General features: G+C 41.6%; 5 protein-coding genes across 10 annotated transcripts; all 5 read right to left on the bottom strand.

The window, feature by feature from the left end:
• Positions 1-2,716: 2,716 nt before the first annotated feature.
• LOC145351852 (dnaJ homolog subfamily C member 18-like) lies at positions 2,717-30,813 on the bottom strand. Of its 2 annotated transcripts, none has more exons than XM_080201560.1 (8): positions 30,610-30,813; positions 22,834-23,011; positions 20,708-20,853; positions 15,788-15,973; positions 11,878-11,987; positions 7,879-7,988; positions 5,846-6,018; positions 2,717-4,123 (listed from the first exon to the last, which is right to left on the bottom strand). In XM_080201560.1, exons 1-8 carry the CDS (start codon positions 30,740-30,742, stop codon positions 3,999-4,001), a joined length of 1,161 nt encoding a protein of 386 aa, XP_080057686.1. In that variant the 5' UTR covers positions 30,743-30,813; the 3' UTR covers positions 2,717-3,998. The 2 variants fall into 2 exon arrangements, with proteins under 2 accessions (XP_080057686.1, XP_080057687.1); XM_080201561.1 differs by lacking the exon at positions 30,610-30,813 and adding an exon at positions 30,336-30,488.
• Positions 30,814-64,587: 33,774 nt separating this feature from the next.
• LOC145351501 (DNA damage-inducible transcript 4-like protein) lies at positions 64,588-67,434 on the bottom strand. The gene is made up of 2 exons (XM_080201101.1): positions 67,023-67,434; positions 64,588-65,892 (listed from the first exon to the last, which is right to left on the bottom strand). The coding sequence occupies exons 1-2, from the start codon at positions 67,243-67,245 to the stop codon at positions 65,405-65,407; spliced, it is 711 nt and encodes a 236-aa protein (XP_080057227.1). The 5' UTR covers positions 67,246-67,434; the 3' UTR covers positions 64,588-65,404.
• Positions 67,435-127,269: 59,835 nt separating this feature from the next.
• On the bottom strand, positions 127,270-165,927 carry ecscr (endothelial cell surface expressed chemotaxis and apoptosis regulator). Of its 2 annotated transcripts, XM_080201100.1 has the most exons (11): positions 165,828-165,927; positions 146,132-146,188; positions 142,730-142,846; positions 141,086-141,184; positions 135,600-135,698; positions 133,293-133,367; positions 131,253-131,354; positions 129,989-130,025; positions 129,813-129,880; positions 129,637-129,731; positions 127,270-127,551 (listed from the first exon to the last, which is right to left on the bottom strand). In XM_080201100.1, exons 1-11 carry the CDS (start codon positions 165,883-165,885, stop codon positions 127,543-127,545), a joined length of 816 nt encoding a protein of 271 aa, XP_080057226.1. In that variant the 5' UTR covers positions 165,886-165,927; the 3' UTR covers positions 127,270-127,542. The 2 variants fall into 2 exon arrangements, 1 of the variants encoding a protein (XP_080057226.1); XR_013888410.1 differs by lacking the exon at positions 129,813-129,880.
• A 16,543-nt stretch (positions 165,928-182,470) lies between these two features.
• sting1 (stimulator of interferon response cGAMP interactor 1) lies at positions 182,471-211,804 on the bottom strand. Its single transcript, XM_080201559.1, has 7 exons — positions 211,608-211,804; positions 203,455-203,675; positions 196,089-196,284; positions 194,992-195,100; positions 185,385-185,623; positions 184,910-185,096; positions 182,471-182,988 (listed from the first exon to the last, which is right to left on the bottom strand). Exons 2-7 carry the CDS (start codon positions 203,673-203,675, stop codon positions 182,804-182,806), a joined length of 1,137 nt encoding a protein of 378 aa, XP_080057685.1. The 5' UTR covers positions 211,608-211,804; the 3' UTR covers positions 182,471-182,803.
• A 21,255-nt stretch (positions 211,805-233,059) lies between these two features.
• ppp3ca (protein phosphatase 3, catalytic subunit, alpha isozyme) lies at positions 233,060-558,498 on the bottom strand. 4 transcript variants are annotated; one of them, XM_080201555.1, is made up of 16 exons: positions 558,219-558,498; positions 443,233-443,367; positions 426,865-426,945; positions 406,494-406,694; positions 329,798-329,922; positions 324,966-325,077; positions 323,682-323,827; positions 312,929-313,068; positions 286,623-286,700; positions 285,933-286,027; positions 273,964-274,089; positions 268,320-268,397; positions 266,915-266,999; positions 262,018-262,115; positions 236,033-236,080; positions 233,060-234,673 (listed from the first exon to the last, which is right to left on the bottom strand). In XM_080201555.1, the coding sequence occupies exons 1-16, from the start codon at positions 558,271-558,273 to the stop codon at positions 234,489-234,491; spliced, it is 1,788 nt and encodes a 595-aa protein (XP_080057681.1). In that variant the 5' UTR covers positions 558,274-558,498; the 3' UTR covers positions 233,060-234,488. The 4 variants fall into 4 exon arrangements, with proteins under 4 accessions (XP_080057681.1, XP_080057682.1, XP_080057683.1 ...); XM_080201556.1 differs by lacking the exon at positions 426,865-426,945 and having other exon boundaries at positions 558,219-558,497; XM_080201557.1 differs by lacking the exon at positions 443,233-443,367 and having other exon boundaries at positions 558,219-558,497.
• Positions 558,499-576,716: the final 18,218 nt, after the last annotated feature.

The raw sequence follows: 576,716 nt of genomic DNA, 5'->3' as shown, positions 1-576,716 counted from the left end.
AAAATTGAATAGAAAAAAGACTCAAGGTGAAGGACAAAGGAAAATGTCTAAAACTTCTACCTTCATGTAACCACTAGCATCTTCGTCAACCATTAAGTTCCTCTGTCTTGTGCCATCATCTTTGTTGCAATCTCTCCTGGTTCCCACCACTGATCTACCCTGCTTCAGCTGGTAATCCATTACATTCTCCCTTTAACACTGAAGACTCATACAAACTCAAAATATTAACTCTATTTTCTCCAGAGACCCAAGTTTTTCTAGCATTTTGCTTTTGTATCAGATTCCTTTTGAAAATTGGCATTCTTGCATTTGTCCTGATCAGTGCAAGATGAAAAGTTTCAGCAATATTTCTCTTTTCACCTGTGTTCAAGTTCTGCAATACCAAGTGACAGCTATCCAAATCAGTCCCATTCTCCTACTCTTCCCTTATAACCCTGTATTTCTTTCCTTGTCTAGTATAGATATCAAATTCCCTTTTGGAAAATCATCATTGAATCAGCATCCACCATTTTATCATCCCAGCAGTGCATTCTAGGTAGTCATAGCTCAATCATTTTTAAAAATTTTCATGGTCCCTCTTGCTTTTCTCCAATTATTTTAGATTTGTGTTCTCCGGTTCTTGAATCCCTACCAGTGGCAACAGTTTGTCCTCTATTTAGTCTATCAAAATCTTTAAAACTTTGAACATCTGTTAAATTTCCCCTAAGTTTTCTCTACTTTAGGTAGAACAATCTCAGCTTTTCTAGTCACTCATCCATAGGTATGATTCTAGTTAATCTTTTTTTTTTCCCACATCACTGTACATTCCAATAAATCACTTCTATGCCCTCTCCATGGTCTTAACATTGATTCCATTATACCCAGGTTTGGGCACAAATCTTGAACTAAAGCTCTAGGCAGCCAAAGGCACAGCCACAATGGTGAAGTGATTAAAATTAAAGATGTACAACAGTTTGATTAACTATGAAGTTAAACACAAGAAAAAGTGAAAAAAAAACAATATTTCAGTGGTGTTTACATTTTGGGGCAGGAAACAGATGAGATCATACAAACAAAGCAAAGGGATTGGGCCATTTGGCTCCATTTTGTCATTCAATGAAATCATTGCGGATTTGAAACCTAAATGATCATCATAACCAATAGTTATAGGGGAAAAGTTATCAAAAGTCTACTGAACTCATTTTAAATTAACAATTGGTCTAGAATAAATTGTTGTTTGTGGAATACAGTCTCAAATTTCTACCACCCTTCCTGTGTAGCTTTCCCTAATATTACTCCTGAAAAGGTCTGGCTTTATGGTTTAGCCTATGAGCCCAGTCCCAGACTCTGAAGACAGTAGAGAAAAAAAATAGTTTAACTTGATCCACCCAGGTCACCTTATTTACTTGAAAATTTTGATCAAAATAACCATCTAAATTCTAGGGACTACAATCCCTGCTTATGTAATATCTCATCACAATTTAAACCTTTGAACCCAGATATCATTTTCATAATTCAATGCTACACTCCCTGTAAGTTCACAATATTCTTCCTAAGATGTGGTGCTCAGAACGGCTCATAATACTCCAAGAATGCTCGAGCAAAGGCTTTACATAACTTCTATCCCCTTGTTTCCTAGTCCTAAAAGCCAGGATACTTTTAGCCTCTTGATTATTTTCTGTACCACTTCAAGACATTTAATTGTATATTTACATAGCCCACAATATCCCTTTGGACCTCCATCATTTTTAGATTTTGACAATTTAGAAAGTACTCTGATCTATCCTAGTGAAATCCAAAGTGGTTAACCTCACATTTGCCTGCACTGAAATCCATTTGCCACTGCTTTGCCCAGATATTAAGGATTTACTCCTCCCAGCTGAAGTGTAATACAAATGTTTAGTACTAGGAATTGATATCTCATGAGGCCAGCCACTTTAAAAGTTCAAAGGTCCAATGGATTTGTTCATGCCAAAGGTGGATGATAAAACTGTAGTAACAAAATAACTTCTTAGCTAGCTGAATTCACCAATTTCCAACTCCATTATTAAGTGGAGCTCCGATCAGCTTTTTGCACTTTTACCAAATCTGGGGGGCAGTCACAAAATGAAGATAATTGCCAGATTCAAGATCAACACTGGCAGAAGTTTCCACTTCCCAATTGTCGCTTACTCACTTAGTCAATTATAAAGATGAAAGAAAATTCATTCTAATGATGACAACAAATGGTCAGCATCAGTTGCCTAATGTAGCTATTCATGGCTGATATTGCAACCGTTGGGGACTTGAGTAGATTTTATACATCTAAACCCACCAATTAGATATCAGCTCTCCTTTTTTGAATTACAGAATTCTTACAGTGCAGAAGACCATTCACTGACAACAATCCCCCCCCAGGCCCTATCCCCATTACCCCACATATTTACCCTGCTCATGCCCCTGACATTAAAGGATCAATTTAGCATGGCTAATCAACTTAACCCAATCAGTTCTGGAGTGTGGAAGGAAACACTCCAGGTGTTCCTGGAGGAAATCCACACAGACACAGGGAGAGCATGCAAACTCCACACAGTCACCCAAGATCAGAATTGAATCTGAGTCCTGACACTGAGGCAGCAGTGCTAAACACTGTTATCCCAGCTTTTCTACAGCTTTGATAAATACACATTTTTGGTAACGATTTTTAAAGAAAAGCTCATCAGAAGTCAAATAGCTTTTACTGACAAAATTATCACCATTGAAAAATAATTTTAATTCAGCATCTACAAAGTCTCAAAATTGTGAAGTTTGATATTATACAATGCTTATAAATTGGTCATACTTGTTTACAGTCTTCTCAGAATGCACAATGATTCAACTAAGAAAATTATACTGGGTTTATTCCACTTAAATTTATATTTTACAGCATGCAATTTCACAATCATTTATTTAACTGATTTCAATAAATCTAACTCCAATTGTGTACATTAAATAATACCAACATATGCAATTCATTTACAAGTATCAGATCTGGGGCCATATTTAAAAAATATTGATGCAACTAATATAAAGTTAATTTGCATTCTGCATGGTCATTTGTGAATGGGGCTTCTGGATATTTAAAAGAAACTCTAATTATTGTTTTTGTTAATTTTAAAGAGAGTAAAGATCTTTGTTCTTTCTTTATCTTTATTCAAAATATCACAATTATTTTTACTTAGATATTCTGTTTTTAAGCATTTTACTCAGCAACAGAAAGGCAGAAAAAGTACTGACTTTGAACTTTCTGGAGTATAATGAATTAGAATCTCTGTTCAAAACTACCCATCCTTCAATTGGTACTTCAGCACTACTTCATACTGCAAACCTACTTTATGGCAAAAAACTTAAAACATCTGATTTAGGCAACACTTTTTAAGTTTCAGATATGGTAATTTCATCACATCTATGGTGATAATCCAAATGCTTAAATTGACAAAAGGCTGGAATAGAGTACATTATTAATGATACACTGCACTGTAATCGCAACTTCTTTTGATAGAAGCTACTTCAGTTAAGAGAGGCCATCCAAATTATTGTTTCAGAATTAACAGAATATATAAAAATGTCTATAAAAATGAAAATACCTTTGAGCCACCACCGACTAAATCTCCCTATAGTTGGCAAGTGATACGTGCTACAAACCCACACAACTTATGTTGAAAATGTTCAAGTTTAACACCAAGACTAGATCTGGAGTGACAAACAGAGTTAGAGGAATTAATTAAAATGATCTATTCTGGTTGTAAGGAAATGAATGTACCTCATGTTCAAGTCGAAAAGAAGAATAATCGCAAAATTAATGCTCGCTACGAAAAATAAATTTAGCCAATGATCCCATACAACACAGTCATGGCTTCTCCTTCAGAACCACCCTAAATGAATGGAAACATTTTTAAAAATGCATTCAGGTTTCAAGTATTTTTGTTTCTGATATTAAATCTAACAGTTTTAAAATATTCTTCACTGATTTTATTCCAGGTTTTGTGATACAATTGTTGTCATCCTCCCCTTTGAAGTTCAACAATTCTGGACAATTTTTCACAGTTCTCTGTCTTAAGAGATTCAGCTTTCTGCTTCAGGCGCTCATCCCTGTATAAAGTGGCCAAATTCTGCAGATCAGTTTCTGCAAAAAAAAGAAACATATGAGTAATATCTGTGGTGCAAAAGAATACAAGTACAGAATAAGTTGACTATAATGAAAGATTTCTCTGTAGGACTAGAATAAACCAGAGTACACTGCCTGGGTGGTAATGAGTACTAATTCTATGTTCTATGGTAATGAATTGGCATGGATTGATAGCTGTGAGCTCAGCCCAAGTACAAGAGAACAATTTGTTTTGCACTTCTTTTTATAGGAGCCATCTGAGTTTAGAGGAGGAGGAATAAGACCATCCAAACTATTGTTTCCCAACTAACAGAGTATAGAAAGTTAAGTACAGAGGTTAAGGAACACATTGTCCACTGATCTACACCAATAGTTATGTCAGGGATTGAAACAAAACTTTAAATTGTGCTACATTTAATCAGGCCTTCTACCCTAATATCACAGAAGGTTTACTGTTTATAAAAATCTTCATGGGATGCGAGTATTGCTGGCAAGGCCAGCAAGTGTTGCCCATGTTGTAATGGTGAGCCACCATCTTGAACTGCTGCAGCCCATCTGGTTTGGTAGACTCACAGTGCAATTAAGGGAGTTCCAAAACTTGAGCCCAGCTTCAGTGATTTGAGCAGTGAATTAGACCCAAGTCAGGATGTGAGAGACTTGGAGGAGAACTTGCAGGGGGTGACGTGCCAATGGTTCTGCTTCCATTGTCCTTCTAGTCCTGGAGTCTTGCATATTGGGTTTTCTCCGGGTGCTCCAGTTTCCTCCCACAGTCCAAAGATGTGTAGGTTAGGTTGATTGGCCATGATAAAATTGTCCCTCAGTGTACTAGAATTCTTAGGTTAGAGGGATTAGTGGGTAAAATATGTAGGGATATGGGAGTAGGGCCTGGGTGGGATTGTGGTCGGTGCAGACTCGATGGGCCGAAGGGCCTCCCTCTACACTGTAGGGATTCTATGATTCTATGATATTGAAGGTAAAGGAGCCTCAGCGAATTGCTGCAAACTGTAGATGGTACATACTAATGTCATTATATTAGTGGTTGAGGGAGTGAACACTTAAAGTGGTGAGTAGGGTACTGACTAAGAGGGCTAATTTGTCTTTAAGGGTGTTGAGTTTCTGGAATGATTTTGGAACTGCACTCAGGCAAGTTGGCATTATTCCCTCATATTTCTGATTTGTGCATTGCTTCAGGGAGTCAGGAGATGTTCTCTGCTGAACTCGGCCTCTGACCTCTTGTAGAAACAACTACGACTGGTGTGGTTATGTCTAGGCAATTGCAATCTTTGGGATCTTGTTGGTGGGGATTTCAGTAATAGGAATGTTGTTGAACCTCAAGAGGAGATGGTTTGACAGCCTTTTGTTGATGATCATTACATGGCACTTCTGTGGCACAAAGATCTGCCATGAAGTCAATGATACTTCAACAGTTTATGCTAGCAGAGCTACTTTCAACCGATAGATTGTGATCCTGTATTTTTACCAATGGTAACAGAGCTCCCTCACCTGGTTCAGCTTGGTATACACATATTGTTCTTTATCTGAAAGCATTCAGCATACAAAACCTATTACAGTTTAAAATGTAAAATTCTATCTCCAAATGCCTTCACTTGCAGTCAGCCAGCCAGAGGGATTACCTCTGTAGATCTGGCTGTCTCTGGATTTTAAAAAATGTCATAATACAAAAAATGCAATTAAGTTTTTCTTTCATTAGTAAATCAAGTCTTTTAAATGTATACTTACTTTGCTGTTTTTCTTTCCGGCAGCTACTCTGAAGGTGATCAATATAGTCCTTCTCAATATTATTTTCCATGTTTTGCAGTGCTATGCCTTGATAGTCCTTCTCAAATCCTTTGTCAACAAAATATTCTACTTTTAAGCGTTCAGTTTCTCTGGACAAAATATGGCCCAATGACCTGAATAATTAGAACAGGTGTTTTAAACAGTTGGCTGCTGCTTGGATTCTATAGAACAATGCACAAAGAGCTAATTTTGCTGTGCAAGTAAAACATCTATGGTACAATCCTTATTTATGATTAATCCAAGAATTAATAAGATGTACAACAATGTCACATTTCCTAGTTCTTATGGTTGGCAATTTTATGTTGTGCTTTTCAAGCAAGCCAACTGCTGGATCTGCTGTCTAAAAATGCATCTGCACTGGGATTTTTTTTGTACGTAATTGCACATTAGCATGTACTGTGTGGCATTTTTTATTAAGGCCAGCACTCTAACGATCAGCAAGATTTTTTCATTCTAAGTTTACCCGTACCCAGCTTTCAAAAGCGATTTCTCAGCGTGAGAAGTTTGCACATTGTCCCTGTGTCTGCACTGGTTTCCTCCAGGTGCTCCAGTTTCGTCCCACAGTCCAAAGATGTGCAAGTTAGATGGATTGGCTATGCTGAATTATCCCTTAATGTCCAAAGATGTATAAATTAGAGGGATTAACAAGGTAAATGTGTGGTGTTACGGGGATAGGGCCTGAATAAGATGCTCTGTTGCAGAGTCAGTTCAGACTCGATGGGCCGAATGACCTTCTTCTGCACTGTAGGGAATCTATGATATTTTCCAGATCCCGCATTGTAATTAATATGCAATTCTGCCCTCTTGTAGTTGTACAACTATAAAAATGAATTATTAATTCATACATATTAACAAGTTATGTTTTAATTTAGAGTGTTGTCACTTAACTAGAGAAATCCTATCTCCCTTCCACCACCAGCCTTCTCGTCTTCAGGCACATTAAAAAAGCATTTTACAAGCACATCCAGTCCTCCTGTCGACATTGTATCAACTGAGAAAATCATTGTTGGGAATAACTGAGTGACTGACGGACGGGTTCATCACAGCTAAAGCTCATCCTATTCCAGATGTTTGTACACATCTACTTTGAGGGTACGATTCCGGATAGCACTTAGAAAAAGGAAGCTTGAGTGATTAATTTGTCCCCTCTTGCCTCAAGAATTTGTGCCAATTGCAGCCAGGCTTCCTTTGTAACTTTGCGTAAATAAAGGAAATAAATTATATTTACATAGAGCCTTTTACATTCTCAGAAAATTCTGAAGTACTTCAAGAAAATGAATTTTTGCACAGTTCATCACAATTGCTTTGTAAGTGAACATAACTAATTTCAAACAATGTCCCACAAACAATATGATGTAAATAACAAATTAATTTTGCGTTATTAGTTAAGGAGTGAATATTGATGGAACATAGGAAGACGGTCCAGGTCTCCTTTGAAAAAGACTCCACCTGAGCAGACAGAAGGTTAGATATGATTAGATATGAAGGTTAGTTATGATTTCATGCAAAAGATAGCTATATGCGTAGTGAGGTGCTGGTAAAGGTGCATACTGCACCTTTTTATATTTATGGTTTTTCAATGAAGTAGAATGTATTCTAAGAGAAATGGAATAGTTTTATCCAAAAACACGTGAATCAATCTATTAATGTAAATTGCACTTAACTTTGAATCATTGACATATGGGTCGATAATGCAAGACCCAATGTTGGGCAAATCTGCTCACTAAACAAACAATTCAAATAAAGTTGTTAGCACTGAACTATTTACCAGTAGCATGGTTAAAAAGTCATTTCTTAGGCAATGTCTTTACAAGGATTCCATACATTTCTTACATCCAATTTCAATTTAAAAATCATGGCCATATAGTCCAATTCTTCCCAATTCAATTTCTTTCTACATTTGGGTGAGAATGTATCAAACTGATTGAAGAAAAAGGTTTAGTACATTAACATTTTAAAAACATTGAACTTACGGTTTGTAGTGAAGGCTGTAAGGAGGATTGGTCACTGACAACTGGGCTACAAGTGATACAAGTACTAATATAAAAACCGGCAACAGCTGCAAAAATATTGAATAGTTTCCCTGCAAGATGTGCAAAAAAAGAAAGTAGTTAGTTAAGGAATCTAATTGACATAAATCACAATGGCTGAAATCTTGTTTTCAGCATTTTCTTAATCCCAATGGCATAATATTGTTTCTCAGCAACTAACTCCTTTGCTTAGTCATTATGTACACTACATCTCAATTCCCTGTTCTCCATAAATCATGCTTTATCAGCAAAGATCCTTTTACTAATGCAGCTATGCTTTTAAAAAATACATAAATCACAGACTGGTTATTTAGAGTGGAGACCTTTCTGTAATCACCCTGTTTATTATGTGTTACAAAATAAAAGACCTCAACTCCCCAGTTCTTCTGCACATAAAAGGTCATATGATTTATGACAATAGATTTTTCATCAACACTGTCCTTAACTGGATGGTATTCAGATTCAAGTAAAGAGGTAAAATCATACGGCTATAAGAACATATAAGAAATAGGAGCAGGAGTAGGCCATCTAGCCCTTCGAGCCTGCCCCGCCATTCAATAAGATCATGGCCGATCTGTTGTGGCTCAGTTCCACATTCCCGCCCTCTCCCCATAACCCTTAATCCCCTCTCTTATCAAAAACCCATCAACCCGCGTCTTAAAAATATTTAGCGAGGTAGCCTCCACCACTTCAACGGGCAGAGAATTCCAGAGATTCACCACCCTTTGAGTGAAGAAGTTCCTCCTCAACTCCGTTCTAAACCGCCTCCCCTTTATCTTGAGGCTGTGCCCCCTCGTCCTACTATCCTTTCTGAGCGGGAAGAGCCTCTCCACCTCTATCCTATCCATCCCATTCATCATCTTATACGTCTCAATGAGATCTCCCCTCATTTAGCCTCTCCTCATAGCTCAACCCCCTCAACTCCGGCATCAGCCTAGTAAACCTCCTCTGCACTCCCTCCAAGGCCAAAATATCCTTGCGTAAGTACGGCGCCCAAAACTGCACACAGTACTCCAGCTGCGGCCTCACCAATGCCCTATACAGCCACAGCACGACCTCCCTACTTTTATATTCAATCCCCCTCGCTATGAAGGCCAGCATCCCATTTGCCCTCCTGACCACCTGCTGCACCTGCAAGCTGGGTTTTTGCGACTCATGCACAAGGACCCCGAGGTCCCTCTGCACCGTCGCCTGCTGCAGTTTTTCTCCACGTAAGTAATAATCCTTCCTACCATTACTCCTACCAAAGTGGACCACCTCGCACTTGCCAACATTAAATTCCATTTGCCAGTTCCTGGCCCATTCGCCCAGCCTATCTAGATCCTTCTGCAGACTCTCCACACCCTCCGCACAATTTGCCATTCCACCAATCTTGGTGTCATCAGCAAATTTCGACACCATACACTCGGTTCCCTCCTCCAGATCATCTATATAAATGGTAAATAGCTGAGGCCCCAGCACCGACCCCTGGGGCACTCCACTAGTCACCATCCGCCAATCCGAATAGCACCCGTTGACCCCCACTCTCTGCCTCCTATTTGACAACCAATCCTCTATCCACGCTAACACCCTACCCCCAACTCCACGTCCCCTGACCTTCTGCAATAACCTCTTGAGGTACCTTGTCAAACGCCTTCTAAAAATCCAGAAAGACCACATCCACCGGCTCTCCTCTATCCACTGCCCTAGACATATCCTCATAGAACTCCAGTAAATTTGTCAGACACGACTTCCCTTTAACGAAACCGTGCTGCGTCTGCTCTATCAAGCAATTCTCCTCAAGATGCCTCGCTATTTCCTCCTTGATGACGGATTCTAACATTTTACCTACAACAGACGTTAAACTAACCGGCCTATAATTCCCTGCCTTTTGCCTGCCGCCCTTCTTAAACAACGGCGTAACATTAGCCGTTTTCCAATCTTCCGGCACTTCCCCGGAATGCAGCGACATCTGGAAAATAACCACCAAGGCATCCACTATCACCTCTGCCATTTCTTTCAGAGCCCTCGGATGCATTCCATCCGGTCCTGGCAACTTGTCCACAATCAGCCCCTCCAGTCTGTTGAGCACCTCCTCTCTATTAACAGTAATGTCATTAAGACCCTCCAGTCCTACCACCTTTCCATCTCTAACACCCGGCAAATTATTCACGTCCTCTTCCGTGAAGACAGAAACAAAAAAGTTATTCAAGACCTCAGCCACATCCCCATCCCCTACCACTAAGTCCCCCTTCTCATCTTCTAAGGGACCAACGTTCACCCTAGCCAGCCTCTTCCTTTTTATATATTTATAAAAACTCTTGCTATCCTTTTTTATATTAAGCGCTAGCCCAGCTTCATAGTTTCTCCTACCCTTCTTTATCAACTTTTGTCAATCTTTGTTGACATTTAAACCTCTCCCAATCCTCTTCTCGCCCACTACTCTTAGCTACTCTAAACGCCTCCGCTTTTAATTTAACACTTCCCTTCACCTCCTTTGTTATCCATGGCTTATTACCTCTCCTCCTACTGTCCTTTTTAACCATCGGAATAAATTTCTGCTGAGCACCAAGAAAGATCTCCTTAAAGATCCTCCACTGCTCCTCAGCAGACCTACCTTCCATCGCGCTCCCCCAGTCCACATTCGCCAATTCTTCTCTCATCCTACCGTACTCCCCTTTGTTCAAACAAAGGACGCGTGTCCAGGAACCCATTTTCTCCTTCCATCTGCACCAGAAACTCCACCATACAATGATCACTCTCCCCAAGAGGATCCTTCACCACAAGGTCCCTAATTCTACCCGCCTCATTACATAACACCAGATCCAAGATAGCTCGCTCCCTCGTTGGCTCCAACACACACTGTTCAAGGAAACTATCCCGGCAGCATTCCAAGAACTCCTCATCGAGCCCACCGCGTCCAACATGGGTCGACCAATCAATATGCAGATTGAAATCCCCCATAACTACAGCCGTCCCATTCCTGCACGCCGCACTTATTTGCGCGTTAACAGCCCGCCCCACCTCCAGATCATTATTTGGGGGCCTATAGACGACATCCACCAGCGTCTTCCTCCCTTTGCTGTTCCTAATCTCTACCCACAACGATTCCACTTTCTGCTCCTTGGCTCCAATATCATCCCTTGCTACCACCCTGATGCTATCCTTAATCAGCAGAGCTACGCGCCCCCCCTCTTTCCTCCCGCCTATCCTTCCTAAACACTTGATACCCCTGGACATTCAGCTCCCAGTCCCTGTCACCTTGCAGCCACGTCTCTGTAATGGCCACCAGATCATATCCATTTGTGCTGATCTGCGCCACCAGCTCATCCACTTTATTCCGAATGCTTCGTGCATTCAGATAAAGTGCCTTCATCCCAGCCTTCACCTGGACCCTATCTGATGTAATGCCACCAACCATACCCACGCCCCCTACTCCCTTTATTATTGGGACATCCTCGGCCTCTACCCTTACCTGTACCGTTTCCTTCACTTTAGACCCCGTAATGTCACCTACCCTCGCACCCTCCCCCCCCCTAATTAGTTTAAGGCCCTGTCTACAGCCCTCTTTACTCGATTCGCCAGCACTCTGGTCCCAGCACGGTTCAGACCATTTTACCACAGATTTGAACACACAAAATACATCCAACTGGAGAGGTTTGACCATCAATTACTTTTTATTCTTCCACGGGATATGGGTGTAGCTGGCTAGGGCCAGCATTTATTTCTCATTCCCAATTGCCATAAAGAAAGTGGTGGTGAGACGGCTTCTTGGACCGCTGCAATCTATGAGGTTCAACTATACCCACCGTATTGTTAGAAAGGGAGTTCTGGGACTCTGACTTGAAGGAACCTCAATCTAGTTCCAAGTCAGTATAAGATGGTTTGGAGGCAAACTTGCAGGTGGTGGTGTTCCCATACATCTGCTATCTCACATCATACCTCAGAAATATTAATGTCTACCTGAGTTTGTTCCTCTTGTTCTTCTTCCTCCACCATGTCATTCATACGCCGGCGCCGACGGTAAACGTGGGTATATGTTGTTCTTCCATTTGTATAGGCATGAATATTACCTGGCCAAAAGATACCATCATCAGGAGTTTACTCCACGAGCACTTTTAAGGTGCAAAACAGATCATAAATTCCAACAATACAAATAATACTATCGTTCCTTACTTTCATGCAGAAATAGCACATTTAAGGACTGCTACATTTTCATATTAATGTAAATCATATTAGATACCTACAGAATGTGCAATCAGCAACATTTCTGCCTCAGATGTTTGCTTGTATTTATCAGTGCTGTTCAGTTATATAAGAGTCCAAAGATCTTAGATTTTTGCCCAATACTGCCTACTATCTATATGTCTATTATAAATCAATAATGTAGCAATAAGACTTCATGATCTCACGTTCTCGTATCATCCACCCAATCTTTTCAAAGCCAGGCTGAGAAATATGATGTGAAGCCTGAATCAAATCATACTGCTTTAATTCAGAGACAGCAAATTAATCTAGAGACACAACTATAAATAAATCATTTGTTTAACTGAATCCACTTTTCTCCTCAAAAATATGGAAAAAAAATAAGCTAACCACTTTATCCCTTCCATTGCAGCTGACTTGATTTTGGCACCACTCTTTTTCCCCAACACTACTTTGAACAACAAAGCTATTCATGTTTTTAACTTCCAGCTTCAGGTCTAACGCGACAGCTCATAATTTCGTATTTATGATTCTTTCTGTTCTCTTATGTTCCTAGTTAGCAAATGCCAAGTTGACTTCCTCCATTTTAGCCATTTGCCAATATGTTCATCGATAAAATAAGCTCTCTCTCCTTTCCCTTGGGACATTGGAAAAAGGTTTTCAAAAAAAATGTTCTCAGGGCTTTACCCTGCCTGATGAGTTTTGGAGGACGTAATTGATGCTCATTGAATAAGTTGGCATAGTGTGCTACTTTAACTTTGTGAAGGACAAAAATCAGAAATGAAGCAGGTGTCTCAGGCTATGGATCGTCAAGGTTTATAGGATTTATCTTCATGTCCAGACCAAGTAAATTTACAAGTATGGTTCAAGATCAGACAGCCTATTTCTATATTTAACTTGACATTCACAATTTGTACAGCATGTGTTAGATTTGTCAATAGTATATTTACATATAACTAACCATATTATTAAAAATATACGAAAGAACTGACACAAAGCAAATTTATAAGACCATAAATACAAATTGGATTAGGGCATAAGACCCTTGGAGCATGTTCAGTCACTTAATGAGATCATGGTTGGTTCTTGACATCAGCTCCACTCTCCAACTCAATCCCTTTTTCCTTAACTCCAAGAGTCCAAAAAGTCTGAATATTATACTCAGCAATTGAAACCCAGTCTCCTGGGTACAGAATCAAAAAGATTTACAATTCCCAGTGAAGAAATTTCTCATCTCAGTACAAATCAATACTTTACCCTGAGGCTGTGCCCCAATGAAAATCAATGCACAGAATTAAGAACATTGTCCATCCTATCTAATGTCATGCCAGAGCTAACAAAACTCATTTAAGACCACTAGATTTGCAAAACCACATTTACTTTTTAAAGTAATAACGTACTATGTTTATTTCAGTTTTTTGGATCACGGGATATGTCTCTTTGGTATGGATAGCGTCTGTGACCCATCCATAATTGCCCTCGAGGTGGTGGTGGTGGTAAACTGCCTCCTTGAAATGCAGTTAGTGTTTTCCAGGATTTTGACTGAGTGACAGCAAAGGACCACAGTATAGTTTCAACTCAGATGCGAGTATTTTGAAGGGAAACTTCAGATGGTGGTGTTCCCATGTATTTATTGCCCTTGATGTTCTAGGTTGTAGAAGTTATAAGTTTGGAAGGTAGTGCCTTGGCAAGTTGATGTAGTGTGCATCTTGCAAATGGTATATACTGCTGCCACTGAATGCTTTTGGAGCAGAATGTGAATAATTAAGGTGGTGAATGATGTGCCGGTGAAGTGGACTACTTTCACGATGAACATCTTTGTGTAGTTGGAATTGCATTCATCCTGCCAAGTTAAGAGTATTCCATCCCCTGCCTGACTTGCAGATGATGGACAAACTTTGGGGTGTCAGGTGGTGAGTTACTCTTTGCGGAATTTCCAGCATTGACCTGCTCTTACAGCTTACAGTATTTGTGTGTTGATGTAGTTAACATTCAGGTCTATGGTAACTGCTAAGATGTTGATGGTGGAAGACTTGGTGTCAACAATGCCATTGAATGCAAAGGAGATGATTAAATCTTCCCTTGTTCAAAATGTTCATTACTTAGGACTTGTGTGGATAAATGTTACTTGCCCTTTATCAACCCAAATCATAATGCTGTCCAGATCTTGCTGCATGTGAGCATATGCTACATTATCATACAAAGAGTTACAAATGGTGCTAAATACTCCCACCTCTGGCCTTCCCTCCAGAGGCCAGCAGAAGTAGCTATTGAGCATGTGCAGACCCCTGTAATTCCAACAGCAGAAGCTAGACACAGTGTTGTCAGAAGCTGCTGAAGCCAGCCTAAACCATTCTACCCCCACACAACCAGGTGTCATGGGGGCCTGCGGCCGATTGCACACCACCCCTCCCCACCACTGATCTGTTACAGTGTGCAGCAGGCACCCTCTCCCCAAATCTGGGCCGCCCCGGCTTGGCTCTGCCCTGTACCCATGTGCCCCATGCCCACACCACCTTCAGGCCCCACCCCAGCACTGCCTGCTGGGCAGTAGCAAGGTCTATGTGTAAAGATTTGCATTCTAATCAGTAATCTGTAAACTGTCTGTGCTTTATATGCTCTGTCTGAGGCCAGAACTCTCCATTCACCTGACGAAGGGGCTAACCCGAAAGCTAGTGAGTTTACGACCAAATAAATCGGTTGGACTTAAACCTGGTGTTGTCAGACTTTTTACAGTAGCAAGGTGCCCATGGGGCATCAAATCCTCACCCTCAGTCTTCCAGGGGCCTCAATGATTCTACCAGCGAGGGCAACACGACTGTTGCCTATTCATGCGGAGTAGGTGTTTTCCTTGCTGGAGAAAACCACTCCTGATGAAGCCATAAAGACAAGTGACCCCAGATGACTGAGCACTGGGCTCACTATATAGGTGTCAATGAACATTAGAATAAAATTGTTTATTCTGCCTTCCGCTGGAAATTCGGTACTGGTAAGATCACGACAGCCGAGAAATCAGGTGCGATCCTGGTATCTGGGCTCTCGTGCGATTTTACCAGCTTGCTCCGCCCATCAATGGCAGGGCAAATGAGTAAAATTCCACCCATTATCTTTTTTCCTGCAGCAAGTCTAGCTGGGGCCACATGATCCATTAAGTAGTTTTGCAGTTCTACTTTATTAATACTGCAGATCTATCAACCAAGTCTGGCCTACTAAATATAATCCATTCAGAAATTATTTATGACTATTAGCCACTTGAAAATCAGGACTGTTTCCATGCCTCTCCGCGCTTTTGCCCCATGAAAGATTGCCAGTGTTATTTTAATTAGCAATTTGCTCCTTCCAAACAGAAAGAAAAATCAATCAAAATCTGAATTGAGCACTGGGTTCACTGAACAGATGTTAATGAATATTAGAATAAAATTAAATAATTTATTCAGCCTCTCGACAGAAATTCAGTTCTGGTAAGATCATGCAGCAATACTGATTTCTGGGCTCTTGCACAATTTTACCAGCTCGCTCCACCCATCGACGTCATACGGCTGACATCTTTGGCTTTATGAAAGATTAGGACTAAAGAAATCTGGGATTGCAAGTGAACATTTATTATAACACACATTGTGATCATTATAGTTGAAAAACTTTTGTACAGAAGTATACTAACACAAACCTGTGGGGAATCTTCCACCAAAGAAGATGTTGAATAAATCTTCAGGTGTAATATCTGCTTCAAATTCTCTGTAATACTTTGAATAGTTGCCATAAGGGCTATGGACAGTTGGTGGTTGCTCTCCATATTGATCATACTGTTTTCTTTTCTCTGGATTACTCAGTATAGCATACGCAGTTCCGATTGCTAAAATAGACATCAGTAATTCTGGTTAGTAATATTGTCATTCATACTTTGCTGTCAGAATATTGTCACAATGCTTGTGAGCATAATCTAGAATTGTCAATTTAAACAGCAAAAAAAAGCATTAAGACAACATAATTTATTACTACGCAAATTAAAGGCATACGCTTCCAGTCAATTTCAGAACATAATTTCAATTTTCTGATGAGTTTCAATCAAGTAAGCAAGAAACTATTTTCGTTGGCAATAACCAAGGGGCACAGATTTAACATAATTGGAAGAAAATAACCAGAGAAAAAAATGTTAATACTCAGCGAGTTACAAGAATAACAAATGCCTTACTGAACAGGATAGGATGCAATAAGAAGGAATTCAATTTTTAAATTGCAATATTTTGAAGATCCAAGAAAAGGTTTTGCGGCTCTAAACTTTGGCATTAAATCTAGAAATGGCCTTACTAAAAACCAAAAGCTGTTCACTAAAAGTTTCAAGAAATCCAAACTTTTGGGAGAAGTGATTGATTCTGTTTGGGAAGAGAGAAGACGATATACACTCAGAATAGAAAAGATACCATCACAAAGGGCCTTGATTCGGAAAACAAGAAATAAATTTACTTGAATTAAAAGTGGCAATGCCATCCAATGCCAGATATGTCAGCTTTTTAGATTCAGAAGAAAATTGTATATTTCCGCACTTTTCCAAGGGATAGTGATAAAAAAAGGAAATAAATTTAAAAATTGGCATTGAATTCCACTTGCTACAAGTGAAGGTGATGCACTTTGATAAAATAAAAACAGTAATTATACTGGAATAGAATAGGCTTAGTGCTGTAGAAGAGCAGGTGAAATTGGAGGTAAACAACCTTAAAGGTCACACCCTTAATTACAAGGGGTGCAAAATAGAGACAATGGAGAGCTTACATAAAGCCTTGCTAAGACCTCAAGAGTAGTGTGTGCATTATTGAGTTCTTCCCTATTCTAAGAATACCAAAGCTTTAGAGCGAGTACAAAACAGATTTATTAGGAAGCTTGTAATAAAAGGTCATTATCCTGAAAAGGTAATGACCTTTTATTACAACATTTTTGTTTTGCTTTTATGTTGCCAGACCAGATGAATATTTCCAACATTTTCTGTTTTTTTTTCGTATTTCCAATATTCGCAGTATTTTGCTTTGTTTAACTAGCAGGCTGTCTGGTATAAGACAAATGTACACAAAGATTGACAAATTGGACATTTATTCATCAAGCCAAATAGATTAGGATAAGAAGCAGTCTGCTTCTTTCTACAGATATAAGATTTGAAAAAATATATCTGTACTGCATTAGTAGTACAGAAAAGGTTCACTTGACACATTTCTTCGATGAAGAGCTTATCTTATGAAAAGAGAACAAAGTGGCCCTAAATCTATCAGAGTTTAGAAGAATGAGAGGCGATCATATTAAAAAGTAGAAGATCCCTGAAGGAATTTGATAGGGTGGATACCAGGAGGATGTTTGTGGAGGAGACTAGAACTAGGGAACATGATTTAAGAATAAGAAGTCTTAGAGACTAAGATTAAGAGTTTTTTTTTCCTCAGAGGAAACTACTTCCCCAGAAAATGCTGGAGATTGTGTCATCGAACATATTCAAGGCTAACAAATTTTTGAGAGAGGAATTATGAAAATATAGTTGAGAATTCTGATTAATTCTAAATTCCCAACATGAGGATAATTAAGAACATAAGAACATAAGAAATAGGAGCAGGAGTAGGCCATCTAGCCCTTCGAGCCTGCCCCGCCATTCAATAAGATCATGGCTGATCTGTTGTGGCTCAGTTCCACTTTCCCGCCCTCTCCCCATAACCCTTAATCCCCTCTCTTATCAAGAACCCATCAACCCGCTTCTTAAAAATATTTAGCGAGGCAGCCTCCACCACTTCAACGGGCAGAGAATTCCAGAGATTCACCACCCTTTGAGTGAAGAAGTTCCTCCTCAACTCCGTTCTAAACCGCCTCCCCTTTATCTTGAGACTGTGCCCCCTAGTCCTACTGTCTTTTTTGAGCGGGAAGAGTCTCTCCACCTCTATCCTATCCATCCCATTCATCATCTTATACGTCTCAATGAGATCTCCCCTCATTCTTCTAAACTCTAACGAGTACAAGCCTAGTTTATTCAGCCTCTCCTCATAGCTCAATCCCCTCAACTCCGGTATCAGCCTAGTAAACCTCCTCTGCACTCCCTCCAGGGCCAAAATATCCTTGCGCAGGTGCGGCGCCCAAAACTGCACTGTTTTAATTTGTGGTTTGACAATAATACAAAATATTTAAGTAACACCTTAATAATGTCTCTAAGAAATGAATTTGTAACGTGCCAGTAAAAATGAAGGATATATTCATGAAAGATATCAGCACAAATCAGATACAAATTATGCAACAATGTAAATTACCCAAGCCAGGTGATAATATCAAAAGATAAAGGTGTTTTTGGTATTAGAGCTAGTTTAAACTGGTTAGAGAATTACTGAATCATAAGAAGCCAATTTTGGGAGAGAACCTCTGTAAAACAGACAGACAAATGACAGATCAATATTTGAAGGTGTCAAAATATGATTGATTGAAGGACATGCCATTGTTCAACTGACAAAACAGTGAATGAATGAAATTGATTTTAATTAAGTGCTGGGCTATACAATCTGATAATGTAAACTATAACCAATTCTGCTCTTTGATATGAAATCAGATCTTTTGGGAAAGCCTGCTAGCTCATTAGTTGTGTTGGTGGAACCATTGATCTCCCATTTTGGCCAAAATGAGGTTTGTCTTGTTCTAATAATATGCATGTCTGAATACTGTTAATTTGTAATGTTTCTGATTCTAACATTTCCATGTTTTAATACAGCTAGTTTAACTGAAGAATTTCATTGAACTGAATAAACTTTTTATTTGCCTTTGTGAAATGAAATGTTTAGTGAAAAGATTTAATCTTTACGTTAATCAGGCCATCTGAAAGAATTTCCCACAATAGGAGTCAAGAGTTATGGGAGATGTTAATAAGTCATACAAGTTTAAAAATCTCAGTCATACAATGAAAGCTGCGTGAAAGCCACAGGTTTTGATTAAAGGAGACCTAGATAAGAGTCAAGGAGCATTTAATTCACAATGTGCAGCTGCAGCTCATGTTCGCTCATTAGAACAAGGAACATCAGAAAGGAAGGCTGGTATACCACTGGCCAGAGATAATACTATAATTTCATGATGATATAACATGCACAAGTTTTAACAGGATATTACACTCTTATGTATGCATGATGTAATCTTAATAACTAAATGGAGAGAGATAACTTCTATTGGTACATACTAATTAATTGAATTTGAAATTATAATTGCTTGTGTATTTCTGAATTCTACATTCTGACTGATCTGAACGGCTTAGTCCAAGTCCTGCAGCGCTACAGTTGTCAATGAATCATCTTGAAATCGCACCGCGACTTTGTCTGGCTACTTGAGAAGAACGATAGTTTTAAATACAACAACAAAAACATTGTGACAGCCCTGTAACTGGAGACAGACAGGGAAGTGGAATTGAGACCACAACCAGATCAGCCATGACTTATTGAATGGCTGAGCATGCTCAAACAGTTGCATGGTCTACTCCTGCTCTTAAGTCCTATGCAATGAAGGATGAGATTTAGAACAGAGCAGGAGAAACCTCTTCAAACAAAATTTGAGGGGCTGTGGAAATCCCTTATATGGTTAACAGAGGCAGCAAAAGCTGTTAACATCCAAGAACAGATGAGATAACTGATAGAAGGAAAAGATGTAAAAGGGACTTGAGAACATGGAGATAAACGTGATCACAACTTTTTTTTCTGCGGAAGGGAATGGCCTAATTCTGTGCAGTAAATTCTATGTCTGCTCATCCACTTGAGGGTTTTCTAGAAATTGTGAAAGAGAAAAAGGTGGATATGTTGAGCATTCCGTTTTTTTACAAAGCTAAGCCGCCCATCTAATGTCTCAGTATGATTAGAAAAAAAACTAAGATAGTCAAAAAAAAAAATCAGTGAATTGAAGGAGCCAAGGCTGGTCCAGTTCTTACCTGCTGCCTGTAGAGTGCAGGCTAAACTGACTTTTTTAAAACTGCACCAGTTTCCAGGCAGTTCAGTTGTTCATGCCTGATTTACACTAATGCAACAATAAAGAGCAGCAAATCCCCCTCTAGGCCACCAAACACAAAGTTTCTTGAAAAAGAAGCAACTGCGGTTTAATTTATTTCAAAGAAATTCTAAGCATCAATCTCTTGCTTTGCAAGAACAGTGCCAAAAAGCATTAAGCCAGGTACATATTCAACTGCACCTTAAAAATGAAAGCTCAAAGTTGACTTCATTGATGAAAGTTTCTCTCAAGGAACTTAAAAAAAAAACAAAGAAACAGAACTGAAAGTAGTATCTAGGCACTCCTATGACACCGAGGGATCGTCAAGTTCTGATCAAAGTGTGTTGAAAAGAGATACAAATCGCTGGAATTTTAACTAGCGAACTCAGCGACCTATATTGCATGTGACGTAAACTATGTTTGGTGATTCAGATATTAAAAAAGCAATTTAAAATAAGTATTGTTAAGTTTCTAAAATTGCTAATGTTTTTCATTAAGATTCTGGAATTGTACCAGTCATTCAGATCCTCATCCATCATTTGGAAACTTTTCTTCATTGATACTTCTTCTTGATTTTAACCAAAATGTTAAAGTTACAGCTTTGTACCTTTAAATGCATCCGTTGCACCAGGGGCACAATTTTTATCAGGATGAAACTTTAATGCCAGCTTTCGATAGGACCTCTTTAAATCCTCTTCATCTGCATTTCTACCAACTCCCAAAATTTCATAATAATTCTTACATCTTTTAATCCTGCAAAGTATAACACAACATTGTCTGATAAAGTATGATCCGAAAGACTATGATCTAGAAGAGTTTCAGGGGTGGGGTCAAGAGAAAGCATTAGAAGGGCAGCAAAGATGATCTTCCTTGTACATGTAAAATCTATTTATTCGTCACAAGGAGGCTTACATTAACACTTCAGTGAAGTTACTGTGAAAATGTGTCTGTACTTTAAGATGCCTGATAGTAGTGCTAGGAAGCAGCACCTTTTGCATTCAATATCAACATTAAGCATTCCCACATCAGCTACAGCACAGCTAGACATGGATTAAACTAAGTCTCATGTAACTCCAAATTTAGGAGGTACATAAATTTTTGATCAGGCAATTAAGTTAAATTTAAGTTAGTACTTGGATGCAGAATAAACTTTAAAGCCTAACAGTACGTTATGTAAATTGTCAAGATGTAACAAGTAACCTTGTTAAAATTCACACATTGAATTTAACTCTGTTGGTGGAGTCATGGCCTTTCAAAGTGGAATAATTAAGTAAATTTCAGTCCCTGCATTCCACTAATAACATTAAAGCGAACTGCAAAGTCAATGGTAATTAATAGCAAAATTTGGATCCAAGAAAACATTTAAAATTAGTATTATTTCCAAAAGGTGAATTCAAATTAAAATACAATCTTACTTTGCAAATTCCACTTCTGTTGCATTTTCCTATAAGATTATGCCCCTAAAGAAACGCATTGTCTATAATGATACCATTATCTATTACTAATTTACAACATGTTTTATTTAAAAAGTCTTAACTTTATGTAGTGGTGACCTTCTCAAAATTAGGATGCCCTCTGTGCTCTGCAGTCAATGAAATGCTTTTCAGTGTGGTCACTGTTGTGGTGTAAGAAAAACAGCAGCCAATTGCACCTGGTAAGACTCCATAAAAAGCAATTTTGTTTGAGGGATAAGGGCTAGCTGGTTTCCCACAGGGATGGAAAGAGAATGAAAGACAAGAAAATGAAGTTAGAGGAAGACACATATCATGCTATAAGCTTGTAAATTGGCTCAGAACAGCATTGGCTAAGACTTGGAAAAACATTCAGGAATAGTTGAACCACAGTGTGATAAAACCAAAGGTGAAAGAAGAAATTTATCTTCAAAATGTAAAATAAATCAATCATGAATGGGAGTCAATAACAGAAGAGATTAAAATAAAAGTTATTTACTACCAAGGTTAGAGGTAACTAGGAGTGTTACAAGTTTCTTTCTCTCAAGGCTTAACTGTTTACAAGTCAAAGATTGCTTTTGTGATTTGGAGCTTCGTATCAATCCACAAAGGAGATACAACCTTGTAATACTCTTTAAAACAAACGTTTATTTTGAATTTATAAATGCGATAGTATATTCACTCCCTTTATTTCTGCTCTCCCAGCAACCTATTACCTGACATTCAATTTTGCCATTCTGAACTAATCTACCAACTCCTGCTTTCAATTTCTCTATCTGCCAGTCAACATTGTCCCACACCAACACAGGTGAGCTGGTGTGAGTACAAAGCAGAATTGGGGCCAACCATACTGGTCACCTTTATACAAAAAGCTACTGACACTTGAACATACTCAGTTACCTCATTACTATGAACTAAATCAGATTTAGAAGAACAACCAGGATGAGCCAAGCAGATTTTAATGCAATTGTATAATAAGAGACACCTGAACTCTAAGGAGATTTTTTTTTGCTTTTAAAACGTGCAGCTAACTCTTAATTTGATGTTTTTGCTCAAAATCTCAATAATTCCAATTTAAAAACTTAAACGAAGCACAGAGGCATTTTTGCACATTTTCAATTTAGACAGATAATTTAATATTCAGCAATTTTGAGTTGCAAATAGATTGCAATTCTCTTGCACAGCAGCTCCACGTTGCACATAACATTTACACAAACTTAGCAGTATTGAATAAAAATGCACAACTAAAAGTGTTTGTGCAATACATTTAGTGTATTCTCACCTTTGCACACCCTCCAGCTGTTCTTGAGTGTAACTCTTGGCCGTTTCATTGATTCCTGCAGGCGTATTTCCATTGACACACCTTTTCAATCTACTAGACTCACTAGCAACATCATCTGTATCCCACTCGCAGTTCCAGCCAGCTGACCTTCCATTTCTAACTATTAATTCAATTAGTGCTAAAATTCAAGAGAGAATAAACACCAGAAAAAAATTTCTAAACATTGCATGTGGAAATAAAATTGCAAAAATATTTAATTTCTCGATTCAAGTTAGCTCAATTTTAAAGTTATGTTTTTTTAAAACCAAAGAACTACTTTAGTTTTGGCTATAATTTTATCTACAAGTATTTATAATTCAAAATGTATTAAAATGAGAACAAAATTGTTGCATCTCAAAAATACTCATGGATCAATAACTGAACTGTTAATATAAACTGCTGAAATCTGGGATAACATAATTTACTGATGCTTTAAAATAATTAATGTTTATTTGCATACATCTAAATAATGCAGAATGCCCAATAATTTTTTTAAAATCATAAAATTCCACTGTACGAACTGGTTGCCTTTGAGGAATGAAGGAATGGGGATGCAGAGTATTTCTGATTTAGGGAGAAATTGGGAAGTATTGATGTCCAAAAGAACCTGCGCACCCTTGTCCATAAATCACTGAAAGCTAACAGCGAGCAATTAGGGAGGCCGATGATGCATTGCCTTTAGAGCAAGAGGATTTGAGTGCAGGAGTAAAGATGCCATTCTTTAATTTTACAGGACCTCGGTTACAATGCAACTGGAGTATTGTGCACAGTTTTGATCCTTTTTTATCTTAAGAAAGGATAAACTTATAGAGGGAGTGCAATGAAAGTTCACCAGATTAATTCTTGGGATGGTGGGACTGTCCATGAGGAGAGAAAGGGGACTGGCCCTGCAATCTTTAAGAATTCAGAAGACTGCAATGTAATCTCATTGAAATTTACAAAATTCTTAAGGAGCGATACAGGAGACATACAGAAAGGATGTTTCCTCGGGCTGTAGAACCTGGAGACAGTCTCAAAATAGGACAAGCCATTTACGATTGAGATGAGGAGGGATTCCTTAATTCAAGTTTAGCGAATCTTTGAAATTCCAACTGACAGGGAGGGAGGTCCCAAAGTGCAGGATAAATAAAGTTAAATAAACCAAACACAAAAGCCAAGAGCAACTCTAAAGCAAAAAGGGGTGAAATTGAAACACAGAATAAAATATAAGTGCTGGGCTGCTCCACTGCATTCAAAGGGGTCCCTTCTCCAGACAACTGGGAGCCAGCCGCCCGAAGTAGGGCCAAGTTTGAGGGGCTGTCTGGAGGTGGGCCTTCTCCAACCATCACATGGGTCTTCCTTTATTCGTTGCCTTCAGATTCTGGGCCTGTACCTGAATGTTACAAATCCCTCTTCTACGCACATTGGCAAACAAAGGAATCTGGACACAGCAAGCCACATTTCTTAAAATCACTGCTCAAAATATAAAATAAAATCTGAAAGCACAAGAGAGAATGGGTTGGACTATCTATCTGAGAGAAGGACAATGAAAGCTGATTCGCTAAAAGTGAGAGTTGCCCATTTTAGTGCCGAAATGACTTCATTGCTTGGGATGGCTTTCTCACTTGTGTCAGTATCACAGAGGTTAGCAATTCTATAATCCGATGACGAGCTCACAATTAAAATTTGTGAGGGAAAACAAGCATGTCAAACCACTGGCCTATAAAAGTGCAGGTCTGGCTATATAGACAAACTTGTTCTTGCTCTTGAACCATATCCAGGCCATAAAACTGGCAAGGTGACAAAAGGAAATTGCCATCATTTAAAACTAATCCTCACACAAGACTGTCACAATCTCCATCCTAATTCCAATTACATTGTACTTATTACATTGCAAAACTTAAAACTATGTAATAATAATCTTAACCCCCAATCCAAACATAAAACTGGTTCAATTCAAAGCCTGCATGCCAATTTACAATTTAATCTGCCAACTTTCTCAGTGAAATATCCCAAAACCATCACAAAGCAAGGAGAGAGAAGTGTTGCAAAAATTGTGCATAAACAAGAGGAAATGGATACAGTTAAAATAAGACCATCACATCCTCAGAATTATTTGTAAGATATTCAGAACACCATATTTAAAATGATTCCAAAACAATTACAGTCATAATCACAAACTTGAAACAAAATAATTGGAATTAAAGGAAGAGTTTCACAATCGTAATGGTACCTGCATGCTTTTATTGAAAAACATGACAATGCCAATGGTCAACGTGAATCAAAGGCGTAGAAAGTTAACAGAGCTGCTCATAAGCTAACTTCTTCCATAAAGTGAGTATTGTGTCCTATTGAGTAAGGAAAGTCACACAAAGATTGAGGGCCCTTAAATGCTGACAATGCAACATTTTTGAATGTGGATTTATATTGGCATGTTGAACTCACAAAAAAGCAGAAACTGGTTGAACTGCAACAGCTGAGCCTTGATATCCATAGTTCGAATGAATACTAAGCTAGTCTAACACTTCCAGAGGATGCAGGTCTCGAGCAGCTGTCAAGCACAGGAGACAAGGACAGTTCTGGAGTTGTGGACTTGCAGCGCCAGTGAAAACTGCAAGGAAGAAGCTAAACTTCTGACTGAAGAGGAATTTAGCAGTAAAGACAATTGGATTATGTCCAGTTTAAAATACAGGGAAGCTGGGGGAAAAGGGGATGATTTGTGACTTGGGACATTGCAGGGTCAAGAGGAAGGGGACAAAACCACGGCAAAGAACAAAGACGGATTTGATGCATTTTAATAGAAGTGTCCTGCTTTGGCTGTGGACAAAAATCTTGGCAATCTATATATGAAGCACAAACAATTCAGTGCTGCTTGCACTTTTATTTCCTACTCATTGGTATGCCCTGTTTGAGATCTGAGGGACTAATGGGTTCTCCAGTTTTAGTTGGAATTGGCAGTTCATTATCCTTCAAAAACTGCTGCAGCAGTCCTGTCCTTTTGGCAGTTCGCACCCAGATTAAACGAGAAGCTGAGTGAGACAGACATGCAAGACTCTACTTTGTGATGTTGTAAAACGTGGTAGAACTCTGGGGTGTACCGAAGGTTCGCTTCCTGGGAAATTCGTACAATATGGCTGTACCCACCACGACTACATTAGATACATGTTTGCACCTGGGAAGTTTGCTTCTCTCAAGTCGCAATATTTTACCATCTGGCATTCAGATAAGAGAGGCATTTAGATTTCAAGGCAATTATTGAAACATGCATGTTTTGCAACTAATCAATGGGTATTTTATTGACTTTGGCATTCTGGCTAGAGGGGCGGGGGGGTGTTGAAAATGAAGATGAACACAAGGGCCCTAAGAAATGTAAATCCGTCATTGCTAATGACATCAAGTGATATGGGGATAGTGTGGAAAAATAGCATTGAGGTAGATTATCAGCCATGATCTAATTGAATGGTGAAGCAGGCTAAAAAGGCCAAATATTTTATTCTTGCATTTTTTTCTTTTATCTCAATTAAGTTGCAACACATTTTATTTGCTAACTCAAAATCTTCATATTAAAAAGGTACAGTTTCCATTACATATAACAGATGCTACGTTCTATCAATGCAATTTGTCTGCTATACAAAAGTGAATGGCAAAACAATAATAGGTTGTAGCAATGAAGCAAACCTGTAGTGTTAAAAGTGCAAATTGCTGTAGCAGCATTAGGCAGTTTCAAACAGCTGTTAACACTTAACTTTGGGCGGCATTTGCAAAGTGGAGACTTCAGACAGTTTCAAACAATTGATTGCAGTTGCTTGAAGTCTCTGCTTAGATTGCCTTTCATTGTTGTAAGAGGACAAACAGCTGATTGAAGCTACTTGATAATCCTGCACCTGAAATCATTAGAACTTTGAAACTGGGTAAAACATAGAGCGAGAAATAGCCAGCACACTTAACACATTTTGAATGTTGCATCTCTAATTGACTCCTATGTCATGGCAAATGGTTGGAGTTATTTACTCAAGTGGTGCATGATCAGCAAAAATCATTAAATAGTGGGAAATGTATAATTTTTTAATGGTTGATTATATTCATGTTAACAAATAAAACAATATACTAGTGGCATACAGAGAACCAAAAAAACTTTAGTCAAGGTACCTTATACTCAACAGATGATGTATTGATGCATTCTAATTGTATTCTAGTGTTGTGTCAGGGAGTGGGGATCGTGGTTGTGTCTACATTTGGTCAGGATGGTTCTTGATCTCAGTCTCCCTGATAGGAAGAGGCACATCTCGTTTAGATCTTATTGCAATTACAGATACAAGTTTGGGAAATAAATATTCCAGGGTACACCACATTTCAAGAAGAAAGTCAGAATGATAAAGAAAGAGGGACAGTCCTGATGATAAAGAATGATACAAGGACATTAGTGAGAATCTTGAATCAGATGATTAGGAAATAGAATCAGTGGGTGGAGATGAGAAATAGCAAGAGTCAGAAAACAATTGTGGGAGCTGTTTCTAGGCATTGTAACAATACTTGTACCATTGGACTGAATATTAAACAAGAAATTAATGGAGCTTTTTACAAAAACAATGTAATTATTATTGATTACTTTAGTCTCCATACACCTCCATCCAGGCAAAGTGGTTTGAAAGATGGGCTTGTGAAATAGTTTTATGAGTTTCTTGGGGCAATAAAACCAGGGAGAATCAACCAGGGAACTATTACAGGTCCAATATTGTGCAACAAGATGGTGTTAATTGGCAACCTCATCTCAAAAAATCAATTGGGAAATAGTGATCATAAGACAATTGAATGCCATATTAAGTTCGGAAGAGATATATCCAATCCCAAGCAAAAATCTTAAATTTCAAAAAGAGAATTATGTAGGTAAAAGGGGAGAGCTGGCTAAGATTGATTAAATAAACTGGAAGGTGTGGCAGTAAACAAATGGTGGGAAACATTTAAAGAAATAATTTAAAGTATTTAAAAATACATTTAAATAAAAATCATGGAACGAACTGATTCTGTATCATATTAAATTCATTTTAAACACCTCACACTAATCTCTGTAGGTCTGACAAGCATATGTGGGGAGAGAACAACACCTCCCCCGCCCCCGCCACCGCCACTCCTGGCTCAACAGCTCGGATTTAGATACTTTCGCATAGGATCCCAGGAGCAGAAGAACTGCCCATCAGAATTTCAAACTTTCAACGGGGAATTCCCACAGAGGTCAGTGTGTCAGGACTTTGCAGGGTCCCAATGCACATCTTGGACTGCACATTTGGTCTCCCACCTCCTGGAAACTGGAAGATCTGGGACATGGTGTCCTGTACAACTCAGCGTAACAATATGAAAGGAGTGCTACCATGCCCCTAATATTAGCATGGTTGCATTAAGCTTAGATGACAGTTAAAGAGGCAAAGTTTCCACATCACAGCTTGATTAATCAAGGCCATGTGCTTATATCTATGCATTGTTTCCCTCACCTACACTGCATCCCCACCCCAATGCCATACCCACACAGCATCCAAGCCTCAATAGTTGTTCAAAAACTCAGCTATGTGACAAAATCTGTGACGGGGTGGGGTTTTACTTGTTCATCATCACCTCTACTTAATGTCATTTTTTATTCTTTCATTGGATATGAGTGTCACTGGCAAGATCAGCATGTTGTTCATCCCCAAGTGGCCTTGAGGTGTCAAACCACAGCAATCCATCTGGTGTCGATACATGCACAGCACTGAGGGAGTTCCGGGGTTCTGATCCAGAGACCGTAAAGGAACTATAGTATAGTTTAAGTCAGGATGTTAGATGGTTTTGAGGAAACTTGCAGGTGCTTTAAAGGGTGAAAAGCTGCAGCATGCTACGGTGCAGAGGGATCTGGGGGTCCTTGTGCATGATTCGCAAAAACCCAGTCTGCAGGTGATCAAGAAGGCAAATGGGATGCTGGCCTTTATAGCGAGGGGGATAGAATATAAAAGCAGGGAGGTCTTGCTGCAACTGTACAAGGCACTGGTGAGGCCACACTTGCGCAAGGACATCTTGGCCTTGGAGGGAGTGCAGAGGAGGTTCACTAGGCTGATACCAGAGATGAGGGGGTTGGACTATGAAGACAGGCTGAATAGACTGGGTCTGTACTTGTTGGAGTTTAGAAGGATGAGGGGAGATCTTATAGAGATGTATAAGATAATGAAGGGGATGGATAAGGTAGAGGTAGAGAGATTCTTCCCGCTCAGAAAGGACAGCAGGACTAGAGGGCACAGCCTCAAGATAAGAGGGGAAGCAGTTTAGAATGGAGCTGAGGAGGAACTTCTTCACTCAAAGGGTGGTGAATCTCCAGCATTCTCTACCCATTGAAGTGGTGGAAGCTACCTCGCTAAATATATTTAAGACACGGGTAGATAGGTTTTTGGTAGGCAAGGGAATTAAGGGTTATGGGGAGAAAGCGGGAAAGTGGAACTGAGCTACTTCAGATGAGCCATGATCTTATTGAATGGCGGGGCAGGCTTGAAGGGCTAGATGGCCTGCTCCTGCTCCTATTTCTTATGTTCTTAGGCTGGTGTTCCCATGCATCTACTAGCTTATCCTTTTAGATGTTAGATGTCACAGGTTTAGAAGGCATTGTTGATGGAGCTTTGGTGAGTTGTTGCAGGGCATCTTCTATACGGTACACACCGCTGTAACTGTGTCAGCAGTGGAGAGAATGAATGTTTAAGTTGGTGAATGGGGGTGAATCAGACTACTTTGTCCTTAATTACATCGAGATTCTTGGGTGTTGTTGGAGCCACACTCTTCCAGGTAAGTGGAGAGTATTTTATCATATTCCTGACTTGCATTTCACAATAGTGGGCAGGCTTTGGCAAGTCAAGAACTGAACTGCCACAGAATTCCCAGCCTCTGATCTGCTTTGGTAGCCACAGTATTTTCATGACTGGTCCAACGGTAACCACCAGGATGTTCATGACGGGATTCAGAGATGGTAATGACACTGTATTCCTTGGAGTTTAGAAGAGAGGAGACCTTGTTCAAACATGCAAGATCCTGAGGGAATTTGACATAGTAAATGGCAAGACGTTTTCACTAATGTGAGAGTTTTGAACAAGGGGACATAGCTACAAGATAAACAGTCAGCCATTTACAATTGCGGCACATCAAAATTTCTTCTTACAAAGAGTGGTGAATTTCTGGAATATCTGCCCCAAAGGGTGGAGGAGGCTGGATCATTGGAAGTATCCAAAGTACAGGTGGATAAATATTGGAAAGATCAAGCGTTAGAGGGATATAAGGAAATGACACATAAAAGGGATTGAGGTTGGCACAGATCATCCGTGATCATACTGAATGGTAGGGGACGCTTGAAGGGACTGGTGGCCTATCCGTGCTTCTATTTCTTGTGTTCTTGTCAATGTCAAGGGGAGATGGTTAGATTATCTCCTGTTGGGGATGGTCTTGCCTGGCACTTGCATGCAAATGATATTTACCATCATCTCCAAGCCTGAATGCTGTCCGAGTATCCTGCAAACGTGGGGAGGTTTCAGAAAAAAAGTATTTATCCATGAGGCTGTTTCTCCCAAATATCAGCCATCCCCATGTTTCTTACTGCTGTCATCCATTTAACACAGTAGATGCACATTTACAAATGCTGTACTAACAGGAGTCGCTCTCTTGCATGCAGTGAATTCTGTCTCTCAGCAGGGCCTGAGCTGAAGCCAGGACACCTCCCGTCCAGTCCAGCCCCGGGGAGGCTGTTATTACCTTTCGCTCGCTGTGTCGGGTAGCTCTGCTGCGCCCAGTATAGGTACTGCAGGGCCTCCTCCCGGTCACCACACTTTAAGCACCTCTGTGCGGCTTCGATGTAGCGCTCCGCCTCCTGCAGCCCTGCCTCCATAGCCTCAGGCTGCAACCCTGCCCGCTGTTTACTCGGTAACTGAGCAGAGCCCTTCACCGCCCCACCCCCACGACTACTACCCACCCCTCTCCGTCTCGCGGGGCCACGCGTCAGCCGCCCAATCAGCACGGAGGAATAGGCACATGCGCGTCACCACAACAACGACGACGGCCACCAGCAGTGGTGGCGGCCATCTTTGTTGGGGGTGGCTATCATTGTTGGCAGCGGGCATCTTTGTGGGGGGCGAACCTTTCATAGCGACGTGCCGGAGGGAAACACATGGCAACAGGCCGCGGGTCAGCAGCTGTCAGGAAGCGGGTGATAGACGGTCTTTGTGGTCGACAGGACGCATGATCCGTAAAAGTCAGGTGATTGTTGCTTTTACCACCAATACTTTTCACTGTATTTCAATACATGTTACAATAATAAATCAATTCAATTCAATGTAGAGCTGAAAGTTGGACGAGCAACTTGACTGGTGTGCTCAATGGAAATAGATTTAAGTGTTGCCAGTATGTATACATGAATCCTCCCCTCTTTGAACAAATCTCTCATGTCAGGCATAAATCTAGTGAATCTTCGCTGGCTTGCCTCCGATTCAAGTATATCCTTCTTTAAATATGAACATAAGAACATAAGAAATAGGAGCAGGAGTAGGCCATCTAGCCCTTCGAGCCTGCCCCGCCATTCAATAAGATCATGGCTGATCTGTCGTGGCTCAGTTCCACTTTCCCGCCCTCTCCCCATAACCCTTAATCCCCTCTCTTATCAAAAACCCATCAACCCGCTTCTTAAAAACATTTAGCGAGGCAGCCTCCACCACTTCAACGGGCAGAGAATTCCAGAGATTCACCACCCTTTGAGTGAAGAAGTTCCTCCTCAACTCCGTTCTAAACCGCCTCCTCTTTATCTTGAGGCTGTGCCCCCTAGTCCTACTGTCTTTTTTGAGCGGGAAGAGTCTCTCCACCTCTACCCTATCCATCCCATTCATCATCTTATACGTCTCAATGAGATCTCCCCTCATTCTTCTAAACTCTAACGAGTACAAGCCTAGTTTATTCAGCCTCTCCTCATAGCTCAATCCCCTCAACTCCGGTATCAGCCTAGTAAACCTCCTCTGCACTCCCTCCAGGGCCAAAATATCCTTGCGCAGGTGCGGCGCCCAAAACTGCACACAGTACTCCAGCTGCGGCCTCACCAATGCCCTATACAGCTGCAGCAAGACCTCCCTACTTTTATATTCAATCCCCCTCGCTATGAAGGCCAGCATCCCATTCGCCTTCCTGACCACCTGCTGCACCTGCAAGCTGGGTTTTTGCGATTCATGCACAAGGACCCCGAGGTCCCTCTGCACCGTCGCCTGCTGCAGTTTTTCGCCACGTAAGTAATAGTCCTTCCTACCATTCTTCCTACCAAAGTGGACCACCTCACACTTGCCAACATTAAATTCCATTTGCCATTTCCTGGCCCATTCGCCCAGCCTATCTAGATCCTTCTGCAGACTCTCCACACCCTCCACACAATTTGCCGTTCCCCCAATCTTGGTGTCATCAGCAAATTTCGACACCCTGCACTCGGTTCCCTCCTCCAGATCATCTATATAAATGGTAAATAGCTGAGGCCCCAGCACCGACCCCTGGGGCACCCCACTAGTCACCATCCGCCAATCCGAATAGCACCCATTGACCCCCACTCTCTGCCTCCTATTTGACAACCAATCCTCTATCCACGCTAACACCCTACCCCCAACTCCATGTCCCCTGACCTTCTGCAATAACCTCTTGTGAGGTACCTTGTCAAACGCCTTCTGAAAATCCAGAAAGACCACATCCACCGGCTCTCCTCTATCCACTGCCCTAGACACATCCTCATAGAACTCCAGTAAATTTGTCAGACACGACTTCCCTTTAATGAAACCGTGTTGCGTCCGCCCTATCAAGCAATTCCCTTCAAGATGCCTCGCAATTTCCTGCTTAATGATGGATTCTAACATTTTACCTACCACAGACGTTAAACTAACCGGCCTATAATTCCCCGCCTTTTGCCTGGCACCCTTCTTAAACAACGGCGTAACATTAGCCGTTTTCCAATCTTCCGGCACTTCCCCGGAATCCAGCGACGTCTGGAAAATAACCACCAAGGCATCCACTATCACCTCCGCCATTTCTTTCAGAACCCTCGGATGCATTCCATCCGGTCCTGGGGACTTGTCCACAATCAGCCCCTCCAGTCTGTCGAGCACCACCTCTCTAGTAACAGTAATGTCATTAAGACCCTCCATTCCTACCACCTTTCCATCGCTAACACCCGGCAAATTATTCACGTCCTCCTCCGTGAAGACAGAAACAAAAAAGTTATTCAAGACCTTCGCCATATCCCCATCCCCTACCACTAGGAGACCAGTATTCCACTCTTCTTGCAATAACATCCAACATCCATGTCATTTACCTTTTTAATTGCTTGCTGCACCTGCATGCTAACTTGCTCTTGTGCAAGTTTTCTGCAAGCCTCACTGAATATGAATAATTGCTAGTTTCAATCAACTTTAAAATATTTTCTAATCTTATAACGAGAGTGAATAACCACACATTTCCACACATTGTACACTATCTGCACCTTGCTGCCCACACAATTCACCTGCATATATCTCTCTATTGCCTCTTCTTTCAGCTTGCATTCCCACTTTATATAATCAGTAAACCTATAAGAACATAAGAAATAGGAGCAGGAGTAGGCCATCTAGCCCTTCGAGCCTGCCCCGCCATTCAATAAGATCATGGCTGATCTGTCGCTGCTCAGTTCCACTTTCCCGCCCTCTCCCCATAACCCTTAATCCCCTCTCTTATCAAAAACCCATCAACCCGCGTCTTAAAAATATTTAGCGAGGCAGCCTCCACCACTTCAACGGGCAGAGAATTCCAGAGATTCACCACCCTTTGAGTGAAGAAGTTCCTCCTCAACTCCGTTCTAAACCGCCCCCCTTTTATCTTTAGGCTGTGCCCCCTAGTCCTACTGTCTTTTTTGAGCGGGAAGAGTCTTTCCACCTTTATCCTATCCATCCCATTCATCATCTTATATGTCTCAATGAGATCTCCCCTCATTCTTCTAAACTCTAACGAGTACAAGCCCAGTTTATTCAGCCTTTCCTCATAGCTCAACCCCCTGAACTCCGGTATCAGCCTAGTAAACCTCCTCTGCACTCCCTCCAAGGCCAAAATATCTTTGCGCAGGTGCGGCGCCCAAAACTGCACACAGTACTCCAGCTGCGGCCTCACCAATGCCCTATACAGCTGCAGCAAGACCTCCCTACTTTTATATTCAATCCCCCTCGCTATGAAGGCCAGCATCCCATTCGCCTTCCTGACCACCTGCTGCACCTGCAAGCTGGGTTTTTGCGACTCATGCACAAGGACCCCGAGGTCCCTCTGCACCGTCGCCTGCTGCAGTTTTTCGCCCCGTAAGTAATAGTCCTTCCTACCAAAGTGGACCACCTCACACTTGCCAACATTAAATTCCATTTGCCATTTCTTGGCCCATTCGCCCAGCCTATCTAGATCCTTCTGCAGACTCTCCACACCCTCCGCACAATTTGCCGTTCCCCCAATCTTGGTGTCATCAGCAAATTTCGACACCCTACACTCGGTTCCCTCCTCCAGATCATCTATATAAATGGTAAAAAGCTGAGGCCCCAGCACCGACCCCTGGGGCACTCCACTAGTCACCATCCGCCAATCCGAATAGCACCCGTTGACCCCCACTCTCTGCCTCCTATTTGACAACCAATCCTCTATCCACGCTAACACCCTACCCCCAACTCCATGTCCCTCGACCTTCTGCAATAACCTCTTGTGAGGTACTTTGTCAAACGCCTTCTGAAAATCTAGAAAGACCACATCCACCGGCTCTCCTCTATGCACCGCCCTAGACACATCCTCATAGAACTCCAGTAAATTTGTAATACACGACTTCCCTTTAATGAAACCGTGCTGCGTCTGCTCTATCAAGCAATTATATACCTTACTTTCTGCCTCTTCATCTAAGTAAGTCTAAATACAGCCTGTAAGTAGCTGTAGCCCCAGAATTATTTGATCCTCGTGCCACTCAACTAGTCACAGCCTACCGACTTGAAAATGCGGCATTTATGTCTACTCTTTGCTTCCTGTCCATTAACCAATTCTCCTTCCATGCCAATATATTACTCCCAACTCCGTGAGCCCTAACTTGACATATTCACCTTTGGTGTGGTACCTTGTCATAGAATTATTATGACGCAGATGGAGGCCATATGAACATCATGACTTAGTTTCAGTCCCCTGCTTTTTCTCCATATTATTGCATGTTGTTTCTATTCAAATAATCATAATATGCCTTCTTGAATGCCTCGATTGTACCTGCCTCCAACACACTTCCAAACAGTACATTCCAGAGCTGAATCACTTGTTGTGTGAAAAAGTTTTTTCTCACAGCACATTTGTTTTTGCAGATCAGGTTAAATTTGTAGCTTCATTCTTGATCCTTTTTTCACTATTTGCTCTGTCCAGCTCCCTCACGATTTTGAGTATCTCTATGAAATCTTCTCTTAGCTTTCTTCTCTCCAAGGAGAACAATCCCAACCTCTTCAATCTATCCTCATATCTGAAGTTATTGATCCCTGGAACCACTTTTGTAAATCTGCATTCTCTCTACTCTCTCCAATGCATTCATATCCTTTCTAAAGTGTGGCACACAGAACTGTACATAATATTGCAGCTGAGGTCTGACTATGTCCTTGTATAACTTCAGCATAACCTCCTTGCTCTTGTACTCTATGCGTGAATTAATAATGCCCAGAATACTATATGTTTTACTAAATGCTGTCTCTACCTATTCTGCCACCTTCAATGATCTATGTGCATATACATCCAGATCCATCTGCTCCAGTATCCTTTAAGAATTTTACCCCTTTGTACTGTCTCTCCATATTCTTCTTGATGAAATGAATCACCTCATACTTCTCTGCATTGAACTTCATCTGCCACTTGTCAGTAGCTTTGGGTGCATCTCATTGAGTCCTAGTACAGTATCAATTTTAAGATATCCTTTCTAACATCGCCTCCTTCTCACTTGTAAATTCCTCAAGTGTACCAGTTGCTTCCTCCTCTCTCACTTTGGCCTGGATAGCATTCTTTTCCCCTTTTCCAAACCATCAATATGTCTATGTCCCTTGAAATTCAAGACTTTCCTCTTCACCATTGACAATTGGCGTGATTTTCCAGCTGCTTGCCCCAAGAGCGGAAATTTCTGTCTGAGGTCAACGGATCTTTAAATGGTCTGTCAAATTTTCTGTCCTGTCTGCTACAGTTCCCATGCTATGTAGGATGAGAAAATTCTGCCCAATGCGTCCAATCTTAGTGTCATCTGCACATTTTGAAATCATGTCCTGCACACCACTGTCTAGGTCATTAATATAGATCAGGAAGAGCAACACTAATCCCTGGAGAACTCCACTCCAAACCTTCCTCTGATCTGAAAAATAACTATTTATCACTACTTTCTGTTTCCTATTACTCAGTCAATTTCTTATCCAAGTTCCTCCTTTCCCTTTTATTCCACAAGCTAGAATTTTTCTCAGAAGTCTGATATGTGGCACTGTATCAAATGGCCTTTTGAAAATCCATATACACCGCATTGCCCTTATCAACCTTCTCTGTAACGCCTCCAAAAACTCCAGCAAGTGAGTTAAAACTGTTTTTTTCCTTAATGAATCAATGCTGGCTTTCTTTAATTACCCTTCACCCGTCTAAGTGACTATTGATTTCATCCCAAACTATATTTTCCGGAAGGTTCCTTACCACTGAAGTCAAACCAACTGCACTGTAGTTGCCAACATTATCCTTGCACTCCTTTTTGAACAGAGGTGGAAACATTCCTCTAGTCCTCTACCTTCAACAAAGACTCAAAGAGTTTTTTAAAATTCATTCATAGGATGCAGGCATTGCTGGCTGGGCCAGCATTTATTGCCTATCCCGAATTTCCTCTTGAACTCAGTGGCTCAGAGGGCAGTTAAGAGTCCGTCACCTTACTGTGGATCTGGAATCACATGTAGGCCAGACTAGGTAGGTATCTCAGATTTATTTCCTTAAAGGTGGGTTTGTACAACAATCAACAATAGTTTCAAGGTTTTTGACTTTTAATTCTAGATTTTTATTGAATTCAGATTTCACCATCTTCTGTGGTGGGCTTTGAACCCAGTGCCCCAGAGCATTCATTACCTGAGACTCTGGATTACTAGTCCTAGAGGCAGCCTCCCACTGCCTCTAAAATTTCCACTCTCAGCTCCCTCAGTAGCTTTGGATGCATTTCATCCAGTCCTAGTACAGTATCAATTTTAAGATAACCTTTCTAACATCGCCTCCTTCTCACTTGTAAATTCCTCGCGTGTACCAGTTGCTTCCTCCTCTCTCACTTTGGCCTGGATAGCATTCTTTTCCTCTGTAAAAGCAGATGCAAAGTACTCATTTAATGCTTCTTCTATTTCTACTGCCTCCATACTTAAGTGTCCTTTTTTATCCTGAATCGACTCTCTCTTACTACCCTTCTATTATTTAGAAGGCCTTGGAATTCTCTTTTATGTTAGCTGCTAGTTTCTTTTTATGCTCCCTTCTTGCTTTTCTGATTATTGTTTGACTTCCTCTGGTCCCTTTATTTTTTTCAGCCTGATACTCCATTTTATTTTCTATCTGACATCTGTCTTAAGTGTACTTCTTCCTTTTCATCTCTCTCTCTCTCTCTTCATCCAGGGTGTTCTAAATTTATTTGCCCTACCTTCCCCTTTCAAAGAAATATACCTTGACATTGCCTGCAGTACTGTAGGTGGAATATTCCAGCCCGCCCCTTAGCTGGTTTTCTGGTGTTGGAGGCGGCTTGCTACGGGCAGGATCTTCCGGTCCCACTAAAATCAAAGGCAATTTACATTCCTTGTCCTATCAGGGCACACATGCCAAGGGTTGACTTTGGCAGGGCTGGAAGATCCCGCTGGTGAGAAAAGCTGGCGAATTGCGCCGTGTCTGCCCTGACTACTGCAGCACTTCCATTCTTCCTCGTCCCTTTCTGTGCAGCCATGCCAGCCTTGGTGCCATGAACTTGACCCTTGCTACCCTCTGAGGAACCATCTTGCTCAGTAGTCACCAAAACACAAAAGGATTAGAGAGCAAGATAGCTTGGGGGATTCCTGCACTGTCTGTTTCTCTTAGATACTCTGGCAGTCACACATGCCCTTTCTGACCGTGTACCTCTTAGCTGTGGGGTGACCACCTCTCTGAACATGCGATCCCCATAATTGTCAGCCTTGTGCCACAACCCGGAGTTGCAGTTACTGCAGCTGATGACACTTCTTGCAGATGTAGTCATCAAGGACACTTCTTGCAGATGTAGTCATCGAGGGCACTTCATGAGAGTTAGCAGGATTGAAGGAGAGGCAGAAATGTTGAATAAATAATTATAAGTTGTTAAGGTAGTTAGGAAGGTAATTAAGACTCTTTCTATCTTGAATCCTGGATATCCAGGCAGGAAGCCTATTTTCCACATGTCAACATTTCACCAGGGTCACAAATTTGAGTGTAGAATGTGAAGCGTTTCTTCAGTGAAATTGACAGGCTGTGGAAAGCTTTTAAGTTACATTAAAGAGCTCCAGCTATGGCAATTGAAAGACTGCTGAGTACTTTCACTTCTTCACAAGTGATTGCCAACCTCTCTGAAGGCACTTCACCTGGCTGGAACTTCACTCATCTGCAGTGGACAAGGGAACAACTTCTGCAAAGGACAAGAGGAGAGGACGCACCGCCATGACACACCAAATGAACTCTCAACTCACCTAAACATGCAAATGTTAGATCCAGCCTACTTACTTCTACCTCAAAACCACCATAATATCTTATCACAAACCAAACACCTTTATCCTTTCATGTCTTAAAATTCGCAGACAACCTGTCTCTAGTAACCTTTCTCAATTGAATAATTTACATGGACACAAAGACACATAGCTTTTTTGCTGAATAACACAACATTTCCCTAAAATACTTTTTTTTAAATAATATCCATTCCCACAGCAGCACCAGCTAACTTCACCTCAACCACATGACCCTCCACAGAGCAGAAGGGATAGACACCAAGATCCAACTAGGAGCCAACAGTCCTGCATAAGGTCTACAAGCTAAGCTGTCTACACATGCCTGATGCTAGTGCCTCAGAAGGCTCTCTTGGCAAATTGCTGCGGTCTCCTGGAATAAGATATTCTTCCAAGTGAAGTAGGCTAGCACATATTGCCAATGGCCAACAAGAGGCTGGTCACTGATGGATCATTCCCAGCCCCCTTTCCACCCCATCTTCCCTTGCCCCTGTGAGTCTGCCTTTCACCAAGTTTTATACCCTCTTTTGCATGGAGATAAAGCAGAGATGTAAATAGCTGCCGTAGAAAGAAGGAAGGACCATTTGTGTGCAGCATGGGTACGAGTGAGCAATCGGTTGAGTGAGTGGGAGTATTGGTTGTTCAAATGGGAATGCAAGGTGCCTACAAAGAAGAAAATCAGTGGGGCTGCAAGGTGCATGGACCTGAGTTGTGCCTTGCAGACGAATGCTGGGCAGGTCAGAGTGTGGAGATTGGCATCTCCTAATTTGCCGTCCAAAACTCCAAGATCCTGTTGCTGCTGCATAGTTGGAGGCAGCACACTCTTTCTGCTGACTTCCTCAATCACTTCAATCCACGCCATTTTGGTTGGAGGGATTGTCTTCATCCTCCTGCCCTTGGGAAATATCATCCCACCACAGCACTTGAGACCTCAGAGCCAGACTTTCAGATAAGAGAAATATTCAGGGAACAGCCTTCCCAGACTTCCTCTTCATCCCTGTGGTTGCTGCGGCCTCAAAAATCCAAGGATTTGTGAATCCTATTGTGTCCCACTCATTTTCCCTGATTGGTCAGGAAGCCTGGAAAAGTGGAATAACAATAAGTTTGCTCTGGTAAAAAGCTAGGTCAGATTCCAGACTCAAAAATGTTCTTCCAGCAGGGACTAAGGGAAGTCTCTTGAAATGACTCTTATTTGTTCCTAGAAAGGCCTTGTGACATTAAATTCAAGAACAATGTTGACCTTTCTTGCTACTGGTGATAAATAGCTGATATGTTGCAGCTGATCTGCTGACTTCTTGTACCTACCCAGATACCATCTTCAGTGTCTGTCCATCATCTGGTCCTGTTTCATTACAATATATCCACCAATGGCCACTTTGTCCAAGTCCTCTGATATATAAAAGAATACTGTAGTTTATTTGTTTGTGTCACTTGTGTATTTTTCTGGCCTGTTAAATTCATTAACACCAGTTCTGGCCATGTACAAGGTTCTCAGTTTTTAGTTTGACCCTGCCACTGGAATACAGGATGGCTCCTTACAAATGTCCTTAAAAGGCATTCCTTTTACTTAATTATCACAGACATTTGTTAAAACAACATCCGGGAGCAAGAAATGTCAGAACTCATTAAACAAAACTTTTTTTTACAACATTATCTCACATTTTAGTTGTTTAAATCTCATAATAAATTAACAAAATGAAACGTGGCTCACGAGGTTCTGAAAATATGGCAAGTATTTCTGTAGTACTAAGTTTTACCTTTAGAAGGTGCTAAAGCATAGTTTTTATTGCAAAGCCACTCACAAAAATACCAAAGAGGAAACCGAATAGAACATTTCAGGACAAAGCCATGAAAGTAAAGGTGAAAAATGATGTAATGTTTCAACGTTTGCATGCACAGTACTATTAAAACATGATCAAATTATTTTAACAATATGAACTATGATCTAATGTATGGTGATCTGTTTCCCCCATCCTTACCACCAGTGTTGCATCTTTATGTTAGGATTAACCTGATTGCATTTGAAAAGATAGCAGTTTGACTTAGTGTGGGCACAATGGTTTTTCTTTTTATCATGCAGCATTGCTGAAGCCTGCGTTGAGGGAAATATGCAACAGTGCAAGAGTGCATAATGCTCCTATGTTATTTTTGTTTCTTCTGTATATTTTTTCCTACTCTGTATTCTGCTGTTGAAGTGAATATGAGCAAGTATGTAACTAATGAGCTGGGGTGACACCCCTCTGTGCCCTGTACTCTGCTGCCCACAGAATTTCTGCTTCCAGTGAGAACTGTCATAGACTAGAACAGAATCAATAGAATACAGTGCAGAAGAAGGCCATTGAGCTCATTGAGCCTGCACCGACAACAGTCCCACCCTGGCCCTATCCCTATAACCCCACATATTTATCCCACTAATCCCTCTAACCTATGCATCCCAGGACACTGAGGCAATTTAGCATGGCCAATCAACCTAACCTGCACAGTTTTGGACATCTAACTCCACATTCTCCAGCAACTGTTCCAGATATATGACACTAGGGGTCAGTAGGTGCATGGCCGCAGCCATTATTAGTCCACATCTTTCCATCTCACTCGAGTACAGTGGGTTAATGTCACAACCACATAACCATGGGAATGGATTTTGCGATCAATAACAAGTGCATGGTGTCATTCATTATACCCTAACTTGACAACAGATTTTCTATAGGCCCTTGCACTGGAGCTAGCTGTGATTAGAAGACCACTTTTGCACAGTGCTTCTCTAGAAACTCTGAGCTCTATGTACACAGGGCAAGCAATTGTGTATCTATTTAAACAATCAGATTGAAGATTGGCTACTTAATGGCAAGGCTGAACCAGCAGGTGTTAATTAAGAATATTTAGCTGGCGGTCCGCCGCGAGACGAGCTACCGCCTGTCCCAGCCCTACCTCTCGATGCTCCTCTGATGCTCTTGGCTGAGTGTCTTGGGGGCCCGAAGCGTTTACTTTGAAAAAATTAGAGTGTTCAAAGCAGGCCGGTTGTTTGAATAATGGAATAGGCCACGGTTCTATTTTGTTGGTTTCCGGAACTGGGCCAGGGTGCAGAGGAGGTTTACCAGGATGTTGCCTGGCATGGAGGGGCTGGGTTACGAGGAAAGGTTGGAGAAATTGGGACTGTTCTCCTTGGAAAGATGGAGATTGAGGGGGGACATGATAGAGGTATATAAGATACTGGAGGGAATAGACAGAGTCAATAGTGAGAGACTGCTCCCTAGATTGGTTACAAATACAAGAGGACATGATTTAAGGGTGAGGGGGGAGAGGTATAATTTGGATATGAGAGGAAGGTTCTTTACGCAGAGAGTTGTGGGGGTATGGAACGCACTACTGAGTAGGGTGGTGGAGGCGGGAACGTTGGACTCGTTTAAGGTTCAGTTAGATAGGCACATGAGTGAAACGAGGATGGAGGGTTATGGTAGGGGTTATTAAATAAGGGTTAGAACCTCGGGAGACACCGGAAAGGCAGGCTTGTGATTAACGTTTTTGTCTTTTATTCCGCAGGTGGAGGTCCACCTCGTTGTCAAACGAGGGGCATGCACACGGTGGGTCGTGCGTGGGCTACTCTTGGAGGTTCTGGGAGTGGCCTAGTACTTCGTGTCGGTGTGTGTGCTTGATCCTGGACCGGTAGACGGGCGCCGCAACAGCTCGGTGACTAGCACTGCTAGCTGTGCAGATACATGGATTTGGGCCTGTGTCTGTGGGAGTTTGTGCATTCTCCCTGTGGATGCGTGGGTTTCCTCCAGGCGCTCCGGTTTCCTCCCACACCCCAAAGATGTGCTCTTAGGCTGATTGGTTTTACCAAATTGACACTATTCTCCCCTGAATCTGGCTAAGTCAGGGGTTCTATTCGTAGACACGCAGGGTAGAATAGGTGTAGGGTGATGCGGCGGCGCGGGCTTGTTGGGCCGAAGGGCCTGTTTCCCATGCTGGGTTGTTCTTTGTTCTTTGTTTAATGTTTAATTCAATGCCCAATCATGTAAGCAAAGTGAAATAAAAAGAGGGGGAAAAATGATGGGGTTAAGAAAGAATAGTAAGATACAAAAAAAAACAAATTAATCCTTAATTATTTAATTTATTACCTTTGTTTAAGTCCTCAAATCTTAATAATAATAAAAATTTTAAGGAATTTTGAGTGATGGAGAAGTTTGTGGCAGTAATTAAGTCTTAATTATGCTATTAAAAATTGTTTTAGTTTGGAATGGGCAAGCCCAAAGTTTTTCTGGCATATTTAATGAATATATATTACATGAAAACAGCAACTTCATGCCATTCTGTTTATGTGAATGCCTAGTCTCTTGGCAAGGCACTGGTGTGGCAAAACCAATGGTACAGTCCAAGCAATTTGGGTAGCAACCTCCTGATTTTTTGCCTATGTTGTTACCAGACGTTACTGTTTGATTTACACTTCAATAAAGATGAGTGTTGATAGCTTTATTGTTAATTTTACCATAAAATCAGGATCAACAAATTGTCACATTCCCAGTTCAGAGAAGCGCTAAGTGTATAGGAAATGCTGTGTAAATTGAAATGCTATACTAATAATATAAATTTTAATACAGTATTATTGTCAACTCAAAGAGCAGACAGGACACATGGCAATGCAATCAGAAGTTATATTTTGTAATCAGTGGCAGAAGACCACCGTTACTGAAGTGTAAATCATTTAGCAACTTACAGTAACAAATGCAAAAATCAGGAAGTTGCTATCTAAATTGCTTTGCTCTTCCAGAATTTTTACCACACTGGTGCCTCACCAAGGACCTTGGCATTCACCTACATGGAATTGCATGAACATGCATTTTTACAACAACAATGATTTCTTTTGAAGTAAGTTTTCTATTAAAAAATGTCTTGTGCACAATACTTTATTTCAGTACTGCAATATATTACTGATAAAATTAAAAAGGAAGGTTTTCTGAAAACACTGCATTGAAACTGTGTACAGTTCTGGTCACCCTATTATTCTGTGAACAGTTCTGGTCACTCTATTACAAAAAGGATATTATTAAACTAGAAAGTGTGCAGAAAAGATTTACTAGGATGCTACCAGAACGTGATGGATTGAGTTATAAGGAGAGGCTGGATAGACTAGGACTTTTTTCTCTGAAGCGTAGAAGGCTGAGGGGTGATCTTATAGAGATCTATAAAATAATGAGGGGCACAGGTCGGCTAGATAGTCAATATCTTTTCCCAAAGGTAGGGGAGTCTAAAACTAGAGGACATAGGTTTAAGGTGAGAGGGATGAGATACAAAAGTGTCCAGAGGGGCAATTTTTTTCACACAGGGGATGGTGAGTATCTTGAACAAGCTGCCAGAGATAGTCATAGAGGCAGGTACAATTTTGTCTTTTAAAAAGCATTTAGACAGTTACATGGGTAAGATGGGTATAGAAGGATATGGGCCAAATGCGGGCAATTGGGATTAGCTTAGGGGTTTAAAAAAAAGTGACATGGACAAATTGGGCCGAAGGGCCTGGTTCCATGCTGTAAACCTCTGACTGTACAAACAGAATGTAGTACCGAGTGCCCAATATGTAAGCACACGAACGCACTGTTAGAGTACTAGATATTAGGTGTACGTGGGAGCTTTTTTAGTTTAAACCACATCCTCAGTAAGGCAGAGAATTCATGAAGCTGTCTAATGAAAATTCAAGTAGTGTAAACTTTACAAATTGAGATGTAATGGAAAGACATTATGATCCTAATTGCTTTATCACAAACTTTAAAAATTGGCCTAAAAACTGAGTCCAGGAAATAGTCAGTCGGTTTGGCAACATCCATTGAGAGAGAAACATTTAAAGTTCCATTAACTCTGTTTCTGTCTTCACAGATGCTGTCAGACCCTTCCTGATTTTATTTCAGATTTCCAACACCAACAGTATTTTGTTTTTGAAAATTGGACTTTAATGATCTCTTAAACAACCATAAAAGAAGTATTTGACAAGGCAACGTGACATTGTCATGTTTACACTGCATCTTTTAATTCAGTCCATTTACCTTGGCAAAGTGTATTTCCAATATTTACCAGGTCCAAATAAACAAAGTATGTTAACATGTCAGGTCGATGATCCTTCATCAGAACTGATGGACATGATTTTCCATGCCTCCCCTCCATGACGTGTTTCGCAATGGCAGAGGCATCTCACCATTGGCTAATGATGGCATCTTGTGATTCAGTTGCATCAATAGGATTTCCTGATATTTGCACCACCCCTGCCCCTGCCCCCGCCCCCTCACGGGGGAACCCATGGCAGGGGGATGGATTAACATCGGCAGGACTACAAGTTCCCGTCAGCAGAAATGGGAAAGTCTGGCCAATATTTCAATGAAGAGTCATTGATTTGAAATATTAACCCTATTTCTCTCTCTACAAATGCTGCCTGAGCTGCTGAGTATTTCTTGCATTTGCTGTTCTTATCTCAGATTTCCGATATCGGCAGTAGTTTGCTTTTGTTTTGCCATCAGGGGCTGGATTTTCTATGCCACCCCTGGGGCATGTTTGCAGTGGTAATCAGTGGCTGAACTTCCCTGCCCTTGTTGCTGTCTCAACTTTTGCCAACCTCACCAACTCACGATGGCTAATCTCTTCTGCTTTTCCCTCCTTGAAGGTAATTGCAATAATTGACCCACTTCCAATTTCTGAGACTATCGCAGTGATGTATTTTTAGCCCCCCCTTAACCCTTTGCTATCTCCTCTCCCTACCACTAGCAGCCCATCGAGATCTTTGGGCTGGATTTTACAGTCTCCACCAGGCATAAATTCAGCTGGGGACAGAAGGAGGGCATGAAAACATGATAGCTGTCCACCAACAAACTGCCCCCTATACAATAGGTTGGTGGGCCTTTTTTAATTAACTAATTAAGGATCATTTAACATAGAACACTACAGCACAAACAGGCCCTTCGGCCCACAAGTTGCACCGATCACATCTATACCTACGAAGCCATAGAACTATCTGTAACTCCCAATCCTATTAGATCCCATATACTCATCCAGAAGCCTTTTAAAAGACCCCAGCGAGTTCGCCTCTACCACCACCGACGGCAGCCGATTCCACTCACTCACCACCCTGAGTGAAAATCTTTCCCCTAACATCTCCTCTATACTTGCTTCCCAGCACCTTAAACCTGTGTCCTCTCGTAGCGACCATTTCAGCCCTGGGAAATAGCCTCCGAGAGTCCACCCTATCTATTCCTCTCAACATTTTATAAACCTCTATCAGGTTGCCTCTTAACCTTCATCTCTCCAGGGAGAAGAGACCTAGCTCCCTCAACCTACCTTCATAAGGCATGCCTCCCAATCCAGGCAACATCCTTGTAAATCTCCTCTGCACCGTTTCAATAGCTTCCACATCCTTCCTGTAGTGAGGCGACCAGAACTGTGCACAGTACTCCAAGTGGGGTCTGACAAGGGTCTTATAAAGTTGCAGCATTACCTCCTGACTCCTAAACTCAATCCCTCCATTAGTGAAGGCCAGTACACCATACGTCTTCTTGACCACATCCTCCACCTACGAGGCCGATTTAAGAGTCCTACGGACCCGGACCCCAAGATCCTTCTGCTCTTCAACCCAGCTAAAACTCCTACCCTTGATATTGTACCCCTGCATCCCGTTGGTCCTGCCAAAATGGACCACTACACATTTATAAGAACATAAGAACATAAGAAATAGGAGCAGGAGTAGGCCATCTAGCCCTTCGAGCCTGCCCCGCCATTCAATAAGATCATGGCTGATCTGTCGTGGCTCAGTTCCACTTTCCCGCCCTCTCCCCATAACCCTTAATCCCCTCTCTTATCAAGAACCCATCAACCCGCTTCTTAAAAATATTTAGCGAGGCAGCCTCCACCACTTCAACGGGCAGAGAATTCCAGAGATTCACCACCCTTTGAGTGAAGAAGTTCCTCCTCAACTCTGTTCTAAACCGCCTCCCCTTTATCTTGAGGCTGTGCCCCCTAGTCCTACTGTCTTTTTTGAGCGGGAAGAGTCTCTCCACCTCTATCCTATCCATCCCATTCATCATCTTATAGAGGTGGAGAGACTCTTATCCGCGTTGACATCCATCTGCCACTTCTCCGCCCAGTCTTGCATCCTATCTATGTCACGCTGCAACTTCTGACATCCCTCCAGACTACCCACAACACCACTAACCTTCGTATCGTCGGCGAACTTGCTAACCCATCCCTCCACTTCCTCATCCAGGTCATTTATGAAAATGACAAACAGCAAGGGTCCTAGAACAGATCCCTGGGGCACTTCACTGGTGACTGACCTCCGTGCAGAAAAAGACCCATCCACAACCACTCTCTGCCTTCTGCAGGCAAGCCAGTTCTGGATCCACAAGGCCAAAGCCCCTTGGATCCCATGCCCTCTCACCTTCTCAAGAAGTCTTGCATGGGGGACCTTATTAAACGCCTTGCTGAAGTCCATGTAAACCACGTCCACCGCTCATCCTTCATCAATGTGTTCAGTCACAATTTCAAAGAACTCAACAAGGCTCGTAAGGCACGACCTGCCCTTGACAAAGCCATGCTGACTATTCCTGATCATTCTAAACTTCTCTAAATGCTCATAAATCTTGTCCCTCAGAATCCTCTCCATCAACTTGCCGACCACTGAGGTCAGACTCACCGGTCGGTAATTTCCCAGGCTATCCCCCTGTTCCCTTTCTTGAAAATAGGAACCGCATCCACAATCCTCCAATCCTCCGGAACTTCTCCCGTCTCCATCAACGATGCAAAGATCATCAGCAGGGGCTCTGCAATCACTTCTCTCACCTCCCACAGTAACCTTGGGTACATCCCATCCGGTCCCGGTGACTTATCTATCTTGATGGAATTTAAAAGTTCCAACACATCCTCTTTCTTAATATCCACATACTCAATCTTTTCAATCTGCCGCAAACCTGTAGTACAACCTCCCAGATCACTTTCCACCGTGAATACCGAGGCAAAGTACTCATTAAGCACCTCTGCCATTTCTTCCGGTTCCACACAGACTTTTCCCCCTTCACCTTTTATAGGTCCTATCCCTTCTTTTCTCATCCTTTTACTCTTCACATATTTGTAGAACGCCTTGGGATTCTCCTTAATTTTACCCGCCAAGGCCTTCTCGTGTCCCCTTCTGGCTCTGCTAATTTCCATTTTAAGCTCCTTTCTACAAGCCTTACACTCCTCTAGATCCTTAACATCTCTTAGCTCACTGAACCTTTTATACGCCTTTCTTTTCTTCATGACCAGGTTCACCACAACCTTCGTGCACCACGGCTCCCGAGACCTACCAAAACCTCCTTGTCTCATCGGAATGTTGTTGTGCAGAGCTCCAGTCAAACATTCCTTGAAAATCTGCCACCTTCCTTCAGTACTTTTCCCCAAGAACACCTCCTTCCAGTTTACTCGTCCAATTGTCTGCCTTATGTCATCATATTTCCCCTTACTCCAGACACACACCTTCATAGCCTGCCTGATCCTATCTCTTTCCAATGCTATCATGAAGGAGATAGAATTATGATCTCCCTCCCCGAGATGCTCTCCCACCGAGAGATCCGTCACCTGTCCTGGTTCATTAGCCAGCACCAGGTCAAGTACAGCCTCTCCTCTTGTAGGCTTATCCACGTGCTGTGTCAGAAAACCCTCCTGAACACACCTAACAAACTCCTCCCCATCCAAACCCCTTACCCTAGGGATATTCCAGTCGATGTTTGGGAAATTAAAGTCCCCCATCACGACAACTGTTATTACTACATCTCTCTAGGATCTGTTTCCCTATCTGCACCTCAACTTGTTAACAAGCCAATTTGAACTTGTTAACAAGCCAACTGACCTGGATAACATGGTAATGCGCTTAAAGTTTGAATTTAAAATTTACATCTTGTAAAATTACATTTAGTACATCAGATGTACAAGTTTCACATATCATTTCAAATATTTTACAAGTTCGACGGTATCCAAATGCAGTCCACTTTTTATGCAGTATATTTACAAGCACTCATCAATGTAGATGACTTACTCCACTGTTTCCGTTTATTACTTGGACACAAACGTCCATCAAATACTAATTTTCAAGTGTCCATTTTTAAAGAAACAGATATGTTATTAATGCTGATAATGCAGACCATTTTTTAGGTACATGATTAAAAAGCAGGAAGAAAGGTGGGTATGTTATTTAGGGGGACTGCTAGGTGCTCTTCAGAGGCACCTTCTCCCCAGATTTTACCCTTTGTTTGTTCACACCTACTACAATCTGAAACTAGCCCACCCCCCCACCCCCCTCCCATTCAAACCCTCTTGCACCCCTCCCATCCAAAGAACCTACCATATCTGGTTTGGGTGTGCATCTTCTTTGGGCTGAGCACTGCCGATCTCAAGAACTGCTGGCACTACTGGAGCTGCCGGCCTAATCAGATCAATTGGCCAGTTGCCTCAAGGACAGAATCTCCACCCACTGACTAGCAAAAATCCCACCAGCACCTAGTTTAGAACATAGAACATTACAGCGCAGAACAGGCCCTTCGGCCCACGATGTTGCGCCGACCAGTTACAAAAACAATGACCCACTAGCCTATACCAATCCCTTTTCGTCCATAAACCTATCCAGAGATCTCTTAAACGCCCCCAAACTAGACGCATTTACAACTGCAGCAGGCAGGGCATTCCAATCCCTCACCACCCGCTGGGTAAAGAACCTACCCCTGACATCCGTCCTGTAGCTACCCCCCCTTAATTTAAAGCCATGCCCCCTCGTGCTAGCTTTCTCCATCCGAGGAAAAAGGCTATCACTATCCACCCTATCTAAACCTCTAATCATCTTTATATGTTTTAATAAGATCCCCTCTTAGCCGCCTTCTTTCCAACAAAAACAACCCTAAATCCCTCAGTCTCTCCTCATAGGACCTCCCCACCATACCAGGCAACATCCTAGTAAACCTCCTCTGCACCCTCTCCAACGCCTCCACATCCGTCTTGTAATGCGGGGACCAGAACTGCGCACAGTACTCCAAGTGCGGCCGCACTAGAGTAGTGTACAGTTGCAACATGACGCTGCGACTCCTAAATTCAATCCCCCTACCAATAAACGCCAAGACACCGTACGCCTTCTTAACAACCTTATCTACTTGATTCCCAACTTTCAGGGATCTATGTACACATACACCTAGATCCCTCTGTTCATCCACACTATTCAAAGTCCTCCCGTTAGCCCTATACTCGACACATCTGTTGCTCCTACCAAAGTGAATTACCTCACACTTCTCCGCATTAAATTCCATCCGCCACCTCTCGGCCCAGCTCTGCAACCTATCTAAGTCTCCCTGCAGACTATGACACCCTTCCTCACAATCTACCACACCTCCGACTTTGGTGTCATCAGCAAATTTACTAATCCACCCAACTATACCCTCATCCAGATCATTAATAAAAATTACAAACAACAGTGGCCCCAAAACAGATCCCTGAGGCACACCACTCGTAACTGAACTCCATGATGAATATTTACCATCAACCACCACCCTCTGTCTCCTATCTGATAGCCAATTCCTGATCCAACTTCCTAGATTACCCACAATCCCATACATCTGCATTTTCTGCAGAAGCCTACCATGGTGAACCTTATCGAACGCCTTACTAAAATCCATATATACCACGTCAACTGCCTTGCCCCCATCCACCTCTTTGGTCACCTTCTCAAAAAACTCAATAAGGTAGTTTAGCCTGCCCACAATGTGTTATGGCTGTGGGCCAGGTTTCTTTCATTTCAGGCATCCCACTTCCCTTCCTAGGGGTCGCAAGCAATCTATGCCGATATGGGGCTGTAAAATCCAGCCCGAAGATCTCGATGGGCTGCTGATGGTAGGGGGAGGAGATAAGAAAGGGTTAAGGGGAGGCTAAAAATAGACCCCTGTGGAAGTTGGGCGGCACGGTGGCACAGTGGTTAGCACTGCTGCCTCAGAGCTCCAGGGATCAGGGAACGATTCCCAGCTTCGGTCACTGTCTGTGTGGCGTTTGCACATTCTCCCCATGTCTGCGTGGGTTTCCTCCGGGTGCTCCAGTTTCCTCCCACAGTCCAAAGATGTGCAGGCTAGGTTGATTGACCGTGCTAAATTGCCCCTTAGTATCCCGGGATGTGTAGTTTAGAGGGATTTAGCCAGGTAAATGTGTGGGGTTGTGGGGATAGGGCTTGGAGTGGGATTGTTGTCAGTGCAGACTCAATGGACCGAAAGGCCTTCTTCTGCACTGTAGAAATCACAGAATTCCAATGATATCCTGTCCTTTGATTCTAATGATAGATTCCAAAACCACACCGCAATTGATGGTGAACTGATAGGGCTTACATGGTTTCTCCTTCCATTCTTAAATAATAGTGACACTTATGAATTTCCAATCTTGAAGTTCAATCACTGATCAGTTTATTGAACTAAATGTAAGTGAAGAAGAATGGAAATACTGAGCCAAGGTGTAATAAAAATTGTCTCATCATAATAACATCTCTGCTTCTAGTACCTTATTTTTTTACAAATCCTTAAATTGCTATTGGCTGTAATCACAAATTTGAATAAGGCAATTCTTGCATCATTGGTCAGAAAAGATGATGCTCTTTCACATTTAAAAGATAGTTTAGTATAGCACCAGATTTGAACCATTAGACTTGCGCTGCCATCTTCATATCTGCAGGTTCTATATTTTATTTTCATATAAGAAATAATTTGAGAAGTTTTCAACACATTGTTATTTCAAATGAGTGGACCTGGTTCATCACAACAGCTGAGTACCGTCAGTATTACAACATTAATAAAATAAAAACTTTATATGACAGTGCTAAAATAATTAGACCCTGATGATTATTCATGATAATTTTGTGGCATTGCAAATAAAATCCAACCTACCCATGTTGACTGATAAATGGTTTGATTCTTAATGATCCTCATTCTTTTCTAGCCATGTACAAAGCAGATCTCATTTTAAATCACAAAATAACATTTTTCTGAATTGAAATTTATATAATATATAATTGAACCTCTCAAGAATAAGACTTTTATTAAGTTAATAAGAAATCTATCATTTCATAAGTTATTGTTAATGTATGTTGTTCCTGTTGTAAATAGTTCCCTATTATGTTTTAATAAGCATTTTACTTTGGATAAAATGAACACAACTTGCATTTTTTAATGAGCTAATGCAAGGGTCCCCAAATAATTGGTTGGGACACCTATTGGGATTGTGAACTCCAAAGCAGTAACGGTGGGCATAGAGCTTGGACTGACTTTTGAGAGTTGTAAGACCTCTGTAATGTTTGCAGGTTTTTTTGTGTCAATGGTTGCAGCTTAATCATCGGTTCTCTATGGTCTGATTGCTGCTACAACGCCACCCTGAGTCAACGGTGCCTTCAACAACTTTAAACCTCACCTCCCCACGTTAGCAACTTATCCCCCCACCTCCCCAACACCCCTCAAATTTTAACTTTGGGGTCACATGAAGCCTGAAGTATTAAAAATGGGGTCACATTGGGAAAATGTTTTTTTGAAGCACTTATGCTGAGGCACTTGCAGTATTATCCAAGCTGACAATGAAATAGATCAAAGCAGTTTCAAGATATACTCCACCAGGAAATATTTTGCAAATTGCTTTAATGTTTCCTGAGAGGAAATGCAAGTAAAATACTTTGACGCAATAAGCAAGTCGCTTCAGTGTAGTTTTGTACCACTCAGATTCAGACATTTTCTTGTTGCTCAAACTCGGCTTAGGGGCAGACAGCTGTTCTTGAATCTTGTATTTCTGTGATCTTATTGATTGCAACACCACTTCTTTTAAGGGATACAGTGACCAATCAACCAATGGTTACAAGAACTTTTGCAAAATAGGCTTTTAAATCAAAACTCAGCTCCATTGAGCAACTGAATACATTCTGTAATGCACTTAGGACTACTGTCTTAGCTCTGCTAATTTTGATTTCACAATCTAGTTGTAATACGTATAATTTCTGTTCTAACAGGCTAGTTTCATATTGAAAGTTAGCTGTTAACATCTTAAGAGAAGATCATGAGAATGGTGACTTTTTTCCCCCCAGATTTATTAATGTCAAATGTTTCCTTGTTTCTCAAAGAATCCCCAATCAATCTGCTTCTTATTTCATTGCTCCTGAGTCCACTTATTATTTCTTCAGTAGTGTATGTGCTTCCTGACTTTCCTTTACCAGCCTCCATTGAAGCAGCAACTTCAGGGAATTGTGAAGATCTCTGCTAATCAATTGTAAATTTAAGCCAACAATTTTTGGATATTACTCCACATTGCTTAGCGTCAGTGTTATCAAGTTGGCAGCTGGGGATATAACTGAAGTCTTTTGAGATGCCCTCAATTTCCTTCTCATTTCCAGGTCGCAGGTATCTCTGTAACAAACAGACTTCTGTTATTTCTGGACTCATAGAAAGTTTGATTACCATGGTAGCATTTCCAGTGATTTTGTGATCAGAGAGCTTTGCAATCTACATGAAAGAATATTGTCTTCTTTCCCAACAAAGTCAGAAAAAAGAGGAGGAAACAAAGTAAATCAGAGAAATAAGATTGTCATTAACCCACAACTGAGGTTATGCATACAAATCTGTGGCATTGAACATCACTGATTATATAAAGTGAATGTGGTCAGCCAGGGATACAAGGTGAGTGAAATGAGATCTAGTCTGATGGATCTTGTTTCCACTATGATCTTGAAACCATAAATCAAGCTTGTATAACCAAAAGCAAGATAACTACAACATAAACAGATGATTGACTTACTAAAAATAATCAAATCCTGTGCTACTGTACAGCAAAACTACTTCAAACTGCTAGAAACATCATTGATTCTGTGGCTGTCATCAATCTCAGCACACATATTCAATTTGAACTTCACTGTAAGATTGTGGCATATAGCTGGTGAAGGAGTTTGCATCAAACTGCACAGGTGGAAAAAAGTGTGTACAGTGGAAGAATTTGCAGGAGACTAATCCTATCTTGGATGGGAGTCACTTCCTTCTTTCAGATGTTCCCATTTTACTTGCGGCCATCACAGTTCTGGTTCCTCATCCTTCTCCATCTCCCCCAGTCGATCACCCATTCCTCTTCCTTTCCCACTGCATTTAAATCTTTCATCACTGCATCTTCCCATTTGTAATGGCGTGGCAGGTCATCACACTCCCCACCGTCATGTGAGGTGGAACAATGGCAGTGTTTAGCACTGCTGCCTCACAGCACCAGGGACCCGGGTTCAATTCTGGACTTGAATGACTATGTGTGGAGTTTGCACTTCTCCCCAGATCTGCATGGGTTTCCTCTGGGTGCTCTGGTTTCCTCCCACAATCTGAAGTTGTGCAAGTTAGGTGATTGGCTGTGGTAAATTGCACCTCAGTGTTTAAAGATGGAGTTAGGGGGATTAGCAGAGTAAAAACGTGGGGTTGTGGGTATAGAGCCTGGGTATAATGCTCTGTTGGAGAGTTGGTGCAGTCTCGATGGGCTGAATGACTTCCCGCACTGTAGGTGTTCTATGATATCCAGCCACCATAGTTAGAAGATGCTTTATCCCTGTCTGAATTGCGGTCCAGGAAATGGCTTGGAGACCCCAAGGAGCACCAGCGTCTAGATTCAGCAATCCATCCCTAGAAGTATTGCTGGATGCAGTGAAGAACTGGAGAAATATCCTGTACATCAGGAATGAAAGGAGGAGTTCCACCTGACTCACCAAACCTGCATGGCAGGCAGTTCTAGAAGGATGCATGCCAGCAGTATACACTAGAGGACAACCCTGCAGTGCAGAATTGGCCATGCTAAATTGCCCCTTGGTATCCAAAAGATGTGTGGGTTAGTTGGATTAGCCATGATAAATGGGGTTATGGGGAAAGGACGGATGGACAGGGTAGAAGGGGGTGGGGGGTGGGTGCAGTGGCTGGGCCTCTCCAAAATGCTCTTTTGAAAAGTTGGTGCAGATCCCATCGGCCGAATGGCTTCCTTCTGCACCGTAGGGATTCTTCTTCAAGGACCATCTATGCCAAACTCGTAGCACTCAATCTACCAAGGTGGTTCAGCTGCAGAAACTTTTTCTCCATCCTCCACCCTGTCACCCAAGCACCAATAACAACAACACCACTAGTTTCTGAATGTTCATGCTGATTCCACATTGAACTCTTTAGTTATGTGAAGATCCACAAGATCCAGTTACTGCTTGTTCATGCCCAAACAATGAGTGCATCCCATCTAACTAATAAAATAGACTAGGATTGCTAATTTTTCATGGGACAGCAAGTGGAGTGCCACAATTTAACTGGGAAAGGAAGAAGGAAAGTTTGGAAGGCTCCTCATTGATATGCAGTAACCCCAGCTAAAAAGTGCACATAAGCTGAGGACAGAATTTGGCTAAAATTTTAATGCCCTTCACAGTTGAATATCTTGCCAAAATTCACTGTGTGCAGAATTGCTGCTTGGATCAAGTGATCTTAAGGATGATGACTCCTGTACGGTTACTCAAGGTAGAGCCATCAACTTCAATGGAAATGGAGATTCAGAATTGACAGTAGAAAGAAGCAAGAAAAAAATACAAAGGGTGAATATAAAAGTAGGGAGGTCTTGCTGCGGCTGTATAGGGCATTGGTGAGGCTGCGGCTGGAGTACTGTGTGCAGTTTTGGTCGCCGTACTTACGCAAGGATATTTTGGCCTTGGAGGGAGTGCAGAGGAGGTTTACTAGGCTGATACCGGAGTTGAGGGGGTTGAGCTATGAGGAGAGGCTGAATAAACTAGGCTTGTACTCGTTAGAGTTTAGAAGAATGAGGGGAGATCTCATTGAGACATATAAGATGACGAATGGGATGGATAGGATAGAGGTGGAGAGACTCTTCCCGCTCAGAAAGGACAGTAGGACTAGGGGGCACAGCCTCAAGATAAAGGGGGGCGGTTTAGAACGGAGTTGAGGAGGAACTTCTTCACTCAAAGGGTGGTGAATCTCTGGAATTCTCTGCCCGTTGAGGTGGTGGAGGCTGCCTCGCTAAATATTTTTAAGACGCGGGTTGATGGGTTTTTGATAAGCGAGGGGATTAAGGGTTATGGGGAGAGGGCGGGAATGTGGAACTGAGCCACGACAGATCAGCCATGATCTTATTGAATGGCGGGGCAGGCTCGAAGGGCTAAATGGCCTACTCCTGTTCCTATTTCTTATGTTCTTATGAATTAATTTGTTGTTGCTTTGTATATTTCTTATCCTTAAATTTGTGGGAAGCTAATTGAGGATGGACAAATAATACCAACGTGAGAGAGATTGTGAGTCAAAGCAAGTTAGAATTCTGCTTTTATTTGAAAAAGAAATTGCTGTATGAAGAATTCTGTTAATTGATCAGTACCTTTTATACAGAAGAATGGCTGCTCTAAACAGCTGCAGGACTCAAAATAGTCTTTGCTCTTCTATTATCAATATAATTTCACTGGTATATTGTATTTACTATCAACAATATAGTTGTACATTGTTTCTCAATAAACCAGCAGTAAGTGTTACAAACCATTAATTCCACAAATAAGCATCATCACAGGAAGGAGAGCATACAGGCAGTCAGTGTATGCATTAATGGCTGATGCCAATACCAGAATATTGTCCGAACTAAAATCAGAAAATGCTGCAAAAACTCAGCAGGTCTTGCAGCATCTGTACAGAGAAAAAAGGAGTGTTTTGAGTCCATATGGTCCCCTTACTTGAGGATGGATGCAGTGGAATTAGAGTCAGTTCAGAAGAGGTTCACTAAATTGATTCCAGAGATGAGGGGTTTGTCATATGAAGAGATTGAGCGGTTTAGGTCCATACTCTCTAGATTTTAAAAGAAATCTACGACTATAGCCATAAATCTCTGACCTCGCCTGCAGATGGCATTCACCAGTCCCACTGCAGTGAATGGAGATTTAGCTGAGCACCAAATTCTCCATTCTCACTGGCAGTGGTCAGGGGCGGTGGTTGTTGGCATAGAGACTGGAGAATTCTGGCCTATTTATAAATGAAGTATATGAGATGATTAAAGGTATTGACAAAGTAAACATAGAGCGGGTGCTTCCTCCTGTGGAGCAATCTAGAACAAGAGGTCATAGTTTTAGGTTTAAGGGGTAGCAGATTTAAAACAGAGACGAGGAGAAACTACTTCTTTCAAAGGGTCATGATCCTGAGGAATTCACTACCTCAGAGCATACAGGATGCTGGGACACTTAGTAAATTTAAGGGGGAGATAGATTTTTAATTATGGGTGGAAGAGTTATGGAGAACAGGCAATAAAGTAGAGCTGAGGCTGAAACAAAATCAGCCATGATCATATCGAATGGTGGAGAAGCTCAAGGGGCTGCATTGCTTACTCCTGCTCCTAGTTCTTGAGTTCTTATGACTCTTCAGAGCTAGATTATTGTCTGTTGGCAATGCATTGCCTTGCGCAAGTGTTACTTTTGGAATGATGTATGTTTTCATTGGAGTTGTTTTAATCATTGGGACCCTAGAACTTGCCGGACGACACTACAACATACATTACTTGGGTTTTTGCTTATCCTCTGGGCTTAGTCTATCTAATCTGAACTTGGGAATCATTGGGAAGTCATTAAAGATGATAGTTGTTTTGAGCACACTTATGCATAGACAAAGTTATTCATCCAGCGCAGAAGGTGTCAAAATCCTAAATCCCAAGAAAATGGACATTTTTAAGAAGAAGTAAATTGTCTTTATGGACCAGTTAGCTCCAAAGAGGAACAATGGTGCCAAATACGAGCATATTGTACAGTGGTTTAAGAATGCAGACAGTAGAATAAAGAGTAGGGACTGGGAAAAAAGATGAAATTTGGCTTCAGTAGGGGTTGGAATGAAGAAAGACAGAGACCCTCTTGCTCGGGCTTCAAAATCCCTGTAACATAGTACTCACAACAATATTGCTACATCATCATTGCAAAACAATACAATAACAGTGTTGAAGCTTGTCTTTTTGAGGCTTGACTTGTTCTTTTCCCATATCCTACTGATTGCTCACCAGGTCTATAGGGTACAAGGTAGCAGTCAAGATAGCTAACAAAGCAAAGTATCTAGACTATAACTGTTGGTGACCGAGGGGCTCTTGTAAACAAAACCAGAGACAATTACTATGGCCGTAAATCTCTGACCTTGTCTGCAGATGGGATTCACTGACCCCACTGCAGTGAATGGAGATTTAGCTGAACACCAAATTCTCCGTTCTCACTGGCAGTGGTCGTTCTTACTGGCAGTGTTCGGGGTGGGGTAGAGACTGGAAAATTCCAACCTATTTGTAAAATTATAATCAGATCTTGGTTTTGTATGATGATTAAAGCCCTCTCAATTTTTTGTCATAATTCATGCTATTATCAGTTTCACTCACCTGATAAAGGAGCAGTGCTCTGAAAGCTCGTGACTCTGAATAACCTGTTGGACTTTAATCTGGTGTTCTGAGACTTCTTACTGCATCAATTTCTTGCATAGATTATAGATTTGGAATGATTGCTGGACAGTCATAGTTCTTTCTATATAAGACACATAAAATGCATCCAGACTGCTTGCATATATAACACCTTTCACACTGTCAGGATATCCCGAAGTACTTCCAGTAAATTAAGTTTTTTCTTGAAGTGTTGTGACTGCTGTGATTTCGAAAACAAGTGGCCATTTTCAAATAAGCTCCAGATAAACAGCAATCACAAAGATAAATAACTAGGGCAATTCTACCTACTTGGTGATCATTACTTTTCAAAACACAGTGTATGCCTAACAAATTAGTAGGTTGGAAATTGTCACTGCTATGTAGTTATGGTACAACTCTAGGTTGAAAATCACCTACTTGCTCTTGACTTTTTCATTGTTTGCTAAGTAATAATTACTGGCCAAATATTTACTTTAGGAGTTTCACAGTTTTAGGTAGGTCTCTGAATGCTGTATCACAGACAGGAATAAGCATCTTTCAAATATTCTAGGTCAAGTTGCTAACATTTAAAATGGAAACTATACCTTTGCTATATATAAAACAAAAATTGGATAGCTATTCAGCTACAAGAAAAGACAAACATCATTTGAACAGGAATAAGTTAACATAAAGCTTCTTTGATCTTATATATATATTGTTATTAGGATATGGTACATGTATTTCTGCCAATGTACTTCAAGCTTCTGATTAATGGGCCATGTCGTTATCCAGTGGACTATTCAATGTGAGCAAGATTAATTGTTAGGTCTGGACATTGCTATTTGTATGTAGCAGAGAAAACATAGAATTTAGTTTTCAACTCTGTGCTCGCAGAAGCAGTTACTCAAACAGTCGGGGGATTAACCTGAACAAAATGTGGCTGTGAGACAAGCCATTGATACAACAACATGTTTGTTTCCACCTCTTGCCCTTTAAAATTAAGCAGATGAAAAAATACTTTGGGAGCACATGCACTACATTTCTCTGAAATAGCTCGCCAGCCCCTGATCAGCTGGTTGTGCGCTGGTGGCTTGTGGGATTGTTTACTACATATTTTTTCCAGTCTGTGAAAAGAGAAGCTGAATACAGATTAGGTGAAGATTTATCCTGCTTTCAGCTTTGTTCAGTATTGTAATGCCTGTCAGACCCATGAGATCGGATGTGTTTCCATTGGACCAATCAGCAGGACAGTTTCCAAACACTTATTCCTTAGAGGATTATTTTAGCCATGGTTTGTTCAATATGTGGGAAGATAAAAACACTTCAGCGGTGCTTTGTGGCTGCATCCCATGGCCTTTGCTGAAGAGGGCATCACTATCATAAAACAACCGCATGAATCATGTTAGAATTAAAAGCCTTATTTATTTTATGTTCAAATATAAATTGAATATATTTTTGCTTGTTGTTTATATTTGCAAAACAGTTTTATTTTAATTGTTCAGTTTATTTCTCCTAATAAATTATTTGAATGATTTTTGATTCACTATTTGTTTTTCATTATTTTCCTCTAACTGAAAGTATGACTTTGTAGTAATATAGGGGTGGCACAGTAGTTAGCACTGCTGCCTCACAACACCAGGGACCTAGGTTTGATTCCTGGCTTGGATCACTCCCTGCATATTCTCCCTGTGTCTGTGTGGGTTTCCTCCCACAGTCTGAAAGACGTGCTAGTTAGGTACATATGCTGCTGGAATATGGCAACTAGGAGAATTTCACAGTAACTTCATTGTAGTGTTAATGTAAGCCTTACTTGTGACCAATAAATAAACTTCTTAACTATCCAATCTAGTGTTGAATGTTGTTGACATTATTTTAGAACAACTAATACCTGAAAACAAATTCCAAAAACTGTCAACCCGTGTAATGAAGTTTTTCTTTTCCTCTTATTCTAAACCTCTCAAATTTAATTATGCATTACTAATAGAGCCCTCAACTACTGGAACCAGACTACTTCTCTGTACCCAATGTATATCATAATTTTAAATTTTTATCAAATTACCTTCTCTGTAATCTAAAGTGAAGGGGAAGTAAATATTGAAATCTTTTCAGCATTAAGGAAGGGACTGGTCTTTGTGATGTCAGCATTACAATGTAAATTAGAATTCTGTACAACTGGAATCCTGTGTAACAGAATTAAGTGAAAGAGCCTGCAGAAAAGTTGAATAAACCTGTTTCACTTACGAATTATGCTGTGAAAACATTAGAAAATGTACAAACATTAAGCAACAGAATGGGGTGATATATAAAGATGGGCTAAACACAAGCCAAATTGATGAGGGCTGCAAGGGTGATCAGATGGAAAAACAAAGTGGAGCAGCAAGTCCTTATGATAGGTCACTGTTCTTGAATATTATGGTCACAGTTCACTGTGTGGAAAGCCGGTAGCAGCCCTGCTGTAGTCATTTCTGGTAGTCTCAGTACAATTAAAAGCTAATCGGGTTCCTGGATGTTCAGATATTTAATACCAGCTCTGGGAGAGGTGGCCTCAGCCAGTACTAAGCCTCAGGATGAAGGACAGCCATGGAATTAAGGAATCCATGGTAGGTGGAGGGGGCTCACTGGGGCTAATCAGGCAAATTGGGAAGGGCAAGTCTATTTAAAGGGCAGGGGTGTCATTCCATGTGGCCAGTCTTTGGGTGTACACTGGTAGAATGCCAGCAATTGTGGGCTAAAGCTTTTAGGTTTTCTTTAATTGACCATTAAAGGGCTTCAATGGGCCTTGGAGTAGGAAGGCTGTCCTTTATCATTCTCATTCCAGACATAGATAAAGGGGGGGCGGTTTAGAACGGAGTTGAGGAGGAACTTCTTCACTCAAAGGGTGGTGAATCTCTGGAATTCTCTGTCCGTTGAAGTGGTGGAGGCTGCCTCGCTAAATATTTTTAAGATGCGGGTTGATGGGTTTTTGATAAGAGAGGGGATTAAGGGTTATGGAGAGAGGGCGGGAAAGTGGAACTGAGCCACGACAGATCAGCCATGATCTTACTGAATGGCGGGGCAGGATCGAAGGGCTAGATGGCCTACTCCTGCTCCTCTTTCTTATGTTCTTATAACTAGGGAGAATTGGGAAGACAATTGGCTGTTCAACCCATGCCCTATTTCAAAGCCTCCTCCAGTCCATTCCTGTGGAAAGCATTAAATTCTGCTGCCTACTAACTCTATTTCTTACTTCGAAGCTATTGCTGGGATCAATCCAGTTTGCACCATTAGAAAGGGGCCAGAAGAATCACAAACTGTTTGACACTGGGAGAGAAACCGATTTTTAGGCCTGCCTGCTATTCTGCAGGATCAGTGCAATCAGTTGTTTGGGAGACACTGTTTGAGGGTAAATCCACATCTGGCATGTGGCAGCCTTTTAAAGGACTGTACCTGTGGAAAAAGGGCAGGAAAGGCAGGATTCAGGAACGATGGATAACCAGGGAGTTTAAGTCTAGTCAAAAAGAAAAAGGTTGCAAACTTAAGGTCGAGGCAACAAAAAACAGATGAAGCACCTTAAGAATACTTGGAAAGGGTCCAGATGAGATTCACAAGATTGATCCCTGGAATGAAGTGTTTGTCATGAGGAACGGTTGACTCCTCTGGGCCTGTACTCGTTGGAGTTTAGAAAGATGAGGGGGAGATCTTATTGAAACTTACAGTATACTGCAAGGCCTGGATAGAGTGGACGTGGAGAGGATGTTTCCACTAGTTGGCAAAACTAGAGCCAGAGGGCACAATCTCAGGCTGAAGGGATGATCCTTTAAAACAGAGTTAAGGAGGAATTTCTTCAGCCAGAGTGGTGAATTTGTGGAACTCTGCCACACAAGACTATGGAGGCCAGGTAATCTGTGTGTCTTTTAGAGATAGATAGGTTCTTGATTAATAAGGGGATCAGGGTTATGGGGGAAAAGGCAGGAGAATGAGGATGATTGAATGGTGAAGCAGAATCGATGGGCCAAGTGGCCTAATTCTGCCCCTAAGTCCCAATACAGGGAAAGTAGAAAAGAACTCAAAAAGGGGGGGTCACAAAATGTCCTTGGCAGGCAGGATCGAGAAGAATCCCAAGGCATTTATACATACGTAAGGAACAAGAGGGCAGTGAGAAAGAGATGGTCCAATTAAGGACAAAGGAGGGAAATTATGCATAGAACCAAAGGAAGTGGGTGAGATCCTTAATGAGTACTTTGCATCGGTATTCACAAAGGAGGGACACATTGATCAATGGGGTATGTAAACCCTCCAGAGCACATTATCATTATAAGGAAGTGTCTAGGTGCATTAAGATAGGCAAATTCCCAGGGCCAGATGGCACCTATTCCAGATTACGGAGAGAGATGAGGGGAAATTGCTGGGGCCTCTAACAGAAATCTTTGTTTCCTCATTGGCCACAGGTAAGGTCCCAGAGGATATCCAATGTTATCCAAGAATGGTAGTAATGATAACCTGGGTAATTATAGGCCAGTGAGCTTGATGTCAGTGAAATTTTTAGAGAAGATTCTTAGTGAAAGGATCTGTACACATTTGAAACTGAAGGATCTTATTAGCAACAAACAGCTTAGTTTTGTATGAGGAAGGCTACATTTCACTAATTTGATTGATATTTTTGAGGAGATTACAAAAATGATTGATGACGCAAGGGCCTTGGAAGTTGTCTACATGGACTTTACTAAAACATTTGACAAGATCCCTCATAGCAGGTTTGTGCAAAAGGTTAAATCACACAGGGTCAAGGGTGAACTAGCTAGACAGATTCGGAATTGGCTTGGCCATAGAAAACAGTAGTACTGGAAAGGTGTTTTTCCAAAATGGAGGACTGTAACTAGTGGTGTTCCAGAGATCAGTGGTGGAACCTCTTGGAAGAAAACGTAGCTGGTCTGATTAGCTTGTGGATGATACCAAGATTGCTGGAGTTGTGGATAGTGATGAAGATTATCAAAGAATACAGCAGGATATAGGTGGTCTGGAAAATTGACAGAGAAATGGCACATGGAATTTAACCTGGACAAATGTGAGGTGATGCATTTTAGAAGAGCCATTTCAGGTGGGATCTATAAAAATAAATAGTAGAACCATCAGGAGAATAGACATATGAAGATCTGGGAATACACATCCACAAATCCTTAAAAGCAGCAGCACAGGTGGAAAAGGTGGTGAAGAAAGCATATGGCGTGCTTGCCTTCATCAGCCAGGGCATCAAGTATAAAAATTATTTAAAACATTGCTGGAGGCCACATTTGGAATACTGCGTCCAATTCTGGTCTCTATATGAAGGGAGTACAAAAAGGTTAATCAGGATGTTGCTTAGAATGGAGGGTGTTAGCTATGAGGGGAGATTAATTAAACTAGGATTGTTCTCCCTGGAAAGATGGAGGCTGGGGGCTACCTGAAAGAAGTTTATAAAATTATGAGGGGCATAGATAAGGTGAACAGTTGGAAGCTTTTTCCCCCAGAAATGACAATTACAAGGGGGAACAGGTTCAAGTTGGGAGGTGGGGGGGGTGGGAAGCTTCAGTAGAGATGTGCAGGCAAGGTATTTTATAGAGGATGATGGGGGCCTGGAAAGCACTGCCAAGTGAGGTGGTTGAGGCAGACGCATTATCCAGATAAATCTCAAGTGTTGCTAGACACATGAACAGGTTGGGGATAGAGGGATACAGGCAGTTGGTCTGTATAGGACAATGTGATCAGCGTAGGCTTGGTGAACTGAAGGGCTTGTTCCTGTGCTGCACTGTTCTTTATTCCTAGGAGGATAGCTTGGAGCATTTGTGGCTGTTTTCCTTGGAGGGAAAAAAAATGGCTGAGGAGAATCTTGAATATTTCAAGTCTAAGTTGTGAGAAATGGCACAGGTTCAAAATAATTGGCAAAAAAGTGATCGATGGAAAAACATTTTCACCTACAGGATGGTTGGAGGCTGGATGAAACTTCCCAACAGGAGGTAGGTTTGATTGAGATATTCAAAAGAGAATTGGATTGCTCTGAAAAGAATAAAAGTGTGCAAAGTTACAGGATGAGAAGGGGGAGTAAGGCCAAGTAGAATTCAGTTCAGACTTAAAGGCCTAAATAGCCTGCTGCATGTAAAAGATTCTGTGAATTAGCACCTGTTCTATTCATTTTGCAATGCTTCTATTTTGAATCTCAAATGGACATATAGTCTGGATGAGTGCAGGAGTTGTGTCATTAATCGGAGTGTTCCTTGTGGTAATATGTATAGTATGGAAGTCTCATAACACCAGGTTAAAGTCCAAACAGGTTTTTTGATATCAAATCTTTTGAAGCACTTCATTTTGGAACAGCACTCCAAAAGCTCACGATACCAAAAACCTGCTGGACTTTAACTTGGTGTTGTAAGACTTCTTACTGTGCTCAGCCTAGTCCAACACTGGTATCTCCATTTCATGGGTAACATGTATAAAAGGGCTTTTACATTCCATTTTCCCTTTGATAAAATTGCTTCACATTTGTCTTTCACTAAATAAACAAAATGAGATTGTTTATTTTATAAAATGTTTATTTGCAACATTGGCAATCTCTTACACTTTAACAAAAGCATAATCATAGCACTGCAGTAGATGAAGGTAGCAATTACATGTACTTTGCATCCACTACAGGAAGCTTGCACTTATATAAATGCAAGATACTATGTTAGAGCAAGACCAGCATGCCCATACAAAATACAAAAATGGTTCAATTGAACAGTGCAAAAATGTGTAAACATGTAACAATACTGAACATCAGTAAAATAAATATCACAAAACTTTTAAACTCCATTTTAACCTAGTAAACATTTGCAGCCAAACATGTTAATAATGTAGTGTATCTGATGCCTCAATTCATTACTGTCTTTGTCACCCTGATGAAAAGTCTACACGCATTTCATGCTCTTCATTTCCTTTCCTTGGTTCTTCCCTGACCCACCCACCCCCATGCACTTTGCACTTTTTGTACCATTACCACATGCTTTCAAGTTTCCTCATCCATACCCATAAATATCTACTTCTAGTAGTGGAACAGTGATATCTGTAAAGAAAGACAACGTGAAAAGTATGCAAGTGTGAAATTCCATTGTGTACTCTCTGCTTACTGAACTGCACACTTCAGCATCCAATTCATTAATAGGCATTGTGCATACACAATGTTCCAAATCCCTCAAAATAATTAGTGAAATTAACATTCATTGTAGGAAACTGTAGCAACTTGTGAATGAGAATATTTAGAGAAATACTTCCATTGCAGGCTTAGTAGCACCTATTAAGTCTTAATAGATCACTAGTCAGAAAACAGTCACCACAAAAATTGCCCTTAGTTTGGCACTTGATCAGCATTCTTCAACAATTGGTCCTACAGAAGAATACAACTTTCTTTTGACCAATCTAAAGCCTGGACTAAGTTTCAGTACCCTTCTTGATGCATGTGTGAAGCAAGCCCCTATGGAGAAGAAATCACTTAGACTGGGCCAGCTGTTGTTATCCTGTTTAAAAACAAGTGTCAGTTCAAAGGTAGGAATGACACTGCTGTCATACACGATTTTGCCCAACTTCTTACTTGTGCTCTCATGCTCAAGGTTAACATAGATCACTGCACCACGCAGTCCACAAGGTTCACTAGCAGCCATTCGAAGTACATCTCGGGCTATTCTCCTACTCATGTACTGGGGGATCAAGAGCTCCTGGCAATGCAGCTGGGATTTCTTTGAGGTAGACAGGCAGTGCTCTATCTGTTTAGCTAGATGTTGGCACGTCCTTTCTTCTAAGAATTCCTCCAGAAAAATAAAGTCATTGCCAGATTGATTCAAGAAATAGGTATCTGAAAAGAAAGAAGTGTGAACATTTTTTATATTTTTAGATAATGTGGATACAGGAACACATTAAAGTTACAGAGACCTTATCTAAATGTTTCTAAGTAATAGGAATTAGCTATTGATTGATGTTTTAGAATCATATCATTCTTTATTGGTTTTGGCTGTAGAATGTATGATACCAAGTTCAGTGCAAAGTAATTTTTTTTGAAATTGAACACATTTGATTGTTTAAGAACCAAATATCCCAATAGAGCCAAGTCAGATTAATTTATTGCTGTTGTAGTAAAGCAATTATTACTTCACACCATCCCCTTATAGAAGGGTGCAATCATTATACAATTACCAAGATGTCACATTCCAGATTACATTTTCTTCTTGCTAACCTAAAGACTGGGAGGAAAAAAAGTTTACATTACCGCACACAGACTTTCCCCATCAGCCAATAGCGACACTGCAGTACTTAACAGGATATTAATGAATATTCCCAAACCCAAATAGCCATACATTTAACTAATTTCGAATTTATGGGTTAGTTGTCTTCCGCTATGGGCCATCTACTTAACCACATCGTAGTCTCTCTTTATCCCTTGAGTTTCTGGCCAAAACTACTAAAATGGAAGTGATAATTGCCATCTCCTGAACTGAAATGGTTCACATTAATTTTGTAATTTAGTTTTACAGCATTTTAGAATAGTATACTCATTGCTTGTGAGAGAGAGAAGCGGTTGACGTTCATTATTGTGTAATTGCCATACAACCCTTATTCTGAATTCTCGATTCTAGAATAGCCATAATGTAACTGATTAGTTTGGATTGGAATTCAGACGGAAGGTAGTTTTATAGGGGAAAAAAAAGACACGTTACTTCACAATAAGTTTTGTTCTAACAAAATGCTTCTCTAAACGAAAACACGTAAGTGTGCTGTTGGAATGAAGAGCCCTATAATTTAAGATTGTAGCAGTTCATTCAGTAGGATATGCCAATTGCTAATATGGCCTGATTTCGAAAAAAAAACTTAGATATAATAACTGACACTTAAGGGTTCTTTACAAATTCTACCAAGGTTTTGATCGCTTAGTGTTGACTTGTTACAATACAGACCCAAAATAAGGACCAAGCCGCACTATCAGCTCACCTGCTCCGGGAACAAGGCTTTCATCGTCAATATTATAGTGCCTCTCGAAAGGGCTTTCGCCGTGGTTTATCTTCTTCGAACTTGTTACCGCTTCGCCTGCGAAGCTGTGGTGGAGGAGTTTCTTCATCAACTGGACCACACCATCCCCTTCATCGCCGGCAGGACTCGTCCTTTTACTGTAAGGACTTGTGCCCCCGAAAGTCTGAACGTACATCATCACCATCACTACTCAATGATGAGCGAGGCCCCCCCAATGTGTATGACCGACAGGTCTCTGCCTGTGTGTTTGTCCCTCCAACTCCCCCGGGTCTGTGACAGTACCGAGTGCGGAGCCAGGCCAGCTGCGGCCACCGCTTTGTACTCGAACATTGCATCAGCTGTTAGCAGGGCACATGATCTGATGTCAAAGGAGTGCAGGGCCGACCCCACCGCACTCATTGGCCGTCGCTCCAGAATTGATACAACGTGCAGCCAATGGGAGAATGGTTGCTATGTGCCTGGATGAGTCCTGGATACAGAGGAGGCGCTTCTGGAACTCCACCGCAGTATGAGGTGGTAGAGCCTAACGCCCCCTTTTTTCCTGTTTAAACCAATCAGCTAAGCCTGTATTCATTTTCAGTGCAATTTCGTGCTGGATCAGAGTCTCCTTTGTACATATGATTGAGATCGAAGTGCTTATTTCTGTTCTCTCCAATATGTTTTGTTTTGAAATTTGCATAATGTTGATTAATAAGGTCTGAAATATTAAAAGTAGTTTAAAATTAATTGTGCCGTTTCAATCCTTAATAACCGTAGTTAGTCTGTCCTGACTTTGCATTGGTCATTTTAAAGGGGCACGTCTGTTGGCAGGGTTGTGCCTGGCATACAAGGAGGCCTGGTGCATGTGACACGTGCAGCTGCCATAGGTTGGTGGCAGCGGTGGGTTGAAGGTATTGGTGGAGAACAAAAACAGCAGATGGCAAAGGGAGCCCAATAGTGTGGGCAGCGTGATGGCACAGTGATTAGCACTGCTGCCTCACAGTGCCAGGAACCCAGGTTCAATTCCCAGCTTGGATCACCAGTTGTGTGGAGTCTGCACATTCTCCTTATGTCTGTGTGGGTTTCCTCCAGGTACTCAGGTTTCATCCCATAGTCCAAAAGATCTGCCGGTTAGGTGCATTGGCCATGCTAAATCCTCCCCCAGTGTACCGAACAGGTGCCAGAGCATGGCAACTAGGGGATTTTTACAGTAACTTCATTGAAGTATTAATATAAGCCTACTTGTAACACTATTAATTAAACTTTAAACTTGTAACAATTTGCTGGAGAGATTGTTTCTGTGAATCACTGAATCATGGCATTGCGATAGTGCAGAAAGAGGCCATTTGGCCCAGTGAGTCTGCACTGATTCAGCATCTTACCAAGGACAATACCTTCCCTGACCCCATCTGATCCCTGCAACCCATAATCTACCCTACCTACACAGTTTGGGACACTAAGGGGCAATTTAGCATGGGCAATTTACCTAGCCTGCATATTGTTGGACTGTAGGGGATGACTGAGCACCCAGAGGAAACCCACACAGACTCGCAGAGAATGTGAAAACTCCACATAGTTACTCAAAGCTGGAATTGAACCTAGATCCTTGGTGCTGTGAGGCAGCAGTGCTAACCACTGGAAGGATGAGATTCTTGGGAGTGGCGAGGATGGCAAGAGCAGGATGGGCTGTCCTGGAATAGAGGGATAGTTTGAGTGGTGTAATTGAGGTGATGGGAATTGGAAAAGTGCGGCAAAATAGCGGGGACAATTATTTCATTCAGCTTATTATTCAGAAGTTATTCCTTGTGCTAGAAATGAATGTTCACTAGGTTTGGAAAATAATGTTTTAAAAAATCTATTAGTTAATTATTAAAAGAATACATCAGTGTTGATTCTGCAGATGAAAAAGATGGTGAAAGTCTATACCTTCCAGAGTTCCTACTCAGTTTAATTGAATTGACATGCCCTACATGAATTTAGACTCAAGGAAGCAGCCGTTGTATTGTTTCTACGGACCTTGAATCCTGAACAAGGACTTTGTCATGAAACAAGATTAGTAGTTAGGAAGCTGTTTTCTTTAAAGATGATTGATGCCTGTTATAATTTCAACAAATAACAGATTTCAGGAATTGAGCTCATTCCTGGTTCTCAGTTAGGCTTTGATATTCTATGATGACAAACAAGTGATGAGGCCAAATTCTTGACATTTGTATTCTTGACATTTGACATTTGATTTTCCAAATGGTGATACCTATGTAGCCTTTTCCAGAGAGAGGGAATTTGATTTTGTTAAAGATTTTAGCAAAACAGGAACTAGAAATTCTGATTTAAAGAAGTACTGTTATAATAAAGATACTAATCATGCTAGATTTCTGCCACTTGTCCACCCATTCCACCAACTTGTCAATGTCCTTTTTAAGTTCTAAACTACTATACTCACAGTGCACAATCCAAGTTTCACCACAAATTTTGAAATTATGCCCTACACAACAAAGTCTGGGTCATTAATATATACCAAGGAAAACAAGGGTCCTAACTCTAACCATTGGGGAATTCCACTACAAACCTTCCCACAGCTCGAAAAACATGTATCAACCATTAATTTTTTTTTGTTAATCCTCTGTTACTGCTTCAGAAAACTCCAGCAAGTTAGTTAAATGCAATTTTCCCTTGAATCCATGCTGACTTTCCTTAATTAACACCCATTTGTCAATGTGGCTATTAATTTTGTCCAAAATTATTCTAGAAGTTTCGCAACTACCAAAATTGAATTGACTGGCATGTGCTTGGCTTACACGTGGGTTTATTCTTATAACCTTTTTGAACAAGGATGCAATATTTGCAATTATTCAGTCTTCTGAAACCACTCCTGAGTCTAAGGAAGACTGGAAAATTATGGCCAGTGCCTCTGTAATTTCCAATCACACTTCCTTCAGTCTCCTTGGAAGTATGTCCTGATACTTTCTCAACTTTTAAGTGTAAACGGCCAATGTAATTCCCCTTCCTTATCAATTTTAAATTCTTCTAGTATATTTATCGCCTCATCCTTCACTATGGCCCAGGTAGCATCTTATTCTTTAGTAAAGACAGATGCAAAGTATTCATTTAATATCTCAGCTGCATTCCTTGTCTACATGCGTAAATCCCCTTTTTGATTCTTAATGGGCCAGTCACCTTTTACTATTTATATAACAATAGAAAACTTTGGGATTCCCTTTTATGTTATCTGCCAATCTATTTTCATATTCTGTCTTTACTTCTCTTTTTTGATTTTTCACTTCCCCTCTGAATCTTTTATGTTCAGCTTGACTCTCCACTATATTATCCACCCAACATCTGTCATAAGCATACCATTTTCCTTCTTCATCTCAATCTCTATCACTTTTGTCATCCAGGGAGCTCTGGATTTGTTTAACCAATCGTTCCCTTTTGAGGGAATATATCATGACTGTGGCTAAACCATCTCTTCTTTCAAGTTAGCCTATTGTTCAGCCATCATTTTTCCTGCCAAGCTTTGATTCCAATTTATTTGGCCCAGATCCATTCTTACCCTACTAAAGTTGGCTTTCCCTCAGTTAATAATTCTTACTCCATATTATTATTTGTTCTTTTTCCATAGCAAACCTGAACCTTACGATACAATGACCACTGTCCCCTAAGTGTTTTCCTACTGATATTTGATCCACTTGGACAAAGGCAGTCCCAAGAACCAGGCCCAGCAGTGCCTCCCTTATATTAAACTGGAAACATAGCCATAACTTCCACCTCGCAGTGGCAATCAGCATTGAAATGCCACACCATATCCACTTACCTAAGCCAACTTTCTTCTGTGTCTGACTTAGTCAGCATTTCAACTCAAGCAAAAGAGATCCATGGAGCACATCTGTCTCCAAAGTTCAACTTTGCAATCTAGCAGAATTGGATTGATGGAGGGCACAACCCCTTTCTTATGGTTGACATAGCTGCCATAGACAAGATAGGTTTAATAGTCAGATTGAAATGGAAAGTCCAGGGAGAAGATATGTGGCTCGGATTCAGGGGGGAGGAAAGGGGGTTGGGCATTGGTGGAGGTGGGAGGGATTGGACCGTGGTGGGGAGGATTGCAGGAGGGATGGGGTGGTTGAGTGTATAAGTAGGGTTGGACTTTGAGGGTGGTTGAATGGATGTCCAGTCGAGTTGTAGGGATGGCTCAGGTTGGAGGAGAGAGTCGACTGTGAGGTGTGGGGAGTCACAGTAGGATGGGTTCAGTCAGGTCCAAGGGGGACCAGGGGTGAGACTCAGGCCTGCAGGTTGGTGGGGAAAAGGGGTGTTGATAATGATGGGTAATTGGGGGAGAGGTCTGGTGCGGGAGGAGGGAATTCCATGGGGAGTGGGGAGATACTGTGGAGGAATGGTTAGGTGGGGTAGAGGAATCCCTCAGGGGATCGAGGGTGTACGGGGAGTCCCTCAGGGAGTTTGTGGATGTCCTGTGGGGGTGGGGAGAGAAGGGGGCAGTGGTCAGCCTACCATAATTACCCAGGTGTTAGAAGAAGTTTTAATTCTTCTAATTTTTTCTGAGTAACTATTGGTGTAACCCTGGTGAAACTATCTGAATTTGTGATTTAAATCACATTTACAGATGGTTCACAGTGCAGGACAATTGTCCAGAGGAAGTCTGCACTTCTGGGCTGCTGCCTTCTAAATGCTTAGCAGTGAAGTTCCAAGAGGGATTCCCTGGGAAGCTTGGAGGTTATGACCCATACTGTTGCAAAAACCTTCTGTAAAACTTCCAATACTTTTGCCCCTCTTTGCACTACTACGATCCCAGTCTATATTCGGATAATTACAGTCCCCCATTATAACTACCCTATAGTTCTTAAACTCCTCTGTAATTTCCTTACAAATTTGTTCTTCTACATCCTTTCCACTAATTGGTAGCCTGTAAACTACATCAAACATTATAATTGCATCTTTTTTGTTCTTCACTCTGGACAAATAGATGATAATCAAAAAAAATCTCTCTCCAGCATTTCAATGCTGTCCTTAATCAGTATCACCACCCCGCCCATTTTTCTTCCTTCCATATCTTTCCTGAACACCTTGTATCCATGAATATTTAATTCTCAGAGAGCCAGGTCTTTGTTATAGTCACAATATCATATTTCCTCTTATCAGTCTGTACCTCTAACTCACCAGTCTTATTTACCACACTCAGTGCATTCACATGCATGTGTGCTGTGATTTAGACTTCATTAATTTTTTTCCTTATTCTTGACATCACCTAATAACTTACCGCTATAGTGCCTTCCCAGTCTCTTCACAGTGATGCTGACCTGCTTCCCAGTCTGCTTCACAGTGAAGTTGGTCTGCTTCACAGTGAAGTTGACCTGCTTCACGCTCCGTCCTGGTCTGCTTCATAGTGATACTGACCTGTTTCCCATTCCTCCCAGTAATATCAACTGATTAATATACTGAACAAGAAAGTATAAAGAATACTAGGCATGTTTAAATTCCTTTTATTTGATTTCAAAGGGTTTTTATTTTGTTTTTGAAAGTGTGAATATTGGCAAAGTTGTGGTTAGAGTTAGGTTCCTAATTTCCCTAAGGTACTGATTGGCCATCTTGAACCATAGCTATCGTGGTGTTAACTGTGAATCACTGATGACGTTCTGCAGAGAATTTGAGGATTTTGACCCAGCATCAGTGAAGAGATGGGCCAAGACAGGAGATGTATATTTTGGAAGTAATGATGTTTTTTAGAAAGTTGCTGCTCCTTTCCTTCTTGTTTGTAGAGGTCTCAGACATATGGAGTGGTGTTAAAGTTAGTTCGGCAGGTTGCTTTATGTCTATGGTAAACAATGAAGATACAATATGTTGATGGTGAAAGGCTGCACATTGAGTTAAAGGCAAGGATATTGATTAATCAGACTACTTTTGTCTTGGAAAATGTTGAGATTAATGATTGTTATAACAAGATAAGTGCTGGAGATGGTAGAGGGGTCTGCAAGTGAATCACTCACTTGTCTTCTGGTTTCATTAGTGAACAGCCTATGAAGATGATTGATGATAGTGGGCCAAGGACACTCAGTACGTAGTCTCACAACACCAGGTTAAAGTCCAACAGGCTTACTTGGTAGCACAAGCTTTTGGAGCATTGCCCCATCATCACTCACCTAATGAAGGCTCTGAAAGCTCATGCTTTCAGAGCATTTCACCTGACTGAGGTGCCACCTGCTGAGTTATTCTAGCATTTTCTGTTTTTATACCTTCCTTTCTCTTTTCCACCCAGGATTTGATGGCCAAGAAAAGTGTGTTCATAACTCAGCAAGCAGTTGAATGTCAACCTGCAAAATCCCTCCAACATGTCAATGGCAGGCGGTAAGAACAACAGAGACTCCTGATCATCTGCACTTCATGCAAAGTGGTGCCCCTCAAGTGAGAAATCTGTGTCAACAGGCTGGCTACCTGTTCCAAACAAAACCTCACTACCATGCTCACATTTGAAAGTCTTCCTTGTGCAGAAGAGCAACAGCAACAACTCTTTCATTAATTATAATGTTTGAATTTGGCAGGTGGTTTCGTAGCCAGATGCCTTTCAGCCATATTAACCCTCCTTGTTTGTCCAGCTTGACACTAATGCATACTGACTTGCTTGTGCCAGTGGCTTGGTTTTTTTTCATGAATTGTAACTTGAACGTGGGACTTCCTGTCTCAGAGGCAGGAGAGCTATCCACTGAGCAATCCAGCTCCCCTTTTCAAAACAATTAGACAAAAATAACTTTTTAACACATATGAGCTCCTAATCTTTCATATTTTCAATATACCCGAATGAAAAGGATATAATTTAACCCGAACAATGTCTGAAAACCTTGGAGATATGTTGATTTTTTTCAATATAGCCTCCCCCCACCTCCATTTAATGCCATGTTAACTTATGTCATTTCATACATACAAGTATCCCACAATATTCTTCGGAAATTCGAGTAAGAAATGAACATTATTTTCTATATAATCGTGCAAACAATGGATTGTAAAACAACAAATGTAGTTTCATTGGGTTAATGCAGTGCACACTCTGTGTGGGTTTACAAACCAGCGATATTTTTAACGCCTATCTGTGGATGTGACAATTGGGTTGCTTCTGCAGTGGCTGCGGCATTTTAAATGTAACCTTGGGTGACTGCCAGCGCAATGAACAACATCACGTCATTGCAATCGAGTTGCCACATTTCATCATTTCCTTAACTCCATCCCATCATAGACCAGCAGTGGCAAGAAAAAACAGAAAAAAGCTGCAAATAACAAGTCATATGTACCGTCCAAGTACGCGGCACTGTTGGGGAAAATCGGCCACTCACTTCATCGTCGATTGTAATTTTATTTAAAAAAATGATTTTCAATAAGAATTGGACCGGCGGCGCTTTATTTGCGAATTCACTTGCCCGTCTACATTCTCCTGCAGTCTGTGGAAACTGCACCACGAAAGGAAACAAACTGTTGCAATCGTGGGGCTACTCAAGTGTTAGTGAACCATCACGGCGTTAAACTAAAGGTCGCGGCATTGAGCAGTCACTTTGCCCAACTTCTCATTTTTTTGCAATCGTGCAAAGCCCCGAATGTTCAAACAGAATGCTGAAGTGTGCAATCAGAAATCCAGGTCAATGCATAAACAGTGAAATGAGCTAACCAGACCATAGTTTGAGTATTGTGCAGAGTCACTGCTGCCCACTGGGAATACTGAAGCCCTGTGTATAATGGAAAGCCAAAATACTAATTCTCAGAGCCAGGGCACTGAGTTAGCTTGGGTCATTCGACGTGGAACCTTAAAGGGAAAGCCATATAAATGTGTAACATCATAAATGGTCCAGGAAAGGTAAAGGTTTCGATGAATTTATGCCATTGGACAAGAGGGCAAAAGTTCAAAAAGTAAATTTCACTGATGATATAATTTATTCCTAATAAAATGTGATTGATCCACGTCTGGGTACTTTAGTGACGGGTAAAGGTTGAAATTATTTAAAAATCAGCAATCTGTGATGAAATTTAGATTTTTTTCAGGGTAAAACGAGCTACAGTTTGTGAAATGGCCTTTCTCACTTTAAAATTAGAACTGGAGTCATAGAATAGAATCATAGAATCCCTACAGTGCAGAAGGAGATCATTTGGCCCCATTGAGCCTGCACCAACTCTCCTACAGAGCATCCCACCTAGGCCCCACACCCCACCATACCCCCTTAACCCCACACATTTCCTACGAATAATCCATCTAACCTACACAACTTGGGGCACTAAAGGGAAATTTAACATGGCCAATTGACATAACCTGCTCATCTTTGGACTGTGGGAGAAAACCAGAGCACCGGAGGAAACCTACACAGACACGGGAGAACATGCAAACTCAACACAGACAGTCCAAGCCGGAGTTGAACCCTGACGCTGTGGGGCAGCAATGAAATCACTGTGCCACCACTATGCCACCCAATAGCGAGGTTAAATAAGGAGCACTTTTTTATGCAAAGTTTTGTGGAAACCTGTAACATGCTCCCAAAAGGCTAATGATACTCAGTAATTTAAATTTTCAAGATTGAGATTGATTTTTTTTTGTTTGGTAAGATTATCAAGGGATATAGAGCCAAGGCATGAAAATAGATTTGTGTCAAGCTAAGAGGGAAGTTAAGGAGAAACATTTTCAACAAGAGAGTTGTTGGGAATCTGGAACTCACTGCCTGAAAGGGTGGTTGAGTCAGAAACTCTAGTAACATTTAAGAAGTAATTAGATATTCATTTGCAGTGCCATAACCTGCAGGCTTTGAACATTTAGGATCATGCTCTGGACAATTAGGATCCCTAATTGGGATTAGGATAGCCAGATCTTTGCTGATTGCTGTGGATGCGGTGGGTAGCATGACATCCTTTCATGCCGTAAACGTCTATGAATCTATCACCTCTAATATAGTTGAATGGCAGAATAGGCTAGAGGGTCTGCATTGATTACCTTTGATCCTATGCTTCCAAAGACCTCTGTCTTAGTTGTATATTATTTGTTTTTATTTGTATTCAGGTGATTGGCATTAACTTGGGATTCACTTGTGCCCTTATGAAAAAAAAGACCAAAACTCGTTGTTGAGTGAAGATGCATGTTTGCAATGTAAATTAATCCTTATAAAAATGTGCAAAGATTGGCTCCAGCTTTTGGCGGCACGGTAGCACAGTGGTTAGCACTGCTGCTTCACAGCTCCAGGGACCTGGGTTCGATTCCGGCTTGGGTCACTGTCTGTGTGGAGTTTGCACGTTCCCCTCGTGTCTGCATGGCTTTCCTCCAGGTGCTCCAGTTTCCTCCCACAAGCCAAATATGTGCGGGTTTGGTCGATTGGCCATGCTAAAATTGCCCTTAGACTCCTGAGATGCATAGGTTAGAGGGATTAATGGGTAAAAATGTAGGGATATGGGTGTAGGGCCTGGATGGGATTGTGGTTGGTGCAGACTCAATGGGCCGAATGGCCTCTTTCTGTGCTGTAGAGTTTCTATGATTTCTATGATTTTTATCCTTCACCACCCAACTTTCTTGAATAGAGCATTTGACTCATTTGGGCTTAGACCAATCAGGATCATGGACCTAATATTAAACCTGTTAGACACTGAACTATATTGACCTGCCTGTCAAATATCTGTCAGCAGATAGATAGGAATGTACAGCTACAATAAATTCAATTTGACTGAATCCAAAATGGTGACTCTGGCATGGCAATAACCTTGCTAATCTGCACAAAATTAATATATTTTAATAAATTGGGCAGCATGGTGGCACAATGGCTAACACTCAGGGACCCATGTTTGATTCTGACCTTGGGTGACTGTCTGTTGACTGTCTGTGTGGAGTCTGCATGTTCTCCCCATGTCTGCATGTGTTTCCTCTGGGTGCTCTGATTTCTTCCCAAAGCCCAAAGATGTGCAAGTTAGGTGGATTGGCCGTGCTAAGTTGCTCCTTAGTGTCCCACAATGTGTAGATTATGCGGATTAGCCATGGTAAATACAAAGTGTCACAGTGATAGGGTGGGGAGGGTGTGATAAGATACTGCTTCAGAAAGTCAATAGGCCAAATGGCCTCCTGCATTGTAGAGATTCTATGGTTCCAAAGTAAATAGGTGGTGAAATCAGTATTCCTTGGTGTGACTAAGATAATAGTTATGGGTTTTCAATAATTATTATCCTGTTTTTTTGGAGTGAGACCATTTATTTCCATCTCCGTTATGTAGTTCATCTCCACTTCTGTTCAACTCATTTTCTATTGAAACCCTCATCCATACTGTTGCCGCTGGACTCAACTATTTCACTGCTGTCTTAGATGGTCAACCACATTGCATCCTCTTAAATTTGAGTTCATTCATAACTCTGTTGCTGAATTGTAATTCCCATTTACCCATCACTACCATACTCAGTCCTACGTTGGCTCCCAGTCTAAAAACACCTCAGTTTTAAAATTGTCATTCTTGTTTTCAAATTCACCTGTGGACTTACCCTCCTTATTGCAGTTATCTACTCCAGCCTTACAACTGTTACAGTTTCATGTTTCTATATTTTTTTCAGTTCTGGACTCTTATGATTCTGAGTTTTAAATACTCCACTATTGATGGCTGTACCTTTGACAGCTTAGGCCCTCAGCTCTGAAATTTCTCCACCACTAAACGTTTCTATCTGCCATTCTTTTAAGATGTTGTTTGCTCTATAATCACCTTATGTGCCTTGGTTTTAATTTTTGTCTGATAACACTCTTGTGACATGCTTTTGGACATTTTTGCTATGTTAAATGCAATATATGAATGCTACTTATTGAGCATTGTTGGCCAATATATAAAAAAAATATATCAGGCAGATTTCAGTCATGTTAGATGTAGCATTCTCTGGGTATTCTGTATCTGATTATCTCCTAGTTGTGGGTTAAGGGAGAGGGGAGCAAAGGAATATCAGGGCCTTTTTTTTCTTACCTCTATGAAAGCCCTAAGTGCGTTTTTCAACTGCAACTGTGTTAGAAAATGCACTGTTATTGGCTTAGTAATGCCCACAGATTCAGTATTTGGCTTAGAATTTATTTCATTCCTCTTTTGAACGGGGGAAGAAGATATTATATGACTACTCCCATTTGAAGTGCTGCAAAGCCCAGCGTATCAGCAAAAGACAAAGCTGAAGATTTGCAACCGTCATCAGCCAGAAGTGTCAAGTAGTTGATCTTCCCGAGGTCCCAGTACTCCAAATACCAGCCGTCAGTCAATTCTCAGCACCCCATGTGAAATCAAGAAATTACTGACTGCACTGAATACAGCAAAGGCTATGGACCTGACAGCATCCTTACTGAAAACTTGTGCTCCAGAACTGGCTTAACCCTACCACTTTTGCTGTAAAACTGACATCTGTATGGCAGAATATAAAATTGCCCAAATATGTCTTGTTCTTAAAAAGCAGGTCAAATCTAATCCAGTCAACCACGAACTTATCAGTCCACTCAATTATCAGCAGAGCAGTGGCAAAAGTTGTTGATGTTGCCATCAAAAGGCACATACCAGTATCCTGCTCACTGATACAAATTTAATGTGTTACATCAAATCCACTGGGCACTATATAGATGTAAGAGGTTAATTCCAAGGATGAGGTGAGAATGACTGCCCTTGACATCAAGATAGCATTTGACCATTTGTGGGTCAAAGAGCTATAGTAAAACTGAAGTCAATAGCAATCAGGTGAAAAACTCTCCATTTTTTCATGTCCTACCTCAACACAAGACCTGGATGACATTCAGGCTTGGGTTGACAATAGGCAAGTAAAATGTATGCCACACATGTGCCAGGCAATTACTATCTCCAGCGAGTTGGAATCTAACCACTTCCCCTTGATATTCAACAATATTCACATGATTGAATCTCCAATGCTTCAACATCCTAGGGATTGGCAATAACCAGAAACTTAACTGAACCAGTCACACAAATAATGTATTTGTAAGAGTGGGTCAGCACTGGGCATTCTGTGGTGTATAACTCATCTCCTGATCTCCTAGGCTTGTTCAGCACCTACAAATCAGGAGTGGGATGAAATATTTCCCAGGTGCCTGAATAAGTGCAACTCCAAAAACTCTCAAATATCTTAACACCATTGAAAACAAAGCAGCCCACTTGATTGCCATTACAATACACAATCTTAAACATTCGCTCCATCCACCACCAGTGCACTGGCAATAGTGTGCCATCTAAAAGATCCACTACATCAACTCACCAATACATCCCAATAGTACCATCCAAACCTATGATCCGTATGCCTTGAAGGACAAGAGTAGCAGGCATGTGTAAATAACACCATCTGCAACTTTTTTTTCCAAGTCACGGACCATTCTGATGTGCAAATATATTGTCATTCTTTGAATATCACTTGGTCAAAATCCTGGAACTTCCTTTCTAACAACACTGTGGGTCTACCTGCACCACATGGACTGGAGTTATTCAAGAAGGTGAATCAAACCATTTTCTCTAGGACAATAGAGATGAACAACAAATGCTGACCTTGCCCAAAATGTCCACATCTCATGAACAAATAAAAAAAATTGCCCTAATTGGAACTCTGTCCCTCAAACAGCAGTGGATGCTGGTTAGATTGGGAGGTTTAAGTTTGAGATAGACAAATCGTTATTGAGCAGGGATATCAAGGGATATGGGCCTGGAGTATGTACATGGAGTTAGGCCACAGAGCAGCCATGATCTTATTGAATGGTGGAGAATGTTCAAAGGGCTGAATGGCCTATTCCTCTTCCTATGTTCCTAGAAAGGTTCCAGACGAGTCAGTGGAGATGTGTCTTAGGACTGAAACCAGAAATATCAGAGAAAGACAGCTCCATAAAGAAATATAACTATTAACCAAGTCAGAATTTTTTTTAATACTCAATTGACAAGTAACTTCCAATTTTTGTCAAGCCCATATATATTAAACTCCAAAGAGGAATGTTATGGATATTTTAATACTGAGATAGAGTAATTCTGAACTATGATACTCTTTGTCAAGCTAAAAACAGTTATAATGTAGTTCATAAGTCAAATTATTCCTTTTTTATGGTGATGAGGTTAATTATCACTTTAACCTTGACAATGTGTAAAAAAAATGAGTTGCATATAACATGCTTTTGTTGTTTTAAAGTTATACAACCAGAAATAGACGAATGCTGGTTTCATGTGAAGTTAGATAGGGGATTCAGGTCAGTTAATTGTTACAATTTTCTGATTGTAACTGCCTACAATATCAATTTTATTACATATATTTTCATTATCTTGAAACTTAGTTGTTTTTAGTTTATGATAGCTTTAATTGGGCAATTTGTCACTGGACAGAAGAACCCAGCACACAGTGGAAAAGTTGTACTTGGTGTTTGAAACAAGGACCAGACAAAGTGTTGGACAGGTTTGCTTACCGAGCAGCTTACAGCTGAAAGACTCCCAAGCAGTTTTACAGAAGATATATTGTGTGTTTATCTTTGAGCCACCATTATATTCTTTTGGCAAGTCATCCTGTTTCATTTGAGTGCCTCTTCTATGAATAAGTTGCAAACCTTCTCACATGCGTAACATGAGCTGCAAGCAATGATTTTGTTCATGTGAGCACCGTGTCACAAATGCAGTGATGTAGTACAAAAAAACGACAAGAAGATTAAAACCACATGGACCACCTGTTATCCAATCTATGCACCATATGCAATAAAGGAAAACCCAGTCCAATCAGTACTGCAAAGTCCTCCTTTTGGGGACTTAGGTCAAGATTAGCAGAGCTGTCACACAGCTTATCATGCAACAACTTGACTTCACTATCGGGCAATATCCCAAACTGTTCCATTAACATCTCTAGCTATGCCCTGTACCAAAGATGAAATAGATTCACTCGTGGCACAATGATATGAAATCAGGAGACAGTGGGCCTGGGAATCCTCAATTTTGATTTCTGACCACATGATGTCTCATCTGCTGATGAGTCAGTACTTCTCCATGTCGAACACTATTTGGAAGAAGCAGTGAAGATAACAAGGGGACATAATGTACTGTGGATAAAGTAGTTAAATGTCCTTCACCAAAAGTTACAAAGTACTACCATTGCACAGTGAGTACTGACTGAGCTGGCCAAGTCCTGAAGGATAAAGTTGCCAGACAGACTTGTGACAGGTGCTGCAAGAGCTAATGTGAGGGAAAACCTACTGGCTCTCATCTTCACCAAGTACAATATTTCCTTTATGTGTTGGGTTTGACTGTCTAATGATAAATTGCCCAATTAAAGCCATCTTAAACTAAAAACATTGTTATTTAATTGTCATCACTGTTCACAATTGGATGTGGCAGGAACAAAGAGATTTGATCTGATCTATCTTTTGAAGAAACCTTAACTTTGTTTCAAGCATGTTACTTCTACTATTTAACATGCATACAACATATGTTGTAGCTTCAACAGCTTGGCACCTCATTTTCAAATACACCCTAGAGCTGCTTCTAGCATATTCTTCTACGTTCATCACTGAATCAGTGTTGATTGCCTGGCTTGATGGAGGAGGCTCTATTGACACCTCTATCCTCAATGGCAGAGTCCAGCACATAAGTGTAAAAGATAAGTTTGAAGTGTTTGCAACCATTTTTGGCCAGAAGTGCTGAGTGAATTTTCCATCTGCCAGTTCCTGATGCCAGTCTTGAGCCAATTTGAATCACGTCACTTTGAATCACATAGGGTGGCATGATAGCACAGGGGTTAACACTGCTGCCTCACAGCGCCAGGGACCAGGATTCAGTTCCTTGAATCACTGTCTGTTTGGAATTTGCACATTCTCCCCGTGTATGTATATGTTTCCTCCAGGTGCTCCGGTTTACTCCCACAGTCCAAAGATGTGCGGCTTATAAGTTGGATAGTCCGTACTAAATTGACCCAAGTATCAGGGAATTAGCAGGGGAAATATGTGGGGTTACAAGTATGGGGTCTTGGTGGGATTATGGTTGGTGCAGACTCAATGGGCCAAATGGCCTCCTTCTGCACTGTAGGGATTATATGATTCTTCTATGATTCATGTTACTAGGTCAAAATCCTAGAGCTCTCTACCTAACAGTACTGCGGAAGTACTTTCAGCACATTGATTGCAGCAGTTCAAGAGGATGGACCACTGGATTATCACAACACTTACAAATGGACAGCAAACACTGGCCTTGGCAGTGTCAGCTGGATCCTATCAATGAATAAATAAAAGTATATTGAGATTGTCGTTACTTTATTTGAGGAAAATAGTTTTAAAGTCAACCTATTTTAAACATTTAAATTTTTCCTGTCAATATAATTTTGTATCTCTTTATTCCCCAAAAACAGTGAGAATTCAATGGGTCAAAAATTGCTGAAGTGGATTATGTCATGATGAACTCTATAAATTGGATCTGTTCCAAAACGATACCTTTGCCCTTACAGCCTGCAGCACCAAGTCACTAATTTTTGGCTGTCCTCTTGGATCCTGAGCCCACGTACCTCCAAGTCTGCTCCTCACAGTTCTCTAACTCAGAGCCTCTTTCTTTGCTCCTTTCTCTCAATTTACTTAACAGGATCTGCTTCTGATCTCTATCCCTTACCTAGCACTGTCTTCTAGGACCTGCTTCTGAAACCTATCTTTGTTCCTGCCTAGGATCTCTTCTTGTCCCCTCCCTATGTTCTGCCTGCCAGAACACTTTCAGCTCAATGGCACTCCAGATTTGGCCACCTCACCTGCCGTTTCGGGCCAATTCACTTTTGCACATTCATACAGGGCTGGTCCCAGCTTAAAGAACATGAAAATGGACAAATTGCATGTGAAGCCATTTCCCGCCTGGCACATGCACACAAGGCCCTAAGTTCTGCCTGCTGTTTTAAAAAGTGAGCATTATGAAGGCCATGGGGAATGATCAATAGATCTCCCTGTAGGCTCTGTGGAATACAAGCTGCCTTATTGAGCAAGTGGGAGCTTACCCAATATGAAGCAGCAAGCAGGGGTTTTTAAGCCTGTAACGTTATCCAGGATGGCACTGTATGACCCAAGGTGAAGACTACTTGAATGTAAGCCATGGCAGTGACCTTTACCTTTGGTATTGGTGACGGGAAACTAGCTTGTGCCTGAATTTCTACATTGGCAATGAGAAAAATTCCTTTTTCCCTCCATCTTTTCCTCTGGTCATCCTCTGAACATCCAGAATTACTCCAGTCAAAAAAAAGCCATCTTTCCTCTTTTCTGGGAACTTGAGCCCTATGACACCAGTCGGGAAGACTTAGTCCATTACACTGAACATGTTACTTCTTCCGTAGGGGACGGGACAGGTGGGGGGTGGGGGGGAGGAACTGTGTGAGGTTATTAGTAGATATTCTGGGGGTTTTCATGAAGGTCTGGGGAAAATGGAAGGAGCCAAGGCCAAGATCTACATTGACCCCCAACACTACACTTAGGTACTTAGAGCTAGGCCAGCCCTTTATTCCATGCTGCAGAAGATGAAAACTGAACTCAAAGGATGCCTTGAAAGCTTGGGTATAATAAGACTGGTGCAGTTTGCAGAACAGGCCATGCCTGTAGTTGCTGTTCTTAAGCTGACAAATTAGTTTGCCTTTGCAAGGATGATAACTGATGGTCATGTGTCTCCAAACTCAATAGGTACCCTATGCCTGGACTGAAGATCTGTATACCAAGCTATCAGGTGGCAAGACATTCTCCAAGTTGTACACGAGCAATGCCTGTTTCTGAAAGACGTGCTGGTTAGATTCATTGACCCAAACAGGCCACTGGACTGTGATGACTAGGGGAATTTCACAGTGACCTCATTGCAGTGTTAATGCGAGCCTTACTTGTGACTAATACATAAACTTTACTACTTCCAGCTTGCATTGGATGTGTCCTTCCAGAAATATGTGACAATCAACACATATAAGTGATCCTACCTGTTTGCCTTTCAGGGCCTCAACAGCATGTACCACCTTCCAAAGATTTATGGAGAACATCCTTCAAGGGCTACCCAAGGCAGCAGTATACGTAGATGATGCCTTGGTCATAGGGGCTTCAAAATAGGAACGCTTGGCCAATATAGAAGAAGTCCTGTAATGATTTCCTGGGGTGTGAGTTTGCTTGAAGAGGGACAAATGTATTTTCCAGGTGGCCATAGTAACCTAATTAGGCTACTGAGTAGATGGCAAGGGGTTATACCCAGTAGAGGATAAGGTAGAGGTAATCAAGAAGGCATCAATCTTAAGGAATACCACAGTGTTAAAGCCTCCTTGGGATTAGTCAATTATTACTGAAAATTTATCCCAAATTTTGCTTCCATGGTAACCCTTTACATGCCCTACTACAAAAATAACACTGCTGATCTTGGAAAGCTTCACAAGCAGAGGATTTTTCTAAGGTTAAATGTCAGTTACTGTCATCCAACTTCCTGGCCCATTTTGACCCAAAGAAAGGGTTTATTTTAACCTGTGACACTTCCCCATACAGGGTCAATAGAATGCTGTCACACTGCTGGAAAGATGAGATGAAAAAGCCCCATCACATATGCCTCCAGGATCATGCAGATGCAGAATAATGATATTCTCAAATTGAGAAGAAAGGGTTGACAGTTGTATTTGGTGTGAAGAAGTTCTGTCTATAGTTAGAGTTTTTATAGTCACCAACCATAAATCCTTACTGGGCCTCTTCAAAGAGGACAAAGCAATTCCCCTTCCCATCTCATCCGCTCAGATACAGCGTTGGGCTTTGTCATTGATGGCCGATGAATATATTCTGAAACACTGCCCTCGGAACCAAGATAGCTAATACAATCATTCTGAACCACCTCCCATTTGCCCATATACCTGGCTACATTAGCCGCAGCAGAAAAGGTTATGATGACCCTAAACTGCTTGGAGACCTCGCCAGTGTCAGCAAGGCAGATTAAGGCATGGACCCAAAGTGACCCAACCTTATCCAAAATTAGGCACATGACTTTACATGGGAGATTCCAAGGATGACCCTCCAAAGAAATGAAACTATCTCATCAAGAAATCCAAACTTAGTGTTAAGGACAGGATAGTTAATTAAAAGTAATTTTTCCATTCCGAGGACAACATCTAATATTAATGGAACTATATAATGGCCATCCGGGCGTATCCAAAATGAAGATGCTAGCCAGGAGTTGCATCTGGTGGCCCAGTCTTGATTCTGACTTGTAACCTGTGCCAGGAAAATTAAAAACTACACCGTAAGCACCCCTACACTCAGGAGACTGGCCTGACAGGCCATGAATGCATGTATACATAGACTTCGCAGGTCTCTTTGCGAGTTTTGTTTTTAATCTTGGTGGATGGCTACTCGAAATGATTGGAGGTGCACCACGTGATTACTTTGACTACTCAGGTTACAATCATGAAATTGCACCAAGGCTTCAGTATACATGGAATATCAGATGTCCTGTTTTCCAATAAGAGCACAGCCTTCACTAACGGTGATTTCCAGCTCTCCATTCAATGTGACATGCCCCAACACACCTTACCACCCATTAGCAAATGAATTGGCAGAACAAGCAGTTCAAACCTTCAAAAATGGTTTGAAGAAACAACCGGCTAAACTGGAGAATAAACTGGCACAACTTTTGTTTGATTACAGGACCACACCACACACAACAGGTATTGCTCCAGCAAAGCTGTTGATGGGATGATGGCTTCGTATCACATTGAGCCTATTATTCCCAAACTTGGTGGGGAAGGTGGAGTCCAATAGGAGAACCAAAAAAGGAACTTCACAAGGACAAAAAGACATTTTGCAATGAGTAATCTGATTCATGTAAGGAATTTTGGGGACAGTCCCAGATGGGTCCCCTGGGATCATTATGGAGAAAACAGGACCATTTCTTGTAAGGTCAAAGTTCAGGGTTATATGTCCAATTCAATCCAATCAAAGTCCAATTCAGAGTTTCAGCAAGTGAGACATTCCACATCCAAGCTGACAAGACAGGGCTCTCACTTCCTGCCTTGGGCTTGATCTACATGATCCAAGCTGATTGGAGTAGGCATTGGACCTCCGCTAAGGCTTGACCTCATTTGCATCTCAGCCAAAAGGCAGAGGTGCCACTTTAAAACATTGCTTCAAATGAAGCCACAAAGTAACCTTATGACTTCAACCAAGTACAGCATGTCAATACTACATTTGATCGTAGCCAAAAGGCCGAGAAGTGAGGCAGTCAAACCCTAAAGAAACACTCAGATCACCTCAGGGCCATGGAGTCCTTGCCCTAGTTTCCTCTGCCACTGGCCGTGGAGATGATCGCTGCGCGTGCTAACCCTTGCCTTGAAGCTGAGTCCACATAGGCCCCTCTGGATAGTGAAGATGAGATGGAAGCTGAAGAAGTGGGCCTATGTGCTGAAGCGGATCCTGAACAGAGACCTTCCTTGGTAACTCTGCAACGCTCCATCCAAAAAAGATGCCCTGTTTGTACAGCATGACCCAGCCCCACCTTCAATGGACCTCAGCCCGAGCACTAAGTGTTGAAAAGGACACCTCGCAGCGGAATGCTGGAAGAAACATGGACCTAAGGGGGGGAGGAGGGATGTTCTGACGACTACGAAACCCATGGGGGATCATCAATAGATCTACCCATGGGCTTCATGGAGTACAAACTGCTTTATTCGATGAGTACAGGCTGAAATTGCACAGGCTCACTCAATGAGAAGCAGGCAGTCGTAGTTTTTCAGCCTGTAACTTTACCTCAACCAGTGTTGTAGGTGCTGAGGCGAAGACTACCTGACTGTAAGGTAAGGGAGTGGCTCTTTCCTTTGGTGCACAATGAAAGATATTAGTTCAGTGACTGCTGCTTTGTAGAAATATTTTGCGAATCTGAACATGATTGTCTGGTAATCATATCAAGCTGAACTGACAATTTGATTAATTTATCATTTCAAATGTGTGGGTATGTTTCAGAAAAATAAAAGAGTGATTTACTTTTTAACTTATATCTGTTAAGGATAAGGATTTGTAACACCTCACAAGCATATTGTTACATATTGCTATTTTGCATGAACTGATATATGACTCAAGTGGAACTGAATGCCAGGATCCAGATTCATTTGTGCTGTTATAATTAACTGAGCATTTTAGGTTGTATGTCCAGTAAATTAAAACTTCTGTGTATGTTAGATGTCAATGCACTTTTGAAATTACACTTTTTTTTTATTAATGCATCAATGTAAATGCAAATTATAAATGTAAATTGAGTATCGTATTTTAATCCAAGGCTCAAGCATGCTAAAGGCAAACTGTGTGAGGATCCTCGAGAAGGCACTGTCATTGCTTTGAGATTGCTTCACATGGTTACAATATCTGACTGGTGAGAAATCACATCTGAAATGTTCCAAGGAAGTCAAATGAAAGTCCTGAGAAATTTGCAAGGAATGTTTTTTATTGTCAGGCGAAGCAGACATCAACTCTCCAAACATTATAAGAATTAACTGCCTGGAGTACAAAACTTCTGCACATATGTCAAAGTCTGCAAGCACAATGCTTCACTGAAATTGGACTCCGGTGCCAGTCATGCTGAGATTTGTCTGCTGTATAATCAGATCATACTGTGGCACAGTTGCAAATCAAACATTCTGCTTAGTTCAACAAACACTGGATTACAGAATCATTGAATTGTCACAGTGCATAAGGAGTCCATTCAGCCCATCACGTCTGCACCAGTTCTCTGAATGAGCAAATCAAAAGTACCATTTCATGCTCCCCCACCAAACCCTTGGTCTGGACACAGAAGCTAAAATCAGGGTGAGTAAGGGACTTTACTATGGGTTAATATTGAAAGATTATTCCCTTTTTGGGTAAACAATAAATAAGGGATGGAGACTGAGTATTCTCACTAGACAAGCCAAGGAGCAGGGAGAAAGAAGGTTCTTGGAATTAGCGTATATAGACAGAGACTATAACATCATTCCAATGGGAAATTAAAAATAATTCCAAAAGAATGAATATTAAATGGATCTGAGGTGAATTGGATTACAGGAGAGAGTGCTAGCACTAGTACTATGGGCTGAATGGTACCCATGATGTGGGTATGCCGGCGTTGGACTGGCGTAAACACAGTAAAAAGTCTGACAACACCAGGTTTTAGTCCAACCTATTTATTTGATAATATTCTCACAAGCTTTCGAGGGGTTACCCTCTTCGTCAGAACTCTCCATTCACCTGACGAAAAGGGTAACCCCTCGAAAGCTTGTGAGAATATTATCAAATAAATAGGTTGGACTAAAACCTGGTGTTGTCAGACTTTTTACTGAATGGTACCTACAGCATACTTTCGATTAATCTTTTTAAAGTTCATTTATGGAATGGCTAGGCCAGCATTTATTTCACCCCTTGGGAAGGGAATGAATTGAGGCAGTATACCTAGACTTCCAGAGAGACAAAGAGCAATGTATCTAAGTTTGCTGATGATATTAAGTTAGATGGGAAGGTAAGCTGTGGAGAATGACATAACGGCGGTAAAGAGATATAAACAAGTCAAAAGCAAATTACTGCAGATGCTGGAATCTGAAACCAAAAGAGAAAACACTGGAAAATCTCAGCAAGTCTGGCAGCATCTATAAGGAGAGAAAGGAGCTGATGTTTTGAGTCCAGACGACCCTTTGTCAAAGCTAAAGGGAATAGAAAGTGGGAGATATTTATACTAAAGGGGAAGGGAATGAAAGATGAATCATAGCCATAGAAACCAGGGGGAAAAAAACTGCTAATAGCTGCCCACAGAGAGAATAAAGGGAGCGAATGGCCAATGGCAGAGAAGCTGTAAACTGTGACAGATGAAAATGTTGGGGGAGGGGGAAGAAATGGGACAGAGGTAGAATGTAGAAAAGAGGAAGTGGGAGAGAAAAGGAAAGGAAAGAGCGATGAAGTGGGGGAAAGAGTCGGGAGGAGAAAAATGAAGAAAGACAATAAAGAAATAAAAGATTGAGAACAGTAAAAAATAAATTAGAATGAAAACGAAGGAGGCCAAAGTGGGGTAGAGCTAATTATCTGAAGTTGTCGAATTTGATGTTGAGACTGGAAGGTTGTAAAGCGCCTAGCCGGAAGATGAGAAACTGTTCCTTCAGTTTGCGTTGAGCTTCACTGGAATATTACAGCAAGCCAAGGACAGACATGTGGGCTTAGGAGCAGGATCGTGTGTTAAAATGGCAAGCAATGGGAAGGTCAAGGTCCTGATTGCACACAGACTGAAGGTGCTCAGCAAAGTGATCACCCAGCCTACGCTTGGTCTCTCCGATATAGAGGAGAGACCACGTTGGGAGCAGTGAATGCAATACACCAAATTGAAAGAAGTGCAAGTGAAATGCTGCTGAAGCTGGAATGAATGTTTTGGACCTTGGATGGTGGGCATAGAAGAGGTAAAGGGACAGGTATTACACCTTCTGCGATTGCATGGGAAAGTGCCATGAGTGACGGAGGGGTGTTGGGTACAGTGGAAGAGTGAACTAGGTTATCCTGGAGGGATTGGTCTCTGCGGAATGCTGACTGAAAGAGTGAAGGGGAGATGTGTTTTGTGGTGGCATCATGCTGGCGTTGGTGAAAATGGCAGAGGATTATGCTTTGCATGCGGAGGTTGGCAGGGTGAAATGTGAGAATAAGGGGGACTCTATCCTTGTTCTGGGAGGGAGGGGAGAGACTGAGGGTCTAGGCATGGGAGATGGACTGCACGCTGTTGAGGGCCTGTCAACAACTGTAGATGGGAATCCACAGTTGAGGAAAAAGGAGCACATATTAGAAGCACCACTTTGGGAAATGGCATCATCAGAACAAATGTGACTGAGGTGAAGGAGCTGAGAGAAAAGAATGGAGTCCTGACAGGATGTGGGGTGTGAAGAGCTGTAGTCCAGATAGCTATGGGAGTCAGTGGGCTTGTAATGGATATTGATACATAGCCTACTGCCAGAAATGGAGACAGAAAGGTCAAGGGAGGGAAGGGAAGTATCTGAGATCAGGTGAAGGCGATGGAGGATTGGAAACTGGAAGTGAAGTTAATGAATTTTTTGAGTTCTGGATGAAAGCATGAAGCAGCACCAAAATAGTCATCAATGTACCAGTAAAGGAGTTGTGGGAGGGGACCTGGGTAGGCCTGGAACAAGGAATGTCCCACATACCCCATAAAAAGACAAGTGTAGCTAGGACCTGTGCAGGTACCCATTGCTACTCCTCTGATTTGGACAAAGTGGGATGAGTTAAAGGAGAAGTTGTTGAGAGATAGAACAAGTTCAGCCAGGTGGAGGAGAGTGGTGGTGGATGGGAATTGTTCAGCCTTCTTTTCAAGAAAGAAGCAAAGATCTCTCAGGCCATCCTGTGTGGGATGGAGGTGTAGAGAAATTGCACATCCTTGGTGAATAGGAGGCGGTTAGGGCCTGCGAACTGAAGCTGTCAATATGATGCAGGGCATCAGAGGAATCCCGGATGTAGGCAGGAAGGGAATGGACCAGGGGAGTGAGAATGAGCAGATCAAGTGAGTGGACAACAAGATGGCAAATGGAGAATAATGAAGGAAAGTGTCAAGTTATTCACTTTGGTTATTATGAATAAAAGTCAGAATATGTTTTCTTAAAAGTTGGAAAACTTGTACGTGTTGATGTTCAAAGAGATTTGGTATGCTTTCACAAGGAATGCAGACAGTTAGCATACAAGTGCAGCAAGCAATTAGGAGGACAATGGTTTGGTAGAGATATTTCAGTTATTTTATCCGATAGTGATCCTTTTTGTTGGCGGTTTGGTTTCCACCATTAGAGAGAGAGGGAGTCTTTAGTTCACCCTCAGTGCACTCCTCTACAGTGGTGACACCTGGACAACATATGCTAGGCAGGAGGAAAGACTATACACTTTTGCTGTCGCAGACATATCCTTGATATCTCTTGACAGGACAGTATCACCAACTCGGAGGTCCTGGAGTGCACGAATTCCATCAGGATGCACTCATTGCTAAGCTGGCAACATTTGCACTGACTCAGCCACGTTCATCAGATGGCTGACAGTTATATAGCCAAAGGCCTTCGGTGCAGTGAATCAGCCATTGGGTCACAACCTCTCAGGCGTCCATACTGTTATGCATTATAGTCGGCATATATTATGTTGGGACAGTGTCCCTTTAAGAGTTGAGCCCACTGGTGACATCATCAGCCTGGTTCACAGGCTTTGGGTTCAGTCTTGTATTGATCACAGATTGCACAGCTGTTGAATAGACCTCCCTGTTGAGTTACAACAAACCATGAGTTTGTATGTCATTTGGTTCTGCCTGCAACCTAGTAATTTGCCTAGTACAAAACACATAACTCCACTACATGTGAGCTATGAAGATGGTGGACATTAATAGTCTGAGAAAACTGTGGCTTCTGGAAGCTGACTGTTTGGAATGGCTTCGGAAGAGACTAGCCTAAACAAAAAGTCTCAAGAAAGAAGCCCCAGAGAAAATAGAAGCCTCCTCAGCTCACTGTCTTCCTCTGCAGTAAATGTGACAGCGTCTACTGTGTCAGGATGGGGCTCCTGAGCCACACAGGTCAAAGTTTTATATAGAGTTAACCACCACAGTGCAAAACACCATCTTACCAGATGGAAGGCTGCCACCATCCATCTGATGGGAGCTGAGATGGTTGAGGTATGTCCAATGCATGATCAGCAGATTCTGCCACATGTGCAGCAGATGATGTTTAAAAGATTGGATAGATGAGTCGTTTAGAGATTTGTGCACTCCAATTCCTCAGCTTCATCTTTGCATGTTCAAGATGAAGCCTCTCAAACTGTTCACTCTTCCTGAATGTTGGTCATAAACCAGGATCTCCTATGAGTTGGTGGGGATGTTTGATCTCTTCAGAGATGCTTTGAAGTTATCCCTATTGTATTTCCACTGTCTTGCTGGGAGTGTCCTGCCACAACCACATTCTGAGTAGAGTAGAACATTTGTTTGTTATCAGGCATACAAACAACCTGTCTTCCCTTCCCCCAGTACAGTGGTTTTGAGTGATTCGCACCCTGCTGCTGGGAAGGTTGTCTCGGGAGGGGTAGCTACTGTTTGAATGCATTTCTTGCCACTAGATTTGGAGGATTTTGCACAGACACTGCAGCTAATACTATCCAGTGCTTTGAGGTGCTTTCTGTGTGTTGTCCAAGTCTCTGAAAAATTTAGAAGCAGAGAGGATTACTTCCTGGTAAGCCATGATCTTAATCTCAGATTTGAGATTCTGGTCCTTAAAAACACTTTTTCTTAGTTAGCCAAAGATTGAGATGACACATTGGAGGCAATATTACATTTCATCATCTAGGTCTGGCTTCATTAAGAGGCGGCTCCCAAATTAAGAATTGTCCACATTTTCCAGGATCTCGCCGTTGTTCTTAAAAGATGGCAGAGGTGATGTGCTATAGAAGCTGATTGGGTAGAATGGCAGAAGTCAGATCAGTCAGGGTTGGTTGGTGGGGGAAGTCCCAGAATTATAAGAGGGTCAGGGAGAATCAACGGAATTTGAGGTAGCCCAAAAGTTTGGGGGGAGTCAGATGATTGGTGGAATAGGAGGATTGGGATTGAGGAGGGGATTGGAAGGTTTGGGTGATTTTGAGTGCCGGGGATTAGAAGATCAAGGGCAAGTGGAAGGGTCAGTGAGGAGTCAGAGGATCAGTGATCGAGGGGAGTTGTGGCGTCATCAGAAGGTTGAAGAGCTGGAGGGTTGGGGGTCTGAGGGTTAGAAGATTGGGGGAGAGTCAGAGGGCAGGGAAGTTGGAGGTTCAAGGGGAGTAAGGTAGGCTTATTGTCAGGTGGGGGGGTGTAGAGGGCAGCTGCATAGTTGCTCAAGAGTGAGACATGTTGGGGGGGAGGGTGGGGGTGGAGGTGATTCTCCCAGCCCATTGATCTGCTGTGCGTCTCCATGGCAAGGTTTTTTGAGCCATCAGCTCCTCACTAGAAATTGGCACGGAGCTGATTTAAACATTGAAAGTAACACTTACATCCATTAGCAGGCCCGTGACTGAAGTCTCTGAGTCTGCTAGCATCTCCCTCCCATCAGGAGTGGTCCCCTCCAGTGGGATTTACAACAACTCCCCACGGGGTTCAGGCATCTCTACTCCACTGGAGGTAACTGAGGCCATGGAGGCTCCCCCCCCCCCCGCCCGAGGTTGGGGATAAAGGTGGGATCCCCCTTTAGCAGTACCCAGCCCCTGGCACTGCCCAAGGGGCAGACTCTCAATATTCAAGGGCACCTTGGCACTCCCTGATGCCTGGTGGGCAGTGGAGGTGGGGACTATTGGGTGAAGGCCCTATAAGGTGTGATTGGTGAGGATGGGGGTCCCACTACCACTCTGCACTGGGATCATGGCAGAAGGAAGGGGGTCAGTCTGGGCTGGCCATCCGGGTGGTGGGGGAGGGCGGGTGGTGGTGGGGGTATCAAGGTGACCAGGGATGGCCAGGGGGGAGTGAGGGAGAGGGGTGAGGAGGCAGCGGGGTGGGAAATTAGGGCTCGCAGACGGCCTCTCCAGCGGAAATAGGCCCTGCCCCCGAATTTTCAGAGTGAATCCCACCAGGACACTCTGCAGCGCTCAGAGTGTTAGAGATTCATTGTGAAAATCCCACTAATACATCAGCAGGAGTTACTCCAGTTTTCATGCAAATTCAGCACAATAATTTTTTTTTGGGAGAATCGTCTCCCATCGTCTTTCTCTGACTTGTGTTTCCAGGGCAACTATCCAGGTAAGTAAATTAAAACTTACCAAGTCTCTGGGGGCGAATCTCCCCAAAATATTCTAAATGCTGAATTCGTGGGAAAAATGGTGTAATTTGCGATTGTTCTTTTTCAGTGGGAGTTCAGACTCGAATCTCCCACACTCTATACAATGCCGAGGTGATTCTCCGGTCTCCAGATGATTGGAGACACAAATAGACATGGCCTGGAGTATTGTGCTCCAGGGGGTAGTTCTCCCATTCCAATCCACTAATGTTTTGGTGATTTGGGTCAGGAGATGTGCACATGCGCCGCTTTGTGCATACATTCCCGACGCGTGTGTGTCTCCCACTGCCGGAGAGCTGGTGCAGTCAGGATCATGCAGGAAACTGACGGGAAGACCAGGTAAATCATTTTAATCTATTTTCAATGTTATTTAAATGTCATAATTGGGCCTGGGACTAAATTCTCTGGGCCTGATAGCATCTTCCACCCAGCCAGTACAAATTCACCTGGTGGGTGAATTAGAGTAGCTCCCTAGTTTTGGGGAACAAGTGGGAGACACTGCTGAAGTAACGGGGGGGCAATCGGGGCCCCCTCCCAGGTGGGCGGTGAGTGTGTGGTGCCCCCTGGGTACAGGCACCCTGGCAGTGCCAGCCTATACCCACTGGCACTGCCCAAGTGGCAAAGTGCCCATGCCTGTGGGGCACCTTGGCATTGCCCATCAGGCATGTGGCAGTGCCAAGAGGGCAGGGCCTATTGTGGATGGGTCTTAGGGGCGATCAGTGGGGGTGGGGTGGGATCCTGCTGCCACTCTGCATTGGGATCAGTAAGTGCAAGAGGGAGGCCAATGATTGAGGTGGGCTGAGGGGATGTGGGTGGTCTGGAGGGGGGGCAACCCCCTGGGGGGAGTGTGCCTCCCAGAGAGGACCTGCTAAGATGAAGGGGTGGGAGAGGGGTGGTCACTGCTGGAGGTGGCGGGTGCGGGTGCATGGGGTTGGAGATCAGGGTGCTCCAGGATGGAAGGGGTCGGCGCTGCCTGGGAATGATTGTGGGGGCCGTGATCTGGCAGTGGGTGTGGAGAGAGGGTTGGAGGGGCAACACTGTGGGGATCCCGGGCTGGCCAGCGATCGAGCTGGCCAGCAATTGGGAGGCTAAGATTTCGGGGCAACTGCGTACGCGCAGAAGTCCAGAACTATCAGATTCCGCATGAATAGGCCCCATCCCTCGAGCTTTTAATGAGATTCACAACTGTGACCTCCCCACTGTGATCTCGAGTGGGGAGATTCAAGTCTGAGCTCTAACCGAAAAAGCAATAGCAAATTACACCATTTTTGTCACTAATTCAGCACTTCAAATTTTTTTTGGGATAATCACCTCCCCCCCAGTTGTAAATCACCCCCCTTTGACTCTAACTCAGAATAGGAGACTTTTTCGGAGGGTCCTGGAGAGCTGCGGAATTGTCTATCAGAAGTTGAAACTTCCTAGGTAGTTCTTGCAGAGTCCTTGTGTTGGGACTACCACAGGATCCATCCTGTAGGCCAAGCTAAATCAGTTTTTATCTACAACAACCTTGAGACCAGAGAAGCTGAGCCATTGTCAAAGAGTGTTTCTAAGCATTTTTAATTTGCAGCAACACCCCAGTGAATTTTATAATCTAGATATGCTGAGAATGATTTGTGATTCATATTTGGAAATTGGCAATGAATTAGTGCTAGTGCCACAGGAACTATGAGCTTGATGCAGTGCAATAAATGCCAGAGATGGATTCACTGATCAAGTACTCAGTAGTTATGCTTTGCGTTATCATCCATCAGCAAAATGTTGCAGACTCTTTATCAGTGTTTTGAATAAATTCTTGATAAAAATAATTTACTTGGTAATAGGCAACAATGTTAATACAAAAAATAAATATAAAATACTGGAATATATCTCACAGAATCTGATTTTTGTGCTGTTATGCGTCATTGGTTTATCATTTAGATTGAATTTACCTTCTACATTAACAATTAATTGTTACCAAAGTAATTGTTTGTGTGAAACTAATAACTATAATCATGTTTTAAGAGCTCGGCTAGTCGTAACACTCTCACTTCTAAATCAAAAGATCATGGGTTTGAATTCTACTACGGGACATGAGCTCACAGTTTGGGCAGATGCTTCAGTGGGACGTATTTGGTGATGATTGACTTTTGGATGAGACATCGGACTTCATGGCACTATTCAAAGAAGAGCAGAGAGTTCTTTCATAGAATTGTAGAATCCTGTAGTGCAGAAGGAGGATATTCGGCCCATTGAATGTGCACTGACCACAATCCCACCCAGACTCTATCCCCATAACCCCATGCATTTACCCTAGCTAGTCCCCTTGACACTAAGAGACAAGTTAGCATGGCCAACCCACTTAACCTGCACATCTTTGAACTTCAATCACTTTGCTGTCGTTTATTCCTCAAGCAACAGCATAAAAATAGATTATCTGGCCATTTATTTCATTGATAGTTTGAGAAACTAACTGTGCACCAAGCTGCGTGAAGGATATACTTACAAATCAACAGTGGCTATATTTCAAGAGTAATTAATTTGTTGTAAAACATTTTAGGATGTAGGAAAGGGACTTCATTAGTGCAAGTTATTTCTTCTTTCCACCTAAAAGCACAAATGGATATTTTCAGTTCATGTCAAAGATATTGCAAGTTTAGGATCTGCCATAGGTAAGTATCAGGTTCAGCTTAGTTAGGCATTCCTGTAGTTGGATTCTATGGTTGTTACATATCAAAGATGACTCAATAACTATTTATGATAATGTTTTCACCTCCTCTGGTGTAAAACTGAATTTTATGCCTTTCGTTCATGACATTGCATTTTTTGAAGGAAGATTGAGAAAATATTTGGTCAGGCAAGGCCAAATTGTTTAGCTGCTACATTTCACATTGTGTGAGCATACAGAGCAACAGTCATAATTGAACTGGCTTCATTTAATCAGTACAATTTGTCTTTACAAACTGAGCGTGCTGTGCTTCCCTGCAGCAGTAGATTGTCTTGCTGGGCTTAAACAAAATAACTCTTAACTGCTCTTCTGCATTCTCCCAAGCATGGTCAAAGCCTGTCCATGGATTATCTCCCAAAAACCAAACTGACATTCCTGTTGTCTTTATTTTTATCATTCTGTATTCATAAGCAGGAAGCAAAGACTTCTCAGATGAGCCTTGCTGAAAGTCAGGGATTAACACTTCACAGAATTTCACAATACTTCATTGCAGTGCTAATGTAAGCCTCGCTGTGACTAACAAATAAACTTTAACTTTTCTCAGCCAAATGGATGTGAGGTGTTGAGTGATTTCAAAGAGAAATTAACAAAGTGCTTATTGTTCACTGTTTGCAGGAGATCATCACATGCCCTCTGCCTGAATTCAAGTCCTTGGCTCATTGTCTGCTGACGTTTCATCCTGAATGGGAATGAAACCACACCCTAGTCATCAAGGCAACTGAGCTAACTACCAACACCACTCCGCCCTCCCCCACCATTTCATAAGAACATAAGAACATAAGAAATAGGAGCAGGAGTAGGCCATCTAGCCCTTCGAGCCTGCCCCGCCATTCAATAAGATCATGGCTGATCTGTCGTGGCTCAGTTCCACTTTCCCGCCCTCTCCCCATAACCCTTAATCCCTTCTCTTATCAAAAACCCATCAACCCGCTTCTTAAAAATATTTAGCGAGGCAGCCTCCACCACTTCAACGGGCAGAGAATTCCAGAGATTCACCACCCTTTGAGTGAAGAAGTTCCTCCTCAACTCCGTTCTAAACCGCCTCCCCTTTATCTTGAGGCTGTGCCCCCTAGTCCTACTGTCTTTTTTGAGCGGGAAGAGTCTCTCCACCTCTATCCTATCCATCCCATTCATCATCTTATACGTCTCAATGAGATCTCCCCTCATTCTTCTAAACTCTAACGAGTACAAGCCTAGTTTATTCAGCCTCTCCTCATAGCTCAATCCCCTCAACTCCGGTATCAGCCTAGTAAACCTCCTCTGCACTCCCTCCAGGGCCAAAATATCCTTGCGCAGGTGCGGCGCCCAAAACTGCACACAGTACTCCAGCTGCGGCCTCACCAATGCCCTATACAGCTGCAGCAAGACCTCCCTACTTTTATATTCAATCCCCCTCGCTATGAAGGCCAGCATCCCATTCGCCTTCCTGACCACCTGCTGCACCTGCAAGCTGGGTTTTTGCGACTCATGCACAAGGACCCCGAGGTCCCTCTGCACCGTCGCCTGCTGCAGTTTTTCGCCACGTAAGTAATAGTAATTCCCCTTACTCCTGCTTCTCAGGAGAACTACAGTACAATTAATTTGAATCTTAGCTATGCCCATATTTAAAACTTACTGAAAATATAGATTACACCTCACTTCATTAAGGTTCAGATCAGGAACATCCAAAATCTTGCTGGGTTAGCCAGTGTATATTGCCTCTCAGCCACTGAAGCATAGTGTTAGTTACTCCATTGTTTGCTTCCATAACTACCATTTCCCATTTGTAACCTGTCAGAATCCTGTTTCAAGAGGGATTGATAACATCTCCTTCCCTTTAAAATTAAACTTCTCAGCTTCCCAGCAATGTTTCAATGAATCAAGAAATTGAGAAATGTCAAGAAGCACCCAACAGGCAACTTGAAGTGTCTAAAGAAGGAAACTTGTCATCCCCTGACAAATCCTGCATGACTGGCTTCAAGTGATTGTGTTTTTGTAATTGGAGTCCAGTGACATTCAGTTACTCAGAACTGTGCCCAGCTCCTTGGTGAAGTGGAACATGATTTTGCTTTTCCAATACAGTAACTTCAGAATGTGAAAAAAATCAGCAGCAAGGAAAATATTATCCAGTCCTTTAGTATTTTAGTTATTTTGCTGCAGCAGCTTTGCAAATGCTCTGTATTAAATCTTGATCGTTTTGAATCTGTCCTCATAGCTTTCCTCTTTGAAGTTGGGATTGATTGATTTTGTATTTTTCCTAGTGCATTTACTTATTTTGCAGTCAGTGAAGTAATTGTTAACAGAGATGAAGATTTCCCATAGGAGGAGGGAAACTTGGCAAATGAATGAAACAGACTGTTCTTGTACATGTCACAGTGGTCAGTTATATGGTTACATTTTTTTCAATTAATTTTGATTTTGATTAAATTTCTACAAACGTAAGCAATTCTCAATACGTTATAATCACCTTTTTCCTTTATTATTTTTAGTTACATGAAGGCAGTTAATAAACTCCTATTCTCTGATCTAACAGCAACAATCTGTGGAGTTTGCACGTTCTCTCCATATCTGCGTGAGCTTCCTCCAGTTTCCTCCCACAGTCCAAAAATGTGCTGGTTAGGTTGATTGGCTGTGCTAAATTGCCCCTTAATGTCAGTAGGGTTAGCAGAGTTAATATGTGGGATTGAGTCTGGGTGCAAGCTGGATGGGCTAAATAGCCTCCTTCTGCTCTGTAGGGATTCTTATGATTCTGGCCGGAATTTTACTGGCACGCCCACCTCGATTCCTGGGGCAGGCAAGGCTCGAAGAATGGCATTCTCTGTTGGCCTCAGGCGGGATCATACAAACCTTGGATGGACGTGCCGGTAAACATAAGAACATAAGAAATAGGAGCAGGAGTAGGCCATCTAGCCCTTCGAGCCTGCCCCGCCATTCAATAAGATCATGGCTGATCTGTCGTGGCTCAGTTCCACTTTCCCGCCCTCTCCCCATAACCCTTAATCCCCTCTCTTATCAAGAACCCATCAACCCGCTTCTTAAAAATATTTAGCGAGGCAGCCTTCTCTATGTCCAACACTATTGTGTACAGAAATAGAACCAAGTTTCACCTCTCATTTCACTTGCACAAACCTACATACTGAACCCATTATTAGGAATTGACATTCCTCAAGCAAGCATTTTGTGGAAATGCGATCAGTGCTAGCAGCTCAGTTGAATGCCAAGAATCAATTTCCATCAATCCATGAACTTCTTGGGTTGGGTGCTCTCTTATCACACTGCGCTGAATTTAGTGTTTGCTCGCAGACCTAAATCTGTCTCAAAGTCTGGTATTTCTAGGAGCAACAAGAATGATTTCATATACCGTGAGGTAATCGTTACCATCTGCAGGTGCTGTTTGTTAGGACTGAATTAGATATGGTGAGGTAACTGTCAGCACGTGCAGGTGTTGTTTGTTAGCAATAGTCCCTGCTGCCGTTATTTAAAATGGTATGGTAATGTCAATACTAAAACATCCTATTCCTTCTCAGTCTTACATAAATAAGAGATAATTGAAAAATAAAAATTAATGTAACAGATGCTGCAGGACCTTCATAGAGACAGATCTTAGTGACCTAAACAAGAGGTTTTTGTAACCAGCAGCAAGATATAAAATGGTGCTTTATATGAATTCAATTTTTGGAAAGGAAAACCAACTGATGCATATTGTGCCTCAGTGTTGAAATGTTTGTGCGCTACATACAACAGAAAATAAGTGTGGGAAAAAATGGCACATAATACTGCTGTTGAGCATTTAGGGGAAATAAACTTAATGTGGTTAAATAAGCAGAGAATACCCTTTGAAATCTTTAGGGTGAAATATTCTGACCACATGAACTCCGAGACCGGAAATTCCCGCTCAACGTCAATGCACCTTTAAATGGTCCACCAAATTTTCTGTCCAGCCTGCTACGATTCCCACTGCAAGCGGAACAGGAAAATTCCATCCTTAGTCTTATCGCCAATCTTAGTTTCCATTCTGGATTTAATGACAGCACTCTTGCCTCTGAGTCAGAAAGTTGTAAATTGAAGTCCTGTTCCAGAGAGATAATCCCTGAATTACACAGACTGTTCAGTGCTGAGGGAGACCTGTGCAGTATTTGGGGTAATGGATGGGATATGCTCATTCATGACATGGATGATGATGCCCCACTGACACCAGTGAGTCATGTGTTAAATACTTGAGAGTTGGAAAACCATGTCCTGCAGCAACATGTCTACTGTTCAGATGTAATATGAATAAACAAGTGTTAAGCAGCCACCAGAGTATGACTACAGTTTGTCTAGTAATCAAGTTCCATGCCTAAAGTTCACAGATAAAGGCTGTCTCAGAACATCCTTGCAACAGCATATAAAAAAAATCAGTGTTATTGAAGAAAGCAGAGAGCGAAGAAAAAATAGCAGCTCGTACTTCCAAACTGACTGTAGGAGGAGCTACACTGGAGCAAGGTGACGATAACATACCTATTGAACAGTCCCAACTCCTACTATGTCTGGTCAACGGCCGGCAGAGAGGCCAGAAGTGGGAATTTTGGAAATGTCATAATCTTTGATATTGAGCCACATTTGACCTGTGCGCTAAAAAGCAGAAGCATCAAGTCAGCTCCATTCTTTATGTTGTCTGCCATTGGACCTACAATGAGGCAGCACCTAGAGGAGTCCACCATAAGTTTTCAAGCATTCTTAGTGTTTGACACCTATTTTATCCCAAAGCAGAACTTAGGTCAGGACTTGCGCCAGCAGCAAACACCCCAGGGTTAAATGCCAAGGTGGCAGGGGGCTGTGCCTGGGGCAGTGCATAGGGGGCTCCTTCTGGTGGACAGTATTATGGGGAGGGGTTCCCCTTACCTGTGGTGCAGGGGTGTTCCCTATGTCCTTTGGAGATGGGGCGAGGGAGGGGAGAGTGTCTTCATGTGTGCAGTGGGGATGGACTTAGAGCTATAGGGTCAACAGCACAGAAAAAGTCTCTTCAGTCCATCGAGTTTTTATTAGAGAGTTTTTATGGCAGCTGAACTCAGGATTTCCCAATGATGTTAGCTGTTTCTGGCCCTGCCATGCATGATGAAATTAGGGACCTTCTTTCAGGATACTCTGTGGGATATGCATGTGTGTAGCCCCGAACAGGAGGTACTTCAGTGAAGACTACAGGCAGGGCCACAGCTGGATTTCAAATAGGCTCTGGAAATTGCAAATCTCAATGGAACACGCCACCAACGAGGCAGCACATTTAGGAGATAGCACAAGGATGCACAAGTTGGGAGAGGCTCCGAAGAAGCAATCATTACCTGAGGAATGCCATCATTGTCACCGGATGGGTCACAAGGAGTCCTGTTACTAGATAAGAGGCGGGTCAGTGCTGGAACTGTAAAAAAGTGTGCCATATTGTCTGGAACTGCAGAGTGCCAGTGCCCCAAGAGAAAGGGAAATCAAGGCATCCAGTATTGAAACTGAAGAAGAATTGGCAAGAGGTGGCAAGTCAGTAGTGTCACTGCAGATGAAGCAAAGCAGACTGGAAAAATGCAGTTTAAACTTAATGGGCGGCGGGTTGGGGGGGTGGGAGGAGAGTGCTGAATTCATGGAAAAATGGTGTAATTCACAATTGTTTTTTCAGTGGGAGTTCAATCTCCCACACTCTGTACAATGCAGAGGTCACAATCATGAATATCACTCACAGCTCAGGGGGTGGGGTCTTTTTATGCCGGAGTCTGACAGTTCCGGAACTCTGCGCATGCGCAGTGACCCCAAAGAGTGAGCCTGCAGTTTGCTGGCCAGCTCAATCGCAGTGCTGTCCCCCCACAAGGCTGCCCACAGCCAGATTGCAGCCCCTACAAGCATCCCCAGGCCAGCCTCCACCTCACCGTGACGATTGTCTCCCCCTATAGACACCCCCCCATGGGAGGCATAAGCCACCCACCCCCCAACAGACAACCCCACCTCCCAGCAGATAACCCCTCCAAGGCAGCAGACACGCTGGCTGACCACAGCAACCCCTCCCCCCATCCCCCCCACCCCAAGCTGCCCCGATCACTGGCCTGCCTCCAGTTCTGACCAATCCCCATGCAGAATGGAAGCTAGACCCCCCCCCCCCACATCCATAGGTTACCCCTTTGGTCCCAACCGGTGCAGTCCTCCGGGCCCTGCTCCTCCCCCAGCAGGCCAATCCTCTCGACTCTGCTCTGAACTGGCCCCTCCCCAGGTTCCACTTCCAACAGGCCCTGCCTCCTTGGCACTGTCCCATGACACGTACCCCCTGGGCATGGGCACTTTGCACCTTGGGCAGTGCCAGGGGGCACAGGGTGACACTGCCAGGGTGCCCAGGCCCAGGGGACACCACCCCGCCACCACTGGACCCTGTGAGGAGGGCCCTGATTGCCCCCTTCACTCCTGTGGAGTCTCCTGCTACTTCTGCAAAAATGGAGAGCTAGTCTGAACTCCGCCAGAGTGAATTTGTACTGTGGGGTGGGAAATGCCATCGGGCTCAGAGACTTCAGTCCCAGGTCTGCTAATCACATTAAAATAACATGAAAATCAGATTTAAATCGCTTACATGCTGCTCCCGTCGTTTCCAGCATGGTTCTGACCACGCTGGGTATGCGGTGTTCGGAGATGTGCATGGCAGGAGTGCGTGCACAAATCCCGTAAATTGGCCTATCCAGGATTCTTCCAGCCCACCATACCAGAACAGTAGCGAGACAGGATGGGAGAATCATCCCCAACGTTTTGTCAGTGCAGGGTGAGCAGATCACTTCTGGGCGATGCCCAAGGTGGAAGGGAAACTGGTGAAGGTGGAGGTAGACACAGGGGAAGCAGTGTTGCCGATCTCAGAATTAGTGTATAGGGAAAAGTTGAGTCATCCGTCCCTGAGCTATGTCTCAGGCAAGGTAAAGCTAAGGGAGCAATGTGCAGAATTCTTTGTATGCTGTGAAAGGTGACTACCCAGCTTTGTCAGAACATTCTGGCTGAAACAGTTGAAGTTGAGCTGGGCGGCATTGAATGAAGTCTTCTTTAAGCCAAAATGATAATTCTTCATCTTCCCTACCCTCATTCTACACTTCGGGGTATCCCCAGGATGCACAGCTGAGGTAGATGTGGCCTGCTGACTTGCATGTCCTGTTGCCTGAGATAGCCTTGGCAAGCATTTGCTGGGGGCTGGGACCTTGAGAGTCCAGGCCTGCTTTCGGTCAGCATGGATGTTTGAATGTTTCCCTCCTCAGTGTCTGGGGCTGGTGGTGCATCATTCTAAGAGAGGGGGGATATCAGATGGGCTGGAGATGTCCTGAGTCACCTGGATGGAGAACTCCAGGCTGTACTTCTGCTGATCCCTTTCCCTTTGAGATTTGGGGAGGGGGCAGATGTGTTCCTTCATGGGACAGAAGGGCAGCTGGAGTAAGACCCAGAAACCGTACCATTCTATGGCGCTGACACTCATGGATTCCCACCTGCATTGAAGCCCTGCACATTGGAGCTCATGCTCCCAGGCTTAGAGGTCATGAGTTGAGCCATGGTGCAGACCTCTCTGACAATGGAGTGCATGTCCTGCATCAAGGTCTCCACTGCAGTTGCTATCCATGCAATGTTGGCCTCATTGTGCTGAAGTGATGGCACCATCTCCTCAAACTGAAGGCAATGGGACTCTTCTGGTCAGCCTTGCAGTCCGAGAAGGGATGCTTACGATTCTGTCTTTGCAGCTCTAGTAACTGTGGGATAACTGGGCCCAGAGGTCATCATCAGCAAGGAGCTCAGCAGAATCCGAACCTCCAGCATCCCTCCAAGTGCCAATTCCCCGGGACATCCCTGCCTCTACCTGTTGTGGATCTCCAGCTATGAGTGAGCCAGAAACCTGTCCACTTAATGATCTCACTGAGGTGTGAGTACCTGGGTGCTGCCGGGTTTGGGCGACAGCTGTGACACCTTTTCCATGGTGATGTTGGAGAAGTCTCTCTTGGAACTGTTCGAGTCCGGGCTCCAGGAGATACGAGGATGGTCGAGCCTGTTAGGCCGGTAGGCCTTCCGGAGAAGGGGGATAGCACAGCGTGTTACAGGGGTGCGGAGGGAATATTGATTACTCAATCAGGACGTTACTGACCCGTCCTCCTGGGGAGTGTGCTTGCATTCACCAGGGCTATCACTGCTTCCCAGGTGGGTGTGGTGACTCTGCTGTAAGGCCTTCTCCTGAAGCAGGGGTATAGTGTACCCTACCTCTGCTCCACACTATCCAGCAGCATGGTCAGGGTTCCCTCTGAAAAGTGAGGTGGGGGACTTCTTGACTGCCATCTCCTGCAGTCATTGTGGAACAAATGCTGGGGAGCCATTTAAATAGAGCTCCCCAGTGATTGCAGCTGTTAAGTTGTGGCGGGCTGGGCGAATCAGAGGGAAAATGCTGCAGGTGGTGCATGATTCTTGAGGTTATGAAAATTATTGCTAATGAGGCATTAGGAATCATGGCCAGCAGCATTGGCAGGAATCGTTCCATTTTTTATGCCATTTTTTGGTAAGATTTTGCCTGTGATGCACGTTAATATTTGTATAATACCAAACCTTTATTAAATGCTCTTCAAATTTAAAGGATTGATTTTTTTGAGACCCTTCATTTGCAATTTAGCAATGAACTCCCAGATTCAGTGGACCTGTGAACATTTTGGATTGCAAAATACCTTTATAATTAGCTCTTGCAACTTGTGTCAATAATGATATACAAATTGAGAGCTCCTGTGATCTTCACAATTACAGGAAGTGAAGAAACAATGAATTGATTTATTAATGCTTCAGCTACTCCTCAGAGAGTGCACTATAAAAGCAGCCCATAAGGGTGACAGCAAATACATTATATGTGTCAATAATTACATCTATGATTAGGCAAAAAGAGAAGATACTGCAGTTATCATTGACAAATAGTTGGTTCTTCAGGAAAAATAATGGGGATAAATTGCATAAGGTTCAAAAGTGGACAGGGGAAGCATAGTGCGTGATTAGCCTTCTCTTTGTTTCAATGCAATCTGAACTTGAAATGTATGCTGCTACCTCATTAATATGATTGTAATGTGCAGCCAGCACTTAGTACACTTTCGAAAACTGCATGCCTTGTAGAGACAGAAAAATCATAAGAGACTAGAATTCAATCTGGTCTGTGTTACTTAAAGCAAACCTGCACCTCTTAAGGAATTCATTGCAGAATTGAATCTGGAAAAGACCTGGAAGTTGTTCCAAGGCTCTGCAAAACAGCACTGAAAGTCTTGGTCCAGGTAGTCAACACGACTATCTGCCGGAAGCCTTCTAGAAAAAAAAACTCTGAGAATATCCAAACACATTATATCATACCTCTAATAAGTATAAGTGTACCTCCCTCTCTCTTGTTGGACAAGTGATTCACAACCAGAGACAACAGCACTTAACCAGTGGAGGACAGCATGGCTACATGACCTCACTCCCACTGTGGAGATGGTGTTCATCATTCATTGATTCACCAGTGGTTAGCACTGCTGCCTCACTGTGCCAGGGACTCAGGTTCACTTCCAGCCTTGAGTGTCTGTGTGGAGTTTGCATGTTCTCCCCATGTCTGTGTGGGTTTCCTCCTGGTGCTCCGGTTTCTTTCCACAGTTCAAAGTTGTGCGGGTTAGGTTGATAGACCTTGACAAATTGTTGCTTAGTGTCCAAAGGTTTATAGGTTAGAGGGATTAGTAGAGTAAATATGCGCGGTTATGGGGGATAAGGGACTGGGTAAGATGCTGTGTTGGAGAGTCGGTGTGGGCTCAATGGACAGAATGGCCTGCTTCCGCACTGTAGGGATTCTATGATTATTGGAGCAACCATGACAAGAGGCCATTATCAGTAGTAGACCTGAAAGCATCAAGAATGATGGTATGTTCCTACCCAGCCACTACTCTCGATGTATCCTGACATTCATACACAATGTCATGTGCCACCACATGCACACTCAACCTCTTTCTTCAGCAGTATCTACTTACTGAATCTCAGGTTGTCCTGGTCCACCGTTCCATTTTATCCTTTGCCTCATCCAATAAAATAACAAAGAAGTGTTTTTACTTCCTTTCAGGTGCTGGAGATCACAAGCCTCTTAGATACCAAAACCCTCCAGATCCTTCTTACCCTTTACTTTCCTCTGACTCCATCCCTCTTTCCGATCACGTCCTTTGAAATCTTTTCACTATCCCCTATGGCCTTTGCACTCTGATGCCAAAGGATCAGTCCTCAACCTTAGCATCCACCTCAGTGAAATTGGAACTCAGCATGGTGTTGGTTTCTTTTACCATCACCTTCAGCTCCATATCTACTTCTTCGGGCACTTCCTCTGCATGGTGATCCTTTATCCAATCTTCAGGATTCTTATTCCACCAGTCCTCTGGCCTTTTATAGTCTCTGGATCTTTATGATGGGAACTAACTGCCAGCATGGCATCGGCCACCTCAATGTTTCTATTCTCTCATTCACTCTACTTTGCCACCTTTTGAACTTACAGCACTATTTTCTGTCAAATCCAGCACAAGATTGTCATTAAACTTGTTGAAAAGCATGGCAGTTTGTTTGTTTGATTACTTGACCACAACTTTATGGAGGCTGATTGCCATCTTTCTGACTCCTCCTCCCACCTCCTCCTGCCTAGATTGTGACTTCATTCACTGAACATCAAGCTATCATTGCCATCTCTTCCCTCCGGGGTCTGCGATGGCATTGCACTAGCAAGCATCCCATTGTTATACTGGTCCCTGTTGTGCTGAAGTACAACCATTCCGACTCATACAGGTCTCAACTTCCTTGGCTCCAATATTACAGGAACCTAAAAGCCCTCCCTCCTGCATTATCTCTCCAATTGCCATCTACACTACGCTCCTAAATACTATCTCCAGGAACTCATCCCTCTTTTTACCTATGTTACTGGTACTGATATGAATGATAGCCTCTGCCCATTCACCCAACCCCCTCAGAATTCTCTGCAGTTGTTCAATGAAATCTTTGACTCCGGCACCAGTTTGGCAGCAAACCGGCCTTTAATCTGTAGCCATAGAAAAGCTGGTTCATTCCCCCAGTCTATTATAATTCCTTTTCAGGCATTCCTCTTCCTTCCCCATTCAGCTGAGCCACCATGAGCAGCGCCTTGAACTTTCATTGGCAGCATTCTCACCTCTATGATCGATAATTCAGTGCAGCACTGAGGGAGTGCTGCTCTGTTGGAAAAGCCCATCTTTCCGATGAGGTATGAAACTGTAGGCCCAGCCTGCCCTCTCCTACTGATGTAGATGATTGCTTAACACTTTAATTTTTCTCTATTCATAGGGGTCATGGGTGTCACTGGCTGGGCCAACGTTTATTGCCCATCCCTAGTTGCCTGAGGGCAGTTGAGAGTCAACCTCATTGCTGTGGCTTTGGAGTCACATGTAGGCCAGACCAGGCAAGGATGGAAGATTTCCTTCCCTGAAGGACAGTTAGTCTCACCACACCAGGTTAAAGTTCAACAGGTTTATTTGGTAGCATGAGCTTTCGGAGCACTACCTCTTCATCATGCACCTGATGAAGGGGCAGCGTTCCGAATGCTTGTGCTACCAAATAAACCTGTTGGACTTTAACTTGTTGTTGTGAGACTACTTACTATGCCTGTGCCAGTGCAACACTGGCAACTTCACATCATGGCTACCCTAAAGGACATTAGTGAACCAAATGGGTTTTTCTGACAAGTGAGAATGGTTTCATGGTCATCAGTAGATTCTTAATTCCAGGCTTTTTTTATTGAATTCAAATTCCACCATTTGCCATGGCGGGATTCGAACCTGTGTCCCCAGAAACTAGCCGAGTTTCTGGATTAATAGTCTAGCAATAATATCACTAGGCTGTCGCCTCCCCATACACTTTAATATGTTACAATCCTCTCCCAGTCTCCTGGCTAACAATGCCAACACCATCAGTACAGATTATCTGAATATTTATCTCACTTGCTGTTCGTGGGACCTTGGTGCACACAGATTGATAATTGCATTTCCTACATTACAACAGTGACTACATTTAAGAAGATGTTAAGCGGTTGTGATGATGTTTGGGATGTTCTGAGTTTTGTTAAACCAGGACATGCAACGTATTTCTTTAATAGCTGAAAGGGAGCTCTGTTGGTGTAATCATTCATGAACAGAACTCTCTGCTGGGCAAAACGTGCATAGACTCAGACAGGGAGGAGTCACCTAATATAACCAGGAACTGCCTGACCAGAACCATTCAAAGAACAGCAGCTGCAGTGTAAATCTATTATAAAATTTTACACTGACATCACACTTTGGACAGACACGGGCCAGCTATATTTGAGAATTATAAATTGTTCTTAGAAAAAAAGAGTGCCACATCTCAAAAGGGGAGCTTCTAAGTCTCAACTCTGACTTCAATGAGTTTGTTTTTCTGCACAGATTATTAATGCGGTTTATAAATCATTAAACTCAAATCCAAAATAAATGGAAAGTACTGGGGGGTGAAGCCAGTCTAGACAGCGCTTTCTCCCTGATGTATAATCAGAAACTGTCACTGGAATCTATTGGAAAGATGATCAGTTGATTCTCATTTTACTGCAGGTAATAATAGGTTGCATTTGATATGGGCTGATCGCATGACAGAGTCAGGTGATTTGCACTGTGAATGACTCACTCCTTCAAGAAACTAGGGCAATGTAATTGAGAGGATATATTACATCAGCTGCAGCCAAATCCTCATCTCAATCAATCAAAGTTACTCTCACTCCGTGACATAAATCCTTGTGTTTTTAATAGAAATGTATCATGTGCAAACTTGGAGGCACAATCTTTTATTTTTCCATCTCATGATCTGCTTTACATTTATTAAATTAGGTAGAAAACAGTGTAGAAAAAAGACACAAAATTTTATTCAGTGTTAGATTACAACATTCCTGAAGGTCTCACTTCACTTTAAATGGACTGACATCAAAAATCAAAGTATCAGGTAACAATCTGGAGGATACAGTATATTATGCAATAAATAACACTGCCTGTACAAAATGTAATGGGCTTTGCACAATACACCCTAAATTAAAGCCTAGAATTTCCTGGACCTTCAGGTTTTTTTAAAGTTTATTTATTAGTGTCACAAGTAGCCTTACATTAACACTGCATTGAAGCTATTGTGAAAATCCCCTAGCCGCCACATTCCAGCACCTGTTTGGGTGCGCTGATGGAGAATTTAGCATGGTCAATCCACCTGACCAGCACATCTTTCAGAGGAAACCCACACAGACACAGGGAGAACGTGCAAACTCCACACAGACAGTGACCCAAGCTGGGAATTGAACCCGTATCTCTGATACTGTAAGGCAGCAGTGCTAAAAACTGTACCACCGTGCTGCCCCTGCAGTGTAACTGAGTGACATTGTGTTGTGTTCCCCTCCTGAGGATATTTGTGTGTGACTGATTTTTACTGATTTTATGGCAAAACATCAGTATGTATGAATTTCTTTGGCAATTTGCAATGTTTCTGTCCATCGATGTCCTTGCCTGCTTATGTGCATAACCCCATTTACATGCAAAAGAACAATAATGCATTGACATTAGATTTATGCCCAACATTTTATGTGCAGCATAGCCTGCAGTCACATTATACAACACAATCTGGGTTAATAAGAATTTGATAGCAATTTTATTTGTGAATTCCTTAAAACAACTAGTGAGACCAACACCATAATTACCAAACTACTGTTCATTCTCAATGCACACAAATCTTTTCTGAACCCAAACTGTCCCCACCCCCACAAAATGTTCAGAAGGACTATAACAGCTGGAATGGCTTCCCCATAAGGCTGGTCTAGATAACATAGAGCTGGAAATGGAGCAGCAGAGGCAAAAATCTCTGAGTGAGGGACCATGGCAGAGAATGGCTGCCCACTCATTACTATGCCAAATTTTACATTTCAGCATTGGCAAATAAGTTCCATGAAGCAAAATTGGTGCAAGTTCCATCAGAAAGAGCACTGTGGCAGAGCGGTTAGCATGGTTGCCTCACAGCGCCAGTGTTTGATTCCCAGCTGGGGTCACTGTCTGCGTGGAGTTTGCACATCCTTCCCATGCCTGCATGTGATTCCTCAAGTAACTCCAGTTTCCTCCCACAGTCTGAAAGACGTGCACGTTAGGTGCATTAGTCATGCTAAATTCTCCCTAAGTGTATCCGAACAGGTGCTGGAGTGTGGCGACTAGGGGATTTTCACAGTAACTTCATTGCAATGTAAGCCTACTTGTGACACTAGACTAGGGTATGTATAAATACATACAGAGAAAATGCAGACCTAACCTCAAAACATGAGGACAGCACAGAACAATATTACATTTCCCTAGTGATAATTTAATAAGGGTGAAATTGGGTCTTCACATGATCAGGGAAAATTATCCGCATCTTCTTTACTCAACTTCACCCTGCCTTCATTCCACCTTGTCTCTGCTGAAATTCATTTTTTTCAATTCCTGTTTCCCACATTTCATTTTGCTGTCATTGTGAGCTGTTTTAAAGAATTTTTCGGGGATACGTGTATCATTGGCGAGGACGGTATTTATTGCCCGTCCTTAATTTCACTTGAACTGAATGATTTAATTAACAATTTCAGACAGTGATTAAGCGTCAGCCACAATGGCTGTGGATGTGGAGTCACATGTATGCCAGACTGAGTAAGGATGACAGAATTCCTTGGGAAACTTGGGCTTTTATGAACAATCAATGGTGGTTTCACTTCCAGATATTGTGAATTGACATTCCACTAGCTGCCATAATGTGATTTAACATTGCACCTCCAGAGTATTAGTCTGGGTCTTTGGATTACAAATCTAGTGATTTACCACTATACCACTATCCGCTTAGCCAGTTCTCATTCTCTCCATATTCTGTCTCTCACTCTGTTTATCTTGTCCTCATTCTTTCCAGTCAGCTTCTTACGATTTAATCTGTACGTAGCCTATCCACCATCTCTGGTGATAAACCTATCCTTATTCTCTCTGCAATTTCACATACTCTCCAGTTGTCATTTCTCACTGTCCTGATTCTCTCCACAGCCTGTTTCTCACTGTTCAAGCTATCCTCATTCTATCACTAAAATTGAACACCATTTGTGTTCCATTAAATCTTTGCCAATTAATCTCTCTTGCTCTTGAACATATTTCTGACCTTTTGTTTTGCTCCATTTGTCACTCCTCACCTTTTTCAACAGCATAACACCCACCACAACCTGTGGCTTCCATGGAGTGACCAAGAAAAAAATAGGAACATGGAGTAGGCCATTCAGCCCTTCAAGCCTGCTCTGCCATTTAGTAAGATCATGGCTCACTAAGACTACTTTCCTGCCTTCTCCCTATAATGCTTAATTCCCCTACTGATTAAAAACTTATTGATCCCAGCCTTGAAAATATTCAGCGATGCAGCCTTCACAGCTTCCTGCGGTAAAGAATTCCAAAGATTCACCAGTGATCGAGAGAAGAAATTCTTTCCCAAATCCGTCTTAAATGATCACCCCTTTCTGCAACTATCCCCATAGGTCCTATACTCTCCACAAGTGGAAACACTCTCCCAACATTTGCCCTCTCTAACTCCATAGGAATCTCACATGTTTCATTTGTATTGCCTCTCATTCTTCTTAACTCCAAGGAGTATACACCCAACCTGTCCAATCTTTCCCCATATGGTAGTCCTTTCGCACTTGGGACCATCCGAGTAAATCTCCTCCGTACTGCCTCCAATGATGACATATCTTTCCTTAAACAAGGGGACCAAAACTGTACACAATATTTTAAATGTGGCTTCACTAATACCTGGTATAGCTGCAGAAACACCTCTTTACTTTTATATCCAGCCCCTCAAAATAAAAGCCAGCATTCAATTTGCCTCCCTAATGACCTCCTGCACCTGCATGCTAGCTTTGTGAGTTTCATGAATAAGAACCTCTTCGTCACTTTGTATTACTGCCTTCTACAATCTCTCTCATTTAAGTAATAGTTCACCTTCTCATTTTTTCTTCCAAGCTAAACAAACTCGCATTTCCTCATTTCTATCTTCTCTAACTCTCTGCTCAGCACCTCTTTAATCGGTGTTAGATTGCCCCTCTGCTCTGAATCTTTTATCTTGTAATCCAGTAGTTCCATTCATGCCCAACCCTCAGATTTCCCACCGGATGATAACAGCACAGTGAAACTGGTTCCTGACACCTCATGTTGAGGGCAGCAGGGTCGGCGATAAGAAAGCCATGCCCCCTTTTCTGTGGCATCAGTTTCTGGAAAGCAGGTGACTTTAGACGTCTGGCCAATTTAAGAAGGCAGAGAGAAGCTAAGTTCGTAAGGTCATTGGGTAAGATTGGGGTTGGGAGGAGGTCAGTCAGTGACGGGTTTTGATTGTTTGTATGCTTCCCATTGCAGGACGTATAAATTCCAGTAAAAAGTATGTTTGTATATAACAAGGTGGACGTTAATGTCTGGAATACATTTCAGCTAAAATCCATCTGTATTTTAAGCAGTGTTTATCCCAATTTTACGAGTCTCCCTGATGTAATGTTAATCCTTAGAAGCCTTTTGGTGAAATGAGTTCTACGTTTACAGTGGGTAATATGCAGCTTGGCTAGTTCAAAAGCTTTAGGAAAGTGTATTCCTAAAAGTGACATATGCAAGTCTCCTGTAAGCTGATGTAAACTCTCTGTCTGATAGGTATTGCAAAATCCAGTGCAGATTGAAAATCTGGAGTTGTGTACCACCACTGTTGGTACATCGCATTTTCAGCTTGGCTTCTTGACTGAAGTTCTTTTGAGGCTTTGACGTAGGCACAAAAGAATCAGGCTGCATGTAAAATGTACAATTTTTATGTCCAAACCCTCCACTACCCCTCCTCTCTCCTCCTCCCTCCCTTCTGCTCCCTCCCCCTTCCCACCCCTCCTCATATCCCTCCCTTATCTCCTCATTTAGAGACAACAGAACTGTTGTGTTAATGTATAAAATTTTATCGATTATTGTGTTAAAGAGAAAAAATATATTTTGTGAGAAATTTGAAAAGATGAGGCAATTAAATGAAATGCCATACTACTAAAATAAAATGTTTAGTTAACATTTGAGTTTATAACGTTTATAAAATTTTTTTGTTGATAAATGTATTCCATTCAATTTTACAAAATTCTACTAATGCTTATTTGAAACATTAAACCAAAACATTGAAATATGAAATAACGCAAATGCTTTATTGAAGCATCAAAACAGAAGTTAAATATGAGACAATTTTTATTAAAGTAAGCAAGGCAGAAAAATACTAAAGATAAATACATTTAGATTGTCCAAGGTCCAAAATGTGAGCTCTCTTTTGCTCAACCTCACACAATAAGTACCAGGATTCGACAGCCCACGCCCCACTGAATCAGAGCAGGCAAGGGACGGAAAACGGAAATGTCCTTGACCTCAGATGTGAATTTCTGGTCTTGCTCGAGCGAGGCTATAAAATCCCATCCAAGGTATTCAAATCATGATCTGAGAAATTGTGACTTCTCTTCTCGCTAATTACATTTTTAATTTCCATAATCTTATAAGCATGCCACACCTAAAGTTATATAATAATAAAATGCTGATTTTAAATAAAAGTTTCAGAGATTTTAAACAAATAACAAAACATATTCATTTATACACATTCAATAATGAACATCTTCAATCATAAAAACAAAAGTAAAAATTATGCTTTAAATGAGCCAGTAACAGTAGGCTTAACTACTTAAAAGAAATAGCAAAAACAAACTGTAAGAAAAAAATCAACACACCTTTATAACAGCAGAGAAATCCTTCTGCTGTATTTTCAATGCAAAACTGCTATTTCCAAGCTAAATCTCAATGGGCGTTCCCCAAGTTGGTCCCATCATAAGAGGGTGTGGTTAGGGTCTCCTACATTGCAGTGGGGCCTGCAGAGATTGTATCACTGAAGGTTGAAGGCTGCTGCTCCCATAGGGAGTTAGATTGCAATTTTTGAATGCATGTAAGTGGGCAAAAACTTTTCTATTTTTGGCTTTCTGCCACTAAAGGGAAGTTACAGGCCATTGTGAATAGCTGGGGTCCTTGCACTGTTAAGTGCAGCTCCAACAAGATTTAAGAAGCTTGACAACATCCAGGACAAAACAGTCCATTGATTGACACCTCATCCACTGCCCTTAAAATCAAATCTCTCCACTGCCAGTACACAGTAGCAATAGCATGTATCATCTACAAGATGTGGGTATACATTGCAGCACCTCAACAACGCTCCGTCAATAGCAGCTACCAAACCCGTGACCTCTACCATCTAGATGGACATCGGCAGCAGACACATAGGTACACCACAACCTGAAAGCTCCCCTCCAAATCACACACCATCCTGACTTAGAACGGTATCACTGTTCCTTACTGTCTCTGGGTCCAAGACCCTGAACTCCATTCCCAATGGCACCTGCATGATAGAGACCAGAGCAATTCAAGAAGATGGTTCACCACCTCTTCTCAAGGGCAATTTAGGGTAGTCAATAAATACTTTCTAGCCAGCAATGCCTGCAGGGAATCATAGAATCATAGGAATCTATTGTGCAGAAGGAAGCCATTTGGCCCATTGAGGTTGCACCAACAACAATCCCACCCAGGTACTATCTCCATGACCCCACATACTTATCCGCCTAGTTCTCCTGACACTAAGGGACAATTTATCATGGTCAATTAACCTAACCTGCACTTCTTTGCATCACATGATGCAAAGAATAAATAAAACATTCATACGGTGACACTGATCTCTTGGATGAGGGAATTGAATTTCTTTCAATATTGCACCCATGCCTGACTCTTGGCATTGACTCAACAGCCATCTTCTCCCATGGTCTTGAATATGTATGGCTTCCTAGACTCTGCTGATTGGGGGCTATCTACCCTACTTCCCACCTCTTTTGTCATGTTGTGATTAACTGACACTTCTTCAATGTAATGCATGTAGCATGTCAACTTCACGCTACCTGCATAATTGAATGATTGCTACATACAGCCAGCACATTATAGCAGGGGACACAAATTCGTAACATGCTTGCCCCTTTTACATCTAATGTCTTATATCTAACCTGCAGCTCTTAAAGAGGAACTGGATTGTGCTTGGAGCAGGTGCTACCAGTCATGCAAGAAATGAACCTGGGAAACAAATGAGGAATGGCAGCAAATGAGAAAGCACAGACTCCAAGCCTCTCAGATCTGCACTGCAGGACTTGATTGAGGAAGTGCAAAGTGGGGGAGATATCCTGTATCAGCAGGGGGCCCTCCAGTGACACATCAAAACAGTATTGGGATCGATGGAATGAAAATCCAAGGGGTTCTGTAATGAATTAACAATCATTTACATCAGCTCTCTGCCTATATGTAGATGATGAAACTCCACCCAAAACATAATTTCACCGATTGTCAGATTTTAGATGATGATTATGAATGGTTTAAATTTTCTCCTCAATCATTTAGGACATAAGGTAAGTCATTCATTGGCCTTTTTAAATTCCACACTTAAGGTCAACATTTTTTGCAATTCATCTATTGAATCTTGCATTGTAAATGAGGAAACACATTCACTTCCTTCTTGCTGACATTCTCTTAAAGAATTCCAGATTCCCTGGAAAGAATAATATGGGAGATTAGGGAAAGCCAGCTGAAACTCCACCACATAAAAACACCACATATGCATGTACATGTGTTGTACTCAAATTACAAGGCAACCTACTTATTTTACAGGGGGACTGAATAATATAAAATTTCAAATTGCTTTGTTTGCTTCAAGGAGGCACATCTCTGAGAATGAATGTAATCAGCATAGGATACAATGCAAGGATAGTACAGACATGCCAAAAGTTCATATGGTGGAATTACAGAGTACGAGAACAAAAGGTTGAGGTTCTAAGCAATTGGTTAGATGGGAAATTCTTTGCTTTAATGGAGTAATGCATAAAGGTCACCTTAAAACAAGAAATATTGCATAATATGAGAAGCTTCATTTTTAAGATAAGCTAATTAAGCAGTTTTTCCTTTATGGAATGTAAAGAAGGAGCATCCAAACTTCATAATTATGGTAATCAAGAGATAATTGCTAATTCAATTTGGTCCCTGATTATGTATACCTAATGCTGTATATTTTTTAAAATTCACTTACAGGATGTAGACTTCACTGGCTGGGCCAACATTTATTGCTCATCCCTATCTGCCCTCTATTTCAGAGGACATTTGAGAGTCAACCACATTGCTGTGAATCTGGAGACACATGTAGGCCAGACCAGACAACAGATTTCCTCCTCCAAAGGACATTAGTGAACATATGGGTTTTAACAACAATTGACAATGGTTTCATGGTCACCAGTACACTCTTAATTCCAGATTTTTATTGAATTCAAATTTCACCATCTGCCATGAGGGGATTTGAACCCCTGTCCCTAGACCTTGTCTTGGGCCACTGGATTACACCTCCAGTGACAATACCACTATACCACAGCACATTGCTTTCAAGAAATCACAATTGATTATTTCTGGATCATAGAGTAGAATTTTCCAGGCTTGGAAAATCTTTAGACCTTGGGAACATTTTTAGGAACATTTGAGCCAGGAACATTAGAAATCTGCCTTTGGAATTACTGATCAATTAGAGTTAGTAGGCAGCCAAAGGAGGCAGCAGTTTGATTCAGTGCTCTCCATTGCAGGAGCAGCAAGCAGCTGGCAGCTTGAACTATTGGGAAATGGAACAGGAGCTGGAGGGACATAATGGAGGTTGATCGGTTTGATCGGAGCAACTGCTGCAGCATCTCCACCAGAACTATTTGAGACATCAGTCTCCAAGGCTGTGCTTGCAATGTTAAGCCTCTGGCATGGGACGTCATCCACATTGCCACTTTCTTGTCAATAAAATTCTTGTGCCACTCCCACCGTGCAATTGCCTCCCTGGAATTGCCAAGAAGCTATTTAACATGCCATCCATATGTGCTGAAAAATTACAATGTTGGTGGAAGATTGCAGCAAATTGCCAATTTTCTCAGTCGATGCCAGATGGTTGCTAACATTGGACTTACCCTGTTCCTGGGAAAAATAGTTGAATGCGGGAACTCGCTTGCAAAGGGGCCTGATACATTTACTCTATTCCTTGCTTATCATCCCACCTCCAAATTCACTTCCAAAGGCCTGGTAAAATTCCCGACATAAACTTTACTTTAAACCACTTTTATGAAGTGAAGGAGCAATCTGGTTTAAATTTCACCGCACTGTCACACTGTGTACTCATGATACTTTTGCATTGCAATCTACAGCCATTGATTTCCAACCCTCGGGGGGGCAGTGACATGGTGGTACTGTCACTGGACTAGAGACCTAGGAAAAAGCTCTGGGGATGCAGGTTCAAATGCATGGCAGATGGTGAACTTTGACTCCAACAAAAAAAAACTGGAAGTAAAAGTCTAATGATTGTTTATCGTAAAAGCCCATCTGGCTCACTAATATCCTTTGGGGAGACCATAAGACATTAAGACTATAAGACATAGGAGCAGAATTAGGCCACTCGGCTCATCGAGTCTGTTCCGTCATTCAATCATGTCTAATTTTTTTCTCATCCCCATTCATCTGCCTTTTCCCCATAACCCTGATCCCCTTATCAAAAGAACTTAACTATCTCTGTCTTAAAGACACTCAATTACCTGGCCTCCACAGCTCTCTGCAGCAAAGAGTTCCACAGATTCACCATTCTCTGGCTGAAATTCCTCCTCATTGCTGTTTTAAAGTGTTGTCCCTTTATCCTGAGGTTGTGCCCTCTGGTTCTAGTTTTTCCTAGTGGAAACGTCCTCTCCATGTCCACTCTATCCAGGCCTCACAGTATCCTATGAGTTTCAATAAGATTCCTCCCCTCATCTTTCTAAACTCCAACGAGTACAGACTCAGAGACCTCAACTGTTCCTCAGGTAAGATAAATCTGCCATCCTTACCATATCTGAACTACATCTGACTTCAGATCCACAGCAATGTGGCTGACTCTTAAATAACCCCTGAAATGGCCTAGCAAGTCATTCAGTTTAAGGCTGTCAGGGGTGGGAACAAATGCTGGCCCAGCCAGCAATGCCTGCATCCCATGACTGAATAAAACAAAGCACCTTAAAATGCAACTATTTTAATATCCTTAATTTATAAATCTAACAGTGCATTTTCTCACATTTTAATGCTCTCTGCTATCAATGTTTTATGCATATCGATATGATGGATCTTGTCCTTTCATTTGAAATGTGGGATGACAAATTTTAGCACATTTCAGGAAGGTGACAAGATCAGATACGAGAAATGTGCTTAAACATTATGGTTGAGTGTTAATTTTCTATTGGTAATGCATTGGACCTACTCCGGAAACACAACATTATATTAATTTCCTTCATCAGTTTTAGTTCCTTCTGCTTGTACAATAAGTGACAAATGACCAATAAAGCGTTTTCTTTATCATATAGGGTAAGCATGCTTTCTTACTGGATTCTCAATAGTATCAATTTCCTGCTAGACAGTCATACATTTTGATCCTTGTAATAGATTTCCCAGAAGTTACTGCAAGCAATCATACAGCTCTTTGTCACCAACCACGGAATTTCCAGTTATAGCCATCATTTTCTGCACAGTCATGAGCTTCCTGTTTTTGCCATCTCATTGACGGCAATTGTAACAATTACGTCGAATAATCACATGCACAGACATAACAAAGGTACACCTAGTCAATCTTGCAAAACATTCCTCACTAACGTCCCGGGATTTGTGCCAAAAATTGGGAGAACTATCCCACAGGCTAAACAAGCAACTGCCATAGTTATGCTAAGTGAATTGTACCTTTCTGTCAATATTCAGGTTTTCCCCACATTCAGTATGCAGCTTCTCAGAACTCTTTGAATTACTGTTATCCTTACTTTGAGCAAAGTTACATGAAAACTTATTGGATAAGGTAGGTTTGAATACCAAATCTAACCAATCTGCAAGCTTTTCCATAATTTATTTTCATGCAGTACATTTCTTATTGGAGCAGGCAGTTTCACTTGTACCACCATCAAATGGGTGGCACGGTAACACAGTGGTTAGTACTGCTGCCTTACAGCACCAGGGACCTGAGTTCGATTCTGACCTTGGCGACTGTGTGGAATTTGCATGTTCTTCCTGTGTCTGTGTGGGTTTCCTTTGGGTGGTCCAGTTTCCTCCCACGGCCCAAAGATATGTATGTGTTAGCCTGCACGTGTGAGTCAATGTAAGAGAATCTGTGTTTGCGAAAGAGTCTGTATGCGTGTGTGTGAGTCTGTAAGTAAGTCTATGTTTGTGAGTATAGTCATTCAGCCAAATGCCAATTTTCCATCACCAACACCCTTTTTTTAAAAATATTTATTCAAGGAGGTGGACATCATTGGCAGAGCAAGCACTTAGTGTCCATCCCTAATTGCCCGTGAACTGAATGGTTTGTTAGGCCATTTCAGAGGGTGTTTACTAGTCAATCACATTGCTGTAGATCTGGAGTCATATGTAGGCCAGACTAGATAAAGACAACAAATTTTGTTCTCTAAAGGACATTAATGAACCAGTTGTGTTTTTAACAAGCATAGAGAATGGTTTCATGGTCATCATTAGGCTTCTAATTCCAGATTTTTATGGAATTCAAATTTTACCTTTTGCCATGATGGGATTCGAACCCATGCCCTCAAAACATTACCCCGGGTCTCTGCAATTCTAGTCCAGTGACAGTATCACTATGCCATTGTCTCTCCTGCACCAAAGAGTAGGGCTGTGGCTGCAGCTTACAAAGAACAAAGAAAATTACAGCACAGGATCAGGCCCTTCGGCCCTCGAAGCCTACACCAACCATGCTACCCAACTCAACTAAAACCTCCTACCCTTCGGGGGACCATATCTGTCCATTCTGATCCTATTCACATATTCATAAAGACGCCCCTTAAAAGTCGCTATGGTGTCTGTTTCTACTACCTCTCCTGGCAACGGGTTCCAGGCACCCACCACCCTCTGGGTAAAAACATTTACCTTGTAATCTCCTTTAAACCTTGCTCTTCGCACTTTAAACCTGTGCTCCCTAGTAATTGACTCTTTCACCCTACAGTCAGATGGTCTTCACCTTGGGGTCTGCATAGAGTAAGAGGTTTAAATACCCCCACCAACCGTTTCCCATTGGGTGAGCCTCCACTCGCTGAATAAGACAGCTAGTAGTCCATAAAATCCACAGGGAGATCTATTGATGACCCCCATCCCAGCACTCCCACTGTCGCTCGGTCAAGGGTCTATTGGAGCCGAGGCTGGGTCAGGCAGTATTATTCAGACAAGCTAATGCAGAGTCAGCTTTGAGCTGAGGGCTGGAACTGGCTATCTCCATGGCCAGTGGCGGGGCAGCTCAGTCAGGGACTCCCAGTTTTAACCTGAACTTTGACCTTGAAGGATACTGGTCCCATCTCCACCATAACAATCCCACGGACTCATCTGGGGCCATCCCCGAGTTTTCTTGTGTGAACCAGATTACCCGTGGCAATGGTTCTTTCTGTCCTTGAAGAATCGTCATTTCTCTTTTGGTTTTCCTCTTGGGACTCCACCCTCCGCACCAAGTTTGAAAATAAATAGCAAGTTCAGTCTGGTGTGAAACTATCATCCCATTAACAGGTCCACTGGAACAATACCTGTTGTGTGCAGTGTGGTCCTGTAATCTAACAAAAACCGTGCTAGTTTAGTCTCCATGGATACCACTGCTTCATGTCATTTTTGAAGGTTTCAACTACCCATTCTGCCACTCCATTTGACGATGGGTGATAAGGTGCAGTCCGGACATAAATGCCATGCCCTGAAGAGGGTGGTGGAGGCAGAGACATTCAAGACATTTAAGCAGTATTTAGATGTTCACTTGCAATGCCAAGGCACACAGTGCTATGGACCAAGTGCTGGAAAATGGTATTAGAATAGTTGAGTGGTTTATCTTTGTCACAGACGCAATGGGCTGAAGGGGCTTTTTCTGTGTTGTATGTCTTTTATTGTTTCAAAAGCTCATCTGATTCACTAATGCCCTTTCGGGAAGGAAATCTGCTGTTCTCAGTTGGTCTGTCTTAAATGTGATTCTAATCCCTAGCAATGTCTCCTGAAATGTTTTAGTAAGCCACTCAGTTTAAAGGAAGTTCAGGGTGGGCAACAATGCCAGCCTCGCCCGTGATGCTTACATCCTATGAAATAATACATATCAATTATTTATTTGGCCACCAAATGATAGGATTTTAATGGTTAAAAATTTCAGATTCCTCTGTATTTCTCAGGCATAGGCCTAGATTTTGTGGTGACAATATTAAAAAAATCAACATTCATCTCATTATCTCAATGAAATCGGGAATATTTTCTTACATATATTACTTGCATACATGCTTTTCAGACATTTATGTGGTTAATCTTGACAGAGCAGATGAAACCAATGTGAACGTGGTTCACAGCGATCACAGATACAAATTTTTATATTTAATTGAATCAAATCAAGTTTTGCTTTTCTAAAGGACCTCAAATAATACTTTGTCTAAAGGTATACTTTATTAAAATATTACTTGTTCTTAAAGCTTATGTGGGACCGAATAGGTAGCAGAAAACCAAATAAAAGTCTTTAAAATTAGGACAACGCTTAAATAGCTGGCTTTTCTTGTCAGGTATCCTTTCACTATCAGAAAACGCTGTGGCTGATAGAGAAAGGGAATGGCATAAAATAGGACCTATTTGACAAGTCATAATCAGAGCAGAATGCATTGCAAAAAAGAAATCCAATCTCGCAAGGGACTATTTCTTTTATTAATGTTTTAAGAATTAGATTAACATGAGATATTACATCCACATTATGAGAATAGTCAATAGTAGAAATCTACTATGAACTTATCAAATATGGAACTGGTGACAAATGAAGAGAGAAGACAAGAAGTTAATTATGGGTGTACATGCCATCCCAATATTGAAAACAAGATTCCACAAATAGGAAATTAAGTGATTTATTATTTAAACTGCTTTGTTTTTCTCTGTGGGATGAATGTTGTCCAGTTCATATTGAATGCATGCTCTCCATTCTCCAGAATAGGCAGATGGGCCCTTTATTTTTCATATTCCCTCACCGATCTGCACCTCTAATTTAGCATTCTCTTGTTGCACTGAAGTATCAGTATAGATTACGCACTCAAATTATTTTGGTGGCTTGAACCAATAACCCGACTCAGAGACAGCTGTCCTAATATCGAAACAAGCTGATCAATAGCTGGTTGCCAGGAAAAGTAATTTAGGAAACAATTTGTTGTTGTAATAGAAAGGCAGTAGGAAAGGTATTCCGGGGACATGAGGTCAAGTGGTTTGAAGTACCTTGTCCTTTTTGTCAAACGTGAGTGAAGTCAGTGTTGGAAAGCTTAACATGTTCACTATTTTGACTGAGTATTACCACCTTTACTGTAAATAGATTAGGATTGGTGTATAAACAATAGACAGAGGAATTTCATATGACTGCATTAAATATGCATCAGCTAATATTTCAAGGAGCAATGCTGGACTCTTGCATCTCATGAATTCTGACAGTTGTATCTTCCAAAACTTTAATTTTTGGAATATTTCAGTATTTTATTTCAATGCAGTGCTGAGGTCGGGGGGCAGATCTGGCATATCACTTTGAAAATATCATACAATTTCTGAAACAAAAAAATTAGAACTCTATTTGTGAATTAAAATGTAAAATATACAACATTTACTCAATTCTTTTAATTTCTTACATAAAGAATAAGCAAAGTTAACCAAATTGTCCAGGAAGATCTGCAGGTTTTAAACATGACAGTTAAACAGGAATTAGACAAGCGATTGCTCTTCAGTACTGACTCAATTAAACTTTCAGGGAAGTGGGAAGGTGAATAATTTTTTTAATGGGGCCAGTACATGATAGACCATTGGTCCTGTCTGCCTTTGAGGGCTGCTCAAATCTGCTGATTCCACACAGATCCCCATTGATCTCTTGCATAAGGAGATGAATAGAAGTATCTTAACACCTTTTCAACATCCACGATTCTTCTCTGGCCTAGATCGCTCTCAGTGAGGCTCGCTTTCTGGAGGTCAGTATGTCTCATCTCAATGGTTTCAGAACTTTTTTAAAATCCATTCATAAATGGGACATGGGCATTTCTGGCTGGCCAGCATGTATTGCCCTCCCTAGTTACCCTTGAGGAAGTGGTGGTGAGCTGCTTTCTTGAATCGCTGCAGTCCACGTTCTGTGGGTTGACACACAATGCTATTAGGTAGGGAATTCCAAGATTTTGACCCAGCAACTGCGAAGGAACGGCGATATATTTCCAAGTCAGGATGTTGAGTAGCTTGAAGGTGAACTTGCAGGTGGTGGTGTTCCCATTTATCTGCTGCCCTTGTCTTTCTTAGGTGGAAGTGGTTGTGAGTTTGGAAGGTGCTGTCCAAGGATCTTTGGTGAATTGCTACAATGCATCTTGTAGGTAGTACACATTGCTGCTACTGAGTGTCGGTGGTGGAGAGATTGAATATTTGTAGATGTGATGCTAATCAAGTGAGTTGTTTTGTCCTGCATGATGTCAAGCTTCTCGAGTGTTATTGGAGCTGCACCCATCCAGGCAACTTCCATCTCACCTCAGGTGATAGGCTCGAGCCAAAGAAAATCCCCAACCCTGGCATCACATTGTTGCATCACTGATTTGTAAAATTTTGGGGGGAGAGAGGATGGTGGATAATTTTCTGTTCTTCACAAGACCCAGCAGGCCTTCCTAATATAGGCTAAGACCTGATCTATAAAGTCCTGCCAAAGTCACAGTCCCTTCTGCATCAGTTTTGGCCCCATTATTTTTATGATTCATTAGAATTCCTTCATATTTCTTAAACAAATCTGTCATGGGGTGTTAAAGGCTGGGGATGGAGTGGGGTGTGCTGGTGGATAGTGTTTGTGCAATTTGGAAATTGAATGTATAGAAATAAAGTGAAATAGCCAGCAATAGTATTTTCCTTCATGTGTCTTGCTGAATTTGTTATATTGCAATTTGTAATCAGTATTCTTTCAATAGCAGCAGTGGTGTATACAGACTTTTTAGAATAAGTGAAACAGAATCATAGAAGGAAACGTAAAGCCTGCTTCCCGCTCTCAATCTAGTTACTTCGGATCAAATCATACATTTGAACTGAGGACATTTCTCATTGTAGTATCTCCTGTTCGTCAGTTAGCTAAATTATAACTGTGCCAGTGCTATCTCCAGCGCCTTTTTAAAATTTACCTCTGCCTCTCTAATAGCTTCCTTTGGATGGCCTCATTATTTACCATAGAAATCATCATTGAAATTCTACAGTGCAGAAAGAGGCCATTTGGCCCATCGAGTCTGCACCGACCACAATCCCACCCAGCCCCTAGCCCCATATTCCTACATATTTACCACTAATCCCTCTAATCTAGCATCTCAGGACTCTAAGAGGTAATTTTTTAGCATGGCCAATCAACCTAACCCGCACATCTTTTGGACTGTGGAAGGAAACCAGAGCACCCGGAGGAAACCCATGCAGACAAGAGGAGAATGTGCAAATTCCACACAGACAGTGACCCAAGCCGGGAATCAAACCGAGGTCCCTGGAGCTATGAAGAAGCAGTGCTAACCACTGTGCTACTGTGCCGCCCCCTGCAGACTAAACAATCCAGCAGCATATCATTGCAAGTGGCTCCAAAGTTGCAATGCTCTGGAATCTGTCTTAACTTGGTAATATAAGTTGCAATAGTTTCCCCAGGGGCTCTCCCAGTTGAGTTAAACTTAAATCATTGCAATATTACTGATGGCTTTGGGTGGTAGTTCACCTATCTCAGTGTATGACATGGAGTCAGATGCACTTCGGGATGTAACACTGCATATTAAATTGACTCACATTCAGATGGATTGCCTTTCTCCTCCCCTCCTTCTCTATTTCATTGGCCTGAAACTAGTAGTCCAATTAATTGCATCTAACCCTTCACTGAGGCATCCAAACTTCTGAACTTCAACTCAAAATGGCCTTATTCTCATGATCTTGAAACCGTTTTTTTTTCTTTTACCGTCATTGCTAATTCCTGTTATGTTTATTTACATATAACTATAATAAAGAGGCTTGCAGCCTCATGACTGCCAGTCAGGACCCAGATCAAACCGATACAGAAGCGTGTGCTTGCTAGGGCGATTCCCCTTCCTGGTCCCTGATTGGTTACCTGGGTCACGTGATCCTCTTGGCACATTTCCCCCCCCCCCATAAAGGGTCAAACACCATACTCTTTAATCTGCATAGTAATTCACACATATTTAAATGTAACATATATTTAAAATTGGCAATATTCTGTCCAATTTTTCCACCACTATTCTTCAGACATCCATTGACAAAAATGATAATTAAAAAAATTATAAGTCACAAAGTTACAAATTGTATAACTGTTACTGTGCTATATTGGAAAGAACTTTAAGGGATAGGATTTATAATCATCTAGAGGAAATAAATTGATTAGGGATAGTCAACACGGTTTTGTGAAGGGTAGGTCGTGCCTCACAAAACTTATTGAGTTTTTTTGAAAAGGTGACCAAAGAGATGGATAAGGATAAGGCAGTCAATGTGGTGTATATGGATTTTAGCAAAGTGTTTGATAAGGTTCCCCATGGTAGGCTATTGCAGAAAATGCAGATGCATGGGATTGAGGGTGATTTAGCAGTTTGGATCAGGAATTGGCTAGCTGATAGAGGACAGAGGGTGGTGGTTGATGGGAAATATTCAACCTGGAGTTCAGTTACAAGTGGTGTACCTCAAGGATCTGTTTTGGGGCCACTGCTGTTTGTCATTTTTATAAGTGACCTAGATGAGGGTGTAGAAGGATGGATTAGTAAATTTGCTGATGACACCAAAGTTGGAGGAGTTGTAGACAGTAAGGATGGATGTTACAGTTTGCAGAGGGATATAGATAAGCTGCAGAGCTGGGCCGAGAGGTGGCTGATGGAGTTTAATACGGAAAAATGTGAGGTGATTCACTTTGGTAAGAGTAACAGGAGTACAGAATATAGGGCTAATGGAAGGACTCTTAGTAGTGTTGACGAGCAGAGAGATCTCGGGGTACATGTGCATAGCTCCCTGAAAGTTGGCACCCAGGTTGATAAGGTTGTTAAGAAGGCGTACAGTGTGTTAGCTTTTATTGGTAGAGGGATTGAATTTCGGAGCCGTGAGGTCATGTTACAACTGTAGAAAACTCTGGTGCGGCTGCACTTGGAGTATTGCGTACAGTTCTGGTCGCCACATTATAAGAAAGATGTGGAGGCATTGGAAAGGGTGCAGAGGAGATTTACCAGGATGTTGCCTGGTATGGTGGGAAGGTCTTATGAGGAAAGGCTGAGGGACTTGAGGTTATTTTCATTCGAGAGAAGAAGGTTACGAAGTGACCTAATTGAGGCATACAAGACGATCAAAGGATTGGATAGGGTGGACAGTGAGAGCCTTTTACCTCGGATGGTGATGGCTAACACAAAGGGACATAGCTTTAAATTAAGGGGTGGTAATTATAGGACAGATGTCAGAGGTAGGTTCTTTACTCAGAGGGTAGTAAGGTCGTGGAATGCCCTGCCTGCAGCAGTTGTGGACTCGCCAACTTTAAGGGCATTCAAATGGTCATTGGATAGGCTAATGGATAACATTGGAATAGTTTAGGTTAGAAGGTCATTAGATTGGTTCCACTGGTTGGTGCAACATCGAGGGCTGAAGGGCCTGTACTGTGCTGTAATGTTCTATGTTCTATAGTATATTTTCATACCCAAAGTGGTAAAACATTCTGGAAAATAATTTACATATTAGTCCATGATACCATTTGAGGAGGTATTCAGAAGTTGCTTTACTTAAAATATTTGTAAGAACCATGTACTAAAAGACAAGGCAAAAAATAAAGTTTCCATGTTGAATTGTGAGAGTTTTTCAATGTTCCTTTGTAGCTTATACATTTTCCCAACGTCAGCTTCTGTCCATGTCTTTATACCAGCTGAAATGAAATATCAAAAGGTTAACGAATAACAGCAACGGGAAATAGTTTAATGACATAACCACCATCAATATGGATAAATCAATAGTAAGAAGCAGAAAAACATCAGCCAAGAGTTGCACTGTCATACATCTCCAAATAGTTCCAGTGCTGGCTCCTTTACTCATGAAAAAAAACTTTTTAAATGATAATATCTATGATTTAATTGATTGCATCTATTAAATATTTAAAATGGTAAGTGATCTCAGAATTTCAAAGGTGCTGCACATATAGCAGCCCCATAAGTATGACTAACTGACACTAATGAGGCAGGATCTAACATTACAGTGACAACTTCCACATTCACCTTCCTCTCCCTCTCATCATTCTTTCATTTCTCTCTCCTCTCCTCTTTACTTGCCTCTCTCTCTCCTCATCTACATTTCCCACCTCCACCTTGTTCTTCTCCATAGTTCCTACACCATTCTTACTTTCATCTCTCTCTCCCATCACTTTCCTTCTTTCTTGTCTGCCCCCTTCCCCCTCAGCTCTCTCTTTCAACTCTTTCTTTCTACTTGTACTTGTCCCTCTCCTTCTTCTTGCTCTCACTTCTACCTTCTTCCTCTCACCCTGTCTACCTTTCCCATTTACTTCTGACCCATTTCTTTCCTGCCATACACTCCAATGGACACGATCTTACTGCCCACTCACGCCACGTTCCCGCTGCAATGAAGATGAAGATTTTGGTGACAAGCCAAATCTCTACTCACTCCAGCAGGATGAGAAAATCCCACTGGTGTAAACAGTCAGGAAATTCTGGCCCATATCTTTTATCTGCCTCTGTGCTCCTCCTCTCACCCCTCCTCCCTTCCTTCTTTTCTCTTTTTTCTTCTCACTCATATCCGCTTTCATCAACTCCTTCTTGTCTGTTTCCTTCATCTCAAGCTCCTTTATTTCAAACACATCACTTTTATTCAGCTATGGTTTATTTTTGTCTTTCCTGCTGGAAAATCATACTTAGCTGCCATTTACATAAGAACATAAGAAATAGGAGCAGGAGTAGGCCATCTAGCCCTTCGAGCCTGCCCCGCCATTCAATAAGATCATGGCTGATCTGTCGTGGCTCAGTTCCACATTCCCGCCCTCTCCCCATAACCCTTAATCCCCTCTCTTATCAAAAACCCATCAACCTGCGTCTTAAAAATATTTAGCGAGGTAGCCTCCACCACTTCAATGGGCAGAGAATTCCAGAGATTCACCACCCTTTGAGTGAAGAAGTTCCTCCTCAACTCCGTTCTAAACCGCCCCCCCTTTATCTTGAGGCTGTGTCCCCTAGTCCTATTATCCTTTCTGAGCGGGAAGAGTCTCTCCACCTCTATCCTATCCATCCCATTGATCATCTTATACGTCTCAATGAGATCTCCCCTCATTCTTCTAAACTCTAACGAGTACAAGCCTAGTTTATTCAGCCTCTCCTCATAGCTCAACCCTCTCAACTCCGGCATCAGCCTAGTAAACCTCCTCTGCACTCCCTCCAAGGCCAAAATATCCTTGCGTAAGTACGGCGCCCAAAACTGCACACAGTACTCCAGCTGCGGCCTCACCAATGCCCTATACAGCTGCAGCAAGACCTCCCTACTTTTATATTCAATCCCCCTCGCTATGAAGGCCAGCATCCCATTCGCCTTCCTGATCACCTGCTGCACCTGCAAGCTGGGTTTTTGCAACTCATGCGCAAGGACCCCAAGGTCCCTCTGCACCTTTTAATGAGTTCAACCTTAAAAGGGGGAAATGCCTCTTGTGATAACTTTCTTCACTTATATTTCACATAAATTTGTTTTAATACCTCATCTGGTAAAAAGGGGGAAGAATTATGAGAGGGACGAAAGAAATGCAGAAGATCTGTATTTGTAATTATGTATTCAGCTCATATTAAGGGGTAGATTATTACTAAGTCAATGTCGCAAAAATATACGACTCCGATTTCATAAGAAAATGCTGAGAATATTTTCTTTGCCTGTAGAAGAGGTGAAGGAAATGGAGCAATTTGCAAGGAAGTAATTCTGTCATCACAGCTTAAATTTAACACTTAAAAAAAACACACACCTTTGCATTATTTATTTGTTGAAAGTGTTTATCAGGCTCACTAGCTTCAACTGAATCATTCTGAAGAGACCCCTGCACGGGTGATTCTTGTCCTCCTAAAGCACAACATAAATATAATTACTGCAGAACCTGATTACAACAGATATTTCAGAGTTTTCTACTCAGCAATTACGCACCAGCTTCTGTACTTAGAGTTCGCATGGAAACCAGAGTGATGCTCTCCTTTTCTCCATTAACCTGAGAGCTGAGGAAAAATGCAGATATATAAACTTCTTTTGATTCAACAGAATCTATCTTGAATATTATATTCCAACCTTTAATGAATAGTTAAAAATGAGTTGCCCAAACCTACCTTTCTGATGGTGCTGCATTCCTTGCCTTCCTTCCATCTATTAAAATAATAAACAATAAAAGCTGAAACCAACAAAGAATAAATAGTAGGATATGAGCAAAACATATTCTCGCCAAAAAAATTCTAAGTGTTGAACTTGTGGGAAAACTGGAGTAATTCACACTGTTTTCTTTTCAGCGGGAGTTCACACTAGAATCTCCCACACTCTGTGCAATGCAGAGGACACCAGCATTAGATTTCAGGGCCTATTCCCACCCAGGAGGCTGAAACCAGCAAGCCTCTGTGCATGCACAGTGGCCCCGCACTGTCAGCCTCCCAATTACTGGCCAGCTCAAACACTGCCCAGTCTGGGACCATGGCAGTGTTGTCCCCCCCAACCCCCTAATGGCCCAATTGCACCCTTCCAAACATTCCCAGGCCCAGCCCCAACCCAACCTCCATCCCGGACGGCCCCGATCTCCAGCCTCCCTCCCCATAGTTCCCCACCTCAGCAGTCCCGACACCCCTAGGCCCCAGCCTCAAGAGGCCTCCTTGGCACTGCTCAATGTCTGATTTGCAATGCCAAGTTGCCCCCGGGACATGGGCAGTTTGCCTATTATTGGGCAGTGCCATGGGGTACAGGCTGGCACTCTCAGATGCCCATGCCAATGGGTACCACCTGCCCCACTGCCTGACCACCACCCCCCCACCTGGGGGCTCCCAATTGACCCCCTTCACTCCAGCAGGGTTGTCTTGATAGTTCTCTGATAGTGGGGAGTTCCTGTAGACCCCACTGGAGTGAAACACTCTGATGGGGTTTACAAATCCCGTGCATGCCTGGCCGTGAGATTCTCCCACCCTGCTGTGCTAGAAAATGAATGTGGCAGGGTGGGAGATTCGTCCCCTTTATTGGATGAAGTTTTTGTACTCTTCTATTATCTGCTCTTATGTCTTTCTAGAAAGCACAGTAAGTGAAATGGTTGATAGTTTCTAATAATGAAATAAATCATTGATGAAGAGCACAATCCTACCAGCCAAATCTCCATTCATGCCTGTGAGAATGTCCCGCTGGCGTGAACAGTGTAAGATTCTGACCTATATCACTTTACATATGGTGGCTCAAAGTCTACATGCTAGAAGTATAAAGTTGCATTTATTTCTGTACAAGTAGAGTCATTCTAACCTAGTCTTATTGATAAATAAAGCATTTGATTTATAACAGAGTACATATTTTGGCTAACATTAGGAAATTTTGGCAAAAAGGTATAATAAATAATTTGGCTACCTTGTGATGCATCCTCATTATCACAACATTTAGACCGCAAACAGATGACACTGACGAGGATTACCACAACTATTACAAGGATTACAATCAGGATGATCACAGCTGAAAACACAAATACAATAATTACACATTATCCATATGAAAATGGAAATGTTAGATTGCAAAAAGAAAAATGCCATATGACAACACAGAGCTGGGCAATTAAGTGGTGAAGATGAGATTAATATCACAGACAAGTAAGAAAGATTAAAATAAGCATTATTAAATCAACAACATGTTAATGAATATTGTATCAGTAAAACGGTAATTATGAAGAGAGAAAAGAACATCATTGAAGAAATGGCAATGTTATTAGAGAAAAGTATAAATGCTGGAAACTTCCAACCTTGTCTGTGGCTGGGATTCTCCAGCGCCACTGCAATAAATGGAATTTTGGCTGAGTGCCAAATTCTCCATTCTTGCTGGCAGCAGGGTGGGACTGAATGAGATCAGAGAATCCCACCCTAAATGTGTAAAGACAGATTTAAATGAAGAGCTTCCACCAATTCATGCTTGTTAAATAGTTGTAAGTTAGATAATACTTCTGGTCTCAACATTATAGGAAGGATGTGATTGCATCGGAGAGAGTTCAGGGGAGATTCACCAGGATGCTGGCTGGGATGGAACATTTATGTTATGAAGAGAGGTTAGGTAAGCTTGGGTTGTTTTTGTTGGAGCAGAGAAGACTGACGGTGACCAGATCGAGGTGTACAAAATTATGAGGGGCATGGACAGAGTGGATAGGGAGCAGCTGTTCCCCTTAGTTGAAGGGTCAGTCACAAGGGGACATGGTTCAAGATGAGGGGCAGGAGGTCTAGGAGGAATGTGAGGAAAATCTATTTTACCCAGAGGATGGTGACGGTTTGGAATGTGCTGCCTGGGAGGGTGAGTTGCCTCACACCCTTTAAAAAGTACTTGGATGAGAACTGGCACATCGTAACACTCAAGCTATGGACCAGGTGCTGGTAAATGGGATTAGGTGTTTCTCACATGCCGGTGCAGACTCGAGCTGAATGGCATCTTGTGCACTATATGATTCTATGATTCACACTGTCTAATGACAAGGCTTTAAGTGTTGGCATATTCCAAAATTGAAGGATTAGTCCCTTATTTCAAGAATCCTGTATCAGTTGTGCTATGATGCAACTTTCAGTAATTAAAGTTAAACGCTCTGCGTGCATAATTATCTCTCTGGGTTCTTCTGCCTCCAAGTTCACACAATCCTGTTTTTGCAAAATAGTACGGCAGAACAATGGATTTCATGAATAGGCTTTCACTATCATGTGTGCATCAGTAAGAAAGCTGTATCAGATAGTTAGATTTTCTTTTCATATCCATGTGACTCATGAAGCCTGCCCAGGGTGGATTTTAGATGAAGGCTGTGGAAGTGACTTGGGACCTATGAGAAACATGGGGGGAGCTGAGCGCATGCATTGGCATTGACTTGGCATGGGCAGGTTTGAGGGGGCATGAGAGTGAGTGAGTGAGTAAGGTCTCGCAGGCCTAACAGCTTATAAAACAGCTAGGACAATGTTCCAAAAAACCAAGGTGGACCTTCTAATCAGCTCATCGCTGCAACACATGCCCACCATTGTGACCACCACACTCTGCTTCTGTCCTAACTCTATCCCTGCCCAAGCCTACCCACAACGAAAATTGTTTATATTGCAGTATTTTTTATCAGAGCGCATCCAGCGAATCAGGAAATTTCCCAACTTGAGCTTCCCATTTCAGTAATGGTAATCTGGCTGTCTATATAAAGAGCAGATCCTAGCAAGATTTTCTCTCTTCAATTCCGAACATATAAAATAAGGGTAAGATAAAAAATAGGAACCAATTAACAGCTTTGCCACAGTATCCAGTTCTAGTTTGAGAACATCGCATGGCTTTGCTTTTACCCTGTCTAACATATACATTCAATTAACTGTACAGCTGACCAGAGATACGAAAGACAGAGCTAGATTGACTAAAAGAGCTGAGTATTCAATTGCAGAAAATTACCAAAGGCGATTACAGACAAAGAATTGGATCCACTTGTAGTTGGAGCTATACTTGTCTCAAACCCAGATGCAGGGTCTGTCAAAAGAAGACAATAACATATAATTCGGACCATGCTAGTTACTGAATACACAATTGAAATAAAAATCTTTGAACCAGGGTACTTTGAGTTGTGTTGTACTTAACTAATTTTAAGCAGTTATAAACATATAATTGCCTTCAATCCTCATGCTTGTTAACTTTTATTGCTCATTTTCAGACACTTGCAGCTTTCACCTGTTTTACTAATACTGCATTAAACTGCATTTACACTTGCAAATGACCATGACAATTCGTAGAATTCTCCCAAAAAATGATGAAGTGAGAAATTGTGGGGTGGCACACTGATACAGTGGTTAGCTGTGCTGCCTTACAGTGCTAGGGATCCAGGGTTGATTCTCAGCTTGGGTCACTATCTGTGCACATTCTCCCCGTGTCTACGTGAGTTTCCTTCAGGTGCTCTTGTTTCTGCCCACAGTTTGAAAGACACGCTGGTTAGGTGCATTGGCTGTGCTAAATTCTCCCTCAGTGTATCCAAACAGGCACCTGAGTGTGGCGACTAGATGATTCTCACAGTAACTTCATCGCAGTATTAATGTAAGCTTATTTGTGACAATAATAAATCAACTTTAAAACAGGAGTTGTCTGCGCTGGTCTTTTCGGTGCACTCCCCAGTGCTCCCACGGTCAGTTACTTTTTTGGAGAGTTTAGAATTCCACACCAGTACTAGGGGTTGGTAGGGCCAAAACGTGCCAGTGAATCTGGCTTCAGGGCACTCGTGCACTATTTCACAAGGTGACCCAGTCTCACAGTGAACTGGGAGACCCCTGACCTCTCCCCCTTCCATGGATCTCTACCCTACCCAGGACATCAGGACACCCCCTATGGAAATAGACACACCTCTCCCTGTCCCATGGGCATCACCACCCCCACTGCCCCACCAATCAACCCCCTGCAGAGTTCCTTCCCTCCCCGATTGCTTCCCCTTCTGCAGAGTTCCATTCTCCACCCTGTCAATTCCCCCCAACCCCCATGCAGAGTTCCCTCCCTTCCACCCCATGGAACTCCCTCCTTCTATCCTCTCCCCATCATAGCTCCACCCCACTTTGTCTCTGCCCCACCCTGGCTCCATCCCCATTCTGGCTCCATCCCATTGGTACTGCCCCGGCACGGTTGTTGTGCTTGATGAGCACTGCCACTGCCTGGCATTGCCAGGCTGGCATTGTCCCATGCACATTGTCCAGCCCTTTCCCCCCCAACCATCTGGGAGCTTCAATGGCCTCCAATTCTCCTTGGCAAGGCCATCACATCGGGTCCTGGTTGTTGGGAACCATACATGATTCTCACCAGGGAGAACTGGCTTGTGAGGTGATAAAGGTAATTGGGCCAGGACGATTGCAATGCAAAACATGTCATTAAAATTTAAATTGCCGTAAAGCTGATGTTGTCGGCAAAAAAGTGCGCAAACCTAATTTTTCAACTCCTGATGATCCTAGCAGCTTGCCTCACCAAAAGTGGGGTGGACAAGGTCATAAGATTGCGTCCAATGTTTCTATGTAACTGGTAACCCTTTCAGGTTCTTCTGTTGTTTTCAGGTTCTCTATATGCTTCCCATCTCCCATAAATATCAGGGTCATGATGTCACCTCTGGATTTATGCTAGGTTCTTCTTAAAGCTGAGAAGAATGGTTTTCCTCATGTAATGAATCTTAATGCTTGACCATGGTAATTGCTAACCATTTTAAGTATAAGCTTATCACCAATACATACCACAGGCAAAATTTGATAGTGTTTATTTTCCTTGGTTATTGACTCATGGTAGATGTTTTTAAGTAAATATACATGTTTGATGTATATTTACATTAAGTGTCATCAATTAAACCTATTGTGTGTGGTTAAAGGGTGTTGATGTAACCACACCTGCAGTGAATTAGTGAAATAAATTAGATAAGCTACACATGTTAATTCATTCTAACTTAGATATTTCAATAAGATGCATGTTTGTATTCATTTCACCAACCATTTCTAGGCGTATTATCATACTCAAACATGGAAAAATTTCATAAATATGAAGTAATTTTCTTTTAATTCTATCTTTTATAGTTATTTTTGGTGACATTTTCTTTAAATTGCATCAATTTAATTCTTAAAATAACTCACAATTAGGAAATATTTAAATAAAATTAAGAGAGGAAATCAACAGGATCATTCACTGAATATAAATGTATGTTTGTGATAGCTAATATAGATTTAATACAGTCATTGGCTTTACCTGTTACTTCAGCATTGCTGGTTGATGCTCTAGAGTATGCGCTCTGTGCAGTAGGTACCACAGAGATAAATGTTGTGTGAGCAGCAGTGCTTGTGTCAACTGTAAGGAAAAATAAATAAAAACAGGTGCAATGTAACATAATAATTGCAGATACTGACAAATGGACACTGAATACATAGAACTTGAAGAAGTATCCATATTGCCAGGAATAGCATTGTTGAGTATGACACAAGAATACAATACACAAGAATACAAGAACTGGAAGGAGGAGTAGGCCATTCAGCCCCTTGAGCCTGTTCCACCATTTGATGAGATCATGGTTAATATCTTGTGGTCTCAGCATTACTTTCTGCCTAACCTCTTCTCTACCCTTTGATTCCATTGTCAATCAAGAATCTATCTAACCCAAGCTTAAATATATTTAATAACCTTGTCTCCACTGCTCTCTGGGAAAGTGGATGCCACAGACTAACAATCTCCTGAGAAAACAAAACCCCACAATCACTTGCCAGGATTCTCTGACCACCCTGCAGTGTTTTTCTAGGCAATGAGACTATCAGTGGAATTTCCCATTGATTCCACCCCGTGCTGCCAGGAAGCATGTGGAGGGAGTGTGTCAGTGGCGGGACCACAAGAATCCAGCAGCGTGAAGAGCCAGAAGATCACACCCTCTGTTTTAAATGGGACACCCTTTATTTTTAAACTGTGCTCCCTAGTTCTAGTTCCTCCTAATAAGGTGAAAAACATCCTCTCAGCATCCACCCTGTCAAGTCTCATTAGGATCATGTTTCACTGAGACTACTTCTCATTCTTCTGGATTCCAATCAATACAAGCTTAAACTCTTTACCGTTTCCTTATAAAATGACCCTTTAATCTCAGGAATCAATTGAGTGAACCTTCTCTGAACTGCTTCTAATGCAATCACATCCTTTCTTAAGTAAGGAGACCAAAATGGTACAGTGCTCTTGATGTGGTCTCACAAATGCCCTGTACAAACTTCTCTATTTTAATATTCTATTTTACTTACAATAAGGGTGGTTGCAAGAGAGAAGAACCTGGATTTATATATGCATAAATAATTGAAAGTGGCAGGAAAAGTGGAGAGAGCAGTTAATAAAGCATATAATATTTTGGGCTTTATTTATACATGCATAGAGTACAAGAGCAAGGAGGTTATTCTCAACTTATACAAGGGCCTAATTAGACCTCAGCTGGAGTATTGTGTATAGTCCTGGGCGCTATACTATAGAAAGTATTGAACTCATTGGTGGGAGCGCAGAAGATGTTTACAAGAATGGGTTCTGGTGATGGGAAATAGATGAGAATAGATTGAGGAGATTGTTACTGTTCTTCTAGGACAGAAGAGGTCTAAGAGGAGATTTGATAAATCATGAGGGGAATGGACAGAATAGATAGAGAGACATTTTTCTTGCTCATAAAGAAATCAAGAACAGGAGAACTCAGAATTAAAGTGATCTTCAAAAGAAGCAAATGAGATGTGAGAGAAAACTTTTTTATACAACGGGTGGATCGGGCCTAGAATGTACCGCCCGGAAGGCAAGTTCAATCGAGGCATTCAAGAGGACATTAGATGATTATTTGAATAGAAACAATATAAAGGAATACGGAGAAAAGACAGGAGAATGGCATAAAGCCATGATGCTCATTTGGAGAGCCAGTGTAAGCACAATGGGCCAAATGGCCTCCTTCTGCACCGCAACAATTCTGTGAATCTGTAATTCAATGATGTGAATAGTTGGGGCCCAGCCCTGATTCCTGTGGCACTTCAATAGTTACAACTCAATTTTCCCTACTCTCTGCTTCATTTTAGCTAACCAATTTTCTATCCATGCCAATATGTTACCCCCAATGCCATGAGCTCTTACTTTGACTGTTAACCTTTGATGTGGCATCTTATCGAATGCCTTTTCGAAACCCAATGTACCACGTCCACAGATTACCTTTTATGCACATTGCTTGTTATTTCCCCAAAGAACTCCAATAAATCAGTCAAGCAAAATTTCCCTTTCACAAAACATTTGTGGGAAATCATTGAGGTGACATTCTATGTTGGAGATTCCCCCTCCTCCAACTTCCTAGTTTTTCCCTCTTTCCATAAAAAAACACCAGTGTCAGTTTCTGTCTCTTCCCCTTCTATCAGTCATCTTATTCACCCAACTCACTCCTCATTAGCCTCCATTTCTTTCCTCACTGCCATCCATTGAGCTTCCTTTTACAAGCATCCGTTTCCCTTTTATGCTCTAACCCATTCCCTGTAATAATGTCTCTTGTTCTCTTTCACTGTCATCAATTTTCTTGGCTCTCACTGTTATCCATTTTTATTAGCATACTTACTCCCCTTCACAGGCATCAATCCCCCACCTCCATTTCACTACTATCTGTTCCCCTTCTCCACTGCCATTCATTTCTTCCCAGGTCCGACACTTTGCTACCTTCTGTGGCTACAGTGCTGGAACTGATCCTTCAGAGTAGAGCAATAGAAGAAATTGACAGTGTTCAGACTCTGGTGAGCGCATGTTGTGAACTAGCATGAAACATTGGAAGAAGTTGAAAATATGATGGATAGAAAGGCTGAGGCTGATTTTATATGTGAAGAATTTCAATGCGCTGGGAATTAAGGCCACTAGAGGTCGGTAATGTTCTATTTTCATCTGTTCTATTTTAATTTATACCAACATAGCCAGCACATTTCCTGCAATGCCTTCCTATTCTGTCACCTGTGGAATGCCTCAAAATGTATTGCTTGACCCTTTCCTGTTCATTGTGCACATATCACATTTCAATTCGAGACTTGCTATGCCTGCACTCAGAACAGTTCTTCAAGTGTTTCTAACCTTCCAGCAAGTCCCAGAGACAATTTTCTGAATTTTCTGTCCTTGTTATAGCTATGTTGAGATTCACTCTACTATTTTGTTGCCTAATATACTCATGTGCACTAACACAAAGATAAACAAATTATATTGGTTCTTCTTTCAGTGGCAGCCATCCCTATCTTTGACAATGACCTCTACTGAGAGTTGTGAGTTTGTGGCAAAGGTCTTCATGTAACTGAACAGGCCAGTTCTTGACTTGCTTATCTTTAGGCACAAGAGGCAAGATGTTCCACAAGGTGGTAGGATCAGAGTGCAGGATTTTCTTCTTTTCATTCTCTCCCGCCACTTTGCTTCATTTTACGATGTTGTGACTCAAAACGTGATGCAGTTTGATGGACAAATTGTTGCCATTCTGAACAAATGATAGTGAGCTCCTCACAATCATTAATGTCAGTGTTACCCTACTTCGAGAGTTGCAGAATGTCTTTGAAGTGTTTTCTTTGTCCTCCTCTGGAATGTTGGCCACTGAGAGTCAAGAAAACAGGATCTGGTGGGCTAACGATTTTTGGAAATTTAACACCACGGGCTGAATTTTCAAGCCCTTCCCATGAGATCTTCTGGTTCCACCAATGGCAAACCCCTTAGTGGGTTGCCTGGTGGCGTGCCTGGAAAACAACACAAAACACTTGAGACATCAGTGGAATCGGAAGATCCTACTGTTGTCCAATGGCAAGTCACCTTCACTGCCAGGAAACACACTGCAAGAGGTTGGTGGGTGTGGGGGAAGGAGGGAAATTTCCACCCAATATCTAGCCATTGAAGTTGATATTAAATGAGTTTTACCTGAATGCTTAGGGAGCTGGATTTTAGAATGCTACTAGTGCTTATCTGGTGGACCTTCTTTTGGAACTGAAAGATGCAAATTGAGGTATTAGAATTTCTCTAGCACTCTTTTTATGTTGCTAATATACAGTCTGGTCTCACTGCATTATAGCACTGTATTGCTAAAGTCTGCCCTATAAATTCAGACTTTAATTGATTGGAGGATATTTTGTGTTCAAAAACTCATTGCTGTAATTTGTGAAAGACTGAACTGGTGTGGCTGACCAGGTCTGGATGACCCTCCATCGGGGAAGATCAAAGAAATTCAGAAAAGATTTATACTATGAGGGTGAGGAGGGGTGCAATAGGACAAAGGGAATGTAAATGAGGGTGAAGAAGTTGAGAAAGGTGCTAAAAGTGTCCATTAAGTGATCAGACTATGTGAACAGCAGAACAGAGGTACAGATAGTCCAGTGATGTTCTCGTGAACCCCAACACAAAGTGGAGGAACAGCACCTCATCTTCTGATTGGGCACTTTACAGCCTTCCAAACTGAACATTGAGCTCAACAACTTCAGATCATGAACTCTCCCCTCCACCTCTGCCCTCCCCCGCCCCCGTACTTCCCACCCCACCACCCCCACCATTTTCATTTATTTTGTTTTGTTCTGTTTCTTCTTTTCATCTCATTCATCCATTTTTATCATCAATTTTCAATTTCTCCATTCCTACTCCCCCCCCTTCAATCCCCTCCTTCCTTTTCACCATCTATACCTCTATTCTGCCATTCACACATTCTGATCACTGAATGGACACTTCTAGCACCTTTCTCAGCCTTCTTCATCCTAATTTACATTCCCTTTGTCCTATTACAGCCCCCTCCCCACCACCCTACACCCTCATAATATAAATCTTTTCTGATTTTCTTTCCTTTTAGCTCTGAAGAAGGGCCATCCAGACTTGTTCTTTCTGCACTGATGCTGTTAGACAGGCTGAGTTTTTTCAGCATTTTTTGTTTTTGTTTCAGATTCTACGGTGTTGTATCTCCTTGATGCTGGTGGCCTTTTGAGAGAGTGGCTGCCAAGATGTGGGAAGTGCTTAACATATTGCAGAATCTCTCCTTCAACTATATGGATGGAATATTTGGCTAAATAGATATGAGTTGATTCCTGAGTTTTGTTTTGGCAACAGGTCACATTTCTTGCATGAAAAGCTTAAGAGATCGAGAATGGCTTGCAAATCTGGTGCAGGGTGGGCAAAACCCTTGCAATCTTCCGCAAACTGTAGAACATATATACGTATCCTGATTTGCATTCTCCTAAACTAGCAACTTCCTGGTACTGATGAAATCCTTCAAGCTACACAGTGTGGCTCCAGGTCCAACATGGTCTTTGTTGCCAGACAAGTTCAAGGAAACAATCAGCAGGAACTCTTCATTGACCTGACAAACAGTAAATCAGAAGACTGTGGATTGTGCTCCAACAATTTGAATGTCCAGGAAATTTTATCACAATTGCTTTTGTTTCAATTGCTTCATAGTGATATGACTGCAACTGTCTTGAATGGGAGATCTGAAACAATGCTTTCAAAAATCTGGACAGGGGTCAAGCAAAGCTTGACTATTAGCATACTATTTACAATCTACCTCAGAATGGCTATTTGCAGCATCAAATACTAACTATTATCTGGTGTCAGTTTTAATTACTATCTAGTGGAAAACTCTTTATCCTCAGTTGCCTCCATTCTAAAACTAAACTGACCACTGTATAATGATTGTTCACACTGCATAAATAGAAGTACTAATATTTAAATGCTGTGACAGGTTTTACCTATTTCATTCTTCTCAGAGCTTGTTGTATCAGATATATTTTCAATTCCTGTAGACGGTACAATGGTGGAATTCTCCGTCACTGGAGTATTACTTGATGCTATAAATGAAAAGTATTTATGATTATGATAACATCTGAACAGTTAGACACACTTATTGGTAAATAACAAGATAGCTGTTCATCGTTCAATTAATTTTTTAAGGCAAAGTTGATTTCTCAGTAAGCTGAGAAAGGGAAGATGTTTCAATTTATGCCTAATATAGCACCATAAAGTGTCTGCATTACGATTAGAGGGATCATTCCATGAATCTTTCTTTCTAGCAGGGAGTATGCTTGCAGGAAGTGTCAGTCAGTGTGAAGCTGCAACATTGTACTTTGAAATCTCTGACTTGCGTTCCCTGCAAATATGGCCTTCCATCAGGAAGTCAGGGCTGTGAAACTACTTGGTTGCAGAATAAAATTCCTTGTGATTTGTATTGAAAAAAATCTTCAAATCCTGTCAGCACCAGAGTAAATCCTTCATTTTTTGCTCCGGCCTCCTTCTGGCCACCTAAGATATTAAAAATTTGCACTTCCAGACAACTGTTATATATTGACTTAATAGTTACTTTGTAATCTATTCCATTGTCTTATACACAGGAAACATCTTGAGATAAATTCTTAAATCAGAAAAAGAGTTAAAAGTCACTGAGCAGAACTTATCTCCACCCCCCCGCCCCCCCAAAACTGAGTTCATAGAATCCCTACAGTACAGAAGGAGGCCATTCTGCCCATTGAGTCTGTACTGACCACAATCCCACCAGGCCCTGTTCCCATAACTCCACAAATTTACCCTGCTAATCACCTTGACACTAGGGTCAATTTAGCATGGCCAATCAACCCAAACTGCACATCTTTGGACTCTGGGAGGAAACCGGAACACCGGAGGAAACCCACACAGACATGGGGAGAAGGTGCAAGCTCCACACACTCAGTAACCTGAGATCGGAATTGAACCTGGGTCCCTGACACTGTGAGGCAGCGGTGCTAACCATTGTGCCATTGTGCCACCCGGGGATGGGAGGCAGAGGGCAGTCCTCAGAATCAGGAGCAGTGGGCCTTCCCATCCCAGCATTGACCAGCAGCTTGTGGGGGTTGGACTTTGCTCTTAAAGGCACAGAAACCCTGATGACAAACAGTTAACTACCTGGTGAATTCGATCAGGTCACTTCCCTTACAATAAAGGCCAACACTTTATTTGCCTTCCCAATTACATGCTGTTCCTGCGGGCTGACTTTTTGTGACTCATGTGCAAGGACACCCAGGTACCTCGGTACTGCAGCACTCTGTAATCTCTCTCTGTTCAAGTGATATTCTGTTTTTCTATTCTGTCTTCCATAGTGAGCAATCTCTTGAGTGCACTGCAACAATGCACTCAATCTCTCCCTTGGGGTGGAATTTTCCCATCATGTTCACCACGGGAATCGTAGCAGGCGGGACAAGACCGTGCAAAGGTCCATTGACCTTGGGTGGGACTTTGCGGTCTTGGGACGAGTGCAGCCAGAAAATCCCACCCTGGGAGTATAACTGTCCTAAAGAATATTGATTTCCATGATTCCAATTAATAAATTTTTATGTAGAGAATTAAAATGTAACAATACTCACTTGTAGTTGCAGTAGATTGTAGGCTACCTGCATCATGTGAAGTTGTCTCACCCCTTGTCAGTGGTGAATTTTGATGGTCTGTTGTAACAATTGTTGTCTCTCCTTTGTTTGTTGTCCCTAGAGCATACCATTCTTAGAATTTAATAGTTTCTGTAAGCTAGAGATCAATTTTTAATCAATTCTAACAGTTTTCTGTTATCTATTAATTAAAAATTGATGTTTAGTTTCAATGGTAACACAGAAATAATTTTCAAAGCTGAGGATGGTCAGAGACTTGTTGCCCAGGTAGCAATAGCCAGTGAAGCACTTCTAATTGTCAGTTTTGTACTGAACAAATGTTCAATGTTGGTAGAGGAGGCGCTGAAAACAATGGGGGAACCTAGGGTAGGAAGGACATAGGAGTGAATTGGCAAGATGACAGCCAAGGTTGCTGATGGGGACAAAACATATAGGTATCTTGCCTTCTTTTACATTTTAATGGTAACTTTCCTGATCATGTTCTCCAACCATAATATAGGGTAGTTGCCTAATTTGCACTGAAAGAGGCCCAATTAGGCCTTCTGTACAAAAACCCTTTATTGCCCATTTCAATTTCTGCTCAATACTTAGGACAGATTGTAACCTGTCAGTATCTGAAAGAGATAAGGATGAGAACATCTTCAGAAGAAACAAAGTAATTAAACTGTCTATCCAAAACCTTCACTTGTCCTTTCTTTTTCAGATGGTGATGGAATTGCAACATTTTTTCAGGATTTTTATTTACTGAGATACTTAACAAAACTGTTCCACCAGCAACCATTATTGTTGATCAAAATTCTCCATCCTAGCCTGCAGCTGGGATTCTCCAGACCGGCTTCAGTGAATGGAGGTTTGGCTGAGCACCAAGTTCTTTGTTCTCGTTGGCAATGGCAGTGGGGCTTGCAAAACCTGAGAATTCCATAATCTTTATGGTCTACTGGAACTATGAAGTGTATCGTCTATCGTGACAGCTTAAAGATCATTTTTCAAAGTGAAAACACTCTTGTTTCAGGTACACCAATCACATGGACTTTTTGGTTTACATGCAGAATCCCAAGAGAATTTGGAAGGGAGTAGTGACTCTGACCAACATCGAGTAGAAAGATGTGCCACTCCTAAACATGGAAAATGTGACCCCTTCTGAAAGGGTTAAAAATCACACAAGTTTAAAAATTATATAAGTTGCAAGTTGAACTTTTGTCATACAGGGCAAGCTGCGTGAAAATGACAGGTTTTGATTAAAGTAAGCCCAAACAAGGCTTAAGAACTATCTAATCGAATGATATGCAGCTGCAATTCATGCATGCCCATTAGAACAAGAAACAATGGAAAGGGTGGTTGAAATACCATTAGTCAGAGACGTAACTATCATTTCTTGATAACATAACATGCACAAGTTTTACTTGGACATTATAATCTAATGTATGCATGATGTAACCATAACTATGATTGGATAGAGGTAACTCCTATTATTAGTATATGCTAATTACATGTAATCAATACTGAGACTTTAATTAGACTCATAGAGTCTTCGGCCCAACGTGTCCATACCGTCCGTTTGTTTTAAACCCTTAAGCTAGTCCCAATTGCCCTCATTTGGCCAATATCCTCAATACCCATCTTACTGATGTAACTGTCTAAACTCTTCTTAAAAGACAAAATTATACCTGTCTCTGCTACTACCTCTGGCAGCTTGTTCCAGACACTCACCATCCTCTGTGTGAAAAAATTGCCCCTCTGGATCCATTTATATCTCTGCCCTCTCACCTTAAGCCTACGCCCTCTAGTTTTAGTCTCCCCTATTTTTGGGAAAAGATATTCACTATCTAGCTGATCTATGCCCCTCATTATTTTGTAGACCTCTTTAAGATCACCCTGCAGCCTTCCATGCTCCAAAGAAAAAAGTCCCAGTCTATCCAGCCTCTCCTTATAACTCAAACCATCAAGTCCCAGTAGCATCCTAGTAAATCACTTCTGCACTCTTCCTAGTTTGATAATATCTTTTCTATAATAGGGTGATCAGAACTGTATGCAGTATTCTAAGTGTGGTCTTACCAATGTCTTGTACAGCTTCAACAAGACATCTCAACTCCTATATTCAATGTTCTGACCAATGAAACCAAGCATGCTCTTCACCATTCTGTATCCTATGACTCTACTTTCAAGGAGCTATGAACTTGTGCCCCTAGATCTCTTTGTCTTGTAATTTTCCCCAGTGCCCTACCATTAACTGAGTAAGTTCTGCTCTGGTTCAATCTACCAAAATGCATCACTTCACATTTATCTAAATTAAACTCCATCTGCCATTCGTCAACCCACTAGCCGAATTGATCAAGATCTTCTTCACTGTCCACTATGCCACCAATCATGGTGTCATCTGCAAACTTACTAACCACGCCTCCTATATTCTCATCCAAATCATTAATATAAATTGCCATATATATTTCTGAATTTTTCACTCTGAATGTCCTTAATGGACATTTGGGTCCTGTAGCTAGCTATAGTAAAGTTCACTTTGAAACCACTCTGTTACTTTGTTTGGCTACTTGTGGGGAATGATAGTTTTTAAATGCAACAAGAAAACCATTGTAACAGCCCGTAACACCTTTTTTAGAATAGAAGACAGAGATAAGTTATGAAATTATAGAACATTTATTTTGCTCAAGTGAATAGGCCGTCAAACCCACGAATGGTATTACAATTAATGGGTTTGCATAATAATCAGGTCGCCATGGACGGGAACCCATCAGGGCCAGCAGGGCAGATTGGGTGAATGCCAGTAGCCCTCACACCCAGCAGGAATCCTGATTTTTGGCTGATGCCCCGTTCAGCAAGGCATCGGGATTCTCACTGGCTGTCTGACAAGAGAGAATTCCACCCTTTTCCTTTTTTAGTTAGAGGCATGGAAACAAAAATTGAGACATTATATTGAGACTGCATCAGATTTTTAGCCACAGCCTGATAGCACTGTGTATAATTTTGGGCACTATTATTTGAAAAATCAAGAAGCAAGGAAATTTTGCTAATTACATCCACTAGGAGCATTTATCCATGAGGATAACTAATGCTAGATTGCTTCTATTTGTTTGTGATATAGAAATAAGTAATCAGACATTTTAGAGTATTGCAAGAAGAATTAAAGATGATGCAGAAAAATTCTTTAAACTATTAGAATTTGGAACTCTTTGCCAAAAGCTGTTCCATTTTCTAATCTGCTGTGGTTGATAATGTTGGTTTTTTTTAACAGTCTGAACAGGAACTAATCACTACACAAAATCACTGTAAATCAATCTTTTAAGAGGAATTAGGGATCAAGACAATGCCATTTATTAACCTCAATATCTTTGACATGGTAGTACAAACAATTTGTCATGTAAAAAATACCTGTTGAGTTTGTTGGATTTGACTCAGTGATTGTCACAGAATCTGTGGAGACTTTACCTGAAAGAAGAAATGAAGAGAAATGTCATGAGATTTTTAAAAATACAATTTAATCCAATCTGCTCTGAGTTTCTTTTCACAATTAAGCTGAAGCTTTATGTTAATTTTATATTTTGAATAGCCTCTGTATGTCCAGACAGATTTAGCAGAACTGCCATGAGCACAAAAGTAATTTGAAAATGCTCTTCATACAACAATAAAATTGAAATATTGGGATAGCAACTAGTTCAAATAAAATTTATGTACTCTCAGAGATTTTGATGAAAGCCTAGGAAAGCATGAAGGTAGTAACCTCAGGGGAGGATATTTAGAAATAGCATTGCTCTGCTGTCTGGCTCCAGCAATGAAATTGCTGAATCTTCAATCAGCACTTTGAATTTTATTCTGTGTTCAGTGGTGCTGCTTCAGAGAATAAATATGACTTCTTCGAAGGTTTTCCATCTTTTCAGAGCTCTGATGATCAAAGGTTATTAAGCAGTAACTTGGCAAGTTCTGGTTCTGGGTAGTAATGTCTTTGTCCTGAATATTTTTCATTTGAACTGCAAAGGATATTGCGTAATTCAAACCTCAAGGCCTCAAGGAACAAAGTGTTCACACATCAGCAATTGATTGTAAAACATTTTAGTATTTGTGGTTCAAGCTGTAATCTGTTCATCTGCATAAAATGCAGCAACCTTAATATAATTGGATCCTTGTATTTAAATTGTGTGGATTACTTATAATTTTAAATTATTGATCAAAAGTAACCACTGTCTTTTTTCATTCATTGACATACATTATATTTGTAGTGATTTGAAGACTCAAGCTAAGTGTCCACATTTGCCACCCAAAAATACACATGTAGGGAGCGATTCTCCCACAAAAATTCTGAGTGCTGAATTCGCAGGAAAAATAGTGCAAATCATGATTGTTTTTTTCAGTGGGAGTTCAGACTCGAATCTCCCACACTCTGTGCAATGCAGAGTTCACAATCTTGAATCTCATTAAAAGAACAAAGAACAAAGAACAACACAGCACAAGAAACAGGCCCTTTGGCCTACAAGCCCGCGCCGCCCCTTTTAACATTCAGTGAGTGCCTCATTCCAATCCTTCTTCTACCTATGACTTTTGTCTACGCCTCTTGGACTCCACAATAAAGGTGTGCAAATTTAGAGAATTATATGTGTGCCAGATTAAGGGAGGTCTAATTTAGGGACAATTTGTTAACACCAATCAGCCTAAAAGCATGTTTTTGGGGTGTGGGAGGAAACTGGAGCACCCAGAGAAAGCAAGCACAGGGAGAAAGTGCAAACTCCCACAGACACCGTCCCAAGTCGGAGATCTGACCCAGATCCATGTATCTGCACAGCAAACAGTGATAGTCACTGAGCTGTGGTGTTGCCCATCAGTTGGTCCAGTTTAAGCGTACACTAACGACGTGAAGCACTAGGCAACTCTCGAAGCAATATCCAAGAGCAGCCCTCGCACGACCCAACGCGTGTATGCCCCTTGTTGGCCAACAAGGCAGACCGAATCACCTGTGGATGTAAAAAAAGACATCAATAAACATACACAGCTTATACAGACATTCACGGACGATCCCCAGAAGCTCAAACGTAAGACAGGTGAGCCATAAATATGTTGGACAGCCCATAGGAATCTATTGATTCCCAGGAACATTCTGAGGCTCTTGGTCCTTAATTAGAGCAATCTTTTGTATCCCTCCATCTGTAGTCCGCTCATGTGCCTATCTAGGTAATCCTTAAACAACTCGAGTGTGCCTGCCTCCACCACCCTACTTGGCAGTGCATTTCAGCTCCCACAATCCTCTGAGTGGAAAACCTCCCTCTAACATCTGAATTATACCTCGCCCCTCTCACCCTAAGCCCATGGCCCCTCGTGATTTTCATATCCAACCTGGGAAAAAGCTTCCCACTGTTCACTCTATCTATACCCTTCATAATCTTATACACCTCTATTAGATCTCCCCTCATTCTCCGTCTTTCCAGGGAGAGCAGCCCCAATTTGCCCAATCTCTCCTCATAGCTGAGACCTTCCATACCAGGCAGCATCCTGGTAAACCTCCTCTGCACTCTCTCCAGGGTCTCCACGTCCTTCCAGTAGTGCAGCGACCAGAACTGGATGCAGTACTCCAAATGCGGTCTAACCAACATTCTATACAACTGCAACATTAGACGCCAGCTTTTATACTCTATATCCCTTCCTATAAAGGCAAGCATACCATAAGCCTTCTTTGCCACCTTCTCCACCTGTACTGCCACCTTCAAGGACTTGTGAACTTGCACACCTAGGTCCCTCTGTGTTTCTATACTCTTAATAGTCCTACCATTTATTGTACAACTCCCCCCACATTATTTCTTCCAAAATGCATCACCTTGCATTTATCTGGATTAAATTCCAACTGCCATTTCTCCGCCCAATTTACCAGCCTATCTATATCCTGCTGTATTGTCTGACACTGCTCCTCACTATCAGCAAGTCCAGCCATCTTCGTGTCATCTGCAAACTTGCTGATCACACCAGTTACTCCCTCTTCCAAATCATTTATATATATTTCAAATAGCAGAGGTCTCAGTACGGAGCCTTGCGGCACACCACTATTCACAGACCTCCAGCTAGAAAAAGACCCTTCCCCTGCTACCCTCTGTCTCCAAGCCAGTTCTCAATCCATCTAGCCACCTGTCCTTGTATCCCATGAGCCTTAACCTTTTTCACCAACCTACCATGAGGGACTTTGTCAAGCGCCTTACTGAAATTCGTATAGATGACTTCTACCTTGTGACTGCTACCTACGTACAGTGGTACAGAGCCAACAGACTCAAAATCTCATTGCTGCGTGGCATCGCTCTTTAGACAAGTAAAATGCAGTTCAACAGAGTCCAAAGGTGGTTAAATTTTAATCTTAATGAGCAGTCAACATAATTTTTGATTTTCTGTTTACATTATAATGACTGAACATCAAACCTGAAAAATCCTAGATGATTGTAAAGCTGTAGCAATGCAAATCAATGCAAAACTATCTGCAAAAGTCACTTTTGACAAGATTTTGACCAATAGTTAAATATAACTTCAAATGAAACTCAACATTGCAACAAAAATGGGAAGACTGAATGTGACAGGCCCATTAAATATCAGAAAGTGAGGGTAATACCAATCATCAAATCCCAACAATGCAGAAAGAGGCCATTCAGCCCATTGAGTCTGCACCAACTCTCTCAAAAGAGCACTTGACCCTCTGCCCAGCCCTATAACTGCGCATTTAGCATAGTCATATATCTTTGGACACAAAGAGGCAATTTAGCATGGCCAATCCACTCAATCTGCATATCTTTGAACTGTGGGAGGAAGGCAGAGCACCCACATGGACACGGGGAGAATGTGCAAACCGTACATAGATCACCCAATGTCAGAATCGAACTTGGATCTGTGCCACTGTGCCATCCTAATCAATTGTATCAAGACATAGATAGGCCAATAGAATGGACAAAAAAGTGACAGACAACATTTGACACAGAATGGTGCAAGTTGATGCATTTTTGTAGAAGGGAGAGCTAGCAGTAAATTAAATTTAACGGCACAGTTCTGAAAAATGTATAGGAATAACAGGACATGGGCATTTATGTGCTGAGATTTTTGAATGGATTGTGAGAACATAGTGTATAAGATCTTAAGTTTAATAAATAGAACATTGAGCACAAAAATAGGTAGCGATGCTGAACCATTATAAAGTTCTAGTTAGGCCACAGCTTTGGTCACCACACTTTATGAAAGATATGAGTGTCTTTGAGGGAGCAAAGAGAGATTTACAAGAATGGTTCCAGAGATGAAGGATTTTAACTTTAAGATTAGTTTGGAGAAGTTGTGGTTGTTCTCTTGGAACAAAGGATATTGAGGGGAGATTGGAATAAGGTACAAAATTTAGACAAGTTTAGATATTGTAGACAAAGATAAGCTGTTCCCATTAGCTGCTGGTACAAAGACTATGAGACACTGGCTTAGCGTTTAGGACCAGAAATGCAGGGGGCTGTGATGAAGAACTTTTTTACTCAAAGGGTGATAATTGCCAGGAACTCATTGCCTATGAGGATGGTAGAAGTGGAGACAATAAGTTATTTCAGAAGAAATTTAATGAGCGCTAGTGAGAAATGAATTTGTAACACTTTGTTGATACAGTGGGGGAACGATACTAAGTGAACTGCTCTATGGAGTGACAGCATGGATGCAGTAGGTTGAATGACTCCCTCACATCATAATATCACTCCAGTGGACAATGTTTTTGAACCTCATTCCTCATTGAGTTATGGGTCAACAATAGCAACCAAGGTGTTGATGCCAGGGGATGTGATGATAATGCCAATAAAAGTCAAAGGGATGTAATTAGACTGTCTCTTGTTTGAGATAGCCATTGCCTGGTACTCATGTGGTGTGAACATTATTTGCCACTTCTCAGCCCAGTTCTCTGTGATATCCAGATTTTGATGCAGGTAAATGTAAACTGCTTCATTGTCAATTGAGAATGGAGTTGAGTATTGTAATATCATCAGTGGACAATGAAGACCACAATCCTGGTCTTCAGATGGTAGAAAATCATTGATGAAGCAGCTGAAGATCTTGGGTCAATGATAATGTCTTGAGGAAATTCCACAACTCAAGATTGAATTTAAGATGATTTGTTTCCAGCAACCACAAGTATCTTCCTTTGTGCCAGATATAACTTCACCCACTGGAAAAGTTTTCTGATACGAGTTGACTCTTGTTTCACTTCGGGTCCTTGGTGCGATATTCAGTTGAATATTGCTCTGAAATCAAGAGCAGTCATTCTTGTGATCCCTCTGAAAATTACTTTTTATATCCATGATTGGACTGAACTGTAATGAGATCCGAAGCCAGAAACACCCGAAAGACATTAAGCTGAGACCATGAATTAATTGACATGATACTATTCATGTTATAGTGAATACTGTGTGTCATTGTTTAATAAAACAATATTTTACAACATTATCAGAAGCGAGGCAGGAACCTTTTAAAATTTATTTTCACAATGGTTTTTTTGCCAGAAAACACTTTTAAAAAAAAGTAATGTTGGTGGATAATTAATTTTCTTTCATTTTAGAAGTTGAATCTGGATACATAATTGGATGTTGATTCTGAAGTTCTCTTTGAGTGCTGTGATACCTTGAATTGAATAGTTTCACTGACAAGAACACCAGGTAAATTATGTTGATTTTTTTCATTGCTGAACTGTACGTGTGCATGTTTTTCTACAATATATTAAATTTCCAATATTCCTACTGATATTTGCAGTATAGGAAGAGGCTATTCATGTCTGTATTGGTTCTTTCTTTGAACAATCCAGAATTCAGTTGATCCCCTGCTCTAACCCATACATTTATGGGGAGGTGATATTCCCAAAAAAAATCTATGAGCCCAACGGGTGAAAAAATGTGAGATTTTCCCTTCGTTTTTTGGGCACACTTAGTGGGATGTTTCTAGAATTCTGTGTTCCACAGAGTGCTGTGGGGGGGATTCATACCAGTAAGAGGAGTCAGGGCCTAATCCTGCCTGAGAGGCTGACATCAGCACACTGAGCGGGCCACTGCATATGCACCAATCTGTCAGTGGGGAAATCGATACATGTGCACTGGTCCCCCAATCATTGGCTTTGCAATCGTCAACCTCTGTGACACCACCCCACCCCCCCCTCCACAACCACCCCCCACCCCCTCAGTTGCCGGCCTCTGTGATTCCCCCCGCACTGATTGCCAGCTGCTGTGATCACACCCCCCCACCCCACCCCCCAGCACTATTTCCAGCTTCTCTGAGCCCCTCCACGACTAGCCCATCAGCCCCAACCCCCACATGGCCAGCCCAACCCCCACACCCTCCACCATGGCCAGCCCAACTTCTCTCTCCCACCCCGCCATGCCTGATTTCCAGCGCGAGGCTGATTACACTTAAAAAAAAGGGCATGGGAAAGTCATAAACAGCTGGATGCCAGTCGCGAATCCCACTACAGGCCCACCACTGCCACTGACATTTCCCAGCCCACTGCACTACTCAGTTAGCACAGCAGACCAGGGAAATCACACCTACATGGTGTCAAATTTTGTTTGGTAATTCTTCCGCTTTGAGGTGATCTGCTACATTGAAGGGGCTGTATTAATACAAATTGATATTATTTTCTATTTTCAAATGTGCTAATTGATCATCTGATAGGGCAATCAAGAAGATAATAGACATCTGTGATCGTAACTGCAAGCAGGTTTTTAATTACATAGATTGTGAATATGTAAGTGACCTGACGTTTAAGATGTCTTAAATTTTAACCCCAAAGTCATCATTTTGCATATGCTTGGTATAATACATGACAATTATGCTTATATTAGCAGAGTGCAATTTTGCACTCTCCAAATGGATGTTTTACTTACTGGTACCCTGTAATTAGGTATAAGGGATCAAACAGGCAATATGGGCTGTGTTGCAAAGATGAGTGGGAGTTTAAGACTCACCCATATAAAGCAGACCTTCGCGTGGTTAAAACAAAAAAATGGCGATTGCGCACATGCATCCTTCTGGCTCACTTTTACGATCAGTGTGTAAGTTGACCCCCATTTTTGGAGAGACTTTGTAAGGCTTCAAAAATTGAACTTATATGCCAACATCTATGGTATGTTAGAGCTCAGAGAGTCATTGAAGAATGTATTTATGATTTCAGGATTTCTGAGTAGATCCCAAGATATGGTGGAGTTCGATGTTTCAGAGTTACTTATATTGAAACAAATGATCCAAGACATAAAAATGGACACAGAGCAATAGTCCTTAATAGAATTATAGTACTTGAAGCAAAGCAGGGTGTGAGCTCAAATAATAGTCACACTAGGATGAACAAAGAAATAAGGGCCTCAGATATTTAATTTCTTATCAAAGTCTGGAATTATTCTCAGATCCTGAATAATATAGTGAATTTATTTCAAAGGGAATTAAGTTAAAAATAAAAATAATATCCTGTTTAACATGAGTTATAGACAAGATGCAAGAAAGGATTATTTGACATATGTTGCACAGATGTCTTGATGGAACTGATATATGGCAAGAGGAAGTGGGCGGGACGGGGGGGGAGGATGGTGGTGCGGAGCACCAGATGAACTGAAGGTGATGATTTAAGTGGTTGGTGAACGTGTTCAATGGTTCTGGTGCTTATAAGTTCATCTGTTAGAATAATTTCTTCAAACTGGCTTAATTTTTTTTGTTTGGCTTCTTCTAATGTGCATGGTCAACTCCTGTTCTGTGGTAAAATCCTCCATCTAGTGGCCTATCCATCAAGTGCATTTCAGAAAAGTTTCTAGGTTAGGTGAACAAGCTGCTGCAACATGCCTAAATGTGATTTGTCAGAACTTTATTCCAATTCTCAGACCCTTTCATGAGGAATTTTCTCCTGTGAGTGCCATGGGCACTTTGGGACAATATTATAATGTTATTGATGCATGAAGTACAGAACACCGTGCCTATAATGCAGCGTGATGGACAACACGTTATCAGGTTCTCTATCACAAGTTTACCACTGGAATCCTTACTATGCTATGTTGATTTATTTATTCTGTGCACAAGGTAAATGGAATAATCTTTCTGTAGTTTCCCAATAAAGGACGCTGATGCCTAGGTGCTGTGCGACTCAATGTTTTCCGGTGAATAAAATCTAACCTCTGAATATGCATGCCAACGTGTTGAAGACTGTGCTGTGCTGTTTTTGTCCCATTGTTCTTCACTATATTTAGCACTACTATTTTCCATCTTGGGTAGTGTTCAGCAAATACAAAGGAAACCAAGTGCCCAGAGGGTTCAATTGTTACTTCTTTTGTTAAAACACAATAGCCTGCCTTTTTTTGTGTGGTTGAAAATTTCCTGCATAAATGTATTTAATTATGATGCGGTGCTAAATCCATTGCTTTGAGGGTATATGAAAACATATTCTTGTAGCATGACATGGACTGTGTGGGATAAGTACTAGTGTGTAAATTGAATATATGTATTTGTTAAAAAGAGTTTCGAAAGGGTACCACAATTTCTCAGTGCAGTTATTGTAGATGCCCTTGAAAAGCTGTGTGAGTAGAATTTTTTAATGTTATTAAGATAAGGTTCACTGATTCTTCACTTGCTGTGTACAGCTGTAACTGAGGGTAGCAGGGAATGGAGTGTCAGCAGTCCAATGTTGTTCCCCTGTTTCTCACTCATGTAGCCTTTAAACATGGCTGATGTTGGCGACCTACAGGAAGGCAACTGCTGAATAACGTAAGACACAATCTGACATTTAACATCGGATTAATTTTTCACAAGGTGGCTAAAAAATGCCTGTAAGTAATCCAAGACTATGGGCGGGATTCGCTGGTCTTCCTGTGGCATCTTTCTCGTAGTGGGAGGTGGCTTTTCTCTTTTGGGAAATGGATGGACTTCCCATTGACACCACCTCGCATTGCCAGAAAACCCATGGTGAAGGTGGTTTGGCGGGGGGGGAGGGGGGGCGGCGGCGGGATTAAGTTGGTTGCTGTCAGTGGGACCAGAAGACCTCGTCGGCATGAACAGCCACAAAACTATAGCTGATGTATATTGTGATACAGAAAACATTTCATATGCAAGGGTGGGATGTATAAATTAAATTCTTTTGTCAAATTATTTTGATGACAATGGCCAGAATTTTCCACTCTTTGCATAAGTACTGGCTGAGGTGAGAAAGCAGGCATGCAGCTTACCAGCTGCACAGCTGGCTTTTCTCGGTAGGTAGCCCAGCACTGTGTGCTGGAGAAATCTGTAAGAGTGGTTCACGCCATCATGCTGGCAGAGCTGGGAAAAGCTGGCAATGATCAAAGGGTGTCCAAATCTCTGATGGAAAAGACAGGATACCTCGCCTCCTCCACACGCACAAGGAGAAACCCCACACACTAAATAAGGGAACACCCCTCCCTAAATAGAACAAGTGACCACCCTCCGCATAGACATGGGGAGTCCTCACATGCACAAGAAGAACTCCATCCTTCACTGAGAGAGGAAACCCACCTGTGGAGCTCCACAGAGCGGCCCACTCTACCCCCGCCCCCCTCCAATGGCACTGTCCTTGACCCTTTGCCAGAGGTCAGTGCCAGGGTACTGCTCAGCCATGGCCCTCTGTGCACCTACAGCGGCTTCCCTTTGACTGGTCCCAGTTTTAAAAAAAATTGTTCTAAGGGGGAAATCCCAATCTGAGGGATCTAGGGGAAGCACTTTAATTAGATTATAACTTATTTAAATGAGATTCCGGACCTTTCTTGTCGGGAACCTTGTTATGTCCCTGGTTGTGGGTGGAGTGAATCAGAAAATAAGATTTTGCCAGTGAGATTCTCATTTTACAACACTCGCGATGTTTTGTGCCCACGGTGCCCTCATGGGGAACATGGATGCAAAAATAAAGTGAATATGTGTGATACAGGATTTGACTTTTGTTCTGAATATTTTCTTGCTTTTATAAGTACTAGCCACTCCCATCAGCACTCTAAGCCAGATAGAGGTGATTCTCTCTTTTCTTTCATGCGTAGGCCGTTTATTGGGCTTCCAGCTGGATGCCATGGTCTCTGTGAGTCTCCGGCCGCTGGATTTCTGGCACCATCAGCTCTGTGCCAAAAATCTGCGCGGAGCTGCATACATTATGTAAATACTTACTTAAGTCTAATTTACATTGAGTAGCGAGTGGATCCAGGACTGAAGTCTGGGGGCATGCTAGCCTCTCCCCCACTCCCGCCAGGAATGTTTCACTCCAGCAGTGTTTATAACAGCTCCACACTTGCAGGGAGCTGGTCACCTGGCCCCGCTGGAGTGAAGGGAGCCCATCAAGGCCCCCCAAAGGGTTGGAGGTGGGGGACGGTGGGGGGGGGGGGGGGGGGGGGGGGTGATGCCAGCTTGGCCTCCTCACACACCCCAAACAGCAAAGTGGCAATACCTGGGGGCACATTGGCGCTGCTCATTGGACATGGGCAGTGCCAAGCGGATGGAGCTAGGGGGGTTGGGGCCTATTGGGGCAGAGCCTATGGGGGAACGATCAGTAGGGGTATGGAGTTCCTGCTGCCACTTTGCAAAAGGATCACAAACAAAGGGCGGGAAGGGAAGTTGGCCAACCAGGAGATGGGTGATGAGGGGGTTGGGGGTTTTGGGGGGTCTGCCAGGTGGGTTTGGACTGCCAAGGGTTGGGGCTAGTTCAGGAGTGCAGGTTCAGGGAGATTGGGGCTGGCAGGGGGATGGGAAGTTATCATGGCTGGCCCAGGTAGGTCTGGGAGGCCAGTGATCAGGGATGGGGGGATCAGAAGGGTAGCAATGGAGGGCTGCAGGGCTGGCCAGCGAGCGGGAGGTTAGCAGTGCAGGGCCACTGCACGTGCACTGATCTCAGTGCTGACAGATCGAGGCATGTGCAATGCCCGCTCAGCGCTATGCTGCCGGCCTCCCAGATGGGAATAGATCCCATCCACTGATTTTCAATGTGAATCTTACTAGGGCACTCTGCAGTGCACAGTATGTGGGAAATCATTTTAAAACTGCCACTAAAATAACTGTCGGAAGTTATTCCAGATTTCACACAAATTAGAATTTTTTTGGCAGAATCACCATCCATCCTGATCACTGCTCATCAGTGTTTGAGGATTAACATTCACACATTGTTAAAGCAAGATACATTGCAGCAGGCCATTAAAGCCCGAAAGAGTTTAGGGCAATTATACAACAACATTGTCAAAGAGTAGCTATATTCAGAACTTGTCTCAGCACTGGCAGCGTGCCCTGATTTACTGAGGGTTCTGCAGAAATATTATTGCAACAAGTGTACCAGAGATGGGAAATCACTTTTGTGCAAATTTGTGGCAGATGGCCAGACAAGCGAGCCAGTGTGCCCAGGAAGAGGTGGTATCATACATTACAATCAAGTTGTACAAAGTAGGAAACTCCAGCACAACTCTAGACTAATATTCCATTACTCCACATTACATCTGAATGGCATGTAATTACTTTCCAATGATGTAATTATGGAGTATTTTAAGAGCTTTGGTGAACAGTACAGTGCACTTGCAGCAGTTTCCTTTAAACTAGATATTCCTCCCTTCAATTTTCAATTATTGATCACCGATAAACTCTTCTACCCACTGTACCTGTGCTAGGGATGTTCACACTCATTACATGTATCTCTCTCCATACGGTCTTTGTCAGCAGAACACTCTGAGGATGTAGTGTCAGAGATTCACAGCAGAGAAGAAGTAGGGGTCTGGTCCTCACTTTCCTGGTTCTTTTTATTATTTTTTTCACTTTATTCCTACTCTTCTCCAGAGCAAAGTCATTGAATATACTTAAGGTTGGGTATGACAGATCTTTGATCTACAAAATGTTCAAGGGTTATAGGGATGGGGGAGGAGGGGGTGGGCAGGCAGGAAAGTGGAGTTAAGGCCACAATCAGATCAGCCATTCCTCTTGAATAGAGCAGGTTCAATGGCTTACTCCAACTCTTATTTTTACAATCCTAAGGAGTTGATTCAATGAAAAGTGCCACCTTCAGTTGTCATATTGACCCAGATTTCACAGTCAATATTGAAGCAACACTGTCCTCAAAGAAAGCTGCCAACAAAGATCTGGCATCTTCTGTGGTGTGGATTTCCCCTTTCCCAGTGTCAACTTGAATCTGGATTCATGCATCCAGTCACAGTCATCAAGCAGGATAAGTCGTCAATTACCTTAATGTATTCTCACAGAAACCAAACCAGTAGCTATGTAGATGACACTGGACTTTTCGCCATGAGTTAAAATTTTATAGAAAGCGAAATAAATTTTTTAAACTATTTTTATTCATTCTTGGGACACGTGTGTTGCTGGCTGGCCAGCAGTTATTGCACATTCCAGTTGCTCAAGGGCAATTGAGAGTCAATTACATTCTGGAGTCACATGTAGGCCAGACGAGGTAAGGACAGCAGATTTCCTTCCCTAAAGGACATTAATGAACCAGACCAGTTTTTCCTGACAATGATTTCATGGTCATTAGTAGATTCTTAAGTCCAGATCATTTTTATTGAATTTAAATTCCACCAGTTGGCATGGCAGGATTTGAACCCAGGTCCCCAGAAGAGTAGGTGAGTTTTTGGATTAATAGTCAGGCAATAATACCATTAAACCATCACCCCGCTGGAAGATCACTGAAACACGCTTATGGAATTAAGGTATAAATTGATATACCAGTTGAAAAGTTTTAATTTTTCTAAATGTGTACAGCTTTTATCATAATAGAGAAATTTGACATTCCACACTCTAAACTTATGTGGGAATTCCCAAGAAGGATTCCCCATCGCATCTTTGGGGCATCCCCCAAATCTTATGCTGGAGAATCAGGAAGTTGTGGCCCAATGTAACAGTGGAAGCTTTTGTCAGTTCTATAACTTCTGCTTAACTGTGGTCTGGAGGAGGCAAAGTATCTTCCACAACAGCTCCTGGATTGTTGCATTTAGCTGCCTATGTGCAGACTCCAATAGTTGTTGCCAGGGATGTCATGACAGCAAACATTGATAATTTTACCATCACTGCTAAATTATGATAATCTTCTCTCGGTATGCCACATGAAGCTTAGTCACAGTCCAGAGAAATGAAGTGGCATAGGTAGCACTGCTGCCTCACAGTGCCAGGGACCTGGGTTCAATTCCCAGCTTGGGTCACTGTGGAGTTTACACCTTGTTCTCACCATGTCTGCGTGAGTTTCCTCTGGGTGCTCTGATTTCCTCCCACAGTTCAACGATATGCTCGGCCATGCTAAATTCCCCCTCAGTGTACCTGAACAGAGACCAGAGTGTGGCAGCTAGGGGATTTTCACAGTAATTTCATTGCAGTGTTAATGTCAGGCAACTTTTGACTAATAAATAAACTTTAGGAAGTCAGAAAATTTCAGTAACCAATTGTAACCAGCACTTACAGTTTGGGCATACTTTAAGCATAAATTTCCCTTATTTGTATCTTACCATTAACTTTTGATTTACTTTGTTGTGTACTGCTTGAGTTACTCTGAAATGCGAGGAAATTTTGAGTAGAGTTCCCCAGGGATTGTTACTGAGATTGTGATTGTTTCCAAATTATATCAACAAGTTGGATGTAGAAACTCAAAGCAAAGTGGTCAAAATTGGGAGCAGATTTCAAACTAGGAGGTAGTTCAATCTAAGGTTGCAGTTCAGGAAGAACAAATGAGTTGGACAAAATAAGTGGAAATTTAGTATAGATAATTGTAGTTTTCTGCACAAATGAAAAGAAAAGATACATATTTTCTAAATGGTATCCAGATAGCTGCTACTTCTTTCTGCTAATTGCGCATCCAAATTCCAGCAGGATGAACAAGTGCATGGAAGTCAGAAGTTTTAAGTGCAAGTGAGTGCCCCGACCACTTCCTTTTGGGTCTGAGAAATAATCTGGTTCTGGGAATCTTTTATGTTGGTTCAATTCACCCAGATCAGGCCTTATCCACAAAAATGGCAATGCCCACAGGTGACCATCGCAAGTTTCTGCTGAATGTGACTGCACTGCTTTGGGAAGGCTCTTGGTCCATTTCTGCTTCCTCTTTTCTTTGGTTATGTTGACATCGCAGGCTAATATCCATACTCTGCCAACATTTATATAGGTAGCACTGGCTAACCCAGGTGTGACCTGGTGAAGTGGTCATCTTATCCATTGGTTCTTGTTCTCAAGAATTATTACATCTTGATAATAAATGTAAGTAATCTAAAGGTATGTCCTGAAGATGGAGCTGTGACTCTTAGCAGCTTGTTGTGTGGTGGGATTGTCCTTGGGTGGAAAGATTATTGATACCCTGCCTTAGAAACTAATGGCTTTTGTAGTTTGTGTAGATGACTACCTCATGTTTTGTCATGGCCAGAGTGCACTAGGTACTTGTTTTTGTTAATCTCCATCAATCCATTCCATATTTTGTGAAATGTCGCCTATTTTTCTCCCTCTATTGTTGTGATTCCCATTCCAAATCTTTGATCAAGGGTATAATGCTGGTGTATTTCCAATTTGTGCACAATTCCTTGAATTGCTTCAATTTAATTTATATCTCTTGCCCTGTAAAGATCTCACACTCAAGACATACATACGCCAGGGTTGGTCAGCTATAATCCTTAATTTCTTTTTGCCATGGATCCTGTTCAGAAATCCAAGATCTCTGGTTGCTTTGGATATTATCTACTGAACATGAAATCCCCATTGAAGATTGCTTTTAAGATACGATTGTGTATTGGAGAATTTGATTACAGAACTTTAAGCTATCTCGTGACATGGTATTTCTTGGCAGTTGCCGCCAACTCCCATTCATCCTACCATTTTTACAATTTCAGAATATCACCTTACAGTGATTGATACAATCCTGAATTCAAGGGGATTTTCACAATAATTTCATTATAGTGTGAATGTTACCTACTTGTGACTTAGAAATAAACTTTAACTTTAAAGTGACGCTCATTTTTTTCAGCACACAGGCACTAATAGATAAACTAAAAGTTTATTAGTCACAAGTAAGGTTCACATTAACACTGCAATGGAGTTACTGTGAAATTCCTCGAGTCACCACAGTCCAGCGCCTGCTTGGGTCAATGTACCTAATCAGCACGTCTTTCAGAATGTGGCAGGAAACCGGAGCACCTGGAGGGAACTCACACAGACACAGGGAGAACATGCAAACTCCACATAGTGACCCAAGCCAGGAATCAAACTCAGGACCTTGGCACTGTGAAGCAGCAGTATTAACCACTGTGCTACCCTGCTGTCTCACTGTAAAAGTTTTAAACTTCAAAGACTATTTAATTTAGTAAGAAATTGACTAGTGTGCAGCAATGAAAGGAGTAAATGGTTCAGGATAGCTTAAGTCATTTTGGTTACTAATGATAGTTGGACAATTTTATTAAACCACTTCTTCTATGTGATTGACAAATTTTTAGCTGTTTGAATAAACTGTTTCAGGCTACTATTCTGGAATACAACAATGAATATTTTTTAATGGAAAAATAGAATAAATAATTATATTATATTATGGTGTTTGATTGAACTAGTGCATGAAAGATTTTACATTTGTCATTATCTAAATGTACCACTGTAGTGGGTTGGATCTCAAACAATAACGAGATGGAGTACAGGAATGAGATAGAGAATCTGATGAACTGGTGCGGTGACAGAAATCTCTCCATCAATGTCAACAAAATGAAGGAGATTGTCATTGACTTCAGAAAGTGTAGATGCGAACACTGTCTACATCAATGGGGACAAAGTAGAAAAGATCGAGAGCTTCAAGTTTTTAGGTATCCAGATCACCAACAACCTGTCCTGGTCCCCCAATACTGACACTATAGTTAAGAAAGCCCACCAACGCCTCTACTTTCTCACAAGACTAAGGAAATTAGTTGTGAATGTAGCTTCTTCCTTCATACAAACCAACCTCCCATCCATTGACTCTGACTATACTTTCCCCTGCCTCAGCAAAGCAGCCAGCATAATTAAGGACATAATTCTTCCATTGGGAAAAAGATACAAAAGTCTGAGATCACATACCAACCGACAGAAGAACAGCTTCTTTCCTGCTGTTATCAGACTTTTGAATGGACCTACCTCACATTAAGTTGATCTTTCTCTATACCCTGGCTATAACTGTAACACTACATTCTGCACTCTGTCGTTTCCTTCTCTATGAACGATATGCTTTGTCTGTATAGTACAAGAAACAATACTTTTTACTGTATGCTAATATATGTGACAATAATAAATCAAATCAAATCAGAAATGTGTCTGGTGTAAATTTAAACTGTGCCCTACGCAGTGCAATTTCAGATGCATTTTGCGTGCAATTTCTGATTATGTTCTAAATGAACTCTAGTTTAAAATGACAGATTAAAAAAGGGTTTTCTACCCTTCAATCAATCTCTTATGATTCCTAAGACTTAGTCTGCATCACAACAACTCTGAGCTAATACTAGTAATATGTAGAACAGAATTGTGTGGGAAATCTTTGGAAAGTTTAGGTACATGTAGGCTTTCCATTATCCATGATGTTCCCATTCAATATTATCTGAGATTTACTAGGTTGCTATTGTGCAGATAATATTCAAGTTCGTTAATCAATTTCATTCATTCACATTAAAGTAAGTCCAATGGGTCTATGGCTACCTGCAGCTGCTTTGTCAATGTTTTTGAAATTGGTCACTATATTAGCCTATTTTCATGTTGGAAATATTAGCTTATTTCCAGTTTTCAATTATTAACTCATAATCATTCCCAATGCCTCACAAATCTACTTATTTAATGCTCTGAGATAATTGACAGTGCATGGAATCCTTCGTTTATTTATGAGGTCCCCAGGGGACAGTCATCCTGGATGACTAAATGTTGCCGAGTCACAGTGGAATCTAACACACTCCCAGCATTGTGCAGGCATGGCTAATCACTCTAATACACACTTGATGATTCACATGGCCTCTCTTTGTGCTATACTCTTCTGATTTTATGGCACAGAATTTGGAGTTTTGACACTGATTTTATGGTAGGAATATGGGCTGTCTCAAATTACATTTTTCTTCCACTGATTATGAAACATTCTGTCACTCTAACCTAGATTCTGTCAACAGCAGCAAAGGAATGGTGCTTGCCACTGATCTGGAAAAAAGCAGCCAACAAGTACTGACCGAGCTCTGTGACGTGGATTTTACCTTTCCCATGGGACCGTGGTTAGCACTGTTGCTGCCTCATAGCACTGAGGACCTAGGTTTGATTCCTGGCTTAGGTCACTGCCTGTGCAGAGTCTGCATGTTCTCCCAGTGTCAGTGTGGGTTTCCTCCAGGTGCTCCATTTTCCTCCCACATTGTAAAAGACGTGCTGGTTAGGTGCATTGGCCATGCTAAATTTTCCCTCAGTGTACCCAAGCAGGCGCCAAGTGTGGCAACTAGGGGATTTTCACAGTAACTTCATTGCAGTGTTAATGTAGGACTACTTGTCACACTACTAAAACAAAGAAACATTTAATTTCATTCTGGCAGCAATTATAAGGGTCCTCCGATATCTAGCAATAGTAATATCACCAGCGGGCTAAATGTACAAGTTGAACATCTCTCATAGGCAAAATTTTTCAGATGATGAGGTCTCCCAGGTCCAAAGGGCAAGGTAAGTTTAAAGGATCCCAGGATGCGGAGATTAGGGAAAGCCTGGGATGGGCACAAAGAGGGCAGTCAGGTGCCGGTGAGGAGGCCAGGATAGGGAAGGGATGTCCATTGACTATCGGACTTTGAGGGAGGGGAGTGGAGTGACGCTTGATGTCAGAAAGGGATTTCTGATGGAGATTCTGATAGAGACCTTCCTTCCTGGGGCCTAATGCCATTCATTTCTGGACTTTCCCCAAGCCAGGTACATCTTTCCACCAGGGTAGAAATTGAGGCTGGGCAGGTATCGACCTTAGTAGCCAATAGTTGACCACTAAGGACCTCAGCTGGGACAAGGGTGGGCTTCCCACCAAAGCCTTGCCTACGCCACAATAAAATTGCTGCAAGGTTGGGAACCCAGTGGGAATCCCATTTCTTCAACTTCCCGCTCCCCTTGCCTAAAATCCCACTGATGGGGGTATGTGAAATTCAGGCCTATGTTTATGTTGTGCTATCAACATTATTAGACATCTCAAGGAGTTTCACAGTAGCATTACATGACAAAATATGATACCAAGACACATAAAAAGATATGTGTCAGATGCCAAAAAAAGCTTAAGATCAAAGAGATAGGTTTCAAAGGGTATCCTAAAGGAGGAAAGCAAGGTAGAGAGACAGGGAGATATAAGGATGGAATCCCAGAATCTAAGCCTAGACAAATTAATATCTGAATATCAATGGCGAAATTCTTGAAGTCAGGGATGATCAAGAAGCTAGGACTAGATGGGTGCAGATATCTCGCTGGAGAAAATTACAGAGAAAGGGAACTGGTGAGGTCATGGAGTGATTTTGAAAATGTTGCTTGGTTAGGAGCCAGTGTGGGTCGGTGAGCACAGAGCGGCTAGGTGAACAGGGCTTGGTGTGAGGACAACTGGGTATCGGCAGTAAGTACTGTCTTGTCAGTTTTGACCATACCTCAAGAAAAAAGAGATGGGTTTTACCTCTGTGGTAGCTCTCTGCCAGGCAATCATGACAGTTGGGCAAGGGAAACGTGCAATGGCGAGTCCCAAAAGACTCCAGCAGCTAAAGAAGAAGGCCTATGTAAACATGGTTTTCTATGGGGCAAATTTTCCAAATCTGCCCACCACAGGAATCATAGCAGGTGAGGGGCAGATGATGGAAAGGTCTGCTGACCTTGGGTGGGATTTTCTGGTTTTGGGGCAAGTACAGCTGGAAAATCAAGTCCCATCTCAACCATTGTTGATGCTCTCAAATGACTTGCACAGCCCCCTTTATCTTTTGGGCTGAGGCTCCCTGCAACTACATCTGAGCACTGGACACCAGGACTTTACTGTACAAGTGGCATTGAATAAGGCATTTGATTGCATATGGGCAAACATATGTAGCATTGCTGGGATTTCCCTCCGTGAGACTTGAGAATTGGGAATAGTGCTTGGGACCTTTTCAGTCTGTCCTACGTTTGCTGAGAGATTAAGGAGATGAAGCCAGTAAGTCTTGGCTAAAATCATTAAAGTAAACTCTTAACCGAAGCTACAACTCTTTGGTCTAGTAGTATTTAAAGGAAGGAAGAGAGTTTTTCCTATGCTCTGGTCATCAGTTAAAGGTAGCAATGGGTTATTCATCTCATTTGCTATTTATGGAATTTCCTGTCCACAAATTGGCTGCCACAACAAGTGACTGTCCTTCAAAAAATGTCCCAAGGATATAATAAGTTATAATAAATGAGACTTCTCTTTAAAGGTCATTTGCCATTTGTTTCTTTCCCTTTACAGTCCCAGTAATACGGTGTGATTCGTGGTTAAGCAGCTAACAGGAGTTTATTCATCTCATAGCATAATAGCCATACTTTTACAAACAAAATAATGAAAACTAAGTTGAAAGAAGAACTTCATATAAATTTGCTTGCTCAAGCTGAAATACTGGAAATATCCACTATTCACAACTTTTTTCACTGATTTGAAACAAAATAAGGAACTGCATTGTCCAGAGCACCAAGATATAGAAACAATGGCATACTGTTATTGTTATATTCAGTGACGGAAAACGTTATTTCTGAGCATCTGAATAAAACTGCTAAGAAAATGTGAGCACAATACACAGAAAATCACAAATATCTGAGGAGAACTTAGGAAAAATTCTAATGAACATTTTTGACTGGACAAACTTTAAGCTAACAGTTTTTTTTATCTAACATTTGAGAGGCAAGAAACATAGAAAAAGTTATAAACTTAGGTTCGCTTCTGCAAAAAGTGATAAGTTGGGAAGGTTGAACATTTTCTTTTGTTTCCCTTCAGTGTATTACTAAGCTGTAGTCTGTGGATCTTTTGAAATTTGTGGATAGACACAAAAATGGTTCATTATAACTAATTAAAATAGGTTGTCATTGAATTAACTTCCAACAATTTTTGAAATTCCTTTTCAAACAACAGGATCAAAAGAAGCTATGAATAAAACACTCCTACCTTTTAGAATGTGAAATAAGACGAAAAACAGGAAGACAGTGACTTTTAAAGTAGCCATTTCTCTGCTGCCTTTATGCAGAAAGATTGACTGAAATGTATTTTCCCGACCTTGGTTTGGTTTGTAAGTGGAAAAGGTGCACAAATGCCTGGGTCTGCACTGATTATTTCTGGTGTTTCCTTTCAAAGAATGGGAGGAAATAGCATGAAATCACATGGGAATGAATGCCATTGACCATTTGCTTTTTGAATGCCCTGTTCTGATTCACAGGGTCTGGGAATTGTACATCTAAAAATTCACAATGAATTGGCAGCATTTGTATTTTAGTTGAAGTGTAGCTCCATAAAACATCTTTTATAAAGTATCAAATTATATTAGCACACTATTATCTCTATTCAATACTCTAAGATGTATTGTTATATGATTATTTTTTTCCTCAGTTCTGTTCTGTAATGGAATATACACCAAGACATTGGGAGACAGTTTATAAGTGTATAGAATGGTGTTGGAAAAGTAAATTATAAATGGCTCTCCTTTCTATCATTTGTAGAATGTTACTACTTTTCCTTTGATTCCTCCTCTTGCTGAAATCTCTTTCATCTCAAGATGCTCTCTGATTTTTTTTACTAATTTTCAGGACATCTTGTCAATATTTCCCTTTTTGCACTCACTTTACTTCTGCTTTCTGTGCCATCATGTTCAAATCAAAAACCAGCAAGTTCATCAGTTTCACTGCACTGTGCCATGGAACAGAGGCAGAAAGTTACATGCACAATCCGTTTTTGAACTTATTCTAAGATTGGCAACTAATTATAGAATGCCAGCTCATGGGATGTCTACCTCAGAACCTTTTGAATCACAAAACTTTGCTCGCTAGTATGACCATACTGGTTTAAAATGGCCTTTCAAAGTATGGATATTAACCTTATACACTGAGCAGGAAGCAGGTGGGACAGGAATTAAAATCAATGCAGTTGATCTGCCATTCACTTGTGCCCTGCAGCCATCCATCTTTCCTGCTGTTGATTCAAAGACAGCTCGTGTTACCGACATAACACGGGCACCAGCTTCATGAATACACTCAAATCAAAGTCCTGTGACATAGCTAGGACACTGAAGCTATTTTTTACTGCCTATTAGATGAAATGGCCACTCCGGACACTCCAATCAGTAGAACCTGTCAGCCAAGAAGCAAAGGTCTTCAAAGATAGGAAAAATTATTTTTATACTGTCACAAGCAGCAGAGGAAATTGATGGCAGTCATGCAGTTACTTTACTGCCAACGTAACAACTTCTGGGCAGATACTGCATCACCCAAAAACTGGCAAGCAGCATCAGGCATTGGATAACAATAATACTAGCCCTAACAGCAAAACAGGTTTTTGTGTACATAAAAGAGACAATAGAAGACATTGCAAGGAGAAAAATTGTACATGTTAATCAGATCATACTTGCTGACTACGGATGTAACAATGTATTGCGGTCAAGATGAATTGACTTGTGGGCATACAGACATCTGAACATCTGAATTAGGAGTAGGAGGAGGCCATTTGACCCCTCGAGCCTGTTCCACTATTCAATAAGATCAGGGCTGATCAGATTATAGTCTCCACTGAACATTTTGCTTACTCTCAATAACATTTGACTCTCTTGTTAGTCAAGAATCGATCTACCGCCACCAATAAAAATATTCATTGACACTGCCTACACCACCCAAACGTTCCAAACTTTCCCATTCTTAAATGGGAGACTCCTTATTTTTAACTAGCCCCCTAGTTCCAGTACCCCCCACAAGGGGAATAATCAGGCAGGATTTTCCACCTGTCTTCACCAGCAGGCCTGCTGGTGGGAATGGCTGGAAAATCAACCTGGACTGGAAGATCCCATACTGGCAAATGATGGGTTGCCTCCAAATGTGCAAAGCACGCCATGGCGGTATGGAAAATCTCACCCAGCCTTTCAGCATCCATCCTGTCAATACTGCTCAGGATCTTATGTTTCAATAAGATCACCTCTCATTCTTCTAAAGTCCAATAAATGTAGCCCAACTGTCCAATCTTTTCTCCTAAGATAACCTACCCATCCCAGGTTTCAGTCAAGTGGGGGGATTGTTTTATATATATATATAGCATGTGATAAGATTGGAAAGTGTGAATCTTGTTGTAATATATTTTAGATGGAGGGAATGAAAGTACATTATAATGGTGACGGGTTTTTGTTTTTCCCTGAAGGGAATGGGTGCTGGGGTGGAGAATGGCGGCTACTGGAGAGTGTTGCGAAATGTCTAATTTCATGTTTTTTTTGTACCTTTTTGTATTTTATTTCTAAACAAAAAAACCAATTCAAATTATGTTCAATCATGGTCCACACATGAGGGTCAAATCAAATCCAAGTTGACAATTACGTTATTGCATCCCATCTTGGGCTTGATCAAACAAGATCCAAGCTGACAGGATAAGACATTGGTACCCTCTCCCAGGCTTCATTTAATGCTTCACAGGAATTTAACTTCTGGTTTGGAGATTGTAATATTTAAAATGTAAAATAGTGGAAGCACCTGTTTGGGAAGCTGGTAAGCAAACCTAACATAACAGCAATTCAAAGAGTGACCTCTATTTATCTAATAACGTCAGAGTTGAGAGTGGGAAAACACTAAACAAAAGCTTTCTAAGGGAGTTAATGAGCAACCATCAAGTTGCACCCATTTTCGGGTGTGAAAACTTGGTAAAGTCGGGCATTTAAATTGAATTAATGTGCTGGACGCCCAACTTTACCAGCACTTCCCCCTTTACCATCACCTGTTCAGATTCAGCATGAAACAGACATGGTCTGCAAAGGGTCAATTCAGGTGCTCCAGTTTCTGAGGAGGTAAGTCCAAAGCTTCCGCCGGCTCTCCGACTCAGATCCGTGATGGGGTGGGAGGGAGGTGGCTCAGATGGCTCTCTGGCGAGGGGCAGGGGGTAGGACGTGGTCAGATTGCTCTCTGGTGGCAGGGAGAGAGGCAGGTCAGATGGATCTTAGGTAGGAGGGGGGATGGTGGGGAGGGTCCACTGCACTCTGTGTGCGATTGGTTGGGGAGGGGAAGTGAGGGCCCACTGCGACTCTGCGTGTGATCAGTGGGGAGGAAGGAGGGTCCATTGCCAATTTGCATGTGATCAGTGGGGGGGAAATGGGGATCGGTCTGGGTAATGGGAGGGTGCGGGGATAAGGCGGACAATAATGTTGTGAGGTGGGGCAATGTCTGTGGGGGCCAGTGGGGAGGCATTATCCGGCCCGGGAGCGATGTGGTAGGGCGCGTTTTTCCATATTTTTTTCACTGCGTACGTGCAGTTAAAGGGTCTGATCGGAGCTGCAGCATTTTGGGCACAATAAGCCCCACCCACAGGTTTCTGAAGCGCGATTCGGAATTGCTGATTTTCCTTTTTCAGACAGTGCATATGCAGGCGCCGGAGGATGAGTCTAAAATCTGGAACACTCTCAGGTTCAAGACCTGCCCAGCAGTTGGAATCAAAATGGTAAAATCTGGTCCAGTGAGTCTGGAAAGATTGTGACTGTCCCCGTTAGAGATGTAAATTGTTTGTGTGGATCTAAGGAACAAGGGAAATTTTGAAGGTAAAGTTACTTAGTTAGGATCTTCATTTTGAACATCTCAGATGTGCCACGTTGCCATAACAACAGATTGCAGGGAGGTTTGCTCTGTGTTTTCTATCAAAAATCAAGGCTGTTGTCTGATTTTGGAGTCAGAGTCAGAAAGCTCAAACTTTCGTGTATATCCCATCCTTGAGCTGGAGTATCAGCAATAGTGAGCTGCCTGGAGTTGGACAGCCACCTAGCCAGGCACGAGTGAAAGGACACCAAGAAATCACATCCCCTGGAGAATAACAGGACCACTGAAGCTGTGAGCTGTGCCATACCTTAGATTGATCCCAGGAGAAGTGAAGTAACTTTCAAGATTCTGTCAAGCATAGGGAAATCTTGGATGGGAATAAAAGTAGAATGGGGAGTGACCTTTTGAGATTTTCAAGCTTAAAGAATAAATGTTTATGAAATATATAGGAGTAATTTAGTGGTTCTTGCTTTGTTTAATCCTTGTACAGTAAAAGCTTTTGTTTAAAACATGAAACCTTGTGGCATAATTTTTTTCTGTTAATAACTGACAGTTTGATTTTCTTTTCACCAGTTACTGGACCATAACAGTGGCTCAGAGGGGAATTTGCAGTTTCTGATGTTCTCATGTATATGCTGCTCTTATCCTTGAAGGTGGTAGAGGCTGCAAGTTTAGAAGATGCTGTTAAAAGAGGCTTGTCAGTTGCTGGAAATGGTACACACAGCTGCTGCTGTGTCTTGGTGGTGGAATGAGTGAATATTTAAGGTGGTGAATGGCATGCAGATCACGTGTGTCCTTTATAGAACATAGAACCCTACAATGCAGAAACAGGCCCTTCGGCCCATCAAGTCTGCACCGACCACAACCACACCCAGGCCATATCCCCATATCCCTACACATTTTACCCGCTAACCCCTCTAACCTACGCATCCCAGGACACTAAGGGGCAATTTTAGCGTGGCCAATCAACCTAACCTGCACATCTTTGGGCTATGGGAGGAAACCGGAGCACCTGGAGGAAACCCACGCAGACACAAGGAGAATGTGCAAACTCCACACAGACAGTGACCCAAGCCAGGAATTGAACCCAGGTCCCTGGAGCTGTGAAGCAGCAGTGCTAACCATTGTGCTACCATGCCGCCCATCATTCATATCTTGAATGATGTCCAGCTTCTTGAGTGTTTTGGACATCCATTCATCCAGGCAAGTGGAGGGTATTTAATCAGACTCCTGGCTTGTGCCATGACAGGCTTTGAGAATCAGGAATTTAGATGCTTGCCACAGAATTTCCAGCCTTTGACCTGCTCTTGCAACCATTATATTTATGTAAGATTCTATTAAGTTTCTAGTCAGTGGTGAACTGCCAGGTGTTGATGGTAGGGAATTCAGTGACAGTGATGCCATTGGATGTCATGGGGAGATGATTAATTTTTTTCTTGTTAGAGACAGTCATTGCCTGATGTTTGTTTGCTATGAATGCTACTTGTCAATATCAGCCCAAGCTTGACTTTAGTCCACATTTTTCTGCATATGGATACAACTGCTTCAGTATCTGATGAGTTACAAATAGTGATGAACATTATGCAAACATTTGAAAACATCCCCACTTTTGATGTTATGAAGGGAGGTCATTGATGAACAGCTGAAGATGTTTGGGCCCAGGACACTACCTGAGGGACATCTGCAGTGATGTCCTGGGACTGTGATGATTGACCTCCAACAACCACAATCATATTCCTTTGTGCCAGGTATGGCTCTAGTCAATGGATTCAATGTATGAAGGAGGCCATTCAGTTCATTGAATCTAGTCCTGTCTGCATTCAACTCTCCCTGAAATTTTTACTCTTTAGTACTTATGGTGTTTATTAACAGGGGGTTTGAGTTTAAGAGCCATGAGGTTCTGCTGCAAATATACAGGACATTGGTGAGATCACATTTGGAATGTTGTGTGCAGTTCTGGTCACCTCACTATAAGAAGGATGTGGAAGCATTGGATAGCGCGCAGAGGAGGTTTACCAGGATGCTGCCTGGTTTGGAGGGTAGGTCTAATGAGGAAAGGTTGAGGGAGCTGGGGCTTTTCTCTTTAGAATGGAGGAGGATAAGAGGTGACTTAACAGAAGTTTATAAGATGATGAGGGGGATAGATAGAGTGGACGTGCAGGGACTATTTCCTTGGGTGGATGTAGCTGTTACTAGGGGACATAACTATAAGGTTCATGGTGGGAGAAATAGGAGGAATGTTCGAGGTAGGTTGTTTACTCAGAGAGTGGTTGGGGTGTGGGATGCATTGCCTGCTGTAATAGTGGAGTTGGACACTTTCGGAACTTTCAAGCGATTATTGGATAGGCACATGGAACACACCAGAATGATAGGGAGTGGGATGGCTTGATTTTGGGTTCGGACGTAGCTCGGCACAACATTGAGGGCTGAAGGGCCTGTACTGTGCTGTACTGTCCTATGTTCTATTTATCTAATACTTTTTGAAAGTTACTATGAAATCTGACTCCAGTGTCCCATGTAGCAGTACATTCCAAATTCCAAATTCCTAGCCAGTTTAACCTGAAGTCGCCTCTGAATTTTGTAGATAATTTTAAGGTTGTGCTGTATGGTTTCTGATCCTTCAGGCATTGGAAAGAGTTCTTAGTCTTAGTGCCAGCAAAGCTAAGGAGGGTAAACAGAAATAAAGTCAAGGTAGGTTCCCATTTCATTCACAGGGCTTCAGGGCTCTAAGGGTTAAATTACTCAGCCCTGAGAGATAATAGCTTTGGGGTCAATTTGATTGAAACTTGTGGGATTCTAAAAAGAATTGACAGGATAGATAGAAAGAAATATTTGCAGCTGGTGAGGGAGTCTAGCACAAGGAGACATAACATTAAAACAGAGCCAGGCTATTCAAGAAAGAAGATGGGAAACAGTTCTTCCCATAAAGGGTGGAACTTCCTTTCACAAAAAACAACAGATGCCAACATAGTTAATAAATTTAAATCTAAAATTGATAGCTCCTTGCTTGCTAATAGTATTCAGTGATATGGCGCCAAGGCAGGGAAATGGAGTTAGGATACAGACCCACCAGGTTTAAGCGACGGAAGGGCTGGTCCTGCTCATAGGTTCATATGCAAGTGAATCCTGCAGATTTATGGCCAATTTAGGTGGTCCACTGGGGAAATTCTCATAAGGGGGCATTTCATGGGTAAAGTTGCTCAAGATAAAATAAACCTTTCCAGGAAAATTAACATGCACTGGATGGACTGGATTATTATTTTGACACCATTAGGTGTGATCAGCTGTGACAATGACCAAGAACAACTATTTCTGCTTGAAATGGATCAGTATTCCTATCCTTGCCACTTTGGTTGCTGCAAGCAAGAAGCAGCTAGAAGAAAGCTAGTCATAAGAAATACAGTTGGAAATAAAAGTTTATCAAGCAAAGATTAAGGTTTAAACAGCTACGAGGATTTCTGTAGGTAAAGCAATTTAATAATACAGAAAAAAATAACTTTGCAACTGCCAATGAGCAAGTGAAATCTTTCTACAGGTCAGGCTATTTGCATGCTGCGGAATCTGTTTCAAACTGGGAACACATCAAAATCTTTGTGAAAACCAGAGAACCTGACCTCGGATTCATTTAAATATTTTGGAAATGTCTAATGAGGCTTGTGCGGTAAATTGGACATGCTTGTTTGTTGTGTTTGATTTCATGACCTTGCCTATCCTGGTGGGGAGCTTAGCACTGACAAAATCTGGGCTATACATTTTATCAAAAGTAGCCAGGGTATAACAGCTCAAGAAGTGGCTTTTTATAGCGTGCATGATTTACCCATTTAGTTAGAACAGAGAGAAGCTGGCTGAGCCTATTAAACTTGTTTTTGCATCTGCTCCCTTGTTGTCCTTTACAAACCTTCTGAAAATGCACTTCCAACACTGCAACAGAAGATGTGTGATATTTCTCCATTAATTCTATGATTTAAAACTTTCATCAGCAACATTTTTCAGCTAACGGTTTCCTCACTGTCTAACAAGATATACAGCTGCATTAAATAGTACCTTTCCTAAGTGGGGTGGGAAGCTTGTGTGTGTGTGTGACAGTACACACAACTTCTGGATTAGGAGGATAAAAGTCCACATGGGGCATGGATAGATCAGAAGTGATGGGTTCGGGCAAAGGGTGGGATTATTGACCACAACAAACATTGGGATCCACCATTATTAGGGGAGGCTGGAGAGAGTTCTACCTTCACAAAGTGAGATCTAAGGTAAATTTCTGGGATGTGGACTGAGAGAGGAAGTGTTGAAGCTGGTCTCAAAGTAAACCGCAGAAACTCCATCTTGCACTATTGAAGTAATGGTGCGGTCTTAAATTGAAAGGAGAAGCAAATCTGCATGGGAGGGATCTGAAGCAGTGTGGGAGGAGCACGCTGCTGAACTGAGGGGTCCTTTCTGCAGCACCTACTAACTTCTTGATGCCATAATATTAAACTGGAGTCTGAACTGAGAGAGAGGAACAGCTGGTCAGTGGAGCATATGCCTTTTTCAAAACTGTAACGGGGAACTGTAGGAGTGTTGATTTAACAGTACATTTGCTGCATTTCGATATTATCGCACAGAAATGTGAAATTTGAAAATGCAGACTACCATTAAGGAGGCACAGGTATTGCATATAATGTATTCCATCAATGGAGGACTGTCATATGCTTCTCAGAATTGGATTCACAATAGGCCAAAGTCATTAATCAGCATTAATCAGTATGCCAGATCTAAGATTGGGGCAAAGAACTAGGTCAGGTTATGCATGTCATTCAAACCTACAACAACCATTGTGGGATTCAAACGTTATGTTTCAGGAATGGCATTGTGGTCACCTAGATGTGTCTATTAGTGACTCAGATACATCAGCAACAAGGTGGGACGGGGAGAAGTCACTGCAATTGCATCAAGATTTTTAAAAATTATTTCATGGGATGGGGGTGTCACTAGCTGGGCCAGTATTTGTTGCCATCACCAAAATGCCTATGAACTGAGTTGCCATTTCAGAGCGCATTTAAGAGTCAACCATATTACTGTGGGTCCAGAGTCACGTGTAGGCCAGACCAGATAAGGAGGCAGGTTTCCTCCCCTAAAGGATATTAGTGAACAGAAGTGTTTTTACTGCAATCAGTAATGGTTTAATAGTCAGTACTCGTCTTAATTCTAGATCTTTTCTGAATCTAAACGTTACCATCTGCCATGGTGAGATTTGAGCCCTAGTCCCCAGTCCCCAGGCATTACCCCGGGTCTCTGGAATACTGGTAGTGACAATATCATTATGCCACCATCTCCCTGTGAGCTTCACTAAGTTCACCTGTTATTCATTAATCTATTCAATCTATCATTTCAGATAGCAGGATAAGACAATTATGAATCCTGGGCTCAAAAATGCCTTAATGAGGTTTCTAATATAATGGAAGAGGAGGAGAAGGAGAAAGGACAGCCAATACTTAGTGCAGCTTCAAGAGGAGGCACAGCCTGAGGTCCATGATGCAAAGGAACAACATTGAAATATGGAGGCTGGACCTAGGGAAATCAAAAGGGCTCCTATTTACAAATGAGTGAGAGAAAATGCCACCCATTTCTGGGTTTGTCCCAAGTTCTGTTAGATTATGTCTGCCACATTTTTCGTGATGAACTAATGTTTTGTGGATTGGGAGACTATCCATTGCTAATGGCTTTGAAAGTGATTACTGCATTCAAATTCTTTGCCTATGCATCATTTGAGGGATCCACAGGGGATTTGTGCAGCATCTCATAGTTTGTAACACATAGATGCATCAAGGAGGTCACAGATGCCCTCTACAGCAAGGCTTGCATTCAATGAAGAAAGCCAGGCTGCAGAATTCAATAGTTGTGCAACTATCTCAAGCTTCCCAAGAGCACAGTGTGCTATTGATTATACCCATGTGGCTTTATGGGCTCCATGGTAGCAGCCCCTCATGTTTATCAACTGCATGGCTTTCATTCCATCAATGTTCAACTGGTCTGCCTGCAAGTGTGGTGGAGGCAGGTCAGAGAGGCCATCCCTGAGATAAAATGTGCTCACACACTCCTCGTATCAATGCCTTGAGGATATTGGGGCAAAAGAAGGTTTGAGGCTTGCTGCCTGCTTTCTGTTGCCACCAAATATCTTGATTCATCTCCTGAAAATCAAGGAGCTGGAAACTGAGATGAAACAAATATGGCGGCCAGACATTTGACCCTGTCAAGTAATGGTGAGGCAGACAAATCAGCTCCCAAACTGCCAGTTGATTTGGAGAGATACTCGCCTCTACATAATTTATGAGCTTGCAAGTGCTGAATTGGGCGCAATTTCCCACCATTCACACAGCAGGAAATACATCATGGAACCCGCCCACCACTGCACTTAGTTTCAAAAAAAGAAAATTCCACCCAATGTTTCAGGTCCATGTCCATTCATCAGAAAAGTCTGACAATCTTACCCTATTTATATTTTTTTCCAAGCATTAATCCATTGTTCATGGCCCTTACACAAACTGTACCAGTCTTTATCAAGATGTTCCAGGCCCTATAAACATTTATCTCTACCTGATGTCCTGGGGTAATGAAGGTTAACAGGAAATGTTGGTATTTATGATTCAAGTTAAGGGAAGTTGGCCCAGAAAGTCACCAAAGCATAAAAACAGTAATGCAATTTACTTTAGTCTCCAGATGTGAAAAAACAAGCAGGCTGCTTTTGTTCATTGAGTCATACAGCCCTTCAGTCCACCATGTCTATGTCGACCATCAAATACGAATCCATACCAGCACTTGGATGATAGCCTTCTAAGCCTTGGTGATTGAAGTGCTCATCAGCGACATTTGCAGAATTTTTATTTTAAACTTTTAATTGTGAAGTTTAATACAAAACGGGCTATTTTACGAAGTGGACTTCTGTACTAGTTCTCGATGTTGAACTTTTAACAGAATGTGAAGCCTCCATTTACCCAGCATAAGGCATTTAATAGAGGAAAAGGAATTTTTTGATTCATTCATGGGACATGGGCGTCACTGACTGGCCAGCATTTCCACGCAATGCATTATGTTAAATGTAGCTACTTATGTTATGTAAACAATCAAATTGGTACATGCTCACTAAATACACTAATGAACTTGATAAGCAGGAATCTAAGCTCTAAGTGCTGTAATCTACTTTCTTCATTAGAATGAGGAAAATAATGTTATTTCCCCACCAGATGACAGTAGGAAAAAATACACTGTCTGAAATAATAATTTCACACCAAACTAAATAAACTCATTTTCATGCTAATCAATTTCCTTCCTAAATGCATTATGACCTCAGTTTTCAAATATAAACTACTGAACCAGGAAATCAAAGGCACTTGACACAAAGTAAACTTTGGATATTTCACTTCAGGTTTGTATCTTCAAATATTCTGAGGCAGCTGCAGACAGCTTCTCATTTTGGCCCTAAGTTTTTTTAGGTTCACTTAAACATAAATTAAACTAGCAAATGCCAAAACTCTCAGGCAGCTTTGATGGAGGGAGAAACAATGACAATATTTCAGTTTGAGGATCCTTCATCAGAACAGGAAACTTTTGGAATTACAACAGGCTTTGAGCGAGTACAAAAGCAAAAAAAGTGGAAGTTTATTTATTAGCCACAAGTAAGACTAATGAAGTTACTGTGTAATTCCCTTAGTCACCACACTCCAGCACCTGTTCAGGTCAATACACCTAACCAGCACGTCTTTCAGAATGTGGAAGGAAATCGGAGCACCTGGGGGAAACCCACACAGGCACAGGGAGAACATGCAAACTTCACACAGACAGTGACTAAGCCGGGAATCAAACCCAGATCCCTGGCGTTGTGAAGCAGCAGTACTAACCACTGTGCTACTATGCCACCCTGGAGAAGAAAGGAAGAACATAATTGCAGATCTGTGACAGGTGGGATGTTCCTCTATACCCCTTCACATATCCTCTCACCCACCACCACTGTTATAGCTCCTATGCCAATTTAGTGGTAACTTATAAGCAATCCAGATCCCCCCCATGCTCCATCTTTTGTCCTTCTACCTACCATGCTAACTCATTCTGTATCTACCATGGGCCCTCATAAGCCATGCTGAGTGTAAATAAAATAAAGTTCTAACTGTGTATTGCACATTATTTCAAAAAAGCACTTTCAATCCTAAAAAAAATTACATTTATATTCCTTCAATTGCATAATCCCTTATAAGACTAAACATTCTATCCAAAGTAAGTTCAGAGCTTCCAATGGCTCTCTGACTCAGATCGTTGGTGTGGGGAGGTGGTGGAGGGAGGTGGGCTAGATCATTTTCTGGTGGCGGGGAGGGAGGAGGAGGAGGCAGATCATTCCCTGGTTGGGGAGGGAGGTGGGAGGCCTGATCATTCTCTGGTGGGGGTGATGGGGGGAGGGAGGCCCGATCATTCTCTGGTTGTAGGGGGAGGTGGTGCAGGCCAGGTGGGTGGGTGCAGATCTGGTGGGTGCAGGGTGGGGGGTGCAGATGGGGTCCATTGCCACTATGGGAGTGTTCGGTGGGGGTAAGAGGGTCAGAGGGTCACAATCGACCTGGATAGCAGGGGGAGTGGGTGGATAAGGGGGACAGTTATGTTGTGAGGTGGGGCGATATCTGTGGGGGCCATCACTCCCGGGCCACTTCATCCATTTCTTGCGGCCCGGGAGCAATATAACAGGGGTACGTTTTTCACATTTTTTTATCACTATGCATGTGCAGTTCAAAGCTCCAATCAGAGCAGCAGCATTTTGGTGTGCGAAGTCCCGCCCACAGCATAATTCAGATCTGCAATTTTTTTTCAGGCTAAGTGTGTATGGGGGTGCCTGAGAGCAGTTTTCTAAGTTGGATCTGAATTGTGCCCAGATTCAGCACTTAGAATCAAAATGGTAAAATCAGGCCCATCGTCTCACTTCAAAGAGTATATGCCACTTGGAGCTGTCAGTCAGGTTGTAAGATGTGGAATGGCAGGCCTGGGTACACTTGTTTAATGAGTCTCTGTGGCAGGCAGGAGGGTGATGACAACTCGCTATGCACCATTGAGATGATGCCCTGATGCAAATTAGTCTGACTCCTACCTCCACATGCACGCTGGCACCTGGGCCCACATCTGGGTGGTGGGTAAGTAAGCACTAAACCCCCGTGCAGAGCCCTGGGCACGTGAGGTGCGGTGGGGGGGTGGGTTGGAGAGCTGGCATTGGGGCAGGCCAGCAGTCAAGCTAGCCAGCAAAGAGGGAAGCTGTCAGTGTGGGGCCATGTGCCAGTCTCGGCGCTGACAGACCAGCACATGCACAGTGGCCCGCTCAGAGCACTGATTTCAACCTCTCGACCAGGAATAGGCCCCACTCCTGAAATCTGATGATATTCACACTGGTGGCCTTTGCACTGCACAGATTGTGGGCGATTCTTGTCTGAGCTCCCACTGAAAAAAAAAGCACAAATTGCTCCAGTTTTCATGCAAATTCAACACTTAGAATTTTTCTGGGAGAATTCCACCCAAAATGTTGAAGTCTCAAAATCAATTTAAATATTCTCATCTAAATACATAAATGTAGTATTTTGGGCTGCTGTCAAATTATATTGACTGTTTAAGATTATTGGTAAAAGACATAAATAAGCAAATTAATATTCAACATTATATCAATTTAGGTATAACATACAATGCATTGCTTTTCCCCAGTAATGAACAGAAAAAACAGAGAAGTTTGAAATCTCTTGGAGATACAAGCAGAAAAAAATGACCAGTGCTATAACTTGCTTGAAATTTCTCAGAAATACAGCAGACCTGACTAATAGTTGATGAAAGATTATTCTCTGATGGCTAGAAGAACTTCAAGTGCACATCATTCAATAACTGCTGACACTAAATTGTTATTCTTAGTCAGACACAGGTGGTTGGTTTGGAAATGTCAATGTAACATCAGTGCTTTTCTGATACTGAAACCAAAGGGGATTTTTGGGAATACAGAGGCAACTTTATCTGTGACATCAAACCCACAAGGCTTGATGCTGAAACTAAAAAGAAGAAAAGCTTTCAGTACCCAGCACTGAAACTAAGTAGGAATTATGACCATCCAGCCCCACTGATTTATATTGCTGTTCGAGCTCCCCAAGCAAGCCTCCTCCCAGCCTGCTCCACCTATTCATATCAGTATCACTGGGCTGAATAATGTGCTGTAGTGCTAAGCGCAGTTTCCGCACCTGAAAGTCGGTGGCCATTCAACTTCCAGGTCCACCTCCGATAATGCGCTAATTGGGACACTTGAATTTACAGGTTGGGTTTGTGGCCTTCATCCAACCCAACCAGCAAAGAGGTGGCATTCTTTTAGAACCTGAACAAGTTTTCCACATCTTTTTGCACAGGGAAGTTACTTACTTGCTGCATTGTTCCCTCCAGAAGTGTCTGAGTTATTGGAGCAAAGGGAGAGGCAAGGAGAGAAAGGCCAAGCTTCAGATCCTCTCCTGTGTGCAGTGTTAAGTGCGATGATCCAAGCCAGCAGGGAAAGAGGAGGAACCTGAGCCAAACTCATGCCGCCTGGGAGGAGGTATCTGAGGAGGTCAGCAATGTTGGGTTGGTGAGGAGAACCTGCTCTCAATGCCACATGAGGTTCAATAACCTCATGAGGATAAGGGCAAGGCTTCAATATGTGCAAATTTATGCCGGTGTGCCTCAGGGTGTGGACAGGAAGGCAGGAGGAAAGTAAACTAGGCTGGAACTTTAATGCAGCATGATTCAATAAAGATTTAGTTATCAGCAAGAAAGTCAGCGTGCTCTTAAAGCTTTGATCCGGTTAGATTTTGAGGTGTTGGCAGACTGCAGATAAGGCATGAGCACAGAATACAGGCTGCCACTTATTTTTCTAATAAAGAATTGGCAGCATGCCATTAAAAATGTGAAGTTGCTAATGAGTGCAGTCTTACATATCATTTCAGGAGAAGCAAGCCCACAATGTCTGAGAGCGAGGCCGTACTGCTGAGTGTGTTCCAAACCCAATTCCCCCTTGTCCATTTCAAGGGGAGGTGTTGAACTTTAGTGTCACAGAATTGTCCAGGACCATTGGCAGAGATGAAATTGTAAAAGACACAAATAGAACAGGGGAGGGAGAAAGTGGGAGGTTTGGCATGATGCAATGAACCTAATTCAGACACAAATGCTGACAAACTTCATAATGAGAAGTTTCAGATGTTGGTAAAAACATACATTGCGTCTGCATCGTCCCATCTCTCATGTTGTACATGAGCAATGCTGCAGAACTCAGTGAATGTGCACTGATGTGGCCAGGTCTGATGTCCACTGACCCCCCCTTACTTATGTCTCCCTTCCACAGACCCGAATCCAGAAGCCATGCTGCCATTTACATAAAAACATAGATAATAGGTACAGGAGTAGGCCATTTGGCTCTTCAAGCCTGCACCACCATTCAATATGATCATGATTTGGAGATGATCATGGTTGATCATGCACTTACAGTATCTCACTCCTGCTTTCTCTCCATATACCTTGATCCCTTTAGCCACAAGGGCCATGTACGGCTCCCTCTTGAACATATCTAACAAACTGGCCCCAACAGCTTTCTGTGGTAGAGAATTGCACAGATTCACAACTCTCTCAGTGAAGAAGTTCTTTCTTATTTCAGTCCTGAATGACGCACCCCTTACTCTTAGACTGTGACCCCTAGTTCTGGGTTTCAAACCCTTAGAAGATGCAGAGTCTTAATGTCCCTCCCCGTCCATATGCCATCACAGCTGCTGGCACTGATTTGCGCATTGGATCCATGACATGCACAGACTGGTGAGGGCACTTCACTTTGTACATGGAACTGCCAGACAGTATGATTCAATCAGTCCTAGGGCAGTTGAGGGAGTGTCTGGGGTGATCCAGAGACTGATTCCAAGTCAGATGATGAACCTTTTGAGTTATCCGTAAGACAGCAGATGTTGAATGTCCAATGCAACATTTGTGAAGATTCAGTGGATATACCAGAGGGGTTGCATGCTCCGGCCATCCAGGTCATGTGCATTGCGATCATCCACTCTTCGGAGCACTGTTGTGAGAAGACAGCAGAGCTACAGACATCAAGTGCCACCAACACAGTTGAAGGAAATCTTCCTTGCAAGTCTGTTATTCTGTGATACGGCTGTCGCTCTTGAAAGCATGAACTTTCTCTTACATTGAGCCTCTGACATCTTCAGATCACTCAGTCTTATCTGTGTACTCAAGGAATTTTTGCATCTCTACTAAGAATGTATGAGACATTTGTGGCCCTCAGAGTCTGGGTGCAACTCTCACTCCTCCATGCATCAACCAGTGCACCCTGAACCTCCAACTCTGCCTTTCTTCCTCTCACTTTCCTCTTCACTGGAGGTTGTCTCCAATGCCCATTTCTCCCAGCTACTTCATAGCCCTGGATGATGAACAAGAACATTCAACAGAGCATTCAGCAGGTGGGTAAATGGCCTTGTAGGTTTGAAATGGAAACTCTGCTCCTTGAAGGAAGTTACAGATCTCTGAACTGCTAAGGGTCAGACTCAGGATCAGCTGAAACTTTCAAACCCACCCTTATAAAAAAAACAGGTACCCCACATGGTGTAAATCAGACTCGACAGGCTTATTATTAGTGAAACACTATATGATAGCAGTCAATTCGGTTGTTAACTACCTTAAATATTCGGAAATGAAATTTAAGTAACATTTAAATTTCCCGATATTCAACCCACCTGTCTGCCATATATATGAAACTGGCATGTTAACATCGGGAGTGTGACCCAATGTCACCACATCCAATAATACATCTCCAGAGGTCAGGAATGTTCCCAGTTTAGGAGTGTGTTGTTATTCAGCCCACATTCCGTTCCTTTCTAAGGCATACACTTATGTAACTCTCTATTACATAGTGGCTTTCATTTATTTATGACCCTAGTTCTAGAACATACTGAAGCTATACAGTAAGCAAAACAAAACGAACTACATGTTAAATATTAGAAATAATCATTAGTAGTTAGTAAGGCAATAAGTTTAATTGTGAAGTTCTACAAGCTTGCACACACTATTAAAGCTTCAAGCATGGAGTTTATCACCACTATAAAAATGACTACCACCAACCATTTGCTATCCTTGGTGCAGTACCATCATCATATAAAACAAAACTAGTCCCACTGTGAAAAGGCTTTCCTCTTTATTAGGTGGGATAAGTGTTCCCTGGAGCAATGCAGAAATTTAATGGATACCGGTTATTTTGAATTTCATATTCCATTTCAGTCTCAATCATAACGTACAGCAATGTAATCTTGAAGTAAAATACCAAGGAGGATTGGAAAATAACATAATGTAAAGATACAACATTTAATGAGTTATACTTTGTAAAGTCTGTGGACCATCACTCCTGCTGATCATTAATTGGTCCTCAGTTAAAGTTTCATCCCAAGTGTTTTGTTCTGGGACAGTATATTCCATTCTCTCTTGCACCAAGTGCTTAAGAATAGTTGTAGACACAAAGTGTGAACCTGTGTTTTCTTCTTCCACATCATCTGCAATATAAAATGTTCAGAACTCGACTGAAGAGAATCTTTAAAAAATGTAAAATAATTATCATCAAGGGACTGTTGATTCTTGCAGCAGACACTAGGATATGTTAATTCAATGGAAAAACACCTTCCATTTTGGTGTATTTTGTAGTATTGCAATCTACTGCCTGCATCTAACAGGTTTGCAACCTCATTAACAATTCCCTTACTATCAATGACTCCATTGTGGATGAATCCATTGGCACTTCAGTACTAATAGAAACTTGATTTACAGATAGCATTTTTCCTCCTTACTGAAGCCTACCCATCGAGCATTACTTGCCATCAACTATCCCACCCAAACTGTCACAAAGCCACTGTAAGATCATTGATATGAGTTGCATTGGACAGCTTTTTGTGAAAATTGACCCTATGCGATACTACTAATACTGATTAATTGTTTTCCCTCACATGAGCCAACCACCCGGGCCAGGCCGGAGGGCGATGGCCCTCCACTGACACCGAAGCAGGCAACCATGGAAGATGTACCCACAGCACACCATCTCAGAACCAAGCACCAATGTAGAGACTGGCATGTGAGTGGGCAATAGCACGTAGGTTCAGTTGGTAATGCAGTCAAGAGGGCACATCACACTTGCTGGAGCAGAAGGTGGAGACAGGGAGTGTTCATGTCACTGGCAGTGGGAGGACTATTGGAGACCAGTATCTGAACAGACGCTGGAGTGTGGTGAATCAGGGATTTTCACCCCATTGCAATGTTGATGTAAGTCCACTTGTGACACTAATAGATTTAAAGTTCCTCATTTGAGGTAGCTGTACCTCCCTCAGCACCAACTGGCTCCCCCCATTAAGAGAGTGAAATTGTGAAGGTCACAGTGGACAATGACGATGAGCTACTCTTCCCCGGGCGAATATCGCAGGGCACCCCCGGAATAGTCCAGGCAATGTCGGAACCTCACCTTCAGCAAGCCAATGATCCTCTCCACCACCACCCTTTTTTTGGGTAGCATGGACGGCACAATGGTCAACACTTCTACCTCACAGCACCAGGGACCCAGGTTCAATTCCAGCCTCGATCACTGTTTGTGTGGAGTTGGCACACGCTCCCCGTGTCTTTGTGGGTTTCCTCTGGGTGCTCTGGTTTCCTCCCACAGTCCAAAGGTGTGTGGGTTAAGTGGATTGGCCACACTAAATTGCCTCTTGGTGTCAGGGAGATGAGCAGGGATTATGGGGATACAGCCTAGGTGGGATTGTTGTCGGTGCAACTCAATGGGCCAAAAAGACCTCCTTCTGCATTGTAAGGATTCTATGATTCTATGAAAACACTGGCACTACATACTTCCCATTTACTCCTTTCGATGTGGGTTTGCGCAGTGTCAGAAAGGGAAAATGCAGCCCTGACCATCTGAAGTACAAGTGTTCTCTTAAGTATGATTCTAAATCTGTGAACATCTGGGCTGGAATTTTTCGATCATTCATGTCCCACCACTGCTGCGAGTGAGAATTTGGCAGTCAGCCAAATTGCCATTCACTGCAACAGGACCAGAAAACCCTGCCGTTGTGAACGACCAGACAATTCCCTCCTTGATGTTATTATTTGGATGATAAAGACTGTATCAGAAGTGGACAAATGTACAGCAAATGTGTGGGTATTCTTTAAAAAAAAGAATGAATACTTGGGCAGTGGACCTCTGCACACATTTCATGATTAGTATTGGACTGATGTCTCTTTCCCGCATGTGGAAGAAATTTTTTGCACATTGAAGATTGATGAAAAATTGAGTTTTGCACCTATTTATACGCTGCTCTAAATGTTCTATACAAGTTATATAACGAATGCCTCAAATGGATTCACAGGTTCTTCTGAAAGGCAAATCATGTCAATCACAACCAAACAAGTGCGGAAATGAATATTCATACATACCGTCATACGGAATTAATCTGAAGTAACCTGTGCACTCTTGAGAGTTGTCCAGGATATTCTCTAAAGTGATGTAGAACAACTTGGCCTGCTCGAGACGCTGTTCTTTACTAAAGGCTGCAGTGGCATCGTTAGACATTTCAAACAGGGATCGCAGTGGTGTGGCGTATTCAAGGATACAATGATAAGGCTATGACAGAGTGTATGATGAAGTATTAGTGTCAGGGTTGAAGGGAAATTGAAGAAGCAAAAGAGAATGAAATTGCTCTCTGTAGACAGTTTGTAATATAGTTTAAATAGCTGTACACTTGTTTATCTGAACTTTAATTTTTAGAACACACACTATCAAAAAATCTCAAACTGTATTGAAACTGATCTTGTTGTGCAACTACATAAAACACTGATCTTGAACATTTTGTGAAATTCGTTTCTAGAACACAAAAGATAATCTTCAGTCATTAAGAAATCCAATCTTTACCATGTTCTTTTGATCATAAATGGTATAAATACTGTTCTTGTAACTTCGTCCTTTAATTCCAGCTTTGTCAATACGGAGTTCTGGTAGGTTTCCAAAGAACTCAATCCTATCGTCCACCTTTTCCAGTTTGTCATGAATCTTACAGCTGAATGGGATTAGAATGTACAATTTCCAGTTTTCTTTGTAGTATGGTAGATTTTTATCAGAGCACCGGTATTTCTTTATTCCTTCTTCCAGATCTGATAAATGCAAAATACATTGTTAAACAGTAACCCAAAATAAACAGTGTGAAGGAATTTTAACTTCAGCATTAAAGTGCAGTCTTCAATTTGACGATTTCACTTAAGTTTTACAACTACCATTAACAACACTTACTATCCATGCAAACAAGCTTTTTTACTATTTTGATATATTAATGTTATTGCAGGTAAAGAGAAAGCAATTTAAATTCAGAGTAGCCTCCTAAGAAAAATTTAACATGGCCTCGATGAGTAAATGCACTGCATGGTGTAGTGTAAAAGCTCACACATTCAGTACCTATTCAATCCTGAATTAACTGACTTCCCAACCAGGTGAGGTTTGACTAAGTATCCTGATCGCGAACGCTGTACATTGCTTCCTAATAGAAAAATGTTTCTGAAATGTTGATTGAATTGGACTATTACTGTCTCCAGTTAAGCAGCCAGCTGAATGTTATTGCCAGGTTCACAACTCTAAAGTGGCCACTTCACTAAACTCAAGGAGAATCTCTCATCTGTCAAGGATTCAATTGCTTTCTTCGAAAACAGGAGGAAGGGGGAGTGAAGTATACTGAAGTGCCACTTATTTGCTGCTCCTTTAACTGCTAGTTCATCTTCCTCTCAGATTAAAAGTTTTGTGATTGGCCCTAAAGGGGAACCATCTCCCAAAGGACCACTGTTACTTCACAAAGCTCATGTGATCTTCCTCAATTTCTATGCCAGTTCAACATCTTAGTCAGAAATCTTGTAATGTCAGTTTAAGTAGCAAACAGGGAAGTGCCCGTTTATTTATTTTGCCTTCGACAAAGATGACTGGACCCCACACCTCATTATAAATTTGGATGCAAGGCAACGCGAGAATGATGACATTTTACATCATGGCAGCATTTAGCCCAATGTGGTGCCAAGGAAACTTGGTAAAAGCAAACCCAATGGAGATTGTCTGGAGTCATACCTGACACAAAGGAAGATAGTTGTGGTTGATGGATCCAATCATCTCAGCTCCTGGAAATTTCTGCAAGAGTTCCTCAGGACAGTAACCAACACCCAAATATATTCACTATTTTGTGAATGACCTTCCCTCCAGCAGGATTTCAGGAGTGTGGCTGTTCACTGATGATTGTGAAGTGTTCAATTCAATTCTTAATAATCAGGTAATGAAACAGTCCAGTCCAGATCTGGATTAATAAGTGGAATGTAACTTGGCCCCACAAAAGTAGCTAATGACCATCAACAATAAATGAACACTCAGAGACCTTCCCTAGATATTCAATGGTATTAATGTTGCAAAGTTCCCCACTGTCAATATGCCAGGGTGGGCAGGTGTTGGGGCAGTAGGGGGGTGCGGGGGAGGTAGTCACCACTGACCAGAAATGACTAAAGCAGGTTAGAAACTTGGGGAGAAAATACACATTTCCTTACCCACAAGTCTGTCCACAACTAACTACCATGACACATGTCAGAAGTGTGATGGAGCATTCTCCATTTGCCCAGATTAGTGCATCTGCATTAACAGTTACGAAGCTCAGCAGCCTTCACGACTAAGCATCCTATTTGATCAACTCTTCCTCTGCTAATCGAACACTAACTTATAATTATATTGTGCTTGACTCATACTGAACTTCCATCTTCTCCACAACTGGTGTACGTTGGTTGCAGTGTGTACTATCTTTGGGATGTGCTTCCGCAATCTTCGGGGATTATGGTGTTCTGAAAAATTCAACCCAATGTATCAGTCTACTCGTCCACCAGCCACATAGAACATAGAATGGAACATAGAATCCCTACAGCGCAGAAGGAGGCTATTTAGCCCATCAAGCCTGCACCAACAACAATCCCACCAAGGCGTTACCCTGTAACCCCACACATTTACCTTGCTGATCCCTCTGACACTAAGGGGCAATTTACCATGGCCAATCCACTTAACCCACACATTTTTGGACTGTGGAAGGAAATGGGAACACCCAAAGGAAGCCCATGCCGGGAGAATGTGCAAACTCTACACAGTGTCGTGAGATCAAAATTGAACCAAGGTCCCTGGTGCTATGAGGAAGCAGTACTAACCACTGTGTCACAATAACGCCCACATGGAGAACTGAAAGAAATGCACTTTGCCATGGAGGAGCTCCAACATTATGATCTAAAGTGTGATCATATCTAACCTATGATAGACGTAACACAAGCTTTGAACCATCTGATTAATATCTTGATTCTGATTTACTTTTTGCATTTTGTGCCAACTGTGATAATATCCAATTTTTCATCTCAGTTGCTGGGTGGGACAGGGCAGGCGGGTGTTATGGTGAGATAAGGGGTGGGGGAGGGTGGGCGGGGGTGGTAGTTGGGAGTGGTGCTCAATAATAATCTCCTTAATAAAATTAAGGAAATAGAAAGTGAACCTCTGAGCTTCCAGTTCAGTTGCCCTCCTGGAGTTCTGGCTCCTCCTAGTGGCCGGCAGCGGGAGCGCAATAGAGGTGCTCATGAATCACATCCAGTTGCATGAGCAGACTCCAAGCAGTCAACCAGATTTGCCGCAATCCAAATTGGCGACAAATGGATCCCAACATTATTTTTAAAAATAGGATATGGGACTGAATGGCTAAATTACAGGACGATCCTATAAAAATGGAGAAGTTGGTCACCTTGGCCTCTATGCCCTTCTTAAGAGAACTGCTCACAGTGCACTGGGTGTGGTCTAACCAGGGCAACACATAGCTGAAAATGACTTTGATCTGCTTGTATTTTAGTCTCTAGATATTAAGGTCTGAGACAAAGTCCCACCTTCACATTGAGGATACCCTCCACTGTGAAATGGAATAGATTTCCAACAGATTTAGCAACTCAAGACTGGGCATCCATGAGGTGCTGTGGGCCATTAGCAGCAGAATTGTATCCAACCACAATCTGTAACCTCATGGTCCGGCATATCCCTCACTCCACCTTTCAAGGGGTGCCTTGACAAATACATAAATAGGATGGGAATAGAAGGATATGGTCCCAGGAAGAGTATATGGTTTTAGTTCACTCAGGTAGCATGGTCGGTGCAGGCTTGGAGGGCCGGAGGGCCTGTTCCCGTGCTGTAATTTTCCTTTGTTCTTTGTTCATTACTGAAATTCAAAGATTCCTCGGGCTGAAGCAGCTGAAGATGGTTGGGCCCAGGATATTACTTTCAGGAACTCCTGCAGTGATGTCCTGGGATTGATATGATTGATTCAGCCCTGATTCAATGAAGAGTGCAGGACGGCATGTCAGGAGCAACAGCAGACATATAGAGAAATGAGGTGTCAACCCAGTGAAGCTACCAAACAGGGCCACCTGTGTGCCAAGCAGCATGAGCAGCAAGTAATAGACAGAGCTAAGGAATTCCACAGCCAAAAGATCAGATCCAAGAGTCCTGCCATAGTTGGCCGTGAATGGTAGCAGACAATTAAACAACTCACTGGAGGAGGTGGCTCCACAAATATTCCCATCCCCAATGATGGAAGATCAGCGCAAAAGTTCAGGTTGAAGCACTCGCTATGATTTTCAGTCAGAAGTGCCGAGTGAATGATTCACCTTGGTCATCCTGGAGGTCCCCAGCATTGCAGAAGTCAATCTTCAGCCAATTCAATTCACTCCATGTGATATCAAGAAGCAACTGAAGGCACTAGATACTGAAAAGTCAATGGGTCCTGACAATATTCCGGCAGTGGGACCAAAGAACTGTCCTCCAGAGCATGCCACACTCCTAGCCAAGCTGTTTCAGTATAGCTACAATACTGGCATCTACTTGGCAATGTAAAAAATTATCCAGGTATGTCCTGTATACAAGAAACAGGACAAATCCACTCAACTATTGCCCTATCAGTCTATTCTTGATCAAGAATAAAGTGATGGAAGGAGTCATCAACAGTGCTATCAAGCAGCATTTGCTTAGCAAGAATCTGCTCATTAAAGCTCAGTTTGGGTTCCGTCAGCGCCATTCAGCTCTTGACCTCATTGCAGTATTGGTTCAAAAATGGAAAAAAGAGCTGAATGCCAGAAGTGAGGTGAGAGTGACTGGCTTTGACATCAAGGCAGCATTTGACCGAATATGGCATCAAGCAGCCCTAGCAACACTGGAGCCAATGGGAATCAGGGGCAAAGTCTTTGCAGGGTGGAATGATACCTAGCATAAATGACAATAGTTATGGTTGCTGGAGGTCAATCATTTCAGTAAAAGGACATCTCTGCAGGAGTCCCTCTGGAGAGTGTCCTGGGCCCAACCACCTTCAGCTGCTTCATGAATGACCTTCCTTCCATCATAAGGTTAGAAGTGGGGATGTTCACTGCTGATTGCACAATGTTGAGCACCATTCACAACTGCTCGGATACTGAAGCATTCAATGCCCATATGCAGCGAAACCTGAACAACATTTAGGTTTGGACTAATAAGTGGCAAATTACACAAGTGCCACACAAATGCCAGAAAATGACCATCTCTAACAAAAGAATCCAACCACCTCCCTTTGACATTCAATGGCATTACTGCTGCTGAATCCTCCATGATCAACAACCTGGGGATTACCATTGAACTGGATTGGCCATACAAATACCATGGCTAGCAGTGCAGGTCAGAAGCTGGGCATGCTGTGGACAGTAACTCACTTCCTGACTTCCCAAGTCTATCTACCATCTGCAAGGCATAAGTCATGAATGTGGTAGGATACTCTCCACTGTCTGGATAAGTGCAGCTCCAACAATACTTACGTAGCTGGACAGCATCCAGGACAAAGCAGCCCGTTTGATTGATACCCCATCCAACATCTTCAACACCCACTCACCACCACTACACACAGTAGGAGCAGTGTGTTCAATTCACAAGATGCACTGTAGTCACTCATCAAGGCTCCTTCAATAGCACCTTCCAAACCTGCACCAATCCTACCTGGGCAGCAGATGTAGTCGAACATTAATACGTGCAGGCTCCCTTCAAGCACATACCACTCTGATTTGGATCTAAATCACTGTTCCTTCACTGCTGCTGACTCCTGGAAACCTCCCCCTGACGTAACTATGGGAGTATCTGTATCGCACAGTCTGCAACAGTTCAAAAAGGCAGCTCACCCTCACCTTCTCAACGGCAGTCAGGAACAGGCATTAAAAATGCTGTCTTAACCAGAGACACCCACATCCCATGAACAAATAAAAAAAGTTGGTTGACCATCCCAGGGAATCTTTGAAGTTCAGCAATGAACAAAGAACAAAGAAAATTACAGCATAGGAATAGGCCCGTCAGCCCTTCAAGCCTGCACTGACCATACCACCTGACTGAACTAAAACCCCCTACTCTTTCAAGGACCATATCCTTGTATTTCCATCCTATTCATGTATTTGTCAAGGCGCCCCTTAAAAGCCACTATCATATCAGCTTCCACTACCTCCCCCAGCAGAAATAATAGAGTAATATTCTGACCTGATCCTTTTGATCTTTTTCATGCAAATCAGAAGCATTCTATATCCGGAAAATCTCTTTCTCCTGTAGCCCCAGTACTGAGATGGTTGTGAGCCTTCAGCGCCCTGGTATGGTTCTGGGAGTGGTAGCATGGATTCTATGTTTGTGCCAAGCCCTGGAATAACTACAGCTTCAGTGGTATTGTTTCTTGATTCTGGTCTGTTCTTACTGCAGTCTGGATCTGGGTCTGTGTCTCAGCTTTCATCTACTGCACCTGTGATGCTCTGACTTTTGGATGAGTCCAGAACCTGTGCCTTTTGTCTGTCTTTTGAGGACCACTTGCCTTACCAGGCCAGTAGCTGCTAGTTGGAGTTTTTCTGGGTAATTTACATGCTGTCTGCAGTTGTGTGTTCGAGGTCTAGATAGGGTTCTTAGGGATTTGACTTTCCTCAAGTGACAGTATCATTTGTTAAAACCACAACTTTTTATACACAGCCACTGTATACTTCTTAAGATCTTTGTATCAGGTCGCAACTTCTCCTTCCTCCAGATCTCTATTATTCCATCATGTGGTGTAACATCATCATTACAAGAGCATCGTGTGCTTCTGATGTTAACTCATTACTCTCAGCAGCCCCAAATTTCCTTGGACTTCAGCTGTTTTCACCATTTGATTCTAAAAAAACAAGGTTCATTAATGTAATCCAAAACTGTATAGTGAACTTGAGAAATCTTTATGCACTGCCCCGCTGCCATGCACAGATAGTCAGTGTGGTCACAGTTAAGTCCTGTTGTACTGAGGCTTGTCCTCAATAGCTACTCCACAGTCAGGCATCAGGGAATCCAGCTCGTTATTCTGTCCATTAGCTGCACACTCCAAACGGAGGCTGCCCACTCTGGGCTCACTCCACACCTGAGGTCACATGATCCGCTTCCTTAAAGGGGCCACATCCCAACATACATTACAGTCACAGGTCGCATTAGCAGCTGACCCTTGGAATTCATCTGCATTTGTGGGACAGTACTTCATGTGAATCAAGCACAACTGTGCCCTCTAACTTCTTAGGCCCCTCTTCCTCCACCTGTTCTGCTCTAACAAACATTTGTTCTTTTTTTTAGCAGCTAACTTCACATTCGTCTACATTGAAACCTATGTGGTGCAGTTTTGCCCATTTATTTATCATTAACTTTTTGTAACTGTTTGTTTCCATCTGCACTGCCTAAAATGTTGCCTAATTTTGTGACATCAATAAATTTGGACACATGGCGTTCTATTCCATCACCTAAGTCAGGGTTTCCAAAACATTTTGAGCTGCGGAGCCCCTAGTGACCTCTCAAGAGCATCAGGAAACCTCAAGCATTCTCATAACGTCGATGTCCCATCTTTGTCACAAAATAGGTGCGGACAGAGAAATCAAATGTAAACAAGTCTTTTCTAACTATATGCATATATTAATCTCGTAATAATTAAAACATTATCCGATTAAAAATACATAAGACTTACTCTTGGTCATTTTTAATGGAAGGAATGATGCTGGAAACCTTGGACACAAGCATCTCTCCTTCACTCAGACACTCACGTGTCTCTCTCGCTCACATCCCTCTCTCTCACGCCCACATTCTCTCTCTCTTGCACACACACACACACACACACATACACACATATTTCCTCACACACACAGGCACACACATATCCTCACACACACACGAATGCACACATATCTTCATACACACACACACAAACATCCAGATCCACATCTTCACACACAAACATCCTCACACACATAAAAACACTCTTATACTCATATCCCCACATATACACTCATCTCTTTCCAACAGCCGAACACCCGCCATCCCTCGCCCAAGGCCTGAACTCCCCCTCCTTTCCTAAGACCCAAACACCCCCCCGCCAACTCCTTTCCCAAAGCCAAAATAATCCCCCGCCCCCACCCTAGTCCTGAAGCCCAAAGCGCTCCCTTCATTCCTTTCTTGAGGCCCAAACCCCACTCGTTCCTTACAAAATGCCCAAAACCCAACACATTCATTTCTTTATTGAAGCCAGAACCTCATTTGCTCCTTTCTCCAGGTCTGAACCCCACTCAATCACTTCCAAAGACCTCACCAACACTGTCTAGAGGCCATCACCACCACCCAGGCCCTGGCCAAGTTATCTCCTGCCAGCTCCTGCTTCATCTCGGTCTCACTTTTGGCCACGGGCTATCCTGTCCAGCAACAACAAGATGGAATAAATCAAATGGGACAACCAGAGCAAGAGTTCTTGAAGCACTGGATTCTGAGAGGCTGACTAGTTTTCCGGTCACGTGATAACTTTCAGATTGACAGACCCCCTGAAGACACTTCATGGACACCCAGGGGTCCATGGGCCCCCAGTTTGGGAGCTCCTGATCCAAGTCATTAGTAAATACAGTGAATAGTTGAGGCCCCAACATAGATCCTCACCAGACATTTTTAGTCACACCCTGCCGATTAGAGTGCCTGCTACTTTGGGAACTCTCTAGTTCCTGTACTCAATCCCTTTTCCTTAATCAGGTCAATAATTTGCCCTCACTTTCATGAGTATCAAAATTAGCAAACTGCGTATTATGAGGTATTTTATCAAATGCCTACCAAAGTCAATACAAATAACATCCATTAAGATTTACTTATTCACTATTTCTTTGAAGGTTCTTGTATCATAAATGCAATAACCTTCACTGCCAATGATAACTGTTTGGAATGCTCTATCTGATGCTGACAAAATAGAATTCATCTAAGTTGGAGTTTGAGAAGATTTCATTCACTGCTCCTCTGTCATAAAGATAAAGTTGCCATATCCCCAGATGTCTATAGGCTGCTCTCCCCCTCAAAGGGGGAGAAGTTGACTGGTGGTGATTAAACCTAAGGCAAGGGGCCATGTTGAGAAGGCAGGTCTGCAGAATAACCTCAGCTGATATGGTAACTGAACCCACACTTTGGCATCACTCTGTATCACTAACCACATGTCCAGCCATCTGAGCTAAACAAATTTCTTCAGTACACTGATGGTCAGTGCGGTCACAGGTCAGAATGGTAGAGAACTCTTGCACAACAACTGCAATAGCAGTTGTTGTGAATCAAGCAGCTCTTTTTTTAAATGAACTGTATGTTATACCAATTTGTACATGGCCATCTCACTTATATTTCTCATGCTTCCACTCAGAGATAATCCACTGGATTGTGGCATGTCATTAATATTGTACATATTGCCAGAAGGTTGTGGGCCAGTCCCTATACAGCAAAGTTTTCTTTGAAGCTTTTGGGTATTTTTTTTACAGTATATTAATGATGCCCTTTAAACTTTTTATGGCCATTAATGTCTTGGGGCCCCCTTTCCCGTACCTGTTCGAATGTGATAAACAGCCAACTGTTTTTAGACAGAACAAAGCGACTTCCTAATCACTCACCCCACTGCCGTGCTGACTATTAATTATTTTCTTGTCATGTTTTCTGGAATTGCTTCCTTTCCACACAAACGCTTAATTCATTTACCAAACATCTCCTTTATTTTGCTGTTTGATTTAAATTACTCTGCTCCTCCATTAAAATGGCAGAGAAAGGAATTTGATAAGAGCCATCGCAAAACGAAATTGCGAGCAATAATAATTTTTAACATAGTAACAAACAATTCCCAAGGAATAAGTGTCCATTATGACAGGTACATCAACTTAGGGATATCATCTCTTCACAACTTTTGGTATATACAAATTATACGAATAATGACAGATAATACTGTGAAATTAGTTGATAAATCTGATTGGTGTTTCATATTTATATATAAAATATACATGCAAATATAATAGGCTTTGAGTAATTCATAATACACTTTGGTCAACAAAGCAATAAGTACTGACTGACATTTTAATGGCATCAGTAGAAATACATTGTACAATTGTAGAAATACAATAGAAATACTTACTTGGCAAAACAAATTTCAGGTAACCAATGTAATAGGACCAAGCCAATCCATGAGCAACATTAAGTTTATTCTTCTCACAGATTTCTGAAATTTCAGCTGGCGTGGGATCCTAAAGGGAAATGGATTACTTTGTTAAATAAATATATGTTCCTAATCTGATTTTTACAAGTGCAGCTGTATTTATTAGATCTCACACAAGAGTTTTGTGATGTCTAAATTGAAAGAAATGGATGACAAAACTATTTGCTCCAATATTTTAAAAGTAGCACAGGGATTTTTAATTGTGAATGTTTTCTAATTTCTACTGACAGACAGTTAATCAGTACCTATATGCAGAGTGGGAAGAAATGCAAATTATTTTCCTAAATGTTGAATATCTCAGCTCAAGTACACTATATTTCTACAAGTTCACAAAAGAGTATAACTTTAATTTTTTTTATCAGACCCCTTACAATTTCTCAATTAAACAGTTAGACATTTTAAACACTGTTACCATTGAATGAATTTCACTTTTTGCCGATAAATGTGTTAAAGATATTGCAAAATAAAACTAATTCACAAAGTAAATGTATTTTAAACAAATGTAAATAACATGAGAGTTAGGCTGTTGTTCCTGTATCGTTCCCACACTTCATGGAATCACAGAATCTCTACAGTGCAGAAGGAGGCCATTTGGCCCATCGAGCCTGCACTGACAATTATCTCATCTAGGCCCTATCCTCATAACCCCATGGAGTTACCCTGCTAATCCCCCTGACACTAAGGGGCAATTTAGCATGGCTAATCAACCTAACCCGCACATCTTTGGAGTGTGGGAGGAAACTGGAGCGCCCGGAGGAAACCCATGTAGACTCGGGGAGAATGTGTGAACTCCACACAGTCACACAAGGCCAGAATTGAACCCAGGTCCCTGGTGTTGTGAGGCAGCAGTGCTAATCTCTTCTACTTGATTCTACCCCACTTGGTTCAAACATGTGATTGAATCCACCAGTCTAGCTGACGTCTAAGAGAAACCTAAAGAAGACAAGGTTTCCTAAACATCACTGTAAGATAAAGAATGCAAAGGACAGTTTTTAAAATTTATAATCAATACTTACCAGAAATCCAAAAACCTTTAGGAGTGCATAGCAGAAACAGCAAATGTTTGCTTGCCATGCCAAGGAACTTGGAAAATTTAAACGGCCAATCTCGCTGTCATAAACTATGCAGTAGAATAGTAGAAACATTATTATTCCACGGCCATATCCCTTGAGATTAAATGATGCGCTCAAAGCCATCCAGCCATTTTTATATCTACAAAATAAGTGTAGATTTGAAAGTTCAAGCAGTAGTAACAAAAACTCAAAATTGTTCAATTCTTACAAGAATTAAACACCCAGTTTTACATCTTGTAATACAGTTAAGCAACTACTAAGCCCATTAGGAATTGTATAACATCTAAATTTCTTCAGTACCTACTGCAGATTTCTACACAAACTAACCAATATCATGTGGAAGGGATTAAAAGTCTTGAGACTATAAATTTCCTTATTAACACATTCGTATTTTTTCACAGATAAAGCATTATAAACCAAGATTTTATCGATCTCTTTTAAACAGGGTAAGACCATTGAATGTGGCTGGAGAATCCATGATCAGAGAATAAGATTTTTTTAATACAGTGGATTTTTGTGGCATGAAGTGCTTTACCATGTAGAGTGGGTGAGACATAGACCATTGCATGTTGTAAAAGGAATTCTGGATAAATAACTGAAGCAGAGGAAAATACGGGATATGGGAGGAAGCAGTGTCAATGTGGTATTAATCAAGTATATGGCGACTACCTTGTTAAACATGTGACATTGTCCTACAAACAGAGACAGCTGGAGCACTTAAGGGGAAGAACTTCTTGTAAGTTAGTAGCACTGAGTAAGTGTCTTACAATAAAACAGCTTTAAACTAAAAGACCTGTTTAGATTGATTCTTCAATTACAGCCATTTGTTGTGAGTAATAATGGTAGCAGAGGATGGATTTTAAGATTGGTGATTGTCTACTGCATTTGAAGGCTTTTGTCTGAATTCTCTGAGGAAAAACAAGTGTACTGCTGCTGACAGTTTAAGTTATGGAATGGTAGAAACTGCAAGTTTTGACTGTCTATCAATTTTTCTGATTTGAACCATATCAGCAATAGGAAGCTGAAGTTGAAATGAGGACCTGGGTTACTTCCATATCCTGAAAGAAGCAAGGTATGGCATTACCAACATCATTATTACCCAACAGTAATAAAGAATAAGGTATTTTCAGAGTGGAAAGGGGATGATCTGCATCAAAAAGAGGGATTGCACCTTCTGTTACAATTTTTAGATACATTTTACAAAAGGGGTGAGTTATTGGAAGTGTATGAAGCCTGGGTAATCTTTGATTTAGGAAATTAGAGGATTAGTTCATGGAAGAGTATATCATGGATTTTGCTAAATGTTACAAGAGACTACAGAGATTTGCACTTGAAATTCCAGAATCTGTATTTGTGTTTATATTACTGAATGGTATCCATGTTTCCCATGTTAATAGTCTTTTGCTACCAATGAGTTCAAATCCTGCAGAAAATAATCGCTCCTCAATCAAATGGCTGCAGCTCTTAAAAACAATTCTGGGGAAAGGAGTCATTCCCAGGCACTCTCTCTTAGAATATGAAAACAAAATTGCTGTGAAACAAAGGATAGATAATTCAATGATGGCTCAATTTTAACTGAATTCCAATAGAATTCCTACAGCGCAGAAGGAAGCTATTCAGCCCATTGACTCTTCACTGATCACAATCCCATCCTGTTCCCATAACCCTACATATTTACCCTGTTAATCCACCTGACACTAGGGTCAATTTAGCATGGTCAATCAATGTAATCTGCACATCTTTGGACTGTGGGAGGAAACTGGAGCAAACCCATGCAGACATGGGGAGAACATGCAAACTCCAACAGACAGTGACCCAAGGTTGGAATTGAAGCTGAGTCTCTAGCACTGTGAGACAGCAGTGCTAGCCACTGTGCTGCCCTACAGAGATGGAATTAATGATGAGGCCTGAAAATGGTCATAACCCTAACCAGTTTGAAAGCTGAGACAGAAAACATGCCTGGGACCCAAAAAAAAATGTTTAAGCATGGTTAATTACTGTTTCTGGTATGATTCCCAGTATACTTTGTGATGAGTTGCCCACAGCAAAGGAACTGTGTTTTTGAAGTGACCCATGAGAGAGTTTTTCTGAGAATGATAGTGGTGATCACCATGATGGAATTGTATTGGTTACTGCAAGTCTGAAACCAGTAATGAGCATATTGATGGTTGATTCCTTCAACTGTGTAGTTCTGGACAGTGATTGCATTTCTACAGTGTGTGGTTTGGACCGGCTTAACTGCAATCTGGGATGTCTCAATGAGAGAGCCTGGTGGAAAGTCAAGGGGTATGAGAGCAACAACTGCTTTACATTCAGAGATGACAATACATTAACATTCTCCAAAGGGGTGGTGCTCCCTTGCAGGATCGCAGGAATTAATCAGCACCATTGTGATTTTTGCAAGGTATTGCTATTGTCAAGTGATCTGTGATTAAAAAAAAGGCTCAGATGATGCCAGATACAAAGAATGATCAGATTATTGTGTCTGAAAATATATAGTTCTGCATTTTACTCGATCAGGCCAATACTGCATGCCACTAAGGAAGCCAAAGATTTCTTAAGTTCTGTGAAACACTCAATAAGAATTTGGCGGTCAAAAAGATAATTTGGAAATTACACAGACAGTTTGCACATCCAGCACCACAGAAACTGAAGCGTCTACTTCGAGATGCAGGGTGCTTGATAAAGGAGACAATAACATTATTGAACGTATCACTTCTCAATGCAAAATCTGCATTCAATATCACAAGACACCACCGCGTCCTTTTGTGAGCTTGCCACTAGCCAGGAAGTTTAACGACGCAGTCGCAATGGACTTATGAACAGGACAATGATAGGAGTTTTAAATACTACATTTCATAGGTATGGTAACCAGATTCAGCCTATCCACTGTGATTCATAATAAAGACAAAAGGACCACAGTTGATAAGATCATGGATAAATTGGTAGAGACAGGATTAGCAACACCAATGAAGTTCCTGATGGGTAATGTTGGGAAATTTCATGTTGTGTGAAAATCTAAACATTGTAGTTATGCAAAATACAGCTGACAACCCTTTAAGTTCTGTCTTTGCGAAAGAAACCATGCAGTCATAGATGGCATGTTACCGAAGATATTGGCTGATCAATCAGATTGTAAATTGATAACAGCATTGACATGGGTCGTGCGCACAAACAACTCTTTACAAATGATTGAGGGGTTCAGTCTATATCAGTTGGTGTACGGAAAAAAAAATGCTAAGTTGCCTTCCGTGTTATCAGATGCTCACCTGCTCTAAAAGGGACAAGAATTAGTTGTATGCATCTGAATGCCTTGCATACAGGCAGAAAAGCAGGGACAATATGTCTAACATATTGTCAGAAATTTTATAAAAGGGGGAAATGAGAAAAGCTTACCCATAGAATGTTATGTTAACAACAGTCTCTTTGGGATAACATTCATTCAAGAAAGAATGTAATTGAGAAAAGGCTAAAAATAGATCTAGCTGGCGTAAAAGTAATGTTAGAGAAGGGAAATTTCTAAATTACAACAGGTTGACGTGTGTCACCAGCTATTGAACTGTTTCATAAAGAGAAGTTCCTGCACTAAGAAATTACTAAACATATTACAGGATTGTTTTGTGCTATAATTATTAAATGAAAAACTAATTTCTATTTTGTAAAGGCGATGTATAGTTGGTAAGGGAATTATGGAATTCATAGATATGGAAATGTGAGAACTTTATTTGTTTGGATCCAAAAAAAGTTTGTTTTTTTTTCCTTCAAAACTTTAATTTAATAAAGATGACGGGAATCTGTCAATATACTATTAATCATTACATGATGATTACCTTGTTAAGGGAATTGTCACACTTAACTAGCATTGATTGTCCTATAAAAATAGACAGCTGGAAAACTTTGGATGAAGAGCTTCTTGTAAGATAGTAGCACTGAGGGAGTGGTTTACATAAATCAGCTTAAACCTAAAAGACTAGCCTGAACTGATACCTCCAGCACAGCCACTTGTTGTGAGTAACAAGCAAGACAGTGGGTCTGGTTTTTAATCCGTGATCAAGGAGAAAATAGCGAGGCATCTTGAGGAGAATTGTTTGGTAGAGCAGACGCAGCACGGTTTCGTTAAGGGGAAGTCGTGTCTGACGAACTTATTGGAGTTCTATGAGGATGTGTCTAGGGCGGTGGATAGAAGAGAGCCAGTGGATGTGGTCTTTCTTGATTTTCAGAAGGCGTTTGACAAGGTGCCTCACAAGAGGTTACTGCAGAAGGTCAGGGGGCATGGAGTTGGGGGTAGGGTGTTAGCGTGGATAGAGGATTGGCTGTCAAATAGGAGGCAGAGAGTGGGGGTCAATGGGTGCTATTCGGATTGGCGGTTGGTGACTAGTGGAGTGCCCCAGGGGTCGGTGCTGGGGCCTCAGCTATTTACCATTTATATAGATGATCTGGAGGAGGGAATCGAGTGTATGGTGTTGAAATTTGCTGATGACACCAAGATTGGTGGAATGGCAAATTGGGCGGACGGTGTGGAGAGTCTGCAGAAGGATCTAGATAGGCTGGGCGAATGGGCCAGGAACTGGCAAATGGAATTTAATGTTGGCAAATGTGAGGTTGTCCACTTTGGTAGGAATAATGGTAGGAAGGACTATTACTTACGTGGCGAAAAACTGCAGCGTGTGACGGTGCAGAGGGACCTCAGGGTCCTTGTGCATGAGTCGCAAAAACCCAGCCTGCAGGTGCAGCAGGTGGTCAGGAAGGCAAATGGGATGCTGGCCTTCATAGCGAGGGGGATTGAATATAAAAGTAGGGAGGTCTTGCTGCAGCTATATAGGGCATTGGTGAGGCCGCAGCTGGAGTACTGTGCGCAGTTTTGGGCGCCGTACTTACGCAAGGATATTTTGGCCTTGGAGGGAGTGCAGAGGAGGTTTACTAGGCTGATTCCGGAGTTGAGGGGGTTGAACTATGAGGAGAGGCTGAATAAACTAGGCTTGTACTCGTTAGAGTTTAGAAGAATGAGGGGAGATCTCATTGAGACGTATAAGACGTTGAATGGGATGGACAGGATAGAGGTGGAGAGGCGCTTCCCGCTCAGAAAGGACAGTAGGACGAGAGGGCACAGCCTCAGGATAAAGGGGGGGTGGTTTAGAATGGAGTTGAGGAGGAACTTCTTCACTCAAAGGCTGGTGAATCTCTGGAATTCTCTGCCCGTTGAAGTGGTGGAGGCTGCCTCGCTCAATATTTTTAAGACGCGGGTTGATAGGTTTTTGATAGGCAAGGGGATTAAGGGTTATGGGGAGAGGGCGGGAATGTGGAACTGAGCCACGACAGATCAGCCATGATCTTATTGAATGGCGGGGCAGGCTCGAAGGGCTAGATGGCCTACTCCTGCTCCTATTTCTTATGTTAATTTCATCTGCAGAGAGACAGCACTGGCAGGAGGTCCAAATGCCCTCATCTTGTGCTGAAAGCATCTATTTTTCCATGGAATTACAAGTGGCTGAACAATTGTAACTGGCTAAAAAGTTTGGTATATTTTAGTTTTGTATGTTATTATATTATTGGTGTCATATTTTACAATTAGCATAAACCATTTGTATACACTTTGAATAACTGTACATCCATTATATCTCAATATCCAATTTTCAACATTGAAATATAATTACGGAACTTTTTTCTCACCCTGTATCATGGTCTATACTATTGCCTTTTCTCAAATGGGGTAACCTCAAGAGCTGTTGCTATGCAAGACATAAATTTTGTTTTAATTCTAAATATTGGGGAACCGGTGGATGTGGTGTTTTAGATTTCCAAAAGGCGTTTGATAAGGTGCCTCACAAAAGGTTAGGATGCACGGAGTTGGAATCAATGGGTGTTATTCTGGTTGGCAGTTGGTGACTAGTGGAGTGCCACAGGGATCGGTGCTGGGGCCTCAACTGTTTACCATTTATATAGATGATCTGGAGGAGGGGGCTGTTTGTAGGGTAACAAAATTTGCTGATGACACGAAGATGAGTGGAAAAGCAAATTGCGTGGAAGGTGCAGAAAGTCTGCAAGAGAGATCTGGATAGGCTGAGTGAGTGGGCGAGGACCTGGCAGATGGAGTATAATGTTAGCAAATGTAAGGTTATCCACTTTGGTAGAAATCATAGTGGGAGGGATTATTATTTAAAAGGTGAAAAGCTGCAACATGCTACCGTGCAGAGGAACCTGGGGGTCCTTGTGCAAGAATCGCAAAAACCCAGTCTGCAGGTGCAGCAGGTGATCAGGAAGGCAAATGGAATGTTGGCCTTTATAGCGAGGGGGATAGAATATAAAAGCAGGGAGGACTTGCTGCAACTGTACAGGGTGCTGGTGAGGCCGCAGCTGGAGTACTGCGTGCAGTTTTAGTCACCACATTTGCGAAAGGATATATTTGCCTTGGAGGGAGTGCAGAGAAGGTTCACTAGGCTGATACTGGAGATGAGGGGTTAGCCTATGAGGAGAGATTGAATATGCTGGGTCTGTACTCGTTGGAGTTTAGAAGGCTGAGGGGGGATCTTATAGAGACATATAAGATAATGAAGGGGATAGATAGGGTAGAGGTAGAGAGATTCTTCCCGTTTAGAAAGGATAGCAGAACTAGAGGGCACAGCCTCAAAATAAGGGGGTGAGGCAGTTTAGATCGGAGTTAAGGAGGAACTTCTTCACTCAAAGGGTGGTGAGTCTCTGGAATTCACTGCCCATTGAGGCTACCTCGCTGAATATATTTAAGTCACGGGTAGATAGGTTTCTGATAGACAAGGGAATTAAGGGTTATGGGGAGAAAGCGGGAAAGTGGAACTGATCCACTTTAGATCAGCCATGAACTTGTCGAATGGTGGGGCAGGCTCGAAGGGCTAAATGGCCTACTCCTGCCCCTATTTCTTATGTTCTTATGTTTTTATTAGTATCCACTTTCTGATGGGATTCATCTGTGAAAATCTGACCGTTTTGGCAGGAATAATTTCAAGTTACAACGTTTAAATTAGATAACAAGGCAGTCAAGGCAGATTTCTCATAATACTCTTTGCGCTATCAAGGACCCACCATTCAGCCTTAGGATTTGCAATAGAAACAGTAGAATTTGACCTAAAGATAAGAACATCACAATGGCTTAATTACTTTTTTACATTCATTTTGAAGATCATACATTTTAAATTGGGGAACACCCCACATAAAAACCTAATAGAAATACACAAAAATGAAGAGCATTAAAGTTCATGAAAATTGTTTTACAAGTGTTGATGTTCCAATAATTGCTGGTAATAAGACTCCTTCTTTAGCCAGTACATGTACATACCTTGAAGGGATGTGCCGGCATTCCTCCAGAAACTCACAAAGCCTTATCATACTTACAGCTAGGAATGATATGAAAAGCTGAAGCATAATTTGCTGCACAATAACCTTTATTTCAGTGAAAAAAAGCAAATAGGTGAGAGATGCAAACATAACCGCGATGGAAGACCAAATGGCTGTGTACCCACGAGGTAGTGGTACGTCATCAGCAAACAAAGAGACCATCTGTGAAAATGAGAGAACTCATAATTAGTTATGTATGGGTCCAGAGAAAAATTACAAATGGTAAATAAATATTCACAAGGTAATTACAGAAGGGGGAGGTCATTTGACCCATTTTTAGTTCCATGATCTGGAAGCATCCTTCAGTACTTCTATTATAGATTCAAATTGTTCTTAAATGATTCTAGTGTTTTCATTATCTCCAACCAAATGAAGCCATTCTATGTATACCACTTTTGGGGTATTTGGAGAACAATGGTTGACACCAAATTGGCAGACAATTTCAACAGCTCTCTTATAATGGAAATAAAAATATAAAACAGTTGGTGATTCACTATCACTCATTTTACATTGCTGCACAAAGTCATGATCCAGCCATTCGTGTGAAGATGATTTGATTGATTATTGTCACATTAGTATATCGTGAAAAGTATTGTTTCTTGCACACTGTACAGACAAAGCATACTGTACATAGAGAAGGAAAGGAGAAAGTGCAGAATGTAGTGTTAGTCGTAACTAGGGTGTAGAGAAAAATCAACTTAATGTGAAGTAGCTCCACTCAAAAGTCTGATGGCAGCAGGGAAGGAGCTCTTCTTGAGTCGGTTGGTATGTGTCCTCAGACTTTTGCAGTTTTGTCCTGATGGAAGCAGGTGGAAGAGAGTGGATGAGATTCTCCCAATCTAACCCACTAATTTTTTAGTGGGTCAGGCCGGGGCACGTGCGCATGTACCGATTCGCGCATGCGTTTCCAACGCATGCGTGTCTCCCACTGTCGGAAATCCGGCGCAATTGGGAACCACATGGGAAACCAGTGGGAACACCAGGTAAGTCATTTTAATCTATTAATGTGATTATCGGGCCCGGGACTGAATTCTCTGAGCCCGATAATCTCACCACCGCCAGTATAATTTCACTCCTGTGGGGTTCAGAGTAGCTCCCCACTTTGGAGAACTAGCGGGAGACCCTGCTGGAGTGAAAGGGAGCAATCTGGGGTGCCTGGGGGGCTGGTGTCCCCTGTGCATAGACACCCTGGCAGTGTCAGCCTGTCCACTGGCACTGCCCAAAGGGCAAAGTGATCATGCCCAGGAGGCACCTTGGCACTGCCCATCAGGCACAGCCAAGGGGGTGGGACATAGGCGATGGGGCCTAGGGGTGGGGTCAGCTGGAGGCAGGGTGTGGGGGCGATCGGTGGGGGTCCCGTTGCCACTTTGCATTGGAATCCAATTGGGGCTGGAGGGAGGCTTGTGATTGGGGGAGGTTTGCCTCCCATTTTGGGGGAGGGGGGTGGAGATTGTGGTGTTCTGGAACAGTGTGGGGAGGGGGTGGTCTGGGGTCCAGGCTGATCCGGGAATCCTTATGGGGGCTGCGATTGAGCTGGCCAGCAAACTACAAACTGACAGATTGGGGCCACTGCACATGAGCAGAGTTCTGCAACTGTCAGACTGTGGCATGAATAGGCCCCGCCCCCTCAAGCTTTTAATGATATTCCTGAAATCTGTGCAGTGCACAGAGTGTGGGAGATTCAAGTCTGAAGTTGCACTGATAAAACAAGCTTGATTTACACCATTTTTCCTGCCAATTTGGCACTTAAGATCTTTTTGGGAGAATCGCCCCGAGTATGTCCAGGGTGCATGGGGCCCTTGACTATGCTGGCTGCTTTTCCAAAGCAGCGGGAAGTGTAGATGATATCAGTGAGTGGGAGGTGGTTTGAGTAGACTGAGCTTCATTCACGATTCTTTGAAGTTTTTTGTGGTCTTGGGCAGAGCAGGAGCCATATCAGTCTGATACAATCAGAAAGAATGCTTTCTATGGTGCATCTGTAAAGCTTGGTGGGAGTTGTAGCAGACATAGCTAATTTCCTTAGTCTTTTGAGAAAGTAGAGGTGTTGATGGGCTTTTTTAACTACAGTGTCTGCATGGAGGGACCAGGACAGGTTGTTGGTGACCTGAACACTTAAAAGGTTCTCAACAATTTCTACTTCATCTCCAATGATTAACACAGGGGCATGTCCTTCACTATGCTTCCTGAAGTTGATGACTATCTCCTTTGTTTTATTGACATTGAGGGAGAGATTATTGTCATTGCACCAGCTCACTAGATTCTCTCTTTCCTGTGCTGCAGCTCGTCGTTGTTTGAGATCCAACCCACTACGGTGATATCATCAGCAAACTTGAAAATTGAGTTAGAAGGGAATTTGGCCACATGGCCATAGGTGTATAAGGAGTATAGTAAGGGACTGAGAACACATCCTTGTGGGACACCAGTGTTGAGGATGATCATGGACAAGACGTTGTTGTTTATCCTTACTGATTGCAGTCTGTGGGTTAGGAAGCGCAAGATCCAGTCAGAGGGAGGAGCCAAGCCCCAGGCTACAGAGTTTGGAGATGGGTTTTGTAGGACTAATGGTGTTGAAGGCTGAGCTGTAGTCGATACATTGGTGTTTTTGTTATCTAAGTGTTCCAGGGTTGAGTGCAGGCCTAGGCTGATGGTGTCTGCTGTGGACCTATTGCAGTGATAGGTGACTGTAGTGGATCCAGGCAATCTTGGAGGCCAGAATTGATTTGTACTATGGCTAACCTTTCAAAGCACTTCTTGATGATGGATGTCAGAGCCACCGGACGATAGTCGTTAAGGCACACTGCCTGGCTTTTCTTTGGTACCAGGATGATGGTTGTCTTGAAGTAGATAGGGACATCAGATTGGTGTAAAGAAAGGTCGAAGATATCTGCAACTACCCCCACCAGCTGATCCACACAGGATCTGAGTGCTCATCTGAGTCAGTCACTTTCTGCATTTGCAATGGTGATCTCGGGTACAGGTTTGTCTGGAGTGGAGGGTATGTTCTCTCTGATCTTTTGTTCAAAGAATGCATTGAGCTCCTTAGAAAGAACTGCATTCATGACAGCGATTTTACATGCCTTTGTCTTGTAGTCTATCTTGAAGACCTTGCCATATTCAGCTGGAGTCTGTGACAAGCCTCGGACTCTATCTTGGTCCAGTACTGTCTTTTAGCATCTTTGGATCTCCATAGATCATACCTGATTTTCTTGTATAGATCAGGGTTGTCTGACCTGAATGTCTTAGACCTGGACTTCAGCAAGCAGTGAATATCTCTGTTCATCCATGGTTTGTAGTTAGGAAACACACAGATTTGCTTCTTTGGCACTCACAGTTGCGAATGAAGTCAGTTTCTGTAGTAGTGTACTCGTTCAGATTAGTAGCAGAGTTTAAATACTGACCATTCTACGGATTCAAAGCAGTCCCATAGGAGACCATCCAATTCCTCAGACCAATATTGCACAACTTTCTTAACAGATTCTCCTGTTTCAGTTTTTGCCAGAGAAATCACTTTTTTTTAATGCAAAAGGAATTTTATGTCATTCTCTCTGATTCAAGTTTGTGTGTGATTGGGGGCAGGTAAAATTTTTAACTTATGATCTGGTGAGAGCTGAGAAGATGATACAGTAAGAAAAGGCAATTTGGCCCTTCAAGCCTGCTCTGCTGTTCAATATGATCATGTCTGATTCTCCACCTCAAAACCACACTCTCCCCATACCCTTTTAGAATCTACCTACTTCCCTCTTAAATATATTCAGTGACTTGGCCTCCACAGTCTTCAGTGGTTTAATTCCACATGTTCACCCTCTGAGAGGAGAAGCTTCTCATTGTCTAAACGGCTTACCTCATTTCCTGAGATGGCAACACCTTGTTCTAGATTTCTAAATTCCAGTGAATACAAGCCTAGCCAACCCAATCTCTGTTCAAATAACAACAGGCATCACCATGTAGTATGTAGTTTCTACCAGATGCATCAGTCTGGTGAACATTCACTGCACTCCCTCTTTGGCAAATATATTCTTTCTTAAATAAGGAGACCAAAACTACACAATATCCCAGGTGTGGTCTCACCAAGGTCCTGTACAGCTGCAATGACATTTTTTTTCTGTACTGCTGTAGCATGTAGGAAATCCCGAGCTGGGATTTCTTTACACGTTATCAAGTTTTAACTACACACCATACATGCAATATCAGTAATAGGTACTCTGTCTAGAAGTCAGGCTGATTGATGGGCCTGGCTTCCTGTTGCGTGGGGAATGCTGGAGAAGAGGCCACAGGACCAGGTAGGCCCAAACACAGACCCAGTAAGGAGCAGAGTTCAGGGAGGTAGGAGCTCAAGGGGAATTCCAGGCCTTCAGGCAAGGGAGAGTTTGTGGGTGGCGGGATTTCCCTCCTGAATGCAACAGATTTCGCCTTGTTGTTGCTGTTTCTGACTGTCCAGAGTTAAATCAGAAATACTGGCTAAAAATGAGGCATTTGGCCTCATTTTAACGTTTAACTTGCCACCCTCCCTCCTGGGAGTGGAAAACCAGAAGTGGAGGAATTGGCTACAAGTTGAGATTCATATATTTAAATCTTTAATCTCCTACCTCATCTAAACTCACCCATTTCTTGGGGTTAAAACTCTCCCTATAAGACATGCTTTAACAAATACATATTTCATAACATTATTAAGAACCATATCACTGACAGCAAATTCTGCAGTAGCCACCTTCTCAGGTTCAATAGCAAAAGTTGCCACTTTATTCAGTCTGAACACTGTCCAGTAACTACTTTTATATAGCTGGGCCCAGAGATGTTACAATAGCATCCTCTGGTGGTCTGGAATGGATACTCGAGTATTTATGTCTTCAACAAATTAAAACAAAGATTGAGTGAACACTTGATGAGTCAAGACTTGTTGTTAACTTAGGCTCTCTATAAATAAAAGATTTGGTTTCTCCTATGACTCATCTGGCATGTTTGAGTGGTTACTGATGTGTAGGTGAACAGGTATACAAATGATTTCCCGTAAACTGAAAGAATATTAAACAGGTAGCACAAAGAAATCACATTCAATGTTCTTCACGACAAACCTAGGAATGAGACAGATATAAAGAAACCGGGGGAACATTTATTTTACATTAATGAAGGGAGACTGCATAATTCTGCGAAAGGAAAGCACCTCAGACTTTACTGGAATTTCATTTGCCATTGCTCCACCCACTCCACCATGCTATTTGTTCTGTTTGGCACCTCATCCACTATCTTAGACGTTCACACCCTCCATCACTAATGTACACAGGCAGCACTATGTATTATGTAACAAAACTATGTAGTATGTAGTTTCTACCAGAAGCATTGCAGCAACTTGTTAAGGCTTCATTGACTGTACTTTCCATGCAAGTTACTTTCCGAGCCATAAACTATACTGACTTGGAAATATATTGCGATGCCTTTCTGGAACTCCATCCCCATCCTAACAGCACAATGGGTGCACCTATACTACTTAACTATAGGGATTTAAGGAGGTAACTCACCATGGCTTTCCTGAGCAAAATAATGTTTGCCTTGCAAATAATGCTCATGTACCAAATTTTAAAAATGACTTCCTGCAAACGTATTGCCACTGAGCTAAGATAGGCACTTATTGGTAAATATCAAATAAACCAGTCTTTAATTGCATGGAGACTGCAATCTTTACTTTCATTTATGGTAGTGACTAAACACACTTCCAATACATTGTGGTCAGTGCAGCATTTGGGAAATTCCGAGCATGCAAAAGGTACTATAAAAATTGTATGAATATAACATGCTATGACTGTAATACATTCTGCACCCTCTAATTTCCTTTATGTACAATATATTTGTCTGTACAGCACGCAAAAAACCGTTTTCAATGTATAATAATACGTGTCAATAACAAATCAAATCAAATGGCTATTGCTGCGGATCTACTAATATAATGGCTAGACTAACTTGAGCACTAGACACTCTTCTGCTTACAGTATTTTTTGTTTCATTACAACTATGGTGCACAACAGAAGTAGGATGTCAACTATTTCTAGCATGCCAGAAATGAGAATTAAAACTTTTTAAAAATTGAGTTAGGAATTTAAGCTATTGGATTTTAAAGATGGTACTAAATTGGAGTTATAGTTAATAGATTGGAAGGATGCAGGGTGACATACACAAGCTTGCAAAGTGGATGGATAATTGACAAAAGAAATTCAACTTGAGATATAACAGCACACAATTTAAGACAGCACGTTTGAGTACACAAGTTCCAAAACAGCAATAAATATTGATTTGAGGGATTTACACTAGCTGAGACACCAGAACTCCCAATCTCTTTGCTCTTCTCCAGATAGGTGAGAAAGCACCTCACTTCCTGTAAGAACTCCATTCTATTCCCCTTGTTTCTCTATTTTTATTCAATCTTCAATACAAGTACTCACAGTTTGTCATTCTTTCACCTCAAATGAGGACTCCTCCTTCCCCACCCCCCTTCAACCATGTATTTTCCATTCATCCCACGCAATTCTACTCTCACCCCTCCACCTCTTTCATGATAGGGTCCCATTGTTGCCACCTTCCACCATATTTGTCACTGTCTTCAACAGACCATCCTGTACTATTTCCACCACCTCCAGTGGGATGCTACGACCAAACAGAACTTTACCTGACCTCCCCTTTCAACTTTCTAAAGGGCCCATTCCCTCCCTAGCATCCTGGTCCACTTCTTACTCATCCACAAAAGCCCCCTTGTTCTCTTGGCATCTTACTATGCAAGTGCAGGAGATGCAGCACCACAAACACTCACTCCTTCCAGGAGAAACCATGATCTACTTCCACTTCTTTCAATTTTGTATACTGTAGTTGCTGCTGACGCAGAATTCTCCTCTACAAAGCCAAGCAGAGGAGTGAGTGACCGCTTTGCAGGGCACTTCTGCTAGGTCTGCGAGCACCGACCATGAGTTTCGAGTTCCCTGTCATTTTAATTCTCCACTTTGGCTTCACTGTCACAGTTTCCAATAAAGTCCAAAGCAAGCTGGAGGGATGGCATTTCATCTTTCCACTGGCCATTTGATGGCCTTCTAAAATTAACAACTTTAGATTTCCCTGCCTTCTGTTTCTTTTATTTTTGCTGTCTTGTTTTCTTCTCTCTCTCCCTCCTTTTTTGGCTTTTGGCTGGTAGTTATATAATCCTGCCATTCACACTTCTTCCAGCCCTATCATTTGGCAATGAGACAAGTAAAGAAACATTCTCCTTAGCTTCGCACCGAAGTAGAATGGAGATTCAAGCCACTTCAAAAGGTTAAAAATGTATTGGGGAGGGAACGTAAATCGTGGGCGCCAAGTTCAAACCCTTTCCATACCTCAAGAACTCTTTCTATTTCTGGTGAAAGATCAATAACCTAAGAGTTGTGAATTCCTGTGTTTATCTTGCCACAGACACTCCCAGGTCTATTATTTCCAGCGCTTTCAGATCTGCAGCCTCAGCACCCTTTGCAACACTGGGTTATGCAGCTCTGTGTCTGCCGACTGATTATAACGCGTCGTGCTATAAAGCATCAAGCTTTTTCCTTTACTTTGCATTTATCCACTCTGAAAAGAAGCACCAGAGATACCAGGGGCCGAACGGCGTCTTTCGTTGCTTGTCTGATTTATGAGACCGGGGATAATGCTTGCAATGCACTCCTGGAGTGAGAAACGAACCCCGAACGTTTTCTCTATGTCAGAGTGATAGAGGTTTACAGATGGAAACATGCCCTTCGGCCCAACTTGCCCCTTTTTTGAATGGTTAAAAAATCTGACAACACCAGGTTTAAGTCCAATCGATTTAAACCGGGTGTTGTCAGACTTTTTACTGCGTTTACCCCAGACCAACGCCGGCACATCCACATCATGGCCTTTTTTAAATCACAGGAGAGCTGAGTTGGGAACGGAAACGTGCCAACTCCCTGCCAACCTCACACACCCGCGCTGCATGTATTCTTTCTCAAATTCACATAGAGCGTCAAGTCTTGCAAGAGGGAGATACACTGACACCGGAAGCCTGTAGTTAAGACAACGTCAGCATGAAGCAGACAGATTGATGGTTGGGTGGGCACTCACCTCGCACTCTGAGCTGCTGGAGCGACCCCTGAGTGAGTTTGAGAGACAGACAGACAGTGCAAAGTGAGGATCCGCCACTAGCTCCGGGACTCCACTCTGCTCGCACTGTCTCTCAACCCCGCCTTCCGATAAAACACCAGCCTGAGTTCCGGAAATTATTGAAAATGCCACCAAAATAGAAAGAAACCGCACGCTCCCATCCCGTGAAATCAGAAACCAAAGAATGAGTTTCGTTTTTGCTGCAGGTTGGAGTGGGTGTGTGGGAGTGTACTGTAGAGGCGCCCAGGATTCACGTTCCCTCCCCAACACCTTTTTACCTTTTGAAGTGGTTTGAATCTCCTTCCTGCTGATGGAGACAAACTTCAATATTTACTGTGGTGTAAATGACGGGGGTGGGGGTGATTTCTTGAATTGTGCATTCAAGCTGATTGGGGGTTTATCTAGAGTTCGTCGGATGCAATGCTTTTCAAAGTAAAAGTTTATTTATTAGTGTCGCAAATAGGCTAACATTAACACGGCAATGAAGATGTTGTTAAAATCCCCTAGCTGCCACTCTCCAGCACCTGTTTGGGTACACCGAGGGAGAATTTAGCATGGCGGATGCACATCTTTGGGATTGTGGGAGGAAACCCACTGCAGACACGGAGAGAATGTCTGTGCGGAGACTGCATGGTGCCCCAAGCGGAATCGAATCCGGTTATTTGCTGCTGTGAGGCTGCAGTGCAAGCCACCTGCTGCCCAATTTAATCCACATTGCATTGTTTTAAAAAGAACTAAACACAAAAATTTAAGATTTTGTACATTTTCCTATCACAAAGTAAAATGTACATAAAACTCCAATCTCTGACAGTCCTGGAAAGTTTGAAACTTTTTAATGCAGCTGCCTGGTATTTTGGGAGTGGGATTTTATTTTCTAGCATTATTTCAAAGATTCTCAACAATTGCATCTCGTCCTACCCCATAGCAACCAACTGCTTCACAGACATGAATAATGTTTGTTTACACAGCTATGGAGAGGGATGATTGAAAGTCATGCTGGGATATTTGAGAAGGGTATAGTCAAGCTGACTTTTTTTTCTAATTTGCTCCCACCTTTCATTAATGGATGGACAAAACAGTAGGACCAATGGTCGGGTGGCATTCAATGCCCAAGAAGAAAAGCCTTGTCATGTGTATCGCCACTAAAAAGGTTTCACCAGCAAACAAGTGTAAAGCTTCAACATCAAATTCTCACAACCATGCCTTCGGTTTCATCCTTTAAACAATCTTCAGTTGGGATTCTACGCTCAGCGGACAACATCCAATGCAAATGTGGTTCTTGGGTTTCTGAGGAGGAATCATTCGCAATTGCACCAAAAATATCAGAATGCTAGGTTACCATTTATTCATCCAGTCTTGGAGTCTGTATGTCGTGCGTGGGATCTTTATACGGTGAGACTTATCAATAGAATTGAAGCAATCCAGATACATTCTGCATGAATCATTATAGCAAATACATCAGTCGCTAGCTCTGATGAAAGGTCATCTAGACTCAAAACATTGGCTCTATTCTCTCTCCTCAGATCGCCACAAATTTGACCTGCTGAGATTTTCCAGCATTTCCATTTTTGTTTCAGATGCCAGCATCTGCAGTATTTTGCTTTTACATCAGTATCACAGCCTTGATTATGGACTTGAAATGGGAATGTAAAGGAGGGACAGGACGAAGTCAACTACGTTTTATAGGGGCAGAATTTTAACTTAATTTGCCATATTATCAGGTTCTGACTGAAAACTGGAGTGTATCACTCCAGATACACAGCCCAATTTGCAGACCAGATTTTCAGGAATGTAGACCATGTCCCTAGATTTTTTTTTGCAGTGTTATCATTGGCAGGGTGAGTCAGTGGTGGAATTAAATTCCTCCCTATGGACACAGAGGACTCACCTCATCCCCGTCACAAGCATTGGATGTATCGGGGTTCTCTTTCCCCACCTTCGTTACAACAAATGTACTGGGAGCTCTTGATCCTCTTCCACAGGCAAGACCCCCTCCCTCACCCCCCTTCCCCTTCAGAAACACATACATCACCCCACTACATTGGCAGTGCCAGTCTGTACTTGGGGCAGCACCAACCAGTGCTAGGGTATGTTCCTCTCCCCGCAGGGGCTAGATGTACCTTGGCACCACCACCGTGATCCCCTCAACTGAATTCCATTCTTATAAAGCTGTTGTGAATATCAGCGAGGTACGAATAGCCAGTTAGGGGGATCATGTGGTGGGGAGGTCTGTTAGTAATACTGAAATATCTTTACGGATGAGAACCTTGTTACACATCACCAGTGAGGGTGAGGAAGATCAGGAAATGAGATCTTGCCAGTGAGAATCTCCTTTCCTGACCCTTGCAGGAATTTGCTCCCATGTCACTGTCCACACTCGCAGTGGACAAAATTTCACCCATGGAATGGATTGATGGGAATAGACTGAAGCAAGCCAGGGTGACCAACTGTTCTGTACTTTAAGGGATTGTCCTTTCTTTTGATTATTGCTTCCGTGTCCCTTACCTTTTGTCTTATGTTTGTAGAATACCTTGTGGGAGGTTGAGACTGGGAATCTCAGCAGTGAGATTTGAGCAGGACTGCAAGTCCTCATGTCAGCCAACAGAGAGGTGATGATGTTGTGATTGCACAAGGTAGGTTGTAAGTTTTGATAGCTTTAAATCACTCATCCCTCCCCCTGTCATGTTGAGCAGCACCACCCTTCCAGTCCCACGGTTGAAGAGTCCCTTATTTTCATACAAGGTGGGTTACCCTGACTTTGACAGTAACAAAACACTTGATATAACATTGTAATATAATAGTCTAGCACATATAGAGTTAATGTGAGACAGAATGCAGTACCACCCATACAGATATATAAGAAAGCATGTGAGCTGCATGTAGAGTCAGTCAAGTGTTGGACACAGTCACGTGTACCAGCAAACATGGAGACTGTTATTCTTTGGAACTCCATTCCTCAAAACGCAGCAGAAGCAGAGTCTTTGGATGTTTATAAGTTAGAGGTATGGGTGGTTAGCACTGCTGCCTCACAGCACCAAGGACCTGGGTTAAATTTCCTGTTTGGGTCACTATCTGTGTGGAGTTTGCACATTCTCCCTGTGTCTGCATGGGTTACCTTCGGGTGCTCCGGTTTCCTCCCACAGTCTGAAAGACATGCTGGTTCATACTGTACCTGAACAGGCGCCGGAGTGTGGCAACTAGGGGATTTTCACAGTAACTTCATTGCAGTGAACTCCCTCAGGTACACTGAGGGAGAATTTAGCATGGCTCCTAACCAGCATGTCTTTCAAACTGTGGGAGGAAACCGGAGCACCCGAAGGTAACCCATGCAGATGCAGGGAGAATGTGCAAACTCCACGCAGATGGTGACCCAAACTGGAAATTTAACCCAGGTCCTTGGTGCTGTGAGGCAGCAGTGCTAACCACCCATACCTCTAACTTATAAACTTCCAAAGCCTCTGCTTTTGCTACCTGTGACACTGATAAATAAACTTAAACTTGAGAAGTTCTGAAGAGTCCCATCTTGCCGAATGCTCCATGGCCATATGGGACATCCCTGGCAGCAATGGTTGTCCCCTCCCTTCCTGCCCCACTCTGTTGAATCATGACCGCCTTTACTCCGGACTTCCCTCAGTCAGATTCACCTCTCTTCAAAGGATTTCAGCACCCTCATCCTGCAGCTGCACCCATAGCAATGCACCCTGCTGATTGGGCAGGCAGCTCTTGGCGGCTGGCTGCCATACTTAATTGAGACTCTTAACTGGCCACCTCTGGCAGATTGTTACCCAGGATCCCACAACCCACCAGTTTGTGGTGAGTTGCAGCTGTTGAAGAGAAATAATGTAGCTTTTCATTCTCTGCAAGGAAAAAACAACCCTAGAAATACACTTTGATGTTGATAGCATTGGTAACTGTGCCATTGACCAGCATCAAAAAAGTATCGATATTATTATGGAAGCAAAGCTCCATTTGTCTGAATCTCTGTCCAGACCCTCATGATTTTGCAAAGCTCTATCAAATCTGATCTTAACTTTCTCTTTTCTAAAGCGAAGAACCCAATTTTCTACAATTCATCTTCGTAACTGAAGTCTTTCATCTCTGGAACCATTCATGAATCTTTAAAGACAAACCCTAAAGCCTTCATGTCCATCCAAACGCACAGTCCTCTGAATTGGCACAATACTCCAGCTATTGCTTTATAAAGGTTCATCATAACGTCTTTGGTTTTGTACTATCTTATTTATAAAGCTGAGGATTTTCTGCTTTATTCATCACATCCTCAACCTGTTCTGCCACCTTTGACAATTTATGCAAATTTCCTTCAGCTCTTTCTGTGCCCGCACCCCTTTTAGCATTGCGTTCTTTGCTTCGTATTGTCTCTTCTCATGATTGGAGTTTTACATTTGCCTCCATTGCCAAGTCATTCAGTGAGAGTGAACCGTGGAATTATCTCTATTCACTTGGAGTCTATTATTTACGGTTTATTTCAAATCTGTGTTATTTTCCGATGCTACATGTAAGATTCTGAATATGTCGCTGTGTTTGCTTACAGGTGCAATTGCTAGGTATCATTGAGATCCCTGAGCGGTGATAGACAGTTTCTAAATTCCCAAAGGACCAATTCGTTATTTCTTAGTTCATGGTTGTTGCCATCTTGGGGGGCAGGGCGGTCCATTGTGCTCAGGGACAGTTCCATCCCTGGAAGAGCGTACACATGGATTCATAATTCTGGTGGCAATTCCTCTCAGAGATCTACTTTTTGATGGGGAAGATGGGTACTGTTAAATTTACAAGCACTTCTTATTTTAAATCCATCATATGTTTCACATCTCTGCTCTAGATTTTTAAATCTTTCTCATCTCACGTATCTTTAAGCGTCCCTTTTGCTATTGTGATTTTAAGGATGTCAATAAGTCCTTGCTTATTTCTTCTCATTGTTCTCCCCAATTGTTGCACCTTGTTTCACCCATCACCTCCATCTGAAGGGTTGAGTGAGCAGACTTTTTCAAAAGAGTTTGCATGCCTCAACAATTATATGACAGAGAAGATCTACAACTTGAACAAAAAAAGCCAAAAGCTCAAAATAAAATGAAATAAAATGTGCCACAGTCACTTAAGTGTAAGTTTGTGGTGGTGTGCTGTAATTTGTGCATTTTCTATAATGCTTTCTGTTTTTCATGATGAATTTTATACAGTTATGATCAAAACTGTTTTATTCAAAGAGTTTTGGCTGGAGAAATGTAGCATAATACCACTCAAACACTGCTTCAAAATTACAGCAGCTTTCATTCATATGTGCATATCAGGTGGGATTCTGCCCAAAAAATTATAAGTGTGAATTTGCATAAAAACCAGCATAACTCCCACAGGCTTTTTCAGCAGTGCTTCCAAAATAAATCTCCTACACTCTGTGATGCACAAAGTGCTGTAGCGTAAATCTTGATGCAAAACCAGTGGACAGAGCCTACTCCTGCTGGAAAGGCTAGCCACACAGCACTGAGCGAGCCATTGCACGTATGCTGATCTGTTAAGGTCAGCGCATGCGCAGTAGCCCGCACTGCCAGCCTCCTAATTTCCTGATTGCTGGCCAGCACCGCAAACCATCATTACTGGCCATGCAACTTCCCCCCACCCGCAATGTCCCGATCGCTGGCCTTCAGGTCCAGCCCCAGTCTCCCCCAACCCTGATGGCCAGCCCCGATCGCTGGCTTCCCTCCCTCTGCCAATGATTCTAAGGTGCAGAGTGGCAGCGGGATCTCCACCCCCACTGACCTTCCCCTCAGCCCAGTGGGAATGCCAAGGTACCCCTCGGGCATTGCCACTTTGCCCCTTGGGCAGTGCGTAGAAGCCACTTAGCCCCGACCACCTGGGAGCTGCCATGGCCCTCCTTCACTCCAGCAGGGTCGGGCTGCCAGCTAGTGGGGAACTATTGTGAACCCCGCTGGAGTGAAACACTCCTGGCTTAGCGGGCCCAGAGACTTCAGTCCTGGGCCCACTAATCAGATTTAAATCAGTATTTGCATAATTTATTCAGCTCAACGCCAATTTCTTGCGTGGAGCTAACAATGCCAGAAATCTGACAGCCGGAGACATGGGGAGGCTGTGACACCCAGCAAGGAGTCCACTACACATCCTTTGCTTAAGTCTCCTGCCCTGCTGTGCTGGGAGAATCACCCCCATCATGTTCTTTTCCTTGAGAAGTCAATTTTTCTACTTACGTATCATGCCGAGGCCTATGAATTAATAGAATCAATTTTGAGGAAGTGTCCATAATTCCTCTTTTGCAAATGAATCATGAATCAAATTATCGGTTGATTGACATCCAGCTGTCTGTTTAGTTCTCATTTGAGCACCCCCCCCCCCCCCCCCCCCCCCCCGCCACCGCCCCCCCACCCTCCGGCTTCCAGACACACACACAATCACACACACACACACACACACACACACACATCAGCTGCTACCAGTTTGACTAGAAATCCCATGTGGCCAGGTTTTTTTTAGCAGAATGTTTCTGTTTCTGTTTCTGCTTCTGTTTTAGTTGTGTCAGCATCACCGACAAATATTTGTATCCTGCCAACATTTATATAGCTATCAAAGGCTAAACCAGACACGACCTGCTATTATGGTAGTCCTGATGAGGAAAATCTTTTGCAGAATAATTTAAAGATGGATACTGAAGATTTCAAATGATGGAGCTGTCACTCTTTAACAACTTCCTCCGCTGTGGGATTGTCATTGGGAATAAAAATTATTTATACCCAACCTCGGGGTGGGGGGGGGAAGAAAAAGTCTTTGTAATTTGTGGGGGTAGCTGTTGTATGGAGTTAATTACATTTTGGTAAATATATCTGTGTACTCATCGGTAAGTTAAGAGTTTTTACTGACTCTTAGAACTATTCACAGATAGAAAGGATACAAGCTCGGAGCTGTCTCCATGCTTGCTAGTACACACAGCTCTGTCCAACACTTGACTGACTGAGGTACAGGTCACTTTTATATCTCTGTATGGGTGATACTGCATTCTGTCCCACATTAACCCTATATGTGCCAGCCTATTATGTTACAGTATTATACCTTGTGTTTTGTCACTGTCAGAGTGGCCAACTTGTATGAAAATAGATAAGGGATTCTTTCACTGTGGGACTGGAAGGGTGGTGCTGGTGACTGAGAGGGGGAGGAATGAGTGGTTTAAAGCAATCAAAACGTACAACCTACCTTGTACAATCACAACATTATCTCTCTGCTGGCTAACTCGAGGGTTTGTAGTCCTGCTGAAATTATACAGCTGAGATTCCCAGGCTCGATTTTCCACAGGCTGTTCTACAAACATAAGACAAAAGGTAAGGGACGCTGAAGCAATAATCAAAAAAAGGACAATCCCTTAAAGTATAGAATAGTTGGTCACTCTGGCTTGTTTCTGTCTACTCCCATCAGTCATGATGTGGGTATGCCGGCGTTGGACTGGCGTAAACACAGTAAAAAGTCTGACAACACCAGGTTTTAGTCCAACCTATTTATTTGATAATATACTCACAAGCTTTCGAGGGGACTGCCTCTTCGTCAGGTGAATGGAGAACTCTCCATTCACCTGACGAAGAGGCAGTCCCCTCGAAAGCTTGTGAGTATATTATCAAATAAATAGGTTGGACTAAAACCTGGTGTTGTCAGACTTTTTACTGTGTTTACTCCCATCAGTCCATTCCATGTGTGAAATTTTGATCCCATGTCCACCGTGAGTGTAGACAGTGACATGAGGGCAAAATCCTGCAAAAATCAGGAAAATCACTGGTGAGATCTCATTTCCTGATCTTCCCCACCCTCACTGATGATGTAACGATATCATCTTTAAAGACATTTTAGTATTACTAACGGGCCTCCCCACCACATGATCCCGCCCTAACTGAATATTCATACCTTGCTGACATTCACAGCAGCTTTACAAGAATGGGATTCAGTTGAGGGGATCCCAGTGAGGACACCCCTCTCTGTGGGGAGAGAGACATATCCTAGCGCCTGGTTGGCACTGCTCCAGCACATGGTGCTGCCAATCTGGTGGGGGCATATATAAATAGTTAGGGAGTGTGTCAGGTGGATCTTGCCTGTGGAGGGGGAAGGGAAGGGGGGCTTGGTCTTGCCTGGAATGCTGCCAGTGGCGGTTCACCCTTGCAATGCAGAATAGGAAGCAGGTCTTAATTGTCCGCTTAAATGGCTCAGTTGGCTGCCTTGTGTATTGCTTCATCGCCAGTACGTTTGCTACTGGCAATAGATGCTTACCATGATGTGGAGATGCCGGCGTTGGACTGGGGTAAAAACAGAAAGAAGTCTCACAACACCAGCTTAAAGTCCAACAGGTTTATTTGTAGCAAACACCACAAGCTTTCAGAACAGGCTGTCCCTTTGTCAGGTGGGTGGGAGTTCTGATCACAAACAGGACACAAAGACACAAACTCAATTTACATGAATAAACATTGGAATGTGAGTCTTTACAGCTAATCAAGTCTAGAAGGTACAAACAATGTGAGTGGAGAGAGCACTAAGCGCAGGTTAAAAGGCTGCGTATTGTTTCCAGACAGGAAAGTTAGTGAGATTTTGCAAGTCCAGGCAAGTTGTGGAGGTTACAAATAGCGTGACATGAACCCAAGATCCCAGTTGAGGCCGTCGTCATGTGTGTGGAACTTGGCTATCAGTCTCTGCTCAGCGATTCTGCACTGTCGTGTGTCGTGAAGGCCACCTTGGAGAACGCTTCCCCAAAGATCAGAGGCCGAATGCCCGTGACCGCTGAAGTGTTCCCCAACAGGAAGAGAACAGTCTTGCCTGGTGATTGTCGAGCGGTGTTCATTCATCCATTGTCGTGGCGTCTGCATGGTCTCCAATGTACCAAGCCTCGGGAAATCCTTTCCTGTAGCGTATCAGGTAGACAACGTTGGCTGAGTTGCAAAAGCATGTACTGTGTACCTGGTGGATGGTGTTCTCACGTGAGACGATGGCATCCATGTCAATGTTCCGACACATCTTACAGAGGTTTCTGTGGCAGGGTTGTGTGGTGTTGTGTTTAGTATTCTCCTGAAGGCTGGGTAGTTTACTGCGGACAATGGTCAGTTTGAGGTTGTGCAGTTGTTTGAAGGCAAGAAGTCGGGGTGTGGGGATGGCCTTGGCAAGATGTTCATCTTCATCACTGTCACATTGAAGGCTCTGGAGAAGATGTCATAGGCTCTCTGCTCTGGGGAAGTACTGGACGATGAAGGATATTCTGTCCACCGTCAGTTGCCATCAGAGTTTTGCATGGACTTACCTTGCATTAAGTTGATCTTTCTCTAAACCCTAGCTATGACTGTAACATTACATTCTGCACTCTGTCGTTTCCTTCTCTATGAACATTATGTTTTGACTGTATAGCGCAAGAAACAATACTTTTCACTGTATGTTAATACATGTGACATTAATAAATCAGATCAATTCAAAATCAAATCAAAAATTCTGGAAATATTCAGCAGGTCAGGCAATATTTGTCGAATGAAACAGCCAGAATTTTACTGCCCCACCCATTATGGGAATCAGAGTGGGTGAGGGGCAGTCAGTAGGAGGGTTTATTGACCTCGCACGGGATTTTATGGTTTCGGGACAGGCGAGGTTGTAAAATATCGCCCAGGTAGTTAATGTTTCAGGTCAAGATGACCTTTCATCAGTATAACCTGAAACCAGAATGGAGAGTTCTGATGAAGGGTCATTGCGATCTGAAACATTAACTCTGCTTTCTTTCGATAGATGCTGCCAGACCAGTTGCTAAGTATTTCCAGTACTTTCTGTTTCGATTTCAGAATTCCAGCATCCAAAGTATTTTGCTGTGTTTGGTTTGTAGGACTGTCACTGAATTCGTAACTCACAAGATTTATTGCAGCGTTACGTCTTTCAAAGGTATACGTGCATTCATGAATTAACCAACTGCAAAATTTAATGTATGATAATGACAATGAAATGAGTTTCTGGATTATTTGAACTGGCCTGGCTAATTTCTGATGACTGCTTGAGTTCAGTTGCAATTTCCATACCTTGAGTACCATCAGAATCAATTGGGACAACAGCATAAGTTTGCATGTGTCAAGGCTATAGCTTAGCCTTTAATACTGCTGTCGTATTTGAGAACTGCAGAACTGTAATAAATAACAATAAGTAAAATAATAGCCATTTTAACTGAAGCAATAACAGCAAACCAAACAAAAAGAACAAGATTAATAGGGACTAGCTGAGAAGGCAGCGAGCCAAGAGGGTTTGACACTCCTTCACCAGCTGTATTTAACTCCATCCATGCCATTGTAACAGATTCCTTATCAAGAAAGAAAGCCTCAAAATCAAGGGTGAACATGAAGCAAATCAATTTTTTTAGGCTGAGGCTGTAAACAAAATAGTAAAACAAAAAAAGAAATTCTTTAGCATTTCTACTCAGTTAAACCTAACCTCAACCAAACTCTGGATGAAATTTGCCATTGTGATAATATTCCTGCAAGTTCATGTGTACTTTGCTACTGATGAGGCCAGGTAGCTGCTAAGCTATGCTACCAGAGCTGGATTCCCACAGTCCTAGGGCGTCATACATGGCATTCTTATGAAAGAGGGGTAAGGAGTTAACTTGTTGTGTGAGAGATAGCAGATAAAGACGTGGCTATTACAAACATCTGCGATTTGTCGATATAGGGTAAGGAAGCAGTCAGAGAGTTAGGTATGAAGAAATCTGGCAAGACACACCCTTTAGCGGTTTCAGCTCCTGCTCCTTCTCTTTTACTGATACCCAACCCAGCTCTCTTCTAAAGGGAAGACTGCATTTAAGTGCTTCTTCCTTCATTATCTGTTGTTGCGCATAGTCTTCACCTAGTGGAACAACAAGTGCATTAGTGAATGTCTTACGAGGTGCTTAGAGAATATAGGTCTCATAGTAGGATAGCCCATAGTGAGACATAAATTATGGGTAAGCGAGGGTTAATCTATGAATATGAGGGAGAAAAAGGTTTGATTATGTGCTGCATTGATTATAGGAAAATGAATATTGGCAAGGAGAAGAAGTATTGTAATGAGGCTGTGATCAGTAAGTATGAGCTGAGTTTTCCGTCAGAAGTTGGAAACACAGCATTGGCACCACTGCTGAGTCTTGTGCCCACCAGCTTAACTTTGAGAGGTGACAAATTAGTACTTTGTCTCTACATTTGCCATCCAATTCAGGACAGTGGGTGCCTCACTGATGCACGAAGGCCAACCGACAGTCCCACTGTGAAAAACAAATGTTGCTCAGGTAATCAGAGAATGAGAGACTGCCACAAGATGGTGGTGCTCCCTTGAAGTTCAAAACAACACTCTTTGAATATCGGCCAGAACACTGCAGGGGAAACAGCATCGAATACCTATGAATGCACTGATTATAAGCTTTATGATTATTTTTAAATAAATCTGCAGCATTAGATGATCATGTTCTGACCCCCCTGCTGTGAGACTGACTCCAGTGTGTGCCAGGCTCCTGACACAGCATGGGTTACCAGTGTGTCATTGGAAAAGTTTCTGCATTGACAGAATAGGGGATAATTGCCCTTTCAAATAATTTGTCTACCTGCACTGCAGCAGGGTGGGTAGCTGTTGCTGCTGGGAGCCACATATGGAAAAGATGTATGGTGGTGGGGACATAGCACCCACTGACTGACACATTACCCCACCCACCTCCAATGAGCTGCCTCCAAAGGACTGGTTAAATCTCCGCCCATGAGAGCTGTCTTCTTAGCTGAATAATGCTAATCAGATTCTTGATTTTTTTTGGAATTGCAGCCACGTTTGCGGTGCAGTGCTCCTGGCATGTCATTCTCAGACTCTTTGTCACTGAGCTAAAAGGAAATCCCTTCACCTCAGAATCACACAGTGGCCCTTCAGCCCTTTGAATCTGCATTGACACATGAGAAACACTGACCTAGCCACTTAATACCATTTGCCAGCACTTGGCCCATAACCTTGAATGTTATGACGTGCCAAGTGCTCATCTAGGTACTTACAAGACCGACTAATGACAGTCGGTCCAATCATCCACACCTCTATCACCCTGCCAGGTAGCGCATCCAGGTCGTCTGCACCCTCTGTGTAAAGAGGTTTTCCTCACATCCCCCTCTAAATCTCCTGCTCCTCACCTTGAACCTATGTCCCCTCATGACTGATCCTGTCCATGCTCCTCATAATCTTGCACACCTCAATCAGATTACCCCTTAGTCTTCCCTGCTCCAATGAAAAGAGCACTAGCTTATTCAAATCTCTTCATAGCTTAAATGTTCCATCCCAGGCAGCATCCTATGAATTTCCTCTGCAGCCCCTCACATCCTTCCTAAAATGTGGCAACTAGAACTGCACACAGTGCTCAAGCTCTGGCTTCATCAAAGTTCTATGCAACTCCAGTGTAACATCCCTGCTTTTGCAATCTATGCTTTGATTGATAAAGGCAAGCGTCTCATATGCTTTTTTCATAAGCTCACTAACTTGCTTTTCCACTTCAGCCTTCAGACATCTATGGCCAAATGCACTAAGTTTTTTCCTCAGAACTTCCCAGTGTCATGCCATCCATTGAATACTTCCTTGCCAAATTACTCCTTCCAAAATATCATGTCTCATTTTTCAGGTATAAATTCCATTTGCCACTTATCAGCCCATTTGTCCATCCCATCTAAATCTTCCTGCAACCCAAGACACCCAACCTCACTGTTAACCACCTGCCAATCTTTGTGTCATCCACAAACTTACTCCTCTTCACTTCCAGCATGAAGACATTCAGTGCAACATTAGAGAACGTCGGGATCCATTTGATCCTTCCTTCAGCCATTATGTCAGGAAATTGTTTCTTGTTCTGTGCAGCCAGAATGCACTTTTCTTTTACAAGTTGTTGATAGCATGAACATCGCATACTGCCTGCATTGATCTTAACTGGAATGGGTGCATGCACATTTTTGGGACTGATCTAGTTTCTAGGGCACAGTGTTGACTTAGTTATGTTATAGAACAAGCAGAGTCAATTACATGAAATTTTTATAAAATTACAGTTCCTATTCTCTACATTGCTCAATATCCAGGTGTGACCTCTGCTCTCAGCACAAGTGAAAAGGTGTTCTGACTATACACTTAATATAAACAATTCAGAATTTGCAGTTTGGCAGTGTATGATAGCTATTCAAGTAAATACAAATACTAAGTAGTAAGCAAACACTGAAATTAAAAAAAGCTCTTTTGTGCATGCAAACATGCAAGTACAACTGAAGCTATAGGCTTAAGTTTGTATTCTGGGTTTTGTGTGAACTTTCTTCTTTGCTACAGTTCAAACTCCATGGGTAGTTATAGTGCACAAGCAAAAGCTGAATACATATCGAGTGTTACTGTGAGCTGCAGTGGTTCCTTTCAGATTGAGTCCCATTTGAAATGAAATTGGGAAGTTTTGGCTCAATTCATACTGGGCATAAGACCACTTACTAAATTTAGGAACTTACGAAAAAAAGGCATGAATTTCTGGTATGTGTAAAGGAACACCTTAACATGTTCCAAGGAGGGATGCCTCTCTAAGTTTGGCTTATAGTTGGCTATTGGGGTTGTGTGGCAGATAGTTACTTGGCATTATGGTTTTGCTGTAACTAACCTTGGAGCACTGTAACATAAATGGAAAGATGGAAAATATACTATCCCGAGAAATGATGTTCCAGCAGGTGTTAACAATATGCTTTTTTAAAAATTGAGAATGCCATCATCTAAACTACTTTAACAGTGTTTTAAAACTAAACAGTTACAATGAATTACAAATAGCTTGCACTGTTAAAAACACTCAAAATATTCCATTAATGTTTAGGAAAATAGTAAAAGTCAGAATTTGTTCTCAAAGTTGACGTGACATAGAGATGATGAGACTCAAAAATGTGACTTTGTAATATTATAGACCCACTTAGGAGATAAAATAAAAAACTACTTTTTCTGTAGAAAAGTGACTTCCTTTATTGGAATATTATTTATTGTGTAAAAGATTTGATTGATTAAGATCTGATATCCTTTGACAATCTGTACCTTTGTTCCACCATTCACATCTTTCACACCCTTAAAATTTTTCTCAGCCTTTATCATCACCATTTACGTTCCCTTTGTGCAATTACAGCCCCCCCCAACACCCTTCACCCTCATAGAATAAATCTTGTCCGATTTTCTGTCTTTAGCTCTGATGAAATGTCATTCTGATGTGAAACGTTGGCTCCTTTCTCTTTCCACAGATGATGTCAGACCTGTCGAGTTTTTCCAGCATTTTCTGTTTTTGTTTCAGATTCCAGCATCCGCAGTATTTTGCCTTTACAATGGCTATCAGATGCATCCCGGTACTTATTAGTCTTGTAAATAATAAACTCATGTTGGCTGGATACTTTCAGAAAATTACACAAATCCATTCCTTTTTTGTTGAAAAATCCAAACGAATTGTGTAAAATTTACTTGGTCTTAATCATTTCAAATTCCCAAACAGTAACATAGTAATGACTACTTGTATATTAAGGTCTTTCCACACCAGTTTTGAGACATGGTTAAGTCAAGTGTCAAAACTATTGATGTACAGATAAAACCATAAAACAGTGCTTGCACCAACAGAATCAACTTCACAAAGAGCAGAATTTTCTGTATCGCTGGTCAATGAACCTTTGCACGGTCTGCTCCTCTCCGCCTGCTACAATTCCCATGGCGGGTGGGACAGGAAAATTCTGTCAAAAATGTTAAATGTTTCAAATGAAGTAGAGTGAGCGTTTAAAAGAAGCACAACACTCTAATTGTGTGTTGACTGAATTCAATTTACAGTGCGGCATCCTGTAGTTGGGTATGAATTTGAAATAATACAAGATGCAAGCACCTTACAAAATTATAAAATTTAGAACAGGACTTTCCCCTCAGGTTTTCGTGCTGTATTGTCTGCTTTCCACTTCATTAGATATGCATGCACAGGAAACATAGAATCCATACAGTGCAGGACTGCACAGACAACAATCCAATCCAGGCCATTTCCCCGTAACCCCACATATTTATCTTGTTGATCCCCCGATACTAAGAGGCAACTTAGCATGGCCAAACAACCTAACTTGCACATACTTGGATTGTGGCAGGAACCAGAAGGTCTTGAGGAAACCCAGGCAGACACAGGGAGAATGTACAAACTCCACACAGTCACCAAAGGTTGGAATTGAACCCAGATCCCTAGTGCTGAGAGGCAGCAGTGCTAACCACTGCTGCCAGCCACTGTGCTAGTGGGCAGTCTCCGAATTGCCTGCCCCATCGTGAGCTCACCACTTCCACGTGCTGGATGCAATGAATAAAGTACAGCCGCACACAGCACTCCTAATGTCGAGGATTGCTCCACTGAGCACATGGCCCCAAAAACCATGATGAAAACCCCAAAGTTCAGCACTGCCTGACTGGAGAGCCTACTGGATGCAGTCGAGGTCCATCACAATGTCCGCTACCTAACTCTGGCAGCAGGTGGTCCAGCAAGCTCACCAATCCAGCTTGGGAGACATGGCAGCTGTGGTCAGTGCCAACGCTGCACAGAAGCGGTCAGGCACCCAGTCAGGAAGGTAATGAATTACCTCATTGTGCCATCAGGATAAGACAACCATCTCATCGCTCTGAATGTAATCATTCACAAACACATCACTGGCTTCTCACTCACTGCCAATTCAAGGGTCATCACCAGTTCTTCTCATACACACCCTGACATTTTCATCTGGACTCACCTCCTCTGGCAATCAGGTCCTCATCCCAATCTTGGCTCCACTCACTACCCACTCGTGCATCCTTATTACCTGTCCTAGTGTGTGTCTAGCTCACACTCTCTCTGTCTTTATGCAGGACAAGCTTGCGGACAATCACAGGGAGTGGGTCCAGTGCAGGGGTGAAGTGTCTGAACTCAAGCCACTCTCTCAGTTGGAAAACTGAACTATTGTGCTGGAGAGGATGTGGATCATGGTTGCGGCAATGGTGAGGTCAGTGACAAACACCCACGTGAGGATCCTGTTCATGTCTCTGATAACCAGCTCTAGTGTTTTAGAGTTGCACTAATTATCTCTTCCATCTTGCAATAACACCTCTGCAAAGCCCTACATTTGACCCCTACACACTTGAGATGAAGCTCCTGAGGACACCACAGCAGAAGACCCATTACAGTGTTCACTCCCAGCACAGAGAATCAAGATCAGGGTCACAATGTAGTGAGCACAGCACAGAATCTGGTCCACATTAAGTGGAGACAGGGTCATCTGAGGTTGGTGCCACTCAGTGGACCTGTTGAAGATCAGGATTCTGCTGAGTCTGAGTCAGATGACAAGCCTCTGGATTCAGTCTTAAATCAGTTGTTGGAACTGCAAGAACAAACACAGGAACATCAATAAGGGATATCAGTTCCATTCCACAAATTGCAATGGATGCTGGAAGAGTCCATCTGCATTCAGTCTGATGTGGTAGTACTGGCATGCCAGGCACCATGGTCAACACCAGCAGGATGACTGCTGTCATCGAGACCATGGTCCAAGCACTGGTACAGGAGTTCATTGCTGTCACTACTGGTGGCATCCATCAGCGGCCATGCGAGGGTGGGCGGGAGCAAAGGAGGGGTAATGGGTGGGGCATCTCAATCTCACTCCAACTGCCCCTCCTCCTCCTCAAGGAGTTAGCCAAGGGCTCTTGGGCACCCATAGCAAGGAGGACCAGCAAATCAACATCGCAGAATCATCCACCCTGGAACTTCAGAAGTGCAGTGAGAAGTCTCACAACACCAGGTTAAAATCCAACAGGTATATTTGGTAGTAACACCACTAGCTTTCGGGGTTTGCCCCCTCGTCAGTCCAACGCCGGCATCTCCACATCATGACTTCAGAAGTGTCCAGCCAAACCAAGTTCCCTCGTCCTGTGAACCCATCACCTCCAGCTCCACATGTTGAAAAGGGTCCGTCAATCCTACACACAAACAGGCTGGGGCCCTCAGGGTGACCGCTAAAATCATCATGCACATCAGAGCATAGCAGTCAGCAAGCTGCCTCCACCTCCACTGTGGATGCTAGGAATAAACCTAGAGAGAGCTGTAGGGTTAGGAAAGTTTAAAACAAAACTCAGGAGCACAACAGTGGCATGCATGTTGACACCATGTATATAATGTGCACCCAATGAATCACACCCATATCACATTTCCTTTTGAGTTTGCCTCCTTTTTAGATGAACTATGTTGCTGTCAATCAGGTGTGATACAATGGTGCATCTCCCTACTTATCACAGATATCACTAACATGAGCCTCTAGTCTGGTCAATGTCCTTCCTCATCACCACAGTGTGTGACTCTTTTCCAGATCATTCTCAACATCAGTAATGCCTCCACCTTAATGTTAAGTGTGCTTGTGGAAGGAATTTTGCCTTGTTCATATGCTTTGCAGGATCATTCCATATTTATTGTCAACTGTGTAAGATTGAAGCAGAGTGTTCTTCCATCTTGTTGGTATTCTTGAAAGGAGAAGGTGTAGTATAGAAGGAGAGATGAGTTTATGCATGAAGAAGGGTGATATAATATGTGACTCCATATAATCTCTGTCATCCAGCAGGGTTTTCATGCTATGAGCCAATATTCAGAGCTCATGTGTGCTTTTGTATGCCAACCGAATTTCTGACTTTCCAAATATACATTGCCTAATCTCATCAATGAGTGGGAGCACCTTGCTACCTTAAGATGCTGAGGTTCTATTCCTCTGAGCCACATTATCATCCTAGCAGTCAAATCTCCAACTTGAGCATTTCTTATCCTGTAATTGTCTGGGTTGCAGTCACAAGACACTCATCACAATGTTGATATGCATTACATCAGCTACAACCTTTGCAGATTCTCCTTATCACCGAGGAGCCAATCCTGTGCAGTCCCACAAAGATGTCCAGGATCTGGGATCTACTCAAAATGTGAGAGTCATGGATACTTCCTGAATATCTGGCACAAACCTGCAAGGTAAATTTCTAGTGGTCACAGACCACTTGCATACTGAGTGAGTGGAAGCCTTTCTTGTTTATGTGTTGGACTGCTCATTGCTAAGGAGCCTTGATAGTTGGTGACATGCTGCGCCTGTGGGAATTCAGAAATTGTTGCACAGCCTACTGCTTCAGTGTCTTGGCTAACTTGATCTCTATCGAAGTTGGCGAAAAGGGCATCTGTCACTTCATATTCATCTAAGTGGACACTTGAGGGATCCTACTGAGGATCCAGTGGAGCGTTGGCAGGAGCCAGGTTCAGTGCAGTGGTTACTTTTATAGCCAATGACAATGGAGGCCCACCCAGTCCCCATGGTGCCAATTCCTGTAGAATGGGACATATTTGAGTCATCAGATCCCTGGACATTTGGAGGTATCAGCAACATTGTCTGTCATTGATCTGCAGATAAGACATGCAAGTTCTGTACACCCTCAGTCTTGCAAGCCACCTCTGCACTCAGTTTCTGTGAACCTCATTCTCTGTGTCTGAAGGAGGCCCTGTTGCCCATGCTTATGAAAGTAAAGCTCCTCCCTTTGGCGAGCCTGATACCTCCAGCAGAATCTTCTGTTTCTTGTTTATAAATATGCTGGCAGCAATAAATCCAGGCTCTATCTTCCTAATGATCTCCTCTCTGCAGCAGCAATAAGAAATAGACAAGAGTCAGCATCAACCTGAAAAGGTCCTATTTCTGTCAATGACCTGTCAGTGAATGAGGGTTCAAAGGCTTTGTTTGAGTGTCAGAAAACAATCACCCCTAAAAGGCACAGCATTTATTTCAAGGTATTCCTCCTCTACCTTCCCCCTGTCATCACCCACTATCTCCCCTCCCCTCACCACCCCGCAAGTCACCGACAAGAAAATAAAGGATATTTCAAAACTGAATGCAAAAGGAATATGTGACCATTCAGCAACACAAACAAGTGAAGATGGTCTTAAGCAGCAGAACGGATGCACAGCAGAAGGAACTCAAGGAAACTGTTGAAGTACAGGAAAGCGCAAGATGAAGCAAGTGAACTTCACAAAGAAAAGGAAATCCAGTTGAAAGACCTTCATGTGCTGCAACATTTCTTCGGGTCAAAATTTATTCCTCTGGAAAATTATGAAGAGAAGCAAAATGCATTTCATGTCACTCTGAATGAACTGAAGGACCAGCTGGCACAGATGACTCACCAATGCTTTGTATTCAGGAAGAAGCCGAAAGCTACAAGAAAGAGACTGAAGAGCTGAATAAGCAATTAAATGGAAAAGAGGAAGCATTGAAAGAAAAAACTAGAAGTAGAAGTAGAAGTTTCCCAGCTGCAGACAGGGAAAGACAAGACAGAAAGAGGATCAAAAACTCTAACTCCAACTTTGAAGTGCAAGGCACTAGTAGAAGGGAAAGCACTGGATGTCTCAGACATGTTGAAAACCATTGAGCTGAATGAAAATGTTCAAGGAATGGGACAAAGCCACAGAGTCTGTAACTAGTAGATGAGTTGTGAACAAGAGAAACACAAGTCAAAGGAGCAAAAAAGCAAATCAAATAGAGATACTGTTAAGTCCCTGAAACAGAATATGTGACAGACTATGTGTCAAGACCATCTGAATTCATAAAGTCAGAGACTTGAGGTGGAGGAAAAGGGATAGCAAGATCATATTGAAAAACCCTGTTGGAAGGGTGGAAAGTCTTTTTGTAGAGAAAAGGGGAATGTTGTATGCCATTGTAACATAAAGGCATTCAGCAGAGCAAGTGTTAATGCAGGACTGGAGAGTAGTACCACCCACTGTATGATGTACAGACTCATATGGTAAAACACAGAGAATGCTCAAAGCCAGTCTGCATGGAAAAGCAGCTACATGCATGCCATTACTGTGGGATCTGTCTATAATTGAAGACTAACAATAAATAGTTTGTGTTTGAATATACAAGTCACAAGATCTCACCACTGACATATCTAAAGAAGTAAAAAGTCTGACAACACCAGGTTTTAGTCCAACCTATTAAAATAGGTTGGACTAAAACCTGTTGTCAGACTTTTTACTGTGTTTACGCCAGTCCAACGCCGGCATACCCACATCATATCTAAAGAACCCAGTGTGGACCTCAATCCTCTCCATCCAGAGAATACTGACATGACACCCCTCCTCCCTTTCCAAACACCCACAATATCTTTTCTCCATCTAAAGGATATATACCTCCCCTGATTGAGTGTACCATCTGCAGCCCAATATGATGCTATCAACACCCTGAACAAACACGTGTGATGTTACAGTACTCTGCGCACAACATCCTGGACACACCTGAGACAGGACTGACATACTCTTGCCCTGCCTGGACTGAGCGCTTGTTCAGTGATCCTCTCCTTCTGGCGCTTAGTTGTTCATGTCATTGTATAACCAACTCCATACCCATCCTGGCACTGAGGCTGCTCCCCACCCTAATCATCTGTCTGAGTTCTGCCTAGCCTATTCTTACCCCACAGAGGAGCCCTTGCCCAACAGTACCTCGCTAGGCCTCAGGTCACTTTCCCTTCTTCCTCAGTGAAGGCCTTGCCATGGAGACCCTTCCCTCAGGGCATTTTTTTCCCCATCCCCATTGGAGGCCTTACCCTGCAGCATATTAAAAGCCAATCCCTGTGCATTACTGCTGGTCTGCTGCTGCTGACAAGCCACCCACCACCACCACCCCCCACCTCTCTCTGATGCTGCCTGCAAAGCCTGACACAGAGTTTGAGTTGCTGTGAGCACTGCATAATGCAAGGCAAACAAACAAAGTCATGAGGGAAGTCATGATGCCAGGTTCATGTCAATTATATACCTATGTGACACACACCAATCTAATTGGATGCTGGTGAGCCCTCTTGATCCAGCATGAGGCGATGATTGTAGCAGCCCTTATAAGGTGATGCAAGTGTGTTAAAATGACGTTGCTGACTTGCCTCAGTGGGAAAGGTGGGCCACTATTGATGGTTGGCGCAGATGATTCTGGACTGCTTTTACGATTGTGGTAAATTGATTTTTCCGATCTTATGATCTTTTCCATTCTTGCCCAACATGGACAAGGCCAAAAAAGTCCCCCCTTAGCAGCAGAAGCTCTCAATTTAGAAGCACTTTATCCCATATCCAGTCACAATTCCTTATTCTTAGAAAGCAATACTGTCAATGCCTTCCAACTCAGAATTGCAATTGTTTAATAGCCTTCTCTTATCTGGAATGGAATGTGATTACAGTTGACAGTTTGAGAGTTTTATGGTATTCTAACATGCAGTGAATTTAACAGGCAGTAATGTAATATAGGCCAGTGTTTACTTTTGTAATCATAATTGCCTCCTTACTATTCTAACAGTTAGTAAAATTTTATTTATGTATTTACAAAACAGTATCTTCAAGAAATTGATGAGTTCATGCACATTTTATTGAATAGTAAAAAAGTGTTTCTGAGTTTCCAGAGGGCATGCTTACAATGTTGGTGTTTCAAATAACAAGTTAAATATGAAGTCTCAGTTCCAGATGAGAAAATGACAAGAGGAATTACAAGATCATATCCATGAAAATCTTCAAAAGGTTTTCACGCTTTGACAAAACAAGAGTCAACAAAGAGTGGAATAAAATGGATAATATGCTTAATTTAACTTTTAGTGAGGCACCACACTGTGCCTTAATTAATTTAATAGTTTTGATACCCATGCTATCATGCATTGGCAGCCAAACATGTTGCTTTGGACTAATCAACGTTTCACTGAATATGCTCATTCGTGCTATCAGCCACTCCTTTACATACAGAGAACTTAAAAAATACAAATAATTTTAACTGTCAAATTAACTGCAATGTTTGTACATCAATTGCAATAACTCAAAAGCTTTACCAATTCTGCAGAGAGAAAGCAAGTAAGAATACAACACAGCCAGGTTTTTTTTAAACACAGCACAAATATAGCTCCACATATTGTTAAGAAACTTATCCACATGCATAGATGCATTCTATAGATGCTGTACAAATCCTATTTCTGGCACTATAGTGGTGCACGTTAATTACTTTACAAAAAATACTGTGCCATTTGTAACTGTTCATTACAGGCAAGTGACAAGCAAAACCTAGTTATTTTATGTCAGAACTTAGCAACAAAAAGATAAATACCAGTAATTTAGATTCCAGTTACAAGCAACATGATCGGATAGTAGGTTACCATCAAACAGACCTGATAGCATCCAAATACGCAGAAATCGGACAGGGGGTCTTTATACAAAACAGAATTATCTGGTATTTGGCATTTAAAACATTTTGCAACTTCAAATTTGATTTTCTAAGACTTATATAATTGCAGAATTTCAATACTAGTAGCAAAACTTTTATTTTAAATTAAGTTATATTAATCATATAACTATATTTATGCATGAAACATTTTTTACTTTTTAACAGTTTTGAAATGTGTGGTGCTACTTCTCAAATGCACCATTGGATGTATCAATGTGAAACAATTTACCCAAGTTTACAAGAGACCTTTGTAAATGTCTATCCTTGTTTTCATTAGGGAAAACAAGTAAACAACTGAACAGCCTCGGATCACGCTTTAATACATAACCTGCATTGAGTCTCACCTTGTCTATAAGCACTGATGGCAGTCCCTCTAAACAAGATGGCCAAGGTTTCCAGCTTTCTATCACTAATTTTCTGTGAGGAAGTTATGGGGTTTGTGTTTTCTTTTATAAATTTATTCAAACTCTTTGCTTCCGAATGAGCAGTACACTGTCTTGGATATGAGAGGCTGGAACACCAAACAGTTGACACAGTACAACTGCAGAACTGTCAAAGTCTTAAAAGCAGGTCACTGGATGTTGCTGTTGTCATCTGTCCCGTTAGACTCAGACACATTCATTTTCCCAGTGGAATGAACGCTGCCAGTGTTGGGTACTGCATCTCTTCGAGGAGGCATCCTCTCATTGATACGGTCCAGGCCTTTTGCTTCTTCAAAACTACTGATTTTATGCTGAGGTGTAAATCCTCGGATGGCTACAATTGGATTGTTTGGTGTAGATTAAGAAATAGAAAAAGAAAAACAAACAATTAATCTGTTGTTATATTAGTTCAAGCATATATATGTTAAGAAAAATAGAAGTCTTGTCTGATCAGTATTTAGTTTCACTTCCTGCAGCAAATTTGGCATTGGATTTCTGAAGGGGGTTTTCCTGGTTGCCAATAGAAAGGCAATTTCTCTGGGGTCTTTTTTATATATCTTCCACTGACATCACAGCACTAGTGAAGATTCAACCACTAGATCTGTGTCGAATTTTAATAGAATTTACCTTACATTTTGTTTTGCAAATCAGCAACTATCACTTTAATCTTTATCATTGTTTCAGTGGCTTACAACATGTTTGTTTTATAAGCAGAATTTAACAATCAAATTTCTTTACTAAATACCATCAGCTGAAGACTTTTTCTCAGATTTTGTTTCCAGCTATCTATTATCTACATTGAAACTACAACATAGAACCGACACAAACATTCAAATACCTACTGTAGCAGAGGTCACTCCTGCATACTTCTGTAACTTAGCAATGTTTTTGTTAGCAACTAGATGTAGACAAAAGTCCTATATATGACAAATGACAAAACACTTTGTCTGTCCTGAGAAATTTCTGTTTAAGAAATGGGGGATTTAGAACAAAAAATATTTAGGATCGTTATAAAACCAAAAGGAAAAAAAATCTCATGGGGACAGGCAAAGGTTAATGTCATAAAACATGGAAAATTGCAAGATCTTCAAAAGGAAATTAAAATCAAAAGTAAACAAACTCTTGCGACCAGCAAGGGTTTGAGGAGCACTTGCTGTTCCTTTGTACAACAAACATCACCAGTCACCAGACAACCACTTAGCCAACAGTTGTTGTTTTAGCTCTTGTATTTTGGAAACATATATTTAAAGAGGAACACTTGACTACCTGTACAAATTGTTCAGCTGTATTTCTCAGCACTATTCTGTTAAATTTAGAAGTAAACAAGAACAAACTGTGCAACTGCCGCTAAATAATGGAAAGGATCAAGACACAAAAATGATGGAGTTTGTTAAAGCTGCAGTGTATGCTTCGGTTATGGCGTGTAGCTCATTTTCTACTTTCATAGGCGTAAATATAGCAAAGTGAAAACATTCCACTATCCTACTTTTTCAACAGGAGATGAGTTAGACTGAAAATGTATTGGCATGTTGCAAATACATCAACTCTTTTCTTTCACATTGTGGACCTGCTTCTCCTGCATTAAGGAGCTTATTTACGCCCATGGCTCTTGAACCTGAAGAATGTATGCAAAATAAAATAACACCACTAAAGTCTATCACAACAAATACAGTGAGCAAATACCCCATATTACCTTCATGAGTTTCAACACCCTCAATGGCCTCAATAGCCTCAACAGTAGCTGAAGAGAAGAGAAGGGTTGCATGCAAAATGAATGAGAAAATTGAGTGGGTTTCCAGTGTAGTAAATATCCAACATGTTGAAAACAGGAAGCCCCACGAAGCACAGCGTGGGAGTGGCAGTTGCATATACAGTACACTCAGAAGAAAGCATTAACAGTTTCAACAAAAATATAGCCAAATTCTTGTGCATATAAAGGGATATGGAAAAAAAAATCAATGGCCAGGTTAGATGATATGAAAATTGAATTTATTATCACAAAATGAATAACTTCAGATTTGCATGGTATTATGAAACAACACTATAAAATGACCTTTAGGCAGTTCATATGGCAGAAGGGATGGTTGACTATTGATAAATGTAAAGTTTATTTGCATGTATTGAATATATACTGTAAAACCAGATGTTATTCAGATTCAAAGCTTTTTTTATCCCCCAGGTGTTTAAACAGATATAAACATTGTACTGTAATCATGTTAATTTTGTTTGATTCTTGTACACATGCACATTTGTTTGAGGAAATACATCAGGTTGGTTATCATGTGGAGTATTTGCTACTCAATCTTGGAGATGAGTAATACTGAAAATTGATATTTGAAAAATTAATACCAAATCTGAGTCCCTGTAAATTCTCCATATTCTGTAGAATTACTATCAATAGGTAAACCAATGCTATTCAGTTTATCTTAAGTGTAATCTTGGATTCCATCAAATAGAAGCTCTGACGCAGAACATCGATTTCACTTAATACTGCATAATAACTAAAATTATCTACACCATGATCTAAAAACATGTTACATCATTTCAGAAGAATCACCTTCAATATTTTATTCCATGGCTTTGGAAAGAGTATTATGAATAGAACTCTAATTGCATTTTCTGTCCTCATCATATCCCTACTGACATTAAAAGATATACTTGTGGTTAGAAAATAGCTTCTAGTGCCTGGTCAAGAAGCTAGAAGCAATACCATAGTATTTTCCCCTTCATGATCGCTAATCATTGTCCTGTTTTGGTAATAAGATCAATTGTGAACTGAGAGGTTTAATACTTCAACTACTTCTGTTTTTATTTGTACTATTAGATGAAACTCTCAAGAAGGGAATAAAAGTATTCTGCAGTTTTTATACTAGAGAAAAGACTGGGGTGCATCTTGATATTAAAAACTGTGGCTAACAGAAGCAATAAAATACAAGTGTAACTCTATCAATATATTGTGAGCATTAGTTTTGTTTAAAAACTTTCACATCATCATAAATGGAGCTTTTGGTTCATTCCCTCTGGGCAGAGGTTTTGAATTTTCATCTAATCAGCAAGTAATGTCATCAGATAAAATCTTTGCCATCCTTGCTATTTATAAGGAACATGGGATTTGTAGAACAGTAAGAAAGGAAACAATGCCTTTAAGAGTTTCTGTTTATACTTCTAATCAGTCGAATTGTGTGATGTGAAATCAAAGGTTGCTGAACAGAAGTTAATAAATAATTTCAGTTCTTGAAATTTGTGATCCAATGATCATGGCATCAGTTGAGTGATATGGTTAGTATTTCCTATTTGTTTAGTTATTCGGATTCTAAGTATGGTTACCAAAATGTTATAATACCATAGAACAGTTCTTCCTGAAAATAGACTTTTTAATCATGTATAAAAATAAATTTCAATGTGCAACACCAGACTAAGAAACCCATTTTTCCATTTATAATATGATTTGATATTCAATTCACTAGCTTTATCACACGTCGGCTAAACTAATGCATATTAATTTAGAAGCCAATAATACAGAACAGCTAGGCCGAAATGATTTCTGTCAATATTTGTTCCACAAATATTATTTGTTACAAAAATGTTTAAAGATCATCATGAGAAATTGGTGTTAGAATATGAGCTGAATTTTTCTATTCTTATGGAGTAAGTCACGTGAAGATGGCAGTGGAGACTGAATGTATCAAGGCCAAGAGATTACATCTGGGAATTTGGTAAGTGGGGGGAAATTGGTGCAGTGATGGAGGAGGTGATGTTCTTTCACAAAAAAGGGAGTGATCCAAAAGAAGGAACCAGAGAGAGTGAGACCCAACAGCTAAAGCCCGAAGGCATTAAGTAGATATTCAGTTAGGCAACTGGTGAGTTTTAAGTTGCCTCTCAACTGAGTCAGTAGTTTAAAATCATACTAGAGGCATAAATATTATATTAAATTTAACATTAAATTTATATTTAAATGAGTTGAACTCTGTAACACAATCCTTGAGTAATATTCTAATCTTGAAACCTAATTAGTTAAATACAAATAAAAGAAAGATGGTCAAGCTGGTGATAAGTTGTAGCTGTAGCATGAAGGGATTTAGTAGACGTCAGTCTGATCCAGCACAACCACATTGCGGTAAATGCCTACAGCTTGGGAATTTCAGCTGAGTTGATAAACTGGAGCCTGAACTTTGGATATTGTGATGCATCAGGACGGTGGAAGGTGTTGGAGGTTACTTAGAAACTTTGTTCCAGGTGAGTGTCACGCTTATTAGGCTAGATCCTTCAAATTTGGTACGTGGTCAAGAACAGGATGGTATGATTACAAGTGTAGGAATCCAAAGGTTAGAACACCTAAGAGAGTAATGTGATTTGATTAATTATTGTTACATGCATTAGTATACAGTGAAAAGTATTGTTTCTTGTGTGCTATACAGACAAAGCATATCTTACACATACAGAAGGAAAGGAAGTGCAGAATGCAGTGTTACAGTCATATCTAGGATGTAGAGAAAGATTAGCTTAATGCAGGCAGTTCCATTCAAAAATCTCATGGCAGCAGGGAAGAACTATTCTTGGGTTGGTTAGTACGCATCCTTAGACTTTTGTAGCTTTTTTCCGACAGAAGGTGGTAGAAGAGAGTATGTCATGGGTGCATGGGGTCCTTGATTATGCTGGATGCTTTTCCAAGGCAGCGGGAAATGTGGACAGAGTCAATGGGTAGGAGGCTGGTTTGGGTGATGAACTGGGCTTCATTCATGACCTTTTGTCGTTTCTTGCAGTCTTGGCCAGAGCAGGAGCCTTAGCAAGCTGTGATACAACCAGAAAGAATGTTTTCTACGGTGCATCTGTAAAAGTTGGTGAGAGTTGTAGCAGACATGCCAAACTTCCTTAGTCCTCCTTAGTGTAAAGGAGGTAATGGTGGTGTATTTCTTATTGGTGCATAGGATTAACATTGTCCCACATTTTCTTCAATCTGAGCGTCCAGATCCAATCACTGAAAATAACTACAGAAACCTAGCTGCAGCTGTAGAGATTCTGCTGATAAAAGCACGCTGGGCAGATTTTCCTGCTAAAGGTGTGAACCAGATGGAAGGTTTAAATCCAGGACATGAACCATCCTCCATTGCCAGCCAAAATATATGTTTTTCATGGAGCTGGGGTCTTATTGACGCCAAAGATAGCTCTGCTGTACAATCAGTGTCCAAACGGACAGAAATGGAAGTGGGACAGCAAGGAAGGGGCCTCTTTCTGATCCAAATTGGCAGCCATTGCTGTGGCTGTGGTCTGTGCATTCTCAAAGAAACAAGATCTTCACCTTCAAGATCACGAAGGAAAATCGAGAGCTGGGAAACGGGATAGGGTAGGGAAAGGTTGATTAGTGAAATTTTATTAGTATTTAGCAGTTTCTGTCTAAACGTTCACTTTTTTTTTACATTAAACTGTTTTGTGCTACCATCCTTGTTGCTGCCAGCTATCAGCATTGCCGAGCTCCTAATAGCTACACGCCTCCATAAAAATTTTGGGAGGTCAGAAGATGAGTTCTTCATAAGCCTTCAAATGAGCTGGTTCTGTCCAATTTAATGAAGTGGGTGATTTGACTTTCCCATCCATCATCCTGCTCTCCTCCTGTACTTGGGAAAATTATCGTGAATGGAGGTGGCAGATCGGCACACAGGCTGCTGGTCCCACTTTGTGTTTGCTGTCCCGCATCCATTCCATCCTGATTTAAGATGAGAAGACCTAGCACCTGGACTCAGTTTACACAAGTGTCACACACATTCTATAATAAAAGCAAATAACTGAGGATGCTGGAATTTGAAACCAAAAGAGAAAATGCTAGAAAATCAGCAGGTCTGGCAGCATCTATAAGGAGAGAGAAGAGCTGAAATTTCGAGTCCAAATGACCCTTTGTCAGAAAGTGGGAGATATTTATACTGCAGGGTGAGGGAATGAAAAATGAATCATAGCCATAGAAACCAGGGGAAAAGACTGCTAACAACTGTCCACAGAGACAATAAAGGGTGTGAATGACCAAATTTCAGAGAAGCTAAAATAAGAGGGTAAGCTGAGAGCGGGGGGGAATGGATGGGACAGAGGTAAAATTTAGAAAAGGGGAAGCAAAGGGAGAGAAAAGGAAGGGAAGGGGGATAAAGTCAGGGGAAAGAGTAGGGGGAAGAAAAATTAAGAAAGACAATAAAGAAATAAAAGGTAGGGAACAGTAAAACATTTAACATAGATTGAAAACAAAGGGGTCAAGGTAAGGTAGAGCTAATCATCTGAAGTTGTGGAATTCGATGTTGAGGCCAGAAGGCTGTAAAGTGCCTAGCCAGAAGATGAGATGCTGTTCCTCCAGTTTGCATTGAGCTTCACTGGAACATTGCAGCAGGCCAAGGACAGACATGTGGGCATAGCAGGATTGTATGTTAAAATGGCAAGCAATTTACTTGCACACAGACCAAAGGTACTCAGCAAAGCAATCACCCAGTCTATGCTTGGTCTGTCTGATATAGAGGAGACCACTTTGGGTGCAGTGAATGCAGTACACCAAAGTGAAAGAGGTGCAAGTAAAACACTGCTTAAATTGGAATGTATGTTTTGGACCTTGGATGGTAAGCATAGAAGAGGTAAAGGGACAGGTGCTACACCTTCTGCAATTGCATGGGAAGGTGCCATGAGTAACGGGAGAGGTGTTGGGTGCTTTGACAAAAGGTCATCTGGACTTCTCTCCTTACTGATACTGCCAGACCTGCTGAGATTTTCCAGAATTTTCTGTTTTGGTGTTGCATACGCTCTATGGCGTAAAGGCCATTTGCCTCTTCGCTAGTATAACTACTTTTTTTTCGTTTAGGTGTAAATATGACACTGGCCTAATATAAGGACTGAATCCTCTCAGTTGATGTGACAGCTGCAAACTCACTCATATAAAGATAGCAAGTACCCTCCCTAATAATTTTTAGCACTTGCCTAACAATATTAAGCAAATATGAAATGTTAATACAAGCAGATAAGCATGAGGTGATGCACTTCATCAGGAAAAACAGGAAAACATGATGACGGCAGGACCCTGGAACGCATCAAAGTACCATGTACACCGGTCCCTTAAGGTAGCAGGACGGGTGGTTAAGAAGGCATATGGTATGCTTGCCTTTATTAGTCAAGGCATGGAGTTTAAGAACTGGGGTTGGGGGGTTATGGTGGAAATGTATAAAATATTGGTTAGGCCACAGCTAGAGTGCAGTGCTGGAATCTACATTGTAGGGGAGTTGTGATAGCATTGGAGAGGGTGCAGAGGAGATTTAACAGGACATTGCCTGGGCTTGAGGTATAACTTAGGTTTCAGTTACGAAGGTAGGCTGGATAGCCTGGGGTTGTTTTCCTTGAAGCAGAAGAAACTGAGGGAGGAACAGAGAAAGCATTGTTTGGGAGAAGAATCTAAGGTGTGATATTTTTTAATGGAGTTTAGAAACACTCGTGGGAGTCAGAGTTCCAGTGAGACCAGTTATTGTATGACAAGCATCTTGGATGGTGGTGGGGTTGGGGGGGGGGGGGTGGGAGGGGGGGTGGGGGGTGCGGGGAGGTGGGATTTGATGAGAAATCCACAAAAGTTATATTGGGTGGCATTTGCAACGTGCTTTTAGAGTGTGCGATGTCTGACCACATTTTGTCTATTCGCTTACACGGACTGTGTACTTAATGAGAATATTAGAATTTAAGATACTTTATAATCCTTACAAAACTTTGTATACCTGTAAAGATGTAGCAGGAATGAGGGCGTAGTGTGTTCTAGTTAATCTTTTCTTGTTTAATAAATGTTTATTCTTTTGTTAAAAGTTAATCAGCGGCCCTATGACTTTGTTCATCCACTTTCTAAATAAAAAAGTAAAAGTTATGGTCTGTTGAGCCAGGTTCCATTCTGGCACCTGACTGTCCAGTAGTGACATCAGCTGGGATTGTAACACAACTAAGGTAAGGAAATTAAACAAAAGCAGATTTATAGTTGCCAACTACAATACGAGAACATTCAGATTAAAATTTTTTTGAATCAATATAAATACTATTGTTGCAGTAACATTTATTGATGTGTAAGTTGTTATCTTAACCCTCCTATCTGCACATTTTCATGACAAGCAATCAGCTCCTTTAGTAAACCTTAGTTGATTCAAAGTAACCTACATCATTCTACAATTGACTGCTGAAATTTCAGTGCCATCGCTGAAGTGGCAGTGAGCTTTGTATCTACTGTTGTATTCTATGATAAGCTGCATTTAACAGAGAAAAACAATCAAATGATAGACATTTCATGTTGCAAATAATATAAATATAATTGCAACTCATTAAAAGCATACTCACAATAAGTCATTGAGTAATCCTACAAATAGAAGTAACCTTAAATGAATTGAATTTACATGAAAATATCATTTGTAATATAGTAAAGCCACAGATATGTGAGGAACATAACAATTACTATCATTCATCTGAATGTTTGCATATTTTGTTCCCTTGGTGCAAGAAGTTCTGATTTTACAGTATAATAATCAGGAGTTGCAGCAGTATACAAATATTCGTATTTTGGCGTGTGTAAAATAATAATGAAATAGAATGATAATTAAGTGGGCAGTGTGTTTCACTGGTTTCATTGTCTTGGTGTTTCCAGCATCATATTTCTTTGATCAGTTGGGAGCCTGGACAAGAAAGCCACTGACTCATCTGCAGCCTGTCCTTCCAAGTTCAGCTGACAGATCTGATAGCAGACTGCAGAAAGTGATTAGATGAGACATTTCACTGTTGCACACTGTTACCATCTAGTGGTTCAGTCAAGTACAGACAAATCTCATCGGCTGCGAAATTTGGCTCGGTTATGCTCACTTTATTTTCGGCCAGGTGTGTTCCATTTTGCCTCCAAAATGGTATCCACGGTGCACACCTCTGGTGCTAGCTTCACTGGATGCCATTTTTGTGAGGACATTAACACGTATGTAGGGAATGTTGACCCAGAGGTAAGAGGGTTGTGACATCAACATGTGACACCAGAGCTGCCATTTTGGAGCTCAATTCTGTGGCTAACAGAATCCCTTAATGTTGCACAGCTGAATATGTGTTCTGCAGTAGGAAGATCCTTCACCCCCACTTCCCCACACCGCTCCCCCCCCCAAACACAATCTCTCTTCCTGCTTTAAGAGGCTCCAGGTTGGTAGTTGATTGAGTTCTGCTAGTTGTTGCTTTGATTGTAGAGATGTTTGATGCTTTTCAGAGTTGTCTAACTTCGTTGAAGTTTGCGAGGAGTGCTGTAACAGACAATGAAGGACTTTCTTCTGACTTCAGGGGTTCTGGACAAAACACATGCTCCAGTAGCATGCACCTGCCTTGGACTACACCATGGCAGAGAACATGACAAGAAGATACACAGAACAGGACAAGAGCTGGAACAGGACGGGGTAGGAGGGGAGAAGGGCTCTTAGCAGGAGACCATATCTGCCCAGGGAGCAATTCTCGAACTTACCTCAATTTCCACTTGTCAGATATCTCCACTTCAGTGAAATCTTCCTCCTGAGATCTACCACCCACCAGAGCCATGACTGCAAACGTAGAGTAGAGCGGCAGAATAGAGAGATGATACCAGTGGGTGTGAAGGTGATTAGGGTCAGGAACCTTTATACATCTGGCTCCTTCCAGGTTGAAACAGGCGATATTTGCGACATATCCCCAGTCCACTGTTTCAAAATGGGGATCACTGAAGCTCTGTATTCCAACAGCACTGACGTCTCTCTTGCCAGAGAGAAACAGAGTGAATGTGTAGATTTACAAAGCTTCGTGAGTGCTGCATGCCCATTCTAAGATTTACTGCAACCAAAGTTTTCCACCACCTCAGCATCTGGCTAGAGTATACCCAGACAAGTCTATCATGTTGGTCAATGCCTGATATCCTGGCAGCAGTCTTCATTCTTTGAAATCCTCTGTACCATGCATTTGAGCCACCACAGCAAAGTAGAGGGTGGCTACTGGATGACAAAGGTCATCAGCTGACCACATGGTTCTTGACTCCAGTGACCAACGCATCGCATGCATATGTCATCAGCATTCATACAATCAAAGCCATGTCATCACACAAAATGTGATAAAGCAGATGATTGAGGAGCTTAACAGATACATCCACTGTCTGGATGACTCTAAGTGGTTTCTGCATGTTGCACAATGTCGCCATCATGAGGTTGCAGCCCATGTCACCAGCCATATGGTGAACAGTAAAGTAAAAGGAGAAGGAGGCAACTAACCTTTCTGGCTAGGTTATGATTGACTCGTACTACTATGACGCCAGTAAACACAACCCCAATTCCCCAATCACCACGAATCCTATGCCTTACCTTCCCATGTCACTGACTGAGTGTCCCCTAGATCAAAGTTCAAACTTTAAAAGCCACCTCAAAATAAACACTGCAAGCCAAATTTATAAATCAAACCACGCCATGTAGCACACAAACATTAAATAATCACCCCTGTGCGTTCACTGCATTCCATGTGACTTTGTCTCTCCCAGTGCTCCTACATAGTGTTACCCTAGCACAGCTGGTAACATTCAAAGGGGCAGACGGCAGATGGCCTTGCAAGAACATGAGCAGTTCTCACTCTGGAAGGCCCAGCTTCAGACTGCACCATCCTGGTACTGGTGGCAGCAATCTTGTCTGCCTGACTGTCAGACAACAGCAAGTGAAGTGACAGTGGTGGGAGGACAAAATGCTGTCTCCTAAGAGGACAAATACGCTCCATATAGCCACTGGTAGAGGGAAGTACCTCAGCGATCTTAGAATATGCTGGAGGACAGATCATCGAATGCTTGACAGCCAGCAAGCCACTTTGAACATTGGTAATTGTAATTGTGATATAAGCTTGCACGGCAGTTAGCCAAACTTATGTGTGGCAACAAGCTGAGCTTCCGAATGTTGGGTGGCTTCTTTTGTGCTACAGTGTAAGCAGAAAAGTCAGCTGTTAGTTGCTGCAGTTTGGTTGGATCTGCGAATGCAAGTGGTCACCCTTTTCATGCTGCAATGATGGACTCCAAATTCTGTGCAAAGCCTTGAGCTAAGTTAATACCAGACTCCTCCATGCTCCTTGAAATTGACTGCAGGCTTTCTGGTAGGCTTGACAAGACACCAAACATTAAAATGTATTTATTAATTTGCTACAACAGAGTCCTCAATTCAGAGTTCTGCAGTATAACTGGTGAGCAACTCTTCTCTCTGATGAGTTGACGCCTGCACAATCCCTTCCCCCACCCCCAGATGTAGTCCACTCTTTCCGCATATCCTACCACATGCAGATCCCATTTCCAACCTGTTCTTTGAAGTATGCAATGTCTATGTCTGAACTGGTGGTTGTCAGTATGAAAGGGGGTGATGGTGTTTCTTCTTCATCACTGTCTTCTTGCTGACCCTGCCCAACGAGGTTGTAATTTTTGGTTAACTTGACATAAGGGTAGGATTGTAAGATGAGGGGCAAGTATGACATGAGGAGGAGGATCAATTACGAGGATTCCATCATTTTTAGTGGTTTCAGCCCCGTCTTTTGCTCCATCCTCGGTCACGGTCGCTTCTATAATAGTGACTTGGTATCTGCTCCATTGGAACAAAGATGTACAACTTTGCCAGTTAGGTGCTGCTGCCCCCTGTTCTGTGGTGCCTTGAGAGGGAAACGTGTCAATGAATGTAGTGCAATGTTTTTGGCGACATGGTTGAAAAGCAGACAAGCTGTGATATGCAAGTGTGAGACTTGTAGCAGTACGAAGTGTGAGGTGAATGTTGGGTATGAATTGTGGTTGATAAAGATTTTTTTTTATTCATTTGTGGGACATGGGTATCGCTGGCTGGCCATTTATTGCCCATCCTTAGTTGCTCAAGGGCAGTTGAGAATCAACCACATTGCTGTGGCTCTGGAGTCACATGTAGGCCAGACCGGGTAAGATGGCAGATTTCCCTCCCGAAAGGACATTAGTGAACCAAATGGATTTTCCGACAATGACAATGGTTTCATGGTCATCAGTAGACTCTTAATTCCATCTACCACGGCGGAATTCAAATCTGGGTTCCCAGGACATTAGCTGAGTTTCTGGATTAATATCCTGGTGATAATACCACTGGTTCACTGCCTTCCCTGGTAGGTGATTGATGAGGGTGTGGAGCATTGCACAGTCTGTGAGGCTAAAGGTGCAGCTGGTGGCATTTCAAAATGCATTCACTGACATTGACCAGTCATAGGGAGTATTTGAATTTCTGCAGCACTGTATTACTATCCTGGCTGCTAGACTCCTGGCATTGGCTGCCGAAAGTATATTGTCCAACTTCCTATGCATAATTTTTCTAGCAGGCCTGCTGTTCCTCTGTGGATAGATGGCATCTCTCCTCTTCCTTCCCTCTAGCACCAAGTCTCCAGTTCAGCTTCAGATAATCTTGAAAAGCTTACACCCTCCGTATTTTGTCATTCTTCTGTCTTTCCCAGGTCACAATCACAACTTTCATCACCTGCTGCAGTTATGAAGCCCTTTAAGAAACAGATAGGCCTTACATAGTGCAAACTAGTTTTAACTTGTGCTAGCCTCTCACAACTTTCACCCTCTGCTCAACAGCACCTTTAATGCTGGTTACATGCCACATCATTTAACTCAGCAGGTACAGTGGTTTGCGCTGCTGCCTCACAGTGCCAGGGACCTGGCTTCAATTCCGGCTTCGCTGACTGTCTGTGTTGAGTTTGCACATTCTTCCAGTGTCTGCATGAGTTTCTGCCAGGTGCTCCGGTTTCCTCCCACAGTCCAGAAATGTCCAGGTTAGGTTGATCGGCCATGCTGAATTGACCCTTAATGTCAGGGGGATTAACAGGGTAAATATGTGAAGTTACGGGGATAGGGTCTGGGTGGGATTGTTGTTGATGCAGTTTCAATGGACCGAATGGCCTCTGTCTGCACTGTATGGATTCTATGAATTCTTTTTATAAACACAAAGCTTCTGTGGCCTGCAACAGAAGCAATGAGCATGGGGTAATGCCACTTCACGCTACCCATACCCATTTTGGGACCAATTTCGCGGCCATCACCTCTGCGGCTACTGAACCAGTGACCAAAGGACTCAACTGTTTGTTGCTTGTCCTCAAACTTTCAATGAGAGGGAACTCAGCCCTTTTTATGATGGAACACTAATTGCAATGGAGAAAACTACAAATTTAAATTCTGAATGGTTAACCGGACAGACAAGAGACTGTGACAAATTGAAGCAGAAAAGAGAGAATACCTGTTTGTTCTAAAGGAAGAGATGACAGAAGAAAACAGAGAGAAACAGTTCAGAGAAATAGAAAGGGAGAAAATATTACAGTTATGACAAAAAACAGCTTAGCAGGGAGGGGAAGAGAGTGTAACAAGTCAATAAAATTAACAGAAGCATGCATAGGCTAATTAGAAAAAAATCCGTGCAACACAGCATTATAATTGGTGAACATACACTAAAGAAAAACAATATTAACCAGTGTAAAAAGAACAATTCTGTTTAACAGGCCTATGATTCTTTTATATTGTAGCAACACATACTTCTCAAATATATTATGGATTATTTAATCTCAGTTATGATCATTTAAAACAAATGATAGGAAATATTTGTCTTTGCTGAATCAGCACAATGGAAGAATAATTGAGCTAATTGCGAGTAAAGAAACATGTTTTAAATCCAGTCACAGGTTACAGACATTGACAATAAACTATTAAGTGCCATATAAACACAGTAACGCTTTTCAATGCACAATGACACAAAAACAATAGTATATATCTTAAGCTAAGTCAGTGATCTGGTTGTGAATTGCCCTGAAAAGGTAGGAGACAGCATAACTTTATTTCCTTGTAAAGTTGCCAACAGGTCCACTCGATGTCCTGAGAACTTTTAATCTTAATTTTCATTGAGATGAAAGAACTCGTGTTCCTGCCAAAGCTCTCAAAACATTAAAATTAAATTAGAAAGAGAGCAGAGCTGTGCACATGCATAGGTATCTTTTTGTTGGTGGGCAGATGAGAATGGGACTGATTGCAAACTTCCATTCTGCTTGCTTCACATCACACTAAACAGGTATCAATGGTGGACAAGTACTTGTTTGCTTTAAAAGTTAATTTTCCCAGTCTGAACAGCTTCATACTGCAAGTTGTGTAAGTTAAATCTTGAGACTTGCAGGATTTAATAACTCCCTCAGTGGATAAGAACATAAGAACATAAGAAATAGGAGCAGGAGTAGGCCAACTAGCCCTTCGAGCCTGCCCCGCCATTCAATAAGATCATGGCTGATCTATCGTGGCTCAGTTCCACATTTCCGCCCTCTCCCCATAACCCTTAATCCCCTCTCTTATCAAAAACCCATCAACCCGCGTCTTAAAAATATTTAGCGAGGTAGCCTCCACCACTTCAACGGGCAGAGAATTCCAGAGATTCACCACCCTTTGAGTGAAGTAGTTCCTCCTCAACTCTGTTCTAAACCGCCCCCCCCCTTTATCTTGAGGCTGTGCCCCCTAGTCCTGCTATCCTTTCTGAGCGGGAAGAGTCTCTCCACCTCTATCCTATCCACCCCATTCATCATCTTATACGTCTCAATGAAATCTCCCCTCATTCTTCTAAACTCTAACGAGTACAAGTCTAATTTATTCAGCCTCTCCTCATAGCTCAACCCCCTCAACTCCGGCATCAGCCTAGTAAACCTCCTCTGCACTCCCTCCAAGGCCAAAATATCCTTGCATAAGTACGGTGCCCAAAACTGCACACAGTACTCCAGCTGCGGCCTCACCAATGCCCTATACAGCCGCAGCAAGACCTCCCTACTTTTGTACTCAATCCCCCTCGCGATGAAGGCCAGCATCCCATTCTGGTCATCAAAATCTTTGATCAAGTATCAGTGGTGAAAAATTGTATTTTAAAGTGTACTGGCTTATCTATGCTAGAGATAAAATTATTATAGCTTTCTAAATGTCTCTTGAAGCTAGTCTCAACAGAGAAGTAAATTAACTTTCAGAGTAGCAATATTTATTTCACCTTTAGTTAATTTCGTAATGCAGGATTGATATTCACACAGACCGTAATCATTTTCAAGTTCTTTAGTTGAGTAAACACCAAGCAAATATAAAACATGTATTAAAAAAAAAGTCAGTGCTTTTTTGCTCCAATTCATTCATAATAAAAACAGGAATAAGTGAAAGTTGTTTGATTCAGCGGAAGCAATTCATAACATTCCCAGATCAGTACAGCATTTAAACATTTTGTTGGCCAGTTCTCTGCAATGCAGCCAACCATTCCTCTCTAATTGAAGTGCAAAATAAAAAAAAATCAATTAGATTGGATTCCTTTCAAGTGAAGGAAAATTATATTCTGTAATATTCATGTATCCACAGGCAAATGGGTGTAACTTCTGTTTAATTAGAAATACAATTTAGTACTCCCATTGAGACATTTAATTTAGAATGCATATTATTCAATGAAATGACAGACTGAAGCTATGAATGTTATAGGTATTGATGATATTTGAGGTATTCACATTTTAACCCTATGAATGTCCTAAGATCCAAGCGAATGGGCTTATTGACAACATTTTCTACCAATAAAACCCTCACCTCTTCTTGGATTCAGAATACAAGTACCATCAATGTTTTATTTTTCAGGAAAGATTACTAACCCTTCCATTTGAATGAGCCCAAGAATGGTTAATCACTTTCTTGTTAACTCAAAACATGTTGAATATACAGAGTAGTGTGTAACGAACTCCAGTTACTTTTAAATCACAGTCAGTGGTCGGTGGTTCAGAGGCCAGGAATTACAGTTCCCAGCAAGCCTCTGGTCTCCTGCACATATGCAGTTTGTGTTCTTTTACATTTTTTGGGCCTTCTATGCATTCGCCGACCGGAGAATGGTCACACGTGCACATTTTCTTGATTTCGCTGTCTTCAGGCCATATGCAGAAGAAAAAGGAAACAGTGCAAAACTGCAAGTCAGTTGACCTGAAGTGGAGCGCCAAAGCACAGAAGCAGTCCTAAGGAGCAGGATATGAGGAGAAGAGAGAAGATCACAAACTAAGAAGAAGTCCCTGAATCAAGAAGGTCCCAAACCAAGGAGTGGGACCGAAAGAGGTTACAGGCAGGGAATCAGAAATATATCCTATTAAGTCAAAATACAGGAGCAGACAAAAAGGCGCCGAGTTAAAGAAGGAGCTTCATGGAGCAGACTTGAAGCAAAGTGGGCTTGAAAGAAGCCGTGAAGATCCGAGGAGGCAACCAGCAGTTGGTGATTCCTTACTGTGGGCCTTTTGAAGCGGTGATGTTCTGCTTGGCATGACCAAAAATCTGAAATTGTGTGTGGAAGATGAAGTATACGCAGAGTTCGAGAGAAAATAATCATGGAATGTGAGATCGAAACCCAGAATCTTTGTTTAAGGCTCATGGGAGCAAACCGTGGCGAAAGCTCCAAGGTGAGTTCTTCAAAAATGGAGCCTGGAAATCCTTGGAGGAAAGAGGACAGAATTTTTTGTTTTTGAGACTAGGCAGGTGGCTCCAACAACAGCATTCCCACCGGCCAGAATGGTGAGATCCCCCACCAGATTCTGCATTTGGAACCCCATTAATTATGCAAAGGTGAGTTCCTATCTGAATCACCTGTGGTCAGCACCCATGCCCCACTTGCACCTTTACCCACTACATCTGGAGTCTTTGTGCATACCCTTGCTGTAAACAATACGGTATCTCTTTGACCTCTTTTTTTGTGAGCTTTTCATGCAACCTTGTTGGGGTCCAGTTTCCCTCTCCTCAATCTTCCCTCTGCCTTCCATCATTTGTCAGCCTCATCCACATCCTTGCATCTCTGTCTGTCATTATGCCCTCATGCCCCTCCACCCTGCCTTTGCAGAGCCCTCCTTCCACATTTCCCCTCCTTGTCTTGCTTGCCCCAATCCCCCCACCACTCCACTACTTGACATGCACCCAACCCTGGTTGATCTTCGGACCATTGGAATCGAGGGCCATGAGTCCTGCAGAAAGGTGTTATCCATGAAGATCACTTTATAAACATGGTGTGTTTCCATTGTGTTAAGAAGTTAAAGGAAAAATACTACACAGTAGTCTAGTGTATTAATTACCTACTTTGAAAAATATAGAGAATGTCGATCTTAGTTGACTTGTTACAGTAAAGGTCTTAAAACACAAAATCTTGCTATGTGATTCTTGTAATCACAGAATGTCTACAATGCAGGAGGCCATTCAGCCCATCGAGTCTGCATCAATTCTCTGAAAGAGCATCTCACCCATGCTTACTCCCTCACCCTAACCCCATAATTCCACACATTTACCACAGCTAACCCACATGTCTTTGGACACTTGAGGCCAATCCATATAATCTGCACATATTTGGACTGTGGGAGGAAACTGGAGCACCCACAGGAAACCTATCTAGGCACAGGGAGAACAAAGAACGAAGAGAAACAAAGAACGGTACAGCACAGGAACAGGCCCTTCGGCCCTCCAAGCCTACACAGATCATGTGTTCCTAACTAGACGATCCATTTGTATCCCTCTATTCCCAGTCTGTTCACGTGGCTATCTAGATAAGTCTTAAATGATCCTAGTATGTCTACCTCAACCACCTTGCTTGGTAATGCATTCCACGCCCCCACCTCCCTCATGTAAAATACATCCCTTGCATACTTGTACTGAACCTTGCCCCCCCTTGCCTTGAACTTGTGACTCCTTGTGTTTGTCATTTCTGACCTGGGAAAAAGCTTCCAACTGTTCACCCTATCTATGCCCTTCATAATTTTATAAACTTCTATTAGGTCGCCCCTCAACCTCTGTCTTTCCAGGGAGGACAACCCTTGATTACTCAATCTCACCTCATAGTTAATATCCTCCACACCAGGCAACATCCTGGTAAACCTTTTCTGCATTATCTCCAAAGTCTCCACGTCCTTTTGATAGTGTGGCGACCAGAGTTGGATGCAATATTCCAAATGTGGCCTTACCAACGTTCTATATAACTGCAACATCATATGCCAACTTTTATACTCTATACCCCGTCCAATAAAGGCAAGCATGCCATATGCTTTCTTCACCATCTTTTCCATCTGTGCTGCCACCTTTGAGGATCTGTGGACTTGCACACCCATATTCCTCTGTGTGTCTGTACTCCTGATGGTTCTGCCATTTATTGTATAGCTCCCCTTGCATTAGATCTATCAAAATGCATCACTTTGCATTTATCTGGATTAAATTCCATCTGCCATTTCTCTGCCCAATTTTCTAGCCTATCTATATCCTGCTGTATTCTCTGACAATGTTCATCGCTGTCCGCAACTCCAGCAATCTTTGTGTCGTCCACAAACTTACTAATCAGATCAGATATGTCTTTTTCCAAATCATTTAAAATAATCACAAACAGCAGAGGTCCCAGTACAGAGCCCTGCGGAACAACACTAGTCACAGATCTCCAATCAGAAAAAGACCACTCCACTGTCTCCCTCTGTCTTCTATGGCCAACATAGTAAGAGGTCTCACAACACCTGGTTAAAGTCCAACAGATTTATTTGGTAGTAAATGCCACTAACTTTCGGAATGCTGTTCCTTTGTCAGGTGAGTGGAGAGTTCTGCACACAAACAGGGCATATAAAGGCACACACAGTTTACAGAATACTGATTAGAATGCGAGTCTTTACAGTTAATCTGCTATTCAAGTCTTAAACGTGCAGATAATGTGAGTGGAGATAGCATTAAGCATAGGTTAAAGAGATGTGTATTGTCTCCAGATAGGACAGTAAGTGAGATGTTGCAAGTTCAGGTAAGTCATGGGGGTTACAGATAGTTTGACATGAACTCAAGATCCCGGTTGAGGCCGTCCTCACCTGTGCAGAACTTGCTATCAGTTTCTGCTCAGCGACTCTGCACTGGTGTATGTCGTGAAGGCTGCCGTGAAGAACATTGGGTAAATGTTCTCCAAGGTGGCCTTCACGATATACGACAGCGCAGAGTCGCTGAGCAGAAATGATAGCCAAGTTCCACACACGAGGATGGCCCCAATCAGGATCTTGGGCTCATGTCATATTATTTGTAACCCCCATGACTTTCAACTTGCAACATCTCACTTACTGTCCTATCTGGAGACAATACACATCTCTTTAACCTATGTGTAATGCTATCCTCACTCACATTGCACCTTTAAGACTTGAATAGCAGATTAACTGTAAAGACTCACATTCTAATCAGTATTCTGTAAACTGCGTGTGCCTTTATATGCCCTGTTTGTGAGCAGAACTCTCCACTCACCTGACGAAGGAATAGCATTCCAAAAGCTAGAGGTGTTTACTATCAAATAAACCTGTTGGACTTTAACCTGGTGTTGTGAGACTTCCAACGCCAGCATCTCCACATCACGACTCTAGTTCACCTTTGATTCCGTGAGATATAACCTTTTGCACCAGCCTGCCATGAGGGACTTTGTCAAATGTTTTACTAAAATCCATGTAGATGACATGCAAACTCCAAACAGAGAGTCACCCAAAGCTGGAATCAAACACAGGTTCCTGACACTGTGAGGCAGCAGTGTCATTGTGCTGCCCTTTCTGTAGGTCAGTGAGAATTTTTTTATAAAGAAAATTCTCAGTCTCTACAGGAATTGTAATACATTTTATAACACATACAGTACAGAGAGTGAAAACCTACAGTACAGAGACACAAGAAATGCATTGTTTAATTGTTTTAAACTTACATGTCTTTGATGGTCAGATTTCAAGTTCATTGCAATAAAATCAGATCCTCTTTTACATTTGAAAGGAAATGAATTCAGTATTTGTACTGCTGTGTGTGAAGCAATTTCCTCCTGGCACCCTGCTCAAGTTGCAACATACTGCCTTTATGCACCAGAAATCAATGGAAATAACAAATACATACGGCCCGATTTTACCAAAGCTAAAGGCTGGATCCGGACGTAAAATGGATCCGAGCCCGGAATCCTTGTTCCAGCGTGCCCCTATGCTTTTTTGCTCGCTCTGGTCTGGTCTGCGCTGTGGGTGGGGCTTAACATTGCTGGAACGCTCGGAGCTCTGAACTGCGCATGTGCAGTTTGAAAACAAATTAGAAACAGTGCGCCCGGGCATGAAAAACAAAACAGAGAGAGGGGGAGGGGGGAGGATGAGCTGTGATCAGACCCCCCCCCCCCCCCCCCCACAAAGGGAGGCAGCCCCCTCCCCCCCACATTGGACCCTGCCTAGGAGGCAGGCTTCTCCGGCAGACTGCCTCCCCCCCACCCCATGGTCAAACCCACCCGGGAGGTAGACCCCCCTGCCTCCACCCTGCAATCAGACCCCCCCCCCCCCCCCACCCCCGGGAAGCAGGCAGGCCCCCCTCGGCAGAGCACACACCCAATCTATCTGGATCACTGCTCTCCCTTCACCATCTTTCTGACCTGCACTCGTTGACGTGGAGATGCCGGCATTGGACTGGGGTCAACACAGTAAGAAGTCTCACAACACCAGGTTGAAGTCTTGTTGGACTTTAACCTGGTGTTGTGAGACTTCTTACTGCACTCGTTGGACAGCCTGCAGCACCTTCCTGGCCTTCTGCTGGTGTCTGCCAGAGGAGGGGGTGGGCTCAGATGGATCTCTGGTTGAGGGGGGGGTTGGTGGAGATTCTCCCAAGTCCATCCTCCTCCCACATCCTCCACCACTTCCCCCCAACCAGAGATCCATCTGAGCCCGCCCCCCCTCCTCCTCCAGCAGACGCCGCAGAAGGCCAGGAAAGTGCTGCAGGTTATCCAACGAGTGCAGTAAGAAGTCTCACAACACCAGGTTAAACTCCAGCAGGACTTCAACCTGATGTTGTGAGACTTATTACTGCGTTGACCTCGGGCCAACGCCAACATCTCCACATCAATGAGTGCCGGTCAGAAGGATGGTGGAGGGAGAACAGCAATCCAGGTAGGTTGAAAGTGTGCTCTGCTGAGGGGGGGCTTGCCTCTGGGGGGGTGTGGAGATGGGGGGGTGGTTGGAGGGGGTTGATTGCGGGGTGATGTGCTCTGCTGAGGGAGGCCTGCCTCCCAGGAGGAGTCCGATGGCACACTGGGGGAGGGGGGGGGGGGGGTAGTTCTGCCAGGGTGGTCTGAGAAGTGTGTTCGAGGAGGATGGGCTTTGGAGGTTCCACTGCAGAATAGGAATCCACTTAAGATTTTTATTCTGCAGGTTGGTAACAGCGTGGATCCGGAATGGATCCGAAGACGGTAAAGTGGGGTTTGGTGGTCGAGTTGGGCCGCCCGAGTGGGGAGCACACCAGATCCGTGCCCAAATCAGGTGTCGGTAAAGGCGCGATCTCCTCGGTTTTGGGTGCAGATCACATTAAAGGCACGATGCCCGAATTTACTGCGATTTCACGCCCAAAAACAGGCGCAAATCTTTGGTAAAATCAGGCCCTTAGCCTGCAGTTTGAAATTGTTCATGCTGCTGGTCTGAATAAAGTGAACAGCTTCACTGGCACTGTCATCCACAGCAGGCCAACACCTATGCCGATGCAAACACTTGTGAAACAGAATTCAGCACTTGTGTTTCTCAAAGAAGGCAGGAATCTTGGGGCAGATACTTAACATTGGCATTGTTCACAAAGCAAAGCCAGTAGTAGAGCAACCTTCAGTGTTTTAGATTTCATGGGTCAAAACTATTATTTACTCTAAATTTCAATCCTTGATAAGACACATCTATTTGAGTAGACTCAGTAAAAACGTGAGGTAATTACAATAGTTCTCTCATACTCTGCAGTCTCTGTCCTCATATTTTACATTCAAACTGTATTTAATGCAATAATCCTTCTGGGGGATTGGGGGATCTTATTTCCAATCTTTCTCATTCAAGGGGCTGACAAACAAATTGCAGAAAGATAAGATTTAGCATAACATTAAACTGAATTTAAAAAAAAAACACTGCTTCATTTGTGTTCAGCATGTTAAGGCAATAAATTAGGAAAAGAGCAATTAATAAAAATGACCGGTGTGTGAGAAATGCACCAACACGCTTACTCCCACACACACACTCTCATCCATTCCTATGCACTCATTCACTTCCACATGCTTACCACACACACACACACACACACACACACACACACACACACACACACACACACACACACACACACACACAATCTCTCATGTGCCAGCAAGCCTCTTTCCCCAACCCTACCCCTCTCCTCTGACCCCGGGCTCCACAGCATCTCCTTCCCAGGGTCCCAGTGGCCAATCTCTTCTTCACAGAACACCAATCCCCTCTCTGACCTTCTCTCTCCTGCAGAATCTTTCACTTCAACTTAACTGTTTGAATGTCATTTTGAAAACTGGCTCTGGGGGGTGGGGGGGCCACATAGTAGCGCTGGGGGGGTGGTTTGATCCAGTTTGCTGCCCATGGATGGATAAGTCTTCTTTATCAAAGCATTTTGAATTTAAATGGGAAATTAAAACTGATATTCTTTTATATAATGTCAACTGGAATATATGTTTGTCTAAAATAAAAATAACTATTTTACACAATGCTAATGCTGCACTGTGAAACAGCATAATGGTGCATGGATTTTCCGCAGCATGCTGCATAACTAAATAATTACTCTCATTTACGTCAGAATTTTAAACCTTTCACTGCAACAAATTACATTTTATAACACAAAGTCAGTTTCGGGGGAAAAAATATCAATATTTTGAAGAGCTCAAAAGATTTTCATATCCTTGGATCATCTTATAAACTTTTATCCTTTTTGCCTCTGAGCAACTAGCTTAGTAACTGCTAGATAACCAGTCATATTACACAATTCAAGATCTCAAAATTGGGAGGCATAATCTTTTGTTAAGTTCATTTGCACAGGAAACATCAAATGTAGTATAATGAGAATTATTGGATCGTGGTTCATTTTAATAGACTATTTGTTAGTTGACCTTCGGGTGAGCTTCTGTTTTGCAGAGATAAAGATGTTTTTGTATGTTTATGTATGCTAAGTTATTAAGGAATGAGTAGATTTTTGGCAAGGTATTCAGTAAGGCATCCCAATATTGGGATGTTGTAAAACAACAAGCATTCCCATTACCTCACCAACTTTTATGTGCAAGTCTGAGGGATGAAGGGTCAGTAAACTTGCGCACACACATACGCAGACACATGTGGCCGAGTAATGTAAGTTCTGATCAGGCTCACTTGGAAAATTGATGGTTTTTGTTAGGCTCAGGGCAGTGCATTCAGTCATTTGGTTATCAGGAAAGCCATGCCGCACCTTCTACAACTCAACAACATTCATATTCAAAAATGAGAAGTTTGCAATATGAAAGGATTACATTGTGATAGACACCAATGAAAAGCATGAAATTGCTAAACTGAAAATAAAATAGCCCCATTCCTATGGACTTTCACGTTTTCAAATTGATTTGATGGCTCATTTTATTTCATTTTCTGTATTTAATTTTACTTTGAATGAAATATTCTAATTTATAATTACTGGTTTAGACTTGTAAATTGGGCTTCATTACACTCCGTGTTTGGGTGCTAAGGTTGTTGTTCGGGAACCAAAATAAGTCCAATGCACATGTATATAATGCTGCCATAATATGTGCTGGAATGGCCATGAAAATGCACACAGTTACCTTCCTCTGAAAGATCGAGAAGTCACCAGCCATACCGTTTTGGAGCTTTATGCTCCAGCCAATACTTTCTCTTATCACATGGCTGAGCACATGCTAACAGTTGGAAGGACAAGATGTTTCAAATCAAGAGTTGATTTGACAAACCAGCATACTTTTTCCCTGTACTACAAATGGTTTTCATCATTTGAAATTTGGCATTCTTGTATTTGGTCTGATGAGTGCAAGATAAAAAGCTTTGGCAATATGTCTCTCTTTTCAGCAATAAACTTTTTTTCTCAATAATATTTAATTATCAACAGATCATTAGTAGACAAGTATATTGAAGACCTCCCAACCCTATAATTATCATGAATTTTCAGTTTATGGAAATCAAGAGAACTTTCCAGGTCAATGTATACTTTCAGCCAACTGTTAACCTCTGATGGAGGCTAGAAAAAAGGGTTCGATATCAGGGCTGGGTTGTCTCTTCTGACTGGAGGCATCGTCCCTTTAAGGTATGGTGACCTCTGGATCTCTCTCCCCACCTCAAGTGTTGCTGATCAGAGAGAAGTTGAAGTTGATACAACGGTGGAAAACCGTGGTGCGAAGTGGAAGGTGGACATCAGAAAGGAGTGAGCGATTCCGCCATCAAGCATGTCCACCATTATGAAACATAAACGATCATCTTATTTCAGCAATTATCCTCTCCAGCAAGGGAGAAAAAGAGAATGGTTACATATTTCAACGTTGAAGAAACTCTGCTAACGTGGTTCAAGATGGCCTGAGCAGAGACCATACTAATCTCTGGTCCAATTCTGCAGGAGAGAAGAGTCAACCTGGCAAAGATGCTAGGATGCATGGAATTCACTTGCAGCAACGCAAGCCTGGACTGATTCAAGATAAGGCACAGCATCATCTTCCATGCGTTAAGGATGTGGCAGTGATGGCAGCAATATAGATTATCCATAATGGTTTTGTCACATCTTGAATGCTCAGACTGCTCTTAGATGTTTAAAGCAAAAGAGGGTAGAAAGTAATGGTGGAAAGCATAGCAAGGAATATGTCATAGCTGTGCCAAAATGGATGGCACCAAAAGGCCACTGCTTCTTGTGGTAGGTGAGTCAAAGAAACCATGGCCAGAAATCTCCGGCCATTCAAAGAACAAAGAACAAAAACAGCCCGGGAAACAGGCCCTTCGGCCCAACGAGCCCGCGCCGCCATCTCAACACCACCAGTCCCCCTCTCCACCCACGACCCTTGTCTAATGTTTTATGGCCATCCAGATTGAGGGAAACTGATTTAGGGACAATTTATTACTGCCAATCAGCCTAACAGCACATCTTTGGGGCGTGGGAGGAAACCGGAGCACCTGGAGAAAAGCCACACAAGCACGGGGACAATGCACAAACTCCCAAAGACACCGGCCCAAATCCATGTGTCTGCAGAGCAATCAGTGATAGTCATTGAGCTGTCGTCTTGCCCAGTATCTGGTCCAGTTTAGGCATACACTAACGACATGAAGCACTAGGCCAATCTTGAACAACCAAGAGCAGCCCAAGTACGACCCATCGCATGTATGCGCCTCGTTGGACACAAGGCGGACCGACTTAAAACCTGTGAATGAAAAGGAAAAAAAACATTCATGCTGGTGTATTCTCCAGTCCTGCCAGCAATGCAACCCGCCGGTGTGGGGTGATATCAATGGGAATTCCCATTGATAGCGATGAGACCAGAAAATCTCATCGCTAGTAAATAACACACCAACTCCCGTTGGCGGGAAACATGTGGCTGGGGAAAATCTTACCACGTGTTACTTCTTGAAAGTCAAGACAATACTCAGGCAGCACAACACTAAGAAAACTGTCTGGATGATATCTGGTTTTTTCAATGCAAAATTTTGGTCTTTTGCAAGATCAAGTCAATGTAAGATGTGAACAAATTGAATAAAGTCTTCTTTACATGGTTTATCCAAAATTATGTTTCTATTATAAATAGAACCATAAAAATTAGAAATAGAAGTAGGCCATTCAGCCCTCTGAACCTGCTACACCATTCATTTTGACCATGGCTAATCATCGAATTCAATATCCTGATTCCCCCCTTCCCCCATATCCCCTTTATCCCTTGATCCCTATAAGAGCCAAGAGCTATATATAATTTCTTCTTGAAATCAGACAATGTTTTGGCCCCAACTACATTCTATGGTAGTGAATTCCGCACATTCACCACCCTCTGGGTGAAGAAATTTCTCCTCACTTCAGTTCTGAAAAGTTTACACCTTATCCTCAAACATTGACAGCTAGTTCTGGACTCCTAGTTCTGGTAACATTCTTTCTGAATCCACCTCATGTAATCCTGTTAGAATTTTATAAGTTTCTATGAGACCCCCTCTCACTCTTCTAAGCTCCAGTGAATATAATCCTAACAGACTTAGTCTCTCCTCATAAAACAAACCTGCCATCCCAGGAATCAGCCTGGTAAACCTTCACTGTGTCCCTCTATAACAAGGACATTCCTCCTCAGATAAGGACACCAAACAGTGCGCAATATTCCAGGTGTGGCCTCACCAATGTCCTATATAACTGCAACAAAACACCCCTATGCCTATACTCAAATGACTTTTTTGAAAAAATTACTGACAGGCTATATCTGTGGTCATTTGGAAACATACTCTTGTAACTTTAAGTCATTTTATTTCTTCCCTTGTGCAACTCTCCACACCATACACTTAGACTAACCAAACCAACCACTGCTAGTGGGATCCCAACCTTTAGCTACTGTTACTCAAAGGCTATGTAACTGAAAGGTTCACAGAAATGGCCTGGTAGACCCTCTCATGGTTCCAGGGGACAGTCACCTTGCTTGTACTCACTGCCTCCCCAGCCTCTTTATTGAATTATTGTGATTGAAAAATTAATGCACAAAGTATTGCTGGTACCAAAATGAACTTGGCCACTTTGTGGCACAATGTCAACATGCCACCCACTTATCTGCTAATGCAGTGTTCGCTCAAACTGGCAAGGACCAGTTAAAAAAAAATTGACTAGTAATATACTCATTCAAAAATAACTCATTAAATTTTTGATGCAAAACCTATTGAGTGCTACAAAGAAAACAAGAGTAATGTAATCACCCATTTACTTTTTCAGTCAAGAGAAAGAAATGGCATTTAAGTATCATGGTTTAGACTTAGTAGGAACAACAATGATTGAAGTCAGGAGGGCTAATATATACCATGACACAGAGGAACAGATTGCACCAATATTGATAAAATGAGCTCCACCCTTGCAACACTGGTTTAAATTTTAAGCATGTTTGTTGAACTTGGGAGAGATACCAACCATTGTACCTGTCACATTTCCAATGTCGGTTGTCCATAATTAAATTTATGGCCCTGATCTAATGTTCATTGCTAAGATGTAAAGACATCCTGTGGCTGACTTACATTATGCATTATTATAAAATAAATTATTGGCAGACTATTGTGCCAACAACGTTCATTATTAGAAAATTCTCCTTTCAAAGCTATCTTCCACTATCCAACTGCCCCCCAAAGAATAATTACACTCTATCAGTACTAGAATCCTAGTCACGTAGGGGCAGCCTAATGGCATAATGCAATAACGTTCTGACATGCTGTACCACACCAAAAATGCATTTGTTTCTACAGTTCCTGAAATTGTCTATTCTTAATTTCTGCATGAGCTTTCTCAAGAACATAATCGTGTGCGATATACTTGTAGAAAGCAGCAAACATTTTTAAAACTGTTCATATTTTGTCGAAGTCAATAAGATGCTTCATATCCTACGTAAATAAATATCATTAGCATTCAATACATCAAATAACCATACCGCTTTACCTCATTGGCTTAACTCTGCTTATAATAGAGAACAATTACTTTGTGGACGTCTTTACGTTCAAAAAATAAAAATCCTCAGAAGACAACCTGAAAGAGAATTTTTAAATCATCCCAATAAGAATCACCAAACAATAACAAAAGTTTCTTGTCACTTAGGCACAGTAAAGCATTAGGAAGAACGGACTGCAAAGCACACCAACCGCTTTGTAAGGTCTGTTTGCCTCCAGACAGCACTCCACTGGGCAGCATACCGGTTGGAGTCAGGCCTTTTAAAGTTAAAACACTCTCGCTCTCCTCTCTGAAAAACAGACCAGAGAAGTGTGATTTTTTTTTACTTCCTTAAACCTCCATCAATTATAGACTCAAGCGAGCCACTTACTGTAAAACAGTAAAACAGGATTCCTGAATGCATGATTGCATGGAGATTAATTGTCACAAAAATAGTGCCCATTCCCTCGAGTTCTGCTCATGATTTCGGAATAATCAAAGTGAAGTTGATTGTCAACTGAGCATGTAATATGGGTTGCATGGTGGCACAGTGGTTAACACTGCAGTCTCACAGTGCCAGGGATCTGGGTTCCATTCCCAGCTTTGGTGACAGTCTGTGTGGAGGCTGCACCTTCTCCTCATGTCTGTGTGGGTTTTCTCTGGGTGCTCCAGTTTTCTCCCACAGTCCAAAGATGTGCGGATTTGGTGGATTGGACATGCTAAATTGCCCCTTAGTGTCAGGGGGACTAGCTAGGGTAAACGCATAGGGGTTATAGGGATTGGGCCTGGGTGGGATTGCGATCGATGCAGGCAGGATGGGTCTCCTTTTGCACTGTACGATTCTATGATTCAGAGTATCTATTTCCTGCCAGCTGGAGGGCCAGCAAAAGCTTTGTTTAAGCCTCCTTTGGGCAAGGTTCAGTGAAATTAAGTGTCGATCAGGCCAGCGGCTGACTTTCTCTGGGATCAAGGGCTCCGGGGGCAGAAATCCCGGCCTCTGAACACTGCCAGCCACAACCAACCCCGGCAACACCTGGGGGAAAGACCTAGGATCATTGTGGAACCCAGGCCACAGGTGAGTGAGGACAGGCTGGGACTTGAGGGTCACCAGAGAAGGCGAGGATGGGGTCAGCAGCAAGTGCAAGGGGGTGCTTCTCAGAGGTTCTCACTTCCCATTGTCTTGATGCATCGAGTGCCTGACAACAATGGATCCACTTGGGAGCTCACAAGTAACAGAACTTACTTTATAGGCTTTCTGCATTGCGACTGCCTTGCCTTCCCACTGTTGTTTGGCAGGATGAAGCCCTTAAGTGGACATTAATTACCAATTCAAGGGCTTCAATTATTGGAAGGGGCAGAAAGGCTTTCTGTCAGAGTTAATTGGGGCACGTTAAGGAAGATAGCAGAGACACCATTGCACCCTCCCATCTGATTAAATGTCCTTCCCACCTGCCATGTCACTTCAGTGGAGGGTATTAAATTGCGCCTTACATTTGCAACACACAAATGTTTGTTTAGATTATCAACAAAAGATTTAATTTTGGCGCACACGCCATTATAATTTACAATTGGCATACATCCCTCTAAATTATTTATCTATTCAAAAGAAGTTACATTTCTAAATCTTGACATCATGTTGAAGAATGAGTACAAAGATGATTTCAACTCTTATTCCTCACTTCAGGATTTGGTTGGAACTCTTTCCTTGCAAAACCTGATAGCACAGCTCAACTTTGGCCAGATATAACAGAAGTGACCTGATTTCACCAAATAGTGCAGGTGGCTTGAACAGTTTCGTGAAAAATAAAACATTTATTCTGTAAATAGTCATTAGAATGTCAATATGATTTTTTAATCCCATGAGCCTGTAGCCACCTTCTCTGCTGTAACCATTCTATGATTGTACGATCATTACAGTGCTAATGTGTTAATGTTTGCTTCACATCGAGATTACAAAAAATGTGTCAAGATAGACCTTGTAAAATGTACTGCAAATTGGAGTATTCTGTGCAGTTCTGGAATCCCATGATAGGAAGGAGACATGGAAAGGTCACAGCAAAAATCCACTTAAGTTATACAGCGGATGTAATAGATTGTAGTTATGGTTGAAATTGGATGATCTGAGGAGATTTTCCAAATTAGGAAATATATTTTGGGGTAAATAGTGAAGGTTTTCATTGCCTGGTAAATCAATAGCAAGAGGCAAAGACAACATTTTCTCATGTAGGATTATTAGAACACCTGCTGGCGAAATTGAAGTATACAGTAGCTTTCGGGAGAGAAAAATTGGCTGAAGTATAGAAAAGAGAGTTGCAGTGAATTGCTATTTTTAGACTAGAGTGAGATAAAAGTGATATTTCTGAGGGTTCAATACCACATCCTTTGTTGTTTTATATACGTCAGTTATTTGGGCTTGCAGGTAAAGGGCACAACTTGAAATTTTCAGATGACATGTAACTTGGAAATGTAGTAAACAAGGAGAAAAACAATAATAGACTTCAAGAGGACATTGATAGTCTGGTGAAATGGATGGACATGTGGCACAAAAAAGTGTGAAGTGATTCACTTTGGTCAGAAGAATGAAGAGAGGCAATTATAAACCAAATGGTACAATTTTAACAGAGGTGCAAGATCATAGAAACTTGAGGTGTATGTATCCAAGAGTTGAAGGTGACAGGATAAATTGAGGTTATTGACAAAGACATACATGGCCTTTGGCACAATTTCTAAATAAAGGCAAAAGCAAGCAAGTTATGCTAAATCTTAATAAAACGCTGGTTAGACCTCAGCAGAATTAACGTGTCAAATTCTGGGCACCACAATTAGGAAGGATGTCAGGAGCTTAGAAAGAATGCAGAGGAAGATTACTAGAATAGTGCCTGGATGAAAGCTTTCAGTTATATGGAGAGACTAGAGAAGCTATGCCATTCTCTTTAAGATAAAGGAAATATTTGATAGTGGTGTTTAAAATCATGAAAGGGATTTTGAAAGGGAAAATGTTTCCAGTGACAGAATGCTCAGTAACTGACAAAAGAATCAAATGCAGTCTGAGGAAATTATTTTACTTAATGAGTTATGATATGGAATAGACTGGCTGAAAGAGTAGTGGAAATGGTTTCAATAATAATTTGCAAAGAAGTCTGGATAAATGCTTGAATGTAGCAAAATTAATAGAACTATGGACAAAGTGCAGAGGAGTGGGGCTAACTGGACTGCTCTTTTCAAGAGCTGGCGCACACACAATGGGTCAAACGGCCTCCTGCCATGCTGTATCATTCGACAAGTCTATGAACATTGAACGCTTTACTACAAGTAGCTATTGAAGAATTGATGAGGTTGGCTACATCCGAGCCACATATCTGAAGCAATCATAATATTTGGTCTGACTTTAACTTTCATGTTCTAAAGACAGTTCATTTTTGATCCTTTTTACTTCAATATCCCTGGAGCTTCTTTATCATTTCCTAGAATTAATTGGAGCTTGCTTTTTGCATCTTACTCTATGACATGGTTTTTCTACTTGTGATGTGGAGCGCTCCAAAAGCTATTGGCTTTTGCTATCAAATAAACCTGTTGGACTTTAACCTAGTGTTGTGAGACTTCTTAATGTGTTTTCTACTTGTAGCAGAACTGAGAACTGTTGACCCTCGCACTTCCTAGTCCTAACTGCTGTAAATACAGCTAAAATTAAACTCAAAGTATTCCTACCCTAGAGGTGACCTAAGCAATGCCTTTATACTTTTGAGTTTAATTTTCACGCCACAACCCTCAAGTACACGCCACAAGTACAACAGAAACAGGGTTTAGGCTGACCAAACTCCCATGCATACTACACCTTTGTCCAACATTTATCTTACTGTAGGTTTATCCTTCCTTACACCTAAACACTAAATAAAACCCACTTAAATCTATACTTCTCGAAAATTTAACAATATAAATATAAATTCCTTAAAATTACATGTTTTCCTGACAGTCCCTTGTGAACCAGTGAAATCTGTTTCAAAGAACAAATGCAGTGGACACAAACTTTGCACATAGACAGCCCAGCAGCTATCGAGTTTCACTGTTCAAAGGTTTTCCACTGTGTCAGTTTCAGTTAACAATGACTGTCACTATGTCAATCCTCGACGAATTCCACACAGCTCACTGGCTGTTTCAGACTCAATGAGCTGAATAGCCTACTTCTGCTTCTACTTTTTATGAATGCTGGGTTAAATTCACAATTAACTGCTTATTTCTATATTTATGTGACTGACTAACAGCTCCACAATAGTTTGAAGCTTGTTTCCAAATGGGTGCTAGTTAAACCAGGAGATAGGTGGAATCATATTGGGTTCCCAACCTGATGCCACTTTTCAGAGTTTTAGCCCCAACCCACACCAGAGCTCCCTCTCCTTGGCAGTTAAAATGTTGCCCCATTTATCATTAAAAATCAAACTGGATAAGTATTTGAAGAGTAACAATATAGATACAGACAGGAAAATAGTAAATGGTTCCAGTTAAGGAATCAACATAGGGTGTAGTAAACGGAATGACTTCCTTCTGTAATTTCCATAATAGTATGCATATCTAATATAGGAAACTAATCATCTACACCTCTGAACATGAAAAATACACGCACAGACTAGTTTAAAACCTCTGCTTCCTATGCATACAAATTTACACATACTGAATATACATAAAATATTGATTTGTGTTGACTAAGATGTTTATCTAAGATCCTGTTAGAGCAGTCCATTTCAAATATAACAATAATAGCATGCTAAATCCAAGTAGTGCTTTGACTGCCACTTGCAAAATTCTTAACATATGTTTGAGCGAGCAATAGAATATTTAAAAATTATTTAATACCAAATTTACTCTTGCGTGTTATCTCCAAAAATGATACTCAAAAAATATCCATTTAATGGATTAACTGCAAAAACATTTAATAAAATGATGGAATGGTTTTTTAAAATCATCATTTGTGAATATTTTATTTGCATCTTTTGAAGTTCCTCAACAATTAGTGTTGGAGTGCACATCTTACAGCTTATTGAAAAGTACTTGAATAAGAACAAAAGACTATCTGAAAAATCTCTGAGAATATATGACTTTATGAACTCTTACCTGAGCACCGAAAATACTCTAGCCATTTTGCCAATGGCTCGAATTTTGTTCCTGATGACCTCTTTACGAGCTGCAGCTGCGTTTGCTTGGAATAAAAAAAATTCAATTTGGTTCAGATAATACAAGCCTAAATATTTTTGCACTTTCTTAGAACAAATTGCCAAACTCTCAAATAAGGTTTCCACATCAGCAACTGTGTCAACATTATATGAACCAAAGTTACACTCTACATCCACTGTGACTATCAAGATGCATAATCCAGACAATATGCACATCATTTTCAACAATGTCTCACTGTTATTGTGCAGCTCAATAGGAATGATTTCATTTCTCCACCTATTACCAAGCTAATTACAGCCAGCGCATATTTGGTAATGATTTCCCTTGTTGCATTTGCACCATTATCTCTCAAGAATCTATTATTAGCCTTCTCTTCCCCATCTTGCTGCCTCCTTCATAACATCATCCATTTACATGGGGTGAGTTTTGATACATTGCTGGACGATGCCCTCTTCAGAATGTTTGTCTGTCATCCAATTTTGGTGAGCTATAATTTTCTCGAGTTAAATATTGGGAAGACTAAAGCTATCATCTTCGGTCACTGCTGCAAATTCCACTTTTGCCAATCATCCCAACTCCCTTCTCAGGCTGAACCAAGCTGTTGGCAACCAAGGATCTTATCTGACCCCATGTCATTTCCATCTCAAGACTATCATCACATCCATGGCATTTTTCACCCATGCCCCACCATCAGCTTATCTTCTGCTGAAATTCTCATTGGTACCCTTTGTTATCTCTAGACACATCCATACTAATCTCCCATCCTCCATCTTTCATAAAATTTAGATCATCCAAACTGTGCTGCTCATATCTTATCCTCCAAGACCTGCTTTCATGTCTTGATGTACATTGATTACTGGTGTACATTGGACACATTCCTCCAACACCCCCAATTTAAAATTGTAATCTTCTTCATTAAATTCATCACCATCTCTGTAGCCTCTTCCAGTTCTAATTCCACTCCTCAGAACTCTGCCTCCCTCTGGCTGTAGCACTCCGTCCCTCCCTTTTCTACATATATGGTGGCTGCATGTCCAGCCACCTAATCCCAAAAGATTGTAATTCCTTCCTTAATTGTCTAACCTCCCTCACTGCCACCCCCCCATTCCTTTAAGATCTTCCTTAAAACTGACCTCACGATCAACCCTTTCTGTAAACTTCATATTTGGCTCTGTATCAGTTTTTGTCTTTTTAAAAAGCACTGGGGGCATTTCTCTGTTTTAGTGTTATGTTAAGAATGTTGACGTTGGTCTAAACCAAAAGCAGACAATCAAAGTCTCAACCACGCGAAAGCAGCTCTTTCTTTTAACTATTCGGTATGTTGCAATGTTAAAAATGCTCCTACCATCAAATATCTCATCTCCATCTGTCATGAGTTCATCATCGGAGCAGATATTTAAAACATTCACCAACATCTCTGTCACTGAAACAAGGAAAGAGTTGAATAAACATTTCTGAGCAATGCCATGAATTAACCTTGAACCTCATCCTCAACTTCTCTATTGGGAAAAGTGCTAATGAGACCAATAAAAATCAAAATAAGAGGGAAAGGAGTTTGATGTGTCACTCCAGGCTGTTCTCCAGTACTTCTAAATGGTTTTACCAAAGTAAACCAAACCATCACATAGTTTGGGGAAATGAAAATTGTCCAGAGAGACAACAGTAAATATTATGAAAGAAAAATAAAACAATTTCAATCTGAAAACATGAAATATTAACATTTTAAATCTTATTGGCTGCTTTTTCATGTGTTGTGTTTGCATGACCAGTGGGAGTCAAATCCTAATAGTCGCAAAGCAGTGCCGATAAATAATTTGAAGTTCGTGGTCATTTTTATTCTGTGTAGTCAATCAATTCAATTGCAGGATAAAACTATCAATCAAAACACCATGTTATGTGGCTTAATTGATAAGACCCTCATGTTAGTAACTCGAGTTTAGTTTGTAAGGAAAAATGGAAGTTTCTTCGGAATATCTGTTTGATGGTTTGCAAGTGAATCCATATTGGTAACAGTTTTGATTTCATTTAAGGATAAGTGAGACTTAACACATTATATATTGAACAGCAGTTTGCAAAGTGTAACTGATGATTATATTGTTGTTTACAATTGTCCTTTAGGTTGTACCTTTTGCACAAGCATTTACATAAATCGTCCAATTTATTACACTGAAAATGATCCAAGCTTCCTCAGTTATACCCCAGAAATTAGAAACACAGAAAAATCTATTCAAAAATGTCTCTTTGATTTAGTCTAAGAACAACATTTTTCTGTTTCCATGGTGATGACATTAGAACCTTGATGACAACAGGTTCTAATTAAAGACTGTTTTTTTAAACATGCTTTGGCCTAATTCTAACAAATCATTAGCAAATTTATTACCAAGACTGCCAGCAGGAATTTGTCAGTGCAACTGTATAAGCCATAAGTGATACCGCACCTGGAATACTGTATACAGATTTGGTCCCCTTACTTAAGGAGGGATGTGGTTGCTTTGGCAGCAGTTCAGAGGAGGTTCACTAGATTCCAGAGATGAGGGTTTGTCTTATTAAGTGAACTTGAGCAGTTTAGACTTATAATCCCTGGAATTTAGAAGAATGAGAGGAGATATGTTGAAGTATATAAGGTAAAGTAAAGGTAAAGTCGCCATCATCCCAGATGACCATTTGAGAGCTGACTGATGGTGATTTAACCTAAGGATCACCACATCTCAGGCAAGTGACAAGGTTGAGAAGGTGGGCTTTCATGAATAACCTCAGCCAATATGGGAATATATGCAGATATATAAGATGATAAATGGTATTGACAAAGAAGACATACAGAGGATGTTTTCTCTTGTGGGATAATTTAGGCTGGAAGAGCATAGTTTTAGGATAAGAATTGGAAGAGTTAAAACAGAGATGAGGAGAAATTATTTCTCTCAAAGGGTTGTGCCCAGAGAGCAGTGGACACCAGGACATTGAATAAGTATGAGGAGATGGAGAAATTTTTAATTAGTAATGGGTTATGGAGAATGGGCAGGAAAGTAGAGGTGAGGCTGAGCTGAGATCAACCACAGCAGAGCAGGTTCAAGGGGCTGAATTGCCTATTCCTGCTCCTAGTTCTTATGTTTATAGCTTTCATAATGATAGTGTAGCTTTATTAATTTACTAGCTGTTAACTATAGTCTGGCACAGCCAAATTCTGAAAATTAGTAAAAGGAATTTAGATTGTGATATTTAGATAGCTCATAAACTGCATTTTCCCATGGACGAAACCCAGATAAAAGATAAGACTGGCACAACTTGGAGCTGTTAGAGGGAATTCTGCCATAGATAAGGACAGTTGAGCTGTACTCAGCACCTGCAGTCTGAATGTTGTGGAATCTGCAGAATAAAAGTTCTAGTGTAAAGCGTGAGATCACTGAACACTTGAATGACTCTATGAGAGGCTTGATCCCTGGAAACATCTTCAAAAGTCCACATACCTATCACTGTGGCCTTGAGGCAGAGAAGCTATCTCCAACACTCACTTTTTCTTACTTTGTATCCTTCTGTTAAAGGTTCTAAGTTATCAGTGATCAATTAAGTACATATATTTCAAGCAACTCAGCATGATATACAGAAATCCATAACATACTGTTCAGAAAGTGACAGTTTTCCATGCAATCAATCACGAAACCAAAAGGTTCTCCAGTGCTCCCTTTACCTGTATAAAGGTGGATCTTGCGAAGCATAATTTTTCCCTAGCACTCAATTATCCCAATCCAAACTCAATGTCCATCTCTAGTTTAATCCTCTGACAGGTCCTGGTGTGTTTAACTCTACCCTGATTGTTTCAACATTTAGGTAATTTATTGATGAAATACATATCAGTTTCTTGACGATTTAAAAAGCGCATTCATTCTCCTAAGCAATTTGCTCATTTATGCCACGTTGTTAACAAGTAACTGCACGTCTAAGACCCATTCTTCAGTGCAAAATCACCATGTATTTCTGCCTGCTAGACACACTGGTATCCCAAACCATGTCGCAAGCCATTCTTTGACTTCTGTGTGACCTTGTCCAAAGATTGGGAGTATCTAGAGATTTTTGCTCATCTACCCCTTCATAACCGCAACGTCTTTAATATTGGGCAGACTACCAAACACGGTTGGATTTTGCTTTCCCAAATCCGGTGCCCTGCCCCTCCACCTACAAATGCTGATGAAAGATTTGTCATAATGATGTCATTACCCCGATGTCTTCGCACCAGTCTCCAATAATACAGAAGGTGTTGAAATCAAAGGCCCACCTGCAATTTTGAAATTATTATTTAACAAGCTACTAAACTTATTAACAACCCAACCATCTGCAATTTTTCATCATCTGCTGCATTTTTCGGGAATTGGATATAAAAAAGGTTCAGGAGTTTTTTTTAGCTATTATGAGGCAGCACAGGGGCAATAGAAAAAGGCATGTATCTACGATCCTGGTTGAAAGCAGTAGATTCTGTTGGACAAGGTGGCTGCATCTGTATGTTTTAAGACTTTTAAAAGATTCTTTTTTTTTGTGCCTTTACAGAATATTAAAGACTTATTCTAAGAATGGGGTGGGGGGGGGGGGGGGGAGCGGTGGTGGGGTTACACAATTCTAGCTGTGACCATGGAATTATCCCTCTGCTGCATCATGTTCTGGCCTACAATGCCAATTGTGCTTGATTCCCACCCACCATCCCAACCTCGGACACACAAGTTTCTCAGAACACACAAGTTACATATTCACATCAGCTTCTGAATTATATTACTCTGGAAATGCAGCTGCAATATAAAATCCAATCCTTTTTTTTATATCGTAACTCAAATTCACAGGAGTTGTCTACATTTAAAACAGCATGAGAAACATTGGTCCAAATCTTCTGGTTTCTGGATTGTTGGCCACTAAACGTATGACTGAAGATACAGGTCAGGGCAATGCAAAAGTGCTGATGCACAGAACTGTGTATGAATTTTCCAGGAAGTTTAAACTTCCAACAGATAGTTCCCTGCTCCCTACTGTACGGCATATGGATACGTGGTACTTACTTGCACAGTTATCCAGGAAATGTTAAGACAGTTTAAAACCTGGTCAAACACATGGGTAATTGCACTACTACCACCACTACACCCTCCTCCCACCAGTCATGTCTCTTGACCAATGTACCAATCCTTCAACCATCAGACTATCTCCCTTCCACCACCTGACTATCCTCCCCCCGATTAGACTGACAAACCGCGCCTCCCACAATCACCCACCTACCTACTTGATACAAGCCAACTACCCTTGACCATCCTCCTGACCCCGATTACCCACTCATCCATGTACTCACCTTACTTAGCTCACCATCTACGCATTCACCTCACCCACCAACCCTCTCACCCACCTCATCAAACTATTCACTCGTCCACCTATCCACTCACCCATTCACTCAGTCATTTATCCACTCACTCATTTGCTACAGCACATTCATTTATTAAAAGAATGGACCTTAAAATACTTCCCAGTATACTGCGCAAAAAATAAGGGGGAGGGTGTGTCTTCTGTGCCGATTCTCTTCGCAGATCTCTGCATGGATTCCTGCGCTGAGGGAATTCTTCTGGATGGTGCATTGGAGATTTGGCTTTTTTAAAACACAACCAGTTAAGTGGACACTTTTTGGTCATATCAACCAGTGTTGGATGCAGTGGTTCTGAAACTGATCAGAAAATTTCGGCCTTCAGCCCTGATAACAACTACAAGGTAGGAAGGGAGCAAGGAGAAGGCTTTGCAGTCAGGAAGCGTGCTTTATTTACAGTGATAACTGACTTCCTTTCCTCCAGACAGCCATTAATTGCCCATCCGATGTTTGACAGGATGCGGAGTGACAGCAAAGGTAAGACTGAGCAGACTCCTCAGTTCATGTTCTGCCTCTCTCACTTCTCTGAGAAATGTGAAATCCAGCCCATGGTTATTTAAAAAATTAATGGGCAATGCTAAACATCCCCAAGCAAAATCTATCAATTTACTTTTCTTATATACACTTTTCTGGCTTCCACTCGAATGTATGTTGACACCAGTGTGAATTATATCCAGGTAATTTATTCCAATTCAAGTAACAAAACAAGTTTAGCAAAAATCCCACTTGGTGTAGTTTTCCTGATTCCAGCCTGCATCTTAAGTGGGGAATATAATCAATTACCATACATTATTATCCAATTTTGCTTTCTAAAAACTTCCTTCCTGAACATACTATGATGAGCAGGATCACCTAGATAGTTTTGAATCATTTTGTTTTGATGAAAACTTAATTACCCCTTAAACTTCAGATAATTTTTCCCTTGAAAGAGAAAGTCATATCAATTTATCTTTAAAGTAGAAGGAGCATATTTCATATTGTTTAACAAAGCTTGTAATTACAGAACCAGAGGACTCAAGTTTGTTCCATTGTAGCATGTCAGAACCAAGACAATAGATGAGAGGAAACATCTTCAGACGCCTACCGCATAAATGATCAAGTGTAACAGTGATTTCAGTGTTGACGAATGATAAAGACATGTTCTATGAAATGTTACTGATTACAAATTAAATGTTGTAAATTCTTAAGTTTTTCTTGTGTTTTTTATATTCCAATAAAAAAAAACATTAGAATTGTCCACATGAATATCTTGCAGAAAGAATAAGATTTAATGTTCCCACTTTTTGGCACTCCATTCCTGTCAGCATGTTAGGTTTTACAGCAAACTTTCATAATATCTTCTCTTTATTTTCAGTAGAAACTTTTCTTTCACTATGAGAAAATAGGAATTTTCATTGATAGTTTCATGAGGGCTTATTGGAATGGACTGCATAATTAATTTATAGAACTTGGATTAATTGAAAACAAAATTTAAAATGCTAAGAATTAAAATCAATGTAATTTAGTGATTAATATGACACTAGAAATTACCATAACTATATATTAGTCTTCAAATTTGACAGACTTTGTTGAATTGAAACATACAATTCTATCCACATACCTTTCTCACCAACAAAAGGCAAGGACCAAGTAAAGACATCCATAAAATTTGGTAGCCAGTAGGGATGGGGAGAACAGTTGAATTGTCGAATGTTCATAACATTGTTCTCATACTTCAATACAGCAGCTAAAATGAAGTAGGGAGAGAGACAGTGACAAAGAATTTAGCACACAACCAGTTACTTCTGTAATTACCACAATAGCAACTGCAAAAATGTCCTTACACTAATTTTAGTTGGGCTAATCTTCTGGTTAATTAAGTAACTAGCAATCACATAAAATTTTTCAAGAACGTCAAAGTGCTTTAAAGACAATGATGAAATTTTGAAATATAAATATGTTCAAGGCTTGTTAATTTTGTACTTCTGTCCACCAGTTCCAGGTTCACTGTACAAGTTACATAGTTTATTACCAAAATCCCTTTTGTTGTTTTAAAACTAGCATCACTGATCTCAGCTTATTTTTCTCTAGTACTTCTGCCATACTCCTATTATTTGTAACAAAAATACACTCCACTGTGGAATGTAATGATTCCATCAGGAGCAGGCATAGTTAATTTAAATCGGGTGCAAGTCGTGGGAAGGATTACCACTGTGGGAAGACATCTCTGTCCTCCGCACCTATCCCCAGCACCAGAATGGCCTGATTGACCCCAGACACTGTTCCAAGTAATTCTCCTCTGAAGCTTCCATGGCTGTTCCATGTCCCAGGCCTCTTTTAGTCCCAAAAGTGGCCATTGTTTCCGATGGTGCTGCTGGTTCTGATTCACAGGCAGTTCATGGGAGTTGGTTCCTTGTCCTGAAGGTTCAGGGAATTCCAATTGTTAGCAGACACGTTCATGTGCCTGATTAGGACTTAACTCCATTTGGAAACCTTTGTGATGGATTTGCCACCAGCCCTCCAGCTAGTGGATGGGAACACTGTGACAGCCATCAAATTCTCCAGAACTGCCTATTATTTGGTTTGTAATCCAATGCCCCAGAGACCAACACCTATTTTGTTCATAATTTATTCATTCATTCATGGGTTGTGGACATGCTGACTGGGCCAACATTTATTGCCCACCTCAACTGCCTTTGAGCCAACTAGCTGCCATGGTGGGATTTGGACCCATGTCTCCAGATAATGCCACTGGGTTATTAGTCAAGTAACATTATCACTATGCCATCATCTCCCCACAGGACAGATGAGTTTCTACAACAATCCTGTAGTTTTATGGTCACTATTATTGATACTAGCCAGATTATTCTATACTAAGTAACTGAATTCAAAATCCCTGTCTGCTATGGTTAGATTTAAACTCATGTTACCAAGTTATTAGTTCAAGCCTCTGGAGTATGAGTCCAATAACAGAACCACTCTGCAACCATATCCATTGTTGGCTTCACATTTAAGTGTATGATCAATACTTGCAGCAAACAATTAAATCAGAAATCAAAATAAAAAAAATTATTAAAACAATAGGCAGGAATTCCTCCCCTCCCACCCACTGTGTTTTCCAGCAGTGGAAAGAGCTTGCCATCGGCTGGCATGCTGATGTCTATGACCTTTTGCATTGTTTGCCAGCTGTGCTGCTAGTGAAGTCACCATGGAGGGGGTTGCCATTGGCAGGATTGGAAGATCCCGCCAGCGGGTAGGACTGAGGTGCACTGAATGGCAGTATTTAAGTTCTGCCCTTCTCATGAGTCACTGATTACAGAGCCACAGCTTTGTGGAGAAGTATCTGATCTAACTGTTCACTACCTCTCCAGGGAATCGTGACACTCAGAAAACGAAGCTGGGAATTTGCACCCGTATTCACTGGAGGCACAAATGACGACATGAGCACAGAATCCCATGAGAGTGAAATAATAAGAATCCTGCTGGTAAGATCTTGTGTGTGATTGTTCCCACCCCTGCCATGGATGTAAATGCATTAACATAATTACAAGGCTTCCGCGCTGTATTATTCCCCCCTCCAGATTGCGATTTCCCCCTTTGCTGATGTAATGTCACATCAGTGAGGTTTACAATAAATCTGGAGCATTGTGAAGTGACCACACCAAGGTGCACAAGTATGGAAACGGGTGGAGGAGGGATGTTGGGGGCAAGTGACATGCCCGACACTATCTCCTGTCGCCAGGGCCTCTTTGGGATGCTTCATAGGAGGGTGTTCCCGGTTAACGTGGCAGGAGGGGGTTCCCTGTGTATGTGGGAAGAGGGAGGTCCTTGTGTACACTGGGGGGATGTTTCTGAATGTACATGGAAGGGGTCTGTGTGCTTGGTGGGGAGAGGGTATCCTTTTTTAAAGGACAAGAGATTGGGAAACTTTTTATTTAAGGTGCACTGATCTCTGGAAACACAACATAATGGCTTTTTCAAGCTCTGCCCCACCAGTGTGATAGTGTGGGACACACCTCCAGAACCTTTTCCTTCTAAATGCTAGGCAATATGGTGAGAAATGCCGGCTGTGCAGTCAGTGAACAGGACACTGCTCTTCTTGCCTGAGCAGGCACTCAGAAAGATAAAAAGAAACTTCCACTAAGAGTGGTCACCATTGCAACCAGCAAATGTCGCCATAGGCAAAACTGTTGAAATAAATTAGCTGGCTACTGTCTCTGTCACAGTAGGTGTTTCGTTTGATATACCATAAGCAATAAACCAAGAAAGCAAAATACCTTGAAATAATTTTGTGAAACAATTTCCACAAATTATTTTTAAGAATCCTTTAAATTAATGTCCTCAAAATATACCATGAAGTTACTTGACACATTCAAGTGAAGAACTTTCTGGTGGAGGGATTAATCTAATCAAATTAAGTCGTTTAAATGGCTTTGCTAAAAATAGTGGAGAGAGAAATTTCAGATGAAGGTTGTAAGCGTTCGTCCACCTGTATTAAATGGCACAATTTCAGGGACATAGTTGTTACATGCTTGCATTTTGTGTGACCGGTAGCTCATATAACTTTATTAAGGAATTATATTCCAGTTAAAAATCATGATTGATGTCCTTTTATAATAACTAATCAACAATGTTTTTACTAATTTTATATTTTCTATTGGTTATTTTTATATTCTGTTTCAGATTTTCTGGTTGAACAACAGGTTTATCATATAGCTTCCTCTGTTTTGAAGAATAATAATAAGTTGTGTTATATAACTGATGTGATGAAAACCAGCAGAACATACAAAAGTTCTTTTGGAAAATTGCCAATTTAAAACAATAATACTGTATGAGGGTTTTGTGCCTTGAAATTAGAAAGACAAACAGATCAGCCTTGATCTTATTAAATGGCAGAGCAAGTTCGAAGGGCCAAACAGCTTACTCCTGCTGCGGCTTCATCTACACCTTTGTACGTATCCCCGAGTTGCTTTGGTGGGTGTTCCAGGCAGAAATTGAGGATGACAATTTCCGGCATGCCTGGGAGTTCCAGCTCAAGTGCAAAGAGAAGCAGGGTGATGGGATGAGTCACATATGCTCAGTTCCCATTTTTCTTTGACAGTTGCTTGTGGATAATTTAAAGCAGTTATTTTGCTGGAGACTTAAAGTTGCTAGCCTCACTCAAACCGTGTTCAGTTCTGTTGGCAGTCAGAGAGCATCATCCTCCAGACCCTGTCATCCTGACAGCAGAGTGCCTGCATGGTGGTGTGATACAAAATAATGATGATGAGATTGAGGGATTTTTGGGCCCAAGAAGGAACCCTCATGACAGTCTTGAGTTGGCTCAGCTCCACATCACTGAAATTCTGCCGTTAACTGCGTGGTGTTGAGGGGGCTAGGGTTCAGAGAAGCCCTGGGAGCCATTGGTAGCTTAATGCAATTGAGAATTGGGGCCCTCAACTTGAAGTCGCCAGAAAAAAACTGCTTCAAGCCATCCCTGAGCAGCTGTCAAAGAAAAATTTGATCTGAGCATGTGCTTCAGAACATTATCTGTTGTTTCATTTATCAGCATAAGCCTGTACAGAGACAGTGTTGCTCCCGTTACTTAAGTCATCTTCTAGTTTAGCTGAGAGGTGTGCTGCAACCATCTGCGCATGTTCATATTCTTCCTACCGACACTTCAAAAATGGAACATTCATCTCCACTTCTTCCACAATTTCATCCAAATATTTGTTTACTCTTTCATTTTCCAATTCCTTTTCAAGTTTGTTGATCCTTTCGTTCAGCTCAGCAACTGCTCCGCCGAATTCAATTGCCTTTGTTTTGGAATCATCTGCAGATGCTTATTGAAATTTAACAACTGCACATGGGCATTCAGTTCTTCCATGTTTGATGACTGCCTTTAGAATTTTTCAATTTTCTTGTTAGATCTTCAATAAGTTTCTTAAAAGTTTCCTTAGCTGCTCATAATGTCCTTTATGGAAGGAAATCTGCCATCCTTACCTGGTCTGACATACATGAGCCACAGAAATGTGACTCACTCTCAACTGGCCTTGGGCAACTAGGGACGGGCAACCAGTGATGCCCATGTTCCATGAGTGGCTAAAAAAAAGTCTGGATCTGCTCTTCCATTCATCCTTTATGTTCTTCAGATTGTGTCAGCGTTCAAAATTTCCACTGCTATTTTCACAATGAAATTCCAGTACATTGTCAGTCTTGGTTTTTAATTTGGTATTCAACCAACAGTTCTGATTGCTCTAATTCCTTTTCCTTTTTCAACATAAGGTAGACTTTTGATACTTAACATTCGTCAAGTTTGAATTGAAGATCCAACTTGGTTAAACTTGTTTCAACAATTTTATTGCTTAGATATTTCAAATTCTCATTTAAGTGTTCTACCTCCTGTGATAGATGCTCACACGTTCTAATTTTTCATTATCTATCTCATCTTTCGGGTGTGACAGGTAATCCTCTGCACTGATCAGCTTTCCCTCAGCAGGTCGGAGTTCCTGATGCAGCCTTCGACATTCTTGTATTCTTCATACTAACCTTTTTTGGCCCAAGGCTAATTATTCTTCCACTTTAAAATACTGTTGTTCGTTGTCAAATTTTAAAATCCTCATTGTTGCTTTTAGGGTAGTTACATCTGTTTCTTTATTGGTGATAAGCTCCTCAAGTTTGGCCACAATAAATTGGGGAAGTTCCAAATAATCATTTTATTTACCAAGTTACTTCATTAATTAACTCTACTCATGGGAACAGATTGATAAATCCCATGAATACACCCTATTGATATTTCAGAAACATAGAATCATAGAGTCTAGCGGCCAGTCAGTCCATTGAGCCTGGGACAACAATCCCATCCAGACTCTATCCCCATAACTCCACATATTTACCCCATTAATATCCTTGACAATAACGGGCAATTTGCCATAGCCAATCCACCTTACCTGCACATCTTTGAACTGTGGGAGGAACCCACTCCACCCAGACAGGCCGAAGGCCAGAATTGAATCCAGGTCCCTGGCACTGTGAGGCAGCAATGCTAACCATTGTGCCACCATGCTGCCCTCTTTCATCAATTCATCTGGAACACAGTTTGTATCAGCCACCATCAATGACTGAACTGCCTCGTGTCTTTCAAAATATTAATTTGTTTACTTGTTTTGTTGGAAAAGGAAAGGAACGCTTTGAGAGAAAGCCTCCATAATCTTCAAAACCAGACGCACATGATCAGCATTCTGGGAAGAATCCCCTTGACTATCCTGAGGCACATCCCTCATTCTAATCGGTGCTGAGGGAATATGCTTCAATTGTATCATTGTCATTATTTTAACACCCATTTTCTTTACTGGTCCTGTCTTTTCCAAAGGTTCCTTAAGCCTCCTTATTACTGCCACTGATTTACCATTCAGCATCCAACAATTTGCTTTTACACGTCCCATTTTTTGCGCTGCATTAGGAACCATCCAATAAAGTGGTTTACATTGCTAACTTTGGATGGTTCTATCATCTGATCAGTTGCCTCTCCCACTTCCCTCAACAGGGCCATTGAACTAATCTTGTTTGTTTGCATTACCTTTATCCTATGCTATCATCTTTTTTGACTGGAACAGCTTCTGCCTTCTCTCTACAGCCAAAATCATTTCTAGTACTCTAGTTTCTCAGAGGGTTTACAAATAGTAACCCATTGGCCCCTAGTTGTACCATACCGATCTGCCAGAACTGCTGCTTTCCTTATTTTAGTGACCTTTCAGTCTTCCAGGTATTATCTGATATTTAGATGATGTTTTGATATTCTTCCATTATCATTGACTCTCTCACAATCTGATAATTCTGATAAAGTTACAGTGCCCAAAATCACCTGACCCACAACATTATTTTGTCCCTAGTTTATTGCATTTGGTCTTTTAAAATCTGACAGTTTTATTGAAATGCTACGGAGACAAGCTCATAAGCACTATCTACTGAAGACTTAACTGTCTAATAATCTGAGGATTGTTTCCAAATGACTATAATAAGTTTTGACAAAGGGTGATCTGGACTTGAAACGTCAGCTCTTTTCTCTTCTTACACATGCTGCCAGACCTGCTGAGATTTTCCAGCATTTTCTCTTCTGGTTTCAGATTCCAGCTTCCGCAGTAATTTGCTTTTATATAATAAGCATCCATTACTTTCCCCAACAAAACACTCCGCAAAACAAGGGCCCAAGTGTTATTTCCCACTCAGGTTTTGTAGTCACTTTTTCTAAAGAGATAAAATATCTCCCATGTGAAAAACGGTAAGAAGTCTTGCAACACCAGGTTGAAGTCTAACAGGTTTATCTGGTAGCACAAGCTTTCAGAGCGCTGCCCCTTCATCAGGTGAGTGGAAGATTCAGTTCATAAACAGGGCATATATAGACACAAACTCAATTACAAGATAATGGTTGGAACGTGAGTCTTAACAGGTAATCAAGTCTTTACAGGTATAGACAATGCGAGTGCAGAGAGGGTTAAGTGCAGGTTAAAGAGATGTGAATTGTCTCAATCCAGGACAGTTAGTTAGATTTTGCAAGCCCAGTCAAGTCGTGGAGGTTACAGATAGTGTGACATGAACTCAAGATCCTGGTTGAGGCCGTCCTCGTGTGCAGAACTTAGCTATCAGTTTCTGCTCGGCGATTCTGCGTTGTTGTGTGTCTTGAAGGCCACCTTGGAGAACGCTTACCCGAAGATCAGAAACTGAATGCCCTTGACTGCTGAAGTGTTCCTTGATAGGAAGGGAACACTTCTGCCTGGTGATTGTTGAGTGGTATCCATTCATCTGTTCTCATATTGTCTTCATGATTTCGCCAACGTACCATACCTTGGGACATTCTTTCCTGCAGCATATCAGGCAGACAAGGTTGGCCGAGTCGCAAGAGTGTGTATCATGTCCCTGGTGGATGGTGTTCTCATGGGAGATATGGCATCCATGTCGATGATCCAGCACATCTTGCAGAGATTGCTGTGGCAAGATTGTGTGGTGTCGTGGTCACTGTTCTCCTGAAGGCTGGGTAGTTTGCTGTGTAAAAAGTCTGACAACACCAGGTTTTAGTCCAACCTATTTATTTGATAATATTCTCACAAGCTTTCGAGGGGTTACCCTCTTCGTCAGGTGAATGGAGAGTTCTGGCCTCAGACAGAGCATATAAAGCACAGACAGTTTAGAGATTACTGATTAAAATGCGAATCCTTACACCTAACCTGCTGTTCAAGACCTGAAGTGGCTGATAATGTGAGTGGTAGGAGCACTGATCACAGTTTAAAGAGATGTGTATTGTCTCCAGACAGTATAGTAAGTGAGGTTTTGCAAACCCAGGCAAGTCACGGGGGTTACAGATAGTGCGACAATTACAGATAGTACAACACTATCTGTAACCCCCGTGACTTGCCTGGGTTTGCAAAACCTCACTTACTGTACTGTCTGGAGACAATACACATCTCTTTAAACTGTGATCAGTGCTCCTACCACTCACATTATCAGCCACTTCAGGTCTTGAACAGCAGGTTAGGTGTAAGGATTCGCATTTTAATCAGTAATCTCTAAACTGTCTGTGCTTTATATGCTCTGTCTGAGGCCAGAACTCTCCATTCACCTGACGAAGAGGGTAACCCCTCGAAAGCTTGTGAGAATATTATCAAATAAATAGGTTGGACTAAAACCTGGTGTTGTCAGACTTTTTACTGTGTTTACGCCAGTCCAACGCCGGCATACCCACATCATAGTTTGCTGTGGACAATGGTCTGTTTGAAGTTGTGCGGTTGTTTGATCGGGATGTGGGAATAGCTTTGGTGAGATATTTGTTTTCATTGGTGATATGTTGAAGGCTCCGGAGAAGATGTTGTAGCTTCTCCGCTCTGGGGAAGTACCGGACGACGAAGGGTACACAGTCCGCCGTATCCCACGTGTGGCACGTTGGAACTATCGATCGCTGAGTAGAGCACCATATCCTGTTCTTACAAGGGCATCTTTTAGTGTCTGTAGGTGTCTGTTGCAATCCTCCTCATCTGAGCAGATCCTGTGTACACAGAGGGCTTCTTTAACGTGTTTAAGGTGGAAGCTGGAGAAGTGGAGTATCATGAGGTTATGCATGAGCTTGCGGTATAGTGAAGTGCTGAGGTGACCATCCTTGATGGAGATGCGTGTGTCGAAGAATGCAACTGATTCTGGAGAGTAGTCCATAGTGAGTCTGATGGTGGGATGGAACTTGTCAATATCATCACATAGTTGTTTCAGTGACCGCCAAGGCGGCCTTCAAGACACGTGACAACGTAGAACCGCCGAGCAGAAACTGATAGCCAAGTTCCACGCGTGAGGACGGCCTCAACCAGGATCTTGGGTTCATGTCACACTAAAAAATCTAACTAACTGTCCTGGATTGAGACAATTCACACCTCTCTAACGTGTACTTAACCCTCTCTCTATATTCATTGTCTGTACCTGTAAAGACTTGATTACCTGTTAAGACTCGCATGTCAACCATTATTTTGTAATTAAGTTTGAGTCTTTGTGCCCTGCTTGTGAACCAAATCATCCACTCACCAGATGAAGGGGCAGCACTCTGAAAGCTCGTACTATCGAATAAACATGTTGGACTTTAACCTAGTATTGTGAGACTTCTTACTGTGCCTACCACATACCAACACCAGCATCTCCACATCATAGAAAAACAGAAAATGCTGGAAAAAAACTCAGCAGGTCTGGTAGCACCCATAGAGAGAGAAACAGAGTTAATGTTTAGAGTCCAATCTGATTCTTCTTAGGAACATTTGAGTCTTGGGCACTTGAGTGGGAATGTAAAAGAAGTTTATGATTATTTGGCTATGATTATAATGATAAGAATGGAACGTGTTAAATGTATTCCAACCCAGTTGGACAGGTGGAGGAGTGTTGAAGAAGGATGGTACAATTAACTCCATCAAAGGCCGCAGATAGGTCAAGAAGGATGAGGAAGGATCAATTGCCTTTGTCTCAGTCACGGGGGCTGCGATTTGTGACTTGGTTAACAGTTGTTTTGAGACTGAGGTGAGTATGGAAACCTGATTGGAGGGATTCAAACACGGGGATCTGAAATGCTGGGCATGAATTTGGGGTACAACAACACAATCAAGAGCTTTGGAGAGAGAAGAAAAGGAAGTTGAAGATGAGGCAGAAACTAAGGATGAAAAAATCAAGGGTTTTTTTTAAGGGGCAGGGTGATACTGGCAGATTTGAATAATAAGGAAAAAGAATCAATAACAACGTCAGCTAACATGGCAGCCTGGAAGTTCAGTTGGATCTGTGAGCAACGTAATGGAATAATTTGAGAGCAGGAAGGTCTTATGGATAACATGAACTCGGAACAGGCATGAGAATAGACAGAGGAGAAACTAGAGAAAGATATAATCTTCAGAGGAGATTGACCAAATGACCCATTTGAGGGAAATGGAGAGGCAGTCGATTGGATGGTAGAACGATCCAAAGTTAGCGATTTAAATTGTTTCATTGGATGGTTCCTAGCGCAGCACAATTGTCCAAGGGAAGTTGGTGCTTTTGGACAATTGCAGAGTAAACTTTTACCTTGGAACTTTCAAGAGGTAACTTCCGTTATGAACTATAATAAATAATGAATAATAGTGGACTTCAGGAAGACATAATCTTCCTGAAATAGGCATAGACACTTGGCAGGTGAAAACCAATGTTCAGCAGTATCAAGCCACATTTTGATATGAAGAAGAGAGGCAATATAATCTAAGTGGTCTATTTTTAAATTATGTACACAATATTTGCATGGCTACGGGCAAACAGCAGGGAAGTGAGACTAATTGTGTACTTCTATGAAACAGCTGACACAGACATGATGGGATGAATGTCCTTCTCCTATGCTGTATCTTTCTAAGATGTCAACTTTCTTTCATTAAAAAGTTGATTTTGAAAAATTAGCTAGATCATGCACTATTCTACTTATTGTTTTCTCAAATACGCACAGTTCATTTGAAAAGCAGCAGGTCGATAGCAGAGCAGCAGTAAATGTCATTTTGAAGACCAGAACGGTTGAAAAAGGGAAGTGTTAACGCTATTTTTTGAGACAGCACAAATTCCCCTTTGGGCTCTATGGGGGAAGCCTCAGATTCAGCATTCCTCAGGCTGCTCCTGACCTTCTCATCTGTAATGCTGCCAAATTCCTCTTCCTACCACTTAGCTTTTAATGGTTGGCAGCCTTGGGCTCACTGTTTCGGGTAAGCAGCTGGTTGTTAGAATGCAAATCAGGCCTGGGAGCTAAAATTTCTCAGATTCAAATTGACGCTGCCAGCCCACAATGCTCAAGGCCTCACCCCGGCCTGTGTCCATCTGCCACCTGCGCCCAGTTAAAAATTTCTTCCCTGGCCACCCTTACTCCCTTTTGAAAACAAGTGAATCTACACATTCTTTGGACTTGAAGAATTGATGGTTGTTATTGTGGACCATGCTGGGTAACGTAGAGAAATTAGGTGCAATTTTCCAGCTCTGTTACATTACTCGACCAGCGTTGTGGGGTGGGAAACGTAAGCGGGAAGCCAAATGGGAATTGCGACCGGTGTCCGGCCAGTCGTAATCTTTCCAGGCCATTATTGTTGAAGTAATCAGCCTCACACCAGGGAACGGCATGAGGTTGATTACAATACTCAGTGATTGATTTATATCTGTTTCAGTGAGCCCGGGATGGAATTGTCCGGGCTCGCTTAGGTTTCCGACCTCGCTGGTGGAGATCCGCACCAGCAAGGATCACAGCTGGTCCCCAGCAATAGTGGGCGAGGGCTAGTGGTGGGGCCTGCGATCGGGAATTGGAGCCTACCACTGGGGGTCAGAGCAGGGCGTAGGAAGTCAGGGCCAGCCACTGGAAGGCTGGCAATACCGGAGAGGGGATTGGGGATGACGATCAGGGGGCCAGTGATGGCTGGGGATGGGGGTGGGGAGTGCAATGTCAATCAATCTCCCAGTTTGCTGGCGCACACCCATTGGCCCCAAGCACTCTGCTGCCAGCCTCTCCAGTGGCTTTAGGCTCTACCCTCCCTTACTGGCATGAATCGCCTGACAGCCTCTGTATCGCGCAGAGTGCTGTAAATTCATGAAACTCAGCTCACCTAAAAATCCTCCCTTTTTTTGCTCGTTGGACACTCAATTTTTTTTTGGAAAATTGTTTATCATAAGTAAACATTTACATACATTTTCAATGACACATAGAAAAGTTACAGCACAGGAGGTCATTCGGTCCATCTTGTCCATGCCAGCCTGAAGACACTGGTGTGCCCTTTGTAATCTCACCTTCTTGCATGTTAGGAATGGGTAAACAGACCTTCCAATTAAGTCTTAATTTGATGTCAATTATTCAACAGAAGTTGTTGATATATAAGTGGGCTACAGGTGGCACTGGCGGTTGATGGAAAATTATACATGGTGTTGGATCAAAGAAATAACTGTAGTTTATGAAGAAGCAGAACTCATGTCTCCTTTACTGAACTGCAACCTGAAGGGTCAAGCACTGCACCCAGCCTATAGCTCTGTAGCTTACAGCACTTAAGGTGCAGATCCATATTCTATGTAAGCTTCATTTGCAGTTGAAATCCATACCTTTGTTATTGTAAACATCAAGGTAGTTTGGTGCTGAAAAGATTGTGATAAGTGAAGGGAAGCCTGTAGTTTGGCTCTTCCTGTACATACGATAGCTGAAAGGTAAATTCAAAATGAATATGCAGTTACACAATATTGTTTGTACATGATACTTTTCATGCTAAAATCAAACAAGTGCAAACTGGAAAGAAGGATGAATTGCCAGCTTTTGCTTGCAAGTTCTTACATTATTATGTTCACTTTTAAGCACATAACTGTTATTGTGTAGGCTGTAGGTTAATGCAAGAGCTTTTCATGCTGAATATAAGCAAAAGCTACTGAATTACATTTGGCGCAGACAGTACATTTCTATAAATTAATTTTATATTATAGGTTAACACACATAGGATTCAAAACTTCTGATTTGGAGAGATACGAACATCAGCTCTTGCCACATAGCAGAAACCAGCTCTGTTGGAATTCTGGCAAATTATTACCTGACCTCGCAATTTTGCTCGTGGGGGGCTTGGGCAGATCTTCTGGTTGCATATCTCATGCCAAAGTAGTGTGTTGGTGAGAGTTTCCAGGCTACAGGCTTCTCCAGTATTTTCACTGGGAGAAATGAACGATGCCCAAAATCGAAGATGAGGAAAATCAGGCAACAATTTTAAACTGGCATATACTGAGTTTAGAAATGTGTATAAAGCTTACCCCGCATCTTGTGCTTCATGGGCTCGAATGACTGATAATAAATTATTGTTCTGCAGAAACTCACAAACAGCAGGATAACTGAAAAAGACAACATGTACAACAGTATCACTGGAAGCCACCTTATCCAATACTAACAGCAAATGGAAAACTGAGAAATGACAACAGAAAACAGAAAGGTGCAATTTATGCCCACTGAATGGTTAAAAGTCCATGAAATAATTTATCTTGGCACGCAAGTTTAGGTAAGGCTAGGCTTCAGATTGGATACTGCAGCCTAATAGTGTAGAAACTAGAAAAGCTACCTACAGTGCTATTCCCAAAAACTAATCAAGAAATGTTGCAGTAAATTATAGATGTTTTGCTATGTTGCAGCTTACACCAGAATGGCCCATTCTTCTAATTATGACAGGTGTGGACTTTTATAAACAAACCTATAAAATTACATGTATCCAGAATTTAAAGGGACAGGGATAAAAAGAAATGAGAGGCTTGTAATAGACAACAGTTCTAAAAGTATTTCAAAGCAGTCAAAATGTATTTCAATGCACGAATAACCTTTATCAATACTGAAGATTAGAAATTCCAAATGTGTAAAACAAAACTTAAGGTCCAAAATACGCCTGAAAACAATTGAAGGAGCAGTTCAGCAACCAACAACAATTTTCTCATGCTCTTCTGAATCTAAAGAAAGTTGCTCCATTACCTGGAGATATAAATAGTGATACATAGCAACTATTTGTTGTAAACCGGCAATTTTGCAAAAAACTTCTTCCAAATATCCTAACTTCCGACAACTGAACTTGAATGAAACTTTCTTTTACTTTTGCCAATAAACAAGTTGGTGAAGAAAACAGAAGAGGATGGGTTGTTACAGTGGGTTCCCATGCTGCCTTTTTACCTCAGCCTGTTACAAAAATGCTCATAACTAAATTAACATATTAGTTACAAAATCTCATGTTGTGCGGAAAATGTATGCTTGAAATTGAAAATGCTCTCTTCGACATTTATATCCCTCACATATCACCAAAATATAGGGAAAATATTGGGAATATTTCAAAGAATGGAACTATACCCTCAATATAATAAAACATATGCATTGGCATGAACATAACATGCTTCACTGTTCTTTTGGAATGGCAGAGGGATTTTTTTTCTTGCACTATAAAAAGCAGGACAGGCCTAATTTCTTAAGGTTTTAGTTTGCCTCCACACAGACAAATGATCAAACAGCATTTGCATTTAAAACATCTTTCTTCATTGATTTGCAACAGGTGTGTTAGCAGTTATCATGGTAAGCTAACTCAGTTACAAAAGCATGCAAAGTTTAAGAGATGAGATGCCCAGTGAAGCAGGAATGAAGAACAATTAAGATGCTTTCACAAAAGACTAACCCTTGACACATGACTAACATTGCTCTGAGCCATAACTGACACATTAGAGAGAGACAGAAATGACTTGCTGCACAGAGAGATTTAGCTTTGACTGTGGAAAGGAATAATAAGCATTTTTGTTACTGTAGTTATGAAAGTAAAACATACCAGGTAGCACTTATTCTAATAATGTAGAAACTAGAAAAACTACCTACAGTGCTATTCCCAAAACTAACCAAGAAATGTTGCAGTAAATTACAATGCTGACAGTACTATTATGCTGAAATGAATTATGTTGTTGTGTTAAACTTCATTATTTAAAATAGACAATTTTAACTTATGATTATCATGTTGTTAATCAGAATCTCTTTGTATCTGCAGAAAATCAAATAAACATGAGTTAAAATTCATCTTTAGTGGGAATGCAAAAATGGACAGTGGGGAATTGACCATCATAGAACATAGAACACTACAGCGCAAACAGGCCCTTCGGCCCACTAGTTGCACCGATCACTTCTATACCTACTAAGCCATAGACCTATCTATAACCCCCAATCCCATTAGATCCCATATACTCATCCAGAAGTCTTTTAAAAGACCCCAGCGAGTTCGCCTCCACCACCACCGACGGCAGCCGATTCCATTCACTCACCACCCTCTGAGTGAAAAACTTACCCCTAACATCTCCTCTGTACTTGCTTCCCAGCACCTTAAATCTGTGTCCTCTCGTAGCGACCATTTCAGCCCTGGGAAATAGCCTCTGAGAATCCACCCTATCTATTCCTCTCAACATCTTATAAACCTCTATCAGGTCGCCTCTCAACCTTCGTCTCTCCAGGGAGAAGAGTCCCAGTTCCCTCAACCTATCTTCATAAGGCATGCCTCCCAATCCAGGCAACATCCTTGTAAATCTCCTCTGCACCCTTTCAAATAGCTTCCACGTCCTTCCTATAGTGAGGCGACCAGAACTGTGCACAGTACTCCAAGTGGGGACCATACGCCTTCTTGACCACATCAGTGATACACTTCGTTTGATTTTTGTTTTTATCAAAATGAATTTGTTTCCTGATACCTGGAGTCAGTCAAGAGTTACATGCTTCTCATGCAATGCTGAACTTTGTTGACGTTATTTGAAAAATTATTTTAATTCAATTTGGAATGCTGCAAGGTAGGTTAGCATGAGTGAGCTAAATATGGCATCAAACAATAACCTCAAGCACACAGTAACTATTCCTATACTGAAATGCAGCAGTAACTATGTGATTATATAACAGTCTCAATCCCCATTCATAAATTGGAATCAAATCAACTTTTTAAATTTATAGACCTTTAACGAGAAGGAAGTTTGACTTACAATAGAATGTTTGAGCTCACATGACATCTAACTTGAGATTTAAAAGGCATGTGTATAATTGTGTATCGTAAACACATTGCATTTTTGCGGTACATTTCTTCTGAGCAGACTTCAGGCATGAGAGCAATATTAGGTAAGGGACTGGAGCAGGTTAGGGACATTAGCAGGAAAGGGAGGTGGAAGTTGAAAATAATGAACATTACTCCATTCGGATTGGAGTCAGAGAAGGAGATGCAATGTGACATTTTACAAGGATGTCAGGTGACAGAATAGTTGTTTAGTCAATAATCTGGTACTGGCAAAATTCTGTCAACTTCACCATTTCCTAACTAATAGCCCCTTGTGCTGTGTAGTTGTATTCTCAAAGAGGATGGGGTACTTAAGAATGGGAAGCCTTCACCAGTACCCTACCTCTGGCAGGTATTGTTCCTGTAAGTCCCGTTAAAATAAAGTGTACACAATTGTTTGTGGGAGGCTGGATAGGCACCATGCAAGATGGCAAGTTAGAGCTTTTCTGAATCAAAGACCACTGGAAAGTGCTGGCTCTGTAAGGTTGCTTTGCAGATGAGGAGTGTGCTGAAGGCCAGGAAGGGCAAGGAAGGAAAGTAGAGGTATCTTCTGTCTTACCTTGCCTATCCTGCTGAGGATGTGGAACCTGTTGCAACAATATCCTGTAGTTTTTGGGTGAAGGAATTGGCACTCAGTGCCATTGCCACTTCCCTCCAGATGGAATGAGTGACATTTCTGGGTGCCTTGCAGGTCTCCAAGAGGGCTTGGAAGTTTGAATAAAGTCAATACTGCACTCTTCTTCTCTGCCATGGTGCCATAACTTCGTGCTGTAGATATTGCTGAAGTCATACTTCTTGAAAAGTATGATAAAAATACTGATAAAACCTGCTGGGGTGTTATGCAAAAGTGAGGTGAGAGAGTGAACTCTTTCCTCATCTAGGGACAACTAGCTCCTGAAGAGAGTATCCAAAGCCTACATGACTTCCCCTGCAGTTTAGCTATTCACACCCATTTTATGCCAACACATATGCTCCAATAAGCATGCTAATACGACCCCGTAAACTCCAGTTTAACTCCTGCAGATCACTTTGGGTGCAATTCTTCTTTTGAAAAACTGCAACAAAGGTTTACTTCATTTTATAGAAACCTTCCCTCCCATAATTTTGCCATCAGTTAGATTTGCTTTTTGCAGGTTTTCCTAACTTTCCTCTTTCTTTCATCAAATCTATAATATTCTGTATATATTGTGTACAATAAAACAAATCAAATAATTTTGATGAGATTACAAAATGGTTTTAAAATGCTAGATCGATTATCATTTAAAGCTACTTACATATATATGCCACAATTTTCAAAAGTAGAAATATTTTTGTATGGATTAATTTTAGAATATATTAAAGAGTTCTTAACATAAAGTATTCTGAGCTTAGTCTATTTATCGTTGTTTAAGTCCAAATATGTTTTTATTCTCTGCCACACAATAATCCTCCTTCTTTCTATTTGTGGTTTATTTCTAAACTTGATCAACAGGATTTAGGGTTTCAGGTTGCCTCTTTCTTAGATCGGTTCCCCTATCAATTTTCTTTGGAGGAGGCAGATGAAGTGAAGCAGCATCAAAGGCTTACAGGGATCAGGTAGCAGGAACTCTTGACTTCCTGCTGATTTCAATTATTCAGCATTTTTAAAAAAAAACTTCCTCATTCATCTCTTTTGGAGGAGCAGAATGATTCTGTTCTTCCACATTTCCTTCACATCCATTGATAGTAAAAGGATCCACAGCTTCATGGATCTAGAGCATTATTCCCCAATTTCCTTAAAATGTTAATACTTGTTATTTTTTGATACTATCCTTGGTGGGTCACCCCAACACAGTGAGGCAGTGGCATTGTGGTATTGTTGCTGGGCTAGTAATCCAGAGACCCAGGATAATGCTCTGGGGAGCTGGGTTTGAACCCCACCATGGCAAATGGTGAAATTTGAATTCAGTTGAAATATATGGAATTAAAAGTATAATGATGACCATGAAACCATTGTCAGTTGTCATAAAAACCCATTTGGTTCATTAATGTCATTTAGGGAAAGTATTAATGATTTGAATGGGAATATAGAAGGCATGGTTAGTGAGTTTGCAGATCACACCAAGATTGGTGGCGTAGTGAATAGTGACGAAAGTTATCTCTGATTGCAATGGGATCGTGATCAATTGGGCCAGTGGGCTGACAAATGGCAGATGGAGTTTAATTTAGATAAATGCGAGGTGATATATTTTGGTAGATTGAACCAGGACAGGACTTACTCAGTTAATGCTATGGTGTTGGGGAGAGTTACAGAACAAAGAGATCTAGGGATACATGTTCACAGCTCCTTGAAAGTGGAGTCACAGGTGGACAGAGTGGTGAAGAAGGCATTCAAAGTGCTTGGTTTCATTGGTCAGAATATTGAATACAGGAGTTGGGATGTCTTGTTGGAATTGTATAAGACATTCTTAAGGCCACACTTGGAATAATGTGTACAGTTCTGGTCACCCAATTATAGAAAGGATATTATTAAACTAGAAAGACTGCAGAAAAGGTTTACTATGATGCTACCGGGACTTGATGGATTGAGTTATAAGAAGAGGCTGAATAGACTGGGACTTTTCTCTGCAGCGTAGAAGACTGAGGGGTGATCTTCTAGAGGTCTATAAAATAAAGAGGGGCATAGATCAGCTAGATAGTTAATATTTGTTCCAAAGATAGGGGAGTCTAAAACTAGAGGGCATTGGTTTAATGTGAGAGGGGAAAGGTACAAAAGGGTCCAGAGGAGCGATTTTTTCCACACAGAGGGTGGTGAGTGTCTGGAACAAGCTGCCACAGGTAATAGTAGAGGTGGGTACAATTTTGTCTCTGAAAAAGCATTTAGGCAGTTACATGGGTAGATGGGTATAGAAGGATATGGGCCAAATGCAGGCAATTGGGATTAGCTTAGGGGTTTTAAAAAAAAGGGCAGCACAGACAAGTTGGGCCAAGGGCCTGTTTCCATGCTGTAAACCTCTATGAATATGACTCTGTGATACCCGCCATCCTTACTTGGTCTGGCCCGTATGCGACTCCAGACCCACAGCAATGTGGTTGACTCTTAAATGCCCTGGGCAATAAATACTGGCCCAGCCAGCGATGCCCGCACCCCATGAATGAATAAAAAAAATTGTAATTTGTTGTAAGCATGATGCAAAGAGGAAAAATACATCTATTCATCTAGTACCGATCAAAAAATTAGAACATATTAAATGTTTTATAGGAATTAAGTACTTTAAGTGTAGTAATTTTATATCTCAGGAAATGTAACAATTAATCAAGAAATATGGTTACATAATTTCATGATGTCATAGAAAATATTTTTGTGATACTAAAACAGTTAGAGAGCTATTATTAAAAACTATTTTCCAGCGTTTCACGCCAGCAGAATCTTCCAATCTTCCCAACATGAACAGAGATTTCCATGGCTTGCCAGAGTCAGGGCTAGGAAGTGAACCCATATGTCTGGAAGATGGTACATTCAGTGAGTGGAGACTTGGTATGGTTTCTGCTCTGCCTAAGACCACAAGGAACTACAAAAGGTCGTGAATGTAGCCCAATCCATCATGCAAACCAGCCTCCCATCCACTGACTCTGTCTACACTTCTTGCTGCCTCAGCAAAGCAGCCAGCATAATTAAGGACCCCATGCAACCCGGACATTTTCCCTTCCACCTTCTTCCGTTGGGAAAAAGATACAAAAATTTGAGGTCACATTCCAACCAACTTAAGAACAGCTTCTTCCCTCCTGCTGTCAGACTTTTGATGGACTTACCATGCATTAAGTTGATCTTTCTCTACACCTTAGCTATGACTGTAATACTACATTCTTCACTTTCTTATTTCCTTCTCTATGAATGATACGTTTTGTCTGTATATAGCACGCAAGAAACAATACATTTCACTGTATGTTAATACATGTGACAATAATCAATCAAATCAAATCATACACAAAATCACTCTCTACAAGGAACTGTGGGAGACAACTTCACTCATGGGTGGAAAACATTAATGTTTCTCTTGACTTGAGCCAGACATATATTTGAGATGTACCCATAATGATCACTGGACTAGTCATCTGTCAGTACCAAGCTAATAGATGATGTCCCACTGATCCTATAAACTATATGGGTTTATGCCGAGTGCATTTCAGGCATAACTGCTGGGATTTTAGCGTTGTAATGGTTAGCGATTTTGTGAATATGTAAGCATTATGTGGTAATCATTTTTTAAAAATACATTTGTGCACATTCCTTTTTGTAAAACCTTCTGTCTTTTACATTTTAGTGTCAATTTTTCCCATTACAAATCCCCATGGCCAAACTTGCATTGAAAACTATGTAAGGTTCTTGTCCTGTATTTGCTGATTGATCACTGTTCCATCAGAGATAGTAATATAAAGCCTAAGTATTTAGTCTTCTTAGTCCTGCTTGTATACTCCAGAGAAATGCGTCTGTCTCAAATAATTTTACTTCTTTGCTTTCCAACTTAGAACCACAGAACATTACAGCACAGAAACAGGCCTTTTGGCCCTTCTTGGCTGTGCTGACCCATTTTTCTGCCTAGTCCCACTGACCTGCACCTGGACCATATCCCTCCACTTCCCTCTCATCCATGTACCTGTCCAAGTTTATCTTAAATGATAAAAGTGAGCCCATATTTACCACTTCATCCGGCAGCTCATTCCAAACTCCCACCACTCACTGTGTGAAGAACTCCCCCCTAATATCCCCTTTAAACTTTTCCCCCTTCAGCCTGAATCCATGTCCTCTAGTATTTTTTCTCCCCTAGCCTCAATAGAAAAAGCCTGCTTGCATTCACTCTATCCATACCCATCATAATTTTATATACCTCTATCAAATCTCCGCTTATTCTTCTGTGCTCCAGGGAATAAAGTCCTAACCTAATCAACCTTTCTCTGTAACTCAATTTCTCAAGTCCTGGCAACATCCTTGTAAACCTTCTCTGCACTCTTTCAACCTTATTAATATCCTTCCTGTAATTAGCTGACCAAAACTGCACACAATACTCTAAATTCGGCCTCACCAATGTCTTATACAACCTCAGTAAAAGTCTGACAACACCAGGTTTTAGTCCAACCTATTTATTTGATAATATACTCGAAAGCTTGCGAGTATATTATCAAATAAATAGGTTGGGCTAAAACCTGGTGTTGTCAGACTTTTTACTGTGTTTACGCCAGTCCAACGCCGACATACCCACATCATTATACAACCTCACCATAACATTCCAACTCTTATACTCAATACTTTGATTTATAAAGGCCAATGTACCAAAAGCACTCTTTATGACCCTATCTAGCTGTGATGCCACTTTTAGGGAATTATGTATCCGTATTCCCAGATCCCTCTGTTCTACTACACTCTTCAGTGTCCTACCATTTACCTTGTATGTTCTACCTTGGTTTGTCGTTTTGTCAGTTTTGCTACTTATCTATCGATAATTTTATAAAATCAAAGTAATAGGTAAAAAAGGACAAAATTCATTACTTTAAATTGGATACTGAATAACATCTACCCGACCTGGTCCAATTATTCCACATCCTCTAATCCCCCCATTTGAAAGCTGTACATCATCTGGTGATACTATGGGACATCAATTATTTATTGTTTATAATTAATAGATAATGAAAGAGAGCATGATATTTTCTCATCTAGAATTTTGAAACCATGAAACCTTTTGGAGCCTTGACTCTCATGGTCAGTTTGCAGCAGCTCAATATAGATTGAGGGAATCAGAAAGGTTAAAAAATTGTAATGATTGTCTGTATATCACTGTCTTTTGATTAATCTGCAAATGTATAATACACTATCATCATCCAATGGAATAAGGTAAATACAACATCATCCTTTAATATGTTGAATGCTTCTGAAATTAGGATATGTCCAGGAACCATAGGAAATTCTTAGTAAAAAATCATTCCATTTAAATTAGCAAGCCATTCCCTTTTTTTGACAATTTCAGTCTACTTCCTGCTCATTATTATATCACTCTCCTCAATCCCTCAAATAGCACTTTAGCATAAGAATCATAGAACTAGGAGCAGGAATAGGTAGGTTATTTAGCCCCTCAAGCCTGCTCCACCATTTAATATAATCATGGCAAATTTCATTACTGCCTCAACTCCACTTTCCGGCCCATTTCATCATAGTCCAAAACCCTTGCTAATTAAAGATCTGTCCACCTCTTCCTTAAATTTACTCAATGTCCCGGCCTCCGGCATGGTCTGGGGTAGTAAATTCCAGAGACTCAAGATCCTTTAAGAGAAGTAATTTCTCCTAATCTCTGTTTTAAATCTTCCTCTCCTTATCCTAAAACGCCCAACAAGAGAAAATATCCCCTTCATGCCTACTTGTCAATTCCCCTCATCATCTCGTACACCTCAATCATACCTTCTTTCATTCTTCTAAACTCCAGAGAGTGTAGGTCTAAACTGCCCAATCTCTATTTGTAAGACAAATCTCTAGAATCTAGTGAGTCTGCTCTGAACTGTCTCCAACACATCTATATCCTTCCTCAAGTAAGGGAGCCAAATCTACACACAATATTCTAAGCGGTATCTCACTGATGCTTTGTACAGTAATAGAAACACTTCACTGCTTTTATATTCTACGTCTTTAGCAATAAGTCCCAAAATTCCATTTAGTTGTCTCTTCAATGATACGATGTTATCTGCTTCAATGGCCTTCTCCTACTGAAACTGATTATTTCTGTAGTGTTCAATTGCTTTATTAAGAAATGGCCCTAAAGTGGGTTAATGTTGTTGATGAGCTTTGTGTAGGATCACTACAAAGAAGTTTATAGAAGGCACAGTGAATGATCTGGGCTGTGATTCTCCCATCCTGCTGCGCTAATTTTTTTTAGCACAGTGGGCCAGGAGATTCTTGTGTTGGCCAGTTTGCTGGGTTTGCACGTGTATTCGCGGCTTGCTAGAGTCTCCCAGTGCCGATTTCCAGAGGCTTCAAATCCATGCCGGAAATTCCCACTAATGGGGAACAAGTGGCCTGACCTTGCTGGAGAGAAGAGGGGTGGCATTGACACTCTGGCAGTGCCAGCCGGTGCTGCCTGGCATGCTCAAGGGGCAAAGTGCCACTGCTCAGGGGAAATCTTGGCACAGCCAAGGTGGTGGGGCAAATTTGGGGGGCATTCGGTGGGTTTTGGGGTGTCCCACTGCCACCCTACATATGGACTGGTGGGGGAAGGAGGAAGGGCAGCGATGGGAGAAGGCCGGGTTCCGACAGGGAGATGTGGTCAGCCTGCTGGGGTGGGGGGGGGGGGGGAAGATATGCTGGAGATTGGGGCAAGGTAGGAGAGAGGCTTTTGGGGCTGGCCTGGGAATGATCGGGGGGCGGTGTTGGAACGGTGGGGGGGTGCCAGCGATTGAGCTGGCCAGCAATCGGGAGGCTGGCAGTGCAGGGCCACTGTGCATGCGGTGATCTTGGTAATGACAGAGGTTTTTTCCTCAGAGTTGGGATCACCCTGCAGGAAAAGTTCCTGTGAGGAACTCCTCTGCCTGGGCTCCTGGAAATGTTGCGGTGATGTTGCCACAACTATTCGCAGTAAACAGGTCTTCTGCTGCAACTATTAAATACCACTCAATGGCTAGAAAGCAAGATGAAATTCATGGCAAGATTGCTAATTAAAGGGATTTCAGCAGAGAGCAGAACTCCTGCACTGTAGATGAATTCCTGCAGCTTCAGCAGCCACAATGTTTGAAAAAAGATCTTGGAGGGTTGATCCACCAATCTAGATACTGGATTCTTCCTTGCAGATCCTGCTATAGGATCTGAAGGGCTGAAGTGAGGTGATGTTTGTTAACCATGGGAGCCAGCCCCTGAAATCAAGTTGGCGTGGATGCAAGTGGCTGAAGAATCGAGCTGAAACAATGTGGTGCCTTGAATCTGGAAACAGTACTTCAAAAGGTTCAAGGGCCTTAGGAGGGCAGGGAAAGTGTGTGGTATAGCACATATACTGACAGCAATTCCACTCATTTCTCTTTCCCCAGACATCTCCTGATATCTCCATCTGAATAAGCACCATTCATACTTTCCCTTAACTTAGTGCCATCTCATACCCATGCCTCAGAGCCACCATCTAGAAATGTTGTCCTTCTTTCAAAAATTGACCTCTCATGCTCTCAATTCTCTGCATTGTCACTGCAGGAAATAGAAGTTCAGGACTAAGACTGGGTGGTGGAAGGAGATGAGGGGACCTCCAGTGATAACCACCATAATAGCCACTGGTAACACATGCCCAAGTCATTCAATGAGTTATTGTCCCAGAAGGCTGTAGATGTCAGCAACAACTTTCTGAACATCAGTAGCCCACACACGCATCAAGGAACTGGTTCTCAAGATTGTAGACCCAGTGTTGGTGGTCTCATCTCCTTTGAGCTGCATCTTCAACTTCATCACCTCTGCCCTGTGAAGTTGCATGAAGCTGGGGAGAAGGCATACGCAGGTTTCTGCAGCTCCTGGAGTTTCTGGTGTTGCTGTTACAGGAACAATAAAGGTTTAAGATAGAACTGCCTAATCTGCTCCCCATGCCGCAGTGAAAGATGGCAGGAAGGAAGCATGGATTAAGGTGAGTGAAATGCAAAGCTGGTGAACTGACTTGCAAGAAATTAGAAATGATCTGTCAAGCAATAAGAGCAAACTCTTAGAAGAAATGCTGTGAGTATCTGTATTTCAATTAGGTATGGCTGCAGCTACTCAGTTTCATTCTTCAAAGGCTTTCCAGCCTGTCAGTCTCACTGAAGAAGCCTAACACTGTGCTCTCACCTGGTTGACTCTGACAAGTTCTACAGAGCTCAGGAAACCCACATGCACAGACTGTTAAAACCAGAATGCTGGTTTGAATCCTCCGTTAAATGCATCTTTGAATAATTTAGTTACTTATCCCACAGTTCCACAGGAGTTTTGTGCTTGCATGAACATCACCTAACTTAAACCCAGATGTGGCAGGAATCACACTGGGATCTCCACCTGAGGCCAATTTTCAGGGCTTTACCACTTATTCCCCCCACATCTCAATTAGCAACCGAACCCTCCTCCCCTTGACAGTTAAAATTCTGCACTATGTCTTCTGTACTTTAAATGGCTATCACTTCTATATACAAAGAAAATTACAGCATAGGAACAGGCCCTTCAGCCCTCCAACCCTGCACCAATCATGCTGCCCATTTGAACTAGAACCTCCTACTCTTCAGGGGACCATATCCCTATGTTCCCATCCTATCCATATACTTGTTCAGACGCCCCTTAAAAGTCACTATCGCATCTGCTTCCACTACCTCCCCCAGCAGCGAGTTCCAGGCACCTACCAACTTCTGTGTAAAAGAACTTGCCTCGTATATCTCCTTTAAACCTTGCCCCTCGCTCCTTAAACTTATGCCCCTTAGTAACTGATTCTTCCACCCTGGGAAAAAGCTCCTATCTATTCTGTCATGCCCCTCATAACGTTATAGACTTCTATCAGGAATATATTTGCAGTATGTTCAGAATACATCCATCTATGAATCCATCTATGAAATGTCTTTAATTTACAAATATATTCACTTTCCTCAATATAATAAAAAGTAGTGAAAAACAAACTTACATAACGATTCTTTTAATGCCATAATTGCAAATTTAAAAAGAAATTCAAACACAGATTTTCTCCAGCTTAATGTTGATACCAATAAAAATATTAAAATATTTTAATGACTGTAACACCATGGTTTCAATAAACAGAACTTTGTAGTGTGAAATGCACCCACCGGGATTTGCCAGTCCCACATTCAGACTTAAATATATTTAGGCACTCGCTGTAAAACTTAAAATGATATTCACAAAGCCGGTAGTTAATTAAATCTTCTATTTTGCATTGCTATTATGATTTTACATATCAAGAACTACTTGCATTTATATGAATTATTTCACATCTTCAGGATGTCCCAGTGTGCAAAATGAATTATTTTTACATGAGTAGCCACTGCTGATTTTAGTTAAATGCAGCAGACAATTTATGCAGAGCAGGATTCTGCAAAATAATAGGCCAGTTAACCTATTTTGTTAGTACCTATTGTGAAATGAATGATGCTGGTCCTGGTCCTGGTACTCCTCTTTGGTGGACAGGATCTTACATACCTACTTGAAGAGGCAGGCAAGCCCTCAGTTTAACATCCAATGTGGAACACAACGCAGTATCAGCCTAGGATCTATGTTCACATACTCTAATACATGAACCCACAACTTTTTGTCTCAAAAGGAGGGTATACCATTCCTGAACCAAGTTAATCAATGTTATTGATTGTTCTCAACAAAACAAAGATTTTAACTGCACAGAGGGACCCTAAAATAACACTACATGGGGAGTGTGCTGGAGGTGAGGGGTAGACAGCCTGTTTTTATTTCAACTGAGACGAAATCCCACAGCACTTGCTGGTGATTTTCTCCTCGAGCAAGTGGGCTGAGCTGGGAAATTTTCCAACTTCCACTGCTCACTTGAAGGTAAAAATCCACTCATTAACTCTCTCATTCCCTCCACAGACACTGCCAGACCTGTTGAGTATTTCTGACATTTTTTATTTTAATTTCAGATTTCCAGCAGCATCAGTGTTTTGCTTTTGTGAAGCTAATTGTCAAACTTCTGCCAAATCGACAGAGCACTGATCTTTTTAATAAGTTCCAGTGCTACTTTCTGTCTGGTAGTTTACTGTAGCTCTTAATAATTTCTAATAGAACATTACAGCACAGTACAGACCCTTCGGCCCTCAATGTTGTGCTGAGCTATGTCCAATAACATTATATCCTGACAGGGTTTGCTTGGTCTTCCTGCATTGCCAGCCACCCACCCTGTTGAATGTCTGCCGCAATGAGATGATGTCCTTAAATGGGCATTAACTGCCGAGTGAAGAAACCTCGATTGGCATTCAGGCAGGAGAGTTGCCTGAAAGCCATTACAGCCTGGACTTAATTAGAATGAGGCAGAGGCAGCAGGGTCACCATCCACATCCCTTCCACTCAGAACTCACCCCCAGAGGTGCCTTTACATTTTTCTCTAAATGTCAATCAAAAATTGCCGGAGATATTCAGCAGATCTAGTGGTGTCTATGAAAAGAATCACTTCAGGTCAATGACCCTTCATTAGAACTTTCACCAGGACATCACCAGCTATGAAACACAGGCCTGGATTTTCGGAGAGTTGGGGGTAACTCGGAGCCCTTTAAAAACTGTGGGTGGGTCTCGATTACTAACTTCCCAGCCCAATTCCCAGAGATTCCAATTTTCAGGAGTGCCTTTTAAGTGTGCTGACTGGTTTAGGTCAAAAACCTGCACTCTGCATTCCTGACGTGGCCTGCTTCATTGCAGGGATAGACATGGCCTTTTCATGGAGTCAGGCCAAGTTTTCATAGAATTGTGGCTCGAGGCACCTCAGAGATTTTATGGAACGTAGTCTGCATGAGGGGATCTTTTGAAAGATAAGATTAAAAGGTTCTCCTCATGCCCCATATGCCAAGGTACTCCCCCAAACTACCCCCTGTCTGCTTATGCACCATATTCCAAACAATCCCTAAGTTTTCTCTGAGGTCAGTACTCTAATGAATTTCTGGGCTCTCAGTCAAGAATACATAATAATGCTTGATTGAGAGTCCAGAATTCCATTAGCCTTTTGGAACACCTGAACCCCAGAGAAAAAATTGCTTGATTGATAGCTCTATCTGATGTCTTCTGTCAGTTTCACAAAGTTTATTTACACACAAAAAAGAGGTTTCAAGCATTTGCAGGTTCAGCTATTGAAACACTAAAGTGTTTGGATGATTGGCACTTTTATTGGGTTGTAGTAAAACCATTTTTATGAACTAATGACTTTTTAAGGAGGGTTTCTTACACTCCTACTGTCACTATTGGTTTTGTTATCGGACAACAAATTTTATGAAATTGGGCACACAAAATGGAAGCAAACTAAAGCTACCCTTAGAGCCCTCCACTCAGAATCACAAAGTAATAGACACCGATCAGTGGGCAAGAGCATGCTTTTAGAATGCAAATGAGGGCGAACACATAAGAGAAGCTGGACAGGATGGCCCCTGCAGGAACTAAATCTCCACCCCATCAAAATCAGCACCTTTAAAACAGTCAAACAACCCATGGAGACACCTAAAATCAGCATAGTTAAGGAAACATTCCTGGCCCCTCAAAACCTCTTTTGAGATCAATAACACGCCTGTGGTTCAAACCCCGGAGATTCTAGACTATTAAATAACCAATCAGACAAAACAAGTAACACACACCTAAAACAATTTCCTCAACACTTGGAAACATCGAGACAGGATGGCTAAGGTCGAATACTGTAAATAAAGTATTAGCATTTGAATCGCATACTGCACCGAAGTTCAAGTTTAACTATAGCCTGCTGCGAGGGATGGGCAGAGCGCTTTCAGGACAGTCCAATTGTATGTCCTGACTGCACTTCTCCGTCGACATACAAGAAAATAAAGCTGTGCCGTTATTGAACTTCACCCTGATTCCGTAGTGATCGTTTCACCCACTCGCGCTAACAGTTTCATTGCTTTTATGGTGTATAGTGAGTGAATGAACATGGAAATGCCATAGCTTGGCAGAAGGGACATGATGGATCATAGCAATTGTTTAAATTGGCATACTTTGGCACAGGTTGGCATGGAAGACGAGGAGAGGGATCAAGGTCATGAAGCAGCATGGAAATGGTATGGGGAGTGTGCTGAAAATGAGGGGTAGAGGACTTGTTTTTATTTTAACTGGGACTAAGTCCCACAGCACCTACTGGTCATTTTCTCCTCAGGCAGGTGAGCCAAGCTAGGAATTTTCCCAACTTCTACTGGTCACCTCAAAGATAAAAATCCAGCCATTAACTCTCTCATTTCCTCCACAGACACCGAAAGACCTGCTGAGTATTCCTGGCATCTTTTATTTTAATTTCAGATTTCCAGCAGCAGCAGCCTTTTGCTTTTGTGAAGCTAATTATCAAACTTCTGCCAAATCTACAGAGCACAGCTCTTTTTTGTAAGTTCCAGTGCTACTTTATGTCCAGTGTTTTACTGTAGCTTCTAATAACTAACATTGCACCTAAAAATAGAACAACAACCTGGAAATATTCGTCCCTAGGCATTTTTATCCTCCAGAAATTATGAAAAGTAGGTTATAGTGGCAGTATCATACAGAATTAGAAATGACAAACCTTACCCAGTGTGAAATAAAGGAAGGCGAGTGAACTGAGGAAAATTACTGAGGAATTGCTTTAAAATGCTACAGAGTGGGAAGAATAAAAAGATTGGTATTTATCTTCTTAGTTAGCCTCGTTCAGTTTCAACTGTGTGGCATATTTAGTTATAAATCACAGGAGGTATTTAATCTAATTTGGGCAAAATTATCATGGCCCAAATCTTCCGATCAAGGTAGCAATCTCTGGGTGCAACCTTACCAAAATTGCATAGGATATTGAATCAAGCAAACAAAAACTTTGTGAAACTGGCCAGCTACACAGATGCCTTTAGTCACCTAATTTAATAGCACTCTGTACAATTTCAGAGGGATTTGTGGATCTCACAGCCAGCTGGAGGAGCAGGGCTTAAACGTGCTGGCAACTCCAGGAATCAGAGATCATAACGATGGATGGGATATTTTGCACTTCCCCTCAACCCCCATCAACATCTGTGTGTTTTGCAGGGCTTGCCTGTCCCATCACTGGCCAATTTGTCATATGGGGATGGGGTTACCTTTGATAGGGCCAGAAGATCCTGACAGTGGGAAGAGCCAATGGATGAACCAAAATTCACCCTGGTGTGAAAAAGACAAGATGAAAGAGGCTCCCATAGAGTGAAGGAGAAGCACCGGCTGAGCAGGAGCTTGTGTTATTTACAGGAATAAATGGTACGGAGTTGAGGAGGAACTTCTTCACTCAAAGGATGGTGAATCTCTGGAATTCTCTGCCCGTTGAAGTGGTTGAGGCTTCCTCGCTAAATATATTTAAGACACGGGTAGATAGGTTTTTGGTAGGCAAGGGGATTAAGGGTTATGGGGAGAAAGCGGGAAAGTGGAACTGAGCCACTTCAGATCAGCCATGATCTTGTTGAATGGCGGGGCAGGCTCGAAGGGCTAGATGGCCTACTCCTGCTCCTATCTCTTATGTTTTTATGTAAATAATAAACAGCTTGAAAAGAAAATGACATGTCACATATTCTCCTGCTTGTGGGGGTGATCTATCCCCAGCCTGGATTCCCGAATACCTGTTGAATCGGGCTAAATTGGGACTCTTGCCAGGTGTCAACCCTGGCCATCTCCCCATGGTGAGATCAGAACTCACTGTATTGATTTTAATATAATTAGCTGGTTTGAAGTAGACTGCTCCGGCCTCTCAAGATACTCCCGGCCCCTCCAGCTATCCTGCAGGTGCCAATCTTTCACAGTATTGACAGAAGATGATCAGGGACCGTGGACTCTGGTGGAGCAAGGAGGTAAGTACTGCCTTCACATGTGCCCATGGGCTCTTCAGCTGCTGCCAGGCTGCAGAGAGGTGTCCTACAAGGGACCAGAGGTTAGGGGGCACTTGGGCTTGGGGATGGGTTGACCTTGGGAGTCTCCCCTGGGATTGGGTTCACGTGGTTGGTGATCTCCATGTATCCTGGAAAATCCTCAGCATGCAAATCTCAAGCAGCTTTCGGGTTGGCTTGGACACTCATCCCTCTGTAGCTTTTAATTGCTTTGAAGTCATTAATTTGAAAAAGAATCTTTGTGCTTCATGAACATGTAATAAACTTTGGTTTGACAGCTCCAGTCCATTTCAAAGCAAGGAATCCCTCAGACACCAGTAAACAGTCATAGATGGTCCATTAAGTTCTTTGAACTCCTTTGGTTTGACATATCCAGTCCACTTCAAAGTTGCCATTAGCACTGTTTGTTTATATAGTCACTTGAATTTCCATGAAGCTTTACAACCCTTTTGATTGACAGCTCCAGGCAAGTTCAAAGCAGGCAGTGGGGCAGTTTATTTACATAAGCTCTTCTTCAGTCCATTAACTATGAAGTACAAAGAACAAAGAACAGTACAGTACAGGAACAGGCCCTATGGCCCTCCAAGCCTGTGCCGCTCATATGCCCAACTAGACCATTCATTTGTATCCCTCTGTTCCCAGTCTGTTCATGTGGCTATCTAGATAAGCCTTAAACGATCCCAGCATGTCCACCTCAACCAACTTGCCTGGCAGTGCATTCCAGGTCCCCACCACCCTCCATTCCAGGTCCCCACCACCCTCTGTGTAAAATACGTCCTCCTGACATCTGTGTTGAACCTTGCCCCCCTCACCTTGAACTTGTGACCCCTTGTGTTCGTCACCTCCGACCTGGGAAAAAGCTTCATACTGTTCACCCTATCTATGCCCTTCATAATTTTATATGAGAGGTGTATAATTTTATACACCTCTATTAGGTCACCCCTCATCCCCCATCTTTCCAGGAAGAACAACCCCAGTTTGCCCAATCTCTCCTCATAGCTAAGACCCTCCATACCAGGCAATATCCTGGTAAACCTTTTCTGTACTGTCTCCAAAGCCTCCACGTCCTTCTGGTAGTGTGGTGACCAGAATTGGATGCAGTATTCCAAATGTGGCCTAACCAACGTTCTATACAGCTGCAACATCATATGCCAACTTTTATACTCTATGCCCCATCCAATAAAGGCAAGCATGCCATATGCCTTCTTCACCACCCTCTCCATCTGTACTGCCACCTTTAGGGATCTGAGGACTTGCAGCCCCATTTCCTGTTTTGAGCTGCTGTGTTCTCGAGTCGCAGTTTTTTTCCTCAGGGAGAACCCCTTTCATCTGAACATGGGGGAGTGGGGGGTGGTGGGTGAGTATGTAGCATGCATTATAAACAGAGTGGACAAGTTCCGCAAAATGATTCAGGATTCTCACTCAAAAAAGTAGACACTACTGGAATATGCATTCAGGAAACAAATGAAAGCAATATATCAAAATCCCATGTAGGCAGTTCACTCCTCCTTACAAGATTATTCTGAATAAGTGAGCTTTCTTTGTACTAAAAAGAAATCAATACAGTCCAATATTAATTAAAGTTGATTGTGAAACATCAGATAAAGATAAACTAGGCAAGAAACAGTGGGGTGTATCTTGATTTTGTACAAGGGTGATAACAAGTCAGCATTCAGTTTCACACCTCACCTCATTTTATATTTCTATTGAAGTCCAACACCACTTTATTTCTGAAAGGAAATTTTGGCATTCAACTCACAATAATGTGTCACTCGTGTTCATTGATTTTTCAAACTGACCATCAGAATGCTGAATGGCTGACTTCATATAAGCCTCATGTCTCATTAGGCTTGAAGCATTAATTCACTGTGGACTAGTGTGTAAATTTACTGATCCATGTTCCCAGTGAGAGGCACACACAAAATGAGCCTGAGTCAAAGAATTGGTAGCAACGCTTCAATGTTATTCTGGAACCTCTGCAAATGATTTCCTACTGGTCCCAGAGATCAGATGAATTTAACTTTTTCTGTATCTGTACATCACAATGATTGATTTATACTCTCTCAGTAGAGTTAAGCAGAGAACAAGTCTGATGGAAAACAGTGTTGGAGACCCAGAGCTGATGAATCAGTACTTCTCCATGTTGAACACCACTTGGAAGAAGCACCGAGGGTGGCATGAGCACAGAATATACTCAGGGCTGGATTTTGCAATCCCCAAAAGGTGTGTTTTTGGCTGGGGCATGTAAAAGATGAGGGGTTACATGTCCACCATCTTCTTGCCCACCCCTGATCTGTCCCCCTATTAAAGGAGGTGGGCAAATGCCAAAATGGGCAGCTCGCCCACCACAAGTAAAATAAGTATGGGTTACTTGAACTTGTTTACAAGCCAACTGACCCCAATATTATGTTGCCCATGCCAGAAGTTGTGCACAGACAGGTGAGAGTAGCAGCCCTTTGTTTCATTTTTTCTTAAAGGCTGGGAAGTAAGGGGAAGTATCCTCAAGAATCACCCTTTGTACATCAGGGCCTCCCCACTGAAGACAGTAACCCTCCCTTCCTTCTTCCCCCCGCTGCATTGCAAAATCCACACCCCCAACACCCTTGACTACTCTCCCAAAGAATCACAACCCTTCCACCCAATACTCCTGACTTGCCCAGTCTGGGATCCATTGAGGCCTTCATCCTGGGCCTGACTGCAGTCTCGCTAGTGCCGAGTGCTGAACTGTGGCACTGCCGGAACAGCTGTCTGCCGGTCAGATTAGTCATGAGTTCATTAGATTGAGACTTACTCCTAGTGAGGAGTGGAAATCCTATACTTTCCTTTTTGTATACTGCTGGAGAAAGACACAAGTTGTCTGTTGATACAGTTAGTCTTGCACCCATCAGGGCGATTAGCAAGAATATCAAAAGTAGAGGGAACCACAATTTATACGTGATGATAAGAGAGTGCTGAGTGGTTGAAAAGTAGATTCTGATTGGTAGAGGTGTTGTCAATAGTTAACTGCAAAATTTTGTTTCAATTCAAACTAAGCAGGTTGACTCTGATTGATCAAGGCATTGTCCTGGGAAATAAACTAGGGAATGACTGTTGCTTGTTTTGTTTACTTGAAACAGGCACAATATGTGTACATGGTCATTCCGTTGTAAGAAACAGAGCCTTGTGTATTAATACATAGTTTATGGTGTGCTTGAGCCTGACTGATGATCTTGAAATGAAATTTGAGTTAGCTGCTACTTTGCAGGACATAGATAGGTTAGTAGAATGGGCAGTCAAGTGGCAGACAGAATATAATACAGAGAAGTGTGAGGTAATATACTTTGGCAGAAAGGAGAGGGCGATGCAATATGGACTTAATGGTACAGTTACAAAATAAAGTGGTGAAGTTTATTAGTCACAAGTAAGGCTTACATTAGCAATGAAGTTACTGTGAAATTCCCTTAGTCGCCACGGTCTGGCACCTGTTCAGGTCAATGATTCTAACCAGCACATCTTTCAGATTGTAGGAGGAAACTAGAGCACCTGGAGGAAACACACACTGACACGGGGAGAACGTGCAAACTCCACACAGACAGTGACCCAAGCCAGGAGTCAAACACTGGCACTGAGCACTGTGCCACCCAGAGATTGTGCAGAGACAGAAAGACCTGGGGCTTCATGTCTTTTAAGATGGCAGGACATATTGAGAGAGTAGTTAGTAAAATATAGGGGATCTTGAGCTTTATAAATCCAGGTATTGAGTACAAATGTAGGGGTGCCCTGGTGAACCTTCATAAAGCTCAGGTTTGGCCACACCTAGAGTACTGAATCTAGTTCTGGTCATCACAGGATGTGATATGAGAGACCTTAAGAGAGTGCAGAGATTTACCAAAATGGTTCCAGGGAAGAAGGGTTTTGGTACAATTCTAGGCACGTTGGAAAAGCTGGGATTGTTCTCCTTCAATCAAAAGAGATTGAGGGGAGATTCAATAAGGTGGCAAAGTTATATAAGATTGACAATGAAAAGCTGTTCCCAAAAACTGATCTTTCAGGAGTAGAGATACAGTTTTAATATAATGGGCAAGAGACGACGTAAGACTGTAAATAAATTTCTTTTTTAAACAGAGAGTGGTAAGGATCTGAAACTCTCTTCTGATGAGAGTGGTGGAAGTGAAGACGATCAGTGGTTTCATAAGGAAATTGGATTGACATTTGAAGGAAATAGACTTTCATAAATAAATAAATAAACTCTGTCAGAGAGTTTGTGTAGACTTGATGGGCCGTATGTCTTCCTTCTGCCCTGTAGGGGTACTGTGATTTCTCAATCTCAGCCCTAAGCAGGCTACCCCTTCTCTTGGTCTTCATATTCTAGATTCCTTACCCAGGGAAAATAACAGCTCTGTCACTGCCCTGTCAGAGTATGGTACACTATCTTTTTCGTCCCATTGGAAAGTTCATGGCAGACACTGATGGCTACAGTGAAGAAAACTGGTCAAAAATAAGATTCATTTCTTGAAATTAATAATCTGTTAGATTGTATGCAGCATAAGCAGTTGGTAGAAATAGAAACTTTGGGTTTCCTCCAGGAGCTCTTGTTTCCTCCCAGTCCAAGGATGTGCAGGATAGTTGGATTGGTCATGCTAAATTGCCCCTTAGTGTCAGGGGAACTAGCTAGGATAAATGCATCAGGTTAAAGGGATAGAGTCTGGGTGGGATTGTGGTTGGTGCGGACGCGATGGGCCGAACGGCCTCTTTTTGCACTGTCGGATTCTATGATTCTATGATCAGGTTACAGCTAACAAGCTGGAAAAGGGGACTGACCGGGCTCTATTCAGATCAATTAATTTACAACATATTCATGGCAGTGTAAAATTTGAGGATGCAGCTAAGCAGCATCGGAGTTTCACACCTGAAGTTGTTCAATGGTTCCAGAATTTTAGATGTATACAAACTGAAGTAGTACGCTGCAGGGTTACACAGTTTTTTCAAAAATACTGACTTAATTCCAAATAGTTGCACATTTGCTTGAAGATGTGTCAATGCGCTTGATTTCTTAAATATGTCATTGCTGTTTAATCCTTTGCCAATATGTGAATGGGAACATGAGAAATAGAAGCAGAAGTTCATCCTGCAAGCTGCTCTTCCATTTAATGCCATGGCTGATTTTCTAATGCTTCTACCTCAACTTCGCTTTCCTGCCCATCCCCATATATATTAATTTCCTGAAGAGTCCAAAAATCCATCTATCTCAGTATTGAATACACTCAATGAGCTGTCAAACCCCACTCATGGAGATAATTTTCTAAGATTCACAAACTTCTGAGTGAATTAATGTCTCTATATGTTATTCCTTATCCTGAAACTATGACTCTGAGTTGAGAATGCTCTAACCCAGGGAATCAGGCCTTCAGCTTCTACCCTTTCAAGCTCACGAAGAATTTTTATGCGCTGCAACGAAATCACCTCTCATTCTTCTAAAGTCCAAAGAACAAAGAGCCTATTCGAGTTAATTGCTTATGTTCTCTGATGTTCTTCTTGTTCCCTGATAATTATTTGTAATTAATTTGAAAGTTGCCGTTTACAGGTTCCTTTGTTCCTAACAATAATAGTGATGACAATGACGGTGCATAATTCTCCTCAATTCATGATGAATAGAATGGAGTTTTGATTCTTTGACATTTTTCTTCAGATTGTAAGATTGTAAATATATTCCATTTCTTTAAATTTTTAAACCAAATGGTTATTTTTTGTGCAATAGTGATCACAGTGATTTTCCGTTTCAAAGTTATGATAGTTTCTTAGCCTTGTTATAATGCTGTTTACATCTCTATTTATTCAGTGCCCTTTCTCATATCCTCCCACATGTGTTATTTTCATAATGTTTAATATAATAAATTGCATCCTCCTGACAAAATAGCTTAGGACTTGTTTTGGGCCATTATAAAACACTCAAAAAGTGACAAATAGGCTGGCTGTCAGTAGACATTTGCATAAAAGGTAAATTTCCTCGGGAGTTGCATTCACTGTACAGATTTACTGCGCTGAAGCTGTGAGATGAGTTGTTTTGACACTACAGGTGCGGCAACAGTGAATATCAAGATACATTTAGTTAAGAGAAGAATATTCAAGTTCAGAATGGAGGAAACTATGAAATCACACTCAGCAAGTATCTTAAAGCTTTCTTAGAAACCAGCAGTCCAATTACACAACTGTAACGTGACAGTGTCAAACAAAAAGCCTTTGCAGCTGAGTTTCTGTCACTGAATTACTTTCTGAATTACAAAAATTCTGAAAGAGGGAGAAATGAATTTTCTGATCTGAGAGTTATATTCTGGGTGATGTTGATGTGTTGCCTTTGACGAAGTTTCAACACTGAAGAAAACATAATGAGCAGCATTTTATGTTGTGCCAGGGTTCTTGTCCTTCCTACACCCACCAGAAAAAAGTCAGTGGCAAACCTGCATCCTCATTAGCAATTGCCCTGCAGCCATTTAACCCAGTGGCCACTAAGTACCTCAACACTCCTTACTTGTGCCTTGTAGATGGTGGACAGGTCTTGGGGATTCACTCACCACACAGTATCCAATCTCTGACCTGCTTTTGTACACACAGTGCTTATACAGCTGGACCAGTTAAGTTTCTGGTTAAAGATGACCCCCATGGTGTTGGTGGAGAGAGATTCAACAATGCCAGAAAATATCAACAGGAGGTATTTGGGCTCTGTTGTGTCTAAGATGATAATTGTATGGCATTTGTATGGTGTCAATGTTAATTTCCAGTTATCAAAATGTTGTCCTGGTCCTTCTGCATGCAGGTATAAACTGTTTCATTCAGATAGGAGATGAGAATGGAACTGAATACTGTGCAATAATCAGTGAACATCTCCATTTTGACCTTATGACGAAGGGGAAATCACTGATGAGACAGCTGAAGATAGCTGGACTGAGGACACTATTTTGTGGAACCCCTACAATGATGCCCTATTGGTGAGCTGATTGGCTTTCAACAACCACAACCACCTTTCCTCCTAACAGAAGCAAATGACTGCCAATTCTGAAAGTCTGAAATCAAAACAGAAAGTGCTGGAAAAACTCAGCAAGTGTGGCAATATCTGTGGAAAGAGAAACAGAGTTAACATTTCAAGGTCAATATGACTCTTCTGCAGAACCCCATTTTTCTTTGTGAGAGTTTTCAGCTAGCTCAGATACGTCCTTGAGTACATTTTAATTGCAATGGTCAAGAAAATGTGGGTGATCATAGAATTAGAATCCCTACAGTGCAGAGGGAGGCCATTCGGCTCATCTGGTCTGCACCAACTTCCTGACAAAACATTCCAGCCAGGCCCACTCAGTCCGCCCTACTCCATAACCACACACATTTACTTCCATAATCTCCCTAACCTACACATCTTTGGACATTAAGGGACAATGTGACATGGTCAATCCATCTAACTGACACATCTTTGGACTGTGGGAGGAAACCAGAGCACCTGGGGAAAACCCACACAAACACACAGAGAATGTGCAAACTCCACACAGACAATCACCCAAGCCAGAAATTGAACATGGGTCCCTGGCGCTGTGATACATAAGAACATAAGAAATAGGAGCAGGAGTAGGCCATCTAGCCCTTCGAGCCTGCCCCGCCATTCAATAAGATCATGGCCGATCTGTTGTGGCTCAGTTCCACTTTCCCGCCCTCTCCCCATAACCCTTAATCCCCTCTCTTATCAAGAATCCATCAACCCGCTTCTTAAAAATATTTAGCGAGGCAGCCTCCACCACTTCAACGGGCAGAGAATTCCAGAGATTCACCACCCTTTGAGTGAAGAAGTTCCTCCTCAACTCCGTTCTAAACCGCCTCCCCTTTATCTTGAGGCTGTGCCCCCTAGTCCTACTGTCTTTTTTGAGCGGGAAGAGTCTCTCCACCTCTATCCTATCCATCCCATTCATCATCTTATACGTCTCAATGAGATCTCCCCTCATTCTTCTAAACTCTAACGAGTACAAGCCTAGTTTATTCAGCCTCTCCTCATAGCTCAATCCCCTCAACTCCGGTATCAGCCTAGTAAACCTCCTCTGCACTCCCTCCAGGGCCAAAATATCCTTGCGCAGGTGCGGCGCCCAAAACTGCACACAGTACTCCAGCTGCGGCCTCACCAATGCCCTATACAGCTGCAGCAAGACCTCCCTACTTTTATATTCAATCCCCCTCGCTATGAAGGCCAGCATCCCATTCGCCTTCCTGACCACCTGCTGCACCTGCAAGCTGGGTTTTTGCGACTCATGCACAAGGACCCCGAGGTCCCTCTGCACCACACTGCTAACCATCGTGCCACTGTGCTGCCATCTAAACTTCCAATGTGCATTGTCAATCATCAAGGCTTTTGCCAAAGTCAAAGTGAGTCAAATAGTTTGCATGAATTATTTTATGAGGAACATTTTTTAAATATAATTATAAAAGATGAAAAGCTATCCAAATTTTAACGTCCAAACTAAGTAGATGTACTTGTTTAGTTATTTCCAACTTGAAGAAGCATAAGAAATCCCTTTCTACAGTTATACTATCATAATGGCCTTCTCAGGTATTTTGTACTATTTCACGAAATTCTTCATGTCACACTTCTAAGTCAATGGATAGTCCAATGATCTACTCTCAGCCCTCTGTCCATGGTACCAAAAGGCGGCAAACTTTTCTTCACTCCAAAAAAGTGCATTGATTTACCTCAGTTTCATTGAGCTAAAAGAAAAAAATCACCTCGTTGGATTTTGTGGGAGAAGAGGTGTTCCATTAATTTTAGGATATAACAACAAACTTTCTTTGAGCTAACATGAAATAGTTTTAAAGAAGAAAAAAGCCAAAAAGACTCGAAATGGCCTCTGGACCCTTCATCAGATAATTTTTTTTTCAGCTCACCCCTAATAATTACTCAAACCCAACTGTCCACCATAATCAGTTCTGTCATGTTCATATTATAAAACAGTAAAAGTAATCTTACAGACTTACCTATAAAAATAAGAACATCCTCTCACTGTATTATGACTGAAATATTCCTGTGTCTTTTCATTTCCAAAGTCTTCCAAAGGGTCTGACCATAAGAGATCACACATGGGACCAAATGCTGGTGGTTCTTTATATCTGTCTAACTGTGAAAAGAAACACATTGCATTGTCATCCTGCTGCGCCTACTGAGAAGAAAAGTCGCATTTTCAATGTTAACATACTAGACTGGCCAACTGTAACAAGTTCTGCTCAATTCTCTTCCCAATCATATATACTAAATTCATGGAAAATGCGTTTTCTATATTTTCTGGCAAACAACTTGCATTGGTGGAGCAGCTTTAATGCGATGCTTCATAGAAAGACAAAAGGAAACACTGATAGAAAGCCAAGTAAGGAGACATTCAGAGAAATGATCAAAGCATGGTCTTAGAGTTACATATTAAGGAAGATCTTAAAAGGAGGAGAGTTAGGTGAAGGAGTTTAGGAAAGGAATTCTAGTTCCAGCATCTCAAGCAGTCATGTGAACTACCTGAATGGTTATGCAACACTTGCTGATTTAACAATTCTGTTCCCAAATCAATGAAGGGACATGTTTCTGGTTCTCTGCACATAGCTTGGTAGGAATACTTTACTGTTTTGCAACCAACTGCTACAGCAGGGAGCTGCGTGATTAAATATCTCTTGTAACATATTGTTCCTCATTAAAGTTACAAGCAAGAGTTATATGTGGAAGAGAACATACACCTGATGCATAATTGATACAATAGTCAGATATTTGCTCCCACGTTTTGATCCTTCTTTCACCATCTACATTATTGTTGACTATTCAAGCACATTGGCCTCAAACATGGATTAGGATGTGTTCTTAGTGAAGTGCATACTGCATCAGCCATCATGTCCCTAAAAGCAGGTTGTATATTTCAGAAGGCATCGAGATTAGCTTGCATTGTTGGGCTGGGGGGAGGTGGGGGACTGGTGGTTGGCTGTGGTGAATGCGAAGCAAAAACAACAATGGCAAACCCAGCCCTGTCCTCACTAACATCTGAGGGTTTGTGCCAAAATTGGAAGAGCTGTCCCACAGACTAGTTGGCAATAGCCTGATGTAGTCATACTCATTGAATCATACCTGACAGGTAATGTCCCAGACAATACCATCACCATTCCTGGGTGTCTCCTGTGACACAGGCAGGGCAGGCACAGCAGAGGTGGCAGCACAGTGATACACAGTCAGGGGGAGATTTCCCTGGAAGTCCTTAGCATCGACTCTGGACCCATGAAGTTCCATGACACCAGGTCAAATATGAGCAAGGAAACTTCCTACTGTTTATCATGCACTGTCTCTCCTCGGCTAATGATCAGTATTCCTCCATGTGAACATCACTTGGAAGTAGCACCGAAGATGGCAAGGGCGCAGAATATACCCTGGGTGCGGGATTTCAATGTCCATCATCAATGCGGCTCAGTAGTACCACAACAGACCAAGCTGGCCAGGTCCTAAAGGACATAACTGCTAAACTGGGAGTATAGACTTGGTGAGGGAACCAAGAGGGAAAAACATACTTGACCTATCCTCACCAACCCGCACAGATCCATCCATCTGTCCATGACAGTTTCAGTAGGAGTGACCACTACACAGTCTTTGTGGAGGTGAAATCCCGTCTTCACATTGAGGATACCTTCCATCATGTTGTGTGTCATTACCATTGTGCTCAATGGGATAGATAGACTTCAAACAGATCTGGCAGCTCAAAACTGAGCATCCATAAGGTGCTGTGGGCCATCAGCAGCAGAATTGTATTCAACCATAGTCTGTAATCTCATGGTTCAGCAAATCCCCCACTCTATCATGACGACCAACCCAGGGGATCAACCATAATTCAATGTAGCTTGCAGAAGGGCATTCCAGGACCAACACCAGTCATACCTAAGAATGAGGTGTCAACCTGGTGAAGTTATAAAACAGGACTATTTGCATGCCAAACAGCAGCAAGTAATAGAAAGAGCTAAATGATCCCAGAACCAACGGATCACACCTAAACTGTGCAATCCTGCCATATCTAGCCATGAATGGTGGTGGACAATTAAACAACTCACTGGATGAGGAGACTCAACAAATATCCCCATCCTTAATGACGGAGAAGTCCAGGACATCACTGCAAAAGATAAGGCTGAAACATTCACAACAATATTCAGCAAGAAATGCAGTGAATGATTCATCTTGGCCTATTTTGGAAGTACCCAGCATCACAAATGCCAAACTTCAGCCAATTCCATTCACACCACGTGACATCAAAAAATGACTGAGGCACTGGATACTGCTAATGCTATGGGCCCTGACAAAATTCCAGCAATAGTACTCGAGATTTGTGCTCCAAAACCTGCATACCCCTGGCCAAGCTGTTTCAGTACAGCTACAATGCTGGCATCTACTCAGCAATGTGGAAAATTGCCCAAAAGACAGAACAAATTCAAATACAATTACCATCCCATCAGTCTATTATTGATCATCAGTAACGTGATGGAATGGGTCATCAACATCACTATCAAATGGCACTTAGCAATAATGTACTCACGGATGCTCAGTTTGGGCTCTGCCAGAGTCACTCAGCTGACCTCATTACATCCTTGGTTCAAACACAGACAAAAGAGCTGAATGCAAGAAGTAAGATAAGAGTGACTGCTCTTGATGTCAATGCAGCATTTGACTGACTGTAGCATCAAGGAACCCCAGCAAAACTGAAGTCGATGGGAATCGGGAGAACCCTCCGCTGGTTGGAGTCAAAGCTGGAACAAAGGAAGATGGTTGCGGTAATTGGAAGTCAACCATCTCGGCTCCAGGACATCATTGCAGGAGTTCCTCAGGATAGTGTCCTAGGCCCAGCCATCTTAGCTCTATTATTTGCTGCTCGGGCTGACAAGTGACAAGCAACATTCACGCTACACAAGTGCCAGGCAATGACCTACGTGAGAGGAAACTAACTATTGCCCCTTGACATTAAATGGCATTACCATCGCTGAATCCCCCACTAACATCATCCTGGGGTTACCATTAACAAGAAAGTGAACTTGGCTAGCCAAATAAAGATTGTGGCTACCAGAACAATTCATAAGCTAGGAATCCTGCAGTGAGTAACTCACTTCTTGACTCCCAAAGTCTGTCCATCATCTACAAGGCACAATTCAGGACTTTGATGGAAAACTCCCCACTTGCCTGAATGAGTGCAGCTCCAACACTGCTCAAGCTTGATAACATCCAGGACAAAGCAGCTGACTTGATTACCACCCCTTCCACAAAGATTCAATCCCTCCACCGTTGGCAAACAGTGGCAGCTATGTATATCATCTAAAGATGTACTGCAGGTTTATCAAGTTCCCTTAGGCAGCACCTTCCAAACCATGACCATTTCCATCCAGAAGGACAAGAACAGTAGATACCTGGCAAAACCATCCCCTAGATGCTTCCCTCCTAGTCACTCACCATCCTAATTTGGAAATATATTGCTGTTCCTTCACTGTTGCTGGGGCAAAAATAAAGATTTCATCATATTACCAATTAACACGAATTACTTAGATAGAGAGAGAATGGCACTTTAAACATTAAGTGATCTTCAACTTGAAGACAAACTGATATAGGTGTTGTTCTGACCTCAGGTGGAATTTTCCAATCTTGGGTTAAGCACAGCTGGAAAATCTCATCCAATATCGCTAAAATTAGGTTGTGCTTCCACAACTATGAATAATACATTTTTATGAGCACAGAGACAGCGTCTACTGTCTGTATACACTATCATCCACTGGCCAGTCTTTCATTTGACATGGCTAGTCAAATACAGGTAGCAAGGAGATCTGCTGCAAAATCAAGGAAACATGATTGCTACCAAGTTCATGGATATCTGCCTGCATGATGCATTGCCAGTCACACATCAGCGGCACAATGAAGTGGGTGAAACTCCTTTCAGTTTATTAAAATGGGCAAGTCCACATGAAGTGCAAGCAAGGAGATCTTCATGCTGTCAATGGTAATCTACACCATGGAGAAGTATGAAGTCAAATTATGGTACTCAGCAATTAGGATCAAAAGTATGCACTAAATCTAGACTTTCAAGCACGTATGCCTTATTAACATTAGACCCGTACAGTGGTTGTTTTTACCCTTGGGTTAAAATAACCCCTATGCCTTTTGCCTAAACCATCTGGAAGATACAGAACATGCTTTCAACACTCAGCACCTGTGGTGGAAGAAAGAGAGTTTCAGGTCTGTGATCTTTCATCAGAACTTTCTGATGACAGTCATAGATCTGAAACACTAACTATTTCTCAAATTGTGATCGATAAAGTAAAAGTTGACACTAGCATAAGTATGTGAGCATCACAGTAACCAGTGGCTTGCACTGCTGCCTCACAGCACCAGAGACCTGGATTGGTTCCTAGTTTGGGTCACTGTCTGTGCGGAGTCTGCAAGTTCTCTCCGTGCCTGCGTGGGTTTCCTCTGGTTGATCCAGTTTCCTTCCACAGTCCAAAAGACATGCTGGTTAGATGCATTGGTCATGCTAAATTCTCCCTCAGTGTACCCAAACAGACGCCACAGTGCGGCGACTAGGGGATTTTCACAGTGACTTCATTGCAATGTTAATGTAAGCCTACTCGTGACACTAATAAATAAACTTAAATATCATCACCTCTTAAGGACTATCACGTTGATATTGCAGCATAATTAATGTTACGTCCAGTATATTATGGATTTTGTCAATTTTTTTAAACCTGGATAAAACAAGCTGTTAAAATAACAGCTACTTTACACATGACTTTTAGCCGTTGAGTTACATACAAAAGTGAATTATATTTGAATACCTAAATAAATATAGACATTACAAAGCCATCTAGGAAATTCAAACATCTCTTTGTTTAAGGATGGGCCAATACAAATGACTATGGAGTTAGCAGACTGTCCCACTACATGTCTCATAGTTGATATAAGGAAATATCAAAACTCAGGTTGGCAGATGGAAACGAATAGCTCCTATCATTGTACTATTGTATCCTGACGACTGTCCCAAACCTTCAGAGGTATTAACCCATAACACAGGATGTGAAATCGACATAAAAACCATCAGTTATTAGGAAAGGGACTTGTACCTGTGAAAGGCCACATGGGGCAGACATATTTTACAATCAGCTAAGAGCTGTTTGCAATGCGGCCTCAGTCATCAGTTGGTTAGAAGGTCAGACAATGAACCAGCTGCAAGTCATCAATCAGGCAACATAATTAATGCCTTGAAAATGAGAAGGATTGTTCAAAGTTCATTTGAAAAACAAACTTCTCTCTATTAGACTTTCAACTTGCTGTGAACCTTTGCTTTACAAAACTCTCCCTTCAACTTTAAATCAATAAAACAATCCAAGAAACTCCAGGCCTGCCATGTGGGCGAACAGAATTCATAAACCAGAGATTAAGATATCAGTCATCTATAAAAGTGCAAGCCCTTTATCTGTATCTAATACTTGTGTGTGTGAGAATGAGTACATGTGATGCTGCATTTCATTTGGAGTAAGTGTGTGAGAATAAATAACCTTCTTCATTTTCAAACTCAGAAAAGCTTGCTACTGAAATACTTAGTTGGAATACTCACTCCAAGGGTAAGAAAACCATATCTATTTCCATGTAAAACACACTGATCATGTGTAGTAAGACAGCACAAACATTTGGTCCCTGACAATAAGGATTGTCATGCCCAGTAGGGGCATGAATATATTTCAAATATTAAAGCTATGTTTTAAAAAATTAGCACAAAAGCTGTTAAAATGGCTATAGCATACCATGTGACTTTTGACATTTGAACTGTAGACAGTAGAGCCAGCAGTCAATACCTGGTTAAATATGGACATGAGTGAAGGAACATCACGACTACTTGTGAAGTCCACCCATCTCAAAACCTACAGACTTTGGGATTTTTCAGCCAATTGCTTCCATGGGCCCGATTTTACCAACAATTTGTGCCCATTTTGCAATTAAATCAATTTAATGAACTGCGTGCCCAACTCTCCCACCAAATCCCACTTTACCTTCTTCTGGTCTACTCCAGATCCGCGCTGTAAGCAACATGTAAAATAAAAGTCTGAATCTGCCTCCCCCACCACCCCGCCCCCGCCCCCACCCCCAGAGGATGATCTGTGTCAGAGAGCCACTCTCTCTGCTTTCTGCTTTTTTTTTCCCCAACCCGGGTGCGCATTTTCAAATTTTTTTCTAACTGCGCACGCGCAGTTCAGAGCGCCGATTGTTCCGGCAGCGCTAAGCCCTGCCTGTGGATCAGACTGGAGCCGGCTGAAAGCGTAAGGCCGTGCTGCAAAATGGATTTCAAGGTCAGATGTGTACTACGCCCAGATTCGGCACAGAATCAAAATGGTAAAATGGAGCCCATGTTTCACAAGGGACAAAAAACACATTGAAATACAATGGGTGTTAGCAAGTGTGAAATGTATCCCATCAACCTTTCTTTATACTGTGAAGGCCTATCATTCCAATACAAAACTCTTGGCTGTCTCAAACTCTCAAGGTATGAAAAGACAAAATATAGGATGCTTATTGGTCTAACACACCCTGCTTATGTACAAAAGGACTTTGGATTTGTAACAGGTGGCATGGATAACAGCCATGTTTGATGCCTGCTTTTAAAACAACAGTAGGAGCTGTTCTGAAACAAAGGCACCATCAGAAAGTCATTGCACTCAAATGAAGCAGCCAAGGTAATAAACAGCAATAGACTGAAAATTTGTTCCAACTTCAAGTTCAACCGAGAACCAACCTTCTGGAAATTCAACTACAAAAAACCTCATAGATGACTTTTTCAAGGTTTTTATTTCAACTAAAAACTCATCTAAGAAACTAAAGGCCTGCCACACAAGAGAGTCTGAGATAATTATATGTCATAATTGTATAGAATGTGATTGCAAACCACTTGAAGCCTTTGTGAAAAATAATTTAATATCTCTTGATCTTTTTGGGTCCAGTTACATCTTCAAAAGTATGAATTCAGTATTGTTTTCAGGAAAGGCAAAGAAATGTTTCTAATGACACCATAAACAAATCATATCTAGGCATATGATGAAAGAGGTAGAAAACGAGGCAGTCCAGTGACAAAGAATTCAAAACCTATTGCATATGTTTCGTTGTAGATGGAATGACCAGAACTAAATGAATTACTTTTGTCAATGAAGATTGAAAATTGTTAAGAATTTCAACCTAAAATGTTAATAAAGCCTGCATGATGAATTAGGGAATGCCAGTGTAGATGGAGAAAGAATAACTACAACAATGATCTTAACAACAATAATGGTTTTAAAATAGCTATTCTGGCTGAGAGTAAAGGATGCTAGGATTTTTGATCAACTTATAATTAAAACCAGATGCAGGTCGTAAAGTTACTCTGAGTCAGCGATCTGGTCTGGAAACTGGTCTGAAGTTTTCTGTGTTGACCAAATATGGGAAGTTGTTTACCTTCCAGTAGGGACAGTGGCATCGAATTTTATTGCCGTTATGCAAGGGACGTGCAATTTGAACTAAGCATAATGGCATCATTTAGAGGTAATTTCATTGGTTGTATGAGCCATGTGATCGTTTTCTGGTTACAGAATTGGCTGAATGACAGAGATTTTTCTGGAAGCAAGTGAAGAATTTGTAGATTAAAGACATGTGCGGTCCTTTGTTTGCCAATGACAACTCTACAGGGATTCGCCATTGTAAGAAGTGTGCCCTGAAGGATTCTTGAGAGAGAAGATAGATTCCACATCGGGGATATTTCTTGGCCAAGGTCTTTCCTAAATTCCGTAGTATCTATTTTAAGTTAAAGAACTGAAATTAATGTTCAGTTAAGAGTTAAAGATCAGCTAAAATTAATGTTCAGTTAAGAGTTAAAGTTCAGTTAAATTTAGTGTTTTAGTTAAGAGTTAAAGTTTGATAAAAGAATTAAGAGTTGCAACTGTTTAAGTTTGAGTTGGTATCTAAAGTGTTAGATAAAAAGCGATCGTTGGATTAATTAAGAGTCAACTCCTGTCCCTGTTTGTCTCATTAAACTGGAATGCTTGAAAGGTGTTTAAAGGCTGAAAAACACCAGTGATAATTTCACAAAATCAGTGGTGTTTTGTGCCTATGAGGAGTTTCGACATCTAATTTTTATGGAATCTACATACAGCACTATGCTTATGTGACTGCCTTTTTTCTGACTAATTTAAAATTTTTCAACTCTGACAGAAGAAATCAATTGGTCTCCCAGTTTCAAAGTGCTTTCTAAATCTGCATACTTGCTGATGAATCAACTATTGTTCAATTTCTGAGAGAAACTGCCTCCCATTTTGTGTATTAATTATCTCTCCTTTGACTTTGGATTTATAACCTAGCATGAGGCTGTCCTACAAAGCAAAGACTAAAGCAAGTCTAAAATAATTTTAAAATAACTCCTGCACACATCTTTTTTGAGGAAAAATGGCTATATACAATGGATATGCAAGCATTCTGCAGCTCCATCCCTCAAAAGACCATTCATGTGGGCTAAAATAAAATCATTCGGCAACACCACCCTCCTCTGCCTAGTTGAGCTTGTACTCACATTGAACAGACTTGCTGCCTGACTCAACACTAAATTTAACAATTTCTGATCTTAAGCAATGTTCTCATTTATTTTCTATTGTACAATTGCAGTTGGTAATGGTTCTATTGTGGTTAATGATATTTATTATTATTATTGATAGTTCCATTAGATCAGGCTTCTCCAACCGTTTTGTGTGGAGGGCCAGATTTTAAATCCTTTCCCACTCAAGGAACCGATGAACAAATTTCAGAAAGATAAAGGTTGGTGCAACATTAAAGATGGATTTCAATGAAAGGTTGAAGAAGGAGAAAAACATCTTGCTGAGCAAAAAACTAAATCAACGCCGGCGCAACAAATTGATAATTTTTTTTAAAAATTAGAAAAAAAAGACAATTTCAGAGCAAGAGAATCAAATTGTATTTGTCTAGTTCATTCCCAGTCTCAAGGTTGCTAACTCACTGGCCCTCCGCTACATCCACAGTGTGAGTTGGTGCAAATGTATTGGTGTGTGGAGATGAGGGCTAATGTGAACTGATATTGGAAGCGAGCCATGTTCATGCACAAGCACACATGCACTCTCGCTCTCTCATGCATGATCATTCATTTTCTCTCACTTGTGCCCTTGCTGACTCGAATATGCTTGCTCATGCACAATGTTTGCTTGCACATGCTCAAGCACATGCTCATTCACACACAAGCTTCCTCAGTCATTCACACACATGCCCCTCTCGTACAAGCTCCCTCTCACACACATTCCAACTCACACCTGCTCCCTCTCACACAAGTTAACAGTTATTCAACAAAGGAACGGAGACAGAGAATAGGAACTACAGGGCAGTTAGCCTAATGCTTGTCACTGAGTAAATACTGGAATCCATTATTGAGGAAGTAAGAGGAGGACATTTAAAAAATTGTAAACAAAACTATGTTGACTCTGCTTCATTGCACGAAAGGGAAATCATGTTTAATTTTTCATTAGTGTTTTTTGAGAATGCAACAAGCAAGTAGATAATGGTTACCAATAGATGAAGCACATTTAGATTTCCAAAAGCATTCACTTGGGTGTTACATAAAAGGATGATATATAAGAGCTGATGGTGTTGAGGCAAATATATCGTCATGGAAATAAGATTGGCTTACTGACAGGATACATGGGTCATTTTCAAGTTGGCAGACCCTAACTAGTGGAGTGCCACAGGGATTGGCACTATATAAAATCTATATTAATAACTTGAATGAAGGGACAGAGTTTACCATTGCCAAATTTGTTGATGAAAGAAAGATAAGTGGGAAAGCAGGTTGTGAAGAGGACAAAAAAATATGCAAGGGGATACAGACAGGTTAAGTGAGTGGACAAAAAAACTGGCAGGTGGAGTAAAATGGGGGAAAACGTGAGATTATCTACTTTGTTGGGAAGGATGGAAAGCTGAACAGTATTTAAACGGAGAGAGACTGCAAAAAGTTCTGGTACAGATTACTTACTGAATCATAAAAAGACAACATGAAGGTACAGCAATTGATTAGGAAAGCAATGTTGGTCTGTATTGCGAGGGGAATGCGTTGTAAAAGTAGGAAAGTCTTGCTACAAGTATATAAAACATCGCTGAGGCAATATCTTAGCACTGCCTATAATTGTAATCTCCATACTCAAGGGAGGATAGACTTGTATTGGTTTCAAGACAGTACGTTGGTCTGACTCCTGGAATGAAGGAGTTCTTTTATAATGAAGGGCTGAACAGGTTGCTATATTCAGAAGAATGAGAGATGATCTTATTGAAACATAAGATTCTGAGGGAGTTTGACATGTTTAAATCTGAGAGAATGTTTCTCCTTGTATGGGTATCTAGAACTAGGGACACAGTTCCAACATAAGGTATCTCACATTTAAGGTGGGGATTTGGAGGAATTTCTTCTCTCAGAGAGTTGTTAATCTTTGTAATTCTCTATCCTATGAAGCAGGGGGAGCTGGGCTATTGAATAGATCCAAGGTTCAGTTGGGTAGATTATTAATAATAACAGAAAATGCTGGAAAAACTGAGCATGTCAGGCTGCATCTGTGGAGACAGAGAAATAGCGTTCATGGATTTTCCATGGAATGGCAAGCATCATTGGATGCTTCACTTAATTCCATCACCTTATAAAATATTAAACCATAACATTGAAGAACTCGCCTTTTTTATGTCATCCAAGGTGTGTATTTCAGGGGAAAGGCCTCCATGTACACAAAGAAACTGTTGGTTCATCAGTGCAGCAAGAGGAAGACAGTCAAAAGCTTCCATACATGCATCGTATATCTGTTCCGAATACTTGATTTTACCTGAGGAGATAAGTTCCATGTTGATTTTAGTATATTACATGTACAAATAACATCTTGTAATTGCATAATGTCCATCCACCGTAAAATTCAACCAATTTGCATCCTAGTTAATATTTTACCTAATTTGCCTTTACATTTTCCAGAAATAACATTGTGTGCAATGGAGTTAAGACGGCAAGAAGAACATGTACTTGTTTCCATCAGCCAGGCTGCTTTATAATTTTTTTTTCTTCTGTTTTATAAAATGGACAATTGCTGGGCTGATAAGATGGCTCCAGCTCATCACATGCTAGTTTCTGAATTTGAAAGTGTGCAAAAGCTAACATCTCACACTGCCTGGAATGCAACACCCCTTGCATCACATAAACATTCCAGCCAAGCCAACACAATGGCTTAGTAGTTGAGATGTCTGCCCACTGAACTATGGAGAAAGGCACCAATATGATATTAATGGCCTGACCACTGTGTGCTGTAAAATACAATGGGGGCATTTTCTGGTGGCTCCATGGCTTGCTTCTTGCAGCGGGAGGCAGCACTTTCCACAGTGGGGGTGCATCGGGACCGGGATCAGAAAGTCCTGCTGACGTGAACAGCCGGACAATTCCAGCCAATAGGTTTCAAGAAGAGACCTTGTTAGTCAACCCAAAGCCACCCTATCAAGACTTGAGTTCCTTTAATTAATAAGCTGTTGATCTTATAGTCAGTTTGCTGTTTGACTTCTGGAGTGAACAGTAAGGTCCAGGCAAACTGCAAATTCTCCAAATTTTCAGAGAAAATTTGGGACTAGTTAAGCAGCTCTTGTAGAGAGCCTCATGCACACAAGAGGAAAAATAGACCCTTTCTGTGTTATAGCTATGCTATGACTCAACACCACCTATCTTTGTGAGATTGGTAAATTTGGATATGTAACTTTCTATCACATCATCTATGTCATTATAAACATGGTGAATAGGTATGCCCAACACAGGTCCATGTGTGACAGCACTGGTCACATCCTACCAATACAAATCCTTCCCATTATTCTGATCCTCTGTCACCTGTCCCTTAATCTATTTCCCAACCTGGCCAATGATTTGGCTTCAATTCCACAACTTCCAATTTTAGCTGAAAACATTCATTGCAGTGTACAGGTACTTACATTCTTGTTTGAAAGTGAAATATTCTGTCAAATGTCTACACTCATGGTTTCCACGGAGTAAAAACAATGTCTTTGGATACAGAATTTTCAATGACCACAGATATAAAACACACTGTATAAAAACAAATAATTTAGAAATTAATTTTAGGATGGTAATAAAGAAGTATAATTTTTAAAAAAATACTTAAAAACTATGACAATAAACAACCCATGCTTCCAATGTCAGTCAACACACCAGCTTTTCTTAATCCTAATTACTAGGTGTTGACTGTAATTTTTATAATTCTCATATTTTGTCATATAATATTCAACAAAGTTTCTTTATCAAAGGTTACATTGCTATAAATACCATTTAACAAACATGCAATTGGTAATAAAGCATTAAAATGGAAACTACATTTTAAATCCAAGTATCTTTTACAGCATCCATTTCTTCAATGACATGTGCACTATGAAGATAAGATAGGCAACCCACATAATTTAAGTAATTTTCAATGTAGTAAAGAAACATAGTGCCTATCTGTCATTGTGAAAGGTGCAGTCTCCTAGGTCAGTAGTTTGCAATCATAAATATTAGATCCATTGCACACTGTCCGCAATGATAGGTGTCATAACAAAAGCATTTCAATTTGTATTTTGTCTTTTGGTTGTTAAGCTGCAACACAGTGACACAGTTTCAATCATTATGTGCAGGTAGGCAATTTTAAAATTTTTTGGGGGGATAATATGATAGAAAATATGTCCAAAACAGTTGTTGCTAAATTATTGTAACTGAATTTCAAAATTGCCTTAATATATCAGCAACATTTTGGCTGCTATAATCTAGAATAAAAAAGGCATACAAATGTGTGCAAACATTTTTAAAAAATGATCTTCACGAGTTGTACGCATAACTGACAGAACCACATGTATTATCCATTTCTTGAATCCCAAGGCAGCAGCAGTAGTAGGTCTCCTCCTTGAGCAGCTGCAGTCCTTGTGCTTGTGTTAGATAGGTGAAATTTCAGAACAATGACCCAAAAACAATGAAGGTACGGTGACATATTTGCAAGTCAGGATCCTGTGAGATTCGGAGGAAAGCTTGGAGATATTTGTGTCACCATGAAATTGCGGCTCTTATCCTTTTTGGCAGAAGAGATTCCAATGACAACACTGAAACCATTGTCTTTGGTCACCTCTCCAAAGTCAGTTCCCTAGTTAGCAACACCATTCCTCCCTTGGCAGCAGCCTGAGATTGCGCCAGTCTGTTTGCAAACTTGGTGTCATATATGATCCTAAGATGAGCTGTCAATCTTTGAGAAAAACAAAAAATGCTAGAGAAACTCAGCAGATCTGCCAGTATCTGTGGAGAGGAAATACAGCCAACATTTTGAATCAGGGTGAACTTTTGTTCTCTTACAGTTGTGGTATTGCTAAGTCTGCCTATTTCCATCTCTGTAATATTGCCCGACTTTCCCCATCTCTGATCAGCTGTTGCTGAGACCTGCATCCATGCTTTTATTATCTCCGGATTTGGCTATTCCAACACATTATTGGCTGGGTTCCCACATTCTACTCTTCATAACCTTAAACTCATCCAGAACTCAGCTGTCCATGTCTTGATTAACCTATCATCCTTGTGCTCACTGAATTACACTGGCTCTGGGTCAAACAATCTCTTGATTTTAATATTCGCATCCTTGTTTTAAAATTCCTCCATGACCTCCCAATCCCCTGTCCATCTCTGGAATCTCTTCCAACCCCTCAAACCTCTGAGATACCTGCACTCTTCTAATTTTGGCCTTTAGTGCATTTCCAATTATAATTGTTCTACCGTTGGCGGTCATGCCGATCGCTGCTTAGTATGCTGCAAGCTCTGGAATTCTCTCTCTCCATTTTTCCACCTTGACTTCCTCCTTTAAATCATTCCATAAATCTTGACCAAGCTTTTGGCCATTTGCTAATATCTCCTTAGGTAGCTTGGTTTCATATTCAGTTTTCTAATGCTGTGAAGCACTTTGGGATGTTTTATTATATTAGAGGTACTATATAAGTATAATTTTTTTTGACATATGCTGTTCGAGTAGCGTTGGTTAGTTGATGCAGTGGATTGCATATGATCATGGATACTGCAGTCAAAACAGTGCTAGTGGCAGGGAGGATATTAAGACCAGGGACAGGGGAACTGATGAAGTCCTGCTTTGTCCTGTGCTGTTCTTTTTTCTTGAGTGTTCCTGGTGCTGTACCTATCCAGAAGATCAGTAATTATTCCACTACAATATTGATTGAGCCAGACAACTCAGCTTCTGTCATAGCCTAATGCTCCTACTGTTGACAGTATTAGTCCAGTTAAGCTTCTGGTCAATGGTGAAACCAAAAGATATTCTTTTGCATGCGTATGCTGAGATCAATCTTGGTTGAGGATAGAGATGCTCAGGGAGTCTGTGTCAGGCTGTTGCACAGTCAGTCTGTGAAACATCTTTCCAGAACTCAAGTACGAGGTGTAATTGAAGAAGTTCTGTAAGTTCACCTGGTCTGAACTCTCATAATTTTTGTCTATCTAAACTTATTTTTATTACAAAACTTTGAAGTGATTATTTATAATTATTGGCTTGCCAGGTCACTTCACTGGTTCCAGGAGTGGCCTAGTACTTCGTGTCGGTGTGTGTGCTTGATCCTGGACCGGTAGACGGGCGCCGCAACAGCTCGGTGACTAGCACTGCTGGCTGTGCAGATACATGGATTTGGGCCTGTGTCTGTGGGAGTTTGTGCATTCTCCCTGTGGTTGCGTGGGTTTCCTCCGGGCGCTCCGGTTTCCTCCCACACCCCAAAGATGTGCTCTTAGGCTGATTGGTTTACCAAATTGACACTATTCTCCCCTGAATCTGGCTAAGTTAGGGGTTCCATTCGTAGACACGCAGGGTAGAATAGGTGTAGGGTGATGCGGCGGCGCGGGCTCGTTGGGCCGAAGGGCCTGTTTCCCGTGCTGGGTTGTTCTTTGTACTGGCTAGTCAACCACGTAGTGTTGGACTGCAGCCACTTAAATCCTCAGCCAGGTGAAAGTGATTGACTTCAGTTTTAGGGCAGCATGGTGGCACAGTGATTAGCATTGATGCCTCACAGCACCAGGGACCCAAATTTGATTCTGGTCTTAGGTGACAGTGTAGAGTTTTCATACTCTCCCTTTGTCTGCTGGGGTTCCTTCAGATTCTCCAGAGATGTGTAGGTTAGACCATTTAGCCACAGTAAATATGGAAGGGTTACAGGAATAGGGTGGAGGGGACAGGCCTGGATAAGAGACTCTTTGAGAGAGTCGGTGCAGATTTGATGGGCTGAAAGGCCTCCTTCTGCACTGTAGGGATCAGTAATTCAATGACTTTATTGGGATTTTATGACAATCTAACTGCTCGAGATATCAGCTTTATATCTTTGCAGCAATCTGGAAGGTTTCTTTGTCTTATTTTTGCTGACAGCCCATCAGTGGACTCTGATTGGTTGAGATGTTGCTATGCTGACTGCAGCAAGGAAATGTTTTTATTTAATTGGCAAAAGCACACCCCCTGGACGAATCTATCTGTTTGCAGAGACAGGGTCCTGCATATGAATATGTGAAGCTTCAGGCAATTGTAAGTGAGCCACACTGTGAGCCTGCCTGGTAATCCTAAACTGGTTGTTAGCATAATTCTCAGCACACTCAGAATTGTTCAGTAAGTGTTGTACAGTCATGGAATCACATCTAATGTTGGACACTATTTTGAATTTTGCAAGCATGGCTCGGTTGAGTAGTCAGTACTCTGCCAATTGGGAACAGCTAAAGGGCTATGCTATTTGATAAGATCCACCAGTCAGACATTGGGACATATGGTCTAGACGATTGACACCACTGGCACTGAAATTCATATACCACACTATTCAATCATTGTGATAGGCAGAATGTCTTTCTGACTTGAGGCAGCATCTGGTTAGTGGAGAATACCACTTGTTTTGCTACTGTATATTAGTTCCATGAAACAACTAGCTTTCCCTCTTGCTCAGACTGTTAAGAAATCTTACCTCTCCACAGTAATTTGAGGTAGACTGGGCACTTTTGGTTCTAAATGTGATGGACTCAGGTTCATTCATGAGTTTGGGCAACATACAGAGAGCAATTATCTGGTCAAGGTAGTCATTATCCTGTGCAACAGCTTTGGTGCATCTTCTCACAGCATCAAGCTTGTATGGTAAGCAAATGGCTAAGGCCCTCTTTATGAAGTTGTTAATAAGGCCAATCTTAAAGCATGTGGAGCTATAGGAATCCTAACATATATTTTGACTGCAGAAGGTAGTATTGCGGTAGGCAGTAGTAGAGAACCTATTCATAGGTTTCTCAACTAGCATGTCAAGAAAAGGAAACTTCTTGAACTGATCCATTTCAAAGGTGAATTTGAGTGCTGTCAACCTAAAGTTCAGTGTTGTTAGGGATGTATCAAGAAACGATCATTGAGAGTTAGGTTAGATGTACCATGGGTCTTTTTTAATGATTTAGAAACGTGGCTGTTACCATGTAACTTTTACTTGAATGTAAAATCAAGCATAGTTTTTTTTGGATTAAACACATTAATAATACCAAAGAAAGGACAGAATGGTGTTGCTTCATCTAAAAATATAACATGCACAAATTAATGGCCTGCACATAAATTAGGCCATGTTTTCTCAATACAGTAAATGTACCTGAAACAATTTTAAATCTATATATTTTACAAATGACTTAAAATTCTATTAAAAAAACATATTCATTTCTGAAATAAATGTGTGTCTATGTGTGAATAACAAATTCCACACTATTCAACGCTTTCTACACACAGAGTACTTGCCTCAATACTGAAGTAGCCCCTGTCCACATAATCTCCCAGAAAGAGGTAGCGAGTAGTGGCTGGTGACCCACCCACTTCAAAGAGCTTCATCAGGTCAAAGAACTGACCATGAATGTCTCCACAAACTAGGAAACAAAATACACAAGTTTACTTGACTACATGGCTTGGTAACTTCTGTGAAGTTAAATTTAAATATAATGCTACACTTAATTTTTTACTTTACACCATGGATAGCCAGTGTCCACATATTTGCTAAAAGTTAAAATGCTTATATTTTCATGTGTAATTCTTTGTGATAAATTAACTTTCTATGTGCATATAAAGTGATAACTAAGCCTTACATTAGATTTTTAAAAACATTTCCCATGGACTTTTTCAGATTTTGGTGTAGAAATCTAATTCACTTGTTCTATACAAGGCAAATTATAAAGGAGACCAGTTTGTGTTTTTGGCACATTACATTTAAAACTCTCAAAAACTAACACTGCTTCAATTAGGATGCATGGTACTTTGGAATCGTATTAACTTGAAACTAAAAATAACATAACATGCAGGTAAAACAATCAGGAGAACAACTGATGACATCTATTGCAGTGGATTGCAATTCAAGCTTAAGGAAGTCTTGCTGCAATTATATAGAGCATTGATGTAATCACACTTAGAATACTGTGTACAGTTTTGGTCTTGTCTCCTAAAGGAGGGTATTATTTCTTTGGAAAAAGTACAATGAAGCTTTGGTAGGCCAATTTCTGAATGAGGGAATTGTCTTATGAGGAAATATTGAGTAGAATGGGCTTGTATTATCTGGAATTTAGAGGAATGAGAGATGGTCCCATTGAAATATATGAAATTCTGAAGGAACTTGACAGGGAAGATACTGAGAGGCTGTTCCTCCTGATGGGCATTCTAGAACTTGGGATCATAGGCCCAGGGAGAACTTGACACGTGGAAATGAAATGAGGCAAATATTTCTTTATTCAGAGGTTATGAATCTTTGGTGCTCTCTATCTCATAGGACTATAAATGCTCTGTTGTTGAGCGTATTCAGTGGTAGCCATGATGTAGAGATGCTGGCGTTGGACTGAGATAAGCTGGGGTAACTGCTTACCCCAGTTCAACACCGGCATCTCTACGTCAGAGCATATTCAAGACAGCGATTAATAGATGTTTATACACCAATGGAACGAGGATACAGCATGCAAATTTCGGGTAGAAGGTCAGTCATTGCCTTATTGACTGATGGGGGGGTGTTCTAGGGGCCATATGGCCTACTTCTGTCCCTATTTCTTAGGTTTTATGTTAACTCATCTGTTCTATGATTGTGACCAGTGTTGAAGAGAGATCAATCTGGCAGGCCTGTGAGAAATGAATTAAATCCTGCATTCTCAAAGTTTAAAAAAAAATGAGATGTGGGACCCCAGTTTCAAGATTGCTTAAAACATGAATAGCTTTTTGGTTTAAACACATTAATAATAGCAAAAAAAGAACAGAATGGTGTTGTTTCATCTGAAAACATAACTCACACAAATTTCATTTACATTTTTAGTGTATAGTTTGACATGAAAAATGTTGTGAAAGCAAGTGTTGCAGGAGAATTCCTGTATATATGTTATGTAATAGCACAACGAGTACAACATCACACTTATCAGCGTAATCTATACAGGATGCTCAAAGAGAGCAGCATATTCAGGATATCACAATTTTTCTTGCTGCAGACCTCTGACACCTGAAGAGTATTCACAAGCCTTCTATTTGTGTAATGAATGGATTTGTTACTGATATGCTAAATTTCTTTACAGCAATTTCAACTTGCCATGAAAGACAAATTGGAACTCCATGGTCTGAATGCTCAATGTGCCTTTAAGGGAAATTTACTGAACCTAATTAGGTGGGTTCAGTAAATGGCATTGCAGAATCCCTAACTATTCCAAATGCAAACCTCATTATTTTAACTCAACTTCAGGATGATTTTCTAAGTTCGAAGCAGAAGGGAGATCAGGAAGAACTTAAATGCTTCAGGAGGAAAATATAATCAGCAATATTTCATCATATTGTTCACTATAATGAGGTTAGTAAACTTGGCAGATAGAGAACAATGGTATTGAATCAACACCTAGTTGTACTTATTTTAAATGTCAACAAAGATTGACAAAGAAGTTGATAAAGAAGGGTAGGAGAAACTATGAAGCTGGGCTAGCGCTTAATATAAAAAAGGATAGCAAGAGTTTTTATAAGTATATAAAAAGGAAGAGGCTGGCTAGGGTGAACGTTGGACCCTTAGAGGATGAGAAGGGGGACTTAGTGGTAGGGATGGAGAAATGGCTGAGGTCTTGAATAACTTTTTTGTTTCAGTCTTCACAGAGGAGGACGTGAATAATTTGCCGGGTGTTAGAGATGGAAAGGTGGTAGGACTGGAGGGTCTCAATAACATTACTGTTACTAGAGAGGCAGTGCTCGACAGACTGGAGGGGCTGATTGTGGACAAGTCCCCAGGACCGGATGGAATGCATCCGAGGGTTCTGAAAGAAATGGCGGAGGTGATAGTGGATGCCTTGGTGATTATTTTCCAGATGTCGCTGGATTCCGGGGAAGTGCCGGAAGATTGGAAAGCGGCTAATGTTACGCCGTTGTTTAAGAAGGGTGCCAGGCAAAAGGTGGGGAATTATAGGCCGGTTAGTTTAACGTCTGTTGTAAGTAAAATGTTAGAATCCGTCATCAAGGAGGAAATAGCGAGGCATCTTGAGGGGAATTGCTTGATAGAGCAGACGCAGCACGGTTTCGTTAAGGGGAAGTCGTGTCTGACAAATTTACTGGAGTTCTATGAGGATGTGTCTAGGGCGGTGGATAGAGGAGAGCCAGTGGATGTGGTCTTTCTTGATTTTCAGAAGGCGTTTGACAAAGTACCTCACAAGAGGTTATTGCAGAAGGTCAGGGGACATGGAGTTGGGGATAGGGTGTTAGCGTGGATAGAGGACTGGTTGTCAAATAGGAGGCAGAGAGTGGGGGTCAATGGGTGCTATTCGGATTGGCGGTTGGTGACTAGTGGAGTGCCCCAGGGGTCGGTGCTGGGGCTTCAGCTATTTACCATTTATATAGATGATCTGGAGGAGGGAACCGAGTGTATGGTGTCGAAATTTGCTGATGACACCAAGATTGGTGGAACGGCAAATTGCGCGGAGGGTGTGGAGAGTCTACAGAAGAATCTAGATAGGCTGGGCGAATGGGCCAGGAACTGGCAAATGGAATTTAATGTTGGCAAGTGTGAGGTGGTCCACTTTGGTAGGAATAATGGTAGGAAGGACTATTACTTATGTGGAGAAAAACTGCAGCAGGCGACGGTGCAGAGGGACCTTGGGGTCCTTGTGCATGAGTCGCAAAAACCCAGCTTGCAGGTACAGCAGGTGGTCAGGAAGGCGAATGGGATGCTGGCCTTCATAGCGAGGGGGATTGAATATAAAAGTAGGGAGGTCTTGCTGCGGCTATATAGGGCATTGGTGAGGCCGCAGCTGGAGTACTGTGTGCAGTTTTGGGCGCCGTACTTACGCAAGGATATTTTGGCCTTGGAGGGAGTGCAGAGGAGGTTTACTAGGCTGATGCCGGAGTTGAGGGGGTTGAGCTATGAGGAGAGGCTGAATAAACTAGGCTTGTACTCGTTAGAGTTTAGAAGAATGAGGGGAGATCTCATTGAGACGTATAAGATGATGAATGGGATGGATAGGATAGAGGTGGAGAGACTCTTCCCGCTCAGAAAGGACAGTAGGACTAGGGGGCACAGCCTCAAGATAAAGGGGGGGTGGTTTAGAACGGAGTTGAGGAAGAATTTCTTCACTCAAAGGGTGGTGAATCTCTGGAATTCTTTGCCCGTTGAAGTGGTGGAGGCTACCTCGCTAAATATTTTTAAGATGCTGGTTGATGGGTTTTTGATAAGAGAGGGGATTAAGGGTTATGGGGAGAGGGCGGGAATGTGGAACTGAGACACGACAGATCAGCCATGATCTTATTGAATGGCGGGGCAGGCTCGAAGGGCCAGATGGCCTACTCCTGCTCCTATTTCTTATGTTCTTATTTTAAATTAATTTGGTCAAGAGAAAGGGCGCCGTCACCATTTCACTTTTGGATTCAACATCTCTTCTGAATTGTATTAAGTAGTGCAGGGTATGTCAGTAATAAAAAGCTGAAAAAAAAGAATGGAGCAGCGAAGACATCACAGGAAAAGACTAAATGAGTGTGTTTATAATGTTCTTTAATTGTTTAGAATAGTTTTCACATGTTAATTTTATTTGCATTGTCCTAACATTGCTATAATACATCTGTTGCTGATGCACAAGTCGATTTACCACTGTTAATTCATAAGGCGAAGGCTTACAAAATGTCTGCAGAATTTTCCAGAGCTGTCACAAACCATGTGTTATTTATAAAAGTCTCATCTATTATTATTGATCAGAATGCAGATGTTGGGATCTTGCTGTGCACAAATTGGCTGTCACGTTTCATACATTACAATATTGATTCTACATTAGAAGTACTCCGTTGGCTATAAAGTACATGGGATGCCAAGATCATTAGTAATAATCATATAAGTGCAATTTTTCTCTTCAGGTACTGAAACCACCTCCCAACCCCCCTACCCGACTTCTCAAATCTGATATCAGCACTTTTTTGCTAAAAAAAAACCCTTCAACCTCATGTTATTACAAAATACTGTTCAATCTTTACTCACACAAGACCATGAGATGCAAGAGCAGAAATAGGCATTCAGCCCATCACTCTGGCCGAATAAAACCAAAACTGATCTGATATGATAATACTCAACTCCACGTTCCCGCCTTTTCCACATAACCCTTCAATCCTTTACTGATTAAAAATCTATCTATTCCAGCCTTGAACATTCTCAATGACCCAGCCTCTATAGTCTTCTGCAAGAAAGAATTCCACAGAATCACCATCTTCTGAGAGAAGAATCCCTCCTCATCTCTGTTTTAAATGGGTGACTTCTCACTCTGAAATCATGCCCTCTGATCACAAACTCTCCCTAAAGGCGAAACAGCCTCTCAGCGCTTAACTGTCAACTGCCCACATTTCAGGTCACCTCTCATTTTTCTATACTCCAATGAATACACCCATCCTACTCAAAGTCTCCTCATAAGAAAGTCCTCCTTACCTGGAATCAACCCGATGAACCTTCTCTAGACTGCCTTCAATGCCAGTTTATCTTTCCTGAGATAAGGGGATCAAAACTGTTCACAGTACTCTATCCTAAAATGTTAGATTTATTTCAGACAGTATCTCATTTGCAATAGGATGCATCAATACAAATTGCTTCCACCAGTTCCCTTGGAAGCCTGCTCCACAAATTGACCACTTGCTTACTGAAATAGTAGCACTGATTTCAATGGCAGGGAGAGAGACTGCGTTGACACAATGGAAGCAAGTTGTATATTTTTTCTTCTCGTGTGTTATGTTCAAGTCAAAGTAATCTTCAGCTACAGGTCCACTTCTGCACGTTAACAAAATTTTTAAAAATAGTTCACTTAAGTGGGCAATTATCTTTACCGCTGAAACAAAAGATGTCCACTTAAACTGATCTGAAGTAATTAGATGTTACAACTTTTTTTGTGATGTGTCTCAATTTACGGTAGTAAAAGTTAGAGAATAGTTTGCTTAATACTGCAATGATTTCAAATATTAAGATGAATATTTCCTACAGGATAAATTTGAATGTTTAATTTTAATAACGCGGATAGATGTAAAGTAGTGATAGTGTTAATCAAGATAACATTTCAAATCATCAGTACTGTAACAGATTAAAAAGGCATACAATTGTCAAATAATGCCTGTAGCAACCCGTAGCTGTAATTGAAAATTTCACCAAATAATGCCAAATCATATTTAGCTATGTTATTTTTAGCAATGATGGTTTCATACATATGTGGAGAGTCAATCTGCCATCTGTAAACCACATCTCTAGTCTTGCTATTACTTAATGCTACCTATTTTCCTACACTGTAATAATTGCTGTGGTATACTCAGCCAATGAAATACAAATATAACCTGACTGATCATCAGAAACATTTTTTCCAAAAATACATGGATCCTACTGCCAGGATAAAGGTAGCCTGATCTTTTTATAGGTGTTACTGTTTTTCAATTTGTATGACGTTGATCTTTTCTGAAATTCCAAGATACTTGGACAAGTTTTTTTCCTATTTTGTTTTCCAAAACCAGTACTTTGTGAAAATTAAATGGATATAGATATATACACGCAGATTTAAATTCTATCTTTTGTATCCATTATATAATAGTTATGAGATCCAAACGTGTGAAAATTTGTCCAAATTAATATGCTGTACATAATTCATGCAAAGCAACAACCAGACAGCTATAAAATGTTCTCGGTCACAAGAAAAGGTGATCACATAATTGTGGTATCACCTCAACACCGATCTACAGCAACAAGCCAGCAAGAGGACAGAACTGCTGGGACCATCAAGGTCTTTGTTGCTCACAATTTCGATGGCAATGTATCCTTCCAGCCTGGAGCTGGTGACAAGGTCAACATAGCAGTATTTGCTGTGCATCATGAAGGACACTGAGGCCGCGTATGCCAGGAAAAATTCACTGGGTGGAATTTTCCTTCTTTGAGATAATGTGTCATAGCGGGCTGGAAAAGCAGTGTTATAGCTGCCGGCCCAAACAATGGCTTTTCCCGCATTACTGCTAGCAACTTAGAAATAAAAATCCAAGGGGCAGGTCCCACTGCAGTATATTGATGGAGCTGTCCTGTCATCAAGTTTTTTTTTTAAGATTGGGGCACCATTATTAAAGGCGAGCTCTGTACAAAAAAAAAGAATCTGCCTCCTTGGGCAGATTATCTGCCCTTTACAGAAGTTGCTTATTTTTCTGTTTTAAAACAGGCCCGATAAAGTGCTTTCAGGTTGGCACCCAAGCAGTGAAGTTCGAAAATCTACACCATTGTGATAAATGGACTCTTCCATGCAGAATAAATAGGTAACAAAAAATATTTCCGTAATCATGATGAAAATTATAACTATCCAGTTTTCTGGATCTATTCTGTCAGGAATATAAGGAAATACAGGAAACTGACAGGCAACTTATTTGCTATCAGCCTTATTCTATATTTAAATTTAAATCTAATAAATTTGCTTTGAAGAGTTTGTATCAGAAATACATCTGAAGAGCTCTTCCCCAGTAACCAGTAATTGAATGTGGAATAAAGATTTAACAGTATCACTATCTGTAGTGCCAATTAGTATTTCAAAGATGGTGCAAACTTGAAAGACAAAATTGGAACATGAAAATCAAACCATTTCTCAAGCCAGCAGTTAAGAATCATTCCACTGCAGGCCATTATGACTGCTTTGTCTGTGCTGACAATTGCCTGGCATTACCTAACAGATTGTATGAAATACTGCAGAAATGTTACCATGTTCACACTATGCACAGAGTTCTTGAATCATTAATATTTGCAAAACTAAATTTTATCAAACCTGAAGCATTTTGAATTATTCTGGAAATGATGGGCCAACAAGGTTATGACCAATGATTTAACAATACTAATGCGTCTTTTAAGTTTACGTTTATTTATTGGTGTGACAAGTAGGCTTACATTAACACTGTAATGAAGTTACTTTAAAAATCCCCTAATTGCCACACTCTGACGCCTGTTCGGGTACACTAAGGGAGAATTTAAGAACATAAACATAAGAACATAAGAAATAGGAGCAGGAGTAGGCCATCTGGCCCTTCAAGCCCGCCCCGCCATTCAATAAGATCATGGCTGATCTGTCGTGGCTCAGTTCCACATTCCCGCCCTCTCCCCATAACCCTTAATCCCCTCTCTTATCAAAAACCCATCAACCAGCATCTTAAAAATATTTAGCGAGGTAGCCTCCACCACTTCAACGGGCAGAGAATTCCAGAGATTCACCACCCTTTGAGTGAAGAAGTTCTTCCTCAACTCCGTTTTAAACCGCCCCCCCTTTATCTTGAGGCTGTGCCCCCTAGTCCTACTGTCCTTTCTGAGCGGGAAGAGTCTCTCCACCTCTATCCTATCCATCCCATTCATCATCTTGTACGTCTCAATGAGATCTCCCCTCATTCTTCTAAACTCTAACGAGTACAAGCCTAGTTTATTCAGCCTCTCCTCATAGCTCAACCCCCTCAACTCTGGCATCAGCCTAGTAAACCTCCTCTGCACGCCCTCCAAGGCCAAAATATCCTTGCGTAAGTACGGCACCCAAAACTGCACACAGTACTCTAGCTGCGGCCTCACCAATGCCCTATACAGCTGCAGCAAGACCATAGCGAGAGGGATTGAATATAAAAGTAGGGAGGCCAGCATCCCATTCGCCTTCCTGACCACCTGCTGTACCTGCAAGCTGGGTTTTTGCGACTCATGCACAAGGACCCCGAGGTCCCTCTGCACCGTCGCCTGCTGCAGTTTGTCTCCACGTAAGTAATAATCCTTCCAACTATTATTCCTACCAAAGTGGACCACCTCGCACTTGCCAACATTAAATTCCATTTGCCAGTTCCTGGCCCATTCGCCCAGCCTATCTAGATCCTTCTGCAGACTCTCCACACCCTCCACGCAATTTGCCGTTCCACCAATCTTGGTGTCATCAGCAAATTTCGACACCATACACTCGGTTCCCTCCTCCAGATCATCTATATAAATGGTAAATAGCTGAGGCCCCAGCACCGACCCCTGGGGCACTCCGCTAGTCACCAACCGCCAATCCGAATAGCACCCATTGACCCCCACTCTCTGCCTCCTATTTGACAACCAGTCCTCTATCCACGCTAACACCCTATCCCCAACTCCATGTCCCCTGACCTTCTGCAATAACCTCTTGTGACGTACCTTGTCAAACGCCTTCTGAAAATCAAGACCACATCCACCGGCTCTCCTCTATCCACCGCCCTAGACACATCCTCATAGAACTCCAGTAAATTTGTCAGACACAACTTCCCCTTAACGAAACCGTGCTGCGTCTGCTCTATCAAGCAATTCCCCTCAAGATGCCTCGCTATTTCCTCCTTGATGACGGATTCTAACATTTTACCTACAACAGATGTTAAACTAACCGGCCTATAATTCCCCGCCTTTTGCCTGGCACCCTTCTTAAACAATGGCGTAACATTAGCCGCTTTCCAATCTTCTGGCACTTCCCCGGAATCCAGCGATGTCTGGAAAATAATCACCAAGGCATCCACTATCACCTCCGCCATTTCTTTCAGAACCCTCGGATGCATTCCATCCGGTCCTGGGGACTTGTCCACAATCAGCCCCTCCAGTCTGTCGAGCACCGCCTCTCTAGTAACAGTAATGTCATTGAGACCCTCCAGTCCTACCACCTTTCCATCTCTAACACCCGGCAAATTATTCACGTCCTCCTCCGTGAAGACCGAAACAAAAAAGTTATTCAAGACCTCAACCATTTCCCCATCCCCTACCACTAAGTCCCCCTTCTCATCCTCTAAGGGTCCAACGTTCACCCTAGCCAGCCTCTTCCTTTTTATATACTTATAAAAACTCTTGCTATCCTTTTTTATATTAAGCGCTAGCCCAGCTTCATAGTTTCTCCTACCCTTCTTTATCAATTTCTTTGTCAATTTTTGTTGACATTTAAACCTCTCCCAATCCTCTTCTCGCCCACTACTCTTAGCTACTCTAAACGCCTCCGCTTTTAATTTAACACTTTCCTTCATCTCCTTCGTTATCCACGGCTTATTACCTCTCCTCCTACTGTCCTTTTTGACCATCGGAATAAATTTCTGCTGAGCACTAAGAAAGATCTCCTTAAAAATCCTCCACTGCTCCTCGGCAGACCTACCTTCCAACGCGCTCCCCCAGTCCACATTCGCCAATTCCTCTCTCATCCTACCGTACTGCCCTCTGTTCAAACAAAGGACACGTGTCCGGGAACCCACTTTGTCCTCCTCCACCTGCACCAGAAACTCCACCTAACAATGATCACTCTCCCCAAGAGGATCCTAGCACTTGACCAGCACGTCTTTTGGATGCATGTGGAGGAAATCCACGGAGACATGAGGAGAACGTGCAGGCTCCACACAGACAGTGACCCAAGTTGCCTGGGTCCCTGGCATTGTGAGATGGCATTGCTAACCACTGTGCCACATGGCCACCATTTTCTTTTAAGAAAATAGGACTGATTGTTTTGTTATAGAATAAAATGGGACATGTTCACAGAGCAATAAAAGCACTTTAATGCAAGCATTAATATGCATGTACATAAATACAGATGTTTTTCTTCTGCAGTACATTCTATTAGCTCTATTTGGTGAGTTTCTCTTCAGGAGCAGTTTAAGCTACAGTTTTTCTGAACCATGATTTCAGCACAGAATCTTTAATTTTACTGGAAAACATAATGCCAGTTTACACACTGCCAAAACCAATTATTATTTAAAATATGAATAGATGAAATAATCAGATAGTCAAGCTAAGTCAGAAAAGGGAAAATAGCAAGAAATAGGGTGACTGATAAATACGCTTTAATTTAGTAGAACACACTTTGATTTCTAGATTTGACTGAATTAACAGAGTTTTCAGATTGGCACCCAAGCAGTGAAGTTAAAAAATCTATGCCATTGTGTTAAATGGACTCTTCAATGCAGACTAAATAGGTAATAAAAAGATTTCCGTAATTATATTGAAAATTATATTTATCCAGTTTTATGGATCTATTTTGTCAGGAATATAAAGAAATATAGTAAACTGACAGGAGTGACTATCTTGAGAGACAATTTACACATTTAGCAACACAAAACATGAAAAAGGAAAGCTGTTTCAAAACACCTTACAGTCAATGAAGTCCTTTTTTGATGCGTTAGGTAACATAGAAAACACACCGGCTAATTTGTGCATAGCAAAACTCCCACAAACAGCAATGTGATTATGACCATATAGTCTATTTTTTGTGAAATTGATTGAGGGATAAATTTTGGCTGGAACACTTAGAATTCTTCTTTTAAATAATGCCATGGGATCTTTTACATCCACCCAATCTGGCAGATGGGGTTTCGGTTTAACATCACATGTAAATGAGAATATCTCTTAAAGAGATGGACTGAAGTGTAATAATATCATTGCTAATGATGCATTCAATACAAATACATTTATGAATTGTAAATTTTAATCATAAAAGGAAAGTTTGTCACTTCTACTGCAGCATCAGCATCATCAGTGACCTTCTTGGCATCTAGCTACCTGCTCAGAAATATCCAAATCCAATGATCTTCAGTTAATACATGTTGATTATCCAATAATCATGATTAAAACAATATCCACTGACTGATGACCTCATTAATAAAATTAATTTTCTGAAGAATGAATTGTTATACAGTCTGTCTGCCAAAATCCTAACCAACAATAACGTTACAGTGAATTGTAATTGCCATTTGGCAAAATATTCTACAGAGCATTTTTCAGTTGTGTTTAAGTATTTTTTTTGCATAGCAATACTTTATCAGCCATTATGTAGATGCAATTAAAGGTTATTGCCTCTGCCGCAGTCAATGTTACGTTTCAGGATGGTTTTGACCATTTTCCAATTGGAAGAATTTAGAAACCATTATGGAAATGAAAATCAAGTTGCCTGTATAATAGTTGACCCATTCACAGTGCCACAAAATGAAAATATGCCTCAGTCTCTGCCAACTACAAGGGAGCGTGGAGTTTTGATTCATCGATATCTTCAATTGCCAAAGTTGAATCTGATTAATCCAGCAGACAATCTGAAGATTTGAGGAAGGTCTGATATATTCATGCACTTTGCAATAGTCCTTGCATTGCACAAAGCATTTGCTGAGTTGCATACTTTAGTTGAATATATTGCGAGTATTCACATATAATGGGCTATAACTTCTGGTGGAGTGAAAAATGAGTGAGACTGCCATGGAGGGTGGGGTGTAGCCAGGGACGTGGAGTGCAGTCAGGAGGTTGAGGGTATAGTCAGGATGGCAAATCCATTCAGGAATGGTGGTGCAGTCAGATGGTAGGAAGGGCAGTTAGGGAGGTGATAGTATAATCCAGGGATGAGAAGGGCAGTTGGGGTTCCCGTGTGGAAGTGTGTTTGGGATGTGGGGGTATACTTGGGCAGGAGGGGGCAGTTGGAATTCCTGTGGTAGGGGGAGGAGCAGGGGGATGCAGGGGCCAGTGTGGGAGAAAGTGGAGAGGAATCCGGTGAGGGGGGTCAGTGTTACAGTTACCCAGAAGCGGTTTTAATTCTTTTAACTTTCTCTGTATAACTTTTACTGTAACAGTTGGAACCATCAGTAGTTAGTGATTAAATTGTGGTATTGGATGAATCCCAGAGCAGGGAAAATGTCCATTGTAAGTCTGAGCTTCCTGGAGATTCTCTGTGCAATCCTTATCTGGGAACATCCAGCGTTTAGGATTTGGTCTACCCCAAGATATACTGCCTGGGGAGCTACAAGGTAAGGGTCAATAACGTTCAAGATGATTTTCACAGTCATTTCATTGCAGTATTACTGTAAGCCTACTTGTGACAGTAATAAATAAATTTTAATCTAAGAAGATATTGAAATGTTATTCAGATCTTGGATTTAATTTCTCCGTCTTCTCGGTTTCTAAAGTTGCTGCTGTCTTTCTCCTACATTTGCTAACACTACGCTACTTTTCTCTGCTGCAAACACCTTTCTTCACCAACCACACAGAAAATGAGTCTGTTCCCAAACATGAGGAAGTTCAGCTATCTGGAAAAACTGGAGGAACTGGAGTTATTTTCCTTAGAGCACAGAAGGTTAAGGAGAGACTTAATAGCAATGATATTGCAAATTATAAGCAGTTCTGATTAAGCAACTGGGGAGAAACCATTTCCTCTGGAAAGTGAAACAGGAACCAGCAGTTATAGATTTGACATAATTGATAACAGAACTAGAAGGAAAATAAAGACAAATTTCTTTACATTGGCCATTGTTAAGATCTCAAACACACACCTGAGAACCCTGCTGGAATCAGATTCCATGGTAAATTTTAAAAGGCAATTGGACATGTGCTTGACGAGGTTGAATTTTAAGGGTTTTGCAGAGAAAAAGTGGAGTATGGGACTAAATTGAACATCTCTTTCGAAGGGTTAGCACATGTATAATGGGCAGAAAGGCCTCCATCTGCACTTTGAGATTCAATGATCTTTCAATCTGATACCATATCACACTTTATTCATTTTACCAAAATAGTAAAACTTCCTGTTTGAAAATTCAAATTATGTTAAAAATGTAATTAAAAACAGTGTCACATAAGTAAATAGAATTTACAATTTTGTCTGAATTGTTTTCAATGCCAATCACTTCATAATCAGCTCAAAACCCCCTAGTATGGCATATCCCCGGGAAACTTTCACTCCTCACCATGTATCGTACTCCTAAATTATATTTTATACACAAAATAAGCACTCTTGAATACATTTATTTTATCTGTATCTTGTTTAAGCATGTTAAGTCAAGCATCTGCTGTTCAATTGTGACACTGCTATAAATACAAGTGATTGGACTAAAATGATAATCATTATTTTAGAATCTCCATGTTATCATTAAGGCACAAGAGACTAATGTTTAACAATTTCCCAGTTGGAATTGACAACTCAATTTATCTCAGAAATAAACCATTGGCAGTGTGAAATATTTGAGTTGGTCTCTTCATGAGCTTGCACGATCTCAATGGTAAGATTTACTTGTATATTCCAGCACCATGAGCCATAAGAAGAATCTGGCCTATGATACACTATATAGTTGAACCTATAAAGATCAGGCACTTTGTAATCTGCCAACAAACAGATCCATGTTTTCATTATTTCATAATAATCTCAAGTAGTTTCATGCACATCTTATAACAGTTTATTTAAAAAGATAACTTTATGTTATATCAAATATTCAACCACATTTGCAGAACTGAAAACCTTCAAAATATTAAATTGAATTCAGAATTCTTTACGTTCACTATTTTAAATTTTGGATAACATTAACAGGCAACCGTATAAATACAGAATGTGCATAAATTTATCATGTTAATTGTAACTATAAGTATTTACTATACAGGAAAATAGAGATAGACTATAGTGGTATGAAATATCCTCATGATCAGCAAACTTTATGTACAACATACATATAAAATCAATTTTATCACTGCACTTAGCACATGCTATTTTTTCCACTTACACAAAGAATTCCTACAGTACAAAAGGAGGCTATTCGGCCCATCAAATCTGCACTGACTCTCAGACAGTATTTTTGCCAGCCATCCCCAGAACCCTACACAATTCCCATGGCTAATCCATCTAACCTGTGCATCCTGGGACATGAAAGGACAATTTAACATAGCCAATTCACTTAACCTTTGGAATGTGGGACGAAACAAAAGCACCCAGGTGAAACCCATGCAGACACTCACCCAAGGCCAGAATCAAACCCAGATCCCTGACACTGTGAGGCAGTAGTGCGAACCACTGTGTCGCCCTCATATCAATTGCGGAAATAACCAGAAGGTTGACAGTTTTGTAATCAGTGATTAACAGAAGATAGCAAACTTAAGTCTCAGAATTGCTATAATTTGAACTTGTTGGATTCAGGTGGATAAATTACATGAGGCCAGAGGGTGGATTTACGCATGGATATTAAACTCTACATTAGGCAAAAGAATCTTCCTGATTAAACTTCTCTGGTTAGTCATAGAATTGCAAAAGAAAGAAACAATTCATTCAACCTAACAAGAGTGCTGCTTTTTATACTCTAGATATGTATACTAATTCTATGCACCTGCTCATTTCTGTATCACTTTCTCCTATTCTTCCACCCCTTATTTAACCTACTCTTACATATTAATACTGTCTCTAGGTGGGTAGTTATAATCAGATCAACTACAATTTTATTGAATGTTAGAGCAGGGTCAAGGGGGTGTACTCCTGCTCCTAATTCATATGCTCACTTATACTCCAATCACTAAATCACAACAGAAGTGCAATCCATAGCTGTGCGAGTCACCGTGCATAAAAAAAATCACAAGAGCTAGCTTAACATTTAGGCTGAAACTTACACTGACGTCATAGTCTTGCTCCTCTACCTCGTTTACTTACCAGTGTCAAAAGTTGTAGGAAGGTTATGGAGAGTAGAGGAAATAGAATACATTTTATTTTTATAAAGCTACTATCACAAGATAAAGTTTGAGAACAGCTCAACATCACATTTGCGTTATGAAAAATATGGTCATCATTATCAGCAGAGGAATAATTTTTTTTTGATTACTTCTGGGTTTTATGCACATTTCTCCCCTCTAACATCTTTTTCTGTAATCCAGGGTGCTGATGGGGACAGAAGCGTGGGAGAAGAATTAGCAAATTATGATTTATATATTCACTACTCAACGGCACAACTGCACCATCAAGGAGAACACAACTACTCCTCTGTTGTATGCAAGATTACTTCTAGTATGTACATTAGTAAAATCAACGTGATTAAATATGGAATTAGACTCTAGAGAGGAAGAAAGATTGTGAGAGGGAAAATGCATCCGTGGCTAAACAAGGAGGTTAAAGATAACATAAAGGAACAAACTAACACATCATATTGCAAAGGTCAGTGGCAGGCTGGAGGATTGAGAAACTTTTAAAGACCAACAAAGGGTTACTAAAAAAAGTAATAAAAAAAGCAAAGGTAAATTATGAAAGAAATCTAGCACAAAATATGAAAACAGATAGCAAAAGATTCTATAAGTATATAAAAAAGGAACAGAATAGCTAAAATCAATGTTGGTCCCTCAGCGGACGAGAGTTAGTAATGGGGAACACAGAAATTGCAGTGACATTAAATCAATATTTTGCTTTGGTTTTTATAGTGGAGGACACAAGAACCATCCCAATAGTACAGGTAAGTATAGAGGTTGCTGAAAAGGAGGAACTTTATACAATTGCCATCACTTGGGAAAAATTACTGAGTAAACTATTGGGATTAAAGGTAGACAGATCCCCAGGATCTGATGGCCTCCAGTAGGGAACTACCGACCAGTTAATTTACCGTCTGTCGTTGGAAAGTTGTTAGAATCCATTATTAAGGAAGTAGTAACGAAACATTAGAAAGTCAAAACATAACCCATTAGAGTCAACATGGTTATATAAAGGGTAAATTGTGTTTCACTCATTTACTAGAGTTCTTCGAAGATGTACCAAGCAACGTGGATAACGACGGTCTTGTAAATGTAGTATATCTGGACTTCCAAAAGGCATTTGATAAGGTGCCATACAAAAAGGTCAATACACAAGGTAGCATCCCAAGGGATAATATATTAGCTTGGATAAAAGATTGCAAACCAACTAAAAGCAGACAGTCAAGCTAAATGGATCTTTTTCTGGTTAGGAAGTTGTAACTGTGGTGTGCTGCAGGGGTCAGCCCTCAGACCCCAACTATTTACAATCTATGTTAATGACTTGGATGCAGGGATGGAAAGTACTCCAGCCAAATTTACAGATGACACTAAAATAGGTGGGAAAGCAAGTTGCAACGGGGAAGCAAGAAATTTACAAATGGATATAGATTAGTTAGGTGAGTGGGTCAAAATTTAGCAGGTGGAATTTAACATGGATAAGTGTGAGGTTGTCCACCTTGGTCAGAGGAATAAAAAGGCAACTTATCTTCCAAATGGAGAGAAACTTCAGAGTTCTTCAGTGCAGAGGGATTGTGTGTCCTCGTGCATAAATCACAGGTGGTTAATATGCAGTGAAGCAGTTGGAATTTTGGTGTTCATTGCCGATAGAATCAAGTATAAAAGTAGGGAAATACTTTTGCAACTGTACAGGGCAATGGTGAGACTGCATCTGGAGTATTACACACAGTTTTCTTCCTTTTACTAGAATAAGCAGGTAAATGTATTAGAAGCAGTTCAGTGGAGGATCATTGGATTTATTCAAGGGATGAAGGACTTGTCTTATTAAGAGAGATCGAGCAGTTTAAGCCTATACTTGCTGGAGTTCAGAAGAATGAGAGGAGATTTAGCTGAGGTATATCAGGTGCTAAATAGAACTGGCAGGATATACAGAGAGGATATTTCACCTTGTTAGGCATTCTAGAATGGGAGGCCACAGGTTTATGCTCTGGGGTGACAGAATTAAAACAGAAATGAGGAGAAATTACTTCACTCAAAAGGTTGTGAATCTGTGCGATTCTCTAATCCTGAGTGTAGTGGATGCCAGAACAGTAAACAAATTTGAGGGGATAGAAAGTTTCTTCTTTAGTAGCGGGATGAAGAATTATGGAGAGCAGGCAGGACGGTAGAGATGAGGCCAAAATGAGATCAGCCATTATTGTATTATATGGAGAAGCAACTTTGAGCTTTTGAATTGCCTACTCCTGCTCTTAGTTCTTGTGTTCTAGAATCCCTACAGTGCAGAAGGAGCCACTTGGCCTATCCCTGTAACCCCACATATTTACCTTGCCATTCCCCCTGACAGTAAAGAGCAATTTAGCATGGTGAATCAACCTAACTCACACATCTCTGGGCTATGGGAGGAAACCGGAGCACTTGGAGGAAACCCACACAGACACGGGGAGAATATGCAAACTCTACATAGACGTAGGAATTGAACCCAGGTCCCAGGCACTGTGAGGCAGCAGTGCTAACTACTGTGCCACACCAACTCCAAATAATTGTACTCAAAGCTAGACGATCAGGTCATTAGAAACCAAGTTTTCTGTAGTTTGAAGCAGTGAATTGTGATCACACACTAGATAGAAAATAGGAATATTGCAACTACTTACTTCAAGTTGAGCTGCAAAGTAAAGCTGTGTGAGGATAATATGGTTGACTTTGAAAGGTTACAAACTTAATTTAGAAGTGTGACAAGTAGGCTGACATTAACACTGTAATGAAGCTACTGAGAAAATCCCCTAGTCGCCACACACCGGTACCTGTTTGGTACACTGAGAGAAAAGTTAGCATGGCCAGTGCACCTAACCAGCAAATCTTTCAGACTGTGGGAGGAAACTGGAGAACCCTGAAGAAACCCATGCAGACATGGGAGAATGTGGATACCCCACAAACACAGTGACCCAAGCAGCACGGTGGCACAATGGCTAGCACTGCTGCAGTAAAAAGTCTGACAACACTAGGTTTTAGTCCAACCGATTTATTTGATAGTAAACGCACAAGCTTTCGAGGTTTCCCTCTTCGTCAGGTGAATGGAGAGTTCTGGCCTCAGACAGAGCATATAAAGCACAGACAGTTTAGAGATTACTGATTAGAATGCGAATCTTTACACCTAACCTGCTGTTCAAGTCCTAAAGTGGCCAACAATGTGAGTGGAAAGAGCACTGATCACAGGTTAAAGAGATGTGTATTGTCTCCAGACAGCACAGTGAGTGAGGTTTTGCAAACCCAGGCAAGTCACGGGGGGTACAGACAGTGTGACATGAACCCAAGATCCCTGTTGAGACCGTCCTCATGTGTGCGGAACTTGGCTATCAGTCTCTGCTCAGCGACTCTGCGCTGTCGTGTGTCATGAAGGCCGCATCATATCACATCCGGCACATCCACATCATAGCACTGCTGCCTCAGAGCGCCAGGGACCCAGGTTCGATTCCCAGCTTGGATCACTGTCTGTGTGGAGTTTGCCCATTCTCCCCATGTCAGCGTGAGTTTCCTCCGGGTGCTCCAGTTTCCACCCACAGTCCAAAGATGTGCATTAGGTGGACTGGCCATGCTAAATTGTCCCTTAATGTCAGGGGGACTAGCTAGGGTAAATGCATGGGGTTATGGGGATAGGGCCTGGGTGGGATTGTTGTTGGTGCAGACTCAATGGGCGGAATCACCTTCTTCTGCACTGTAGGGTTCTATGATTCTAAGCCAGGAATCGAACGCAGCTCCCTGTCGCTGTGAGGCAGCAGTGCTAACCACTGCGCTACCGTCACCTTCCAATCCATGTTCGTGATGATAATTGCTGTTTTGAAACTAAATATAATTGGCAAGTGAAATCATGTTTCACATTTCATTCAAATTTATCCCAAAATCAAAAGGTCTATCGGCATGTTCAAAGTTGTCAGTTTTCTGATATTATTATTTATGAATTGAATACATGCTCTGAATTAGAAAGACACATGTTTTCTGGATACACAAGTTTAAAAATATTCTGAACTAGCTTCTTCAGATGAAATAGAAAAAGGATAATCATTTGCCTGTGTCTGTGCACATCAAGGTCATGATTTGTGATCTGCCCACGACAGATTCTCTTAAGGCAGGCAGTATGCAAATTTAATGCAGCCTTCTCATTTGCCTGATGGTAGGGTGCTGCCAAGGTAGCGAAAGATGGGTCTGATGTTGGCATCAACCTGCGAAGTTGGAGTATTTGAATGTAAGAGCTGTTCTGAATACTAGGGCATGTGGTGCTTTGAGCAACATGAGAGGTTGATGGTGTGGTGGGTATGAGATGTCATGTGAAGAAACACTTATTGATCTTAATCACTCGCAAGAGGTCACTGAACATTTACTGGCAGTGACCACCCTACTAGCAGGCTGTAGAGCCTCCAAGGACCGTAACAACATGCAGAGTTAGCATATGCTCCACCTAGCCTCCAGCTCTTAAAGACAGTCTGCCCCTCTTAAAGGGAAGATGAACTGACTGAAAGGAAGCTGCTACTGTCTGCCTTCTGCCAATACTACAATTGGAAACAAAGCAAAGGGTCTGGAAGGGCAAATAATGAGTTCCTGGATTCATAGTTAGGGCACTCAAGGTCATGGGATGTCATCAGGAGGTCATCAAGGAATGCCCCCTGATGTGAATGGGAGCAGGTAGCAAGGAAGTTCAAAGCAATAATTCTGGCATCAAGGACCCAGCAGCACTGCTGGTAAAACTACAATGACTTCACCTGGGTGGTCTGTGTGTGCATCTTCACATGACATCTCATCTTACCACCCCTCCTGTTGATTAATGCACTGCACCCCATGACTCAATCATTAGCAGTCTATTTCATTCAGCACTCCAGTTTTACATTCAGATAATGCACCTCTCTCTCACAGGATGAAGTCAAATGAATGACAGAACCATCAGGAGTATAGATGCACAGAGGGAGCTGGGTGTGCAGGTCCACAGATGGCAACGCAGGTGAAGAAGGTGGTGAAGAAGGCAAATGGCATGCTTGCCTTTATAGGACTGGGCATAGAGTATAAAAGCTGGCATATGATGTTGCAGCTATATAGAACGTTGGTTATGCCACATTTGGAATACTGCATCCAGCTCTGGTCGCCACACTACCAGAAGGACATGGAGGCTTTGGAGACAGTACAGAAAAGATTTACCAGGATGTTGCCTGGTATGGAGAGTCTTAGCTATGAGGAGAGATTGGGTAAACTGGGGTTGTTCACCCTGGAAAGGCAGAGGATGAGGGGCGACCTAATAGAGGTGTATAGAATTATGAAGGGCATAGATCGGGGGAACAGTGGGAAACTTTTTCCCAGGTTGGAGGTGATGAACACAAGAGGTCACAGGTTCAAGGTGAGGGGGGCAAGGTTTAATACAGATGTCAGAGGGATGTATTTTACACAGAGAGTGGTGGAGGCCTGGAATGCACTGCCAAACAAGGTGGTAGAGGCGGACACGCTGGGATCGTTTAAGACTTACCTGGATAGCCACATGAACAGATTGGGAATGGAGGGATACAAACGAATAGTCTAGTTGGAAGCATGAGCGGTGCAGGCTTGGAGGGCCGAAGGGCTTGTTTCCTGTGCTGTACTGTTCTTTGTTCAAACTCACACCCACCTTTTCCTGCCATGACAAACATCCAGCTGTTCATCCATGACATGGACATCAACCAGATGCCTAGCCAATCACTGACATTGTTTCCTCTCTCTCAATGGACAAGGCCACTTGAAACAGAAGTGAGTAGGTTTGAAGCAATAGGGGACAAGCGCTCCAGTAATCACTGAGCCAGAAGGAGGGCATGGTGCACAGTGTCATGAGTCTGGCTATGACGGTCTTTTGCATTGGGCATTGTCGAAAACGTAGGTTGGTGCCTTAGCCACTTCTTCCATTTCAGCCTCATCCTGCTACCTGGCAGGAATTGCAAGCTGCAGATGGTTCGAGAATGGACATACAGCCACCACATCAACCCCCTTCCCTCAGGCAATCCTCCCCTCCTGATTTCATGCTTTCAGATACCCAAGAAATGCCAATTGTCCTGCCACAGCAGTAGCAGGAAGAGTGAGAGCAGCAGCAGCACATCACTGGAGTTTGCACATTCTCCTCACATCTGCGTGGGTTTCCTCCGGGTGCTCCGGTTTCCTTCCACAGTCGAAAGATGTGGGGGTTAGGTTGATTGGCCATGCTAAATTGTCCCTTAGTATCTAGGGATGTGTAGGTTAGAGGGATTAGTGGGTATAATATGTAGGGATATGGGGGTAGGGCCTGGGTGGGATTGTGTTCGGTGCAGACTCGATGGGCTGAAGGGCCTCTTTCTGCACTGTAGGGTTCTATGGTAACTCACCTACATATTGAATGCGCATCCCATTAAATAATCCTAGGGGATGGTCCCTTAAGCAGCTATCAGCTGAGGGAATTCAATACGTGTACACTGGACCTACATATTTCAGGGTTTGGAAGTTTTGTGCATCAAATAAGCTGAAACAGCAATCTGGTATCATTCCTGATGCCTCCAGCACAAACACGGCATGCCTACGTTAGGGTGGTGCACCGTGCTGGCCATGTCATATTCCATAATACACCATTTTCTTATTTTAGGGTTTTGAACCAGCGCTGGGAGCCCAAATTTGTAGCCTTGGTTTATACAAGTAACAAGCTAAGCATAACAATATAGCTTGAGGTAAAATACATAATGCAGTAGTTTTAAAAAAAGAGATTCTTGTGTGAACTCAAGCTGCAGATTTCTCATCCATTTTAAATGAATGTGCTACTTTCAGTAGCTGTACTCAACTGTCAGAATTGTAATTATGTTAAGCTTGGATGTACCTAGTAAACGAGGCCTTTGATCTGTGCTCTTGCAAAAAGCTGGCAGTGCTTATTGCTGCTAGCATTTCTCATCAGTCTTAGTCCACACGCACCCACACACAGATACAAATCTTTCCGAAAACTTACTTTTCTGCCCATTACATTTTGACAGAGCATTGTCTGTTCTGTTAGTCAAAATGAAGTCTTTTTTAATAATACGAAATTGTTATAATTCAGGTCAAAAACTCTGAAGTGGTTTGTGAAGCCTGGATCATAAAATTTGCACACTGAATTTGGCTGGGATAAGCATGATATGTTTCACTTCAGGTATGATTCAAATGACACACTAGGGAGCTTTTATCAACAAAGTTTAAGAATACAGTTTTAGCACCAATGTATAGGATAGTATAGAAATGTATAGTAAGAAAATTAGCCGCAACTTTTACCAATTACAAACAAAAACAAAACCACCACGATAATATATAACCCTTAAATATATCTAAGATGTTTTAATCAAACAAAGACTTCCCATAGACAAACAAACCCGTTCCATAGGTTTGACACAGCAAAGACTAAGGCTTATGTGACACTAGAATTGAGTCCTTCAATTGGAGAATTGAAAATCTTGACTTCTCAGCCTTGTAACTTGCAGCTCTCTGACATATCCAGAACCATTTGAAGTCAGAACAGCCCCCCAGAACACCTGGTCAAGACTCAGAGACTCTGGCCAAGCCACCGACAGCAGATGTTCTACTCCAGGAAGGAAAGGAGCTTTGCTTTCAGTGAACCAGTAGAATTTCCAAAACCAGGGAGAGAGAAAAATACTTCTTTTCAGCTTGGTGCCCCTTCTAAAACTAAAAACTGCAGCCAGCCAAAACACAAAATGAAATTTTAAATTCACTAGGAAAAAAGTGTCCAAAATACATGATCTTCTTCCAAACAGTGCAGGGCCATAAAAGATTCCAGAGTTAAAATAAACAACCCCATTTAAACCACTGACGGAGCAATAAAAAGACTTCGAGTAGACGGCCCGTCAGCAATGAAACCCAAACAGCTTATGCCTGCAGAGAACATGATTTAAAAAAAAAATTTCTTCCAGGTTCACCAATATCACAAAATGTAACCAACATTTTCAACAAACTTAACTAAGCTGTTGCTTGATGTGTTTTATATTCTTTGATTTACAGATGCATAGATCTTTGATTATAGAAAAATACTTAAAAGTTTTAATGCTCAATATTAACTTTAATGTAATTAATGAGTATTAAGTAGGAGAAAATTTTTCAACTTCTTAAAGAGGAAACAAATTTCAACAGGATCATTGAATGATAAAACTGTACAAAAATTATATAAACATTAGATACACTGGGAGTAAAATTGGTCATTGGCAAAACTGTAAAATGGACTAAAAATATATTGGTGGCCAGTTTTACACCATAGTCATTTTTCTTTTCCATTGGTTGAAATCAAAATTAAGTGTGATGCACAGCAGGCCATCAGTTTTCTGTCAGCTTGTTTTGTGCTACTGGCATTGACCAATTTCAAACTTGATAAACTTTAAGATTCCTGGATGAAACATCTGATTGTGACAGTGACAGTTTTTGGGTGTAGGGAGAGTGATGCACGAATACTGTGTGCTCAATTGAGATGGTGCAGGCAACACAAACTTTGGGACATTTGCATCATTGTGACATGTAACCCAGTGCAAAGCACTCTGTTAACTGGATGCACGCTCACAGCCAGGCCAGCTATTGGGAAGTTAAAGCTTGCCTATACTTCTTATGTTCAAGGTGCAATGCAAAATGCTCAACATCAAGCAGCTGACAGGGTAGCGACAACTAAGGCCACTGATTGTTGGAGCTGATACACATATAGTTCTTCCCCTTGGTCTACACTCCATTCATATGTCCAATGACTCACCACATGCTGATCATGCCACTATGCTACTGTCCAAGCTATGCACTGTTCCAATATCTGAGTTGGTCGCTGTGAGTGCCACATCAAGTAGAACAAAGAAAATTACAGCACAGGAACAGGCTCTTCAGCCCTCCAAGCCTGCATCGACCATGCTGCCCACCTCAACTAAAACGCTCTACTCTTCCGAGGACCATATCCCTCTATTCCCATCCTATTCATATATTTATCAAAACGCCCCTTAAAAGTCACTATCATATCTGCTTCCACTATCTTCTCAGGCAGCGAGTGCCAGGTGTCCACCGTCCTCTGTGTAAAAAAAACTTGCCTCGTACATCTACTTTAAACCTTGTCCCCTAGTAAATGACTCTTCCACTCTGGCCATGCCCCTCATAATCTTGTAGACTTCTATCAGGTCACCCTCAACCTCGTCATTCCAATGAGAACAAATCAAGTTTCCCCAACCTCTCCTCGTAGCTAATGCTCTCCATACCAGCCAACATCCTGGTAAATCTCTTCTGCACTCTCTTCAAAGCTTCCACATCCTTCTAATAATGTGGTGACCAGAATTGAACACTATGTTCCAAGTGCAGCCCAATTAAGGTTCTATAAATCTGCAACATGACTTGCCAAAATTTGCAGTATCCAGTGTCTTCAGCCATTTCTTGATGTCGCATGATCAAATTGGTTGAAGATTGACATCTGTAATGCTGGGGTCTCCAGAGGCTGAGAAGCTGAGATGGATCAACCACTTGGCATATTTTGCTGAAGATTGCTGTGAATGCTTCAACCATATATTTTGCACTGATATGCCGGGCTACTTCATCATTGAGGATGGAAATATTTATGAGGCCTCCACCTCCAGTGAGTTGTTTAATTATTCACCACTGTTCAAAACTAGATGGGGCAGGACTGCAGAGCTTAGACCTGATCCAATGGTTGTGGAATTGCTTTACCATGAATATTATTTGCTGCTTATGCATTTTGGCATGCAAGTTGTCCTGCGCTGTAGTTTCACCAGGTTGAAACCTCATTTTTAGGTATATCTGATGTCGCTCCATGTACACTCCCCCCTCCCCCCTCCCACCCCCCGCACTTTTATTATGCTGGAGTGATACCCTAGTTTGCTGATAGGGTGGTGGGATATGCCAGACCATGAGGTTATGGTTGAGTATAATTCTGCTGCTGATGGCCCACAGCCTCATGTAGACGCCCAGTGTTGAGATGCAAGATCTGTTCACGGTCTATTCCATTTAGCACGGTAGTAGTGCCCCACAACACGTGGACAGTATCCTCAATGTGAGGATGGGACCAGTCACACAGGCTGATACTGTTATTATCTGTGAGAGCTGGCTGGTGAGGATGAGGTTAAGTATGTATTTCTATCATCATTTGACAACACCCTAATCCAAGGGACAATGTAGCAAAACTATACTGTATCAACTCATACATGGAGATGAATTTGGAGCAGGAGTAGGCCATTCAGTCCCTCGAGCCTGCCCCACTATTCAATAAGATCAAATTGTGGCCTCATCTCCACTTTCCTTTTCTACCCTGGTTATCCTCGACGACCTCAAGAATCTATCTCGTTCAGCCTTAAAATACATTCATTGACTCTGCCTCCACTGCTCTCTGGGGAAGACAGTTCCATAGATTCACAACCCTCAAAAGAAAATAAATTCCTCACTTTCTGTTTACATGGGAGACTCTTATGTTTAAACTATGTTCACTAGTTCTAGTCTCCCCCCTCAAAGGCAAACATCTTTTCAGCACCCACCCTGTCAAGTCCCCTCAGAATCTTGTATGCTTCAAGAAGATCACCTTTCATTCTTCTAAACTCTCAAATGTACAGGCCTAGTCTTTCCTCGTAGGATCACCCCAACATCCCAGGAACCACATTCTCATCCCTGGAATCAGTCAAGTGAACCATCTCTGAACTGTTTCTAATGCAAGTATCTTTCCTGAAACAATGTAATCACACTAAAGCCCTGTAACAATTGCAGCAAGACTCCACCATTGCTGTACTCCAATCCACTTGCAATAAAGGCCAACATAATTCAAAATAATTTGTAAGGGGTTATTTCTGCTTTGTATAACTAATTAAAAAGGACACAATCCAAAGCATTCCAGCAATTTGAGCGCTATCTTAAGAAAGCAATCTGATATATTGAGAAGAATTCGAGGAGGACTGGGAATAATAATTTGAAGACTTGGGAGTGCTAATATATGAAAATTAATTCGTAAAGTTGATTCTTGTTTCCATTGCAAGAAAAAAAGACAGCTGAGAGTGGACATGATGAGGTCTTTAAAATTATGAGATATGTGGATAATGCAGAGTAGAAAATAATTTAATTCAAACTGTGGCTGGAGAATATAGTAGATGAAGTATAAAATCAACAAGCTTCAAGCAAAATGAAATGTTAGAATTTTTCTCCATGGATAGTAGATACTGGAACTCTTCTCTGGCAAAAATAACTGTTCGTATGAGCTTTTGAAAAAAACCTAGTGAAATATCTGGTTAAAATTAAGATATTGTTATAAGCTATAAGTATAAAAATAGATGATGTGAAATGCGATGATTCCTGTGTTATGATAGCATCTGCAGGTGCAACTGGTCCAATTTGATTAATGTAGCCTACAAGTTAGATTAATATCCTGGACTTTCTCAAGATTACTCGGGAGAAGAGTTGGATGAGGAAAAGCACTTTCATCAAGGAATTATTATTTGTGGTTAATCATCTTCTTAAAGAGATTCAATCAATTGATGAGAACCAATAAAGGAAAGTTTGTTCATTCTCTGTTTTGTTAGATATTTAAGTATAAGGTACTTTCATAAAAATATTAAACTCCAATTTTAAACAAATCTTAAAATTTTTTTAACTCATAGAAAATAGGACAATAATGTCAAAAATCATATTTTTTGTTTATATAGTCGGTTAGTAGAACTCTAGTAGTGCTATCAAAGCTTTTTCTCCTGCACTGAATCAAGATCCCATCAGTCTACTCTCAATCATCAGCCAAGTGACGGAAGAAGTCATCAGCAATGCTATCAAGCAGCACTCACTCAGCAATAATCTGCTCATCAATGCTGAGTTTCAGGTCTACCAGTGCCACTCAGCTCCTGACCTCATTGCAGTCTTGGTTCAAACATGGACAAAAGAGCAGAGCTTCAGAAGTGAGATGAGAATGAATGCTCTTGAAATCAAGGCTGCATTTAACCGGAGTGTGGCATCAAGAATCCCTTGCAAAGCTGGAGTCAATGGGAATCAGGGGAATCATGACTCTCTACTGTTAGAAGTCATACCTGGCCCAAAGGAAGATGGCTGTGATGATTGGAGTCAATCATCCCAGCTTCAGGACATCACTGCAAGAGTTTCTCAGGATAGTATTTGAGGCCTAATCATCTTCAGCTCCTCATTAATGAACCTTCCATTCTAAGGTCAGAATTGGGAATGTTTGCTGATGACTGCACACTGTTCAGCAACGTGTGACTCCTTAGATCCTGAAGCAATCCATATCCAAATACAACAAGACCTGGGCAATGCCCAGGCTTGGAATGACTAGCGAGAAGTAACTTTCATGCCAACAAAAGTGGATCTAACTACCGCCCCTTTACATTCAATGTCATTACCATCACCAGTATCCTACTATGAACATCCTGTGGGTCACCGTTGATCAAAAACTGAATTGGACTAGCCAAATAAATACTGTGACTACAAGAGTTGGTCAAATCTAGGAATCCTGCAACAATCATCTTCTCTCCTTACTCCCCCAAGTCTGTCCACCAATTACACTAGAAGTGTAATGGAATATCCTCCATTTGCCTGGGTGTGTACAGCTGCAACAACACTCCAGAAGCTTGATATTATCTGGGACAAAGCAGCCCTCTTGATTTCTGCCCCTTCCACAAACATTCAATCCCCCCAACACAGATAAACAGTGCTAGCAGTGTGTAACATTTACAAGGTGTACAATAGGAACTCACCAAGGTTTCTTAAACAGAACCATCCAAACCCACGAACGCTACCATCTAGAAGGACAAGAGGAGCAGATACCTGGGAACACCACCACCACGTGAAGGTTCTCCTCCAAGTCACTTGTCATCCTAATCAGAAATATATTGCCACTTCTTCACAGTCACTTGACCAAAATCCTGGAATGCCCTTCCTAACAGCACTGTGTACCTACACCTTGAAAAAGAAGTATTTCAAGAATGGGGCTACTACCACCTTCTGAAGGATAACTAGGAATGGATAATAAATGCTGGCCTAGCCAGCAACGCTCACATCCCATAAATTAATCTAAAAAAATTAGATGCAAGAATGCCAATTTCAAAGGAAATAACCATTTACACTGTAAGAGAAAAACGGGAAGTCTGGTTGGCAAGTTTAGTCTGGTCAACACATCACAGGCAATGTGTCAACCAGAGATGACTCGCCAACCAATATCACCACTTTGCTGGTCCCTTTGAATTGGAGCCCACTGGCCCACAAAATCTGAGTATTAGTATGAACAAGCATTGAGACAGCCTGTTGAGAAGGCCTGCCTCAATCCTCTGGGACTTAGGCCCAGATGGCGAGAAGATTTTTGGTTCTCTAGATCTCAACCCTCATCGCCTCTCCCCCCAACCCCCCACCACCATCTTCCAACTACCACCACCAGCTCATGTCCCTGATACCTTCCATGTAAACTCAATGCCAATTCATACCTCCAGCAACATTATGTCAATGCAAACTCAATGGCTCTGCCGTGTACATTAACCCTGAATGCAGTATATACATAATCAACAAGCCATATAATAACATTGGCAAGTGCAGAACTGCTAAGGGAAGGCATTGTGCATGCATAACGAAGTATGGTTGTGAGTGCAGACCAATAAAAATATTAACTGCGCTAAGAGTTCTGTTTTGACAACTGAAACAAATTATTTACTTTTCTTGATTACCATTTGCCAAGTTTTTCTTTTGTCAATGCCTCAATGTTTATTTGGACAAAATTAAGTGATATGAAATGTTTGAAGGCTCTGTTATTGATGCCATAATGGTCTGTCTGGAACGGCAGTTTTTCCTAAGAAAGATAATTTGTGAAATGGTTTGTCTTTTTTCTCTCAGTAGTTCCATACATGCCCAGTGAACAGTATGAGAGGCCATTCAGGGGTGGTTGGGAGGGCATGAGTTGGCATAGACAGTATGAAGGGCCATATGGAAAGAGCTGCGGGTATAACTTGGCATTCAGCTGAAACAGGAAGGGCATGAGGAACATGGGTAAGATGCTTTGAACTTCCCTTTGAAAAGGTTCCTGAATTCAAACAATGATTCATAACTCCTCTGAGGGGCTGTAAGCTATAAGTCATGGAGAAGCTGGCCCAAGTTTGTGAACATTACAGAGGGGTAGGAAATGACTACACTCACAATCGGCTGACTACCTGAAGCCTTATCCAACAACAGGGAAAAATGGGGTGCTGGGAATGGAGCTGGGAATCTTGGAATCAGGTTCCGCCTGTAATGTTTAAATGTCTTTGGAGTCAGAATGACTCCAGAAAAATCTGGGCATCTACTTTTATATCAAACTCAAATGTTGTTGCGTATTTTAACCAACTGAACTTGCACCTTCAGGGAATAACATACAGTAAAAGAACCCTTAAGATTCTCGATTTACGCACAAAATGTAATGCTTTTACTGTGAACTCCGACATTTGCTTTTCTCCCATAATGTATAATTACAATTATTTCTATGAAATGACATTACCTTTCAGTTTATTCACTGTCAGTTTACTCATCTGTCTTGTGACATGGTGATAGTATCCCCCACTCTGGATCAGAAGCTCCAGGTTTTAAGTCCAATGTCAATGCCAGGATTTGTTGGCCATAGAAGGGGCATTCATGATATGGTTCAACAGTCTGATAAAGAGCTCAGGAATCATTCAACCACTTCCCCACTATCCCCCAAAGGGAATGAAAGTATGCCAAGATACTAAAAAAAGAGTTTATTCATTCTGCTCACCTGTCTACATCTTCTTGAAGTCTTCTGCAGTCTTCCTCAATGTTTGCCAAATCATCTACTTCAGGTTGAACTTTTCCAGCCCAGTGATGACAGGCTGAAAAGCTGAAGGGCTGGATATGGAGGAAGAAAGCATCAGAAGGGGAGCCCAAAGTCTTCCCGCTGCCATGGCAAAATATTGGAGATGGACACCTCAGCAATGTGGCTACTTAGAGCCATGTACCCAGTTAAAAGCCATCACTCTCCACTCACATTGTTCCTATGGCTGGGGAGACTTTGTAATCTGTAAACTGTCTGTGCTGTTATATGCTCTGCCTGAGGCCAGAACTCTCCATTCGCCTGATGAAGGGGCAAACCCCGAAAGCTTGCAAGTTTACTATCAAATAAATCGATTGGACTGGTGTTGACAGGCTTCTTACTGCGTTTACCCCAGTCCAACGCCGGCATCTCCACATCCAGAGAGACTTTGGCAGCCTCCTAGCCAGTTCCCTACTGGATGGAGATTCCTCCTTTATGGTTGCTCCATAGCCCAGACAGGGGGCCCCCTGGTAGCAATGACTGCCCACATGGCTACGGAGCCGTCACTTAGAGTAAGCCCACCCCCAATCACCGGGGCCTGCCTACCTGTCCCCAGTACATTGAAACAAACTTAGCCATCTTTGGTGATGCCTTGCATTGAAGCATCCTCTGCAGTGGCCATCTGTAACCCATAACTTGCGAGAAGACTCAGCTCTTCACATCAATAGCAAATCTGAAGATTATGTTCTTAACCCAAAGTTTAAATCATTTTATTACATCAAAATCAAAGTGCATCCAGTATGAATCTCTGGGAGATAACACTTTTAACTACCACCAGTCCTTGCAGAATGTGTTCATACTAACTGGTTCCTATCCAACAAATAACTGTTCACACTTCCTTTTATATGTTATGCCATTGTTTCTAATAAGCTTCTTGTTAATTAAATGTACTAGTAATGTAGATTCAATATAATAGAAAGGCATCAACTTCATCCAAATTTTTCCTCATCATTGGTCAAAGATTATTGCAACTCCTGTGACAATCCTATAAGCCTAAAGAATCTTATGTTTAGGATTGTCCTTAGATTCAGCTGGCTAGATCTGTGGAAATCCCATTTTAAACCTCTCCACCTCGCTTTGCTTCTTTAAGGTATACCTTATAGATTCTCAACTTAATGTAATGATTTTACTGTCTACTCTGATCTTTGCTTTTCTCCCAAAATGCATAATAATCTTAAGATATTACATAAAATTGACTATGTTGACCAAGCTGTTGATGATCCATCTAATTTCTTGTAATGTGACTCAGTTTCAAATTTTGTTTAATTCCAGTTCTTCAAATAACCTTGGGATGCTTGACAATGCCAAAGGTACTGCATCAATGCAAGTTGTTGCTGTTTTTGTCCATGTTTGGTCATTCATTGACTAAAAACGTACTACAATCATTTCACATGGCAGGGGGTGGATATACCTGGATAACTCAAGGATTAGCTCAATCAGTCTTTTGTGGAATCTCCCCCTTCAAAGGGCTCAATTCACTCCTCATAAGCAATCATCCACCCAAAACTGTTGGCTCCTTCTGGCTTGACCAGTTTACTGTCACATAGCAGCCAGGATTAACCTATCACAGGAAACACCATCTACTGTGATTCGGGTGTTGAATTGCTCTTAATAAAGAATCAAAAACAGCCTTCCTTGAACAAATTGGTACTGGTTGTCCTTGATTATCATGCACAATTCTAAATGCTTGTCAATTTTATCATGAATTATGGATTCTAAGGGTTTGCCCACAGCAAATTTGTGGTTTGTCATTCTTTTCTACTTGAAAAAGGCATTAGATTGACCACTTTCCAGTCTCAAAAATATAATTTAAATAAGAATTCAAAAAATGTGCCAAAGCTTCTTCTGTCTTCTCTCTGATGTATTGCATCAGTCTACAGTGGATGCCTTCAGGGCTTGCTGATTTATCTAGGTTGAGTTCTGGTGTGTCTTTTTTTTGGAACCTATTTCTTTTCTCTGAATAATAATGTCCATAATAATAGAGATTATGTTTATTTATTCAACAGCTGTCTTGCCAGGAATTGATGAATTGGAATCCATTTTCTGGTTATATACCTCCATGCTAAACAATAATGCAGGCAATAGGGATGGAGTGGGCATGGGTCGAAATAAAAGTAAAACATTTTGAATGAAAATAAGTTATAGATTTGTCAATTTTAAGTTAGTAATCCTATTGTCATGTTAGATTAAATTTAATTGATAATTGATCTTACTTTGCAAAAAATCTTCTCAGAATATAGAATACTACAACTATCAGGCACTGGACCACATAAGGAGATACTAGGTCTGATGATCCACAGCTTGATACAAAAACAATGATAGATCACTGTCATCCAGCTGGGTGGGACTATTCTCATCTGATCATAGCAAGACACTTGCTTGCAAAGGCTTCTCTTTTGGCTCCTGTTACATCTAACATCCCCTAAGGATCCATCCTTCTAAGATAAACGTGTTCCTCTAATTCTGATTCAATTTAAATAGCTTCACCATTGGTGGTCATGCATTCAATTAGTTGCCAAGGGCCCAGGCTCTGGAATTTCCTCCCGACACTCTCTGCCTTTCTACCTCATTTTCCTCCTTCAAGAAACTCTGTAAAGCCTACCTGTTTGACTAAGATTTTGGTCTTCAGATTGAATATCTCCTGACATGGCTCAGGTGTCAGAAATCATTTCATAATGCTCCTGCAAAGTGCCACGTGGTGTTTCATTATGTTAAAGGCACTATATAAATATAAGCAGTTACTGTTCTTGTTCCAGAAGGGGAAAGATTAAAAGGAGATAAAGTGAGAGTAATAGAAGGCCAAATACAAAAAAAGATTAACACAGATATAATGAAAGAGAAGGATACAAATAAAAAAACATGAAATTATCACAGATATGGGAGACCCACAGAGAAGTAACTGTACTTCATCTGGATAGTGTTCTCCAAGATTCTTCAAGGTGTGAATATGTGCCACAGTGAAGTCTCTCCCCAACTCAAAAACTCCCGATAAGAAAGCACAAAATTCTACACAGTCGGTAGAGTCAACCTGGCCTCAGCTCCAAAGTTCTCAAAAGTAAGCACTACAATCCTCAATGAGGAACAAAATAGAAGAAAAAAGAAAATTACAGCACAAGAACAGGCCCTCTAAGCCTGCACCAACCATGCTGCCCAACAGAACTAAAACCCACTACCCTTCCCAGAATATCCATCTATTGCCATCCTATTCATATATTTGTTCGGACCCCCATTAAAAGTCACTACTGTATCTGCTTCCACTACCTCCCCAGGCACCTGCATTTTCTGTGTATAAGACTTGCCCCATACATCTCCTTTAAATCTTGCCCTTAAACCTATTCCCCCTAGTAATTGATTCTTCTACCCTGGGAAAAAGCTTCGAACTATCCACTCTGTCCACGCCACTCATAATCTTGTAGGTTTCTATCAGGTCGCCCCCCTCAACCTCCATCATTCCAGTGAGAACCAAGATTCTCCAACCTCTCCTCATAGCTAATGCCCTCCATACCAAACAACATCCTGGTGAATGTTTTCTGTACCCTCTCCAAACCCTCCACGTCCTTCCGGTAGTACTGTGACCAAAATTGAACATTATATTCTAAGTGCGGCTTAACCAAGTTTCCATAAAGCTGCAACACGACTTGCCAATTCTCACCTCAAACTGCCCTTGAGAAACATTAAAAAAAGATTTTCTGGTATTTTTAAAGAACTGCTGCTGCCCATGAAAATTCAGCTACTGATTATAGCCATTAGAAACAAATGGATGATTAATGTTGCATTATTTGTTGATTCCTTTTATATGAAGAAAACTGTAGAAGCAAGCACTGCATATCACGAAAATGCTATTACAACAGATAAAATTAATAACTTTAAGTGTCTTTGATTTCAGAAAGTTTGAAGATGCAACTCATGTAAGAAGAACAGAAGAGAATAAATAACTGGTTATTTTGGAGTCAATGAACACAACTAACTTTTCATAATAGAATTAATTGATAACAATTTTAAGTCAGAGTGCTGCTTTTGGGCTTGTGTTGACATTGATTTTTTTGGACACTTAATTGCATAATTGTTACACTTAAAAAGCAGGAGCATCATCCTACACAAATGACGCAACAAGTGTGGAGGATCATTTTGACATCAATTTTGCATAATTCTCCCTTTACATAAAGCAAACATACACTACGCGGGGTAATGCAGCTAACCAAACTGCATATAAAAGTCAAACTATTTTGTTATCTTAAAGAGAAATTTCCTATGTTAATAACTGTGTTAAAAATTACCACCATGCAAAACTAATATCATGATTTAATATTCTGGTTCTTCTTCAGTGAACCGATATCTGACTCGGGGATGGGGCCGGAGGTGTTGATCTTACCATTGCGCCCCATCTGCCAATGGGCAGGTGGGGTGAACTGGTAAGATCACAAGAGAGACGAGAAATCAGGTTCACGCCAGATTTGTCGGCTCTTGTGATCTTACCAGCACCAGACACATGGTGTGACCAGCTTCGCACCCATTTCCGGCACAAGGCTGAATAATATATTTAAAATTTAATTTACATAGATTTAATGAGCCAGGGACAGAATTGTCCGGGCTCACTTATCTGCATGACCTCCCCATGAGAAGTTCTCTCTGGCGAGAATCACAGCTGGTCTCCAGCAATTGGGACCAGTCTTGATGGCCTTGCCAGTAGAACCAGAGGCCATTGAAGCCCCCTTGGGGAAGTCAGGGGCAAGGGGGGTTACCCCTTCGGGGCAGAACCTGAGGGTCGGGGGGGTCCTACATGAACGCTGTGCACTCTGCATGAGGGATTGGTGGGGAGGGAGGAGAGACCCGCTGCCACTCTGCACTAGGGATCAGTGAGGGGAGGGAGGGGAAGATTGGGGCTGGCCACTGGGGTGGGGATAGGTGGTTGATTGTGAGGGGTGGTGGGGTCGGGCAGCTGATCGCAAGGGGGTAAAGCGGTCAGTCGTGGGGGAAGGGGGAATAGCGAGGAAGGATTCAGTTTGGGTAGGTGGTGGGGGATGGGTTCAGGATGGGCTACAGGTCTCCACAGTAGCTGCGGGGGCGGGGGTTGCTTTGTGGAGACTATGAAGGCAAGTTGAGAGCAGCAGAGGTTGAGTGACAGGTCCCTGCTGCTAGAGACCTACACATGCACAATGACACCCTCTGCTACTCTGAACCAGTGTTTGGCCCCCTCCCTTGACAGGTGAGAAACTAACAGCTGATATACTAAGCTGATCTTATGCACTCAGTGAACAAATTTGAACTTGTCAAAAAAACGGATCTGAAACGCTCCCATTTTCATGCCCATCCTGGACTTAAACTCACATGACATTGATTGGCATCTGTTACGTATTTTAATAATTAACAGGATATAAATTGGCCATGTTGTCCCAATTTGCCAGGTGGAAATGTCACCCAGGGGTCCATGTTAAGAAAAAAAATCTCCCTTGGCTCAAAAAGGGCTAGAAATACATCAATCACCATGTATGATATCAGTCTTAAACAAACATTAGGTCCCTTTTATTTGCAAATGAAGGACACAGCAGTTTTATAAGGGTTCTTTTTAGAAATGAGCTGCACTGATGGTAACAGCTGTAATCAAGTGCCCTTCAATGTTACAAGACCAGGATGGGAGCACTGTGCAGTTAATTCCACAACAAAAGTGTAAATGTTGCTTCACTGAGCAAAATGGCCAAATGTTTACCTCTGCTACTGTGATCCCAGCATAAAGTGAACTTTAACCAGGCTTCTCCTACGGTGCAGGAGGCGGCCGTTTGGCCCACCAAGTTTGCATCGAGCACAATTCCACCCAGGCCCTATTCCAGTAAGCCCATATATTTACCCTGCTAAGCGCCTGACACTAGGGTTAATTTAACATGACCAATCAACCTACCCTGTACATCTTTTGACTGTGGGAGCACCCAGAGGAAACCCATGCAGACACAAGGAAAATGTGTAAACTCCACACAGACAGTGGTCAGAGTCCAGAATTAAACCCAAGTCCCTGGCACTGTGAGGCAGCAGTGCTACACACTGTGCTGCGCAAAGGCTGAGGTCACATACCAACCAACTCAATAACAGCTTCTTCCTTGCTGCCAGAGTTTTGAATGGACTTCCCTTATACTAAAGTATAAGGGTGTAGATCTTCCTCTACACCCTAGCTATGACTGTATTCTGCACCTTCTCCTTTCCGTCTCCTTTTTTTTATTCATTTGTGGGACATGTGGGTTGCTGGTACTACAGCATTTAATGCACATCCCTAGTTGCATGTGGGGGCATTTGAGAGTCAAACACATTGCTGTGGCTCTGAAGTCACTTATGGGCCAGACCAGGTAAGGATGGCAGATTTCCTTCCCTAAAGTGCACTGGTGAAACTGGATGAGGCTTTTTGACAATCGCCAATTGCTTCATGGCCATCAGCAGATTCTTAATTCCAGATTTTTTTACTGAATTAAGTTCCACCATCTGTCATGGCAGGATTCAAAATGAGGTCCCCAGAACATTAGCTGAGTTTCTGGATTAGTAGTCTTAATGATAATACCACTAGAACATCGCCTTCTGTGTTTCAACATACACAGAATGATCAATTTATTATTAAACAAAATTTATTTTCAAACAAGTGGCAAAACTGGTCAACATACAATTTATTTTTGGAAAATGTAATGATTCCCCTCTTTTAAAAAATCCCACTACACATGCACACACAAATACAAAAAGACAAGAGCTGGAATTCTCTAATCTTGCCTGCAGCTGGGATTCTCTGGTCCCGCAGCAGTGAATGGAGATTTGGCTGAGCACAAAATTCTCCATTCTTGCTAGCAGTGGTGGAGGGACCTACAACATTGGAGAATTCCTGCCCAAGACAAATAAGGTCCCTGCAGAGATCAGTTTAAGGGGACACTATAAAAGGAAAAAGTTCAAAAAAGTCTTAATGCCGTTGATCTGACAGAGTTCTGGTCACAATAGATCTGGAAGTCCTTTCAGATAGATCCTTGGTAAAACATTTTCTCAACTTTTACTTGTCCCAACTTCACAGGCTTTCAAAATAAAGGTGAGGATTTTCTGACTGATGGTTAACTCATTTGGGAGTGGAAGCAATGGTGGGGAGGGGAGAGAAGGGAGAAACTGCCTTTCTTTGCAGTTTTCTTATAAGGCACATAACACATTGAGTTCAAAAATAATATTTCCAGGGAGAACTTCTTTCAGGCCAGTGTCTGCAGCCAATCAGCAGGAGCTCAAGGTCTGGCAACAGCAGTTTTTTCTTTAAACAAAATAATTCTTTTTTCCTCAGGTGTCCACTGGTCATCCAGCTAATTTCCTAACAAAAACAGCTTGCTCTGAGCTTGTAGCCTTTAAATGGGAGAGTGTCCAGAATTCAATGTCCTTCAAACTCTCTTAAAAAGTATATTCCTCATGTTAGTTATTTTCAGGAGCAGGCATATCCCAACAAACAGTTGCCACTAAAAAGGTAAAGTCTTGATACTTCTTAAAATTTGACAGAGAGCAAAAATTGGTATTCCGTGATTGACTCCAAACTGTGCTTGTCCCCTCCCCAAAACTTTGCTCAACCGAATGTTGCTGCTTGTGATGCAGTTGCTCAAAATTGACTGCTGCTCTGCCGGTGAATTGCTCGGGGGGGGGGGGGGGGGGGGGGGGAAGTGCAGGTAACCATTCGGGACAGACTAGTGACAATGTTTAATTCTATTCCCAACATTTCAGCTTAGTTTTTAGTTGTAAGATTATAAAATATAAATAGGAAAAGGCTGAGTGGTGACATGAAATGATTTGTACAATTATAAAATAATTTGAAATGATATGCGCAGATAGAATTATTTAAAATGGGCTGAAATGGCCTAAGTCCAGGTGCTCCAAGTGTAACAGACACAAACATAATGACTTTACTGAATATAATCCCTGGCTGCAATCAATCTTTGAACGTTAACGTCAATGGATAGTCTGGTTAGGATTTGACTGGTCTCAGTTCAATCTAAAAGCCAGACAGATCAATGGACTTTGTGAGAATGTACTACTTTATGCTGGCTTTCACCCTCTACGAATTCAGCAAATTACAGCCAGGGTACTCCTCTGAAAAAAAAACACTGAATGGCAGATTTCCAATATCATGCCAGTAAAACAAGGGCTGCTGCATTACACCTCAACATTTTTTCATTCATCAAAAAAGTCCACAGCAAATAACTCCGATGAAACTTCAGATATCGTTCACGCAATACAATTCCTGGAATTCTGCCTTCAGGTACACAAATTCAAATACCATTAACCATTGAATTATGGCCATGGGAAATTCTTACTTTGGAGAAGTTCAAACCACCAACTAAATTAAATCAAATAAACAGGACAGGTTAAAGGGGCAGCCCTTTTAAGGGATGCTGCCTGAAACAAAAAGCGAACCCCAAATGAAACTTAAAACATTAAACCAAAACATGATTGAGACGGTCGATAAAGCACCCCAGTCCCCACAGTGCCCACTGGGCATGGAAGGCCTCAACAGTCCTGGTAGACACCACATGTTCTCTCTCTGTCTCTCCAGGGCAGCCAACTGCCAGTGTCATCACAGTGAAGGGGCAGACAGTTGGGTTGGATGACAACCTCGGTTGCCTGCAGCCTGGACTTGTTTACGGTGAGTTTGGCCAGACCCAAGACCAGGTTGGTCATGGAGAACTGGTGGCAAAGCTGTTTGAAACAAAATGCAATCATCACTCTAATTAGTAATAAATGCTAAGAAGCTTTGGAGTGCGGGCCCTCATTACAGTGGATTCTGGCTGAATAATGTTGTTATGCCATGACTTTAACATAAAGAAATACTCTATCGCAAGTGGAAATGAATATGGTTGAAGTAAACTTAATTGGACATTAGAGGTCAACTGAGAACAATAGAAACAGATGGGTTAGGGGAGGAGACTACATACTAATAAAGATTAAAAGAGATAATGGCTCAGGAACGGATTGATGTCACACCATTTTATAAGTATAAAACGGTTGTCACAGTATTCAATACTGCAGGCAGCACACAGTGCATTTTGCACTGGGCATATGCCACATACTACATTGGATAAATGCAGAAAAAGAGACCTGCATTGGAAATAGCTGTAGGGTCCACAGGATTTTTCAACTAGGGGTCTTAAAACTGGTCTCAGGCTCCTTTTGCACAACTGGAGATGTGGTGCAGCTTTTGTCCCTAAATCATTCTTTAGTCTGTCCTTCCATTCCCTTCTTTGCCTTATAATAAGAAGTCTCACAACACCAGGTTAAAGTCCAACAGGTTTATTTGGTATCACAAGCTTTCAGAGCACTGCTCCTTCATCAGGTGAGTTCTCCTCCTTATTCCACTTCTCTCAGTTTTCCTTTAAAATCCTAGTTTTCAATCATCCTGGTGAAGCTCAACCCAAGTTTCGCACCAAGGTATCTTCCACTCTGACTGAGTTACTTATCAATGGTGATTTTCATCTTCATTCCAACTCACTTTTTCCTGTCTCCTCTGATGACACTGTCCTCCTACTGATCTTAAAAATCTACTCTATATAATCTCTCCAACGGACGATGGTTCTTCTTTAGGACTAAAGATTAATTAGGGCAAACATACTCTATCCATTACCCTTAATAGGACCAATGACATTTCATTGGCCATGTCACTTCCAATAATAACGATAACTGGGAGGAAGGGTTTGTTGATGGGGGTGGGGTCAGCGCGTGGTGGTGACGCATAAATGGAAAATTAACACATTTTTGATGATGATGAATCACATTCTGGATTGCATTTATGGATCTTTATACTTGTACTATTTATTAAAAACTATTAAGGAAAGGAGCAAATATTGGGAGTAACTGATTGAGTGATAGCTGCCCCCTTATTCATTTCTTCTGATTTGCATTGGCATTCAAGTCAATGGGAATGAAAATTGGAATAGATGTTTAATAAACAGCTGAGTCAATACTGTTTTACATTAGCACCCAAATCAAAAATTATCTCCATTATATGTAAACTCAAGAGACCATTGATGAGCAAACTGAACAGGCCCTAATTTTTATTGTCGACAAGTGGATGGGTTTTGCATGGGTTAAGACTAGACCCAATATTATTTCTTCACTGATGAGTCGTAAGCTTTAATCTAATATGAAAATGTGTGTTTTCTAAAGTTTGCCTTAAATATTTTATAGTTCCTGCTAGTCCCAAGGCATGGGGTGGAGTTTTATAGCCACATAGTATCTGAGGCTGGCCATTCAAAAGTTCACTGACTTCAGCAGGAAAGGAAGAAAGATCCCATCAGCTGCAGGGGCTGTAAAATTTCACCCATGTTAAATACTTCATTAGCTGAAAGTCAGATGTACAACACACACTCATGTTTTCTTCCTTATATTGGAACTGGAGGAAATGACAATTTCTCATTTAGTGTACGTCAAGTACAATTATTAATGTTATTAAATATGATTTGCTACAAAAGCCATACCGGTCTAGCGCCATAGCAATTAAACAATGGTGGGGGAATGCAGACACAATTGCTCAAGCTGCTTTAGATTTCTCAAATGAGGCACTGTTCCACCGGCGCATTTGCAAACACATGCATGTGGCTCACTAACCTCTGCCTGTCAGTGGCATCACTAAAGATAGAAAATAGTTGGTAAGGTAGTTAGCTCTCTTCTACCATTAAAATCTATCCAATGACCTTTTTCAATTTAAAAACTAGAAAAATCCGCCCAGATGCAATAGTAGTAATTATACTGCAGTTTAGCATTGCATAGTGTAAAACAAGTATTGTATGCAGTTTTGGTCTCCTATTCTGAGAAAGGATGTTCTTGCTCTCAAGAAAGTGCGGTGAAGGTTCCCAAGGCTGATTCCGGGGATGGTAGTACTGATGTATGAGGAGAGATTGACTAGGATTGTTTTTGCTGGAGTTCAGACGAATGAGGGGGTATTTCATAGAGACTTATAAAATTCTAACAGGTCGAGACAGGGTAGATGCAGGGAGGATGTTCCCGATGGTGGGGGAGTCCAGAACCAGGGATCACAGTCTGATGATTCAAAGTAGACCATTTAGGATGGAGATGAGGAGAAATTTTTTCACTTAGAGTGATAAACCTGTGAAGTTCATTACCGTTGGAAGTAGTTAATGCCAAAACATTGAATGTATTCAAGAGGTGGTTGGCTATAGTACTTGGAGCGAATGGGATCAAAGATAATGGGAAAAAAGCAGGATTAGGCTATTGAGTTGGATAATCAGTCATGATCATAACGAATGGTGGAGCTGGCTTGAAGGGCCAAATGTCCTCCTGCTCCTATCTTCTATGTTTCTATGTTTGATTGTGCTATAGAATCTTAAAAAAAAAGTATTATTGAGGGAGTAGGGATATCACAAGATGCATTTTTTCCACCCACTTGCTATGAATGGATGAGAAATTAAAAATTGAAAATTAAAAACAATACACTGCCAAGGTGAGCAGGGATTGTTCTCCAGCTAAGGCACATCAGGGTTATTTTCTTCTTTGTTCATGACTATACTTGTCTGATCTATATTATCACAGTTCTTGACCTCTACAAAACACAATATATTGCATTAAAATACCAACCTGGAGCTTATAAAATGTATTTAAAAACAGCGCAGTGAGAAAATTAAACAGTTGTTCATGATAAAGACATGAGCATTTAATCCTATGCTTAACCATATATAGAGTATCATGTTCATTTAAAGAGCTTCTGATCTGTCCAAGTGTTAATACAATCTATTCAACATTGATCTTAAGGATTGGATTCTGTAACATTATAAAATGATTCTTTCAGCTTGTTTTTGCAATTAGAAAATGGGCTCATTTTTACAATAAGCTGCCTTGTGAAGCATATCCATGCAGTCTTCTATTAATGGGCAGCCTCCATTTAATATATCTTTTATTCTCCAGTACTTTAATAGTGCTAAGTGCTCGAAACATTAGGATAATTTAGCATTCATCTTTTCTATCATTTTAATATAAAGTTGTTACAACAAGAAGCTTCATTTGCAACATTTTGTTCACTCTCTCATTGGCATAAGCTATTGAAGCACTGCTTCCCCTAATTGTGAATTGAAGGCATCTGAGCATAGTGTGCCCACAGACTGACCAATTAGGCTGCAATTCCATTCCAGCAATTCTTTTGAGTTCACTATCAGCATTCATACATATTAAACACCAGCACAAAAGCCGCAGATGGAATTTTCCCAAAGTAATCCCTGGCCAAATGGCAGGACCGTTAACAGGTTGAGAAAGCACCAACAGCTGGAGCAGGTTTCTCTGAGGCTCATTAGCTGAGCCACAGTATGAGCACTCTGTTTCTTGGTCAATCAGGGAAGGGGTGGGTGGGATAGTGCACTGTATCTGTCAAAGGAAAGATTTTTAATTAAAAGGGGCCATGACACCGGTTAAAATGGCTCAACAACTACTCCTCAGGTCTCTCACTCTTTCTTGGAGGTCCTGCTGGAACTCTCCCGAGGACGGAACAGGACAGCCTTTCCAACTAAGAACATGTGGATGGAATTGGCTGAGTAAGTCAGCAGCAGGAATGCAGTCCCTATAACCTGGAGACAGTCCACAAAGAGGAACAGAACCGCAGGAAGGCATAACAGGTGAACAGAATAACATTTTCAGATGCCAATTACCACATGAACAAAGACTGCATTCTCCTCTACAGCACACCTGAGGGAAACATAGCTTGTAGCTGCATGCAGTCTTTCAGCAGACACCTCGCACTCCCATCTCAACAGCCAACATTTATACTCACCTTTGTCCCATTGCTTTCTTTTATCCACACCGCAAAGTCACCCTCCACACATGTTCTCCTTCCTTCATCTCCATTCATGCCATTACAAACACTCACATAACTGCTTTCCCTCCTTTTTTGGGGAAGAGAGCACACAACCTTGGAAAGAGTGCAAGACCCTTGAAAGGAAGGAGTGGTGGGTGGCCTCCAGTGGCAGGCGGCCTCCAGTGGCAGGCATTGATAATATGCACTCATATATTCCACAAAGAAGGAAGTCTTGTTCCACAAGGCTGCGGATATCAGCAGCTTCAGCTGCAGGGCATGCTTTTCCTCCTCTATTTCTGAGATGGAAAGTTGAGCTGGATAAGCTGCTCCTACATTCTGGTAAGTGCTAGAAACTGACAAGTGCAGCTGAAGGGAAGTGCTAAACAGGTGAAGTGGCTTTAAGCAGTCTCCTATCAAACAAGCATGGATAAGACTTTTTCAGAGAAGGGCCACGAACAGTAGACTCTCACCTGGCTGTTCCTGGAGCTCTTCGGTTTACTGACAATGCTCTTCCCACTATGTACTCACCTCACTGATCCTAGTGAGTTGCTGATAGCTCTTTAAACAGACCTATAGATTAAAATTGAATATTTCAATTTCTTACCCAACAGCTAGAAGGGGGCTCGGCACTTGAGGGTGGTTTGATGTCAGGTTCTCAACCCAGTATGACTTTTAAGGGATTTAATTCCTGCACACACCCAAACTTGCTTTCATTTGCCTATGAAAATTCAATCAAATGTGAGAGCAGTAGAAGTGCTGAAGTTTAACATTTTTTGGCTCAATACAATTCAATAATTAGGAGATTACAGGGATTGGGAACGTCCGAAATGTGGAGTTTTTTCAAGGAGCAGCTACTGCGAGTCTGTGATAGGTATGTCCCTGTCAGGCAAGGTGGAATTGGTAAGGCTAGGGAACCGTGGTGCACCAAAAAAGTTGATTCGTTGGTTAAAAAGAAAAAGGAGGCTTATGTTCGGATGAGACGTGAGCACTCAGATAGTGCACTAGAGAGCTTTAGATTGGCTAGGAGGGAGTTGAAGAGCGAGCTAAGAAGGGCTAAAAGAGGACATGAGAAGACTTTGGCTGATAGGGTTAAGGAGAATCCTAAGGCGTTCTATAGGTATGTCAAGAACAGAAGGTTGGTTAGGGCAAGGTTAGGGCCAGTTATAGACGGAAGAGGGAAGTTATGTGTGGAACCGGAGGAGATTGGTGAAGCATTGAACCAATATTTCTCTTCGGTGTTCACGCAGGGGGACATGGATATAGCTGAGGAGGACACTGGGTTGCAGGGGAGTAGAACTGACAGCGTTACAGTTGATAAGGAGGATGTGCTGGATATTCTGGAGGGTCTGAAAATAGATAAGTCCCCTGGTCCGGATGGGATTTACCCCAGGATTCTCTGGGAGGCAAGAGAAGTGATTGCAGAGCCTCTGGCTCTGATCTTCAGGTCGTCGTTGGCCTCTGGTATAGTACCAGATGATTGGAGGTTAGCGAATGTTGTCCCATTGTTTAAGAAGGGGAACAGAGACTTCCCCGGGAATTATAGACCGGTGAGTCTCACTTCTGTTGTGGGCAAGGTTTTGGAAAAAATTATTAGGGATAGGATTTATAGTTATTTGGAGAGTAATGAGTTGATTGGAGATAGTCAGCATGGTTTTGTGGCGGGTAGGTCGTGCCTTACTAACCTTATTGAGTTTTTTGAGAAAGTGACCAAAGAGGTGGATGGGGGTAAGGCAGTGGACGTGGTGTATATGGATTTTAGTAAGGCGTTTGATAAGGTTCACCATGGTAGGCTTCTGCACAAAATGCAGATGTATGGGATTGGGGGTGATCTAAGGAACTGGATTAGGAATTGGCTAGCGGATAGGAGACAGAGGGTACTGGTTGACGGTAAATATTCATCGTGGAGTTCGGTTACAAGTGGTGTGCCTCAGGGATCTGTGTTGGGGCCACTGCTGTTTGTGATTTTTATTAATGATCTGGATGAGGGTATAGTTGGGTGGATCAGTAAATTTGCTGATGACACCAAAGTCGGAGGTGTGGTAGATAGTGAGGAAGGGTGTCATAGTTTGCAGGAAGACTTAGACAGGTTGCAGAGCTGGGCCGAGAGGTGGCGGATGGAGTTTAATGCAGAGAAATGTGAGGTAATTCACTTTGGTAGGAATAACAGATGTGTTGAGTATAGGGCTAACGGGAAGACTTTGAATAGTGTGGAGGAGCAGAGGGATCTAGGTGTATGTGTACATAGATCCCTGAAAGTTGGGAATCAAGTAGATAAGGTTGTTAAGAAGGCATACAGTGTCTTGGCGTTTATTGGTAGGGGGATTGAATTTAGGAGTCGTAGCGTTATGTTGCAACTGTACACAACTCTGGTGCGGCCGCACTTGGAGTATTGTGTGCAGTTCTGGTCCCCACATTACAGGAAGGATGTGGAGGCTTTGGAGAGGGTGCAGAGGAGGTTTACCAGGATGTTGCCTGGTATGGAGGGGAGGTCCTATGAGGAGAGGCTGAGGGATTTGGGGTTGTTTTCACTGGAAAGAAGGCGGCTAAGAGGGGATCTTATTGAAACATATAAGATGATTAGAGGTTTAGATAGGGTGGATAGTGATAGCCTTTTTCCTCTGATGGAAAAATCTAGCGCGAGGGGGCAAGGCTTTAAACTAAGGGGGGGTAGTTATAGGACAGATGTCAGGGGTAGGTTCTTTACCCAGAGGGTGGTGAGGGATTGGAATGCCCTGCCTGCTGCAGTTGTAAATGCGCCTAGTTTGGGGGCGTTTAAGAGGTCTGTGGACGAAAAGGGATTGGTTTAGGTTAGTGGGTCATTGTTGTTTTTTTTTAACTGGTCGGCGCAACATCGTGGGCCGAAGGGCCTGTTCTGCGCTGTAGTGTTCTATGTTCTATGTTCTATAATATGGTTTATTGGCTGTCTAAATTGAAATGCATGAGATTTGGAATAATTAAAAAAAAAAATCCTTCTAGAGCTCTACAGGTTATACTTACGTTGCTGATTGTCTCACATCCCTCACTGTAGCTGTCTTCAGATATGATGGGGTGAGGGTTGTCATCAGCCAGGTATAAAGGGTCCATTGTTTATGTTCTAACACCTGCTCTTTGATCGTTGCGGATGGGGGGAGAAGTGAGAAGATGTACGTGGAATGTCAAAGAATGAAGGCATTGTGATCGCTGATAACAAAATTGGTACACACTTGCACTATCCTTTTGTGGTGATCACAGAGCAATTTAACATTGAAGTTGTATGACTCCTGTTTAAATTAATTCAGCAGGCACTTAGCTGCTTCTGGTGGATTAGTCTGTCCAGAATTAAAATGGTGGTCAGCCAGTCACATCTATTTGAGTGTGTTATATATTTAAATAGTTGCTTTAAGAGCTGATCACATGATTTGGTCATGATATCTTTAGGGTGTTGCACAGGCTGCTGTTTTACATTGTGCTCTGTACAATGCAGACATCTTTCAATAAACCTTGTTGTTGTTAGTTTGAATCAATGTGTGCAACCACAGTTTTACTTTTTGTTTAAAACCCACAACCCCTCACATAATCACATTACATGTGATCTTTGCCCACTCAGTTTTCCTGGTCTTGTCAAGCAGGTTGAGTAAAGTCAAGGTAAAAGTTCTCTTGGCCAAAGTTTCACTGCAGTGCCCTATCCCTTTTTAAGATGCATATTTTAAAATAAATGGCTAAAAAATTCAAGAAAATACAACTTGTTTTAAAAGAAAGTGTGAAAAGTTGACTTTTAAGAAAGTCCATTCTGAGATAAAGTTGTTTCACTTCCGTCGGCATGTTGGCCCACTTAGCAATGTTCTTAGTGTTCCCTCAGGACTTTTCTTTAAAGTGTGTTTCTTCTTCCTTTATTTCACCTATTACCCATTCTCTATGATCATATTTCACTTCCACTATTTACCACACACTCAGCTGCTTCTTACCTGGAAATCTTCTCTTCTTTAATTCTGTCCCAATTTATTTTAGACTCACTTCTCTTCACAATACATCAAATTTTCATGCCTTTTATTCCAGGCAAACAGTTTCATCTTTTCATAAGGCACTTCCTCCATGATTATAAAGTGAGCTCTCTCTGAAATAATTACCTAGACTTCGAACTGAGTAGTTTCTTTTTTACAGTTGGTTCATAAAATTGGTAACATTGTAAGGATGTTAGCTAATAAATTAAATAAAATGTGTTTATGAAATGTAGTTGCTTACATGAAACTGCTCAAGATTAAACCTGACTAATTCAATTCCCTGACAGCTTCCCTGATAAACCTTGTGTGGTTGTAAATATTTAATACCAACATAAACATCGTCATTAGTGGCATTTCAATGGTTGATGCCTTGTCAGATTTTATCCACCCAGCTACAGGAAGATCTTTGTCCAAGATTTTCTTTTGAGAACAACTTCTTCTAATTAGGAGTCAATACCTTGCAATGCAAAATTCACCATGATATGGCCCTCAGAGCTGTAAGGTTGGCAAATTCCACTCGCTGTCAATCAAACTTGTAACATATACTTTCTGAATATCAGTGCAAAGTGAAATTACCAGTTAAGTGTAAATGCAGCATTAAAAGTATTTTATATTCTCCTCTTTCAACTTCAAATGTACCTAAATGAAAAAGTGAGCATCTTCCCACAGGTTCTCAAAAATGTTAAATAAACAGATGCAAATTATTGCGCATAGGCCTTCAAATTTATTTTCCTTCCCAACATGGCAATCTGTAAGTTCAAAAACTTTACTTGTGATGCCTTGAATTAAAACAAAACCTATTCTTCGTACTCCTCAAAATATAGTGTAAAATTATCATAAAAGACTCCAAAGGAGATCAAAGTAAGGTACTTCTTTGAAGATGTTTCTGCCTTGCTGTTGTAACTTTGCCAAAATTATGGTGGAAACTAAGTTTCCACTGTGCCTCTGAAAGGACCCCCCAGCAGATTGAGAGCAATCAGGTAGAAATGTTTGGCTCGACACAATTCAGCAAATCTATTTTTCATTTTTTGCTGTATTATAGTGAGGCTTCTGCGCACAATGATTAATGTCGATTATTGGTTTAAGATTAACATATTTGTTGGTTTTTAAGCAGAATTAAATGTGTGCTATATTTGGTGTTCTTAACCTAAAAAAGTTTAATTTTTAATAGTTCACCAGTTACAAAGTGTGTTATTGCAAGTGATCAACTGAACAAGTGTTTCATGTGATATCTCCACAAAGAATACAGATGGAAAAATCAGAAGTCATGACTGAAACAAAAATAGAGATGAGTATAATTTTAAGAAGTGGGAACTTGGGTATTAACTGGAGCAAAGACTCAATATGGTCCTTTTCAATCTGTTCAGTTGTATATGGTGAAATATGACCTCTTCCCTTTCTTCTCTTCTTCCTCCTCCAGAGGTTGCCTTGAGGTCCCAGGAGATAGTGGTTGGGCCCTCATAATTATGAAGTTGTAAATGATACAGCACAGCAACATTCTCTCTGTCACTGACTGCAGAGATTTCCCCCAAATGACCAATGTGGCCGGTAATCTCTGATTATATGCTCCATGATGAAGTGGCTCCATGGCGCTCATCAAAACCACTCTCACCTACAGGTGCGGAATTGTGGAAGGGAATCACAAACCATTTGATGAGGGTATGAATTCCTTGTGACTGAGCAGCCATCCTCTTGTCTGTCTTGGAAGCCTGAAGCAAGTAGGAATTGCTTAGTGTCTAATCTAAGAGCATCATGCGTGCCATCAGGATAGTGTGGTCACACATCATCTGGACATTGACAGTGTAGTAAGTAATCCTTGTGATTGTGATGTTGCCCCCTGTTGACAGAGAGGGGAGGTATGCCAGCAGAACCACATCAATGTCATTAATGCCATGTTGCCTCATTAGGAAATTAGCTATCCTAGTGAAAGCACATGCCCTTTCATCCTGGTCTTCCCCCCTCAAGGAGAAGAAGTTAAGAAACCCTCTCCTCTTGTAGAGTGTCTCTGTCACCTCCTGGATACTTATGTGGACTGTGAATTGTGACATTCGTAGATCTCAACAGCCTGGAACAAACTGGCTGTGCAGAAGGAAGCACAGTAGTGATTTTCAGAGGTAGTGGTAGTGATAGGTGCTATACAAATGCAAGTACTTTCTTTAGCTATGATGTTGTACTGAGTTTTAATATGTGCACATTGTTTCCTCCATCTACAAGTATGTTCAGTCTAATTGGTGCAAATCCACTAGCTTGCAAGTGGGATTGCTTCAGAGTTAGATTGATAACTAGGTCAACTGGATTTGATTTATCATTCATGTTCTGTTGTCTTCTGTCATAATACCAGAGTTGGCACAATATCAGTGCACGTGCTTAGCTGTTTAATGGAGCATCAAATACAACTGGCCTAGAATCGCCGCAAAATGAATTAGACCATCATTACCCCTATAAAAAAAACTAACCAAGGAAAAAGCAGTCCCGATATCAAATAGTGCAGGTAACTTCTCTGTACATGTCTAGTAGCACCTGCAATAAGCCTGGATCACAGAACTTTGCACCATTTAATAGAATTGAAAAACTTGAAATGGATAATCTCCCTTCAACATTCACGCAAAATCTTTGAAAGTGGCAATAGTATTCAGCTCAATTATTTTGAGCATCAGACCAAAATTTATGCTGTGTTCTGTGACAATGCTACAAAAATAAATACAATATAAACATAATATGCAGCTTTGAGGGTGTACCTACATCACATGAACTGCCACATTTCAAGAAGGTGCTCACCATCACCTTCTCAAGGGCAATCAGGGATGGGCAATAAATGTTGGCCCACCTAGCAATGCCCACATCCCACGAATAAATGAAACATGAAAACATACAGTGGATTGAAGTGGGATTTACACTTATTTTTCCTGGGCCTGGTCATTTGTATTAGTATTGTTAGTCATTGATGTACAAACTATGAAGGATGGGGGTAGCAGTTAAACTACCTTAAAACAGCCGCATACATTTAAAAATACAGTTCAGCCTGCACGGTCTTCAGAAGCAGATTTGGATAAAACCAAGGAAGAACGGAACAAGGTTGGTTCATTCCCTTTGGTCTCCCAAATTACACTCCATTAGCCAGATTTTTGTAGGGGATGGAGTTGGGAACTGGCAGGGAGGGATTTAAAAATCATACTCCTGAAAGTCATCTCAAGATCCTGATGCCTCCGGGACAGCTTTGAATTTTGAAAGGACCAGTGGGGGGGAAAGATAGCAGGAAATGTGGTCGTCATCAGTTAACTGTGTTTCTTAGCTCATTAAGGAGCTCATTAGGGAGCTTATTAAGGAGCCTGTCCGTTAGAGTTTGGAATTTTATCTTTTTCCCCTGCAAGCCTGAACAGTCTAGTCAGCCAAATAATATTCTCAACAAAACAAGATGAAATCTGAGGGGCCAACTAGTGTCTGCATGAGTGCCTTGTTGTCCCTTGCTACTTTTGACTTCCTGGCCTTCCAAGAAGCTGCCTACTCAAATCAGCAAGGCAGTGGCAACTGGCGCCTGACAAGCAGTTCCCCTTGGAGCCACTCATTGTCTCCTGACCCATTAGGCCATCTAAATTTAATTTTCGGTTAGAGTTAAGTCACAATAACAGCTGATGCGCAGGGTCGAGATCCAGAATTCATCCGGATATTGGGTTCCCAACCCTGTGTTGCAAATCCAGTCCTATGTCTCAGCAATATTTTCACTGTAGTGACAAAGAAATCTGTTTAGGTACTATCTGGACATGGAAGACAGTCAGGCCATGGCACCAAACCAAAAAAGGCAAATGAAGAACACTTCATTCAGCTAACCATACCCTCCTTTAAAGAAAACAAAGAGGGGTGTCACCAAGTCAACCAGTGGCTTGTGCCACCTAGAACAAGTGGCATTGACTGCCAACCATTTCAAATGCAGGTTTTCAAAATAGTGCCACAGAAAACCACAACGACCTTATCAGAGCTAGCACGGTAACACATTAGGTACTTTCCTTTTCTTCCTTGCTTATCCTGGCATCAGCACATTCTTCATCATCTTAAAGCACAACCCATTCTTCACATGGCAGTCTGGTTGGTTAAGAGTGGGTCCAGCGTGGTATCTTGTTCTATGGCTGCTCAGCTCCTCTGACAATATTTTTTGACACAGACAAACTCAAAACCCATCATACATTTTACTAGCCCATAACTCCGTATTTCTTACATCTACTCTCCCGTATGCATTCTACACCTGCAAACCTCACTCTCATTCGTCATTTTATCCTCTTGCAAGATAAAGTGGCACACAATGACTGTCAAAGGTAGGCCATCAGAGAGAGTATTGCCAATCTAAAACCCCTCATTCCTTTTGAGGACAAGTCCATACACTCAGTCAGCTGTTGCCAGAGATGACGAGGTGGTCTCTTTGCTGAGAGCTATTAAATAGCTCCTTAGAAATCTGTCACTGCATCTCTTCTGTCCTACGTACTAACCTAGTTTCCTAATTCATTTTAACTAGATCTACATTCATGCTCTTATAGTTACCTTTACTTAGGATTAAAACACTTGTCTTAGAATCATACTTCTCCCCATTCCCCCTTCAAACTGAATGTGAAATTCTACATTGTTATGATCACTATTGCCTAGAGGCTCCTTTACTATGAGGTTACAAATTAATCTTATCTCATGGCCAGGTCTACAATAGCCTGCTCCTTGGTTGGCTCTTAAATTGTACTGCTCTAAGAACTTGTCCTGAACACTTTAAGAATTCATGTTCCAGGCTACCTTTGTCAAACTAATCCACAGATTATGGAGGTGACTGTATACAAACCCTGTTTGCATAATTAGCTATGCTTTCAACACAGCTTGCACGAACAGCCTAATGGAACTGTTCAAAATTCAGCACCAATCTCAAGCTGAGAGAGAAGCTATATTTGGCATTCCAGAAGGCCCTCAACAAAGGATATCTGTGCAGCTAGGTGAAGTGTTAGGCTACATGGTTTGTGTAGTGACATCACCGCCACCTTTCATGTTCTATATTTTTGCAACCCTGGCGCTGATTGAACACTATCTCTTCTTGAGAAGATGAATACTTTCTGTGGAAAAATTGATGAATGTGTTGTTCCCTGAAATCAAAGCTTCATTGTTTATTTGGTGTATTTGTGGACATTTGTAGATTTAGGAAACATCATAAGTGGAAAAATGTAAGGACCCGGCTAGAGAGAAAGCGCATACTGCACTCCACTGGAAGAACTATGTGTATAGTACAACTTAGCCACAGATTAGGTCCCAACATCAAGGCTCTGTTGCCTTCTTTGTGAAGTTGAGACATCAAAGATGGACCCAGGAAAAGCTGAATGGGACAGAACTCCTGGGGTCCATACACAATCTGTGAAATAGTTTCCTTAAGATAACTCTTGCTCCTCCAAATCTAAGGGTGTACTAGAACCACAATGAGAAATCTATCCCACCTACTTGGGCTGCACAGGTAAAGCAGTAACTGGAGGTCAGGCCTAAACAGCAACACAAACACACATGCGTGTGTATATTTTTCTAACTGTGGATAAGCAATATCATAATCAAAATTTAAAAAGAATTTGCTAATAAACAAATTAAAAGCTATGTTCACCTTTAAGAAATCAAATTCTGCAGATCATGTTTTCCATATACTCCAATGACTGTTTCACATTAACAAGGGAGTGACAAGAAATTAATGCGAGTTCACAAAATACCTATCTGAATCATTTTTGTAGCCTTAGTGATGATGAGACTAACCAGCAGTACCTTAGCCAGCAGAGTCTAATAAAACTGCCCACCATTTTTTGACAAAGGGCAGTGCAGAATGCAAGACACCACACGTTCCAACCAAACACTATTATAATCTGGCCTTTGGTGCTAATTAACATTGAGATGGCATTTCACATGGCCCCCTTTGAGGAATGGTAGTAAAGTATGCAAGAGAACAGTTTTTTTCCATCATTTCACATTTATATTTATTATTTATGTACAACATTTCTGTCAAAGAAAGAAACAGAAAAACTTCTGAGATAGCTCGTGTCTCTTCGTGGATTAAAGTTTTCTGATTTAAAAGGAAACTGAATTTTAATAGCATATCCACATCTAACCTTGATCTACATTTTCTGAGATCTTGGTGAAGTCGAGGTAAAATCCCTTGTGACAAATGCAGAAAATAGTTCCTTCAGGCATAATTATACTTAGATATCCAGTCCCACTAACCAGAGCTAATAGTGGCTCTAAATGTCCATACAAAATTGGGAACTAAATGTCCACATTGAAAAATTACTCTTAAAAATTGATCTGAATATTAATATTAACACTTTCATCAAAAGAGCAGACAAAATAAATTGAAGCAAACATATTAAGTATTTAAGTAGTTATGTTGACTCAACATAACTCAATGCTTTAGTTTGTACCAGCATGAAATGGCCCAAAACATCCCCTGAGCTGCTGTCATTCAATGAGTTATGCTGGAGAGTTGAAACAATTCTGAGGAAATTCTGAGCAGATGTTTCTTTCACATTGTAGTAACGGCGAAAAATTTGGATCGTGTCTGATTCGATTGGTGAACTCGGTTCTGTGCACAGTGACTATGACTAATGTGATCAACAGCAGGATGAGTGCAAATTGTTCCTTTGACCTCATTAAATACTATTGGAGTGCTGTGGGAGCCCATCACAATCCCACTTTCCCACTGTGCTGTGGTGGTAAAGGAAGGGGCACATTTGGTTGGCAGGGATACCAGCTGAGAAACTCTGATGGATGTGAGGTGGGCAGAGGAGCATTCCCATTCTTCCTGGCTCCACATTCAGGCATGTAAAATACTTCAAACTTAGCATTCAGTTAATCAGTCTCCAACAGTCCCTTTTAGGACCATTGCTTCAGCCTCTGACCTTCGGGTAAGCATTCTCCAAGGCGGCCTTCACAACACACGACAGCGCAGAGTCGCTGAGCAGAGACTGATAGCCAAGTTCCGCACACATGAGGACGGTCTCAACAGGGATCTTGGGTTCATGTCGCACTATCTGTAACCCCCGTGACTTGCCTGGGTTTGCAAAACCTCACTTACTGTACTGTCTGGAGACAATACACATCTCTTTAAACTGTGATCAGTGCTCCTACCACTCACATTGTCAGCCACTTCAGGTCTTGAACAGCAGGTTAGGTGTAAGGATTCGCATTTTAATCAGTAATCTCTAAACTGTCTGTGCTTTATATGCTCTGTCTGAGGCCAGAACTCTCCATTCACCTGACGAAGAGGCTGTCCCCTCGAAAGCTTGTGAGAATATTATCAAATAAATAGGTTGGACTAAAACCTGGTGTTGTCAGACTTTTTACTGTTTGTACTAATGCGCCAGAGAAAACTGATACATTAGTGCATTAATATTGCATCATTAACACATGATGCGTTAATATTACAATTTTTTTAGATTTTTTTTATTTATTAGTGTCATAAGCAGGCTTACATTAACACTTCAATGAAATCACTGTGAAAAGGAGCCTGATACCAACTTTATGGGCAGAAATTTTTACATAACTGACTCATTTTCAGCAGGTGGAGGAGCCAGCAGCAAGTTGAGAACCTGATGGTGAGTGGTGCAGGCTTTGTCATGGCTAACTCAGAGAGCCCTTTAGCACATTATTCTTGGATTTCCCAACTGACCACTGAGTGTGAGCAGAATGATGACCCACAGTTATCAACTGAACTATTCTAATTAAGGGGATGAAGCAGGGTAAGAATACCTTCATTACAGATCTGCCATTGATGATTGAGCAATCCAGTGGATAAGTGCACAGCATGGGTTGGCTGCCCGCACACCCCATTGCATCCCATTTTTTCCCATCAACCATCCATCCCAACAGGTACCTAATACTTTGCTGGAGGTTGTGCTGTGTGCTGTGAGGATCCAACAAAAAATACTGCTTGCTGCATATAGGAAGAAGAGGCCACAACACTCTTCAAACCAACAGACCTTGCTGCTCCACTTATTCCTCGCTTGAGGCACTTATTCAAATCTCCATCTGAACTGTCAATTCTGATACACAATCTAATGTTATTGCCATCTTACACCATCCCACACAATTGTCCTGCACAAATGTTGCCATTTCATCCTCTCCACGAAATCCATTTTTAATGTTCAAATCTGAAAAGAGTGCCGAACTCCAATGAGAGGCAGTGAACGAGGGTTCTCCAGTAATTGCCTCTCTGACCACTGCAATGGAAGAGGTCACAAATTTGAAAGGGTAGTGGAGTATGTATATTGGCAAAAGAGTGATAGGAATTCTACATTTTAATTGTCCCAAATGCAACAATTCCCGCAGTGGGCTGGATTGGAAAATTTAGCCTAGAACAACCTGATGCTGACAATGTTGCCACCACCACCTAAAATATGAGCATCTGCACAACGATGACTTTGAATGCTTTTGTCATATCAGTTCTAAAGATGTCTTTCTTCTCTCATAGGTCCTTCAAGTATCACGCATGAGCTGGTGTGGAAGGAAGCTGAGAAGTTCTCAGAAGAGATCACATACTCTGATAAAGCAATCATATGACTCATGACCTGCACAGAGTGAAGAAGGTAGCTAGGTTGTCACATGGTAACATCATGTGTGAGCAAGAGCAGATATTGGAGACAGGGACAGCCATGGAGAAACCCCAGGGGGTGTAGGACACGTGAAACTTGGCTCATTTCCTTTCCTCCAGCAATTACATTTACACTCAACCTCAACCAGCAATTACATTTATACTCAGCCATTCTAAACAGGATAGAGGCAAACTTCATCTTCTCACTGAAGTTCAGCAAATACTCTCCAGTTCTTGACTGCAGGGGAGTATGGGGCAAGGCCAAGAAAGGGAATCTGGTTAAAGGGAGTATGGAAATGTGAACTCTGTTCAAGGTGCTCTGACATCTCACCATGTCCTCCTCTCACAGTCCCACATGCTGGCTCCTCTCTTAATGATGGAGACTGGCCTCACACAGGTACAGGTAGGGTCATCTTTGGCAGTGTCTTCACTGGTTCCAAAACCCACAGAACATCTGCTCAGCACTTCAGTTCTCAAAGCAGAGGAATGAACAGGTTGCCTCTAGCTCTGCTGGAACCGTGTAGAAGTTTTAGGAAAAGGAGACTATTTAGTTCCACAAGTAGTCACTTGGGTATTTAAAAACAATGTCATTGTATTAGTGTGTTTTTGAAAATATTAGTGAAGTATTAACTTTATTTCAAAGGTTTATTATCTGGTCATCATTACTACCTCTTGCCTACCAATTGAGGAGAATGATGGAATCAGAATAGAAGATGTGCAAAGGGTGTAAATGCAATGGAGGAAATATTGACTGTGGGAACAAATTCTGTTGAGGCTGTGAGGTCAGGGAATGCGGAGTGGAGTGAGCTCAGCATTAGTGTGTCCTATGGTTTCATTCACTCAGATTATCTGAACTGTGCTTGCATGAACATGACATGGACTTCTCAAGCAGCTAGGTGAATGGCAACTTGGATCCTGTCACTTCAGGCCCTTCCCCATCCTGCACTTCATGCTGCCTCTTCTTTGAGGAAGCATTGTGGTCATCTTCTTCTTTCTGCAACTCCAGTCCTCTCGGCAGCAGATGTGAAAGGTGCAGCAGTCGTGAAAGGTGCAGCAGTCCACCACATTTTGGACTCTTGTGCTGCTATATACTGTACGAGCTACAGGTCTGTCTAGGCACATTGTTGAAGTGGAAATTTTCCCTTCTTCTTGACTGTGGTACAGATACTCAACAAAATTTGTTCCAACAAAACAACTTATCTTTATTTCCGAAAGACTGCATGTAGTATTGGCAAAAACTTGAGTTCAGAGAGCTGTCGTTATAATTTGCTAATTCTGCTCTCAAGTCCGCCCTTACATAAAGAATCAATTCAATAGTTATGCCTTTTAAAAAAGGTAGCAGACAAAAGGCAGGGAATTATAGGCTGGTTAGCTTAATGTCCGTAGTTGGAAAAATGCTAGAGTCCATCATCAAAGAAGAAATAGCAGGACACCTAGAAAAGAACAGTTTGATCAAGCAGACGCAGCACGGATTCGTGTAGGGGAAGTCACGTGTAACGAATTTATTGGATTTCTATGAGGATGTGACTAGTGTGGTAGACAGAGGGGAACCAGGGGATGTGGTGTTTTTAGATTTCCAGAAGGCGTTTGATAAGGTGCCTCACAAAAGATTGCTGCAAAAGGCTAGGGTGCACAGAGTTCGGGGTAAGGTGTTAGCGTGGATTGAGGATTGGTTGTCCAACAGGAAGCAGAGAGTTGGAATCAATGGGTGCTTTTCTGATTGACAGTTGGTGACTAGTGGAGTGCCGCAGGGATCGGTGCTGGGGCCTCAACTGTTTACCATTTACATAGATGATCTGGAGGAGGGGGCTGAGTGTAGGGTAACAAAATTTGCTGATGACACAAAGATGAGTGGAAAAGCGAATTGCGTGGAAGGCACAGAAAGACTGCAGAGAGACCTGGACAGGCTGAGTAAGTGGGAGAGGACCTGGCAGATGGAGTATAACGTTAGCAAATGTGAAGTTATCCACTTTGGTAGAAATAATAGTAGGAGGGATTATTATTTAAAGGGCGAAAAGCTGCAGCATGCTACAGGGCAGAGGGACCTGGGGGTCCTTGTGCATGAATCGCAAAAACCCAGTCTACAGGTGCAGCAGGTGATCAAGAAGGCGAATGGAATGTTGGCCTTTATAGCGAGGGGGATAGAATATAAAAGCAGGGAGGTCTTGCTGCAACTGTACAGGGCACTGGTGAGGTCACAACTGGAGTACTCTGTGCAGTTTTGATTCCTGCATTTGTGAAAGGATATACTGGCCTTGGAGGGAGTACAGAGAAGGTTCACCAGGCTGATACCGGAGATGAGGGGGTTAGCTTATGAAGAGAGATTGAATAGACTGGGTTTGTACTCGTTAGAGTTTAGAAGGCTGAGGGGGGATCTTATATATCTAAAGGGTAACGAAGGGGCTAAATAGGGTAGAAGTAGAGAGATTCTTCCCGCTTAGAAAGGATAGCAGAACTAGAGGGCACAGCCTCAAAATAAGGGGGGGGGGAACAGTTTAGAACAGAGTTGAGGATGAACTTCTTCACTCAAAGGGTGGTGAATCTCTGGAATTCTCTGCCAATTGAAGTGGTGGAGGCTACCTCGCTAAATATATTTAAGTCACGGGTAGATAGATTTCTGATGGACAAGGGAGTTAAGGGTTATGGGGAGAAAGCAGGAAAGTGGAACTGATCTACTTCAGATCAGCCATGATCTTATTGAATGGTGGGGCAGGCTCAAAAGGCTAGATGGCCTACTCCTGCTCCTATTTCTTATGTTCTTTTTCTTATCAGTTTACATGACTTCAGGAATTCGATTAGTAATACAAACAGTAGCAACATCATTAATTGTGTTATAACCCGGTGACCTCCAAGACCTCTTTGTCTCATCATTCATACTTTTATCTTGTCCTTTTGACAGAACAGAAGGCTGATGATGTTGTCATTTCTGACCTTATCTCATCTCACTCATCCAGCCCTAAGTTATGTGGAGTCAGCCTTATCAGGTCTTCACCTTCTCCAGTCTTATTCATACCTTAGGTTATGCGGAGTCAGTTTTACTTATTTTGTACCAAATACTTGACCAATTTTCCCATCATGCCACTACTTCATTCGTACAGCTTCACAACGTGAATCACATCTTTAGCAACCCAATAGCTTGCTCAATGACACTCTTCGAATCAAGCTGTAGCTTTCCTCTGCATCTGCGGTAGGGTTCGTTAAAGGTGTCATCAACCACAACCTTCGATTCTCCAAAGCATTATCCATTCACTCACTTTGGAACCATGAAGATCTGTAGTTGACTTACTGGCACACAATGAAGGTGGCTTCCTAGATACCTTATGCATGTTAATCTTGTTGAGGTTACATACCAGCTGGACATTAATGGAGTGATGGTAATTGAGAAATCCTAATGTTTGATATGAGGGAGTTTTAACTGTTATCTATAACTGCATCAACTACTGCAGCAAATTCAAGAGTCCTCTTATTCTGATTGGCCTCATCAGTAGCCAAGTAAACACAAGTCGTGGCCCTGATAAGTGTGGTCACCTGGGAGATGTAACTGCATGCAGCAAACTGAATTGTTACAGAAGAAGCCGGATGCAAATAAATTTATGGCAATGGTGACCACGGCATTCACTTGCAATGTGTGTCTACTTGCTCCATCTGAAGAAGATCTTGTTCCGGGGAACTGTGGATGTCAGATACAACTGATATGGAAGTCTGAGCTACCTGAGGCACTTGTGCTTCATTCAATTACATTTTAAGTGGTTTTATACATTATTTATTTCTATTCATGTTCTTTTAGATATGTTAAATATCAACTCCCTCGGTAACAGCAGGATCCCTAATTCCCTCCCTGCACCAGATGTACTGCAGCACTTCAAGAAAGTGACTCACCATCACTTCCTCGAGGATAACTGGAGATGGACAATAAAAAACGCCCACATCCCATAAAGGAATTAAAAACTATATATCAGAGTAGTCATCCCGTTGGCATGTCCTGTGTACCAATTAAAGATGGACCTGAACTGAATTGGATCATATTGGATTTTCAACATTTTTTTGAGGTTTTAGCCCCTGCACACATTGGCACCTAGCCACCTCCACCTCTCCCCTGATAAATCTTTGCAGATTAAAATTATGCCCTATTGTATCTGTTTTCCATAAGCAGAACCCCTAACTTTGGTTTCAGCTCTTAATAATGCAATGCACTTTTAACAGCAGCTCAGCATACGTCCATAAGCCACGTTGGGACATTTAGCTCCTGTTTTATGCACATGAACAGGTGCTGTAGGGTAAAACTTCTAGGCCAATGTATCAATTTGTACTACAACTATTCAAATAAACAATATTACATTGCCGACACAGTTGCATTTCTCTTTGCAAATTACATACATGTGTGTGTAATAAAAGGATGTTGGGAAAAACACAGCAACTAGAGGTCAATGAGGTTAAGTTTTTTTTTACCTGGGACAACATTAATTATCACTTGGACAAACATCAGATAATTAAGGACAGCCAGCACAGATTTGTTAAGAGGCAATTATGTTTAACAAATTTTGAGTTTTTTGATGAATTAACAGAGAGGGTTGATGAGGATAATGTAGTTGGTGTGGCATCTTGGACCTCCAAAAGGCATTTGATAAAGTGTCAGATAGAGTAATTGTGTCCATGTCTGCTCTTTGCAAGAGCTAATCAGCTTGTCGCACTCTCCACCTTTCCCCTCACACCTCAAAATATTTTTGTCTTCAGATAATTATCCAATTTCCTTTTCAAAAGTTATGCTTGCAGCTGCCTCAGCCATACTCTCGGACAGTGTATCCCAGATCTCCACCATACACCAAAGAAAAGTTTGTCCTCATGTCATCACCAGACCTTTTGACAATTGCTTTAGATTTGTGTCCTCCAGTTATTGGCTTTTCCACCAATGGGAACAGCTTCTATCTCTCTACTTTATCCTGATCATTCTTGATTTTGATCTCAATCAAATCCTCTCATAACAGGCTTGTGAGCAAAGTTGAAGCCTATTGAATAAGTTGGACTATGGTAGCATGAATACAAAGTTGGCTGAGTAACAGGAAACAGTGAGTAGTGGTGAATGGCTGTTTTTCAGGCATCTTTAACTAATTCATAGGATGTGGTTTGGGTCAGTATTTATTGCCCATCCCTAATTGTCCTTGAAATGGAGTGGCATTTCAGGGGACATTTTACGAGTCAATCACATTGCTGTGGGTCTGAAATTACATGTAGCCCAGGCCTGATAAGGATTGTAGACTTCTTTCCCTAATAGGACATTAGTGAATCAGATTATTTTTTATGATAATCTTCTATGATCATCATTAGACTTCTAATTCCAAATTTTTATTGAAATTAAGTTTCACCATCTGCCATGGCAGAATTTAAACTCAGGTATCCAGAGCATTATCCTGGATCCTTGGATTACAATTCCAGTAACAATACCATTATTCCACCGCCATCTCCCCTCAATGAGGTTCTGCAATGAGGTTCCCCAAAGGAACACTGCTTTACTGATACAATATTAATGACCAAGGCTTGGGTGCACAGGGCATCATTTCAAAATCTGCAGATGATACAGAATCATAGAATCTCGACAGGAGGCCATTCAGCCCATTGAGTCTGCGCTGACCATAAACCCACCCAGGTCCTATTCCCATATATTTACCTAATTCCTCTGACACTCAGGCCAATTTAGCATCACGAATCCACCTAACCCACACGTCTTTGGACTGTGGGAAGAAATCCACACAGACACAGGGAGAATATGCAAACTCCATACTGACAGTGACCCAAGGCCAGAATTGAACAAGTCCCTGGAGATATGAGGCAGCACTATGCCACCATACCACACACAACTTGGAAATATTGTGAACTGTGGGTCGGATAGGCTTTACAAAGACAATGATAGGAAGCTCTATTCAGCAAACACGTGGCAGATAGAGTCATAGAGATTTACAGTATGGCAACAGGCCCTTCGGCCCAATTTGCCTATGCCAGAACCAGAGATGGCATGAGCAAAACAGTTTTTGGTCGTGAATGGTTAGGATTTGGAATGGATTGTCCTGAGACTATGGTGGTGGCAGATTCAATTGCAGTTTTCAAAAGGGAATTAAATAACTATCTGAAGAAAACAGAAATTGCAGGGGACTGGAACCAGCTGAGTAGCTGCCAGGGGCAGAATGGACTAAAATGCCTCCTTCTGTGCTGCTATCATTCTATGATGTTACCAAGGACAGTTTAAGATTAAGCAGAACATAGAGACAATACCCTGTAATATACAGAGGATTGGCAGATCAAGCAAAACAATGTGTAAGTCTTTTATTCTGATCCCTTATAATTCTGGAAAATGATCATATTAATTTACTTTTTTCCCCTCATACAAATAAATGATTAAACAGATTTATCTTATGAAAAATACAGAACTCAAATATAGATGGCTGTGGTAAATGCCATCTTATTCTTTCAATCTGAATTTCAATATCCAGGTAATTCAATTCCAATTGTGGGAATGAAAAAAAACTGACCGACATGTACTACCATTCTTTACAAGCATCTAAAATTGCAACACTGGCAAATATAAATGATGAGAATTGAATGTATTCAGCTGTGAAGAATGCAGAAGTTTGCAAAACTGGAAGAAGAAGAAGAAATTCAGAAGATAGGGAAATAAAAGTCCCGATTACCAGACTTCTGAGAAAAGACATGAAACTAGATTGTGGTGAACATCACATGTGAGCAGTGGCAGGTGCCAGAGAAAGGGGCAACAGTGAAGGGCCCTGGATTAGGTGTCACACAACATAAGCATGTATGTGTGGAGTTGACAAGTTCTCTCCATGTCTGTGTGGGTTTCCTCCAGTTGATCTGGTTGCTTCCCACAGTCCAAATATGTGCGGGTTAGGTAGATTGGTGATGCTAAATTGCCCCTTACAGTTAGAGGGATTAACAAAGTAAATACATGGGGTTACGAGGGTAGTGCGAGAGAATGTTGCTGCTCAATGGGCCAAATAGACCCCTTGTAGGCAATCTATGAATCTAACTCTGCCTAGCTGGAGACAGGTACAGGGTCTCATGGATCATCCACAAGGGGAGAGATTCTGGAGTAATAGCAGAATTCTGTTCGTATTTTCTGAGGTCATGCACAACCTTGGAAAAGGGATTGGAAGAGTCCATCTCAAACATAAATACCATATTTTTTTCAGGCATTCCCACTGATGTCCACCTCCATGGAAACACAGTCATGGAGAATCAGCCATGGCAGGCTATTGAATGCATGCTGACCCTAATCAATAGCCTGCGTACTCTGTCTTCCACTTTACACAGGATGGCTGAAAGCCTCACCATGGACATTCAACACCTCACTGAAATGCGACAATATGCTTACCAACTTGCAGGTGGGACCAAAATGTAAGGATGGTGAATGGGCATTTGGAAGTAGAACTCTTCACAAGGTGGTTCCACTTCTCATCCCTTGATTCCATGACTGTCCCCAACCACCCAAACCCCACTGTCCACCCAAATCCCACCTCCCCCTTGCACAGATACAGGTGTGGCAGTCTTTGGCAGGGTTCTCAAGTTCCAAAGCCAAGAGATCCACGATGCGCAACTCATTTTTCAGAAGCAGTGAACCAGTACCTAACTCTAGTGCTACTGGAGTAGCTCAATGTAGAAGTGATAGGAAACAGAAGAGAAAGACTTCTTTAGTATAAAGGCAAAATGAAACAAATGCTGGATTCTATCGCCACCACAGAATCGGAGAGGGTGAGGGGCGGACAATGGAGCTGTCCGTTGACTTGAGTGGGATTTTCCAGATACAGGTTGAGCGAGGCCATAAAATCTTGTCCAAAAACAGAAAATGTAGGAGAAACTCAGCAGGTCTGACGGCATCTGTGGAGAGAGAATAGAGCCAACGTTGAGTCTGGATGACCTTATCCCATTCACTCAGTTCCTTCGCCTCCATCATATCTGTTCAGATGATGCCACTTTCCAAATTAGCGCTGCTGATATGTCTTCGTTCTTCCCCAGTCATGGTTTTCCACCCACTGTGGTTGGTTGACAGGACTCTCAACCTCATCCAACCCATCCTCCAGGCCACTGTTCTCATCCCCTCTGCTCCCTCCCAGAATCAGGATAGGGTCCCCCTTGTCCTTGCTTTTCACCCCACCAGCTTCACATTCAAAGGATCATCCTCTGCCAAAAAAAAGACTTCTTCGTTGTGCAAGGTGATTGACTTGGCTGTTTTGAATAATGTCAGTGCAGTTTCATATGTAAAATACTAGGTAAGGAAAGTTTTAAAATATATATTTATTCCCTCTTCACCAGAGCAGCACATCCACCCTGTTTAAATAGGAAGTATAAATTAGACTAGTTAATTTGTTGCAGAATCACGTTGAGAAAGCAAAGTAAAAAAAAGAGGAAAAGGAAAAGCCAGATTTGCACTGAATAGTTGGGCAAAGAGTGTAATAGTTGCTAGGTCATCCAGGGATAACCTTTCAATAAAATGCGAACAACACATAAGAACATAAGAACATAAGAACATAAGAAATAGGAGCAGGAGTAGGCCATCTGGCCCTTCGAGCCTGCCCCGCCATTCAATAAGATCATGGCTGATCGGATAATTGGCCCTTATAAAGGTTGGAAGGCTGGACTATAATGTGCCATATTAATAGTATATTTTATGCTAATAATAGGCTATTGTTTATCATCTCTGAACTATAGCAGCGACAATAGGAGCACAATCACCATATTGCAAACTATCACTCATTCTTCAGTGAAGCAGCAGTCCAAAAATATCAATTCCTTAGTGATATGGGTAAGAAGCACATGATGAAGATTTAGCAAATGTGTGAGTTGCTGAGGAGCTAAGAAGCAGAGAAGGTGGAGGTTGCCTCTGCTGAAGTTAGCTGCCTCATGGTGTTTTCAAACAGAGGTGTTGAGAACGTACTTGGTTTCAAATCCATAGCCGTGTAAGGCATGAGAAGCGGGTTGTCTGGATTACTGTCAGTTACTGAATACCTGTGGTAACTGCAGTTTTGGCCCCAGTATTGTACAGCATTAACACTGTAATAAAGATATTTCTTATGAATACTCACACTATTGCTTGAGCTTTTTTCAGAACTCCAGTCCAGGGGTTACAGGCACCTTCTCAGAGTCGAGAGTAACTTGCTTCCACACTAAAAATGATTTCTCAGGTGATGGAAGAGTCTGTGCACGAGGTACAGGTGGGACAGACAGTGGTTGGATGAGTGGGTGGCAACCTGTGCAACTTTCGCTATTGGTGCTTGGCTTCAGCTTGCTCTCGGCAATGAAATTTGAGGTGTTCAAGTCCTTCTTGGATGCTTTTCCTCAACTTCGGACAGTCTGAGGCCAGGGGTTCCCAGATGTCGGCGGAGATGTTATGCTTTTCCAAGGACGTTTTGAGGCTGTCCTCGAGGCATTTCCTCTGCCCTCCTGCGGCTCGCTTGCCTCGTCGAGGTTCTGAGTTGAGTGCTTCTTCAGGGAGTCTTGTTTCAGGCTTGTAGTCAATGTGGTCCATCCACCAAAGATGATCAAGCGTGGTCAATGCTTCAATGCTGAGGATGTTGGCCTGAATGAGTACACTGACATTGGTATGCCTGTCTTGCTGAATTTGAACGACCTGGCAGTAGCAGCGCTGGTGATACTCGTCCAGGGTTTTGAGGTGCTTGTGAACATAGTCCACAGGGGTGATTCTCCCAAAAAATTCCAAGTGCTGAATTTGTGGAAAAACTGTTGTAAATCACGCTGGTTTTTTCAGTGTAATTTCAGACAAGAATCTCCCACACGAGGTCACAGTCATGAATATCATTACAAGCTCAGAGAACAGGGCCTATTCATGCCAGAGTCTGACAGTTCTGGAGCTCTGCACATGCGCAGTGGCCCTGAACTGTCAGACTCCCTGTTTGCTGACCAGCTTGATCGCTGGCCCCCCGGGACCCCTGAGGTGCTGCCCCTCTACCTCCTCCCCCACGGCCTGGTCACGGCCCCCATGGCCATTTCCGGGCCAGTCCCTTCCCCCCCCTTCTGCCCTGGAAATACAGCTTCCAATATGGTACGTCCAAACCCGTCATAATCCTTTACATCTCAGTCATGTCCTCAGCCTGCTCTGCTGTAGAGAAAACATCTATGTCTATCGAGCCTCTTTTCATTGCTCTAATCTCCAGTGCCTGCACCACCCCCACCCCCAATCCCCCCAGCCCCTCCACCCTGGAAGACAACCCACTAACACGCCCCCCCCCCCCCCCCCCCCGCCCCCTCAAAGGAAGCAGACCTTCCCCAATGCAGCAGACACCGCCCCAATTGCTGGTCTCCCTACAACCCCAATCGATTCAAATGCAGACTGGCAGTGGTCAGTCTTCCTTAGGTGCCAGAAAGCTGTGCTGCACAGTGTGGAACCTCCTTCTCGATGTCTGGTGGGCAAGGGGGAACAGGCTGGCACTGCCCAGGTGCCCCATGCCCTCGGGCAGCACTGCCTCACCACTGACCCCTAGAGGACCCTGATTGCCCTCCCTTCACTCCAGCAGGGTCTCCCACAAGTTCCTTGGAAGTGGGGAGCTACACTAAACTGCGCTGGAGTGAAATTGTACTGGCAGGGTGGGAGATGCTACCCGGCCTGGAGAATTCAATCCAGGCCCGATATGACATTCAAATCACATTAAAATAAGATTAAAATAACTCAACTGTTGTTCCCGCCAGTTTCCAGCGTGGTCTCAACTGTGCCAGATATCCGTCGATGGGAGATGCACAACAGTCAGGAACACATGCGCACATCCTGTGAATGGGCACACACATGATCCTGGCCCAATGCGCTAAAAAATTAGCATGACGGAGTGGGAGGATTGCCCCCCACATCTCTGAGTCACAGGGAGGGTAGGTATCACTACGGCTCTGAGAGTACAAGCTTGGTGTTGAGTCTGAGGTCCTGGTCTTCAAACGTTCTCTTCCTTAGGAGCCAGAAAGCTGTGCTGGCACAGTGTGGAACCTCCTTCTCAGTGTCTGCCCTTGTTAACAGTAAGTTCCCAAGATATGGAAAGTGGTTCATCTTATCCAAGAACTCACTGTAGACTTTGATATCTGAAGATGGGAGAAGTGCTGTGTGGGAGGGGCAGGTTAGTAGAGGATCTTTGTCTTATAGGTGTACAATGTAAAGCCCATGCTCCCATATGGCTTCCAGAAGGTTTTGATGATGGCTTGGAGCTCGGCGTCAAGAGTATGCGTACATGTAAGCATCATCTCAAACGGTAGCTAAATGACAGAGAAAGGGACAATCTTGGATTTGGCCTGCACGAGGTGGAGTTTGAACAGATTCCTGTTTGGTATAAAGTTTAGCTCCATTCCAGCAGGGGGCTTGCTGAGAGTGAGACGGAGAATTGCAGCAAAGGAGTTTGAAAAGAACATCAGTGCGATGACACGGCCTTGCTAGTCCAAACATGGATTGAATTGTAGTGGGTTCATTAGTCAGGACTGCGGCTTCATGCCGTTGTGGAGCCGGAGCATGATGATGATGACAAACCTATGCGAGCAGCCGAAATGAAGTACGATGCCACATAAGCCCTCATGATTGACAGTATCAAAGACCTGTGCGAGATCAAAGGCATGTACAAGGGTTGAAGCCGTTCCCTGCATTTCTCTTGCAGTTGCTGTGAGGTGAAGGTCATGTCCGTTGTGTCCCTTAGTGAGGGGAATCTGCATTGCGTCTCTGGGAGAAGCTCTTCAGTCACAGGGATGAAGGAAGACTTTGGCAATGACCTTCCCAATGGCTGACAATAGGGTAATTCCTCTGTGGTTACTGCAGTTGGACTTATCACTATTTTGGAAGATGGTCATGATTACAATGTAATCTCCTAGCCTGTTCTCCTCCTTCCTGATCAAGGGAAATGAGATAAAGCACTTCTCTGCCATGTTTTAGTGCTTTGGTGAGGAATCCACCTGCTCCCAATGTTTTGTTGCTCTTTAGCTGATGAATGGCCTTTTCCACCTTATGCTGGGTTGGAGATGTGATGAAATGGTGGCTGGTAGCATACTGCATGATGGAGTCAGGGGCAGAGTCTCTATTAAGGAGATCCTTGAAGTGATCCTTCGAGTGGGCGGAGACCTCCTTTCTATCCTGATAAACACTTCATTCTTGATGAGGTGGGTCCTTTGGCCTTGGCTAAAGAAACCTCAAGCATTATGGTTACCAGCTAAATGCTGGATCTCCTGTGTTTCCTTCACCCACCGTCTGTTCTTTAGGTTATGGGTTCCTTGCTGGCCCTCAACCTTCAGCCATCTGTCGAGCTGTTTTATGTTCACAAGTCCAGTTACTTTCAGAGCTCCAGAACAGGAGTTACAGGCACCACAGACCACAGCAATTCATCTCCAACAGAGGACCCTCCTGGGACTAATACATATATATCAGTTGATCAATCTTTCACAGTCCCAAGTTATTTACCAGTTTTCTGGCAGTAAATCACTTCTGTACGCTCTTCAGTTATAAAAGCACTGGGGAGTAGGTTGAGGCAATAAAATTCCCCCAAGATTGGGGGAACGGCAAATTGTGCGGAGGGTGTGGAGAGTCTGCAGAAGGATCTAGATAGGCTGGGCGAATGGGCCAGGAAATGGCAAATGGAATTTAATGTTGGCAAGTGTGAGGTGGTCCACTTTGGTAGGAATAATGGTAGGAAGGACTATTACTTACGTGGCGAAAAACTGCAGCAGGCGACGGTGCGGAGGGACCTCGGGGTCCTTGTGCATGAGTCGCAAAAACCCAGCTTGCAGGTGCAGCATGTGGTCAGGAAGGCGAATGGGATGCTGGCCTTCATAGAGAGGGGGATTGAATATAAAAGTAGGGAGGTCTTGCTGCAGCTGTATAGGGCATTGGTGAGGCCGCAGCTGGAGTACTGTGTGCAGTTTTGGGCGCCATACTTACGCAAGGGTATTTTGGCCTTGGAGGGAGTGCAGAGGAGGTTTACTAGGCTGATTCCGGAGTTGAGGGGGTTGAGCTATGAGGAGAGGCTGAATAAACTAGGCTTGTACTCGTTAGAGTTTAGAAGAATGAGGGGAGATCTCATTGAGACGTATAAGATGATGAATGGGATGGATAGGATAGAGGTGGAAAGACTCTTCCCGCTCAAAAAAGACAGTAGGACTAGGGGGCACAGCCTCAAGATAAAGGGGGGGGCGGTTTAGAACGGAGTTGAGGAGGAACTTCTTCACTCAAAGGGTGGTGAATCTCTGGAATTCTCTGCCCGTTGAAGTGGTGCAGGCTGCCTCGCTAAATATTTTTAAGACGCGGGTTGATGGGTTTTTGATAAGAGAGGGGATTAAGGGTTATGGGGAGAGGGCGGGAATGTGGAACTGAGACATGACAGATCAGCCATGATCTTATTGAATGGCGGGGCAGGCTTGAAGGGCTAGATGGCCTACTCCTGCTCCTATTTCTTATGTTCTTATGTAAAAGCAAGAAGTGGGAGACTCATAAAGAGCGATTGAATAAAACTCAGGAAATCTCATTAAATACTTGCAGCAGATGCATTAAAGAATCAAATCAATGGAAAAATCTATGTGCCTTAATTAAATAAATAGATTTATCATACTGAATCTACCTCCAGCCTGTGAATCGTAATTGGCAGCTAAATGTCACTGGCTGGTGTTTAGAGCTTTGTACCCAGGCGTTGGGGCTTTCTGCTTAAACTTCCACATCAGATTAGCAGGACATGGAGAGAGGATGTAGGCAAAGGATTAAAAGGATGGGGAAGGAGAGCGATTGAAGAGCCCAGGGTTGGGTAACGCTATGGGGTCGGAGATGTCATACTGCTGGAAATCGGCTTCCATTGGGGAAAAGGTGCCTGGACAGTATGAGCCCCCAGTCCAGCCCAAAATAAAGTCATTAGGATTTGCAGGCTATCATGCCCTGCATAGCCATTGGTAAAATACCATCAATGGTGGGTGAGAGGCCCATTAGTTGGTCCATTAAGGCCCTCGATTGACTGAAGGTGGGCAAGCAACTGACATCCCACCACTCAGGCTGCTCCTGGAGGAATGGGTCATAAAATTCCAGCCATTATTTCCATCACAGTTCCATTAAAGTGGGAGCACTCTGAGAAAATTCCTGGCCATTGTTTTCAAAAGTAGAAAAATATTAATAACAGTTACTCTTAGCCAAACCAAACCAATAAGCAATGAGAAATATCTTGCATGCCAATATGTCCAAGAGAAACCCAAGTCAACTGTGAACGGATGCAATGTTATTTTTGATACAGAACCTCACATATTTTAAACCCTAGATTCCCCGACATCATTTTCTGATAACTATATCAAATGGAAAACTTGGGGGAGAAACAGAGGTCAGAAGATAAAATACGTTGCTATTAAAAGGGTAATAGCAGACTTTTAGGGAGCTGGTAATCAGGGTGACAAGGATGATAGCCAGATCGAAGAAATGAGCAGCAAACATCAGGATGTTGAACCTGCAAAACCTCCTAAAGAAGAGATGCTCCAGAATTTTCCAGCCACTTTCACTGATGAGATCTTCCAGTCCTGCTAATGGCAAACCCACAGCATGGGTTTCCCAGCAGCATGGGATGCATAGAATGGGAAACCCCATTGACAGCAGCAGGATCAGAAGATCCCACACCAACCAAAGAGAAAGAGGGGGTTCAGAAAATCCTGCTCATGGATTTTGAGGGGATGACAATTGGGAGATGGTGACTGGGGTGTTATTTACTCTTCAACCACGGCCATTTAAACTGAAAAGCATGTTAAATTGTTGTCACCAACAGCAATATTTCCAGTTGTTTCACCAACATCTGCAAATGCATTCAACAATGGATTGTACTCATTCCCTTCAACTTAATACCATCTCTTCAAAAAATGGCATTTGGAGATAGAGTCATAGAGGTTTACAGCATGGAAACAGACCCCTTGGCCTTACTTGTACACGCCGTCTCTTTCTTTCAACCACTAAGCTAGTCCCAATTGCCCGCGTTTGGCCCATATCTTTCTATAGCCATCTTACCCATTAAGTGTCTAAACGCTTTTTAAAAGACAATATCATACCTGCTTCTACTACTATCTCTGGCAGCCTGATCCAGACACTCACCGCCCTGTGTGTGAAAGAATTGCCCTTGTGGACCCTTTTGTATCTCTTTTCTCTCACCTTAAACTCTAGTTTTCTTTAGTTTCAGACTACACTCTCTTTGGGAAAAGATATTGACTATCTCGCTGATTTATGCCCCTCATTATTCTGTAAGATCACCCCTAAGCCTCCTATATGCCAGAGAAAAAAGTCTCAGTCTATCCAACCTCTCCTTATCACTCAAACCATCAAATCTCGGTAGCATCCTAGTAAATCTTTTCTGCACTCTTTCTAGTTTAATAATATCCTTTCTATTATAGGATGATCAAAGCTATGCACTGTTTTCCATGTGTGGCCTTGCCAAGATCTTGTACAACTTCAACAAGATGTCCCAACTCCTGTATTCAATATTCTGACCAATGAAACCAAGCATGCTGAATGCTTTCTTCACCACTCTGTCTACCTGTGACTCCACTTTCAAGGAGCTATGAACCTGTACACCTAGATCTCTTTGTTCTATAACTCTCCCCAGTGTCCTACAATTAACTGAGTATGTCCTGCCCTGGATCAATCTACCAAAATGCATCACCTTGCATTTATCTAAATTAAACTCCATCTACCATTCGTCAGCCCACTAGCCCAATTGATCAAGATTCCATTGCAATCCAAGATAACCTTCTGCACTGTCCACTATGCCACCAATCTTGGTGTCGTCTTCAAATTTACTAACTATGCCTCCTAAATTCTCATCCAAATCATTAATATAAATGACAAACAACAGTGGACCCAACACCAATTCCTGAGGTACACCGCTGATCACAGGCCTCCAGTTTGAAAAACAACCCTCAACAACCACCCTCTGACTTCTGTCATCAAGCTAATTTTTTGTCCATTTGGCTACCTCACCCAGGTTCCCGAGAGATTTAACCTTATGCACCAACCTACCATTCAGTACCTTGTCAAGTGCGATACCTTGTCAAACCTAATATGTCAGGTCGCAATATAAAAAAAGGCACTGACACATGAATATCTTAAGCGTTCCCTTAAACAAGTCATGTAAATAATCCTTATAAAGGCCAATCAAACTTTGGAAATAGACAACATAATATTTTTCCCAACGTATCGACTGATGAATTGGAATTACCAACCCATTCTCCCAATCTCAGACTTTAATGTGTATTATTTTTATATATTTTCATAACTCTGTCATTGCATTCTGATGCCACTAATGAATCCTATCAATGCTCAGGGTTATTGGGCTGAATTTTAACTTTTGGACTTGCTTGCAGGAGGAATCCGGCTACGGATCAGGAAAACAAAGGGTCACATGATGGTTTTGCTGTGGGTCCTTAACTCAGCCAAGGAATTGGCATCACTGGCTTCCAGTTTTCCTTACCAATCAGAGCAGGCATGCATAATCACAGGCACCTGACTGTTGAAGCCTTGGTATTACCATGACCCAAGCAAGGAGACAAAGGAACTCCATTCTATAATAGTCTGAAAAGAGACATCAAAGGTCCAACGTGGGAAGACAGCCCTTTATTATTCATATCCATCCCACATTCTATTTCCCCACATTAAAAGCTCTCTTTTCTCCCTCCTAACAAGAGAATAAAGCGCAGAACACCGAAGAGAGACTGAGTGTCCTTCCAATCAAAATCTAGCTGCAGGAGGAATGATGCACTGAGATAAGCAGAGTGTCAGATTTCAAGGCCATTGGAAATAGATGAGGGTTTCCCAGATACCTGGATACAGAATTAAGTATCAGCAACCACATGGTGTATAAAACACTCATTCATATTGTCAGCAGTTGCTGAAATATAATGATCTGCAGAATGTTAACTTCAAATCCATTCACCTTGTCAGTTCTAATTCATGCCTTTCGTCTCCTACAGGGTCTTCAAACATCATGCAGGAACTGGTTCAGGAGGATGATGAATATTCCTCAGTGGAGGTTGTGCACTCTAAGGAAGCACCATCACATGGCTAAAGCATAACCTTCACAGCTCAAATACATGCACTTTGGTGGGACCTCCAAGACATACATGAGTTATCACATGGTGAGTCATACATCACAAGTGATCAGGGGCTGTTATTGCAAAGAGGAACAGCAGTGGGAATCCTCATTCATGACTGTAGCATATGCCAAGCTTTGCTCCACTGGACACCAATGTTAAGCCTCAAGTCTCATTGACAAAAAGGACTACCAATGAGTAGCTGTTGAAAATGTGTGCCATTTCATCACCTTTCCCTGGTAGCATTGCTGCCTCAAAGCATCAGAGACTCAGGTTCAATTTCAGCCTCAGGTAACTGTCTGTGTGCTGTTTACATGTTCTCCCCATGTCTGCGTGGGTTTCCTTCAGGTGCTCTGGTTGCCTCCCACAGTCATAAGATGTGGAGGTTAGGCGGATTGGCTATGCTAAATTGCCTCTTAGTGTCCAAAGATATGCAAGTTAGGGGGATAAGTGGGATAAATGCATGGGGTTACGCGGAGAACGTAGAAGCTGAGCCTGAGTAAGTGGTTCTGTTGGAAATTCAGTGCAGACTTGATGAGCTGAATGGCCTCCTTCTATACTATTGGGATTTTATGACTGGGCTGGAAAGAAATTGAAAGAATCTAGCTACACCATGGGTGCCATGATATCTCACAACTGGCACCTGAGGCTGATGGCCATTACTGTGGCATGAACTGGCACCTGCATGAAATATCAACCACATCAGGCAACTGAGTGCATGCTGGACCTCATCTATGGCCTGAACACTCAGTCTGCCAGCTTAAATAGGAGGGACGAAAGCTTTACCCTGGCTGCTCAACATGTCACAGGAGTGCTGCAAAGCACTTAGACAGCAAGGAAGTTCCAGTGGGCCATAAGAGGGAAGATAGGTAAATGGAAGTGGAGACTGTGCTCATGGCAATCCAATTCCTCCCCACTTGTTACTTCCACCCTCTATCAGAGCCCCATATGCTGACTTCTGTCCAGATGGCTGAAGCTGTCCCTGCAAGGGTAGACTTTCTTTCCAGAGAATGTTGGCCTCACACATCTAAGCAGTCAAAGTAGGGGAATGAGCAACCTGCCTCCGGTTCTGCTCATGCCACAGAAATAGCAGCATATAGAAGTAATAAGAGTAGAAAGGCTTTGTAAAATCACAAGGAAAATCTTTTGGGTGTTTGAAGTTGTGTTTGATGATCATTTTTATTTTATCAATGTGTATTTTATTATTTTATCAATGTGTATTTTATGGGATATGGGTGTCAGTAACAAGGTCAGCATTTGTTGCCCATCCTGAATTGTCTTTGAACGGTGTGGCTTGCTAGGCCTTTTCAGGGGACATGTAAGATTCATCCACATGTGGTTATGTGTTTGGAATCACACATATGCTGGACAAAATTAGGATGGCAGCTTTTCTGCCCGAAAAGGAGATTAGTGAATGAGGTGGGTTTTTATAACAATTGACTATGATGTCATTGTCACCTGTTTAAGACTTTGAGGCAAGTTTGTGTCCTATGTTCTGCAGGATACACCAGAGCACCACCTGGTACATAATGAAGGCTGTTCCAGATCTGCCCAAGCATCTTCAAGTACCCAAAGGTTTGCTTGACGATCACTCTTGTGCTCAAATGGGTCCAGTTACACGTTTTCTGTGAAACAGTACTAGGGCTTCTCACAGGTGCCATCATTCATGTCCTCAAAGAGTAACTTCTGCTTGCAAGGAGCCAACCCAAACTCTGCTTAAAAATGTGAAGATCTGTGGTAGACTTGAGTAATGCAGAATGAAGGGAGCTTTCTCGTTATTTTTCCACAGATACGTACAAATATCTTCTAGTGACTACATAACATAACTGATGAATATTCCTGGATAATCTGAGGGGGTTTAGATTGCTAGGTACTACCTGTACCTGTGGGAATCTATCCAGAACAGCAGATCTGAGGGCTCTTTCATTCTGACTGACCTCAGCAGTAGCAAAATGGACGTTTTTGAACAACTCTGACAAGAGTGGCATCTGGCTATCTGGTAAACGCACTTGTGTGCGTCGGATTGTGGAACCCTACAGATGTCACCAGCAGGTCCATGGAATGAGCCATAGGTAAGGAACTGCAAGATTGTGATGATCTGGAAAGCCACCAGCAATCCATCCCATCTGATTGACTTGGAATCATAGAATCAAGAATCCCCACAGTGTGGAATGAGGCCATTCGGCCAATTGTGCCTGCACCGACAGCAATTCCACCCATGCCCTATCCCAGTAATCCCACATATTTATATTGCTAATTCCCTTGATACTAAGGGGCAATTTAGCATGGCCCTAATTCGCACATCTTTGGAGGAAAGCGAAGCAACCAGAGGAAACCCATGCAGGGAAAATGTGCAAACTCCACACAGACTTTCACCCAAGGCAAGAATCGAACCTGGGTCCCTGGCACTGGGGGGCAGCAGTGCTAACCACTGTGCTGCCAAAAGAGTTCTTATTCCAGAAGACTGCAGATGTCACCAAGACCTGACATAAATGTCTGAACCTCAAGATATTGGTGCTCAGCTATGTCCTGAAAGCTGATCCTCTCTGCCTGTATATCTCTGATGGGCGTATTATCTGCTGTGAGCTGGAGCTCTTGGTTCATTACCTTTATCCTGTAAAAGTGAAGGTGACTACTGCACCCACTAGTCCTTCACTTGCAAAGTCGCTGGAGGCTGATCCCAAACTTCTGAGAATGCTGAACAGCTGAGAAGTGCTGATCAAAGATAGAAAATGCTCAAAGTAGTAGAAACAAAGTCCAAAGTGTTGGAAATCACAACTAAAGCATTGAAAGAAAAGTCCTCTGAGCAAAAGCCTTTCATTTAAGAAAATAAATGACTGATATAGCTCTGCATTTAAAAGCATTCTGCCATGTCAATTACTTTGTCTTATTAATTACTGCTGTACTTGCACTTTGTTGAACTTGGTGAGCTTCAGATAGCCTGGGAAATCCTTATGCTGGCAGTTAAAGCAGGGTTAAAGCTGCAGCCAATTTGCTAATGGAATGTTTAAATCTCAGACTGGCTACTTTGACAGCTTTTCGGATAGTTTGAAAAATGCACCAGTTAAACGCAGATGTCATCAGGTCTCTGCTGAGCTCTCAGCACTATCCTCATGCACCCCTGCTCTAAGCACCAAACAGCATCTGCCACGGCATCCTCCACACCACCCGCCTGAAGGTTAAAACTTCCCCTTCCCCTTGGCTTGAGGAAGATTTCGCTGATCACTTCATTACCAGGTTTAATTTGAGATTTTAACACCCCAGCCAGGATATTCTAACCTTGTCTGGTGATTTCTGTCATTTGCATGAGGTGTTAAACTCTGCCTTTTTAGGTTAATGTAAAAAAAAGGCACATTTGAAGAACAGCAAAGGAATTTTTCTCTGTCTTTTGTCCAAGGGTTACCCATAAATCAGCATCACTAAAATAAATAGATTTACTAGTGATTATTTCATTGCTGAAATCCTTCTCGATGAGCCAGAGCTGCATACTTTTCTAGCTGGGCGTAATACATGGTTTACATTTTTTATAAATCATGAAACTTAAATTGTTCTCAGAAATAAGTATAAAAATCAGATTTGAAAATGATATCCAAGTAAAAAGTTGATACTTAAATTGTCAGACATTTGCTAGTATTCAAAGTCAGATACAGAATTAACTTATGATGAGAAACAATATGAACAAATAGAATCATTAGCCCCATCATTAAACCAACAGTTTCATCTCTCATCACATTTCATTATTCATCCACATTTTTTTGATGTTTTCCTTCTAGTGACTGCAATTTTCTTGTAAACTCCTGCATTGAAATAGCTGCATATTACTTGAAAGCACTTCACAATGATATTACTCATGACCCTTCTCCTTGAACAAGATTTGGGTTCAACTCTTGAGGTTAATCTTTTTTCTTGAAACTCTTAAAAACATTTTGAGAACAGAATGTATCTCAGTGTGAATTTCAAATGTCAGGAATTTCCTCCTGCTGCATCTGTACCACTGTCAGAATATTGCCAGATGTACAGTGGAAACCCCATTTACGCTGATAATTGGAGTTTCTCTTGCATTTTCAGTAAAGATCCAATGTTGCAGCAGCCCTGAGAAAATTTTCAAATGTCTTCTGTTAATTTCTAAAATGGATTGTATTGTACACTTGGCAATGTGTAGTCACAGTTCCTTGTTTGACTTAATACATTCACAACTAAAATCTGCATTTTTACTTGGCAGTAAAGCTGTTTCATGACTCAAAATATTTATGTATCTATGCAATTCTACCTGTCACAGGAGCTTCTATATCCAACATTGTTTTCTCTTGGCGAAGAATTGATGCTCCTTCATTAACAATTCGAAGTGCTACAATTTCCTCTACCCGTCCCTCCTTGGTGAGATGAGCCTTCAAAAGATCGACCCGTGGCTTGCCATCACAATCAAACACTTCCTTCATGGTCAGTCGATGGCTGAGTGGAAAAGGAACAGCTGTAACAGAGAAAGAGAAAAAAAGGCAAAAGACTTCAGTTACTTCTAAGCAAGCACTACGCAAGTACTTACTATACATCAACAGTTCTCAAACAATTGATCGCAGCCCCAAATGGGGTTGCAGAAACAACAGATGGGGTTGCGAGCCCCCGTCCTTTGAGACTGCACCCTACACTGAGGCCGCAACAGTGTCCTGCTTGTTTCTCAGTCTCTCTGAATCAATAAGGTTAGTTCCGCCTGGGGCCAACAGTATGAACAACAAGTTTGATACCCGAATCATTGATATTTTCCTCCCCACTTCATCCTTCCTCCCATTAAATCTTTCTATTAAATCCTATTTCGACACTGATAGCATAGTCCCTTGAATTTTGTTTTGGTCTTCGCATGACCATTTTGAAATATCATATGCAGGGGATTCATTAACTCAACAGATCCATGGTCTTATTAGAGCCCACTGTGTATTAAGCAGTAAGAACGTGAATGAACAAATGGATAATGTAAAAAAGATTAACTGGAGTCTGAGGAGATGTCAGTTCTTAAATTAATGACTATGTGGGTGGTGAGGGAAAGGGCTAGGGAAGGGAGGGGGAGTTGGTAAGGGAGTAACCTTCCTAATTATTACATGATCCAGTCTGAAAGGGAGCCGCACCCATTACGCAGTGATCCTCCCAGCATTGCTTCACTCTCCCATACTCCACTCAAGTAAAACTTATAAGAGCAGTATGTATTCATTACAAATATGTTAGGAAAACATGAAATTGTTAAAAGGCAATAACTGGTAGGCAGAATAGTGGCATGGAGTTGAAGAATCAAATGCACACAGGCATGGACTGGGGCGTGTGCTTTCAGAACTGCTTAATGTCCTCAGTAGTTGCCACTGGCTGGCTGACCTGTGCGCTGTGTGGGGGAGAGCAGCTTATTATAGTGTATGGTGTAGAGACAGGGACTAGCAATTGGTTTATGTGTTTGGGAGGCTGTGCGGAGATAGGGGCCAACTTGATGTGTGCGTGTATACATGTGTGTGTGTGCAACTTATCACAGAATCAGCAGAGTACAGAAGGAAGCCATTCTGCTCATCGGGCCTGCACCAACAACAATCCGACCCTTAACCCCACTTATTCATTAAGAGGCAATTTACCATGGCCAATCAACCTAACCCGCATATATTTGGACTGTGGGAGGAAACCGGAGCACCTGGAGGAACCCCACGCAGACGCAAGGAGAATGTGCAAATTCTGCACAGACAGTGACCTGAGGCCGGAACTGAACGTTAGTCCCAGGCAGTGTGAAGCGGCAGTGGTAACCACTGTGCCACCAACATATCTGTATGTTAACAGGAGAATATAGAGGGGGTTCACTGATCTTCTGTCCAAGAAATATGAAGGACTTGCCTGAAATATACATGAGTATATAAAAAATAACAATTTTACAAAGTACTTTGAAAATGCATATTTTCAACTAATGTGATGTATTACATATCAAACTATCATTTGTAAATTTTAATAATTATATAGCGAATGCAGCTATGCTGCTTTATTTGTTGTTTTTGTTGTCATCTGGGATCAGATTAGTTTTCAAGTGTTAACATGGTCTGTCATATTGGAAAATACTTTGGGGAAACACTGCTAGATATTGTCATATAGATCACTAAATTGACAAATCTAATATTCTTGTACAATAAAGTTATACATAATTTATTGATGCTATGAAGAGCCAATAACTTAGAATAAGTAAGATTTGGATTTGGTATCTGCGCAGTAGCCAATATGAAAACTAATTTAAGTTAAAATCATAAGTAACATGTTGCACTGTTGCTTTGAGTTCTAAAACAAACAATATAGTGTGCTCTGAATTCTAAATATGCACATATTTTAAATGGTAAGTATGTTTTTTTTCCAATAAATGATATCAGTCAACCATGGTATTACTTAAAAAGAACAGCATTGTAATGGGCCATTCAGCCCAACTGGTCGTCATAAGCATTTGTGCTCCACACAAGCTTCCTCCCAACCCTCTTCAACTAACCATATTAAGGCTATCTTCTATTCCTTTCTGTCTCTTACGTTGATACAACATCCATTTAATTCCACCAATGCCATTCACCTCAAATATTCCTTGAGTATCAAGTTCTACATTCTAAGTGCACTCTGGGTAAAGAGATTTCTCCTGAGTTCCCTATTGTTTTTACTTTCTTATATTTGTTTTCTCCCAACAGGTGGCAACATCTTCTATACTGAGGTGCATTTACCATTGAATTAATTTTAATAAAACAAGTATAAAATACCCTGTGATTTTAACAATGTATGGAATACAAAACATAATGAAAATTCCCCAGATTATTTTTCATAACATTTCAGTACTTCAGGGTTGGTTTTTGGCTTTAATTGAATATATGGACGTGTTAGAGTTCTGAAAGCGGTAGTTACACTGAAGTAAAATTTCACTTCAGATTCTGCAAAACGTGTAGTCATGTAATAGTTTAATTATTTATCATATAACTAATTTAATATTCAGGTACAACAAAATATAAGGAACAGGCCACTGGAATCTTTTGCACCTCATGTAATATTCAGGTTTAATGAAATATAAGGATCCGGGCACTGGAATTCTTTGCACCTAAATCTGAACTGGATTTTCTCTTTGTTTTGGAGAATCAGTGTCTTTTACAAAATGTATAGAAATGTAAACTGTGCATTATGTCTCTGCAAATGGAGTATGTAAACTGTTTGCAGGTCTCTATTAATGCTGTTATGCAACTAACTACCAGTTACTCTGGAGGCCACTAATGTTGACTCCAGCTTTCTCTCTCCACTAACTGGGAAGGTATGGTGTTATTACTGAGCAGCTTTATCTGATTATACAACTAGGATTTATTATGTCAAAGAAATTGCAGCCGAATACCTGTCATACCACAGTGCGGCACATCTATACACACAGCTCAAATGCATTTTTCAATTTAAAATATTCTACGATAAACAAGGTAAATTCCAATTTTATCACTTTTTCTGCTGTTTATGAAAAATGCTTCTCAAAGACTTGAACTTGAATTCACCACATCAGTCAGTAAAATATTAACATCAAACAAAATAAACTCCAGCTGCTTATCCATGATTACATTGTTCAGCTAATGCACATGAATTGGCTATTTTCAGAAGAGAGCTTGGAAGACGAAAGTAATCCACCTGTCGGACTAGCCCTTCTTGCTTCCCAGTCACCGTCCCCTCCTCCCACTACCCTGACACACACACACACGCTCTGTCTCCCTCTCTTTCTCACTCTAATGTGGTATCAACCTTGTCTTTTCACTAATTCATACGATCAGATAGGTATGATCATCATAACTCCAAAAACTCATTTTCTACCTGACTGCTAAACTATTTTTATGCTCTATGCTTTTATTTTTCTGTACCGAAATGCTTACATTTAACATAATGCAATGCAGTCCAAGTATGAAATGGACTTTCAAGATAACCAGCAGTAGCTGGTTGTTTCAGCAAATTCAAGCATCTGGTGAAAAAATGGACAAAAAGGAACACAAATACGTTGGCACTTGGGGCTCGAGTTGGAAACAAGCTGGAGCGGGGAATGGACGTGATGGGCTTGAAATTTCCTGACATCAACAGCACATTTGTATTTTCCCACCTCCAGACCATGGTGACTTCTCCAAGTTTCAGGTATTGAATGGCTAATCAATGTGATACAAGGTTACACTTACATTCAAGGATACAAAATGAAGCCATCCTCATCCCACTTATTTCCCATTTTGTCTTTCAGTACCAGTAAGTCTCTCTCAATCTCATCACTGTGAACCTCAAGTTCCATATCTGTGACATGAACAGAGGCACTTCTTGTGTGAAAATGATGGTCAAATAATACACAGGTGACCCTTGCATCTAAGATTATTTGACCTCACAAAGATTATTCATTAAGATTTGTGATTGTCTTGATGTTATTTCACTGAAGTCTGTAGTTTGTGGATGTTTTAAGTATTAGTCACAAACAACGTCGGAGTCGTTTCATCCATGTGAAATTTGCAATGGCATTTATTTTATGACAGTGACATGTAGTATTCATCATTGAGTACCATAGCCTTTCAAGCTTCCCTGTAACATTTTCCCACCTTGGTGTTTAGGGCTGAAATGTATTAGTTTCCATTCACTCTATGTGAGATGTTGAATGATAGAAGTTGATTTCAGTCAATAACATTTGAAATGTCTGCTAGAAGGGAGTGAGAGAGTGCGGTCAGAGGTGTGTACTTATCTGATGAACCTGTCTAGTTACATGTGAGGATCACAATCTTCTCCTTAATGGCTGCCTGGCACTGCTTGGCGTAATCCCCCTGTGAAGTCACAGAATGCAAATTAATATGGAATTCATTACATGACGGTGCATTTGCTGACTTAGTGTTCCTAGAAGGGATTGGCCTTTGTGAGATGGACAATGTTGAGAACTATAATAGCATGAAAGAGATGCTCCAGAACATCTGTGTGTTCAACAGGATTTATGAAGGGAGTAAGTTATCATGTGAAAACCGCCTGGACCACATCTCTCTCAAATGCCAAGGCAATGCAATATTTAAGCCTGGCAGGCTTCCAACAAATGCAGAGTAATAAGTAATGCAGGTACTCACATGAGTGCATCTATGTGGGCAAAAGTGTTTCAGTATTTTGAAGGATACCATGGCCATGACTTGTTGTTGTCATGCTTGAAAGACCTCTACTATATGTAGTTGCTTAAGGATGTGCACGGCTGGATTGTTTATCACATTCCATCACGGTCATAGTCGCTGGGCCACTTCACCTTCCAAGGATGACCCCATTGTTAGGGCTGAAGGTGGCTCATGCTTCCTGTGTGATCACTGCAAGATTGATGACCTTTTGTAATGTGTTAAAGATGTCAATAAAGGTGTTGTTGTATCACCTGTGTTGAAGCATGAAGAGAACTGTAACCATAAAAACTCGTCTTCACTTGATTCCTCTTGAAATCATATAGGGTTGAGATTGTCATAGGTACATCTGCCATGTCTTGTCCATGCAACGGCATCCTCATGTAGCTGGTCTACTTCTTCGCTTTCATCAGATTCATCCTCCTTCAAGTCCTCTCTTTATGGCTTCCACTGGCAACACATTCTTCCCTTTTTACAGCTAGGTTATGCAGGGTGCAGACAACAATGATAATGCAGGAACCGTCTGTAAGAATTGGAAAGCCTTGTCTGACCAGATCAAACTTCTAATCTGCATCTGTGAAGAGTTCAATAGTCTGCTCTATTAAGGATCTTGTGGCTAAATGTGCAGCACTGCATTCTTCCTCACATGCACTCTGTGGCCAACGAACATACAACATTACCCATGTCTTCTGAGGGTATCCCTAATCACGAAGAACAACCCTCTAAATGCAATGCTCCCTCAAGTATCTCTTGCACCTGGGAGTGATTCAAAATGTATGCATCGTGGGAGATTCCTGGGTATCTCATGGAAACATGGTGACTCAGGCTTATGACTTTTTGGCAACTTTGTGAGCCTCTTCCTTTGACCGAAAACAACCTTTAACATTTCTTATTTGCCCTGGTTGAACCTTTCCTGTGTGTTTTTGTGCCTCAATGGAATGCAAATTTGTTGCAAACCATGTGTTAATTGGTTAAATGCCAGTCAATCCCTGCTTACAATCATATCTTTCAATAAAATAAAGGCAAAATACTGTGGATGCTGGAATCTGAAACAAAAACAGAAAGTGCTGGAAAATCTTAGCAGGTCTGACAGCATCTGTGGAGAGAGAATAGAGTTAAGGTTTCAAGTTGATGGCCTATATACACAATGATAACTGGAGGCTGTGTATAAAGTCAAGGCACTACAACATCATGGGTGGAATGTTTCCATCCTGCCCACCATGGGAATTGTAGTGCATGGGACATGGACCATGCAGAGGTCCAACGAAATTGGGAAGGACTTGTGGGGCAAGCGCAACTGGAAAATCCCGCTCCACATCCTGTCTCGGTGGTAGTACAGACAGCAGTTTAAAATGTGCACAAGTACATTATATCACAACTATGGCCACCCATCTGAAAGGGGCAAATGGCTTGCTAACGTAAATGAAAGGCCTATTCAAGTCAATGGTCAGCAGGAATTTTCTCATCGGCCTGCGGGCTTTCTGCTGCATCTAGAACCTGACAGGTGCCTGAGGACAACCTCCAAGTGGTAGATTAGGAGACCAATGCTCCAGGGTCAAGCTGAGAAACATCGCTGTCTCCCTGCAATCGCCATATTTCCATGCCCATGTCTGGCCACAGACTGCCCTGTGGAGGGATTTCCCCCAAATGATGGTGTCTGGCAGCTAAAGCCATTTCTTTTTCCTAAAAATTGCTGAGAGGGCACTTCTTTCTCCCCTATTTGCACCAGCAGTCTGCAGCTCCTTCAGTGCTGGATGGCATCCTTGTGGTGATTGTGTCTCTGGTGATTCAGGCAGCAATCCTTTGACAATTGCCTGGGTGACTAATTCTGGCACAGTGCGGGTTTGAGACCTGGATTTGATCCCATTGTTGGGGTCCAAACCACAAACCAAAAATCTAGTATGTGGCATTTCTAAAGACTTTGGGGCCCCAAATTTACTGACGAGAACTAGCAAGGTTAAAAATACATTACCTGTAATGTGTGGGTAGTTTCTAAAGCAGAGTCCATTTCTACCAGGTGATCATGACAGTATTGTAATTTCCATTCAAATTTGAGTCAAAATCCCATGAATTGTACGTCTAGTGCACCAAGGATAATTGCAGAGATTTTAAAAAACACATAAGTAACTGTTGCCAGCATCAGCAGGTCTTTTAACTTAGAGTGTGGAACTTGTAGAAACTTTGTAAAATCTTTATGAAATAGCTTTTGGAGTGTTTTGTTTTTACCCTCCTCTCACTGGATTTGCGTCAGACAACCAAAAGCCTATAAAATCACACAGCTATTTCTGTAACCACCAAGCCATTCTTGTGTCCATGCACAGTGATGTCTTCTGAATTCCAGGTATGGCATTGCAAATGGGCATTTGTTTGCAATTTTACTAGAGAAAGACAAGGGGCAGAACAGGAAGGAGGAAAGGGGACTGAGGTTAGATACAGGGGCGATGCAATCTATAAAATATTATCCACCCCAAATAATCTACACATCACAGAGACTTCATAAAGATCTCACAGTGTTGTATGAGAAGACTGCACCTACCAAACAGATAACAGTGGGACTTTTTCAATGAACGGAACCAAAATGGCTGTAAAAGTGTCAACAGCACAAATATAGCTAACTGACACACCTTTCAGGGAAACTCAGGAATTCACCTACTTTGGTCAAGGTTAAAGCACAATATGGAATTACTGTTCTAACACATTTCTGGATTCTCTACTGTGCAACAGATACCCTAAGTGACACTGCAAGCTCATATAATTAGGCCCATCAGTTAAGAGGGACATCTCACTGAAAGTACATAATTGGTGAAATTTAATGGAGCCTGCATGAGTATGGATGGTTGAATGCAAAATCTCGATTTCTCATTGGCAGGTTGAGATGCAGAGCTGAAGTCAGTGGTGTGTTTGCAGCTGGTTCATACTTGTAGTATATTTGCATTCCATGAATATTAATGAACATAAATTATTTTTAATTATGTCCTACATTCAAGATGAAGTCAGCAGTGCATGAGAACCTCATCGCATCAAGTTAATATTTGTTTTAAGGTGGCACGCTCAAACTGGCATTGTGCAATTGTGAGTAACATCAGTGGTTTAACTCTACAGTACCAAGGAGAGGAGTAGGAAAATGGCAGTTTGCACAGAAGTTCAACCTGGCAAAGGTGAGTCAGTGGTGATGGGGACGGTGGGTATAGACATGGGTTGGACTCACAGAGGAGAGGAGATTGGTCTGAGGGAAGACAAAGGGTGGAATCAGGGGCATGGAGTGAGAAGGGCCCAGCATTTTAAGTGAGGTGGGGGCAGGGTGACGACAGTCAGTCAAGCTGAGAAAATTAAGGAGCTAAAGGGCAATTTCACTGCTGCCCAAATGTCTGTCAATTTCAGTGTGTTGGATGGCAGAGTCATTACAGGATTATTTGTTCACCTACAGCATTTCAGTTGTCCCTGCTGAAAGTGATATTGGGCAATGTCCTTTACAATGTATAGAAGGAGGGTCACCTGAGCAAGCAAGTTTAACTATGGTTCAGAGTGATGAGTACAACACTGGACACTAACATAAATATTAAACACAACATTGTTCTTTCCCACAATAAAAGAAATGTCCTCAAAATCTCCAGCAACCATCAAGTTGTGTCAACCATGAGAAGTTTAGATCTCTAAGTTAGCCCACATGGATAAAGTAAAGCCAATGTAATCTGAAGTATTTAATTTTGAAAAACACAAATGCCACTTTTGCTTTCTCAAGTCTTATATTGATGACAATGGATTTGGGACAGGAAAGCTCCCTGTTTGGCCAGAGGCTTACTCATAGCGGCAGCGTTTTCAGCTGATGGCAGGTTTCACCACTGAAAAATATTCCCTACCACATGATCGCACATGTTTTTCCATGTGGTTATTCAAATTTTAATTGTAACCACATGGGAAATGGGAAAAATCATGAGGAGAAGTGATGCTCATTTCTGGCTATGCCATCAGGAACAGCACACTGTTGACAAAATCTCCTCATTACATGACCTTGGACAAAAAAGTCATTAAATGATGGCCAGGTTTATTGGATGTTGATATGAGGCTTGTATTCTGAGCCATTCTGCTCTTCTTGAGCTCCTGGAAGAAAGTAGACAAATGAATGTAAGACTTGTGGATAACAAGGCATTTAGCTTGCCACCATGGATGATAACTTCTCTAAAATATATACAGCAGCAACTGAGGCATACACAACTAACAGAGTAGGCATAGAGAGAACTACCAGTGGCTTAAAGTAGAGCTTTAGCTGCCTGATAGATCAGGGGAGCACTTCAGTACTTTAACTTGCTGTATTCTGTGCAACTCTGACATCTAAAAAGACCTCCATATGTAAATTTTTGGGACGGTGATTGCAATTGCTTCTGAGGCAAAAAAGCCTCAGATACATTGTCACTTGAAGGACCCCTGAATGATAGCTATAAAGGGTATCAGGCTCAATGAGGCCTCATCCTCCCTCATTTTTATGTTCTCATCCAACCCCATGACCCTCCAAGATATCTATGCTCCCCTATGCCTGGCCTCTTGTGCATCCCCAATTTTAGTTGCTCTGCTATTTTTGGCAATGCCTAGAGTTTCATAGGCTCCAAGCTCTGGAGTTTCTTCTCCATACCTTTCCATCTCACTTTCTTCCTTTGCAACATCTCTATGACCAAAAGCCTGGTCATCTGGCCTAATATCTCCATCTATGGCTCAGCATGATACTTGATTTTATAATGCTCCTCTGAAGAACTTTGGGACTGCTGCTACATTAAATACGCCACAGAAACAAAGGTTGTCTCACAAGTGTTTTCATCCTGAGCGTTTTCAGACATTTCCAGTGCATGACATTTTACTGACATAAAGTAAGGGTGCCTGGTCCTTTAAATAACATAATTGCATAGCCATCTTGCCTCCTCAGGCTTGTTTTTTTAAAGAGTGGAAAACCCAGGTGTTTCCAGGACACCAAAACAGGAAATGCTGGAAAATCCTTGAGCCATCCAGACTTGAAACGTTAACTCTATTCTCTCTCCACAGATGCTGTCAGACTTGCTGAGATTTTCCAGAATTTTCTGTTTTTGTTCCAGATTTCAACATCTGCAGTCATTTACTTTTCATGTTACAAGGACAGCATTGTTCAATTTTGGTATCCTGGCATCACAAATCAAGGTTGGGCTATGTGATGTGAAGACAGCACTTTGTCACATTTCTGGGCAGTTGATGGGGATGCAAGTGTGTGCACCCATCTCAATGACTCACAGACTCTATAAGTATCGGCCATGGGGTTGCCTGCCCTCAAAGAACAGAGGGAAGTCTGGCAGTGCTGTGCAATTGAATTTCTTGCATCTTATTTTAGCTATTTGTAGGTCTTTGGGTGTACACATATTGGTTGACATTTAAGTTAATTCCCTGGTTGCAATGCACTTTGAGATGTCCTGAGCATACATTAAGAAATCACATAAATTATAGTTCTTTTTACAAAGGATCAGATAGTCTGAGTGATTAGGACTAGTCATACAAGACTGAGTTTTTTTCACTAAACTAAAGAATATTAAACTAAGTTACTGACCCACCACCTATCATTGCAGCAACATATACATACTAAGGGACAGTTTGGAAGAATTTTTAATGTTGAACAATACGTGTGCTTAGATATCTGGTTAGCGGCAAGGGTGTTGTTAGGAATGGGGAGGTAATAGAACTATTAAGTTCACTACTTTTCAACTATTAAAAATTATGCAATTGAAACAATCAAAAAAAAGTAATCAAAACAGAAGATCTGAATCAATAACAATCTTGACTCATGGCATGACAAGCTTAATGTTAGTAACTTCAGAATGATACTGCTTATTCTCTCATTCTTTCCATTGGTTACAAACTCTAGGACATGTCCAGTAATTAATTTTAGTTGTTGGTTATTTTCATTACCTGTAGTGACCGAGGTACAGAGGTGGAGAGACTCTTCCCGCTCAGAAAGGACAGTAGGACTAGGGGGCACAGCCTCAAGATAAAGGGGGGGTGGTTTAGAACGGAGTTGAGGAAGAACTTCTTCACTCATAGGGTGGTGAATCTCTGGAATTCTCTGCCCGTTGAAGTGGTGGAGGCTACCTCGCTAAATATTTTTAAGACGCGTGTTGATGGGTTTTTGATAAGAGAGGGGATTAAGGGTTATGGGGAGAGGGCGGGAATGTGGAACTGAGCCACGACAGATCAGCCATGATCTTATTGAATGGCGGGGCAGGCTCGAAGGGCTAGATGGCCTACTCCTGCTCCTATTTTCTTATGTTCTTATGTTCTTATGTTCTTATTTTGTGATATGAAAAAAATCAAATACTACAAAATGCCTTCTGTTTCAAATATCATTCAAATATCATTAACTAGACACAGAATTATTTCTCTCTTTTGCTTTGCCATGTAATAGCCATTTGCCAGTTATTTGTTCTTCAATATTTGCAATTTGTAACAATTCTACTTCAGAACACTTCAATAGGCTGTATCACCATGCAAAAACAATCATGGTTTGAATCTAAGAATAGTCGTCTGGATAATCAGCTCGGAGATACAACTGTTCAGAGTTTGCATTTATGAGGTTACACTCTTTGTATCACTGCATGATTTTCCATCACCGCCTACGCTTGGTATTTGCCTACTGCCTTCCATCTCGGCACTCTTTCATTCAAATCACATGAAGGTCTCTGTTCGCCATGACTCATGCATTCCCTTTGAAATCACATCTGCAGGATAGGCTTCCCTCACAAGGTGACCTCCTGTTCCTGCACTGTTCAAATACGATTAGAAAAAAATGACAGCATTTGATATTTCCCAGCAATGGCTACATCTAAAACAGTCGCTAATACTGCTCTTCATGTTGTGAACCAAATGAAGGAGATCAATGTGTGTAGGTTGCTAGAGGTTAATTTAACTACCATTGCACATATTTAACTCACTAAGCACTGACAAGCTTGTACTGCCACATTTGCACTGTGAAGGAAAGCCTGCTGTCAAGCACACAAACTGCCCGCCAAATGCACAATTAATAGCGTACATTTTGCCACTGCAAAGTCAATGGAGAGAGATTAGCATGTAGATTAATGACAGAGCCATCTGATTCAGTAGAAAAAAGGGCATTAAAAATCCATCGTTTACATATTAAAGCAAATTTCAAAGAACAAATGCAGCATTATGAGAATGTTTGGAACACTCTGAAATTCAGAACAAATTAATTCATCATTGGTTATATTAATGTTATTATTTGTATGCAAGCTGGAGAACATAATGTACTTTGAAAAAAGTGACTAAGTGTAGTTACAATGGTCATTAGAGTCACAATACAATTGTGCAATGGGATCACCACTGGTGAGTTTATTCTGTTAGCATATTGAAATATACACATTATATGACTAAGTTTCAACAAAATTGTCTACCATTTAAATAATGACAGTACTTGCTCATCATTAAGACTAGATTTTATTTTGCCATAACTGTGACTAAGGCAAATAGCACATTCTGACAGCAACTCCACACTTCAATTTTACTTAGAATTACACAGAATTTATAACACAACAACAGGTCATTCATCCCAACCACTGCAGACTCCTGCTTCCCCCATCCTTCTTCATCTAACTCTATTAGCCCCCTTTACTCATTTCTACCTCATATGGTTATCTAGCCTTCCCTTAAATATATTTATACCATATTCACCTAAACCAGACTCTGTGGGAGCAAGTTGAATGTTCTCATCACTCCGTAAATGAATTTATTCTAAATTCCCTACTTGATGGCTAACTTAAATTAATTACCTTTAACTTTGCTTCTCTCAATAAGTGGAAACCCTCACGGTTGAATCTTACCAGCCATTTGAAGACGGTGGGGGGGGGGCGGGGGGGGATGAGGGGATGGGGGGCGGAAATGGTGGTGATAAGTCTTCCACGGCATATGGGGACTACCAAGTAAACCCTGGAAGTTTCTCAGTTTGCACCATGGATGGAGGAGATGCCATCCACTTCATGCATTCTTTGGCCCACCAGCTGCATTGACCAATCTTGTGGCAATGCTGCCACTTTCCCACAGCAACCACCCATCCTAGCCACCACCCCCCCCACCTCAGTGGGGTATGTCTAACTAGCTCCATTGCCCCCAGACCCCACTTACCTGACTTGAATGCAAGAACGCAGTCTCACACTGTAGATACAGTCACAGCAGTCGCCACAGTTGCACTGTTAAGGATGCCAAACTGTTAGCCCTCTGATTGGATGCCACTAACAAAATGTGGCCTGGAATCCCACTATCCATCAAAGCTGTGTTGCTACCCCTCTGTCCTCTCATTCCAACCCCACCCCTGCTTTCCATCCCAGTGTGGAGATATTGGTGTTGAACTGGGGTAAACGCAGTAACAAGTCTCACAACACCAGGTTAAAGTCCAACAAGTTTATTTGGTAGCAAAGCCACTAGCTTTCGGGCTTCTGACCCTTCGTCAGGTGAATGGAGAGTTCTGATCACAAACTTTTATGTGCTAATGGCTTTCGCTACCAAATAAACCTGTTGGACTTTAACCTGGTGTTATGAGGCTTTTTACTATATTCCATCCCGGCGACAGCGGACTGGCTGCCCCTGCAAAATTCAGCCTTCTCCAGCCTTCTCTAAAAATTAGTGGATCAATAATGCTCTTCCACATGTCAGTGTGTAACAAAATTTCTTGAAAGAATACTAAGATTATAGTTACTTGGTTTTTCCCACTTTTTTTCCTTTTTTTGCCTCAACCAGGAAACAGCATTATTAGAGGGTGGCAGGGTTGTGTGCAAGGTTATCACTTACCTTTTATTGTTTGTTCACAGATGTGGGCAATGCTGCATTTATTGCCCAGTTCTTGTCACTCTGAAAAGATGATGACGATTCTTCTAGTTTAACTGCTGTAGAGGATGCTGATAATGCTCTCACAATGATATGAAGTGGGGAATTTGAGGATTTGACCAAACAGGAGTATTGAAATGGCCTTCTATGTCCATGTCAACATGCTGAGATTCTTGGAGGGCTGCATGATTTTGTTGCTCCAGTCCATTTTTATTATAGTGGTCTGAGCCTAGTGGATGATTTTGAAACACGCTTAGTGATCTGTTGAATTGCATTATGGAAATGGTACAAACTATGCTATAGTATACTTGTGGTGGAGGGAGGGGATTTTCAGTTCAGTGTCAAGGATATCAATCAAGTAAAATGCTTTGTCTTTAGTAGTGCCAAACTTCCTGAATGTTGTTTTGGATGTGCCCACCCATACAAGTGGCAATTACCACTTCACACATCTGATTTGAGCTTTCTAGATACTGAGGAAGCTTTGAGGGGTCAATTATCACAGAGTATTTCTTTCCTCCTCTTGAGGTCACAGTGCTGATACGGTTATTCCAGTTAAGCTTTTGTTCAAATGTCATCTGTGAGATGCTGATAGTGAAAACTTGATAATGAGGTTTCAAGAGAAATTGCAGTGGTTTTCACTTGTTGGAGATGGTTATTACCTTGGACTTCTGTGAGATGAATGGTACTTGTCAACTCATGCTCAGATATTTTAGAAAACATGCTGTAGGCTTTTATATTACTGGAGGAATCATCAGCAAATTACCCTGACATTCACAGAATGATTACAGCATGGGAAGAGTCAATTTAGTCCATTATTTCAGTACCAAACTCTGCAAAAGAAAATCAACTGCTTCCACTCCCTTGTCCTTTTTTTCCCCTTCAAGTGCCTATCCAGCTCACTTTTGAAAGCCACGATTAAATCTGTCTCTTCCAGGTCTGAACCAAACATTGCATAAAAACATTTTAGTTCATGTTGCCTTTGGTTCTTCTGCCAAATACCTTAAGTTTATATTCTCTGATTATCAACCCTTCTGCTATTGGGAACAGTTTCTCCCTATCTATTCTATTTAGGCTTTCATAATTTTGAACACCTTTATCAAATCTCCTGTCAATGTTTTCTGCTCCAAGGAAAACAATACCAATGTCTCCAATCTTGTTCATTTTGGCAGGAAGAATAAACAAAGCAGCATATTATATAAAAGGTGAGAAATTGCAGAGGTCTGTGATGCAGAGACAACTAGGTATATGAATCACAAAAGATTAGCATGAAGGTACAGCAATTAATTGGGAAAGATAATAGAATATTATTGCTTATTGCAGGGGGAACTGAATGTGAGAGTAGGAAAGTTATGCTTTAGTTCTAAAGGGCATTGGTGAGCCAAAATCCGGAGGACTGTGTACAATATTGGTCTCTTTATTTAATGAAGGATGGAAATGCATTGGAAGCAGTTCAGAATTACTAGACCAATACCTGGAAAGACCAGGCAGGTATTTGCAGGAGTTTAGAAGAGCATATATGATCCTGAGGATTCTTGACAGGGTAGAAAGGAAGTTTCCTCTTGTAGGAGAATTGAGAACGAGACTCACTGTTTAAAAATAAGGATACACCTATTTAGGACACAGATGAGGAGAAATATTTTCTTTTGGGGTGGAACTCTCATTCTCAAAAGGCGGTGGAAGCAACCTTTGAAAGTTTTTAAAGTAGAGCTAGATAGATTCTTGATAAGCAATGGAGTGAAAGGTTGACAGGGGTAAGTGGGAATGTGAAGTTCAGGTTACAATCAGATCCACTGTGTCTTATTGAGTGGCACATCATGCTCAAGGAGCCAAGTGGTACACTCCAGATCCTAATTCATGTGCTCTAAGGTAATCTATCCAGGTAATTAAAGTCTGTCATCCCTAGAAGCATTATCTTGAATATTTTCTACATCATTTCTCATGCCTTCACATCCTTCCTACATTGCAGTGTCCAGAATTGGGCACAATATTCAGAGGCTAAACCAATGTTTTTTAAAGGTTCGTCATAATATCCTTATTTTTGCAATATATGCCCCTAAAATGTGAAGAGCTTTGAACATAAGAACATAAGAAATAGGAGCAGGAGTAGGCCATCTAGCCCTTCGAGCCTGCCCTGCCATTCAATAAGATCATGGCTGATCTGTCGTGGCTCAGTTCCACTTTCCCGCCCTCTCCCCACAACCCTTAATCCCCTCACTTATCAAAAACTTTGCAGAACTTTTTTTAAAGCAAAGGTGTTTATATGTTTCCATATTCTTATCTATTTGATTTTATTGGTTTGGGGAAAGGAACTTGCTTGATAACCTGAGTTAAAAGAATGGAGCATGTGAAAATGTGATAACTGTCAAACTGTGATGGGCCCTCAGCTTTATATCATTTTCTTTCTGGTGGCCTCTTATTGCACATAATCTTGAAAGATATTTTTATTACGTTCTATCAGTACTGGGATTTGCTCCAGTTCACGCTTGGGACTTACTAAAAAAATTAGACAATGATAATTCCCACAAATTTCAAGGTAGATTGGGTTTCTTATTGATACAGAAATTTGAATGGAGAATATGACAGCTTTATGCCATTTGTTTGCAAATTACAAAAAAAATTCAGCTTTGTACATTTGCTCAGAAACAAGTAAAAATTACTTTTCTAAAGATAAAGGTCCACATTATTTAGAATTGTACTTGGATTTTGTAGGAGTGAAAACTGGCTGCAGGTTCTCATTTGAACTTTCTCCATAGTCAGGAATGGCATATTTGGACCCATTATAAATCTGTTCTCTCAAATAAACAGGATTTTACTGCGAGCTACCTTACAGCACTTGGGGGTAAATTCCCTTTGCCTCTTCTAGTGCTAACCTTCCCACAAGCGCATTGGTTGGCAGCTCTGTTTAAAGTTTATTTACTAGTATCACAGGCCCATTCAAAATTTCGATAATCCTTCACAGATGTACTTTGTGCTGACAAGTGGGTTCTAATCCATGATGTGAGACTATGCTGGTAGCTGTAGAAACAACTGTCTACAACCCAGTCAAATACCCTCTAATCTTACACTTTGCCATGCCTCTACATTCCATTCTCTCTCCGTCCCAGTCCTGTCTAGTCATGTGTCCTATGGTGTTGACTGCAATCCTCCAGGGTGTTCTTACCCTCACTGGTATTTAGCATTGGACATCGGTTTTGACAGTGCAACATTCCTGGTGGATTCTTACACTGTCTGCCTCTTCCTAACCTTTCTAACCCACCTTATTATCCTCCACACCTGTACAGTAATTGTTCTGATGTGGAGGTGCCAGCATTGGACTGGGGTAAACACAGTAAGAAGTCTCAACACCAGGTTAAAGTCCCACAGGTTTATTTGGTAATAAACACCACTAGCTGTCAGAACGCTGTTCCTTCGTCAGGTGAGTGGAAGTTCTGATCACAAGCAGGGCATATAAAGGCACACACAATTTACAGAATACAGATTAGCTGTAAAGACTCGCATTCTCATCAGTATTCTGTAAACTGTGCGTGCCTTTATATGCCCTGCTTGTGATCAGAGCTCTCCATTCACCTGATGAAGGAACAGTGTTCCGAAAGCTAGTGGCATTTACTACAAATAAACCTGTTGGACTTTAACCTCGTGTTGTGAGACTTCTTACAGTAATTATTCTGTCAGATGAGCACCTCCTGGAACTGCAATGCAGGAAATCTCCACCTTTAATACATCCTGTCAGGGCTTTAGCTATTCTTCAGAACTCCTGAGCTTGATTTTGAATACCTGGAGGTACTTCCTGCATAAATGATTATCCAGGATGCATGGAGAGTTAACTCATCCTTACAACTACTTATGAATCAATTACTCATGCATAACATTTTTTTTATTTAATGCATTTTGGACTCCTTTAAATGTTGGTATCATCTGCTAAAATTTTATTTGCATCCCTTTAGACCTAACTAATTACTGCAATTTATCACTTCACTGCTGTCTCTTGTTTAAAATATTTAGCACCTCTTCATAAAATTCCCACTCTCATCAAATTCCATTGTCAATGAGTTTTGCAGCTTCTCCCACCTCTATGCGGTAACAGATAGCCCATTAATGTATAACTTGTAGAAATATGCTGGTTACAACTAGCTAGTCAACTGCAAGTGACAATAACTCATAAATCAGCAGGGACCCACCTTAACTGCCACTGAAGGAAGAAAGCTACTTTCGATCTCATTTTTTAACAGCACACCATCTACATTACTTAACCAGTGAAGACCCTTCTCAGTGAATTCCATCAACATTCTGTTTAGCGAGCCATTCCAGTTAGAAGATCCTCTCAACTCTGTGTACACAGCTCTCCACCAGAACTTCAGAACTGGCATTAGCAAAAATGGAGGGAAAGTGCTTGACACTTTATTGAGAAAATTTCTTTTAAAGCTGTACAAGTAGATGTCAAAGTGGAATTGCAACCTTGCCTTAACTTTGTCCTGGATAATCATATATGTGGGAAGTACCTCCTGAGCTCGAGGAGTCACTGGAATTCTGGCATGACATATCAGTAGCTGAGAATTTCCTGCCCCACCTGGGGGAGACTACCCTACGAGAATTACAGCTGGCTGATCATTCAGAAGTGTAGGAAAAGGCAGATATAGGAATCCACGCTGTACGACTAAGGGTAAGAACGCCCTCAGCACCATGGGACACATGACTGTGCTAGATTGGGGAGAGGGAGGTTGGAGCAAAATGTAGAAATACATGGGACACCTGATTTAAATAGACCATGTTGGAAATTATGCAACTTAAGTTGGCTGATGATAAAAATGGAGGGTTGCAAGATGGAGTAAGTTGAAGGTTGCAGGCATATTTTGAAAAAATGGGTGAACAAACCTGGCTATGGCCCAATTTTAAATCTGGCCAGAAGACTGAAACTGAGCATAAATTGAACACTGATCAGAATAAAAGCCACTAAAGATTGACAGCACCAGTAATGCAAACAAGTCGTTCAGTCAATGCATGCATTGAGCATTAAGCAGTGATTTGTTTGCAAGACAGAAAGTGCTTAAAAGTGCCAACCAGTCAACAAAGGTTTCGAACAAATTGATGGACATTCAGTCTAAGGTCACCATGGGTATGCAATGGTGCTCAGAACAATCCTATCTCAATTCATGTGGACAAATAATATAGCATGTGCATTGATTTAGGAAAATTTGTCCATGCCAGAGGTGCTTGTTAGGAAAATTAACTTAGGAAAAGGTGTATAAACTGTTTCTGAACAAACACAACAGGTGATGCTATATTACGTCTGGCTGATCATTTATCCAGAAAAAAAAATTTCAGAAAATACATACAAGGAAAATATGAATAGGCAGTCAGACTGCGAAAACTGCTCCAACATCTAATTAGACCATGGCTAATCTGTATCTGAACTCCATTTATCTGCTTTAGCTCCAGTAGCGCACTTAAGACAGTTTTTATACAACTATACCCACGTATTGTTTCTTTCTAATAGTTTTGATATCTGTGAAATAACTACCTATTTCTACAATTCATAATACTGAATTAGATTACACATACATTTTTTCAATAATCTTTCAACATACAATGACAGAGATGAAAATTTTGCCAGGTAATCATAAACGTTGCCTTGCAATTAATATTTATTTGTTTGTGGTTATTGGTGATTGTTAATAGGTATTAATATATTCTAAACATCTAACTTGGAAACCAGTCATTTCCCACAAATATATGCAAGTTAAAAACCTTTGTAAATTGATATGATGTTAAAATCTGTAACCCTGTATCTAAAAGCAAAGAAAAAAATTAGCCAAAGATATTTTACTGCACTTGAATTTATATCTTCACTAACATTCATAATGCACTTAAATGCTTCAACAGTGATTTTCCTATTACTTGGTAGTATTTTCAATTAAATATGCAATATCACACTTAAAGTACAGATAAAGTAAAATGATTCAAGCATAAAACTATATAGAACTGACAGCACAGAAATTGATCATTTGGTTCAACTGATCTCTGCCAGCATTCATACTTCACACAAGCTCCACCCTTTCTAATCACTCCTTCCTACCCTATTTAATTCTTTTCCCTTTAATGTACGCATTAAGGCTCTCCTTAAAAGCACGTATGTTATTTGGTTCAATTATTTCATGTGACAACGAGTTCCATGTTTTCAGTATTCTTTGTGCAAATAACTTTCTCCTAATTTTCACATTTGACGTTAGTGGAGATGTTCCATTTATTCCTTCTTGTTCTGGACTTACCTATAATTAGAGCAGTTCTGCCACATCCACTGAATTGAAACGCTTCATAATTTTAAAGAGGTCTATCAATTCAACTCAATAATAATTGAGAGTGGGAAGGAAAAGGGAAGGAGGAAAAGGAGGGGATTGTGGAGGAATAGTTTTTGTGGCCATCAGTGATCCTGCCAAGTGTAAAGTATAGAGTTGGACATTAGGTGTGGTGGGTTATATGAGTGGAGTGGGGTGGGTGGGGGTTGTTGGGGAAATGTCAGGCACGGGGGAGAGGGTGACCATGCAGGGTGATGTTGGGGATGGGTATCTGATCAAGGGAATGGAAACAGGTAAGCTTAGTGGGCTGGAGGAAGCACTCCTGCTCCTCTTGACCCATAAGAAGTGCTGGAAAGGCACTTACCTGTTCCATCCAGCCGTTCTCGCCTCCCTTCACCTTTCGGATTTCCCGAGGTTCGGGAAACCCGGCTGGCCAGCGTTAAATCTGCAACAGAGATAAAATCTTAGGCATGCAGCCTTATTAATGACCAACCAGCCTCTACAGGGCAGATTAGGTGCCCAATCCCCAACGCATCCCAGTTAAAACTGGAAGTGGGAATGTTGAAGCTGGGTTGGTGTCAGTTTTCCCACTTTTATATTTGTTTTCACTCTTCATGGACTTATCAAAATTGTGTTACTACATTCAATAACATATGTATCTATTGTACCAATATATTTGTTCCTCTATTCCATTTAAACTTCATACCTTACAAGGAATAAATGTGCTCCTTATTTCTTCTGCCAAAATGTCTCCCTGGATTTTAGTGCAATCTTCCACCTTATTAGCTATGCCACATAATTTGGTATTATCGACAAATTTTAACACCACACCTCCAATTTCAGAATCCAAATCATTTACGTGATGTCAGACAACAGTGGTCTCAATACAGTTCTTTAGTGGGACACCACTTCCCATTTTCTGCAGCTCCAAGAAAGTTCCCCTATTGTCTATCCTCTGCCCTCAGTTTCTTTTTTCCAGGAGTGGGAGGTGGGGGTGGCAATCATTTAATCCACACTGTTCCTGGCCACTAACTCCACATGTCTGGACCTTTGCTTCTTTCAGGTGACTGCCTACTCCAATCAACAAATGACCTGCAGTTTTTCAGGTAATCTATTATTTTCTGTTACAAAAATGAATGGTCAGTATACTTATGGTACAGGACATTTAAACATAAGAAACCGTAATCTGAATTTGTCTTCCACTGATGAATTAGCAGATAGCCATGGCTAACACCTTTGCTTTTTGTCACTACAGCTGAATTACCCTAACTTTCTTTCTGGTGTTTTCACAATATACATAGAGTGGTAATATTGTTTCTGATAGGTTCCCAGCCACTAGGATGGAGGTGATTTCAATGTTGCACCCTTTTAGAAGGACGCCCAGAGTTCTGCAGAGTGGCAATTAAAATGTCAAGCAGTCCTAAAGTTATGAATAGTTCAAAGTGCTGACAGATCTTTGGAGATATTGGTGGTGATTCACTTGATGGAAGTGATTTCTGCTCTTCCTTGTCTTAAAAGTAGCCTGTCATGCCAGGTCCCTTCTAACCTTATCAGAGCTGAATTTGCACATGGGACAATGCTATCTTTGGGCAGCATTCTTGTTGCTTATAATTTAGTGTTGGAGTTGACCAGATCGGAGTGGGAAGGGAGTGAGTAAACTGCCACTCAACTTTAACTGCCCACTGCCTGATTTCTGCCAATTAAGAGAAGTTAAAATGAAGTTCAATATTTTTATGCTACCTTTGGTATACACTGCTGCTTCTTATGTTATCACTGTTTTGCCTCTTGATCCCTTATTTTCCTGAATATGAATGTGAATTAGTCAGTCCTTAATATATTAAGATTAATAGTTTGGATGGACAGGTAACAATGTCTAATATCCCAACCAGAGGACATAAAGTTGACTCATGCATGTCATCATGAAGTCAGAAGTGGGGTTGTTTGCCAATTATTGCACTGATCATTTTCTTCACAATTTCTCAGATAATGAAGCAGTCCCTCATGCAGCAAGACATAGACAACATACAAGCTTGGGCTTGTAAATGACTTGCAAATAAGATTTATGGGTGCCAGAGCATAACCATCTGTAACCCTCACCACCTCCACATAATATTGAATGGCTGAATCTCCATGAAAGCAATAAGCTCTGGTCTCGACTGGCCAGGAACTCACAGGATCAGCCATATAAATCCTGTGGCCACAACAGGTCAGAAGCTAAGCATTCTGTGATGAATTGCTCACCTCTCGACTACCTGAAGCTTTTCTGCTATCTATAAGACATAATTGAGGAATATGATGGAGTATTCTCTATATGCCTGGATTACTGCAGCTCCAGTAACACTCAGGAATCTCAACACCATCCAGGTGAAAGCAGCCCACTTCATTATTAGACCATCCAGCCATTTTGTGGCTGCAGAGTGTACAGATCCAAGTCACAAAGCCTTGATAGACAAGCAAATTCAAAACACACAAGCTCCATTATCTGAAAGAACATGGCAGCGGGCAATTGGGCACACCAATAACTCCAATTTCCTGTTCCAGTAACACAGCATCCTGATTGAAACATGCATCGCTGTCCCTTCTTGGTCAAAATTCTAGCACTTCCTACTTTCTTCACCTCATAGACTGTTGTATTCACCTCATAGGCTGCAGTAGTTCAAGAAGATGCAAACACATTCTGAAAGGTAGCTAGAGATGATAATAATTGTTGGTTTAACCATAACACCCATATCTAAATTTATTTATTTATGTAACCTTTATTTAGCCAGATCAATTGAAAACCAATTGTCACTTAATTGTCAAGAAGTAAATAACAAAGTCACTAATCATTGACAAATTTCAGTGGATCAGAATGCTACTGTGGTAATTGTCATCTGATTTGTACAGTAACTCAAAATATAATTCCAGTTGTAACACTGCACTTGATATTTACTCAAGGTCAGGAAGAGAGCAAGGTTGGATAGTGCATGGAGTTGGTTGCTAAAAGAGGATTTTTGGACTGTAAACATAGCATTAAAGACTTCCTATAATCTGTTAAATTTAACAGCAAGATTCCCATTAAATGCTTGCAATAGATTTCCCGCCGTTCAGATTGATAGATATGCGAATAAGCTTGATAAGCTAGGGCATGCATTCCTGCTCCAGTTGTCTCACCAGCAATGCAATACAAGCATTTTTTTCTCATGGAACCAGGCATTTTTCCCTCTTTTTGGCTGCCAGGATTCCTGCAGGTAATCATATACATTAAAATAAAACTGAGTTAAAAAGTATGTATGCAGCCTCCTTAAAAGCGTTTGGGACCCAACCCACCTCTGCTTGCGCTTTAACATTCCATGCCTAATTACATGCACAATGTACATATATACATGCTCACAAGGAATAACTTAACTTCAATAATTGGTTAAAATGGCAGGTAAGAAAATCATGGGGGCAAACCGTATATGAATATGTGATATTGTCCCACATTTTGGCAGTCAATAGATCTGAAAGCAGGGCTTAATTCCACACATTGATGCATTACTTTGCAATGACTCATGTACTCCTTGTGTGTGCAACAAGATGCACAAACAGAAGGTACTTGAAAGATGTAGATGAAAAATGCAGTGCTTATTGAAGCCCATATCACACGACTGCCATTGCAGACTGACCTGTGCAAGTGGACTGTGACCAGGTGTGAGGATGGAATCCTTGCTGTGCACCAATCTGCATTATGCATATATGCACTGTGGTTAAGTTACACATTTCTTTTGAAAATTGAATTTTTAACTCAAAACCATGAGTACAGGCACACTGCTGCATCCAGCACCCACAAAACTGTGCTACAGTACCAATCACATAAACAGCAGCACAGTATGCAATGCTGTTTAGGTTGGATGCTCTGCCTTATTATAGTACTGAAATCAGTATGCCCTGACCTTTCTTAAACAAATCTATTCTGCACACTTGCTGAATATCACATCAGGAACTATCTGCCCACTCATACTAAGACTGACAGTTTGAAATAAGAAACATCAGGACTCCTACAACTTGCTTTCTCATTGGATCAGCTGCATTCAATGCATTGAAACCTCTGCTTTCTCTGTCAACTCTGTCTCAGTAAGAATCAATAATAAATTCTATTGTTTCTCATCCTGCTTTCCAGAGAATCAGCACAAATGGTTTATCTTCCCACTGTCACTGTTGTTTCAGGAGCCCAAAAGGATCTATTGTTCATCCCCTTCTATTCCTCATTTACATTTGCCCTTGATCAGCAACCTCATCCCCAGATACAGCATTTATTTCCACATGTGCTGATGGTACCCAGTATTACATTGCGACTACCTCTCTTGATTTCTCCGTTGTCTCTAAATTGTAATAATGGAAGTGCAGAAATTTCCTCCAAATAAATCTTGGGAAGACCAAAGCCATTGCCTGTGGTCCCTGCACAAATTCTGTTCCCTAATTACCAACTGCATTCCTCTCCCTCAAACCACGTAAGACAGATACAGAACATTTTAAACCTTGGTATAATATTTGACCCAAGGATTACCCTGACCACATATCCACATCATTCCCAAAACTGCAGGTTTCCACCTCTGTAACACCATCTGACTCCATGGCTGCTTCAGCTCATCTGCTGCTGAAACCCACATCCATGCCTCTGTTACTTTAGACTTGATTATTCCCAAGCACTGTGAGGCAGCCTTCCACATTCTACCCTCTGTAAACTTGAGGTCATCCAAAACACTTACCTGTGTCCAGACTCTCACCAATTCCCATTCAACCATCATCCCCTGTGCTGGTTGGTCTGTTCTGGTGAAAGGTCAACTGACCTGAAACCTAACTCTGTTTCTCTTCACTGATGTTGCCTGACCTGCTGGATATTTCCACTGTTCTTTATTTTTATTACAGATTTCAACCATCTTCAGTATTTTGCATTTGGGTAGAATTCAGAGGAATTTGAGTTTGAAACATAGAAAGTGGCTGTTAAAAAATGGATTTCAGATGGGCAAATAACTTGCTGCAAATAATTTGTCAATACATTGCTTGATGAATTTCCAGTAGCAGAAGAAAGCCACAAAGATCACTATTCTAGAAATTGGAGGAAGAAGCTTGTTGTGACACCAAGAAATGGAGGCTGGCATTGACTAAGGCGGTGGTCAGCATGAGTGTACTGCTGGATTCAGTATAATACAGAAAGCACTTAAATCTCGTAAGCAAGCTGGATAAGTACTGTTGCACCTTCACCAACATCCTGCTTTGCATATCATCCCACCATCTCACTCTGTTTTCTTAAGTCTATTCCATCACTTATATACATTTACTTGCTTAACCAGCTTCTCTTTTAGGCACATATATCTATCTATCTATCACTCTCAATCACCCTCATCCTTTTGCAATTTCATACCTCTCCCTTCTAGTCACTCTGACCAAATGCATTACATCCAATGCATGAACTACATGCTGTTCCTCCCCTTGTTTCAGGAAAAGACAGCACAGAATATAAGGCCAGGAGGCAGGTCTCAACACTATTCCTAGTCCACAAGTGCAGAAGTGACAGCCCTATCAATAATCAAAGTTGCCGACTGAGTTTGGGAGATGGGGATCTCCCAGCTACATGGCATCCATATATATTAGCTGCTTGCATGTCAAAAGGCACTCAGTCATATTGACTTGATTTCAACAGTAAGTGAAGTGTAATAATATTCATTTTGATAACTTGCAACATTTCACTTCGCCAGCACTAATACATACCTTATTTCTGACACAGAATTGATTGGAGATCGTGGATGTCCATTTCTTAGAAAAGCTGAATCCTCCTGATGATACACCGTCACAAGAAGCATAGCTCAAGATACTCTCACATCGATGGGACAAGTAAGGCAGATAGTTGGGTTTTCACTTCGACTTGCAATTAACTCTGAACAATCACAACAGTATCCAGCAATTATTGGTGAGTGCAACTTCTCCAAACAGTGCATGGTTGCACATAGATGCTATCCCTATGGGGGCCACCCACGGTAAAGGAGTCATTGAGTAACAGCAATGTGCAATGCACTGACAGGTCTTCCAAACACACTGATATCAAGTGCAGAGAGAATAGTGAAGTCCAGTTCAAACACCCTGCTTTGCATATCATCCCACCATCTTACTGTGCCTTCTCAAGTGTATTTCATCACATCATCCATAAATGTTGTCCACATCGTCTTTAGCAAGGCCTTTGAGAAGGTGCTGCATGGTAGGTTGGTGCATAAGGTTAAATCTCATGGAATCCAGGGTGAGGTAGCCAATTGGACACAAAATTGGCTTGATGACAGAAGACAGAGGGTGTTAGTAGAAGGTTGTTTTTCAACCTGGAGGTTTCTGATCAGCAATGTGCCTCAGGGATCACTACTGGTTACTTGCCACTTATACTAATAAATGAGAATTTAGGAGGCATAGTTAGTAAGTTTGCAGATTACACCAAGATTGGTGGCATAGTGGACAGTGAAGAAAGTTATCTAAGATTGCAAAGGAATCTTGATCAATTAGGCCAGTGGGCTGATGAATAGCAGGTGGAGTTTAATTTAGATAAATGCAAGGTGATATATTTGGTAGATCAAACCAAGGCAGAACTTATTGGTAGGTCACTGGGGAGAGTTATAGAACAAAGAGATCGACGGGTACAGGTTCATAGCTCCCTGAAAGTAGAGTCACAGGTGGACAGTATTGTGAAGAAGGCATTTGGTATACTTGGTTTCATTGGTCAGAACACTGAATACACGAGTTGGGATGTCTTGTTGAAGTTGTACAAGACATTGGTAAGACCACACTTGGAATCCTGTGTTCAGTTCTGGTCACCCTATTATAGAAAGGATATTATTAAACTAGAATAAGTGGAAAAAAGATTTATTAGGATGCTACCAGGACTTGATAATTTTGAGATACAAGGAGAAGCTGGATAGACTGGAGTTTTTTTCCCTGGGGGATAGGAGGTTTCGGGGTGATCTTATAGAGGTCTAGAAAATAATAAAGGGTACAGATAAGCTAGATGGTCAACATCTTTCCCCAAAGGTAGGAGAGTCTAAAACTAGAGGGCATAGGTTTAAGATGACAGGGAGAGATACAAAAGGGTCCAGAGGTGCAATTTTTTCACACAGATGGTGGTGAGTGTCTGGAACGAGCTACCAGAGGAAGTTGTAGAGGCATGGACAATTTTGTCTTCTAAAAAGCATTGAGACAGTTACATGGAGAAGATGGGTGTAGAGGGATATGGGTCAAATGCAGGCAATTGGGACTAGCTTTGTGGTTAATAAAAGGGTGGCATGGGCAAGTTGGACTGAAGAGCCTGTTTCCATGCTATAAACCTCTATGACTACGGGTGGCTTAAAGTCACAGAGTACTGTGATAATGTATTCTTCTATGGATAGACTGACCAGCTCAGTGGAACGTCATGCGCTCCAATCAAATGAATCCATGCACTCTTTGACCACGCAGGCAATATGTAAGTAATATGCCCACCACCTTAAATATGAGGACAAACACTTGGCCTTCATCTTAGAGTTGCATTCATTTGTACCAAAGTGCTCTCTAGTATGATGGTAGCAAAGAAATGTAGCTGGACCAGAATACGATTGAATGAAACAGGAGATATGGAAGTGCACTCCAAATAAGGCATTTCCATTTCTCAAAAACAGGCTCCACCCTCCGTCATCTCCTAACAAGCTGCCTCATCTTGAATGGCGAAGTGTGTCCCTGCACAGATGTAGGTAGTGCAGCCATTGACAGGGCACTTGTGGGATCCACATCCATTGGCCAAAAGCACCTCAGCTGTCAGATCATGGATCAAAGTGGCCTGCTTCTAACTCTGCCGAAGGCAAGGGGTTCCACGTTGGAGCATGAGCAAAAGGATGAGAAGAACTTTGAGCATTGTAAGGGTATGCACATTGAGTGTTTGAGAAAATGCTCTGCTGCTAAGTTTCTGCTGTTTATTCTTTTGTATCAAAAAAGGTGCTTTTGTGATGAGAAGGCTGTTTTTAGTGGGGTTCTAAAAGGTCAGTGATAGATTCACAATAATTGTTATTCTGGTGATGAGAGACTTCAGTCATGAGGATAGATTGGATCTGGACAAAGTACATTAGGGAGGAACTGTTCCATTTGTGGAAAGGTTAAGAACCAGAGGGCATCAATTTAAAGTGGTTGACAAAGTACAAGAGATGACACGAGGAAAAATTATTTAATGCAGCACATTGTTAAAATTTGGAATGCATTCGTCAGAGAGTGGTAGAGGTAGATTCAATTGTGGCTTTCAGAAGGTAATTGAGTAATTATCAAAAGAGAAAACGTTTTCAGGGCTATGAGGAAAGACAGGGGAGTTGGATTAACCCAGTACAGAGCCAGTTGGGACTAAAGAACCAAATGGGCTTTCTTATTTATGTTGTAACTATTCTATGATCCTCTGATTGGAGATTCCTTGATTCTCGCAATATATAGTCAATCTGAGTCTTAAATACAATAGATATGATTAACTTGTTTGTAGGTGTCACAAAGATTGGTTGTGTAATAGATATGAAGAAAGCTATAGATTCCAAGAAGATGTCAGTGGACTTATGAGGTGGACAGAAATGTGACAAAGGGAACTTAATCTGGAGAAGGGTGAGGTAATATATTTGGTAATGACAAACAAGGCAAGGGAATCCACAATAAATGGTAAGGCACTAAAAAGCATAGCAGGGCACATGTCTATAGATTCCTAATGGTTAGCAGAACAAGGAGATAAGGTGATTAAGAAGGCATGTCAGAGACTTTCCTTTATTTGCTGAGGCATAGAACACAATGGCAGGGAGGTTATGCTCAAACAGTGGGTGGAATTATGAGCCTCCGCCCCCCATGAGTGTAAATGGCAATGTGGGCACAAATCCCACAAAAATCAGGAATCGAGACTCTTGCCACAAAGGGTAGGAACATAATTTAAATACATTTTAATATGAACGAGTCTCCCCAGCACATGACCACCCCTCACTGAATATTCAAACCACGCCCACGTGATGTCAATTTTGTTGGTTTTTTCACTCCCTGGCTGCACCCAAATCCACAAACTCGTCTGGTTAAAAGAACCCCAATATTACACAGCCTGATAGTTTAGTTTACAGACTCAAAATAAGTGTTAATTTAAATTTTATTAGATAAGTATGGTTGTTTAATTGAGAACAAAATCAATTTGTACAGTGATAAGTTGAATGTTGCTGCATCAGTAGTCAACAGTATGCATTCCGATGTGCTGACCTCACCATCATCCAATACTTTTACTGTTGTCGACTTTAGAAACTATCTTTCTTGCTACCTTATGGTTATGTTGTCACTCCCATGTTACCCTGCTGTTGTGTTTATGAGGAAGGGCTATCATGTCGACCCATAGAAAAGGCCAAAATCAACCAAGAATTTATCAAACCTTCACCTGAGACTGATCACTCAATCTAACTAATACATCACTGCTCTATAAAAATGTTCACACAGAAGGATGCATTTTCTTTGTGCTAGCTAGTAAACTGCAGTGGGCTGGATGTTGTGGGAGCTCTTTAAATTACTCACAGAATGCCCAGCCTGGATGAGCTAGATTTGTTGACAGGACCAAGTACACTATAGAAGTTTTGCCTGGCTGTGACCATTCCAATGCTTGTTTTCAGGGAATAAATAGAATTTGTGCTCAGTGGTGCAAATATATTCAATGCATGATTTTCAGGTGACACAACTGTACTTTACTGCATGTAATAATTGGGAATTTGCCACTACAATGCTAGAATTCCATCTGAGTTATCAGTTAGCTAGGATCTTCATGCCCTAGTTAAGCAGATCTGTAGAATCTGCCAATGTGGAAATAAGCCTAGTGTACTAGATGTCATTGGGATACAGATAATGTATGTTCAATGAAGTCAACTATCTTTGGAATTACATGGAGTCTGCAAGGAACTTCTCTACTTGGAATGATATGAGATGCTGCAGATATATGAGGGGGAGCAGTTAAATCAATAGAGGCTCAGCAGGATGCACCAGTCCTGTGGAGGGCACATCTTGTTATATGTTGGAACTCCAGAACACCTGTCACCAAGGAACCTCCAGACACCACAGAAAGTCTGCCCGTCATGGTCAAGCTGGATACTGAACCTACAACGGAGGAGCTGAGCAAAGTGCCAGGTGCTGTGGTTATACTACCTGAACTCAACAAGCATAGGAAACAGGCATTTCTGCAGTATCTGCACAAACTTCTCAGTTGCTGTTGAATGAAGGGGGCATAAAATGTGTGATGCAAAGATTGTGACCATTCACAAGAACTAAAATGATCACAGCAATTGCAACAACTATCACAGCATCTGCCTGCTCAATATTACAAGAAAAGTATTTGCCCATGCTGTCCTCGTCAGACTGTAGATCCTGGCTGGATACATCTATCTCAAATTCCAGTCCATTTTCAGAACTTGCAATTGACACAGACCAGAGTTCTCAACCCCACTGCAGCAGAATCAAATGCATCACAAAATCTACAGCTGTTTTGTCTAAGCTGAGTAAAAGAGTGTTGAATAACGGCAATCTGACTAAAAATACCAAACTGCGAGTCTACCAAGCTTATGTCTTCAACACACTCAGACACAAGAAAAAGCTGAAAAGTTTGCACCTTTGCAGTCCCAGATGTATCCTCAGCAACCTTTGGCAGGACACAATCATCAACTCAAGAGGTGCTGGAATACGCTAATTCCGTCAGCATACATGTATTGCTAAGCCACAGTGTCTGCACTGACTTGGTCATATTAGACGGATGAATGACAGCCGTCAATCCATAGACCTTGTATGTGGTGGAACTGACCTCCTGGGTGTCCACACCTAGTCCACAAGGACACCTACAGGCGAGATATAAAGATGGCAGAAATTGACAGCTAACTGAGAGACTCTTGCAAATTGTTGTGACCACTGGAGGTGGACTGCTTGGAAAGGCACTGGAAAATGTTAGCAGAAAAATGCTAGCAGAAAAATGCTCAGCTGGTTAAGACGGCCCGGAGAAAGCAGAAACCAGCGGATCATGCAACTCCTCAGCCCATGTCTTGCTCTGTAGCAAATGGAGCAGAGACCGTCATGTCAGAACAGGGCTCCTCAGTCACACCAGGCCATGTTTCACATAGGTGGTGGAGCTCATAAAATTCCCTGGGTGGTCATCTCACCACAATATGCCCACTCTCAACCTAATTTTTACATGGGGTAGTGAGGCCAAGAGAAGCCCTCTCACCCTTGCCCAATTGAGGCTTCCAAGTGACCAATTGTTGACTACCAAAGGACTACTTCCCACTTAGCCTCAATTTTTAGGCTGGTGGGAGGAATCCAGGGACAGGGCAGAAGCCCAGCCTGCTTGGTCCCCAAGTAGGAAAGGGCTGTGGATTGCCTCTCTGCATCAGAACTCCCTTCACTCAACCTTAGGCTAAAGGGACAATCTTTAAAACAAAAATGAGGAGGAATTTCTTCAGCCAGAGTGTGGTGAATCTGTGGAACTCGTTGCCACAGAAGGCTGTGGAAGACAGGTCATTGAGTGTTTTTAAGAAAGAGATAGGTAGATTCTTGATTAATAAGGAGATGAGGGGTTATGGCGAAAAAGCAGGAAAATGGGGATCAGAAAAAAATCAGCCATAGTTGAATGGCAGAGCAGACGCGATGAGCCAAGTAGCCTAATTCTGCTCCTATGTCTTATGGTCACTCCACTTGCCCCGTAAAGTCTGACACCACCTTGTCCACCCGGTATTCCTTTGCCCCTTGACCTTTCTATCAAGACCCCTATTCCCCTCTCCCCACCTCCATAGGCTTTATTCCCCCTCACCACCATGAAACCCCAAGGCCCTACACTTTCCTGACTCTGGATTCTGAGCCTTAGAATCTGAAGATTGCCTATAGTCCCAGTTCTTAAATGTGGCCTAGTTTTATGATGACATTAACGTTCTGAATTTGCATAATGCAAGCACTGGCCATCGAGTCAATTTGGGGAAAAGGCTTACAGGTCAGGTGGTATCTTTGCAGAAACAACAGGCTGTAGTCTTGTGAGAAACAGATTTTGGATATTTAGAGGTGGAATTCTTTTATTCTTGTACAGATGTCCTGTGCTGGAGACATAAGCCTAGATTTTCTGATTGCAATATCATTGGCGTTACAGTCAGATAATCTAGGCCATCGACTCCTGTTTTAAAATAGCTGAGCTTGTAACTGAGAGGCAGCTGATGTATCTGCTGAAATTTTTCCCAAATGTAGGACACCAGTGTCATCAAAGGTAAACTGGAGCACAATGATTCTATTACAGGAAAAAAAAGAGATTGCAGGCTGACAATCCTGAAAAGATTCTTCACATCTACCCTGGAGCAGCAGGCAATGAGTGGAAATATTAGGTCCCACTTTGTAAGACTAGCATAAAAATAGGCTGGAGCTGCCCCGTGATGCAGAAGCACACGTGCCGAAAGCTCGCAGGCGGGGGGGGGGGGGGGGGGTGGAAAAGAAGGGAGGGAGACCATGCCAAATCATCTGATCAGACTTTCTTCCCTTAATTTGAATGGACCATTGGCTGGAATAAGCCCAGCAAAGCCAATCATCCAATGTACTTAAAATGCAGGAGGTAAATTTTATTTTGCTGCAGGCCAAATCATCATTTTCCTTGAAAAAAATCACCCGCCCAGTTCAGGTCCCAAGCCTCTCCACACCTCAGCTTTTGTGTGAAATCATGCTTGGGACCTGCTTAGCGTTTAATCAAGCCCTCTGTAGCAAATGCAGTCTCTGAGTCACACTTAAAATGAGCAGCACAAAATGCAGCATGCCATCAGACAAGCCAGATCACATAACCCATGTGATAGTCCCAATTGTTTACATTTAAGAGAACTCCTCAGAGTTAAATGTTATTGCCGCACGATACACTCAGTGGATTCCAGAGCCAGTCTAAAATTAAACATGGTGAGGCCCAGAAGATGATATTAGGGTAGATGATCAAAAACCCGATCAAGGAGATAGGTTTTAAGGAGTGCCTTTCAGGATAAGAGGCAGAGAGATTCAGAGAGGTAATTCCAGAGTTTAAGAGCCTTACAAGCTGAACGTATGACCACCAATGGTGGAGCAACAGAATTTGGGGATGCCCACAAGGCCAGGACTAAAAGGGATTTTTAAAAAGGCTAAATTTTAAAATTGAAGCATTGCTGAACCATGAGCCAGTGTAGGTCAGCAAGGACAGAGGTGGTGGGTGAACAATATTTGGTGTACATTTGGACACAGGCAGCAGAATTTTGCATGGCTTCAAGTTTACAAAGGGTAGAATGTAATATGTCTCAAATCTTAATAAATAGAAGTGCGATGAAACCTAAGGATGACGAAAATATTTCAAAAACATCACATTTATACTTGGTTGATAAAAATGATGATTCTGAAAAATGTCAAAGAACAAAGAACAGTAAAGGACAGGAGCAGGTCCTTCGGCCTACCATACCAGCACTGATCACATTGCCCCATCTAGACCAACCAACTGTATCCCTCTATTTCCCACCTGTTCATGTGTCTATCTATTCAGATAAGTCTTAAATGTTGTCTCAATCACCTCACTTGGCAGTGCATTCCAGGCCCCCACCACCTCTAAGTAAAAAACTTGCCCCCGAACATCTCTAGTGCACATTTCCACCCTTGCCTTGAACTTGTGCCCCCTTGTAATTGTCATTTCTGCCCTTGGAGAAAACTTCCAACTGTTCACTTTATCTATGCCCCTCATAATTTTATAAACTTCTATCAGATCGCCCTCCAGCCTTCATCTTTCCATGGAGAACAATCCCAGTTTATTCAATCTCTTCTCATAGCTAATACCCTCTATTCCAGGTAACATCTGGGTAAACCTTTTCTGTACTCCCTCTAAAGACTTCACATCCTCTGGTAGTGTGGTGACCAGAATTGGACACAGTATTTCAACTGTGACCTAACATTTTATATAACAGTAATATAATTTGCCAACTTTTATACTTGATGCTCCAGCTGATGAAAGCAAACATGCCATATGCTTTCTTGACCACTTTTTCCACCTGTGTGCTGCCACTTCTAAGGATCTGCGGACCTGTACTCCCAGATCCCTGTGTAGTGTTTATGCCCCTGATGGTTCTGCCATTTATTTTATAGCCACCACCTGAAGTGGATCCACCAAAATGCATCACCTGGTATTTGTCCAGATTAAATTCCATTGCCATTTCTGCAGAAAATTTTATAACCTATCTATATCCTGCTGTATTCTCTGACAATCTTCATTACTATCCACAACTCTGGCAATCTTAATATCATCCTCAAACTTGCTAATCAGACCAGCTACGTTTTCTTCCAAGTCATTTATATATATGTTACATACAATAGAGGTCCCAGCACTGATCCCTGCGGAATGCTAGTTACAGACCTCCATTTGGAAAAACATCCTGCCGCCGCTACCTCTTTCTTTTATGGCCAAGCCAGTTCTGAATCCATCTAGCTAATTCATCCTTGATCCTGTGTGATTTAACCTTTTGCTCCTGCCATGAGGGATCTTGTCAAATGATTTACTAAAGTCCATGTAGACAACATCCATGGCCCTTCCCTCAATCATTTTTGTCACTTCCTCAAAAAGTCAATCAAATTAGAGAGACATGAACTGCTTTGTACAAAACCATGCTGTCTGTCACTAATAAGACCATTCAATTTCTAATGTGTATAGATCCTATTCCTAAGACTCTTCTCCAACAATTTCACTCTCACTGACGTCAAGTTCACTGGCCTATAATTACCCAGGTCATCTGTACTACCATCCTTAAACAACAGGACAACACTGGCTATCAGCAAATCCTCTGGGACCTCATGTGTGGCCAACAAGGAAATAAGGACTCCTGTTAGAGGCCCAGTGATTTCCTCTCTTGTCTCCCTCAGTAATTGGGGATAAGTGCCATCTGGCCCTGGGGATTTGTCTATCTTAATGCTTTTTAATACACCTAACACTTCCTCCCTCATAATGATGACTTGCTCTAGAGGGTTTACATATCCCTCTGAGACACCATCAATCAACGTGTCCCTCTTTTTTGTGAATACCAATGCATAGTACTCATTAAGGATCTCACCTACTGCCTTTGGTTCTACATACAATTTCCCTCCTTTGTCCTTGAGTGGACCAACTCTTTCTGTAACTACCCTCTTGTTCCTAACAGTTATATATATAAAATGCCTTGGGATTCTCCTTAATCCTGCCTTCCAAGGAGATTTTGTGATCCCTTTTCCCCCTCCTAACTTCTGGAGTTCTTTTCTATTTCCCTGTATTCTCCAAGCGCTTCATCTGTTTTTTGTTGCCTAGACCTCATCCTTTTTCTTTTTGACTGGACTTGTGTAACTTCCCTGATCATCCATGATTCTCAAATCCTGCCTTTCCTGTCCTTCCTTTTCATAGTCACATGCTTGTCTTGCACTCCAATCAACAGCTCCTCAAAAGGATCCCACATGCCGGATGTGGATTTACCCTCAAACATCCTCTCTCTAACAACAGCCTCCAAATCCTGCCTAATCTGGTTGTACTTAGCCTTCCCCCAGTTTAGCACCTTAACCCTAGGACAACACTTCGCCTTTTCCAAAAATTTCAAGCCACTTTAATTTCAAGGGATATTAATTACTACAATCTCAATGGAATAACTGCAAATAAAATAAATGGGATGGCAACAAGTATACTAACTGCACCACTGGATTTCTTTCATTACCAGGATAATTAAACCTGCTACTTCTTTAACATTACAGTTTATTACACATAACGTTAATTTTACTTGTTTTCAACCACACTGTTGGATGCTCAGCTCCATTTTGCTATAGCTTGCTCCATGCAATAGAGTGACACAGAAAATCATGCATTATTGTAAAACTAAGTGTCAGTGTGGTCTCAGTCTCACCCCCGAGTCAAAAGACCATGCATTCAAGCTTCATTCATGAACCAGACCTTCCAGTAAAGCACAAAAGGACTGCTTTATTATTAGAATTCTTTTGCTTCAGAGGAGACATTAAACTGATATCTGCCTGTTCTGATGGAAAAATACATCCTGTGACATGATTTGGGGCAAGGGAGGGAATTCTCTTTGTAACCTGGTCAATTTTGTTTTCCCACATACAGCATAAATAAAGTCATTTCACTGCTGTCTGTGTAATCTTGCTATGTGCAAAATGGATGTTATTTGCTGACACAGCTACACGTCAAATGAAATCATTGCATGACAAATGCTTCGAGAAATGATTGGCACTATATAAATGCAAGCCTTTCTTTTTGGTCTTTCACTGTTCGCTGATGTTCATTGTAGCAACTATCCACTTATATGGAGAAGAAAAGAAAGAAGCAAAGAAATTCAGAATTGTTCTTTAAAATGTCAGGCAGCTGATAATTCTAAAGTCAAAAACTGTTTCAGATTTACAATTGTTTGTAGAAGTTTTGTCAAGAAGAGGTGTTATTTTACAACATGCTTTAATAATTCTGAGGAAGCTGTCTTGCTTTGTGAAATGTTATACAAGGGAAACATTGTAAGAGACATGCTCAAATGGGGCATGGAAAACATTTCATGTCATTAATAAGGCATGCAGGTCATTCCCAAATGATCTTTTTCTGCATTCTAGTCACCAACCCATAATACTCTATTTATTCCATGTTTATTTTAAAAATTTGGTGATTTTCATGAGTCTTCAAGTGACGAGAATGAAGGAAAAATCAGGACTTTAACCAATCACTTACTTTTACGTTGGAAGGAGGAATCCTTTGAGACTTCATGCTGAGCTGTTGGGTTCGTGCTATAAGCGGAAGTCTGGCTCAGGATGGTGCTGCCGTCCGTAGAATGGGGGTCTCTGTTCTCAGTTTGAGCTGTATACACTAAAACAGAAATTTGTGTGATGTATGTATGTGTGCATCTGAAAATAATTTATTTTGGAATTGTTCAAGGCATCAAATGGTGGCTAAAATTGCTATAAAATATACTGCTACATTAATACAGTAAATGGTGCCTCATCTTTGGTGACTGTGACTTGGATTTGAATACTAGGAGATTTGGTACCACATATTTCATAAAACAAGTATGTTTCTTAAAGAAATGTACATTCTACATAAAATATGATTGTTCAGCTTACTAAAAAGTTCTAGCCCTTGGTTTCAATAGTCCTTTCCAATACTCCCCTACATGACTTTTCGTAAATAAGTGAAAAGATGTTCATACTCCAGAGAATTAGATTAACAAGTTGATCATTCCTACCTTGTACTTTTTCAGCCTTCATGATTTTTGGCCTCATTATGCCACAACCTCGACGAGGACATCTACATCTTCCCCATTACAGACAGCTATGGATAGGCCAGGAGAATGGGTCAAAATTTGACAGGTGGAGTTTAATGTGGATAAGTGTGCAGTTATCCATTTTGGTCAAAAAAAAAGAAAGACAAATTATTATCTAAATGGAAAGTTTCAAAATGCATCTGGGCAGAGGGATCTGAGCATTTTGTTCACGAATCACAGAAAGTTGGTATGCAGGTAGGCATGTAATAAAAATGGCAAATGGAATGTTAGTATTTATTGCAAAAGTACAGGAGTATAAAAGTAGAGAAATGTTGTTGCATTTGTATAGGGTGTTGATGAGGCCAGATCTGAAGTACTGTGTCCAGTTTTGGTTTCCTTAATAGAGGAAGGACGTGGTGGCATTGGAAACAATACAGAGGAGATTCCCCAGATTGACTCTGGAGATAAAGGGGTTGACCTATTAGGAGAGATTAAGCAGCTCGCTGGAGTTTAGAAGGATGGTGAATTAGTGCAACTCGCTGTTGGAGTCTGCATCATTAAGTGGTTTCAAGGAGATAGATATATTTTTGAGGTTAGAGGGATATGGGGAACAGGTAGGCAGGTGGATTTGAGACCAGCAAGAGATTAGCCATGATCTGATTAAATAGTGGAGCAGGTTCAAAGGACTGATTGACCTACTTCTGCTCCTAGTTCCTATGTTCTTAAAGCTACCTCCATGAAGCTTAATTTACTCTTCCTAAACAAATCTTGCTTCCATGTTTTAAACTCATATCTCTTAAATAATGGAAATGGATCAATGCCTGGGCACTCCAGTAACTTACAGGGTAACCATCTAATTACCATTGAAGGCTCTTATTTAATTCTTTTATGAGATGTCAGCATCACTGGTAAGGCCAGAATTTATTGCCCACCTATATTTGCCCTTGAAAAGGTGGTGCTGATTCACCTTCTTGAACTGCTGCAGTTCACGTGGCGTAGATACACCTGCAACACTGTTAGAGAGTCCCAGGGTTTTCACTCAATGAGCATGAAGGAAGTGTAGTTTCCAAGTTATTTCCAAGTTAGCATGGATGTGTCTTGTAGGGAAACTGGCAGGTGGTGTTGCTCCCATGCATCTATTCCCCTTATTTTATCTGGCTGTCACTGTTACGGATCTAGAAGGTGCTGACAAAGGGATAAGGTGCTGTAGTGTGTCCGGTAGATGACACACAAAGTAGCCACGGTTAATTGGTGGTTGAGGAAGTGAATTCCTCAATAATGTGGAGGGAGTCTTAGGTATATTGATTGCAGAGATATGAAGCCAACAATGAATTTCAGCTCAGCAGGCACCAACCATGACGTTATTTGCACTTGTGCAAAGCCCAGATCCATCTAAGCTTAAAATACTGCTCCCATTCCATACCTTTATCATTCAAACTCTCTTTATCAAAACATGCAATATCTCAAGACAGGAAGAGATCAAGTCAGTCTAGGCTCCTTTCCAGTCTTATTAGCTGTAACAAATAATGGGGAGTGATTTTCCACTCCCGTTTTTAAGGAGGCACATAGATGAGCACAGCAGTACTGGGGACAGTGCCAAGAGGCGAGTCCCATGGTGGCACAATGGGATGGGGGGAGTAAGGGGGCAGTGAGGCGGGGCAGAAATCTGTGACGGAAGGGGTGGTTGTTTATTTCAGTGAGTCCTTTAATAACAGTACCCTGATCAAAGTAACTGGTGGGGTGGGTTCAACCAAAATCTGCCCCGCCAGCATGACATTGTGCAACCTACTCCCTACATTTTTTGGTGTATCAGTTTAAAATCCAATGGGAAAACCTGCCAATGCCACCAGTGAGCTAACCTCCATTTTTCCTGTCCAAGATCATACTTCCCAAAAAGATGGCAAAATTATACCCAATGTGCCTCTCTTGAGAAAAATTGTACATTTTTACATTGGAATCCCAAGTTACATCTCCTGTAACTAACTCTCTTGATCAGTTAATTCAAAATCCAGCTAACCTCTCAGTAAGCAAATATTTTCTTTCATCCTTCATGAATTTAACTCTTCGAAGTTCACACACTTATCCCCCCAAGACAATGGGTGACATTCATTTGGCATTCACAGCAAATTCTGTACCCTGACCAATGCTCTATATAATTACAAGATTACTATGCACTCCTGAGGCATCCTGTTTATAATATTCATCTAAAATATAAAGAGGTGACCATACTGGCTTGTCATGCCAGTTGGTTGGCATGGCGAGCTGGTAAGATTGGGCGAGAGGGCAAAAACCAGGTTCAGAACCGGTTTCCACCACTTGCAATGTTACCGGCCTCATTCTACTAGTGTAAGGCTGATTGAAATACTTATGAGTTTTTTTTAATATGTTGAGTGAGTCCCGGATGCAATTGTTGGGGCTCATTTGCCTGAACGACCTTGCCAGTCGAGGAGAGGATGATGACTCTTCCACTGGCATCTACCCAACAATGCAGAAAATTGCCCAGGTATATCCTGTACACAAAAGCAGGACAAATCCAACCCAGCCAATTGCCGCCCAGTCTACTGTCAATCATCAGTAAAGTGATGGAAGGAGTGATCGACAATGCTATCAACCAGTATCTGCTCAGCAGTAACTTGCTCAGTGATGCCCAGTTTGGGTTTCGCCAGGGTCACTCAGCTCCTGACCTCATTTCAGCCTTGGTCCAATCATGGACGAAAGAGCTGAATTCCAGAGGTGAGTTGAAAGTGACAGCCCTTGATGTCAAGGCCATTTTTGACTGCATGTGGCATCAAGGAGCCTTAGCAAAACTGGAATCAATAGGTATCAGGGGCTAAACATGTTTAAATACAACAAGAAATGGGCAATATCCAGACTTAGGTTGACAAGTGGCAAGTAGTATTCATGCCACACAAATGCTAGGCAATGATCATCACCAATAAGAGACACTCTAACCACTGCCCTTGACATTCAATGGTGTAACCATCACTGAATCCCCCACTATCAACATCCTTAGGTTTGCTATTGACCAGAAATTCAAATGGACTCACCACAGAAACACAATAAGTACAACAGCAGGCCAGAGGCTAGGAATACTGCGGTGAGAAACTCACTTCCTGATTCCCCAGCGCCTATCCACCATCTTCAAGGCACAAGTCAGGAGTGTGATGGAATAGTTCCCACTTGACCAGATGAACGCAGCTGCAACAACACTCAGGAAGCTTGACACCATCCAGGATAAAACAGCCTGCTTGATTGGTACCACATTTACAAATATCCACTCTCCACCACCAACACTCAGTAGCAGGAGTGTGTACTATCTACAACATGCACCGCAGCAATTCACCAAGATCCTGAGACAGTACCTTCCAAACCCAGAACCACTTTCATCTAGAAGGACAAGAGCAGCAGATACATGGGAACACCGCCACCTGCCAGTTCCCCTCTAAGCCACTCACCATCCTGACTTTGAAATATACTGACATTCCTTCACAGTCACTAGGTCAAAATACGAGAATTCTCTCCCTAATGGTCAACCCACTGCATGTGAACTGCAGTGATTCAAGAAGACAGCTCACCACCACTTTCTCAAGGGCAACTAGGGGTGGGCAATAAATGCTAGCCAGCCAGCGAGGCCCATGTCTTAGGAATGAATAAAAATGGTCCCCAGTCTAAAGGGAGGGTTGGGGCCTGAAGAGGCAGGCTCATGATGGGGACAGGGCCATGACAAAGAGATGGGGGGGTGTACTTCCCACTTGTACAGAGTGCACTGGGAGCTCAGGGCACCTGTGCAATGGTGCCCCTGTCATTCAGCAGCCAAATTCCTGGCATGATTAGGCTCTTGTCAATCCCTCTACCGGCAAGAATGACACTTCCCAGAAGTTTTTTGGTAAGATTGCCCCTATAGTGTTGAATGTGTATATTCTATATATTATATATATGTATTTATCATATTACACTGATGCAACAAACATGGAGGTGCAGTTTTTAATGAGTCACACAAAATAATTAACATAAGCTTGTTCTGGGGGATTTGTTTTCTGCTTAAAATAGCACTTGTTCCATGAATTATCATTTTTGTGTTTTAGAAATTCTGGACCATAGACATAGCATAATTGCAAAAATAAAATGTTACATTTAAATGTAGAACAGATACACAAAATCAATCATTGCCAAACAAAGTACTTGAATGATATTATTTTCTAACTGAATTTGATGCAATTTATTTTAGATTTCATTTAAAAATTAAAGTTATTTCTGGTGTTGAAACCTCTTTATATTACTAAATTCAAATCATTAATATTATTTTTGAAGTTCAGTGTAATCTAGTTCTGTATCTTCAATCTCAGGATTTTTTAAAATTTTCTTCTGGGATGTGGATGACACTTTATTTCAACATTTGTTGCCCATCCCTATTTACCCTTGAAAAGGTAGTATTGCACCACCTTCTTGAATCACAGCAGTCCATGTTATGCAAATACATGCACAGTTTTGTTAGGAAAGGAGTTCCAGGATTTTGACCTAGGAATGGCATAGTGATTAGCACTGCTGCCTCATAGCACCAGGGGACCGGGTTAATTCTGGACTCGGGTCACTGTCTGTGTGGAGTTTGCACATTCTCCCCGTGTCTACATGAGTTTCTTTCGGTGGTCCAGTTTCCTCCCATAGTCCAAAGACGTGCAAGTTAGGTTGATTGGCTATGCTAAATTGACCCTAGTGTCAGGGGGATTAGCAGGAGTATACATGGAGTAGTGGTCAGTGCTGGCTTGATGAGCCAATTGGCCTCCTTCTGCAATGTGGGGATTCTATGGATATTGTTTCAAATCAGGATAATATGTGGCTTGAAGGTGAACTTGATGGTGCTGGTGGTGTTCCCATACATTTGCTGCCCTTGTTATTCAAGATGGTAGGAAGGTGCTGTCGAAGGAACCTTGGTGAGTTCCTGCAGTGTATTTTGTAGCTGGTACACACAGCTGCCACTGAGTCAGTGGACGGGGGAGTGGATATTGAAGGTGCTGTCCAAGGCTGCATTGTCCTGAATGATATTGATCTCCTTGGACCATTTTGGAGCTGCATTCTTCCAGCCAAGTGGAGAGTATTTCATCACACTCCTGACTTGTGCCTTGTAGATGGTGGACAAACTTTGGAGGGTCAAAGGTGAGTTAATAGCCACAAAATTCCCAGCCTCTGACCTAGTCTTGCAGTTACAGCATACATATGGTTAGACTAGACCAGTTTCAATTGTAACCCCCAGGATGTTGAGAGTGGGAACTTTAGTAATGATAATGCAATGGAATGTCAAGGGGAAATAGTTAGTTTTACTCTTATTGGAGAAAGTCATTACTTGGCACTCATGCAGTGTGGTTGCTTGACAATTATCAGCCCATGCCTGGAAGTTCTCCATACTTTGCTCCATATGGACACAGTAGCTGCTTCAGTAGCTGAGTCGTCTCAATAGCTGCTGAACATTGCACAATTATCAGTAAATCCCCCCACTTCAAACCTTATGGTGGGAAGTAATTGATAAAACAGCAAAGAAGGTTGAGCATAGAACAATACTCTAAGGAATGCTCACTATCTTGGAGCTGAAATGACCTCCAATAACCACACCATCTTCCTTGATGAAGGTATGACCCCAACCAGTGAAGAGTTTTCTCCCTGATTCCCAACTACTCCAGCTTTACTGCGCCTTCTTGAGGCCACATTTGATCAAATGCTGTTTTCACTCTCTCCTCAACTCTTGAGTTTAGTTCTTTAGTCCATGTTTGGACGAAGGTTATATCGAGGTCAGGCACTGAGTAGTCCTGTCAGAATCCTAACTGAGAATCAGTGAACAGGTTATTGCTGAGTGGGTGTCACTTGATAACACAATCAATGATATCTTCTATAACTGATGATCAAGCGTAGATTGATGGGGTGGTAATTGGCTGATTTGGATTTGTCCTGCTTTCTGTGGGCCTAAATTGTACACCTAAGTTAACTAAAATAAAAATACCCTTCAGAGAAAAATGTACTTTATAGTTGCAATAATGGAATAGTTTGGGTCTGCTTAAGGAGCTTATGAGTAAAATATTTATACTGAAATACAATAGCTTACAATAATTTAAAAAAGCATGCACTGTGATATTTATACTGATTGAACACAGATAAATCAACAAATAATAGATTAGTTTTTGTAATGAAGATAATGGAAGCATGGAGCAGAGTTAATGCTTGTAAAGATTAGATGAGGCAATTCTCCCATTCCACTGTGCTGCTTTTGTAGTGCAGCAGGCCAGGTGACTTGAACGGAAGCTGTTTTGTTGGCTCCCTACTCGGCACCATGGCCTCTGCGTGTATCCCAGTGCTGGATTTCTGGCACCAGCAGCTCCGTGCCAGATATTGGCACAGAACTGCCAAATGTATTCAACAGCTCATTTTGATACAATTTAAATGCTATTAGTGGGCTCAGAACTGAAATCTTCAGGCCCGCTAGCACCCCCCCCCCCGCCCACCACCACCACTACCCTCCCTCCCCACCCCCACCACCACCCACCTGCTTGTGGTATTTCACTCCATTGGTATTTAGTTTGGCTCTCCAGTCGGGAGACCTGGCGGCCCAACACCACTGCAGTGAAAGGGGCACAATTGAGTCCCCCCACCCCCAGAGAGCATCTTGGCACTGCCCATGGGCATGGGGCTGTGCCAAAAAGGCAATGTCTGATATGGGCAGATCCATCAGTGAGGGTGAGTGAGCCCGCTGCCACTCTGCATTTGGGCTGAGGGACAGAGGGAGTGAGTCAAGCAACTGGGGCTGGTCATCTGGCTGGCTGGGAGGAGGAGAGGGGGTTAGAAATTGGGGCGGGAGTACTCGCAGAATGGAATTTTCTTTTGGCCTCGGGTGGGATTTTACAAGCCTTGCCCGGCCAATTGCTTCAGTTTTCCCAATATTTAACTGGAGGCATTGTATGCTTATCCAACACCAGATGTTGGACTAGCAGTCCAACAATTCAGAGACAGGTAATGGTGGTAAGGCAATGTTTGATGTTGTTAGTGTACTTGTTGAAACTTGTGTGTTTTCAGGTGGTATCGTCAAGGGGTAGGATGTAAATGCGAAACAGGAGAGGCCATTGGCAGACCCATGGGGGACACAAGATGTAACAGTGAGAGAGTGTTATGATTGTGATAGAAACAAGAAATGCTTTTAAGAATCCAAAAGCTCAGGTATTTGCGAAAAGAATGAACAACAAGTTTCACGGTTTAAACCAAAAGAATTTTGCTGCACAAAAATCAAAGATGATGAACACTAATAACTACATTCTATCTTAAATATGTTAAAGATATTGAAAGCTCAATGAATATAGTTATTTCCAGATCAGAGTTCTCCCATCAGGGACTAAGTCCCGTGGTAGGGACAGCTACATAGAGTGATTTCTGTGGGAACATGGAGTGCTTCTTGCTGCAGAGGCTAGCAGAAAAAAATGCCAAATCTTTCAGCCTCGACCTCATTAATTGTACAGTTGGGTGTTTTGTACCGTATTTCGTGGCAGGACAGGCCTGATGGTGCATCATCTGCAATCATATCCAAGTGCCAGATTGAAAAGTCACCCAATTTCACTGACCCACTGTTGAAAGTGGTGAACCTCCTGGAAATGAAGATGGATCTCCAGTAACACACTGAGATTGGACCTCCTCAATGACAATGGATCTGCAAGGTCCATCTATAGGTGCTTGCCCCATTGACTGCTGTGGTGTGCCGGGATCCAGCGTGCAATTGACCTCCATCCTGAACTCCGGATGGAGTCCCAGGCGTTGTTCGGGTGAGTCCTTACATCTCTACGCCACACTGTTCCAAAACATGTTTTGCACTGGCGTGTTTTCCTGCCGGTGCCAAGGAGAATCGAGCACATGGCTGGGCCTTTATCTGCATCCCATTTGTGGGATGCAAATTGCTTCCACACTGGCCTCCAAAGGGTTTCCCTATCTGCCACAGTGAGCTTCAATGGAAGATCCCACTACACATGTAAAATCCGATGTAAAACCAACTTTTGGGTCTCCTGCCGAACTCTTCCCTCCACTCGACAGCCATTGAACGTGCCAGTGGAGACTTGAAAGAATTCCACCCTCAGACTCTAAATTGAACTTTAAACTCAATTTTCCATCCACAGCCATTTGACTTAAACAGCAAAAACTCAAGTCAGATAATTATCACAAATTGAAAGATACAGGACCTAGGCTGAGTATTGCTTCAAGGGTTCATACAGAGTTGAGACTTCTTGAGCTATTTGTCTATTTGCAGTAAGATTCTTCCTTCAAATCTCTTCCAACTGTCCCACAGTGGTAGGTTCCCCATTCAATACAGGCATCACTAATATCTAATGTATTGCCACCTCACATTCAAATTCTCCTGGTTCGAATGATCCTTATCTCTGGAGTATTATCTCAAACTCTCTCTCCCTTTTCACAGCTTGGTTATCTCAGAAGTCCAACTCACTGGCAATAGGATCCTTTAGTTACTGAAATTTTTAAAAACCCTTTTAACTAGCACATAGAATTTCAACGGAAAAGTGCTCGAAAGAGATGTTTCCTGCATCCAGCTTGTTCTAATCCAAACTGCTTGAAACAGAGCTTGGGACCTACGCATTCCCATAATTAACAAGATCAGTTACTGGTAGCAAGCTGTTCTCAAAGAGACCATCCGACGTAAAACATGTTTTTTTCTTGCAAAATCACATTGGCCATCCCAGGGGCCAGCAATGACATTTGCCTGGCTATGTTTACATAGATAAAAATGAAACCAGTAGAGTGCAATCCTACTCAGCTGGACCATGATGTTGGGCTAGAGTGTTGTGATCAACAACGTCAAAGTCAAGACACGGACCAACGATAGCCTGCTTGGATGGTTTGCCTCTGTCATCTCACATAGGATGACATTTGTGACTTTGATAAAAGCTGCTTCAGCACTGTGACCAAAACTGGAATCTCACTGGAGGAATTCAATCACAGAGGCTTTGGAAAGATGAACATGATTTTGAGAGGCAGCAACGCATTCAAGAACTTGGAGAGGAAAGTGTCCATTACATATGAATGGGAGAGGTACAAATTATTCAACATATTTTGTTCTTCAGTCATTTTCATTTGCAGAATGAATTCAGGTATGCCAACTGGCTCTGTTATCCCATATGCCACGTAGTCTTTAGAGATGCAAGTTTAAATCACTAAAACGTACAGTTTTAGAACACTATCATAGTACAGTATGAAATTTCTATTTCCCTTACTTAATGGCATTTTAAGTGTTATGGCATAATTTTTACTTTACTTGGGACTAATGCAACAGAAAAGTCACTTTGTAACCTCCTATAGTAACTTTAAAAATTAAACAATTCTTTTGTTGGATATCAAATCATGTATATAGCATAAATATAATATATGATAAGTGATGCAATTTATTCTGAAAGGAAGCAGAAATCAAAGCAGTAACTTGCTGGGTAAATTCTGATTCAGTGTGCTAATGCGTACCCTCATACTGCATTACGTGACAAACAAGGCATTATTATCCATTTTAAACAAAAATTATTTCAATATTATAAGCAATATTAACTTATACTGCATGTTCCTTGTGTATTTCTAAAGTGTTGCAATGTCATTTTTGTTTGTTATCTCACATATTATAATTTAGGGAGCAATAAATAAGGTTTTGTATGCTGGGCATGGCTTTGCTTGTATGCCTAACCACCAATTTTAGAGGTTAATTTTTTGATATGATTTATTATTGTCACATGTATTGGTACACAGTGAAAAATATTGTTTATTGCACACTATACAGACAAAGCATACAGTTCATAGAGTACACAGGGGAGAAGGCAAGGAAAGGGTTCAGAATGTGGTGTTACTGTCATAACTAGGGTCTCGAGAAAGATCAACTAAATATAAGGTAAGTCCATTCAAAAGTCTGATGGCAGCAGGGAAGAAACTTGAATAGACTAGTGCACGATTTCAGACTTTTGTATCTTTTTCTTGACCAAACAAGGTGGAAGAGGGTACGTCTGGGATGCCTGGGGTCCTTGGTTATGTTGGCTGCTTTCCGAGGCCGCCTGATTTTAACAATAGTGAATTCCAATTAATTATGAGAGGCATGACTGCCTCTTATATAAACAAGCAGGAATTATACATTCACCTCACTGCAAACAGCTATGTTGAACACACTTTGTTTATACCTTCCCAACAGGGAGGGTAGCAGAGGGGTAGTATAACATTATGCTCAGCTGACACAATAGATGACACAAGGCGGTCTTGCCATTTTGAAATTGGAACAAATTTGAACGAAATTCATCTTAGAATCAGCTTTTAATTTTGGAATCTATTCCAATTTTTTGATGGAAAAGATAGGTAACAAATATTAGTGCATAAAGTGATATGCAAGGTCTGCTTTGGTTCCACATTGAATGCTTTCAATTGAAAACATAATGTAATCATGAGATATATGAAACTTGTTACAAACAAGCAGACTTTATATTGAAAAAGTGAGAAAGATATCCCCATCAAAGACCAAATGCTCTCTTCCAGTCTTCCTCCTACTTTCTTAACTTTTCATTTACCATCATGTAGCCAAGCATCGCTTGGAAAAGGATTGATTTATTCCTAAAATTAGAACTGAAGGCTTCCAAGTACAGCCTGCAGACATTTTTCAACAAATTAACACCCTTCCTCCCTGTGTTGGAACAACTTATTCTCTATTCAATGCTAGTGCAGCAACACAGTCAGACCTGAAGTCACAGCTGTCAGGACATTGTTCCTTAGAACATCAAGATGCTGCAATAGACCAGATTTCAATTGTGATATTGGGCAGAATCTGGCTGAGGCATCAAGGATCTCATCTGTCAGCTGGTGAGCTGACAAGGGACCCACTCTGCTCCTTGTTGGGAGGGACCACTGAACCATAAGCCAGTCAGGCAGCAGAGGGGCCAGGGTCTTCCCCTGAAATCAAGAGGGGAATGATAAACGGGGGACAGATGGCATGTTCCCCAGAAATCAGGTCAGATCCGCCCTGCAGCAATGAAGCTCCGCAGAGCTCCTTAATGAGGGTGTGTAGCAGTCATTGAGGTGGATGTCTCGCCCTCTGGAGCTGCCAGTGAATCTGGTTGGCCAGTAACTCCCTCAGTCCTGACAGCACCAGAAAGGCATCAGAATTACAGGTGAGGAATGGAGCCTAATGCCTAGGAACCTCTGAGTGGGTAACACTTAGGAGGGTTAGGGGAGGGGTTGAGGTTAAGGGAGGGAGCGGGTATGAGGGAAAGGGGTGTTCAGTCTAAGGGTGGCTGCAATGTGATCAGCCCACTTCTTTTCACCCGTTAAACCATTTCAGGTTAAAAATAAGACTTCCTGATCCTGCTCTGCTGCCCATGCCAAATATATAATGATGCAGGGAGTGTTTTGACATGATTAGTTGGGCTTGAAAACAAGCCTAGTTGGCTCTTAATCATCAACTTAGGTGTGACATGCAGGCTGCCAATTTGAGACAGACCCCTTCCTCCCCCCATATTACCAGGATTAGCTCTGGGGCAGACTGGAAAATGGCGAGATGCCCCCTCCCACCCCCACATTTTATGTGCCCATTCTGGCAGGAATCACATCTGCCAGGGCATTTCAAATTCAGCCCCAAAACCTCCCAGGGAAGGAAGTCTCGCCTGCCAAGAGCTACCAACTAATCTGAGGTTGGCAGCTCCTATACTCAGCTGTGCCACCTGGGGAGGCAATGGCTACTGCCAGAATGATGTTATTACGTAACCAATGACAACATTGGATCTGTTATAATGTAACCAATGGCAAAATGATTTGGTGGTCAACTGACCCAATATAAATAAGAAAGAGGTGTGGAGCTTGTATGGCCCAGGGTGTGGCCCCAAGTGTTGGAGAAATGAAGTTTTTTTATTACTTTTTTACTTACTTTCTGAAGTTAGTTATTGCTTGTGACTACCTCTTACTGCCAGATGAACAAAAGACTGACGTCCAAGGATTGTGCAATGATGCAGACCACAGGTAAGTAATGTGGGAATGGAGGTGGGGTTTTGCAGGGTGGAGATCACGGGTGCAGGAAAGTCCACACAAAGGGCAGGAGTGACTCTTAGCAGGTATCTGTCCATTCCCCCGATCAGGCATTGAATACCTTTGATCAAGGAACAACCCCATAATCCACCCCATCCCACCACGGGTCACCCGCAGCTTGTTTGATGGCGATGGTGATGGGATGAGGCACTAAATGGCATTAATTGGCCATTTAATTCAGTTACGTTCACCTTAGTGATGGAAAGGGATAGGCATGAACCTTGGGTCAGTAGTTTTAGCTGGGGGAAGGGTAATTATGAGGCTATTAGGAGAGAATTAGGAAGCATAGGTTGGACTAGGAGATTACAGGGACTAGGAACGTCCGAAATGTGGAGTTTTTTCAAGGAGCAGCTACTGCGAGTCCGTGATAGGTATGTCCCTGTCAGGCAAGGAGGATTTGGTAGGGCTAGGGAACCGTGGTGCACTAAAAAAGTTGATTTGTTGGTTAAAAAGAAAAAAGAGGCTTATGTTCGGATGAGGCTTGAGGGCTCAGGAAGTGCATTAGAAAGCTTTAGATTGGCTAGGAGGGAGTTGAAGAGTGAGTTGAGAAGGGCTAAAAGAGGACATGAGAAGACTTTAGCTGATAGGATTAAGGAGAATCCTAAGGCGTTCTATAGGTATGTCAAGAACAGAAGGTTGGTTAGGGCAAGATTAGGGCCAGTTACAGACAGTAGAGGGAAGTTGTATGTGGAACCGGAAGAGATTGGAGAGGCATTGAACCAATATTTCTCTTCGGTGTTCATGCAGGGGGACATGAATATAGCTGAGGAGGACACTGGGTTGCAGGGGTGTAAAATAGACAGTATTGCAGTTGATAAGGGGGATGTGCTGGATATTCTAGAGGGTTTGAAAATAGATAAGTCCCCTGGTCCGGATGGGATTTACCCTAGGATTCTCTGGGAGGCAAGAGAGGTGATTGCAGAGCCTCTGGCTCTGATCTTTAGGTCGTCGTTGGTCTCTGGTATAGTGTCAGGAGATTGGAGGTTAGCGAATGTTGTCCCATTGTTTAAGAAGGGGAACAGAGACTTCCCCGGGAATTATAGACCGGTGAGTCTTACTTCTGTTGTGGGCAAGGTTTTAGAAAAAATTATTAGGGATAGGATTTATAGTTATTTGGACAGTAATGAATTGATTGGAGATAGTCAGCATGGTTTTGTAGCGGGTAGGTCGTGCCTTACTAACCTTATTGAGTTTTTTGAGAAAGTGACCAAAGAGGTGGATGGGGGTAAGGCAGTTGATGTGGTATATATGGATTTTAGTAAGGCGTTTGATAAGGTTCACCATGGTAGGCTTCTGCAGAAAATGCAGATGTATGGGATTGAGGGTAGTCTAGGAAATTGAATCAGGAATTGGCTAGCAGATAGGAGACAGAGGGTGGTGGTTGATGGTAAATATTCGTCATGGAGTTCGGTTACGAGTGGTGTGCCTCAGGGATCTGTTTTGGGGCCACTGCTGTTTGTAATTTTTATTAATGATCTGGATGAGGGTATAGTTGGGTGGATTAGTAAATTTGCTGATGACACCAAAGTTGGAGGTGTGGTAGATTGTGAGGAAGGGTGTCATAGTTTGCAGGGAGACTTAGACAGGTTGCAGAGCTGGGCCGAGAGGTGGCGGATGGAGTTTAATGCGGAGACATGTGAGGTAATTCACTTTGGTAGGAATAACAGATGTGTCGAGTATAGGGCTAATGGGAGGACTTTGAATAGTGTGGATGAACAGAGGGATCTAGGTGTATGTGTACATAGATCCCTGAAAGTTGGGAATCAAGTAGATAAGGTTGTTAAGAAGGCATACGGTGTCTTGGCGTTTATTGGTAGGGGGATTGAATTTAGGAGTCGCAGCGTCATGTTGCAACTGTACACAACTCTGGTGCGGCCGCACTTGGAGTACTGTGTGCAGTTCTGGTCCCCACATTACAGGAAGGATGTGGAGGCTTTGGAGATGGTGCAGAGGAGGTTTACCAGGATGTTGCCTGGTATGGAGGGGAGGTCCTATGAGGAGAGACTGAGGGATTTGGGGTTGTTTTCGCTAGAAAGAAGGCGGCTAAGAGGGGATCTTATTGAAACATATAAGATGATTAGAGGTTTAGATAGGGTGGATAGTGATAGCCTTTTTCCTCGGATGGAGAAAGCTAGCACGAGGGGGCATGGCTTTAAATTAAGGGGGGGTAGTTATAGGATGGATGTCGGGGTAGGTTCTTTACCCAGAGGGTGGTGAGGGATTGGAATGCCCTGCCTGCTGCAGTTGTAAATGCGCCTAGTTTGGGGGCGTTTAAGAGATCCGTGGATAGGTTTATGGATGAAAAGGGATTGGTTTAGATTAGTGGGTCATTGTTTTTTAACTGGTCGGCGCAACATCGTGGGCCGAAGGGCCTGTTCTGCGCTGTAATGTTCTATGTTCTATTTAATGGTACCAACTGGCAGCAGTGCAATAAGGTCCGCCATGGGTCTATTCCCTCCCAGAATTTAATTTTGGTAGAGATGGGAAGACATTGGACTTCTGGTTTGCCACCTCCCATATTGCCAATTACATGTCCTTCCCACTCCAAGCTTGTCACCAGTGACAGGAGAAGATTCCATTCCTAATTTGAATTGTAAATAAAGTCGGCGATGACAGCGCAACAACAATAAAGATGATAGTTCATTATAACATGTGTGAATCTGGGTTTTAAGCTCAAACCAAAAATTATATGGTCAAGCATTTTAAGGGTAACAATGAAGTAAAGAATAATGGTGTTTTTTATATTACCAATCAAATTCAATGCAACAGCAAACATTTTAAAGTGGAAGTGTTTATGTTGCAACATTTTTCATCTTTTCTCATTTTCATGGACAATTTTTAAGTCAATATTACTCGGGTCAATCTATTAGAGGTGAATGTGGTTAGTCAATGATGATATCCTTTTAGACTTCCATGCAGTCCCTTTCACTGAACATCAGTCGTTGGCTTGCTGGCAAAGCCTATTTGAATTCTGTAGGTCATCATTAAGATAAACCTCCACTTAGAAATATTCTTGGACCACGAGTTTAACAATGCCCACAAAATGCTAGTTATGACTATAATCTATGAGAAACTTACACATATTGATACTAATAAGATGGTGATTATTAATAATATATGCAAATAACAAAATTATAAACTTGACTTGTTTATAATTGTGCCAAATTAACAAAAGTCATTGCATTTTGAGGGATTTAATTGTGTGCAAAGTGCTTTAAGATGATTCTGAGATACAAAAGACACTTTAGCTCAGGTCAGGAATTATGCATGCTGCAGCCAAGTAGGTCAATAAAGCATCCGGGCTTTGTCTGCAATGAAGCCCATGAGCTGTTAACTCCTGGGCTCCACCTGCACAAGCCCCATCAGTCTCCCACTCAGACCTGGCTGATGGGCAAGAGTGGGATGTTGGAAAGTAGTGAGCCTCCACTAGACAACTGAAAGAATGCGCCTTGGCACTCAAGTAAGTAGGTGAGTAGCGAAGATTTGGGAGTGCTTTGTTTTCACGTGGAATGGGCGATGGAGGGCAGAGCAGGAGGTAACAGCGCCCAGGACAAATTGCTCCTCATGATCATCATAATGGGAATCATATTGTTTTAGGCCTCTTCTAGCCCAGGTTCCTCCGGTTGGCTACATAAAGAAATCACAACATCTTCACTGTGAGATCAGGTATTTTAATAAATGTTCATGCGATGTGAATAGTGTTCATACCACCTGCCTGCAGGATGAGCAGCCCAGAGAAATGCAATGTAATTTTATGTCTACTTTTCCAACATTTTTTGTCTCTCACCTTTTCTGCATCCAAACACACCCAGAAGAATCAATTTTTTAATTTTAATATCCACGTTTGTTTTATGAAATGAGTATAATGCCTCAATTAAAGCCATTGAGTACCAGACGCTGCATATTAAACCTGGCAGACATTCACCAACTGAAAACGTTTCCTCAGATTACACAGATATTTTCTCAGGTTAATATATAATATCTTTAGCAGTTTTGAAGTAACTTGATTTCAGATGATTACGAATAATTCTTGTTTTGATTTTGGTGCCTTCCAGTTACATGGGATAGAATACTGTCTTCTATAGTAGGTGGTGAATTGCGATTAGATTTTTTAACAATATTAAATCTGAGTTAAAAACTGTGGTAGTGAAGTGCTAAAGACAGGACATGGGTGCAGTGTGCACTTGAAGTGACGTCTTTGCACCAATTTTTTTGTGGCAACCACATTAGAGTTTCTACAACTTATTTAAAAGGAAGGAATGGTTGAAAGTAAATATGGGTCCCTTAGAGACTAAGGTAGGATAAATTATAATGGGGAATAACAAAATGGGTGAGACAGTAAAGAAACATTTTGGGATGGGGTCAGGAACGAAGGTGGTTTGGTGCTAAAAACAATGCTGCCACCCAGCATGCTGGCTCTCCAGTTCCATTCTGCCTTGGTGCTACTTTCTCAGAGGCAGGATGGGGTGGAGGGGAAGGGTGGCAGCAGACCAAAATGCAGATGGCTGATTAAACAAATTAAAAGGCTGCTTCAGGCCAACTGAAGGAGGCCCATTGGGAATTTCCAATCGGCATCCAGGTTTTTGACCAGATCTCAGTTTAAAGTGCCCGAAAGGAAGTGAAAGCCAGGCGCTCTCCCTGTTTGCCTGGTTGCTGCAGCAGCTGCAGGCCACCCTGCTGCAGATGGGATTGATTGGCCTAGAGTGCAACCCTGCGGGCGAAAAAAAAGCACAGGGACATTAAAGAAAAGCTAATATTAAAAAAAAACTTTGAACATTTCTCTTTACCAGATATAAAATTATATCTGGTAAAGACTGTTTGGTTGACAGTCAAGCATCTTTCGGTTGGATACAGACTTCTTTCTTTCCAATTGCTTTAAGACAGTAAGCAGTACGTCACAAAGGTGGTTGGCTGGGGAATGATTGGGAACATGGGGTCAAATTATGTAATGAAACCTCCAGGAATAAGTTTGGTCAAAAGTTGGAAACCCTGCCCAAGTCACACACCCCCTTACCCTCGACCTCCTGACCTGGGGGGGTGGGGGGACTTCAATGGTCTTTGGTTCTACTGGCAAGGCCATCAGATCTGGTCCCCATTGATGGGGGAACCATATGTGCTCTTACTGGAGAGGACATCCCGCAGCGAACCTGCACAGGCAAGAGCCTAGATGATTGAGTCCCAGGCTCACTAATTCCATTCAAATAAGTATTTCAATAAATTTAAATAATTTATTTAGCCTTGTGCTAGAAATGGATGCAAGGCTGATCGCGCCAGACATCCCGTGCTGGTAAAGTCAAGAAGTGGTAAATCAAGTGTGAACCTGATTTCTGAGCTCTCTCACGATCTTACCAGCTCGCTCCGCCCATTGGCCAGTGGGGGCCGATGGTAAGATCCACAAGAAACTAGTCTTATATTTGTTGCTTCCATCTTGTATTATAGTTTTTACAAATGATTTTAAAAACCTCTTCTGAATGAAATAATTCCCAACAAAATCATCAACATTTTTCATAAAGTGTTTAATTCAGCGAGACAAGGCATGTGACTAGAGCAACTATCTTTTCGTTGGTTTATATCAAGAATTCAAAAACACTCCAAAAAAGTAAGGTGCGAATGTTACTTGCCACTATCAATTCACGCTTGGATAGCTTCCAGGTCTTGCTCCAGACAAGCATAGATTGCTTACAATTGTTTGAAGAATTTTGGAATGCAGCTCAGTATTACAATCATCAGCAAACAATCCCACTCACGAAGGAATGAAGATCATCGCTGAAGAGAATTGAATTTAGGATGCTACCTAGAGGAATTCTTGTCTCTGTATCTGGGATTTAAGGTGATTGGCATTCAACAATCACAACTATTTTCACTTCTGCCAGGTATGCTTCCAATCAGTAGAGCGCTTTCCACCAGTCCTCATTCACTTCAGTTTCATCAAAGCTCCTTGATTCTATACCTGGATGAATGCTGCATTGATTATTAAATCCAGTGACTCCAATCTCATCTTGGATTTATCTGTTGTGTTCATGTATGGACCAAGGTTGTAATGAGGTCTGGAGTTGAGTGGACCAGGTGGAACCCAAACTGGGCTTGAAAAGTAAGCTACTCACGAGCAAGTGGCAGTTAATAATACTGTTCACATTTCCTTCCATCGGTGCATGTAAAAGAGCCCATGACACTATTTTGGAGAAGAGTAGAAAAGCAATCCCCGGTATCCTAGCCAATATTTATTCCCCAAATCGACATTACAAATATTGATTGTCTGATTTTTATCACATCATTGGGTCTTGCTGTATACAAATTGGCTGTCACATTTACAAAAAGTACTACACTTCCAAAGTACCTTATTGGCTGTAAAGTGCTTTGATGCACCCTGAAATGGTGAAAGGCACTATGCAAATACAAATTTACTCACATCAGGCCCAGATGAAAATTGAGATATCACCAATTTCGCTGGTTTGAAAAGTTTGCACTCATTTTCTTAGTTTCACATCCAACCAGTGAGCATATTTTACGGTTTTTTCATTTAAAAAAATGCTGAATTTCCTAAGTAAGTGATTATTATACATCAGTCAAACAATTTTCCACGATTTAAAATTTGGTGGCTTACAGACAGAGGATTGAACAACCTTCTTAAAAAAAGTGGATTTTTAATTTGCTCAGACTTGCTCGTGGGCTTAACCTTTCCAGGAACAACAAGACCTTGGCGCTGATAAGACATTTTTTGATACATGTTACACAATTTGTCACTGTGCACTGTAGGAGAGCTCAGTGGAATAGCTTTGAGCATTTTACACACCAAGACAGCTTCTGATGTTGTTTCTCTGCCATCCATTATTTAATGATTTCTGTCAGTGAATTGAGCTTCTCTAAGAACTCTTGCAGATCACAAAGACAGCAGCAAACCACAGTTCAGCATTAGGCATCAAAGACATTGACCATGGCTCCACGCTACAGTCTTGAAAATCTGTATATCCAACTGTTGTATTATTTCCCACACTCCCAAGATTTCAGACTTTGCCTAAGAGAGAGACAGAAATACTTTTCCAGTGCATGTGTAAGATACTTGAGGGTCGATTTTAATTATGCCTGTCCAAAAGGAACAAGATTGGTGGGCAAGTGATTAAAATGTCAATTTCCTACTTAGGCTTTGCCCACATTCTTACTCCTTGCGGTTTTAGTTGACAGATTTTCAACATTATCGAGGTGCCTGGTGTAGTAGGCAAGCGGGGCAGCATTACTTATTTTTTCATTGTCATTGCCCCTGTAATGCAATTAGGACATGAAAGTAATTTTAGCAGTTGATTACCATAGTCATGCAGTTCTGGACCCACCAGTAAAATCTGGTGAGGCGCAGAAGTGGGAAAAAGACCAAGAATGTATGCAACATTTTAAAAAAAATGACTCCCTACTGAGCCAGCAGAAATGTCTTCCCCCCCGCCCCCCCATCACCGAGCCCAACCCCTTGCCACCGACCTTTCACCATTTTACCCTCATGTCCCTTCCAGTGGCCTCTTGGTGCCGAATTCCTGCACTCATAAGCTGGCCAAAGAGCAATTCCCATTAGATTCAGGCAGGAAGTCAACCTCACACAAGAAAGTCAAGCCTCGGAATTAAAATCTCTGCAGGTCACATGCTATTAACTCTGGCTATTCTCTCACATGCCACACTCACAATGCAATTTAAAATCAAACTTTAATCATTCCTACTTGTCTATTCCATTCCCTCTCACCTTTTTTGTGGTTAAGGGTTTATTTGGTTCGATCAATCACTGACAAATAATTTATTTGCAAACCAATGAATTGGAGATTTTGGATGAAATTTGTCCACAGCAATTATGCAAACAGGCTTAGATCAAATCAACAACTGATTTTTCAATGCATCAGCTTTTTAGTTCCAATTGACTTGGAAAATATTACTAAGAATTTTTGTGCTTAATCAAGCAAAAATGATAGTGATACCAAGATCTGAATTTTCACCAAAACAAAACCTCTCATGGTGAAGCTAGCAGAAGTGCCTGAATATCAGAAGTCTCTCTAATCAAATACAACACTTAACCATTTTTGTCCAAGGGTGGCTCATAAGTTGGGTTCGCAGAGCCATGAATTCTCCCACATCTGTGCACCTGGCTAGCAGGCAAAAATCCAGACCTAAGAAACCAATCTCCAAAAATAATTTAAACAATCATTCTGTGAGTTTCAACACCACTGAAGATCAGGCATGGTGAGAAGTTAGTTGCTGATTCACTATGAGTCTGTTTTGACACTCTTGACCTGGGGCAAATCCACTCTCTATGTTACCCTTCAATGTCCAGACAATTGCAATAATTTAAATAAAAAATGTGAATTGCTACTTACTTCACAGGCTTTAATATTCTTTTGCCACATCACTGAATCATTTATCCTTACGGTTATTCTTCAAGTTGTGGTTTCCCTCTACAATTAGTTGTTTTAAAATCTTTATGGAAAACAAACCCACCCAGCCAAGCATAATACATGATGCCTTTTAATCTTTTCTCTGGAGAGTACCACTGTTGTAGAAATTAGAGTTTAGAGAGGTTGCAAACTCCTGAGCGGCTCTGAAACAATTTTAAGAACAGCGTGTACATTGGCAACTGGAGGTATATATTGTATAAAGTGGTTCCAAACAACAATTAATCAAAACCCATGCAAGCCTTGGTGGCCAATAACAATAACCAATTAATTTCATATTATTTAAAACAGCACGCAGCTTAGAAATAAAGTAACTTTAGTATCTTCAGGATGTCCCAAGATACATCATTCCCAATGAATTACTTTTGAAGTATGAAAATAGAAAACACTAAAAACGTTCAACAGGTCATGCATCATCCGTGGAGAGAAGCAGAGCTAACATTTCAGGTCAGTGGTCATTGCAGTGTTTCCACTATGTTCAGTTTTTATTTCAGATTTCCCACAGCTACAGTATTTTGCTTTTGTACTTCTGAAGTGTGGTCAACATTGTTCAGTACGTGAACACTGCCACCAATTTGGGAACAATAGGGTTCCAATAAAAGAGCACTGACCAGCTAATTACTTTTCGTGCTACTGGCCGATGAATAAATGTTGGAAGAGGACAAACTCTACTGTCTTACTTTTATTAATGCAGTTGGATCATTACTGTTCACTTGAATAAGCAAATTGGGCCTCAGGTAGAAGGAAGACAGTTCCTCATCACTGCAGCACTCTCTCAGTACTACAATTAAGTGTTAGCATGCACTATTTGCTCAAGTTACAAAATGGGCTGAACCTTCTGGTTCAGAACGGAAAGTGCTGCCACTGACCTAATTTTAAATGTTTAGCTTCTGGTACTTCCCTGAAGTGAATTAACATGCTGTTAAATTGGAACATGGCCAATGAGGTTATATTAGAGGATGCATTTTCCAATAAGGTCAGCAAAAGCTGCACTGTTGCAACAGCACACAGGAACTTTTTTTCACTTGAAATACAAATTATTATCTTTAATGCAGTGCATTTTCTGCTCTGGATATAAAGCAAATGAACGAATTACAAGGCAATTTGTTTAGGCACTGAATACCAAATTCTCTTGGCCACATGTAGTAAGGGGAATTAGAACATAAGAACGTAAGAAATAGGAGTCGGAGTAGGCCATCTAGCCCTTCGAGCCTGCCCCGCCATTCAATAAGATCATGGCTGATCTGAAGTGGATCAGTTCCACTTGCCCGCTTTCTCCCCATAACCCTTAATTCCCTTATCTATCAGAAACCTATCTACCCATGACTTAAATATATTCAGCGAGGTAGCCTCCACCACTTCAATGGGCAGAGAATTCCAGAGATTCACCACCCTTTGAGTGAAGAAGTTCCTCCTCAACTCCGATCTAAACTGAAAACATTTAGAAACCATTTTGAACATAGATTGTTACTTCAATAAGATGCACTTAATTCGTGGCTACCTCACGTTGCACTGCAAAAATGTTGAATAGAACATTATGCAATTAATTGTATAACTGGAAGATATTCAAATTAAATTGGAAGTTATTGAGCTGCAATGATGTGAGTTCAGGATAGTGCTACTGAAATGATTTTGAAAGCCTCAAGGGATATAATTGCAAGTAAAGCTTTTTGTTTTTCAGAAAACAAATTGCTGCGCATGTCATTTTTAATTGGTAGCTTTTAGTTACTGCTCCTTGTTTTATGTCCTTTGTAGTCTGTCATTAGAGATTTAAGTAGCCACTCTACTCATTTTGATTAGAATGTTCTCTATATTTTCGAATCAAATTTGCTGCAGTATGAAATTGAATGCAATTAGGTGCAGATATGATACTGAATTCCACATAGAGACAGCTATGATCCCCAAAGAGGTACGCTGGACATGTGGAAGCGTAATAGTTAAACCATATATTTGTAACAAAACTTTTATATTCTTGTCAGTAGATATTCAATATCATATAATAGGGGATAGTACTTTGCAAAGAACTGTTACAAATGCATTCACTTATTAACTGTTTGGACATTGACTTACTTTTGATCTGACTTTTGTCTGAAAGTTTTGGGATGTGGTGTCAGTATTCATCCGTACACTGACTTGAGCTTTAAGGTCAAAAGTTTCAAGATACCAGGAACAATGGAGAAAGAATTACTTGAAATACTGGAGTGGATCCTGGAATTCTATCATTAGAAAAGGGGTCTAGGACCTATGCTCATTGTTGACATAGTTTTCAAGTTCTGGGAATGTTATGGATATTAATGCTGTTAGAAAACAATGAGGTTGCGGTATAGGAGTTTGTAAGCATCCATTGCAAGCTCCTTCCAAGGCCCACACTTTCACATGTGCCAGTCTTCAGCCAGTTTGTTTTGCTCCATTCAGTATCAATAAACTGTTGGATACACTGGATACAGCAAAGGCAGTCATGATGTGGAGACGCTGGCGTTGGACTGAAGTAAAACACAAAGAAATCCCACAACACCAGTTTAAAGTCCAAACAGATTTATTTGTAGCAAACGCTGCAAGCTTTCGGGACAGCCTGTCCCTTTGCCAGGCTGTCCCGAAAGCTTGCGGCGTTTGCTACAAATAAACCTGTTTGGACTTTAAACTGGTGTTGTGGGATTTCTTTGTGCTTTACAGTAAAGGCTACAGATGCTTACAAAATCCTAACTGCAGTGCTGAAATTTGCATTACAATGCTATCTCCAAGTTGATTCATAACAGCTACAACAATGGCATTAACCCAACAATATGCAAAATGGCAGAAGTAAAAACTGTCCACAAAGAACAGAATTAATCCCCCAGGCAAGTTACAGTGCTCTAATCCTACACTCAATTTTCAGCAAACCGTTGGAAGGAAACTCTACGCAATGCTATTAACGGGCACTCATTCACCAGTAGCCTGCTTATCAAGTTCAGTTTTCAGCCCAGCAGTCCACTCAGCTCCAGAGTGACTATAAACTTGGTCCAAACATGGACATAACAGCTGAATCTGAGGTAAGGTGAGAGTGACTGCCCTGATATCAAGGCAGCATTCGAAATGTGACACGAAGGAGCCCTGAAAAAACTGAAGTGAATGGGTATTGGTGGAAATCACTCCACTGGTTGGAGTTATACTTGGCATAAAGGGAAAAATGGTTGTGGTTGTGGAATGCCAGTCATCTCAATTCTTAGATAGAGACGCAGGAGTTCTTCAGGATAGCATCCGAGATCCAACTACCTTAAGCTACTTCATCATGATCTTTGTTCCATCATGAGGTCAGAAATTGACTGCTCACTGATAATTGCAATATTGAGCTTTGCTCAAAATTCTGCAACAATTAAGCAGTACATTCCCACTTCTGGCATGATCTGCATTTGACAAGAGCTAAGAAGTTGCAAGTAACATTTGTGCCTCATCTTATTAATGCTTTTGAATTCTTAATATAAACAAAAACAGATTCTCTAATAATTTGCCTTGACTCCGTGAACTAATTTCTGTGCAAAAAAAACTTCAGATTAACATATTTTTATTCAAGAAAGTTTCTTTAAACCATTTGAAAATAAATCAAGAAGCTATTACTGTATTGCAGGCAACTGTTTTTGACTTTTACACTGGGAAACAGTCTGTTTGAAAGCATTTGCCTGAGGCAAACAAAAGGAGAAGAGGTTATTAGGGCTTACAGGCTGCAGGAAAAAAAAGAGCTGCAAGTCTGCGAACAGGAAATAGTGCAAGAAATGGAATATAGGGTTGGGAGATATGAAGAAGGATAAGAGCATCACTGACAAAGTTCAATTGCAGGTTCAGTGCTTGGATTCTTCTGTTTCTAATTTACTAATTTTCCAATTTAATCGATTGGATTAAAAAAATGCAAGCTTTCCTAAATTTACAGAATTGAATAAATTGAAAACCTGCTGTAGCGTTCTGTCTCAGAATGATAAATATATTCATAAGAACATAAGAAATAGGAGCAGGAGTAGGCCATCCAGCCCCTCGAGCCTGCACCACCATTCAATAAGATCATGGCTGATCTGAAAGTGGTTCAGTCCCACCTACCTGTCGCTCCCCATAACCCTTAATTGCCTTATTGATCAGAAATAACCCTTAGTTCCCTTTTTGATCCCAAAAAATGGAGAGATATTCATGATAACCCACATGTTATTTCAGATAAGGCTGAGGAGAGGGCTAACATTTTTGCTTCTAAAGACAAAGATGAAATAGTGAAAAGGGCCTAAGAATAAATTGCTTGCTTGCACTTTGAACTAAAAAATGGATTGTAGCATGGAAAAAAGAATATGCAAAAATAACCAGCTGGGCATTACAGAATTTTTTTTTCCCACTAATCAAGCAATATCTGTCATTCAAAGTTACCTACTCCTGTATCCATCATGAATGACAAATGAATGTAGACTACAAATCACTGCTAAACATCCTTGATTACCAGCAAAGGAGAGGCCACATTAACGTCAATTTCTTAGTTCAACTGTTGCATCCATCAATAACTTTGATAATTTTTTTTTAAATGGTAATATAACTCAAATAAAAATAATGCTCGTTGAAAATATACTTCAAATAAGGTTTACCGAAAAATCTGTTTTACCTCAGTGCTTCAGAAATCAGGTTATAAATATTCCTGATGTGGGAATGCCGGCGTTGGACTGGCGTAAACACAGTAAAAAGTCTGACAACACCAGGTTTTAGTCCAACCGATTTATTTGATTCAAATAAATCGGTTGGACTAAAACCTGGTGTTGTCAGACTTTTTACTATAAATATTCCACCAGAGGGAGTTTTACTGTAACCCACTGACACATCAGAAACCATGCTAGGAAAATATTTCTTCTGGAGGCAAGCAAACCCAGTTAAAAATCTACAGAATTATATTTATTCTGATGGGTTTTGTTTTACAAGATAAATACAATCTAATACTTGATGTAAAAAATATACCTGCTGACAGTATTTCCATTATAATAGAGCACATTCACAAAAGTGTACATTGTTGTAACAATTAAAAATCACCAACATAAAATACTGTACAGATAATGCCAAGCTTCCTTTCACTGATAATTCAACAAGTGCTTTCCTTCGGTGTGAAATTTAGATTTACATACCAGAAATGGACGGCAACCTTGTCGCAATAAGCGTGAGGAAATCAAGGTAATTAATATTAGCAGAGATGAATACTGGAAAAACCTAAAATACGACAAATCCTCAGGATTTCATGGTGGATATGCTATGTTTCTGAAAGAGGTAGCTGCAGAGATAATAAATGTGCTGCTTATGATTTTTCAAAGTTCCCGAGATTCTGGAATGATCCTTTCAGATTACACCTTAGGAAATGGAATACCGCTAATCAAGAAATGAGGGAGAGAGAAAACAGAACTACAACCCAGTTAGCTTGACATCAGGCAGTCTTAACAAAATATGATCAAAGTTAACATGGCCTTACAATAAAAAGATCACGCTTGACAAATTTAATAAAATTTTTGGAGATGCTTGACAAATTTAATAAAATTTTTGGAGATGTAACTAGCAAGCCAGATAAAGAGTAACCAGTAGATTTTTTTTTATTCATTCACAAGACATGGGCATCACTGGCTGACCAGCATTTTTTTTCCCATCCCTAATTACCCTTGAACTGAGTGGCTTGCTAGGCCATTTCAGGGGCAGTTGAGAGTCAATCACATTACTGTGGCTCTGGATGCACATGCCAGACCATGCAAGGATGGCATTAGAGAACTAGATGGGTTTTTGCGACAACTGACAATGGTTTCATGGTCATTAGTAGACACTTCATTCCAGATTTTGTTTTTATTCAATTCAAATTCCACCATCTGCTGTGGCAGGATTCTAACTTGAGTCCCCAGAACATTAGTAGTGTCCTTGATTTTCTAAAAGGTGTTCAATAATGTGCCACAGAAACAGTTCATACATAAGTTAAGGGTGTATAGTGTTGGAAGTAACCTACTGGCTTTGGTTGAGGAATGTTAATGGACAGAAATCAGAGTAAGGATAAAGGGGGCATTTCAAGCTGGCAGGCTGCTACTAAGGGAATGCAGCAGTGTTGCTGCCTCACTATTTACAAGCTAAATGCATCTTAAGATAAATGGACAGATTAATGTATCAAAATTTGATGCTACAAAGTAGATGGGAATGCAAGTTGTGAGGGGGTTGCAAAGAAGCTGTAAGAAGATATAAACAGTTTAATTATAGTACATCTGCCACATTGTTGCCTCCTCAACATGAGAGTACGAGGTTATTCACTTTATCTGAAGAATAAAAAGTCAAAATAGTTTTTTAAAAAGGCATTAAATTTATAAATGTTGATATTCCAACAGACCTGGATACACTTGTACAAGGAATGTAAAAATCTAGTGTGCAGGAACAGCGAATACTTAAGAAGGCAAAGGGCATTTTAACCTTTAGTGCAAGAGGATTGGAGAACAGGAATAAACAAGTCTTATTACAGCTGTACAGGGTTTTAGATATACCACATGTGCCATTTTGGCTTCCATTTTTAAGGAAGGAATTTTTGCATTGGTGGTGGTGCAAGAAGATTGACTAGTTTGGTCCCTGGGGATGACAAGATTGTCCTATGAAGACAGGTTGAGCAAACTGAGTCTACATTCTCTGGAGTTTAGACAAACAAGATGTGAAATCATTAAAATAAAGATTCTGAACATGCTCAACAGGGTAGATGCCAAGAGATTATTTCACTGAACTAGCGAATCTAGAGCACCAGGGCAGTTTCAGGATAATGGTTGATCATTTAGGACTGAGATGAGGAGAAATTTCTTCACTCAAAAGATTGTGAATCTTTGAATTCTCTACCCAGAGATTGCATATGCTCCACTGTTCCAATTTAAGGCCAAGTTGGACAGATATTTGTCCTCTTGAGGGAATCAAGCGGAAAGTGAGGCTGACGACTATATTAAGGAAGGGTGTGCCTGAGAAGCCAAATGGCCGATTCTTCTAATTATGTTCTTAATAGTAGTACACATTATGAGTTCAAAGATGGCAACTGAGGTGCAAGTTGACATTATAGCGCCCGTTGCCCTGGTTGTCATATTGGCAAGTACAGTGGCATGAATGCAGGGAATACCCACCAGACATATGCAGAGTAGACAGATCATTTTGCCAATCTGTGTATAATGTTGATTTGATACCACAGTGCCATCTTGGAGCTCAAATCTCCAGCTGACATCATCTCTCAATCTCACACAACTGAACATAGCATTCAGCAGTACGAAGGACACCCCAACCAAAACTTTTATGTAGATCATTACTACTTACAGTTTATTTGCTGGGTGATCTTTTCTGGCTGCTGCTATGATTCTACATGTGTTTGCTGCTTTCTCTAGTTGGTTTAGTTTGTAAACACCTATAGAAAGTGGTGAGGTAGATGCTGAAGGACTTTTGATGACTTCAGACTACAGCATAAACCAGCTATTCTGAAATACAGATGCACTAATTGGTGTTCTCCTTGATCTGCAGACTTGGAGAATGAGCAGAAGCTATGCAGAGCAGGGCAAGCTGCTGAAAAAGGAGGAGGGGGAATGGGAGAAGGACTCTCAGGAGAAGTCCATTTTCAACTAGCGTGTTCGGGTAGTGATTTTTCTACTTAAACCTCAGCAAATAACAGCTTGTGAAATGTCTGCTCTCCAATAAGAATGTCCTCACTAAAATCTATTACTTATTATACCCACAACAGCAAGACAAGGACTTCCTTGTCAACCTCCTGTGAAATCTACCATGATGATGAATGCATTTAATATCTTCTAGGGTAGGGCTGAAGATATTTGCAACGCATCAGTTTGCTGTCCAAGGGTAGGGCTGAAGATATTTGCAACGCATCAGTTTGCTGTCCACTGCTATTATCTAACAGAAGCGGGGGAGTGAGTAAAAGCCTTTTCCACAGTGCAGGATTCCACTGATTACATGCATACATCACCTTGCAAGTGAAGCATGTCAACTCTCCCCTGTAGGACAACTGAAAGTAATTCCACTCCTTCAGGCTCCAGCTGATGTGTGAACATAAGCAGTGCATCATGCAGATCAATACCCAGTATTCAGGCAGCAGTCTCTTGCCTTCCTTGTGCAGCAGAAGGCTGGAAGACATCTTCCTTCTCTAATCCATTGTGCCAGTTACGTTTGAGCCATCACGGGTTTTAACCAACAGCAGGCAGGCCCTTGCCAAGCACCCTGTCTGGCATGGTTTCCCTTCACAGTATGTTGTGATAATGGGGGAAGCAACTTGTTTCTGCAGGGTGTCTGTCTGATACAAAGGGTGTATAATATGTTTATATATTTTGGTTATCACCTTACGCTATAAAATCCCAATAAGCAGAATTATATAAGCTACAGCTGTCCTCTTGATCAAATTGAAAGCTGAAGTTTGTGATTCTTATCTCACTTCTGTTTGCCTATGCTGCAACATTCAATAAGCGCATGTTTGCTACTTTCCCACACCATCATGCTGAGAAAGGGGTCAGATAACAATTCTTTTGAAGTTATTAATGTTCACAACTACATCTGCCTACTTCAAAGCTTTTAATGTTTAAAGACATTAAATTCTTCACTTCCGCTAATAGGCAAAGATAGGTGAATCTCTCCTTCAGGCCATCAGTGTCAATCAGAGTACCTCCCAAGATGTTACTGCAATCCCACCACCCTCCACATACCCAGCCCATTCCCTCATCACAGACTGGCAGCTTGCAATCTAGCAAAACCCCCTACCCATACCCAACACTGACTGAACACCGCAAGTCAAGGGATGAAAGGCAATCAGTAGGCAGGAATATGAGGTTGAAGTTATAAGCAGGTCAGCTATGATCTTATTGAACGGCAGAACAGGCTTGAGGGGCTGGCTGACCTACTCCTGCTCCTAGTTCATGGCCGGAGTTCTCTGGCTGTTCACCTAAGCGAGATTCTCTGGTCCTGCTGCAGAGAGTCATTCAGTGGAAGGGAAGAAAATTGAGATGAATACTAAAGCAGTGAAATGCCTCGAATCATTCTAAGCCTGAATGTATCTAATGGAATTGCCTCTCTATATGGTTTATACCATGGTGCTAAATGGTCCGTCCTCGCTTGCAGTGCCGTCGGGGCATGAACAGCCGGAGAAATCCAGCCTCTATGTTCATAAGTACTGGAGAGCTGCCAGCCTTTGAATGGACCACAGCTCTGAGGCAAGACTTTCTGATCCAGAAGGCTGGAAGTCCCACCTGAATTCTAATAACAGCCAACACCTCTTAAGTGGCTGTGGCACCGATGGCGTTCCCCACCCACCACCCCCCCCCAATCCCCCGCCACCCACCCTCAAAATTTTTAGCTATGGAAGGAGTTGGGGGTTATGTTGCCTCATATAATTCAGCCCATAGTTTCTTGCAATTCCACTATCACTATTGCATAATTTTAAATAATTCAGAATATTCACATGGCTTAAAGATTGAACATTCTTTCATAAATGTTGCTAATATTAGATATTTTAGCATGAGAAGTTAATTAATCCAAGGTGCTTCATCTTCAACTGTGCATATAAATTCACTACCCTCGCAATCAGATTCACTAAGTTATCAACATTCATTGTTAAAGCTAGGAAAATAAAATAGTAGAACTGTTCAAATTTTGATAATAAAAATAATAATTATTCCTAAAAAATGTTAAATTCTAAGAACACATGAAAGCCATGAAGAGGATAATTTACTATTTGAGTATTTTGGGTGTATTTTAATGGTGTTTATTTTACTCTTCAAGTTAAATTACTATAACATATACAGAAACATTACCAACCATCAGAAACATAGCCAATTAGTTTTAGAAAAGGTATCTTATCCAGTTGACCACTGTGAGACCACTCATGGGATTACTGCCAGCAGTTAAGATTAAACAGTCTGATTCTCAATTTTACAATTACAGTGCAAGATTTTTAACATTTTGGAACTCTGTCTTTAATTTGAGGTAAAATGAAGGGGGTTGTGTGATCTGTTCTCACAGACAGCAAGCCTAGTGGTCTGATTGTTAGGCATTAAACAGTGTTCAACGCAAAGAGGGACACACACACAGAACCACAAACCAACAGTCAGAGAGAGACGAAGCTTAGGGCTGAATAAAAATCTCTCTGGTTCATCCTGTCAGAAACTAGATGGATCATACTCAGATTGAAAAAATGATTGTGAGGAATTAAAATGCACCTGGAAGAAATGCCTAGCTTGAGCTAGAGCAAGATCATTTGCAATACACTCACTGTGAAGGGCTGTTCCGGGGTTATAAGTTACTAGGTTGAAAATGGAAAAGAACAGCAGTAAAATTTTGGGAGCAAAGAATCACTTGGATATGATTTCAGGGCAATTGACTGCCTACTGAAAGGACACCATAACCTATACAGGCAGAGAAACAGCAAAATAAATGCATTATTGTGTTAAGATAGTAGCTAAAATAAGCATCTTGTCTGGCCTTTCTTCCATCCTCATTTTGAGGACTGAACAAAGAACAAAGAACAGTACAGCACAGGAAAGAGGGCCTTCGGCCCTCCAAGCCTGTGCCATGCATTGGTCCAACTAGACCATTCGTTTGTCACCCTCCATTCCCAGGCTGCTCATGTGTCTATCCAGGTAATTCTTGAACGATGCCAGCATGTCTGCCTCCACTACCCTACTTGGCAGTGCATTCCAGGCCCCCACCACCCTCTGCGTAAAAAATGTCCCTCTGATATCGGACTTATACCTCGCCCCTCTCACCTTGATCCTGTGATCCCTCGTGATCATCACCTCCGACCTGGGAAAAAGCTTCACCCTATCTATACCCTTCATAATTTTGTACACCTCTATTAGGTCTCCCCTCATTCTCCGTCTTTCCAGGGAGAACAACCCCAGTCTACCCAATCTCCCAATCAGTGTAATTGGTCACACTGCGATCAATCTTTCTCCACTGACTTCTATTTTCTACTGCCCTCATGGCCTGTCCCAGAGACAGGCCAATTTCACGTTCTGATATTATTCATCCATGCCATCTTGAATCTTCTTTGCCCATGTTTTCCAAGTGCTGCCTTGCATTACCACTTCTCTTCACATCAAATATCCAAAGTATGTCAGCTTCCTTGATAGTACTGCCTCAAACTCCTTTTGCCACCAGCTTTCTCCAGCATCCACTTGTTTGGTTGTCTATGACTTATGTGAATAAGTCATAGACAACCAAACAAGTGGATGCTGGAGAAATTCATAGAGAACCATGATTCTCCCATCCTGCTGCACTAATTTTTAGTGCAGCAGGCCTGGGGATTCTCACGTCAGTCAATTCGTGGGGTTCGCGCATGCATTCCCGCCACGATAGCGTCCCTCAGTGCTGGATTTCCGGCACGTCAGCTCCACACCGAAAATCAGTGAGAAGATGTGGAAATCATTTAAATGGTCATTTGAATATCATTTAAGTGAGATTAGCGGGCCTAGGACTGAAATCTCTGGGCCTGCTAGCATCTCCCCACCCGCCAGAATGGTTCACCCCAGCAGGGATTACAGTAGTTTCCCACTAAACAGAGAACTAGCAGCTCGATCCCACTGGAGTGGGAGAGGGTCAATCGGAGCCAACCAGAGGGTCAGATAGCAAGAGATGCCCCCCCTGTGCATTGGAACACTGGCAGCCTGTGCCTCCTTGCACCGACCAAGGGGCAAAGTGCCAATGCCCAAGTGCACCTTGGCACTGCCCAACAGGCATGAGGCAGTGACCAAGGGAGCAGGGGATCCCACTGCCATTCTGAAGACAGGATCAGTGGGGGAAGGAGGGAATGCCAGTGATTTTGGAGATGGGGCGGGGGGGAGAAGGGGGTGGAAAAGGGGGTTAGGGCTGCAGGAGGGGGGAGGGCGGGGAGGTACTGGAAATTGGGGCGGGTTCAGAGCTGACCCGGAAATGGTCAATGGGCCAGCAACTGGGCTGGGGAGGGCGGGGGGAGGTCTTCAGTGAGCCGGCAATGTGGGACTCATGGGGCTGGCCAACAATCAGGAGCCCAGCCCCATGCGCAGATGCTGATCTCAGCGCTGACAGATCAGCGCATACGCAGTGGCCTGCTCTGCGTTACGCTGCCAGCTTCCTGGTGGGAATAGGCCCCGCCCAGAGCTTTATAATGACATACACGCTTGGAGGTTCTTCTCTGAAGTCCAACTGAAAACAAAATGTGAATTACTCCAATTTTCAAGCAAATTCAACACTTCAAATTTTTTAGCGAGAATTCCAGCCGTGACGTCCTTTCATTCCAAATGCTCCTACTGGAGCTTTGAATAATAAATAAAGATAATAAACAGACTTTTAAAAAAGAACAAAGTTTCACAAAATACATTATTTTTAAATCATTGTGCCGAAGTTTGATATTCAGTAAATATAAAATTAGTTTCTCAGTGCCTGTCAGGTATGTAACAGTAATTATAAAGTTAACGTACCATTAGAAATTGAGTATCATTCAACAAGTTGTGACTTTTTAAAGGGTCATTTCAGTGAAGCTAAATGTAAAGTTGGAAGTTCTCTTCAATTCATGACTGTTATGGAGATTACAGAATGTGGAAACCTCTACAGTACATCTTACAGCTTCTAGATTTCTGCATTATTCTGTGCAAGGTCAGACTCTAGGGTGGCATTTTACGGCCTTGCTCATCCCAAAACAATAAAATCCTGCCCTAGGTCAATGGACCTTTCCATGGTCCGCCCCTTGCCCGCTTTGATTCTCATGACGGGCAGGATGATAAAATTCTTGCCCAAAAATTATGGTTAGTTTTAGTAATGACAACAAATGTCGACAAGATCCAGGCCAGTATTCTTCAACTTACTGTCAACAACATGGTATGTTGTTATGTCTATAGGTATGTCAGGAACAGAAGGTTGGTCAGGGCAAGATTAGGGCCAGTTACAGACAGCAGAGGGAAGTTGTGTGTGGAACCGGAGGAGATTGGAGAAGCATTGAACCAATATTTCTCTTCGGTGTTCACGCAGGGGGACATGAATATAGCTGAGGAGGACACTGGGTTGCAGGGGTGTAAAATTGACAGTATTACGGTTGATAAGGGGGATGTGCTGGATATTCTTGAGGGGCTGAAAATAGATAAGTCCCCTGGTCCGGATGGGATCTACCCTAGGATTCTCTGGGAGGCTAGAGAGGTGATTGCAGAGCCTCTGGCTCTGATCTTCAGGTCGTCATTGGTCTCTGGTGTAGTCCCGGATGATTGGAGGATAGCGAATGTTGTCCCATTGTTTAAGAAGGGGAACAGAGACTTTGCCGGGAATTATAGACCGGTGAGTCTTACTTCTGTTGTGGGCAAGGTTTTAGAAAAAATTATTAGGGATAGGATTTATAGTTATTTGGAGTGTAATGAATTGATTAGAAATAGTCAGCATGGTTTTGTAGCGGGTAGGTCGTGCCTTACTAACCTTATTGAGTTTTTTGAGAAGGTGACCAAAGAGGTGGATGGGGGCAAGGCAGTTGACGTGGTATATATGGATTTTAGTAAGGCGTTCGATAAGGTTCACCATGGTAGGCTTCTGCAGAAAATGCAGATGTATGGGATTGTGGGTAATCTAGGAAGTTGGATCAGGAATTGGCTATCAGATAGGAGACAGAGGGTGGTGGTTGATGGTAAATATTCATCATGGAGTTCGGTTACGAATGGTGTGCCTCAGGGATCTGTTTTGGGGCCACTGTTGTTTGTAATCTTTATTAATGATCTGGATGAGGGTATAGTTGGGTGGATTAGTAAATTTGCTGATGACACCAAAGTCGGAGGTGTGGTAGATTGTGAGGAAGGGTGTCATAGTCTGCAGGGAGACTTAGATAGGTTGCAGAGCTGGGCCGAGAGGTGGCGGATGGAATTTAATGCGGAGAAGTGTGAGGTAATTCACTTTGGTAGGAGCAACAGATGTGTCGAGTATAGGGCTAACGGGAGGACTTTGAATAGTGTGGATGAACAGAGGGATCTAGGTGTATGTGTACATAGATCCCTGAAAATTGGGAATCAAGTAGATAAGGTTGTTAAAAAGGCGTACGGTGTCTTGGCGTTTATTGGTAGGGGGATTGAATTTAGGAGTCGCAGCGTCATGTTGCAACTGTACACTACTCTGGTGCGGCCGCACTTGGAGCACTGTGTGCAGTTCTGGTCCCCACATTACAGAAAGGATGTGGAGGCTTTGGAGAGGGTGCAGAGGAGGTTTACTAGGATGTTGCCTGGTATGGTGGGGAGGTCCTATGAGGAGAGACTGAAAGATTTAGGGTTGTTTTCATTGGAAAGAAGGCGGCTAAGAGGGGATCTTATTGAAACATATAAGATGATTAGAGGTTTAGATAGGGTGGATAGTGATAGCCTTTTTCCTCGGATGGAGAAAGCTAGCACGAGGGGGCATGGCTTTAAATTAAGGGGGGGGTAGCTACAGGACGGATGTCAGGGGTAGGTTCTTTACCCAGCGGGTGGTGAGGGATTGAAATGCCCTGCCTGCTGCAGTTGTAAATGCGTCTAGTTTGGGGGCGTTTAAGAGATCTATGGATAGGTTTATGGACGAAAAGGGATTGGTATAGGCTAGTGGGTCATTGTTTTTGTAACTGGTCGGCGCAACATCGTGGGCCGAAGGGCCTGTTCTGCGCTGTAATGTTCTATGTTCTACAACAGATATGAGAGATTTCTTGCTATAATAATCCTTCAGGGCAAAGCTCTTATGCTATCTGCAATTTGTGAGAGTTTAAGCCACAAACACTTTGCAATATTTTCTGATACACTATAATCTGAAAAACCTTGCCATCAGGTGCATATTAATTGATTGTTCATTACTTTATCATCAAACAGAATAACTAAAATAATGAAGTTAAAGAATAAAAGTGGCAGTCCTGCTGGTTTCACATGGCCATATTAACATATTTTAGGGCTAATCTACGGCTTGAAATTCTGTCGCCTTATCATTTCATGAAACTCATTTAAAATAATAAAAATTATAGAAGAGAGAATCATAGACAGTTTAAAGTTGCCAATTTACATTCAAAAAATAAATGACCCTCACGTTTCCAATACACAACATTCAATAATTATGAAAAAAAGTTAACAGTCATCAATAAATTTTGTTGTTGGTTAACTGCAGTGTTTCCATCCAATAAATAGATTCATGCATATAATAGAGAAGCATATGGTCCAGTATAATAGAACATTAGGAGCTCAGAAAGGACCATTGTCAATTTGAAAATATAACCAATATTATGGCAGGCTCAAAAAGACCTGTTCCATTAAATTCCTGTTAGTTAAGTAGAAATCCATAAACAATGAAGAATAGGATATGGCTAAACTTTATCCTTTCATTTATTTTTCCAATTCGAATAGCCTAGTTCTGCACTCCATGTCCTAAATTTCACATCCCCCCTCGACAGGTTTTGAGGGGGAGAAATGGATGGGATTCTCTCTGGAATCCCACCTGCCCCAACTCAGATGTGGTTTTGTAGAGGGGCATGAATGGCACAAGATGGGAAACCTGCCCATTCTCCTATCAAAGACCTTAAGCAACCATTTAAGGGCCTTTTCCCACCCAGCTTCCATTTGCAGGCTGGTGGGAGACAAGATAGCTGAGGGTGAACAGTAGAAAAAAAAAGTTACTGTCTGTGATCGTGGGCAGGAAGTGGGGGTGCCACCATCAGAGACCTGCTTGGATTGAAGCACCTCCTCTCAAGGACCAGCCACCTCAGGATCTCTCTCCATCCAACCAGTCTTTCCCCAATTAAACACTCCCCACTCTCCCCGTGATGTCCGAGGGCATCCCCTGCCATTCTTCCCTGGGAAGCTAGCCATTTACCTCACATTGGCTGCCTGCATTTAGTTCCAGGTGTGCCTCTTCCAACAACTACAACACTGTGCCCAGGTGGGTTGGAGAGCTGTTGGCTAATCAGATCAGTTGATAGTTCTCCAAGCCCTTCCAAATTAGATGGAAGTCTCACTGATTGCTCATCAATGCTCATTTGAACATGAAATGCCACTGGTCCAGCTGGAGTCATAGAATCCTACAGTGCAGAAGGAGGCCATTCGGCCCATTGTTCCTGCACTGACAACAATCTCACCCCAGCCCTATCCCTGTAACCCATATATTTACACTGTTAGTTCCCCTGACACTAAGCATGGCCAGTTCACCTTACCTGCACATCTTTGGGCTCTGGGCAGAAATTGGAACACCTGGAGGAAACCCACACTGAGATAGAGAGAACATGCAAACTCCACACAGACAGTGAGGAAATATTCCCCACTGTGCAAAAAGTTCAGGCCTACATTTCTGGAAGAAGTTCTGCTACTCCATCTCTCACTGAAAGTTTTTCTTGAAGGAAGGAGCAGAATCCCAGTACTGTAATGTATTAGTTAAACTTTAGCCAATCCTTGTAATATGCCAGAGGAGCCACACAATTTAATATCAAGATGTCCATCAGTAAGTCTAACAATGACAACAGTGTACTTATAAATAATTTCCTTCCAAATTCAGATCCTCTGCTATTTTATTTTAATCAGATACAAGATGTGGAAAACTATATTGATTCCCTGAAATGAAAATACTTAACAGTTCTTCCATTATTCCATAAATAATCCCTTCCATATTTTGTCATTCTTAGACTGATGGACATCTTGATATTAAATTGTGCAGCAGAATGTCACAAAATAAGAACTTCTTTTAAGCTTTCACTGTCAAACAAATTTATTGAGCTATAGATGAATAAGGTAATATATAGCAGCCAAGTATGTACTTAAGGCAGAAGTAACACTACAACTCAAATGATTTGAAATCTCAAATGAATCTATATTTTTAGAACTATTAAATACACAGTTGTTTGAACAAAATGCTGTCAACATCTGTGGGACTGGAAGATCCCATCCCCAGCCAATGACGAGCCACCTCCGCCACCAGAAAACACGCCATGTGGTGAAGGGAGAGTGGAGGGGGCAGAAAATCCCACCCACCGATTTAAACAGTCCAAATTAATAAACACCCCAAAACATTTGCCAAATTCTAAGGATTTGATATTCAAATATATGAGCAAACAAATCATACAGTATGTTTATGTTTGATTCTACATTTGGTTCCTTCCTCAGATCAACTACTTGCAGACAATGTCATAAAATTTGTATCAAATTTAACTGAGGTATGAGAGTGGAACTGAGCCTTCATTTTTTAATGTATTGTGGCTCAACTAGATCTCTACAAAAAGCTCAGTTTTTGATCCCATGCCTCTCTGGATCACTGAGGTGAATTGTTCTGAGACAGTTTTTTTAGTTTCAGACTAGTTTACTTTTCTTTAAATACTTGCATTTTGGACTTGACCTTTTCTGCGTAGGTTTCATTGATGAGAAACCTCATTCCTTATCTGTATTTGCAACATGCATTCCAACCATGGTAACTAAACACAATCTATAAAAATTGATGAAGGTCCAAAAATGCAATGAAGTCAAAATACAGTCAACACTTCATAAAACATCATTGATTCATGATTTTTTAAATTTATTCTATCATCGGGCATCTGTGGTTAGACCAGCATTTGTTGCCCATATCTAATTATCCTTGGTGAGTCGTGTTCTTGAACCGTTGCAACTCATGTGGTGTAGGTACCCACCCAAAGTACTATTATGAAGGGGGTTCCAGGATCTTGACTCAGCGATGGTGAAGGATTAGTGAAATAGTTCCAAGTCAGGATATTGTACGCCTTGGAGGGGAACTTATAGGTGGTGATGTTCCCATGTTGCTGCTCTTGTCCTTTTACATGGTAAAGATCCTGGTTTGGAAGGTGCTGTAAAAAGAGGTTTGATGAGTTGCTGCAGTGCAACTTGTAAAAGGTACACAACTGCTGCCATTGTGCATTGGTGGTAGTGGTGGTGGGACTGAATGTTTAAGGTGGTGAATGGGATGCCAGTCAAGGGGGATGCTTGGATGGTGTTGAGCTTCTTAAGTGAGGGGTGAAATGAGTAAAATTCTGTTCTTATTAAATAGGATTCTAAGACTCATGCTGGTGTTTTGGGATCAATTTCTTGCCAATTGAAACCTCAATACTTTACCTTCTGAAATGTGAAGACAGTAGTTATTTTCAAACAGCAGTGACACCTGGGCTTTCTGATACTGAAACTACAGGTTTAGCAAAATTATACAGTGCAGAAAAAAGAATTGCGCATGAAGTGTTTTTTTTGCACAGGGGCAGATATGGCAGTGGTGGGGTGAGCATACTGCCTCACGTAATTCCAAACTCTTGATCATATTTTAAAATCCTTTGACACCAAAAATTATTTATTCTTGAAAGATTCTACAGATTAAAATAATTTTGTTAATAGTTACAATTGACTCCAACGAAATTCTGAACAATTAAAAGAATTGTTGCATAAATGCCGGCATCAAATCAGTGTGCACGTCATTATTCTAATTGCTCTGTGTGCTTCACACTGGGGAATTATAACACAAAGGCAATTTCATGATCAGGGATGGCCATCTAAGACTAAGATGAAGCAAAATTTCTTCACACAGTTGTGGAAATCTTTGGAATTCTCAATCCCAGGGAGGTTGTGAATTCTCCGTCGTTGAATATATTTAAGCCTGTGATGGACAGGTTTTTGATCAGTCAGGGAATGAACGGATATGGAGAACAGGCTGGATACTAGAATGTGGCTGACAGTCAGTCACGATCATATTAAATAGCGAAGCAGCTTCGAGAGGCCATAAAATCTACAACTGCTTATACTTATGCTTCTTATGTTCATTATTGTGACTGATGTTATGCATTATATATAATAGTACTAGATGCTAAATTGCATACATCAAAAGTATCTTAAGACCTTCTGACCATTAATAATGTAATCAGAAATTGAAAAGGGCTGTTTGCAAAAATTACTATGATTTCCTCTCACTTAATGGAGAATTTGAACGTACATTCCAAATCTGACTACTGTTGAGTTAATATTAAAATCCCTCCCTTCTGAATTTATCTGGCTCCTCACCCACCTTTTCCTCATTTCGTGCAGACATTCTTTCAACTGACCCTCACTTCACATTGACACTTTTGCCACTCCACATTATTGCCCTCAGATTTCTCTCCCTGTTTCTCTTCTCATTGCTCCCAGCACCTTTCCTCCTATGGTTTATGCTTGCAGTATTCACCCTCTGCCCACACCTCCCAATTCAAGGAGCCAGTGTTCTCCTGTTAGCTGCTCATCACTTCTCTAGATCCTTCCCAGTCCACGTTGCTATCAGCATAAGAGATCAAACCGTGCTGCATGCTGTGGGTAAGAATCTTGCAATACTTCTATGAGATGAGAAATTTATGAGCACAGTGATCTCCTATGGAGCAGGAGGAGAGTTAGATAAAAGTAGAAGCATCAATAGAGAATGTCAGTTTTGAACCACAGAACTGTCATAGTGGGGGAACATAGATGTATAATTCTCATTTAAACTACTCTGTCTCTTTTCTTTGACATTAGCACCTCTGGTTGCTGAATACTTTCCAAGCCCATTTCAGCAAATTGATTAACATGTTAAAATGAAAAAATAATTTTGATCATCCCCTCAAACTTGAGCATCCCCTTCGATGTGGATATCAGGCCATTTTCATTATTGAAGTTTCACTTGAATTAGTAAGAACTGTGCCAATTTATTGTGTACCCATAAATAAATAATTCCAAATTTGTAATTCTGAAGATATATTTAGCTTGTGTGACCTCTTCAGTTGTATTGGCCCAGATTTTGCATTAGTAATGACAGCAAAACTGTCAGCATTCACCATCTTTACTCCTCTGGAACTGCCAGCAACTTCTGGAGGCCACTCATGTGCAGTTAAACATAAAAATTCTGAATCCAGTAGTTTTATGCTCCACCATAGGATGTGCTCTTGCAAACAAGTAGAATTCACATAACTGACAAAAAGTTTTGCTTTTACTCTATTAGCCTGACTGTATAATTCCTTGAAAAAGTTATATCTTGGTGAATGAGGTATGACTGTTTTTAACAGCATACTGAGTTTATAAATACAGTTGAACAGTGTCACTGGTCCTGAACAACTAATCTTACAATTAATTGTATATATGTAGAATGTTAAATTTCTCAATTGTAAAATACACAAATTTTCAAATAAAGTTTGTTATATTTCACCTTCTACTTTAATGCCTTAATGCCATGCTTATACTTGAGCCACCATTTTTTTCTCTGTAAAATACTCAATTAAAGGTGAAAAAATCCTGGTGTTTGGTCTGTGAGAAAACTTCAGTATGATGAGTTGCTTAATCTGTTTGATGATTTAGATATGCTGGGTGCCTACAGATCCCTTTGATTTACGCAGATTTAGGTGTTGTGAAAGGGAACATTCTGACTTTTTGATTTGATTTATTGTCACACGTATTAATATACAGTGAAAAGTATTGTTTCTTGTGCACCAAATTGACAAAGCATACCATTCATAGGGAAGGAAAGAAGAGAATGCAGAATGTAGTGTTACAGTTATAGCTCGAGTGCGGAGATAGATAACTCCAGAGACTGCAAAATCTTTGCAGATAGCTTTCCTTTGAGATCAGCAGCAAGCACCGTCATTTTGCCACCCCCCACCGATCATGAAATCCTGACTGCGATCTCATCTTGATTCTCTAATTCCACCGTATAACACTTTCATGGTTAAAAAAAAACATTTCTCCACTAGTTTAATTTTTTTAAAATGGGAATTAATTGTGCTCTTGGTTTAGTAATTTACAACTCTATTAATCTCACTCGATGCCTTTCATGTTCATGAATCATAAACCGGTTACAGCATGGAAGGAGACCATTCAGCCGTCGAGCCCATCATGTCTCTCTGCATCCAATTTTACTTTGCAACAGCAATGTTTTCAAAAGCATCTTGGCTGTATCAAATCAGAGCTCCATGCAATACCATATTGTGATACATCTTGTTTACTTATTTTTACTCTCATATTGTAATTGCTCTAGCAAAAGTTGCCATTCATTGTATAAATCCTTCAGACGATTACTCACTTTTCTCCGATAAAACTAAAATATTGCAAATGCCAGAATCTGAAACAAAAAACAAAAAAAAAGGAAAAAAACTCAACTGGACATCCAGGCTTGCAAATTTAGCTCTATTCTCTCTCAGATGCTGTCAGACTTGATGAGATTTTCCAGCATTTTCTGTTTCTGACTTACTTTTCTCAGTTCAATTTTAAGATACATGTCACAGTAGAATCATATTTACTGATATTAACATTAGTTTGCATTACCTTAATTCTCACTGTCATCTCTGCTGAAATTATTAATGACTACAGCTCTCTCAACCAAATCTCTTTGAAATTAGCGCAATTCACAAGTTTGAAAATTCTACTTCCCAAATTTTCTTAAGTGAACACAAAAGATTAGCAAAAGAGCTCCATGTACTTAGCCTTTCATTTTCTACTATGTAACATTTCTTTAAATTTTATATCCCATGTACAGACATTTGTGGATTCGATTGTATTTTAATGCATGCACTTGACCACATACAGTAAACAGAGTATTTCAAAGGACGCACTTCAAAAAACCTGTAAATACTTAACCATTTTACAGCTAACATATGTTTAGCACATAGACAGATTGATTCTCTGATAATTTGTGCAGGCTGTTCTTTATTTATGGCAATTTCATACCTTGTGGCTCACTCATGATTAGAAATTGATTTCATTGTTCAGAATGTCATATCTTAGGCTGCTCCTTAAGCACTAACTACTGGTAAAAGGTTAACTCACTTCAATGATTCCTTTAGGATCTTACACATAAAATTATCTATTTATTCCAAAAACATTTCAGTTCAGATTTTTACAACATTAATATCCAAACTTAAAAGATGGATCCCCTTTTTTTTTTTAACTGTTAAGAGTTAAGATAATTCTTTTTCTTTCAGAAAATTAACAAGTTTTGTACAGCATAAATGTGCAGTTCAATTTTTGCCAGTTTTGTTCATCTCACTCACATAGAGTCTGGAAGAGGTTCAGAGTGTTGCAAGACTGGCAGCTGAAAACAAAACCAGTTATCACGATAGGCTTAGAGAGCTAAACTCTTAGATAATAAATTTTAGGAAGACTTGATTGATGTTTTCAAGTATTCAAGATATTGAGGTGTCAATAAGGATAGGCTAATGGATCCAATTTTAACTCATTCAAACCCTAGCCATTTGCAGGGGCAGAATTAGATAGAACCAGGAACATATAAAAGTTACAGTAGTTTAAAACTAGATTAGAGGTTAGAAGGTTATTTTTTTCAGAGTCATCAATATATGGACCAAATCGGTAGCAGATTCACTGCAATTATTCAGAATGAAGATGCACAGGTTTCCAGCTATGCCTGGTGCGGTAAAAAGACTGGAATTTGGACAACGAAGGTCATGGGCCCTGATTACAACTTCATGATGCACAAGACGTGAAAGCATGCAAAAGTATATGGGAAACCCAGAATTAAATGCAACACATCTGCTTGGCTTTTCAGAATCAGCTGCCACAATATACTTTCACTTCTGGATTACTTGTCCAATAATCAGCAACAGGCATGATACTAATGAAAAAAAAGAGCAGGAACCTAATGTTACACTCTTAGATTCTGTCCAGAAGGCAATTTAATAACCTAAGTCCTACAGCTACATTTTGCTGTGCAAAGCATCCCAACCCCTCACTCTGTCTGCTCCAGCCTACTCTCATGTTACTTTACTCCTCATACCCAGTTACCCTTCAGGTGCTCCAATTCTTTTTCTAAGCTTGCCTCACATCCCCAGCTTCTTTCACTTCTTTCTTACAGAGGAGAACGTGGAACTTCAGCAAGGGGGAGAAACGTGGGACGAATCCTCCAAACATATCACAATTGACTGGGCGTTGTGGAACTGACTTTAAGATAAGTCGAGTTTTGTCATCCCTGGCATTTGGGAGTTGAGAGACAGGCATCCCTCATTTACCTTGTGATTCAATTACATAAAAGCCATCCAAATATCATATAGCATCCTGTCATTTCAACTTGGTTTCAACAGCAACTGAAATAGATTTAACTTCTTAAATGATAACCTGCAGCATTTTTATCTTGCCAGGATGAACTCGTGTTTGATCTCCTCAAGGTCCTTCCCACCTGCTGAAGGAATAAGTGGAAACAACCAATGATGATTGCTCAGGGGAGTTCCTTAGGGATGCACCATCACACAAATCAGACAGCCCATTCACCAGCTCAAATACTTACACTTCACTGGGACCAGTAAAAGTAGATAGTTGGGTTTTTAGCTGGAAACCCACACCTCACAAGTGGAGATGGTGGAGACAGGCACATTGGAGAATCTGTCTCAGGCAAGGCAGCCCTCTACATGCCCTGATAATTTGGAACTTTACATCAGGCAGTGTTAATGAAGAAAATTGCTGAACATCAGCAGACCATATGAATGCGTTACCACTATACATGTAAAGCATGGTAATGCTCATCATTCTCCACTCTTTTTATTCTTCCTCCTTCTACTTGAGTAAGGGAGATTTGAACTCTTCTCATTCTCTTCCAGCAAAAAACTACAACCATTTAGGAGGTCTTGGCTGATGCATAATGAAGGGTGCCTCCAAATCTGTCAACCAAAGTGTATCTTCAGCATGCCCATGGCCTGTTTAATTAAATATCCCCAGGCTTTAGTTTTGGATTTTTGCTGGTCTACAGTGGGAATGTCTTGTTGTCTAGCAATCAGGCTTCCACTTTGTTACCAGGTCCAAAGAGGTCAGAGATCTTGGACTTCCTCAGGATGCATACATTATGGCAGCTCCCTGAGAATCTTATGCATGCTTGCCTATATGCTTGTGGGCAGCACGGTAGCGCAGTGGTTAGCACTGCTGCTTCACAGCTCCAGGGACCTGGGTTTGATTCCTGGCTTGGGTCACTGTCTGTGTGGAGTTTGCACATTCTCCTCGTGTCTGTGTGGGTTTCCTCCGGGTGCTCCAGTTTCCTCCCACAATCCAAAGATGTGCGGGTTAGGTTGATTGGCCATGCTAAAATTGTCCCTTAATGTACCAGGAGGGATAAGCAGGTAAAATGTGTGGGGTATGAGGGTAGGGCCTGGGTGGGATTGAGGTTAGCGCAGACTCGATGGGCCAAAGGGCCTCTTTCTGCACTGTAGGGTTCTATGATTCTATGATCTACAATTCTATAAAGACCTTTTCATGACTGCAACACACCAGCACATTGATGGAGTAAAAGCCCTTTCAGTTGATAAATTCTGTTGGTTTTCTAAGGTTGTTCAGATTGCCACATGTTTGTAGTTGTTGGCACCCTACATTTTTGGGAAACCAGCCAGAACCTCAAAGCTTAGACCCACTGCTAAAGTTGACAAGTTTTATCGATGATAAACAAGCCTTCAGTCACCCATCTTATGCATTTGTGTATGGTCTGTAACAAACTCTGAAAGAATTAGGAGGCAAAAAAGTTGAGTTTGCCAACCAATGATAACATGTGGCTATGAGGTCTGGCACATTCTAGGAAGCTGCTATCCGCTACCACTTGTTGTGACACCCTGAGTCTCCTAGTACACCAGTGTTCAGACACATCAGGGAAACTCAGCCTCTGCCTATAGATCTTGTGTCACTTTTTCCGAGCAGCATGTCCTTGTTGGTTCCCTGTCTGCTGTTCAACTACAAGTTGATGATAAACAGGCTGCTGCAGGTTGGTCATCTTGGTCCTCTTCCAAGACCTAATCTAAGACGACAGCACAGGCAGCGTCCTTCCTGTTGTGATAGTAGGAAAACTCCAAAGAGTAACCCCCCTACACTGTACGATGCAACCTCTCAGCAACAGAACAAACTTGATCCCATGAGCAGGTAAGAACGCAGCTGTGAGTACCAAGTATTTATTGGCACCGTCTCCTGAAATTCCTTCAGTTCCCTGTTAATTGTCACTAACAGCATCAATGATGAAATTGGAGGCCCAGTGCTGATTCTCTAAGGGTAATAAATCACAGAGCAATCAACTCATGTTAGAAAAATGGCTTGGAAAATATTATGGTCAGAATATCCCAGCCGTTCACACTGGCCGGATCTTCCAGTCCCGCCAACAGTGAACCCCTGCTACATGTTCCCTGGCAGCAGAAGGTGCAAACTATGGGAAACACTGACAGCAGCAGGACCAGAAGATTCCATTGTTAGCCAATGGCAGGCCACTTCCACTGCCGTAAAATATGCTGTGGCAAATGTGGAAAATCCGACCCTGCGTTTACAAAACAAAATTCCTATCTGTAGCTTACACCTCCCAATTCATGTTCTCCTCCCTTATTTATGTGGGACAGGTCAGGTTTCTACCCCTCATATTTTACATGCCACTTCTGCCAAAAACATGCCTGCAGGAGGCCATAAAGTCTAGACCTATGTTCCTGTTATTAGAGATTCATTCTGCAGCTCGCAAATTATCAACATTTTTTTGTTCTGGTAACTGAAACTTTTAACCAAAGTTTTTAGCTGCTTTGAAAAGGCACCTTTATATAAAAATAGTTAAAATATTTTGTTTTTAAATAACTAATTATCCATTGGAGCAACAGCCAAAAAATCCTAATTCTTTTCATTAAATAAATATTTTAAGTGGAACTTTATTTTTAAATAATGGGGGGAAAAAGATTAATATATACGCCCAAGTGACATATTTATATTTTCTGATATAAAATCTTAACCCAGACTATCCCATCACATAACTCCCATAACTGTTATTGATTCAATTACATTAGACAGTATTTGATCTGCTTGATATAATTTTAAATTGCAAGCTAATCCACTTAAGGACAATAAGAGCAAATGATTCATGTGCATATTTTACCCATTTATTTCTATGACATTAAATCCCCGTTAAAGTATTCAACATCGGTATTTAATCAGCACAAGAGCCATTTTTAGCCTTATGATATTTCTAGCAAATGAAAGTTAGTGTTGAATTCTACAGCTCATACGAGTCCTCAACCAAGCACACCTTGACCGAACAGTACAAGTTTGGTTCCACTGCTGATGCTAAAATGGATGCTTTTCATTCAGGAGGAGACTGAGAGTGCCTTGGTTTCCAGTTGCCTTTTGATTTCCCCTCACTTTGTAACACTAAAACTGTGTGAAAAAATACCAAGTGTGAACAAAAAAGAAAAATATAAACAATTGAAAGCTGGTAAGACATTTATATACACAATTTCTATCCTCAGAAAAATCAAATATATATTTCTTTATCTAAAAAGTCATAAGGCAAGACTTTTTCTATCTATTAACAGAGTCTATATCCAATATCTATTAAAGTGATATCAAATATGGAGCAAGGAATCCTTTTTTTTGCTTTATCACAGGGCTGCACTTTCCCAAATTTTTCACCAGTGAAAAATGATATCAAATATGGAGCAAGGAATCCATTTCTTGCTTTATCACAGGGCTGCACTTTCCCAAAGTCACCAGTTTTGGTGATTATCTTTCGTACTGGTTTAAGATCAATTAAAAGAAACTTTTTATTTTAAAACTACCATGAAAACATTGGGGGCTGGCGGGGGAGGACATCAGGGCTTGCCCGGAGTATCATAGACTCCTTCAGTGCAGGAGGAGGCCATTTGGCCCACCGACCACAATCCCATCCAGACTCCATCCCCACAACCCCATGCATTTACCCTAGCTTGTTCCCCTGACACTAACGGGCAATTTAGCATGGCCAGTATACCTAACCTGCACATCTTTGGACTGTGGGAGGAAACCGGAGCACTCGGAGGAAACCCATGCAGACATGGGGAAAACGTGCAAAGTCCGCACAGACAGTGACCCAAGCCGGGAATTGAAGCCTGGTCCCTGGCGCTGTGAAGCAGCAATGCTAACCACTGCGCCACCCCCAAAAACATCCAGGAGGCCAGCAATCAGGGGGTGGGTGGGTCAGAGTAGCAGCAATGTGGGGTCATGGGGCTGGCCAGCCATCAGGAGATTGGCAGTGCAGGGCTTCTGCACATGCGCCGATCTTCACCCTGACAGATCAGCTTACGTGCAGTGGCCCGCTCAGTGCAATGCTGCTAGTCTCTTGGGCAGGAATTATTTTGGGAGAATCCTAGCTGTTGTGTTTTTACCTTAATTGATGCTAACAATATTTTCATGATATCTTTAAAAAAATGTTTTTATCAATTTATTTCATTAAACCAGGACAAAAGGTCATCAATAAAAATGGCTACCAAATTGGAACACGTATTCAAAATGAAAATCAAAATTGGTCTTCACCAGCCTTAAGAAAATAATTAGTCCTTGTCAAAAAAAATCCCTCCTCCGAAGGAAATTAAGGATATCAGCAGTAAAGAGAAAAGAAGTCCTGTCATGTTGGGTCTGCACTATGTGGGTAGATTAAAGTGTACAACGTTGCTTCTCTGGGTAAACAAATGATTAATTATTCTGCTTTTATAATACCATAAATAGAATAAATATCAGCCAGAACAATAAAAATACACCCCGCCCTTCTTTGAAAAAAACATTAATTTTTTTAACAGTTATCTGAATAGATATTTGAGGCTTAATTACTTTAACATCTACTCCCAAAGGACAGCACATCTATCAATACAGCATACCCCCTTCATACTGAGTCAGCTTAGATATGCCCTCAAGAAGTAGAATAAAACTTTGACCCACATCCTTCTGACCAATCAACAGAATTTTACCACTAAGTCAAGGTGACCTTCAGACCTACAACTGCTGTACTGATAGCAAAGGAATGAAATCTGAATAAACTCAGTTATTTATGTATTGCTGAAAAAAAGACATGCGCTTTCAAAGCTTTTCATCTTGCAGTCATTAGGACAGATGCTGTTCACAGCATTAACGTGCTGTGGGCCACTGTGGGGATTATGGCCAGATTCCCCCAGCCCCCAGTTGACCTTTTAGCCCGGTGAAGTGGGGAGGCAGAGACTACAGTGCCCTGCAACATTCAGCCCATTGTGTCCAATTTTGGGCACTGCACTTTAGGCAGGATGAGGGCATTTTAGGGAGATTGTATAAAAGGTTTACAATAATGGTTCCAGGAATGTGGGGCATCAGCCAAGGCATAGATCATTGAAGGTGGCAGAACAGGTGGACAGTGCAGTTAACAAAGCATGTAGTGTCCTGAGCTTTATTAACTGGGGCATACAGTACAAAACAAGGAGATTATGCTGAACTTATACAAGGCGCCATTTTGACTTTGACTGGAATATTGTGGACAGTTTGGGCACCACAGTACAGGAAGGATGTAAATGCTTTGGAGAGTGTGAATAAGAGGTAAAAGAATGGCTCCAGGGATGAAGCACTTCAGTTATGTGGAGAGATAAATACTGTCCTCTTTGGACAGAAGGCGGCTGAGAGATGATTTGATAAAGATGTTCAAAATCATGGGAGGAGACCGGACAGAATAGATGAGGAGAAACAGTTCCTGCTCATAAATGATCAAGAATGACAGAACACAGGCTTAAAGTGACTTGTAAAATAAGCAAACGTGATGTGAGAAGAACCTTTTTCACACAATGAGTTGTTTGGGACTCGAATGCAGTTAGGGTTGTTCTCTTTAGAGAAGAGAAAGCTGGAAGGAGATTTGGTGAAGGGGTGCAAAATCAAGAAGGACCTAGATAGTGAGAACCTGTTCTCACTGATAAATGGAAGTGGAGAACACCAATTTAAGGTGGCAGCTAATAGAAGTAATGGCAACATTAGGAAGAACATTTTTGCACAATGAATAGGTTCTGGAATGAGGACCTTGTGATTAATTTACCATATTCTATGCTGTAAGTCATCCTACTGAAAATGAGCGCGAGAATCATAGAATCCCAATATTGCAGAAAAAGGCCATTTGGTCCATCATGCCTGCACCAACAACAATCCCATCTAGGGCCTATACCCGTAATCCCATATAATTAACTTGCTAATCCCCCTGACACTAAGGGGCAATTTAGCATGGCCAATCCACCTAACTCGCATATCTTTGACTGTGGGAGAAAACCAGAGCACCTGCAGGAAACCCACCCACTCATGGGGACTCCATACAGTCATCCAAGGTCACAATTGAACCTGGCATTGTGAGGCAGCAGTGCTGACCACTATGCCACCCTTACATTTATTTATTAGTGTCATAAGTAGACTTACTTTAACAGTGCAATGATTTTACTGTGAAAATCCCCGAGTCACCACACTCTGGTGCCTGTTCAGATGCACTGAGGGAGAGTTTAGCACCTAACTAGTATGTCTTTCAAATTGTGGGAGGAAACCGGAGTAGCCGGAGGAAACCCATGCAGATAAAGACAGTGAACCAAGCTAGGAATCGAACCCAGGTCCCTGGCACTGTGAGGCAGCTGTGGTAAGCAATGTGCCAACCTAAATGACAGCAATATTATTGCACATGGGAAGGACAATTTTATCGACACATAATTATTCTTTTGGAGGGTAATTTTTCAGTAAACTTCGGGTTTTGTTTTCAAAGCGGCCCTCTAATGGCTTTTATTTGGAATGAAAACAAATGTAGAGCATACAAGATAAATTGACGTCAGAGGCAGGTTGGTCACAATCACTTTTATATAACCAACCATATCTACAAGCCCTAGCAATGACCTGTCGAAATTACCTCCATTGTCTCCTGGTCAACACAGATCGAGTTAAGAGTCAAGCCATTTTCTGTAAGATCACCTGTAGCCAATAATAATAATGATAACAGAGAACATGTAAGGGAGACTAAACTAGCAGTGGCAAACAAGGCCACCTCCTCCCTCATTGGTTATGCTTCCCTTGTCTTGTAGCTAAGATTGGGATCATCTGTAGTGTCAGACACTCTACTCTCTCAGATGTATCAAAAATGAATGATTTATTGCTCAGTATTTTCATTTACTTTTTTTAGTGATTATGAACTGCAGAAGGACAAAGCTGCCCATTTCTGTATGTCACAAAATATAGTGCATCACTGGTGACATTCATATATATGATCATCCTGCATTGCTTCCTGTGTGTTGGTAACAAAGCATGCAGCTTGCATCCCAAGGGTGCTGGAGAGAATTGCCGAGTTAAATTGTACGTTAGCCAATTTTTTAAAGACATTCTTCCCAACATTTCCTTCTTTGGCTGAATGTCAATTTCCCTTTAATTACAACCCTGCGAAACACTTTAGGACATTTTTCGATACAAAAAGCAGTATACAAGTACAAATTATTATTGTAGAACACGATGGCGCACAAAAAGTCAAGGAAGAGTGCAGTTTTTCTTGTATGAAAGAATGACAGTTCACTATGCTGCAGAATAATTGAATTTAGACAACTCTATGCAGAATTGCATAAAAACAGTTTCAGATAGCAATTTTATCATATATTTATTCCATGCTGTTTTGTGTGCATATCCATCAAATTGTAAGATAGTCTTACAGCCTTTGGAGTGGGGAGCAATAAACGTTCACAGGTTCTAAATACACACTTCTTTGGCATACTTCAGACAGCTACTTGCGATTTTCTCTAGGAATTTTCAGTGTAGTATTACCTTTGCATCTTCATTCAGGTCTGTCACTTCTACTTTTGAGTGTTGCAGAGAATTATGACCCTGCCAGGTACCTCCTGCCAAATCTTTTGAACAATTTTTCTCTGGGGAAAATGTTATGGAGTAGTATTCAGGGCAAGTCTCTTTACTGCACATGTCATCATTTCTAGGGCATTATCAAATATACACCCTTGCCCTTTTTGAAATGGTATGAAATAGTATCAATATTTAAAACTCTTCTCTTCAGTTCATATAAAATAGGAATTAAATTCAGGGAATTCATTAATTTGAATTTTGAAATGATGCTTTCATTTCTTTGATTAATGTATTTCACTTGTAATTTATGAAGGGGGCCTTAAGTAAGTCCTTTACTGAAGCTCATTTACTATCGTCTTAACAACCTATAAGATCTCTGCATTGTACAAAAGGTAATCAGATCATTAAGGTAATGTAAGATGCCTAAATTAAATGATTACGCAACTTGTGAACTGCCATTCATCCATATAGGAAAAATTGCACACTGCATTGACTCTTCCATGCACCGTCAGTTTTACAAAACAACTTATACTTATGTAGTGTCTTTTGTACAGAAAAAATGTCCAAAAGGTGTAATCAGAGAAAAATTAACATTGAGCTAAAGATGATGCTAGGAAGGGTAGCTAAAAATAGGTTGGGAGGTGTGAACTGACTCTTTTTTGTCCCCACTCCTGGGTTGGTTATAAGAGTTGATCTTTATTTAATGTGAAATTGCCAATTCAGTATGTACTTAACTGAGCCCCATAAGAACTAAGCCAGTCAGGCTCCCAAACAATTAAACTCAGGTAAAAGGTGCAGAAATAATTAACCATAGGCTTAAAATGTACAAATATGTGTAACTACCCACTAATGCAGAAGACACACACACACACACACACACACACACACACACACACACACACACACACACACACACACACACACACACACACACACACACTCTCTACCCCTTACCCCTCAAAACATGTGAAAGAAACAAAATTCTGCAGAATATATTGAAACTTGACCAAGTGAAAATTAAAGTCTGAAAAATATATATTTTTCATGGTTTGTCCAGGTGCAGTTTACAGTTGAATGATCACTTTCCACAGCAGCACTTGAGTTTCTCACTGGGACAGTTGTGACTGATTCTCTTTTGCCTCAGAGACAGTGGTGTTGACTCAGAGTTGTCCTTTACAAAATCTGGGTTTGCAGCAATGAGGTCTTCTGGTGGGTTTTCAAATCATAAACCACTCAACTTTGATAAGAGAGGTTTCAGAGAATGAGGAGCTAAGGTACCTATGGCATTCTCTTTCAGCTTATTCATTAAAATCCAATAGATTTTACGCCAAAGACCTTGGTCAGGTAACCCATTCATCTGGCCTTACCTTAGCCACTGTATCAGAGTTTTGTAGACTTGATGTCTCCAGAAAGCACCGTGTGTCCTTCACAAATGCAACATAGTCACTTCTGTAGGGCAGTGTCCTTTGCTGAACAAAGTGTTATTTTCAAAAAGTTCAATACGTTATAATTTTATATTCTATATATCACATCTACATATTTGTTTAATCGCACAATTTAATGGTGATTGTAGTGTGGAATGAGTGTAGGGAGAAAAAAATATAATTTAATACTTACTGCACCACTGGAAAAAAACCCTTTGTAAATGCAAACTCACAGGAATCATTTGACAGTTGCATAAGCATATGTGTAAGTTGTTCTGGAGCAAGTTGAATGTTGTGATAGGGACAGCCATGTCAATGGCAATGGCTATCCCCTTGGTGCTCATTAAGACTATCACGGTAGCACAGTGGTTAGCATTACTGCTTCACAGCTCCAGGGGCTGGGTTCGATTCCCCCCTTGGGTCACTGCCTGTGTGGAGTTTGCATATTCTGGTGTCTGCGTGGGTTTCCTCTGGATGCTCCAGCTTCCTCCCACAACGTGCAGGTTAGGTTGATTGGCCATGCTAAAAATTGTCCCTTAGGTTGTGAGATGCGTAGCTTAGAAGGATTAGTGGGTAAATATATAGGGATATGGGGGTAGGGCCTGGGTGGGATTGTGGTTGGTGCAGACTCGATGGGCCAAATGGCCTCCTTCAGCACTGTAGGGTTTCTGTGATTCTATGGTCACTCAATCTGCCACCATCAACCACTTGGAGTCTGTTATTGACTACAAACTTAACTCTACCATCCACATAAATACTATGGCGACATGAGCAAGTCAGACGGTGTGAATTCTGCATTAAGTCACTTCTTACTTCCCAAAATCTGCCCATCATCTACAAGGCACAAGGAAGAAGTATGACAGAATGCCCTCTCCACTTGCTTAGATGAATGCAACTCATTCAACAACAAGAACTTCAACATCATCTAAGACAAGCAGCCAACATGATCAGCACTCCAACCACCACATTAAACTGATGCCTTCTCCAGTACCTGCACAAAGTGGCAGCAGTGTGTACCATTTATATCAGGCTTATAAAACCTTCTCATGTTAGGGGTGGCACTTATGCCTCACAGTGCCAGGGACCCAGATTCAATTCCTGGCTTGGGTCACCGTCTGTACAGGATTTGCATGTTCTCCCTGTGTCTGTGTGGGTTTCCTCCAAGTGCTCCGATTTCTTCCCGCAGTCCAAAAGACACGCTGGTTAGGTGCATTGCCAATGCTAAATTCTCCTTCAGCGTACCCGAACAGACGGCAGAGTAGGGCGACTAGGGGATTTTTACAGTAATTTCACTGCAATGTTAATGTAAGCCTACTTGTGAAGTAATAAATAAAGTTTAAACTTTATTTCAATTCTTTTTCTCACAGGATTTTCCAGCCATGCTCGTTCAGAAACTGAAAAATCCCGCCCAAGGTCAACGGACGTTTTGAGGTCCAGCCCTCGCCTGTTCCGATTCCCATGGCAGACAGGACAGTAAAATTCCGGTCAGTAGGCTCATTGGAACATCATAGATTTGTAAAAGGCAAATCGTGCTTGAGTAACCTAACTGGATATTATCCTGAAGTATCAGAAGGTTGATGAAGAGAAGGTAATGGATGTTCTCATACTACAGCCACCACTAAGACTGCCTATTTCCAGCTCCACAACACCACCTGACTTCACTCTCATCTAAGCTCATCTGCTCCTGAACCCTCATTCATGCCTTCATTATTTTTAGACTCAAATATTCCAAAGCAGCCCTGCTTTGGAACTTTCTACCCTCCATAAATTCAAGATCATCTAAAATTCTGCTGCCTGTATCTTAACTTGCAGCAAGTCCTATTCCCCTATCACACGCACTTGCTGACTTACATTGGCTCCAGATGAAGTAAAAGCTTCATTCTGCTGCTCACTATCTTTGTAATTTCCTCCAGCCCCACAGCCCTTCAAGGAATCTTTACTTGTTTACTTCTGGCCTCTTGAGCATTCCTAATTATAAGTGTTTCAAGCACTCCTCTTGAGCCAAGTGTTTGAAAATCTGACCCAATGCCTTCTAATGAGGCTCTGTGTTATACTTTGTTCTGGAATGCTCCTGCGAAGCACCTTGGGATATTTCAATACATTAAAGGCACTACATAAATAGGATTGTTTCTGTCTATGTGGATTTAGAAAATACCTTTGACCAAATACCAAATTAAAAGTTGGTTAATAAAATCAATTCTTATAGAATCCCCACAGTGCAGAAGGAAGTCATTCGGTCCATCGAGCCTGCACCGACAACAATCCTACCAGACTCTACCTCTGTAACCCCACTTATTTATCCTGCTAAACCCCCTGACACTAAGGAACAATTTAGCATGGCCAATCCATCTAACCTGCACATCCCTAGACTGTTGGAGGAAACCGGAGCACCTGGAAGAAACACACACGGACAAGGCGAGAACATGCAAACTCCACACAGTCAACAGAGGCCAGAATTGAACGGAGGTCCCTGGCGCTGTGAGGCAGAAGAGCTAACCACTGAAGGTCAGTGTCAGCTTGGATTTCTAAAAAATTGGCTTAAGGACAGAAAACAGCAAGTTGCAGTAAACTGATTTTTCAACTGGAGGATGGTAGACAGTGGTATTCCCCAAGTTTCCATGCTGGAACCACTGATATATATAAATTGATATATTAAAATGACTTTAATATTGGAATAGAGATTAAAACTTTAAATTTTGTTGATGATACGGAACTCTATTAAAGACCATTCTCATTAGTTATGACCTCGTGAAAGTGGTGCATTTCTCATCATGAATATAATGGTCCCCAATTCTTCGAAAGCAACTAATTATTAAAATTAATATGCTGATAAGTGAGAATGTAGCACAAATCTCACCATCTTTCTTTTCATTCATATTCATTAATGCCATTGTGTGCTACAAACTGTATGCACACTCACGTAAATCTGTTTCCAGGAGATATTTTAGTACTGTTAGCTGCAAAAGTGACATTCCTTTGGGTACAGTAATACCTATTGTGTTTCAGAGGAAAGGTACCTGCAACTTGAAAAATGTTAAATGTTTAGTAAAAATATAATGGAAGACAAGTTTACCTAATTAAAATATTAGTGACTGGAGGCCAGTGACCAGGGGTGTCATTTATATAAATGACATAAATCACTATGTGGGGGGTTAGGATCAATAAGTTTGCCAATGACACAAAGATTGGCCAGGTGGTTAACAGTGAGGTGGAGTGTCTTGGGTTACAGCAAGATATAGACATGATGGTCAAATGGGGGGATAAGTGGCAGATGGAATTTAACCCTGAAAAGGGGTGCACTTTGAAAGGAGTAATTTGACAAGGAAGTTATACTATGAAAGGTCTGACACTGGGAAATTCCAAAGAACAAATGAATCTTGTTTGTTTATAGATCTCTGAAGGTGGAAAGGCAGGTTAATAGAGTGGTGAAAAAGACACATGGCATACTCACCTTTATCAATTGGGGTATAGATTACAAAAGCAGAGAGGTCATGATGGAGTTGTATAGGACTTTGGTGAGGTCACAGCTGAACTACTATGTGCATTATAGGAAGGACATGAACACATTGGTGGGGGTGCAGAGGAGATTCACCAGCATGTTGCCTAGGATGGAACAGTTAAGTTATAATGAGAGGTTTGATGGGCTTGGGTTATTTTCTCTGGAGCAGAGAAGATTGGGGGGGGTGGGAGGAATCTGATTGAGGTGCTCAAGATTATGAGAGGCAGGGACAGGTGGATAGGGAGCAGCTTTTTTCCTTAGCTGAAGGATCAGTTACGAGGGGACACAAGTTAAAAGTGAGGGGTGGGAGTTTAGGGAGAAATTTGCTGAAAAACTCTTTTACTCAGAGGGTGGTGACGGTCTGGAACGCACTGCAAGGGTGGTGGAGGCAGGATGCCCCACATCCTTTAAAAAGTACCTGGATGAGTACTTGACATGCCATAACATTCAAGGCTATAGGCCAAGTGCTGGCAAGTGGGATTAGGTGGGCAGGTCAGGGTCTATCATGCGTTGGTGCAGACTCGATAAGAACATGAGTACATAAGAAATAGGAGCAGGAGTAGGCCATCTAGCCCTTCGAGCCTGCCCCGCCATTCAATAAGATCATGGCTGATCTGAAGTGGATTAGTTTCACTTTCCCACTTTCTCCCCATAACCCTTAATTCCCCTGTCTATCAGAAACCTACCTACCAGTGACTTAAATATATATAGCGAGGTAGCCTCCACCACTTCAACGGGCAGAGAATTCCAGAGATTCACCACCCTTTGAGTGACGAAGTTCCTCCTCAACTCTGATCTAAACTGTGCCCCCCCCCCCCCCCCCCCCCCACTTATCTTGAGGCTGTGTCCTCTAGTCCTGCTATCCTTTCTAAGCGGGAAGAATCTCTCTACCTCTATCCTATCCATCCTCTTCATTATCTTTTTGTCTCTATAAGATCCCCCCTCATCCTTCTAAACTCCAATGAGTACAGACCCAGTCTACTTAGTCTTTCTTCATAGGCCAACCCCTCATCTCCAGTATCAGCCGAGTAAACCTCCTCTGCACTCCCTCCAAGGCCAATATATCCTTCCACAAGTGCAGCGACAAAAACTGCACACAGTACTCCAGCTGCAGCCTCACCAGTACCCTGTACAGTTGCAGCAAGACCTCCCTACTTTTATATTCTAACCCCCTTGCTATAAAGGCCAACATTCCATTCGCCTTCTTGATCACCTGCTGCACCTGCAGACTGGGTTTTTGCGACTTGTGCACAAGGACCCCCAGGTCATAAGAACATAAGAAATAGGAGCAGGAGTAGGCCATCCAGTCCTTCGAGTCTGCCCCGCCATTCAATAAGATCATGGCTGATCTGTCGTGTCTCAGTTCCACATTCCCGCCCTCTCCCCATAACCCTTAATCCCCTCGCTTATCAAAAACCCATCAACCCGCGTCTTAAAAATATTTAGCGAGGCAGCCTCCACCACTTCAACGGGCAGAGAATTCCAGAGATTCACCACCCTTTGAGTGAAGAAGTTCCTCCTCAACTCCGTTCTAAACCGCGCCCCCTTTATCTTGAGGCTGTGCCCCCTAGTCCTACTGTCCTTTCTGAGTGGGAAGAGCCTCCCCACCTCTATCCTATATGGTCCCTCTGCACCATAGTATGCTGCAGCTTTTCGCCTTTTAAATAATAATCCCTCCTACTATTATTTCTGCCAAAGTGGATAACCTCACACTTGCTAACATTATACTCCATCTGCCAGGTCCTCGCCCACTCGCTCAGCCTATCCAGATCTCTCTGCAGACTTTCCACACCCTCCACGCAATTTGCTTTTCCACTCATCTCCATGTCATCAGCAAATTTCATCACCCTACGCTCAGCCTCCTCCTCCAGATCATCTATATAAATGGTAAACAGTTGAGGCCCCAGCACCGATCCCTGCGGCACTCTACTAGTCACCAATTGATACCAACTCTTTGCTTCCTATTAGACAGCCAATCCTCTATCCACGCTAACACCTTACCCCCAACTCTGTGCACCCTAACCTTCTGTAGCAATCTTTTGTGAGGCACCTTATCAAATGCCTTTTGGAAATCTAAAAACACCACATCCACCAGTTCCCCTCTGTCTACCGCACTAGTCACATCCTCTTACATAGAAATCCAATAAATTCGTCAAACACGACTTCCCCTTAACGAATCCGTGCTGCGTCTGCTCGATCAAACCATTCTTTTCTAGATGACTCGCTATTTCTTCTTTGATGATGGACTCTAGCATTTTTCCAACTACAGACGTTAAACTAACCGGTCTATAATTCCCTGCCTTTTGCCTGCTACCCTTTTTAAACAGCGGTGTAACATTAGCCGTTTTCCAATCTTCTGGCACTTCCCTGGAGTCCAGCGAATTTTGATAAATAATTATTAAGGCATCCACTATCACCTCTGCCATTTCTTTCAGAACCTTGGGGATGCATTCCATCCGGTCCTGGGGTCTTGTCCAACTTCAGTCCCATTAGTCAATCAAGCACTACCTCTCTAGTGATAGTAATCGCATTTAGGCCCTCATCTCCTACCATCCTTCCATCTTTTAATATCCGGCAAACTATTCGTGTCCTCCTCCATGAAGACCGAGGCAAAAAGCTTATTTAAAGCCTCAGCCATTTCCTCACTGCCCACCGCTAAATCCCCCCGCTCATCCTCCAAGGGTCCAACATCCACTCTAGCCAGCCTCCTCTTCTTTATGTGTTTGTAAAAACTTTTACTGTCCTTTTTTATATTTAGTGCTAGTTTAGCTTCATACTCTATCTTTCCTTTCTTTATCACCTTCTTAATCATTCTTTGTTGATTTTTAAATGGGCCGAAGGGCTTCTTCTGCAGGGTGCAGGGTGCAGAAGAAGCCCTTCGGCCCATTTAAAAAATCAACAAAGAATGACTAAGAAGGTGATAAAGAAAGGAAAGATAGAGTATGAAGCTAAACTAGCACTAAATATAAAAAAGGACAGTAAAAGTTTTTACAAACACAAAGAGGAGGAGGCTGGCTAGAGTGAGGCTGTGATACCTGATCAATTCACATTTTATAGAATTCTACTTATTTCCCAAAAATAATCTAGAATGAAAAACAAAACTGAAAGAGCTCACGTTTGGATTTAAATCCCTCGTCCCTTAAAGCTGAATTTCAATATAGTCACATTAATACCGTGATATTGCAAATACAGTTTCCCGACTTACTCCGGAGTGGATATATTGTTCCTTCTAGAACTACAGGTAGCATGCCTTCCTGCTGTCACCAGTCATGATGTATGAAATTAGAACTTGGTTGGATTCTAACATCAAAGAAATAGAAATAAATTATGAAAGGAATAATTTATTGCATCTGGTGAATGGTTGAGTCCTAAGTCTATCACTGCTAAAGAATATTTTGTCTTAAAATAAGGCAAAGCCACTCTTGAAAAATGTTGAAGCATCAGCAAAGTAGTACAGTATGATGCATAACAGTTATTTACTGCATGGCTAAACTAAACATATAAAATGCAATAGGAAGGTTTTATGTTCCTTCATTTTATAGGAAATGTTGTCTTGTTTCTCCATAGCTTATGCTGAATAACAAGACTTGGGAACATAAAAACAAAACCACTTAACTCAGATTTGTAGGGTGGGGTTCTCCCATAAAAATTCTAACGTTGAATTCACATAAAAACTGGAGTAAATCACGCTAGTTTCTTTCGTGGGAAGAGAATCTCCCACACTCAGTGCACTCAGCAGTGCACAACCATGGATCACGGTAAAATGTTAGTGGCTAATGCTATTCCTGCTGGAAAGGCTGGCAGTATCGTGTTGAGTGGGCCACTGCGCATACACCAATCTGTCAGTACCAAGATGTGCAGTGGCCCCTATCTGCTGGCATCCCAATTGCTGCCCCCCCCCGCCAAAACATGCCCGAGCCCAGCCCTGAAAGACCCTTCCCATGACTCCAGCCTGCCTCTATCTCATGACAGTCCTCACCACCCCCCCTACCCCGATGGACAACCCACATAGCTGAACTTCCACCCTTCCCCACCAATCCCGACTGTAGAGTGATAGATGGTGTAACCATACACTTCTTGCTTTCCTCCTCTTTCTCCACTGCAACCATTCCTTTTGCCTTTATTCTCTCTGATACTCAAGGATGGTGAATGCCTAGATGAAGAAAAAATGTATCTCAATCTAACGCCACCTGCTTAGATAATGACACTGTGCACCTGAGGTTAAGTACAGATGAGGAATCAACACATGGTGAGTCATGAGTAGCCACAGCCAGGGTTAGTTTCATAGAGACCGAGGTAACAAATGAGTTCTGCAGAGGACTCAGGTAAATCTTTGATGGGGCAATTGATGGGAATGCATACAGAAGTTTGATGCAATTTTTGGCCTGCCAGAAAGCTTGTTGTTTCTGTTGAGGAGTTTGGGCCCAACTCGACACAGAACTTTGCACAGAGCTTGGATGTCATCATCTCCAGTGTGAAAATGGTGGTCAATTCGATGAGAGCAATTAGAGCTAATCAGAATGAAGCATCTGACAGCTGATCCTCACCTTCCAGTGAAGCGCACAGAAGTGTTACAGTGGAAGCTCAGACGGAAGTCACGAAATCTTAGTTTGTCGTCTTGCAAATTCAGACTGCTGCCAAGACATATTCAAATATTTGTCATCAAGAGGTTTTCAGTGATTCACAGCAGTCCAGCAATGTCATCCAGCAGATTAATCGATTGCTGAGGCCACACCCCAAGGAAACGGCAGTTGCTTTACGCAGCATGAACCCAATGTCCTCTTTCTTGGGATGACAGCAATCATACTCACCCCACTGCCACTCCGTCAACGCCCTTGCTTATGGAAAGCCAGCTCACTGCCATGCATGCTGAGGTAATGTAGTGCGAACTTCAGTGTGCAAGTTACTCAAGGATATCCAACATAGACCATCTGCAGTCTCCCCCAGTAAAAGTCAAGAGTGTTCCACCTCCTAGTCTGCAGCCATTAAGGTGTCATTATATAGAAACAACAGGGCAATCAAAGGCACCCACATGACAGACACTAAATAAAAGCATCAAATAATTAGTTAAGTATTGTGTTTATTACTGGATGCATTGTTGCATGAAGTTGGCATAAAATGGTTGTTTGCCTATGGCTTCTATTTTAGGAGTACGGCCAAGAGGATGCTTTGGTGATCTGTAACTGAGGGATGATGAGGCATAGGGTCAATAGATACTACAGATATGGGGCTGTATTCATGCAAACCGGAATTTAATTAGGCACTTGTGGACAGTCCATCTTTTTGAATATAACATTGCCTCCTCCCATCCTCCTCCTCCTGCAATTATTCTCCTCCTCTTGAGATTATCACCATACCTATGATGCCTAGGGCTGCATCGTCATGATTACCAGCTTGTGGAGAACACCGCTCACCCCACAAATCAGAACATCCACTCTGTCAAATACAAGAGTGCTCTTTCAGCGCAGTTAAGGCAGTAGAATCACTACTTCAGCACTCCAATCATCAATTAGGTTTCTAGTGGCTTTCAAAGTATGCATTTTGTGGCACAGTAGCACAGTGGTTAGCTGCCTCACAGTGCCAATGACCCAGGTTCAATTCTAACCTTGGGTGACTTTCTGTGTACAGTTTGCCTGTTCTCCCTATCTCTGCATCGGTTTCCTCCTGGTACTCCAGTTTCCTCCCACAGTCCAAAAGATGTGCAAGTTAGAGGGGTAAATTCGTGGGGTTACAGGAAAGGGCCTGGATGGGATGCTCTGACAGAGTCGGTGCAGATTTGATGGACCAAATGCTTCCTTCTACATTGTAGAGATTCTATGATTAAATATATGACTGTATTGAATCATACAGTGCTGAAGGAGGCCATTCGGTCCATCGAGTCTGCAACGACCACAATCCCACCCAGGACCTATCCCCATAACCCCATTTATTCTAGCCAGTCCTCCTGCCAGAAAGGAGTAATTTAGCATGGCCAACACGCCTAATTCACACATCTTTGGACTGTGGAAGGGAACCTAAGGGGAACCATCAGCCAGGTCTAGAGTGGATAGCCCCTATCGCCCAGTAGCCATTCTCTCTGGAGGATGAAAAATGGCTGAATGAATGATAGGTGTAACATGCACTCATCATGACTGCTGCCAGGGCAGTGGGCATTCATCAACATGATGTGCTTGTTCTAGTCACACTCCAAGTGCACAATGTGCAAGTTGCAGTAGCCTCCGCATTGAGATGCAATACCTGTAAAGCCACATCTGTACAGTTGATCACACTAAAGTGAAATAATCCAGCATCCTGGCAAAGTCAAATCCTCATTCTGTTTGCACCTCACTGTTCAAAGAGAATGCAATTGATTCCCCTTTCCCGGTATACAGTGCCTATGTCACCTCTCTGACACAGCAATGAGCAGCAAAAAGAGAAACGTTAGCTATGTTACTGGAACCAGCCTGGAAAGATCTTTTACACAGAAGTTGAGGGGCATGATCACCTTTATCACCGCTGGCAGTGCTGTCTTCACAAGGTTAAAAGACATGGCAGTGATCTGCGAGCTTCTCCAATTCTGAACTGCAGTTGATGAAAGCATTGCTCTGGCCTTAGGTGGAGATAAAAAAAAGTACTCCTGGAAGGTTCAAGTTGGATAAAGCCTCCTGGTGAGACTCCTCATTCTCCCATCTTTCCCTCAGCAAGCAACTTGTCTTCTCATTTTCTGCCTCTATATAATTTTCCTCTCATGCTGTAGCCCAAGGGAACTGCGACAATAGCATCCATAAATGGTAGCAAATGATGTGCCCACAACCCTTGCAATAACATTAATAGCTTCCCTATTTGCAGCACCTCTCCCTACAGTCTTCACCAAAGATGGTCAACTTCTCAAAATACCTAGCACTTCCACATACTCAAAAAGAACCAGTGAGGAGCAATAAGAAACCAACCTCCAACTTGTTGATGACTGCTTTGAATAGCATTTGTTGGGGAGGATATCGGTGTTGCTGAACGCATGTTCACTTGTGTATATTTGAGAGAGCCAAGAGTGGTGAGGTTCAAAATGGCAATACTAAAATAAATTAAGTTTAGACACTGACTGATGTTACAACCTGCATATTTCCCATGCACTCTCAGCACACCTATGCTAATGCCTTCACCAAGATGGTGTACAGAATGGGCTGTACCAGATGTGAGCGGAAGCAGTAACCATTTTTCGATTAAATCAACACCTGTTACACCAAAACTACCAATGCTACAAAGTCAAATTTTGCAACTATTGTCATTCCTCAGGACATGAACATCGTAGTGTTTGTTCCATGAGGTCACAGATCTCTGTGATGACATTCTTGGTAATGGGCAACCTCCTCGTTCATTGCTCGAGTTATACGAATGTACAAATAATCATGTCTGATGTAGGTCCCCAACAAAATCCCACAGCCAATCACTCCCTTTCTACTGGTGACTCTCACAATGTTTCCGGTAAGGTAATAATAATGACTCTTTTTAGGGAAAGTCCTCAGAGAATTTCCAGACAGAATGTTGATAGAATGTTGGTGAATTGTCCCAGAGTCTCCCAATCTACATTAAAAATGCTCTTTAAATGCAGTTCAGCTAGTCAGTCAGTCAGTCTCCACCAGCAAGCGAACAGCGAAAGCTGTGAGTAGCTTCAAGTAGCAACTGAAAACTTCACCAATGACCCATTTCATGTTTATTTGGCTGGTCACTGTTATAGAAAAATGGTTTGTGCCCTGTTAAATGAGCTTTGGGAACCAATTTAATTCATGATCTGAGCTTAATTATCTCCAACGTGTCATTCCATGTACAAAGAAACTCCTTTGTTAATATGGCATCTTGAGCAAATACTGGGCTAAACAGATCCTGCAATTCAAGGCACCATTTTAACCACCTCGGAAATTCTTCTGCACCTAAACTATAACAGGGGAAGTAGTCCGCACTTACTTTTATCATTAGGTGTAGGTGTCCCATTGCACATATGATTTGCTAGTTTTCTAAATGTAGTGAAATTATTCCACATGGACATTAGACAATTACCTCCATATGTTACTTCTAAACATTTTGCAATCTTGAAACAATTAGTTTTCTATTTTTTAAAGCAAACGCCAATATTAATGTAAACTTCAAATATATACAGATGACCAAATCCTTAAAATATAAATTACTCCACCTTATATATATTGGGCACCATTCTTCAAAGATGTTCCAAACAACAAACTATGCAAGGAATACCAAGCAACAATCAGAGTGCTATCTCTTCATTTAAGATACATTTTAGTAGCTGTGGACTAGATCTTCATGGGATTCAGGAAACCCATTAGGCGAAGGAAAGCAAGAATGTCTAAATTCATCAGGTGGATATTTTTCCAGCAATCTTGCGAGCTAAGAGGAGCAAAAGCCCATCAAACCAACCTGCTTTCCTTTCTGCAATTGAAAAATCACTCCATAGGCGAATTAAACCTCTTCTCCCGCCTCCTAACCATTTCATCCTGCTGTCCTCTTTGCTCCCCTTCCATCTCCATCTGGTCCAAAATCTCATCTGATTCCCCAATTCCAATGGAGACTCTACCATCACCCTGGCAACCCTCCCACGCCATCTGCTGCCCATGTAATGGCCTCTCTGGCTCTCCAGGATGTTCCCAAGTTCATTATCTCTCCTCTCTCCACTCCATTTTCTGGCTACATCCAATTGCCGTAGGCCTTCCCGCCCAGTGCCCAGCCAGTGTTTCAATTTAGCTGGTTGATGGGCTGGAAACTTAGTTAGAAGTTTTCTAGCTTCTCTAACTCTACACACCCACAACAGTTCAGTGCAACCCCTGCTCCCAATGCCTCTTAATTCACTTGGACTAGATAATTTAAAAAGGACGCCCTCTGAGGAGACCACCTTCAATTCTCCAGCCAAATCAGCAGGCCCCAGCGATGAAGTTATTTGGCCTTAATCATTCGACATATAGGAAAAGTGGGAAAATATCCTTCAAATAAATCTGAAAGATAATCCACAGTTTACATACTAACAAAATACACTACCTCAAATTAATGGTTTTACATCCGTGGTAACATTAAACAATTTGTTTAAATTTAGAACTGCAACATCAAAGTGCTTATATATAAATAGTTTAAGCATTCTCACTGTTACAAATTTGAAGCCACACTACAACAGGATTAGGGTTGTACAGATTAGTATTAAGCAGCAGAGGCCAAACTAGAGGAAAGGGAGTATTTTAGTGCATGAGCTATACCCTTAGTCAAAGAATTTTGATTGAAATGCAACAGTGATGACCCTGCTTGTTTTCCTTTATTCATTCCACTTAATATACCCAAATTAATTCTCCTATCATAATAACTAACAGAGAACCTGCCGGCCTTATCTACCTGTGAGCCTGAGCAGAGGTTAGTATGGTTATGTCAAAATTAATTTCCCTCAGCAGTTAAATCAAACAGATTACTTAAGATTACAAAAAGTAGCTGTGCTATAGCTAACTGGGATCTAGCTTTCCCAAAAAGATACTACTCATATGGAGTGGCCTCTGGTTGTATCTAGAGAATGGGACTCACCTAATTGCAAAATATGGTCGACAAATAAATGTGCTGGTTGTATAATATACTTATCTTGTAAGACACAGGCATGAAGGGGCCATTCTTCAAGTGGTGGAAATCTGAGCAGCAGTGCAGCACTCGTCCAAAACCATGCCACAGAGTTCTCCCACGTGGGACTATGTCCCATGGCAGGACTGGAATAGGGAGTGCTTCACACAGCAGAAAAACACACAAAATCTTTTGACCCCGACCTCATTAATTCTGCACCCTGGAGTTTTGTGTCGTATTCCTTGGGAGAAGAGGCTTCATGGCATGCGTCCTGACATCATATCCGAATGCCATTTTAATAAGGCACCATATATCGCTGACCCATCACTGATGGAAGAAGATGAATCTCCTGACAATGGAGACGGAGCTCCAGAAACACTCTTAAGGCTGGAGATGGATCTCCTTAATGACAGGACGCTCCCCCCCACCAACTGCTGTGGTGTTCCAGGGTCCACAGTTGCTGGCGGCCACCATCCTGAACTCTGGAACAGGTCTCAGGCATTGTTTAGGTGAGCCCCAATTTCCATATACCACATTGCTCAAGACGTGTTCTAGACCGGCATCTTTTCCTGCCAGCATCGCAGAGTATTGGGTGTGGGTGAAAAATTCCAATCAGGCCTTCATCAGTATTCCATTAGTGGGATGCAAATCAGTTCCACGCTGGCCTCCTGAAAGCATCAGCGGAAGATCCAATGAGAAATTCATGGTAAAAATTTTTGGACTCCTGCCAAATTCTGCCACCTTACCCTCCACCACCACCCATCATTGAATCTGTCGGTGGGGCATGGGAGAAATCTCCCCCACGAGTGCTGAATCCACCTGAGTTTCATGGTTCAGCCAAATTAACTCTTCTAATGAAGCTGAAAGTGTGAGTCACACTTGGGATTGGAAATTCACCTATTAAATTGCAGAATACTGAAGCTCTGGAAGCATTTTAAACAAGCACTAGTGCAGGAGTTGAGGAGGTTCAAAAAGCAGGAATGTGACTACAGTCCAAGAATAGCAATTGAAAGAACCTTGCTTTTCTAATAATGCTACAAAAATTATATTGGAACAAGTGCTGCAAAAGAAGGAAGTTCTACTCTCTGTAGGTTATCACCTTCTGTTGTTCTCAGCGGGCAGATGGCATGCTAGCACAGTGGTTAGCACTGCTGCTTCACACTGCCAGGAACCTGGGTTTGATTCCCGGCTTGGATAACTGTCTATGTGGAGTTTGCAAGCTCTCTCTGTGTCTGCGTGGTTTCCTCCAACTGTCTGAAAGACGTGCTGGTTAGGTGGATTGATCCGAATATCCACCAAACTGTAGTGACTAGGGGAATTTCATAGAAACTGCATTGCAATGTTAATGTAAGCCTCACTTGTGAATAATAAATAAACTTTAACTTTTTTTAACTTTCACTCTAAATGGGCAGGATTTTCCCAGCCCAAGAGAGTCAGCAGGGAGCCTCTGGACAAGTCTCCCAGTGACAAGGCTATAGAACCACAAATAAAATGCAGATGGAGACCATTCAGACCATTGAGTCTGAACTGACTCTCCGAAAGAGCACCCCACCCAGGCTCAATCCCTTCCACTTATCCCCATAACCCCACATTTACCATGTCTAATCCACCTAAATCTACACACCCTTGGATACTAATGGGCAATTCAGCATGACCAATCCATCTAACTGCACATCTCTGGACTTGAGAGAAACTGAAGCACCTGGAGGAAACTTTCACAGACACGGGGAGAACATACAAACGTGCAAACACTCCGGAAGCAGATCATTAGCACGATGAGCATAAATCCCTAAAAAGGGCAAATATCCTGAATGGCAGAGAAAAGCCCATTCCTTCCCCTCTCCCTGCCACATGGGTCATCCACACTTTATGGAGCTAGCCTCTCTGTGGCCATCCCAAGGGGCTGCTGGAGCTTAAGGCTCACTGACCCATAGACATCCCTTGAAAATAGAGGCACACTCTATCTCTGACGTGCCTCAGCAACACTCATCTCTCCCAGTGGGGCTGCCGAGATTTCAATACACTCAACCCTCTTCTGGGCTGGCAACATCTACATTGCACTCACCTTTCTTAATTGGCTAGCAAACTCAGAGGCGCCTATATGGAGGCCACTCTGAGAAGACAGCAGAGCTAATCCTGCTGCTGGGTGTGCGAGTAAGGGAATCCAACTTAGCCCAATATGAGGTTCCAAATGTCAGTAAAATTTACCAATGAGTTAAGCATTGCTCTGCACACTTGAATCCATTGAAACGTCATAACATTCCTCCTATTAATTTACTGCTCCCCCCACTCACATTACACATTAATGTGAACTATTAATAATGAAGTATATTGTCAGCACACTCACACCTACAATATTAAGTTCCCATATTTACAACTTATATAGTGAAGACTTTACTGCACCTCATTTTTGCATTAGCAGATTCTTGTCTCACATCCTGAAATAATGTTTCCATGGCAACTTCTTTAATAGCACGATGTCCATTTCCATGTTGAACTCGAGGATCTTGTTTTTTATAAAATGCATCCTAAGCTGCAATTTTTGAAGAGTGCGCCTTGGATCTTTCAACACAACAGAGTATCAGCTATAGTTTAGTGAACAGCACTCGCACTACTGAATCAAAAGGCTATGGGGGAGGTTGAAGTTCCAATTGGGAGACTTGAGCACAATAACTGAACAGGCTGATGTTCCTGGGCAGTACTGCACAGTCAAAAATACCATCTTTCAGATTAAATATTAAATGAAGGCCTAGTGCGCTTTTGAGGTGGATGTTAAAGATCCCATGGCATTATGTGGGCAGCACAGTGGTTAGCATTGCTGTCTCACAGCACCAGGAGCACAGGTTCAATTCTGGCCTTGAGTCACTGTCTGTGTGGAGTTTGCACATTCTCCCTGTCTCAGTGTGGGTCTCCTCTGGGCACTCCAGTTCCCTTCCACAGTCCAAAAGATGTGCAGGGTAAGTTGATTGGCCATGCTAAATTGTCCCTTGGTGTCAGGGATATTGGCAGGGTAAATGCATGGGGTGTGGCGATAGAGCCTGGGTGGGATTGCTGTCAGTGCAGGTTTGATGAGCCAAATAGCCTCTTTCTGCACTGTAGGGATTCTATGATTCTATGGTTATTCTGAGTAACAGTAGGACAGTGCCCTGGCCAACGTTTATTCTTCAATCAACACCACAGAGACAGATTAGGTGGTAATTCCCACATTGCTGTTCATAGGAGCTTGCTGTACATGTAGGTTGCCACGTTTCTCACATTACAACAGTGACTACATTCAGAAGTTTTTTTTTATTAGTTCGTGAGCCATACGATTCCAACCAATGGAAGGGTTTTCCCCAATTCCATTGAGTTAAATTTTGTCAGGGCTCCCTGATGTCACAATAAATCAAATGACAAGGCTGAACGCCCACCTCAACCCTGTCGTCTGGACCCAAATGGCCCTGGAAGAACCCAAATTGCACAATGAGCAGGTGATTGCTGAACAAGTTCCACTTGATATAAATGTTGATGCCTTCTATCACTTTGCTGATGATTGAGAGTCAACTGATGGGATGGTAATTAACCAGATCAGGATCTTTCCTGCTTTTTGTGGGCAAAAAACATATCGGGGCAATTTTCCGTGTTGTCAGGTAGATGTCAGTGTTGTAGCCATGTTGGATCTACTTAGCCAGGAATGTTTTTATTTAGCTCGGAACGTCGTGAGTTATGAACTACAATCTTCAGTATTACAGCTGCGAAGGTGGCACGGTGGTTAGCACAGCTGCCTCACAGCACCAGGGATCTGAGTTCAATTCCAGCCTTGGGTGACTGTGTGGAGTCTGCACGTCGTCCCTGTGTCATGGGTTTCTTCCGAGTGCTCTGGTTTCCTTCCACAGTCCAAAGATGTGCGGGTTAGGTGGATTGGCCATGCTAAATTGCCCCTGGGGTTGTGGAGGAAGGGGGGAGCCTAGGGTGCTCTATCAGACAGTTCTGATGGGCCAATTGAGTTCCTTGTGCACTGTCGAGATTCTATGATATCCACGGCCCTTAGTCTTTGCTATATTTAGTACTATCTGCCATTTTTTGATTTCACATGGAATAAATCAAATTGGCTGGGGCTTCAGGGAGGGGGCCGAGATGAATCATCTACCCATAACTTTTAGGTGAAGAAGGTTGCAAATGCTTCAGTCTTGTTTTCTCCAATGATGTTCTGGGCTCCACCGTTATCGAGGACGGAAATGTTTGCGAACCCTCTCCTGCAACTGTCAGTTGTTTAAATGTCCACCACCATTCACAGCTGGACCTGGCAAGACTGCGGAGTTTTGATCAGCTTTCTTAGTTAAGGGATCAATTTGCTCTGTCTATAGCATGCTATTTTCACTGTTTAGCATGCTATGTTGTCACATCACCACACAGATACCTCATTTTTAGGTATGCCTGATGCTGCTTGCAAAAACCCAGCTTGCAGGTGCAGCATGTGGTCAGGAAGGCGAATGGGATGCTGGCCTTCATAGCAAGGGGGATTGAATATAAAAGTAGGGAGGTCTTGCTGCAGCTGTATAGGGCATTGGTGAGGCCGCAGCTGGAGTACTGTGTGCAGTTTTGGGCGCTGCACCTGCGCAAAGATATTTTGGCCTTGGAGGGAGTGCAGAGGAGGTTTACTAGGCTGATACCGGAGTTGAGGGGGTTGAGCTATGAGGAGAGGCTGAATAAACTAGGCTTGTACTCGTTAGAGTTTAGAAGAATGAGGGGAGATCTCATTGAGACGTATAAGATGATGAATGGGATGGATAGGATAGAGGTGGAGAGACTCTTCCTGCTCAAAAAAGACAGTAGGACTAGGGGGCACAGCCTCAAGATAAAGGGGGGCGCGGTTTAGAACAGAGTTGAGGAGGAACTTCTTCACTCAAAGGGTGGTGAATCTCTGGAATTCTCTGCCCGTTGAAGTGGTGGAGGCTGCCTCGCTAAATATTTTTAAGACGCGGGTTGATGGGTTTTTGATAAGAGAGGGGATTAAGGGTTATGGGGAGAGGGCGGGAAAGTGGAACTGAGCCACGACAGATCAGCCATGATCTTATTGAATGGCGGGGCAGGCTCGAAGGGCTAGATGGCCTACTCCTGCTCCTATTTCTTATGTTCTTATGCTCCTCTACATCTGTGAAGAATGCTGATTTGGTTTCTATTACAAGGACTCTGTCTCACGCTCCTTGAAAATGAATAAACCAAATTTTTCTGCAAATTAACAGCAGAACTAATGACTCTTACAACTTAAGCACAAATCATATAGGGTATGTCTTTCAATTTAGTATACTGCATTCACTGCACACAATGCTTCTAATCTATAGTGGGAAGTGCAAATGCAAATTGGGTGACGGCCTTGTGAAATACCTTCATTCAATCTTCAAGCTTATCACCATGTGTCTTTATAATTCTCCACCTTGCTTCCACCCTAACCTTTCTGCTCTCAGCCTCCTGCAGTTTTCCTGGAAGATTAATGTAATCTCGAGGAACAGCGCCTCAAGTTTCATTTCAGCATTTTACAGCCTTACAGACTCAACATTTAGAGTTCAACAATTTCAGACTATAATCTTCATCGTCATTTAGTTTCCTTTTTCTTTGCAGGCTTTGTTTTTACACTCAATTTGGCTTTTGGATGGCAGCTATTCATGAACTGTGGCACAGGTGCCAGCTGAGCCATTCACACTCCCTTTAGTCACATGGTTTAAGAAAAAATAAAGTTTACTTTGCAACTTTATTATACAAAGCAGCAAAATAATAAAAATCTACAATATCTATCTTATACTCTAACATTCACAATTAACATGAGATAAATATTAATTAACAGGCACTTGGAATCTTGCCTCTGAATTCCCTCAAAAGTCACTTCGGCTCACACTGCCCCAACTATTAAATAAAAGCAAATTACTGCGGATGCTGGAATCTGAAACCAAGAGAAAATGCTGGAAAATCTCAGCAGGTCTGGCAGCATCTGTAAGGTGGGAAAAGAGCTGATATTTCAAGTCCAGATGATCCTTTGTCAAAGCTCAATTGAAACGGACTCAAAACGTCAGCTCTTCTCTCTCCTTACAGATGCCGCCAGACCTGCCGAAATTTTCCAGCACTGCCTCAACTACTGCTCACCACCTGATGGTTAAATCTCTTAACCTGAGAACGTCTTCCAAGAGATTCACATGTTACACTCCTACCTCTAATTACCAGCACAATTCCAATTAATTACCAGACTGCTGACTCCACTGAGCTTTCTCCAAACTCCACTCTCTCAGCTGTAAATGGCTCCCAAAGAGACTCTGAGCCTCTCATGGAAACAGTGACCACCACCTTCTTAGTTCCCCAAACTTCTCTCAACCCTAACTGCCTGGAGCCTAGTAATAGTAGCACATTTTTTAGCATTCTCTTCTACTGTTGTCCAACACTCATAAATTGATAGCAGAAAACCTTCTTGAATACCACCCATCTTCAAGATTACACCAGGCAGGGTTTCCCAATTGTTCCTGCTGGTGGCATCTTCTGATCCTGCCAACAGTGACCCACTGCTACCATTCCATGTTGGCAGAGAGCAAGAACAATGGGAAAACCCACTGACTGCAGCAGGACTGGAAGATCCCACTGCTGGACAATGGGAGGATGCCTATGCAAAATATGCTGCTGGGAAGGGAGGGTGGAAAATTCCCCCATGTTTTTCAGGGTTCACAGATGCTTTTAAACTAAGTGAGCTTCAACTCCAAAATTAAACCATCTCTTGGGACTGTATTTATTTGCACACAGTGCAGATATCGCATTACCAGCATTTGATAAATTGCCATACCAAAAGTTATGTGGAGAATAAAAGCTCATGGTTATGGAGGTATCACATTGGCATGGACAGAAGATCACTCTAATTTAAGAATGAGATGGGGAGGAATTTCTTCCCTCAGGGAGTTCAGTGTCTTTGGAACATCTTGCTACAGAGGGCTTAAGACAGAGTCATTGGCCAAAACTCTACCACCTCACCCACCACAGAACTGGCGCGGGCGAGGGTCCGACAACAGAAATCTCCATTGACCTCGAATGGGAATTTCTGGTCTCGCCCGAGCGAGGCAGTAAAATCCCACCCATTATGTATATTTAAGACCAAGATAGAGTTTTGATCAGTAAGGGAAATGGCAGGAGAGTGGACACAAGGAATGTTAGATCAGATGTGATCCTATTGAATGGTGGAGCAGACTCAAAAGGCTGAGCCACCTACTCATGCTCTTATTTCTTGTGGTCTTATGGTCTGATTAAACACAGCCCAACACTTCACCCCATGCTGCTTTACTTGCATTTATCCCATTTTCTGCAGTTAAACTTTAATCCTCCCAGAATTAAAAATTACCTTTAAAATGAACCACAAGCTAGATATTCGTCACACCGTCAACTGATTTTGACAGAACAAATTAATCCATGTTGTAAGGAGCTAAAATATTCCACACTTCTCTTCCTCACTTCTCGGCAAGTGCGAGGTGGTCCACTTTGGTAGGAATAATGGTAGGAAGGATTATTACTTACATGGAGAAAAACTGCAGCAGGCGACGGTGCAGAGGGACCTCGGGGTCCTTGTGCATGAGTCGCAAAAACCGAGCTTGCAGGTGCAGCAGGTGGTCAGGAAGGCAAATGGGATGCTGGCCTTCATAGCGAGGGGGATTGAATATAAAAGTAGGGAGGTCTTGCTGCAACTGTACAGGGCACTGGTGAGGCCGCAGCTGGAGTACTGTGTGCAGTTTTGGGCGCCGTACTTACGCAAGGATATTCTGGCCTTGGAGGGAGTGCAGAGGAGGTTTACTAGGCTGATGCTGGAGTTGAGGGGGTTGAGCTATGAGGAGAGGCTGAATAAACTAGGCTTGTACTCGTTAGAGTTTAGAAGAATGAGGGGAGATCTCATTGAGACGTACAAGATGATGAATGGGATGGATAGGATAGAGGTGGAGAGACTCTTCCCGCTCAGAAAGGACAGTAGGACTAGGGGGCACAGCCTCAAGATAAAGGGGGGGCGGTTTAGAACGGAGTTGAGGAAGAATTTCTTCACTCAAAGGGTGGTGAATCTCTGGAATTCTCTGCCCGTTGAAGTGGTGGAGGCTACCTCGCTAAATATTTTTAAGACGCGGGTTGATGGGTTTTTGATAAGAGAGGGGATTAAGGGTTATGGGGAGAGGGCGGGAATGTGGAACTGAGCCACGACAGATCAGCCATGATCTTATTGAATGGCGGGGCAGGCTCGAAGGGCTAGATGGCCTACTCCTGCTCCTATTTCTTATGTTCTTATAGTAACTTTCAAGTGCCAGTAAGATATTCAATTTTTTATTTATGCAAATTCAGCTACATTAATGATGCTTAACTTAACTAAAGTTTCCAACTATTCACAAAAGCTGTGTCATAACATAAATAACAAAGAATAGCATATGACAGTTGTATTCTGAACCAAATGTACATTACCCTAGGTAGAATTCGCATTTAAAGGTATAAAACTCGAACAGTATGTCAAGAATATACCTCTGGAAATTATAAGGTAGCCAGGCATCGTCAAGAAAACACAAGAGTTGGATAACAAAGTACTGACAATGGCTGCAACCTAGCAGGACCAATTTACTTTCCAACCAGTGTACATGCTGCATCTTTCCATTCATTTACATAATCTAAAGCATAGTTTTTTCTAATTGTGCAAGTATGAATAGGATACCATTCAAAACATTCATTTTTCATCAAATAATTAACTCTACAAATTGTTAACTTAATTACCATAAAAGTAAACCTTTAAACGATGTTATGCTGATATAACTAAATGACGAATGATGGTGATAAGGAAAAGCAAGCAAAAATATATGAGTTACCTCAGACAAACGGACAGGTAAAGACCCTCTAATCCACGCAGACTCTCCCACACAATTGTGATACTTTTCGTTGGCACAATAAATACATCCCCCACTCCACCAGAAATATCATGCATCCCCTGGGACAAGTGGGAACCAGATTAAAGCCTAGGCCAATATAATGGAAAAAATCTGGGAAATTCCTCTCCAATCCACCTAGGTGACACAATTTAATCCAGGAGATCACTCTTCACTGAATTTCCTGTGCCAACCTTTTGTCAAAGGTAGTGGCCACTCTAACCATAAACATATCCTTCTCTGACTGAAAAAAATTCAAAGAACCAGAGTCCACTGGACAAGTTGCCATCCGGTGCTAGAGGTTCACTATTCTTTGATAAAAGAGCCACCTCGTGGCCTAGATCTCTGGGTTTCCAATTGTTGTGGGAAATTTACCAGTTCGGAGTCAGACTTGGAGGTTGAACAAAACAGTTTTATTTTGGACAAAGCTTTGGGAGAAAGCACTGGTACTCCACAGTACTTAGCAGCTACCTTCTCAACTACACAATGGTCATTGAGCATCTGTATACCTTTTAGACAATAAATAGTACGGACATTAGCCGTTAACACATTGTTATAAGTTGAGTAGGCAGATACGGACATCAACAGTTAACACATCGTTAAAAGCAGACAGGTACAGACATGGACAGTTAACACATTATTGTACATAGAATGTATACATTTATGCAGTTATGTCCTCTATCAATGACTGGTTTCAAAATATACATTTATGTATTTATGTCCCCATCAGTGGCCGATCTTGTTACATTTATGTCCCCATCAGTGGCTGATCTTGTTACATTTATGCATTTATGTCCCCATCAGTGGCTGATCTTATTATCAAACTCATTGTTCTGGGTCTGCTCTTTTCTCAAGTCTTAAAGTGCCCCAGGTCTGACAAGCTTCCTGCAGCAATTCAGATACTGCAAGTTTTAACTCTTTGTGTAATTGTCTGTGCCCAAAGCCAGTACCTTTTAATGTCCCTTCCCAGAGTCCATTTTGTGTGCCAGGTAACCATTTTGTGTCCATCACTTTAATTTCACCATAACACAATTTATAATTGTGAGCCTTGTTGGCCTTCTTAATCTACTTGCTTGAGGTCAACTGGAATACAATCTGTTATCTTCATTATATTGAAACCTTTAATCACACCATGCCCATGCCTATGGTTCTTTAAAATGTAGAAAAACAAATCTTTTAGCCTATCTTGATGACAAAAAATTCATATTGAGAAGTAGTATGGTGACCCTTAAGCCTTGACATCTCCCACCATCTGAGAAGATCAAAACTACATAGTATTCCAAAGCATTCAGGTATCACACCTGCCCAAGGTGTTGGACATAATGGGTGATGCTATTAATCTTTGTTAACATCATCTTTTTCAAGAACATTTGATACGATAAGAATACTGTGGCAGTATGACAACTGAGCAATGATTTATTTTTAAACTAATCAGGGGCTTAAATAAACTTAGCATTTATAATGGGAATTGCAATTAAGTCTGAAAGGCAACATTTCCAATACGCCAGTTGGCACTAATAGGAGTTGCACATCACACCTTATTTTTGCATTGTCACAAATATTCAAATTAAAGCAACATTCCAAACTCTCAGGATATTTTTAGGAATGAGCATTCAAATTTGTTTAGCACTAGTTTCAAAATCTAGGTTTTTGTGAACTCAAAATTGGTGAAATGTTAAACTAAAATTAAGATTTCTATGGCAGTATGATGCATGTACTTGCCACCACCAGATTAGCAAGAATTTGGGAATGAAATTTCCTGTGTATTTAAGAACATAAGAAATAGGAGCAGGAGTAGGCCATCTAGCCCCTCGAGCCTGCCCCGCCATTCAATAAGATCATGGCTGATCTGTCGTGGCTCAGTTCCACATTCCCGCCCTCTCCCCATAACCCTTAATCCCCTTGCCTATCAAAAACCTATCAACCCGCGTCTTAAATATATTTAGCGAGGCAGCCTCCATCACTTCAACGGACAGAGAATTCCAGAGATTCACCACCCTTTGAGTGAAGAAGTTCCTCCTCAACTCTGTTCTCAACCGCCCCCCCTTTATCTTGAGGCTGTGCCCTCTAGTCCTACTGTCCTTTCTGAGCGGGAAGAGCCTCTCCACCTCTATCCTATCCATCCCATTCATCATCTTATATGTCTCAATGAGATCTCCCCTCATTCTTCTAAACTCTAACGTGTACAAGCCTAGTTTATTCAGCCTCTCCTCACAGTTCAACCCCCTCAACTCCGGTATCAGCCTAGTAAACCTCCTCTGCACTCCCTCCAAGGCCAAAATATCCTTGCGTAAGTGCGGCGCCCAAAACTGCACACAGTACTCCAGCTGCGGCCTCACCAGTGCCCTGTACAGTTGCAGCAAGACCTCCCTACTTTTATATTCAATCCCCCTCGCTAAGAAGGCCAGCATCCCATTTGCCTTCCTGACCACCTGCTGCACCTGCAGGCTGGGTTTTTGCGACTCATGCACAAGGACCCCGACGTCCCTCTGCACTGTCGCATGCTGCAGTTTTTCGCCATGTAAGTAATAGTCCTATAGTAAGTAAGTAATAGTAATTAATAAATAGTAAGTAATTTGTGCCTAGAGACGTCCATAATCAAGGCACTAAGAAAACATGGTATCAAGTGTTTTGGCCATGTAATAATGGCCTGCCCAATCCTTCTCGATTTTTTTTATGCCCATCAAATTCTGCTTATGATTGAATGCACCTTTGTTCATAATTGCTCCATCCCATGGCCAAATAGCCACACAGGTAAATTTCCTGCAATTACAATGGCTCAGATGGGCATAAGATTAGACATGGAATTTTAGGTACAGCAAGAAATAAATTAATTTTCTTGTTTTCCATCCTTTTTCTAATTTATCCTTATTAAGACCAAAATTCTGTATTTTAATGCATTGCCATGACTACTGTATGAAACACATTTAAAGCAAAAAAAACCTTTGATCGTTGCATGCTCTTTATCATGCTGTGGCCAATGTGGATGAAGGATGACTTGTAACTTATTTTTCACATTTAAAGAAACAATTAATGGTGTGAGGCCCACACTTCCCTCAGGTCCCAACTGGGTGCACTAATTTTCTTAAGTTTATGCTGAGTTCTATTTTCAAGTGGAAAATTTAGGCATGAATTGATTCCAGTGAAATGAACACATGAATGAGTGTAATTTCGGCCATAACATTCCCAATTACACCCTCCCAGGAAATTACACCATCTGATGAAAATTCCTCATGGGAACTTGGCTCCATTCCCTGCACCCACCAGACAGAAAGGCCAGGTACATACTTAAAACTAAACTGTCAGTCAATACAAATACAGGCCGGGATTTTATCGGCTCAGCCCACCCATCAACGGGCAGAGAAGAGTTTGTGAGGATGCCTGCAGTCTGTCAGACCCCTGCTGCTACAATTGCACATATGCAGCATCAGCACATCCGCAATTGCTCTCTCTACAGGCTGGCTTACAAGTTAAGCCCAACCCATTGTCTGCAGTAGCTAGAAACAGCCACGCCATTTTTTCAATGACTAAGTATGTAATATTAAAAAACGGATTAGGAACGCTCCCTATTTTACGCTAGCTGGACACTTGGAATCAATCTTGTAAAATTCCACCAACACTCTTTAAACCCTGCAAGGCAGAGGTGGTCAATAAGTTCTCTTTTCAAAAGTGTACTATTAACCTTTGTTGCATTGTGTCCAAGTTGTCTTTTCCTGGCCACAGGTTACACAGGCACTTGAATATGATCATGCATAGGCTGTGCTAATGTCTTAAAACCAAACCTGACCTCCAATCAGCTTGCAACCCACTTGCCAGTGGATCAAGACCCATTCTACCAAAATCACGTGCTAGTCAATGCGGTATCTGTCAGTCAACAAAATGAAGTTTGGGACTGAGAACATCAGAATCCTTATGGATAACCCCAACAGTTACTGGCATAAGCACTGCATCGAGAACTCAGTCACTTCTTCATCGACATTGCCATTCTAAAGCGTGATGCAACAAGCAAAGGACAGGCAACTGAAGGATCAAAGTCCTTCCGGAAGAGGATAGACACCTCCACTGGGTGGGCTTCCCCATCAAAACGTGCTTGCTTGACACCTCAGCAAAACTCCTATAAAATAAGAGCTACATGATTGCTGAACTCACTCTAACAAAGAATCTCACTTGTGCATATGCTCCTACTTGAGGCAACAAACAAGGTCAAGGGGGGATTTAACACCCATCTTGAGAAATCTCTAGCCTGAGTACCAGCAGACAACAAGTCTAAAAGAGTGCGTTAGGCAAGGAAAAGATAGACCGAACTCTAACATAGTCCTCCTCCTGGTGAAACGTCTAGAACGTTACCCTTGTCATACTAAACAACTATTCTGTTAGCAAGACCTCATAGCAACATCCATGGTCCAACAACTGGTGCTTGGTCAACAAATTCATTGATCAAGCAGAGGACCACAGAGATGTTCACATCACCTGCGCATGACAGCTACCAATGGCTACTGGACTGATCACTGCCTTATCCTATCAACTCGCTCAAGTAAACCCCCAAACATAGGAAATAGAAGCAAGTTATCAAAGACCTCAAAGATCCTGCCATAATATCCCTTCTCAGTTCACACCTCACTGCAAACCTCTCAAACATCAGGTGTGGCTATAGTGCCCAAACTACAAGTGTGGCTATAGTGCCCAATCAAACCTGAACTCATGCCCTGAAATTTCCATCCATTGCAATGCACACATGGGGTGCCTGAAAGTGAGCACAAAACACACTTCTGAAACACCATTTCACATAGGCTGACCAATGAATAGGGAGGAAAGGAAAGGGAGAATACAGGCTGATACTTCTAAAGTGCACCATCAAGGGGAGCTATTTCAAGGAGCTGTTGACCTGTTAAAAAAAATTACTATGGAAAAGCTATGGAAATTATGTCTGAGCAGCACATTCAAACAAAAACCTCAGTCCCAGACATTTTTTAAAATTTTGTTTTAGCCCTAACATTTCATCCCACCCTGGATTGAGGATGCAGCTAAAACATATTGGCTGGCTAACTGCCTACGCGCCAACTGTAAAAACTGACGTGCCACATCAGATTTGGTCCAATTGGCCCCTTAATGGGCTAAATCACTTGCCTGACTTTTGCCTGCGTCCATCAACCAAAATATTGCATGAGTGCGCAATGACGTTAGAATGCACGCCCAATGTCATTACGTGTGATTTCACGCACTTTTGGATGGAGTGCACGCCCGGCCCAGCAATTAAAATCCTGGCCCAACGTGATAAACATCTGTGAAAGTGTACCTTCGTCTCTCTCTCTCCCCAATAAATGTTGTAATTGGTTTGACAAAAATGACTGAGAGATGCAGGAATTAATTGAGCATTAGTGCAAAACTTTCACAGACTTGAAACTTATCTTGCCTCAAGAGGAAAGCTACATCTTACAGGAAACTGAAGGTACTGGTACAGCTTAAAACCATGAAATAAAGAACAAATGATGGATAGATACTGTGGGAGATCCAACAACTTGCAGATACCAGTGACATGCATGTCAGTGCTACCAAGGTGATCCGTAGCCCAAGCATTCAAGCACCACCCTAAGAGCCAAGCATGGAGGTGAGCTCAAGAAGCACAGACAGGCATTGTGTGCCAGATGGACAGAACTTTTTGAAGAACTCCTCAACCAAGACCCTTTTCAACTTGAACATTCTCCACTCCATTTCTCAGTACCTCATCCACCTCAGTCTCATTGCTACCCCGATCTAGAGTGAAGTTGAAAAAGCCATTTGACAACTGAAAAATAACAAGGTCTTGGAAGCAGATGAAATCCCTGCCACAATTTGGAAAAATGGCAGAGATATACTCCTGGCACAGCTGCATAGTCTCATAAAACTCTTCTGGGAAGGGGGCTATATGCCCGGGGATCTCAAGGACACTGCAATCATGATTGTATTCAAGAACAGAGACCAATTGTGCAACTACAAAGAAGTCTCCCTGTTGTCTGTAGCAGTTTAAGCGTCTTTTTCACTCACCTCCTCCCAGTAGCTGAAAAGCTCTTTCCAGAGTTTGAGATTTTTGACCATCAAGAGGCACCACAGACATGATCATCACTGCATGGCAAATTCAAGAAAAGTGTAAGAACAGCATCAACTGCACATGGTCTTTTCTGGCCTCACAAAAAAACCTTTTCACTCTGTTAAACCCAAAAGCTTCAAACCATTATCAAATTTGACTGTCCTCTCTGCCCACTCCATGACGACATGCAAGCAGTGTCCCCCACCAACATAACTAACACAGATCCTATCTCAGTGAAATCTGGAGTCAAATAAGATCATATCATTGCACCAACCCTCGTCTGTTTTCCTCGCTAAAATACTGCACGTCACCTGCAGGAAATTACCCACTGTGTCAGAGAGTGTGCACAAACTTCTAAACACCTCATATATCTCACCCTTGAAGCACCACATCCCCCAGATGCAGAGCCTGCACTGGACTAATCTGTCATCTAAGAACCCAACAAAGCAGAGTGGAGGCAAGGTCATTCTTGATCCTGAGAGACTGCCTAAAAAGACTGTTAACCAAGTCCCACCAAAATGACAATTAATAAATGAACTGGAATAAAAATACCATACTTTTCGAAAAGATAGATGTATCCCAATCCAAAGCGGGTGCTTTGCTTATCTGTCGCATTTACAAATTAACACAAATCTGCGCAACAAATAGTAAGTTTCATGCTTCTTAGATGTTGCATACATCCAAAATGAACAAAATTGGATTTTTTTAAATTTCACACATTGACATACAAAATATAACTTGGGTTTTTCGTTACTAACAACACATTGACACTATTTTGACAGTAATAATATGTAATATGAGCATACTAATTACATCTTGAGCAGGATCACTGACCTGAAATGTTGGCCAGAATTTTCACACTGACGTGAGGGCAATAATGGAAGCAGACAAATGTAAAATTTCACACCACAGCCAGTGCGTGTTGTTTTACTGTCACCATCCCATTCTCTCTCAGAGGCCAAATCAAGGGCAGTTGGCCAAATGAGGTGAGTTAAAGGCCAATTATCAGAAACCTACTGGAATTTTACCAGTTGGCTTACCAGCACCTTGCAGTATCAGGACCATGCCAGCTGCCTGGAGGAAGCCTGACAGAGAAGCCAGGAGGGACAGCATTCCCGTCAGATCCCTTCCCAGCCTATCTGACCATGATTGCAGCCATAGGCTGCCCTATGAAGGGGTTTCCTCTCAACAATGGTGGTTCATTGCCCATTGCCATGGTGCTGCCACGTCTTTAACGTGATATCAATAGCAATGCATTGCAAGTTTAATTTGAAGATCTGTACTGTCGTCAGTATTGGAACTGAAAAATGCTACACTGATGTAGGAAGTGGTATTCATTTAATGCTGAGCTTAAACAATAAGAGCGCGGTGGTTAGTACTGTTGCATAAGGTTAAATCTCACAGGATCCAGGGTGAGGTATCTAAATGAATACAAAATTGGCTTCTTGACAGAAGCCAGAAGGTGGTTGTAGAGGGTTGTTTTTCAAATTGGAGGCCTGTGATCAGCGGTGTGCCCACTGTTATTTGTCATATATATTAATAATTTAGATGAGAACATAGGAGACATGGTTAGTAAGTTTGCAAATGACACTAAGATTGGTGGCATAGTGGACAGTGACGAAAGTTATCTCCGATTGCAACGGGATCTTGATCAATTGGGCCAGTGGGCTGACGAATTGCAGATGGAGTTTAATTTAGACAAATGCGAGGTGATGCATTTTGGTAGGCTGAACCAGGGCAGGACTTACTTGGTTAATGGTAGGGCACTGGGGAGAGTTACAAAACAAAGAGATCTCGGGGCACACGTTCATAACTTCTCAAAAGTGGAGTCACAGGGGGATAGAGTGGTGAAGAAGGTATTTAGCATGCATGGTTTCATCGGTCAGAACATTGAATACAGGAGTTGAGACATCCTGTTGAAGTTGTGCAAGACATTGGTAAGGCCACACTTAGAGTATCATGTGCAGTTCTGGTCACCCTATTATAGAAAGGATATTATTAAACTAGAAAGAATGCAGAAAAGATTTACTAGGATGCTATCGGGACTTGATGGTTTGGGTTATAAGCAGAGGCTGGATAGACTGGACTTTTTTCTCTCGAGCATAGGAGGCTGAGGGGTAATCTTATAGAGGTTTATAAAATAATGAGAGACACAGTTTAGCTAGATAGTCAATATCTTTTCCCAAAAATAGGGGAGTCTAATAGTAGACAGCATAGGTTTAACGTGAGAGGGGAGAGATACACAAGTGTCCAGAGGGGCAATTCTTTTCACACAGAGGATGGTGAGTGTCTGGAACAAGCTGCCAGAGGTAGTAGTAGAGGCAGGTACAATTTCTAAAAAGTGTTTAGACAGTTATATGGGTAAGATGGGTATAGAGGGATATGGGCCAAATGCGAGCAATTGGGATTAGCTGAGGGGTTTTAAAAAAAGGGCAGCATGTACAAGTTGGGCTGAAGGGTCTGTTTCTATGCTGTAAACCTCTATGACCCCATGACTCTATAACTCCAGCATTGATCTCTATGGAAACCCACTTTAAACTCACTTAAAAGTTATGATTTTCAGGAAAGCAACCACAACTTTAAGTAAGGACTTACTGTGTGTTGACTTGGTCTGAAATAGAAAGGTTTTCGATTTCCGAGCACCAACATCCCTCACCTTAATTAACTTAAAAGTTATCAAAAAAATTAATGTGTTAAACCAAATCAAATACAATCTGAGCGCTCTAGGAAAAAAATAGCTCTCAACGATGTCCAATAATACAATGCAACATTTTATGGTTGCAACTAAATTGTAACATCAACCTTCAATTCATTTCAATAATCTTAGTTCTCATCTTCCTGATTTGTCTTCCCAAAACACTATGGGGCGTGGGCTACCTGTTAAACACCCCTTCTGATTTTCTGATATCAAAATTGCCCTTAGTAACAATATCAACATGCTGTGCAGCTATATTACTGCTTTACTCGTGTATAAGTTGTGGTAGAGACTTGTCTTAATGACCCTCTTGGATATAGGTTCTAGTTTTATCCACAGGTTGTGTGTGGTCTAGGTGAATTCTGTGTCAGCATATTGGTCTTGATTTTGCTGGAGGCAGGCATCTCACAACTTGCCCAGTTTGTTAATACACATACACATTTAAAAACTAGTATCACACAAAGAAGCTAGTACCTCACACGTTATGTGCGCTGGAAGTGAGCGCTCATGATATGACAAGGTCAACAGGGCATCTGAGGCCTTGGTGGTCAGTGTAACCAACAGCAATTAAGAATTGGCAAATAAATGGCAGGAGGACTGAGAATGTTAAATTAGGTACAGAAACAGAAAGAAATTAAGATTGATTGAGGGAGAAAATTAAAACTGGATTGAGGGGGAAAAGAAAGACTAAATAGAAAAGTAAGAAAGAAGGCAAAAAATAAATTAAATTTGATACAAATTTGAGGTTTTGGGAGTTGGTTATGCATTCTGCCACTGCTGCCCTAACCACTAGTTGCATTTACAAAGCACCTCTGAACATTCCAATGTACGTGAATGTTCAACACAAAAAAAAATTGGCACAGGGCCACTTAAGACATTAATACTGGTGACCAAAAGCTTGATCAAAGAATGTCCTACGTCATGGCATGGAAGGAGGCCATATCAAATCTATGCTGGCTCTCTGTAGAGCAATCCAGTCAGTCTCATTACCCTGTTTGATCTCTGTACTTCTACAAGTTATTTCCCTCAAGTGCCCAAGCAATTTCCTTTTCAAATCAGTCTAACCTTGCTGTTTTCAACTTTCTTCAATTTTGTATTATTGGCAATTTTTAAAATCACACCCCCTACAATTATTCCCCCGAAATGAATATTGCAAAGTGCAAGGGACCTAGGACTGAGTCCTGCAGAACCCTATTAAAAACTGCCTTCCAATAAAAAAATTGCATTTCTCTTGTTACTACTGAGCCAATTTTGGATCACACTTGCCAGTTGCTCTTGGATCCCATGGGCTTTTGCCTTCCTGACCAGTCTGCCACTTAAGACACCCTCGCTCAATTCCATGCTGACTATATCAAATATGCGACCGCTTTGTTACCCTCTCAAAAATTAATACAAGCTAGTTCAGACATACCCTTCTCTTATTAAATCCTTGCTGACTTTCATCAATTAATCCAAGCCTTGCTAAAGGGCAATTAATAATGTCCCTTGGAACTTTGTCAATAACTTTCTCACTACTTGAGGTTAAGCTGACTGGCCTGTAATTATGCGGTTTATCCTTTTCTTCCTTTATAAACATCAACAGTTAGCCAATCCTTTCGCATTGTCCCTGTAATCAGAAAAGATTGAAAAATAATAGTCAGAACCTCCATTATTTTCACCCTTGCTTCTCTTAACAACTTCAGACATGATTCATATGGGCCTGACTATTTCATCACCAAAGATGTTAAACCCATTAATATTTCCTCTCACTATGCTCATCCCATCCAATATTTCACACTCCTCCTCCTCAAGTACATTTCTATCATCATTTTTTTGTGTAGACAGATAAACAGTATTCATTAAAAACATGACCATGAGTTCCACCTCCGTGAACAAGTTATGTGTTTGGTCTCGAATAGTTCTACTCTTTTCTTAGTTATCCTTTTGTTATTTACATTATAACAATCTAGTTAGAAAACATTAATGTTTGAAGAAAAATGTGACACCCGGTGATTAACTGAAATAAATTATGCCACAACTCTTCACATTTTGAAACAGATACAAAAACTTTAATGTATGCAAAATAAATCAAATAAAGCAAGCATCACTAACCTAATGCTATGGCTTATGAAGAACTCAGTTCTACTTATGACTTCCCCCCACTCCATAGAACCTCTATAGTACAGAAGGAGACCATTGAGCCCATTAGATCTGCACCGACTCTCCAACAGAGCATCTTACCCCAGGCCCTATTCCTGTAACCCCATGCATTTACCCCTCTAATCGCCCTAAACTATACATTTTGGGACACTAAGGGGCAATTTAGCATGGGCAATCCACCTAACTTGCACACCTCTGGACTGTGGGAGGAAACCGGAACACCCGGTGGAAATCCATGCAGACATGGGGAGAATGTGCAAACTCCACACAGACAGTCACCCAAGGCTGGAATCAAACTCGAGTCATTGCAGCAGCAGTGCTAACCACTGTGCCACCATGCTGCCCCAAGAGTTCCCTTATATGTTACATGAATCTTGAAAATTCACTCAATTTTTCTGGGACACACAGCTCTCCAGAATTCATTTTAATTTCTGCCCATTGATCCAGCTTTTCTCTAAGGAATGAAATTTCATGGGCATCCTTTAGTTTTTGGCTAAGTGATACTCCAAATTCTCTTCAAAACCTCAACTGTGGACTTCAGTTCAAACTTAAGCTTCACTACAGTTTTACTTAGGGATTTAAATTTCAGGAACACTCCTGGTTTCTATTAGTCCACTCTGCTCACATAGCTTTCTTAAAAAAAACAGTTGCTGGTGCCACAGCTGATTGCAGGTTCCTGGCAGGAGCTCTCTCCCTGCCTGCTCCAAGTGGTGAGGTTGCTTGCTAGTGTGAATAAACTCACACGCACATAATTAAACAAGGGAACCTTCTGGGCCCACATACCATCTCCATGACAGCACGCCATATTTTGGGATGTTCCTAAACAAAAAGGTAAACTAACTATTTTACCTTCAACTCAACTATTTGATTCTACAATACATACGAATAATTTATATCTCTCATTGATATAATTGGCCTTGCTCCAGACTTGTTTTCCCCATCAAGGGGCTCTTGTTATCCAGCTGACTTTCGCTTCTTTTTTCTAAGAATTACAAGAAGAATTTAAATATTTTATTGAGACAAGGAAAGACCTCTGGCTCCATTACAAGCCCAGGGTTATTGATTGTTTAAGTTTTACACTTCTGACATTGTAGATTAACAAAATTACATTTTAAATGTAATTAACTCAAACTTGTTTGATTTGCATACCAGTTTCTTAACCAAGCATTTCGATTTATTTCACATTTGCCACTTCGATTCCCAAAACTAAAATTTATATTCTAAAATGTAAGAATTCTGAAATAGATATCCACAGCAACATATTTATTACATTTTTGGATTTTCATTTATTGTGATTGCTAATAATTTTCCATGTCCTCTGTTTTCTTTCCCAATTTCCATTTTAATTTCACCCCTACAATTCTTATACTCCTCTAGGATCTCTGCAGTATAGAGCTCTCAATGTCAGATAAAAGCTTTGCTTTTTTGTCTTACTATATCCTAGACATTCTTTGACATCTGAGGTCTCTAGTATTTTGGAACCTCACCCTTTCTCTAAATAAGCATATTTGTTCTGAACTTTCATTAATTGCCTCCTCCTTGAATGTCTCCCTCTGCTCTGACACTGATGTTTCAAATAGCTGTTTCCAATCTACTTATTTTAAGCTATATCTCAGCTTCATAAAATGGTCCTTTTCCCAAATTAATACTTGAGAATTTCTTTTTTCTGGTTTATCTTTATTCTTTTCTTAACTACACTAAATCTAAGTGAATTATACTCACTACCAACAAAATGCTCTCTGCTGATAAAAATTTCCACCTCCCCAGCTTCATTCCCTGAAAATAAGTTCAAAATTGACCCTTTAAAATAGGTTCCATGGAAGCATGCATTTTAAGAATTCAATTCTCCTGTATACACTTCAAAAATTGTAGTTTAAACAAATTATTTTATCTCTTCAATTATTTTGTACAGAATCAGTAAAACATTCAGGTATGTCTTCCCCAACCAAGGATTTGCCCTCACCATGGTTGACAGGGCTCTTAATTGTGTCTGACTCATTTCTTACATTTCTGCTCTGACCCATTCACTTCCCTCTCCTGACCACAACAGAGATTCCATTGTTCTCACTTTACAATCCACCAATCCTTGTATTCAATGCCATCCTCCACCACTTCTCCTCCAGTGAGATACCATCACCTAATAAACCTTCCCTTCTCCTCCACTATCAGTGTTTCAAAGGAACCACAATTTCCTTAATCATCCCCAATACCCTGTCCCCTTTCCACTGCACGCGGAAGAGTTGTAACACCTACGCTTTCATCTCCTCTCTTCATTCAAGGCCCAAATGCTCCTCCAAGGTGAAACAGTGACCCAAACTTCTAGTAGCTTACCATTTTCATTCTTGACCTTGCTTGCATACTGACATTTCTATCCTTGGCTTACCACAGTGTTCCAATGAAGCTGCACAGAACCTTGAGGAACAGCCGCACACCTTTTGATTCAGCGTTTTACAGCCTTCTGGATTAATTCAGCAGTTTCAGACTGTAACTTCTGCTTCCTCATTTTGCTTCCTTTTCTTTGCGTGTGTCAGCCTTAATCCTGTTTTCTAGTTTTCGCTTTTGGAAGGCAACAGTTCATTATTCTGTCATTCACACCTCCTCCGGACTCATCTTTTGTTTCTTTACTTGACTATTTGCCTCTGCCCAACAATTCTTCAGTTATTTAATGTCTCCTATCTGCCGCCCTATCACAGACCTTGCCTTTTGTTTTATTTTCCACTCTCCCTATTTCACCCACGTAAGAGCTAACTAACTAAAATGTCTAAATTTTCCCAGTTCTGATGAAAGGTCACGACCTGAAATTTTTTCTCTCTCCATAGATGCTGCCAGACTTGAATATTCCCAGCACTTTGTTTAAATGATTGGTGAAGTTAACCTGAGTCTTTTTTTCCAGAAACATTCCTCCAGTCTTGCGATTACAATTTGTTATTTTTATTTTAATGACGAAACATACATCTCTACTTTACAACTGCTTTTATTCAGGACTAACTAGACCATACAATAACTAACACCACGACCTAACTCCCAGATCTTCATTAACATTGCTTTCAAACAAACTGGCAGGTGACATACAAGGGGAACCTGGAGATAATCACCCATTAACTTTCCATATATTCTGTGAAGAGGACCCGTGTACAACAGCAATGTTGGAACTGAAAGCTAAGCAGAATTGCAAACCTTATTTTAGTTAACTTATTTTAACTATACTGGAAAGCAAACTATTTAAATTTTAGACTATTAGAAATAGCCACTTCATATATATTCTATATGCAAATTTACAATACGACAATACAATGAACTGTTGCCATCCAAAAGCAAAAACCAGAAAGTATCTTCTGTATTGACATTTGGAACATTTTTTGTTAAAAACCTGTTGTGCTGGTTAGGTTAAAATGACTACTAAAATGGACTAACAGCAAATCAACAGTATCGTACGTCATGCTTTACTTTTTTTCTGTTGAGGTCAATACAATGAAAAAGAGCATTTTTTATTTAATTACAATTACAAGAAATTGCCCACAAGATCAGGTGAAAATTCCTCCTCACTTACAGCAGCTTATGATTCTAATTTGCTTTCAGACCATTTCACATGACTTACATGGACGAATTTAATTGCCTTTGAATCTATTTGTAATTATTCTGAAAAATAATTAGCCATCTGAATTACCATGTAGGGTAATGTTTGCATGCATTTACAGCCAATTTTTCCTAATGATCCCTATATCAATCCATTGTAACATTCAATGTAACATTTTTCAGGAAGTCTATTCTGAACTCTCTTCTCTTCCAGCTGAAATCAAGTTGTAATTTTAAACTATCCTGCCACCTGAAATACACAGGTTCAAGTTGCCCATTTTACAGCCTTGCCAATTTTACTCTTTATTTGAGTCAAAGTCAGAAATGTAAGAAAGGCAGTCAACCCAAAGCCAATCCTCTTCCCACTTGATGGGGGTCAATTTCAACCTAACCTAATTACCAATTCGTGGTAAATACTTTGTGTTAGTATTTTAACTAACTTCCCATTGAATGGCTTGCAAACACACTGCATAGTACAAAAATAGATCAACGTTATTTAAATGTAGTGGATCTGAACATTGGGAATAGGTTACTCAACTGAATGAGACAATTACCCAGCTATAAATTAGAGTGCCTCTATATCTGCAGGTTTAAATAAAGGTATAAAACCATCAAATCACAGTATAATTATTCTCAACAGTCAAAAACATGTCAGAATGTATAAAATTTTCATCCCTATGTGAATGCTTACTTTATAGATTAGTTAAAAGTCTACTCAATTCTTTACTGCCAATTTTTCATTGATTATGAATGAATGTAAATGAATGGATGCAAAACCGCCTGGTGAGTGCAATGGTGACATTGTTATTCCATTGTGTTCATACATTTTTATCTTTCCAAGAACTTAAAAATGTTCTTCTTAAATATCCCAAACCAAACTCTTTTTCTTTAAAATCAGCTAAATGCAACATTGCAAAGGAGGAAAGCTTTCTTGAATCACAACACAACTGGAATCAGGGAATTTACTTTGATGTTGACACAAGATCAAAGAATGTCTGCAGTACAAAAGGAAGCTGCTCAGTTCATCATGCCTGCACCAGTGCTCTTAAGGACTCAGTTATTCCCACTCCTTCCCCTTTTCTCCATGGCCCTGCAGATATCTTATCTTCGGATAATTATCCAATTCTCTTTGGAAAGCCACAATTGAATTTACCGCCATCACACTCTTAGGCAGTTCATTCCAGATCCTCACCAATCGTGGTGTAAAACTAGTTTTTCTTCTTGTCACCATTGCTTTTTTTCCCCATCACCTTAAATCAGTGTCCTCTTGCCAGTGGGAACAGTTTCTAACAGCAACATGTTCAGAGGTTAATTTTCTACAAAAAAACCTTCAAAACTGGAAGATTTTAAATTTCAACAACATGCTTGGTATAATAAATTAACTTTGGCTTAATCATGTCTGTATTCTTCCAATTCCAAAAGAGATGAAAATTGGGCAGGTTCCACAATGAACAAGTGATCCATTTTGCTTTATTATCATTCTGGCAGTGAAGGTGAAAATTATCGCTATCGAGTCTAGAGAGGAATTCTCTACTTTATCAGCCAGATCAAGAAATACAAGAGGAAATCAATAGAATAAAAGGGAAAGATTACATTCAAAGCAGAAATGGTGGGGTGGGGGGATGAAATTGTGTATTGTTTTGATGGACGAGGATATCATCTGACATAAAGTGAACATCATCACATTTTTTTTCATGGAATACATAATGCTGCGTACTAAGCAATCATAAATGGCAAAGATTTGTAAAAAAAAATTACTGTTTTATTTACTCATAGCCTTTGAGAAATTATTTTGGTTATTTGTTTACATTTTTTGAATAATTACTGAGATCCAAAAGAAAATACAAAAAAGTTATCTTTACCCAATTTAAAATTTAATTTTTTATACCAAATAGAGCAATAAAATTTGAGTCTTCAAGAAATCTAATAACTCAGTGGAAACAGGGGATAAATGCAATTTCTTCTCTATGACAACAAAAAAGTAATAACAATGAATAAATGGGCTTGTTGATAATCTGAAAATTAACAATTTTGTCTCCATGATTCTGAGTTTATGCAGTTTTGGTGTTACTGTTGATCAATGCTTGGCTATTCAAACTCAACAAATGGAACTGAGCTGAAAAGCACTAAGTAGTAACCTATATAATCAAAGATTGAGCACTTTTCCAACATTGTTTTTGAGCTTCAAATAATTTAACAGTTTTAGTCATGATGTATTTAATGATGAAAATATTCAAGAAAGAGACATTCCCTCATATTGCAAACCCAATGAATAACTACTATAATCATTTTTTTACTTTATTCATGCAACATGAATGGTGCTGGGATAGTCCGCGTTTATTGTCATCATTAACTGACCCCCCTTGAGAAGTTCTGTATTTTTGAACAGCTGCAGTCTATGTGGTGTAAGTACATCTGTTATGCTGTTAGGGAAGGATCTCCTAAATTTTGATGCAGTGACAATGCAGAAATAGCGTAATCATTCTAAGTCAGGAGGGTAAGAAACTTGGAAGTGGTGGTGCTGCCATGCATCTGCTGTATTCTTCCAGATGATAAAGATTGCCAGTTCATGAAACACTGTTGAAGGAGCCTTAGCGAGTTACTGCAGTGAATTTTGTAGAGAGTACACTGCTACCATTGTATATCGGTGATGGAGGAAGAGCATTTTAAAGTGGCGGATGGGATGCTCAATAAACAGGCTGCTTTGTCCTGGATGGTGTCAAGCTTTGAGTGTTCTTGGAGCCAGACTCATCCAGGCAAGTGAAGAGTATTCCATCACACTCCAACATGTTGATGGTGGAGATCTTTCAACATTTAGGAAGGGAGTTGCTTTTGGCAGAATTACCAGCTCTAGTAGCCACAGTATTAATGTGCCTGATCTAGTTAGGTTTCTGGTCAATGTTGACCCACTTTGTCTGACACTTGCATTATGCAAATGAGACATCATCACGTAGATAGGAATCAGCATTTTCTGAAAACTATTTACTGTTTTCCTCCTGGCCATTAGCAAAATATATTTCATCTATATAGCATTTTCCTTGAGAAACAGTCTTAGTGTGAATTAAAAATCAACAAATACTCAATTGCTCAGTTACATTTTACCATTTAGGGACCACTTGCAACATGATGGTGAGCCTCTTAACATAATTCAGTTATGTTTCATTACCTCGGCTTTAGTGCAACTAAAGAAGGGACAAACAATTCATTTTGAAGCTAAAAGTCAAAAGGGCATTACAGAAATTGTTCTGCTCACTTCTGAATGATAGCATTAACATTATCTTGAGTGTTACAGGCATGAATGCAAATTTTTTTAATTACTTCACAGGAAGTGAGTAACCTACCTGGCCACTATTTGTTGCCCATCCCCAGTTGCTGTCAAGTAGACAGTGGTGGAATTGTAAAGACCCATTTCAATGAGGGGATTATGGTCTGCAGTCACATGGGCAATGTGTAGTTATACTTCTACAATCACCAGAAATAAAAATTACAGCATTTCTAAGTGAATCAAGAATTGGGTGTGAAAAAACATTTTACTTTGACTATTTTTTCACTCACTTATGTTTCATGTTTTAATTCAAGCTAGGTGACAAGTTTATACTACACATTATAGTACAGTACCACTTGTAAATCAAAATTAAACCCTTTAAAAATCAAGCAGTTTTATTCTATTTGTAAATTTAAAATTGGAACTATTTAAAAATATCGGGACAATTCTCCAAAAAAAATTATCAGTGTCAAATTTGCATAAAAACTGGAGTAAATCTGGCTGTTTCTTTCTTTAGCAGGATTTTCAAAATGAATCTCCCACTTTCTGTGCATCACAGACAGCCCTAGCATGAATCACGCTAAAAATCAGGGGGCAGGGCCCATTCCCACTGGACAGGCTGGCAGCATAGCACCAAGTGGGCCACTGTGCATGGACCAATCTGAAAGCTCCAAGATTGGCTCATGAGCAGTAACTTCCTGATCACTGGGCAGCCTGATCTCTGGCCAGCCAAGCAACCCCCTCAATGCTGCCCCCTCTCCTCACACCCCGCCCAAGTATGCCACAGCCAAATCATCCCCCAGCAGCTGCTGCTCCCCCCGCAGCCAGCCCTGATCGCTGGCCCCTCCACACTTCTCTCTGTCACCCAGCCCAATTGCAGAGTGGCAGTGGGACCCCCCCCCAACCCTCAATGATCACACCCCCCCCGGAGGTCCTGCCCCCTTGGCACTATCCAATGCCCAGTGGGCCAGGCTGGCCCTGCCAAGGTGACAATGCCCAGGCACACTCTTTCCCCCCCCCCTTACTCCTGACCCTGTGGGGGGCCTCGATGGCCCCTTGGTACTCAAGTGGAGTCTGGCCGCCAGCTCTTTGCAAATGGGGAGCCTCACTGGAGTGAAGCAGTCCTGGCAGGGGGAGCAGGGGAGAGATTCTAGTGGGCCTAGAAATTTCAGTCCTGGGCCCTCTAATGATAGGTGAATTATATGTAAATGATGATTTAAATAATTTATGCAGCTCCACACCAATTTCTAGAATGGACCTGACAGCGCCGGAAATCTGAGAGCCGGAGACTTGTGGAGGCTGTGGCACCCAGCGGGAAGCCCGTTAAATGGCTTCAGCTTGAGTCTCCCAGCCCGTTGCGCTACTAAGAATTGCCCCCATCCAGTTTCCTCTAACTAGCACATAAGCGTATACAAGAACCTGCATTTATCTTCAAGGTAAAAATTAAATAAAATAAATTATGCAACTGACATGGGAAAAAGAAAATAACTGTTATGCTGCTACAATGGATTTAAGATAAACAGCTTGCAAAGAAGTCACTGAACTAATAAGATAAATTTACTGGCCACAGTATGCATCAAATTCTATCATAAAATGCTTTGTCTTTCATTATTAAAACTCAAATTGCTGCACATCTTTAATAATCAATAACGGAAAAATTGTGTGTATTAACATAAAGATGACAGAGGAAAATTGTAAGTCTTATGACCAACGACTATTATGGGGCTTATTTCTACCGATAAGTACAACATCCCACCACTGGACCAAAAGCAGGACTTGTCCCATCTCTCCCACCCCACAACAGGCAGGACCTTAGTTGGCATTTTCGTGGTAAAATGAATTATGATGTCACTGCTCAACCTGCCACCCAATTCAGGACGGCAGCCTGCCTCTGAGCAGTCAAGCCAAACAGAAGGCTGCCAGATGGGCAGCCATGGCAGTGCAGCCAATAGAGATGGCTGTTGCTGAGGCTACAGGAAGAAGGTAGCACATTGACACAACTCTGAAGTCAAGGCAAGTTGTTTTAATTATCGTGATGAGCCAGGCAGGCAGGCAGGCAGGCCCAGCAATTGGGAAATGCAGCATCCAACAACTTTGCTGGGAGGCCCTCAAATGGCAGTCTCTCCATGAGGCAGTAGCCCCTTCCAACACTACTAAAGTGCCAGCAAGTTTGGGAAATGGCCAATAATAGGCCATTTAATTGGTTTCATTGATCACCCGTCCCACCATTTTAACATCCCTCTGCTTCCCAGCCCATTTCTAGCAGGTTAGCAAAATTCAATCCATAAATTCAAGCCTCAGCAACAATTTTATTTCAATTAATGGTCTGTACCCAAACAATGCCACAGCGATCATTAAGCGTTTACATGGTCATATAGAAGATAATGATACCCACACAGATATATCTCTTCATAATCTCAGCAGATTGCATAATTTCACAATATACAAATTGGCTTTTCCTGTATTGAAGTGACAACCCCTTTCATATCCCACTCTCCTATAAGTCTATCTATTTATTCCATGTGACTCCATGACACTTCCCCATTCCACATTTCCTTTTAAATAACTTTTTCAAATGTTTATCTGCTTCCCTTTTTAAAGTTATTACAATTTTTGTTTTCACCATTGTTATATGGCATCACATTATGCCAACAACCCTATGCAAAAAAAACTTTTAATCACTTATTATGTTCTTTCAGCAATCGTTTTAAATTTGTACCCTCTGGTTGCTGACTCATCTATCAGTTAACTACTTACCACCTATCTCACCAACCCGTCGTGATTTTGAACACCTCTATCAGATCTCCTACTAATCTTCACTGTTCTACAGGGAAGAGCCTTGATTTCCATAATCTCTCCACGTAACTAAATCTTTTTATCCTTTGTACAATCTTATTAAATCTATGCCGCACCCTGGCTGTGGCCTTGAAATTCTTTCTAAAGTAAAGCACCTAAGACTGAAAAGAACAATCTAACTACTATTTACATTGATTTAGGATGATATCTTTACTTTTGTACTTTAAACCTCTATTAAATGTGGTGCACATTTTTTTCATTTCACAGATTTTTTTTTAAGAATCCCCATGCTTCTCTGCTTTCCTGCTCTTTTCAAATGTTTAATGTGAATGTCCTTTCTTTATTCTTGCCAAAAAAGGTAAATTCTCACTTGACAATTAGAAATTTTGGGAGCTAAATGGCACAGCCCCCAGAAACAGGCATGGGGATTGCCATGCACAATTGACCCATGCCCATTCAGTGTTCAGCAGGCATCTTTGTGATATCAATATTATGATTTTGGTATGCAGTCAGTGTTAAATGAGCTGTCAGTTGGCTGCATAAATCAGCAGAGGGTCCAAAGTTGTAACCAGATAGCACTACTTAAAGCACCACTTAAACGGGAGGTGCACAGTGGCTGCAACAGGTGCTAGGAGCCCTTTGTGACTTGAATGTGACCTATAAAAGAAGAATGGATGAGAGTGCGAGTACTCAACTTTCCCAACACTGCCTTGTAGGTCTTGATGAAGGGGTAAAAGATATGAGAGATCTACCATATTCACTAGGGACCAGGTTACCCTCCAGACACAGTGTGAAAAGGCAGCAGGAGCAAGTAGCTACAAAATCAATGCCAAGAGTGCAGCTCCAAGGAACCACACGCTGTGTCAAAAGGTGTTGAATGACCCTGGTCAAAATCAATGAATGTACTTTCAAATGCCACATCCTACCAACTGCGCCATTAGCCTCTGCCACTGCTCAGATCATCACACCCCCTTACCCATCTATCAGTCAGGACTTGTACCTGACATTCAAATGCTTCACCTCACATTCACACTCCTAGCACTGCTACAGATCTCAAAATCACATCTCTCAGCCTGTACAAATTTCCAGCTATTCAATTACGACACTCCCAACTATATTGCATCATGCACACTGACACCCTGCTGTCTCTTCTAAAGGAAAAGGCAGCACACAACCAGAGGTGTCAGGAACAAACCAGAGAGGGAAGGCTACAACTGGATAGGCAGGCAAGTCATTATTGAAGAGCAACTGAATGCATCTCAGAGGATAGTGAGACAGATTTTACACGTAATGAAAGCCCAGGCATAAATTCACTGCAGCCAGGGCATGGTGAAAGGAAAGCATAGGTACCAGCTCAACAATGGGTAAGATTGGACATGGGACTTTAACAGGTCGGGCTACAGAAGAAACCCGAAGGGTCTATGCCATACAGCATGCTTTGTGCATTGGGAAATACGTCAGAAAACGTGATCTAGATTTTATGGGGCTCCATGTTCCCAATTCATGCAAAAACTACCATCTGCCCCCTCCCCAGCTAGAATGTTGGTTGGGAGCCTGCCCACAAGAAACATATTTTATGTTCGGCAGGGGCGTTAACTGGTTCAAGACAAGAGTTCCACTCCCATCTGGGAAGTAAGTCCTGCCGTGGAAAGTTGCCGATTGGTTGGCAGTTTTGGAGTCCCTTCAGCACCAGTTTTGAGTGGTGGCCACTGCTCGAACTGTTACTGAAGAACAGGAGGTTATGGAGGCCAAACTGTGGTTATATCTGACATATCGGTGGGCCCTGACTGGTAGCCCCCAGCAAATGGTTCATGCAGATGGGGGTTGGTGAGATGGTTTGAGAGCTAAGGTCTTAAAGGCCAGGTGGATAGGGTAAAATCAGGAGGATTAATTTTCACCTTGGTTGGTCTCCAATCCTTCTGTAACCATCAATTCATTCACACAGAATGATTATCATTAACTTCAAGTTTTGATTTCTCTTCCAATTGCTGCACTTTCACAGTAGTAAAATTACAGATTACCTTAAATCCTGAATTGCTGGCTGAAATCACAGATTGTATGCATGCATGTGCTGGGATGGGAAAGAGGTGCTCACATTTTAGGTGCAGCCTGTTCAAAGGATGGCTCTAACCAAGTGTCTGCACCTGGACCTGCAATTCCTCTCTTATTCCCCAAATACTGGGGAACTGCCACATAGTTTCAGTACTTCCTCCTCTTCCAGATTTTAAAGGTTACGTCTTAAAAAAAGTCTTTGCTGGCCAAAAGACATCGGTGCTAAAGTTCTGTCAATGCAAAATACTGCAGACGCTTGGAATCTGAAATCATGAAAGTACAGAAGCAAAGGAGTTCTTGGTTGCAAAGGCATGCAAAAATAGAATTTCCTAAAAAAAACTGTCTGGTAACTGTCAGCTAATTTCTATCTTGAGTGGAATAGCACCCAAAGTCTTACATCCAGGAGTTAGGTCACATCTATGCATGTTTAAACTGCTTTGTGTTAGTCATATCAATTCAAACAAACCAGAAATTTGAAATGGACTAATACGCCAGGGGTAAGGAAACAAATGTTTCAATTAAGACAAAAACAAATGTTTTATTTTCACAATCTTCCAAGGAACTATAATTTTTTCCCTTTTCATTCCCAGCGTGTAACAACTGAAAAAACTGTCTTCATAACCAGTCTCCTGTATCCAATAGTCAGGCAAAAGAGAAACAAACACTAAGAAGGGTATTTTTGTTTTTAAGTTCCCTTATTAATATGACTTTTCATCCACTGAGTCCATTCGTTAAATTGCTATAAAGAGCATTGTCCACAAAAGGAATTACTCCTTCAGTGCCATGATGTTAGGAAAATAAACAAGAACCCCATAACTTCTCCCCAACCCATGCCACTTCTCTCACCCACGCTCCTTTCCATACTCCTATGTGGGGCAGAGTTGGATTGCTTTGCTGGCATGAAGTTTCACTCGGGGTCGAATGCTTCCTTATCTATGTTTGGTTTAACGATAAGCCTCCAGTGTCAAGATGCCGGCGTTGGACTGGGGTAAACACTAAGAAATCTCACCACACCAGGTTAAAGTCCAACAGGCTTATTTGATAGTAAACACCACAAGCTTTCGGAACGCTGGTCCTTCATCAGGTGAGTGGACTGACGAAGGAACAGCGTTCCGAAAGCTTGTGGCGTTTACTATCAAATAAACCTGTTGGACTTTAACCTGGTGTTGTGAGGCTTCTTACTGTGTCATCTCCCCAATCCAGCCATTCCCACTCTGAAAGATGAGCTGAAAGGCATTGAGCACTTCACTGGCGATTAAAGTTCACTCACAGGAGGGCTCTTCTCTCATTGTTGTTGCTTTATTTCCCCCAACCCCTACCATTACTTTTTAACTTTCCCTGATGGGCCAAGTTTGTATAACTCACAGACCTCTCACCAATTCCTCCCCGGATCAAAAGACTCTGGGCACACCAACAATCACTAGTTTCCCACTAACCCAGTCAGTTACTTTTTTACTCAACTTTGCATTTTTGCTCTGATCCACTGAATTTCAATTGTATGCTGCAAACTTCTCTAGGAAGACCATAGCAAATGTAAGTAAATGTGACGTTTATGAGCAATCGAATCAGCTGAAAAAAATGTGTGGCGGAATTACTTGTCTCATTGAAGTGTACCGTATTATTGAAAAGGTTGAAAACCATTGTACAAGTCTAATACCAGGAATGGGCAGGTTGTCTTACGAGGAAAAGTTGGAGAGTTTAGGTTTGTATCCACTGGAGTTCAGAAGAGTAAGAGGCAACTGACCAAAACCTTCAAGATCTTGAAGAGTATTGCCTGGGTAGATATGAAGAGAAAATTTCCTCTTGTCAGAGAATCTAGAAGTAAGGGTCACTATTTAAAAATAAGGATGCACTCATTTAAGACTGAGATGAGGAGAATTTCTTTCTCGCAGAGAGTCATGAGTCTCTGGAACTCTCCTCCTCAAAAGGCATCAGAAGCAGAACCATTGAATATTTTTAAGGCTGAGCTTGATAGCTACTTGATGCACAAGGTGGGGTGGAGAAGGGTGAAGTGTTATTGAGGGTAGGCAGGAATGTGGGGTTGAAATTACAATTATATTAGCCATGATTTTACTTAATGGCAGAACAGGTTTGAGGGCCCGAATAGTCCTGAATCATATATTCATAAGTGCAGGCTAGCCATACATGGTGCTAGCCATGCACGTTTCTGAGTATGTAGCCATTCAGCATGCTGCTTGCCTCAACTCAACTGGACATAGGGTAATTTCGTATCGCAATTCACCCACCCGGTAATACAGATAATCCCATTTTTAGCCCAATTTTCTTAGATTTGTTTCAGCAGCAACTGCATTGAGTGTACATTGTTGTGATTCCACCTAATACATAAAAATAACTTCAAAATCCCAAATTACCTGAAACATTATTCACAAAAATCACATGTCAGTAGGAATTTTCTCTTGTGTGCTTTGCAGAGAATTGAGATGCTGAGAATAGATATTTAATGGGTTGTGATCTTAAAATAAATATATAATCCCAAGGGGGGCTCCACTTGTGTTTGCTTCCTCTATTACAACTAGGTCTGTCCCATTTTCCATTACCTTCACCAATCACTCTTTTTTTTCTAAAACACTGTGCTCTAATTTCCATTTTAGTCCACACACTGAAACTTGAGCTTTATTCACCTGCACAACTGTTTGAAGACATAGATGTTGATGCCACTCAGGGATCAAGTATGCAGATGTTAATAGGCTAATTCCATGCACGATAAAACGCCTGCCTCAACCAGATATTGGTGAGCTTGAAGTTTTATCAAAGTAAGTTGATGTAAATTATCCATGTCTCCTCTACACTAATAATTTATGAGTAGTTTTGCATTTATAATGCTGCTGCAACATACTCCGCAATACTGGATGAGTTGTTCAATTATTACTAAAATCATAGACAGGCACAAATCACATTCATAAAAAAGATTAATTCTAATGAATCAACCCTGATGCATACAATATGTTAAAGCAAGTTCAATCAATGATATTGGCATTATTATTTTAACAATAGTAGCCTAGTGCGCTGAAGTAGTAATTAATATTAGGAAATATTCCAGAGATTCTCTGTGCAGGAACCTATGCACAATTCAGTGAGGTTTTAGAACATAGAACATAGAACACTACAGCACAAACAGGCCCTTCAGCCCTCAAGTTGCGCCGATCATATCCATACCTACCAGGCCATAGAGCTATCTGTAACTCCCAATCCCATTAAATCCCATATACTCATCCAGAAGTCTTTTAAAATATCCCAGTGAGTTCACCTCTACCACCACTGACGGCAGCCGATTCCACTCACTCACCACTCTCTGAGCGAAAAACTTAGCCCTAACGTCTCCTCTGTACTTGCTCCCCAGCACCTTAAACCTGTGTCCTCTTGTAACGACCATTTCAACCCTGGGAAATAGCCTCCGAGAACCCACCCTATCTATTCCTTTTATCATTTTATAAACCTCTATCAGGTCGCCTCTCAACCTTCGTCTCTCCAGGAAGAACAGACCTAGCTCCCTCAACCTATCTTCATAAGGCATGCCTCCCAATCCAGGCAACAACCTTGTAAATCTCCTCTGCACCCTCTGAATAGCTTCCACATCCTTCCCGTAGTGAGGCGACCAGAATTGCATACAGTACTCCAAGTGGGGTCTGACAAGACTCTTAGCTCTACTATTTTCTACAATGAGCATGAAGAAAATAGTTGTTTCAAGATGACTGCAATGATCATATTCTACCACATTAATTTTCAGTATTGAGCAACCACTTCTTAGGAAACAAACATCACTGTCAGACTTAAACTTCAAGAAACCAGTAGCATTTTGGCTTAGTTACAACCTTATGCTTTAAGCCTAAAAGATAAAAAAACTGCCTGTTGTACAGACCATCACTTTGTTATTTCAGAATTTCAATTTGTTATTTCAGAATTCAATTATATTTGAAACATACCTAAATCACAATGACTTATTGGTGCATGCATTAAATTATCAACTGCAATTCACTATTTCAAGTACTGAAAATTGAAGTTAAATAAATTAAAATTCTATTTGCATATTGGATACAGATTTATAAAAAATGTTCCTAATAATAAGCTTGCAAATTTATTCTACATAGGTGTGTCAAACATTACTATTTTACATATAAAATCCTCTCTTTGTGGATGTGCAACTTAAGCTCATATGTGCTCATTCATACACTATCCCAACAATCTAAAATGTGTAGCTAGCTTTTCTGTTTTCTCAACAAGCTACACTGCTGACTCATATTCATGACTGGCAATCAATCATAATTCTAATCCAAATCTAATCCACTGCAACTGGAATAAGATGCAAGCACCTACCCATGATGCTGCACAAATGAATTTTTACTCTGAACTATGCCATCCATGGAGAACCCAACATAGGATAGGCATGTCCCCCAAGGAACAAACAAAAATAAGGCAGAGCTATTTGACATTCCCTTAAGTACTTAACATTCATTATAGACCAACATTCACAGAAGCTTGGGAATAGGTGGCAAGCCCACATTTTTAGCTAGGTATGATGCTTGTCACAGAAATATCAGAAAATAATACCTTTAAGAAAGCCAAGCTGAATGCTGTACCATGCTATTAACCATTCATTCAGAAACGTTGTTCAGGGTTTGTTATTTGAATATAATGTGCGTACAAATAATCTCCAACTTCAATCAGTAGTTATAAATGATTTTTTATTCAATAAACTTAGTATTTTCATTATCCTCAAATTTGCTCATCTCGCTGTCGGTCACTGAGGTAAAGTTTTCCAGCTGCTAGAAGTCACAATTCATCATATTCAAGTGTAGATAACGAGTGGGGTAATTTCATTTCCAATATATATTAAAAGGGTGATAGAAGGAGCCTGGTTGCCTGAAGCATCTGGAAGCACAATCAATTTTCGCAGTTGGGTTCCATTAACGTTGGGCCGGATTTTGCAGTCAGTGGCAAAGCAAGGGTACAAAGTTAATCCCGTTGAGGGATCTCATGATCTCAATTGCAAGAATTACAGCTCCAGTGCTGCTCAGGGGTTCTGCCACTTATTTCCATGTTCTTTACTGGACATTCACTGCATAGAGCAGTAGCCTACTGTGCTAAAGTGATGTCATCAGAAAGCACAAGCAATCACTCCGTTTAAGATGTTTACAAACATCCTGCCCCAGCACCCCCACTCCACCACTAAAAGGAAACTAAAAGCACCAGAATAAAATCATTTTTAAAAATGTTTACATGGAGAACAAACATGAAAATTCATCTATCTTCCTGGCCAGTCATTTGTAGAATTCCAAATTGCTCCAAAGATCAGCTAATTCAACACAAATCAGAGGACTGAATTATTATTTTCTTCATTCATAACATGCAGGTGTCACTGACTAGACCAACATTTCTTGACCATTTCTAATTGCCCTCGAGAAGGTGGTGGTGAACTTCGCATCATCTTTTAACATCTTGGAATACCCACTTTGGGAAAACATGTTCTGAAATGTGTAATTTTCATTCCAGAGGTCTGCTGGCCCCAAATGCAGACCAGAGGTGGCCACAGGGATTGCTGACTGCTGAGCTACTACACCCTCCATGATAACCCATCTACTTTCAATCATGGACAGACCTCAGGAGCAATGTTTAAATAAAGTTCTACGAATCTATTACAGATGTCACTGTGTAAAATAAATTCTGATTAATGAAAATTCATTCATACATTTAAATCACCCCAAGTACGTAAGCCCTAATAAAAACAAACATTTGTATTCATAACCCCAATGTCAAAAACAGCAATTCTTTTTTCTAATCTCTGAGCTATTAAATTGTGAACTTAAAGCTCTACTTCCCACTGTGATAATGACAGATTGCAGAAGACAATAATAATGAAATTTTAAAGAGTAGAGGATTTTAATAACTTGACATTTCTCCACCATGAAATCATGAAACACACATTGAGTTGAGGCCATTCCTGGATGGTAAGAGGTAGGTTTTCCATTCCCACCCACCGCAGGAATGGTCATGGATGGGATGGAAAACTTGACAGACCGTTTAAGGTCCACTGATCTTGGGTGGAAATTCCTGGTCTCAGGGCAGGTGCGACCAGAAAATACTGCCCATAATTTGTGACCATGCAGTTCATGCCCTACCCTCATTCCTGTACCAGTTAATATAGGGTCTGCCGGAAATGGGGTGAGATTTCCAGATCCATTTCCTGTCTGCCATTTTTAAATGTCCAGTCTCCATGACTCCACAAGAGTCAGTATAGAGATATTGATCTGTTAACTTTGTAAATAAAACAGCTGGAGTATAATGTAGGAAAATGGGAGGCTTTCTACTTTGGCAGGAAGAATAAAAAATCTGAATATTATTTAAATGGAGAGAGCCTGCAGAGTGCTGCAAGTACAGAGGGACCTGGATACCTAATTCACACGAAGTCAACATGCAGGTACAACATGTAATTAGGAAGGCAAAAATAACGTTGACGTCTATTGCATGGTAGCAGTATAAAAGTAAGGAATCTTACTATATCTGTACAGGGCATTGATGAAACCAGACCTAAAATACTATGTACAGTTTTGGTCACTTTACTCAAGGATGAACATATTTGCATGGAGTTCAGAGAAGGTTTACTTGGCTGGCTCCTGGGATGGTGGGTTTGACTTATGAGAAAAGATTGTGTAGGTTGGGCCTACGCTCTTTGAAGTTTAGAAGAATGGGATGTGATCTTATCTAAACATAAAAGATTCTGAGGTGACTTAGGCTAGATGCTGAGAAGTTGTTTTCCCTTGTGGAGAATCTAAAACTAAGGGCCATTGTTTCAAAATAAGAGATATTCCATTTATGACAGGGATGAGGAGGAATTCTTCTCCCAGAGGATTGTTATTGTTTGCAATTCTTTTTCAAGGAGAATGGTGAAGGCTGTGTCATTGAATATATTCAAGATAGAGAAAGACAGATTTTGACTGACAAGGGAGGCAAGGGTATGGGACCACAGTCAGGGCAGTGGAGTTCGAACCACAATCAGATCACCCATGATCTTACTGAATGGAGGAGCAGGCTCAAGTGAATGAATAGTCTACTCCTGTTCCTATTTCCTATATTTTATGTTTGTCAATTCCTTTTGTGAGATGATGATATAAACAAAAAACATACCAGCACTTTCCCCCATTTGGTTTTACATTTTAGATTATTGACAAGATTAAGGAAGACAGGAACGTTGTACTTTTGAAATACTATGGCATTTAATAGGTGAATGAAATAGGTGAATGAAACATGTGATACATTACCACCTACCAACATCACATTACAACAAATTTAAAAGTTAATTCAATAGCTTCCTTGGGAAGAATGAACTCATTTTAATAACATTTAATATTAACTTCCAGAATGTAATCACACCCTCCAGATAGCAATGTGAAGTAACTTAAACCTAGCTTAGATGTTGCAAATCCATCAGCAAACTCAATATTAATATACACCAACCATTAATGTAAGTCAATTCACTCATACATTGGTATGGGAATTCTTAAACAAATCATAGATTTGTAGGTAACAGAAAAGCAGAAATATATAAAATTATTGTTTTGATTCTCATCTTTCATTGCTATAACCCTGCTGACCTAGAAAAAAAGCTATCGCCACAATATCAAGACAAATTCAATTATAAATTGCAGTACTGGATAATTCTTATAAGAATGTAAATAAGTATCGAGACCAACTATGAGGTAACAGCTTTTTGCAGAGACCTCGGAGGTGATTCTCCCACCCCACCCAGCACTAAAAATTAATGCAGCAGGCCAAGATTCTCATGCCAGCTAATTTGTGGGGTTCGCGCATATGTTCCTACCCAATAATGTCTCCCTGTGCCGGATTTCCAGCAGCATCAGCTCTGTGCCAGGAATTGGCAGGGTGGTGCAAAGACCATTTAAATGGTCATTTTAATATCATTTAAATTAAATTAACGGGCCCAGGACTGAAGTCTCTGGGCCTGCCAGCATCTCCTGCCTCTGCCAGAGTGGTTTACTCCAGCGGGGATTACTGTAGCTCCCCACCAACAGGAATCAAAGGCCCGACTCCGCTGAAGGGGCGGCAATTGGGGCCACCCCCAGAAGGTCAAGCGGCTGGGGGGGTGCCCCCTGGGCATTGGCACCTTGGCATTGCAGTGCCAAGCGGATGAGTCCTATGGGGGTGGGGCCCGGGGGCCAATTGGTGGGAGTCCCACTGTCACTCTGCAGTCAAGACTGGTGTGGAAAAGAGGGAGGCCAGCGATCAGGGCAGGCTGGGTGGTGGCTGGAGATTGGGGCGGACCAGGAGGGCAGTGGTTCGGGGCTGGTCTGGGAATGATCGGGGGCAAGCTATCAAGCTGGCCTGCAATTGGGAGGCTGGCAGTGCACGGCTATTGTGTAAGCACCAATTTCAGCGCTGACTTACACAGCTGCCCGCTCAGGAATAATAGATCTCGCCCACTGATTGCAAATGATACAAACGCTCGTGACCTCTGCAGCGTACAGAGTGTGGGAGATTGTCCTCTGAACTCCCACTGAAAAAATCGTGAATTACTCCCGTTTCAATACGAATTTGACACTAAGAATTTTTTGGGGAGAATTCTGGCCATCATCTCTGATTTAATTTGGTGTAGACCTATTATGACACAACATTTCAAAAGTTGTGATCTATTGTTTGGATTTTTGTGCAACTATAGAGAAGTGCCAGAAACTATTTTTTCAAATAGATAAATATTCATAATGCCTGCAAATAAGGCATACAATATTCAATTCACTGACTTTAGTATAAAATGTATTTTTCTTTAAATATCCCAATAAAATTGCTAAATAACAGATTCACTTTTAAAGTGAGTGTGAATTTAAGTTAATAGTGTCAAATCTTGCTCATGTGGATAAAATTCAGTTTTTCATTTGATGATAATGAAAGATATTGCTGCCTATTATCATGAGAACAATAACTAAATTTCAAAAAATGAATTGAAGGATGAAACTCTAATGGGTGATTTTGTATACATGATGTGGAGATGCTGGCATTGGACTGAAATAAACACAGCAAGAAGTCTCAAAACACCAGGTTAAAGTCCAACAGGTTTATTTGGTAGAAAACACCACTAGCTTTCGGAGCACTGCTCCTTCTTCAGGTGAGTGGGGAGTTCTGATCACAAACAGGGCATATAAAGGCACACTCAGTTTACGGAATACTGATTAGAATGTGAGTCTTTACCGCTAATCAAGTCCAAAGGGTGCAGACAATGTGAGTAGAGATAGCAGTAAGCATAACTTAAAGAAATGTGTGTCATCTCCAGACAGGACAGTAAGTGAGATGTTGCATGCACAAGTCATGGGGATCACAAATAGTGTGACATGAACCCAAGATCCCGGTTGAGGCCATCCTCATGTGTGCGGAACTTGGCTATCAGTCTCTGCTCAGTGACTCTGCGCTGTTGTGTGTTGTGAAGGCCACCTTGGAAAACGTTTACCCGAAGATCAGAGGCCAAATGCCCGTGACCGCTGAAGCGTTCGCCAACAGGAAGAGAACAGTCTTGCCTAGTGATTGTCGAGCGGTGTTCATTCATCCATTGTCATTGACCATGCAGACGCTACTTCAAAACCGTTTATATGCACTTTGCTTTTAAGTGATCCTTTAAGCACAACTCAGAAGTGGGCTATCCAGAATGACTGAATCATCCTTAAAGATAATGGTCAACAAATTGATTTTCTCAGGTTTGTGGGTGTGGCAATCAAAATTTACAATCAACTCATGCCAAGATCAGCTGAGTCAAGCAGCCTACAAACTTCATGCTGCCTTCATCAGATATGTGGATTTCTGTGCTCAAAGGAGACACAAGCGGAGATAGTCTTCCAACAGATTACTAGAATTGAAGAAACAACAGCTCAGGGATGCTCAAACTTGTTGCCTTCACTCAGAATGACAGTATTTGTGCTCAAACTACTGTATGCCACTGATGCCCTTGCTGTGATTACTTAATCAGCAAGCCCAGACTACTACAGCCTACACTGAGGCAGCACGACTGAAAGACCACCTGTATTCTTCAAAAAAGTGAAAGCCAGCAGTCTTCCACCATGCTGTAGCGACTGGGATAGCACTTCATAAGAGCACTTGGTCAGACAAAGGCACCTGCAAGACAGGCAAAAGAAAAAGGTGGATTGTTGACCATTGTGTATATTATTAGCTGTGTTCCTATTGACATTTTTTTTGAGGATGGCTTTTATTGCAGGATTTTAGCCAAGAGAATATCAAGTGGGAAAATGGAGAATTGCAGAGAATGGTGATAATGAGATGATGTGCTAAGTGAACCAGATTCTGAACACCCAATCACGGAGAACCTGCTCAGTGAGAAGGGGTACTGAGTACCTCCTCTTCGTCCTCTGCTTAAGGTGGTCTCCACATACCAGTGATGAGAGCTGTGCTGAACCAGATTCTGAACACCCAATCACGGAGAACCTGCTCAGTGAGAAGGGGTACTGAGTACCTCCTCTTCGTCCTCTGCTTAAGGTGGTCTCCACATACCAGTGATGAGAGCTGTGCTGAACCAGATTCTGAACACCCAATCACGGAGAACCTGCTCAGTGAGAAGGGGTACTGAGTACCTCCTCTTCGTCCTCTGCTTAAGGTGGTCTCCACATACCAGTGATGAGAGCTGTGCCCTTAAAATAGTGAGGTTGTGGCAAATGCAGCAGATCACCACAGACTTGGAGATGTCCCAGACTGTGCAATGTAGAGCTCCCTTTGCACAATCTGATCAGAAGACCGCTGCTTGAAAAGGTAGGTAGTCTTTTCCACATGTTCTATGTGGCAGTATGGCTCTCATTTGTAGGCCTTTTGTCCATGTGTGATTAGATGGTAGAGGGAGTCACAAGCCAAGCATATAGCAGGTATACCTCGTCTAAGCAGCTAGCTTATCGTCCTTCATGTTGGCCCAAAAACAGCAGTTATGTCAGATTGCCTCAGAATAAAGATGTTGTGGCTGTTGCCAGGATAGCAAGCATTTACCAACACGATGGTTGGGCATGGTTACACATTAATTGGGCATTAATGGGTGAACACCTTGCAGTTCCTGTTCTTCTCCACATTTAAACATGGAACCTGCAGATTCACACACGTGCAATGGATAATTTCCTGCACTACTGGGAATGCTGCTACCTTGACAAAACCACATGCCGACACATCCTGCCTCTCTGTATCTAGAAAGAAAATAATGAACTCTCCTCTCCTCACGCACAATGTCTCCATTACCTCTTGAAAGCAGCAACAGAGTGTGCAAGCTACTTTTGCAAAGTCACCTGCTCCTACCTGGATGTATCCAGGTTGAATGACAGGAACCTTGGTGATCAGTGGCACCATCTCCGCCTCACTACGAGGTTGGAGATCCTGTTGAAAGAGATGGCACATTTCAGTGACCATTTCCTCGGTGACATCATGGCATTGCTTTTGCCTGATGTGGAAGGAGGAGTAGTAGCTCCTTGGAAATACTTTGTGAAAACCCTCCTCCACGTCTCTCCACAGAAATTATCCCCTCTGCTCCATTTCTGAGATCCAGTCCCAGAAGCACTGCAACTATGGTGCCCATAACTTCTGTAAACTTTCAGTTTGCAGCCTTCCTTCCAAATCCAGCAACTCATCAAAACATCTCAAAAAAACAACCAAAATACTTCCACAAACTATGCAAGAACATCAGCAATTCAAATGCATCTCACCTGCAAATTAAATGGCTGGCCTTTTAAACAGTACTAGTGGGGGAATCGCTCCTGCAGCTTAACACACTTTCACACACACAGGTATGTAAAATTTCTACTTCAGGTAAACCAAGCAGACAATCTTGCTGGGAAAGTTAATGTACTTACACGGATTATGTAGTAAAGATAAATCAATGCATCAATGCAAGAGAAACAATAGCATATCAAATGCATGTGAGTGCACTGCAAGACATCATTACCTTGCCGCAGGAAACATGACCTGTTCATTATAGCATTATTAACTTAACAACAGGCCTACCTCCAATCTGGCTCCAGTCCAGCTTGTACTTTGCATCACTTAACTGTTTAAAATACTCACTTTGAATGTTGTCAATCTAAATTACAACTTACGTTTCAGTTTTCCAGATTAACACTTGAACAGCAATGGTGTCATTTTACTGTTGCTTAAATTCAAATGAACATAGGAAAATGAATTTTTAGGTAACGGGCCAGATTTTTAAAAATGAGGTACAAACACAAATGCAATTTTATTTTCTCTGTACAATGATTACCTCAATAATTTGTGCTAATATTTACTGGTAACAGCCCACTTGACCAGTTGAATTCCAGTATATTTTAAGTGTCATTATTCAAAATCAATATCTAAAATGGTTATAATGTGAATACTAGCAATGCTACACACAAACCATTAAAACATTATAATGCTGATATGGCCTGCAATTTAAAATATTAAAACATTTGGTAAGTTTACATGGAGAAATAAAATATCAGTATCGTTCATCACCAATTCCAATTATTCTATTTTGAAAATTCTACTTTGTAATTTTCCCATTTACGGTCATTTTCTCCCTACTTGAAAAATAATAGCCTTGGGGTAATGTTAATCTACTGAACTCATAATCCAGAGGCCTGAGCTAAAGATCTAGTAACACATCCCACCACAACAACTCAGGAGTTTTAATTCACTTAACTAAATAAATCTGGAATCAAAAAGTTACTGTCATGAACAGTAACCATAAAATTATCAAATACTTGTAAAAACCCAGCCTGTTCATTAGTGTCCTTTAGGAAAATAAACCTACCATCCTTACCCAGTCTGGCTTACATGTGACTCCATACTCATAGCAAAGTGATTGACTTTGAACTGACCCCTCAAATGGCCCAGTAAACTACTTAGTTTTTTTCCCCCAAGAAGGTGGCTCACCATCTGTTTCTCATGAGCAAAAAGGATGAGCAACAAATACTGGCCTTGCCAGCAATGTCAAAATCTCTTGAATTAATGCAAAGAAACTGCCTTTCTTTCACTGTTCTCCATGATTCAGTCAACAGGACTTTTCAGCTGGCCAACATTAAGTTTGTAATTTTACTCTAAATTATTCTCACTTCTGGCATTCTCAGAGAGATAAAAAGTTACTTTAACAATTGCATTTCAAAAACTCGTATCGAAATACAGGTGAAAAGAAGTAACACTTCACAGTGCCAGGCCATCCATCTGCAATTCTATTAAAATTCTTGCATTTACAATATAACCTAACAAACAGACAACAAGACACATTTCAACGAATTAATGCTCATGAAAATATAGGGAAACATTTGCATCATAAACATGAAAATGTATTTGCTTTTCTGCCCATCAAAGCTGGAGAGAAACTCATTCACAAAGTTAGCACTTTACTCAAGTATCAATAATGTTGGTAAATTTAATTCTGTAGTTTTAGGAAATACCGGTGAAAAACTTCTGCACGGTCTATATCTCCATAAGCATAGCAAGCAGTGTTTTAATGTTACATTGATCTATTTAAAATTTTTGTTCCCTTGGTTTCCTTAACATTGGATTACTGGTCTGTGAAAATAAAAACTATCAGTATTTTGCTAATTAGTTCCTATGAAGTATGGTCAAACATTTATTTTACTTATCAGTTTGATTACATAGACTTTTAGTCTTGAATCCATTCATAAAACCATAACTAAAGAGAAGTAACACAGACTTGCATTTATGTAGCATTTTTCGCAATGTAGATGTCTCAATGTACCCTGCAGCCAATGAAGTATCTTTAGTGTAAGTAGGGAAAAACAGCTTGTTTGCACTCAGCCATCTTCCACAAACAATCATGTGATAATGTCCAGATAATCTGTTTTTTTGTGTTGACTGAGGAATAAACATTGACCAGAACACAGGAATAGTGCCATGGGATCTTTTACATCCACCCATAAAGGCAGGTGTTTTGAATTAACATCTTATCTGAAAGACAGTACCTCCAACATTGGAATGTTCCCTTAGTATTGCAGTGGAGTGTCATCCTTGAATTGTTTTGCTTAAGCCCTGAAGTGGGACTTGAATTCAAAACCTTGTGATTCAGAGCCGAGTGTTCTACAACTGAGCCATAGTTGACAGTTCACTAGAGCACAAAATCACAGCTAACACTCCAGTGTAGCACTGAGGAGGTGCTGCATTGTCAAAGGTATTATCTTCCAGATGAGACATTAAAACAAGGTTCTGTTTGCCCTCTCAAGGTGATTCCAAAGATCCCATGACACAATTTCAAAAAAGAGCTGGAATGTTCTCTGTGGAGTTGACTAATATTCATTTCTTCAACCATTAACACATTGCTTTTTGTGAGACCTTGCTATGGGCAAATTAGCTGTTGCTTTACCTTCATTATAAAAGTGACTACAGAAGTACTTAATTGGCTAGAAGGTGCTTTGGGATATCCTGAGATCATGAATGATACTGTATAGATGCAACTTGCCTTTCTTTCCTTTCTATTACACATTTAAGCAGGGCTGGAAAAATATTTTCACCAACCAATCTGAAGCAAGTTGCTTTCCTATGGCTGGGGGGTGGGGATATGAATTAGTCCTCTTTAGAATTGATTTCTTCTTGTGCAAATCCCAACAGATTCCAACAGGTGAAAGGTTACTTTGAATCGAAAAGAATCCTAATTAAAGATATACCTGGCAGCGTCAATGAGTAATTTTGTAACTTTTAGTGTTATACTAATACTATAGCAAACAGCCAAACATTATTCTTACAAAAGTAGTATGAATGAAGGATACAAAGTTGTTATATGTTTTCGCACATGCATTTGGCTTCACAAAATAAATTACAGAACTACAAGTGGATTGTGTTGACTGTCACAATTGGTATTAAACTTTTAATTAATTGTAGCTTGGTGCGCATTTATGCCAAGGCTTTTTATGGAATGTTTGTTCTATAGATGATCAGGAAGAATCTAGTGACTTATTTTCTGTAGAAGTCATTACAGCTTAGTATATGGTGTCAAGTACAATAAAATTGGGACAATAAACTGTGGTTAGACCGAAAATAAGTTGCAATGAAGAGGTTTTGGTATCTAGAAGGATTTTGCAAGCAAAAAAGGGGAATATTTGGAATTTTGTTTTATACATAATGAATGTGTAAATCATGATTTTTGAGTGCATACATCAAAATAAACATCTGAGTTCATAGAACCCAAGACAGAAGTACACCAGGTAACTGAATGAATGGCTCCGTTTAAGATACAATAAGACAATTGTAAACTACCTGGTATAACCCATAATGGATTTGTTATGCATTTACTAATATCATTATTATATAATTATTTTTCAAATCATAGCCATGATATAAATATGTTTTTACACTTGATATTCCTTTACATTGTGCTCTAATTATACATTTTGCTTACACAAAAGCACACATTAATACCACTGATCATAGCATCATTTAGAAGGGTTTGGGTGAGATTGGTCGGGAACAGTCTTATTTTCATTAGTTTGGTCCCATTCCAGTGTTTGGTAGAGTTCAAACTTCAGCCTCCATGAATGGATTGTGCTTACGACTGAGTGCAGAGTGAACATCATTACTACAGCGACAGAATTATCTGGCCACTTACAACAAAAGTTATGCTAATTCCTATGTCGCTTTAACCACCACATTTAAGAAATCCTAGATTATTTCCAATTGGACATCTCAATGATAAACTGTACTTTGATTTAAATAAGGAGTGTGAATGAATCAATCCTGCCACCCCCATGTCTTCATCAATCAACAGCTATCTCCCACACAAGTTTCTATTTATACATTGCTTTTAAATCCAAATGCTGTACATTACATTGAACAAAACAATAAATAAACACGCCTGGATTAGCAATATATTAGACAGTGAAATTTCAAAACATAACTAGCAGAACATCTTTCAGAAGTTCCTTAGATAAATATTTTAAAGAAATTGATTAAACATTTATACAAATCACATATTGTGTTATGTTCAGTAATCCAGTTCCACTTTGTAAATAAGTGTTTATTGTTTATACATAGACTGCATGTATCTATCACAGAATGACAATAAATAACATCTTTACACGTTCACGTTTTCTCAATAGCGTGGATGAAATACAGTAAATGGGAATCTGGGAATTCAAACTAGTCCAAAATAATCCTCAAAATATGGTTATCAAAATTTTCTGAATTTGGTACGACCATTTTTAAAATTCAGATTAAAGTTAATGTGCCAGAATATAGTAGTTACACAGTTTTTAAATGGTAGTTATTCAGTGACAGTGCTATTGCATTCAATCAGAGAATGAACCAACTGCCAATATCGCAGGCAACACGTGAAGATTATCGCATTCTGACGTCTTCTACCCTCCAGTAGAGGGGATTTTTTTTATAATCAGATTCCAATTAACTCCGAAGTACCCTGTGTTTCCACAAACATCACTATACCGAGCGGTGTATAACCGCGGCGTGGAATTCACTACTGCCACACAGGTAATCCCACTGACTCATTCCACTAATAGCTATCAATCGTGATCTAATTCCAGGGTGACCACCATTTGCACAATGAACAGATTTTTTATATATATATCTCTCTCTCCCAAATCCACTTGTAAATAGCGATCTGCAGTGATGCCTATTGCGTGGATGTTCCGAATTCCTGGGGAGACCTTTAAATGAGGGAATCACCCACTCACCGAAATGGACGTTGCCGCGAAGCCACTGCAATAAAACGCATATTCCACCCGGGCGGTGGCTTTAAAAATGCGAAAATCAAAACAAACGGGAGACTTTATATTTTTTTAAAAAAGATATATAGACGGAGCTAGTTCGCCGTTCTCGTTTTGTTTAAAAAAATGCAAACTCCAATCTATTTTTGCATGCGTTGACCAGTGCAGAGTGCGTGCAGATCAGCAGCTGTCACTTGGACAGCGCCAGTCTGCTTACACCCACCCCAAAAAAATCCCAAATAATTAGAGGCGGAAATAGGTAGGAAGGTTGACTGCAATAATATCAAACCAGCGACAGCCATACTCAGAGGCAAATGTAACTAATAGAATTAGATGGAGGTTTTTACACAGAGAGAATGTGCAATGCTAGAATCTGCAATCACAGCCAGGTAGGTAGATACATGTCTGGCTTCAAATCTAATTAGCAACGAAAAACATTCAGCAGCAAACGATTTTTTCTCTGTCAAGCATCAATATCGACTGCTCCCTGTTTAGTGATTTTTAAAACCGAATGGTAGCCAACCATCCCTATCAGCTGCTAAAGCCTCCACTCAACGAAAGCACCATCATCACCATCACAATATGCATCCAACCGTTTGTAATTTATTTTCTTCCCTCCAGTGTCCAAATCGTACTTTGATTTATTGCAATCGAAATGTGCATGGGCTTGGTATATAACCTCCCCCCTCCGCCTCCCCTAATCATTAGGCAGTACTCACATTTGACCATCCTTTCCGTGGTGGATATATTTATGTCATTGTTGGACATCTTCATGAGCGAATGCAATGGGGTTCCACAGGCAAAGTCTCCGCGGTTTTCCCCCCTCCGAAATGAGAGAGAGAGCTTGGCGAGCGAGAGCGAGAAGGGCTGCAGTTTGCTACAGTAGCATCACCCAGGCAGCGGCTGGCTGCTACACTCAGAGCGGGGGAGGGAGGGAGAGGGAGCGAGCACGCGCCGCGCTCTCGCCGGCAAACCCGGCGCGCGAGGGGCAGAAAGAAAGTCTGGGAACGCTGAGCGTGGCCGCGCGTGACGGCGGCAGCGCCGCGCATACCCACGCTGCGCATGCCCCAGACTCCTGCCGGGGGGAGGGAAGGAGGGCAGAAAGGGCGGTGTTACATGACGGCGCCGGGCCGCTACTGCGCATGCCCAGGCTCCTTCACAGGGGAAGGGGGCGCGGCGTCACGTGATGGGAGAGCCGGGCTCTCAAGATGGCGGGCGCTTGAGGGGTGGGGAAACTCCCACGCAACTGGCGCCAGGGTCAGCCTCACACTGCCCTCTCACGGAGGCAAAGGGATACCCCCCTTCCCCCCGTCAACCAATACCAATCTTCCCACCGCTTATTGCTCTTTCGAAAGCAGAGGGGTGGGAAACCCAACAGCAGCAGGTAATGGAGGGGATTAGAAATGTAAGCGCAAAGCCTCAGTATGGAGAACTTTGCCGTAGGGAAATGCGTGCAGCTGGTTGGGCCCGCCGCCGCGGCGCTTACACATCACCGTCTGGAGAGAGCAGTGGGGGCGGTGGAGGCGGGGAAACAGATCCATCCTGGGAAAGCGCTGGAGACTCTGTGCCCCCACCCCCAGTTCAGGCAATGTCTGTTCAGAGAACAGGCGTTAATGTTTGCTTAGCAGGCTCCTTCCTCTAAATCTATCGCGCGTTTTTTTTTAACCTTGCCCCTCCAATATTTTCCTCCTCCAATGTCAGTATCTTGGATTTTTTTTTCTTTCTCGCTAACGTTTTGACCGAAGAGCCAACCCAAAATATTAACTTTTCGGTGCCCTGTCTTGTCTGCTGAATGTTTTCTAGACTCAGCTCTTTACATTCTGTTTATGGGAATAACATGATTTGTACATGCATTTTTAAAAATTAAAATTACTCACCCTTGCTGTATTTATGTCTTAGTTTCCATGCTATGGGGGTTATACACTTAATATCTATTCATTATCTAATATCTACTGTTGTCGTTTTGCTATTTAATTCAAAACATTTGAATAGCAAGCATATTTGAGTAGCAACATCTGTTATGTTTATTAAAGCTTTGCTTTTGAATATAGGGTTATTTAGGATTTTGTTGAAAGTGAAGATAAATATTGTCATCTTCAAATGTATGCAAGTGTATTGATAACTTGGAAGAACGTTAGATTAGAATAATTTGAGATTTTGGAAACAGCCAAGAGCAAAAGATTTTAAAATGTGCAATTTTGCATCTGTTGTATATTGTGAAACCTCTAACCAAACCTTATAAAGTTCTATTAAAGCATTGAGACCCACAGTTGGCACCAGACAATGTATGACAATTGCCAGATATACTATATTTTTCTATTGCTAATCCTCACACAGAAAATGTCAGTGGGAGGTTGTCGGTCACAAATAGGCATATCTGAGCAAAGTCTCCATTGTCTTCTATAGGTTAATTAAGTTTCATTAACTAGAATTATTTATACATTTATAGCAAAGGATACAAGCTAGGAATGGTCTCCATGTTTAGATGTATACACACCTCTGCTCAAGACCAGTGTCTAGGTCATGTGCCTTCTTACATCACTTTGTGGGTGTTACTGTACTCTCCCACATTAACCACATATATGCCAGATCCTTATGTGACATGTCTCTTCATCCAGTATATTTGGAGTTATGCTTGTTTGCTTCACATCTTATCAGCGCCACACATTTACATTATTATTACCTTATCAACATCCCAACTCCTCCCTTCAAGTCCTTGAATTTAAAGATTCAGGCAGCCTGGAAGCTTTCTAATTCTTCCATATCTTGTTAGAGGAGTGGTAGGCACTGTTGTTGCTGGTTCTTCCTGTTGGCCTGGAGATTGGGCTAGCATTTGGGTATGTTTTCATTCTTTTCTTCGGTTCCTTTGTGTTGTGAACCACATTTGATCAGGCAGGCTGTTTGGTGATCAGTAGTTGCTGCTGCTATAAATGGTACCTTGCGGGATGGATGAACATTGTGTTTGTCTCCTTGTCTATTTTTCCATCATCGTGTGGGGCATCTTGATGTCCTCTGAATAAAAGCATTCCTATGATGAAGGTGTAATAGTAAGCTCATTTATGCTTTTTGTTGACCATACCCTACTTCTAAGGTTCCAAAATCTCTTGTGGTTTTGACATGCTGGCTGGGAGTTGCAGCATGTGCGTTGTATTGACCTGCTGTACTGTTGTTGGGCCAGAGGTAGAGGCTTCTGTTAATTGCTTTCATTCACCTCTTCCACAGGAAGTGTTATGGTTACCTTCTAAGTGGTTTGCTGGACAGTCCATTAAGGGTTTTCTGGAACCTGTAACAATGGACAAACCGCCACTCTGCAAGGAGAAAACAGTTCAGAGCTGAAGTCCTACTCAGGATACTCTTTTTGTTCGAGTATTTGGAAATGTGCAGTTCTGCTTGGGTAATGACCATGGTTGTCTTGACATCTGCCATCTTGAGATTTAAGGCTGCATGGGTGGCCCTGCTGAGGAGAGAGTCTAGTTACAATGATGTACGTCATCTCAAAGGTCTGTTTTCTGCCATAACTCAGTGGTTCCAGGATCATGCCAGGAATAGAAGTTAGATTCCTCCAAGCCTGTACAGTGGGCCCCTGTTTAAAAATAATGGGTTGCCCCTTTAGGACAATGATGAGGAGAAACCTTTTCTGCGGGTTGAGAGTTTTTGGCAGTCTCTTCCCCAGAGTTGCTGGAGGCAGAGCCTTTAAATACTTTTAAGAAAGAGCCTGCTCTTTGATAACTTTTCATTTCCCCCCCCCCCCTTCTTGCTTATCAGGGGAAGGCAGATTGTGGTGTGAGGTTACAATCAGATGACCCATGATCTTATTTAATAGCAGAGCAGGCTCAAAAGACAAGTGGCCTACTGCTGATCCTAATTTGTATGTATTGTGTCCTGTGTTTGAAAATTTACTTAACAGTAAAGGTATTTCAATATCACATCACGAATGGTGATTCACCCCGACTATTTTACGCTGAATTTGCTGTTCTTTCATGATTTCAACAGGTTGCCATTACCAAACCTGAAACAAATGATTAGGTGGATTGGCTATGCTAAATCGTCTTAGGATCCAAAGATGTGCAGGTTAGGTGGATTAACCATGGTAAATGCGTGGAGCTACGGGGAGGCCCTGGCTGGTGTGCTCTTTTGGAGAGTCAGTGCACACTTAATGGGCCAGTTGACCTCTATGTACTGTAGGGATTCTATGGATAAGTAGAATTGTCTTATTCTTTGCTTCAGTCTTTCTTAAAGAATTCATGCAATGTTTTAGTCAATCCATTCCACGTATCACGGATGTATATCCACTATCTAGAACTGTGCAATTTAAACATCTGCAACAAAGATACTTATCACCACACTGAAGCTACTGGTGACTAATATAATTCCTTCTGATTCGTCACTATTGTTCTCCTCGCTGTCCATGTTATGCATTCTTTCAAAAATCCCATTTCCATTTTTAGGAATTCAACACACAATAATACTCAGTTGTATTTGAAGGATCTGTTGATCACCCTTCGGTTATTCTTGAGATTCGCCCTCCTTACTTGCCCAACTCCCATCAGAAGTGTCTCTGTTCTCACACTTTGTTTGTAATTGTTCTTTTGTACTGATATTTGGGCCCTATATTCAAACAGTCTCGCAATATTTGCTTGCATTGCCTCCTCCATCTTTGAAGTCATTGCTAAAGAGACTATTAATGCCATTGGAAGCAGTACAGAGGAGGTTTACATGGATAATCCTGGAGGTGGAGGGCCTGCCATATGAGAAGTTAAAATGGGGTCAGATCTGTACTTTAAAAAAAAGAGGTGATATGATTAAAACATATAAAATTCTAAAAGGGCTGGGAAAATACTTCAACTTGTGGAAGAGTATAGAACCAGAGGGCATAGTCACAGAATAAGGGCATGCTCATTAAAGATAGGTTTGAGGAAGAATTTCTTCTCTCTGTGATGAATCTTTGGAATTCTTTACCCCAGGAAGCTGTGGAGGCCAAGTCCTTGAACATTTTCAAGGCTAAGAGCAGTAGATTTTAAATCTGTAAGGGAACTGAGGGTTACAGAGATAAGGCAGGAAAATGGACTTGGCGAACATTAGATTATCCTGATCTTATTGAATAGCAGAGTAGGTTCAAAAGGTTGAATGCCCTACCTCTGTTCCTGTTTCTTATGGTCTTATGAAAGCAGCCGAAAATTATTGCTTTCCCAGAAGGCTTGGACATTTAATCCATAAACATTTCTTTCTTTGAATTTAATTTCAGTTAAAACAAAGTGTCTATCCATCTTTGATATCCTAACACAGTCCAATAATTTAAAGGCAAATACTGGTTTAGGAATTTACAAGTGGGATCCCTGGAATGTATATAGTCAGTTAAGTTCTGATGAAATCTATGGAAGAATCATTAATTTTGCTAAATTTACCGAAGTCCAACAAGTCTCATAGGGATTCAATAAATCATATTTCATATAAATGTTAGTATGTCCAAACCTTCGTTGTTCAGATCCTGAGTGTTTTGTTCTGAGAATACTTTGCACCAAATCTTGCTCCTGGCAAAAAGCAGAAGCCCTGCAGTGCAGAACGAGGCCATTGAGCCTGCACAGACAACAATCCCACCCAGACTCTTACCCTACAAACCCACATATGTACCCTGATGATCCCACTGACACCAAGGGTCAACTTAGCATGACCAATCAACCTAACTCGCACATCTTTGGACTGGGGGGAAACTGTGCAGTGGCACAATGGTTAGCACTGCTGCCTCACAGCACCAGGGACCTGGGTTCGATTCCTGACTTGGGTCGCTGTCTGTGTGGAGTTTACATGTTCGCCTTGTGAACTCTTCGGGGGTTCATGTTTCCTCCCACAGTCTGAAAGACATGCTCATTAAGTGCATTGACCCGAACAGATGCCAGAGTGTGGCAACTAGGGGGATTTTGCAGTAACTTCATTGTCATGTTAATGTAAGCCTTACTTGTGACTAATAAACTTCATAAGATAAACTGGAACACCTGGAGAAAACCCACACAGGCACAGGGCAAATGTGCAAACTCCACACAGTCACCCGAGGCCAGAATTGAACCCGGGTCCCTGGTACTGTGAAGTGTAAGTGATAACCTCAGTGCCACCAGAAGTGCCAGAGATATCGCTTTTTTTATATAGTAAAGATATAACCCATGTCAATGCCTCAACTTCAAATGATATCCTGCCGCATTTTATGGTTTCAACCATCTTTCTTCATAGAATCTCCAATTGCAGTCCTCTCTCAAAAAAAAAGCTCCAGTTGTAACCTTCAATCTGGAAGTAATTCTCAGTCTCAAATCTTCACTTTCAGGCAACCAAAGTTTTGCTATTAATGTTCAAATGATTCCCAATCTTGGTTGGTTTTAAGACAACACTTTTGGTGCAGACTGTTTATTACTACACTTGCTTTCTTACTCAGTGCTTGCTTACCTTTCTTTATATACACATGTAATTAACTAATTAATACCCAACCCTTATTAACATTACCGTACGTTACTAAGAATTTAACATCCATCAGAAATTATTAGATACTAATACAGGCTCCACCCCTTACCTTTGACAGGTTGATAAGGATGGGAGAATAGTGTTAAATCAATGTATCAAAATTCTATTTGTGTCAAAAATGCAAATTAACTCTAAAAACAATTTCAAAACCTCTAATGTAACAGGAAAAGTTTGTTTTCAAAATAGATTTAAAATATCACCTCTGCAATCTTGTGTTTTCAAAAACAAAGATGGAAGAATGATGAAATCTTGATTTTGCAATGTAAAGGTCCTGTAAATTAAGACTCATGGGAGATTGGGCATGAAGCAACAGCAAATGTGTGTAACCTTTGCTGCCTTATACAAATTTGTTAAGTCGTCAAGGTATTTAGTCTAATGGAAATGATCTTTTACTTAATAAACATGTAAAATTAAAATAAGAAACAAGATTAATATCCTCATGGAGATTTGCTACTGCTATTGGGGAGGATTTAAACTGGTTTGTTGGGGATGGGAACCTGAGGGATAGCTCAAACTGAATGGAAGTAAACCTGGTAACAGGAAGTAGAAAAGTAGCAAGCAAAATTAGAAGGCAGGCAAAATGAAGGTGAGCATCAACTAAGCTTAGAATACAGAATAATGTTAAGGCAAAGTTAAGAGCATTCAACCTGAATGCACGGAGCATTTGTAACATGGTAGATGATTTAAAGGGACAAAGAGTTAAATGAGAATGACCTAATTGCCATTACGGGAAACATGGCTACAGGCTGAGCTGAATATTCAGGAATATTTGATATTTAGGAAGGATGGATAAATGGAGTTGTGTTGCATTGATGATAATGGATTGGATCAGTGCATTAGTAAGCTAGGATGTGAGACCAGAAAAGCGAAATGTGGAATCTGTTTATGTGGAGCTAAGAAGCAGCAAGCATTGGACTGAATTGTTTATGGGCCACCAAGCAGTAGTGGTGATGTGGGGCATGGTATTAATCAGGAGATTAGGTAATACAGTAATCATGTGTGACTTCACTCTGCACATAGATTGAGTAAATCTAATGAGCACTAATGCCATGTACGGAGTGCAGCGCAGACTTGTTCCTGGAATGACAGGACTGTCCTGAAGAGAGATTGGGGAAACTGGACCTGTAATGTTTAGAGTTTTGATGAATGAGAAGTGATCTCATTCAAACCTACAAAATACTTAAAGGATACATAATGTAGATGTAGGTTTCCTCTGGTTGGAGAGATTACAACCAGGGGACACAATTTCAAAATAAAGAGGCAGTCGCTTAGAACCAAGCTGAGAATTACTTTTACTCAGAGGATTGTGAATCTTTTGAGCTCTGTACCTCGGAAGGCTGTGGAAGCTTAGTCATTGAGTATGTTTGAAGTAGAGATTGTCAGATTTCAAAAGCCTGTTAGCATAAAGGAATATGGGGATAGTGTGGGGGGGGGAAAAGGGGATTGAAGTAGATGATCAGTCATTGTTGTATTGAATGGTTGGACAGGCTCAATACTCCTCAATACACTTTCTGGCACTTGTCATAGTAGGGGCTGGCACATATCAGGTTAATGTGGGATTGAGTATAGTGCTGCCCATATATTGATGTAGGAAGGCTCATTCTAAAGATGGATGGAGTCAGTTCTGTATATATGTACTTCATTGAGTTTCTGAAGACTTGCTGTTTATATACTCACGGCTCTCCTACTTGATGATGTCTGAAGTAGAATTCTTCAATATTGAACCACATAGACACGGAACATGCCAAACATCCCCTCAGACTTGAGGTAAGTTAGCTGATATCAAAGGGAAATTTGGTTAATCTTTCAGTTGGCCGAAGTCTAAGAATGAGGAATCAACTAGGTTTCCCTCTCCTAGTTACTAGCCAATAATCTCTTTTGCAGAATGCAAATCAGCTTCAAACTTTATAAGAACATAAGAACATAAGAACATAAGAAATAGGAGCAGGAGTAGGCCATCTAGCCCTTCGAGCCTGCCCCTCCATTCAATAAGATCATGGCTGATCTGTCGTGGCTCAGTTCCACTTTCCCACCCTCTCCCCATAACCCTTAATCCCCTCTCTTATCAAAAACCCATCAACCCACGTCTTAAAAATATTTAGCGAGGCAGCCTCCACCACTTCAACGGGCAGAGAATTCCAGAGATTCACCACCCTTTGAGTGAAGAAGTTCCTCCTCAACTCCGTTCTAAACTGCCCCCCCTTTATCTTGAGGCTGTGCCCCCTAGTCCTACTGTCTTTTTTGAGCGGGAAGAGTCTCTCCACCTCTATCCTATCCATCCCATTCATCATCTTATACGTCTCAATGAGATCTCCCCTCATTCTTCTAAACTCCAACGAGTACAAGCCTAGTTTATTCAGCCTCTCCTCATAGCTCAACCCCCTCAACATAAGAACATAAGAACATAAGAAATAGGAGCAGGAGTAGGCCATCTAGCCCTTCGAGCCTGCCCCGCCATTCAATAAGATCATGGCTGATCTGTCGTGGCTCAGTTCCACTTTCCCGCCCTCTCCCCATAACCCTTAATCCCCTCTCTTATCAAGAACCCATCAACCTGCTTCTTAAAAATATTTAGCGAGGCAGCCTCCACCACTTCAACGGGCAGAGAATTCCAGAGATTCACCACCCTTTGAGTGAAGAAGTTCCTCCTCAACTCCGTTCTAAACCGCCTCCCCTTTATCTTGAGGCTGTGCCCCCTAGTCCTACTGTCTTTTTTGAGCGGGAAGAGTCTCTCCACCTCTATCCTATCCATCCCATTCATCATCTTATACGTCTCAATGAGATCTCCCCTCATTCTTCTAAACTCTAACGAGTACAAGCCTAGTTTATTCAGCCTCTCCTCATAGCCCAAAACTGCACACAGTACTCCAGCTGCGGCCTCACCAATGCCCTATACAGCTGCAGCAAGACCTCCCTACTTTTATATTCAATCCCCCTCGCTATGAAGGCCAGCATCCCATTCGCCTTCCTGACCACCTGCTGCACCTGCAAGCTGGGTTTTTGCGACTCATGCACAAGGACCCCGAGGTCCCTCTGCACTGTCGCCTGCTGCAGTTTTTCGCCACGTAAGTAATAGTCCTTCCTACCATTATTCCTACCGAAGTGGACCACAGAGAACTCCAGTAAATTTGTCAGACACGACTTCCCTTTAATGAAACCGTGCTGCGTCTGCTCTATCAAGCAATTCCCTTCAAGATGCCTCGCAATTTCCTCCTTAATGACAGATTCTAACATTTTACCTACCACAGATGTTAAACTAACTGGCCTATAATTCCCCGCCTTTTGCCTGGCACCCTTCTTAAACAACGGCGTAACATTAGCCGTTTTCCAATCCTCCGGCACTTCCCCGGAATCCAGCGACGTTTGGAAAATAACCAAGGCATCCACTATCACCTTCGCCATTTCTTTCAGCACCCTCGGATGCATTCCATCCGGTCCTGGAGACTTGTCCACAATCAGCCCCTCCAGTCTGTCGAGCACCGCCTCTCTAGTAACAGTAATGTCATTAAGATCCTCTAGTCCTACCACCTTTCCATCACTAACACCCGGCAAATTATTCACGTCCTCCTCCGTGAAGACAGAAACAAAAAAGTTATTCAATACCTTAGCCATATCCCCATCCCCTACCCCTTTCTCATCCTCTAAAGGACCAACGTTCACCCTAGCCAGCCTCTTCCTTTTTATATATTTATAAAAACTCTTGCTATCCTTTTTTATATTAAGCGCTAGCCCAGCTTCATAGTTTCTCCTACCCTTCTTTATCAACTTCTTTGTCAATCTTTGTTGACATTTAAACCTCTCCCAATCTTCTTCTCGCCCACTACTCTTAGCTACTCTAAATTCCTCCGCTTTTAATTTAACACTTTCCTTCACCTCCTTCGTTATCCACGGCTTATTACCTCTCCTCCTACTGTCCTTTTTGACCATTGGAATAAATTTCCGCTGAGCACCAAGAAAGATCTCCTTAAAGATCCTCCACTGCTCCTCAGCAGACCCTCCCTCCAATGCGCTCCCCCAGTCAACATTCACCAATTCTTCTCTCATCCTACCGTACTCCCCTCTATTCAAACAAAGTACGCGTGTCCGGGAACCCACTTTGTCCTCCTCCATCTGCACCAGAAACTCCACCATACAATGATCACTCTCCCCAAGAGGGTCCTTCACCGCAAGGTCCCTAATTCTACCCGCCTCATTACATAATACCAGATCCAAGATAGCTCGCTCCCTCATCGGCTCCAACACACACTGTTCCAGGAAACTATCCCGGCAGCATTCCAAGAACTCCTCCTCGAGCCCACCGCGTCCAACATGGGTCGACCAATCAATATGCAGATTGAAATCCCCCATAACTACGGCCGTCCCATTCCTGCACGCCGCACTTATTTGCGCGTTAACAGCCCGCCCCACCTCCAGATCATTATTCGGGGGCCTATAGACGACACCCACCAGCGTCTTCCTCCCTTTGCTGTTCCTAATCTCCACCCACAACGATTCCACGTTCTGCTCCTTGGCTCCAATATCATCCCTTGCTACCACCTTGATGCTATCCTTAATCAGCAGAGCTACGCCCCCCTCTTTTCCCTCCTGCCTATCCTTCCTAAACACTTGATAGCCCTGTACATTCGGCTCCCAGTCCCTGTCACCTTGCAGCCACGTCTCTGTAATGGCCACCAGATCTTATCCATTTGTGTCGATCTGCGCCACCAGCTCATCCACTTTATTCCGAATGCTTCGTGCATTCAGATAAAGTGCTTTCATCCCAGCCTTCACCTGGACCCTATTTGCCGTAACGCCACCAACCACACTCACGCCCCCTACTCCCTCTATTATTGGGACATCCTCGGCCTCTTCCCTTACCTGTACTCTATCCTTAACTTCAGACCTCGTAACGTCACCTACCCTCGCACCCTCCCCCCCCCAATTAGTTTAAAGCCCTGTCTACAGTCCTCTTTACTCGATTCGCCAGCACTCTGGTCCCAGCACGGTTCAGACCAACCCCATCCCGCCCGATCAGGTCCCACCTACCCCAATACTGGTGCCAATGCCCCATAAATTCAAACCCATTCCTCCCACACCAATCCCTGAGCCACCCATTCACTTCCTTAATCCTGTCAACCTTATGCCCGTCTGCACTCGGTTCAGGCAGTAGCCCAGAGATGACCACCTTGTCAGTTCTACTTTTTAATTCCATTCCCAGCTTTTCATACTCCCTCCCCAGATCCTCAGTCCGCATTTTGCTTACGTCGCCGGCACCCACATGTACCACAACGACCGGATTCTCACCCTCCCACTCCAGGTTCCTCTGCAGCCCAGCTGCGACATCCCGGACCCGAGCACCAGGCAGACAACACACCCTTCTGTGCACTTTGTCATTGTGACAAAGGACAGTGTCAATACCCTTCACCCCACTATCCCCAATCACTACTACGTTCCTTTTCCCCTTCTCTTTGCCTATGTCCTGTTGCATCACTGTACTGTGTGCAGTTTGCTCACCAACCTCACCTGCCTTGTCCTCTTCCAGACTGGAAGCAAGAACCTCAAACCTGTTATGCAGATTAAGAGGCTGAGGCCTCCGCTCCCCACCCTCCTTCCTCCTCTCCCCACTCTCCTTCCTCTGCTCCTCACCCCCCTTCCTCCTCCCAGCAGCCCCCTCTTGTCCCTGACCCTTAGAGTTAGCCAGTCTAGGGGGGGTGGATGTCACTTGCACCCCATTGACAGTGGCACCCTCTCTCCCCCTGATGAGCCTCAGTGTCCGTAGCTCAGAGGCCAGCTCATCTACCTTGAGCTGGAGCTCCTCCAGCAACCTGCACTTACTGCAGACATGGTCACTGGGGTGGACCCTGGAGTCCACCAGTTCCCACATCATACAGAAACCACACATCACTTGCCCCTCCATTATTCACTGTAGTAGTTTTGAAAAAAATTTTTTTTTTCCTTGTTTTTCAAACGAACTCACCTGGCCTTTTTTCCCTCCAGCCCTTTTTGATATTAAGCCCTAATAGCTCACTCTGCTTCCCTCTCACTCCGCTGCCCGCTGTCTATACCAGGCCTCCTTTTAAACCTGGCGCTGATTTAAAGCTGTTGGCCCACAACTGCCTTCTAACCACTCCCTCAGAATTCTTAAAGCAGTAAATACAATAAAAAAATGCTTTAAACAGTTCTACAAAGAACAAAGTGCTTTAAACTTATTTTAAACAGGTTTTTAACAGGTAAAATCTTAGCTCTCTCTCTGCTCCTTCACTCGTCTGCTCCAGCAAACAATGGAAGTCCCTGTATATACACCAGCCACCATGCATCTATACATTTGAATCCCATTTTCTAGCATTAATGCAAAATACGACAAATGCTGGAACCTGAAAAAAAAACAGAAAAATACTGGAAAATCTCAGCAGGTCTGAAAGCATCCATGGAGAGTAGAGTCAACATTGAGTCTAGATGACCCTTTGTCAGAGCTGAGGGGAAAGTGAGTCAATAGACATTTATACTACGATGGTAGGGAGGGGTAGTGGGATTAAACATGGTTAACAACTTGTCGAACACCAGAAGGTAAATGGGAAGCAGTGACAGTCCTCTCCTAAGGAGGACATTAGTGAACCAGATGGGTTTTTTCTGACAATTGACAATGGTTTCACAGTCATCAGTAGATTCTTAGTTCCAAGTACTTTTTAATGAATTCAAATTCCACCATCTGCTGTGGTGGGATTCGAACCTGGGTCCCCAGGGCATTAGCTGAGTTTCTGGATTAATAGTCAAGCGATAATACCACTAGGCCATTGCATCCCCCTTTGCACAGGGTGAAAGGGACAAATTGAGATTTTCCAGCATATTTCTGCTTTCGTTCCATTTTCCAGCACTAGGTCCATAACCTTGTATGCTTTGCTATTTCAAACGTTCATTTAAATGCTTAAGGGGTTCCCACCTCTACTACCCTTTCAAACTGTAGGCTCCTACCACCTGTTGGATGAAGTGAAAATGTTCTTTTTTCCTCAAATCTCCTAAGTCTTCTGCCTCTTACCTTAAATCCATCCCCCTATGGTTATACTCCAGGGATTTACTGTATCAATGTCTCTCAATTTTGTATACCTTGATCATGTCCCCTCCCCCGCAGTCTTCTCTACTCTGAGGAAAACAATCTCAGCTTAACCAGCCTCTCTTCATAGCTGAAATGCCTCAACCCAGGGAATATCTTGGTGAATTTCCTTTGCACCTTCTCTAATGCAATCACATCTTTCCTGCAATGTCACATCCTTCCTATAGTGTGATGACCAGAACTGCACACAATACTTCAGCTGTGGCCTAACCAGTATCTTAAATAACTCCATCATAACCTCACTGTTTTTATATTTTATGACTCAGCTAATTCCATATGCCATCTTAACCACCTTATTGACCTGCCTTGCTGCCTTCAGGGATCCTCTGTTCTTCTGTACTGCCTACTGTCGTACATTCCATTATAAATTCTTGTATATGTATTGTATATTGTCTGGTATACTTGTTAAGTCTCCTAAAACGTGATGTGGAGATGCTGATGTTAGACTGGGGCGGACAAAATGCGAGGTCACATGATACCAAGTTATTGTCCAACAAGGTTATTTTTCAGCCTTTTGGCTAAGATCAAGTGCAGCACCGACATGCCGCACCTGGCCGAAGCCACCAGGCCACACCTCAGCCTCACCCGAAGCAACCCTCCAAAGCAGCATAATGGTAACTATAATCAAAAAGCTAACTAACAGTTCATCTGGACTACTACATGAAGACTCATCACTTGTGCAAGATGCTGAGCACATCTATAATCCTGTAACAAAGTCGATACTCTGGGTAAACAAATTCAAGAAATGTGGGACAAAATGATCATGTAATAGCTCATAAAGAAACCATTTATTGTGCATTCGACAATTCAGTATCGTTTGTTCATAAAGGAAATCTCTTTTTAAAAATTTGGTGTACAATGTATTTTAAACAAATATCAATTCACTTCATATGCTGTTATATATTTCTAACATTTAAAGTATGTTTCTGCTGTGAAAAATTTAAACTTGTTTATAGCACCATAAATCTGTTATAATTACCAGCTGCAAGAGTAATAGAAAATTATCATTGCACTTTTTTAGAAGTTAAAGAAACAATTGCTCCAAACAAATGATATTGTTATTCTCAAACTTTTTGGAATATAATTATTAAATGAATTTAACTATTTTTTTGTTTCCTGTTACGTTGCACACCTTAAACTAGATAGAATCCATTTTTACACTGATTTTAGTATTTTTGAGAAAGTAAAATAATAAGATAGCATGTTTTAAAAATGAATATAGATTTGAGGTTGTGAGGGGGAGAAAAAAGAGTCTTAAGAAACAGCAGATAAGAACCAGCATGGATTTGTCATGGATAAGTCACGCTTGACAAGTCTGATGAAATTTTTTGAAGTAATGACTAAAGTTATGAACAAGAGATTGTCTATGGATATTATTTGTGAACATCCAGAAGGCATTTGATAAGGTCCCTCAAACCAAAGCGAAGTGCATGAATTGGAGGCGGATTGCTAACCTGTTTAGAAAATTGGCTGAGTGACAGGAGAGAGAAGAAATAATGGGCAGGTACTTCAATTGGCAGGATGTCACCAGGGGTTTCCTGCAAGTTTCTGGATTGAGACCTCAATTATTCACTATTCATTAACAATTTAGATGAGATGGGGTAGAAAGCCACACTTCCAAACTTGCTGCCATGATGGGAAGTACTGTTTGTGGTGTAGAAGATCCTACTAACGTGGACAGTGGCTTGAGTATTTAAGTAATTGAAAGAAATAAGATTTGAGTGGTAAGTAACTATTGCATATAAATACTTGGAGATTAGGCAAGTTCAAATAATGCCAATATTCTAAACTCATTATTGCCAGTGGGATCTGAAATTTCAGCTGATCTACATGCCTTTCCAACAACGATACAGACAGACAAAAGCCTGGACATTCAGTTGGTTCTGCCGAATTAACAGCATATGATTAGATTTGCTACCCTGAACCACACTCAATTTAGGAGGCACCTACCTACACCAGTTGGGAACTTCCATGTTAATATTAATTTGATAAGAGATGTTGGGTATGTCATTTCCTTATTATCTGGCCTGCAGAACATGCTCAGTACATCATTGTCTTTGAATCAAGCATTCAGGGTTACATGAGATTACATATTTAGGGGATAGAGATTTGTTAAAATGTTACTTTTATCATATTTATAAACTGTTTGGATGCTGTTTTTCACGGATTCTTATAAATGTTTATGCCAATGCGTTTTTTTAGCACTATTTTTCTATACTAATAGAAAATAATACACATCCTCTGGTGATCCTCTTTGACATTTTGTAAGATGTGGAGCACCAATAATAGCTGCGAGTCAGAGTCACAAGGAGTCTTGCGCGTTATTCACATTTGCAGGTAAAAGTGAAAATATTTAATTTCCAGAGATTTCAAAATTTGTGGTGCCTGCTTTCCTTTAATAACTTTCAATCCTTCAAATTTCATACATGTAGGATGGGATTTTGTGCCCCTGTTTGCCATAGACTCAAATGGAGAGAAAAATCTCAAAAGCCAAAGAACACGATTTCCTGAAGCAATGATCTCCGCACCCTGCCAGTGACATAATTAGTAAGGAGGCCTGGCTTGTGTGGTTTGTGTGAGACAGCAGGGAAGTAGTGAGGAGACAAGCTGCAGGGATAATGAGGAAGTGTTTGAGAGAGGAAGTGGCGATGTGTGATGGGTGTCTGAGTGGTGACAGATGAGCAGAAAGATTACCCTAACTGAATAGATGATAATTCATCCTTGTTGTGCACTGGACGTCCTTTCTCCTCTGCAGGGAGCTGGCTGTTACTGGCATACCATCACCTCCCATGTGGCATTGGTAACTTTGGTCACTTCCTGGTCTGCGGAGACAAGCCTCTCCTCCATGGCATCCCAACATTCTGATGAGGGAGCTTTCCGAGAACCTTCCTTGCAGCCATTCTCCTCATTGGACTTGGCAAGTACTGGGATGTGCTGAGGTGGCCTTTAAATGGAGCAATTTAAACGCTTGGCTAATGGCAAAGTAGGTGAATCTGTTCCTCCACAGAAACAGCATGAAAACGTGGAATTTTCTTTCAAGTAGCTTAAAAATGTGGTGAGAAAACTCATCAACACTGCTGATGGGCTACTTCCACTTTTTTGTCAACTAGGGCAGAAAAAGTAGAAATATTTTACCTATTGTGTTCCACTTCCACTGTTACTCTGAATCTTGCACTCACCCAGACCTGAACTTGAAATAATGCTTTAAAAGTTGATCTTAGAAAATTAAATCCAAACAGCTATTGCACCATAGGTTTGCTTGAAACCCATTTCTAACCATTTGGATTTAAACTGCATCAATCTAGACCAAAACCTAATGTGCAGTTGTGACAATATTTTGAAGACAGTATTACCTGGTAAGTGTCTTTCACTTTATCATTACAGAAAGAGTACAAGTTACATTAGAACATTTTTGACTTTCTGGAGATAGAGTGAAGCTGAAATGTGCTTATCCACCAGTGAAACCCTTTAGAATTTTCCATTGGTGGTGCTTATTGCATCTAAACTAATGTGAAGTTTAGCCAACAGTAATAATTGAGAAAATGCTACTAAGCTGCTTGCTGTCTATACAACAATGAAGAACAGTACAGCACAGGGACAGGCCTCTTAACCCACCAAGCCTGTGCTGATTTCTAGACAAACTGCCTGTATTCCTCTGTACCCTGCCTGTTCATGTGTCTATCCAGATGAGTCTTAAATGTCACTAACATGTCTGCCTCAACCACCTCACCTGGCAGTGCATTTCAGGCCCCCACCACCCTCTGTGTAAAAGAACTTGTCACATACTGAACCTCTTCTTCCCCCCCCCCCCCACCACCCCACCCCCCTCCTCTTACCTTGAACTTGTGCCTCCTTGCAATTTTCATTTCTACCCTGGGAAAAAAAGCTTCCAACTATTCACCTTACCTATGCCCCTCAAAGTTCTATCAGGTAGTCCCTCAGCCTCCATCTTTCCAGGGAGAACAATCCCAGATTATTCAATCTCTCCTCATAGCTAATACTCTCCATACCAGGCAACATCCTGGTAAATCTTTGCTGTACTACCTCAAAAGCTTCCACGTCCTGGTAGTGTGGTCATTGATGAGGACGAACATCTCACCAAGGCCATCCCCACACCCCACTTGCTTTCAAACAGACTATTGTCTGCAGCAAACTACCCAGCTTTCAGGAGAACAGTGACCATAACACCACATAACCCTGCCACAACAACCTATGCAAGACTTGCTGGATCATTGACATGGATGCCATCATCTCACCTGAGAACACCAGGTACATGGTACATACTCTTGCAACTCGGCCAACGTTGTATATCTGATACGCTGCAGGAAAGGATGTCATGAGGCATGGCACATTGGGGAGACCATGCAGATGCTATGACAACGTATGAATGAACACTGCTCGACAATCATCAGGCAAGACTGTTCTCTTCCTGTTGGGGAACACTTCAGCAGTCACAGGCATTCGGCCTGTGATGTTCGGGTAAGTGTCCTCCAAGGTGGCCTTCGTGACGACAGCGGAGAGCCACTAAGCAGAAACTGATAGCCAAGTTCCGCACACGTGAGGACAGCCTCAACAGGGATCTTGGGTTTGTGTCACGCTATTTGTAACCCCCATGACTTGCCTCAGCTTGCAAAATCTCACTGTCCTGTCTGGAGACAATACACATCTCTTTAATCTATGCCCAATGCTATCTCCACTCACATCGTCTGCACCTTTAAGACTTGATTAGCTGTAAAAACTCGCATTCTAATCAGTATTCTGTAAACTGAGTGTGTGTCTTAACATTCCCTGATTGTGATCAGAACTCTCCACTCACCTGACAAAAGGGTCAGTGGCCTGAAAGCTAGTGTCTTTTGCTACCAAATAAACCTGTTATACTTTAACCTGGTGTTGTGAGACTTCTTACTGTGTTTACCGCAGTCCAACACCAGCATCTCCACATCAGAACTGGACACCATAATTCCAAATGTGGCCTAATCAATGTTTTATAAAACTCTAACTTGATTTGCCGATCTTTAAACTTGATGCCCTGTCCAATGAAGGCAAGCATGCCACATACTTTCTTCACCACCTGCACCTATGCTGCCACTTTTTCAAAGATCTGTGGATCTGTAGACACAGATCTAGGATTAGGCTCCTGATGGTTCTGCCATTTTATAGCTGCCTCCTGAATTGGATCTACCAAAATGCATCACCTCACATTTGTCTGCATTAAATTCCATCTGCCATTTATCCGCCCAAATTTCCAGTCTATAAATATACTACTATATTCTCTGGCAATCTTCATCACTATCTGCAACTCCCGCAATCTTGATATCATCTGCAAACTTGCTAATCAGGCCAGCTATGTTTTCTTCCAAGTCATTTATTTATATATGAGAGATCCCAACCCTGATCCCTGCAGAACACCACTAGTTACCTCCATTCAGAAAAACACCCTTCCACTTTTACCCTGTTTTCTATGGCCAAGCCAGTTCCAAATCCATCTAGCTAATTCACTCTTGATCCTATGAGAAGCAGAACTGCTTCTGATTACCTATACATAAGCAATATGTTTAGCTGTGAAATAACATTTTGATCTTTTTTTTCAAATTTTTGCTTCAAAGAATCTCAATTC

Source organism: Carcharhinus amblyrhynchos, chromosome 13 (genome assembly GCF_965287045.1).
Source record: "Carcharhinus amblyrhynchos chromosome 13, sCarAmb.v2.hapA, whole genome shotgun sequence".
Classification (NCBI taxonomy): domain Eukaryota; kingdom Metazoa; phylum Chordata; class Chondrichthyes; order Carcharhiniformes; family Carcharhinidae; genus Carcharhinus; species Carcharhinus amblyrhynchos.
This window is presented reverse-complemented; position numbering and strand designations above follow the sequence as displayed.

What these genes read in the sequence shown, in the direction of transcription:
- LOC145351852 (XM_080201560.1), bottom strand. Translation starts at nt 30,742, where the DNA reads ATGGAGGCAGGGCTGCAGGAGGCGGAGCGCTACATCGAAGCCGCACAG. An exon ending in TGGTGGAAGATTCCCCACAG is followed by an intron (nt 11,988 to 15,787) that starts GTTTGTGTTAGT and finishes TCTTTTGGCCAG; the next exon opens with GTAATATTCATGCCTATACA. An exon ending in AACAAGAGGAACAAACTCAG is followed by an intron (nt 7,989 to 11,877) that starts GTAGACATTAAT and finishes CACATCTTGCAG; the next exon opens with GGAAACTATTCAATATTTTT.
- LOC145351501 (XM_080201101.1), bottom strand. Translation starts at nt 67,245, where the DNA reads ATGGTGATGATGTACGTTCAGACTTTCGGGGGCACAAGTCCTTACAGT. An exon ending in AAGCCTTGTTCCCGGAGCAG is followed by an intron (nt 65,893 to 67,022) that starts GTGAGCTGATAG and finishes CTTTCTTTTCAG; the next exon opens with ATACCTATTTCTTGAATCAA.
- ecscr (XM_080201100.1), bottom strand. Translation starts at nt 165,885, where the DNA reads ATGGCTACTTTAAAAGTCACTGTCTTCCTGTTTTTCGTCTTATTTCAC. An exon ending in CTTATTTCACATTCTAAAAG is followed by an intron (nt 146,189 to 165,827) that starts GTAGGAGTGTTT and finishes TTCTTCTTTCAG; the next exon opens with GTAAAGTCTCCACAGATTCT. An exon ending in ACAATCTACTGCAACTACAA is followed by an intron (nt 141,185 to 142,729) that starts GTGAGTATTGTT and finishes TTTCATTTATAG; the next exon opens with CATCAAGTAATACTCCAGTG.
- sting1 (XM_080201559.1), bottom strand. Translation starts at nt 203,675, where the DNA reads ATGGTCTCTTTGTTTGCTGATGACGTACCACTACCTCGTGGGTACACA. An exon ending in CCTGAAATTTGTTTTGCCAA is followed by an intron (nt 185,624 to 194,991) that starts GTAAGTATTTCT and finishes TGCATTTATCAG; the next exon opens with ATCTGGAAGAAGGAATAAAG. An exon ending in TTTATGATCAAAAGAACATG is followed by an intron (nt 185,097 to 185,384) that starts GTAAAGATTGGA and finishes ACTCTGTCATAG; the next exon opens with CCTTATCATTGTATCCTTGA.
- ppp3ca (XM_080201555.1), bottom strand. Translation starts at nt 558,273, where the DNA reads ATGAAGATGTCCAACAATGACATAAATATATCCACCACGGAAAGGATG. An exon ending in AGAGTATTTTCGGTGCTCAG is followed by an intron (nt 262,116 to 266,914) that starts GTAAGAGTTCAT and finishes TCTGTTTTTCAG; the next exon opens with AGAGGAGAGCGAGAGTGTTT. An exon ending in GGGTGTTGAAACTCATGAAG is followed by an intron (nt 234,674 to 236,032) that starts GTAATATGGGGT and finishes ATCCAATTGTAG; the next exon opens with CCATCCGAGGATTTACACCT.